The 545052-nt window shown below is 35.3% G+C and overlaps 100 protein-coding genes, 1 long non-coding RNA gene, 1 other non-coding gene and 8 pseudogenes across 148 annotated transcripts; 42 read left to right on the top strand and 68 right to left on the bottom strand.

The window, feature by feature from the left end:
* Positions 1-3717: 3717 nt before the first annotated feature.
* On the top strand, positions 3718-6183 carry LOC106347899 (RNA pseudouridine synthase 6, chloroplastic). Its single transcript, XM_013787517.3, has 9 exons — positions 3718-3978; positions 4183-4311; positions 4385-4639; positions 4698-4779; positions 4876-4991; positions 5094-5148; positions 5229-5340; positions 5418-5587; positions 5665-6183. The coding sequence occupies exons 1-9, from the start codon at positions 3776-3778 to the stop codon at positions 5944-5946; spliced, it is 1404 nt and encodes a 467-aa protein (XP_013642971.2). The 5' UTR covers positions 3718-3775; the 3' UTR covers positions 5947-6183.
* A 35-nt stretch (positions 6184-6218) lies between these two features.
* Positions 6219-10646, bottom strand: LOC106347900 (beta-glucosidase 47). Its single transcript, XM_022687528.2, is given in 12 exon segments — positions 6219-6462; positions 6540-6987; positions 7081-7336; positions 7412-7524; positions 7771-8023; positions 8106-8193; positions 8257-8331; positions 8409-8484; positions 9861-9919; positions 10058-10124; positions 10216-10356; positions 10358-10646. Coding segments are annotated over 11 exon segments (1302 nt in total). The 5' UTR covers positions 10412-10646; the 3' UTR covers positions 6219-6462; positions 6540-6867.
* A 211-nt stretch (positions 10647-10857) lies between these two features.
* LOC106347901 (homeobox-leucine zipper protein MERISTEM L1) lies at positions 10858-16510 on the bottom strand. 5 transcript variants are annotated; one of them, XM_022687532.2, is made up of 11 exons: positions 16164-16510; positions 14243-14540; positions 14038-14155; positions 13171-13821; positions 12972-13073; positions 12668-12868; positions 12433-12595; positions 12022-12293; positions 11862-11957; positions 11387-11790; positions 10858-11309 (listed from the first exon to the last, which is right to left on the bottom strand). In XM_022687532.2, exons 2-10 carry the CDS (start codon positions 14476-14478, stop codon positions 11401-11403), a joined length of 2229 nt encoding a protein of 742 aa, XP_022543253.1. In that variant the 5' UTR covers positions 14479-14540; positions 16164-16510; the 3' UTR covers positions 10858-11309; positions 11387-11400. The 5 variants fall into 5 exon arrangements, with proteins under 5 accessions (XP_022543253.1, XP_022543250.1, XP_013642975.1 ...); XM_022687529.2 differs by having other exon boundaries at positions 12421-12595; positions 14243-14607; positions 16164-16507; XM_013787521.3 differs by having other exon boundaries at positions 12421-12595; positions 16164-16507.
* A 4935-nt stretch (positions 16511-21445) lies between these two features.
* Positions 21446-24287, bottom strand: LOC106351868 (annotated as a pseudogene).
* A 2766-nt stretch (positions 24288-27053) lies between these two features.
* On the bottom strand, positions 27054-29189 carry LOC111200266 (annotated as a pseudogene).
* Positions 29190-36365: 7176 nt separating this feature from the next.
* Positions 36366-37826, bottom strand: LOC106358605. The gene has a single exon (XM_013798434.1). The coding sequence runs from the start codon at positions 37824-37826 to the stop codon at positions 36366-36368; it is 1461 nt and encodes a 486-aa protein (XP_013653888.1).
* Positions 37827-38396: 570 nt separating this feature from the next.
* Positions 38397-39150, bottom strand: LOC106351869. Its single transcript, XM_013791589.3, has one exon. It carries the CDS (start codon positions 38910-38912, stop codon positions 38487-38489), a length of 426 nt encoding a protein of 141 aa, XP_013647043.1. The 5' UTR covers positions 38913-39150; the 3' UTR covers positions 38397-38486.
* Positions 39151-39425: 275 nt separating this feature from the next.
* Positions 39426-41207, bottom strand: LOC106374058. Of its 2 annotated transcripts, XM_013814167.3 has the most exons (6): positions 41045-41177; positions 40912-40972; positions 40316-40369; positions 39995-40098; positions 39876-39914; positions 39426-39789 (listed from the first exon to the last, which is right to left on the bottom strand). In XM_013814167.3, the coding sequence occupies exons 2-6, from the start codon at positions 40949-40951 to the stop codon at positions 39652-39654; spliced, it is 375 nt and encodes a 124-aa protein (XP_013669621.1). In that variant the 5' UTR covers positions 40952-40972; positions 41045-41177; the 3' UTR covers positions 39426-39651. The 2 variants fall into 2 exon arrangements, with proteins under 2 accessions (XP_013669621.1, XP_013669616.1); XM_013814162.3 differs by lacking the exon at positions 40912-40972 and having other exon boundaries at positions 41045-41207.
* A 140-nt stretch (positions 41208-41347) lies between these two features.
* Positions 41348-47856, top strand: LOC106347907 (DNA-directed RNA polymerase II subunit 2). Its single transcript, XM_013787527.3, has 25 exons — positions 41348-41658; positions 42098-42319; positions 42417-42707; positions 42819-43016; positions 43144-43208; positions 43310-43396; positions 43472-43592; positions 43695-43739; positions 43831-43968; positions 44054-44126; positions 44293-44369; positions 44452-44559; positions 44646-44762; positions 44846-45001; positions 45081-45185; positions 45285-45410; positions 45524-45601; positions 45699-45794; positions 45880-45995; positions 46071-46140; positions 46225-46278; positions 46382-46525; positions 46664-46963; positions 47037-47459; positions 47537-47856. The coding sequence occupies exons 1-25, from the start codon at positions 41407-41409 to the stop codon at positions 47642-47644; spliced, it is 3570 nt and encodes a 1189-aa protein (XP_013642981.1). The 5' UTR covers positions 41348-41406; the 3' UTR covers positions 47645-47856.
* LOC106358606 (F-box/LRR-repeat protein At1g48400-like) lies at positions 47713-50240 on the bottom strand. Its single transcript, XM_048740487.1, has one exon. It carries the CDS (start codon positions 48267-48269, stop codon positions 48042-48044), a length of 228 nt encoding a protein of 75 aa, XP_048596444.1. The 5' UTR covers positions 48270-50240; the 3' UTR covers positions 47713-48041.
* A 9380-nt stretch (positions 50241-59620) lies between these two features.
* On the bottom strand, positions 59621-62663 carry LOC111214055. Its single transcript, XM_022716029.2, has one exon. The coding sequence runs from the start codon at positions 62551-62553 to the stop codon at positions 59794-59796; it is 2760 nt and encodes a 919-aa protein (XP_022571750.2). The 5' UTR covers positions 62554-62663; the 3' UTR covers positions 59621-59793.
* An 18642-nt stretch (positions 62664-81305) lies between these two features.
* Positions 81306-83815, top strand: LOC106446384 (protein NRT1/ PTR FAMILY 7.2-like). Its single transcript, XM_013888096.3, has 4 exons — positions 81306-81702; positions 81815-82032; positions 82119-82672; positions 82751-83815. Exons 1-4 carry the CDS (start codon positions 81585-81587, stop codon positions 83610-83612), a joined length of 1752 nt encoding a protein of 583 aa, XP_013743550.1. The 5' UTR covers positions 81306-81584; the 3' UTR covers positions 83613-83815.
* LOC106446383 (RNA polymerase II C-terminal domain phosphatase-like 1) lies at positions 83796-89519 on the bottom strand. 2 transcript variants are annotated; one of them, XM_013888095.3, is made up of 16 exons: positions 88642-89519; positions 87798-88274; positions 87374-87587; positions 87134-87291; positions 86886-86953; positions 86667-86772; positions 86440-86523; positions 85786-86340; positions 85643-85696; positions 85396-85492; positions 84884-85053; positions 84715-84801; positions 84488-84553; positions 84357-84415; positions 84180-84277; positions 83796-84009 (listed from the first exon to the last, which is right to left on the bottom strand). In XM_013888095.3, exons 1-15 carry the CDS (start codon positions 88936-88938, stop codon positions 84190-84192), a joined length of 2580 nt encoding a protein of 859 aa, XP_013743549.2. In that variant the 5' UTR covers positions 88939-89519; the 3' UTR covers positions 83796-84009; positions 84180-84189. The 2 variants fall into 2 exon arrangements, with proteins under 2 accessions (XP_013743549.2, XP_022562141.2); XM_022706420.2 differs by lacking the exon at positions 83796-84009 and having other exon boundaries at positions 84017-84277.
* A 4741-nt stretch (positions 89520-94260) lies between these two features.
* Positions 94261-98840, top strand: LOC106446386 (splicing factor 3B subunit 2-like). Its single transcript, XM_013888098.3, has 17 exons — positions 94261-94519; positions 94628-94747; positions 94827-94958; positions 95073-95135; positions 95235-95342; positions 95803-95880; positions 96341-96433; positions 96518-96604; positions 96700-96801; positions 96881-96997; positions 97086-97148; positions 97330-97472; positions 97562-97643; positions 97771-97875; positions 98186-98277; positions 98366-98435; positions 98529-98840. Exons 1-17 carry the CDS (start codon positions 94304-94306, stop codon positions 98586-98588), a joined length of 1731 nt encoding a protein of 576 aa, XP_013743552.2. The 5' UTR covers positions 94261-94303; the 3' UTR covers positions 98589-98840.
* A 1135-nt stretch (positions 98841-99975) lies between these two features.
* On the top strand, positions 99976-103404 carry LOC106358609 (subtilisin-like protease SBT3.13). The gene is made up of 10 exons (XM_013798437.3): positions 99976-100134; positions 100213-100304; positions 100476-100573; positions 100682-100858; positions 100939-101232; positions 101523-101893; positions 101984-102219; positions 102302-102416; positions 102501-102693; positions 102765-103404. Exons 1-10 carry the CDS (start codon positions 100012-100014, stop codon positions 103319-103321), a joined length of 2256 nt encoding a protein of 751 aa, XP_013653891.2. The 5' UTR covers positions 99976-100011; the 3' UTR covers positions 103322-103404.
* Positions 103393-104550, bottom strand: LOC111207931 (annotated as a pseudogene).
* A 115-nt stretch (positions 104551-104665) lies between these two features.
* LOC125576105 (glutathione S-transferase T3-like) lies at positions 104666-105430 on the bottom strand. The gene has a single exon (XM_048735467.1). The coding sequence runs from the start codon at positions 105428-105430 to the stop codon at positions 104666-104668; it is 765 nt and encodes a 254-aa protein (XP_048591424.1).
* A 3682-nt stretch (positions 105431-109112) lies between these two features.
* On the bottom strand, positions 109113-110299 carry LOC106449757 (F-box protein At1g11270). Its single transcript, XM_048735463.1, has one exon. It carries the CDS (start codon positions 110297-110299, stop codon positions 109193-109195), a length of 1107 nt encoding a protein of 368 aa, XP_048591420.1. The 3' UTR covers positions 109113-109192.
* Positions 110300-111567: 1268 nt separating this feature from the next.
* LOC106449758 (endonuclease 5-like) lies at positions 111568-114282 on the bottom strand. Of its 2 annotated transcripts, XM_013891460.3 has the most exons (10): positions 113706-114273; positions 113508-113622; positions 113133-113322; positions 112932-113042; positions 112776-112831; positions 112540-112623; positions 112354-112446; positions 112199-112266; positions 111917-111990; positions 111568-111825 (listed from the first exon to the last, which is right to left on the bottom strand). In XM_013891460.3, the coding sequence occupies exons 2-10, from the start codon at positions 113619-113621 to the stop codon at positions 111707-111709; spliced, it is 909 nt and encodes a 302-aa protein (XP_013746914.1). In that variant the 5' UTR covers position 113622; positions 113706-114273; the 3' UTR covers positions 111568-111706. The 2 variants fall into 2 exon arrangements, with proteins under 2 accessions (XP_013746914.1, XP_022561259.1); XM_022705538.2 differs by having other exon boundaries at positions 112932-113322; positions 113706-114282.
* Positions 114283-116073: 1791 nt separating this feature from the next.
* Positions 116074-118405, bottom strand: LOC106374092 (endonuclease 4). The gene is made up of 10 exons (XM_013814191.3): positions 118212-118405; positions 117985-118099; positions 117682-117862; positions 117473-117583; positions 117350-117405; positions 117196-117279; positions 117027-117119; positions 116859-116926; positions 116685-116758; positions 116074-116473 (listed from the first exon to the last, which is right to left on the bottom strand). Exons 2-10 carry the CDS (start codon positions 118096-118098, stop codon positions 116355-116357), a joined length of 900 nt encoding a protein of 299 aa, XP_013669645.2. The 5' UTR covers position 118099; positions 118212-118405; the 3' UTR covers positions 116074-116354.
* A 2780-nt stretch (positions 118406-121185) lies between these two features.
* LOC106446388 (quinone oxidoreductase PIG3-like) lies at positions 121186-123031 on the bottom strand. Of its 2 annotated transcripts, none has more exons than XM_013888100.3 (5): positions 122600-123031; positions 122296-122475; positions 121988-122069; positions 121643-121909; positions 121186-121567 (listed from the first exon to the last, which is right to left on the bottom strand). In XM_013888100.3, exons 1-5 carry the CDS (start codon positions 122849-122851, stop codon positions 121371-121373), a joined length of 978 nt encoding a protein of 325 aa, XP_013743554.2. In that variant the 5' UTR covers positions 122852-123031; the 3' UTR covers positions 121186-121370. The 2 variants fall into 2 exon arrangements, with proteins under 2 accessions (XP_013743554.2, XP_013743555.2); XM_013888101.3 differs by having other exon boundaries at positions 121643-121891; positions 122600-123000.
* A 1544-nt stretch (positions 123032-124575) lies between these two features.
* Positions 124576-126746, top strand: LOC106440006 (BAG family molecular chaperone regulator 7-like). The gene is made up of 3 exons (XM_013881577.3): positions 124576-125591; positions 125889-126179; positions 126264-126746. The coding sequence occupies exons 1-3, from the start codon at positions 124707-124709 to the stop codon at positions 126468-126470; spliced, it is 1383 nt and encodes a 460-aa protein (XP_013737031.1). The 5' UTR covers positions 124576-124706; the 3' UTR covers positions 126471-126746.
* Positions 126527-128733, bottom strand: LOC106449760 (putative F-box protein At1g33020). The gene has a single exon (XM_013891462.3). The coding sequence runs from the start codon at positions 128597-128599 to the stop codon at positions 127418-127420; it is 1182 nt and encodes a 393-aa protein (XP_013746916.2). The 5' UTR covers positions 128600-128733; the 3' UTR covers positions 126527-127417.
* Positions 128734-130038: 1305 nt separating this feature from the next.
* Positions 130039-131938, top strand: LOC106440026 (transmembrane protein 184 homolog DDB_G0279555-like). Its single transcript, XM_013881606.3, has 5 exons — positions 130039-130244; positions 130655-130935; positions 131011-131133; positions 131205-131495; positions 131579-131938. Exons 2-5 carry the CDS (start codon positions 130669-130671, stop codon positions 131780-131782), a joined length of 885 nt encoding a protein of 294 aa, XP_013737060.1. The 5' UTR covers positions 130039-130244; positions 130655-130668; the 3' UTR covers positions 131783-131938.
* Positions 131939-132418: 480 nt separating this feature from the next.
* Positions 132419-134143, top strand: LOC106440049 (vacuolar protein sorting-associated protein 28 homolog 1). Of its 3 annotated transcripts, none has more exons than XM_013881635.3 (3): positions 132419-132636; positions 132771-132969; positions 133227-134143. In XM_013881635.3, the coding sequence occupies exon 3, from the start codon at positions 133281-133283 to the stop codon at positions 133908-133910; it is 630 nt and encodes a 209-aa protein (XP_013737089.1). In that variant the 5' UTR covers positions 132419-132636; positions 132771-132969; positions 133227-133280; the 3' UTR covers positions 133911-134143. The 3 variants fall into 3 exon arrangements, with proteins under 3 accessions (XP_013737089.1, XP_013737100.1, XP_013737107.1); XM_013881646.3 differs by having other exon boundaries at positions 132450-132636; positions 132826-132969; XM_013881653.3 differs by lacking the exons at positions 132419-132636; positions 132771-132969 and adding an exon at positions 132970-133068.
* Positions 134144-134256: 113 nt separating this feature from the next.
* LOC106440033 (B3 domain-containing transcription factor VAL3) lies at positions 134257-139898 on the bottom strand. Of its 2 annotated transcripts, none has more exons than XM_013881618.3 (12): positions 139580-139898; positions 138620-138701; positions 138420-138518; positions 137888-138200; positions 137415-137757; positions 137064-137160; positions 136699-136873; positions 136452-136531; positions 136062-136106; positions 135770-135976; positions 135207-135238; positions 134257-134950 (listed from the first exon to the last, which is right to left on the bottom strand). In XM_013881618.3, the coding sequence occupies exons 1-12, from the start codon at positions 139735-139737 to the stop codon at positions 134407-134409; spliced, it is 2175 nt and encodes a 724-aa protein (XP_013737072.2). In that variant the 5' UTR covers positions 139738-139898; the 3' UTR covers positions 134257-134406. The 2 variants fall into 2 exon arrangements, with proteins under 2 accessions (XP_013737072.2, XP_013737079.2); XM_013881625.3 differs by having other exon boundaries at positions 135770-135973; positions 139580-139897.
* A 390-nt stretch (positions 139899-140288) lies between these two features.
* On the bottom strand, positions 140289-145811 carry LOC125578104 (anaphase-promoting complex subunit 4). 2 transcript variants are annotated; one of them, XM_048740393.1, is made up of 19 exons: positions 145526-145811; positions 145305-145416; positions 145095-145186; positions 144862-144945; positions 144536-144775; positions 144113-144193; positions 143820-143968; positions 143506-143666; positions 143325-143425; positions 143172-143246; positions 142872-143051; positions 142674-142756; positions 142496-142594; positions 142150-142254; positions 141708-141846; positions 141340-141570; positions 141067-141219; positions 140866-140947; positions 140289-140625 (listed from the first exon to the last, which is right to left on the bottom strand). In XM_048740393.1, the coding sequence occupies exons 1-19, from the start codon at positions 145595-145597 to the stop codon at positions 140525-140527; spliced, it is 2340 nt and encodes a 779-aa protein (XP_048596350.1). In that variant the 5' UTR covers positions 145598-145811; the 3' UTR covers positions 140289-140524. The 2 variants fall into 2 exon arrangements, with proteins under 2 accessions (XP_048596350.1, XP_048596353.1); XM_048740396.1 differs by having other exon boundaries at positions 141340-141558.
* Positions 145812-145954: 143 nt separating this feature from the next.
* Positions 145955-149020, top strand: LOC106440072 (telomerase Cajal body protein 1). Its single transcript, XM_013881664.3, has 14 exons — positions 145955-146210; positions 146298-146360; positions 146446-146498; positions 146587-146667; positions 146765-146838; positions 146983-147065; positions 147161-147267; positions 147364-147506; positions 147588-147635; positions 147814-147866; positions 148161-148245; positions 148356-148422; positions 148502-148621; positions 148739-149020. The coding sequence occupies exons 1-14, from the start codon at positions 146026-146028 to the stop codon at positions 148867-148869; spliced, it is 1293 nt and encodes a 430-aa protein (XP_013737118.2). The 5' UTR covers positions 145955-146025; the 3' UTR covers positions 148870-149020.
* Positions 149021-149242: 222 nt separating this feature from the next.
* On the top strand, positions 149243-150472 carry LOC106440099 (F-box protein SKIP27). Its single transcript, XM_022715996.2, has 3 exons — positions 149243-149741; positions 149829-149903; positions 149980-150472. Exons 1-3 carry the CDS (start codon positions 149391-149393, stop codon positions 150175-150177), a joined length of 624 nt encoding a protein of 207 aa, XP_022571717.1. The 5' UTR covers positions 149243-149390; the 3' UTR covers positions 150178-150472.
* Positions 150473-159536: 9064 nt separating this feature from the next.
* LOC106374108 lies at positions 159537-160613 on the top strand. Its single transcript, XM_013814204.3, has one exon. The coding sequence runs from the start codon at positions 159694-159696 to the stop codon at positions 160426-160428; it is 735 nt and encodes a 244-aa protein (XP_013669658.2). The 5' UTR covers positions 159537-159693; the 3' UTR covers positions 160429-160613.
* A 2475-nt stretch (positions 160614-163088) lies between these two features.
* Positions 163089-166046, top strand: LOC125575631 (sugar transport protein 12-like). Its single transcript, XM_048740377.1, has 4 exons — positions 163089-163499; positions 163599-163921; positions 164401-165030; positions 165419-166046. The coding sequence occupies exons 1-4, from the start codon at positions 163367-163369 to the stop codon at positions 165872-165874; spliced, it is 1542 nt and encodes a 513-aa protein (XP_048596334.1). The 5' UTR covers positions 163089-163366; the 3' UTR covers positions 165875-166046.
* A 12-nt stretch (positions 166047-166058) lies between these two features.
* Positions 166059-168170, bottom strand: LOC106440120 (bifunctional riboflavin kinase/FMN phosphatase). Its single transcript, XM_048740380.1, has 10 exons — positions 167949-168170; positions 167683-167869; positions 167468-167598; positions 167332-167401; positions 167195-167260; positions 166956-167110; positions 166780-166875; positions 166546-166697; positions 166379-166462; positions 166059-166306 (listed from the first exon to the last, which is right to left on the bottom strand). Exons 1-10 carry the CDS (start codon positions 168022-168024, stop codon positions 166184-166186), a joined length of 1140 nt encoding a protein of 379 aa, XP_048596337.1. The 5' UTR covers positions 168025-168170; the 3' UTR covers positions 166059-166183.
* Positions 168171-168290: 120 nt separating this feature from the next.
* Positions 168291-170434, bottom strand: LOC106440131 (vesicle-associated protein 4-2). The gene is made up of 7 exons (XM_013881734.3): positions 169953-170434; positions 169608-169678; positions 169439-169520; positions 169203-169321; positions 168917-168994; positions 168708-168827; positions 168291-168618 (listed from the first exon to the last, which is right to left on the bottom strand). Exons 1-7 carry the CDS (start codon positions 170275-170277, stop codon positions 168559-168561), a joined length of 855 nt encoding a protein of 284 aa, XP_013737188.1. The 5' UTR covers positions 170278-170434; the 3' UTR covers positions 168291-168558.
* Positions 170435-172848: 2414 nt separating this feature from the next.
* LOC125578089 lies at positions 172849-173855 on the bottom strand. The gene is made up of 2 exons (XR_007316349.1): positions 173744-173855; positions 172849-173636 (listed from the first exon to the last, which is right to left on the bottom strand). It is a non-coding gene; the product is annotated as an uncharacterized LOC125578089 (long non-coding RNA).
* An 87-nt stretch (positions 173856-173942) lies between these two features.
* LOC125578083 lies at positions 173943-176364 on the bottom strand. Of its 5 annotated transcripts, none has more exons than XR_007316347.1 (7): positions 175870-176364; positions 175082-175326; positions 174844-174911; positions 174490-174528; positions 174296-174404; positions 174120-174192; positions 173943-174024 (listed from the first exon to the last, which is right to left on the bottom strand). XR_007316347.1 is itself a non-coding variant. In XM_048740373.1 (6 exons), exons 1-5 carry the CDS (start codon positions 175939-175941, stop codon positions 174510-174512), a joined length of 333 nt encoding a protein of 110 aa, XP_048596330.1. In that variant the 5' UTR covers positions 175942-176364; the 3' UTR covers positions 174295-174404; positions 174490-174509. The 5 variants fall into 5 exon arrangements, 1 of the variants encoding a protein (XP_048596330.1); XR_007316348.1 differs by having other exon boundaries at positions 173949-174192; positions 175082-175243; positions 175315-175326; positions 175431-176364; XR_007316345.1 differs by having other exon boundaries at positions 173949-174192; positions 175082-175243; positions 175315-175326.
* A 1782-nt stretch (positions 176365-178146) lies between these two features.
* Positions 178147-179270, bottom strand: LOC111200264. The gene is made up of 2 exons (XM_022690880.2): positions 178879-179270; positions 178147-178502 (listed from the first exon to the last, which is right to left on the bottom strand). Exons 1-2 carry the CDS (start codon positions 179176-179178, stop codon positions 178335-178337), a joined length of 468 nt encoding a protein of 155 aa, XP_022546601.1. The 5' UTR covers positions 179179-179270; the 3' UTR covers positions 178147-178334.
* Positions 179271-184580: 5310 nt separating this feature from the next.
* On the top strand, positions 184581-186079 carry LOC106374160 (transcription factor MYB102). The gene is made up of 3 exons (XM_013814251.3): positions 184581-184841; positions 184941-185070; positions 185166-186079. Exons 1-3 carry the CDS (start codon positions 184709-184711, stop codon positions 185965-185967), a joined length of 1065 nt encoding a protein of 354 aa, XP_013669705.1. The 5' UTR covers positions 184581-184708; the 3' UTR covers positions 185968-186079.
* A 9497-nt stretch (positions 186080-195576) lies between these two features.
* On the top strand, positions 195577-200107 carry LOC111214041 (lysine-specific demethylase JMJ25-like). Of its 2 annotated transcripts, none has more exons than XM_048740311.1 (12): positions 195577-196319; positions 196407-196540; positions 196910-197015; positions 197111-197237; positions 197329-197392; positions 197504-198155; positions 198256-198582; positions 198764-199174; positions 199261-199333; positions 199426-199511; positions 199599-199718; positions 199798-200107. In XM_048740311.1, exons 1-12 carry the CDS (start codon positions 195711-195713, stop codon positions 199888-199890), a joined length of 2802 nt encoding a protein of 933 aa, XP_048596268.1. In that variant the 5' UTR covers positions 195577-195710; the 3' UTR covers positions 199891-200107. The 2 variants fall into 2 exon arrangements, with proteins under 2 accessions (XP_048596268.1, XP_048596265.1); XM_048740308.1 differs by having other exon boundaries at positions 197108-197237.
* Positions 200108-200276: 169 nt separating this feature from the next.
* Positions 200277-202132, bottom strand: BNAA01G11260D. Its single transcript, XM_013881764.3, has one exon. It carries the CDS (start codon positions 200877-200879, stop codon positions 200277-200279), a length of 603 nt encoding a protein of 200 aa, XP_013737218.1. The 5' UTR covers positions 200880-202132.
* Positions 202133-202330: 198 nt separating this feature from the next.
* LOC106440197 (cysteine-rich receptor-like protein kinase 29) lies at positions 202331-205945 on the top strand. Of its 2 annotated transcripts, XM_013881815.3 has the most exons (7): positions 202337-203370; positions 203462-203590; positions 204032-204186; positions 204261-204471; positions 204556-204799; positions 204880-205036; positions 205533-205945. In XM_013881815.3, exons 1-7 carry the CDS (start codon positions 202545-202547, stop codon positions 205836-205838), a joined length of 2028 nt encoding a protein of 675 aa, XP_013737269.1. In that variant the 5' UTR covers positions 202337-202544; the 3' UTR covers positions 205839-205945. The 2 variants fall into 2 exon arrangements, with proteins under 2 accessions (XP_013737259.1, XP_013737269.1); XM_013881805.3 differs by having other exon boundaries at positions 202331-203370; positions 204261-204799.
* Positions 205946-207279: 1334 nt separating this feature from the next.
* Positions 207280-211002, top strand: LOC106440189 (G-type lectin S-receptor-like serine/threonine-protein kinase B120). Its single transcript, XM_013881793.3, has 6 exons — positions 207280-208789; positions 209228-209460; positions 209545-209755; positions 209833-210070; positions 210156-210303; positions 210483-211002. The coding sequence occupies exons 1-6, from the start codon at positions 207385-207387 to the stop codon at positions 210801-210803; spliced, it is 2556 nt and encodes an 851-aa protein (XP_013737247.1). The 5' UTR covers positions 207280-207384; the 3' UTR covers positions 210804-211002.
* Positions 211003-213805: 2803 nt separating this feature from the next.
* LOC106440178 (receptor-like serine/threonine-protein kinase SD1-8) lies at positions 213806-217879 on the top strand. Its single transcript, XM_013879404.3, has 7 exons — positions 213806-215343; positions 216040-216174; positions 216272-216462; positions 216542-216752; positions 216833-217070; positions 217165-217315; positions 217404-217879. The coding sequence occupies exons 1-7, from the start codon at positions 214059-214061 to the stop codon at positions 217731-217733; spliced, it is 2541 nt and encodes an 846-aa protein (XP_013734858.2). The 5' UTR covers positions 213806-214058; the 3' UTR covers positions 217734-217879.
* A 970-nt stretch (positions 217880-218849) lies between these two features.
* Positions 218850-220188, top strand: LOC106438297 (U-box domain-containing protein 8-like). The gene has a single exon (XM_013879414.3). It carries the CDS (start codon positions 218976-218978, stop codon positions 220089-220091), a length of 1116 nt encoding a protein of 371 aa, XP_013734868.1. The 5' UTR covers positions 218850-218975; the 3' UTR covers positions 220092-220188.
* A 28-nt stretch (positions 220189-220216) lies between these two features.
* Positions 220217-227752, bottom strand: LOC106358614 (transcription factor bHLH103-like). Its single transcript, XM_013798444.3, has 8 exons — positions 226412-227752; positions 223337-226323; positions 223034-223256; positions 222863-222961; positions 222572-222637; positions 222374-222439; positions 222197-222247; positions 220217-222089 (listed from the first exon to the last, which is right to left on the bottom strand). The coding sequence occupies exons 2-8, from the start codon at positions 223684-223686 to the stop codon at positions 221964-221966; spliced, it is 981 nt and encodes a 326-aa protein (XP_013653898.2). The 5' UTR covers positions 223687-226323; positions 226412-227752; the 3' UTR covers positions 220217-221963.
* Positions 227753-227946: 194 nt separating this feature from the next.
* Positions 227947-229061, bottom strand: LOC106374172 (transcription factor DYT1). Its single transcript, XM_013814260.3, has 3 exons — positions 228689-229061; positions 228396-228593; positions 227947-228321 (listed from the first exon to the last, which is right to left on the bottom strand). The coding sequence occupies exons 1-3, from the start codon at positions 228875-228877 to the stop codon at positions 228058-228060; spliced, it is 651 nt and encodes a 216-aa protein (XP_013669714.1). The 5' UTR covers positions 228878-229061; the 3' UTR covers positions 227947-228057.
* Positions 229062-231331: 2270 nt separating this feature from the next.
* LOC106438307 (pentatricopeptide repeat-containing protein At4g21300-like) lies at positions 231332-235316 on the bottom strand. The gene is made up of 2 exons (XM_022719361.2): positions 232257-235316; positions 231332-232138 (listed from the first exon to the last, which is right to left on the bottom strand). The coding sequence occupies exon 1, from the start codon at positions 234792-234794 to the stop codon at positions 232257-232259; it is 2538 nt and encodes an 845-aa protein (XP_022575082.1). The 5' UTR covers positions 234795-235316; the 3' UTR covers positions 231332-232138.
* On the top strand, positions 231440-232276 carry LOC106438317 (protein DESIGUAL 3). Its single transcript, XM_013879435.3, has 3 exons — positions 231440-231616; positions 231689-231894; positions 231978-232276. The coding sequence occupies exons 1-3, from the start codon at positions 231518-231520 to the stop codon at positions 232177-232179; spliced, it is 507 nt and encodes a 168-aa protein (XP_013734889.1). The 5' UTR covers positions 231440-231517; the 3' UTR covers positions 232180-232276.
* A 237-nt stretch (positions 235317-235553) lies between the features above and the next one.
* On the bottom strand, positions 235554-236842 carry LOC106440261 (oxygen-evolving enhancer protein 3-1, chloroplastic-like). The gene is made up of 3 exons (XM_013881886.3): positions 236307-236842; positions 235926-236221; positions 235554-235848 (listed from the first exon to the last, which is right to left on the bottom strand). The coding sequence occupies exons 1-3, from the start codon at positions 236593-236595 to the stop codon at positions 235750-235752; spliced, it is 684 nt and encodes a 227-aa protein (XP_013737340.1). The 5' UTR covers positions 236596-236842; the 3' UTR covers positions 235554-235749.
* Positions 236843-236958: 116 nt separating this feature from the next.
* Positions 236959-240299, bottom strand: LOC106373615 (sulfite exporter TauE/SafE family protein 5). Its single transcript, XM_048740336.1, has 4 exons — positions 238143-240299; positions 237926-238060; positions 237698-237847; positions 236959-237612 (listed from the first exon to the last, which is right to left on the bottom strand). Exons 1-4 carry the CDS (start codon positions 238890-238892, stop codon positions 237304-237306), a joined length of 1344 nt encoding a protein of 447 aa, XP_048596293.1. The 5' UTR covers positions 238893-240299; the 3' UTR covers positions 236959-237303.
* Positions 239807-241209, top strand: LOC106358138 (annotated as a pseudogene).
* A 6092-nt stretch (positions 241210-247301) lies between these two features.
* Positions 247302-250671, top strand: BNAA01G11140D. Of its 2 annotated transcripts, none has more exons than XM_022715946.2 (5): positions 247302-247548; positions 247720-247870; positions 248333-248444; positions 249479-249734; positions 250099-250671. In XM_022715946.2, exons 2-5 carry the CDS (start codon positions 247724-247726, stop codon positions 250178-250180), a joined length of 597 nt encoding a protein of 198 aa, XP_022571667.1. In that variant the 5' UTR covers positions 247302-247548; positions 247720-247723; the 3' UTR covers positions 250181-250671. The 2 variants fall into 2 exon arrangements, with proteins under 2 accessions (XP_022571667.1, XP_013737367.1); XM_013881913.3 differs by having other exon boundaries at positions 248327-248444.
* A 1007-nt stretch (positions 250672-251678) lies between these two features.
* Positions 251679-253640, bottom strand: LOC106438335 (pyruvate, phosphate dikinase regulatory protein 1, chloroplastic-like). Its single transcript, XM_013879457.3, has 3 exons — positions 252896-253640; positions 251992-252625; positions 251679-251914 (listed from the first exon to the last, which is right to left on the bottom strand). Exons 1-3 carry the CDS (start codon positions 253355-253357, stop codon positions 251811-251813), a joined length of 1200 nt encoding a protein of 399 aa, XP_013734911.1. The 5' UTR covers positions 253358-253640; the 3' UTR covers positions 251679-251810.
* Positions 253641-257321: 3681 nt separating this feature from the next.
* On the bottom strand, positions 257322-262942 carry LOC106438344 (gibberellin 2-beta-dioxygenase 8-like). Its single transcript, XM_013879469.3, has 3 exons — positions 261213-262942; positions 257957-258278; positions 257322-257782 (listed from the first exon to the last, which is right to left on the bottom strand). Exons 1-3 carry the CDS (start codon positions 261665-261667, stop codon positions 257543-257545), a joined length of 1017 nt encoding a protein of 338 aa, XP_013734923.2. The 5' UTR covers positions 261668-262942; the 3' UTR covers positions 257322-257542.
* A 6199-nt stretch (positions 262943-269141) lies between these two features.
* Positions 269142-271124, top strand: LOC106443561 (annotated as a pseudogene).
* Positions 271125-273776: 2652 nt separating this feature from the next.
* On the top strand, positions 273777-275661 carry LOC125578025 (3-hydroxyisobutyryl-CoA hydrolase-like protein 3, mitochondrial). The gene is made up of 6 exons (XM_048740292.1): positions 273777-274316; positions 274547-274648; positions 274777-274841; positions 274962-275096; positions 275177-275273; positions 275360-275661. Exons 1-6 carry the CDS (start codon positions 274211-274213, stop codon positions 275470-275472), a joined length of 618 nt encoding a protein of 205 aa, XP_048596249.1. The 5' UTR covers positions 273777-274210; the 3' UTR covers positions 275473-275661.
* Positions 275662-278369: 2708 nt separating this feature from the next.
* Positions 278370-280223, top strand: LOC106438386 (pentatricopeptide repeat-containing protein At4g21190-like). 2 transcript variants are annotated; one of them, XM_013879523.3, is made up of 6 exons: positions 278370-278541; positions 278687-278780; positions 278855-278953; positions 279043-279186; positions 279276-279488; positions 279576-280223. In XM_013879523.3, exons 2-6 carry the CDS (start codon positions 278691-278693, stop codon positions 279930-279932), a joined length of 903 nt encoding a protein of 300 aa, XP_013734977.1. In that variant the 5' UTR covers positions 278370-278541; positions 278687-278690; the 3' UTR covers positions 279933-280223. The 2 variants fall into 2 exon arrangements, with proteins under 2 accessions (XP_013734977.1, XP_022570190.1); XM_022714469.2 differs by having other exon boundaries at positions 278438-278541; positions 278645-278780.
* On the bottom strand, positions 280106-283451 carry LOC106440317 (dnaJ protein ERDJ2B). Of its 2 annotated transcripts, none has more exons than XM_013881958.3 (9): positions 283316-283451; positions 282726-282941; positions 282542-282637; positions 282335-282455; positions 282149-282255; positions 281598-281993; positions 281395-281514; positions 281173-281259; positions 280106-281101 (listed from the first exon to the last, which is right to left on the bottom strand). In XM_013881958.3, exons 2-9 carry the CDS (start codon positions 282909-282911, stop codon positions 280220-280222), a joined length of 1995 nt encoding a protein of 664 aa, XP_013737412.1. In that variant the 5' UTR covers positions 282912-282941; positions 283316-283451; the 3' UTR covers positions 280106-280219. The 2 variants fall into 2 exon arrangements, with proteins under 2 accessions (XP_013737412.1, XP_013737419.1); XM_013881965.2 differs by having other exon boundaries at positions 283237-283375.
* A 282-nt stretch (positions 283452-283733) lies between these two features.
* LOC106440332 (pentatricopeptide repeat-containing protein At4g21170-like) lies at positions 283734-285477 on the top strand. The gene has a single exon (XM_013881975.3). It carries the CDS (start codon positions 283734-283736, stop codon positions 285453-285455), a length of 1722 nt encoding a protein of 573 aa, XP_013737429.2. The 3' UTR covers positions 285456-285477.
* Positions 285399-287863, bottom strand: LOC106440349 (ADP-ribosylation factor GTPase-activating protein AGD12-like). Of its 2 annotated transcripts, none has more exons than XM_013882003.3 (9): positions 287735-287863; positions 287248-287325; positions 287052-287133; positions 286877-286952; positions 286505-286668; positions 286340-286427; positions 286116-286238; positions 285904-285999; positions 285399-285827 (listed from the first exon to the last, which is right to left on the bottom strand). In XM_013882003.3, exons 2-9 carry the CDS (start codon positions 287285-287287, stop codon positions 285546-285548), a joined length of 951 nt encoding a protein of 316 aa, XP_013737457.2. In that variant the 5' UTR covers positions 287288-287325; positions 287735-287863; the 3' UTR covers positions 285399-285545. The 2 variants fall into 2 exon arrangements, with proteins under 2 accessions (XP_013737457.2, XP_013737449.2); XM_013881995.3 differs by having other exon boundaries at positions 287607-287784.
* A 748-nt stretch (positions 287864-288611) lies between these two features.
* On the bottom strand, positions 288612-291111 carry LOC106438361 (ADP-ribosylation factor GTPase-activating protein AGD12-like). The gene is made up of 9 exons (XM_013879493.3): positions 290953-291111; positions 290621-290699; positions 290408-290489; positions 290239-290314; positions 289906-290069; positions 289733-289820; positions 289534-289656; positions 289333-289428; positions 288612-289233 (listed from the first exon to the last, which is right to left on the bottom strand). The coding sequence occupies exons 2-9, from the start codon at positions 290658-290660 to the stop codon at positions 288934-288936; spliced, it is 969 nt and encodes a 322-aa protein (XP_013734947.2). The 5' UTR covers positions 290661-290699; positions 290953-291111; the 3' UTR covers positions 288612-288933.
* Positions 291112-291310: 199 nt separating this feature from the next.
* On the bottom strand, positions 291311-296640 carry LOC106438353 (dolichyl-diphosphooligosaccharide--protein glycosyltransferase subunit 2). The gene is made up of 20 exons (XM_048740250.1): positions 296434-296640; positions 296155-296302; positions 295826-296021; positions 295647-295736; positions 295377-295439; positions 295098-295167; positions 294880-294944; positions 294541-294595; positions 294315-294421; positions 294118-294233; positions 293659-293728; positions 293235-293339; positions 293039-293128; positions 292810-292958; positions 292586-292697; positions 292434-292517; positions 292225-292305; positions 291920-292144; positions 291724-291846; positions 291311-291599 (listed from the first exon to the last, which is right to left on the bottom strand). The coding sequence occupies exons 2-20, from the start codon at positions 296298-296300 to the stop codon at positions 291483-291485; spliced, it is 2064 nt and encodes a 687-aa protein (XP_048596207.1). The 5' UTR covers positions 296301-296302; positions 296434-296640; the 3' UTR covers positions 291311-291482.
* Positions 296641-297350: 710 nt separating this feature from the next.
* LOC106438404 lies at positions 297351-298397 on the top strand. The gene has a single exon (XM_013879544.3). The coding sequence runs from the start codon at positions 297418-297420 to the stop codon at positions 298147-298149; it is 732 nt and encodes a 243-aa protein (XP_013734998.1). The 5' UTR covers positions 297351-297417; the 3' UTR covers positions 298150-298397.
* A 628-nt stretch (positions 298398-299025) lies between these two features.
* LOC106438412 (protein BUD31 homolog 1) lies at positions 299026-300442 on the bottom strand. Of its 2 annotated transcripts, none has more exons than XM_013879556.3 (4): positions 300295-300442; positions 300052-300150; positions 299762-299949; positions 299026-299386 (listed from the first exon to the last, which is right to left on the bottom strand). In XM_013879556.3, the coding sequence occupies exons 2-4, from the start codon at positions 300143-300145 to the stop codon at positions 299231-299233; spliced, it is 438 nt and encodes a 145-aa protein (XP_013735010.1). In that variant the 5' UTR covers positions 300146-300150; positions 300295-300442; the 3' UTR covers positions 299026-299230. The 2 variants fall into 2 exon arrangements, with proteins under 2 accessions (XP_013735010.1, XP_013735019.1); XM_013879565.3 differs by having other exon boundaries at positions 300239-300389.
* A 5976-nt stretch (positions 300443-306418) lies between these two features.
* LOC125578001 (berberine bridge enzyme-like 22) lies at positions 306419-308697 on the top strand. Its single transcript, XM_048740236.1, has one exon. It carries the CDS (start codon positions 306790-306792, stop codon positions 308353-308355), a length of 1566 nt encoding a protein of 521 aa, XP_048596193.1. The 5' UTR covers positions 306419-306789; the 3' UTR covers positions 308356-308697.
* A 146-nt stretch (positions 308698-308843) lies between these two features.
* Positions 308844-310005, bottom strand: BNAA01G11000D. Its single transcript, XM_013813782.3, has 3 exons — positions 309875-310005; positions 309384-309546; positions 308844-309126 (listed from the first exon to the last, which is right to left on the bottom strand). The coding sequence occupies exons 2-3, from the start codon at positions 309540-309542 to the stop codon at positions 309079-309081; spliced, it is 207 nt and encodes a 68-aa protein (XP_013669236.1). The 5' UTR covers positions 309543-309546; positions 309875-310005; the 3' UTR covers positions 308844-309078.
* Positions 310006-310840: 835 nt separating this feature from the next.
* LOC111212206 (adrenodoxin-like protein 2, mitochondrial) lies at positions 310841-312796 on the top strand. Of its 2 annotated transcripts, none has more exons than XM_048740228.1 (8): positions 310841-311059; positions 311154-311237; positions 311344-311411; positions 311760-311875; positions 311951-312057; positions 312134-312183; positions 312278-312360; positions 312454-312796. In XM_048740228.1, the coding sequence occupies exons 2-8, from the start codon at positions 311180-311182 to the stop codon at positions 312566-312568; spliced, it is 597 nt and encodes a 198-aa protein (XP_048596185.1). In that variant the 5' UTR covers positions 310841-311059; positions 311154-311179; the 3' UTR covers positions 312569-312796. The 2 variants fall into 2 exon arrangements, with proteins under 2 accessions (XP_048596185.1, XP_048596187.1); XM_048740230.1 differs by having other exon boundaries at positions 310892-311059; positions 311147-311237.
* Positions 312797-312876: 80 nt separating this feature from the next.
* Positions 312877-320458, bottom strand: LOC106438424 (annotated as a pseudogene).
* On the bottom strand, positions 317669-320338 carry LOC106438446 (pentatricopeptide repeat-containing protein At4g21065). The gene has a single exon (XM_022715117.2). The coding sequence runs from the start codon at positions 319624-319626 to the stop codon at positions 317875-317877; it is 1752 nt and encodes a 583-aa protein (XP_022570838.1). The 5' UTR covers positions 319627-320338; the 3' UTR covers positions 317669-317874.
* A 1460-nt stretch (positions 320459-321918) lies between the features above and the next one.
* Positions 321919-325161, bottom strand: LOC106438433 (hydroxyproline O-galactosyltransferase GALT2). The gene is made up of 7 exons (XM_048740212.1): positions 323782-325161; positions 323460-323701; positions 323086-323376; positions 322873-323001; positions 322604-322777; positions 322389-322496; positions 321919-322303 (listed from the first exon to the last, which is right to left on the bottom strand). Exons 1-7 carry the CDS (start codon positions 324689-324691, stop codon positions 322094-322096), a joined length of 2064 nt encoding a protein of 687 aa, XP_048596169.1. The 5' UTR covers positions 324692-325161; the 3' UTR covers positions 321919-322093.
* Positions 325162-330882: 5721 nt separating this feature from the next.
* LOC106350732 lies at positions 330883-332976 on the bottom strand (annotated as a pseudogene).
* A 5777-nt stretch (positions 332977-338753) lies between these two features.
* On the bottom strand, positions 338754-340203 carry LOC106373640 (annotated as a pseudogene).
* Positions 340204-342203: 2000 nt separating this feature from the next.
* LOC106352225 (dof zinc finger protein DOF4.4-like) lies at positions 342204-344377 on the bottom strand. The gene has a single exon (XM_013791891.3). The coding sequence runs from the start codon at positions 343163-343165 to the stop codon at positions 342413-342415; it is 753 nt and encodes a 250-aa protein (XP_013647345.2). The 5' UTR covers positions 343166-344377; the 3' UTR covers positions 342204-342412.
* Positions 344378-349145: 4768 nt separating this feature from the next.
* LOC106373657 (dof zinc finger protein DOF4.4-like) lies at positions 349146-351544 on the bottom strand. The gene has a single exon (XM_013813801.3). It carries the CDS (start codon positions 350096-350098, stop codon positions 349373-349375), a length of 726 nt encoding a protein of 241 aa, XP_013669255.2. The 5' UTR covers positions 350099-351544; the 3' UTR covers positions 349146-349372.
* A 572-nt stretch (positions 351545-352116) lies between these two features.
* Positions 352117-352187, bottom strand: TRNAG-GCC. The gene has a single exon. It is a non-coding gene; the product is annotated as a tRNA-Gly (tRNA).
* Positions 352188-353795: 1608 nt separating this feature from the next.
* LOC106352224 (dof zinc finger protein DOF4.4-like) lies at positions 353796-354986 on the bottom strand. Its single transcript, XM_013791890.3, has one exon. It carries the CDS (start codon positions 354688-354690, stop codon positions 353953-353955), a length of 738 nt encoding a protein of 245 aa, XP_013647344.2. The 5' UTR covers positions 354691-354986; the 3' UTR covers positions 353796-353952.
* A 2138-nt stretch (positions 354987-357124) lies between these two features.
* Positions 357125-358610, bottom strand: LOC106348819 (late embryogenesis abundant protein 1-like). Its single transcript, XM_013788638.2, has 2 exons — positions 358365-358610; positions 357125-357928 (listed from the first exon to the last, which is right to left on the bottom strand). The coding sequence occupies exons 1-2, from the start codon at positions 358509-358511 to the stop codon at positions 357281-357283; spliced, it is 795 nt and encodes a 264-aa protein (XP_013644092.1). The 5' UTR covers positions 358512-358610; the 3' UTR covers positions 357125-357280.
* Positions 358611-359486: 876 nt separating this feature from the next.
* Positions 359487-362472, bottom strand: LOC106352223 (F-box protein At3g26010-like). The gene has a single exon (XM_013791889.3). It carries the CDS (start codon positions 360942-360944, stop codon positions 359655-359657), a length of 1290 nt encoding a protein of 429 aa, XP_013647343.1. The 5' UTR covers positions 360945-362472; the 3' UTR covers positions 359487-359654.
* A 3730-nt stretch (positions 362473-366202) lies between these two features.
* Positions 366203-367562, bottom strand: LOC106373694 (transcription factor bHLH162-like). Its single transcript, XM_013813835.3, has 3 exons — positions 367354-367562; positions 366888-367253; positions 366203-366523 (listed from the first exon to the last, which is right to left on the bottom strand). Exons 1-3 carry the CDS (start codon positions 367480-367482, stop codon positions 366449-366451), a joined length of 570 nt encoding a protein of 189 aa, XP_013669289.1. The 5' UTR covers positions 367483-367562; the 3' UTR covers positions 366203-366448.
* A 3127-nt stretch (positions 367563-370689) lies between these two features.
* On the bottom strand, positions 370690-374816 carry LOC106438457 (LRR receptor-like serine/threonine-protein kinase GHR1). Of its 3 annotated transcripts, none has more exons than XM_013879619.3 (5): positions 374649-374816; positions 374431-374523; positions 373207-374318; positions 371599-373116; positions 370690-371518 (listed from the first exon to the last, which is right to left on the bottom strand). In XM_013879619.3, exons 3-5 carry the CDS (start codon positions 374297-374299, stop codon positions 370929-370931), a joined length of 3201 nt encoding a protein of 1066 aa, XP_013735073.2. In that variant the 5' UTR covers positions 374300-374318; positions 374431-374523; positions 374649-374816; the 3' UTR covers positions 370690-370928. The 3 variants fall into 3 exon arrangements, with proteins under 3 accessions (XP_013735073.2, XP_048596127.1, XP_048596132.1); XM_048740170.1 differs by having other exon boundaries at positions 373207-374279; positions 374649-374815; XM_048740175.1 differs by lacking the exon at positions 374649-374816 and having other exon boundaries at positions 373207-374279; positions 374431-374584.
* Positions 374817-377693: 2877 nt separating this feature from the next.
* LOC106438482 (small RNA 2'-O-methyltransferase-like) lies at positions 377694-390058 on the top strand. Of its 3 annotated transcripts, none has more exons than XM_013879631.3 (10): positions 377694-378092; positions 378264-378510; positions 378584-378688; positions 378761-379212; positions 379299-379571; positions 379679-380625; positions 380720-380874; positions 380968-381084; positions 381255-381374; positions 381484-382029. In XM_013879631.3, the coding sequence occupies exons 1-10, from the start codon at positions 377962-377964 to the stop codon at positions 381904-381906; spliced, it is 2970 nt and encodes a 989-aa protein (XP_013735085.3). In that variant the 5' UTR covers positions 377694-377961; the 3' UTR covers positions 381907-382029. The 3 variants fall into 3 exon arrangements, with proteins under 3 accessions (XP_013735085.3, XP_048596108.1, XP_013735107.2); XM_048740151.1 differs by lacking the exons at positions 381255-381374; positions 381484-382029 and adding exons at positions 389194-389313; positions 389400-390058 and having other exon boundaries at positions 377846-378092; XM_013879653.3 differs by lacking the exons at positions 377694-378092; positions 378264-378510; positions 378584-378688; ... (5 more) ...; positions 381255-381374; positions 381484-382029 and adding exons at positions 385774-385923; positions 386223-386508; positions 386658-386747; ... (5 more) ...; positions 389194-389313; positions 389400-390058.
* Positions 382092-385297, top strand: LOC106438472 (small RNA 2'-O-methyltransferase). The gene is made up of 6 exons (XM_013879643.3): positions 382092-382201; positions 382531-382777; positions 382874-382978; positions 383139-383809; positions 383889-384787; positions 385143-385297. The coding sequence occupies exons 2-6, from the start codon at positions 382559-382561 to the stop codon at positions 385259-385261; spliced, it is 2013 nt and encodes a 670-aa protein (XP_013735097.2). The 5' UTR covers positions 382092-382201; positions 382531-382558; the 3' UTR covers positions 385262-385297.
* Positions 390059-390202: 144 nt separating the features above from the next.
* LOC106438506 (tubulin beta-9 chain) lies at positions 390203-392124 on the bottom strand. The gene is made up of 3 exons (XM_013879691.3): positions 391514-392124; positions 391123-391392; positions 390203-391041 (listed from the first exon to the last, which is right to left on the bottom strand). The coding sequence occupies exons 1-3, from the start codon at positions 391905-391907 to the stop codon at positions 390365-390367; spliced, it is 1341 nt and encodes a 446-aa protein (XP_013735145.1). The 5' UTR covers positions 391908-392124; the 3' UTR covers positions 390203-390364.
* Positions 392125-394011: 1887 nt separating this feature from the next.
* LOC106438495 lies at positions 394012-395743 on the top strand. The gene has a single exon (XM_013879680.3). It carries the CDS (start codon positions 394262-394264, stop codon positions 395477-395479), a length of 1218 nt encoding a protein of 405 aa, XP_013735134.2. The 5' UTR covers positions 394012-394261; the 3' UTR covers positions 395480-395743.
* A 3989-nt stretch (positions 395744-399732) lies between these two features.
* On the top strand, positions 399733-402027 carry LOC106375687 (dihydroceramide fatty acyl 2-hydroxylase FAH2). Of its 2 annotated transcripts, none has more exons than XM_013815663.3 (7): positions 399733-399948; positions 400598-400675; positions 400805-400897; positions 400998-401194; positions 401277-401382; positions 401462-401608; positions 401711-402027. In XM_013815663.3, exons 2-7 carry the CDS (start codon positions 400625-400627, stop codon positions 401828-401830), a joined length of 714 nt encoding a protein of 237 aa, XP_013671117.1. In that variant the 5' UTR covers positions 399733-399948; positions 400598-400624; the 3' UTR covers positions 401831-402027. The 2 variants fall into 2 exon arrangements, with proteins under 2 accessions (XP_013671117.1, XP_013671118.1); XM_013815664.3 differs by having other exon boundaries at positions 399803-399948; positions 400602-400675.
* A 4073-nt stretch (positions 402028-406100) lies between these two features.
* On the bottom strand, positions 406101-407924 carry LOC106438536 (berberine bridge enzyme-like 22). The gene has a single exon (XM_013879736.3). It carries the CDS (start codon positions 407787-407789, stop codon positions 406221-406223), a length of 1569 nt encoding a protein of 522 aa, XP_013735190.2. The 5' UTR covers positions 407790-407924; the 3' UTR covers positions 406101-406220.
* Positions 407925-411312: 3388 nt separating this feature from the next.
* Positions 411313-420419, top strand: LOC125577942 (tripeptidyl-peptidase 2-like). The gene is made up of 34 exons (XM_048740141.1): positions 411313-411913; positions 412141-412219; positions 412303-412376; positions 412487-412596; positions 412717-412797; positions 412901-412987; positions 413081-413223; positions 413327-413477; positions 413570-413692; positions 413930-414013; positions 414109-414296; positions 414378-414552; positions 414651-414772; positions 414846-414925; positions 415215-415273; positions 415557-415711; positions 415787-415965; positions 416058-416170; positions 416238-416408; positions 416851-416979; positions 417066-417166; positions 417243-417360; positions 417542-417621; positions 417818-417884; positions 418070-418152; positions 418247-418298; positions 418379-418510; positions 418693-418764; positions 418920-419012; positions 419138-419233; positions 419368-419466; positions 419562-419654; positions 419830-419991; positions 420088-420419. Exons 1-34 carry the CDS (start codon positions 411517-411519, stop codon positions 420244-420246), a joined length of 4107 nt encoding a protein of 1368 aa, XP_048596098.1. The 5' UTR covers positions 411313-411516; the 3' UTR covers positions 420247-420419.
* A 2649-nt stretch (positions 420420-423068) lies between these two features.
* LOC106375691 (berberine bridge enzyme-like 21) lies at positions 423069-425393 on the bottom strand. Its single transcript, XM_013815668.3, has one exon. The coding sequence runs from the start codon at positions 425075-425077 to the stop codon at positions 423380-423382; it is 1698 nt and encodes a 565-aa protein (XP_013671122.2). The 5' UTR covers positions 425078-425393; the 3' UTR covers positions 423069-423379.
* A 3484-nt stretch (positions 425394-428877) lies between these two features.
* LOC106373005 (berberine bridge enzyme-like 19) lies at positions 428878-431333 on the bottom strand. The gene is made up of 2 exons (XM_013813245.3): positions 429475-431333; positions 428878-429088 (listed from the first exon to the last, which is right to left on the bottom strand). The coding sequence occupies exons 1-2, from the start codon at positions 431078-431080 to the stop codon at positions 428988-428990; spliced, it is 1707 nt and encodes a 568-aa protein (XP_013668699.2). The 5' UTR covers positions 431081-431333; the 3' UTR covers positions 428878-428987.
* A 6642-nt stretch (positions 431334-437975) lies between these two features.
* On the bottom strand, positions 437976-440137 carry LOC125577939 (berberine bridge enzyme-like 18). The gene has a single exon (XM_048740130.1). It carries the CDS (start codon positions 439754-439756, stop codon positions 438155-438157), a length of 1602 nt encoding a protein of 533 aa, XP_048596087.1. The 5' UTR covers positions 439757-440137; the 3' UTR covers positions 437976-438154.
* A 2169-nt stretch (positions 440138-442306) lies between these two features.
* LOC111211742 (F-box/LRR-repeat protein At1g48400-like) lies at positions 442307-444438 on the top strand. Of its 2 annotated transcripts, XM_022713036.2 has the most exons (5): positions 442307-442455; positions 442605-443001; positions 443092-443678; positions 443747-443887; positions 443953-444438. In XM_022713036.2, exons 2-5 carry the CDS (start codon positions 442623-442625, stop codon positions 444277-444279), a joined length of 1434 nt encoding a protein of 477 aa, XP_022568757.2. In that variant the 5' UTR covers positions 442307-442455; positions 442605-442622; the 3' UTR covers positions 444280-444438. The 2 variants fall into 2 exon arrangements, with proteins under 2 accessions (XP_022568757.2, XP_022568741.2); XM_022713020.2 differs by having other exon boundaries at positions 442605-443678.
* A 785-nt stretch (positions 444439-445223) lies between these two features.
* Positions 445224-446951, bottom strand: LOC111211715 (berberine bridge enzyme-like 17). Its single transcript, XM_022713000.2, has one exon. The coding sequence runs from the start codon at positions 446845-446847 to the stop codon at positions 445267-445269; it is 1581 nt and encodes a 526-aa protein (XP_022568721.1). The 5' UTR covers positions 446848-446951; the 3' UTR covers positions 445224-445266.
* A 622-nt stretch (positions 446952-447573) lies between these two features.
* On the bottom strand, positions 447574-449319 carry LOC111211704 (berberine bridge enzyme-like 17). The gene has a single exon (XM_022712971.2). The coding sequence runs from the start codon at positions 449210-449212 to the stop codon at positions 447629-447631; it is 1584 nt and encodes a 527-aa protein (XP_022568692.2). The 5' UTR covers positions 449213-449319; the 3' UTR covers positions 447574-447628.
* Positions 449320-451596: 2277 nt separating this feature from the next.
* On the top strand, positions 451597-454109 carry LOC125577936 (putative leucine-rich repeat receptor-like serine/threonine-protein kinase At2g24130). The gene is made up of 2 exons (XM_048740116.1): positions 451597-453130; positions 453208-454109. The coding sequence occupies exons 1-2, from the start codon at positions 451882-451884 to the stop codon at positions 453501-453503; spliced, it is 1545 nt and encodes a 514-aa protein (XP_048596073.1). The 5' UTR covers positions 451597-451881; the 3' UTR covers positions 453504-454109.
* A 7689-nt stretch (positions 454110-461798) lies between these two features.
* Positions 461799-462600, top strand: LOC111211675 (calcium-binding protein CML42). The gene has a single exon (XM_022712949.2). It carries the CDS (start codon positions 461871-461873, stop codon positions 462438-462440), a length of 570 nt encoding a protein of 189 aa, XP_022568670.2. The 5' UTR covers positions 461799-461870; the 3' UTR covers positions 462441-462600.
* A 2231-nt stretch (positions 462601-464831) lies between these two features.
* On the top strand, positions 464832-468148 carry LOC125577935 (pentatricopeptide repeat-containing protein At4g20770-like). The gene has a single exon (XM_048740108.1). It carries the CDS (start codon positions 465736-465738, stop codon positions 468043-468045), a length of 2310 nt encoding a protein of 769 aa, XP_048596065.1. The 5' UTR covers positions 464832-465735; the 3' UTR covers positions 468046-468148.
* On the bottom strand, positions 468036-469825 carry LOC111211656 (C-factor). Its single transcript, XM_022712926.2, has 6 exons — positions 469470-469825; positions 469231-469383; positions 469047-469140; positions 468865-468947; positions 468567-468720; positions 468036-468469 (listed from the first exon to the last, which is right to left on the bottom strand). Exons 1-6 carry the CDS (start codon positions 469659-469661, stop codon positions 468234-468236), a joined length of 912 nt encoding a protein of 303 aa, XP_022568647.2. The 5' UTR covers positions 469662-469825; the 3' UTR covers positions 468036-468233.
* A 4944-nt stretch (positions 469826-474769) lies between these two features.
* Positions 474770-478996, bottom strand: LOC106425591 (pentatricopeptide repeat-containing protein At4g20740). 2 transcript variants are annotated; one of them, XM_048740103.1, is made up of 2 exons: positions 475763-478996; positions 474770-475307 (listed from the first exon to the last, which is right to left on the bottom strand). In XM_048740103.1, exon 1 carries the CDS (start codon positions 478914-478916, stop codon positions 476754-476756), a length of 2163 nt encoding a protein of 720 aa, XP_048596060.1. In that variant the 5' UTR covers positions 478917-478996; the 3' UTR covers positions 474770-475307; positions 475763-476753. The 2 variants fall into 2 exon arrangements, with proteins under 2 accessions (XP_048596060.1, XP_048596058.1); XM_048740101.1 differs by having other exon boundaries at positions 474770-475281.
* Positions 478997-484267: 5271 nt separating this feature from the next.
* On the top strand, positions 484268-487223 carry LOC125577911 (probable UDP-arabinose 4-epimerase 3). Its single transcript, XM_048740034.1, has 9 exons — positions 484268-484557; positions 485127-485202; positions 485289-485413; positions 485578-485691; positions 485773-485880; positions 485953-486044; positions 486134-486275; positions 486354-486448; positions 486525-487223. The coding sequence occupies exons 2-9, from the start codon at positions 485145-485147 to the stop codon at positions 487024-487026; spliced, it is 1236 nt and encodes a 411-aa protein (XP_048595991.1). The 5' UTR covers positions 484268-484557; positions 485127-485144; the 3' UTR covers positions 487027-487223.
* A 446-nt stretch (positions 487224-487669) lies between these two features.
* LOC106360774 (small nuclear ribonucleoprotein-associated proteins B and B') lies at positions 487670-488952 on the top strand. Its single transcript, XM_013800440.3, has one exon. It carries the CDS (start codon positions 487914-487916, stop codon positions 488709-488711), a length of 798 nt encoding a protein of 265 aa, XP_013655894.1. The 5' UTR covers positions 487670-487913; the 3' UTR covers positions 488712-488952.
* Positions 488953-490586: 1634 nt separating this feature from the next.
* LOC106360771 (subtilisin-like protease SBT2.2) lies at positions 490587-494401 on the top strand. Of its 3 annotated transcripts, XM_013800437.3 has the most exons (10): positions 490587-490729; positions 490854-491127; positions 491318-491477; positions 491558-491958; positions 492035-492130; positions 492325-492397; positions 492492-492774; positions 492847-493181; positions 493256-493526; positions 493600-494401. In XM_013800437.3, the coding sequence occupies exons 2-10, from the start codon at positions 490871-490873 to the stop codon at positions 494298-494300; spliced, it is 2577 nt and encodes an 858-aa protein (XP_013655891.2). In that variant the 5' UTR covers positions 490587-490729; positions 490854-490870; the 3' UTR covers positions 494301-494401. The 3 variants fall into 3 exon arrangements, with proteins under 3 accessions (XP_013655891.2, XP_013655892.2, XP_013655890.2); XM_013800438.3 differs by lacking the exon at positions 490587-490729 and having other exon boundaries at positions 490735-491127; positions 492856-493181; XM_013800436.3 differs by lacking the exon at positions 490587-490729 and having other exon boundaries at positions 490736-491127.
* LOC125577930 lies at positions 494313-494985 on the bottom strand. The gene has a single exon (XM_048740091.1). The coding sequence runs from the start codon at positions 494883-494885 to the stop codon at positions 494466-494468; it is 420 nt and encodes a 139-aa protein (XP_048596048.1). The 5' UTR covers positions 494886-494985; the 3' UTR covers positions 494313-494465.
* A 249-nt stretch (positions 494986-495234) lies between these two features.
* On the top strand, positions 495235-497957 carry LOC125577914 (gamma-soluble NSF attachment protein-like). The gene is made up of 9 exons (XM_048740039.1): positions 495235-495464; positions 495961-496028; positions 496215-496299; positions 496405-496563; positions 496693-496830; positions 497008-497086; positions 497175-497254; positions 497417-497546; positions 497685-497957. Exons 1-9 carry the CDS (start codon positions 495289-495291, stop codon positions 497775-497777), a joined length of 1008 nt encoding a protein of 335 aa, XP_048595996.1. The 5' UTR covers positions 495235-495288; the 3' UTR covers positions 497778-497957.
* Positions 497958-498052: 95 nt separating this feature from the next.
* On the bottom strand, positions 498053-503454 carry LOC125575050 (lysine-specific demethylase JMJ14-like). 3 transcript variants are annotated; one of them, XM_048739987.1, is made up of 14 exons: positions 503253-503454; positions 502852-502933; positions 502679-502750; positions 502247-502285; positions 502004-502120; positions 501574-501651; positions 500969-501466; positions 500656-500883; positions 500402-500563; positions 499919-500287; positions 499152-499839; positions 498957-499060; positions 498692-498886; positions 498053-498590 (listed from the first exon to the last, which is right to left on the bottom strand). In XM_048739987.1, the coding sequence occupies exons 2-14, from the start codon at positions 502894-502896 to the stop codon at positions 498294-498296; spliced, it is 2892 nt and encodes a 963-aa protein (XP_048595944.1). In that variant the 5' UTR covers positions 502897-502933; positions 503253-503454; the 3' UTR covers positions 498053-498293. The 3 variants fall into 3 exon arrangements, with proteins under 3 accessions (XP_048595944.1, XP_048595947.1, XP_048595954.1); XM_048739990.1 differs by having other exon boundaries at positions 502247-502282; XM_048739997.1 differs by lacking the exons at positions 502247-502285; positions 502679-502750.
* Positions 503455-504059: 605 nt separating this feature from the next.
* LOC125575049 (protein LSD1-like) lies at positions 504060-506078 on the bottom strand. 9 transcript variants are annotated; one of them, XM_048740089.1, is made up of 8 exons: positions 505822-506078; positions 505627-505712; positions 505347-505484; positions 505149-505259; positions 504772-504893; positions 504594-504674; positions 504445-504516; positions 504060-504353 (listed from the first exon to the last, which is right to left on the bottom strand). In XM_048740089.1, exons 3-8 carry the CDS (start codon positions 505480-505482, stop codon positions 504312-504314), a joined length of 564 nt encoding a protein of 187 aa, XP_048596046.1. In that variant the 5' UTR covers positions 505483-505484; positions 505627-505712; positions 505822-506078; the 3' UTR covers positions 504060-504311. The 9 variants fall into 9 exon arrangements, with proteins under 9 accessions (XP_048596046.1, XP_048596037.1, XP_048596042.1 ...); XM_048740080.1 differs by having other exon boundaries at positions 505149-505268; positions 505347-505487; positions 505822-506077; XM_048740085.1 differs by having other exon boundaries at positions 504445-504519; positions 505347-505487; positions 505822-506077.
* Positions 506079-507277: 1199 nt separating this feature from the next.
* LOC106359630 (vacuolar protein sorting-associated protein 2 homolog 2) lies at positions 507278-509602 on the top strand. Its single transcript, XM_013799292.3, has 11 exons — positions 507278-507460; positions 507722-507766; positions 508113-508147; positions 508229-508279; positions 508449-508553; positions 508647-508718; positions 508797-508868; positions 508948-509028; positions 509128-509163; positions 509262-509332; positions 509421-509602. Exons 1-11 carry the CDS (start codon positions 507427-507429, stop codon positions 509479-509481), a joined length of 663 nt encoding a protein of 220 aa, XP_013654746.2. The 5' UTR covers positions 507278-507426; the 3' UTR covers positions 509482-509602.
* LOC106359629 (dehydrodolichyl diphosphate synthase 5-like) lies at positions 509533-512855 on the bottom strand. The gene is made up of 4 exons (XM_048740097.1): positions 511691-512855; positions 510360-510582; positions 510194-510261; positions 509533-510106 (listed from the first exon to the last, which is right to left on the bottom strand). Exons 1-4 carry the CDS (start codon positions 511855-511857, stop codon positions 509662-509664), a joined length of 903 nt encoding a protein of 300 aa, XP_048596054.1. The 5' UTR covers positions 511858-512855; the 3' UTR covers positions 509533-509661.
* A 230-nt stretch (positions 512856-513085) lies between these two features.
* Positions 513086-514731, bottom strand: LOC106360765 (elongation factor Tu, chloroplastic). Its single transcript, XM_013800422.3, has one exon. The coding sequence runs from the start codon at positions 514632-514634 to the stop codon at positions 513222-513224; it is 1413 nt and encodes a 470-aa protein (XP_013655876.2). The 5' UTR covers positions 514635-514731; the 3' UTR covers positions 513086-513221.
* A 2-nt stretch (positions 514732-514733) lies between these two features.
* LOC106360766 (alpha-ketoglutarate-dependent dioxygenase alkB homolog 6) lies at positions 514734-516620 on the bottom strand. Of its 3 annotated transcripts, none has more exons than XM_013800423.3 (8): positions 516503-516620; positions 516111-516208; positions 515960-516020; positions 515813-515851; positions 515619-515731; positions 515292-515508; positions 515132-515178; positions 514734-515043 (listed from the first exon to the last, which is right to left on the bottom strand). In XM_013800423.3, exons 2-8 carry the CDS (start codon positions 516204-516206, stop codon positions 514897-514899), a joined length of 720 nt encoding a protein of 239 aa, XP_013655877.2. In that variant the 5' UTR covers positions 516207-516208; positions 516503-516620; the 3' UTR covers positions 514734-514896. The 3 variants fall into 3 exon arrangements, with proteins under 3 accessions (XP_013655877.2, XP_013655878.2, XP_048596009.1); XM_013800424.3 differs by having other exon boundaries at positions 516111-516225; positions 516503-516597; XM_048740052.1 differs by having other exon boundaries at positions 515953-516020; positions 516503-516549.
* Positions 516621-516908: 288 nt separating this feature from the next.
* LOC106360763 (ribonuclease H2 subunit B-like) lies at positions 516909-519133 on the bottom strand. The gene is made up of 10 exons (XM_048739984.1): positions 519013-519133; positions 518798-518857; positions 518587-518688; positions 518449-518525; positions 518246-518369; positions 518071-518135; positions 517855-517924; positions 517679-517754; positions 517478-517571; positions 516909-517370 (listed from the first exon to the last, which is right to left on the bottom strand). Exons 1-10 carry the CDS (start codon positions 519116-519118, stop codon positions 517254-517256), a joined length of 891 nt encoding a protein of 296 aa, XP_048595941.1. The 5' UTR covers positions 519119-519133; the 3' UTR covers positions 516909-517253.
* A 594-nt stretch (positions 519134-519727) lies between these two features.
* On the bottom strand, positions 519728-524440 carry LOC125577882 (CTP synthase-like). 2 transcript variants are annotated; one of them, XM_048739974.1, is made up of 20 exons: positions 524245-524440; positions 523656-523834; positions 523238-523317; positions 523012-523098; positions 522881-522931; positions 522659-522776; positions 522518-522574; positions 522365-522429; positions 522202-522285; positions 522070-522120; positions 521925-521987; positions 521795-521841; positions 521639-521708; positions 521492-521554; positions 521286-521375; positions 520946-521212; positions 520775-520860; positions 520653-520701; positions 520396-520570; positions 519728-520314 (listed from the first exon to the last, which is right to left on the bottom strand). In XM_048739974.1, exons 2-20 carry the CDS (start codon positions 523771-523773, stop codon positions 520142-520144), a joined length of 1794 nt encoding a protein of 597 aa, XP_048595931.1. In that variant the 5' UTR covers positions 523774-523834; positions 524245-524440; the 3' UTR covers positions 519728-520141. The 2 variants fall into 2 exon arrangements, with proteins under 2 accessions (XP_048595931.1, XP_048595934.1); XM_048739977.1 differs by lacking the exon at positions 524245-524440 and adding an exon at positions 523981-524209.
* Between the last annotated feature and the right edge of the window lie 20612 nt (positions 524441-545052).

Raw genomic sequence — 545052 nt, 5'->3', positions numbered from 1 at the left:
ATTATTATATCATAATCCATAGACGGGATTGTGACACGTTCATGTTATATTATTATACTTTTAAATAGTTTCATCATTATTTGAGTTAGCAGAATATGAATGTATAAACAATCATATATTTTATTATATTTTTTTCAAATATGAATACATAAATTTCACATGCAAATTATCACAAAATAATATTGACACACATTTTAGTATATGGCTACACTCTTGAATTTATATCTTTATTCTATTTAGCCGGCTACTTTTACTTTTTAATAAATTAAGTTCCAATACAATTCTTGTAGCCTCGTATCTCTACAAATTAGTAAAAACATTATGTATAACACATGAAGTAACCGCTATGAGTTGGAGACTGAGGGTGAGATCATGCTCAATGACGATAGAATCAATTTCTTGAGGAGAGAAGCAGATCCTTGTTACACATATTACAGGTTCAAGCTTACTTATTTCTCTGCTCAAGGTCAAGGAAGTGGAGATGGGAGGCTGTTGGTAGTTCAGATACTGCTGTAAATGTGGATCCTGATGATCACAAAGAGGATCTCACCATCTTTGATACAACTGCAGGGGTCTAATCTATAACTCTTGCCGAAAGAGTGGCTTATCGTGTTTCCATAGAGGGTTGGACTTTGAGACGAGACTCCGGGATACTCAAGCGAATGCTCCAAGGTTCAACTTCTTGAGGGACTCTTCAGGTGAATATCATAAATATTACCAACGCAGGCTTGCTTATTACTCCACTGAGAATACAAGTTAGTGCAAATTTCAGCGAAAAGTAAGGGATGACACTCAAGAACAAGCTCATAACTCATTTAAGATGAATATCACTCATATTACCAGCGCATGCTTGCTTAGTGTTTATCCTTTGGGTTTAAAGTTGAGGGCATATCATTTGGATTTAGAGTTTATCCTTTGGTTCTAGTGTTTAGAATTTTCATTGGGTTTTAGTTTCAGGTTTAACGTGTGGAAGTAAAAATTGATTTTAACATTAATTCAGATAATTAACCAATCACTAACGTAAATAACCAATAACAATTAGAAATAACTGAATAATTGGTATTACTATACCAGAATCCATAGGCTGGATTGTGACACATTCATGTTATATCATTCTAGTTTAAATAGTTTTATCCTTATCTGAGTTAGCAAAATATGAATATATAAACAATCATATTTTATTATAGTTAATCGAATACAAATCAATAAACAAACACATGCAGTATCACAAAATAATATTGACACCCATTTTAGTATATGGCTACACTTTTGAATTTTAGATTGTTATACGATTTAGCCAGCTACTCTTACTTTCTAATAAATTAAGTTCCAATACAAATTATTGTAGTCTCATATCTTTACAGATTGATTAAGATAATACGTACAACACATGAAGTAACCGCTATGAAATGTCCTAACCTTGAACTATATACAATAATTTTGATTCAATTGTGATTTTGTAGCCAAATCACTCATTTTTAATATTTAAATTAAAATTTAGAAACATCTGAGACTTAGATTTAAGAAAAGAAAGAGACGGAGAATGTTGTAAAAGAACGCAAAAAAACATGAAAATAAAGAAAAAATATATATCTTTTTAATGGTTTTTGTGTTTGGACCTAAACCCAAAATTATATCTATACATACACCCGTTATGTATTTCTTACAAAAAATCTTAACCAAATCATAATAGGATGTCCTAATCTAAGCCTAACCCATACTATCTATATTATTAAAACTGAAGTACACATTAGAGTTGCTTGGAAACAAGTATAGCAATTTAAATCAAATTGTTTGGAAACATGAATAAAGCATGAACCAAATCGAAATGAATGGAATTACAATTTTGGTTCTTGGCCCGTTTGTCTCCTAAACCAACTGGTTTAGTTAACCATACAATTTTGAAAAACACGCTCATAAAATAGAAATTTTAGATATGGACACAATAATTAGCTAACTAACATGTCTATGTAAAAATCGCAAGGTTAATAGCAAGAATCTCTCGTGCAATCTTAGCAACAGATCTTAGCAACAGAATATTACCTAATTATTTCATCCTAAACTTTCTTCTCACGTTTTTTGTTCTCCAAGGTAGATATTTTTTGGCTCTCTTATCTCATGATTTCCTTAAAACTTGTCGGATGCCTTCATAATTATTTACAATAATCTGCACGAACAAATAAAATAATATTTATCTTATTAAAATATAAGTACTTTTGAAAATTATTTAGAAGCATAAATAACATTTTTAAAAATATATATAATATTGTTTGGAATAGCAGTATATTAAAAAAAAGTATTAATGGGCTTATGTGAATTCTATTATATTACGAGAAACTATATATTTAGACTATCTTTAAAATATACGAAAATGGTCTAATCTAATAACCTAAAACATCTTTTGTCTAAAATAAATTTTATATACATATTTTAAATCAAAATTTGATTCAAAAATATACATATATTCAAAAATTGATTTTTACTAAAATGTTTTCCAACAACCATTATCAAAAAAATGTTTTCAATATATATAAGAAAAATATAATACAAAGCTCAATTTCAAACACCATCTTAAATAATGGTTTTTATATTTCACATTAAGTTTTAAAAGTATAATTTATATGATTATTTATGTGATGATATATTTAAAATATTATTAATTATATGATTACTTATATGATGATATGTATAAAATACGATTAATTATATGAGGATACATATATGATATATAATAGTGACTAGGGATGGGTGTTACGATACTCATTCGGTTCGGTCGGGTCTCTTTGGATTTCAGATTTTTGGGGTCAAAGACTTTAGTCCCATTTGGATATTTCTAAATTTTGATTCGGGTTCGGTTTGAATCTTTGCAGATTAGGTTCGGATTCAGATAACTCATTTAAATGATTTTTAAAATTTTAAAATTCATTATATACTTTAAATTTCTCAAAATCTATAAACAAAATAATATATTACATATAAATTTGAATAACACCTGTCAGGATACCTAAACTTAACATATAAATTGGTTTGGTTTAAATATTTAGATAGAGAATTAATTATTATTTTAAGTATTTTTAGTATTTTGAGTATACTTTAACGATTTTAGATGTTTACTTTTGACAATTTGTATATATTTTCAAGTATTTAAACCAACTTAAAAGTATCTTTTATATTCTGGATGTTTTTATATACATTAAATCTATAAACAATTAATATATATAAGTATATAAATCTATTTCGGATATATTCGGATACCCGAAATATTTTAGTTTGGATCAGTTTCGGTTTCAGTTCTCTAAATACTAAAATTTTGAATAATTCAGATATTTAATCAATTTCGGTTCAGATTTGATACTACTTTTTTAGATCGGGATCGGATCGGTTTTTTGGATTCAGGTTTTTTGCACAATCCTAATAGTGACATGAAAAACAAACAGTAACATATTTTTGAAAAATACATCCGCGCGAGCGCGCGGGTCAAAGTCTAGTTTAAGTTATTTTACACCTACTTTTTTACTATTTAATTCTCCTTCCCATCCTTGCAAGTTATGGTCTTATTTTAGTATATTGAGCTAAACCACCCATTTTAATTTTATTTTCATGCAATATTAATTTTGTCATTGCATAATTTCACCCAAACTTTCTATCTCAGCGCAAACCTTTGATCCTTTCGGCCCAAATAAATGATCATCTCGGCCCATAGTTTTAGTTTGGCGCGATAACGATAACGATTCTTTAGGGCATTTACCACAAACACCAATCAATCAAACCAACCATGGCGTCGCCGGCGTTAACAACCGGTTACCGGAACCTCACCTTACCAGTCTCCCTCCTGCGCACATTAGCATCCACCCGTTTCACCACTCCTTTGTTCCGCTACAAACACTCTCCACGTCTCATTTCTTCCTCAAGGAGACTCACTTGCTTGTCCTCACTTCAAACCGACTCCACAATTCAGACCACACTCTCCTCTTCTGGGTAATGTTCAAAGTTCGATACTTTATGTGTTCATCTTCTTCTTCAAGTAATGGGTCTGCTTAAAGTTCGATTCTTTTCACTCAATTCGTTCAAAGTTCGATACTTTATGTGTTCATGTTCTTCTTCAAGTAATGGGTACTCTTAAAGCTCGATTCTTTTTCATTCAAATCGTCCAAAGTTTGATACTTTTATGTGTTTTTTCAGATACCCTGAATACAATCGGTTGATGCCATGTCCTGCACACAACTTTCCTCCGAGGATCGAGCACATGGTTGTCTTAGAAGACGTTCGTGTAGCTGATTACATCTCTAAGCAATTGGATCTTCCTCCTTTGTAAGTAATTTTAGAAAAGAAAGGGAGTTAGAGTCGTCACAATGTTGTTATTAAAGTTTATCATTCTATGAAGATATGTTGCAGACCTTATTGAATTTGGAGCTGTGCATTACGCTCTCGTGTGCCCCAAGCCTCCGCTTACTGCGACTCCTGAGCAAGTTAAGCTCTTTAAAGAAGTGACCTCTCCTTCGGTACTGAGCAAGAGAACGTCTATTAAAGGGAAGACTGTTAGAGAAGCTCAGAAAACGTTTCGTGTCACTCATGTTAATCAGTTTGTTGAAGCTGGAACTTACTTGCGTGTCCACGTTCATCCTAAACGTTCCCCAAGGTACTTTAGTGTTTAGAAAAATTGGGAAGCTTTGGTGGTAATGATGGATTGTAACCAGGTGTTATGAAATTGATTGGAAGTCGAGGATTATTGCTGTGACTGACTCCTACGTCGTTTTGGATAAACCTGCCGGCACTACGGTACTCTTATTCATCAATGAATAGTTTCATGAACACTGTAGTTTCACTATAGATCAATGTGCTGACCCACATGGCCACATTAACTACTTTCTACAGGTTGGGGGAACAACAGATAACATCGAAGAGAGCTGTGCGACATTTGCCTCACGTGCATTAGATTTGGTAGAACCATTGAAGACAACACATCAGATCGATAACTGCACTGAAGGCTGGTATTTACTTTCCCTTTCTAAAACGTCTCTGCTCCATACTTTTGTAGATTAGCATCTGGAAGTGACCAGGTCGCATTGATTTTCTTCTCTCTTTCTCTGTAGTGTCATCTTTGCTAGGACAAAAGAGTATTGCTCTGTCTTCCACACAAAGATAAGAGTGAGTCTCCTTGCTTGCCCTCTACTTTGCTTGACTGAAAAACCAAGAAGACGTGCTGAACTATGTTTATTGTTTTCAAGAATAAAGAAGTGAAGAAACTCTATCGTGCTCTTGCTGCTGGACCTCTTCCCTGTGGAATCATCTCACACTATATGCGCCCTGTTAATATGGCTCCAAGACTCGTATCCGAAGGTAACTTTCATTTGAAACTGTCAATAATCATCAAAACCATGATTCTCCTAACAATGTGAATATCCTTTGAGATGCAGATTCTATCAAAGGCTGGCACTTGTGTCAACTCGAGATTCTAGAATGCAAGAAGATACCTTGGCCAGATGCAGCTACTGAGAAGGAACACAATATTGAAGACTGTGGATGGACTACAAAAGACTTCGCCTACGAATGTACAATAAACCTTTTAACAGGAAAGACTCACCAGGTTCGGTCCATCTGACACTTTTAACATGCTTAAAAACATGAATCTCTTTCTGAACACATGTCAATGGTTTTCTTCAGATCCGGGCCCAGCTTGCAGCTTGTGGAGCACCGTTGGTTGGTGACTCTATGTACATGCCAGCAGCAATAGCAGAGACGGTGAATCCTGAGATCAACCCTTACGGGAAAGGAAAGGAACATTGCACAATGGAGGAGAGCGATAAGGAAACCGCTGTTGCTGAATGGATTGATAGGCATGGGAAGGAACCGAAGGTAGGAATCGGTCTTCAAGCTTGTCAAATCTCGTGGGAGGATGATGATGGAGAGCATTTCTATGAAGCTGGAACTCCTTGGTGGAGATGAATATCCACATCCACATGTTCTTAAACAGTAGGAGCAAAACAAAGTGGCTGAGAGAAAGATCCAGCAAGAATCTTTATGTAGCCTTCTTGGTTGTTAAGGGTAGAGTGGAGGCTAGGGAAACTCCATGAAGAACTCTCACTTGTAATTCCTTGACCTTATGTCATCTTGGCTCATGCAGATCATGAGAGGTGGGGAAATGTTTTTGTTATAAGCAATGAAAATGTCTTTTGTTTATTATTGGAACTTGTTATAATATTTTTATATGCTTTGTTGAAGAAATCAAACAAGAGATACAAACAACATGGGTCTTTCCTTTTGTTTCATGCATCATCTTTAGATTGAGAGCTTATGTGCTTGGAAATGAAGTTCTTGTACCAAGAAGCTGATAGTCTTGGGGTTCTCTCTAGAGTGTTGAAATCGACGTGGTACATACCAAACCTTACGGTATAACCTGATATCCACTCAAAGTTGTCGAGTAAAGACCATGTAAAGTATCCTCTTACGTCTTCTCCTTTCCTGTTTATCACCATTTAGTTTTATATAGGGTTTCAAGAATCAAAGTCTTTTATTTTTGAGTAAGCATTACTACTTACCTCATGGCCCTTTTAAGTGCATCTAAGTAGTTGCTCATAAACTTCACTCTCCGGTAATCGTTTAACAATACTCCCGTACTGTTCTCACCAAAACCCACAACAAGTGAATTGAGTAGAGCGGTGGAACATGGTCTCTAGTATTAAAAATAGAAAAAAAACTAAGAATTGTTTACAATAAATATATAAATTAAGGACTAAAACGTTAAGTTTTTAGATGTATTTACAAATATAAGACTTACCATTCAAATAATTAGAAAATAATATTTTTGAAAAAGGCCTATAAAATAATTTGAGACGGCACTGTAACTCATACACAGTTTAGCTTAGCTTACGGCACATCCTTACCATTTTCTGTTACATACAATGGAATGTTTCTGTATCGCTCTGTTGCATACATCAACATTTCTTCCATTCCTTGAGGATAAACATTAAACCAGTTTACTCCGGTCTGCGTCATTACCATACACACCAAAAAAAACAACCTCAAAGGTGTTTCTGAAAGTACTATGTTTTATTTTGAACTGGTTGGTCTACATATTACCGGTTCTCCTAAAGGTAAACCGTCTTTAAGAGCGTTTGAATGGACGAAACCTTCAGCTCTGGAACCTCCTTTGCCCGGTTCACATACTGAGTGCAGACAATCTTTAGCGTATCTGCTTGTGTACTGATTAATCCCAATGAAGTCTAATCCATTCTTTGAGCTTTTAAGATCATCCCTCGTAAACTTCGGAAGATCTTGTCCAAGAATTTATTGCATTTCTCTTGGATATCTTCCAAACACAATCGGGTCTAAGAACCTACATTTTTTGCACTCTTTCAATAGGTTAAAAGTTCGATACTAATTAGTTATAAGGTTGAAATCAGAATCTTACCAAGTCAAGTAGAAAGCTTGAGCTCTCTCAGCAGCTAAACTATCTGCTAAAGAGTCACTAACCGGTTCAAACCAGATCGCGTTCATAACAATACCGATCTTTCCTCCTTGTTCCTATATAAATGAAATCGACACTAACTTAGGACCGGTTCTGAGATTTATGGGACCATAAACATAACACTATCTATCTTGATAAAAAAAAATCGACAATTTAGAGGCCATACGTGATGCGACCTATGACCTATGTATAATAGCTAGCTCTTTAAAATTTAGGATCCAAGACGAATGTTTCAATTGGTTGTGCCCAGAACCGGCTATACTGACTGAGTTAAACCGTTCTGTAGTTTCATGTATGGTTACCTGAAATCTTTCCCGGTATAAGCTGACCGCGGCAAAATGTGAGCGGATGATATTATGAGCAGCGACAAGTGGCTCTATGTCGGAACCGCCACGTGTGCAGTTTGCGAAAGTTTTGGAACAACGTGATGGCGGGTAAGTCCCTTTACGATAACCCAAAATCACTTGAACGTTCGATTCGTTAAACGTAGTCCAGAACTTAACTCTATTCCCAAAGTGTCGGAAGCATATCTCTGCGTAATGTTCGAAATCTTCCCTAGAAAAACAATATTTTTTGTCAGTTTTGTCACCTAGGCGTGTAACATGTGTGTGTAAACAGTGAACATATACTTAATTACCGGATTTGCGGTTTTAGCCAACTTCCGTATCTACATTCGAGTTCTTGAGGCATGTCATAATGTGTCAACGTGACAAATGGCTCCATCCCTGTGAATGATATTGAGCTAAGTTTTGGTTGTACTTTTTTCGAGAGAATCTATCAATTATTACCTCTTTTGAGAATAGCATTGATCATTCTGTTGTAATGATTAATACCTTCCATGTTCACATCTCCAAATCTTCCCTCTTGCAAACGCAAAAGGGTTTTGAAAAGAATGAAAAAAGACTTTAGATCAAGGGAAATGGAAAACAAATATTCTCACTTGGAAGAATCCGAGCCCACGATAAAGAAAAGCGATAGCTATTAACTCCAAGATCTTCCATCAGATCCAAGTCTCCCTGTTACAGTAAAAGTTAGAATCACAACTTTTTACTTTCAGGAACCTTTTTGTTAAGTTTCATGTAAAACTAATTGACAATAAACATATCAGTCTATAAGTCCTTTATAAATTACTTTTTTCCCATCAAAATTATATTCTCGTTATGCATACGCTCCTTCCAAATGATGGTCTCCATAAATGATTTTGTTCAAGTCAGACTGTCCGAAAAATTCAGGTCATGCCAATTTATGATAGATCGGATCTCCTTTGATGGACCAGATTGATTTTGGTGCAGGTTGTAAAGTGTGTTCAGTCTTTGATACCATGTCAAAATTTTATATGCCTCCAATTTAAACTCAATTGCTGATAATTGAATTGACTCAATTCTCTTATACATCTCATATACCATTGGAACTCCAAGTGTTAGAAGCTTATATTCTTACAGTTTTTATTGTAGGCACCAAATTTACTAGATAGGCAAATTTGATATGTAAAGCAAAAAATTTACAAATAACATGAATAAAAATATAATAATATAATACCAAAGTTGAAAAAGAACTAGGTTGAAGCAGAGTCGAGATTAGATCTCTTTCCTTAATCCTTTAAACGCCCGTAGTGTGCCGGTTTGATACGTTTAAGAATCCCAGGATACAACTGCCTATATCTTCAGTCTCACAGCACTTGAGAACCAAAGCCTGTCGAACCTATTTCTATGTTATACTCTCAGACACAAAACAAAAGAAGTAGGAGAAAGTGGTTTTGTTTGTATTGGATGTCTCTATAGAATGAGAAGAGCATGGCTTTATATAGCCTCATAAAATAACGTGCATCACAAAGCACTAAATGGAGATTTTAATTTTGATTCTATCATGATTATGAAATCATGGGCTGTATTGATTCTCCATATGTTACAGCATTGAATCCAAAATCAAATTCATTATTGGTCAAAGACGTTAGTCAAAGACGAGAGACAAAGAGATCTTTTGCTTTATTGTTTGTAAGATAATTAGCAATAGAGTTTGGGCTAAGCAAATAAATCTCAGTCCAGCCCAAGCATCTCTTTACTTAACACACCAAAGTGTTTACAAAGTTTTTTTTTTTATAACTTTGTTATAACTTCTCCATTTTAAACACAAGAGGTTTCTTACCTCACAATTCTAATATAGATATTTTACAAATAATCTATTTTAGACTTTCATTTCTCATTCAAACGAACTTCGTTTTTGATATATGATTACACTATACCATAGTGCTCATAACAATGAATCATACGATTCCACAATCCGGTCATTTCGACAATCAAATTGCTCGAAAAATTTACCGGAATATTGGCCATAGCCATTTGTCCAAAAAACAGTTCCAACATTTATATTGAAAGATTTACAGTCATGTTACCGGATATCGATGGTAATGGTCGACAGAGACTTTGCCTTGGCTTCCATCTGCGATTTTTCCTATACATTGGCATATCAAAAATAAACAAAGTTTTTTATGGTGACTTGAGCAACAAGGATGAAACGAGACCCTAAAATTTGAAACTTTTTTCTTTTAGCTAAGATCACAATTCAAGAAAATGTTTCATGAGATCTAACCAGAGATGCTTGTGAAAACATCCCAATTGCTTAGGGTTTTGCCGCCGGTTAAGTAAGCTCCCTCATACTGTATGAGCAAACATAACTAATGTTTAAAATGAAGATTACTAATAACTGAGCATTGAAGTAAAAAAAAAACAGAAGCTAGGTTTAAAAACCTGGTAAGCAGAAGAAGCAGTGCCAAAGAGAAAGTCTTTTCCAAAATTGAAATTTTCTTCTTGGCTTACCTCTCTCAGTGAGATATGATCATCATACCATGTTGACGATGATGAAGCCAAGGTTATGATGGTGATTGGTGAAGCAGAGGAACCAGAATGATATGAGAGAAAGGTACATTGATGGTTTTGTCTCCATTGAAACTATATTTTTTTGGGGGGTTCACTTGCTGTATTGACGTTATTTAAATAGAGGTTATATAGAGAATGAAAACTAGTAGTGGCTTGTTCCATTTCTGTTTGATAATGATATTTCACCAATTCAGAGCTACTTGTTTTGAAAATTTTAAAATTCTGACAGATGAAAACTGGCAATGGTATACAGGATTTGGATGGACCAGCCGAATCTATATGTTTTTTTTTGTTTGGGGATGATTGATCTATTAATTTATATCATGGGTCACTTCTAAAGAAAGTGACTTGAGACTTCCAGGACCGACGACGATATTTTTAAATTACTAGTGGCAACAAAGCACGTATGTATATCACACAGGACTGGACATATCATTGTAGCATTATCGTCTTCGACAAAACGACAGCCCAAATTATGAATTGTATAGTGAATTTTGGAATTCCCTGAAAAAATCAAAATATAAACTACAAGAATTTGTGATTACTAAAGACCCTAATAATGCTGGTTTGGAACAAAACATACAGCACAGTATTTCTAAAAGTAAAAACTAATATCAGTACTACAAGATTGGCTTAATAATAACAAAGAGTAGCAGCATACACTTTGAAAGTAGACGCAATACCCAAAAACGCTAACATGTTTCGCTAGTGAATAATAAAATAAATAACAGAGAAAACGCAAAACACTAAACCGCCTGAACCACAACAAACCGTTTCTTTTTCTTTTTGGTTTCCAGCAGAAGTCAATACCCGAACCTCTTTACCCTTTCTTTCTCAAACCTCTTCTTGGCCCACCCGTAAACAAACGCGCAATGAGGTTATACGCAAAATGGTGCGTTCTTGACTTCCTTTGGAGAATCTCACAAGACTATTACCATTAAAAACTCCTAAACCTCCCTTCACTTCTGCATAGACCCATACCAAAACATAAGTTAATCACGTTTAATAAAGATAATAAAAACATACAGAGAAAACTGCTCACATGAATAACTTGGATCAAGCTCCGTCGCATGCCAGCGCACCTTTGATCCGCTCGACGGTGCATTTGATCAGACTATTGACTGTAGCCACTGACCCTAGAGAGAGTTTAGCGGTTGGAACAGAGTCAACAATTATCTGAAACGCTACGGTTAGTAGTGAACCGGCATTAACCACCACACGATTATTTCCTCCTCCTTCAGCTCCGGCACTAGCATTTCCTCCTTCTCCACCATCAGGCAATATAGCAAACCCGGATGGTAACAAAGCCACGTAATCTGGATCCCCACCGCTAAGGACAACGTCCATAGCCGTCATATCGACTGGTGCGTATATCACATACGATCCTGACACGTCCGTACAACTTTCTTGTAAGATCAACATGTTGCTCGGTCCTGAGTTCGTGTCCTATTTTTTTAAAAACAAAACGACATCTCAAGACGTTTGTTAAAACACAACGAAGCACAAACGTTTCTTACATTGACTCGTAGCAAGGAGATAGAGTTCCCAGGATCCCGACCATTTGCTATATGAGCCATTTTTTGAACCAAGCCTCCGTTTGAAAGTATGTCCCACTACAGAACCAAACACAATCATCAAGAAGACAAGAACGTAAAGAAAAGGTTTTGTTTTCTTTACCTCGCTTCTAGAGTTTTCGTCTCTGAGAAAATCAAACACTCGTTTAGGTGCCACTGGGATCCAAAACGAAGTAGCCGCGCTCAAGACGATACCCGGAGGTCTCCCTGGATCATCCATGCTCTTCCGGGTCATGACCCGGACATCGTCGGATCCTGTGGTGGCTAATGTCGTCCATGCGTGTGCAGTAGACGCGCCTACTCCGCTAAAGAAGCTCATCACCATCCTCTCTGCTAGTTTCAACATGCTCTTCCTCCCCTCAGGACTTGTTATCACTATTCATAATTACCACAAAATAAAGGGACCTAATAAGTAAATAATCGTTTCTCTATTTTTACCCCGAAATTTAAATTTTGATCAGAATGGCCCTAAACTGATTTGACATTGTGTATAATAATGTACCGGAAAGATCACCGGTTGGAATGTTGCTGGCCATGGAGCTAGCTAGCCGCTCGCATTGGCGGTCAAGTGTAGCCACCCAACGTTTCGCACCAAAAGCTAAACCGGTATTAACCAATGGTTTATACATGGTGTGAACTGATCTATCATCCACCTCCATATGCTCTACCCATGTCACCTTCAACAAATGCCAATAAAAAAAAAATGCCTCATACTTTTGATAAATATTTAACCTTTTTTAAAAATTTACCTTAGAGTAGCCATTTTGCAATTCTTGAATCAGACAACCAGAGGGTCTTCTTCTACTTCTAGTGATCGGACTCGGTCGTAGGTTGTCTAAAGAGACATCAACAACCGCCCAAGTATTGTCTCCATGCTGCTTACAGTACCTCAAAAAGTAGTTCTCACGTGTTGGGACAAGCGGTGATGGGACTTGGAACTCAGCTGTCATCTTCACATATCAGAAAAATATCAAATACACGAGAAGTTAATGATTAAAACGTGTTTCTGAGTAATAGCTTGTTAAGCAAGTAACTAAATGGATGTTCTCATACCACTTGTAGTGCCCCATTGTAGTTCCCTGCGATGCCAGTTGATAGAACTTCTAGCGTCAACGCTCTCGATACAATCCCACAAAACACACTAGAATATTGGTTCTATACCAAAAAAAAAAGGAACAAAAGTGTCAACTAAAACGTGAAGCTATGTTGAAGTTTGAGAAGGTAAAAGAGTTAAGGGGAACAAGATCGATACCACGTTCATTAATATCTCAACGAGATTGATATGATTCATGATAACGACTGTAGACTCTCTTGAAGCTTCTGATCTAAAACCAATAGGCTTCGGTCCAATACCTCTAGGGAACATTCTAAAATACTCTTCTTCGTTGAGAATCTCACCCAAATTATCATTTAAACCCCACAAGGGATCACCAGTTTGAGCCATTGTCACAAGCTCTTCCAAGGCTGCAACCGCTAACTCAACAATCATAGGCTTATCAGCCTCGCAAGGGATAGAAACCGACCTCATAATGTCGCTTGTCCCATGCATTTCTCCTACGAAACTTGTCTGGTGATTAGTGCCAAAGTTACCAACTTCAAGACCAAGAGAGCGTGAGGGAATGTAGTGTGAAGAAGTAAGCTGAGTGGAAGGTGAGGAATGAGGTAACAATGGCTTCCCTACGTATTTAGCAGCTATGGAGGAGATTCTATCGATTTCTTCACGTAGCCGTGCGTTTTCAATCCTTAGATGCTGTTCATCGAATGACATTTCTCCTATAGCAGCAGGACCACCACAGTTTGGGCATGTTGCGTTGCTTAGTGCATCCTTGTACCTATTGTTCTCTGCTCTGAGCTTGTCGTTATCTGCTTTCAGAATCGAGTTATCGTGCCTCTCATGTTGTGCCTATAAGGATCAACTTTCTCTTCTTTAGGTTTGATATCATCAAGAGTATAAAGCAGATCAAAAAGATAATTTATACCTCATAAAAACAAAAATTTCCTTAGTTTTGCACTTACACTATGCAATTAATTAACTACATTTGTTTAAAGAAGGCTTCAATTTAGGTAAATCAAATGAAAATAAGGAGACAATAATCAAAATTAGCCTTAGTATATATACCTTCATTTGGGTGCGCTTGTTTTGGAACCAAAACTTGATTTGAAGAGGTTCTAAGTTTAGCTCTCGGCTCAGCTCTTTTCTTTGCTTATCGTCAGGATGAGGACACTCCTTAAAGAACCTTATACAAATCCAAACCAAACATACAAAACATAAACCTTAAATACCAAAACATCAAAAACATTTTCAAGTGGGAGATTTTACTTACGATTCAAGCTCTTGAATCTGGCGTTGCGTGTGTCGGTGGTAACGCTTCTTTTTGTTGGGGCGCTGATTAGGATCTTGAAGCTCTTCTTCTAAAAGATTCTCCATGGTGACTTCAGCTCCAGACTTGGTCTCGAAATCGTCTTCTCGGCTCCCCGTAAGACCCAAGTCGTTGCCGGACTCTTTTGGGGTCATATCGAACATATGTTGATGAGACTCGAACATGTTTGGATGATACATGATGAGTATTGATCCCTATATCAGTTTTGGAGTTTTCTTGAGCTTTTGATTTCCTTACAATTCTACAAGATGATTATCCAAATCAGTTTCGTTGATATATATCTATTTTTCTACTCCAAGTATCTCCCACTGTCCAAAATCAAAGATTAAATGGTCATGTTTATATATACGAGGATCAAAGTAACGAAAGATGTATCTTGTTATTATGGAAAGTAATCCTTCAGATATTATGAAACTATACATACCGTCAATGTGTATATTTATACTGTCTTTTTCACAATTCATAAGTAACCTAAAAGCAAACTATTGGCCTTATATATTTTACATGGTTATTTACATCTATACGTTTAGATAAGCAAATGCTATCATCTTATCAAAAAGGGTATGGATATAAATGCACCCACTACATGACATAACCTTGTTGCATATAAAAAACAATTCATCGGGAAGTTCAACTTATAAAAGTGGGACACGAATATTCGGAGTATAATGTTGGTTAAGATAAGAAAATTATAGAGAAATTGAAGTAAAGCACTATAAGGATTATATACCGTTTTTAAAGAAAATTCAAGAACATACATTATAGATACACATACACTAAGCAGACAATCCTAATTTTGGATGTAATTAATCTTTGGATATTACAATCACAAATATTATCAGATCTACAAGAAAATGCAGAGGTGGACAAAACTTATGAACAAATGGATGTCGAGTTCTTCTTTTTTTGTCAAGAAGGGATGAAGAATTTGTGATCCAGGAAACCCTAATTATCAATTAGCTTACATAAAATACACAAACTTAGATGATTTAACTTACTGTTTTAGGGTGAGTGAATCCAAAATCGATGTTATTTGGTCGAGCAAAACTCAGTTATAAGGAAATAAAAATTTGAAACCGTACATCCAGCTCTCTTTTTATTCAATTGTTGGTTTGGATAGAAATTAATGGTATTTTGTCTCTCTCTTCTTTTCGTTGTCTACATTAAAGCTAACGAGATGGAGAAATTCACAGGCTACCAAGTCAAGACAAAACGTCTTTTTAGTGGAATTAATTTCAGTTGATCTTGGTCATAGCGTAACAAAAAAACGTTTTCAGTGAAAAAAACTAATTGGTAAATTGAGAAAAACAAAAATTAAATAATCGGAAAATAATGTGTAACATATGAGTTGACTTTAAGTCAATGGTCTTTTCTACACAACAAAGTAAGAGCATCAATAAACCCCCTCTTGGGATTCATCTTTTTAATTTTTTATTATTAATTTTTTTTGATTTTTTTTAGGAAAAAAAAAAAAATTAGACCAATCGCGGACCACCACGACATGTGGGGTCCGCGCTACAGTGATGAACTTTAGAAGAGAGGAGTTCAGTCGAGAAAAAAGCTTTAGGAAAGAGGGGTTCATATGATTGAGTTATTTTATTATTTTTTTTTCTTGATTTCTGTGTGAACTCCCCCATAAACCTTCAATGGGAATGCTCTAACACGTATGCTTTTAGATCATCACAAAAAAAAAACTGTCATTAGTTTTTCTCAAAATACAAGAAAAATGCAGATCTTGAAAATATCTAAAAACGAACCCGGTTAGTGTGAAAAAAATGCAATATAGATTACATTCCTCGAAGAAAAAAAATCACATGGATATATACAAGTATTAGTTATATATCTAGAGAGAGACATGTCTTACCTTTGGACACACAGTGAAACCCTAGCTGCGGAGTCTGTCCTAGTTTTTAAATATATTCTTGTGGAGAAAAACAGACGGACTTGGAGATATGAGAAAATCAAAAGAGCACCGGTTTATATCCCAGCCAAGACATAACCGGTGGTTATCAAACGATTCTCTTAAAACCAGCAAGATGTTATGATTCAGAAAGGATAATCATGGGAGAATTTTTGTAATTAAAGAAACAAATTGAGAATTATCTTTCAATAAACAAATGGAGAATTTGCTGAAGAAGGAACCAAGGAGAGGAGGAAGAAGAGAAAGGGGTGACGTTAGGATGTGGCAGAAGGGAACGCAGTTATTGCAAAATGCATAGAGAGGGTGCAATGCATTTATGATTATCGAAAGGTCCATTAATGCTTTTAGCGAGAGAAAATTCTTACTCCTACTTATATTTTTCTAGAGAGAGAGAGTTAGAGAGAGTTCAGTTCATCAATTTTCAGAAATTAACAGAAGACTTCACTGTTTATCTTTGACCTCACGGTTTCTCGTAGGGTGAGGAAAACAATAGAGGATGACTATTTTTTTAATGATCACCATTGCAGGATTATTAACTTATTATATGGGTTCATGGTTATAGTTATATTGTTATGTGTACTATATCAGATTTGTGCATATTGCTCATTGATTACATATATGTCCAAGAAAACATATGGACATATAACCGCTTTGTATAGTTTACACACTCACTAATTAATAGTGTAAATAAGTCAGTCAATAATGCATCATGAGATTCCGATTCCTTGAATTTTTTTATAGATTAGCATAATGCTTGGTCTTAATTAAATTTAATCGAAATAACCTGCAGGTATTCATTAGTGTTAGCTTATTTCATAGTAGTTCATTAGGGACGAGGTTAAGTAGTACAGCAAGAACACTGTACGACTAGACTCATTCCTGGGTCTTAATTATACATTTTATCTCAGAGAAATTTTTTATGGTTGGTGCAAGTTAAATTGAATAGTTTAAAGTTTCGATATCCATAATAACATCGATTATTATAAAAACAACTAATCAATTCACGACACCACGATTATAAATAAGAAAATTAATCTTAATTTGACAAGGTGCTGACAAGATTCACTTTTACAAATTCTCTCACACACATATACAAACATAATATTTTTCATAGAACACATTTTCAAAAAGGAAAATGGAAAACTGCATATATAAGAAAATCTGCTAGTGCTTGATTTTTTTATTTTTTATAAATAAATATTTACTTGTATAAGTGATAATATATATTTTAAAAATTATCCGCTTAAATAATTATTTAATATGACAAAACACAATAATTTTATATTTTATATTGAGTAATTTTATTTTATTTTGTAAACCATCAACTAGATCATCAATATTTTTAGAATATGACATGTATATTCACACAAATATATTTTTTATTTTTTATGGATCAAAATTTTATGATAATGTAAAATAAAAGTGCTGATATACTAATTTTTACGGATCAAAATTTTACGATAACGTATAATAAAATTGTTGTATATCCCATTTATTATGTATTTATGGAATTAGTAAAATAGTTACCATAGAATGTATATATTTAATTACAAAATACATTTATTTCCAAACACACATATATCTAATAAAATAGGATAAGACAGAATAATAAAAGTTTTATTAATTATTGTTGCCATAACTTCTTATTTAGAAATTTGATTTTGGAGTAATATTTTTAGTGGCATGCATATTTTATTTTTGTACTTCTATTTTAATAGATTAGATAATAAAGCTCCCAACATATTTAATAACTTAGGGTCTTATGTTTCTGTCACGTACAGCCCTGCATATATACATGTAATATGATATTGATATTTATATGGAGTATTAAATATTAGCAACCCACAATCTCTTGGTTTGGAGGAAAAGGTTAGTTGACATTTGTCTTATATAGAAAAGGTTGAACTTTTGTTGAAAAGTTTGAGATTTGACATGACGATCGTTCTTTCGAAAGGTGAATTTTCGTTCTCCAGTTCGAGTTTTTGTTTACAGTTGAAAATGCCCTAGTTTATAGTAGTACGTATGATTATATGTTCGGAAAACCACAGTAATCGTATTTAGCAAAGTTGACCCCTACATCAAGGTTTGATATTGCACCAGCTTATGCAATAGTTGATTAGACTGGCTATGTAAAATGAAATTTTCATCTTAAAAGAAATAAATGATGTCTGAAGTAAAATAAATGGATGATGTGAAGCGGGTGCACTACAAGTCTACATTCATGCTAATTTATATCCACATTTAATGTGATCTAAACCATGCACTCATTCATCCAATCATGATTATCATTACAATGTCTATCATAAAGATTATTCATAGCTGTGTTTTTTCATGCATTTGTCGTCTTCCTCGTGAATTTCCAGATATAATTGGATGGCTTCGATCATTTTTATTTCGATTTTATTTATAATGCTTAGAATGGATGACGACGAAGTACTTTAACTTGTTCCGTTAAGTATGCTGATCGTTTGATATTAAAATGAATAATAGTTTAATATGCACCACGTCTGTGTGATTCCCCGCTCTACGTGTTTAAAGTATTTATCAAAATTTCAGAACTGATTCACACTATTAACGTAGCTAAGCTAATCACTGTTGTTATAACGATTATGAACTGTGTAGATCAGATTAAATTATATACATGTTGCTCTATGCTTTGTAGGTTCCTTTCTAGGGTATATCTATAATATGCATAGATAATTCAACAAACTGTATATGTATTCGTAATAAGAAACCACACAAAACCGTATTATTGCAGAGCGTCCACAAATAACATGCGTTGCTCGAATGCAGTAGCCGATATACCGACAGGTAGTTCACTTTGTTTAGAAAAACGGCAGGATGTGTAAAGGTACATTGAATTAGAGAGGGGTTATTTGGTAGACACCGCGAGGGTGATTGGGCATATGAAATAGTAAGATGAAACGCCTTGGAGTTCTGGGAACTGGGAACGTCGTACTAGTGGGAAAGAGTGACTTCTGCGTACCAAATATCCCATTTATTGTCATTTTAAACGCCAAAGTCCAAAATCAAAATTCAAAAATTCTATCATATTTATTTATTCATTATTAAATTCTAAAGTCTAATGAATGATTCTTTCAGTAATTTTGAATCCTAGCCCATTTCTGAAAATATATATCGATTTGTTCTTGTTTTTTTCTTTCTAAAAAGATTAATATATCAGAAAAGAAACTATAATTACACAATCTTAACTAGTACCTTCTTTTCTTAAGAAGCAATTTAATTTTGGTTATTATCGAAGAAAAAAAAAACCAGTACTCTAAAATATGGAGATAAATGATAGATACAATATGACTTAATTGCATGAGATTATCAAGTGTATATGTATGACCTGAAAAGAATTTCAAAATACTTTTTTTTTTATGGAAACGAATTTCAAATACTTACTTTATACAATTGGTTCAACATAGTCAGCATGTGCCTCTAGTTTGATTATCATTGAAAGATTTATGTTTAAATTTATGATACATCATTTTAAAAGAACTAACGTGTATTTTTTTTTGTCAGATACCAAAATTGAGTAATATACTAATATGCGTTAACTGAACTTAGAGCATCTCCAATGTAAAACTCCATTTTTTCCTCCAAAATAGAGTAAAAGTGAAAATGGAGTAAAATTGCTTCAATCCTACTTCATTTCTCACTCCATTATTGAGTGATGACCAAACAAAAAATAGTTTACTCCATTTATAGAGTAATTTTCATTATGGAGTGAGATATGGAGTTGGGTTGGAGTATTCCTTACTCCATATTCACTTTTACTTCATTTTAGAGGAAAAAATGGAGTATGGATGGAGATGCCCTTAGGGCATCTCCATCCCCACTCCATAATTTACTCCAAAAATAGAGTGAGAAATGGAGCATGAACAAAAAATAAAAAAAATCTCTCCATTTATAGAGTAATCTATTTTTTTGTTTCTTCACTACACTATTTTCCACTCCATTTTGCAGTAAATTATAGAGTGGGGATGGAGATGCTCTTAGCGAAAGGAGCCTAACTAGGTTGGCGTTAAATCGTTTGTTGTGATCTCATCATTTCAATCAAGTTTTAATATATATATGTATTGTTTATTTGGCAATACTCTAAATTTCTCATTAAAATAGTCAATAAAGAAGAAAATGACCAAAGAGATTCATTATATAAGATCTTTTTTTTTTTGAACACGTTATATAAGATCATTTTATCCTTATTTTAGAGATATTTAAATATAAATAATTATTTAATAACTAATAAAAATAAAAAGATTTATTATTATTATTTTTGAATTATACGTTTTTGAACTCAAACTTATTTTAAATTTTATTTTCAAAAAAGTCAAAATTTTATTTTAGAATCCAAAATGTTTTTAGTAAAACTATTTAAAAAAATTATTATAAATTTTAATTTTTATTTATTTATTTTTAAATTTATAAACCCCACCTTGTTCCCCTTAAAACTCCACCCCTCTAATCTAAATTTTATGGGTAGATTAATTAAACTTTTGAGGTTTTACTTAAACTTTTGTAGAATCATTCTAGAAAACTTCTCTTATTTATTCCACACATTTCTTCAATTTTTAAAATGGGATTGTATCGGGCCGTCAAAACTTTAAGCCTGGGCCTCATGTTTTTGATGGCGCCTCAGGCTACTACATACTACGTTTCTTTATCAGATTATGTACTTCTAAGAGTCTGGTTGTCTACAAGATATGTATAGTGTATGTGTTTGGTATAAATACGATAACACGAGTTCCCAATATGGGCCTTTAGAGCATGATTATCGGTGATTTAGGTTTTGGGTTTTTAAATTTTTTTTGTCTGAATAAAAAAAAATTAAAACAACAAAAAAAATTTAAAACCTAACCAATCACAGGCAGTCACGTATCAGTGGGGTCTGCGAACAGTACAAAGACCCAAATAAAGTCGACTATTGTTTGAGTTTTTGGTGTTTTGTGGGTCTCCCCTCTAAGAAACTCCTAAAGTTGCCCCGATAAACATGGACGGTTTCAATCTTATATAGCTCGTGGAAGTCCAAGTTGACTCAATGATATCATTCTTGAAGATGCTTCCAATTCTCCATCTTCATACTCAAAGAAAGACTGCAACTGTCTCTCTTAAGGAAGTATGAAATCATGGTTTCTACACATTTCACCCTTTATAAGGTATTTATCTCTCAAGCACCTATTGATGTAGGCTTTAATCTGTTTTCGTCTTCTGTTTTTTTCTTTCCTCCCATAATGAGTTTGGAGACCAAACATTTGAATTTATTTCAAGGATAAAAAAAAACATGGTCTTAGGCAACTAAAAGCACCATGGTCGTTAGTTCGGCTTCTATCAAAGAGAAATAGAAACTTATAAATTAATATTTATACACACGAAAATATCAGTTCAATATATAACACTACTAATAAGATAATAATTTGTTATTTTTATATAATATATAACCTCAATAAAATAATAAAATAAGAATTAATATATGAATAAAAAATGCTATATTATTTGTTTTAATCATAATGAAATCCATCTCTAATTTTTAATCAATATATAACCATTAAATCAATTATTTTTATGTTACATACAAAGTATATTTTAAAATTAATTATTACAAAAATTAACATTAATAATTTATAGAATTTGTACTGTATACCCACTTTTTTTGAAGTAACTAAACATGAAACAAATTCAAGACTGTTTTTCTTTAAAGAAAAAGAGCTTAACCAAGAATTCATAAAAGAGAGAACATGTTTTTACTTACTTACTTACTTATTTTGCTATTAAATATAGCCTAATATTTTTTTTCCCTAATAAGTATGGAAAAAAGTTGTCAAAAAAAAAGAATGGAAAAACTAGTTATAACTAACTAAATAATTTCTTACCGCAATTAATATATATTCTTTCCAATTGGATACTTCATTAATATTCTTTTCATTTGTATATTTTTTTTTTGATAACCGAGTGTGAGGTTGTCCAGACTAGAGATCGAAGTGATCAAAGACCTAGCTTGCGCTGGTCATCATGTGGGTCTTCGGTCTCCGGTGCTGGGCAACACAAAAATTTTGAGGAAAAAGAAAATCACGAGAACTACCAAAATGTCCCTTATACACAATGTGACACAAGCTTTGATTCTTTGTTTTCATTGCACTTTTGAATTCACCTTTATGCATTAGAGTGTAACCGAGAAGTCTGAGCAGAAACAAAATCACGGGAACTACCAAAATATCCCTTATACATATTGTGACACAAGCTTTGTTTCTGTTTTTCATTGCCCCTTTGAATTTACCTTTAAGCATTAGAGTCTGACCGACATGTCATTGATTTGAACGAATATTTAGATACCCGTTGATCTTGAAGATTTTGGAGATGGTAACTTGGATTTGGTGATGATGTTGAAGATGAATACTTTCTCCTATTCTTGCTCTTACTTTGAATCTTGGATAGACCTACTGGAATGGGAGGCACATCCCTTGGCCTATCTGATATAAATGGTTGGCTTAATCTCTGATCAAAATCTGCATTTTAACAGAAATATAAATATCCAAGCCCATTGATTAAAACTCTTACTAGAATTCTTACACTGAACTAATTTTATGCAAAAGTAAAGATATTACCAGTGGATGAAGAAGTGGTCAATAAAGACTTCGAATTGCTTGCATGACAAAAAGATGATGGTATTGGAGACAAAGGCTCCGCTTCTGCCTTAAACTCACTTAACTTCACCCACCAAAAGGATTTCAATTTTAAATAAACATCAGCAGAAACTAAATATCACTATTGAGTATATTCGGTGTCTACATATAAAGTAGTTTGTTTGGGACAGAAAAAATAAATAAGGACAGAGCTTACCCAAGCAGGTGCACTGCCAGAGGATACCTCCCAGCCAACATGGTTCACATGTTTTACTTCTGTTGGGTGCCCAATTTCCATGTCTCGTTCTTTCACAACTGTTGACCAAATTGTTTTTTCTTTAATAAATAATTTCATCACATTAAACATCTCTGAGATATAATTGAATGCTCCCATGAATGAATAACGTAACATGGACCATAATGGCTAAGAGAATGAACCGGAAAATGATTTTGGCTTGGGGAAGACTTGAACTTAAGAAATTTAGACTTTTATTAGTTTATATCATAAGATTAATTTGAACAAGTTGTTTCATGGCTGGAACTTATAAAATTTGATTATATGGTATAACGTTGCGAGAAAGTTTGATAGATTATATAATGTAGTTTAATAAGATTAGAAGTAACTGATAATATGGTACCAAATATTTCCTACCAAAAAAAAAAAATTTATACCAAATAATTGAGAGACCATTTTGAAGCTTTTGTAGATGCCCTTCATCTTCATTGCCATTGTTGAATGTTGATGGAGAAGATCACAATCCAACTCCAAAATGCTTATCAAAGTTTTATTTCTACTGTAAGAAGCTCAATAAAAGCACTACTCCCTATCTATTACAAAAGTAAGAAAATAATAAATAAGTTTCAGTAGTTGATAAAGAATATAAGAAAAGTAGAAAACATATATAGAAAGAAAGCAAGGAAAGTATGGATATGATGGTTTATCCCATGGAAACAGATTTAATTTTATGAACACTCAAACTTCAACAATCTATGATCCATCTCATTAACATAGGAACGCTAGTAAGCTATGTTACTATTAAAGTTAAGAATACTTAATTTAACATATGAGACAAAATTACAACTATCAAATAAGACATGAATCCTATAACATTTGTTGTATAAATGATTTTTATCGTGAAGAATATAAAAGAGTTTTCATTAAGATCAATAGTACCTGAAGATTACAGAGACTCTCGCTTTTTAGTTTTATGTGAGGGAAACAAATATGAGGGAAGCTCTTCTTCCGTTTGATGGAGAAGCGCCTCGATGGATATACATTCGCAAATATATAATTTCCCAAACATAATACACAACAAAATATCAAGGTATAGAAAAATTGTGATGGTAAAGATGAATGGGCGAAGAATCATGGCTTGAAGAGAGTGGGGAACCATGACATTACTTGTAGTATATAATCATTATGTTAATAATTTATCCAACAAGAAAATCTTAGTCTATTCTATTAATTCAGATAATAGATAAACATTGCCTAGTTGCAAAACTATAACATATAAAACACTGTATTACGCGGAATGACTTCATAATTTGTGGTTTTCAAATTTTATCATTTGTATAACTTCTTACATATAATTTGTGTTAAAAAATTGCCATTCCGCGATTTTATTGATAATAAAAAATACTTTCTATCAGTATTTTGCTTTCATTTATCTTAGGTCAAATATTTATTTCTGTTGATTATGTGGTGTTTGTTTCAGTTATAAACTAAAATCATGATTAATATAGTTTGTGTAGACAATTAGTAATACATCTTCATTATTTTTCATCCTACAAAATAATATATTTAATGATGAAAAATGAGATTTTAATAAATTATTGCTTTTCAACCAAGAATGTATTATAATATCAATCTATTACCACCTACTTAGTAACTTCCTAAGAAAAATTAGGAAAGTCTAGAATTTGTAGCAGTATGATAGTCAATGGTAGACAACTGTAGATGCATGAATATTGAGGATTAGACGATGCAAATTTCAACTATTTGTTCAACCCACGTTTTGTCTTTTTACCATTCATCGATTCCTCGACAGTTCTTATGTTTTTGTTTGAGAAGCTATGTGTATTTTTATCATCATCTATACAATTCTAATGTTTGTTAGCTGTATTTAGTTTCTATGATCAGTGTAGTTTTGTGGTGGGGGGGGGGGGGGGGGGGGGGGGGGGGGGGGGGGGAGGTGTTAATGAAAGGATCAACCATGTAATTTAGGGAAGAGAAACAATCTTAATTTTCAAAAACTGTAGATGCAGTATGTAGTCTTCATTTAAAGATGATTAATCATACAGTTATAATAAACTGTTACAGAAAGTTCTAGCCAAGTGATGATAAGCCCTACAATTCTAAAAATACAGCACAATTCTAACGGTCTATGGTTTGTACACTTACAAACAATTAAGGAATACAAACGCTCTATGTGATTGACTTGAGTTCTTTAGAGTTTGTTCTAAAATGTGACTCTTACAAACTTAATATATATACTAATGGTAGATAGAATGTTGTGATGGACTAATTTGACCTAGGACTAATTTGACAAATTATTTCATTGTAATTTGTATTATCTTTTTTACTAGTGTCACTAAACTATTGCAAAAGAACATTACGGAAACTGGAGATCCATTTGAGTACGATCAATGTAAGACTTGTGAACACGGAAATAGCCAGACATGAACTTCGAAATCGTAATATAGAATTAGGGAAGGATCAACCATGTAATTTAGGGAAGAGAAACAATCTTAATTTTCAAAAACTGTAGATGCAGTATGTAGTCTTCATTTAAAGATGATTAATCATACAGTTATAATAAACTGTTACAGAAAGTTCTAGCCAAGTGATGATAAGCCCTACAATTCTAAAAATACAGCACAATTCTAACGGTCTATGGTTTGTACACTTACAAACAATTAAGGAATACAAACGCTCTATGTGATTGACTTGAGTTCTTTAGAGTTTGTTCTAAAATGTGACTCTTACAAACTTAATATATATACTAATGGTAGATAGAATGTTGTGATGGACTAATTTGACCTAGGACTAATTTGACAAATTATTTCATTGTAAGGGGCCGTTTGTTTCACCATTTGTCATTTCCATTCAAATGATTCATTTGTATGATCTATTCAAATGATCCATTCAGATTTTTGTGATTGTTTGTTTGTCCATCCACATAGCTCATCTAGATGAATCATCTAAATGGATCTTATGTTTGTTTCTTTATTTTCATTTCCATTCAAATGAGTTTAGCAAACAAATTATCAAAATACCCTTATGTTGATTTAATCATATGTTTGATATTAATTTTAACTATATTATATTTAATTATTTAATTTAATATATTTACATTAGAATTATTTCAAAATTAACGAGTTTTCTTTTTTTTTGCGGTTTGGGCGGGAAAACAAGATTTTTCGGTTTTAACGGAAAACAAGATTATTCGGTTCTGGCGGGAAAACGAGATTTTTTTGGTTTTGGCGGGAAAATACAAATTTTCAGTTTTGGCGAGAAAACAGGTTTTTGCGGTTTTGTCGGGAAACGCGTTTTTGCGGTTTTGGAGGGAACCACGTTTTTGCGATTTTGGCGGAAACGCATTTTTGCAGTTTTCGCTGGAAAATGCGTTTTTGCGGTTTTGGCGGGAAAACGCGTTTTTGCAGTTTTGGCGGGAAACATGTTTTTGGCGGGAAAACGCATTTTTGCGATTTTGGTGGGAAAACGCGTTTTTGTTGTTTTGGCGGGAAAACGCGCTTTTGCTGTTTTGGCGGGAAAACGTGCTTTTGCTGTTTTGGCGGGAAAGCAAGTTTTTGCGGTTTTGGCGAGAAAACGCGTTTTTGCGTTTTTAGTGGGAAAACGCATTTTTGCGATTTTGGCGGAAAATGCGTTTTTTGCGATTTTGGTGGGAAAACACGTTTTCGGCGGGAACACATTTTTACGGTTTTCGCGGGAAAACGAGATTTTCGATTTTGGCGAGAAAATACAAATTTTCGGTTTTGGCGAGAAAACACGTTTTTTGGTTTTGACGGGAAAACACGTTTTTTTGGTTTTGGCGGGAAAGTACGTTTTTGCAATTTTGGCGGGAAAGTACGTTTTTGCAATTTTGGCGGGAAAATTCGTTTTGCGACTTTGGCGGAAAAAACATGTTTTTTGTGTTTTGGCGGAAAATGTATTTTGGGGTGTTGGCTTGAAAACATTTTTTTGTAATTTGTGAATTACATTAGGGGCATAATAGACTTTATACCATTTTGAATGAACCATCTCCATTCAAATGATCCAAATTGGTTCAGCTGAATGAACTTTAAAATTAAGCCTAAATTTCCAAAAGTCATCCGGATGATCCATTTGAATGAATTACACTTTTAGTGCCTAAACAAACAAAACTCTCATCTTCATCCGGATGATCCATCCAAATGGAGAAACAAACAGGCCCTAATTTGTATTATCTTTTTTACTAGTGTCACTAAACTATTGCAAAAGAACATTACGGAAACTGGAGATCCATTTGAGTACGATCAATGTAAGACTTGTGAACACGGAAATAGCCAGACATGAACTTCGAAATCGTAATATAGAATTAGAAAGTGATTACAATTTCATAACAACAGACAATTTCCAAGCATTTGACTTCGACAAACCATCTGATCAGACAATGTCCCAATGCTAGGAGACATGTGAAACCTGAAGCATCTCTATGCTGCCACCTAATCAGATACTATATATATGGTCTTCTAGCATAATTTAATAGAACTTAAACCAGTTTTATACTAGAACATTATTGATTACATTGTTCCCGGTTGATCAAAAAAGAGAAAAATATCATGCTCGTTAAGAAATAGCAAAAGTAAAGAGAGTTGAGTTGTCGTAGGAGTCATTTCTATAAATGTCTTTTATAAAGAACCAAGCATTTGTTGTTCTGCATGAATGTTCAATTTGATAAATTATATGTTCAGAACTTTCCAACATATATCTACATAATAACTCTTGAAATACCAGACAACATATGCATGCTAGATATTCACAGGGACTTAAACTCACAATTTGCAAAGGAAAAGAAGAAGAAGAAGAAAAATGCATACTCGAAAGATAAAGGAACACCTTAAAACATGATAATAGTTTTCTTTTGGGGTGCATGGTTTCAAAAGTTTTTTTTTTGTATCTACAATTTATATACAAAATCATTCCATTGAGAAAGAGATGATAAAGATATGAATTTCAGACATAGACAGAAGCAGGCATATAAGACCTCAACGGTATATGCGTGTGAGAAATCAGGAATTCAGGATAAAGTTTGACGACAGCATCAGACCACTCACACTTCCCCCAAACCTCTCCTCCCTTGCGTCTCTCCACATAAATCTCAGCACACCAAAGCTCCACATTCCCCTCAATATCGTCAAGCTGCTTGTTTCAGAATATGACAATGTTCCCGCAGAGTTGCTACAAAGTTTGCCGATATCAAACTCAACAGGCCTGGCAGGCTTACCCCACCGGTGTACCCAACACCAGAAAAGATAATCAAGCTCTTCCCAACCCTTCACTCTCTTCCATTCCAAATTCCGTGGATCACACCACAATATTCTCCCGCGAGTACCACGACAGTATAACTCTTTCCCAATGACACACCAATCTTTTCGGTGTCCTGGCTGCTTAGAATCTGTTTCTCCAAGGGATATGCTATCACTTGGCACGATGTAGAAGCTTTGACCATTATCATCTAGCACCACACTTTGTTGGATATCCAGAGCATATGTTTTAGTCTCAACATAATACGGAAGCCATGACTCCCAAGTTTGAGTGTTTGGATCGAACACCTCTTTTGAGTCTGCCGAGTTTGGGCAATCCTCCACCCCTCCAAACACGTGTATCTTCCCGTCTACAAGACTTACCGATGCTGAAGCACGAGCCATCTTCATGGACGGGACGCCGTGCCATGTGTGAGACAAACAGTCAAGGAACCAGACATCCGAAGTGCGTTTGCGGTTTTTCATTCCTATACCCCATGACCCACCGCCACGAAAGAAGATAAGTCCGGAGCCTGTTTAGGGTTCGACGGGATAGGGCTCAGCCGATGAAGATTAGGAGTGAGGATGAACCAGCGTGGGGTTGGCTCAGGAACATACGTAAAAAGATGCCTCGGTGTTACTTATCAGCGAGCGCACACGGCAGAGCTCAGTGGAAGCTACGAGAGAGCGGTGGCTCTTGGAGGTGATGGCTAAGGAGGCTAGGTCTGATCTCGAGTGCTGAGCTATCTAATTTGTCTAGGTTTATTTGTCATGCTTTATTAAATTTTAGTTAAATCATTGATTTATTTGGAGATTTTAGCTGATCATTAATTTATTAATTAAAAAATACCTTTAATAAATCTTATATATAATTGAAAACAAATTTTATTTTGATAATATCAAATTTATATGTTATATTAAATATTCAGTTAATTTTTCTTATTTATCATATTTTTATTAGGTTTAAAGCTTTTAGCTATGTTATTGATTTATTATTAGTTTCTAACTTATTCACTAATTTTTAATTTCAAAAGATCCTTAATGAATTTAATATATAATTAAAACGAATTTTAGTTTAATAATATTAAATTTATATTTTATATTAAGTATTAAATAATTGATTATAAAATAATATAATATTATCAAAAACATATTAAAAAATAATTCTTATATATATTGTGTTGCTATCTAGAAATAATATTTTTTATTATAAAAGTTAAAAAATTAAGATACAACATAATTTATAACTAAATATTAGTCAAGCAAAAATATTTATATAAATATATTTTCTAAACTATTTCTAAGATATGAGTGTTTTTGAAAAATTTAACACAATAATAAATATATATTTTGATGAAAAATATTTGACATATATAAATACTTTGATAGTTTGATTTAACTATTTAAAAATATAAATAATAATTTATTACGTTGATTTTAGATTAGTAAGACTTAAATTAATAATAAGATTATGCCCGCACATAGAACAACTAGTTGGTATAATATCACAACATGCTAATTTTTTTCATAATAACCTAATTAACTCACTATTTGCATACTGAATTTTTGTGACATCTAATGATAGAAGAAAATCAGCCAGCCGAAAACACTTAAACACGCAAACATGTAAAGAAGCTGTATTTATGTTGGATCCGTGTTATATCGTTTCGTCATTAAAATAGTAGTCACAACAAATCAAGTTGTGGCCGGGGATAAGCATGCAAACAAATGACAGACGTAATCCAAGGTCCACAAATCAAGCTCGGCGACCACTTGCCTCCCCTCAGTCCTTCTATCTCTCTTTGTCTTCCTTTCATTTTCCTGCAATATCTGTCGTCTTAAATTTGAGTTGTATCTTGGTTTGTTTTGGGAGGTCGATTCGGAGTAGGCAAGACTCGGAGGAAGCTTTGACGATCTTCTTCTGTTTAGGTACTCTGCCATTTGATATTTCGACGTTTGTGGCTGAGCAGGAGATTGACGCGGTGGGACGTCTTTTCGGCGGAGATGGAAGAGATGCGAGAAACAGAGAACAAGGTATGTTATCAATCTTGCTTTCAAGATAAGGAGTAACATTAAGTTGGTCTTGGTAGCTCCTCTCTCATCAACACGTGTTTGAACTTGTGGACATATTTCATTAACACTTACATAAGAGCGTAAAATACCATATATGATATATTGTCAAATTTGAGTACTTTGAATGAACAAACCATGGTAGTCCTTTTTCTGTTATCTGAATGTAATATTAAAGTGGAGAATAGTGATACCGGCTTATACAACCCACTAAGCTCCAAAGGACGAACGTAACTATCACAAGCCAACAAGGACACTATACCAAAAACTTATATAGCACAATAAAACACCATTCTACAATTACTTCACTAGCTCCCATAAATACACCCCCAAAAACTTCAAGAACCATCAAGTTGAGGCTTCAACGTTTCATCACCAAAAAAGCATATCAAACCAAGCTGAACGTCCAACAGTTACATACGACTGTCTTACATGATTTGAATGGACACCTCTGGGTTGCAAATTAAAGGACTGTTTTATTACCAACTTCCAATAGAAAATGAAATGAAACCTCATATCAAATACGAGCCAACTCCCTTATCATTTTGTTTTTGGACATCATAAAGTCTCACAGATCCTCATGGCTAATAGAAACCACATAATATCATAATTCCGTAATTTAGCTAGTAGTCACAGATCAAAGGGGGATACCACGTGCTATCGGAACAACAAACAATTGCCATACAATAATACTAGAGAAACACATCTGATCAGATATTCGGGTCCCGTTGCTTGGAGAATTAAAAAATGGCGCATCTATATAATTTAATGCTACCATCCAATAAACAACTATTTCATCTTCAATCATAGTGATAGTTTTAAGGCTCACTTGTCATACACGTAAATAAAATGCGTTGCATCTGTGTGTTTCGGACGAAGAAAATCAGGTTTTGAAGCTGCTAGGTTTAGGAAATTTACTTTTTCTAGATAAGTATGTATTCCTAAAGAAAAAAGAAAATCAGAATCTGAGGTTGCTATAAATATGGGTCTAAGGATTTGTAAAATTATTCATTCACACAATAATAAAAAATTCGTGAATTAATAAGAAACCCTAAACGGGTATTTGCTTCAATACATTGTTCTTTAATATTTTCTTGCTTAATTTGTGGCCGTTCACAACAAAATGTATATATTATAAAATTAGATTGTGCTTGTTATTAAAAAAATAAATTAACTTGAACGGTCTGTCGCAGGAGTAGGCAAACAATTTTTTTTGTCTGCATTAGTGTCCATTTCAGTTTCTGTGATTACAAACTCAACCGTTGATCATTCTTCTTTTCACCTTACGTACAAATTACACAACAACAACATTATAGCAAGTCGTTCAAGCTGCTTTGATCGAACAGGTTTAACAACTACAACGTCTACCACTTTACACTAGAAGAATAAAGAGAATTATTAGTTTATTTAACCAGGTTTTAATTTCTATGTTTATGTGACAATGTGATAGACGATAGTTCATAAGCTTGCAGTTGATTAACGTGTTGTCGTGTTTTTTTTTCAATTATAAGAAAAAAGTTTGAAAATCTTTCCAAACTTAAAATCAGAACATATAACATTAGTAATATGAAATATCACATGCTTCAAAATATATGCAATAGAAGTGGAAGTATCTATTGCATTTTTATGTTTAAGTGATTGTTTGAGACTCGACATTGAACTTATAGTTATCGAATATTAATTAGTAGAACGTTAATAGAACGTACTATTGCATATATTTGACCCCCAAAAAAAAATTAATAGAACGTTATTTTGGCAACAGATGTTTATTTAACGATAAAAATAGACAATTACGTACGATAAGAACATTCCATTAACTATACTGTTTTTTTTTCTGGCACGAGCCTCCCATTTCCAGAAGTTATCTAAATGAACAGACGCGATTATAGTCTCTTTTGGTGATCTGGATGTAATATTAAAAATGGAGAATAGTCAAACCGGCTTAGAATACAAACATACAACCCACTAAGCTCCAAAGACTAATTATATCACAGGCCACAAGGAGACTATACTGAAACCTACAGAACCCACAATAAAATACCATTCTGAAAAATTTTTTTTTTTTTTTTTTTTTTTTTTAATAAATTCTTTTATTCATTCATATCAGACGCATTACAAAAAAGTCAAGCCCAAAACATATATACCCTGGCCTAGCTAGCGCCTACAATTCTACTAATCCAAATAAAGAAAAGAGATCCCCTTCATCTTCCAATCCACATCTACTCCCTGCACAACACTTCAAACACTTTAGACTGAGAAGAAGGACATCCAAGTAGCAAGCACAGAGTCCTGTCCTGCTGGAGTTAACTGTCTGCGAGCCAACAGATCTAAACGGAGCTTAACAGTCTGCTGAATTTCTGCAATCAGAGTCCCTGCTGGCTTCACCTCAGCTGTGTGAATACGCTTGTTTCTCTCTTTCCAAACCAAGTAGACTACAGCTTGGTGAATGAGTCTAATAATCAGGATCACATTCTTGTCTCTTGATGGATCTTTCAGCCATCTCAACACTTCATCAAACCCCTGTGGAGGAGTAAGCTGCATCCGAGAAATAAAGAACATCCAAATCTGATTACTAAAGGAGCAATCGAAAAACAGGTGCTGCCGGTTCTCATCATTACCTGCGCATAGTACACAGTTTGAAGGAACCGACAATCCCCAACCAATAAGGCGATCTCTTGTAACCATTCTGTCCCGTGCAGCCACCCAAGTTAGGAACGCATGCTTCGGTATTCTACCTTGGAACCACACCACTTTGTGCCAAAACACTTCTATTGGATACGGATGAAGTGCTCTCCATGTATCGCCAATTGAGAAATTGCCTGTTCCACGCCCAGCCTCTGGAAACCAGACATATCTATCATCTGCCTCAGAATCGATGAGCTCCTGTGCACTTGGCAGACAGTTCTTCAATAATAGGATTATCGGATTCCTGCTTCTACTTCGATCCAGCCACCACCCCTCACTGGTTAACGCATCTGCCACCACCGCATCAAAATGTAGCCCAGTGACCAGAGGTCCTCTATCTCCCACCAACTCTATCAGCGGACCAAGAGACGTCCAATTATCGTGCCAAAAGCTAGCTGTATTACCAGACCCCACTTCGCAATGTACCATCGGTCTTGCCAAAGGCCGGAGCTTACAAATAGCTCTCCAAATCCAGCTCCCCCTTCTGGAGGGATCTAACAGCCAGAAATTCTCTCTTCCTATTAAGTGTCTTCGCACCCATGAGACCCACAGGGAACCTCCAGCAGCAAAGATGAGCCAAATGAGTTTCAGACCAAGCACTCTGTTCCAATCGGCCAGTCTCCTCAAGCCTAACCCTCCTGCTTCTTTAGGAGTGCAAACTGACTCCCAAGCTACCTTAGCTCCCCTAGCTGAATTAGGAGCCCCATTCCATAAAAAGGCTCCACACATACGCTCCAATATCCTCACACATTCATTGGGAATGATAAACATTGATGCCCAAAATGAGATGGTGGAATAGATGACTGCTTGGATCAACTGAAACCTCCCTGCAAAAGACAGATGTTTGACTGTCCAAGAATTGAACCTAGCTGCAATCTTATCCAACAAAGGCTGGAAATCTGAGCGAGTCATTTTCTTGGGAGAAAGGGGAACCCCCAGGTACCGTAGGGGAAGAGCTCCTTGGGCAATACCCATCTCGGTTGCTAGATCTCGACATCTACTTGAGCTGCCACCGTCCAACAATAATTCTGATTTCTGTCTATTTATCCTCAGACCGGATATCAGACGAAACTCCTCTAAGATTTGCAGAATTCCACGTAGCGACTCCGCAGAACCATCAAAGAAGATTAACACATCATCAGCGAAGCTTAGATGCGTTATCAGAGGTGCTTCACATTCAGGATGAATGCCAAACCGACCATCCCTTGCCCCTTTATCCAATAATTTGGACAGCACATCCATCGCTATCACAAACAAAAGAGAAGAGATGGGATCGCCTTGCCTCAGACCTTTCTTTCCCTGAAAAAACCCTTGCAGTTCTCCATTTATTGCTATGCTATATGAAGGTGTCGTAACACACTCCTTGATCCAATCGATGAAGGTGGTTGGCATCTCCACTGCCCGCATCACCTTGAAGAGGAAGTCCCAACTAAGATTATCATAGGCCTTTGAAATATCAATTTTTAGGCAACCTCTTGTTGTCGGACCCTGATCATTAAAATCTTTGACCAGTTCTGAAGCTAACAAAACGTTCTCGCATAGTAGTCTGTCCTGGACGAACCCAACTTGATTCCTCTGAACAATATCTGAGACACACAGCTTCAGTTTCTTCTTCAACAGCCTAGCCATAACCTTATAGATTGTAGAGCAAAGTGATACCGGCCTGAATGCTGTAAGCTCGTCCGCTCCTATAACCTTAGGAATGAGAGCAATTGTGGTAGCATTAAATTGTCTCAACAAACGGCCTGATGAGAAAAACTCATGTATCGCTTCAATCGAGTCCTTTCCAACAATCCCCCACGTCTCCCAAAAGAACTCTGCAGAGAATCCATCAGGACCCGGCGCTTTATTCTTTGGCATGGCAAACAAAGTCGTCTTAATATCCTCCTCTGAAGGGATTGACACTAGCTGATCTGAGATCTCCTGAGGACACCTATATGTCAAAAGACCCCTTAACTCCTCCACTGATATGTCCTGGAGCATACCATCTTGTGATCCCAATAGATTCCGGAAAAATGCCACCACCATTTCCTTAATCTGATTCTGATTAAAAACTCTGTTGCCTCCCCCATCCAACAAATAACTAATGCAATTACGAATCTGATGGGCCACTACCGCCTTGTAGAAAAACTTAGAATTCGCATCTCCACAATCCAACCACCGAATCCTTGCCTTTCTACTAAAGAAAATCTCTTGAGCTGACTCAAAGAATTGCCACTTCTTCCTAGCCACAAACTCCTGCCGGAACAATGAGTCACTGGGGGAAGTTAAAAGCTGCAACTGAATTTCCTTTAGAGAATCGAGAGCTTCTTTTGCTCGCTGTTGAATATTCCCAAAGCCTTCTTTATTCAACCGTCTACAAGTAGCTTTGGCTTTCTTTAGTCTCTGTCCCAGCGAGAAGAGCCTCGACCCGACTGGAATAACCTCCTCCCACGTCTTCAACATCTCAACTAGATAGCTTGGATGTGTGGAGATGAAGGAGAAATACTTAAAACTACATTTCCTTATCTGTGGTACCGAAGAAAAAGTCACTACTGCTGGGGAATGATCTGAGTCTCCCGGCTCCTCAAAAACACTAATGGCTTCCGGAAAGCTCTCACGCCATTTTTCATTGCACACTACTCTATCCAGCTTCCTGAGTATGGGATCCTCAACTCGTCCATTTGACCAAGTAAAGAAGGTACCCCTAATGTCCAAATCTGACAGCTCGCAATCCTCCATACATTGTTGAAACTCCTCCATACCCCTAACTGGTAGGTCATACGGGTGTATTGAGAAATGCTCTGCCGCTGTGAGAATTTGATTAAAGTCGCCAAGAATTACCAAAGGAGAGGCTGAAACTAGGGGGTTACTAGAGATAGACACTAGATCCCTCCATAAGCTACGTCTCTCCGCTTCAGTGTTATGCGCATAGATGAAAGCCACTGTACAACTCGTTCCAGAAGCTGGATCCATAACCCCACACAGAATTAACTGATCCGTTTTCAGAAACACCACTACTGACAAAGAAGGACTCCATACAATCCAAATCCTCCCTCCTGCTGCAACTGAGTAATTATTATCGAACCTCCAACCCGTAGCAACCGCCCCTAACACACTAAGAAAATTCTCCTCCTGTACATGAGTCTCCAAAAACGCACCAACTGAAGAACCCAAATTCTGCAACCAAGAACGCACTACTCTCTGACGACCAACACCATTCATACCTCTAATGTTCCAACTGAAAATCTTCATATATACAATAATTGGGGTAACCAAATCAAAAACCTTTTATCCTACCCGAGGAGATTCCTCGAGCAAGACGCTTAGAAGATTTCGGAGGAGAACCAACCGCTCCAGAGGATTTCCAAAGCTCATGTTGTCGCAAAGCACGCCTATAATTCTTCGAATGTTTAGTAAACCACACAGACGAATCTTCTTCTTCCTTAAAAATCTCTCCTTTACTAGCAATCTTTCCTTCGGCTATCACTGAATCAACAACTTCAACTTCCTCCCTAATCTCACCTTCCTCCAACTGACTCTCTTCCGAAGCTGATGAAGTCACCGCCAAAACTGAGTCAACTACCTTCTTCTGATCCTTAACCCCCACAGACTTTTCCTCAAGTTCTGTAACCTCAGCAACCTGAACCCCCAACTCAGCACCCACCACCTCTGGAGGAGAGCTCAGCGCTCTCGCTCTTGCTCTCGCACGAGAACGAGACCTACGGCGAGACCTCGAACTAGCACTACTCTTCTGCTCCTGGACCTCCTCCACCGGGCCAACCAAGACCTCCTCTTGAGATGTCGCAGCTAGAGACACCTCCTTAACAGCCTTCACCACACTGACCACCTTTCCTTGCTTCTGAGTTTGGAATATCTTCGAGGAAGGTTTGTGGCACCGATTCAACAAATGACCAAACTTTCCACAATTTATGCACTTAGGAGGCAGGCTAGGGTACTCAATGTTAACTCTGACTGAATTTCCTTGAGAGTCTCGCACTTCTACTACCTCCGGGAGAGCCTTTGAGAGATCAATCTCAATCTTGACTTTTGTATCACCAAAGTGGTAGGGGTCAAGCCGAGACTTCTCAGTGTGGAGAGGGTCTCCGATACCACTAGCAACCACACTAATACCATCCAGAGAATATAACTGCGGTGGAACGTTCTTGAGTACCGCCCACGTTGGGGCAAATAGAAGCTCCTGAGCAGCTAGATTCCCATCTGCAGTCCAAGGATAAACCGAGAAAGCACATCGATCCGCCTGCCAGTAACCGACCTGCAATACCCATTCTCTGGTTTGCACCGAAGGAATGAATATCAAGACACAAGTATCCGACACCGTACGGACCGTGATGTTGCCGAACTTTCCCCAGACCGGGTTCAGATCCGCTATAATCTTCGCTGCCGACGGCCTCCGACCATGGAAGTGAGCTACCACGTGATCTTTCCAGAGTTCTGAGGTTTGGAGAAGCACCGACTCCGGCGCTTGCACTACCGGCGTGCCATCTGCTAGAAAGGACGGATCTGAGATTTTACGAAGATTTCTCAGGGAAGATTTGAACCTCGCCGCGTAAGAAGGAACCTTCGCCGCTGGGATCGATGTAGGACCCGACGGTGATTGGAGCTTCACCTCCAGATCGCGATTCAAGTGATGGCTTTCGCGATCTGAAATTTTTGCAGATTTCGCTCCTCCTGGGTCAATAGGGGAGCTCGACGACGGGGAGGAAACATGAGACGCCATTGTGATGAAGGGACGACTGGGAATAGCTTCTCGCTAGTCGGCGTGAGGCCCACTCTCGGCGGTGACACACCGGAAACCTAAGTCGTCCTTTTTCGCACTTTATCGCTCAAGAGAGAGAAAAAGGCCCGTGACCTAATTTTTTAGTTTGTCTTCTCCCTGAAAAATATAACTAATACACCTCTAGAAAGCTACAAGAACTCTCACGTAGAGACTGCAACCTTCTCATCATGAAATAGTGTGATCAAACCAAGCTGGTTCTACTTCTACAACACAGACATAAAATTGCCTTCAATGATCTATAAACATCTTGAACAATGAGATAGGGACTTCTACTTACAGATAACTGTTCTAACACCAACTTCCAACAGAGAAAAAATGACTGAAACCACATAGCAAACTCGAACCAAGTCTTTTTTCTTAGTCTTCTTATTTTTTTTTTTGTGACATTAGATCAAACTCGAAGCATCACATATTATTATATTTTCTCTACAACAATAATTAACCAATGTGGGTCAGTGGGTGTGTAACAGTTGTCAAAATTTCTAGGCTTCTAGCGCAACAAGTTATAAAAGTCGTCGAAATAAAGCAAAATGCTTTACATCTATTTTTTAAAATAAAAAATAATAGAAACAAACCATGTATACAGAAATCGAATAGTATCTACTTTAAATCGTTACAGGGTAAGTTCGACGGACTTTGATTCCGATACCTAAAGAAGTAAACCAAAGTGAAAACCACAAGAAGCGCAACGCCGGAGACGCCGCATATGATGCTCGCCGCAAGAAACACGTGCCTCATCACGTGCTCGCGTCTGTTGGCAGCTCCATCACGCCACCACGTGTCGTCGTCTCCGCCGTCTGTATCCGTAGCTTTGGGAAGGAGCTGAGAAGGAGGAGGAGAAGAACGGGAATCTCCGAAGAAGGACATCATTTTCCCGGGAGGTGAGTGAGATTCAGTCGGTGGTGAGCTGGTTTGATACTGTAGGCCATGATCAGAAGGTCGTAAGCCTTCGGCGAAGATGAAGAGGAATGTTACACTGAACATGAAGACCGAAGCCGATCTAACGCGGTTTAAGAGAAGAGCCATGTGAGGGAGAGAGAGAGACTTTTGTTTTGTTTTGTTTTATTTTATTGTCTAGTTAAACTAGTAAAGTAGCTTTTATGTAATGTGATGAGCTCAACGACACCGTTTTGGTATTGTGGGGTTCTAAAATAGTTTATTAGTGTTTTCAAATTTTCATCACGGATTGTCACCGATGTTGATTGGAGAAAAAGTGGTAACAGAAAAGAAAGCAACTTTTAATGGGAATAAGAATTGATAAAGAAGATAACACCAACTCACCAACTCTTAATCGAGAAGAAATAAATTTCTACACTTGCAATAGTTTAGTTACTGTATATGTTTTTTCAATGATTATGAGGTTCTTGAACTTGCGATTCTTATTAAATAATCTAAGAGCTTTAGTCACGAAGTCTAACTCATTGTTAGTTACTGCATCTGTTAAACACGTTTTAGACTAGTGGAGCAAAGCTTTGTCGTCTAATTGCTCGTTTGATTCAAAATCACTAGTTACTATGAATCAGACTATGCAAACCACAATATCAATATCTGTTCATTGATTTGCCTTATGGACTAAAAACGTCACAAGGTCCATCCGTGGGACGCGTCCCACTAATACACTCTCCACTACAAATTGTCAAAAACTATCAAGAAAATGGAACAGCTGCTTTGAAGTTTGCTACTCTGAACAGTGATACTCCCTCACAAGTTAGATTACCAAAAAAAATTGAGGAGTTTTAAGAAGTTAGTTCCAAAGCTTTTGATGTCAAGCTGAAGTTCCAGGAACCTCCTCACTAGGTGGCTGCTTTGGTCCTTTAGCTCTTGGTGGTGGCTGTGGCTTTGGTGGTGGTGGCGGTGGTCTTTTTGGTTTCACCTTATCGACTTCCTCAGATCCAACTTCAAACTGCATGATGCAGCAAACACGAGCTAAGAAGAAGAAAAATATACTGCAAAGGCATCAAAATGAAGATTGAAACAAGAGTACCAAACCTTGTAACCACAGCCTGCGACACACGCGTGAAAGCATTCCTGAATTTTACAATATAAAACAAGTTAGATACGTCGGTCTGTTTATGAAAAGGGTATTCTTTTTAATGTAGTGTGGATACCTCAGAGTAGCTGGCAGCTCCAGGAGAACGATCTATATATGCACTCCATTGTCGGTCTTTTAGCACAGGGTCTTTGTAGCATATCTCACTGCAGTCTGATACACCTATAAAGAGAACACTATCACACCAATTCATTAACTTGCAAAATCAAAACCTGAAGAAGAGGAGATACTTCATGAACACACATATATACAATGTAGGAGACAAGAATTTTCTGTAATGTTGTATAGTGAGGAGTGAGGAGTGAGGAGAGATGAATCTGCTCCTCAATTCATAAACAAATCTCATGATGGACTTGAGTGATTAAAAAGAAATGCTTACAATCTTCCCATGAGTCACTGTCGGCATCACATCCCTTCTTGCAGAACACTCTCCCTACACGGATTCATTATTATCATTAGACTGATGATAAAGCCAAAGAGAACAACAAAATAACAAATTGCTAGAATCGTGTAATATATCAACACGGAAGATAAATATGAAATTCATCTAGCTTTTGTGATCATAAATGGAATTGAGAGATCAAGAAAATGAAAAAAGATTGTATCAGAAACAGCAAAACGAAGCCCTATTACTAGCTAACGCATATACATATCTATCTGTTTATAAGTTCAGAGAAGCAAAAGCATCTTCACTACAGTTGTTCTTATTTTCCTCTTTCTCCTATGGTTACTTATATTGGGTAGCGAGATATGCCATCTTCTACAGTTTACAGTGTTAGCCAAGAAGCAAGCAAGTAAGTGATCGTTCTCCCAATGTTTAGTGAAGTAGCAAGACTCGCTGACAGTAGATTAGGGTTTATATACAAAGAACACTGAAACCTAAATTATCAAGTCACAGTTTCACAATTCAATTCCAAATAAAAATGAAGAAACCCTCAGAATACGAGAAACCTTATCAACAATCAACAATTTTACCTGCTTGAATACAAATTCGCCGAAGCACGATTCTTATCATCGAGAAACTAAAACAAACGAGCTAAAGAAGATAAATCTGAGTGAGCCATTACGGATCGAGTCAACATCAAACGAATCGAGAGAGAATACATACATGGAATCTGCGTAAGAGCTGCGTACTTGTGCGTGCATTGACTCCCACACGGCGGCGTCCATTGCTGCGGTATCATCTCTCTCTCTTTCTCTCTTCCTCCGCCTTCGCTCTCCGTCGTCGTTCTCTCCCGAAAGTATCGCCGAAGCTGAGACTTCGTTTATATCCCAAGGGTATTTCCGTCATTCAATAAACTAAAGCTCTCTTTTAATCAAACCGGTCGGTTTCCATCAAATCGCCTGAAACCGGTTTTCGAATCAAACCGGTTATTTCCACAAATAAGCAAACCGATTCGCTCACTCTCTCGGAGACCTTTCTAAAAACACTTGAAGCTCGCCGTCTCTCGTTCATTCTCTGCGTTGAGAATGGATTACAATAACGAATACGAACAAGAACCGACTTACATCGAAGAAGATGACGACGAGGAGATCACCCAGGAGGACGCCTGGGCGGTTATCTCTGCCTATTTCGAAGAGAAAGGTCTCGTTCGCCAGCAGCTCGATTCCTTCGATGAGTTTATCCAGAACACTATGCAAGAAATCGTCGATGAATCCGCTGATATCGAGATCCGACCTGAATCTCAGCACAATCCTGGCCACCAATCTGATTTCGCCGAGGTGCTTTAGCTGTGGTTCTTCCTCGGGTTTTTTGATTTCTAGGGTTTATACGGGAAATTGAAATTAGGGTTTGCCTTCTACAGGAGCTGATATCATTGATGTGCGATTATTCGTTGTATTCAAATGCTTGAGCTATTCGTTTTGAGTATTGCTTGAAGCTCAAATTTGGTTTATCACTAAGAATATCTGTTATGCTGTTTTAGTTTTTAGTTACAGTTTGTTGCTATTAGTGTTTGCCCGTCACGAGTAGCTGATCTCATTGATGTTCGCGAGATCACTATTGTATTCTATGTTTTGAGCTCTTCGTTTGGTAAAGCTAGCATTTTTGAGTGGCTTTGGATGATGGGGTGAAGCTGAGATCAATTTTGGCACTGGGACAATGTGTGTTGGTTATGTTTTTTGCTCTACCTCTGATGGAACTTTCTTTTTTTTTATGCAGACAATCTACAAGATTAGTTTTGGACAGATTTATCTGAGTAAACCCATGATGACGGAATCTGATGGAGAGACTGCCACCTTGTTTCCCAAAGCTGCAAGGTTGAGGAACCTCACGTACTCAGCTCCTTTGTATGTCGATGTTTCTAAGAGAGTTATTAAGAAAGGGCATGATGGTGAGGAAGTTACGGAGACACAGGATTTTACCAAAGTTTTCATCGGAAAGGTCAGTTGAACTTTAGTTTTTGTGCAAGATTTAATAAGCTGCGTCTACTATAAGGTTCTGACAGTAGAATTGTTTTCTTCTTCTTTGACTTTTCTAGGTTCCCATCATGCTCCGGTCTAGTTATTGTACCTTGTTTCAGAACTCGGAGAAAGATCTGACAGAGCTTGGAGAATGTCCTTATGATCAGGGCGGATACTTCATTATCAATGGCAGTGAAAAGGTTCTGATTGCTCAGGAGAAGATGAGCACGAACCATGTTTATGTTTTTAAGAAGAGACAGCCAAATAAGTATGCATATGTTGGCGAAGTCCGTTCCATGGCTGAGAACCAAAATAGGCCTCCAAGCACAATGTTCGTTCGCATGCTTGCTCGTGCTAGTGCAAAAGGGGTAAGATAAATCTAATAGTCGTAGCTTTTTCGATTTCCTTCCTCAGTGTTTTATCTATATATATTTCAGATATGCTAAATAAGTTACATTCTTTGTGGCAAATGGATGCAGGGTTCATCTGGACAGTATATTCGGTGTACTCTCCCTTACATCAAAGCAGAAATTCCTATTATCATTGTATTTCGTGCATTGGGATTTGTTGCCGATAAGGACATTTTGGAACACATTTGCTATGACTTTGCCGATAACCAGATGATGGAGTTGCTCAGGCCTTCTTTAGAAGAAGCATTTGTTATTCAAAATCAGCAGGTATCAAATGATCCTGTATTTGGTTAATATCTTGCTGTGTCTTCCTTTTTTTTTTTTTGGCTTTCCTTATGTTGGGTGCTTGAAAATTTGATCCAGCAATCAGTTGATAACTCTCATAATGATTCAGGTTGCTCTCGACTATATTGGGAAACGTGGTGCACCTATGGGTGTAACCAAGGAAAAGAGGATAAAGTATGTGATCATTTAAACCAATGAACGTGGGTGTTATGATCTAAGATGTCAACTATTGAGATGTTGATAGGAGGTTTGCAATTGCGATATTATCATTGCAGGTATGCAAAAGATATCCTTCAGAAAGAAATGCTTCCTCATGTAGGAGTTGGGGAGTTTTGTGAGACGAAGAAAGCTTACTATTTCGGGTACGTATTCAGCTCACTCGTGTTCTCTTAGATTCATACGTTATTGTGGTGCTCATATTGTGCAAAAACCCTTAGGTATATCATACACCGGCTGCTGCTTTGTGCACTTGGCCGAAGGCCAGAAGATGATCGGGATCATTATGGGAACAAAAGGCTGGATCTTGCTGGTCCTTTACTTGGAGGGCTATTTAGAATGGTTTGTTAACGGCCCACAATCATGCATTATTGAGAAAATTTATGGAATTTTAAGAATCATTTTCGTTGATTTCGTACTGATCTACCATCTTCTTTAATGCAGCTTTTCAGAAAGCTGACGAGGGATGTGAGATCTTATGTACAGAAGGTCTCTTACATAGTCACTCTTTCTTGGGCCAAGGACTTGAATTTTGTTTGTTATTATATGTTTGGAAGTCTAATTCATGTCGTTTTAACAGTGCGTTGACAATGGCAAAGAAGTCAATCTTCAATTTGCCATTAAGGCTAAAACAATCACCTCTGGCCTGAAATATTCTCTTGCTACTGGGAACTGGGGCCAGGCAAACGCTGCTGGCACAAGGGCTGGAGTCTCTCAGGTGAGGATATTTCTTTCTCTTCTGTTTTTCAGCTCAAATAACTTCTCTTCCATGATTTACATGGTTCTAAAAAGTCTTTCACCAGGTTCTAAATCGGTTAACATATGCTTCCACTTTGTCACATCTGAGGCGTCTCAATTCTCCTATTGGGCGTGAAGGTAAAGCCTCGTTCTTTTCCTGCACTTCTATTTTATCTCAGTTTATCTTTTAGTGCAGTTGGTACATTTTGGCCATGGTTCTCTTTATTTTCCACATCCTTGCATGTTAGATCGGCTTGTAGCTCTGCTTTTTCCACTTGAATGGTAATCGACTCTTATATACCAGGAAAATTGGCAAAACCAAGACAACTGCACAACTCACAGTGGGGTATGATGTGCCCTGCTGAAACACCTGAAGGACAGGTATACTTGTTGTATATATAGAAATAAGAATGTTGTGGACTCCATTTAGTTCCATTGCTTATTGTGGCTTTGCTTTTGACAGGCTTGTGGGCTAGTGAAAAACTTGGCGCTCATGGTCTATATTACAGTTGGGTCAGCTGCTTATCCGATCTTGGAATTTCTGGAAGAATGGGGAACTGAGAATTTTGAGGTTTGTAGCACTTCACAGTCAGTTTCTTGCTCTTTCTCTGAAATTTCATTTCCTGTGGTTTACTAAAGGTCTTAATTTAACTGTAGGAAATCTCTCCATCAGTTATACCCCAAGCCACAAAAATCTTTGTTAATGGAATGTGGGTTGGAGTTCATCGAGATCCTGACATGTTGGTGAAAACGTTGAGACGTTTGAGAAGAAGGGTAAGCATGCAATTTCTTTCACGTTTCCAAATTATTTAAATTGCAATTTTCTGCAGGAGTGATATATTACCGTTCCCTTGCAGGTTGATGTTAACACTGAAGTTGGCGTTGTTAGAGATATTCGTCTGAAAGAGCTCCGGATATACACTGACTATGGTCGTTGTAGTCGTCCCTTGTTTATTGTGGATAACCAGAGGCTATTAATAAAGAAGAGAGATATCTATGCTCTGCAACAAAGGGTAAAGTTCTAGTCTTGTGTTCTCAAAGTACCTTTTGTTATATAACCTCACTGTACCCGTATTCGTTTTTATAACCCAGGAAAGTGCAGAAGAAGATGGTTGGCATCATCTAGTTGCAAAAGGGTTTATAGAATACATAGACACAGAGGAAGAGGAGACGACTATGATATCCATGACTATCAGTGTGAGTAATAAAATGTTTGAAGGTTGATTTGAAGATGTGTAGAAATGCTCTTCTGCGGCACTCATTTGTACAGAAAACTCAATCCTAATTTTGTTTCAGGATCTGGTTCAAGCCAGACTCCGTCCCGACGAGGCATATTCTGAAACTTACACACACTGTGAGATTCACCCTTCGTTGATATTGGGCGTATGTGCTTCGATTATACCTTTTCCCGACCATAACCAGGTTTATCTCTCTCTTTAATTGACTTGTCTACGAGAAGCAATTTAGTTATGTAAATTCAACTTAAGGCTAACTATCTCGTGTTATTCTGCCACTTCTGCGTTTTGATGAATTAGTCACCCCGTAATACATATCAATCTGCTATGGGAAAGCAAGCTATGGGAATATATGTCACCAACTACCAATTTCGCATGGTATGTTCTAGGCTCTTAATTTGTTGTCTTCTCCTGCCATCTCTTGTTTTAACACTACGTGCTTTAATGTTATTATTGTGATTGTTCTGTCAACCAGGATACATTAGCCTATGTTCTCTATTACCCTCAAAAGCCTCTGGTTACCACACGAGCTATGGAGCATCTTCATTTTAGGCAACTTCCAGCAGGGATTGTGAGTTATTTTGCTTAAAAGTCTTCCAGACTTCACCTTTGACTCTTCTATCAGTTCTCTCAAATTCCTTTTCTTTCTTGTGTAGAATGCTATTGTTGCCATTTCTTGCTACTCTGGATATAATCAAGAAGATTCTGTCATCATGAATCAGTCTTCAATAGACCGTGGTTTCTTTAGATCCTTGTTCTTTCGGTCATACAGGTTAGTATACCATACTTACGGAGATTTTGCTATTGGCCTTTCCAATTATTTATACTTCAATCTTTCTGCTGGCAGGGACGAGGAGAAAAAAATGGGGACCCTTGTCAAAGAAGACTTTGGACGCCCAGACAGGGCAACTACGATGGTAAGACATAATTTGACCCGTGCGGTTCACACGTCTGTGGTGCTTTTTGTTAGTGGAGTTTAAAACTTTGGGTTTCTGTTGCAGGGTATGCGACATGGTTCTTATGAGAAACTGGATGATGATGGTCTTGCACCTCCTGTAAGTGAAAGATTTATTGTTCCTTTATTGGCTATGTCTGATATGCTTAGGCGATTAGTACTAGAATGCATATCATACAATTTATTTTTCTTTCTGGATATAGGGTACTAGAGTTTCAGGGGAGGATGTAATCATTGGGAAAACCACTCCCATATCTCAAGATGAGGCTCAAGGACAATCATCACGATACACCAGACGTGATCATAGTATAAGCTTGCGACATAGTGAAACTGGAATGGTCGATCAGGTAACTTTGGTATTTCCTTGCTGTTGAGATTTTCAAAAGTTTCAGGACTGAACTATGTATCTGAGCATATCTTGTTGAACATAAAGGTGGGGTTGTGAAAGTTCTCCAACTTTCTTATAACGTATGAACTTCTTGTAGGTGTTGTTGACCACAAATGCTGATGGTTTGAGGTTTGTGAAAGTGAGGGTTAGATCTGTTCGTATCCCTCAAATTGGAGACAAATTCAGCAGTAGACACGGTCAGAAGGGAACTGTTGGCATGACCTACACACAGGAGGACATGCCTTGGACAATTGAAGGCGTTACCCCTGACATTATAGTGAATCCACATGCTATTCCCTCTCGGATGACAATTGGACAGCTGATTGAGTGCATCATGGGAAAAGTGGCAGCTCATATGGGAAAAGAAGGAGACGCGACTCCTTTTACAGATGTCACGGTAACTTGCTTTTATCCTTAGCTCCTTGGTTAATTGTAACTTAGTATAAATCTGACCATTGTGGTGTGTGTAGGTGGATAATATAAGCAAAGCTCTCCATAAATGTGGCTACCAAATGCGTGGATTTGAGCGAATGTACAACGGTCACACGGGCAGACCACTCACAGCTATGATATTCCTCGGACCAACTTATTACCAAAGGTTGAAGCATATGGTTGATGACAAGATTCACTCGCGTGGACGAGGTCCTGTGCAGATCTTAACAAGACAGCCGGCTGAAGGACGATCCCGTGACGGTGGTCTGCGTTTTGGAGAAATGGAACGCGATTGCATGATTGCACACGGTGCTGCAAACTTCCTGAAAGAGAGGCTGTTTGATCAGAGCGATGCGTATAGGGTACACGTGTGTGAAACCTGTGGGCTCATCGCCATTGCAAACCTGAAAAAGAATTCTTTCGAATGCAGAGGTTGCAAGAACAAAACAGATATTGTTCAGGTAAGTTTCCAAATTGTGTTTAAACGATTTTGGCGTTCATGCTCATTTGAACTGATGGCATTGTCTAATCTCCACAGGTTCACATTCCATATGCTTGCAAATTGCTCTTCCAAGAGCTTATGTCAATGGCGATTGCACCACGGATGCTTACTAAAGGCTTGAAAAATGCTAAAGGCAGAAAGTGAGGAGCTTTGTTGGTCGCTGAGTTTGCAAACATTTGAGCTCTCTTGTTCTCTTTGCTCGCATCTTTGTGACAATTCAAATTTGAACGTGTAACGTTTATTTAGTATTTCTTCTGAAACTAAAACTACGGAGCTATATGATAATATTTCTCTACGTATTTTGATTATTATTATTGTGGAAATTGAGCAACAAGGTGAGAAAATCCTTTGGACCATCGACAATAACTTCTTGTTTGACATTTTAAAAGTTCTCGTTCTTGAGAATCACAAGGGCCATGTGAAAACAGTTATTATCCTTTTTAATAGATTGTAAGCAACATGAAATAATGATATTTAAAGTGATAATAATCATTATCAATTTTGCAACATTACAAAAAAAAGAGGTTAAGGAAAGAAAAGGTCAGATGAATTGAATGGTGCACTTTGATGAAAGTCTGGGAAGAGCCATTACATCATCTCGCACAAACTCACTATTCTTGTCCGGGTTAACACCAACTTTTAGAGTTTCAAGACATTCCAAATTGTCCAAGAAATGACTCATTTGTTTCAGCTCTTGAAAATAACCTCCATAGTCTGAAATCTCTAGCAGCTTCACTCGACATGTCTGGAGACAACATACTTCTTTCATCTTTTTTATCCTCTTCCTCTTTTTCTGACCCGGGTTGCAAGCGCATGCATCTCCACATCTATTTGTTACTCTGTGAAGAAGACCCTGGAAAACAGACCAATTTAAGACATGTACATTATTCAATGGAAACAACAACAACAACAACAAAAAAAAGTAAACTGATATTTATATACCTTGAAAACTAAAGTTTGTAGATTTGGACAAGACTTGAGCAGAAGTGGCATCACTTGCCAACTTTTTTGCTTGTTACTCTCAATGGGATAAAGTAACAAGGTTGTTGAACATAGGCATGGCATGGATTTACAGCAGAAATGAAATACCTGATCCATTATATAAATTTTTTAATATATTACAACCACAAACAAATAATAGTATTATAAGAAGGACTGACCTACCTCAAGGGAATCAGGAGACAAGTGAAGGGTGGTAAGACCATCCGCAACGGTGAGACTCATTGGAGTCCTTAGCACAAGGGCATTTCGGATTAATCTTAGGATATTTTGAATTTAAAAAAAAAAAAAAAAAAAAGATGACCATTCACGGGCCGCCACGTAGTCAATGGGACCCGTGAACAGTGTAAGGATCAATCCTTATCAAAGGATTTTAAGGATTTTTTTTTGCACAAACTCTAAGAAAGTGAGCTCTACACCCTCTAAGGATTCCCTTAAGAGCTCCCATTGTGGATGCTCTAATGTTTCTTATAGCCGTAACTAGACATGTAACATCACCGAATATAGGCGGGCGTGGATAACCAAGATAAAAACAGCCATCATAATCGTAATAATAATCATAATCGTAATTATGACTAATAATAATCATAATCGTATCTGACATCAGCTCCGGTGGCCGACGGAGGTCTCTACCCGTCGGTCGCCACCCCAATCGTTACTGTGTCCAGTCTCTCCCCTCTCACGATTCAGTTTCTCCACTTCCTCCTTGCTTCATCTACTCTGGTTTTCGTCGGATAGCGGCCGGATCCGGCGAACTAAACCGGCGTCTGAGGGCGTCCTCAGCTTTCCTGGAGTGATGGCGAGGTCGTGGAGAGTCAGATCTGAGCAGGAGGCGTCGTCTTGGAAGTAGATCTAGGGTTTGACTTGAGCGGATCTGGGTCAGATCTCTCACGGAGGGTCGCCGGAATGGATAAGCGTCGCTGCCTTCGCCGTTCCGGTCAGTTCACTGCCTCCTCTGTCTTCCTCTGTCTCCTCCTACGATTGCTAAAGGTAAGAACTTCCCTGTCTCGTGACTCGTTCTGAGATGAAAAAGGCGATGGTGAGACTCTTCGCTGGGGACTTCTTTCTGGTACACTTTCTCGACAACTACCATGGCGTCTTGTTAGGATCCAGATCTATCGAGGGATGTCGGGATAGCTCGGAGTTTCGTGCCGTTACTTTGCGATATCTCAGCTCTCTTTCATGGGTCTCTTCTCCTCTCTCGCCTGCTGATGGGAGCTCATGTTCCTTCGCTCTTCAAGTTTCAGAAGGAAGAAGGCCTCTGTATCCTGCCTCTCTTGATGTTCTGAAGCTGGTACCTTTTGTGCTCTGCTAGCGTGATGGGACCGGAGTCGAGCTGCTAAAACCTCCGCTTGTATCTGCTTGTTACCCACCTGTGCTTCAACTTCTGGCTTCTCATCGTCGGGTTTGGATTACCGGGATAACGGTTTGTCATCTTCTTGAGATTGCAGCGTCTGGAGTGGACTCTACCGCTAGTGATGGCCGGACCAGGGCAAGGTCAACCCTGCTTCGCCTATTCTATGGTTCGAGTCGCCTTCGGGACGGTCCGCGGTCCCTCGGACTGTTCTCCGGCTGTGTTCTCTTCGGGCCTGTGCGGTTTTGATGTAGGTTCCGGCATCATCTCTCTCGCTGTGTCTACTGCAAACTTCAAAGTTGTCCATGGAACTGTTAGTTTAGCTAAGCTTTAATCACTTCCATTGTGTTGTGATTGAACCTTTCTTGTCCTAGTGAGTCTTTTTTACTTTTTTGTGGCTCCCTAAGACACTCTTGCTTTGATTAGCAACTTAGTTGCACTAAAATGTATCTCTCTGTGTCATTATTTGCTTAATGAAATTCACATACTTGACAAAAAAAAAAAAAAGACTAATTGACCACCATAACTTGAGACTCAGCCTTGCTTCGACAAGAGAATCCAAATCATCAACCTGATACTCTTTAAAGACAAAACTAGAGTAGTCAAGGCAGACAAGACTTGGTGCTCGGAAACGAACTGTTTGGCGAGAGCTTTCGAAATAATATGTCGAGAGATTGTAGTCTGTACCATCAGGAAGAGGCGTTACAATCACAAGACGCTTGATTGATGCATGTTCCACGACCGTACCACCACAAATTGACAACACATCTGGAACTTCCCCGTCGCGTATGGTTAACTCTTCCAGAACAGGACAAGCATGGATGATTTGGCGATAGAGGTAAAGATCAAGCGCAACCATCAGAGAAAGTGATCTGAGGGCTGGCAAAAACATATGCTTAAATGCACCAATATCATATTAAGCCACACAGCAAGCCACATCAAGCCCAAGACTATGTCATTGGAGAAGAGCATAGAAGTCCATGTAACTAGGGTTCTAGCATTTAGATTTATATAAATAGTAGTTTAAGGTTTTGTAAAACTCAACTTTGGCTGTGCTTTCTAGCAGCCTCTCTTCTCATCTTTATAAAGCATCAATATAACTCTTGAATCTCTTGCAGACAACCCAAAGTCTTTCTCTTTATGTTCTTTATATTTCAATAAAGCTCATTGAGCTATCTTAGTTTATGTTTCAATAAAACACAACTCTATCTAGTTCTCAAATGTTATCACATCCGAGTAGTCGTGAGGAATCACCGTTGGTACCAGGAGGGGAAGTACGAAAACTGTTAAGATTAAAATCGATGGATTCATTTTTTTCTCTTTGCAATAAGGACTTTGAGAGATTTTGGTTTTTGGCATGAGCGTTTAGAGTTCATATTTATACATCCATCTTTCTGTTTTAAGAATTTATCAAAGTCCATCACTTTTCGTGTTAATTACGACACATTACGCATTGCAAAAGTTTTTTGGGTTCAAAGTTTGAGACTTTGGTGCTGGTGTGGGGGTAGGTTCATTATACCGCGAGGTTTGCAGATGGAACGTTGTTTGACAGTACCTACAAGCGTGCAAAACCCACTTACTATGCGGATTGGTGTCGGCAAGGTATGACCTAACAACCCCAATGTATATATCTTAGTTAGTTTACATTCCTGTTCAAAGTTTATAGGAGTTCTAAGCTGATGTGCATGAGAAAGATAAAATGATGTTAGTTTCTTGGTGCTTACTCCTTGTGATTATTAGGTTATTAGACCAGGGGATTCTTGGAGGTGAAGGAGTACCACCCATGCGAGTATGCAAGTGGTATCCTAATTTTCTTACGTTCGGAGTGTCTTCTTTTATTAGGATGATGATGAAACCAATGGTTTTATTATTTACAGGGGGAAAGCGTAAACTTCAGATTTCACCTAAGGACCAGAGGTGTTTTTCTGGTACTTCCCAAACCATTCTTCTAAGGATCAAGAGGCTGTTTTTAAAAGCTGGTGTTACTTTGTGTAGTGAAGTATTTGTTTTCTGCTTTCTCTCAGACTTAGTTTTATGTAATTATGTGACCCTTAGAGCAAGCGCATTAATGAATCCCCGGTTGAGGTTCATAATTTGAATTTTTTATTATTCTTTTTTTTTTTTTTTTTTAAAACTGACCAATAGCGGGTCGGCACGTGGCGTAGGGCCTGCTAAACAGTAACGATCCAGGTTCATGCGGAAAGAACGTGGTGAGACGAGGTCTTCACTGTTGTTTATTATAATAGTTTTTTTTTTCGATTTGCGTGTGAACATCCCCTAAAATTCTTCAATGCGGTTGCTCTTACTACCCACTTTTTGGATTCGTTTTCTTTTAACTAAATATAAAAAGGGCTAATTGGCTGAGTAGCCATACAAAGAAAAGTCAAGAGAATGGACAAGATTTTGACGTAATGCATTTGTTCGCTTTTTGCCTTCTTTTCTATCGGTTATGTCCTTATACATAAGAAGTTACCGGTTTCAACTCATGGAGAAAACAACGTGGTGATTCTGTGTCCCTTAATAACAATGACACACCTTAGAAAGCGCGTGGATAAACCATATTCAAAAGCAAAAGAAGGAAAACATGGAAAGAAACGAGTTGATGAAAGGCTTAAGTGTGAAAGAAACAACGGTGTTTAACGGAGAATGTAAGAATGTAGTTACATACTATATATTTTAGATAGAATAATATAAGTTCAAATATATGGGAGACGTTTCCATTCGACATGACTAACGTAGAATAGAACCATGTTTGTAATTTGGTAATATAATCACGAACAAAGACAGAGGAGTGGGTGGTTGGGGAGAGGCAATGATGTATTTACTGCAATAAATTTACAATTGTGGGTTACAGCTCTTCCGTTTTTAAGAGTAGGAGAAAGCCACAAGAATGTAGTTTCATACTATATATTTTAGATAGAATAATATAAGTACAAATATATGGGAGACGTTTCCATTCGACATGACTAACGTAGAATAAAATCATGTTTGTAATTTAGTAATATAATCACGAACAAAGAGGGTGGAGTGGACGGTTGGGGAGAGGCAATGATGTATTTACTGCAATAAATTTACAATTGTGGGTTACAGCTCTTCCGTTTTTAAGAGTAAGAGAAAGCCACGTACACAAGATAGATTTACTGAAGATATTTTTAATGTGCATAAGTAAACAAGTGGTGGAACTTAGCACAGGTAATCTTAAATGTGTATTCAAAGCAAACCATAAATGGTGTAATCCGTAAATGTGTTAAATAAAAAAAAGAGGAACCATCCACGTATATCTTACATACATATGACGAGTGTTCTGTTCCATATCACCTAAGTAGTATAGGATTATAAATCCACTTATAATCCCTAAATACTAAACATATCCCAACCACAATTCCTAGATACTAAACATTATCTCAATCTCACCCAACCCCTAAATACTAACCCTAAAATCTAATCAGTAAACCCTAAAAACAAATATAAACAATAAACTCAAATATAAACCCAAAACCCAGATAGAATGGAACAAAATAAATAACATAGTACATATTGGTGAAATTATAAAATGTCTATGATTGCATAAAAAAGTTAACGTCGACAATAACTATACTTCCCCACCTTTTAAATACTAAACCCCAAACACTAATCACTAAACCCTTACCCAAATATAAACCCTAAACCTAAATATAAATCATAAACCCAAATAACATGGAATAAAATAAATAACATAGTATCTATTGATGAGATTATGAAATATATATGATTGCAAGGAAGAAGTTCATCCCGACCCAAAACCATACTCCCTCACTTTCTAAATACTAAACTCTAAACTTAAATCACTAAACCCTAATCCAAATATAAACTCTAAACCTAAATATAAATCATAAACCCAAATAGCATGGAATAAAATAAATAACATAGTACCTATTGGTGAGATTATGAAATATATATGATTGCAAGGAAGAAGTTCATGCGGACCCAAAACCATACTCCTTCACTTTCTAAATACTAAACCCTAAACTTAAATCACTAAACCCTAATCCAAAGATAAAACTTAAACCCAAATATCAAAATTTAAAAAGTATATAAAATTGTGTAGTATTAAATTATATTATGTAATATTGAAGAAACATCATATGAATACCATTCGACTCAACATCACATTGTATTATGTTTTATCTGATGTCATAATAAATTTTATTCCATTTGTGTTTAATATACTATTTCTCTTTACAAAATCATATACACATCAATATAAAATATGGAAAGGTAAATACATTCAATATTGTTTATCATTCACAACAATAAAAAATAAGTATATCTGACGACATCAGTGAAGATAGTACATGCAACCACATCGGAGAAAATAATTTTGTTGTTGATTCACTAGATAGAAGAGAAGAACATACAGTCATAGAATTATGAGAAGAGGGACAATTGCGGCAGAAACGAATACAATAGTTTCGATTGTATGGATGGAAGTGATCGCCACTGAACAAGTCATGTCACTCGCCACACAAGTTTTCAAAACTCTATTATTCACCACAATCCTTCACCATCAACAGAGACAATTTCATCAACAATTTCATACATCACAAAACATCACATATTAAATTATGATGATTAATTATGTGGTGATGTCAACACACATTATTTTTAAACTGAAAACCACTTCTATAACATATACTATACTATTAACATAATAATTACTATACTATGTGGTCAGACATATGTACTACTCCATTTATATACAACACAGTCGCCCACCAAAATATAGTTTATATATTATGGAAATAGACATCTATACTACTTTATTTACTTCTATATAGTATATTTTATTTACAAATTCACACAAACAAAGTATTAGAGGTTGACATAACTATCTTCATCAGGTCTATTTCCATGTATATACACACTTAACTATATTGTCATGCAAATGGAGTACAAGCACCATGTATATAAACAGAAAATCTCAAACTTCTGGTTTTTTTACTTTACAATATCAGATTCCGACATATAATGAATGAAAATTCAGAAAATTTAAGAGTAGTAAAACAACTTACATAATAGGCAATGTGATTTTGTTTTACTGCCGTTATGGTGCCGTCTTACTCACGCCTTTTGTCACCTACCGAGCCTTCGATAATGGTCTTCTTCTCCACAAACTCACCAAAAATGTAATCGGTGGCGTCTTAATCGCTCAAATAAGAAGATGAATCTATTGACCTTTCTATATTTTACCATTTGCTTTGTTAACTATGTGAGAGTAACTAAATACCACATCTTTCTTTTAGAATCACTAGTTATTAATTTAGATTATAATTTTTTTTTTGCAGGTTTTACCGGTTAAATGAAAGGGTAAGATGACAATATTATAGAAAAAACATATTGTGTATCGTTATATTAGAAAAATTGACTACTTCATGAATTATCCTTTTTTCTTGGTTATACAGTCATATTTTCCATATAAAAATGTGAGTTGGTGAAAGGAGTTGGAGTTATTGATTTCTCAAAAAAAAAAGCCTAGCAAAAAGAGTACGAACTTAAATTAATGGTGAGCAAAGCGACAAGAAAACAAAAGCAATCCATGATCGGATGATTCAGGTGATCTGAGAGATAGTTTGGTAAAAGTAAAAATCTTGAAAATGGCTAAATGCTTTTTTGTACCACTGCAGAGCCTGTTTGTTTTTTTTATGGCGGCTTCAAGATTCAAGAGTACAACAATGGCGTGAACACCACGCGCCGACAATCGCGAAGAGATATTTATTGTATTTGTTTTTTTTGTTAAATATTTAATTTCCTTAAACGCAAAAAAAAAATATGAAACGCGCAGTATAAACGTTAAGGTGTTATTGGTTTATATATTTTTATTGATTTAGAAATCCATATAGTATTTATAAATTCAAATAAAATATATAAATTTTCAAATTTTCTCGGATTAGTATTTACAAATCCGGAGGTTTTCCTTCGGATTTGGGCCTTTGTATTTTTCACAAAGAAATTCATGCAAATTCATTCAAATACATTATGAAATCAAATATATTAGTAAATTCGTATGATTGAATAACACTTGATTTGAATTAGAATTTATAAATATTTAAACGAATAACACTTGATTTGAATTAGAATTTATAAATCATTAAACGAATAACACTTGATTTTAATTAAAATTTTAAAATCATAGAACCAATAACACTAGATTTAGTTTGGATTTTCAAATCCATCAAAATACACCAACCAATAACCCCCAACTTTGTTCATCATATTTTTCTCTCAAACTAAAATAACTATAAATAGACACGCAGACTCTCTTGTTAGACTAGAAGAACAAAACAAAACAAAAAGAGAGAGAGAGAGAGACAAAAACTGAGATGGCTTGGGTGTTAATCAAGCATGTTGCGGCTCTGTTAAAGAGAATGGTTCATGTGGTCAAGCTTCTATTGAAGAGAATGGTTCCTGTGGTCAAGCTTTATGCAAGGAGGATGTGGAACAAGATCGCTGGTAAGAAAGACAAGATCGCTGGTCAAGCATGTTGCGACAAGTATTCGAGTGTGTGTGTATTTTGTACGCTAAAATGCTTTCTTTAATTAAATTCTTATGGGTATATGATAAAACCAAAAAAATGACTTTTTACAGAGGCCCTCTTCCACTGACAATTCATCCTCAACCGTTGATGAAACCTCAGACCTTGGGTTTAGATGCATCTCCTAACGAATCAGTACCTAATTAATCAAGCATGTTGCAGCTCTGTTGAAGAGAATGGTTCCTGTGGTCAAGCTTCTGTTGAAGAGAATGATTCTTGTGGTCAAGCTTTATGCAAGGAGGATGTGGAACAAGATCGCTGGTAAGAAAGACTTGGACTTTTCACTTTTCCTAATATTCCAAAACAAAACAAAACAAAGATTTGAACTTTTTGTAGGTTGGTTAAAATGCCTTGCGCTAGGGGAATTGGTCTGTGGTATGATAAAGTGATTTTTTACAGCGGTGTATACAAACAAGTATACAAGTATTCGAGTGTGTATGTGTGTATTTTGTACGCTAAAATGCTTTCTTTAATTAAATCCTTATGGGTATATGATAAAACCAAAAAAATGGCTTTTTACAGAGGCCTTCTTCCACAGACAATTCATCTTCAACCGTTGATGAAACCTCAGACCTTGGGTTTAGATGCATCTCCTAATGAATCAGTACCTATCCAGACCGTCAAAAAGACTAAGGTAATTCCTTAGTACACTTATGTTAAATTACATAGATCGTAAAGATTTGTTATCCATTCCTTGTTCTTTAAGAACACATTCAGAGTCGTTGGTATTTTTCTGTCAAATTAGCCTGAGGTTCATTTTACTTTATCTATTAATCAGTTACAAGTTTCTATTTTTAGAAGTTTTACCACATACTTGCAGGAGTTCAAGTTGAATCCAGAGGCAAATAACTTTGGTCGGTCTCATACAAAACGTCTTTCACCAGCTCCTACTGCTATGCCTGACATTGGAAATATTGTTTATGTACCAAGCAACAATCCCATCCTACCTGTCCCTGAAGCTTTTTACCCAGAACTTGTGAACAACCAACCCTTATATGCCCCAAACATCTCCATCTTCCAAGTTTGTTCCATATGGAAGGAAATTTGACTGCTGAAAATGTTGTTGGTGTTCCCTTTCCACAACACATAAGTATTATATTTCCTATATTATCCCTGCTTCTCTTTCTCTTCAGGCATATTATGTCAAAGGGGCCTTATCAACTAGTAGTTGAGAGTAGAATACTTGTTTCAGCATTAAGCGTCTGATCCTTAACAAATATCAGTATACAAGAACCAGATAAGAGATCTCTTTGAATTGACATAACTAAGTTTTGTAAAATGAAGAATCAAAACTCTTTCGACACTTACTAAACCATCCTACTAACTCTTTGATACCATGATAACATTTGTGAACTAAGAAAGATTCTAACTTTATTGAAATGAAAGATAGCTCATTGAGCTTTATTGTGAAACTAGAGAAAAGGAAAAGCTTTAGTTTTGTAACCAAGAACACAAGAAATTAAATAGATATTTCATTAAGTGAAGGAGAGGCTGCTACAATGGCAGCCAAAGTTACATTCATCAAAGCACATAACAACATATATATGAATCTAGAAACCCTAGTTACATGGATTACAAAAGCCTCTAATAGATCATAAACTTGGGCTTTAGTTTGGGCTTCAATATATCATAATGACCGGAGATTGTGAGCTTAACCAGTGTGTTATTCCTTAGTAATCTACGTTCTATACTAACACTCGTCCCGGGGGTAGGGGCGTACAAGTGTAGTTCCAGTAAACCCTCCTTTTCCATTGCAGTCCGAATCCAACGGTTGACACGGGCAGATTCATTTTTGTAACTCTTAGTGCTAACTACACAACACAGAGACAGAGAGAATGTCTTGATGGCGGGAGAGTTGTTTAGCAGAGCAAGTGTCTTGTCTACGAAATCAGAGAAGCGGTGTGATAGAGTAAACTTGTATTTTATTTATGAATATGAAAGAAGAATCTAATGTTCAGGAAACACCGATTCAGATAAATATAATGTTAAGCAACTAGTCAGACTAGCGACTCAATCACTAATTTTCCAGAAAAGTAGAAAAGAAAAGGAGAGAAAATGTTCACAATATTCGAATGAATTTTAAAATGAAAGCGTTCCTCCGTTTTTGTAACAAACTTCTTGTTACATCCTCTCTCTCCTCTGATGTGGCTTATGACATGTCCCACACCACTTGAATATCTGTGTCAATTTGATACAAAAACAGTGATTGAGTCGCTAGTCTGACTAGTTGCTTAACATTGTATTTCTCTGAATCAGTGTTTACTGAACATTGGATTCTTCTTTCATATTCATAAATAAAATACAAGTTTACTTTATCACGATGTGAACCGTTTGTTGCTTCTTCTTCGTTGGGATAGACAACTATCGACTCATCAAAACTAAGGCTGTCTACAAGAGACAGCAGATTCCTCCACCTCCTGGACAGAACAGATGTGGAAGCAGCCACTTTTGTCGGAACTAATGACAGGATTTTGCCAAGAATCTCATCTGGCAAACTGCTGATCGAATCCCCCATTAAAAACATAGACATAGAATACAAAAGCGTTTTTATAACCTAAACAAAACAGAGGAAAAAGAACCTAGTCGACGCGCAGTTTTTTTTATACTAGTAGATTATTTTCCAAATATCACGTTTTTTCTGTTTTTGTTTGTTATATCTATTTTATTTTATTCATATAAAATTGTATTTTTATGTCAAATTTATCAATTAAGTTTTTCAAAAATCTAATATATACAATGAGTTATTAGTTCTTTAAAAAATAATATTCTGAATGCACATAAATTCACTGGCGACAATGATCATGCAATTCCACAGCTGAGAGAAGCTTAGTGACGATGAAGATCAAATTACAAGAAAAGAATAGACCTGCAATAAACATTGAAAACATGATATTACATTTTTTTATTCTTTATAGCTAAAGAAAACATTTGCATTAAATGTATAGTACAGTTTAATTGAATAAAATTTTACATTCATTCAAAAAAAAAAACATTGAAAACATGTTGATGTTGACCTTTAAGGCTTTTATTCATTTTCATTTGTAGATGTGTTGTGGGACAAAGAGGATTCATGAATGTGAGATATGCTCAAGAGATGAGTTTTGCTTCAACGATATAACAACCTGAAATTTTATACCACAAGCACCAGAATCTTATACAAGAACACTTTGATTTTGGTAGCATTAACAAAATGATCTACAAGAGAAAATAAAATATTATAAGCAAAGTTAGCTTCAGGAATTTGGTTATATGCTTATTGTAACTTCATATTCACTCTCGTAACAATCTCTTCACACAAAAGAAAAAGTTGGATATACTACAACCCACAAAAAACAATAAAAGACAAAACTGTGGTGTATCTGTATATCATCAAGAATCATTGGACTTGTGCAGCTCACCAGTTTCTTGCAACTCCACAACTTTCTCATATCTCAAATCCTCTACGAACCTCTTAGGGATGAAACAACGACCACCAAATCTCTGCTGCAAGAAAACCAAAACAGCAAAAACGAAACCGATGAAGAGGATAACGATATCCCACGCAGTGGAGTAGTAGTCCACTTTGTGGCTTGCATAAATGAACGACCAGTCAAGTATCTTCCCGTAGCTGTGACTTCTATAAAGATCATAAGCATGAGGAAGCAAACGAACGAAGCTGTGTCCACCATAAAACGAAGCAGCAAGAGCCTTTGCGTCCGAGTTGCTGAACCCATTGAAGAGTATCTGAGGAAGAAGGAACGCATCAAGCATCAAACCTCCATAAGACTTTAGATCTTTCCACAGAGAAGGACGTTGGAAAGAGCGTTTCAACGTCACAGGACGGTACAAGAGGTTCCGAGCAGCGCGTGGCTTCCCTATGTACACAACTCTTTTAGGAGTTCTGTTACGGTTCACTAGCCAAGCTATCAATCCACCAGTGATGTAGAGAGGCAAACACACGTAACACACCATCTTCTCTGCTTTCCACACGCTCTCACGGTGATGATGATGATTCTCTGTGTTTCTTCTAGCACTCCAAGCTAGCTGGAGAAGACGGCACTCGAGTAAGAAAGCTATCATCGTCACTATCCTCACCACAATCTCCTTGGCTTCAATCCATCTATCGTTCTCGAAGAACAAGCTCTCCTGGTTACGGCTGCTTTTGAAGATCTCTTCGAAGTTTAACAGGAGAGGAATCATGTGACCGAGTACGAGAAGTGTCACCATTGCGATGGAGATGAAAGGAAGTGTTTCTTGGTGTTTACTCATATGGTAAAGCTGCATCCCAACGAAGAGACACGAGAGTGTATTGGATGTTAACACCATAGCAATCTCCAAATCCATTCTCCATACAGATTCTTTCGCTTGATGAACGTAGATGGACCTAGACACAACCTCCATGCGTCCAACGTAAAGCGGATCCGTCTTCTCTCGTGTGCTTTCGATTGTTCCTTTTAAACGGTCATCGCTTCTAGAATCAATAGGAGAAAACTTGAATCTGATTGCAAGACTGCAGTCAACAGTCGTTGTGCTATTTAGCTTAACTGATTGACATCCCACCATACATAACTCGCCTGTGTCCCTATCATACGTTCCCTCTGCAAAGATATCTCCACGAGATTCAGAAACAGGATTCAAGAAACGGATCCTGTAAGTGATGTTTGTGAAGCTTTTGGTGACACTGTTAACATTCATAGGGATTCCAGGTACCCCAGCGCCTTGCCCACGAACCAAGAGTTCACGATACAGTCTATCTCCAACGAAGTAAGGGCTTGCACGTGCAGATCTCACTCCTCCAGAATATTTCACTGACATGACAAATCTCATGTCTGAGGTTTGTGCATCAGGGTAATGCTTTCCTTTGCTTTTGGACCGGCTCTTGCATAGCTTACTCACTCTCTCGCCTTCTGTATACTCATACCTCAGACCAGAGAAGCGCCACAACGGATCATTTAGGCTTGAGAACTCGATCCTACCTGTTTTAGCACTCCAAAGCTCCCCAACTACTGGAGCCCTTCTTTTAATCGACAAGGAAGCTGGAAACCTCAAACTCAACCTCAGTGAACAGTCACCAACCTTAGCATTACTCAAAGAATCCGTGAAATTCAAGATCCTGCACGCAACACCACAGAACCTATTCTTATCCACATCCCAAGCTCCCTCTGCAACCAAAGCACTCCTCGGATCAAAAGAAAACAACCTGCTGACACCGCTAGTGTTACTAAACGACAAAACCACCTTCATCTTCTCGCCATCACACAGCAACGACAAGAGAGACATGTACTCTACACCACTACTGCAAGTACGGTTAATCCCACAATCAGTAGTTCTGTAAACATGACTTCTACCTTCAAACACCTTACACAAACCTCCTAAAACACTCTCCACAGACAAACTCTCCTCGCTGTTCCTCCCACACTCAGCATTCGATTGCTCTAACAACTTGTACTCATAGTTCAAAGGAGTGTTCCTTGCGCCAAGAATCGATACCGTTTTAAAATCACTCTGGTTACTCACGCTCTCCAACACTCCCTTCACTAAACTCCCGTAGATGTTAGACTCATTGGAGTAAGTAAGCATTAGACGAGCGTCAAAGGGCTTATAAGTCCCAAATGGGGACAAAACCTGAGCTGATCCGACCAAACAGACTCGTCCTGTACGTTCCGACCAAAACCCGTAAAGTTCGAAACTTTGCCCACCCATAAAGCTCACCGGGATCCTACGCCCGTCGATCTGCGTCACCTGAATCATTTTTCGCTGCCCTAAATCGCCGGAGGTTCTGGAGATTTGTAAAGTCAATCTCGCCTCGACTCTGTAGATTCCACCGTCGCCCAGAGTTTTGCGGATCGATTTGGGCCGAAAGCTAGCGGATTTGACGTCGGAGCTTCGCGGCTGGTTGTTGCGATTGAAGAAGGAGTCGCCGCCGGAGAAGAAGCTGACGTCGAAGGCGAGCGAGGCGGGGCTGGAGGCGGCGGAGGGAGAAGGATCGGTGGGGGACTCGGGGACGATGTGGTTGCAGTGATCGGAGTAAGGGATCCGAGGGGGTTTGAAGGGGTTGGGGTTCACTAGGGATGAGACGGCGAGGGGAGTTGCGGAGGTTAGAAAGAGGAGGAAGAAGACGAAGAAGAGAGAAGGGCGAAAAGTCGCCATTTTTACGAGAAAGTGTGAAGCTTTTTTACATGCTCTGTTTTCTTCTTCCTTCCTCCTTTCGCGATTTCAAGATCCGGCTTGCTCTTCAGTGTAGTTGTTGTTGTACCTTTTTTACTTCTAAATAAATTTATTTACTTATAATTTAAAATAAACAAAAAACGAAAACAAAATTGTGAAATACTTTTAAGAATGATAAGTTATTAGCAAATGCTATGTGGAGAATAAAATGGTGCATCATAGAATTTTGAATAAAATCAAAATAAATTTAATTCGGATGTAAACATAAAAATAATTAACTTGTATACTAAGAAAATGTAGTTATTTTATAAATATTGTATTGATAAAGGTTATTAATAAATAAAATAAAACAATATGATGTAAAAATGCATGATTGGATAATGTAAAATAGTATTAAGAATTTTTGAATTTTGCTAAATCAACTAATCTAATTCTTATCTATGAGTGGTTGTTCTTGTTTCTATGTAGTTTTTTTTTGTCTAATTGTATTTTATTTCTTTTAATATCAAACATATATAATTAAATTAAACTTCTACTTGTTAAAGAGAAGATTAGTAGATTACACATGGTGAGACTTGAATAGTGTATAAGGTACTTGGATCACTTCACTTACCGTCAAATGATTTTAAGTTGGAAACGTGAAAAATTTAACATGGTCAGTTAGGGGTGGATGCAAGCGAACACTTATTTTCTTTATGTATATGTATATTTGATACCTTGCCTGTCTTAAACGAGTAATAAATTTTTGGAGTTGTACTTGATTTGTCGAAAATGGGTACTTATTTTTTCGAGTCTTGTCCAAAAATGTGTTACTTAACTCGTTCGATTACTTACTACTTATAAGTATTATGAATTATTTGGATATATTTCCAAGTTTCTTAGAATTACTTGGTAGATAATATTCAACCAGAGAAAGTTATGAAAGTTTTTTTTGTCTACTCGACTTGGTAAAATTACGAAAGCTAATTCAGATAAAATATTTACACCTAATATAAAAAAGAAGAATGAACAAAATACATGTTTGTCCAAAAAAAATAAAAAAGAAGAATGAACAAAATACATATATTTTGATATGAAAGTGTTGTTTACTTCTTACAAAAAAATATATATTTTTAGGATTTTGTTTTTTTTATGATTTAGTTATCATTTTCTAAGTCGTAAAACAAGTAATATTATGGCGAGTCGTTAACTTTTTTGTGATACTTATTGTCTTGTATTTGTAAGTAGCAAAACTCAACGACTTGATACTTGATAACGAAATCGAAGAGAATATGATCAAGTTACAAGTATAATGCAAGTAACCAGTACTTGTGTCTAGCCAGATTGGTTTGTGTTATTAATGCTTTAAAACTTCTGCTATAAAAAGATATAAATTATCATAAAACGTATGAATACAAAACAACATTTAATAAATATTCATATTAAATATATTATATCTATGATAATATTATTTAAATTTATTTATACATCATATAAAAAATAAAAGTGGTTGTCTAGATTTATTTACCAGAAAACAAAAAATGATTGTAAACAAATCAGAGTGATTCACATGCTTCCAATTTAATCGATTAAAAAATCTTTTTAAAAAAAAACTTTATGTATACGTTTCTTGATTTTTTGTTAGCTTACATGTTCAACAAACTTCAATAACATCACGATATTGTTGTTTTCACTGATAGGTCACCTGCTTCACTCAATAGAATTCTGGCAGTGTTTTAGAAATTTTGAAACACCCGCCCCTTTCCCATTTCCAACCGGGGTTCCTGGGCGCGGGGTTTATGACACACATGTCTACTTTTCCGACATCTCCGTGTGTCCCGTTTCTGGTCCCATGAGTTTCAGATGCATTTCCTTTCTTACCGCTGACATTTCCACTTATAGTTCTGCAAAAGAGAGAGGGAAAAAGAGGGGTGAGTATGAATACTCAGTGAAGTGATTCTAGACCAGTCTCCCCCATGAGCTCTTATACTGCTCAATGCGAAACGAGAACCGACTAGTCACTACACCCATTCCTTAATTAGCTATTATAGTTCCATTTCACGAAATCAAGCATTGCAATGAACTCAGTCATCACTCAATTCACATAATTCGGTTTTTTTATAATTAAAGACTCCCATCATCCTAGAACTCTAGGACCTACACAGCTCAAGCGGACCAACCCTCCCCTTTTCTTGCTGCGTTCCTGTGGAGCCGCCTGCCCTGGTACACTCGGCATCCGGTTCCCTTGGATGTAGTCTATACCCTTTGCAGTGTATTATGGCCCCTTCCCGCCAAGACTCGGCGTGACTCAATCTTACCGGCGCCTCTATTCTTAACCTGCCGTTTTTGAACGCTACGGCCGCCGCGTTTTCCCATACTCCCCACCAGTCCCTCGGTGGTTCGTATTCCATTTCTATTCATTTCCCATACTCGCCACCAGTCCCTCGGTGGTTCGTATTCCAATCATTCGTCATTACCTTTTTCTTTTATTTCCTTTTCCTTAACCCTTAGACTCTTTCTTACTTTCCTTTTTAGACGCCACCCGTTCTCGGTGTCACACTCAATCCATTTAACAATCAGTCATGGATATCCTATCATTCATCTAACCAGACCGGTTAACAGTTCTCTTGATATCCTACGTTCATTTCTTTTCTAATCATCCTAGCTCTCAATCACAACCACAGATCTTCAACCAATCAAACAATCAATCAGTCATCATCACACCGGTCTATTTAGAATCCTAAATCAGTACGAGAGTTCTAATGCAACATGATCTATCAACCTAACAACAACCAGGATCTACTCAATCCTAGATCCACATTCAACAATATAGAAGAACATGAAAGAGATCTGGGTAGAACACCTCACCTTAGCCTAGATCTAGTTCTGGATCTGAGATGAGAGGCGAGAGAAGTGAGAGTTGAGAATACGGACACCACACGACCACCACCACCACTCGCGGTTGCTCACGGCGAGGAGAGAGAGAGTCGTCCGAGAGAGAGAGAAGAGGCGCGGCGAGGAGAGAGAGAGAGAAGAGCCGCGGCGAAGAGAGAAAGAGAAGAGGCGGCGCGGAAGAGAGAGAGACGACGGCTAGGGCTTCTGATCTCCGGGAGTTCTCTGCAGGGCTTCGCTTCTAAGTTTCTGATGAGAGACTAGAAGGGTGGGAGCTTGCTTTTATAAGGGAGGCATGGAAACCCTAGGGGTTTTAATCCTAATGGGCCGCAGAGCGGGCCTTTACCCAAAATTTTTTGGGTTTTGGGTTTTGGGGTGTTACAAATTTGCTCGGATGTCTGGACTGCGGATAAATGTGGCCAAATCTACTATCTTTGCAGCGGGAAGAGGTAAACAGGTGCTGGAAGCTGCTGCAGGAGCAGCTGGCCTCTCAGTATCAGCTCTTCCAATTAAGTACTTGGGTCTGCCTCTCACAACAAGGACAATGACACACAATGATTATGAGCCTCTACTGGTGAAGATTCGGAACATGTTACTGAGTTGGACAAGTAAAGCCCTCTCTTTCGCAGGTCGTCTACAATTGATTAATTCGGTCATTGCCAGCATCACGAACTTTTGGTGCTCAGCATTTTGCTTGTCTCGAAGTTGTATTGATGAGATTGAAAGTATGTGCTCAACATTTCTTTGGAGTGGCTCTCCAAACATAACCACTCGAACAAAGGTAGCGTGGGATGAGGTCTCTAGCCTTAAGAAAGAAGGAGGCTTGGGGATAAGAAAAATCAGAGATGCCTTGCTGGTCTTTGTACTTAAGTTGATATGGACCCTTTTCTCAGATTCTGAGTCTCTGTGGGGTAAGTGGGTAAGGCAAACTCTGTTGCGAGATGTCTTTTTTTGTTTTGGACATATTTGGTACCCTATTGGTCGTTTGATTGAGATTGTTAGAGATAGTGGAAGGTTGAAACTTGGCATCAGTAGTCTTCGTACGGCACTGAATATATGTCGATAATGCACGGCTGAGGTTCGGCAAAATGTGTATCTAGAATATATATAGGCCAAGAAAAGTCGATTATGTTTTCTATCTCTCTTTCTCAGCGAAGATGAGAGACTAAGTCCACACACAACTGTGTTAGGGTTGAGTTGTAATGCAATACTTTTGTGACTTCATTATATATTTATATATGTATCTCTAGACGTGGACAGATGGAGTCATTGGTTAACCTTTTGAGAGGAGATGGAGCTAATAGTTCGTTGCGTCTCAACTCTTACACTTATATATCTGAATAGTTTTTGACGGCATAAGAACATGACATTTGCCAGATTGGATAGCAAAGGGATCTTTTACAGAAAAAGCCACAAAAAATCTCAATGGATCTATGGACGAGGTATGGATAATATTTCTTATAAACATCAATACATGGCTACAAGATTTTTTTTTTGCAATATCTGTATTTAAAGTTGACTACACTTGGAAAGAATGAACAAACATATTTATTTAAAAATGTTTTGGTCTTTGCAGGTTTCGTTTCCCAGCCACGGATGATGGAGTTTCATGCATAGGGTCCAAGAAGACTTATCTTGTATATTGTTTTAAGTCAACAACATTTCTTTGCATTATGAGATACTTATTTACATATATGCAATTCCTTTAAAGTTTGGACAAATAATAGCCATTTTATTTTGTTATTTAAAGTTATCATGATTTAGATAAGTTTTTGTTCACCCAAACAAGATCATTAACAAAAAAGCAGATATGTATTATTCTATGAATGTTATTACCTAAAAATAAACATGTAATATTTATTTTGTATCCAAATGTCAAATTAATCCAGTGTTTTAAAATGGAACAGACTAGCGAACCAAAAATATTTAGGGTCATGAATCATTGTGGTTCGACTGGGTTTAATTGGTTAAACTGAATTTAAAGATATTTTGTAAATAATATGCATATTTTTACAAAGATAGATCATATCAAATAAAATATTTCAATAACCATAATATCTAGAAAAACTTATAAAATGAACAACTCAAAATGTAATAAAATAATTTCATGCATCAAATCTAAAATCAATACAAAAACATTTAAACTTTATTCTCTATGTCTTTATCACTCTAAATTTTCATCACATTTAAAAAATGATATACACATTATTTTATAAAATCGTACCATGATTGAATTCTTCGCCATCTTTAGGGTATTTTTCAAAAACATTATCGTCTAATTCAGAAAATCAAGTGATCATGAAATAATATTTAAACAAAGTGAGAAGTAGACCAAAAACTAGACTTGGAGATTTAAATATGTAAATCTTGTGATTTGTGAGTTCCAGAGACGTAAAAAAAAACGAGATGATGATACTTTATTAATCTTTCACAAACCCTTCTTTCTTTTAAAAAAATAATTGCTTTATTAACAGAATTTTGGTTTATATACGAGTCAGGATTTGGCCAGTTTATTGGATCGTCAGTTCGAGTTAAACCCGGTCCAATCCGAATTTACAAACATTTTATTAAACAGATATTTAATACATGTCAATTTTAAAACATATACTACATAATCTATATATATACAAAATATTGATCTATGTAACTAAAACAAACACCTGCGCTTCTGAAACTCTAGTTTACAATTAATGCCTGTATAGCACAATATTAAAGAATAATTTTGGGGGGGAAGTTGGCATGGGCCTACAACGAGTGGGCTTTTAATAAGATTTTCTTCAGGGCTCGAGAGACTTTTTAGTTCTAGGATTCAGTTGTCATTACGTCCTTCGTCTGAGCTTATTTGAGCATGTGGACTACTTCGATTTTACATTTTGTTTATGCTAATTACACTTTTCGTTATATATGTATATGGACGTGATAACACGATAACCTCTCTCTTATCTCTTCAATATCTTTTAGAGAGAGGTTTGAGATTCGTCTGTTGATCTTCTCCGGCTTCCTTTATCCGGAGATGATGATCCAGTTCCGGCATCTGGTGACTTCCTTAGCACCGTTGGCCGGCTTATGGCTCCGGTTGTTCGCGTCTTCTGTAGGCGGAGCAATCCGGCTTCTGACTCCGGCGGAGCATCTTTTTCTCCGATGACCGCTGGCTGCGTTTCAGACAATCTACCTTTTCCTTCGGTGGAGTCGTTGGTTTATCTCCGAGATTTTTTCGGTTTTGTTGTTTGGCTTTAGTCTCGATTCGCGTCTGTTGGTCTTTGCAAGAGGATCTACTTTTGAGTTTCTTCGATCAATCTTCCTCTGTTGTCTACTGATCTGACGTTAATAACTAAGGCGTTTTGGCGAATGGTCTCTCAATTCCCATCATCGTTCATGGCGATCTCTTTGATTGGGGTTTCTGTTCCGGTTTGTTTACGGTGAAACTTACGATTGGAGGTTGTCGATGACATTTCTTATCGGTGAAGTCATTCAATGGTGTTTTGGCTCTTAATTGGCTAAAGTCGTCCGACGGTTTCTTTTTCTGCGGCGTCCTGTTTCCGGTGTGTTCCGGTGGCCGTCCGGAAGTTGCTCCGGTGATGACTTTCTTTCTGTGAAGACGGTGGCCGTTTCGTGTGACACGTGTGTTTCATTTGTTCTACGTGTCGTTCCTTTCTCGCTTATCTTTATCGCGTGGTGATCAAGTGGAAACATGATTTTTGTTGTCTGGGCCTGGTTGGACCTTGTTTGGTCTTTGCTTATTATTGTTCATCTTTGGGCCTTTAGCTGTAATGTTTCCGGCCACTTTCTTGGCCTTTTATAATGTTTGGTTTTTAATTATAATACAGATGGCAAAAAAAAATGTATATGGACGTGATATTCAAATCTAGATTCATCTGCATGGACGTATATATATCAACTAGGATAAAACCCGCGCCTTGCACGGGATTAAGTTATTATTTTTGTTATATTTTGGAGAATGAAACAATAGTTTGGCTTCATTTAGATTACGGGTGTTCAATCCGGATATCGGGTTGGTTTCGGTTCGGTTCGTTTTTTTTTGGTATTTGGTTAGTAAAATATAACTACTATTCTAAATCCATATTTACTTTGACTTTAGTCTTTCACATACTTTTGAAAGATTTCAACTGGACGACTAAATTGATCAGCCAATCTTGTTGCTTTAAATCATTAGTGTTTCTGTCAAAAAAAAAAAAAAATCATTAGTGTTATATATATATATATATATATTATTTAGTTTGAATATTTATTAAATAAAAATTCATATGCGTTATATCTTATGATCATTTTTAACTTATTATAACAAAAAAAATAATCTATTGATCACAAAATTTTCAGAGTGGGAATATTCAAATTTCTAATAATATATAGACGTTTTGAAAAATTCAAATATAACATATAAGAAAAAATATAAATGTTTTTATTATATATTTAATGTGATTTTTTAATATCTTTCAATAATATAAAATTAAAAAAAAAGAACTAAGATACCAAAATTGTTATCAAATATTTATTATTCATAATAATTAATTTTCATATATACGTTAATCATATTAGGTAATTTCGTAGCTTCTAATTAAGGAAAGTGCAAAAACAATTTTGGTAGATTATTTATCAATTCGATAGTTAGTTTAATAAAAAATATAATATAAGTCAAGATGGACCAACCTATTTTTCTAAGAATAGTATATTTTATATAGTCATTTATTAAATGAGAATTTATAATCATACAGTTTTATGATCATTCATATCATTTTATAACTGAATATTTAAATCATCGATAACAAAATTTTCAATGTGAAATCTTTAATAAGTTTATAATTTATAAATATTTTTGAAAATTCATTGAAAGTTTTAATATTAAAATATTTATGTAATCTTATGGTATATAGTATAATCTATATATATATATATATAAATATATATGTTTTATTATTAAATGATATTTTTTACTCATATGGTTTTAAAATAATGTGTATCTTCTTATAATATTAAATAAAAGTTCATATTAATACAATTTTATGATCATTTGTAACTTATTATGACAAAAAAAATAATCTATTGATTACAAAATTTTCTGAGTGGGGATCTTTAAATTTCTAATAATTTATAGACGTTTTGAAAAATTCAAAATATAACATATAAGAAAAATTATAAATTTTTTTATTATATATTTAATGTGATTTTTAAATATATTTTAATAATATAAAATTAAAAAAAGAACTAAGATACAAAAATTGTTATCAAATATTAATTATTCATTATAATTAATTTTCACATATACGTTAATCATATTAGGTATCGTAGTTTTTATTTAAGGAAAGTGCAAAACATTTTTGGTACGTTATTTATCAATTCGATAGTTAGTTTAATAAAAAGTGTAATATAAGTTAAGATGGACCAATCTATTTTTCTAGGAATAGTATATTTTGTATAGTTATTTATTAAATAAGAATTTATAATCATACGGTTCTATGATCGTTCATATCGTTTTATAACAAAATATTTAAATCATCGATAACAAAATTTTCAATCTGAAATCTTTAATAAGTTTATAATTTATAAATGTTCTTGAAAATTCATTGAAAGTTTTAATATTAAAATATTTATGTAATCTTATGGTATATAGTGTATATTTATTTTATTATTAAATGATATTTTTTACTCATATGGTTTTAAAATCATGTGTATCTTCTTATAATAAAAAATGTTAAACCATTGATCATTAATTTTTAACATAATAATTTTAATAGTTTTAGTCATTTATTGTCGTTTTTAAAAATTCAAAATATGACATATACGAAAAAATCTAAATTTTATTTTTATAGCTAATTTGATTGTTTAATTTATTTTAATAATATAAAATTAAACAAAAAATGATGGAGGAGATATACATTGTTATCAAATCTTTATTATTAAACCCATTAATTGTCATATATATATTAGTCATTTATGGTAATTCCGTAGGTTTTATTTAAGGAAAGAAAATATCATATCATATCATTATATCATATAGTTTGACCAACTTATGTATCTAACAACATATAAAAATTGAATGTGGACCTACTTATTTTTCAATTGAATGTAATTGACTACCTAATTGAGTGCCACCTATGCATTGGGGCCTCTTTTAATTAATACAAAATTGAGGTTACATCTTTTCAAATGTTCCTCAATTAATATATAAGGGATATTAATCACCATAAGGTAAATCAATATTTTATCTAGAGAAGTGTTGGTTTCCAAGCAAATGTTAGTATTTAAATTTCTTACGCACAAAGTCCACATCGGAATAGAAACGGAAGAGATCTCAACTAATTTTGAGTTAAAAGTTTTTCTAACTTGATATAGTATCATAATCCAATCTATACAATTAATATAATTCGATCCATAATCGATATGGTCCAAAACTTGAGATCATTACCAATATATTCCTAGTTAATAAAACCATTAGACAAAATAATATTCCTAGTTAATAGCAAAAATCATAATTTCATATGGGATAATATTTGGTAGTAAAATAGTGATATGGAGTTATGGACTAGTCTATTTACTGTCAATTAATTTTGAATAGAACTTAACAAAATTAATTTTTCAATTTAAGAAATAAAAGTAATATATACAACTATTAACAAAAATAAATGTGTGTACAGTTCTAATATAGACTAGGTTAATGGATGGAACAATGGTATTATACTATTATGTATTATAAACTAAATTGCAACTTGCTTATATCAGGATAAAGAAAAGAAAACCCAAAGTTTGATAAGATGAATGATTCGTCGACGGGATAATACATTGTGCTTATAATATGAGATATTTATATATCCACATTTTGTCGTGTCTTGATCGTTTTAGAAAAGTATCAGATATATTAGACGTCGTCTCCTCGATATATAGTCTAATAAATTCATCATCACCGAACCAAAGTAACACTAACGTCAAAAATTCTAACATCAGCCATTTTAATTTGTTCCTACTTCTTCTTCTTATCCTTTTAAATGGTAAATATAATAAAATATATGTTGACTTTATAAACTACAGATCGAACGAGAATATACATGTATGTGTGTTTAAACAATCTGCAAGTGATTTCGTTTTTAATTAGGTGGATAAAGATGCATGAGGTGGACAATAAGCTCCCATGTCCATAACAACAAGGACGTCGATTTCGTTTTACATAAGCTCTACCCTAAATCATTTGATTTATATCAATCTCTTTAATTATTCAACGTATGGAAAATCTTAGATTCTTTTTACTTTGAAATCTTTAACATTTGTATATTTTTATCAATGTGAAGTTATAATTTTAGTTCTGAATCTAGTTTCGAAAAGAAAACATTAGATTTTTTTGATAACCGTGAAGATTCCAAAAACGTTTTAGATCTAAAAACTAATTCCACGAAATCTTCCATACAGATACGCAACTAATCAATCAATTTAGCACTGTTAGGTGGTCAAAAAAAATTGAACATATGATAAAAACACTAGTTGGAACCTTTTTACCACTAGACCGAGACTATTTGGTAAAAATATTGGATATCAATCATAAATGATATTGGACTTTGATTTATAGATAAGACTTGAAGAAACAAACCATATAATCTTAACCTGATAGACCAAAAAATAATCATCTAATAACATTCTTTCCATTTCAGAATGATTCATGTTTTAGAAAAAAAATTGTTTTTAAAAGATCTATATTTTACATTTCAAAAATATTAATTGTATTTACTGAATTTTGATTGGTTAAAAATCATAGGAAATAGTTAAACACGAAAAACAATGCATTTATGTCAAAATTTTACGTGTTTTTTTTAACAAATGTGAAAACTTTATAATATACATTATTTTGAAACGGAAGAAGTACTAAATAGTTCAGTTCAATTCGTTTGGCTTGATCGCTATAGACGTATTAAATGGCATAAAAGTCAGGTTTTTCTGAAGGTTCTTGAGATTGATATGGTTTCGACATGCGGTTCTTTATATGACCTGATAAATACGTTCACCGAATCAAGACAGCAGTTAATAACGTCGACGTCAGCCAAATTTACCATTTATTGCATCTTATACTTATCTTTTTTTGTCAATCACACTTATCTTTAAAATGTAAAGAAAAATTATCTAATGACTTCGGCAATTACATTAATTTTAGGGCTTATTTGCCAAATAACCAAAAAAAAATGAAAATTAGATTTTGGGAGAGATAGTAGAAAGAGATAGGAAGAAAAAGTAGGAGAGAGGAGAGAATTTTGGTTAGTTAGTGTATTTAAGTTTTTTTGTATATAGGGTGCAATTTCCCTTAATTTTAAGATATATATATGTAATATGTGTGTGTTTTAAACATCGAACAAGTTGATTAAGATGTATGAGATTGACAATAACCTCCAATTGTATAGTACTAGTATTGATACTAAGAACGACCTCGTTTGTTTCATATAAGCTCTCTCCGATATCACTTGATTTTATACATTGCATACACGCTAATCTCCAGGCGACTGGGATCGAAGACTTATTTCACGTTCATACAATTTTGTTAAATCTGTCCACAGCATAGAGCAAGTTCGTGTAAATGTATATGATATATACTAAAGAACAGTGCGTATATAAATATGACCATAACTTACTCAGTGAAAAAGTTTGAAGAACAAAACATGTGAATTATGCAAACAATCTAGAGCTGTAAACTGGGCGAGCCCATGTCCATTAGTCCATATCCATTTGTCCATTCATTGTTTGTGGACAGCAAAGTGACCATGTCCATTAAGAACCATGTCCATAAAGACCATACCCACTAACACCTATATTTTTATGGGCTGCCATGGGGTCCATAATGACCATATAAGAAAATTTTAAATTTTAATTTATAAGCATACAATTATATATAAAAGTTCATAAAATTAAAATTCATCCATAAATTCAAAAGTACAACAATACATAAGTTCATAAATACAACAATTACGGTTTTGGTGGGAAAAATTGATTTTGCAGTTTTGGCGGAAAAACTCGATTTTGCAGTTTTGACGGAAAAACTCGATTTTGCAGTTTTGACGGAAAAACTCGATTTTGCAGTTTTGACGGAAAAACTCGATTTTTCAGTTTTGGCGGAAAAAACTCATTTTTGCGGTTTTGGCGGAAAACTCGATTTTCTGATTTTGGCAGAAAAACTCGATTTTTCGGTTTTGCCATGGGGTCTATAATGACCATATAAGAAAATTTTAATTTATAAGCATACAATTACATATACAAGTTCATAAAATTAAAATTCATCCATAAATTCATAAGTACAATAATACATAAGTTCATAAGTACAACAATTTCGGTTTTGGCGAGAAAAATCGATTTTGCGGTTTTGGCAGAAAAACTCGATTTTTCGGTTTTGGCGGGAAAATTCGATTTTGCGTTTTGAAGAAAAACTCGATTTTCTGGTTCTGACGGGAAAATTTGATATTAAAATTTAAGCGAAAAAATCGATTTTACGAGTTTAGCGGAAAAACTTAAATTTTATAAGCCTTAGGTTTTGTGACCATTGGACAGTCCACGTCCATAAAGCCCAAAACCAATAAAGACCATTTTCTTAATGGTCTTCCACATTTTGTCCAATGAAAACTAATGGGAAAAATGGATTTGTCCATATTAAGCCCGTTTGTATATGGACATGGGCAACCATTGGACGGCCCGCCCATTTGACACCTCTAAAACAATCTAAACCACGTCCTAAATGGGACACACGTCCCACACCTATCAACTTATGCTACTTCATCTGTTAAAATGCTAGATGCTTAAGCTCCAAATTATTTTATTTTTTGCTAAACTAAACTGTTGTGAGTAAATATTTTATATTGACTATTTCCACCCCGGAAAAATCCATATCCAAAAATTTCCGAAAATTTTATTTGAATAGGTTATAGGTATAGTACCTCGTCGACAGAATATCGAACTTTCTACTTTTGATAGTCATCTGTAAGAATTTCTAGGAACCACTAGCTCAAAATTATTTTTTGTGGCGATCTAGATGGTTTATGCATTTGGTATATGATAATATCTTTAAAACATGTGGTCTTATATAAATTCTTATCGTATACCTCAAAATTTTATACATGTTACCTAATATCTGAAGGATATCCTAAGCATTACTTATCAATTATCATTAACTAATCGGCTATGTCACTCTGGAGTGATCTCTAACAATAAAATACTCAAATAATGTGGAAATTGGCCTATAACTTGTGATAATAAATAAATAAAGTAGAAGCAACTTGCTTGGTTTGCTTGACAATTTCTTAAACTTATGATGATAAAAGTTGATATGCGATCTACAAAACGGAATAGATAACTGAAAGCGCTTATAATATATTGACCATAAGCACTTTGTCATAATCCCATGGTTTAATAACTAATCTCACATTTATTACTTATTTAGAGAGCTGTCAGCCAAAACACCAAATTGCAAACGCAAGCAAAGTTCGAGCTGTGGAATCAAAGTCAAAGCTGCCACTTTTTTGTCTTTGGTAAATTTTGTTCTTATCGTTTCTTGCAGTTTCCACGTAGTAGCCGATCACTAATGGCCAAGTTGTTTTTCTTTAAATAGATCGACCAAAATCGTAGTTGGTAACAAATATATAAATGTGACGCCGAATAACTATATAGTGTACAAATGTACATGGGGACTAACGCTTGAACCAGTGGTATTTATTTGGATAACAATACTATACATTACAAACCGTGATTAAAAGTTTAATCATCTATTATATTGATTAAATCAGATATGTATTTTTTTTTAAGAAACAGAATCAGATATGTTCTCTCTATTTTATTATGCAAGTTTGTCTATCTAAAGAGTTAAAGGAAATATGATGTAAAAAACTAGTAAATAAATATATTTTCAAAAAACCATCCTTTGTAATAGTAAAACTTCACAATCCAACTAATCAAGAAGTTTGTATAAAAAAAACTACGATAAAATCCGCATACAATTTATAGAATATTTTATAAACTCAAAGACACAAAATATTCTAAAATATTGTATTCTTGAAAATAAAAAGCATATTTCGAAAGTTTAAATTCAAAACTGAGGTCTATATATTTACGTTTACTTTTTAGCCACGACATTTGCTATTTAAAAATCATTATAAAAACCTAAGTCTATTAAAGGTTTGATTTTCTGAATGTCATTTTCGTTGGAAGACATAAAGCTTCTTGGTTGGATGAATTTAAAAGTATTCAAAGTAAATATGGAGAACAGCTTGCATACGACAACATCCTTCAAGCTGCCACTTGATTCCTCAAATTGGCTGCTCAATTAGCATATCTGCAAATATATTATTCAAAGTTAATAAACGTCACTTGTTAGTCATTTTAAGAAATAATATATTGTATTTTTGTCGTTATATATAAGTTGGTGGTTGGCATTTGCCTTAATGGTCCACGTTAATTTCGTGAGAAACCTTTAGCGTGTTTCTTTTGAGTTTATTTCCTTAATTTGCCTGCTCAAAAACAGGCGGAGAATGAATCAAATTGTTTTTACGTGTTCCTTAACTTTGTGTTTGTTTAGATGATTTCGTGTGATCAACTTATTCTTGCTAACTTGTAATAATTTGTTTCGCTTATATTATCAACAATCATCACATTGGAAGGTTTCAAACGATGAAGATGGTTTATATGAAGTTATGGTGTATATTATAACTATCTAGCAGCATGTAATTAATTTTCAAGGTTGTATTATTTAAAATAAGATCATATTAAAAAATGATTTGGTCGGCATTACGAGTGGGATTGGTTGGATCTGTACACTTTTTAGGTTAGTGGTTAGGTCTGTAAACTTAATCTGTAATTTTTAAAGATAATTATGGTTAACCTATATCTAATATATGATCCGTCGAATGTTGCTACTCATTTAAATTTATTGATTAACAAAAAAAAGAATCGCTTACGAAAGAATTTTTTTAAAAAAAATTTAGTCCCTAAGCCAGGACATATAATAAACTGTATCAATCATGGCCACCTATTTTCGAGAGCCACCACTAGAAAATGACCGTATACACAATAACGTATTCTCCCAATCCGGTGTTGCCTTAAAACCTAAGTTTTTTACGATTCCGTTTTTTTTTTAACTTTCCATTTGGTTTGTTTGGTAGCCTTGGTCCAGGAAATTTACATGAACTAATCTTGGGCGTAAAGAATTTCCAGAGCAGCTAAATGAGTGGAAGGATCGGCGTGAAAATTAGTCATCGTTCTTATTGGCAATGAACGCTTCAACGAATGTTGTATTGCGTCAGACCCCCCCCCCCCCCCCCCCCTTCCCGCCCCAAAATGTGTGTTCTTGCATAGCCTAATGAGATCATAGTCGGTCTTAAGATTTTAAGAGAGATAAACAGTTTAGTAAGGATTTTAATAGAGAAAACTTTTAACAATTTTGGGAAATATATATGTTCATACATATTTACTCAATTTTTTGGGAATCTAGAATCAATATTTCAATTAGCTATGCGGAAGACTGATCAATGAGATTATGAAGGTGATCGACACCAAACCAATTATCAAAAACAAAACAAAAAAATAACCTAGTCTTTCTATTACCCAACGCATAACGAATAAAAGATGCAGCAAAGAGTCAGATTTTAAGAAACTTATGCTGAATTCAAGAACATGAAAATATTTTTCACTAACATCCCAAAAGAAATCAAATATCGACGTGCCCATGCAATCCATAAATATTCCAAAGAATAAAACAGTCGCCAAATAAATCTAAGTGCATTTACTTTAAACGAGTGGCTTTATCATCTGTTTTCCAAAATCACATTCATCTTTTGTAGTATGCATTTCTGCCTAGACCACCTTTGCCTTGTGGTAATACTGGGGTTTTTTTTTTTTTTGAAACACACTGGGAGATATTCATCGATTAGTAAATTTCATCTGCCAAACTCATCTCTTTTTGTCTTTTTAGTACTTAACTATTAACAGTGAAACTAAACAGAAAAATCAGGGTCGGATTAGACCGGCCTGGTCCGTCGAAATATCTCTAATTTAACAATTTTAATTAGACTATATAGATCTTGTTAAAAAGTTCTTTTGTAACTAAATGCCATTTTGCATTATCAGTTATTCCAACAGACGGCAATCTTTTACGCTTTCAAAATAGTGTATAGTATACACATGCTGACATGCACCACATACTTTACGTGACGATTTACATTTTTTTTTAGTCTATTTAAGCTGAAAATACAGAGATATTCCAAAAAATTTCATGAACTACACTAAGCATGAGATTAAAAAAACTTAATAAGGTCTGGCAAGAAGAAAAGTTGTATCAGACTGCAGAGCCTGAAACCTAAAAGAAAATTTTAAATATCAGCAAGTTAAATTAAAAATGTGATACATACAAAAGGAGAAAACTCCAAATACTTTGAGAACTAGGAATTTATAGTAACTGTTATTGAGTCCTATTAAAAGAAGGTATTAAATTGTGAACTCATATATATATATATATATATATATATATATATATATATATATATATATATATAAAGAACTTTCTTATTTAATCAATCGTTTAGTAATTTTTTTGGGCAAAGTGGATTTTAATCAACCGATATCGACACTTCAACGACTGATTCATGAAACCCTAAGCTAAGGTATGTTCTTAACCAAGATGTTTGATAGCCTTTTTAATGGTAAAATTTAGTAAGACGTATCGTTATGCTGGTTGATCAGAGTTTTGGGACATTATCAGAATATAGTTTGTTTTTCTTCTACGGTTGATCTTTTTATTTAGCCATTATGCAACGTATAGATTCAGTCCAAATATTCAATTGACACAAATATATAAATTTTAGAGTAAAGATTCGGATTAATATGTATTTATTTACATATACCTAACGAAGATTTTTTTTTTGTCAACCTAAACGAAGAATTTATGAACATTTTCCACAGGCAGCATCTATGAATCTAGACATTCGAATAACGTTGAATGTACTTTTTGTATATTAATTTACCAACCAATCAACGAATTGGTACCAAGTTAAAAAAAACGAATTGGTACCAATGTTTTGATAAACAATATACCAAACATGTTTGTGTTAATCTATCTAAATATTAAGTAAAATATAATTATTTGTCTATAAGATAAAAACATATATGACAACAACAAAAATGAATATAAAAATGTCTCAAAGTTGAACATAAATCTATTCTATTAAAACACAAGTCACAACTTTTATTCATTTGTGATTTTTTTTAAAAATTGACATTTTCTAGAAAATCATATTTAATTTATTTATAATTAACATTTTGATATCATTAAAATATCACATCTTATATAATCAATACATATAACAACTTCACCTACAAAACTGTTGTAATTTTATTTTTACTTATAACACATTTGTTGACAAAAAATCTAACAAAATCCTACTAAATATTTAATATTTTATATAATAATGCATTAATTAGTTTAGTAATTAGTAGTATAATATCATTCAAATTAATGTTAATTAAGATTTTATTATAAAAACAAAATTCTGTATGCTATTTTCATTAACATTATAAGTATAGTCGATATTATATTAAAATAAAAATACTATATGAATTAAAAATAAAATGATATTAAATTAATAAATTAACTTATTTTATTTAAAATACTTTCATTTAAAACATAATTCACCACTAAAATTTATTTAAATTTGTAAACCATGTATAAAATTTAGTAAAATAATAAGACTAAATTATTTAAAGATAACAATATATTTACATATAAAATCCTGATATATACTAAAATTATAAATGCCAAAGTATATTTTTAAATACAACGAGAAAATATAAATGATCCTAAACAAAAATATATTCTATAGTATAACTAAATAAATTTTAAAATTTATTTTGAATGGTTTTATCTATTTGATTAATTATTTATAATTTATTTTACCAAATTTAAAACTATATTATTAGGTAATAACTATTAATAACAAAGCAAGATGTATAAAATAAATTTTTATATATTAATAATTTCAAATAAAAAACTTAAAGAATAAAATTATAGAATTACATTATATGTAACATTAAAAAATAAATCTTATATTTGAAATGTGTATGTATATCAAAGTTATACATTTATAAAATGAATAAAATACCTACAAAGACGCGCGGATCAAATTCTAGTTAGTGATTAAACTTAGATTATAATAGACCAATTAAGGGGAGGATTAAAATATAAGTTAGGAGTGAAGAAGGTCGCAATCAAAGACAGCTAAACACGAGCGTTGCGTGCTTGAAAGAGACACCAAGTCCTGTTTTAATGGGGAGCAAACTTACTTTCACTTTTTCCCCACTTGATTTATTTGTTATTTTTGGCATTTTTATTTGCTGTTTTACATTTTTACTTAATTTTCCCTCACGTATTTGGTTTATTTCAGTCTCTTCCAGCAGCCCTCCAGGTGTAACTGGGCACACATTAGCTTGGCTTACCTTTTACCAGGTGTTTTTCTTCTTTCTTATATGCCTATTTATATCGTAGGATACTTGATATTTTCAATAATATTTTAGGAGTTTTAATTTCTTATACCATAATTTCTTACTGGTCATATTAGTGGTTTTCTGATTCTTTTATTCTATGGAAATCCAATAAGTAAAATGTCTTTAGTCCTACTAAACTAATTTTATATACATTGATTTTTTTTTTTTTGAAAAAATATCATTAGTGTTATCTATTCATACAACTAGCTAAAAAATACATTAACTAATTTATATAAAAAATATTATAATTAATTCAAAAATCTGTTAGAAAGCCCCCCGAAATATATATATATTTGGCAGACTGTTTTAATCTTTTTAAAGAATGATTATATTAATGACCAGAGAAAGAAAGAGACGTCAAAGAAAGGATCTCTTCTGACTCGAGCTTCGTTAGCTCTATAAATAATACATTTCTCCTTCACACTTTCATTGCAACTCAAAATCTCAACAAATAAAGAGTTTCTTTTTCACTTCCTTTTCTCTTCTTTACTTTCCTTGATTCCTGTATTTGTCTCTTCTTTGATCCAAAGGTTGCTGCTCTCTTTCTTCTCGACCAGGTTTACTCTTAACCGGACTCTCTTTCTCTCTTCAAATCAAAATCTCTTTGGATAATATCACACGAAACCGCATAGATGGATCAAAAAGTAAGACAGTTTGAGGTTTGCACTCAAGATGGAAGCGTTGATCGTCACGGTAATCCAGCCATCCGAGCCAAAACCGGCAAATGGCTCAGTGCTATTCTCATTCTTGGTAAGTCTATCGATACATATATTTTATGTTCTTGAAGTGTTCATATAGTTTATGTTCTTGAAGTGTTGTGTTTGAGATTCTAAAGAGATTTGTTTTTTTTTTATCATTACAGTGAACCAAGGGCTTGCAACGCTTGCCTTCTTCGGTGTAGGAGTGAACTTAGTTCTGTTTCTGACGAGAGTGATGGGACAAGACAATGCAGAAGCTGCCAATAGTGTCAGTAAATGGACAGGAACTGTTTACATCTTCTCTCTGCTTGGTGCTTTCCTCAGTGACTCTTATTGGGGACGCTACAAGACATGTGCAATCTTCCAAGGAAGTTTCGTTGTGGTAAGTTTCTTTCAACACTACTCTGTGTTTTTAACTAGGGTTTGTTTCTTGATCCACAAGTTAACGTTGTTTTATGTGTGTTATAGGGACTGGTGATGTTATCTTTTTCTACTGCTGCTTTGTTACTTGAACCAAGTGGTTGTGGAGTTGAAGAGTCACCGTGTAAGCCACACTCAACGTTCAAGACAGTCATCTTTTACCTATCAGTGTATCTGATCGCGTTAGGGTATGGTGGTTACCAGCCGAACATAGCTACCTTTGGAGCTGATCAGTTTGATGCAGATGACTCTGTTGAAGGACACTCGAAAATCGCGTTCTTCAGTTACTTCTACTTGGCTTTGAATCTCGGATCGCTCTTGTCGAACACCGTCTTGAGTTACTTTGAGGATCAAGGGGACTGGCCTTTAGGGTTTTGGGCGTCTACAGGCTCTGCTTTTGCAGGTTTAGTGCTTTTCTTGACTGGCACGCCAAAGTACAGACACTTTACACCTAGAGAAAGTCCTTGGTCTAGATTCTGCCAAGTCTTGGTTGCTGCAACAAGAAAAGCGAAGATTGATGCGAACTATGAGGACATGAATCTCTATGATTCAGAGACTCAACGAACCGGAGATAAGAAGATTCTTCACACCAGTGGCTTCAGGTACAGATGATTGCTTTAAAGATTCTCTGAAACTATCTTCAAGATCAGCTTCTAACTCTCTTTTCTTGTCTAATTCAGATTCTTGGATAGAGCTGCGATAGTTACACCTGATGATGATGCCGAGAAGGTGGAGAGTGGATCAACTTACAATCCATGGAGGCTCTGCTCAGTGACTCAAGTTGAAGAAGTGAAATGTGTGTTCAGACTCATACCAATCTGGCTCTGCACCATTCTGTACTCAGTGGTTTTCACTCAGATGGCTTCACTCTTCGTTGAGCAAGGCGCAGCGATGAAGACAAACATCAAAGACTTCAAGATTCCAGCTTCAAGCATGTCTAGCTTCGACATTCTCAGCGTCGCCTTCTTCATCTTCGCTTACAGGAGGTTTCTAGATCCACTCTTCGCAAGGCTTAACAAAACAGAACCCAACAAAGGTCTCACTGAGCTTCAGAGAATGGGAATAGGTCTCGTGATTGCGGTAATGGCGATGATATCAGCAGGAATAGTGGAGATATACAGACTGAAACACAAGGGAACTGCGTCAAACTCGAGCTCATTGAGCATATTCTGGCAAGTACCTCAGTACATGATGATAGGTGCATCAGAAGTGTTCATGTACGTTGGTCAGCTCGAGTTCTTCAACAGCCAAGCTCCAACTGGGTTAAAGAGCTTTGCAAGCGCGCTATGTATGGCTTCAATATCGCTTGGGAACTATGTAAGTAGTCTGCTGGTTTCCATCGTCATGAGCATCTCTACAAGAGATGATTTGCCTGGCTGGATCCCTGGGAACCTCAACAAAGGACACTTAGACAGATTCTACTTCCTCTTAGCTGGTCTAACTGCAGCTGATTTTGTGGTTTACCTGGTTTGTGCTAAATGGTATAAGTATATTAAGTCTGAAGCAAGTTTCTCTGAGTCCACATCTGAAGAAGAGGTCTGAGTCAGAGAGTTTTGGGGTTTACGCTGTGAAGCTATGGACAGTAAATATCCAAAGCTGAGCTTGTTCTGTCATATATTGGTCTTGTGGTTTTCTTTTGGGATACTCTTTTGTGCAAAGTTTTGTTAATGTTCCTAAATAAAGACAAGTTTGTGCAATTTTTTTCTCACATAATAATAATATGTGGGCTACTCATTTGATAAAAATTAGAACCAGGCAAAGCCTAAACAGTTAATAGCACAGGGACTGTTAATTGTAAAACTGCAGAAAAAGCTTTGTGGAAACAACTAAATCAACTTTACTGATATTTACTGGAGAAACTTACAGCCTGAGAAGAAGCCAAACAAGCATGCTTAGGTCTTCTCTTTGCCCCTCAAGCTGTAGCTTCTACTCAGAATGTCTGATAAAGTACACAAAAATCTTGAGTTAAAACATGTAATTACACAAAACAAAAAAAGCATAATCTGTCTCTCTATGACTGATTAACTGTTTGGGGAACAAAAGGGAACTTGTCAAAGATATTGTCTATGTAGCTTTTAAAGTAAGAGACAATGGAATTAAAATGCAGACATGATTTTTGTTAAGAGGATCTTCCTGAAGATGCCATCCGTTGCATGGACCGTTGAAAGTTTGGCTTCAGACGCTTGTTTGACTTCCCACCGAACGATCTGAACATCAACATGTTCTAAGATATGTATCAACTATTAACAAATCTATTTTCAATAATGAAAGTTAAAAACAACAAACCTTGAAGATACTTGTCGTTGAAGCAATGGTCCCACATTACCCAGTGCTCTCTCAGCAGCCTAAAGGTAAAAAAAACATCAGACAAAGAAAACAATGTGACCAGAGTAGAGGCAAGGATTTAGTTGGTTTACATTCATTCTAGCTTTCTCCCATGTTGATCCAACTCCTTCCCCTAAAACACGTCCATTTATTGCAACCTGAAACACATTACACAAAGAATCAAGAGGGGTCTCAAGACTCTCAACTTTAGATACTGGTATAGACTGATAACCCGTGAAGACATGCATGAAACTTTCTCTTTCAATAATTCCAATTAAATTTGGCACATCTCTGCTATAATCTTCATAAATGTGCTAACCTTAGCATGAAATTCTTCAGTGTGGACCATGTCAGAATGAAGTGGACGCTGAGATTGAAAAGACAGCTCCCAACCTTCCGATGCACACTGGAATTTGGTTAAGGGCAGACAGATATCAAAGATGAGAAAATTGAGAGAGCAACAGTATTCAGATTACGGAAATGCGTACCAGTTCCCTGAGCGTAGGAATGGAGCCATTGTGCCTAATAGAGCCTTCTAATCTTGTATATGTAGCAACTGGCATCGCTGTTTCATCTCCGGCAGATGGCTGATTAGTAAGGGGGCCTGCATCCCTGTGACTTGGTCCTGCATCGCCATTTTCACGAGACAAATATATATCTGCAGAAAAGGAGTAACAATAAGCCAACTGCTCACATATCCAAGACATGTCTCAAGGGACCCACAGCGTGTGATACATTTAAGTTCTAAAAACCATATGTTAATGTGGTATCATAACATACCGACACGCAACCATCTGTGGTGGCAACTATCATACTCATTGATATGGGTCTAATAATAGCATTGTCCACTCTTTTGAGAGTGGTTGACAAACTATTGAAAAATACAAGCTTAGTTGAAAATTGAGGTCTACACCCTACCCTAGAATAGGTACTAACAATGTGAAGGTGGTTTAGCTACAAAATTCAAAACGCGAGTACTTCATGAATCAGAAGGTCTTACCAGCTAAGTTCTGGATTGAAAATTCAGCAGCCTTCTGCAGGGCTTCTCGTCTCGATTTGCCAATCCCTACTCCAATTTTTTTACCACAAAACCAAGCCTGCAATGAAAAACATAGATTAAATGGACAGTCAACAAAAGTAACTCATCTAAAGGAAGGGAAGAGGGCATATGTTCCATCAAAATGACTCAGAGCATACAACATCCAAGAGAAAAAGCTTGGTAATTACAAAACAGATGTTATAAGTACCTCAATAGAGAACCGCATATTTGTACTAGCAACCAAACCCGGTTTGTAGTCCACCTACAATGTCATGGAATATATATATATATAGGAATCAACTCGCGAATGGAATTAATGGTAATCAACTACTCATGATCATGATCACACACCTTAGTTCCACATTTAATAGCAATCTCATGCAGTAATCCAACGGGATTCTCTGTTTTTGGATCCATCTCCTCCTCAGCAGCAAACCAACCATGTCTTGGCTGCACATGTGGAGGTGGAGCTTGAACTGGCGGTCTCTTTGGAAATGAAGGTTCACTTGGAGCAGCATCTCTGGGATCTTGTCCATGTTTCAATATGAGGAGCCTCCTCCTGGTATCTAGATCTAACTCTGATTCAGGTACCTCACCTTCCACACTAGCCGGAGAATTTTGCAAACTTGGCTCTGAGGGAACCAAGTGTGTAGCTACTATTGCCGGTTGTTGAAACTGAATGCTTGGAAAGGCGATAGCTGATGGTTGCGGTGCTTGTTGCATGACTGGGACTGGTGCTGGTACTGGTACTGGTACTGGTACTGGTACTGGTACTGGTACTGGTACTGGTACTGGTACTGGAGCGGGAACATAAGAAGCAGAAGCAATGGGTTGCTGAACGGGAGCAGCTATTCTTGGATCTGTATTTGCCGCCGGAAGGGCAGCTGAAGATCCACAAATTGCCTCCTGAATAAAAGGGAAAAATGTATTCAACTGTAATTGGTATCCTTAATGGATCATCAGCACATAAACTTTGTAAAAAATCAAGCCAAAAAATGTAACCACCTTCAGTATTCTCCCCACTCCAGCATCAGCCATCTTGTCACTAGAAAGTGGATCTTTGTTTCCATTTAAACCAGATGTCACGTCCTATATTGAAAAGAGAATAATCTACTGAGAAGCAGTCTAGAGGGTGAGTACAATCTACATTGTAGCATATCATTGACACAAGCTCCCAGAGTGCCTGGAAGAACATAAACTATTTTATCTGCTCACAATCATTAACGACTAACCTCAGACACCAAGTAATGGCTTACATCAGGAGGTGATGGAATATCTTCAACATCATCCTCATAAGATATTTCAGCAATCCTTGGTAGCAGACTATCATCGAAATGCCTGTTACCAAGTTCAAATACAATTCTACCGTCAGAATGTACTAAGGAAGTATCCTTTGACTTAAGTAGAGATGTGAAGGACACAAACGTGGATTATCAAAATTTACATCTTACTTGAAAAATCCACTTCTGACAACGCAAGCAAGATTTTTGGCAGCGCACAGTACCGGTGTTGCAGTTGCCTGCAGAAAAAAAAAGGAAATGAGCTATATGTAACACCAATCATTTAAAGTATTCAAGACTATGGCTTCTGATACGATTTGGACCCAAACCAAAGCCTACAAAGACCCTCACCACAAAAGCTAGCTTATGGTTTAGAGCTTAGAAGGCTTTGATTTGTTTCCCCCTAAAGTTATACTTACTTCAGCTTTAGGAGAATGGTAGGGAGCAAATGCACGAACCACATGCACCCTCGGTTGATCCTTCTCGTCCCAAACTTCCCGTCGATCATCAATTACCAGTGCCATCTTCGGATGGCAGGTGGCATTGAGAAACACATTGAAAAGTGACTTCTTGAAACCTGTGATGGTTAATTTACATACAGGCATGTAAGAAAAGATACCATGACAAATAAATAAGCATGTATAAGAAAAAAAGTGTACCAGATTTCACACAAACAATGCGAGCCAGCAAGTCATTTGCGTTTATCAAATTCCCTTCTGGATCAAGGAGCCTCCACATCTCTAATGCGTACTCTTTGTCAGCCATTGTGCAAACATATACTTCAAAACGCTTGCGCTGCTCTTTTGCTGTCAAATAGCTTCGAAGTTCCTCCCATGAAGTCCTCAACCTCACAAGAACACTTGTATCACGTTTCTGTGTGTAAATATACAGACATTGAGTCTTAGCCACAAGCATTAAGAGCAATATAGGTGCTCAATAAAGGAACGAACTAATAAAAATTATAGATTATTTGTAAACACACTTACTACTTAACTGTCTTTTAAAAGTGTAGTAAGCACCAACATATAAACATACAGGGAACAGAAACTAAGATACATATACTAATTTCAAGACTTTGCATACCATTGGATTAATGCGAGTCAAGACAATGTTCTTCTCTTGCAACCTTATCAGAGAACGAACAAGAGGCTGATGGTTGTCAGACAAGGCAGGGACAATTTCAGATTGTGCTTTAATCACCTCCCCGTTTTCAACAACCTGGTCACTTTCAACGTACTGCTTTAACAGATTTTTGTCATCCTGATAACGCTTCATCTGAGCCACCATAACAGCACGGCGTCGAGGGTCCACCTCGCTGCTCATTCTCCGGAGCAACCCCTCCATTTTAACCTCAAATGTGTGCAGGGTATTGGCCACTACGAGTGTTTCATCAAGATCAAACACAATCCCCAGACATCTAAGATTCAGCATGCCAAGACAGGAATCATAAGTTCCAGGAGCAACTGTAAACGCCCAGAAACAAGGACGGTCATTGTTGATATCCTCCGAGCACATGGCAACCAAATGAAGCTCTTCTCCACCAAGGGACATTACTGCAGTCTGCAAGAAACAATAATAAAATAATAACAGATGTGAGTATAGCATAGTCACAAGTTAGTTCAGGAAAGGATCCTAAAGCCTCAAACTTTATGCAACTCTGGCATTAAGGAATCTAAAAGATGTTTCTAAAGCCTCAAACTTTATGCAACTCTGGCATTAAGGAATATAAAAGATGTTTCCGAAAGCCTCAAACTTTATGCAACTCTGGCATTAAGGAAGCTAAAAGATGTTCCGAAAGCCTCAAACTTTATGCAACTCTGGCATTAAGGAAGCTAAAAGATGACTCAAAATCCCAGATTTCATGTGTTTATAACTTTAGTGCATCGTCTGAGTTAGGTCTTAGATGTTCCACAAGGTAATAGTATACCTTCTGGTCCCTAAGACACGACGAGTGGAAGACACTGAGAGGGTCATGAGCAGCAGGAGTTGGCGAAGCTTCAAGTTTGAAACAAAGTCCAGAAGATGAAATGGTAGTAAGCACTGCAAGAGGAGTGCATCTCTTGCTTGGTTGAGAAAAACCGCTAATTTTGATTCCCATCTTCACTTCCTCCATGACTTTCTTCTTCCTCTCCTTCATCACATCGTCTTCCTTTAGAGGGTGTATCTCCATCTCCCCAACCCTCACATCTTCATGGTACACTTGCACTCTATTACTGTTATACATATCCTTAGATCAATGGATGTTTTATTGTCTCAAACTCAAATTAGTTAATCAAAGGTCTTTGCTTTATTCGAAATCCATTGGCTTTGATTCTCAGCAGATAACAAAGGGAAAAGGAACCGACTTTGATAGATAGGGTAGATGAGAAGAACTGAAATTTTTAGTTTCTTTTAGTGTCCTCTAGATCTGTAAGTAGCGATGGTGTGAATCCCACAAAAAAACCTAATACTCTTCGTCTTTTCCAATGAACCTATCTCGTTAATGAAAAGAGTGTATTTGGGTGAATTAAGGTTTTGGTTTCGTTCGAAAGTTGACGATACTGCGGGAGGAGAAACGGTAGTTCCAGAGAGAGAGATAAGCGAAGAGTCGGATTGTTAATAACTTCTGATACGCATTATTTAGCCTTCGTCATTAGGGCATCCTCAAAGGGGGAGCAGTTAGGTGTGTGCTTAGAGTGAAAATAGTAGTATAATATTGTATTTAGGCTAGGAACATGGGACATCCTCAAAGGGAGATCACTTAATTAAGGGTGTGCTTAACCAAATAAAATTAATTAAATAATGTAACCAAAAAACTTATTTTAAAATTGATTCAAAAAAAAAAAGAAACATGGAAATTTGTATGAAACAAACATATTATTTAATTAAACAAACAAACATTTTATTTAATTAATACAAAGTTTAATATCCAAATTTATTCCATATATTCTCAATCAAATCCTCTTTCAATTGGTGATGTGCTTGTCTATCACGAATTCTTGTGTGACCATCACCAAAACCCTCGAGATTTGAAGCCATACTTACTGAAAACGAACGACCCGGAGTAGTTCCGGTTCCATTTTCTTGTTCCAATTCTTGTTCGAGAGTGTATGAATCTCGTTCATCTTCAACAATCATATTATGGAGTATAAGACATGCTCGCATAATATATGCTATTTTACCTTTCGACCATATTATGGAGTACAAGCCTCTCCAGGTTGACCAACCTCTGCTCTGAAACCCTCTCCAGGTTGACCACCCTCTGCTCTGCAAGGCTTTGCAGATCCCTGAGCTGCATCAGTTGTGTTCCGTAATCAGGTTCAGCTTGAGCCTCCTCTTCACAGCCAGTGTATCCAACCTCAGCAAGACCAAGTTGCAGAGCATAGTAACTGCTATCAGCCTCGTCTTCAGAACTATAGTCTAATGGGCTGTTTATTCCATAGTCGTAGATAGAGTCAAGTCCCATGTCTTCTTCAACCTGAAACCAAAAAACAGAGTTTGTTATTAGTTTAGAAGTTTACACTTGTGCAAGAATGAAACTAAAACATAATTCATCAAAACAAGAGAAGACAATACTGATTCATTAAAACATATCCAGAAACCAAACTGGTTCATTACAAGACTCGTTTCCTAAAGCATAAAACATATCAAAGACAGAGGCAAACAAACTTGCAACAGACAGTTCAAAGTTCCTTAAATAGTTGACGCATTAGGCTCTTTTTAATGACTTTCTCATCTTCATCAAGAGTGTCATTGCGGGCAATGAGGGTATCAAGAAGTGACATCTTTTGGAGTTCTTTCTTCACGTCCAAATCTATCTGTTTCATCTCCCATATCTGACTAATGTTCGAAGCTGGGGCATCCTTGTCTTTCCCTTTGTTCCTTAACCTTTTCATGGCCTTTATATCAGGAGGCCTGCTCTCATGCTCACCAACAACAGATTCTGTAGATGGTGCTGCATCATCGGCTTTTCTCTTGTTAGTACTGGTTGTCTTCGGAGTTGGGTTCATAGGGGTGTGGTCGCACCATTTCTGTTCAAACCGCAGGACATTCCACGCATACTCCAAACCAAACTTCTTCTTATACAGCAAAGTGAAGATTTGGTGAGCATTCTGCAGAATGTCCAAATCATTCATCCCACTAGCTTTCTCACCCTTTGCATCTGCATAGGTTCCACAGAACCTGCTCACTTCGCGAGAAATCTTTTGCCACCGTTGTCTACAATGCTCATGGTTTCTTGGCTCAGCACCATCAAGTACATGAGTACTTGATGCATAATAATCGGCTATACGCTTCCAAAAGCACCCACCCCTTTGGTCATTGCCAACAATGGAATCCTTCGATGTGTTTAACCAGCCACTTATTAGGACTAAGTCATCTTGTGTGGACCATATCCTTCTCTCTCTACGCTCTTCTGGTGTCTCTTCTGCTTGACTAGGAGGTTGACTCGGCTGGGAACTCGGTTGTGAACTAAGAAAAGGGGTTTGGGTTTGAGAAGAGGAGAAGTTTACACTGGGAGAGAATCTATCATAAGGGAAGTTAAGAAGACTAAAGTATGATTGAGACTGACTAGGATTATTGTTTGAATCCATAGGAAACGATTTCATACAAAGAAGAAGATGATGAAGAGAGATTGAGTTCACAATCTCGGGTTTAAATGGTAGTAGTTGTAGTTAATTCTTAGCTAATAACCATTACCTACTTCCATCAACTCAAACACTTATTGCAGACATTAGAGTGTTTTGTTAAAGCTTACAATATCATTTAAGTCTAAGTTTTGTTGGTTAGCTTTCATATCACTTTAGCTTTCATATCACTTTATAGTTTTGTGACTTAAACCATGAAACTAGTTAACTCAAAGCAAACTGATACACGAGAAGAGAAAGACGAAATCAAAAGCTAACTAAACTATTCAACTAAACACAACAACAACTCAATTCAAGCATTGGCTATTGAAAACACATATGACTAACTTCTTACTTTCGATAAAGGCTTGTTTGTTGTTGCTTAGCCGGTTTAACTCTCGGCCTGACTATCCGCAACTTCAATCCTCAGAAACAAAACAAAAGAGAATCTTAAGCTTCCAATTTTCTTAAGAACCTAAACGAAGCCATAAACAAGATCGACTTCCTATTTTCTTAAGAATGTAACCGTAAACAATGTATATGATCGATTAAAACGCTTAACCCATACCAACAAACCTAAACCGATGAGAACGATAAACGAAGGAGACGAGGAGACGAGGAGAGAAAAGATCAGAGACAAAATTTTGTTAAGAATCTAACCGTAAACAATGGATAAGATCGATTAAAACGCTTAACCCATACCTACAAACCTAAATCGATGAGAACGATAAATGAAGGAGACGAGGAGACGAGGAGAGAAAAGAGCAGAGACAAAACATCGGTCATACCTTCAAGGGTGATACAGAAGATCGGTGAGGAGGAGATAAAAGATCAATTCACGGTGTGCTTCGGTCGGAAATCGAACGGAACTGGCTTCTCCCGTTCGTCGCCGTTTCTGGATTCGAGAGACAGAGAGATAGATCGCAAACCCTAGGAAATGGAAAAAAAAAACCCGTGTTCCCTTTCTTTTTTTCGACCAATAGACACTTGCCACGTCGACCAGCACTTCCCTTAAGCACAGCTCTTCAACAAGCCCTCCCAAACTGCTCTTAGCCCACTTTTGGATTAAATCCAAATATATTAAGCCCAAGCACACCCCATGTGCTCCCCCTTTGAAGATGGCCTTAGGTTTTTAAAGGAAAACGAGTTTCTGTAAATAGTAAACATAATATAGTTATTGTAGAAGGAAAATAAATATAATTTGACTTTAATGGAAAAGAAATATATTTGCTTCATTCATTATTAGTCAAAATTGCTATGATAGTATGATGCCAAAAAAAAGTCAAATTTGTTATGGTTAAGAAAGTCAAATTTGATAAAAAAAAAAGTCAAATTTGATATGTTATGGAGTAGTAATCTTTCTATTTTGTCTATTTTTGTGTAGAATTGAATTATTTTATCACCTGTATATTAAAAGAAAAATATTACAATTACAAACATTTGAGGTAGTCATTTGTCATCACCACAATAAATTTTAGAATTCTTATAAAAATATGTTAGTCCATCTAAATATATAATAAGTTTTTTATTAAACTAGCCATAAATTCATTATTAATGATTTTTATTTTTTTCTTAAATAAAAACTACGGAATTGTCTAATGTAGCTAAAGTATATATATGAAAATTAATGATTTTGAATAATAAAGATTTTAAAAAATTAGTGTGTTCTCTACCATATTTATTTAATTTTAAATTAATAAAATAAATTAAACAACTACATTAACCATATGATAAATTTAGATTTTTCTGTATATGTTATATTTTTATTTATTTTTAAATGACCATAAATTACTAAAACTGTTAAAAATCTCACATTTAAATTTTTGTGATTCGTGTTTTAAATTTTTTGTTATAATAAGATACAAATGATTACAAATTATATAAGTAAGAAGTCTCATTTAATAAATATTAAGCATACAAGATATATATATATATATATCATTTAAATTAAAATATAAAATACAAAAATATTTTAATTTCAAATTTTCTTTAAATAAAAAATGTTTTGGTAAAAGCTTTGAAAAAATATTGACAACTTAGTATTTAAATTTTAAACTTAGCCTTATTTTTTTCTAAAAGAATATATAAATTACTAAAACTATCAATCCCACAATGAAAAAGTTGTTATCAATGATTTAAAGTTTTTGTTATAAAAATATACAAAATATCAAAAAGTTATATGAGTAGAAAGCATCATTTAATATATATCAATATCATTTAATATATATGTTAATGTCAGTTAAATTTAAATATATATCATATAAAAAGTTTTAGGATTAAAGAAATTTATTTATGTGTTCACACTAATTTAATTGTATATGTAATAGTTACTGACTTTTTCATCATTCAATATATATTTATTATTTCATAAATATGTTAAAAACTTATAATACATAAAAACATATATATAATGTTAATTCCGCGCAAGACGCGGATCTTAACCTAGTTTAAAGTAAATGGTAAAAAATTTTAAAATTAGTTCATGTCATTTTGTGGAATAAAATGACAATTTAGTCGCTACAGAAAATGTTTTCATTTTACAACCATTAGTTCTATTTTTTTTTTTTGATGATCAGTTCTACTTTCTTTTAATATTACTTAATGAAGAAAATGTTTTTGAAAATGTTTTTTTAGTGGTGGTAAATATGATAAGTAGTATTATGTGGTAAACATGAAATTTCCCCAAAAATAATCTAAATGGTAAATATGTGATTTTTTTTTAATTAGTTACTAATTAACATGCTTTATATAATCGATAAACAAATGAGGCGTACCGGGCCTATCGGCCCATTCGTTTTCTTTAAATACTTCTTCAAATTACTAGTTTGGGCCCAAACATGAACAAAATCGATAATTCAATGAATCGGAACCGACTTACCAATAAACCAAATTGTACCAAACCGATCCGAAGATACAATCGAATATAAATATAAATTTAGCCTCACCCTTCGTTGATTTCCTTCGGACTGTGAAACTTCCCCGAATATGACCGCCGAATCAGCAACCGCCGCACACGATAACAGCGTCGTTCCTAACGGAGATGCTACCAACGGCAACACTACTGCTTCTTCTAAGAAATCCCGCGAGAGCGACCGTCGCCGCCGCAGGCGGAAGCAGAAGAAGAGCAAGAAAGCATCTCATGCCGATGTAGAAGAAGCGGAGGATTCTGATTCTAAAGAGAACGCAGATTCGCAGCAACAGGTAATCTTTGTTTCCTTATTCTCGCATTCTAGCGATTGGAGATTTTCTAGGGTTTGCGATTGATTTTCTTTGATTAATGATATGTGGTGATCTTTGTTTTCGTCATAGGCCTCTGAGCAGATTGTGATAGAGTATGTAGCAGAACAAGCCGAGTTTGGAGATGGTTTCAACGACGAGTTTAAGGAGATCTTTGAGAAGTTCAACTTTCGGGAGCCTGTTGCCTCTGAGGTAAGACTCTTTTCGTTTGGCGTGAGTTAAAAAGTTTGTTAATGCTTAGATCTTGATGATACTGTTTTTGCTTGACTAGGATGATGCTAAGAAGGATGAGTCTGAGGAGAACAATGATGTGAGAAAGAAGGTTACCTCAGACTCTGAGGCAGACGAGGAAGATCAAGGCGATGAGCAAAAAGAGAAGGGAATCTCTAATAAGCAGAAGAAGGTTCTAATCTCAAAACTAATTATTCTCTCTAGTTCGTTTTTTTTATTCTTAGCTCAGTATATACTACATTGTTTCTTAGATTCCTAAAGTTGTGATTTGTTTTTGTTTTCTAAGCTTGAACGGAGGATGAAGATTGCTGAGCTGAAGCAGGTATCCGCTAGGCCTGATGTCGTTGAAGTAAGGATGCATTTATATTTTTCTATTAGTTCCAAATATGTATAGTTAATGCTCTCTATGTTTTATTTATTTCTAACTTTTTTTTTTTAATGTTTTTAGGTCTGGGACGCTACTTCAGCTGACCCTAAGTTGTTGGTGTTTTTGAAGTCGTACCGGAATACAGTTCCTGTGCCGAGGCATTGGTCCCAGAAGAGAAAGTATTTGCAGGTTTGTAATTTTTCTAGCAATGGTGCTGTTAGCTAATTATTATGTTTGTGATTTGTGGGTGTGTCACATAGGAGAATTATAAACATAGTGATATAGATCATCATGCCAATTAAGTTCCTTATACCGATATATGTGCCTCTTGCAGGAGAACGTCTGTGATAAACCTTGGAGCCTGGACTTGTAGGTGTAACTGGAGATGGCCCTTTTTTTGTTCCTTCTATGCATGAGTTATTTGGTGCTTAGTCTTTGGAGACGTTTGATACGTCTCTGAGGAAAAGTGTTTTATCTATCATTTAGATGCATCTGTTTTTGTATGCCTTTTAGTGATCTTGTTTTAAGATGCATCTGGTTATGTATTACTCATAGGATTCCGTCATGTTTCTTTGCGGTTAGGCTTTTGTGTTGCTTGCTCTCTTTTTCTTAAGTTGGTGGCATCTCAGCGGGGTATTAATTTTTGCAGGGAAAGCGCGGTATAGAGAAGCCGCCATTTCATCTTCCTGATTTCATTGCTGCCACCGGCATTCAGAAAATTAGACAGGTATCTTCTCTTGGACAATGAACACCATTATTTTGATATTCTATTGACCTGCACATATTTCCTCCTGTAGGTGTTTTGGTTTTATATAAATACTAAATAGTATATATTATAACTAATGCTGTCATTATAAAATTTTGAAAATCTTAATGTTTTACTTTTACTTTCCCTTTTTCAAATTGTATACTAAACTTAAGCTTTCTCTACGCAATGGCCTGCCTCTCTTTTTTTACTCATTCAACTAGATTTCTGGATGCAAATTGTCATTTCTTCTGTGCTTTTGAGGAACTCTCTTTCTTGTCAATCTCATTCATACGCTCTGTTCTATATTTTCATTTGTTCTTGTTAACATTTAATATTTTCAAATCAAATTGCTCTTTATCAGTTTCAGTTTGATGTGTTTAGGTGTAAGTCCTAAATGGTTCTACTAGTCAGAGCTAATTACTTTGTGGTTCTTGTGCAGACTTACATTGAGAAAGAAGATGGTAAAAAGTTGAAGCAAAAGCAACGAGAGCGTATGCAACCAAAGATGGGAAAGATGGACATTGACTACCAGGTTTCCCTCTATAATTTTTCACTGTGGTGTGCATTGATATCTGTTCTTTAACTGATAAGTGAAGATAATTCCTTTCTTTCGCAGGTCCTCCATGATGCGTTCTTCAAATACCAAACAAAGCCGAAGCTGACAGCGCTTGGAGATTTGTATTTTGAAGGGAAAGAATTTGAGGTACTGTCTTGTGACTTTGCATCTTTATCGTCTATTTCACTGCTTGGTTTTATTGCTTTGTGTACCTGAATCTAATTGCAATAATTGGGAAATAGGTTAAATTGAGGGAGACGAAACCAGGAACATTGTCGCATGGCTTGAAAGAAGCTCTTGGTATGGCTGAAGGTGCTCCTCCCCCATGGCTAATCAGTATGCAGGTGAATTTATTATGACTTTTGTCTTCATGATTATTTTGATTGAAATGTAATTGTTTACTAAAAAATCTTTCTCCAACAGCGATATGGTCCTCCGCCGTCCTACCCACACCTGAAAATTCCTGGTCTTAATGCTCCTATACCGCATGGAGCTAGCTTTGGTTATACTGGTGGCTGGGGGAAACCTCCTGTTGATGAGGTATATTTATCTATATCCTTAGTTCAATTAACTTTCCGTGCCATTCACTAATATATTTTTGTTGCTTCCCGTTGTTTGTGTTATGCAGTTTGGACGTCCATTGTATGGAGATGTCTTTGGCGTCCAGCAACAAGATCAGCCCAATTATGAGGTAAGTATTTTCTCCTCCCTGTGTTCTGTTTTAAAATTCTATATTCTACGTGGAAGGAATTCATCATAAAGGATAGTATGAGTGAGATTGAAACTATAACATATAGGCTTCTTGTGAACTATTTCAAAATCATCATATTTTGTTGATACAATGTGATGGTTTTTTTTAATTATGATATTAGGACGAGCCTATTGATAAGAGCAAGCACTGGGGTGATTTGGAGGAAGAAGAAGAAGAAGAGGAAGAGGAGGAAGAGGAACAAGAAGAGGAGATGGATGAAGAGGAACTAGAAGACGGCATGGAATCGGTTGATACACTGTCAAGGTATTATTTTACCTTTTCGCGACGACGTGTATCTGTTTGCTCATAATATAATATAAATATGAAACTGAATGATTTTCCCCTTTTTGCAGCACTCCAACTGGCATTGAAACACCGGATGCAATTGAGCTTCGTAAGGAACATCGAAAGGAACCCGATAGGCCTCTGTATCAGGTAGCGAACCTAATCTTTTATTTATGCATCTTCACTTTATCTTCCACCTTGTGGGAGTATTCTCTTTATTAGTCATAAAGCGAAAACTAATAACTCGAGTGGTTGGTTCTTTTTTTAATATCTGAAGGTACTTGAAGAAAAGGGAGAGAGTGTTGCTCCTGGAACAGTGCTGGGAACCACACACACATACGTTATTAAAACTGGTACTCAGGACAAGACAGGAGTGAAAAGGGTAAGCAATCGATACTTAAAATTTCCAGATACTTAATTAATAGCCATTCATGGTTGGTTAGAATTAAGGCTTGAAAATTTAGATATAATTTTGATCTTTTTAGATTGTTGGGTCAATAGGTTGTGTATTAGTTTTTAGTATTCTTCAAGTTTGTATGTTGTTTTGAGAATTGCTGGTATTAGGTAGTGTCTATGAAGTGATGGTAGTTAGTGTCTCTGAAGTTTTGGTATATACGTCTGTTGCATCCTCGATGTTATGTTTTCTTTATGACAAGTCGCAAACTTATGCAATTGTGACTATTTTTGAACAGGTTGATTTGATGAAAGGACAAAAGACGGATCGTGTGGACGTTAGCTTACAGCCAGAAGAGCTGGACGCCCTGGAGAATGTTTTACCTGCCAAGTAAGTAGTAGTAACACCTGTGTTGATTTTAATCTTGACATTAAGATAAGGAATAGTGTTCTAAACTTTACATTGTGATTTTGGAAAGGTATGAGGAGGCAAGAGAAGAGGAGAAACTGCGCAATAAGCCAGAGGACTTCAGTGACATGGTGGCCGAGGTAATTAGAGACTTCATTTATATCTGTTTTAACACTATTGATGTGAATGCGGGATGATTAACACATTTTGTAACTTTGGTGGAATGGTTACAGAATTCGAAGAAAAGGAAGCGTGACAAGGAAGGGAAGAAAAAGAAAGATTTCAAGTTTTGAAGAAGCTTCTACTTATTCATGGAAGAACCACTCTGGATTCTGGACGTGTGTGAGATAGAGTGAATTCATTTTCCTGAGAATGTGTTTAGCTTTACATAACCCTGAAGGAGAAACGGAGGTGGGGTAGAAGATATTTTGAGTTTAGAAAAAACCTAAATGCTATGTGTTACCTGAAGTAAAAAAAAACACTTGTTTGAACAAATTCGAAGTATAAAAGCCTGAAATAAATTTAGAATAAACATCGTTTCTGTATGAGATCGTTCCATGATTCTTGCCTTGTTTTAGAACTTAAGTCATGTGCTACTTTAACATGATCTGTTTTAAAGAGTCGTATGTCTATGACGTAACAAAATATAATTAATGAAGAAACATTGAATGTCCTTGAGTTACACCTCATTCCGGAAGAGCAATGTGGCGGTGACAACTGGAAGATTATCACGGCCACTCGTTACTCGCAGCCCTACCACGCCATGCGCCTTTGCCTTTCTTTCTCTTCACTCGTTTTTCTGTGTGAGAAGTGAGAACTGAGAAGTGAAGGCCTTCAAGGTTTTAAGCTAAGTGGATTTACTCACTAATATAATTACACAATGATTAATGTTTGCCAATTTTTGTTTACCGAGCTTTCATGTTCAGTCAATCTAAATATGTGTGAAATCAGATTTAAGACAGTGCACCCGATCAATTTAAAATATATCTTGGCATAAATTTTCAAACTGAAAAGAATACACATATGAACAGAACACAGACAGTGATTCATTGACAAATGTATCTTGGCATATTATTAGATTAGTTGGATCTAAATGGCAGATAGGAGAACAAAACAAATTGAGTGTAATTAAGAACATAAATAGGAATAGAAATTTACCACAAACATATATTTTCATATTGTTTTGCACACTCACTGGTAAGTAACTCTTCTTTCTGTTGTCAACACCTTATGCCCATAAATGAAAAGGTTGGATTCGGTTCTCTCCACTATAATCCAATCTATAAGTTTAGAAGTCTCTATCAAGATATAATCGTCTCTAACTAATTGTGTCAGTCATGGAACATGACTCATTGTCTAACAGCTTCCTAAGCTAGGAATCCTATAGTTTAGTTAGACAGGAATCATATGATTGATATCCTCTTATAGAACATTAGGTGAATAAACCATGTATTTCTAGCAAGTAAACAATTTTAATAAATGACAAGTTGATAACCCCTTTAACATAAGTGGGTATTTTTTAAAAAGAAGACTAAAAGCTTCTTTTGTGGGAAGTAATAACACATACAAGAAGAGACAAACCCAAACATAACCCGGAACAAAACCGAACCAAACCGATTTTGAGTCTAATCCAAAACGCCACCATGAATTATTCAATCAGCCTATATAAAGAACCATAGAGGTTATCTCTGCCACTTACACTTCTCACTTCAGAAAATGAAGAACTCATATTTACAAAGTCATAGGCTTGTGCTTCTATTTTCATTTTCTTTGGTCCTATTTCTTAACACGGAGCTGAGTCTTCTTGCATCTGCAGGAGGCACAGACAAGAACACCAAGGTATGTAACGCAATGTATATTTTCAAAATCGCTAAGAGTTCACTGATTTTAAACTTTCTAATTGTTTTTGCTAAATAGGTTTATATAGTTTACCTTGGAGAAAGAGAACACGATGATCCTGAACTCGTCACAGCTTCTCATCGTCAAATGCTTGAATCTCTGCATGAAAGGTACTTACTTTAATCATCTCCAAAATGCCATGTTTCTATAGCGAAGATACTGATAACATCTTGCATTCCTTTCTTGTAACACAAGAACCTCATCTCGCCTCTATTTTTTTTATATTTTTGTTTAACATGTGGTATTTTTTTCACTTACATCTCTCACCATGTTATATACAGCAAAGAAGAGGCACATAACTCAATGATATACAGCTATCAACATGGATTCTCTGGTTTCGCTGCACTTCTTACATCTTCCCAAGCAAAGAAAATCTCAGGTACTCAACAAAACTCACATCTATTATATATTTGAGCTTTGAACCGGAACTTGTGATCATATTAGCCTCTTTCAGTAATCTAAACCGGATTCTTGTATATAAACACAGAGCATCCTTCAGTAATCCATGTGATACCAAACCGGATTGTGAAACTGAAAACCACAAGAACTTGGGATCACCTTGGCCTCTCTCAAGTTCCAACTTCTTCTTCTCCATCATCTGTGAAAGGTCTTCTCAATGAAACCAACATGGGCAGTGATGCTATCATCGGGCTCTTGGATACTGGTCTCTCTAAACTCTCTTATCTATACATATAAGATGTCTCATTGTCTCACATGCATGTATATATATGTATGTATACATAGGAATATGGCCAGAGTCAGAGGTATTCAACGATCAAGGCTTTGGACCAATACCTAAGCGTTGGAGAGGAAAATGTGAATCTGGAGAAGACTTTAACGCCACCATTCACTGCAATAACAAGCTTATAGGAGCCAAGTACTACCAAAAAGGCATGATGGCCGAGATTAGAGGAAAACGCAAATCCATGACCAGAGAATTCAAATCCAATAGAGATGCAATTGGTCACGGCACCCATACAGCCACAATAGCTGGTGGATCATTTGTTTCCAATGCAAGCTTCTATGGTCTAGCCCAAGGTAATGAATGATATATACCTAACCCCTAACTTGGAAAAAAACCTAGCTTGAGAGTCAAGGTACCGTTCCTAGAAGACACTAGTTCGTTTTTAATGCGAGCTTCTATGGTCTAGCTCTAGGTAATGTAATATACCTCAACCCTAGTCTGAAATTAAAAGATAGCTTGAGAGTCAAGGTACCGTTCTTAGAAGATATATAACTAAACCCTAGCCTGCAAAAGAAAGATAGCTTGAGAGTCAAGGTACCGTTCTAGCTTTGTTTCCTTCCTAACTGAGTGGGATTCTTCTCAGGTACGGTCCGAGGTGGTGCTCCACGGGCCCGTATAGCCTCCTACAAGGTGTGCTGGGACTTGTTCTTCCTGGGATGCTCAATAGTTGATATGTGGAAGGCTTATGATGATGCTATACATGATGGGGTTGATGTTCTCTCGGTTTCTTTAGGAGGGGATGTTCCTGAGGGTTCTGAGGTCGATCAAGTCGATTTTGTCGCGGCTTTTCACGCCGTGGCTAAAGGGATTCCGGTTGTGGCTGCGGCGGGAAACGATGGTCCTAATGCTCAGAGTGTTATAAATGTTGCTCCTTGGTTCTTGACCGTTGCTGCAACTACTCTTGACCGGTCTTTTCCTACAAAGATCACTCTTGGCAATAACCAAACCTTCTATGTAAGTAAGCTTAATACAAAAACAAGAACTCAACTTCTTTTATTACCAATTAGTCTTAAAAAACTTAACTTCTTGTGTTGTGTTAATTAGGCTGAATCTTTGTTCACTGGACCGGATATTACAACCGGTTTAGCTTTCTTGGAGTCATACAGTCACAATACTACTGGTATGAAGGGGAAAACAGTTCTTGCTTTCGATAAACGTGTTCCAAAGGAAGGTCTAGGAGCAGTCATTTTAGCTCAAAGCGTTCCTGATGAATCTTATCCCTACATTTTAACAAGTTACGAACATGGAGCCGACATTTTACAATACATCCGCACAACCAGGTCCTCTTATCTTTAACCATATAAAGTCTGTTTTTTTTTCCTTACAAAACATTATTGATCTGATGTCAATTTCAAAACACAGATCACCTACTGTGAGAATAAGCGCGGCAACGACACTAACTGGTCCCCCTGCAGCTGCAAAGGTTGTTGTGTTCTCATCTAGAGGTCCTAACTCTGTCTCACCAGCCATTCTCAAGGTTATAATAACTAAAGCCATTGTTGTCTCTAGATGAAACATTTTTGATAGATGATTGATATCACATTTTATACTATATATGTAGCCTGATATAGCAGCTCCTGGTGTTAACATACTCGCGGCGCTAACTCCTCTTAATCCTGACAGCCACAACGGATTTGGACTACTTTCAGGGACATCAATGTCGACTCCTGTTGTCTCCGGAATCACAGCTCTCCTCAAATGTCTACACCCTGATTGGTCTCCTGCTGCTATTAGATCAGCTTTGGTCACAACAGGTTCTTCTTCTTCTTCATCATCCCTTCTTCCTCTTATGTCACCTAGACTAATCTAATCTCTTTTTTTGAAGCTTGGAGGACAAGTAAGTCTGGAGAACCTATATTTTCTGAAGGATCAAACAAGAAGCTAGCAGATCCATTTGACTATGGAGGAGGTCTTGTAAACCCTGAAAGTGCCGCAGACCCTGGACTTGTTTACGATATGGGGATCAAAGATTACATCAGTTACATGTGTTCAGCTGGTTACAACGACACATCTATCTCTCGTGTCCTCGGTAAAAAGACTAACTGTCCATCTCCTGGGGCATCGATTCTCGATATCAACTTACCTTCGATAACAATTCCAAATCTTGATCAAGAAGTCACACTCACGAGAACTCTAACCAACGTTGGACCGAACAATTCAGTCTACAAAGCTGTGATCGAGTCTCCTCTCGGTGTTACTCTCACTGTCTCCCCGACCACACTCGTGTTTGACTCTGGAGAGGTGCTCTCTTACGCGGTGACGGCTAAAACGAGTCATGAAGTCAACACTGGTTACTTTTTTGGAAGCTTAACGTGGACTGATGGTGTTCATGATGTTAGAATCCCTGTCTCTGTTCAGACAACGATCATGACCAAGCCTTGAGAGACATAAACTCAAATCTCTATTCAAAAATGTGTAATCAAGATCATTATAATAATAAAGATCAAATCATATTGAAAAAAAAACGTAACATTTCCTCATTTATTCATCACACACCATATGTTATGATTATAAAAACTTACTACATTCGCATAGTGACAAAACGATCATCAACTATAGCTATAACAACATAGCAATATATATATATATATATATATATGTATATAATCATTGTAATGACTATATATGTATATTGTAAAGATGTGATTTTTTTTAACAATAAGCGGTACACTTCTTCTTACAATCCATGGAACATCCACCACCTCCTCCTCCGCCGTATCCTTTCCCGGAGAGGCTAAAAGAGCTGAAACACTTAGCCGGACACCTCAGCTTCTTAACGTTACAAGGTCCTTTCTCTCTGCAAGTCACCGTCGGCCTCACCACACCTCCTTTTCTGTATCCACCGCTCGGACCACCGACTACGCATTTCCGAATCCGGGTAAAACCCCGGTCCTAAAGCATCGTTCCCGCTCTTCTGATGAGCTGAGATAGACGAAGATGATGAGAAGAAGAGAAGCTAAAAGGATGAGTTTCGTATGCGTTTTTTTTTGGGTGAGTTTATTGAGGAGATGATTTCTTTATGAAGGTTAGGTTGAAGAAAGCATTAAATACAGTTAAGGCATTGATTGCGTGGACTTTTTAGTGTGTTAAGAACACTTTAATGCTCGCACTTTGCAAGAAAGACTCTTGTGTGTGTGTCTCTCTCTATCATCACTTACTTAAGAGCATCCACAATGGTCGATTTCTCCAAAGAATCCTTAGGCTTTTTTTATTAATTTTTGTTTTTTTTTTTAAATAGTTAAGGATTCGAACAAAAAGAGTGTTTACAATAGTGATATCTAATTTGGAGCTCTTAGAATTAATTTTTTTTTAAAGTGAAATTTTAATTTATCAATTTTATTGCATAATTAAATTTAAAAATACAATATTTAAAAATAAAGATGCAACAATTATTAATCTTCATCACCAAATTTGTTCCAAATATTTTGAATTAGATCATTTTTCAATTGGTCATGCATATGCCTATCACGAAGATCATTCCGATTGGGAAACATATTATTCAGATTTGTAGGCCTCTCGGTTTCCACCTGTGAACTTCTGGTGACGTCTCCTTCTTCAAATTCAGATATATCGATACGAGTGTATCCATCCTGTTCATCTTTGACTATCATATTGTATAGTATGATACATGCTCTCATCATCTTCCCTATCTTTTCTTTACCCAATGTTTAAGACATCAAAGCATTTCAGACATTAGTTTCAATTTAAGACTTGTTTCCATCTCAGTTAAAGGCTCTTTTTCGCGAGTAAACGATCAAGAATCTTAGCTCTAGAGAGTTTTTCTTTGACTTCTAAAACCCCCTGAAGCTTTCCCAACTCCTCCTCTCTACCACTTTTCTTCTTCTTACTACCAGCTTTGGCAGCCTTTACCCCCGAAGGTCTACCCTCTGGTTCTACGACTTGCTCTTCTTCTCTATCAACCTCCAACACTTGTTTGCGCTTTTCCTTTCCACCGTCCTTAGGCCCATAGGAAGAGCACCATTTCTGGTCATGTCTAAGCTCCCTCCAGCAGTGATCCATGGAGAACTTGTACTCGTTATTACTGAAGAAGATGTCTAAGGCAGCTTTCATCACATCATCATCATTTTGACCACTTTTCTGCTCCCTCAGAGCCGCGTCATAGCATCCAGCGAACTTAGATACGTCAGTGTTGATCCTACCCCACCTCTGCTTGCAAGACGTAACCTCTCTCAGTACTGTCCCAACCAGCTGCGGGCTTGCGTTGTAGTAATTTACAATCCGCTTCCAGAAAGCACCAGCTTTCTGCTCATTGCTGACGACGGGATCCTTACTGGTGTTAAGCCAAGCACCAATAAGGATCTTATCCTCCTTCGGAGACCACTTCCTCCTGACACCAGACTCGACAGCAGGCTCGACAACAGACTCACTAGGACCTTGGCTACCGAACCAAAAAGTTTCAGGTGAATCAAGGTCCACTGGAGTCTGAGATTGAGTAAACAGTAGGTTCATATAACTAGTGTCCTTTTCCATCTTAATAGATTGGTCTGTGTCACTCTAATAGCAACACAAAGACTGTAGACGCCCTTAAACTATGAGACCTAACTAGTTGCATTTAATTTTTAAAAACCGAGCAGTTAGGAAGGTAGAAAGCTAACTAGTTGCATTGAACACCAATCAAATCAGACTAATACCCATTTCCAAAGTACAAAAACATTTAAAACAATCAACTCTGAAGCGGTAGGAAGGTAGAATTAAGACATCAAAGTAGCATACCGTCGGGATTGGCGCACGTGAAGTATCTTCTGTATGGATCTTTAGGTGTGTAAGAGCATTCGACAACAGGCTGAGCACCACAGTAGCATGCCGTCGGGATTCCATCATCAGCCTCTGGTTGAGGTGGGAACTGATCCGGCTCTGCATTGCAGTAGGGACTCTCAGCTTCATCCGCGTACAGCTTAGCTTCTGCTTCAAGAAGGGAGCTCATGTCTAGAGAGTTTGATGATGAAGAAGGCTGGGAGTAGCTGTAATCTTGTCCCATTTTGGTTAACCTGAGACAAATAATGAACGAACATAGTTAAAAACAACAATAACTTAAACTGATAACAACATATGGTTTCAATAACAAGAACATAGTTAGAGCAACGAAATCAAGGAAGCAAACAACATATGATGACATTTATGACGAACCGATTGAAAGCGAACACATATCAACCTAAAAGGTTTTGAAACCGTTAAGAAAAAAGAGAAAATCCTCTTCCGTTTGATACCAAATTCATTTCGAAACCGTATAAGAAATAAGATAAAATCCGCTTCGGATTGAAACCGAAATCTTGTCAAAACCCTTTCTATACACGCCCATACTGGATCTAAACCCCAAATCGATTTAACCCCAAATTTTTTTGAAACCCTAATTTCAATCGTAAACCCAAATTGATTCGAACCCTTCCCAAACCCTTAAATGAGAGGAAACAAGTTGAAAACTAAGCTAAATCGAACAAACATACAGGTTTAGGCTTCAATTTACCTTCGTGAAGACGATAGGTTTCAATCGCCAAAATATCGCCTTTCGTCGAGCTCTCGTTTTTTTTTTTCAATCTCGGTCGAGAATGACCAACTTTTTTTAACCAAACCCAAAAACAAACCGAGCCAGTCCCACTCAGATGTTGCCACGTAGCTAAGGATCAACTCCTTAAACTCCTTCCCGACGGACCAATCCTTAGGTAAATTATCATAATTAATATTATTATATTAATACTAACCTATGTATTTGTGCTAAGGATTGCTCGTGAACCCCCGTTGCGGGTGGTCTAATGTTGAGAGACTGTAGAAAAATATATATGCAACACATGGCTACATTTAATTAAGCATGTATCATTTAAAACTAAATGTGGTTGAAATTAATCTTATATCTTGGAGAAACTAAACTTCATGTGTCTAGTTCTGTCTTAAATTAATTATTTCTAAGTCCATGTTTTATAAAAACATCCCCTAGACTATATTTGAGAGGTGATTTATATATGTGTCATCACTACATTAACTTTCATGAAAAAAATGATGACATGATTTAAAAGAAATATGACATGGCATAAATTTAATTATGACATGTAAAATTTACTAAGATTTATGTTTTTGGTATGATTTCTTAAATATAATAATGATGATTTTCTATATACTGATTTATATTTTTGGAAAAGTTTCATAATATAGTAATAACTAATAAATTTTATATCAAAAATATTTTTTCTCAGTAAATATTCATTTTAGTAAGATTTTATGATACCTAATAACTTATTTATATCTATTAAAATAATATGTTTTTATATATAAATAATAATTACGAATATTAAAATTTTACATCAATATATGAATCATATTTTTATTATTAAAATAATTGTAGTTTAAAATATATTTTATCAACGTATATAAGTTATTTTTATTTAATGTATATATTATTAGAAATACTTTATATATTTACAAATAGACATATTTAAAAATGGTAATTAAATAAAGAATAATATACTAAAGTAACTTTATATATTTCAATTATTTTTATCAAAAGTTAAGTAATGCAAAATTAAAGGGTCAAAGTAAACTTGAATAAATCAAACTAAAAACAATTAAATTATGATTTTATTTTTTAAACTAATAAAAATAAAATATAAAAATAGAAAATAGAAAATTTTATTTATATATAATATTTTTAAATATTTTATATCTGCGCATGGCGCAGAAAAACTCCTAGTTAACCATATATTTAACGAAATAATGATGTATAATAAGATAGATAACTCCAACATTTATATCAAACCAAAGGAAGCCTTCAAATCCAAGTTCACTGATATATAATTTTGTAGACGTTTGTCTTGGGGTCAAAACCAATGCCCACTCAATAATTAAGCACAACCATATCATTTTCATTTGAGTCCTTAAATCAAAGTCTATGCAGGTCTGATCATTAACTAAATACTAGTATACATGGCTTAACAAAGTAATAATAGTATGTCCAAGGTTACATTAAATGTAGGGTCGATTAACTAATTAATCTCCACAATAATTTGGCTTTCTTGACAAGTTGGTTCACCCTTGTTAGGGCAGGTCACTCTATAGTAGGCCCACCATTTTGTTTCTTCTTCTTGACATTTAAAACGACCAAATAATTGAAACCCATTGTCAAATTCACCTCTGAAAACGGAAACCTTTATACTTAAGATGTCTTTGAATAGTTGCTCAAAAAAAAAAGATGTCTTTGAATATATCCTTCGCATCTAAGTTTTAAATTCATGGCAAGTTTTGTCATCAAACCGTGCAAAGTTGACCAAAAACCAGGTTCAAGTTTTTGTCTCCTCTGTTCTCACCGGACACTGCTGAAAATTTTGAGCGGTCCTTGCTGCACAGACCATGGAGGTCGTTGGTTCTTTTCCTGAAATTTAACATCAGAAGATTAATATTTTACTAAATACTCTTTCAAAGAAATTTTTTTAGTAGGATTCGAGCACACAGTATTGGATTTGTAGAGATGGTGAAACACAAAAGGATTGGTATACTTGACTTTAACTTCTAACAGTCTAATAGATGGAGCTCCATGAGGATAAATGAGGAGTGGTTTGCGATTCACCTGACCAACCTGGTGAACTTTAAACAAAGAAAGACGATTCTAAACCAACAAGAGAAGAGTATCTTTATTAATCTGGGAGATGTTATGTTATTGGCGTAGAGGCTGAGTAAATCACAAGCTTAGAAGAAGAATCTAGTTCATAAAAATTTACCCAAGAGTAAAGAAGTAATGATCACAGAAATGGTCTAAAAGGGACCACATAGTTGATAAGCTTAAGAGAAGAATCCAAGCCAAATATGATTCTTGTTTCAGCTAACAGACGAAAACATCACTTGAATGAAATTACAAACCAAGCTGATGAACTTTACATAAGAGATACTTGATTTGAGCAGCAATGATGACGAAGAAAGAAGTGAAACGCAGTTAATTTACCAGGTTGTTTTGAACTTTTACTTTACTGGTGACTTGTTTAAACTTAATACATGAATCATTCATAATTCATCAAACACTTATTTATTTATCTATACTTAGATCGACCGGACAAGCAAATGTGAACCACATAGATGTTAAAATGTATGTATAATATGATGTCCTTTCTACATAATTATGAATGCGAAAACTTCATATAATAATGTTGAATACAATTTCGATGGCAAATAAAAGAGAAAGGTCATATTAAATTGCAGAAGATGCTAAATTACAATGGTTCATCGATAGAAAGAAAAAGAAAGAGCCAACTAGTTTGATGAAGCAGAAAATAAACTTTGGAAATAACAAACCGAACCTACACACCCGTTAGGTTTGAAGAGTAACTCATAAGATTTGGTATGGATATCATGTATCACCAGTGGTTGCATGTATCCACGAGCACGAAGTAATAACTTATTATTCTCCAAAATTGCTATTGCTAAGAGTGCGTATTTCCCGGACCAATCAAGAGTATTGGTGAGATCTATGGAACACATTTTCTTGCCGCCCGAAGAATCCAACAACCATATATCTTGGGTGGGCCAGTTACTCTCGGATACACACAAGCAGTTATCTAGGATGCACATGCTGACGCTGTGAGGATCATAATGTACACAGGCAAAGGGAGCTTTACAGATGACTTGGAAAGTTTCCGTGTGAAGATCCAAAGATAATACTTTGGTTTCTTTACACTCCGTAAACCAGTAAAGTGACCCATCTAAGTACACAGGATCATGGTCAACAATAATACGATAAGGAGCAGCAGGTTCAACGTACCTCCAAAGGTTAGTGCTAAAATCGAAAACTTCACAAGTGGTAATGTTGTTTAGGCCAAATCCTGATGAATTATATAAAAAAACCGGCTTGTATGTGCCCTTGACTTTGTCTTTACCAAATCCAAGAATAGGACATGGGGAGCCAAACGTTCCTTCTGAAATCTTGTCGACAAAGAGCTGTTGAATTCTGGCAAGAGGTAGGCTTTGATGCCACCTAGTGGCGGGATTCACTACCATGACACTGACACTCGAGTCGTAGACAGTGTAGAGACATACTAGACCGTCACAACTACCATGGCAGACTGACATGCAACAAGTAGGGAAACTGAACGTATGAACTACTGATGAGCCAAACACAAGTCTTCCAGCATCTGTCTTCAGACCATCATCACCAATGTGCACGAAAAGGATATCTGGACCTCGTAATTGCCTACGATGGATCAACTGTCTTTCCTGGAAACGTCGCGTCTCGATTGTGAGTTTCCACGTCTTGGATACAGACCTGAATCTTACCAGAGACTTCACAGGAAGTCTCTCTAGTATGAGCTCTACAACATCGTGCGGTAGCAAGTTCACACTGGAACGATGTCTATTCAACATTGTATCTCCTCTTTTATTAATCAAGAGAGACATATAATGTTCAAAAGATAAACTTCAACATCGTATAACTTATATACTAGTTGAGCATCCTGCTCGACCTTGGAATTTGAATAAAAAAAAAATTCAGGTCAGTTTATTTCTATTAGGAAAAGGAAAACTTCATCGCTTTTCCTTTCTTTGCTTTGGTTTTATAGACATTAATTAACTTTACACATTAAAATATACTTTTCTGAATTAATTTTTTTTTTTTTGAAAATAAGAAATATCGGGACCAATATATATTTATTAAGTTTTGAGATGTGAAACGATTTTCAATAGTTACATTTGTTTCGAAATGACAACATAGACTCAAACTTACTAAACAAATATTCAATTTGCAATTCAGCATAGACTCTAGCTTACTAAATTTAATTTGAATGATTCAATGTTCACATATCATGTTAATGTGAAATAGTGAGCTACGAGAATTAGAACAAACAGTAGAACATGGATTATTTTTTCCAATAAATACAACTACATTAATTCTTTTAAAAGCATATACACGTTCTTTCTAAAATCAATTCTTCAATCAAGCTCAAGACAAATTTTGATTTGTTGACTAGTCTCATTCGTTCACAAACTTGCATTAGTCTATGAACCACTTACACTTCTAACTCCTAAACTCTTTACTTCTCTTTATTCAGACGTACAAAAGTTTCTCTTGCTCTGTATGTTAACCGGCAACATAGTGCCAAAACTCATCTTTATAAAAACTCATCTTTATAGTTTCAGAGGAGAACCCTAGACCTAAAGATCTAACTAATAGAAACTTTCCATTTCTCATTCTTCAGCGAATAAGCCAACCTTCTCAATTGATTTTTCTCCAATACTTCCTTTAAACTGATTCCTCAGTAAATTTTCCTTTTCTTCTCATAACTCGTCCTTTGCTCATCTCCTCGTCTCGTACTTCATAAACTACTACAGCTTCATCTTGACCATACATCTTCATATCATGACTCATATCCATCAAATGGGTAGTAGTAACAAGAACATGCGCTAAACTATATTAGGTTCTAGTTGTTGCTTGTGGTTCAAGTTTTGTTTGTTCATTCTTAGAGTTTTTTTTTGGTGATAGTGGAAATTCCGTGATTTAGGCATAATTTCTTCTATGTTCAAAGTCAACTTTTAGATATTCCAATTTAAAAAATAACTCAAAGATGGTTTGTACTCGGGGCATTATTAAAAGAACTAACCCTCTTGTACTACTACCACTAGGCCAAACAATTTGGTTTCATGGTTAGATTGCAAAAAGATTGCATATTTATAAACTTGGTTTAGGGCTTGAAAGTTATGAAAAAAACAGTGTTTGTAAGTTGGGTGGACACACAATGATGACGTGTGGTTCTCCATGAAACTTTTTTCTTAGTCTCATGCTCCGGCCAGCTTTGTTTTTGCAGAAAAGATACGGTTAAGAATTGCCGCCAACCGAATCCCACCTTGTGCAAGTCTCTTCTCTACAATAGGTAACCGAGAGAGGAAATACTCATCTGCGGAAAGAAAAGTGAGAAAGCTTATTATGAATGTCTTGTTTCAGAGTGCATACACTGATCTCTGAATGCTCAGAGATTAAGAATATACCTCCTAAAGTAGTTCCTGGGGTGGCATTCCTATAAGCATACTTGCATGCCAGGTCTATGCTTTCAGATGCATACCTTTACCACATTAAATTAAATACAGAATTAACAATGGTGATATTAGGAAAATGATATGACACGCTGACAATACAACCAGGGCTCTGCTATTCAGAAACTTTAAAGACTCATTTATCCTTTTCTTGCAACTAAGATCGCTACAAAAGACAAATTACATTTAAAGAGTTTTTTTTAATACTAACATTTACATTTAGAGATAGTTGCTTACCGATTTGGACAGGCTGTTTGGTGAAGTTGGCATGACTCCCAGGACGGAACAGCATTTGACCAGCCATTCTGTATGAAGACAGCAGTTTAAAAGCAAATGATCACTGTCCAAATAAGGTTGTAGTGTGCTGAAGTTGGATAAATAATAAGCAGTACCATGAGTTTGGCTTGAAGGGCTTGGATCATGACTGGAAGACTTGAATTGTAATATGTTTTGAGAGCAGATTCAATAATCATGTCATCCCATACCTTCATGTTAAATATAGTTCCAGTTCCAGGTCAAGAAAGATACTTGTTACTTTGTTAGCATCAAAATGACTGAAAAAAATATATAACACTTACATTGTGCAAATTTGTTTTGCGATTGTACCAGTGGACTATTATTGTGTTACCACCTTGATCTCCACGAAAACCAGTATGCAAGGGCTGTGGAAAATAATTGCAATTAATAACAGATATTAGCAATACTCAAGTGTTGTAACTAATACACTAAAATAGCAGCTTCAGTGTAAAGGTGGCTTCAATTGCATAACATCACTTGTTTTCTAATATGATTCATCTGAAGGGAATTAATTAACCTGATGGACATCTCCGATATAATGTGATAAGAACATGAGAGCCTCTGTCAAGTTATCTGCAAACGAGAAAAAGAGTCAGTAGTCACATGCACCATGTAACGTATATCACATATTAGTACTGGTACATTATCATTTTTTAACTAAAATGTTACTGACATTGGACTAAAGTCTGTGAGTTTACAGACGCAGACATAAGTTGCCTTGTGTAATTAAAGATCGCTCCTGTCACACACCAGTCCTTTTGCATAAGACTGTCGTGGCAGTCACCTTCACAAGGATATAGATTTGAACTTAGCATATAAAAAAGTTTAAGAAAATGCATATAAAGATTTGAAACAGATATATAAATAAACCCACGACAGTATTGGTAGTTGCATCTGTATTCAGGTGTATTAACATAGTGCAAAGAGCTAGTCCATTTCCATTGCGAGAGGTGTTTAATTTCATCAGGCCATGAGCAAAAAGATGCTAGATCATCTCCTTCTCCTTGAGCAGCTTCAGGGAGAAGTTTCTTTACTGCAGCGATAGTTTCTTCCTCAAAGTATCCCTGAAGATTCACAAATGGAAAAAAAAAAGAATCAGTTTATCAAAAGATCCAATCCTCATTGAAACTTAGAAAGCAATAAGCTCCAAAACTGATTAACACACTCAAGCATCACAACAAGTCAACAACCAACAGAGTACATACCCTTAGTATCTATGGTTACAGAAACTAGTTAAGAAAAGTTCGACCTCGGCTATTTTGCACACAGTGTAATGACCATCTTTCCCCCAACATAGAGCTCCATGTACAAGCTGTGTTAGCACAAGCACACTCACAACCCACTGTCTCAACGACAACCTCATTCTGAAAATAACTTTTCAGTGAGTTTGTCGTAGATCAAGAGAAAACGATTCAAGAAGAAAATAGAAAAAAGTCAAACGAGTTACCTGAAAAGAAGACTTGATCTTTGGTGCTTCTCTGCTTTTGATTCAACTGCTCTACTCGCTATCTCTACTTACATTGGGTTTTGTTTGATCTCTATAGAAAAACTATAAATTATTCTACTTGTGCTTCCCACGTTTGATTTGTTTAATGAAAATTTTATAAAACTGACAAGACAGTTGGACCACTATCCACTCACATGCCTAGTTCTGAATTGCATTCCCAAATAATTTTTTTTGTAACTGAATTCCCAAAGAATTTTTCCTTTACAGTTTCTTTCATGAGTGTAATAAAGAAAAATGGAGGGAGGAGGGAGGAGGGAGGTTTCAGTTTGAAATATGAATCTCATAAGTCATAATCAAATGATCCATTGATGAGGTTTATTGCGGGAAATGCCATGGTGGTGTTTTAAGGCTCTGAGCTCAGGACTTTCGAGGGCTGCGGCCCATATAAATGAGAAACATTAAGGTTTCGTGAAGGCAATTATTTAACTGTAGTTTTACAAAAAAAAATAAAAATTATTTAACAGTAGTGTCATGAATTGTATTTTAGAAAATTACGAAGTCTTCCCAATGATAAAAAAGAAGATACCAGCTTTAGTTGGAACTTGGATCACATGTATCAGTGCTAGAACTGGATTTGCAGGTCAACTTGCCCCGCCAACCTAGGAATCGACTCATTTTTTACTCAAAATTCTGATCCGTATGATTTATAAAGAAAAAATGATATACACGCATCTTTCCCTTGCTGAGATTTACGGATAACCCGCAGATAATATTAAATTTAATAAAATAATTATTTTTATTATCTATTTTTATAAAAAATAATATAAATTCTATATTTGTATTTAAGATTATATAATTTTTTTAAAAAAATTCTATATTTTATGAATTTTTTGTTTTTTATTTTTACAAAAAAAAAAAAAAAATTTGCGGGTTAACATGTATTCACGATTCAAATTTGGTTGAACCGCATATACCCCATTTAAAATTGACTTAGCCCGCGCTCGTATTCGCATGTTGAATTTTTTCAATCGATCGATCTGCATCTGCTCAGCGGGGGTCAAACGGAACGAGACCCGCATATAATGCTCAGATTCCTAGCACTATTCAATGGTCCTTTCACAACGTGATGAGTCTCCAAATAATAATAATAATATTCTTAATTCAAAGGACAATCTTAAATTTCTTTCATTTATATTCCATTTTATCCGAGAAAATTGATATTCTTGGCAACTTCTTTGAAAAAGATAGTATAAACACTATCAAAGAATCTTACTATTGCCTTTTGGTACTTGTTGTTGTGCATCAACCACCAAAACTATGATTCCAATCCTAAGAAACATGCGACACGTGGATTCTTATGTCGGAGATGCCTTTGGACTTTGGAGTAGTAGTAGTGATGGTACGAATGTTAAAATTATTCATAACATACGGTTGTGGTCAACATTCCATTCGTTTTCTTTGCTTGCATGCACTTAAAGTCTAAAACCATGCATGATTTAAAAGAAAATAACTATGAAATTTCAATTAAAGTAGTCCACATATTTCCCTCTACATATGACTATAAATACCTTGACCATGAGTAAGGGCTTTGACATGACAAAATAGTTAACAGGAGAGACTGAATAACAAAATGATCGCAATGATGATGACTAAGAGACTCTCTGCGTGTATCAGAGGGTCTTACATGGAAGAATAGAGAATGAGGTTGAGCCAAGGATGACTTGCCTATTTTTACCAACGCATCTAAAATTTGATTCTGGTGCTCGGCAAGTTGGCCTTGGCTCCCTTTCCTTCTCTTCTTTTCGATGCCAGACTCTAGATATCTGTATATGTATCATCATCATCATCGTTGTGAATCACAACTTGGGATCAAGGTTTGGGATTTCATTATCTTTCTACAATTAACCTAATGCATGCTAGTAGCATTTGCTTCTAATATTCTACGTAATTGTAGGCTAATACTAAACCCAAAAAAAAAAAATATATATGGATTTATTTTTATCATGGATTTCTTCATTGACCCGTGTAATATTAGTTTAGAACTTAGAACAATAGCAACGCATAACATAACCTTAACTACCATTTACGCAGTAGTCTTAGGAGCTATGAGGAGTGCCTACTTAATGAAAAAGGCACTTAAAGGTGGATAGTCTGTAAAAAATTGAGACAAGAATCTTTGTTGAAGACCATTCGTTTTCCCTAAAGTGTAGTAAGAGACTAGAGAGCAATTCTTGTTTCAGCTTAGATGCAAAATCATTTTCATCCAATGAATGAAAAAATATCAGTCTGTCTCGGGAAGATTACACAAAACAATGGACTTTTAGCAATGGTCACACACTCACACTAAGTAATGGCATCAGCAAGAAGATAGAGAGATCATTCACACTTTTAAGTAAAACCAGCTTGTGATAACATTCTCAAGATCCTTCGTTTTAAGTTTCAAGGGCCTGAGATTTAACACAAGCTTCAGTTGAAACACATTGAATATGGTGGTGTCCTATATGTTTGATAAAAAAAGAAAATGACAATTTCGGCTACTACTTATTCTAGTTAAACTAAAACAATAGCCATTGCACAAAACTTAACTAGGACTACATAAGCTAAGGAGCAAACAAAGTGGCTGCAAATTGAGTATCTTTTTCATTAGTTTCATGCTCCAGCAAGCTTAGGTTTTGAAGAAAAGATCCGGTTCAGAGTGGCCGCCAAGCGAATCCCACCTTGTGCAAGTCTCTTCTCCACAATGGGTAACCGAGAGAGAAAATACTCATCTGCACAACAAACGTGAGAGAAAGTCCAAGATCACAGCTTTGCATACAAAATACAAGGCATAACTGAGATGAACATGTGTGGGTAAAGAAAGCTAAGATCTTTGTTTCAGAGTGAATACTGATGGTCCAAACTTGAAGCTAACATTTCCTAGAAACTTCGAATTCAAGGAAGCTAACATTTGAATCTGAAAGCATGAGTATATATATATACCTCCTAGAGTAGTCCCTGGGGTAGCGTTTCTGTAAGCATACTTGCAGGCCAGAGTTATGCTTTCAGATGCATACCTGAACAACATCCACAACCGTACTCAATCAACAAACGATGTAATTAGGAAAACAAACAAGCGATAACGAGATGTCTCAGCTGATCTAGATTAGAGCTTACGAATTTGGACAGGCCGTTTGGTTAAGTTGACATGATTCCCACGACGGAACATCATTTGACCAGCCATGCTTATATTCATACAAGCAGTCCAAAGCAAATAACCAATGTGAGCTGATTAGTTAAAACGTACTGGCACTGAACCACCATAAAGAAAGTAAGAGAACTTACCGTAAGATTGGCTTGTAGTGCTTGAATCATGAGTGGGAGACTTTTATTGTAGTATGTTTTAAGAGCTGACTCAATTATCATGTTATCCCACACCTTCAAAAGATTGAACCAATCAGGAATGATAACATTTTTTAAGCATCAATATTTTGATAGATAACAAAACACATACATGGTGCAAATTTGTTTTGCGACGGTACCAGCGGACTGTGATCGTGTTTCCACCTTCATCTCCCAGGAAACCAACATGCAAAGGCTGTGCAAAATTAACATATATATAACTCAAGACAGAACATGTTCTGATATGATTCAATTAAGGATTTTACCTGGTGAACATCTCCGATATAGTGTGATAAGAACATGAGAGCCTCTGTCAAGTTGTCTACAGACAAAGACTAGTCAGAACTCAAACTGAAGCATAGTATTAGATTCGCTATAATCTCACTCACAGTGGACTATCCTCCGCGAGTTGTCAGAACCCGACATAAGTTGCGTCGTGTAATTAAAAATAGCTCCAGTCACACACCGGTCTTGATGCTTATGAGTATCATGGCAATCCCCTTCACAGAGACACAACATATTAAGATTAGACTCTGAAACATGAACAAAGAGGTTTAAAAAAAGAAGATAGCTGGAGTGGAGGAAGAATGAAACCGACGGCAATACTCGTAGTTGCATCTGTAATCAGGAGTGTCAACATAGTGCAAAGGGCTAGTCCATCGCCATTGCCAATGGTGTTTAATCTCATCAGGCCATGAACAAACGGAAGCTAAGTCTCCTTGAGCTGATTCAGGTAGAAGTTTCTTCACTGCGGCTACAGTTTCTTCCTCAAAATAGCTCTTAAGGCATTGGAAAAAAACGTCATTATCATCAGATGTCAACAAAAGGTACTTTCTTTTTTTTTGTTCTTTGCAGAAACATCTCTGATCCTATAAAGGTTATAGCTTTAAGCAAGCACTACCTCAGCTATTTTGCAGACGGTGTAGTGGCCTTCTTTGCCCCAGCTCAAAGCTCCGTGGATGAGCTGTGTAAGCACGAGTGCTCTCGCAAACCATAGTCGCAGCGACGAATTCATACTGTAACAGTTGTAAAGTTTCGATTTTTATGCTAATCAAAAGACTTTTGATGCTAAATTAGAAACTGGGTTTATCATAGAGACCGATTCAGAACGAGAAGTCAAAGTACTACCTTCACAAAGTTTTGATCTTGCTCTTCCAAAATTGATTCAGCTGCTCGCCTCACTGAATATTTATATGTATATTTTTAAGCTCAAAATCAACTTTTTCTTATGCTCAAAATAAAAATATGTAATTCATTTCAGAACCAATTGGCATAAAATGAAGTAACATATAATATAGTCTTTGATCATTTGTACTATATAGTAAAATTCTCATATCATTTCATTATTTGTTGGTCATATCACTTCTTTTCTTTTCCTTATTATCTTCCACTAGAGATTTTTTCCGCGCTTCGCGCGAATTGTGTCTTATAAATTTATATTATTTATAATATTATTTGTCGGTTTTTTCTTTTACATTAACTTCTTGTCTTTTCAATGTTAGTTTTTCTTAATTTAAATTTATATGTTTATAGTTTTTCATTTTTCTTGTTGTAGATGGAGAATTATATTTTTTATTGATGGTTTTTTGTATGTGATAAACTTTTTGAAATTTTAAAATAATGTTATATATAGTACGATTAACACATTAAAGAAGAGAAACATATTCAGACACATTTTACACAGGTTTTATATGCATAATTTTAAACATTATATATGTATATATTATAAGTTTGAAACATGTAAATGCTTTCTAAAGCTAAATACTTGTTCTGAGTTTACATAACTTATCGAAAGTTTTATCTCTTTTTAAATTCAAATCACAGAAAAAAATATCAAAAAGTCAGTATATATGGGTTTTTTGGGCTTTTAAATCAATACTGAAAAATTACATGAATCAGATAACAACAGTTTTTTAAACAACTATAAAATTTGACCGAGCCAAAGATTTTCACACAATATGTTATTTCTTCTTCAAATTGCGAAGAGTCTATAGGCACAAGAAAAAAAAAATCATAATTTTTGTTTTCACTTATATAACATTTTTCCTCCTTTACACACGGAGTTTATTACACTGCTATAAGCAATGGAGAACTCTATTCATATAAGATTCACATCTATGCATTTTGACAAAGAAGAATTTTAGCCATCTTTAGTTTCGGAATGGCCCAACTTCAGTCATATACACTATATTTTCTCTATGATTCAAATCTTACAATTTTAATATATGTGCAGATTTTCATGTGAAAAAGCACGCACGCCATCTATCATTCAACCTATTACTTTTTCTAAAGTAAACACTATAATCCTCGTTTGGTTAGCTCCACAAACTAATCTCTTTGGATCAGTTTACTAAAAAATATGGATACTAATGTCAGAAAAAATATAAACACTATCAGCAATAAATATTGGCACAAGACTATTTGGTTCAAGGAACATATTCCACGTGATGTGTTTATATCAAGGCTGGCTTTGCGGAGAAGACTGCCAACCAAGGATCGCTTGAGGCGTTGGGAGTTAAATGTCTCTGGAACGTGTGTCCTTTGTAATCTTGAAATAGAGACTCACCATCATCTCTTCTTTGAGTGCTCTTTCTCTCGCTTGATATGGGAGCTTTTTGCTCATGAAGTTTGGATTTCTCCTCCGGCTGATCTACACTCTGTTGCAAGCTGGATCAATCAACCTCGCATCAATGCAGATGCGCATGCTACTCTAGTCATGAAGCTCTACTTTCAGTCAGCCATCTACCTGCTGTGGAAAGAGCGTAATGCTCGTGTGTTCACAGCTGTCTCCTCACCTTCATCAGTCATCCTTGCCTCTCTCGACCGTATGATGCGTGACCGTCTCCTCTCTTACCCAGCAAGTTCTCCTTTCTCCTCTTATCTACTTCTTTTTATCTTTCTTGTATAAGACTTCCTTAAGGTTTTTTTTTTACCTTGAGTTGTTGTTGGTTGTTTTTGTTTCCTTGCTGTAATAAGTTGTTTAAAAACAACAGTGTAACCTTTCCGAAAATGATAATCTTAATATCTTACCAAAAAAAAAACAACAAATATTGACTTATTTATGTGAATATATATTTTATTTTAAATCATTATAGTGGACGAAGAAAGCACCATAATTTGTACAACAAATTTTCTTAGATTCACCTCATCATACTCACCATTTTACCATTTTAATTACATAATTTTACATGAGCTTCTTTACCTTTCCCGATTATTTTCTCTTTATTTATAACTACAATATAAAGTTATAAACTATATATATTATAAATTAATAATTTATTTACCCTTGAAGTCTAACGATTAAAAATAGAACATAATTCAATATAGATATATGATTCTATTAATAAATTAGCAGTTACAAATTTGAAATTTCTAAAAATATTAAAAGTTGTATGTTAGTTAATTATCTTCTAAATGACATCTATTTCTAATTCTTTTTGGATGAGAATATTTTGGCTCAGGTGGATAGTCCCAAAAGCCTTGAATTTAGTCTCTTTTATATAGTAGGATTCTTTACTTTTCTCGATTATTTTCTCTTTATTTATAACTACAATATAAAGTTATAAACTATATATATTATAAATTAATAATTTATTTACCCTTGAAGTCTAACGATTAAAAATAGAACATAATTCAATATAGATATATGATTCTATTAATAAATTAGCAGTTACAAATTTAAAATTTCTAGAAATATTAAAAGTTGTATGTTAGTTAATTATCTTCTAAATGACATCTATTTCTAATTCTTTTTGGATGAGAATATTTTGGCTGAGGTGGATAGTCCCAAAAGCCTTGAATTTAGTCCCTTTTATATAGTAGGATAGCTCCAAACACTTAATAGTTATGAGAAAACTCTTTATATCGTTGAAATTCAATTCATGTGAAAAGAAAAAATTGGTTATTCCCTTTGGTATAAACATCAATTTTCATCAGTTAAGAACAGTTGGCTGCAAAAACCAGATCAAAAATCTATAGCCCATATGGCTTCTTGTTAAACAAAAATCTATCTCATTTTAGTTTACTTACAAATTACTGATTTTGACCATAGTTTCTTGAATATACAGCATAATATATTTTGTCGAATATGAAGAAGTTAACATAATACTTAAGTGTAGACAGCTTATTGATATATAATGTTCCATAGTTACATAGTCCCAAACACAGAGATACATAAAAGCCAATGAACAGACTCTTGTACATCTATGAACACATTCCACAAGATTTTATTATTTTCCCAACATGACTCGAGTCTCCCAACATTTTCTTTCTCCCTTAGCAAGAGAATCAAGTAACAAGCAGAATCTTACCAATATGGCTACTACTCTCCATCAGGCTATGAGCTTCTGCTGCCTGCGACAACGGTAAGTACTTATAAATCACCGGTTTCACCTTCCCTGCTTCTATCGCAGGCCAAACAATCTTCTCCACTTCCGCTACAACAACCGCTTTGTTCTCCTTGCTTCTTGGTCTTAACGCAGCTCCTGTAAGAACAAAAAAACAGATCAATATTTACAACAGGATATGGATTTTGATTGATTGATTGTGTGTTTGAGTACCTAAGACAGTGAGACGCTTTGGAAGCAGACTACTTAGTTTTATCTCTGCGTTGGCTCCTCCCATTAAACCGATGATACATAACCTTCCATCGAAGTTTAAGCTGTCCAGGTTTTTCTGCAGATACGGCGCTCCAATGCAGTCCAAGATAACATCCACACCTTTCCCATCTGTTTCAGCTTTCACCCTTGCCACAAAGTCCTCGGTTTTGTAATTTATACAAACGTCCGCTCCGAGCTCTTTGCAAGCAGCTAGCTTTTCCTCATTTCCTGTTAGTCAAAAACGAAAATTAGAACATTGTCAACAAATGAGAAGGTTGTTCATTAACAGAAGCTTTAGACCAGAACCTGCTGTGACAAATACTCTCACTCCTTGATGTTTAGCCATCTGAATAGCAAATGTACCAATCCCACTTGAACCTCCATGAACCTAAAAATATCAGCAAACATCAAAATTAGCAAGGAGCTAGACAAGTACACTAAACACACAGAAACAGAAAGTGACGTAATTGCTTCTAATAGTCCAAGTAATAAGACTCGTCACTTCAAAATCCGCAGAATCATTCACTCATTATAAAATCATAGCCAAAGAAGCAGTTTTTTATGAAGCAACCACAAACTAAAATAAAGGAAAACTAAACAACTTGTGAAAATACCAAGAAGGATTCAGCAGGGGAGAGACGGCCCATCATGAAGACAGTAGACCAAACAGTGCACGCCACTTCAGGGAAAGCAGCTGCATCTTTTAGAGAGATACCAGCGGGTATTGGAAGGACTTGTCCAACAGGTACAGCAACTTTCTCTGCGTAACCTCCTCCAGAGAGAAGAGCACACACCTGGAGACATAGAAAACAAAAAAATCAAAAAGTTCAAAACTTTAATCTAAGCAAAGTGAAAGCAACACAATGCAAACTGTAATAAGCATTCAAAGATGTGATCTTTTCTTAATCTTATTACTACCTGGTCTCCGACCTTCCAACGAGAGACGGAGTTGCCGACGGATTCGATGGTACCGGAGCACTCGAGACCAGGGTAAGGGCTAGAGCCAGGTGGTGGAGAGTAAGAGCCAAGTCTCTGGAGAGTATCCGCGCGATTCAGAGCAGTGGCGTGAACTCTGATGAGAACCTCATCGTCTTTCACTTGTGGGTCTTCCACTTCACGGAGTTGCAGAACCTCCGGCGCTCCTGGCTCCGATATCACGATCGCCTTCATTCTCTCTCTCTAGCTTCCGTATCAAAACCTTCTTCCTCTTTTTTTCTTTTATTCGTATTAAAAAAAAAAGACAGATGGATCGAGTCGAGCAAACACAAGTCAAGTTTTTGACCCAACGGTGTTGCTTAGTTCAGTAAAACTGTAACTTTTGGGTTTTATCTGGTAACAGTTTTTTTACCATATGCAAATCAAATCAGTTCCTAGTATCAACTCCATGTACCTCAGTAGTAGCTATGAGAACAAAAATAAAAGATAATAGTTACTACACAGGAGACCGTGGTTTCCTCTGTAAACTATGAGATCATGTACGTTACGTTTCATAACATCACCTAACAACCTTTTAACATTGACAAGGCAAGGCATGTTCTTATTTATGATGCTTTGACCTACAACTCTCTCTTAAACATTTCTACTTTAGACTTTAATTAGAGGCGGCAGCTTCAAGGATCTTATAAGAAGATTCTTAGTCTCTGATTCTTCTGGAAACAAATTAATGCTCTATGTAACTCTTCATACCTGCTGGCCCAAAGATCATTCAAATATATATATTTTTTTTTCTTCAGCATTTGATTCTCTCACATTCCCCCTATAAATCAATAAGTATGCAATGCTTTTACTCTGTACAGCAGTCCTCTTTAGTGATCTGCTTCATCTTCTTGAATTTCTTAACATCCCCGAGATCACCAGATTATAACTCCTTGTTAAGACAAGATCTGTGAAACGAGCGAGCAACCATATTTTGGCAAAAAGAGAATTTTGGTGTGTGGGATAAGCTTTGAGGCATTCAGTGGTTGAGAACCATGTATGCTACTAAAGATAAACAACATCAAAAGTTATGTTTTGATAGAGACTTATTTAGTGACCTGGCTGAATGTGCTAAATAGATCGAAAAAGATGAAAGAAACAAAAAAAAAACTAACGTCTGCTTAAAGATAACCAAACCCAAATAGTTCAGCTTCTAAACGAAAGTAACCTTCTTATGCAAACCATGATCAACATAATAATAAGCCAATCTGTAAAGTGACATGTAGGCTGTAACTGGTTATCAATTTATGGAATATCATGAATGAATGGAATTAAAAAAAATGGAACGTAGATGAATGGAATAAGAGAAGTTATGGAATAAAAAAAATTGAATTCCATTCCACTCATTCCACTTATTCATGAACTTTTTTAACCATGAATGTTTTATAACTGCATTCCATTTTTTTCCAAACATTCCATAAGGAATCATTGGAATGAGATTTGTTTTCTATTCCATTCAAATGGTAAAAAAAATTTGGAATCTGCAGGAATAAGCCATTCCAAACAATTTCATTCCAAAAACTTGTAATCCAGTTGCACCCGTAAAGAATGAAAAAAACAAAAACTCACCAGGTGGAACATTAGCAATAGCCCTCTATCTCTCATAGGTTATCTTTGTATTTGTTCCCAACACACACTATTCGTAATCAAACCAAGAATCGTAGCTCAAAGGGTTCTTTATAAAACCAAACACAACTTAAAAAAAAAAAATCAAAAATCAAAAAACCACCCACAAACCCTACGATTTAAAGCGTTTCATATTATAATCTGGACAAACATTCAAACCACCCCTATCAATGATATCTGCAAAGCAAACGTTTAAAGCGTTGATATTTTAATCATAGACTCACGGGTGGAATGGAATCCAATGTCCCGACATGTTTTATGCAAAACGTCAGGTGCGTCTCACGTGACATCTCTCTATTATACATTAGGACCCACTTGCGAGTTGCGAGACTCTATTATTGACAGATCTCATCTTCTCTTCTGGTTACTTCTTCTTCTTTTACATTGTTTCGTTTTTTTACCTATCGATTCAAAGCAAGCAAGCATGAGCTGGATTCGTAGACTCGATCTCATCGACCCGTACTACACCTGTTCTCCACCTCTCGTCATCCGAGAAACCTCCATTGTCAAACCACCTTCATCATTCTTTGACTATGTCTTCGAAGAAGAAGAAGAAGATCTGGCTCCTTTCCCTTTCGGATTCTCACCACCACCTTCCCCACTTGATCTATTCTTCGAAACGGATCTGGTCCTGATCGAGAAATCGATTCGCCGCCGCAGGGAGGAGGAGTATCCTCCTCTGCAGTATCTCTGCGACCGAGTCTCCCAGTTGGAAACCAAGTTCGAGCGTTGTTTGGTCGGAGGAGGACGCGATGGTTCCGACAGGAAGTATAAACTGACAAAGGAGATTAAAGGGGGCTCTGGAGAGCGAAAGTACAAATGGGAGGCCGAGATCCAAGGCCCACCGGGGAGAAAGTACAAGTTGGAGGCTGAGCCGACAGAGAGGAAGTACAAGTGGGAAGCTGAGTTTGAGGGTCCTGGGGGAGAGAGGAAGTACACGTGGACTACTGAGATTAAAGGTGGCAAGAAGAAGAAGGATGTAGTTGCTCTCAAGAAGGCCAAGGCCAAAGCTGCTGCTGAGGCTGCTGAGGCAGAGGAGAAGAAGAAGAAGGAGATGGCGGCGAAGAAGAAGAAGAAGAGTTACAATTGGACGACCGAGTTGAAGTCAGAGAGGGAGAACGGAGAGATGCAGCACACCTATACGATTAAAGCTTCTTCCTCCTCTGGAGGCGAGAAAGGGAAGAAGCATGAGGAGAAGGAGAAGGAGAAGAAGATCAAGAAGAAGGAGAAGCCACGTGTTGTTGTGATTGAGGAGGATGATGAAGAAGAAGATGACTCTGAGGAACATGGAGCCATCCTTCTCAGGAAGGTATTTTTATTTATACTGACTCTCTCTTGCTTATATTTTCTGTTTATGTAGTTAATGTTCAAAAAATGTGTTTTATAGGAGATTATTGATTAGGCCAAAAAAAATTAGTTTCACTTAGGTCTTTAGGTGGGACATGTAGACAGATTTTTAGTTTCACTAATTTTGTATTGTCTATGAAGTTGGTTGGAAAAGTAGTTTGATATTGATTGGCATGATTGAGATTGGTCTGTTCAAAGGTTGAACCCTTTTGTACTTACTATGTGTTTTATCTTTTAATGGTTGTGGTGGTTATAAAAGGCGTATTCTCGAAGAAGTGGAGCAGTTAGGAACAAGAAGGGGAAGAACAAGGAGATGCCACCTGAATATGCGGCTGTCATGATCCAGAGGGCTTTCAGAGCTTATCTGATTCGCCGCTCAAAAGCCTTACGTGCTCTTCGTGATCTAGCTATCGCAAAGACCAAACTCAAGGAGTTAAGAGCTTCCTTCCACAACTTCAACTACCGTCGCGTCATCTCTCGTGATGCAGAGGAGCGCCAGAAGTTCTCTGAGAAGATTATTGTCCTCCTCCTCACGGTTGATGCCATTGAGGTACGTACACTTCTTAGTGGTTTTTAATTCACAGAGAATCAATCAATCTGGTTATTAAGAACCTTTTGGATTTTGGTATATTAGGGAGTTGATGTGATGGTTAGAGGAGCAAAGAGATCAATGGTGGATGAGCTGGAAGCAATGTTGGAGGTTGTAGACCCGCAACCACAGCAGGGGAAGTCATTGTCGATGAGGAGAAGAACTTTCGATATGCCAGACACTATGATCCGCAATGAAATCGCAGAGGGAGTGACTCAGATTGTTCAAATGCTTGAAACTGAAGAAGAGTGATGATGGAAGCTATGTTGTGCACGTGATTCAGAGGCTGGCTGTTTTGTTGTGTCTTGAAATAATTAATTAGCCTCTTTTGTTTGTTTTCTTAGTGTCTTAACAATGTTTCTCTAGTTATGGTGAGAAGAAAATAATGGGAGTGTCTGTTTATCAGTCTCTTCCTTCGAATATTTTCTCGTGTCTTTTTAGTGTGTTGTGTTTTATCAGTTCGTGTGTAATCCTTTTGTGTTTCCAAACTTGTAGACTCTTGTTTTTGAAATTGATTATGTTTTGATTCTGCTTGTGTCATTGTTTTGATTCTTGTGTTCTTGAGTTTCTTGAATGATGACATAATTATTTTTGGTGTGTTTAACATAAGTACATAACCACATTCAGAAATAATTAGTTTTTGTTTATATATTTCATAAAACTATAAAGTTAGACCGGAACATTAACAATAGCCCTCTCATACATTTGTCTTACCCTTCCCAACAGTCTCTTCTAGCCTAACGTAATCAAACCAAGAATCGTAGCTCAAGACATCCATCAGACAATCAAAGGCTCGTTCAAGTAAGACACATGCACAGTGCATCTATACTTATTATTCTGCAACAGCCACCTCGAAAGCTTTTCACCAAATCTATTTATTTTATTTTTTTTGAAACTAAGTTTTAAAGTTGAGTTTCTCGTATACCGCGGCTGGCTAATCAAAGTAATTTTCTATTTATCTCTGGGCGTCCAACTTAAATAAAAAAAGATGCATGCAGACAAAGAAAAAAAAAACTAAACATATTTTGTTTGCTCCCAAGTAATGAGTAACACAATTAGGAAATGAAGTTGGTAAAAAAAAAGGCACAAAATAACTAAGCCAAGCGAAAGACAAAGAAAGATAGATTAGCCAACACAACAAACCAGCACCTGTTCTCAATCGTCGAGGTTAGCTAACATATCGTACTTGTTCTGAAGGATCAAGGCTTGCGCTCTTGTGGTTTCGGCCTAACGGCAATGACATTTAGGCGTGGGCTTGACTTGAGGTACTTTGCATCGTTAACATTAAGATCCTCTACAAGGTCTACATAAGCGCAAACTCCATGATCTTTCTCCAAACCTTGGATCTCAACACTTTGTAGAGTCTTGCTTTCGAGACTGAAGTAGACAACATAAAACGGTCCACTTGTAAAATTCCCCGAGAAAACAATTTCACCTCTAGCAGTCACTCCAGCGATGGAATCTTTGGAGGAATCAAGGATACTATTATCCGGCAAAGTGTAGACATATTTAGACCACTCTTGTTTCTCAACATCCTCTAGAACCGATATACTCAACTCACACAGGCCCTTCCAAGTAATCACACCAACTTTTCCCTTATAATTCACCAATTTAACATACCAACTACTATCCCATTCTACATCAATAGACTTGAATTTCTCAGACCTAACATCGAAGCAAACTATCTTCACATCACACGGAAAATAATAACGCTGTTTAGATGCGAAATACAAAACTCCATTGATGCATATCCCTTCATCATCCATAACATGATGAAATAAGGAACATGAGCATTTGATCTTCCTCCACTCCATTATTCCATTTCCTAGAGTCAGAACTCTGTGAACGTCAGAACAATGTGTAACACAATCTGTATGGTCCATGAACAGTACCTTGAACTGCTTGCCAATAGGATCATACCCTAAAAAGCTTTTCCCATACCGTAACAGTTTAGGTACGGTCGCATATTGTCCCGTTCTAGGTTCACAGATCACAGTCTCCTCCTGACTCTTCAGTGTGATCGACTTCCTAGAGAAATAGATCAAACCAGAGGTAAAGCCATGATATTCTGGAGAAATGATGTCTTTGGGGAACTTCATGTGAAAATCTGGAGGAGGCGACGCCTTGTCATGTAGATCATGTTGACGCTGAGGCAAAGAGTAGAAGCTCCAGGCATCTTCTCGTTTAAGGGCGAATAAGAGACGTGGACGAGCCCATGACCTAGTCAAGAACAACTCGGTGAAAAATGGACGGTGGAGTATGGATCCCCACAGCTTCGATAGACAGCGACACCTCGCTACTGACTCTGCAGGCAATCTCGAGAATACCTGGACAATGAGATCATTCGGAATGGGAGCTGAATTTTCTTCTCCCGTACTCATGATCTGGAGTTGTGCGGTTTGTGATGGGACGGAGAGAAATATCTGTGGATGCAAATGACACACAACTAGCTAGGGTTTGGGTAATAAAATTTAAAAAGGATACTCCTGATTTTATATTTCATCACAGCCACAGAAATCACCCAAAACAATCTTGGCCGTTAAATAGTTTTTTTTTTAATAGTGGAGCCAAAATACAGAGAGAATGCAACAATAGCGGGGATGGAAAAATGACTAATACAACAATCTCAGCGAGTCAAAATGGTTGACAAACACGTAAGGAACAGACTAGACGAAGCTCTCTAAGAATCCATGAAGGTCGGGTTCACGAGGGCTGTGCTTCCTTTTTTTTGAAAAAAAGGCTTCCGTGTTAAAATTGCAGTAAGAAAACAAGCTATGACAGTTCATGTCACATAGACCAAACAAATTGTTATAGAGAAGTGTGTCACAGCAAGTCGATCTACTATATTGTTGTTGTTGGGGTCGTCTCAAACCATTTCTATATTGGTGGATATTCTTAAACCGCTGATAGCATTCTATCAGAGAAAATACATTTTGCTAATGGCGGTTTGGATGTATGCTTAAAACCGGTACAATCCGATGTATTTTCGGGTCCCAACCAGTTCTCCAGTTTAAAAATACATGATTTTGACGTACTTTGAAACGAAAACATAAGTAAAATCGGTTTTTCCGTTTTAAAATATTTAATAGAAAAAAAAACAAATAGTGAAAGCATAAAACGAGAACTTATGAAAAAAAAAATTATTCAATAAAAACAAAACCAAAATCTAAAAACTTTAAGCTTCAAAATTGTCATCATTGGTATGAACAAAGTAGAAAATTGCCAAAAAAAAGTTAGTAGAGCACAATTATATAAAACAAAAGCCCAGAGTTTGGAAATATGATGTACAAGTTTGAACATTTACTAATCTCGACCCGAATCTGAATCCGATAGAATCCGAACCGGTTTCGAACCAAAATTTTATATAAACCAGATGGGGTTGATTTTGATAAACCTGAAAAAACAAGATTAATCGAGATTCGATTGGACAAAATCGAAACCTGTTGAGACCCAACCACCCAGGCCTAAGACTAAGATGGATCAAGTTGAGCATCAAATTAATCAAAACTGGAATAGAAGTTGAAATCGACTCTTATGGGCTTTTTCTATTCACGAATAGAAAATATAGCTGTAAAAAGAAGCTTGTCATGGCCCATTTGTGGCCTCACAAAATAGAAATCCTTGGATTTGTTTTGTGTTTTATTTTTCTTGGGTTCTATGCTCAGCGATGACGTAATCAATGGAGAAAACTCGATCTTTACAAAACGTTTGAAGCGTCTCATATTATAGTCTGACAAAATTCAAACCACCCCTAACAACCAAACAAACGTTTAAAGCGTTTCAAATTTTTAATCTAACCAAATCCAAACAACGTGTGAAGGACTCACAGGTGGATCCATGCCGACATAGTTACGTCGTGGGCGTGCGTCTCACGTGGTATTACTATATCTCCATCGCTAGGACCCACATGCGACTCCATTAATGGCTGCTTCCTTCCCTCAGTTCTACATGATCTAACAAGACAGATCTGATTCTACTCAAGCTCTCACAGTCTCACGTCTTCGCTTCTACATCTCTTCTTCTCTGGTTAGTTCTTCTTCCCTGTCTGCTGGTGAACTCGCTTTGATCAGATTTACATTGTTTCTTTAGCCTCGAATTAGTAATGAGATATTATAAAGTATTGTCCTTTTCACTTGATGATTGAATTTAGAGTGTTCATCGGTTCTGACTCTCTTTGTTTTCTTCAATCAATCAAAAAGTTTTGAGCTTTTTGGTGTAATCGGCTCTATACTGTTTTTAAACACTGCAATATCTCGTTGCTCCTTTGTGTTCTAGTTCGAACTTAGCAGTCTTAGATCTCATCAAGTCTTTGCCTTTTCATCTTGAAAACACTAAAGATTCAATTTTGATGTGGGGCTCTGATTTTATTAGAATACTTGTGCTAGTCTGTGGCTTCTTGATGCTAAAGATTGTGTGTGAAAACTCTGATGATGCAGGGTTTAGGGGAACGATGATGGACCTAACGAAGCTGAAGCCTCCACAGATTACTTTCTACTGCTCTGCGTTATCTGTCTTCATCACGGTTCTGTTGACGTTACAGCTCGTGTCTCAGCATCTCTCTCACTGGAAGAACCCCAAGGAGCAAAAGGCTATACTCATCATTGTTCTTATGGCTCCTATCTACGCCGTTGTTTCCTTTGTTGGTTTGTTAGACGTCAAAGGAAGTGAAATCTTCTTTCTCTTCCTAGAATCCATCAAAGAATGCTACGAAGCACTAGTGAGTGTTCTTTTGTTTTCTCGCTTCAACATAAGATAGAGATGCTTACAAGTTCTTGATTTGTGTGTTTGCAAGGTCATTGCGAAGTTCTTGGCGTTGATGTATAGTTACTTGAACATATCTATCAGCAAAAACATTGTCCCTGATGGTATCAAAGGAAGAGAGATTCACCATTCTTTCCCCATGACTTTCTTCCAGGTATCTCTCTCTTATCTATCTTCGTTTCTTCTGTGTATCACTGACTTTGTTATGTCTATTGTTTTGGGCAGCCTCATGTAGTGCGTCTGGATCATCGAACTCTGAGACTTTTGAAATACTGGACATGGCAGTTTGTGGTGATCAGACCAGTGTGCTCCATCTTGATGATAGCTTTACAGATCATCGACTTTTATCCTTCTTGGTTGAGTTGGACATTCACTATCGTTCTCAACCTCTCGGTCTCTCTGGCGCTGTATTCGCTTGTGGTTTTCTACCATGTGTTTGCTAAGGAGCTTGCTCCTCATAATCCACTCGCAAAGTTCCTCTGCATCAAAGGGATTGTCTTCTTCTGCTTCTGGCAGGTAAACTAATGTTTCTATAATCAGTAAAAACCCGCTGAGAGCATTGGATTCAAATGTTCATTGAGGTTCTTGTGAGACTGCAGGGAATAGCGCTAGACATTCTGGTGGCAATGGGAGTGATCAAGTCTCATCATTTCTGGCTTGAGGTAGAGCAAATCCAGGAGGCTATTCAGAATGTGTTGGTATGTTTAGAGATGGTCATCTTCGCTGCGGTTCAGAAGAATGCTTATCATGTTGGTCCTTATAGCGGGGAGACCAAGAAGAAACTCGACAAAAAGACTGAATGATCTCGTCCCCGGTTAGAACGGGAAGTGGACTGTTTTTTGTTTAGGTGTCTTGGGGACTTCGAAACTCTTGCTTGTCATGATTGGGAATAAGAGACAAAAAAAAATAATGTTTTGAGAACAATGTTAATTAAACTACTACTACATTCTTATTATCAAGTTATGGTTGGCAAACTCGCACATATAACACACTGTTAAATCATGATTCAGGCAGGAGTTTAGCATCATAAACATATAGATATCCAAATAGTATACAGTATATGATTTTGATTCAGGATGATGATAAACAAACCAAGAAACATTTGCAGTTTATATTAAAGATTATTTTGTTACCCGGTTAATTTGGATAATACAAAGACAAGAAAGTTCACTGGACTAATATATTTGTGAAAGATTATATTTTTTTTCACATAATCAAAGTGATTTAAGTTTAACATTTTAAAATAAGATTTAAGTTTTTTTTTTTGTAAATTTAAAATCGAAATTTAAATGTATAGATATAAGAAAAAAATTTAATATATTCTTTTCAATTACTTATTTTAATTTGAAATATTTAATGCACTGGTGGAGAAAGTGAAATTTATTTACTAAAGTGGCATAGGTAAAAGGAGAAAGAAAAAGAAAAAAAAAGAGCGCGTAAAAAAGGGGGAAAGCGTAGGAAAAGACAAGACAAGAGTTTTCCAGATCATCGCAACTCCAACACGCAGCCTAGACAGATTCTTCTTCTTCTTCTCGAGATCTGACAACAGATCATACCATTCATTAACACTGCCTCAAGCGAATCTCCCTCTGAAGAAGAATCCTTTATACCAACCACTATCTTTCTTTCTTTCTTTCTTTGTCAACGCCCCTCACAGGTCAGCTTCCCAATTTCAACTACGCGTTTAAAATTCTGTGCCTAAGATTTTTAATCGAATTTTATCGTAATCTTTTAATTAAATCAAAATAAATTAAATTGGGGGTTTTTTTGTGCCATCAAATTAAAAAAAAGGAGAGAATTATTTTGGCGAGAAAATCGAAGCTGATTGATTCGTTGATGAAGACAGAGTTCGTTGCGCGCATACCCGCGTGAAGCTTTCGTCATCATCATCGTCATAAAGAACCCTCTCCTCACACGCAATCTCATCTCCCATCTCTCTCCTCTCATCTGGAGATTAGTTCCCTCATCGAAATCCCCAATCTTGTTTCATGTGAGTATCTTCCCTATCTCTCTATATATATTATTGCTTTTGCTTCAGAACTCGAACAAAAAAATTGTGATTTTGAATGTTCGATTAGAATGATTTAGGGTAAGATTTTTGATTTGAGATGGGTTTCTCGCTTCACTGATTGTGATCTAATCTGCTCTAAAGTTGCATACTTTATGCCTTCTCTGCTATGATTCATCTCTCAAAGTTTTAAACTTTACATGCTAATTAATCTCCTTTCCATGTGATTTTTGTTACAGAGAGAGAGGAAACTTTCTTCTGCGCGTGTCCCATTCTCTTCTCCATAGCTAAAGATGGAGGTCAAGTTGTGGAACGATAAGCGTGAGAGAGAAATGTACGAGAACTTCGCTGAGCTCTACGCTATCATCAAAGCCACCGAGAAGCTCGAGAAGGCTTACATCCGCGACCTCATCTCCCCATCTGAATACGAAACCGAGTGTCAGAAGCTCATCGTCCACTTCAAGACACTCTCCGCCACGCTCAGGGACTTGGTTCCAAACATCGAGAGGTTTGCCGAGACGTACAAGATGGACTGCTCCGCTGCTGTGTACCGGCTCGTGACCTCTGGTGTTCCGGCTACTGTGGAGCATAGGGCTGCTGCTATGGCGTCTACTTCGAGCTCTGCTTCCGTTGTTGCTGAGTGTGTTCAGAATTTTATAACTTCAATGGATTCTCTCAAGCTTAACATGGTGGCTGTTGATCAGGTGTATCCGTTGCTGTCTGATCTCTCTGCTTCGCTTCAGAAACTGAGCATCTTGCCGCCGGATTTTGAAGGGAAGATGAAGATGAAGGAGTGGCTGTTGAGGTTGTCTAAGATGGGGGCTTCGGATGAGCTCACTGAGCAGCAGGCTAGGCAGCTTCACTTTGATCTGGAGTCTTCTTATAACTCCTTCATGGCTGCTTTGCCTAGTGCTGGTAACTAACCGATGTTATGTTTGTGCTCGGATGCTTTTGTTTTGGGCTACTTGGCTTTAGTGTATTGATTTTGGTTTTAAGACTATTTGATGCTGCTACACACCTTGGAGATTAATGTTGTGTAGACCTTTCTTTTGTTGTGTAATGATTATGCCAAACCAGAGAATTGATTTCTTCTGATGAATTGTATGAATCTAAAACTCTACTTTTGTTGTTGTTCTTTTGGCTCTTTCTTGTTAAATGTTTGCGTCTTTAGTTTCTCGCATAGGAACAAGTTCTACACTTCTCATGGGAGAAGATATTGAACAAGTTCTACACTTGTCTAAATGATCTGTTTCTGTAGACAAATCAAAATGTGAAATTATAAGAAGTTCAACGAGAAAATTATATTTGCTCATTGTAATTAGAGTTTAGAAAAAGTAATGAGCTTTCATCCGTAAATATATTAAAACTACCCTTTATATCCAAAATGCGCCATGCCTGTGGGGTTAAAAATGGTAATTACTAGAAGCTTTCTACATGGAGCTTGTTATGAGCACTTGATGAGCTTCGTGGTGGCTTGAAGCTAGCTTCATCATGATGCAGAGACTTGTCCTTAGTCGTTGTCTTTGAACGGGGAGGAGGAGATTCTTCATCTTTCTCTGGTTGGAAATTCAAATCTATTTGTGCTTTCGAAGGCTCATGGTCCTTACTCGTTGTCCCACTGTTGTTAGCGGATTGGTGACGTTCCTCATCAGAGTTTGGAGACTCCAGCTCCTTGTGTGCTTTGTTTTCTATCTCAATCTGCTGCTGCTTCTTTTTCCGTTGCAACAGAGTTTCCCTACGGCGTCTTACCGTATCGCAGACCGTGCAAGAACAGCGTCGGCCGTGTTTGGGACTCGACCCACTCGGGGACTGTAAGCAAACGATGCAAGTGCAGCCGTTTCTATGCCGTGGGTGCTTTGAGGATGATTTGGGTGACATCAAGAGTCCTTCAGCTTCGTCCTGGGCTTCCTCATCGTCCTGTTCAGCTAAGAGTCCTTTATTTGCAGAGCATGTTGATCCGAAACTAGACACAATTCAAAGAAAACAGCAATAAACAGAAAATTAATGAGCTTCAAGAAACTATCTACTTTATCTAATGCTAGGAGATACTTTTCAATATCTAGCCTTTGGACCATGACTAGTAAGTACTAGTACCCCTAATTTGAATCCTACTGGGCATCATCTAAGATAAGAGTTGCCATTTCAAACAACTGAAAGTAAAAAGGAAGCCAGTAAAAGGAATGTGCGAGGTTTCGAGGATTCGAGATTAGGCAATTTACCCAGTATTTGGCTTCCCGATGATTGGAGCATCCTATATTGACACAAGAAATAGAAAGAAATAACTCAGTGAGTGATCTGTTCCCAAAAGTAAAGCAGGAACTGAGAAACATAACAAAAAGTAAAGCAGGAATTGAGAAACATAACAAAACGAACAATGGTTGATAACAAACATAATAACATGGCAAATCAAATGGAGGGTCTAATCAACTCAGGCGTCTGTCGCTTTGTCTTTATATATATTTTACATCTAAAAGGATAACAGTTAACCAATATTCTCAGTCAAAGTAACTAAGTAATTTCTAGACATTACACCTTCATCTCCGTTTCTGTTAGGCCAAGAGCAGCCAAGTCGACTATGCTTATATAAAGCACGCAAGGAATTTTTATTCTTGAGGAAATAATTTCTAGAACCCAATGTGTCTATTCTAGCATGAGCACACAGCTTGATTTCAAAATCCGGCAGAGCATCAGGTTATATTTTAATATCATGAAATAATATTGTCTTCCAGAAGACTATGTACCACAAATGCAAATTAGTTGAGCAAAAATCATATGGATGTACCTCATATTCTTCAAACTCAATGCCTTCTATTGTAATTATAGATGGAGTGAGGTTTGGAGGAGGTAGGATAAATCCTTGAGCTTCTTCCCATGTTAGCTTCAGCTCACTGAGGTCTCCCTTTTCGACTTTCTGACGTTTGCTTCTTGTAGTCGTCATGGTACTTTTATTTTTCCCCGTAGGTGGATGTATATCAATCGGTTCAGCCTGCTAATGCATATGCAGAAGAGATTAACTTTCCTCACACAAGCTAACTTGTCAAGAAAGTGTGTTAGTTTGGACTGTGAACACTTACATCTCCGTTTGTGCAACTCTCACGATTGTTATTCAATTCAGTTTCCTGCAAAGACACATTTCATAAGTAATAATATGTTCTAGACTTCTGGTATTTCCATCAGTCTTGAGTTGCACAATCTAAAATATTCTACTGCAATCTAGAAAAAGCCCATTTCGCATGGCAAAAAGTTCTGCTTCTACCATAAATCAAATGTAAACAATGTATTTTCACTCATTATAACTCCGCTCGTCTTATTCCTATTTGTGTGTTGGCAATATTACAAAGTGCAGTTAACATCCAGGAAAGCTTCTTAAGACTAACAGTTAGTTTGGCTACTAAATTAAAATTGTGATTTTGGCAACCAAAAGTACTTATAAATAAAGCTATCTAGTTAATTTAGAAAGTAACCTGAACAGACGACTGAGCGACCGAAGCCTTTCTGAACCCCATGATTAACTTCTTTTCTGGATCTACGCGACTAAATATGACTAGAACAAAAAAAGAGAATGGATTTCAGTTCCCAAGCATAAGGTCCTAAAACAAGACACTAACTCAGAAGAAGTGTAATATGCTTGACAAAAGATATTCGCTATAATGCCACCAACAGAACATATTTAAGCATTAATTACATGGTAAATGATCACCAATGACATACCTGTATCACCAGCCTGCAACTGCATGCTCTGTATGCACGGAGTTATTCCCTCTAGAAAATACATTCTGCTATTGTTGTTGACCCAAAAGCGAAACTGAAATGTCCACTCTTTACCCGTTGAGTCATGTACTGTGAGAGGCACACCATCGGTTTGGGAAATTTGGGGCAAGAAAGCCTGTTACATAACAGATGCTTAGTTAGTTTAATTCGAGACAACTGTAAAGTTTACATATATTATTCATGATGCAAAAAATAGTATATTTGATATAAGCAGCAGACAGTCACATCCTCAATTCTTTTCACATGTATCACCAGTTAACTAAGATAATAAGAATATGTAGTTGCATATGCAAACAGTTATTTACCTCTGCACATTTCTTTGGCAGCACCATCCTCCCAACTCGTCCAGCATCACTCACACTCAGAATCTTCTCAAAGAGAGGGGTGACAACGGATACAGATCTTGCACATCGTTAAGGTTCAGGTAGCTTTAAAATGACAAACGTTTTTTTCAGTTTTATATGTCATGAACCTGAGCGGGCTAAGTATCCAAGCAGAAAAGTAAAACGTATATATAAGACCGTCTATCTGAAAGGCTTACACCCACCCTACTCTGCAACCTAGTCTAGACTTATTCACGTCAAAAGCTAAAAAGAGAAATAACAAAAAGCAAAAGCAATGGACACTTAAGTATTGATAAAAGACAAGAAGGATACTCGTTGGGTAGATTCTGTAGAACTTGATTTTTATATGGAATCTTGGGAGAATATCGTGGAACCACCTGATATTTTCCTGGCGTATCAAGATGAATCCCGAAATTCCAATTCTTGCTTTCGAGTGGTGAGTCTGCTCCTCTATTCAAGTCATTGTGTAAGTGACTCAGTGGAGAAGAATTATCTTTACGCCATAAATATCTTCCACCTAGTCCCAAGTGACCATTCGTCTCAACTGGTGTTGTTACAGGAAAAGCACGCTGTGCCCCCAATGGACCCTCCTTCAATGAGATCAATGGAGGATAGGCATTGACGTTTGGACAAGTAGGTACTTTACAATTAGGCCCTGCAGTTAAAGATTCATAAGTAAGCAACCGGCTTCGACTAATAAATAATTCAAAATCCCCTCAGCCGGAAAACATAAATGAGATTGCAATAAAAGTAATATAAAAATATTTTTATATAAGAGCATGCACCTGCTTTCTGATTATAAAGAATGCTGTTTGTGTGATTGTTTGAATTTACACTCATTAATCTCCCCATCAAGTCATTCATTCCCCTGTGTTTCTCCGTGGAATATGCAGTGGCCTTGTCTTTGGAAGTAGGTTGATTAAATTCATAACAATCTCCACGATTATGCAGATCACTCTGCAGAATTGAAGGACCTGATAAATTAGGAGGCCGGTAACTTCTGGTTGAAGAATTCCAATCGATCGACAAGTCCTGGAATTTGTCAGCAATTGGAGACTGGAAAAGAAAGGATGGTGGTGGTGGCCTAAAATTAGGACCCTGAAACGCATAAAACAGACTGTTATTGCGTGTTGCCTACACCACAAAATAGGACTTCAAACACATGAAAGGGACCTTTGAACAGCTAAAAGTTTGCTAAAGATTAGGAATAGTTGCTGAACATCATGAACCATATTGATTCAGGTAATATCACTCCGCCCAGATTACTATAAGGATGGAATTCTATAATAGGAAATAAAAAGTGAAATCCTTTCTCACCACAGAAACTTTTTTTCGTGCACAAGTCAAACACTCAATTCCTCCAGCATCCAGCAACGTAAAAGCAGGTGCAGACACAACACAACCGCAATGAATTCGCTGCACAGAATTCCAACAGTGAGAAACTTCAAATGCGCACAGGAATTTTGTTGATGCAAAAGAGACTTCAAAAAAATGTAATCAGTGCACCATTTCATTACCTTTCCACATGACTCACAACACCTCCATCCGGAAGCCCTTTGGTGAAAGATGTCACAAAACCTTCCTTGCTCATAGGCAGAGCTGTAACCAGAATATAGTCATCAATATATATTTGCAAAATGGATAATACAATAACGAGTTAATGAAATTGATGCAGTGAGATGGTAAAAGAATTGTCTCTGCAGTGAGTGTCCTTGAATCAGAGAAAGAAAAACCACTCTCTTGAGTCGGTTAATGCGTAATGCAATTATAGCTACTAAAAAAAACTTTTAACTAGTCTTTGTCTTCTTGTGCAAGTGAGACAATCTGATGAAGTCTACATTTCAAAAGCAAGTCACTAGAAACTATAATACACTATATAGTCTCCAAGCATCCACAGTTTGGAAACACACATTCTAAGGCCATGTTTATTGGAAGGTTCTTAGCGTAATATAAGAACCGTCTCTTAAAACGAGACAAACTCTTATTTAAGAGACGGTTCTTAGTTTTTTTTAGTTAAAAATTAAGAGACGGTTCGCATTGTTTCTAGAAAGCACTCTAGAGTCTACAAACAGGGAAGAAAATCACTAAAGGGCCACCAATTTTCATCAAATTGAAGAGAAATGGTTTCCCATATAAACCGATCAAACACAAACACATCTAGACAATTTAACAATGAAGAAGTTACGCGAGCAAAAAATTAGTTTCCTAGCTCAGCAAGTAGAATTCAACAACACAAGTCCCTATCAACATTTGCAAAAATCAGCTCAAAACATCATCATCGACTTCTAATCTCTCGGATTGTAGCCAAACCAGTGGATAAGAGATACGCTACAATCCGAAATTACGCTAACGAGAATTCACAAACATAAAACACAAAATTACAGAAAAAAAAATAAAAATAAACAAACAACAACGTTCCACCTGATTTTTTCAAAAATCGAGAGAGTGAAGGAAGCGGAGAGGAAGAGTTTGCTTACGCGCAACGGTTACAGAGGTCGGCGAAATCGCCGTTACGGAGACGCCAGCCAGGGCGGTAACACTCGCGGTTGAAGTCAGGGCACTCGCGGTTGAAGCAAAATCTAGCGGAATAGGAAGAAGGCGTCATTGAGGAGGACGAAGAAGGAAAGGGAAGCATCGAACAAACCCTAGAAAATGCCTAAATAAACTGAGAGAGAAGAAGAAAATGGTGTGAGAAGAGAGAAAAAGGTAGTGAGTGAAGTGTTGTTTTTGCCTGATCAGCTCTTTCTCTCTCAAAAGTGCTCTCTCTCTCTGAGATTTTACGGAAAAGGAAAGCTATCATCTCATTTAACCTTTTTTTTATTTCTTTCCTCTTTTTCTCTATTATTATTATTCTTACGTTTTTATTCTTTTAATCAACGCCAAGTCATCATGAGTTTGGTAGGTCCAAAATAAATTCCCATCAGACCATATGATATTTTATTTGATACCAACATTCATATGTCGCATCATTTTTTTATTAGTATTTCGTTTGCTGTTGGATAGAAGAATCTCACCTTTTTACCTTTTAAAACCTTTGAACTCTCACTCTATTACTATTTAATTAGCGGCACAAAGGGAACAAACAACATGCGTAATGTACTAACGTGTCTTCATCTCATCTCATGTGTGACATTTGTTGTCAATCAGAATTATTCAGGAGCGTAAGAGAGTTGGCTAAAACTTGCCTTCAAGAGTACAAAATGCAGTACTAATTTTTAAGAGTTACATCATTTCAACGTGTTTTAGCCGCATCACCAAAAAATGCAGATTCAATACTAAATACTAAAGTACAAACCTGTCAAAGCATAACCAATTAATTCAAGAGTGTAGTGATTCTATCTATCGAAGTCTTTTGTTTTCTACAAACTTGAAAGTAATTGATCTACAGGAATAATCAAAAGCCAGGCATTTGGAGGAGGGTTTTACTTGTCTTCAGAGACTTCTTCTTCGTCTTCATCTTCCTCCAATATGTACACCAGGGCTCGTCTTCTCTCAGCAAAAACGCATGCCACTCCTCTTGAAGCTGTTAATTAAAAAGATACTTCGGTGAACTTGAAAAGCATTTTTTTTAGTTCCAAGGTGTTAGCTATAGGAATGTCATCCTATATTGTTCCACATCCTGGAATAAAGCTCTCTGCTTGCTACTTAATACTAGTACTAGTCTTAGTGAGAGTACTTAGGTAATCTCTTGTCCTTAAAAATTTATACTTGAAACCTTACTTAAGACATAAATGGAAATATGAATGAGAAAATGGGAACTTACCGCTCACTGCTAGCGGAGCAATGGTAGAATGTGGAACTTTGCGAACCTTTTCGTTCTCCATTTCCAGGTAAACAATGGAGCTCTGCAGCAACAACATTTGTGAAGATTCTTAGTAAATAAGATCGTTTCAACATAAATAAGTTACTAGATAACCTCATTCGATTGCAGAGAGCAGTTGACAATGGTTAAAATTAACACTACCTTCAAATCCTCTAGCTCCCATTGATTTAGACAACTAGATCTTGAAATGGAAATGAATGGAAGGTCACCAGTTTGAACAACCATCATGCAGGCTTCTCCTGAGCCTTCAGAATTTGCACTTGTTTCGTTCATTAATAAAACCAGTTCTTTATCCTGTTTCAGAATTAGACTTGTGTTACACAGAGCTCAGAGAAAGAGAGACAGGCACAACCAGGTGACAAAGGGGAGATAAAAATAAATCAGCCAGTGCTGCGGAAGAGAATGAGTATTCACCTTGTATAGAGATAAATCAACACAGTGGTAGCCATTTGGTACAGATAACAAGACAGCTTCCAGAGAAGTATAATCGTTGCTTTGGTTGTTGGAGTTTTGCTTAAACCCCTTAGCTATGCCAATACAGTTCTGAATATCTGGGAAAGCTTCGTCAGGGACTTGAAAAGATATGTAATCAGTGTACCCACTTTCACAAGGTGTATCAGCACAGAGTTCATTCTGCACAAGCAGCTGAAGGTTTAAGTATGTCAGGACGCAGAAGCAAATTTTAGCTGTGAAAATAGAAACGAACAATACGCAATAACCTTTTCCTAAGCATCTCCTATTGGGATTATAATAATGTACGCTAGAATTGATGCTGCAAATACCTTATAAAAGGAAATAGACATCGGAATGGTAATACGCGTTTGCGTTGTTGACAACTGAAGAGGGCAAAGCGGCAACAACTTCATACATGATATCTTCCTTGATATGGTTGTAAAGGGCATCAGTAGAGCCCTCTTGAAACTAAAAATTGTTAAAGCAAATAAATCAGATTTTAATGTCTAGTCACAAAAAGAAATTCATAAGAGACTATGATCAGATATTAAAAAGCTCAGCATAATTTGTTTTGCAGGTAAAACTCCCAAAATATGTATAATCGTTGTTTAGCAATAATAGTACAGTTAGTACTATACAATGCCAAGGCTATGCATCAGACCTTTGTCTCTACCACATCCTTTGACACATATCAGTTAACTAATGCTGTGCGCCATGAAATATCATGTCCAATCATTGAAATAAGTAGAAAAACGTTAAGGCAAAAATTACCTGGACTCCATGTGTTGGAATTCCTTAGCCAATGTTCTCCGCAGAAAATCAGTGTCTGAAAACCCTCCAAACTGAATCAGTTGTCTTACTCTTTCAATTGTTTTGCTGGAACATCAAAACCATAAGAGTTTATATTACTTGGAGGGAAAATGTAATGGACAGCTTTGGAGGATTCAATGGACTTCATTTGTTTCTACGAAATGCTTTTGTGAGAACACAATAACCTACTCTACTGAATCTGCTTATGGATGTTTTTAAGAAGTCAAGTAACATAACCAAGATTCTGAACTAAAACATAATACGTAAAAGGTAGGAGAAAGCGCAGATAGGGAAAGAGGTAACCCACATATCAATTTCAATGTCATCATCAGCTTCAGATAGATCCACGAGGTCTTTCACCGGATCTTGATCATATAAGAACTTCAAGAATACCACAAGGAGTTCACTGCCACGGAAGCAAACCATGTAACTACAAATATTTGGCTTTCAACACCATAAACAGCATAGAAACACACCGTGCATACCTGTTGTATGACATAAGCTGATCATTTGGTTCTTGCATAAGATACTTTATGCTTTTGAGGAGCCAGTTGAAGAAATTTGAGAACTGAAATAAAAAGACTATAATATTATTGAAATGGACAGTGTGTGGGAAACATGGGACCAACATTATTCTGAATAACTGGAAAATTTAGTGATTAAAGGTCTGCAAGCCTCTGTACCTGTTGGACAACAGAAGATAGTACCATCATAAACCGTTGCACTTGTACAAGTAGAAGACCAGCATTCTCAGTTGCTTCATCAAGGAGTCTCTCATCCAAACCAATGCCTTGGTATCGTGCACGCCACCTCGAGAGACCTCTTAGTTCACCCATCCTGAATCCAATAATTTCAGCTGCCGGCTGAGGAAAAAAAAACTATTGGTTATATAAATATACCTAAATATTATTTGCAATCTAAGCAAACCTTACTTAGTCTAACAATACATATATCCATTTCCAGGAGGGTGAAGAATGCTAAACCTGGAGATGGTCAAGGACAACCAGCTGAAGCTCTTTTCCTGTACCACATACTGACTTTAAAACACGCTTCACACCCTACTAAACAAGATAACTACTTAGTAGGATACAATAAAAACTAGCACCCTGAAGATGATCAAGCTAAGGGAAGCTTACCACTTCACCGAGAGAGTTGACTAAAAACTGATTAAGTGCTGGGCTTATTCGTGCACCACCCAAAAGGCTAAGAAATTCTTCTTGAGGAGATGATTCCAGTCCTAGGAGAAAAAGCAACACGGCCTGTGAATCTATGAGCCAACGAGAAAAACCTCAACACAAAAGCGGAAGTGGCAAATACCATTATCTGTGATTAAGGTGGAAAGAGAATGAAACTTGTCGTGGAAAGTTTTCATGGCATCGGCCCATTGTTTGCTCATAACTGATAGGGATTCTCGAATAACCTCAGTCAAATCTTCAATGTTGGAAGCTTGTTGAGCGACCTGATGAAGCTCATATTTCCTGAAACAAAATTTTGACAACAGACCAAGAATGTATCATTTACTAACGTTTTCCAGTATTAATATCTACACTTAAAATAATGACAAGGAATGAAAAAAACAGCAGCGGAATATAGATAATTTGGCGTGTGATCACTTCTTGCAGAAAGCTTACCTCTTCCAAAATATAGATGTGTCCATTGCAAGGCAATGTAAACCATGCAGATCAACATTTAGTTTTTCCTCCTTTGGCTCGATATCACAATCCCTAAATTCTCCTGTGCACATTACCACCAGGCGACAGAGGTCTTTCGACAAAGCAACCTAACAAATGCAAACAATAATTAGTTCGAATATGAAGACTCGTAATCCCTCCTTTATTAGTTTCCTCCACGGACATTCACTCTCAGAGACATGGAAACCTAAGAAATGTCATTCGAAAAGCATGGTTCTAAGGGATGCGAGTACCTTGTAAATAGTAGCATTAAATAGTTTGCAAGAGGCATGCCCATCCAGATAGGCCACAGGAACAGACAGCTCGTGTATATTCTGATCATGAGTTTGCAGGAAAGATGAGCAAACACATGAAACGAGAGAAAACAAGAGTTAAATTGAAAATAAAACAAGAAAATATTGTTAGTAGCTAGCAATAAAGATAAAAACGAAACTTACAATATGTTAAACTATACTCCTAACATTAATACTGGAAAAATATGTAATAAGGGAGCCACTAAAGATTTCAGAAGACAATTTACATATGCAAACAGTGCTGAAAGTTCATTAAGCATCCTACAATTCTATATGCAAACACAATTGGCAGGTGATGAACCATCAGCAACCATGATACATCAATGGCTTACTAATTACTTAAAAGTAAAAAGAGCGACTTACAATCTTCCCAATCTGAAATATTCCAAATATATTAAAGCAGATGCTCCCATCTCGATCCCCACTGCAGAGGACGTTAAACTTCCGGAATGAGGCATTAGATAGTTCTGCTAAAGAATCTTCACCATCATCCATGAAACTGGAGTCACCAGCTACCACTCCAGGCATCTTCGGAGCTCTTGGAGCAGGAGGGAAGAAACGTGAGGTACGGTCCTCATAAGCTGAGACTTTCCCAATTTCATCCTGAAAACCAAACTCGTAGAGTCAGCACAAGCTCATATAAACGAAAGAAGGTCCATTGATATAAACCAAAACATGAGAAATCATACGGTATTGGATTCTCCATCCTCCTCCCAGTTAAGACACACGACAGCTACATCATGGGGCTTCAAGCTCCTTAGTAGCTTCCCGTTCTACATGAAAAAGGAGAGCATTAACCACATTCTGATAAAAGCATGATCATTTTTTTTTCTTTGCTATAGCAGTGACTCAAAAAGAATCGTTAGTCCATCAACAACAACATCATTAGTACCAAGGATTAGCTACAAAGTCTAAAACTTGCCTCAACATCGTGAAGCGCAATGGTTCCATCCTCTAGACCAACAGCTATGGCTTTACCATCAGGACGCCAACATAAAGAAGTAACAGGCCTTCCTATAAGCCAAAACAAATGAAAATAGACTTACTAGTTATTACCAGACTTACTAGTAGTCCTGCTTCACACTGTACACTTTTAACTGCAGCACATAGTTAAGAGCAGAAGTGTTTTCACCTGGCGAAATAGTCCATAACCTCTGCCAATTGAATCTATGCAGCAAAATTTTCGAATCCTCCGTAACCATTGCGAGTAAATCCTTCTCCGGGTTCCACTCAGCTATCTTAATCTGAAGAAATTGAACATCCAAAAACATGAACTCATCACATAAAAGAAGGCAAACCCCCATGTCTAAAATCAGAAAAAGCTACAAACTTTGAGAAGAAGAGAAGAAAAACCTGAAAGGGTATGGGCTTGTCGAACTGGAGCTGGAAAGGGATGCTACTTTCTTCACCCTCCTCACTCTCCATCTCCGAAGATCCCAACGTTTTACAAAGTTAAACAATTACTAGAAAAAAAATTAGGGGTTTTCGACTTCTTCCAAAGCTTCAGAAACTTAGGAATCAGAGAAGAACAGCTACGGAGAGTGAATTCAGGAAGGCGGAAGGAGAAGACGGAGGTCGCCGGAGAGCAGAAGGAGACGCACTTTTGACAAAACCTGGCGGGATTTTTTCTCTCAATTCCAATAAAACACCCAATCTCCGGTTTGATCTCGGTTTCGTTTGGTTTATAAATTATTAGGACTGAGATTGATAAACCCGGTTCACAACTGGTTTTTACAAAAAAAACTATCTAAACCGGGTTCTCGGTTTTGTAGATTTTGACTGGGGGTTTAGAGCAGAAGTAGTAAACCTCTTCTCCGCTACTTTCCCCCCCACTGACAACGACGGCGACGACGATGGGTGAAGAAGGAGAAACAATAGCAACAGCAGAAGAAAACAACGGACTAATTGTAGACTCAGGAGAGACAAACTCCACGTGGCGCGCCATGAGATTCGATGTCTCTCCTTACAGAACACACCATTTCTCCAAGCAGTTCAGGGCCTCTCGGAACCCTAACAATTTCCTCAAGGGTCTTAAATGGTTACCCTTTCTCCCACTCTCTCTAACTCGCTTAAAGTTTTGTTCTTTTTTCTTAAAGTTTGGGTTTTTTTATTTGCTTTCTTACAGGTCACCTGATGGTTCGTGTTTCCTTGCAAGCTCTGAGGACAATACACTTAGTCTCTTCTATCTGTAAGTTGAAAACTCTTATGTAGCGTATAAGCATTGTGGATTGTGTATGCTTGGGTTTGTTTTAGTTTGAAACTTTGTGCATTAGGCCTCAAGATGGAGGGGACTCTAATGGTTATGGAGTGACAATCCCTGAAGAAGGTAACATTTGCCGTTTCATGCTGTGTCAAGTAGTTTTGTGACTCGTGATGTGTTTATGATTTTTCCTTTTGAATTTTTGGAGTTGTAGATTCGTATGGTGCGAGTCTTGTTGTGAATGAGGGTGAATCTGTTTATGATTTCTGTTGGTATCCATACATGTCAGTTTCAGGTAATTTAATAAGCTTATCATGTAGGCTTCTGCCTCTCTCTCTTTTTTTGGCTTGATGAATGACTGATCTTGGCTGTTTCACTGTGATTGATTTCAGACCCATTAACATGCGTCTTCGCTACCACAACTAGAGACCATCCCATCCATCTTTGGGATAGCTCTTCTGGTGAGGTGCTGTTTTTTTTCCTCCATGGAATCTGCTACTTGTTTTTCTTGTAAACTTAATGTTGTTGTGCTCTATCGTATTGGTTCTCTTTGTTATCACTATCGTATGGTGTGTATGTGGTTATTTATATGTGAATATACCAATGGCAGCTTCGATGCACGTACCGGGCCTATGATGCTATGGATGAAATAACTGCTGCCTTTTCAATTGGATTTAATCCTGGTGGAAACAAGTAAGCAAGAGCATCTTCTAATTTTCATCCTTCTTCGTACACGGTAGAGAGTTTAATTAACAGTCATCTGTATTTATTTGGGTTGTGTCTTTTAGGATCTATGCTGGTTATAACAGCTCTATAAGAGTGTTTGATCTTCATCGTCCCGGTAGAGATTTTGGGCAGTATTCAACTCTACAGAAAAACAAAGAAGGCCAAGCAGGTTGTTGTCAGTTCACCGCTCCAACGATGCATTATCATTAGTACAGATTATGCATAAACAATAACAGTTTGCCTTTGCTGGTTTTGTAATTTGCAGGTATGTTATCTACTCTTGCTTTCTCTCCAACTAATTCTGGAATGTTGGCTGTGGGCTCGTACGGGCAGAGTACTGGGATTTATAGAGAAGACAACATGGAGCTGTTGTATGTTTTACATGGTCAAGAAGGCGGCGTTACACATGTAAGCCATTTACTTTTTGCTTTTGTTTTTGTGCATTTGGAAATGGTAAATCATAAAATCAAACTTCTTACTTGCTTTCAGGTTCAGTTTTCAAAGGATGGGAACTATCTATATACAGGAGGTCGGAAGGTAAACTATTGATTGTTGTCTTGACTCTTGAGCATATATGTACCTAGTTCGTGTACTGTTAAGATGAGCCCTTTTAGGGGAAGAAGGTATTGTTTATGGGGAGATACTAAAAGATTATATTAGATATTAATCATGTTTGGCAGGTCCTCAACAGAGATTGTTTGTTTGTTGTGTTCAGGATCCTTACATTCTTTGCTGGGATATGCGGAAATCTGTTGAGATAGTTTACAAGTGAGTATTAAGTTTATTTTATTTGGCTTGGGTTGTCTTTTGGGTTTCTAAGCTTTATGGTGTTTAAAGAATATAATCTACAAACAAAAACAATGGCTGGAGACAATATGAATGCTTAGTGAGCTTATGAGCAGACAAAACAATCAAAAGGCTGCATAAACGTTCAAGTTACTAGAAGTCTTAGCCTGCTGAACTTCAGAATTGATTCTTTCTTTTCAAATGTTAAGTAGTTTTCAGTTACTTCTAAAAGTCCAACTGATAATGTGTTGAATGGATCTTTCTATATGTGATCAGATTGTACAGAGCAACAGAGAACACAAACCAACGTGTCTTCTTTGATATTGACCCATGTGGTCGACATCTTGGTACCGGTGGTCAGGTACTATTGATCTTCCTTCCTTTGCTTTTGTTTTAAAGTATTTAAAACCAACTTAAGGTGGAGTGAAATTGCTAAAATCGTTTCTCCATATCTCTTTTCTATTTTTTCAGGATGGTCTGGTTCATATGTATGATTTACAAACTGGAAACTGGGTCTCTGGATATCAAGCTGCTTCGGGTAAGCTTACTTTTTGTTCTTTTGAGTAAATTCTCCACTTCTTGATGAGATGCTAAAGCATAATAATTACTACTTGCAGATACTGTCAATGCTTTTTCTTTCCACCCATACCTTCCAATGGCTGCTACATCCTCTGGTCATAGGCGTTTCGCAATTCCAGATGATGACGATGAAGATAAGAACAACGTTGAATTAAAAGGTACATTTTCACCAACTCCCCATTCAACTTCATACATGTTAAAAATTTTCTCTCTTTTGCTAATGTTTAAATAGATTTAAAAAAAAATCTTTATATTCTCTTTGTTTGGGCATGCAGGTGATGAAAACTGTGTATCTCTATGGAGTTTCTACGTCACATCCGAGGAGAACACTTCTGATGAACATAACAATGGCCTTGCAAGCAATTCTCATAACTTGAATGTCACAGGAGAGGAAGAAAACGCCTAAGATATCTTATTATTTTCACCCTACTGTGTTCTGTTTAAAAGAATTTCTAAAAAATGTTTATTAGTCTTATCCAAGTAAGAAAAATGTTGGCATATTCTCTTTTTTTGTGCAATGCATTTATTTTGAAAAAATAAAAGATTACACAAAACCCTATGCTGCTTATCTCGAATCCAATGAACATTAAAAAAAAAGTCGTACTCCTCTGTTTACGTAACCACCAAACTCCTCGCCTTCACCACCGTTCAAACTTCCCAAAGCCAACACGTGGCAAAGATCTAATATTGATGATCCCATGAAACCACGCACGCACGGTCCCGATTATCCCTCCCCCGAATAAAACGCACTAACTTGTACAGAGAGAGCTCCTCAACTTGGACTAGATTTAATCACAAACTGCCATTGACGGCTGTCCATTAACAAACCGCCACGTGGATATAACTCGAGTTCTAGCTCTTTTTTTATATTCTTCTTCAGGTTTCAGTTCTCTGCAGTTCTGTTCTTTTTTTTTTCTCTGTGTTCTGATGATTCATTATCTACATTTGATCGGTGAGTTTTGGTTCTGCAGCGTTGCTAAAGTAGCCGAGTGGTTCTTGGAAACTATATTTCTCAGGAACTTTCTTAGTGGAGGAGGAAGAACAATGAAGTCGAAGCTAGACGGTGAGGAAGAGGAGTTAGAGTTAGGATTAGGTTCGGTGACGTTCACGAGAGGGTTAGGGAGAAAAAGGGTTTTGTTTTCAAGTAGAGTCCGAGAATCTTTGCTCGAGATTCCGGCAACTGAATCGACCCCCGTGAAGAGACAAAGAAGCAGAACTACTAATGTTTCGTTGTCTTCTGAGAGATCTTGCCTTGAATCTCTGCCTCAAGAACTCTTGGTAAAAGCTTATTTTACTCTAAATTAAATTCTAAATAAATTTAGATTTGATTAGATATGATTTTAACAATAAGATTTTTTTTTACAGATTCGAGTGGTTTGTGGTGTGGATCATGAGGATCTGAAAAGTCTAAATATTGTATCTAAATCAATCAGAGAAGCTGTGAGTTCCATTAATTCCATCATTTTATTTGATTGAGTCTGATTATATTCTTATTGCTAATTTGACACTATAACAGAGTTTGATAGCAAAAGAGTTACACTTTTCATATACCACACCCAAAAAGACTCGAGCTTCTCGAAACCAACTAGCTTTTGAGGATTCGAGCCAGCAAGTGGAAGATGTCGAGCCTCCTAACGCACCGGTTCGCCATCGTTGGACCAAGGCTAAGAGGAAAGAGGAGCTGTCTAATGTCTCTGTGGCATTGTTTACTTGAAAATGATGATGAGATATGTAGATGGTGTGATTCGAGTCGCTAAGTGTTATGCATGACTACTGTTAAAGTCTCTTTGACGGTTAATAGCTTTTTTTTAAGATTAGTATGCATTTTGATCCAGAAGCTTTTAGGGTTCTGGAGTTTGGATTTGTGTATAGTTTCATTTTCTGCTTACCTTGGGAACTGAAATGGTTTTTTAATGTATTTCAGTCTTTTGGGTTTTTAGTCAGGGTATCCAAGGTTCTGTTTTTGTTTTTGTCTTAGGGTGCAATAAAGATAATCAATTCTAGTAGTATTATTTATATCTCTAATGAACTGTAGTCAGAAACTTTTAAATATTACAGTATATCTATTTCCTGCATATTGTAATTTGTTCATGCGTTCTGTAACTCAGCAATAATCTTCTATATACAAAACTTTGATCATACAAACTACTCACAACTCCACAATAAAAGCTACATCATCTGTCGGTGTCAACAACAAAAAATTACATCATCTGATGATATACGAAATGAAGGTAATCCAATGCTTTCATAGTTTTGGTTCAAGGTCAAATCAACATATCTAGAGTCCGATTGGAATTTAACTTTGATGGCTTTAGAAGTTTTAACTTATTTCTAAAGTTTTTAAAGTATGTTTTTTACCAATAAGACTTTAAAGTCCCAAAAGCCTTTTTTAGAAATTTCAAAGCCAAAATAACTAATCCTATTTGTAGTTGTGACTTAATTTTTTTAAAGACACAAATTCAAGTTTATAACAATTTCTAGTTGTGCATTCTCATATGGTAGTAGAATTATCGGTTGTAAAATCGTCTATGTAATATTTCTCAATGTTATAATCACATAATTAGTCAGATGTTAAAAGAAAACAAATTCTAAAACCAGTTCAATTTTTAATATCCAAAAGTTTTAACAGTCAACTTAAAATTAAAAATCTCAACCATAAAAGTCATGAAAGTCATAAACAATCGGACTTGTAATCTTAACCGTGTGAGTGAGACCAAAGTAGGGCGAAATATCATGTGGTGATTGCAGGTTCAGTAAAAATAAAAATAATTTAGAGCCTTCGAAAAATAACGCATCGCTCGTCAGACAGGATGTGGCCCACGGACCGAATGAGCAGGCGTGAGTGACTCATTAGTCATGGACGATCGGGACGTTACAACTATATTTTTCTTTCTTATTATATGGATCTAATATATTTTGCACCATATTATATTAAAAAAAAATTATCTTATAATACAGTTATCCACTTCCTAATATATTTTTTCTAGTTAAGTATCTAATCACCTATAATATAGTCAACTTTTCTAATATGTAACTTGAACTCAGAGTTATATGATGTTATGGGGAAGGAGTGGTCTTGAAACAATGTTAGATGAGTCCATGGCGAGGGCTCTTGGCTGTGGCGCACAATTATATTGGGGCTTAAGGTGGCCTCGTTTGACCTTTGAGATTAATTGTTCATTGTGAAGCTTCAGTGCTGATATGTTGTGATGTTCCTTGGTATTTAATTGACGGGTTGATCTGAATTTTTGGTAAGGTACTGTGGAGCTTTAGCTCAATCGTGTTGGGTCTATGAGCCATTGATTGTCAATGTGTTTCTTCGCCGACTGTTCGGGTGGAGATCAGTTTTCTTGGAGCTTCCTATGGTTGACGCTTGCTCTTAAGTGGCGGTTCTTTGTTAGTACTTATTAGAGTTGGTACTTAAGCCTTGCTCTCATCCCAAATAAATGTGACCTCCAACGCTTTTTCGATCATTATGGCATCCGGTTCATGCTAGCTTTGCTCTTTAGTGATTATGTGTTAGCCCTAGAGGTTCTTAATACTCTTGCTTGTCCTTGCTTTTAATTTATGTATTATGTTTTGTTATTGGTCTTGTTACTGGGGGAAAATCTTTGCCATGCCGGCTTATGGTTCTGGAATGAGTGTGTTCTTTGCCGGTTTAGGTTTTGTAAGAATAAAAGTTAATCCGTTTAAATATAATCGACAAAAAAAATTATCTCATGCATGCTAGATCCTTAGTTTGTGTTTATACTACTGTTATTATTTTCCAAATGAACCCGTGAAAATAGCCAATCGTAGAAGTGTGCCCAAATCATTTCTGACTCCAAGTACATCTTTCAACAGATGTTTTATATAACATATGAATAATTTTTTTCTCAAGCTTAACATTTTGTCCAATATGTCGACAGTCCATATGCATCTCTACTTCTCATTATCATCCATCTAATGGAACAGTTTTGTTTCCACTTTGACCCATACATCAAAATTTGAAAGAGACCCGAGAAACAAAAGGAGGGAAAAAGGAAGGAGAAAAGTGATGTCTTAATTTCTCTTTGATTTTACTATTATATCACAATTTTAAAACTAGTTGTTCATGTGCTTTTTTAACTTTTGGACATCCAAGTTTGAGAATCATTACATGGAAGTCAAGCCTAATTGATGGACGGGTCGGTCCAAAATGGATCAAAGTCACGTGGTTTGTGATGTCCCTTGGGTCCATTCTCCTTAATCATCAAAACTTTGATTGTTTTTGTCGACTTTATATAAAGTCCTTGCTTCTTGCTTAAATAACCCTTTATATATCATGAATCTCAAACTTGAAATAATGTAAAGAAAACAAAAGCTTTATGTCCATTTGTCCAATAGTGTTACAAAAAAAAAAGCTTTATGTCCAATCTTGTTTATTAATTATAACAAAAGTATTTAATTCGATTTATAACACTTGCAATTTTCAGTACAGACCTTCAGAGACCTTTTTTAGGTTAAAGAAAACATAAATTTCCGAGTTCAACAAAAATCAGGCAAATTAGTTACACGCAAAAAGGAAGACATGGGCAAAAGAACCACTACCATTGCCACAACTACCACCTTTCAGGCTCTCATCTTTCTCTATCTCAACTATCATAAAGCGGGACTGCTTTACTTTGTTTAATCATTCATTATTACTTAAATCTTTATAGAAAGAAAAGAACGAAACAGGATTAAAAGTGTAGAGAAAAATAATTGAAAAAGGAATGAGCAGACATGTTGTGTGATGAAAATGAACGCAAAGAAATTGGTTGAGGAAGTAATTACAATAATGTTTAATATTTGTGTTTGAGTATGGGTGTAACACTGGGAACTTCTTGGATATTATATATTAGAAACAATAAAATCGAACATTGGTGATCTATCAATTCCATTATTTTTATGATTTGTATCTTTTATAGGTAGCAAAACATAATATAGATAACAGTATAAATTGATGATAAAATGCTGAGTAGTATATATTCGGTTGTGTTAAAAAAAGAGGGAGTATATATTCCGTTGTAACTTAACAAAATGAGTAATTTCTTTTTTTGCATATTATTTGTGGAAGTTAGAAACGTAACTTTCTTGGTAATACTTTAAAAATATATTCTCGATAAATATTCTAGTGTTTTCACACATATTAAGAAAATACATTAAATCAATATATTAAAAGTATTATTTTCTGCAATTTTCAATTTTTAATATCTTTTAACCAATAGTAATTCAATAAAATCAATTAATTTTTTTTAAATTTACAACTTTTTTTATAAAAAGCATAAAATATCTATATTTGTGAAACAATTTGTTTTTTTTTAAATATCTATCTTTTTGAAACGGATGGAGTATTAGTTATTCCAATGTTTTTTATTAGTGAGTCATTACATTTATTTTTATTTTTTTGATGAAATCTCAAAATTATTGATCTATCAAAAACGAATTACATTTACAAAATAATCATGTAATAGGAACTATACGGAGGGATCAATCAAATGAAAAAAGAAAAAGTAACTCTGCAACTTCTTTCCTATTATAACCATCTTTGTAACAGTTCCACGTTGCAATGCTGAGGTCCATATTTCAACGACGTGATCCTATTTCGCATCGACTTTTATCTTCTTTTTGTCATAACGGGTCATTAAGTTAAACCATTAGAAGTAATAGTAAAATTATATGGATTCAGTCGTTTACAAAAAAATAATAATAGTGGTTCAGTTCATTTTACGAAGTTCTTTAGTTTGATTACAAGTTTCTTGTAGCCTTTGTTGGGGGACCAAACGATCATCTCGGTATCTAAACAGTTAAATTAGTTAATCTAGTTACTGGGCAAATTACATGTATCATTGCCTGATTATATGCCAAATCAAAGTTTCACTAATCTACATCTAAAGGTGGTATACTGATTAATGTAAAACTCTAGCATCAATTTAATCCTAATAAAGATTACTTTACCTTTAACGCGACTTATTTTATAACAAAATTACAAAGGAAAAACATGGAGCGGCCGGTACATACAAAAGTAAACTTTTATTCAACTAGAAAAATACACAGAACTTGTGTCATGTGATATCATATGAAAAAATATTCCAATTTCGGCTTCGATTTATTTTCATTTTTTTGTCAATTATATAGTTTCCACTTCTACGCTAAATTTTCTTGTAATATTCGCTGCCTTTGTTCTACGCACTTCCGAGCTTTCGCACTTCCCGAACCAACACTCCAAGAATCAAAGCAGGAAAATCAGTTCTCGATCCCGTTGTAAGAATCTAGGCAATACGTCGTGATGTCGGTATGGGTTAGCATTTAAATATTCTTCCGCTACTAAGTAAATAATGTATCAATTGGAATAATTTGTTTGCCGAACATTGAATAATCGTATATGCGATATACCTAGGTTTTAAAATCCATACGAGACATTTTCGTAACCTATTTCTTTGCGGTAGAAACAGTTTATAGTCTATCAAATTACCATGCACGAAAGCAACTAATTATATATGCACACCACCTTAAGGAAATCTGATGGCGACATATATAGTGAAAGTTACATACACATTTCGCGTCATTGTGTCAATCACCTTCTGGAGGTCTCCAAAGCAACATGCTTGGGAGGAAAGTCGATTGCGTCATGTGGTACAACATGAACATTTCCCATTATGGTACTGGTGTCATCATTTACATTGGCTCATCAGATCCACTTGTTCTAATGGTGGACGTTAGTTGTGCCAAACTTATGAACCATGTGGCTCGTGAGAAAGGTCGACAAATGGTCAGAATGTCCACCTAAAGATCATGTAATTCGATATCCAGACTCTGTAGGGCTATAATATATAAATAACATTCTTAACTCAACATGAAATGAATCTGATCCGAAAAATATCTTAAAACAATATAAAACTCGAATAAAGAGTTCAAAAGCAATATAACTCACTAAATCACAACACAAACATTGGACTTTAATGCTAGACTTTTTTCACTCGATCGAACACACTACACCGGTTTTTAAAGTGATTTAGACCCCGGCCGATGGTAACACTCTTTCTCATTTTAGGCAGTTGTTTTAGAATTTTCAACAACGGGGTAAGTATTCCAATGCAAAAGGAAGCCGGCTCAAACGGGGACGCAATGCTCAAATCGAATAAAAAGAAGTAAAGTATGATAAAATATGTACTTTAAAAAAAAAATATATATATATATATATATGTACTTTTATTTTATTACATTCCATAATATATGAGTATTTGCACTCTACACATAAGATTTATGTCCTAATTAGCTCTATACCCATTTAGGATTTTTGTCACTTTGTTCGAAACTTTTATGACGATTACACCCCTACTACCTTTCTATCGATAACTCCAAGACAAAACTAACATATCTGATAACCCAAAATTCATAATTACTCCTCCGTTGCTCGCTCTTCTCCTTAGCAGATGTTTTTGGAAGATACCAAAAAATAAAATAAAAATCTACATGTGTCGCCCCTCTTTTGAATTTTTTTTTTTTGTTTTTTTTTTCAGTTCGATAAATCTTTCCGTCAACGCCGTTAACCATGTGAGCTGTTTCCGTAAACGCCAGAAAATGCAAAATCGACCGGTGAAACCGTCATCTCCACTGTTGCTTCGCTTCGATGAGCACCATGTTCCTCTGGGCTCTCTTCCTCATCGCCCTCACCGCCTCCTACCTAAGCTTCCAGAGCTTCGTTGATTCCGGCAGCAGCTACCTCACCGCCTCCTGGGGCGGCATCCAGTGGGAGAAACAAGTCCGAACCTCCGCTCAGATCCATCGCTCCGGCGGAATCTCCGTCCTCGTATCTGAGATTTATTAAGTCTCTAATTATTAATTAACACAGCTAACAGTAATCACTAAACCGTGTTGAGGAAACACTAAATACATTCGCTTGCAATGTCAGTTTTCATCGTCATATTATAATTTATCCAGCCAAATTTATAAATATATTGCTAACTGATATATTTATCCAGCCACTGGATATGTTTTAATGTATGATTTTCATTTTATGTTTCTCTCCCTCAATTAAAACCAGTTGGTTAACATACATTTTATTTATGAAACAATCACATAAAAGTAGCTGACCATTATATATAACAACAATGGTTACAAGATATTTTAACAAACCAAAATCAAATCACTCCTTGCTAAACTATCTTCTAACAGTTTCCGATTATAATTAACGGTAACTAAACAATACTTATACGGTTACATATAAGTTTATCCCCCAAAACCATCCTAAATGCTATTTTTTTCCATAACCGTGCCGATAGGGTGAAATGTATTCATTACTGGACCCTGTTGAAGAACCTCCTCCATCAACTGTTTCCCGTGGTACCTAGAATCACCCCTACATTTTGACATCTGGATCATTAATAGTTAACTCTCCTTCAGCCGCTCGGCCATCACTTATAAGTTATAACTCCCTCCCGAAACATCATCCCATTGTCTAACCCTTCATTAGTATGTCCCTGGTGAATTCCATGTTTAGTGTAGTTCACCAAGTCTATCCCAAAATCCTATAAGGTTGGCGGTGCATCCTCTTGATTAGTAAGAACCTGCACACTGTTTGAAGCACCTATATTCATTTTCAGCACAGTTAGTTACGCTTACATAATTTATTTTAGCAGTTATCATATCATAAAACGCTATACTATTTAATATTGACAGTTAATGATATACTTATCAGGTTAATATATGTAGTAGCATTCAAACAAATTATATTAGCTAGTAAAAAGACTGACAAAGATGTAGATGTTGTTCTACATAACTAACCTGTGCCCAAAGTTCCATGATTAATGTCCACCACCTCATCCTGGTCATCAAGAATTTCTATTATTCCTTTTACTGGTGGATGTCCACTGTTTTCGTTTGCTATAAAGTTGTCAGCAAAACCATTTCCAAAGAAAGTCGGTGGAATATCAGCATCTTTGTGTTTATTATTAGCCTGTTAGTTAATTTGTTAACATGTAACTACTTATTCATATTTTCATTTCTATTTTGAATTAATCTTTAAGATCCATTGTGAGACATATAAGCTTTTCTTATTGATAGCTAATATTAATTTTACCCAACCTTTGAATTATTTATCCTAATATCAACATTTTTTAGCATTTGTGTTTCGATTTGTTGAAATTAATATTATATTTAATAGAAAACATAAAATTTTAGCCGGGTACATATGAAATTAAACCTCTACGTTTGTTATTAGCCACAGACAATCGCATATGATTACATACTCAAACCGGTTAATACTATTCAATGCGGCTAACATGTTTGATACATATTTAATATTTTTGTTACACCTATAATCACTAATTACTTTCAACGCCTACGTCCATTGAAGCCTCACATTCTTCTCCCTATCTATCTAGTGCCATGAAAACGCCTAGAGAAAGGAAATTTGAACCAAATAAAGATCCATGAATCTAGAAACAGAGCCCCTCAGTGCTTAGATCAAACCCCGAGCCAGCAACTGGAAGAGATCATGCACCAGAAGATCTAAAACAAACATGCAAGAACAACCGAGAAGGGATCTAACGATCTAGATCTACATGTTAAGAGCAAGAATGGAGATGTAAATCATTGACAGTGATAGACAAAAGGAAAACAAAGATACAGCTAAAAAAAGACGATCCGACCAAAGATGTAGCTGAAGTAGTTGAAGAGAAAAGAGAAGAGGAAGGGTGAAGAGACAAGAGAGATAAATAAGAGAGAAGAAAAAGCGTTATTGTTTACTATATAGAAAATCCCCCAAAAAATCTAAGCAAAATATTTATAATAGCTTAAAAATCTTTTTCCCATCTATAAACCTACGTCCAAAGAGCTTAGGGGTACTAAGGTAAATTGCTATGTCACAGAGAAAAACTAAACCTCACTATTTTCTTCTCTTTGGTACTTTGCTAATTTCCATATTCTTTTAGGATTTTCACCCAATTCACCCTAAATATATTAGTCTTTTTGCTTGTGAAGTAGTGGAACCTAGAATAAGTTAATAACACAAGGGGTGTTCGGTAAGCGCTTTAAAATGCTGTAGGATCTCTCTACAGTCCAGATTCTTTCTAAAACACATTTTTTTTCTAATCATGTTTTGTAAAATGTTTTTAAAGTTACAGATTTTTTTTTCTTTCTTGTTTATTTTTGGGTGTAGAAAGCAATAAATCTAGAGCACATATTTTTGGTTTTAGAAAATTTATATGTAAATCATTAAACTTTAAAAAATCTACAACTATAATCTTACAACAAAATCATTTACCGCAACACAAAAAAGTCTACAGTTTTAATGCTATAGCAAAAAAAATATAAAGGTACAATTCATTATAATCAAACTCTTTAATACATGAATGGTTAAAAACTTAAAATCAATGTATTTTTGAAATCGCTGCGAATCTTAAATTCTAGTTGAAAACAAAAAAACGACTCAAATCAAATTTATTCGTTTATCTTAGTTATGACAACACAAAGATCATATTTAGTATGTCAGTTTCTAAAATTAATGTCTCTTAAAAAACATCTTGAATTTAAACTTCTAACTCAGAAAAAGAATATGACTCAAATCTAAATTTTTCATTTATCTTAAATCTAAATTCTTTACATATAAAAGGTAAAAACCAACGATAATACTAAAGCTGTAACTGGATTGACCATTTTTGGAATGGAATGCTTTGGAATGATCAATTCCATCATTCCATAAAAAAATTTACCATTTAACATAAATGGAATGGAATGGAATGCTCATTCCCATCAATTTCAAAAATATCTATCCAAAATACAAAGCAAAATATTTCAAAACAATTTTGATAAGGAATAGATGGAATGAATTCATTCCATTTTTCTACTGCATTCCATTCATCTTATTCCATTCCTTTATATTTCATGTATTCCTTTTTTTATTTACCAGTTACAGCCTAAAAGATAAGTCTTAACCGAAAAAGAAATAAAGCAAAACCATTCACAATGTTTATCTTTATATACTTAATATAACTAAAAAAATATCTAGAATGTTTCTAAATACTTACTATAATATTAAAGTCTTCTGTTATTTTTGTCATCCCTTAAATTTTTCTGTTATTTAAAAGGAAATAAATTATTTGATTCTATCAACAGTTATACATTCCACGTTTCAACAATGGAATTAAATGAACAAATTAAGTATATGTTGACTCTTTTTTAAGAAAAGAAAAGAAAGACAAAAACCCTCCTCGGGGGGGGCTTTTAAATGCAACGACCACCAAAGTCTCTCTCTCTCTCCCACATCGTCACGCTCACTCACGCTCCTATGGAAGAAATCTCCTCCTCCTCCTCATCAGAACCTCCTCCTCTCTTCTCCTGTTTCATCGCTCTATGCACTCTTATTCTCATCTACTCTCCTCATGACTCCCTTCGAATCTTCCTCTCCCCTGTTCTTCTCATCTCCGGAGCCCTTCTCTTCTCTCTCGAACGCCTCGGATCCACCCGAGAACCGCTTACCCGACCCGGGAAAAGCAAAGAACGAGAAGTTAAGACCGAAGAAGAATCTGATGTTTTGTTTGATGTTTATTCCTTGTCCGAAGCCAAACAAGATTCCGACACAAGACACGAGTTTGTGGAGTGGGATTTGAGAGCGCCATTGGAGGTGATTCACGAAGCCTATGAAGAAGACGAAGAAGAGGATCCGACCCGGTTTAGGGAACTCGAGAGGTACCCGTCGTTGTCGCTCTGTTACCCGGAATCAGATTCAGGATCGGATTCGGATTCGTCGTCGGAGTTTACTTTTCCGGAGATGAGTAGCTGGATGCCGCCGGAGAAAATGGGATACAGATGGGAGGAGGAGGACGATGGAGCAGCTGGTTTGATAGAGATTAAACTCGACGTTGATGAGTATAAGAAGAAGAAGACGAGTAAACAGAATCAAACAGAGATGGATTTTCATGCAGAGGAGGAAGGTTTGATCGAGATCGATCTTTTTCCATGATCATGAGAATTATTTTATATTTAATTTTACTTCTAAGTTCTATAACGACTTCAATGTTCTAAAAAAAAGTTACATAACGATTTTGCGGATCAGAAAGAAAGAAAAATCAACAGTATGGATTGGCTCATTTCTATACGAATGTCATGTATTATACAATTTGCATATATGTGAGGATTAGTTCAATTTTTGAACTTTTACAAAAGTAAGATTACTTTAGAAATGAGATTGTGACAAATTGTTTCATCTGGTGAATTATATTTACACCGACATAATGACAAGTTTAACTTGCTCCATCTTACATGAATTCAATTGTTATAACGAGTTTTTTTTTCCAGTAATTTCACCATCAAACATATTTTAAGTGCAGAAAAAAAAAAAGAGTTTCAAATTAACATTGAAATGTTTGCTATTATTGTTTGATGTTATCGTTTTGGATAAACTAAACCATTTGTTGGCAAAAAAAAAGGGACGAGTATATTGTAATCGCAATCACAGAAATGCGACAACCCATTAGGTAACAACAGTCTTGCGTTATACAATTATACAAACACCGAGTCATCAACATTCATTTTAATATATATAGAGCAGCATACAACTTGATTAGAATATGCATTTAATATTTACCAACATTTACAAGACTATTTGATTCGTCTTGTCTCTTTCAGTACCACACCGTCACAAAATAAGAAAATAGACGACATGCATTTTCTGTTACTCCTCTCTTGTTGGGTCCCTCAAAGTCCCTAACCTAGTTGGCCTTACTTTTCTATTTTTTACATTTTTATTTTTATTTTTATTTTTATTTTTATTTTTCACACGCTTGACACTTGTCAAACCAAAATGTTTGTTGAAGGATTTGAAAAACTCATCATACGAGCTACTGTTGAAAGCTCGCAGAGTAGCTGAGCCAGTCTGGAAGGAAGGTAAAACAGAAACTGAAATCTGTTGGTACTTCTCAGTTTCTCACTACAAATGTTCTATTATATTTCTTTTGAGACAACATTCTGAGTTTTGTTGTTTAAGTTGCCCAAGTTTTTTTCTAGTGTTTGTATTGCGTTGAGTAGCTACTAATTAATGCAAGCTTGTTATGTCTCTTGATAAAGCAGAAACAGAGCTGAGATATCTTTCTTGGAGGCAGAATGTTTCAAGATTGATCCATGAAGCAAGAAAGTTTACTGTCGATCTAAACAAGACGTGGATTCTAACGGGAATAAATTTTTTGATGTTGACTATGACTATCTTGTAACTCAGTCTAACACATTTAACATTCCTGGGGTGGAGGAGAATTGTCATTTCCTTAGCCATTTTTTAATAGTTTTCTTGCTCCACTCTCTATACATTGTTCTGTAAGCAATGATAGTTTGTGGAGCAAATTGTAAAATGACTGATTGCTTATATGGATGTAAGAATATTCCGAAGGATTTTATCTCTTTTTAAGATGTCTCTAAGAACTGTTGGTGGGATTGCAGGTGGTTGAAGTCTTGAAGACGGACAAAGAATCCGTAGAACTGTCGTTGTTTCATATGAGAAGGAAAGTTTACCAGAACTGAACGAATAAGAGAGAAAGATGATGCTAAATTTTGTAGTAGTTGGTGGTGGACCAACAGGTGTTGAGTTTGCTTCTTAGCTTCATGATTTTGTCAACGGGGTCTAGTCAAACTCTATCCCGTGGCCAAGAATTTAGTGCAAATCACTCTTCTAGAGGCTGCAGACCATATGATCTTAACAATGTGAGATTTCCTGATATCTAAAAAGTTTTTAATCAATGACAAGACTTTTTTGGTGTAAAATCTCGTATGATGATTCTAGTGAGGCGTTTGTGTCAAAGGTTGCTGAAAAAAAAAATTAGTGGAGATTGTGAAAATGGGTTCAATTGTAGCCAATGTGAATGATATATATGCAACATTTAAACAGAGAAAATTCATAGTAAGTAAATACACCATGGGTCCATGTGTATGATCCTCTGTTTCTTATGCTTTTGGATTGAGTTTATTTTTTTCCAGGAAGACAGATCCTCATTGTTTGGTGATTTATAAATTCTAGTTTTTGACCCCAAAAAAATTCTAGTTTTTATGTGTTTAAAACTAAATTAAATTTGAACTTAGCGCCTTACAAAAGAGTAATGTTTTACAATATCAAAACAAAACATGTGTCGTCTAGTCAGAAAATTCATTGTTAGATCTGTTATTATCCTTCGCAAAGATTTTCATAATTAATTTAATTCCCACTTCATGGTAGAGTGTTAATTATATAGAATGGTATAGGAGAGTCCTCTGCCAATACGTAATACTAAAATTGTTCATCTGTCTCATACTAGTAACTCAAAACAAAACCTAACCTCTCAACCACAATTCTAAACCATATCGCAAACTTTACCTATAACTTTTTACTTAAAAGGAAACAATAAATTCAAATGAACATGCATTCCCCATCCATATCGTTGAATCTATTACATGCTAGAAAGTAGAAACCTGGGATTCTAAAGTAAGATTACTTTTTTTGTGACATTTTCTATTAAAATACAATATGATGCATGTTCTTTCTAATTTCCACGGATTATAAACCTTATAAAAAAATTTCTTGACTTATATATCTATGCGAATCAATAGACTCTGACTTAGAGAGATGCATGCGAATTAATGTGGCTGGATTATTTTGTCCAATTGCTAGATGGAAAATAAAGACCGAGGATTTAATTCCATGTCAAGTTCATTTGGTGCTAATTTTACCACATAAATGAATTATTAAATTTAAGGAAAATGAGCATAAAAGATAATCAATTAAATTCAACACGTTAAGTAAGTTAACGATCTATCCACAGCTTACTAGTGAATCCACATTAACCTCCACACCTTTGCTTATATATAATAAACACAGAACGTGTAACGATTCATCTGCTTATTCTAATCTACACTCTTAAAATTTAGTAAAACCCAAAATGCCCGCAGTCGGAATTGTCATAGGAGATGGCAATAGGGAATATCCCGGCAAACTCACTCTTTACGTCACCATGACGTGTATCGTTGCCGCCATGGGTGGTCTCATCTTCGGTTACGACATTGGAATCTCCGGTAATATTTTCCTCCATATGTTTTCCTACAAGATCTTTATTTTTGCTAATTTTTTCTCAATGTTACAATTTTGTTTATGATTTTTGTTATTTTTTGCAGGAGGTGTGACGACTATGGATTCGTTTCAGAAGGAGTTCTTCCCGTCCGTATACGAGAAGCAAAAGAACGATCAAGAGTCTAGCAAATACTGCAAATTCGACAGCATTCCTCTCACTCTCTTCACCTCCTCTCTCTACCTCGCCGCGCTCTGCTCTTGCGTTGTTGCTTCTTACGTTACTCGTGAGTTTGGCAGGAAACTTTCGATGCTTCTCGGAGGAGTTCTCTTCTGCGCCGGAGCTCTTCTTAACGGTTTCGCAACCGCCGTTTGGATGCTCATCGTTGGTCGTTTGTTGCTCGGTTTCGGTATTGGGTTCACAAATCAGGTCCGTCATTATTTTTATATAGTATTCTAATTATGAGCTAATACTTTGTTTTTGATCACATGGACCCTCGCTCTGTACTCTTGTTGGTTGCTGACTTGCTGTGCTGATATTTTATCTATTCCCTCTGTTTGATTTTAACTGATGTGTTAGAATTTTTGTTTAGTTTCTGTTTACTTCATATTTTCAAAACTTTAATCAAAAAGTAAATACAATTTGAAGTTCAAAATCATTTGTATTTTGCAATATAATTTTTTATTGGTTGAATTACCTTTAGTTATTGTCGTTTTTATGCGAATTAGATAAGACTGAATAAAAGTTAGTAGTTTTTTATCGTCAAATTAATTATTTTTAACAGAGGGAGTAATGTTCAGTTTCCTACCGCATGTTGTTGTTTGAGTAGAACATGTCTGTTTTTGTACCCTTACAATACATCATATTTACAAAATAACCTCATTACTTTTATTTTTTCAAATTGACAGTCCGTACCGTTGTACCTCTCGGAGATGGCACCATATAAATACAGAGGAGCACTAAACATCGGATTCCAGCTCTCGATCACTATCGGCATCCTCGTCGCCAGCGTCCTAAACTTCTTCTTCTCCAAGATTCCCGGCGGCTGGGGCTGGCGGCTCAGTCTCGGCGGCGCCGTCGTTCCCGCTCTGATCATCACCGTCGGATCCCTCATCCTCCCGGACACACCGAACTCCATGATCGAGCGAGGTCGATTCAAGCAAGCCGAGACGAAACTCCGTAAGATCCGAGGCGTCGACGACGTCGAAGACGAGATGAACGACTTGATCGCCGCCAGCGAAGCTTCGAAGCTCGTGGAGCATCCGTGGCGGAACCTGTTGCAGAGGAAGTACAGGCCGCATCTTACTATGGCGATTCTGATCCCTTCTTTCCAGCAGCTCACGGGGATCAACGTCATCATGTTCTACGCGCCGGTGCTGTTTCAAACGATCGGGTTTGAAAACGACGCGGCTTTGATGTCGGCGGTTGTGACTGGTCTGGTTAACGTCGGAGCCACCGTTGTTTCGATTTACGGAGTTGATAAATGGGGGAGACGGTTTCTCTTCCTTGAAGGAGGACTTCAAATGCTAATTTCTCAGGTTTTTTTATCTCTAAAATTAATCCGGTTATTATGTTCCGGTTTAGCCGGTTTAATATATCCAAATGCTGTTTTCTGAGGTTTCGTTCGTAAACCCGGTTAAAGATCATTGCGGTTACCATCCCCAATCGATAGCGGTTGTTGGCGTTTTACAACATTCACATAAAACGAAATAAACCGTTTGAAACTTCTCTAAACCTTTTAAATTCAAAAACTCGTTCTAACTAATTTTTGCGGATAAATTTTTTTTTAAAATACTATATATATATATATTATATTTTAATTTATATTATTAAACTTTTAAACAAAATATTTTTAATAATTTTTAAAAATTTAATAGTATAATTTAAATCAGATTATTGAGTACCGGTTTAACATTTCAATCGTAGGTTGCTGTTGCGGCGGCGATCGGAGCTAAGTTCGGGGTCGACGGGAACCCCGGGGTTCTACCAAAGTGGTACGCCATTGTTGTGGTCTTGTTCATATGCATCTACGTGGCGGCGTTCGCTTGGTCGTGGGGTCCACTCGGTTGGCTAGTCCCCTCGGAGATTTTCCCGCTGGAGATCCGATCTGCGGCTCAGAGCGTAACCGTGTCGATGAACATGATCTTCACGTTCATAATCGCGCAAGTGTTTCTGATGATGCTTTGTCACATGAAGTTCGGGTTGTTCATATTCTTCGCGTTTTTCGTGGCGGTGATGTCGGTTTTCATCTACGTTTTCTTGCCGGAGACGAGAGGTGTGCCGATTGAGGAGATGAATCAGGTCTGGAGATCGCATTGGTATTGGTCAAGGTTCGTTGACGGAGATGAGAATGGTCGTGTCGAGATGGGAAAAGTCCATTAACGAACCAAGAAAACGATATGTTTTTTTTTTGGTTTGGTTAGTAACTCATAATATAATCAATCAAAGGATACGATTAGTAACTAGTAAGTAGTACTTTGTTTGTTTCGTTTCAGACACGGACAAAGTTTATGTATTGTTTTCTTTTCTTTAATGCAAGAACCTGTTTTACTAACTTGACAGTAAGTAAAGCAAAGACACAACAAGTCTTATTCTGAGTTTCGAAAACAATCAGCGAGTTTCATTATAAAATCAATTCATAATCAAGAATGTGAGAAAAACAAGATGATTCTTTACATAAAATGATTTTGATCATTTAGTCAGGTAAGGATCATCCTTAAACTTAGCATACGATGGAAGATCAAGAGCCTTCTCTGCAACTTCCCTGTCCTCGTGAATCTTTGCGACCAGACTCTCTAGTGAAGGGAAGTTAGCCTGCAAGAAGAAGATGACCACATCACATCACATGAGAGTCATATGAGAATAGATGATGATAATAACAAATACCTCAGGACGTATATAACCAACGATTATAAGACGTAGCTCTTCTCCATAGAAATCTTCAGTGAAATCGTGAAGCAACCACGGCTCCTACGTAAACACAGGCTCAAGTTAAAGAAAAAAAAGCACTGCAAGAGTGAACAAGTTTAAAAAAACGTTTCATATAAACTCACAATAGTTTTCTCAGTGTTGTTGAAATAAGGGTTCCAACCAATGCTCATGACCATTTTAAAGACACCTCTCGTTGCTAACCCCGCCCAGCCAAAGTACACTCCCGAAGGATGCTCGACTAGCTCCTCCGCATAATCCTTTGTTGACAAGTTAGCTGAAAACAAATCCGGAAATAAGAAAAAAAAAAGCCATACAAAGGTGAAGAGAAAGAAGAGCTTAATGGTAATTGTACAGACCTGTGGGGATTCCGAGTACTTTAGAGCCACGGCCAAATCCTTTGATAACTGGACCTCCTATACGCCAAGGATCAATTGGTAAAGTGTTCTCTATCCCTGCAAAACGCAAATCAAAGTCTTTTTTCACTGAGAAGAAGAAAAGATTAGTGAGTGAAGTTCATGAGTGTTTTGCTTACAGTCTTGAAATGGAGGAAGACCCCATTTCTCAGGTTTTAAGTCAAGCAGAGAATTAATGACTTCGTCTGCAGAAGTATAGAGATGAGTTTGTTTAGGCAAAGAAGGCACAGCAATCACTGTGGCCCCAGCAGCTTTACCAGCCAAAACACCAGGCCTGCCATTTTCAAAACACTATTACTATTAGAGAGGAAAAAAAATGCTCAGCTACAAAAACAATAAGCTAAAGTTAAAGACTCACACAGAATCTTCAATAACCAAACACTCTCCAGGATCTTTATTCAACTTCCTCGCTGCTTCCAGAAAACTTTTCAGTACAAAAAAGTCTATCAGCGTCATTACAAATTGTAAACTAGCCAGTCTTTTGCTTGAACTTACATATCAGGAGAAGGCTTTCCTTTGGAAACTTCATCACTACCAACAATAACCGAGAAGCATTCCTTCCAACCTACACAAAAGTCGACACAGAGATTACTCTTCACTGAGTAAACATCTCATAAAACAAAGTTCATACCTTGATGATAAGAGATCTTTGATTCAATATTAGCCCTTGAAGAGTTAGAAGCCAAGGCCATAGGCACTCCATGCCCATTCAAATGCCGAATCAACCTATTAGCACCAGGAAGGGACTTGATCTTATCCATCCTACAAACACACACACACAAAAAAACACTCAAAACCAAAGAAACAAAACCAAAAAACAAAAAGGAGGGAACTTTTTTAACTTACTGAGCAGAGAACAAAGGGTAAAACTCAGAATTGAACTCATCAACACCACAAGGAAGTCCATAATCTTCAACAATGGTAGTCGCAGCTTCTAACGGAGTCTTCCCCACTATCTTCAGCGCCTCTCTCCCATCCCACTGCTTTCCATATTTACTTAAATACTTCCTCAATATATCACTCACTACACCATCTACACGATAACACATCAAATCAAATCGAATTTCAAAGTTACGAGAAGATAAGCTGAATACAAGTATATATATATATACCTGTGTTGATTAGGGTTCCATCGAGATCAATAAGAACACAAGACGAGAGCTTCTTCAACGAATTGCTCATCGACATTATAATAAAATTTACAATCCGTACAATCTTCGTCCTGAGCTGCGACGGGTCGTCAACGCCGGTGAATGAATTGAGAGGGAGGAGGACGACGAAGCAGAGAGCAGAGATGATGAAGAAGAAGGGTTGAGAAGTTGTACACGTAAGATAAGATCCTTTTTAGCATCTTTTGATTTAAAGATTCCTGGTTCGGTACCCCGGTCCTACCGAACATTCGAATTGGATTCTGGGTCCTGACCGGTACGGTTTAAGTAAAAAAGAGATTCGGTTTAAGGTTAAATCAACCGGGTTGATTCAGCATCTTTTATTAGTCTTTTAACATGAACAATTCATTAACAAACCCCCCAAGTTTACCTTTTTTTTTTTACATGAAAAAGTTTCATTCTTTGTCTTTTTTTTTTTACTAACATGATCCTTAGATTGCATTATGAATATGGAAGTTAGTAGAGAAAATTTAATATCTTGGTCTCTTCTTCTTCTTTCATCACAAGCACACACTTGTTTTTTTTTTTGTCCTGAGAAGGATCTTCTTAGTTCTTAGACAGAGTCAACTCCTTCGCCTTGTTGCTGTGCAAGATATCTCTCTCGGCGTTCCTTCTGTGTTTTCATTACAGAGGAGAGACCATAACAATGTCAGATTTTCATCTAATGGAAGAAACTAGCGATAGTAAAAGTGTGACTCTCACCCATTCATCGATTACAAGTCCTTCTCCAATCATCTTTGGACCTGTTTCCTCTGGTGGCTTCTTTCTTTCCTCCACTGCTGCATCTGCTTCAGCTAGCTGACGCTTCAGTTTCTCCAGTGCCTTTTTCAATAATAAATCATACAGATAGATAATTAGTGAAAAAGACACTGTGTAGTTGAGAATTGATTTCATATGTTTCAGATACTCACAGGGTTGGGACGTTCTGGATCCAAGAAGATAACACGCAATATTTGCTCCTTAGACACATCATCCTTTTGCTCATCAAACTGCGGAAAAGAATTACTCAGAAATGTAAGAACATGACAAACAAAATCAAACATGCTCGGTTTATATGTCTCTGCCTAAAAGGTAGCTGTAAGTCTCTACTTTTATTATATTTTGGAGATGGATTGGATATCTTATGTTCCATTTGAATACTGACATGTTGTTACAACCGGTTACAAGTTCAAACAAGAGATGATAAGATGATCATACCAGCTCAGGCACATAGTCCATTGGACCTTTCACCTTCAGGCTCATGATTTTAAACTTAACTCTGCTCTTTTGATCCATTGGCTTCTCATTATTCTCCGGAGGCTCAACAAATTTGAACACTGTAACAGTTCAACAACAAGGGAGAGAAATAGAGTCACATGCACACTCTTCTACACACATTTCTCTAATAGCATCATCAAGAAGAACAAGAATAAATGAAAAAAAAAAACAATTACCAGTGGCGATAATAGTCTCTCCAGGAGAAAGAATGGCACCCGGTGGACGCATGAAACAACTCTTCGGTGCAGTTGTTTGAAACTGAAGAGGAGCAACGAGAGTAAGCACAAATACAAAATGCAAAACATTCTGATAATTAAAAAAACACTTAGATAAGAAAAAACATACCTTAAACGCTACATGAGATTTGCTGGTATTTTTAATCTTAATAGCACTCCTCACTTGCTTCCCAGGCTCATCTTCAAAAAAAAAAACGATAATAAATAATCTAATTCATATAATCAAGTAACAGAATCATATTCATGGCCAACATATATACATACCAAAAGCTTCCTAATTTAGAAATGCTCAAAATGCCATAATAGTAAAATCAGGTCAACGTCAACTATTCTTCAAACTTTATTTCACTATTAAGTCAATATCATATCTTTTATCCAAAACCAGATCGAAAATTTTTTAATTGCAAAAACAACCCTACGATTCTAATTCAGATGAGATTCGAACAAAACTCACAAGGAAAATAGAGTTTCTCCGACGGATCAAGCTTCAATCTGCGTTTCGTAGGCAGAAACGACTTAGCCACAGACGATACCGAAGGAGAAGGCGTCGGGTGCTGATTCTGACCCGATCCATCGCCATGAGGCCCGTTATAGCCAAGCTGATGATGATGGTGGTTATGGAGATGAGAAGATGTAGAAGAAGAAGACGATGGAAACGGTGACGTGGCGGCACTCGATGCTCCGTTTCCGCGACCGCTAGAGTTTCGAAACGGGATCTTGAAGAAACCCCAACCTCCTCGGCCATCTGAAGCTGGTTTCTCCTCCGTCGTCATAGTCATCTCGGACAGTTAAGACATGCAATTTTCCGACAAGATGAGTTGACTTGTTTTGTTTTTGTTTTGGATGAGTAGAGAGGAGAGAGAAAGGGAGATCGGACGCGAGAGGGAGATGGAAAAGTGGATTTTAACTCGTTGATTTCGCGTCCGTGTTTTCGCTAAGTGATTTGGATTTTTTTATATTATACTAGGATCGGCCCGCCCTACGGGCGGGATATATTTTACTTGTGATTTAGGTTATTATTTTTTGTATGATTTTGTGAGTTGTGTTTTTGATTTACATTTGCAATAGATATATATGATAATAATTTTTATCTTTTAGAAAGTTTCAGGTGAAGAAGAATTATGTGTGATAAAATATATTTTGCTTGTTTGCAATAGTTGTTTCTTTATTAAAGAGTTATCGCATTCACTACAAAAAAAAGCTTGTTTCACATCATTTATTTATAATATATGTATCAGTTATAAATGATGTAATTAAACTTTGCATCACTTAAATAAGTGACTCTGAAAGTGGTGATGCAAATAATTTACATCAATTTATTAAATAACTGATGCAAAAATAAAAATATTCATGTCAATTCTAACAACTGATGTGAGTATGTGTCACTCACAAAAAATGATGCTAAGTCTTACATCAATTTATTTAAGTGATGTTAGAATTAGTATCAGTTACAATAATCGATTTAAATTATTTACATTACTTATTAATAACTGATGTAAAAGTAGTATCGGTTTTTATAAGTGACTTTAATAATTATATCATTTATAAATTACTGATTTAAATACTTTGTATCACTTGTGCATAATTGATGTTAACAAAAAAAATAAGATGTTTTATTTAAACAATTAAAAACGCAAGTAAAATAATTAATTAAATCAGAATAATCAAACTAGATTAATAATCAATGTATTGAAATGTAAATTACATTATTTTGCAAATTTACAAAGCAAAAAAAAAATGTTGCTAAGAGATACCACCTAAACTAAGGTTGATAATCACTCTATCAATGAGAGCCCCGAGACAATCTCCAAAACTGAATTGTACCATAGTAGCTTCAGGGTCCGCATCCTGGGCTAGTAAAACCATTGGCACTGAACGAAGTCCTAAGCATTGATTCCGAACTGTTTGACCAAGAACTGATGAAACAAGATATTTTTTCCTAGCCGGTTCAAATTAATCCGTAGCCTTGGCACTACAAAACAGTCAAACAGAAAATGGTCATAAACATTTATCAATAAAATGATCAAAACAGAGAATATTAAGTAAATACCTTAAGTGGTGGATTCCTCAATAAACGTTTGAATTATAGAACTCATAGTAATTCTGAGAAGTTGCAGCACTGTCTGAGTACAGGTTTAGAACCATTCACTTCCTGCAACTCAATTTCAAGGTCAAATGGTTGCATAGCAATATACAATTCGATAAGAAGACCGAAATAGACAGTGATGTTCAGATTTGATACCTGGTGTAGGATTCGGAAATCTTTACAAGCCGATGGCCTAGAAAGAAGGGTTTGGAATCGGCATTGATTGTGGCAGAGGAAGAGGGGCTGGAGTAGACGGGTAGTGCAGAGGAGCGGCAGACGCATGAGAAGCTTCGTGGTATGGAAGAGGAAGAAGCGATGGAGATGGTGTTTAGGAAAAGAACAAGAACTAGAGAAATCAGATAGGAAGATAAATTGCTTATGACTTTAATTGCAGTTACTAAAAGCTATTATTGGGGAAATGGAATCTTTTTTTAGTTAAGATTTAGAGGAAGAGAAGTTAATATTTTTACGAAGCAGTTATATAGATTCAAGCTAATTTTTTCATTCCTAAATATTAACTGATGCAAACTAAGGTAAAATAACATCATTTTTATTTAATTGATGTTAAGGAAAAAAGTTAGTTACCTTAACTTTCGACATTAAGGCCAGCTTATAATTTATGCTATTTTATTTTTTATTGGCATCAATCTTCTTTTTGATGTGAGTTTTATATCATTTAGATAAGTGATTTTAAACCAGAGAATAGATGCATCATTTGTCCAACTGATATAAATTTATATAATAACATCAGTTTGCTTAAAGTGATACAAACTAATAAAAAAAATATCACTTAGTTGAATTGATGTCAAATAATTTAATTAAAACATCATTTTTTTGTAATTGATGCTAAATTTTACATATTTGTTTCATTTGTAAATAAGTAATGTAAAATAGAATCACTTAATTTTGTGATACAATTTAAGTGATTTAATTCACCTCTTTTTTTGTAGTGATTGTTATGTTGTGGGGGCTTCGTATGTCTTCATGTTGTTTTATTTTACAAAAAAATTGATTTCGTATTTGATATGTTATTTGTGATTTGTAATATTTAGGCCGTGAAGAATTTGGTTGTGGGTTGAATAATTATTTTTGTGGTTACTTTATATTATAGGATTTTATTATGAATTTTCACTATTTTTTGAAATTAAGTAAATTTATACGTTGATGGTTGAGATGATTTTAATAGAAATGTGTTCTTCTTTATTTTGGTAATATAAATATTTTGATTGGTTTATTTTATATTTTCTACTTTCATTTATACTCCTATACCTTATCGTTTTTATTACGTTTCAATTTAAAATTTATAATTACAAAAAAAATATTTTCATATCACTATTAAATTAGTTGTATTGAAACTCTCTTTGAAATTCATGAAGTTACTACATTTATTTGCATATGATTTCTTTAATGTGTTATTATATAAATACAATTTTCATTTATTTTTATAATTAATTCTCTTAGTTCTATTTTATTATATTTTTCTCAATTAATTGTTAAAAATCTTTTAAAATTATGTGACTTATTCCATTTTTATAATATTTTTTTAGTTTCTCGTATTTCTTGTGTTTCATGCAGAGTATTTGTTATTGTAAAATAAATTCTCATTTTCAGAATTATTTTTATGTTATTGAATTTTTTTTTTTTTAAATTCATATTCCTTTTATTAGTTATTTAAGAATCAAATTTATTGTTCGAGATATTTTCACAAACACTAAGCACGTTTCGTAGTATATATACATGGAGAGAGAGGAAGGTATAGCTTCAGACAGTAACAATCTAACAAATAGTATACACAATGGTATTATGTTGGTAACGATCAAAGAGCAGAGACATCAGAGTCGGAACATATGAAGAAAGGATCTTGCAAGAGTCTTAACTCACCAATATGATGGAGAAGTGGAGGCAGTGTAAGAAAGGACACTTCTCTGTGTACACCAGAGAAGGCAGGGTTTTGTTTTGCCGTTGGATTATCTGAAACATCCAATCTTTCAGGTCTTATTGGAGATGGATGAGGAAGAGTTCGGTTCCACAATAAATTTCCATCAAATGTACCTGTCATTCAATACAAAACAAAATGATGCTATTTAACACGAAGGAATACTACAGATTAACTTGTCTCAACCTTAAAAATAAAAGGCTAATCAAATGTCCAAACTCACCAATGCCATGCTCATTAAGAGCTTCCATATGATGCTCCACATCTCTTCTAGCGAGGATACCACAGTGTATGTTTGGGTGCAAACTCTTCACACGGCCATCAAACTGCTTTTCTGAGAAGAAAAACAAAAACAAAATGAGAGGTAAGCTTAATATACCAAACTCAACTGCTTAATCATTACCACCAGCTAAAGAATGAAACTTGCCATTTCAGGGAAATGAGTAAGCGTCTCCACTTTGGAAGTGACAGAGACTCCAGCATTCTCTAAGGTAGAGGCAGTTCCTCCAGTAGAAACAATGAAAAAAAAGAATCATTTTTCAATTCATAAACACTTATTAGAACAGAAACATAACTAAAAATTATGAAATAAGAGATACCCCTCTCGAAGACCGTTGCCAAGAGTAGCTAAATCCTACTTGTCAGAAAAAGATATCAAAACTTGCTTCTTTCCTGATGTACACACGCCCATGTTACATTAAAAACCTTATTGTAAACATAATATAATTGAAATCAATCTCTGAATATGAACTTGCAGGTTAACACAAAAACAAACCAGAGGAGGCCGAGGACTGTGGCTGATTCTTTAGAGCTGTCTGAGACTCTGACATGGCTCGGACCGTAACGAAACTCGGACGCATCGACTTTGAATAGACCTGCTGCTCCTAGACAAAATCAACAATAGCAGATATGAGAAACAGAGACACCAAGAAAAGGAACACGTCGACACATGGAGAGGAGAGAACTCACAGGCTGAGCAAAATCAATATTCAGTTTTGACAGAGATTTCTGTAAGAGAAATAAATAATCGGTTAACCAAATAAATGAGTTAACTAACGGTGAAGTGTAAGATAGAGTGGTTTGCTAGAGCTTCGAGTTTGTGAGCTTTATAAGTTCTCTTCTTAAAATTTTTCCAGAGGGATTTTTCGGATAAGTAACTTCCAGCTGTTCTTACGATATATGCCATTGGATATTGCTCAGCTTTCAAGTTAGGGATGCTTCAAAAAACATAAGAAAGAAAAAGTAGAGAGCTACAGAAAAAAAAGGTCATTAAAAAGAGAAGAATTTAACAATCTCTATCATGTTAAAAGAAAAAGTCCTTACGGTATTACTGCTGCATCAGCAATCTCTGGATGAGCAAGCAACAATGCTTCAAGCTCAGCTGGAACAACCTAACAAACATTTTCAACCATTATCCAAACCCACCACCTTTACAAAAGATGATCCACACATTAAGAAAGATTTTTGTTTATTGTTGTTTGGTGTTGCAGCATTTTTCCCTTTCTTATCTTCATTTTTAGCAATAAAATAAAAATGAAGTAGCCGAGATAGTGATCTGTACCTTTTCTTTGGTAGCATAAACATAAGATTCAAGGTTGTTTTTCAAATCAGGCTTTCTTCTTCTTTCCCTATCTTTCTTGTTCAAGGCTTCTAGCTTCAGCAAGAGACTCTTTCGTAAAAGGTGCTCCAGGGCCAACAGTTTTCTTGTTACAGACTTACAGGTCTATAAATACATTGGGTTAGTTTAATGTTTGCTGGTAACAGTAACGTGTCTTGAGATGTTGTCGGCCATACCAGTTGCATGATCTAGAGGAAGAAAAAAAGAAACAAATACAATAATGGTAAGAAAGCAAATGTATTTTGAAGATGCAATTATAAAGTCAACAAAATGCTAATTCTAAATCTTAAACCTTGTTAATATCAGGTCTGGAGGTTGAATCACGGTGGACAGGAAGACATTCAACAGAATCTTATATACGATACCAACAGAAACCACTTCCAACAATAAAGAATTCATCGTCGGCTTTATTAAGTTATTACTTATTACAAATTCTATTAAGAGCAAAAAAAGGAACAAAATTTGTAACCATGGAAGTTTCAAATACAAAATTTCAGAAGAACATATCTAGGAAGCGTGATTTAAGTCTACAACATTCTTCTCTTCACTATAGATACTGGCCTGAGCAATATTCAAACATGTTATAACAGGAAAAAGAAAACGAAAAACTTATTATGTTATTAGATAATCTTCTCATAACTCTGAAAAGGCCAGAAGAATCATTCACGTTTCTCTGTACAATCTTTCAAAGAAGATGAATGTGAAATCGGATCTAGGAATTCAGAGTATACCTGACGGAGAAGATTATCAGCGATATGATGGCAATTACGGAGAGGCATACGATTATCAGTTGGAGCAACCATAACAATTGAAAACGATCGAGAACAGATGAGAATAAAGATCTGGATTGAAATTATTTATTAACTGCGTTGATAGATGTAAGGACGATGATTGAGCTTCCTGACGCAATAAATTTGAGTTGATCGATCTTAAGCAGTACTTAAGACTAAATCGCCATCACACCCCTGGAGACGCGAAGAAACACAAACGCTAACATCTAATATAGAACGACGTGTTTCATGACAAAGGTATTGATCACGACATATGCTTCACTAGGCCTGGGCATTCGGGGTCCCAAACGGGTTTCGGTTTTATCCAATCGGGTTTCGGTTTTTCGGGTTTATCAAAATCAGCCCCATTCGGATTATATGAAAGTTCGGTTCGGGATCGGTTCGGGTTCTATCGGGTTCGGGTCGGGGTTAGTAAATCTTCAAAGAACCGGTACAACCCAATATACTTTCGGGTTCGGGTCCCAATCGGTTTTTTGGTTTAAAAGTACTTGATTTTTACCTATTTTATAACCAAAACATGAGTAAAATCGGTTCTTCAGTTTTAAAATACCTGATTTGTACCTATTTTGTAACCAAAACTTAAGTAAAATCGATTCAAAAATAAGGAACATCAACCGTGATCATTCAAAATCAAACGAAAAGTAAACATATTTACTGATAAAAAGAAAACCAAATAAATAAAAGCATAAAATGAAAATCAAGTTCTCATGAAATGAGAAACATTGTTTAACGAAAACAAAATCTAAATCTAAATACTTCAAGATTCAACAGCCATCTTCAACCATCAATCTTCATGTAATAGTACCACCAACCTTCATGCAATAGAACCAACAACCTTCATGTAAGAGATAAGTATTTTAGATGTTCAATATTTCATAGTGTATTTTGGATATATATTAGGAATTAAGATCATGTTTGGTACAAGATCTTTTCGAGGTTTTGAAGGTTTCGGGTTTTATCGGATATCCATTTAGATTCGGGTTCGGTTCGGATAATACCCATAACCCGAAATACCACAAAACAAGATCCATTCGGTATTTACGTCGGGTTCGGATCGGTTCGAATTCATTTTTATCGGATCGGATTCGGTTCGGGTTTTCGGGTTCGGTTTATTTGCCCAGCCCTATGCTTCACGATATAATGGGCCAACAACGAAACAAAGCAAGTAAAACCCATGAAACAGATTTTAAATGAAACGCGGATGGAGTTGCGTTTAGACAGGTGTCGACTCATGAGAAATTCATTTAGTGACGTGGATCAATGTAGAAGAAGGGAGTCTCTTCTTTATATTATAAGATTTATTATAAGATTATATAATTCGATTTGTATATGTTTGGGTGCTTGATTAGCGGAAGAACATCGAATCGCGGTAAGTGAGGGTGGGGATTAAAAGCGACAGTGACATACTTTAAAAACGACAGCGTATTGGGTTGTCTTCCAAAAGTCTTTATTGTGCTGGCTTGATGTTTTTGCTTTCAAGCCATTTTAGTCATGGATAATATTCAGAATTGTTGAAAACACGTTTTAGTGCATAGTCGATATATCGTACGGCTGAGAGTTTGTGATATACTTGTATCTTATTAGTCAACGTACATTTTATTTCTAACTCATATATGGTCAATGTCCGGGTAGGATTTATTTTCTGTTTGGGTGAAGTCTATATTGGGAAGCTGCAACTCCTTCAACATTGGGAAGTTTCTCGAGTTAAACAAAATTTTATCACTTCTATTTTTTTCTATAACAGAAAAAACTCAAAAGTAGAGATGAGATGCTACTTTTCTCTATATTTAGAGACAAATATTACATTTATGTAATGTATCAATAGAATAAAATATAGCTCCATCATAGAAAAATACATTGAAGCAAAATGTTAATTATATTTTTTTCCTATAATAAAAAACTCTAAAATAGAGGTTGATTAGAGATGGAATCAGTGCCAATTTTTGTTAGGAGCTTGAAACTTGTTTGTGGAAGGAAATAGAGGGCAAGGAAGCAGTTACGTATGAGTTTTTGGAATAACATGTGTGTGGCGTCTTAATGATTCTTCTACGCTCCGACCATACTAACTGCTCGGAGAAATAAAATTCATGGAGCCGAGTAGAAGAGTTGGTTTTGAACAAGGTATATATGTGGAGCTATCAACAACTAAACTTGTTTGTTTAGGATAATGTGAAACATAGTAATAGTTATAACGAAGGGCTTATATTTCAGTTCCTATGCAGATCAAAACGTACCAATACATACGTGTACATATATATTCACTTTGTAAATAGAAGCTAATATTTTCAGTTTGACTCAACACCCACGTTGAAAAAGAAGAAGCTAATAATATCTTCAATTCGACTCAACATTTTCAATGGACAATCATACTATTTTGTACCTTAAAATGTAATGATAAGATAGTATTAAAATGGAAAATCGGGATCATCCCATTGAAGAACGGCAGATTCCATGTTCTGCTCTCTCTTCAGCTTATCTTTAAAGAACCAGTCGCATATTTTTCCAGCATTTAACTCTTCTATTGAACATCCTTCTTGCTCCGATATCACCCTTAGTAAGTTCAACGATGATATCTGTATCACTCCAATTTTCAAGATATAACCCAAGTTAATGCGAATCTCTCTCTTAAAATCAATGTACATATTTTTCCAAGTCATTTAATCAATCTACATATATAAACTATTGCTTGATAGATTGTTGATTATGGTCCATCCGTTTCTTGAAAATGTATGTTTTAAGATTTCTTTTTAGTTTCATAAACATAAATGTATCCAAATTATATAAAGTTGAGGTTTTATTTCCTAGTTCATACCATAAATTTAGTTAAAAATCATCAAGTTGAATTACCTGATTATAGATTAGCGTAAAATTTGGCATTGCAAATACTTTCTTTTTAAGTATGTGAAAAACCTATAACACACGAAATAATGAGAGTATAATTTAATTTACCGTTAGTCGACAGAGAAACTTCTCGTGTGCACCAAGGCCCGAGATTTCCACAAGACCGGCTTCTGCTAAGGTCAAGAAACTTCTTCTCTCGGTCTTGCTTTGATCTCTGGATTCGTCTTCTGATTCTCCCGTAGCGGCACATGCTTTTACCAAACACAATCCCATCTTTCTTCTTCTTCCTTGTGTTCTTGTTATGAATGTAATATCATTTGACCTTCCTTGTCGAGTCCTCACTAAAGTCTTGTCTACATGAAGATTAAGGATGACGTTGGAGTGACGATAATAAGTGGCAATGTTCATAGTGACACCAAACTCCCTTTGCTTTTTTTTCTCAATGAGTTGGGAGAAGAAGATGAGGATAACACTTATCTGTTATGTTTGTTCCTTCTTGAGTTGGAAAATTTCAGTGGTAAACAATGATTTGGTATTTTGGGCCTTTTGGTGTATTGGGCTTTTGAGATCGTTTTGGGCGTTTCGTCTTTTTATTAAATGGACTTTTATCAAATATAGGTTATATTCTTGTATTTGTTTGTAAACACAAGATCAAGCATTTTTTCTTATATATAAAAAGATCAAATATTTTTACTTTTGTTTGTAAACACAAGATCAAGCGTTTTTTCTTATAAGTAAAAGGATCAAATATTTTTACTGGTAAACGTAATTTAGTATTCGGAGCACGAAACTGACAAACTATCACCATGTTTCTCTCTTGAATAGAGAAGATGTTTCTCTCTACAAGCAGAGGCGCTGCTGGGTTTCTTTTTCTTTTTTTTTTTCCACTTCAAGTGGTGTGTTTTCGAAGGGTAAATACGTGTGGTTTCAAAGTCAATGCTCCGAATTCGTTAAGGTTATCAATCAAGGAGGAGAACATGTCTATCAAGATATATGATATCAGAAAATGAATGTCTAGGTTACCTAAAGCTTATGTTGGATATGTCCCTCAAAATGTGAGTATTATTTGCTAATTATTTTTTGTTTACAGTGGAAATTCCAAATCTTATGCCTATGATTTCTTCTAGATTTCAAGTTAACCTTTAGATATTCTAATTTAAATAATAGTTTGAACCGGGAACATATAAGAGAATCGCCTCTAGTAGGAGTAGAGCCGACCCTGGCTCAAAGCGAATGAAGCATGGGCTTCTGGCCGTCAATAAATAAGTAAAATATCGGCCACATATTTGTCAAAATACGTGTTAGTCTAGTGGTTAATAAGGCTGTCAACATACATTCCAAGGCCGGGTTTGAGTATCCCCTCTTCCATTTTGGCCACATTTTTTGTTTTGGCTTATAGCCTTTAAATTTGTAGGACCGGCTTTGAGTAGGAGGCTACTTGCTAGTTTGCTACCAGCACTTTGGTAACACATGTTTTTTACTGGTACTTAATTTAGCCAAAAATGCTTGTGTCTAATGTTGATTATGTTTCTTCCCATATACCTATCTTTTGGATGTATCAAAATGTGTATGGTCTCTTCTAATTGATCAGTGAAATAGATAGTACAAACAATAACAACAACTGGATCAAATCTAAGTTAATTTGCTCGTAATACGAGAGCAGAGTATAAATTATATTGATCTCATATATTTTATCAATATATAAAACTCTTATATATAATATTAATAAATAGGTATAAAGGTTTAGTAAACTCCAAGATCATGGAAGTGCTTGTATTATAAAGCTAAACTATTCAAATATTAATCATTTTGTAATTTTGGCAGTATTTATATGTAGTTCAGAGATATTTGATCAACTAATCATGAAATTAATTAGTAAAAGTGAATCTTTTCAATTTCCAGAGAGTTCTCGAGTGTATTTGCTGTCTTTACTCCAAATTTCATATGATAAGTTTTAATATTATCTAGGTATCAATCAACTCTATTATCGAACAGATCCAACAAAATTGACCAATTTATAATCAAATTAATACGTAACATAAAATATATTAAATACAATTTGCATGTAGTCTTACGTAAGTGCCTTAAGTGGCAACATCAACTGCACAACCATTACGATTTTCGTATCAAGTTATATCGTTTTTAATACACGGACAAATAGATCTTTGGTCATTGTCTGCTGACTCTGCTCCTTTCAACTGTTTAGGGATCACAGTTTTTTGTTTATACGAATCAGAAAACTTTGAATAATGAAATAATGATTAATAATATATATATATATATATACTGGAACAATGTATACTTTTATTAATATATCCTCTTCCATATTTTATTTGAAGAATTATTTGATAATTAAACATTATATCTGTGTGGCTCTTAATACTGTTGCCTAACTGTCCGTCGTTACTCGAAGTATGACGGTGAGTGCATTTGCGTTTGGATGAAATTGGAAGAAAGACAATATTCACATGATAAAAGCAATTGTTTATATAAAATAATGGTTATTTACGATAATTTATAAGAAAACATTGGAAGTTTACCCAATAAGAAGAACATCAGAAGATAAAAGGCGTCTTAATTAAGTATGTTTTTTCATATAATTGAATAAAGTTGTTAATTGCGATATTTAGTTGCATATTATATTATGAAACCATGCAGACATGTATATAGTTAGTCAATTAATTAATTTGTCAAAAGATTAATATCAATTAATGAGATTTGGTCAACTATATATATACACGTGGGTTCTTATTGTGGCAAATGATCCATCATGCGCAAGCAAAGCCCTAGCTAGATTTGACACATTATAGCCTAATCTAGCATTAACACCTAATCTTATTCTTAACTTTTAATTTAGATCAACTCATTTATTTATTGGCTCAGTGGCATAATTACGCACCTTATAACGATTTCATTTGTTGTTGGACCCGATAGATTCTTCAGTCTCAAACGCCGAGACATAACCCTAATATTACGGATCGCTTATGTTATTTAATTTATTCTGTTTAAAATAATCATAACCTAGGTTATAAGACCTCCGGAAGAAATGGTTACATAAGAGTAACTCTATTTTAGTATGTGTGAGATGTTCCTAATAATTTGGATCGATAAGAATGAGATGATTAGTACATAATCATATGATGCTTACATTAGATTTAGTACTCCGTGGCAATATGTAACTCAATAATATAGATTTGAAAGTGATACTATTCTTCTCAATGCCAAATTAATTATTCATACATCTGTTGTTACTCACAATTATTTGAAGCTTTTGATCAATATATTAATTGGTGCTTATGTATTATTATACTATGGAATATTTTCTTTTGTGGTAAAATATAAAATAAACGTTTATTTGTATATTTATTCACTATACACCAATAGAATGGTCGTAGACGTGATGTATTGGTTTTGTGTATGTTCATACTCGAGGTATAGGAGAATCGCATTTCTCTGTGAAACAGCTTTTTCGCCCCATGAAATTCAATATCCACAAACATCAACGTTAAATTTTGTATGACAATTAAAGGGAACACGAGTCGTAAATCAAGTGGTCCAAACAAGCGGCCTTTGGTCCTCACATCATGCCAGGCATATGTACCAATCGATCTTGCCCTTGATTGATCAGCACGTGAGCTTCTTTATAAAGTGAAGTCGTTTTTTTCTTTCTGGAGCCTGCTGCTGTTGACGCCCCGACTATGGCTTCTCCTTGTCTAATCTTTTTGTCCACTCGTCCTTTTAAGTTTTTACTCTTTATAATTTGTCAAAAAGTTAATTAAATAGTGATTTACACATCATACCATGCTATATATATTCATTTATGTTCAAAATCTCATACAGGAAAAGCTAATAGATACAAAATATTGGTCTTCAAACATACAGATAGCAACAGCTATGTAATATGGTGAGAGTGTATATAATCAAAATACATATCCACATTTAATGTTTTCTAAATTTCGGCAAATGCCAAACTCCATTATTGTCATTCGAAATAAATGCGCTATCCTCTTCCTTTCTCTCTATCATGCTATGTGCACAGTAGATATTTGACTTTAATAAATTTCCCCTTAGACCTTGCAATTCAAGCGACACGGTTGGTCCAATATTTTAACTAAAGTATTTCTTTTCATTTTAAAATATTTTCTTTAGACCCATTAATTATACATACAAAAAGTCAGTGAACCGTATCACTATATCAATTATGGAATAATTGTTCAAATCGTAATGGAGATCAATACGAAATTTTTATTTTTACATGGGTCTTAATCTAAATTCTCAATGGCGAGGGTCTAAAAAGCCTAGTATCTTAGTATATAGCTCGAGCCAAGACGAGTTAGGGGTGAAAATTTTGTTTGTATTTGTAAAGCATTTGTTTGTTTTTTATTATTATTGATTGCTATAACTTTTTGTAAAAGTTGAAAACTAATCCAAAGGAAAACATGATGAGTTGAAATTGAGAAGGGAAACGAACGTGGCATCTTCATGTTGGCGACAGCTAATGTGAAACCATCTCACAAAGCTTGGAGAGCGACGCTTTTTCCTCATCGCCACCCCTTTAATTGTGTTACTTTCATTAGCAGAATTTATTTTCATCTTTCTAATTATTCATTCTTTATAATATCTTTTTTTTGGACTAATACAGTAATCCATAACTTATGTGTTAACAAAGCTGTGAACAAACGACTTTCTTATAGTATATATATATATTGCACAAGAAAGTACCATAAAAATACAATTTCTTTTTCACCGTACAATATTTATCCGTTAGCCAAGAACTATAGAACATGTTAATTACTCCCTTATCCAAGACATTAACAAGGAGAGATTTGAATATGAGATATTGAAGCGTATTTCTTTTACAAATTTCAAGACTTGAGTACCATGTATACATCAAAAATAAGGGTACATCGAATCTCATACGCTAGAACCAGAAATAAATTTTATAGGTTTTCATACATTTCCTTGATGTTATAATTGTTTTTGAGATTAACGTACGATATGGTTATTGCTGAGAAATGAGAATAAAGGTTACTCTTGTTTTTCTTCTGTAGGTTGATTGACTCATACATATGATCACGATCATGATGAATAGGACTAAGAAAAATTCAGTTTTTTCAACGTTACAGCTACGTACTTTAAAGAGTCATCAAAGTTCCAATATAACAAGTAAGCTTGTTAAGCTTAATAAGACAGTTTATTATACTTTCAACAAACTGTTAATCACGGGTCCATCAAAGGTTTAGCAATACTCGATAGGAAAAACAGTTTGTACTTTTGAATAAGAATCTTTCACAATCCTTCTTTGTAACATGATCGGCGTTCTTTTGAGTTTGAGTTTGTTCAGTCTTTTAAGAAATTCATAATGTTTTGTTTACATTTTCTTGAATGTACTTCAAACAGAAAATTAAATATCATCACGAGACTGTAAATATAAAACGGAACAAAACGGACTTTTCCCTTTTAACTGTATGTACGTAAAACATTATTGTAATGTATGTGCCTATGTGGTTTATCTTTGCATCTATGCATGCAGTTTCCAAATAAACTTCGTAAAACACCATACGCAATATTGACTATAAGACACTCAAACTAAAAAATATTATGAAGCCAATAAAAGTAAAAAAGAAAGAAAAAAAGACATAATAAATAGATAAAAGCATCGTATAAAGTATAAATTCATAATTTATTCGATTTCTATTTTTGTTTTTAATAAAAGGGACACGTATACCAGTTGGGAAACAGAGGACGGCACCGAACCATATTGACTTCCCCTCTTCTTCAATCCCTATATATACTTGGTACTTTCCATTACGGACCCTACGGCCTTTTGTTTCTCTCTTCTCCATTACTTTCCTTAAAACTCTCTCATTAGCTCATTATTGATAAAGCCAACTAACCAATTATTTGAGATTAATTATTAATCATCGACAAAACTAAAATGGGAAGATCACCTTGCTGCGAGAAGACTGGCCTCAAGAAAGGGCCATGGACGTCTGAGGAAGACCAGAAGCTTGTTGATTATATCCAGCAACATGGATATGGTAACTGGAGAACCCTCCCCAAAAATGCTGGTTTGTCTCTTATCTAGCATTTTAAACCATGCTTTTAGTAATGATGTTTTCTAAAAAAATTGTTATTTAAATTTTGTATATTTTTCTCTTAATTATCAGGTTTGCAAAGATGTGGCAAGAGTTGTCGGCTAAGGTGGACTAATTATCTCCGACCAGATATAAAGCGAGGGCGATTCTCCTTGGAAGAAGAAGAAACTATTATTCATCTTCATAGCTTTTTAGGAAACAAGTGAGCTTAATTTTACTTTTGTCTATACAATATTTTCTTAATATTGAATTAGTCTAAAAATTCTTATGTGTTTTGTTTTTAATAAATTATTATAGATGGTCTGCTATTGCGGCACGTTTGCCTGGAAGAACAGATAACGAGATCAAAAACTTTTGGAACACACATATTAGAAAGAAGTTGCTTAGAATGGGGATCGATCCAGTGACTCACAGTCCCCGACTTGATCTCCTTGATATCTCATCCATCTTGGCATCATCTCTATACAATTCCTCTTCACATCATGTCAACATGTCAAGACTCATGATGGATACTCATCGTCAACAGCAACAACATCCTTTGGTTAACCCCGAGATTCTCAAACTTGCTACCTCTCTCTTTTCTCAAAACCAAACCCAAACCCAAAACCACAACCAAAACCAAAACTTCGTGGTGGATCATGACACAAATACCCACGAGCACCACTCAGTTTATCATCAAGATGTTAACCAAGCCAGAGTAAATCAGTTCCAAACCGGCCATCAAGATTACCAACCTTGCATGCCGCCATTCCCCAATGAAGCTCAGTTCAACGACATGGATCATCAGTTCAATGGTTTTGGAGAACAAACTCTCGCTTCAACCTCGAATACATCAGTCCAAGATTGCAATATTCCATCGTTCAACGACTATGCAAACTCTAGTTTTGTATTAGATCCTTCTTATTCAGACCAGATCTTTAGTTTTGCTAATTCGGTCTTGAACACGCCATCCTCGAGCCCGACTACATTAAACTCCAGTTCCACGACTTACATCAATAGTAGCAGTTGCAACACTGAGGATGAAATGGAAAGCTATTGCAGTAATCTCGTAAAATTTGATATTCCCGATTTCTTGGACGTTAATGATTTTCTCATATAATTATAAGAAACAACATAAAAGTTTATTGGAATAGTTTATTTTACTTGTAATTTTAAGGCTTTGTTTTTCTATTTGAATTGGTTTACATGTAATGTAAAATACAGTTTGTTCACGTTGGTTTGTTTAATTGTGTTTTAGAGTTAATAGTACGTAAGACCATTTTTAGTTTCCATTATTGATATCTATTATTTATTTAAATGTTATATTTGGCCGGCTTTACTTCTACATAAGCATAGTCTCCTGCCCGTATTATTTTGACTCAATGATATGCATGATTGATATGAGGTGCTAAAATTTCCTGATATAAATATTTTAATAATTACATCATTGACTTATGTCATGTTTCCCAAAAGGTATTAATGGAAACGTATGAGCCAAAGCATTATAGTCCAAAACTCCAAATGATCCACCACCATTCAACCTAGATACTTTTTCTTTTTAATTCATAAGATCCACAACATGCATTCCCAGCAAGATATCTAAATTATCAATAATTGTATTGGCATTATATCATCATCTCTACGAAAACAAGATTACGAGTTACAGGCTGGTAGTAAAAGTTTATAAATAAAGACATTTTTTTATCAAACAAATAAAGACATACATAAGATGTAAAATTTGAGGCCGACAAAAAAAAAATTGTAAAATTTGAGTTTATATAGTACCTAAAAGTTAATTTATTAAATATTTCATCCGTTTTCAAAAGTAAGATTTTTTAGAGTATTCACCCTTATTAAGAATTTAATAAACATTTTTAATTTAATTTATTTTTTATTTTATTATACACTTTTCAGTAACTTTCCACCAATAAAATTTAATCATTCAATTAATGTTTCTCAAAAACATAAAAATGTACTTTAACAATATAGAAAATCTATTTTTACGAAACAAGAAAAAAATCTAAAAATTATTACTAATGGAATAGAGAGTACTCTTTTGTTCCAGCGATCTACTGGACTTGTTCCAACTCTTAACAGAGAGTTGGAGTGGAGCTTTCATGCTCAAAAATCTTACAAAAACGAGTGATATTTTTACTTCCTTCCTTAATCCCGGAACCGGCGGGAGTCGCGCGCCGTCGTGTGCAGTTCACGTGCGGAAAGGTGTCCCAGTCCTGTATCTTTACGTGCAGATGTTAAAAGAGACATAACTATTGATATATGGGAGTATCTAATGGACTGAAGACACATGTCCAGCAGTGTCGATGGCTTTGCATGTAATTAAGGCAAAAAGAAACCACGAAAAGGAAAAGAAAGCCTCCTTATTATTGAAATCACGGCGTAGTTTTTTTGTAATGCTTTACACGCGTAGGTATCAAACATAAGGTAGACAACACGTGGAACTCAATAATAGATCAATGGGTCCCGCTATTTTTGGATGAGCTGTTTTTTTTTGACTGCTGGGTTGGACATAAACAGTTAACAATGTTTGTATTTTTTCCTCAAAAATAATTTTTTTATTTATAATAGCTAAATACTTGTAATTGGATAAATGCTGTGACTTTGACAGCTTAAATGTATTGTTTTTCAATGGACCATCCAAAAAGTTCTACATTTACCTCTGTCAACTATTTATTAGACGATGACCTTTTTTTTGGCGGTTCCATCCTTCTTCTAGTTTAGTGCAAGGTAAACTCTTATGTTTTTTGCGCTAAAGTTTTACATAATTGATCTAAAAGTTACGTGTTTTTTTTCTTCTGCTAACCGAGTATTCTGGCCCTACCGTAGTGGTCCAGACTAAAGACCGAAATAAACATAGACCCGAAGGTCACCAGGTAACTCATCGTTAATGGTCTTCGGTCTCGGACGCTGCAACCTATATATAAATTCTGCAGTGACCAAGGCTCGAACCCAGGAACGGACATTCCAGCTGGAGTTCCTTTACCACTAGACCAAAACAGCTTGGTTAAAAGTTACGTGTTAAGGACATATCTTACCAATATAGCTTTTATAAGACAAACACAAAGAGTAGATTTGTTATATAAACCCGATATTAAAAAAAAATTTATTAGTTGTCTGCAAAATATTTAGAACGCAACAAAAAAGACACGCTCGTTGTAAAAAGTTGAAAGAATTACATTGAGAGACAGTTTTAAGTTTTTTATAACATGATAAGGCAGTTTATGCTACAAAGACACTTTTTCTAACAGTTTCTCTATTTTCTAAACAACTAGTCAATTCACAACTAAATTTATGACAAACCAAACCAGTGTATTCGCGGGAAATAACCTCAACCACACATCTATCTTTCTACTCAACGGTCCAGATTATATCTATTTTCTTTATTGGTAGGATTTCATCGTAGCCCTTCATTCTTATAAATAATCTGATGGTCAAGCTAATTATAGACAAAATGAGGCCCCTCTATCTTTCTTCTTAGTCTTCTTCTTCCCAAACATTCTATTTTCTTTTCTAAATTGGAATCTGATTTTTCAGATTATTTTTTCAAAAAAACTTGCATATAATTATTGTCTATGTTGTTCAATCTATCTTTTAAGATAGGTCAAGGTACATCTCCGATAATGGTTTTATAATGATGACATATACGAAAACGTCATCAACGGCATAGAACTCTGGCGTAGCAACGACAAAGACATAGACGACGGTGGAGCAATTTCGACAGCAAAGACGATGCAGAAGACCCGACATCCACCATGGAACAAAATATGAAAATCAAGAAATTCATCCACCAAGACCACTACCGGCGAGAATCGTGACTGTTTTATTCCGGCAATTTTGATTGACTCACAATCTCAAACCATGACGAGCATATTTGCCTGTAGTATCAAACCGCGAGGCCACCTGCCTGAGCCGCTACACTCGTCGTCGCCGTCAAGTTCCAATCGCATTCGCAAAGAGAAAGCTCAATCAACAATGGTCTACTCTCTCGTAATTTCTATTGTTCATGTATGTTCACATGTACGCTAAATTTACATTATCAATGTGTACAAAAAGACCGTGTGTACACCTAAATCCTGTAAGAGACTAAGCTACAAAATCAATAGAAAGTGATAGAGAGTTTCTCAAACTGAGAACATTGGAGTTAAGATAGTGAGACAAGCTGCTTTCAAACCAATATTTTCTACATTTGTAAAGCGACATTTGTTATCTTTTCTTATATATAGTTTCTCGTGGACAACAATGTCAGAATGTATATGTGTGTCCACATGTACGCTGAATTTACATTATCAATGTGTACAGAAAACCGTGTGTACACCTAAATCAATAGAAAGTGATAAAGAGTTTCTCAAATTGAGAACATTGAGCTAATATAATGAGACAAGCTGCTTTCAAACCAATATTTTCTGCATTTGTAAAGCCACATTTGTTATCTTTTCTTATACATAGTTTTCCGTGGACAACAATATCAGAATGTATATGTGTACTAGATCGATCTGAATGTACAATTCTTGATTAGCCACTTGTATATTTTTTGAAATACATCCACCTTACACAATGTATACATCATAATGGACATGTGGACACTATCAACAAAGTGTACATGTATACACTATGTATCCAAATGTACACTAGTGCTCAAAATGTTTTCTACATTTGTAAAGGCACATTTGTAATCTTTTGTTATACATCCACCTTACATAGTTTCCCGTGGACAACAATATCAGAATGTATACATGTACTAGATGTATCCGAATGTACAATCTCTTTCTTGATGAGCCACTTGTATATATTTTTTTTAAATACATCCACCTTACACAATGTATACATCATAGTGTACATGTGGACACTATCAATAAAGTGTACAGGTGTACACGATGTATCCAAATGTACACTAATGCTCAATATTTCACATCTACATAATTTTACTTATACATGGTACACAAACTGAGTGATATCTCATGATTTTAATGAGTTTTAACATTTGCTATTTGTTCATTTAAGTTTCTTTTAGGACTCATTTAGAGTTATCTCATGATTTTAATGGTACACAAGGTGAGTGATATCTCATGATATTTAACATCTCATAATATTTACAAATCAGAAACATTTGAGGTATAAACGAAATGAAATAAAACAGCAGGGACCAATGATGCAAAATCAGAATATTTGTTGGTCTAGATTGTACAATTAAAAATATTGGGGCTAATTGTAAAGAAACTTGAACATATTAGAAGTTTGAGATAAATTAGAGAATAAGCAAGAGTTGGAGGACCATATGCTGTAAATAATAAAAAGTTCACTATTGTTGCTCCTATCAAGCTTTCTCTCGGATCTGCGGGTGAAGCGATGATTCCGGCAGCCACAACTACAGTCTCGAGCATGACGACCATGGCGAGGAGGAGACACGTTGACTTTTAAACGTATTGTCGTAAATGGAACTCACAACCACCGTCGTCTCTAACACTTCTCCTCTTTCTCAATTTCTCTTTCTAACATCAGTATTCGTAAACAAAAAAAATTAAACATTGATGGAATATTAAATCCAGTTAAACTTATTTTTCGGGTCCACCACTCACTTTCTCATTTGAAATTCAAATTGCAAAACGACGAAAAATAAAAGAAACTAAAACAATTTGAGCCCAGTTACGCTTTTTAAGGGTAAATTAAGTCATTTGTCATCACTAATTGGCATAAACTACCTCAGTATAAAAAAGTGTCTTATTCTGATATAAAAAGTCAGAAACTGCCTTTATATGTAAATCACTCTAAAAAGTTCAAATGTAAACAAAATGTAATCTATTGACTGAGGAATCAGATAAAGCTTACCAATAATTTGTATACACATTTGGGCGGTTGCCAAAATGAATATCAGACCCACAGCGAAAAGGTGAACTTTGTTTTACATGCTCCCGTTTGTTTTCGGGTGTGTGTGTCTCCATACCCATGACAAAACAACAAAACGTGTTTTTCTCGCATACAATTCGTGTTGTGTTTATATGTAGCCACTTGATCATGAAAACCAATCTTGTGGTCAAATTTGGAGGTTCATAGAGTTAACCTAAATTAATATCCTACTAAATTCAATATCTAATTATTTCTACAAGTTTTCTAGATAATTGGAGACTTGGAGCAACACTCTTATTTGAAACCCTTTACGCAAAAAAAAAAAAAACACTCAAGTTATCAATTATCCTTTTTAGAGAAAGTTATATGTTTCGTATGAAATCAATAATGCAAAAATATTAGTACCCAATATTATTAAAACAAATGAAAAAAAAAGTTGAAATCGATGGCAAACCTCGACAAACACACAAAAACCAAATTAAGTACGATAATTTGTTTAGAATATATATACCTAGTACGTTTCCTATATATGAGTATTCTGGTTTGGTCAATAATATACTAATTACTTATATATATATCCATAAAATAGACATAAATAATTTTCTCAATTTTTTTCTTTTTGGTATATTCACCATTTCTTCACTAAATGGTAATTAACAATTTGAAAGTTTCGGTCATTGTAGATTATACGTACCGGCCAGTTTTAATCTAATCAAGATATAACTCGGGTTTGAAATCTGTGATAAATATCATCCATATGGTCCAATATGTGATATTTCATTACATGATTCACTAGTCAAAGAATTTTCCCAAAGCTATCTATATATTAAGTGCGAACAATTAAACTATTAATTGTCACCACAAAGTGGACTTACTGGACTTTGATAGTTCATTATTGTCGTCCGTACGGACAGAAGCTTCTATAATCACATGTCATTGTAATGGTCAATGACCACGTAATCCATACGTCATTCATACATCAATATGGTAATCCACTTTTCCACACTAATCATACAAAGAAAACGAATTTATAGTAAATGAAACAAAGAAAATGAGTCATTGTAGTTAAACAATGAAATATTACAGACCATACTAGCTAGAGAGTAACAATTCTGATATATAAAACTAAAAAAAATTGGAAGACATTGTATCAATAAACAATGACATCGTACAACTTTTAATTAATGGTTTTAATAAAAATCAAGAATACTTAATTTAGCCTTTACCCAAAGTTAATTAAATTGAAATCAAGTTATATATTAATTTTTAATTAGTACTAGTTCGCTTATAACATAGAATCATATGGATATATTTGAAAACCTATCAATATGTGTAAGAATTGCTAACACATACGTTTGTGAACCGGTTTGAGAACTGCGAGACAAATGCTTGTCTATCTTCTGTAATCGACTCCTGAACATGGATATATCTTTAAAGTCAGATAAAACGTAGCATTATCGAATCACGGTAGTATTGACTAAAATTTTGAAAATGGTGTTCTTATAAGAAAAGCAAAACAACAAAAGCTCGATTTCAAAGCCTTTATAAAGGAAAACAATAATTTATTTTTTTTCTATTGTAAAAGTTTATAGACCAATTTTGTCACTCATGGACACAAAGTCCCAGCCGTCCATAGGGAAAAAAATGCGGATAAAGTCAATTTCAAAAGTTAAGATAAGCACTATATAAACTAAATATGTGTCTTTGGCAAGCATGGCACTACTATATTGCATTGTAACTATTATAGGAACTAACAAATAATGGTGTATACAACCGGATAAAAAAATCATTTTGATCCTCAAATGTTTAAAAGTTATTATATATAAATTGCACGTTTTAAAAAAAAATATAAAACGATTAAAATAAATCTGAATTTTTTTATTAGTCTCATAATTTTTGGATTCGGTTTTGATAGTGGTGAATTATTATGATGATTTAGACCAAGTTTAACTTGTGTGATCTTCTAGTTATTAAAGATGCAAATATATGTGTAATGTAGCGGAAGTTGTTAGTTGATGCTTTGGCAAAAAACGCACGCGTCTCTCCTTGTCTTTGTATTAAACTTCTCTTGATTAACGCATTATCTGTTGTTAAAAAAAATGAAAATGTAGCGAAAGTTCTTTTGGGTGTAAATGTTAAAATACATTTTGTTGTTAATGAATTACAGTTTGTTGTTAAATAGAATATTATAAGAAAAAAGATATCTGGTTGTAGTTTATCTCTAACTTTTAAATAATACTCCATGTAAAAGGAATATTCTTTCAATCCACAAATCCATTGTATCCTTTTGTAGAATATTTGACAATAATGGAAATTTTCAAAGTTGGTGTTTAATGTCGTCAATACACTGACATGAAAACAAAGGCCATCGACCCTTTACCAATAAGAAAAGCTGCCATGCCAACAATGTACGTGTGTAGGACAAAAGAATCTAGCACTGTTATAATTTAAAGATGCCAAACAACTTGGAAATGGGCTTAGTATTTAGTAAAGTTTATAAAATTGCACTAAAAGCCCAACAAAAGCCATAACAAAACGTACAAGCCTTATATTATGATTGGTTGATTACATAAATTTTGCACATTGGAAACGTTTATACTGTTTCCAGTCCTGAATCACTAGATTATATATACTATATCTTAGAGCATGTTTATTGAAAGGATTTTAGAGACAATTTCTTATATTGTGCTAAGAACCCCAACCTAAGAATCCTCAATAAACATGTTCTTAGAAGTTCTAAAAGTCCAAGTTAGGATAGTACTAAAATATGATATAATTAGATAAATTAATAGGGTAGAAATCCCATTGGTCTAGTGGTTTGATAATGTTTTTACACGGGAAAATATGGTTTTCGATTTTCTGCAAAGACAAAAGGTTTACAAGAGAGATCTTCAGCATGATACAAAAAATACTGTTATGAATGGATCTCATACGGCAACTTCGGAGATGATGCAGTTAAACATGAATCCTCGTGAGGTATGTAGAATTGTCGGCTGTAATATTATCTCTGTAATGTTTCTCGTAGTTTATAATAGCATAATTGACAAAAACTTGGATAAATTAATAAGATAATGAAATTTAGAAAACATCATGTATATGTATAGTTCTAATACAAACATTATTAATTCAGTTATGTAAAATTTATATAGATAAAAATAAAAACTGTATAATTTATTTTCTATTTACAGTCAAGTCTATTATAAAAATTTCTAAACATTTGTTACTTTACACCCAAAAATACACTACATTATACAATACATATTTTTTGCATGCCAAATATTCGAAAACAACATAAATAAATACTTTTAAATTTTAATTAATTTATATACTTTAAAAATTATTTACTATTCTTATTTTCACATAAAAGATATTCCAAAATTTAAAATTTTAAAATTTAAATTATATAAATTAATAATTTATAAATTAATAAAAATATAGTTTCAGTATTATTAATTGTATAATTTTATTATATAAGTAAAAGTAAAATGTTATTTATATATTTATATCAAACATATAGAACACCAAATTATATATAACAATAAATCTTTAAAACATCAGTAAAAATGGTGAGAGTATATTGTATGATAAATCTTAAATACTAAATCTTGTATGGTCAAAGTTAATAATTATAAATCTTAAATTTCATTACAATATAATTAGTGTATATTATTATTTGCAAAGTGATTTTTTTTCGTTTTGAACTCTCATGTTAAAAGTTAAAACTGTTAAAGTCTATGTCATCCTTAATGAATAAACAATTTTTTCTTTATAAATTTTATAAAAATTGATCATGAATTAATTGTGAGACAAGTTTATAAAAACATGTTTTAAAAAGAAAAAAATCGTGTATATTGTGTTATTACCTAAAAGTAATATTTAAGATAAATTTTTTGATATATATATATATATATATATATCAAATAAAAAAAGAAATAGAATTCTGAATAATAATAATATATATATAATGGATTCAATAATTATAAGCATCTAAAAATTATCATTATAATAAATTTTAATTAAGAAAAATAATATTTGAATGTTATTCATATTTATTGACATCTAATAATAATTTTTGAATTAAAAAATAGATTTACTGATAATTTTTTTTTTGACAGCAAAACATTTACAGACTCATATTGACTCTGTAAACCAATTAGGTAACTCTGCATCCATGTGAACGACGAAAGACGGTTGCTTTCTAGTACTACGTGCTAAGCTGTCCGTTCGTTGATTCTCCGTCCGAGGTACATGAACAATATCTGAGTTGAGGAAACTTCTCCGAAGAAACTTGATATCTTCGAGATAACTTTCAAAAGCTGACCATTATACTGGTTCCAAAACCATCTTCACCAGTTGAAAACAATCCGTTACAAACACATAGTACTATGTTAAAAGGAACATGGTAATACGTTTGAAACTTGTGTTTTTTTTTTAATTTCACATTTAAATAATCTTATAATTAGCATGAAAACTACAAAAGTATACATGTTTGTATTGTAACAATATAACAGAATAATAATCTTATAAATACATGTGTCTATTTGTATTCTGAATCAGTATGCTTATTACGTAAGACTAGAAACCATTATACATATGTACAAAGCTAGATTAAGCTAGATTTTTTTTTTTTTTTGTCGACGCTAGATTAAGCAAGATTAATAAGATGAAATATGTAAAAATTCCTGAAATCTGAAGCATAATAATTCCATTTTTTTTTGGGGTCAATTCCATTATTTATAATGGAAAAATAGAACAAAACAAAATAGAAACTGAAAATCCTCTCGATATTTGCGATATTACGTTACCAAAACAAGACCCTTATTCTTCATAAAATTACAAGACTGCCACTTGGTCTACTCTGCATAAAGACTCTTCCTTTTTCGCCTCTCTCTCTCTCTACAAAGCTCGTCCTTCTCTGGTTTTTCGATCACTGCCTCACCAGAGATTCCACCGTAACCTCTCACCTGAAATTCAGAGAACTTTACGGTCAATTCAAGAATAATGTCGGAGAACGACGCGATCCCCGACGAGTTTCGCTGCAACCGCTCCGACGGGAAGCAATGGCGGTGCAAGCGACGGGCTTTGGAAGGGAAGAAGCTCTGCGAGACTCATACCTCGCAGCTTACTCAGAAGCGGGACAGGGAGAAAGCTGCTGCGTCGACAAAGCTCGCTAGATCAGGAAACGGAGACGAAGCGGCGGCGTCTTCAGAGATGGAGGCGAACGAAGGAGGGATTAGGGATTGTGAATTGGGGAAACCGAGGAAGAGGAAGCGAGTGGTGGAGGAAGAAGACGAAGCGGTGAGGAAATTGCAGTTGGATTTGATTAGGATGGCGTTGAAGAGAGAAGCTGAGAAGAATAAGAAGAAGAAGAAGTTACCGAAGAAGGAGAAGAAGAAGAAGAAGAGTAAAGGGTTTGGTGGTTTTGTTGGGGAAGAGTTAACGAAGGTTCTACCTAATGGCATTATGGCGATTTCTCCACCTTCTCCGAGTAGAAGCGATGTGTCGTCATCTCCTTGTTGTGATGTTAAAGTAGGAGAAGAAGTGATCTCAGTGAGTAGAAGAAGATTCAGGTCTAAGAACATTGACCGGTTACCTTTTGGGAAAATGCAGGTAACAGAGAAAAAAAAAACTTAAAGCTTTACACTTTGTGTGTCCATCTATATTTAACATTTGGATTTTTGTGTGATTTCTGTAAAGATGGTTCCTTTCAAGGGAAAAGTGGTTAATGCGAAGAAGAGGTGCCATTGGTGTGGAACCAGAGGATCTGAGGACTTGATTAGCTGTCTGAGTTGTGAAAAAGAGTTCTTTTGCGTTGATTGTATCGAGAAAAGGTATCTTGAGTTATCATGCTTCCTTTACCTATCCCTTTTTTGCTGATGGTCTCTCTAGAGTTTATGAATCAGCATCTAGAATAAGAATTGCATTAGAGAATAGTTATAATTAGGAGTAATCCCACTAGATTCAATAAGTTTTGTGGACCTAGGATATAGAGAGGCTTTATGTGCGTAGAGTGTATTTTACTTCCCGGTTGCTTAAATTTCGTCTCTACTTACTCCACAGTTAAGTGGCGTTAATTTTTACCAGATACTCTTTCCTGCAATTCCTTCAAGAACTGCACTTGAGATTGTTTGTGGAATTCCCTTGTTTCTAATTTTGCTAGAGACAGTCATCTTATTGAATTGTGGCTTGGAATGAACTAGGAACAAGGGATCAAAAGAAGAAGTTGAGAAAAAATGCCCTGTATGCTGTGGATCATGTAGGTGCAAGTCTTGCTTAGCCACTATGTCTGGAGTCACTGAATGTAAGGTCTGACTATCTAATAGTTATTTAAGCCTCTAAATAGTTTGCATTCTTTTTTTCTTCTTCCTGTAAATATTTACTTCTTTATCATGTTTCAGAAGTCGCGGATAAGGAGTGACATTGACAGAGTTTTGCATCTACATTATGCTGTGTGCATGCTTCTTCCTGTATTAAAAGAAATCAACTCAGAAGACAAAGTAGAGGTCGTAAATGACACAGAAACGAAAGGTGTTTATATAGTTAGACTCTTATTCTGGATGCCCCGGTTCTGTCAAATTAAACTAACTCATATCTTTTGATTTTCCTTCATTTCTGATAGGGCGAAATCTAGATGAACGGCAAATCCATAGCTCTGAATTAACCTCTGATGATCAACAACTCTGGTGCTCACTCTTTTACCTTGTCCTCTTCTACTGTTTAGATTTTCATATTATGTTATCTGCTGTGAGCTTTTCTCTTACAAATTCATCTAATATATGTCCGAATTGAAACAGTTGTGACTCTGCCATTGTGGATTCTCAAAAAAATTGCACCTGCAGCTCCTCTGTTCTCAGGATGAGTTCTGATCAAGACGGGAGTCAAGGGAGGTTATCTAGAAAGGTTGGGTTGGTTAAATACTCGAATGGTATAGAATCTTGTAAGCCACCCTTATCTGATGCTTGGGACCAATCTCTCAAAGAAGCTCTAACGGAATGTAAGCTAAAAGATGTCAAAGGGGGCAGGAAAAACCTTTCCTTCAGGAGTCTATACTCTCTGGAGCTGACAAGAAAATTAGAGATCAGTGCAGAAGAAATAGTCAGTTGCTATGAGTTGCCTGAAGTCTTAGATAGATACTTAAGATGTCCGTTTTGTCCTGGAAGAGAAAAGCAATCTGGTAATAGTAATGACAACCATTTGAAAGAAGCATCCAGGAGATGTGAAGACGTAACTGGTAACTTCTTATACTATCCCACAGCGATGGATTTTCAACAAAACAATCTCGAACATTTTCAGACGCACTGGAGCAAAGGGCATCCTGTTATAGTTCGTAGTGTGTTAAAGGGAGGCTCAAGCCTTAACTGGGATCCAGTAGCCATGTTCTGTAACTATCTTAGGAACAGCAATAGAAAAACCGGTAATACAACTGATTGCATGGATTGGTTTGAGGTTAGTGACTTTTGTTCTGTAACTGTTAACCCTGCTCTTTCTCTTTGTGGATTAATACCGTTTTGGTTTCTAATTGGTATGCTTCTTTATTCAATGACAGGTAGAAATTGGGGTAAAGCAAGTTTTTTTGGGCTCTTTGAGAGGGAAGGCTGAGACTAATACTTGTCAAGAGAGGATGAAGCTGGATGGATGGCTTTCATCTTCTTTGTTTAAAGAACAGTTCCCAAATCATTATGCTGAAATACTGAGAATATTACCACTTCCTCATTACATGGATCCGAGGTGTGGTCTACTAAATATGGCTGCCGACCTGCCTGACAGTATCCAGACACCCAAGCTAGGTCCATGCCTCAGTATTTCCTACAGGAGTGGTGAAGATGCAAAGCTTGATTATCTGAAGAAGCTAGGTTTTGAAACTTGTGACACGGTAAGTTTTCCGAGTCATTTCATTTCTGGCTGAGGTTTTCCCTTATTTCACAATTCCTAGCTTTACTTATTAAAGATTTTGATAGTAAGCTAAAGAAGTAAAACTGTGGTCTGGTACATTTTCTTTGTTTAACTTTTCAGATCTAGTTGTATTTTGCTCAAGTTTTTGATTTCCTCTGCAGGTTGATATCTTGTTGCATGTCACAGAAACACTAGTGTCTACAAAACAGATCTGCAGAATAAGAAAGCTAATGAGAAATATCGGAAGAGTAAGATCTAAAAACCCAGAAAAGGTTAAGGAGAGCAGATTTGGTAGGGGAAAGAAGCAAGATAGGAATAACGCTTCATATGTTCAGAGGGATCTGTCGGACGACTATTCTAGTTCTGACTCAGAATCTTCTCAACTCTGTTTAGGCAGTGAGTTTCAGGTAGAGGAAAGAGAAAGTTCCAGTGACTCCTGTGTAGAAGAAAGCCTAAGCAACTCTTGTGGTGCCCGATGGGATGTATTCCAGACGCAAGATGTTTCTAAACTTCTTGAGTATATGAACAACCATTCTCTCGAGCTGGCACCCATGGGTTCCACCAAAACAAAAGTAAGATTTGGGTTGATAGTGTAAACACTTCTACAAGAAAACAATCATTGATTTCTTTTCTTGTTTGTTATGTATCACTGTTGCAGGCGAGTCATCCATTGCTTGAGCAGAGTTACTATCTTGATGAGTGTCACAAAGCAAAGCTTAAGGAAGAGTTTGGTAAGTATCACATCCTCATTTCTTCTATTTTCTTTATCTTACCACTGTGTTATTACTTACTCACTTTCATGCCGCTTATTCTGTTTCATCAGATGTTGAACCATGGAGTTTTGATCAATGTGTTGGTGAAGCAGTCATCGTCCCTGCTGGATGTCCATACCAAAATAAAAAGAATAAGGTATTTTCTTAGCACTTAACTTACCTTGTTTATAATCACAAAGTTAATACTCTCTTTTAACAGAACTTTTTTTTCATATTTTGCTAGTCTTGCGTAAATGCGGTCCTGAATTTTCTTTCACCTGAGCACGTTGCTGAATCTGTTAAACGAATGGAAGAACTTAATCAACTTCCTCAGAGCGTCAAAACGAAAGCAAACAAGATTGAGGTAAGTTCCCCTTGGTTTTAAACAAGATTGGGAGTAAAAGAGTATTGTTTATGTATATATGTATTGCTGCAACAACCAGGTGAAGAAAATGGCGATCCATAAAGTCAGCGAAGCCATAAAGGAAATCAGGGAGCGCACATCTTCAGGTTCAAGCGCTGCATCGAGATTATAACTAGAACTAGAGGTACCAATCTTTGATTCTTGACCATTGAGAATTACACCATTCTTTGCGGTAAGATTCTGCTGTTGAGTTACAGTTTCAAGGACTAGCAGAGTGTAAAAAATATAGAAAGAAACAAATAAGAACACAGAGAAGCAAAAGGGAATTCATTTGTCATTTAGATTGTTGCCTGGTGATGAATAATAAAGAAGATTTGATATTGAACTGATTTCTTTTTTCTTAAAAACATTTACACACGTGAGCTTGCTATCTACAAGATCTAATCATATATACGCAATTTACATGTGTTACAAAAGTGAATTAACTATTTACATTTCTTAGCTTGTTATTGACAAAATCTGAATGATATATACACAATTTATTTACTCGTTTTGGGCTCATTTTGTTCTAAGAACAATCTTACCTCGTGCATCTTCATGCATAATCGGTAGGACTATGTCTGGGGGATGAAGCCTCCAGACTTTAGGATCCTGAAACTGATGTCCTAACTTAGCCAATTTATCAGCGGCTCGATTCCCTTCTCTGTAAACATGGCTCAAAACGCAGTTGCTAAGACCAGGCATAACCACGTTGATGTAGTTCACATGTTTTTTTGCTTCTTGACATCTCAATCTCCCTCTCTTGGAGATGATATCCATAATGATCTTGGCGTCTCCTTCTAGCCATAGATCAGTCCATCCGTTTTCTAGAACCAGCTCTAGCCCTCTTTTGAGTGCTGCAAATTCTGCCACGGTGCTTGTGGCTGCTCCTATGGGTTCTGAGTATCCGAGAATGAATTCGCCTTTGTGGTTCCTGAATATTCCTCCGATGCTGGCTTGTCCATGTTTTCTTGACCCATCAAAGTTTAGCTTTGTCCATCCGTGTTCTGGTTTCTTCCAGACAACTTCTATAGGTTGTTTATGGTAGTTTCTGATTAAGAATACGGTAGCTCGAGTTTGAAGCAACCCTGGTAACCTAGCCATCTTTGAGAAAGCTAGCATTGTCTTTTAAGCGGTTGTTGCAGGATATTTTAAGAAATTTTAGGTTCTTCTTTCTGCTGCTCTAATCTTCTTGACTGTTGCATAAGATGATCATTATTGGAGACTGGAAATGAAGAATAGAAAAATGTAAAGGAAGGGTTTGTTAGAGAAACGATACTTGCAAGGAAAGCAAAGAATAATCCTGGATTGAGTAAAAAGGAAAGGGAAGGAAAGTTTGCAGGATTCAGTAAACTCAGAAATGTTTTAAAAATCTAGTCTCATTTAATGGAGATTTAAAGAGGAGAAGAGGTTTCTATGAAGAAAACCTTTAGAACCTGAAACAGTAATGACTACTTTTGACATATACCTAAAATTACATGGGCGTCTCTCCTAAATTTCAGGAGGATCTCTCTTCTTTTGCTCTCTGGTTTAGAAACGTGCAAGCAAAGAAAGAACTAAAGAACAGATGAAAACAGAGTTACCTACACTTCACGTAAACATTAGTTTGTTTTTCTCACGGATATATGATTCATATTGGTTCTGTTTACGTATAGTAAGAGACTCATAGCAGATCAGACCAGTAAGAAAACTATTTGATATGCGAGTTGATAAACATATTTCATTGTTCTTACCAACAGAGCCATGATCATTCTGCTCCCGATCCTTCAGATAAGACGACATAGGGTACAATGTGACAAGCGGACATTGCTAAAATACTTGCCCTGTTTGTACTTGTACAATGAAACTGGATTTCAAACTGTTCTCATTCGTTGGTTTTTAAAAGTCGAACGGTTACTTGGACAAGTTTTTGGTTCCGTTTATCCTGGTTATAGTATGTTCAAATCTTTTTCACTTGGTCCGGGCAGGGCATGATAGTTGCTTCATTAACTGAGTCAGGGCCAGATATGAAATTTAAGGGGAAATAAACATTTACCAAGAGTTTTAGTAAATTTATTTTTATAACTAAAGGCCTATATGCATATATATATATATATATATATATATATACTGTATGTCTAAAAATTTTGGGAGTCAAAACCAATGTTTCACTGGGCTTGGTTTAGATCAGACTATGTAACTGAACTCTTATCGTTTATAAAATCTTTAGCCAAATGGTTAAGACCTATATTTTGGTTTGGTTTGGTGTGGATCAGTTGGTTCGGTTCGTTTTTTTTCTCACCCCTAATAAAAGTTGAACACGTAGTTGAATTAAAAAAGACCGTAAGATAATAACTTAATTTACTATTTATAGTAAGATTGAGTTTGAATATTTAGTTGGTTTGAAAAACTATTCAAAGTCAAGACTTTCAGTTTCTTCTTTTTTATAGTTCATTATTGGTCCCGCGAGGAAAAAAGAAAGCAATAATCACTTCTTATTTAAAAACGTTTTAACACACCAGTTGACCTGATTCCACTGCAGCAACTCGTTAGTATTATATTATTAGTTCTGTGAATCTATCATCATGCAGAGGGAGACCCAACAACCACACAAAGCTTGTCCACTTGTGTCTACTAGACTACTACTAAATTTTATAATCGTTTTAAATCACCAAGTTGTGTTCTTTCCGCTGTCAGATTTTGAAATAGTGCAAAGAATATACTCTACAAGGTCTACAATAGATCAACCTTTACGCCTTTAACCATATCTAGACGCATTTTAGAAGAAGAAAAAAGCTTCAAGCTTCCATGGAACATGTTAGAGTTATCTTCTTTTGTTTCCTAACGTTTCTTCCATTTCAGGCCTTAGCTCAGGTAGATACTTATGAGTTTGATCCAGACTTCAACTGTGTAGACCGAGGAAACTTCACAGCCAACAGCTCCTTCGCTGGAAACCTCAACCGCCTTGTCTCCTCACTCTCTTCACTAACATCAAAACCTTATGGCTTCTACAACCTCTCCTCCGGAGACTCATCTGGAGAAAAGGCTTACGCCATTGGTCTTTGCAGAAGAGAAGTCAAAAGAGATGATTGTCTCAGATGTATTCAGACAGCTGCAAGAAACCTCACCGAGCAGTGTCCACGGTCAAAACAAGCTGTCGTGTGGTACACGCAGTGTATGTTTCGTTACTCTAACAGAACAATCTACGGAAGAAAAGAAACAGATCCAACGCTGTCTTATCGTGCCGGCGAAAAGATATCTTCAAACATAGATGAGTTTGAGCGTCTGCAGAGAGAGCTGCTGAACAGGCTCAAAGGGATTGCGGCGGCTGGTGGGGGGAATAGGAAGTACGCTCAAGGGAACAGTTCGGGTTCGCCAGGGTACAGGAGATTCTATGGAAGTGCGCAGTGCACGCCGGATTTGTCTGAAGAGGATTGTAATGACTGTTTGATTTATGGGTTTGAGAGTATCCCAAGCTGTTGTGATAGTGAGATTGGTCTTAGGTGGTTGTGTCCTAGCTGTAACTTCCGGTTTGAGACGTGGAGATTCTATGAGTTTGAGGCAGACCTAGAGGCTGATCCACCTGGGAGTGCTGGTTCACCAACACCAGCTGCAAGAACTGAGGAGAAAACAGGTAAATGGAAATGTTTGATGTGTGTTTTGTGTGTTCTGCTCAAATTTTTTTTTTTGTCTCAAAGAGTAAGAAGTGAGTTGTTTTATTGCAGGAAAGAGCAAAGGTGGATCTAAAGTTGTTTTTGCGATAGTCATTCCAATAGTTCTTGTTGCTTTATTTGCTATTTGTCTATGCTTGGGTTTGAAGTGGAAGAAGAACAAGTCTAGAGATAGAGTCAAAGGTAACACAATGTTCTTGTTTTTGTTGACGTTATGGACTTAGGCCTAGGCCTGTGACTTCGGTTTTCCTAAATCAAACCGAGTCGGTTTTTCGGTTTCGTGTTAATAAGTTTTTAAAATAGTTCTGAAATAAACCGAATAACATTACGGTTCGGTTCGCGGTTAATTTCTATTTCTTAGTTTCAAAACCAAAATTTACCTAGATTTGTTTTTTTTTTTAAATTTGATAATTCGGATAAAATTTGGTTAAATCTGATATTTTTGGTTAGATTGGTTCAGTTTAATTGACTATTGGTTAACATGGGTCTAGTTCGGTATTTTTTTTTTTTGTCACGAATGTCTAGTTCGGTATAAACCGGTTTAGTTTAGAAATAATTTATTTTATGCTTATGCTGTTAAGAAGTAAAAGTCTTATTCCTGAGAATTACTGTCTGCATATACAGTTCTTGGGAGTTCTCATTTGTCCGGATCAGTCGCTGAAGATGAGTTCTCAAACACAGATTCTCTATTAGTTGACTTTGAAAATCTAAAGGCTGCAACAAACAACTTTTCACCTGAAAATGAACTTGGACGTGGTGGGTTTGGTTCAGTTTATAAGGTAAAGTTTCTTTGACCAAACTTCTTACCAATAACCTTGGTTTTGCATATAACTTGGGATTATGTATGTCTCAGGGTGTGTTCTCTCATGGACAAGAAATCGCGGTGAAAAGATTATCAGGTACTTCAGGACAAGGAGACCTCGAATTCAAGAACGAAATCTTACTACTTGCAAAGCTTCAACATAGGAACTTAGTTAGGCTTTTAGGTTTCTGCATACATGGACAAGAAAGACTCCTTGTCTATGAGTTCATCAAGAACGCTAGTCTTGACCATTTCATCTTTGGTATATATTATCTCCTCCTTATGCCTCCAAATGATCCTTACCTTTATAGTTTTTCGCTCTGTATTGATCTTTGTGCCGTTGCAGATCTTGAGAAGCGTCAAGTTTTAGATTGGGGAGTGCGTTACAAAATGATAGGTGGAGTTGCTAGAGGACTTCTTTATCTCCATGAAGACTCACGTTACCGGATCATTCATCGTGATCTTAAGGCTAGCAACATTCTTTTGGACCAAGAAATGAATCCGAAAATCGCGGATTTTGGATTAGCTAAGCTCTTTGACCAAGGACAAACCATGACACATCGATTCACAAACAGAATCGCTGGAACTTAGTAAGTACTACTGATCTTACTAGCTTATTAAATCATAAAGAAACACATATATAAACTGTTTATTTCATTTCATCTTGTAGTGGTTACATGGCTCCAGAATATGCTATGCATGGACAATTCTCAGTGAAAACAGACGTTTTCAGCTTTGGTGTATTAGTCATTGAGATCATTACAGGTAAGAGAAACAACAATGGTCGAGGAAGTGATGATGATGATGCAGAAGATCTTCTTAGTTGGGTAAGTACACATAAGTTCTCGCGGAAAACTTGTTTTTATTATTTTGGAGCAGCATCAAGATTTTGCAGTTTTTACGGAAAAACTCATTTTGCGGTTTGACAGAAAATCTGATTTTACGGTTTTGGCAGAAAAATTATTTCAATAATATTGGCAAAGAAACTCGTTTTCATGATTCTTGCGGAAAAAATACCATTTTTATGGTTTTGGTGAAAAAAAATCATTTCATGATTTTGTCAAATTTTCTTTTAACAGTTTTGGTGGAAAACTCTTCTTTTATGGCTTTTGCCAAAAAAATAAATAAATTCAAATCGTATTTAAGTCAAACGTTTTTAGATTATTAGACCGATCATGTCTACATAGTTCCACCAACTTTTTGTCCATGGAAAAATTGAACACAGACAACCCTTGGTCATCCTATCAATTTGACAGCCCAATGCAGAACCAAACTGTTGTTCGGGTTTTGGTCATCATGTTAAAAGTTCTTTTGCCTTCTCAGGTATGGAGAAGCTGGAGAGAAGACGTTATACTAAGCGTGATTGATCCAAGTTTAACCACGGGATCAAGAAACGATATCTTGAGATGCATACACATTGGTCTCTTATGTGTTCAAGAGAGTGCAGCGAGTAGACCAACGATGGCTTCGGTTGCACTTATGCTCAATAGCAACTCCTTTACTCTCCCGACACCTTCGCGTCCTGCTTTTGTGTTGGAAAGTGTGATACCTTCGAATGTTTCTTCTTCGACTGAAGGGTTACAAATGTCATCGAATGATGTCACTGTTTCTGAGTTATCTCCTCGTTAGGTAACTTTAATCTGTAAATAAAGTTTGATTGTTTTGTTGAAGTCTTTTAATTGGTTTTGTTTGTATGATTTTTCCGACAGTCTGGCTTGATTTCAATATCAATCGAAGTTAATTAAATAAATTATTTCTTAAGTACTGAGGAATGATGAAGTCATTAACTCGTCATTTTAAATACATTTTCCATGCCAATATCAATCATATTTTTTTTTTCTTAAAGAAGTGTATGTATTTAGGGCTGGTTCTACTAGAACACTGCAAACAGTATTCAAAAATAGAAAGGAAAAGTCAAAATAATAGATTTGTGATTACAGATTGTTTTAGTATGTTTGAAATTTTGTAACATCTAACTTAAGAAAAAGGAAAGGAAAGAGTGGTACCAATCAAGTATATATAAATGTGAACAGCATACATAATTGTATCACGTGTGTGATAACGTTTAGGTTAGTAGAAGTCTATATCAACGACTGTTTTGTGAATCTAATCGTCTTTGTCCTAACCCCCTAAATAACGTAATGATAAAATTCTTGAGTCCGAATTGTGGACGGTGGACCCTTCTGGAGTATTTTTTTTATATATTATTATAGCCTAATAGACGCATTCCCTCAATTAAACTAACCTTATTCACTTTTGATTCAGCTAATCCACTAAAATTAATCAATAATGCGAACTCCAAATTAAAAACGACCTGGCATTGTATCATTATATGCTTTGCTGCCACTTGCCAGTGTATATCCCACTTGATGTTTGGCTTCATCGATATTCTTTTGCAAAGATGGTTTAACGTCATGCAAAAATAGAATTTAAGTTTTGCGTATCATTGGGTTTTAGGAGATAAAACAACAGTTAAATGAATATAAAGTAAAATATTTCACGTGCAATAAAATAAAGAGATCCGATGTGCTGATAATTTGACCACATGGGTCAATGTGGCGGCCAACGGCAACACCAACAAGCCTTTAAACAAAATATCATAAAGCAATAAACTAATGTACAAAGCTGACCTGCTCCACTTGTGTGTGTTACACTTCTTACTTTCTTCCAAACTTTTATAATGTAATTCATACTAATCCCAATAAATGTTAAAACTCTAATCAATCTCCTAAACTGCAACTGCTGAAAAATCTTAGATATGAACTTTTTGTTGAAATTAGGTCAGACCCCAAACACATGTCTGCAGGTTGTATAACGTTGAAAAAAAAAACAGAGAATTGAAATGCAAGAATACCTTATAAAAAGGTGACTTTTAATCCAAGGAATTTGACTTTTTAATATTGTTTTCACCAATAGAATGATAAATGACGACCAAATTAAGGTCCCTCTCTGGTCCAACTTTCAAACTTTGAAAACGAGATAAGAAACTTCTCTTAAACAGTAAGTCGCACAAACAGCCACCGTCCCTTTCTTGTATTATTCTCCTTTTGTCACCTTCTCTTTACTTTTAATACCCAATGAAGTTTCCACCATACTTATCCTCCTTCCTCTCTTCTTCTCCCTTCTTCTTTTATTACAAACATCTTCACTTGTGTCTCTCGCTAAAACTCAGAAAATGAAAATCATCTTCCGCAAAACCCTAGTTTCATTTCCTCTCTTCATCTTCTTATTCCTCTACGAATCTTCCACGGCTCAAGATACAATCAGAAGAGGCGAGTTTCTTAGAGACGGCTCTACTCACAAACCTTTAGTCTCTCCACAAAAAACATTCGAGCTCGGTTTCTTCACTCCCGGATCCTCCACTGGTCGGTATCTAGGAATCTGGTACGGAAACATCGAAGACAAAGCTGTCGTCTGGGTAGCAAACAGAGAAAACCCTATTTCCGACCAATCTGGAGTTCTTACAATAAGCAACGACGGTAACCTCGTGTTACTAAACGGACAAAACATAACTGTCTGGTCTTCAAACATCACATCGACCAACAACGACAACAACAGAGTCGGATCTATACGTGATACAGGGAACTTCGAGTTGATAGAAGTTACCTCAGAGAGAGTCATCTGGGAGAGTTTCAACCACCCAACGGATACGTTCTTGCCTAACATGAGAGTTCGCGTGAACCCCCAAACCGGAGATAACCTCGCTTTCGTCTCGTGGAGATCAGAGAACGACCCTTCTCCTGGTAACTTCTCGTTAGGTGTTGATCCTTCAGGAGCGCCAGAGATCGTTCTCTGGGGGAGAAACAACACGAGGAGATGGAGAAGCGGGCAGTGGAACTCAGCTATCTTCACGGGGATACCTAACATGGCTCTGTTAACGAACTATCTCTACGGGTTCAAGCTCTCTTCTCCGCCGGATGAAACAGGTAGCGTGTACTTCACGTATGTTCCTTCAGACCCATCGGTTTTACTTAGGTTTAAGGTTCTTCATAATGGAACCGAAGAGGAGTTGAGATGGAACGAGACTTCCAAGAGATGGACTAAGTTTCAGGCTGCTCCAGAGAGTGAGTGTGATAAGTACAACCGTTGTGGGAGTTTCGGTATATGTAACATGAAAGGAGATAATGGGATCTGTAGCTGTGTTGACGGTTATGAGCCAGTTTCGGTAGGGAACTGGAGTAGAGGTTGTAGGAGGAGAACACCGTTGAAGTGTGAGAGGAGGAACGTTAGTAATGTTGGAGAGGATGAGTTCTTGACTTTGAAGTCTGTGAAGCTGCCTGATTTTGAAACTCCTGAGCATAGTCTTGCTGATCCTGAGGAGTGTAAAGATAGGTGTCTGAATAATTGTTCGTGCACTGCTTTTACTTTTGTTAATGGTATTGGATGCATGATTTGGAACCAAGACTTGGTGGACTTGCAGCAGTTTGAAGCTGGTGGATCTTCCCTTCATGTCCGTCTTGCTGATTCTGAAATAGGAGAGAGCAAGAAAACCAAGATTGTGGTGATTGTGGCTGTTCTTGCTGGTGTGGTTTTGTTAGGTATCTTTGCTCTGCTTCTATGGAGATTCAAGAGAAAGAAAGGTACTAACTTCTGTTCTTTCTTGATTATTTTTGTTTAGTTTAGCCTTGCGGATTTGAACCGAACCGAACCAAACCAATTTTTTTGGTTTTTGATTCAGTTCTGGTTGAGTACGGTTTAATTTGAAAAGCTTTTTGAAAATACTTCAGTTTTCGGTTCGGTTCGGATTTTTTTGTTAGTTTTGATTTCAGAATTGAAAAATAACTGAATTTAACAAAACATATACCAAGTTTTAAAAAATTAAACCCAAATTTAAACAAAATCCAATACTCTGATTATTTTTAAAAGTTGGAATTAACTAAAAATCGAACCGAACCGATTTTCGGTTTATTTTGGTGGGATTGTGGCCGAACCAAACTAATCGAAAACCAAAATAGCCAACCATAATAAGCTGAAACCGCATGGCTAGTTTAGTTGACCTTGATCTTGTTTATGTGCAGATGTTTCAGGAACATATTGTGGTCATGACGCTGATACATCGGTTGTTGTTGATATGACCAAGACCAAAGACACAACAGCAGCGTTTACAGGATCAGTGGACATAATGATTGAAGGAAAAGCAGTTAACACATCAGAGTTGCCAGTGTTCTGTTTGAACGTTATAGTGAAAGCTACTAATGACTTCAGCAGAGAGAATGAGCTCGGAAGAGGCGGATTCGGACCAGTCTACAAGGTAGATTGATTAGGCCTGTTTCTAGTCTAAGTCTTTGGTCTTAATTCAGATTTGTGTTGAAATGTTTTCTTTTCTTTTGGTTAGGGTGTACTTGAAGATGGACAAGAGATAGCTGTGAAGAGATTGTCTGGTAAATCTGGACAAGGAGTTGATGAGTTCAAGAATGAGATCATTCTCATAGCCAAGCTTCAACATAGGAATCTTGTGAGATTACTTGGTTGTTGCTTTGAGGGGGAAGAGAAAATGCTTGTGTATGAGTATATGCCTAACAAAAGCTTAGACTTCTTCATCTTCGGTATGTTTCTTGTTAAAGAAGTAAGTCTTTTTTTTTTCTAGTCATTCTTCTTATTCTTGTTCTTTTGAATGTTACAGATGAAACGAAACAAGGGTTAGTAGACGGGAAACTTCGGTTTGCGATCATTGAAGGGATAGCAAGAGGGTTGCTTTATCTTCACAGAGATTCAAGGTTGAGAATCATTCATAGAGATTTGAAAGTTAGCAATGTGTTGTTAGATGGAGAGATGATTCCAAAGATCTCAGATTTTGGTATGGCTAGGATCTTTGGTGGTAACCAAAATGAAGCTAACACAGTTCGCGTCGTTGGAACTTAGTAAGTAGAAAAAAACACATTCTCAAGAAGATTCTGTGGAGAAATCATGTTCTTAACAATCTACTTTTGGTTTTGGTAAATGTAGTGGATACATGTCTCCAGAATACGCTATGGAAGGACTTTTCTCGGTCAAGTCCGATGTTTACAGCTTTGGTGTCTTGTTGTTAGAGATCATAAGTGGGAAGAGGAACACAAGTCTTAGATCTTCTGAACATGGAAGTCTCATTGGTTATGTAAGTTTCCCAAAACAAAGTAGTATGGACTCTTTTTGTTCTCACTTTCAGTCAGTGAAATCCTCTTAAAAATTTTATTTGAATTTCGGTTTGGTATTTTGGTTTAATCGGTTTATATATGTACATATTTGGTTTCGTTTATATGGTCTAATTAATGGTGGAAACTGAAAATGTTGTAGGCTTGGTTTCTGTATACACATGGGAGATCAGAGGAGCTTGTGGATCCAAAGATAAGGGCCACGTGCAATAAGCGTGAGGCCTTGAGATGTATACATGTGGCGATGCTATGTGTTCAAGACTCGGCTGCGGAGAGACCCAACATGGCTGCAGTTTTGTTGATGTTAGAGAGTGACACAGCGACGCTACCTGTGCCAAGGCAACCAACGTTTACTACTTCCACCAGAAGGAACTCCATGGATGTCAACTTTGCTCTTGATTCAAGCCAACAATATATTGTTTCTTCTAATGAGATCACTTCCACTGTTGTTCTTGGTCGATAGAATTCTTTTTTTTCACGTTTGTAAAGTTTGATATTATTATTGTGATATTTTTCTGGGGTTAGTTAGGATAATAGAATATTATTGGTTGAATTTATGTTGATAATGTGAAATGTATGGTGTATGGATGGGTTCTACTATGATGTCCTCGTTCGAATTAACCATTCGACTATTTTTAAACAACAAAACAGTTCCTTATAGATTTTGTAAACGTGTTGTTCACATTGGACCCTGACCATTGTGATAAATATATATATATATATATATATATATATATATATATATATATATATATATATATATATATATATATATTCTCTTGACGTTGTAGGGTTTTTTTAAAAAAAATTGAAGTATCTCATGCCATGGAGAAGCTTAAACTAGGGTGTTGCGGCCAGAGCCGGTCCTTGAATTAATGAGGCTACAAACAAAAAAATTTATGTGGCTGGGTTACTTAGAACCCTGCACCTCTTCTAATAGTCAGAGACACCAGACCGCTGGACTAAAGCAACCTTTGATGATTTTTGTGGCCGATAATATACTTATAAAATTAAAGGCTGGAAGCCCATGCTTCATTGGCTTCGGGCCAGGGCCGGCTCTGGTTGCGGCTCACGAATGGACTCACACCGGGATTTTCAAATGAGGCGTAAACCGTGGTTCCATATCCGGTGGACACATATGTTTAATGTTGTGGGATTGCTTCGAACTCGAATTGCTTAGCTCACCGAAATTTGTCTACCACTAGGTCATCCATGTGTGGTATGATGTTATAGGGTTCCTCCGTGTTTGATTTAGATGTGATTTTAATATATATAAATCATGAGGCTGTTCGAAGCCAAGACTTTGTAACGCCTGCCTTTGATAGTTTTCCCTCTTTCGACATTCTATTTTTTTTAATTATTTGGTTGGTGAACATTTTCAAATCATAGAAAGTTGAGTCGTTATTCTTAACATTCATACCCAAAATAGCTTTCATATGTGTATATATAAAGTTAATTTTTTTTTCTCATATGACAAGTGGTAGGAAGGTTTAGTGATACCTATCCCCCATGAAAATTCACATCTTTTTATTCTAAAATAAATCTATCATTTTACAATACTATTGAAAAATAGAAAATCATAACTTTACAATTATTAAACAAATAACATATATGAATCTAATGGATTGAAAGTTTTATCACTTTACAATTATTATTGAAAAATTAAAAAAAAACTCATAACTTTACAATTACTAAATAAAAAAACTCATAACTTTACAATTATTAAACAAATAACATATCCGAATCTAATATATTAAAAGTTGTAGGATTACAAGAGAAAGGAAAAGGATAAATGCAATCTCAGATTTCCATGGTGCTCTCAGAATTCCAAGCTTCTTTTTTGCATATCGCTAGCAGCTACATATCGCTAACATTCATCTACAATCAGGTACGAAGGACACATTCTAATAAAAAATGGCAAAAAAAGTTCATATGATTCCAAATGATGATGCAAAATAAAAGATATATAAATAATACAATTTCTCTAACTAACATGAATTTATCAAATTTAAGATTTCAGGCATATTTGTTGATATATATTACCTGAAAAGATAATATTTTCACAGCATAATATATATATATATATATATATATATATATGTGTGTGTGTATAAACACTAATCTAATATAATTATTGTATGATGAAGTCCACATTTATAAATTAATCTTATATCATAATTAAAATTAATAATTTTTAATCAAATAATAAACAATCCGGCTATTACAATTTCAAATTATCATGCATATATTTAAACATTTAAATGTCATACATATATTAAACTTATATTTCTCTTATAATAACTATGTAGAGTCTACAATCAAATTAATATATCTCCATATCCTTTATACATATTTTGTTTTCTAAAATACTGTTTAAAAATATTCTAGGTTATAAAACCATAACCAACCTATATCAATATTAGCAAAATCATCACTACGCGCTGGCAAACCCCTAATATATATACAAAATTAGATAAATAAACACAAAAATCGTCGTTTCATTAATTCTACAATTGCTCAAAACATTTACTTTAACAACCAAATCTGAATTATTTATAATCAAGAACACCCTTGGTTCTATCTCTTTTGTTAGATGATTTTATAAATTAGAATAAACAAAGTCGTGGGGTTGGAGTAATTGTTAAATCATAATATTTTTTTTTGTTAAATTAATTGGAAATTTGGAAGGAACAAACTGGAGGCTGGTTGGAGAGAAGAATAGTTAAGGCAAACGTGGAACGACACCCTTCTATTTTGTTTTCGGGGAATGCGGAATTAAATTAAAGTTGGTTCTGTTGGTGAACTGGAGTTATTCATTGGGAAGGAAACAAAAATCTCGAAAAAGAGCTCTCTTCAGAGTATATTCAATGAAATTTCTAATAGATTCTTTTTTCTTGAACCACCTAATAGATTCTTCAAACGTTACAAAATGAAAAAAAAAAAAAGAATTAGAACATCACTATGTCCAGAATGAAGAAAATGTTTTCAAAAACTATTGAAATATAAAAACCAATTAAATATTAAACGAGTATTTCATGTTTTCGGGATTTTTTAAACATTTAATTATTTTTAATGTTTAATAGTTTTTAAGAACTTTTCCTATAAAACGAGATTGCTTTTTGAAACGTTCAAACTAAAGAAAATTTGCTTAAAAACTTTAGAAACTCTTTCGTTACATGTCTTCTTTTTAGTGGTCAACTGTTATTAATTAGCATATAAATATTTTTACTTTTAAGAGATTCAATACCGTCCCTAGCCATCGAGGTTGAACTTATTACAAAAACACTGTTTATAAAAGATTCCCTTTTATATAACTCTCATACATACAAACCGGTTGACTGACTATTGGCTGGAAAAACAATCAGAAAAGGAAGTAAAGTCATTTATGTTAACTGAATAACTGTGAATTTAATTTATTAACAAAGATAACGCGTAGAAATGAAAAGAAGCCTGACAAAATAAATAAAACAACTTTCTTAACACGTAGGTCAACTCTGAATCCGACTGTACATAACATAACTACATATAGGTATGTTCAAACCTGGAAGACCAAGACAATTAAAAAAGCATAGAAAGGAATTTATGTTGATAATCCAAGTAAATAAAAGTTCATGCATTTAACACAAAACATGTCCGATATCTCCAATGAAAAAACAAATCCTCAAATTTACATATAATTTTCTCAACAAAGAGAGAGAGAAAAAACAAGAACACAAGAATGTTGTGCGGAGACATGAGAGGTGTACTCTTCTCCGTCTTACTTCTGTTCCCTGCGTTCTCTTTCTCTGCCAACACTTTGTCGGCCACAGAATCTCTAACCATCTCAAGCAACAAGACCATTTCGTCTCCTGGTAATATTTTCGAGCTTGGTTTCTTCAAACCCTCTTCGTCTTCTCGTTGGTATCTCGGGATATGGTACAAGGCAATCTCCAAGAGAACCTACGCATGGGTTGCAAACAGAGACCATCCTCTCTCTTCTTCCATCGGAACTCTCAAAATCTCCGACAGTAACCTCGTGGTCGTTGATGGATCAGACACAGCTGTTTGGTCTACAAATCTTACTGGAGAAGGAGATGTGAGAGCTCCGGTGATGGCAGAGCTTCTTGATAACGGTAACCTCGTGCTCAGAGACTCTAACAACAACGATCCAGATGGAGTTTTGTGGCAGAGTTTCGATTTTCCGACAGATACTTTACTTCCGGAGATGAAACTCGGTTGGGATCTCAAAACCGGGTTTAACCGGTTCTTGAGATCGTGGAAAAGTCCTGATGATCCATCAAGCGGCGATTACTCGTTCAAACTCGAGACAAGAGGGTTTCCGGAGGCTTTCTTGTGGAACAAAGCGTCGCAAGTGTACCGGAGCGGTCCGTGGAATGGAATCCGGTTTAGTGGTGTACCGGAAATGCAACCGTTCGATTACATAGAATTCAACTTTACAACGAGTAATCAAGAAGTGACTTACTCATTTCATATCACCAAAGACAACATGTACTCGAGATTAAGTTTGAGCTCCACGGGGTCACTACAACGGTTCACTTGGATTGAAGCAATACAGAACTGGAACCAGTTCTGGTATGCACCAAAAGACCAATGTGATGAGTACAAAGAGTGCGGAACTTTCGGTTACTGCGATTCCAACACGTATCCGGTTTGTAACTGTATGAGAGGGTTTGAGCCGAGGAATCCACAGGCGTGGGGGTTAAGAGATGGGTCTGACGGTTGCGTGAGGAAGACGGCTCTGAGTTGTAACGGTGGAGATGGGTTTGTGCGGTTAAAGAAAATGAAATTGCCGGATACTGCGGCGACTAGTGTGGACAGAGGTATAGGGATTAAAGAATGTGAAGAGAAGTGCAAAAGTGATTGTAATTGTACTGCGTTTGCTAATACGGATATCCGAGGTGGTGGATCGGGTTGTGTTGTGTGGACCGGAGATATTTTGGATACCCGGAATTATGCTAAGGGTGGTCAGGATCTTTACGTTAGGTTGGCTGCTACTGATCTCGGTTAGTTCCTTCTCCTTTTATCTAAATAGATGTGGAACATTAAGGAAATAATACATCGAGAAGATGGTAATCATATAGAAAAAGAGTAAAAATGTATACCTATGGTTTTCATTTCTTACAAATTACAATCGATATCTTAGTAACGGTTGATAGAGTTAAATAACTTGTCATTTTTAGTAACGGTTGATAATAAGTTAATTTTTTTTTGTGAATAATGCGTTTTTCTTCCTTTGTTCGGTAAAGCGTGATGGCATTGAATATTGCAAGTCAAAGTTACATTGTTATTTGTTTAACAGACTTTGAATTTAAACCAAACATTCTTTTAAACTTGGTAGAGATGTTGACGTACGTGTTTGGTCCTTGCATATATGCGTAGACTTTATAATCCATATAATAGTTTTTTTTTTGTAACTTGGCTTACTCCATATAATAGTTCATACCTTAATAAAAATATTTTCGGACATTTTTCATCACTATTTATATAGTAATATATCTTTGATGAATAATAAATCTGAGTCAAGTGAACTTTCATCATTTTACAACTTACCATATTATGCACAAAACTTATTTACCCCAATGTTATTATATTAGTATGGTTTAAGATCCAATACCAAAAAGAAACTGCTTTTATGTTGACCATAGTTATAAGTTAACTATGGTAGGATATTAACCATAGTACCTCTTTCACTATTTCAGAGGACACGACGAACCGAAATGCAAAAATCATAGGCTCATGCATTGGAGTGAGCGTTTTGCTTCTTTTATGTTTCATCTTCTACCGCTTTTGGAAAAGGAAGCAGAAGCGATCAATAGCAATTGAAACATCATTTGGTAAACCGATAACTTTCCTTTCCTTTACTTTTAATTTGTATGATTTTTCTTTGTTCCTAATCATATATTTGACCGCTTTTGTGTGTGAGTGAAACAGTTGATCAAGTGAGGAGCCAAGATTTGCTAATGAACGAAGTGGTAATACCTAGTAGGAGACATATATCTAGAGAAAACAAAACTGATGATCTCGAATTGCCATTAATGGACTTTGAAGCTGTTGCCATTGCAACTGACAATTTCACTAACGCCAACAAGCTCGGTCAAGGTGGTTTTGGTATAGTTTACAAGGTAAACATTGTTGGAAAACTTGATTTCATAAACTATCAATGCAAAATACTTTGTCGTTTATTCGAAACTGTGGTAGTAGGGTAGGTTACTTGACGGGCAAGAAATAGCTGTAAAAAGACTGTCGAAAATGTCCGTACAAGGGACTGATGAGTTCAAGAATGAGGTGAAACTCATTGCAAGGCTTCAGCACATAAACCTTGTTCGTCTTCTTGGATGTTGCGTCGATGAGGGCGAGAAGATGTTGATTTACGAGTATCTGGAGAATCTAAGTCTCGATTCTCATCTCTTTGGTTAGTACCTCATTTTTTTTAATGCTCTTGTTCGAATCTTTTGAAATAAATTAATTCATTTTTGTTATGACTGGTTGTAGACAAGACTAGAAGCTGTAAGCTGAACTGGCAGAAGAGATTTGATATTACAAATGGTATTGCTAGAGGGCTTCTATATCTTCACCAAGATTCACGGTTTAGGATTATACATAGAGACTTGAAAGCGAGCAATGTGTTGCTTGATAAAGATATGACTCCAAAGATCTCGGATTTTGGAATGGCTAGGATCTTTGGACGGGATGAGACAGAAGCTAATACGAGAAAGGTGGTCGGAACTTAGTAAGCAATCATTCTCTAAACATTACAGTGTTTTTTTTGTCTTATAACCAATTTAACAATAAAATAAAATTTGAGTATAATCTTTGCTGTGCAGCGGCTACATGTCTCCGGAATATGCGATGGATGGAATATTCTCTACAAAATCTGATGTTTTCAGCTTCGGTGTTTTGCTTCTTGAGATCATAAGTGGCAAGAGGAACAAAGGATTCTACAACTCTGATCATGACCTAAATCTTCTTGGTTGTGTAAGCTTTAAAACCTCTTTAAACCCTATCTTGCTTCGCACTCAAAACTCTGAAGAAAAACCTAAAATGATTCAATCTCTTTCCACAGGTGTGGAGGAACTGGAAAAAAGGGAAAGGGCTAGACATCGTAGATCCAATCATCTTAGATTCTTCACCATCAACGTACCGTCCACTTGAAATCTTGAGATGCATAAAGATTGGACTCCTATGTGTTCAAGAACGTGCAAACGACAGACCAACGATGTCGTCCGTGGTTATGATGCTAGGAAGTGAAACAGCGGCTATTCCTCAGCCTGAACAGCCAGGTTATTGCGTTGGGAGAAGTCCTCTTGATACTGATTCATCATCGAGTAATCAGCGGAATGATGAATCTTGGTCTGTGAACCAAATGACTGTATCGGTCATTGACCCTCGGTGATGTGAGCGTCACTGTGTCAATCTGTATTTGTTAAAATGATTAAAACTGAGTGATACAAGTATCGACTGTCTAACATGGTTTGTAACTTGCATAGTTTTTTCTATGTACGTCTCCATATCAAAGACATACTAGATGGTCCGATTTTCCTTTTTATTTTAAATAACTAGGAGATTATATTAGAACGAGATCGAAACTATGTCAAATTAATATTCATTTAGAAGACAAACCTCTCTTAATGATTCAAAATTTATAATTCTTCAACTTTTAACCAATAGTTTAATTTTATATTGGTTTATGGTCCATTTTTAAGTTAAACTTGTATTTTATATGTTGCCGTTTTCCGATTTGATCAACGAATCATGATTTTCACAAACTCACAATCTCTCATGCACAAAAGGATTTTGAATCAAAGAACACACCAAATTAGTCCCAAGTATAAACACAACAGTCGTGAGTTTTATGTTCGTATAAAAGGGTGATCAGTACAAACATTTAAATGCAACAACATTGCAAACTGTATTAACACCTAAAACATTTCAAAAATTAATCTTAAGCTTTGAACTGAAATGTGAAATAATAACTTTTTGAATAGACCTGTCAAACTGTGTAAGACAAGTGTCTGGTTTGTGAATAACAACGAACGTAGGGTAGGTGATTAGAGCACTGGAAAGCAAACAAAACTATGCTCCTATATGGACATTAGGCTAAGGATCCGTACCTTCAGCACTTTCCCGGGGATCAATATCACATTCATTAACACAGTTAAGATTAGCTTTCCACCACTCTACTTCATCCCGTTGAACAAAAAAAATAAAAAAATAATAATATGAGTTATAATTACACAATTATTAATTTTATAACTTAAAACTTTTCTTTGTACTTAGTCTAGTTTTTGATTCTTTTGATAATATGGACTAACATAAATGAAAGTGCTAAGAAGTTAACCTATATATAATTATTATAGTTTTGAGAAAGAAAAAAAGTCTATGCTTTTATTTAGTCGTGAATCACGTGATGTGCCTAAATTTTTTGACCGAAAATAACACAAGGGGGTAATATCGTCAACTCAAACAAAAACCATCCCTGCAAAAAGCTTCACGGTCCACAACACGAGCCCCCCCCCTCTCTCTCTCTCTCTCTCTCCCTCTGCGGGAATCTTATAAACCCTTTTCTCTCTCTCTCTCTCTTCTCCAAAGCTTATCTCTTCCCTCACTCTGAAAAAGACTCCCAACTTTCAAAAAAATGGCGTTCGAGCTCCCAAACGATTTCAGGTGCCCGATCTCCCTCGAGATTATGTCCGACCCGGTTATCATCCAATCGGGTCACACTTTCGACCGCGTCTCCATCCAAAAGTGGATTGATTCCGGCAATCGGACATGCCCCATCTCCAAGCTCCCCTTGTCCGAAACCCCTTCCCTGATTCCCAACCACGCCCTGCGGAGCTTAATCTCCAACTTCGCTCACGTCAGCCCCAAGCAACAACATCACTCTCACTCCCAATCCCAATCCCAATCCCACTCCTTGATTTCCACCCTCGTTTCCCGATCCTCCTCCCACGAGTCGAGGCTCGAGTCGCTGACCCGGCTCGTCCGCCTCACGAAGCGAGACTCGTCCGTACGGAGGAAAGTCACCGAGTCGGGCGCGGTTCGCGCGGTTCTCGACTGTGTTGACTCGGGCGATCGCGTTTTGCAGGAAAAGTCTCTGTCTTTGCTTCTCAATCTCAGTTTGGAAGACGACAACAAAGTGGGTTTGGTCGCCGACGGTGTGGTGAGACGGGTAGTCGCGGTTTTACGGGTCGGGTCGCCCGATTGCAAAGCGGTTGCTGCTACCTTGCTAACGAGTTTAGCTGTCGTGGAAGTGAACAAAGCGACTATTGGGTCTTACCCCGATGCGATCTCTGCTCTTGTTTCTCTTCTAAGGCACGGGAATGACCGGGAGAGGAAGGAGTCTGCGACGGCTCTTTACGCTCTCTGTTCGTTTCCGGATAATAGAAAACGGGTTGTGGATTGCGGGTCGGTGGGGATACTGGTTGAGGCGGCTGATTCGGGGTTGGAGAGAGCGGTGGAGGTGTTGGGGCTTTTGGTGAAGTGTAGAGGAGGGAGAGAGGAGATGAGTAGAGTTAGTGGCTTTGTTGAGGTGTTGGTTAACGTTTTGAGGAATGGGGGTTTGAAAGGGATTCAGTATTCTCTGTTTATCCTCAATTGCTTGTGTTGTTGTAGCCGAGAGATCGTTGATGAGGTTAAGAGGGAAGGTGTTGTGGAGATATGCTTTGGTTTGGAGGATAATGAGAGTGAGAAGGTTAGAAGGAATGCTACTAACTTAGTCCATACTTTACTTGGGAATCCGATGGAAGCTTAAAAGGATCAGGCTTTTGTCATCAGGTGGTGGTTTTGGGGATTGTAGTTCTGTTGTTTTTGTGTTGTCTGGTCTGAATGTGGAGGTAAAGTTGGGGGGGGGGGGGGGGGGGGGGGGGGGGGGGGGGGTTTGTTGTGCTGGATTCTCCCTTGTAGTTCATGTACAAATGAAAGGAAGAAGAAAACAAAAAAAAAGGCTTAGGTTTTCATCAAAGCAAAATGCAAATGCTTTTTTAAGGTTTTTGTTTTTGTGTACATTCAAAGAAATAAAAGGATCATACAGATAAGTCTTCTTCAAGAAAATTGTAATCTTTTACCATTTTCATAGTGTTTTTAATGTCTTCTCTGTTGAGTCCAACCATTAGTTGTAAGTATTCATTCTTACATAAACGTTTAATGTTTTTGGTCAATGAAGCATTTTCATTTTTTTCATAGCGTTTAATCCCTTACCATGTTGAATCCAACCCTTTGTTGCAAGTATTCTTGCATGCTCTAACCGGTCAAGTTCAGGTATCGTGGTGCCTAAAAATTTCACATAATTTCTAATGAGTAGCAACAGTACTGATTCCACTTTTGTTTGGTTTTTGATTCACTCAATTTAGGTACACACTGTTTGCTAGTTGAATCACTGTGTTGGTATATGCAGAAACAGTTATAGTCATTGCTTCTTACAAATCAATTGATCTATTTGGTTTTGTGTAAACATTCATGGATTCAAGAAATTAAATCCTCCAATTTTTTTGTTAGTATCCTAAGAACTTTGATGATTCTATAAGACAACCCTGTCTTTGTAGTGCAACAGTCACTGAGACAAACCAGTTAGTGTACTTTATGATTCTTGTCTACTCGAATTAGGGTTATTTTTTAGTTTCAATTGTGGCGTGCTCATAACAAAAGCATTTCGTCTATAGTCTGCAATGATTTCTTTCTACTAAAATAGAGTGGTGTTTTTTTTTCGGTTGACTCTTGCTTTTTTTGTTCTTCGGAAACAGTGCTTAAAGATGATTGTTGTATGTTTTTTATTCAATCATATGCCTTGATTTGAGGGCACACAAACAAAACAAAACAGAGCTGTGTCCTTTGAGTATCATCAAAAGAAGCTGCTTTATTAAAGAGAGATTTTTTAATTGAATATCTTTTTTGTTTGAGATATTTGGGGTATCCTGATCAATAGTATGTACATCGATGAGTTTCTTTAAAATATATATTTTTCATTTAAAAATATTAATATATACATATAAAAATTATAAAGAGAAGAGATAAGACAATTATTTATCTTTTAAAAAGATATTAAAATAGTTTAAAAAATCTTAAAAATTTTGGTTCTTTATTATTGATCTAACTTTTTAAAAAAATTTAGTGGTAATAGTAAATTATATTCATATTATATTTGATATACTTTGTCAAAATTATATCAGTGCTGATTCTCTAACGTATCTAATTTAGTTGACAAAAACACCATTTTATTTGTCTAATCCACAGTATTCCATTTCTTTATATAGATTCTGACAGGTTTCACGGACCCGGACTGTGAAAATAAATAATTTGTGTAGTGGAATCACGAAACTTTGAAAAATACATTTAACTCTAATATTAGCCTAACTAATATCTCACGCATTCTTGTTTTTTCTGCCGTTAAAACGACAGAATAATTGAACATAAACATAAAATAGTATGGTTGGTAAAAAAATCCGCAAAATCAATTCTTTCTTTTTTGGTGATACAACTAAACCGTAGCAAGTAAACCCAACGAGATAACACATTTCTTAACCAAACTAACATCGGAATTTACAGTTCTTACCAAAAAAAAAGATTTATGTTCGGACATGTGTAATAATTATATTTTTGGTTTATTGGAAGAGTTTAATTTCAGAACTTAAATGAGACCAAAATGCAGCGGAGAGGTGGAGAAAGTACTTGAAATCGGAATCAGACAAAGACCACGGCTTCGAAGATCTTGTCCTAGACTAGAGTCTTCAGCATGAGTACCATTGTATGACCACTAGAATTGGAAAAAAAAAATTATGGTCAGTAAAGCAAAATGTACAAAAACTAAACTACTTCGTAAAATATAGCTTATAGAGTTGTTTAACCGTAAAACTTAAGTACCTGCTTCTGTTCACCAGATCCTTTAGAGTTCAGTTGTGGATTACTCGAGACCTATACAGTTTTTAAATGATCATACGACAATAATTAGGTTCTATATGAGAGTAAATAAAAGTTAACATATATTATTTCTTGGTCTAAATGTTAACAAATAATTTATATATTATGAGATAAACTTACAGTGATTTGTTCTTGAAGAAACTTGATGTACTCTATAGCATCATGTAGGACAGAAGCAGTGTCTGTCTGCAGAAATGATCAGAAATCAATAATAGTTATAATAAATGAACGAATGAAATAATTAACAAATATTATTTAACTGTGCTTAATTAATTCAACTATTAATACAAGTTATAACTGATGAGGAAGGACACCAACCTTGCCAAAGGGTGAAACTAACTGCTGAAGCGCGGTGATTCGATCTCCGAGTTTCTCTTTACGAACCTTCTCAATCAAAATAGTTTATCAGCATAAAATTTAAAAGTAAGACATTAGAAAAATAGTTATATGTGACAAGTACTTATATATATTTCTATTGCCAAACTAATTTTGTCTTTACATGCTTTTAATACTAATGAAACTATAACTTTGACAAGAAAAAGGGACTAATTCAAAGTATTTTTTTTTATAAAATTGGTGCAATTGTGCTTGAAATCTTTTGTTACTAACTTTGAAGCTCGGAAATTGTGTTGGTGTCTCGAGTCTAGGCCTTTTTAATGGCGGTAATGACTCAATATCTTCGAGGTCTTCAGTTTTTTCACTAGCTCTCTGAAAATAGTCACAACATTAGGTCTACAATTAGATTGACTGTAATGAAAGAATCTAACCAAGTTTACGTACTTCGCAAGTAATTAGACTCTTCCAGGCTTGTATTTCTTCATCGTGTTTTTCTCCAATCTCGTGATCAAAGACTGATACGGTTCTTGATTCGTTCAAGAAAACGTCATCGAAGAAGTGAAAGCTTTCGAGTAGTTCTGGTTTCACACTAGGAACAGATAGTTCACTATTATCAAACAATCCTTCTAAGAAACTACTTATCGGATCGAATCTTTCTTCTTCACGACTGGAAAAAGAAGGTTAAAACTCAAAATCTTGATTTTGCATCACATCAGATATATATGTGTATATATTACAGACACTTACTGGTTATATTGGTTCCAAGCATTGACTTGTGAGGTGGAATCAAGATTTCTATTGCTTGATAATGTAGAAGTATGGCTCTTGTCATAGGTTTCGGCATCGATGTTATCAATGTTTTGCCATTCAAATCCGCCAATATCGATGGATATTTCAGTAGAACGTGGCTGAGACAAGTCGGAGAACATGCCGCTGGGGAAACTCCACCATGATCCGGTGCGAACTCCGACGGTTTCAAATTCTTCCGTCATGTCTTGTTGGTTAAGTAAGTTATTTGGTTTAGTTTTGTTTCTTTTTACTGCCTTGGAAATATTGGAGCTTGCATGAAGACTATGATATTGATGATGGGTTTGCATTTATAGGTGACGATGTGGTTTTAGTCAACAAAGTTGGATATATTTATTTATAAAAGAAGAGTCGCAAGAATTTTATACGTATCGGTATACTTAGTTGATAAATTATAATATATTAATCTACATAATCCATAATTATGCGACAAAATTAGGTATCTTACCGGTCAGGAGTAGTCGCTAGGAAATTAGGTCATAAGCAAATAAGTTAAAAGACGACATCCTTTAACCAACGTACGTAAAATGTAGCTTTTAGTTTTGATCTAGTAATTAAAGGCATGAATCATGATACAAATCACAAATGTGAGCTGGTGACCATATTAATTTCTCTAGCATTATACACAATACTTTGAAATTTTAACTAGTTATTTCAATAACTGTTGAATTTTGAGTGAGATGGTAGTACTATCTTATAAATAGTTTGACGAAAAAAAATGTTTGGTGTGCATGTAGTCTAAGGTAAAGAAAAACAGGTTATAAATTTGATTTTATTAACTTTGTACATATATCTCTAATGATTCATTCACGGTGTATTCTATATATTTTTCTTGCAAAATTAATGGAAAATACATCCTATCTGGAAAATATTTTGGTATATGAATACGTACACATAAAATGGTAAAGATATATAAAAAGAAAAGAAAAGGAAAGTCAATATTACCAAATCCATTGGCAAAAAGGTTCTCGCTCACACAAAAACCAAAAGTGGAGTTTCCTGTTTTCTGCTAATATATAACATAGTCAGAAATCAGAATCCATTGGATCGTAAGTGGAGTTTCTTTTTATCAGGAAAGTTTGTAAAGAATGTGACTACCGAATTGTTGGTATTTCACTAACAAATGTTTTTATATGTACATTACTATATGGATTAAGCCATATATACCATACACTCGAATTTACTTGGGTTGTTTAGTTTTGACCTTTTAATTCAGAATGATTCCCAAAATCTTCTTTCCTCATATATATGTGTGCTCATGTCATAAGGTTTGAGTTCATCACCAATGATTTTAGTTATTTGTTTAGTTGATATATAATATACATTAAGATTTGTAGTCGTGTTATAGTGAATTAGGTTACACACCAACTTTCATAAAAGAAATTCACCAATTAAACTATTATTTAATTAACATTAACTGGTTTGGCCTTTTAACTAATTAATTTTAAAATTCGTTTTCATAGGATCTTAGTTCAATAGAATTAGACTCTTAAGACCAAAATTATTAATACTAGTACATAGAGCTGTTGCTGTAAGTCATTTGACTTTGTACAATTTAAGTTATTTCGTTCCATTGTAAACAACTATACGTTCTCTAAAATCATACTGTTACTTGAATAATTCGTGGAGTGGGAAGGTATTTAAAAAAAAAAAGTGGAGTGGGAAGGTCAAAAGTGTTATAACGGCATATTTATATTCTGTAAAAGGTGGACCAGTAGACAAATTATATTTTTAATTTTAAAAAGAAAATAAACATCAATTATATTTTTTAATTTTAAAAAGAAAATAGTACATGGGCTTTGCGGGTCGGCCCGTGGGATGTCGGTTCATCATACCTGCATAAACGAAACAACATGATCAGACATAACTCACTTGCGTCTGGGCACAGAAACAAACATCAAAGTTTATCAGACTGAGCAATACGTGTTTACTAGAATCACTACCTATCAAACTAAGCAATAACAATTCAAGTTCTATTAAACTAACCTCATATCTAAGCTCTTAAAAATAAAACATTTTTCTTACTTGTGGTTTCGTCTTAGTGATCGATCTTAAGCATGCTCTCATCTCCTCTGCTTTTGAAGCTGGGCTTGGAGACGGCAGTATTGTTCAAAGAGTCTATGGGAGCAGCTGTAGAGAACAAAGATAAGAGTAAATGCATTATTAATAGATTTTTTTGACATGGATGCTGGATAATTAGGTACCTGTTGAGGAAGTGTGTTCTATACTAAAACAAACAGAGCTTTGGATATAGTTCGGTGTAGTCTATTGCTTAGCATGTGAATGAAGTGTCCAACAGTCATGTCTCGTGGGACCAAGAATCTGCACAGGTCAAAACGTGATTCATTCAACTAGTGTATTGATATATATTCACATTTTGTTTATGTTCTTCCCTCAGAAAAAGAAACACAAATGGTTTCGTGCAAACTTACAAAGGAACTCTTAACTATAGCTTATGACTACAAAGGACCTCGAATGGTTTCGTGAATCACACGTCACCTGCAACAAGAAGAGACCAAGATAGCTTAGACTATAACATAAGTCAGACTCTTGATACCAACATGTTCAAGTTCTAACAGACGATTAGATCAAAATGATATCATGAATCTGCACAAATTTCATTAGTGTTTTCAAGGTTCTGCTGTGAAGCTGGTACTCCACTGTACCAAACAAACCACCTTGGTGAAGAGTCGTGACTTAGAACTTTGCCACTTAGAGCCCACAACCTGATGGAGCTGTTTTGATAAACAAAAAATTCTGATTAATAACAAAAGGCTAAAAAAAACAGATGTGAAGGATCCGTGACAACTATAATAATACAAAGGACGAATAGAAAAAAAAAGTGCAGCTTCATCAATTTTACCTTCCTTGAAGAAAATACATAATCATATAGCCAAGAGACTTCAGATCATCCCTCCTGATTTGTTCTAAGTACGAGATGTTATATTAGGATATTAGTGTAATAATTAATGTGAAATCTAAAATCGTGTAAACAGAGAGGAATGAGCTAAATACCTCTGCACATGGTCGTCGACGCTCTACTGTGTAGAGGAGAAAAAAGAAGATGATCTGTGGTCGTTGATCGAAGAAGAAAAAGTGAAGAGACGGAAAGAGATGAAGAAACGAAAAGAAAAGAGAAGAGAAGAAGAAGGCGAGTCTTTGATCGCATGCAAAAAAATGAGTTGTGTACAAGAGCTTGCGATTGTCGATCGAAAGGGAAGAAACACAGAGAGCAAGAATGGCCATAGGCCATAGTCATCACCCGATCACCGTTTAGCTATGTTCTCGGTGAGAAAAGTGTAGCGGGCCTCAATGTTTGCCCGCATCCCGCTTCGGCCCGTCCCGTTTCCACCTAGTACCGCCGCGGTCCTGTCCCGCAAGACCCGCAACTAAATGGACCACAATATCTTTGCCCAATCCCGCCCCGCAATGGGCCTTTTCGGGTCAGGCCCGCGGGCAAGCCCTTGAACTGCCATCTCTACTTGGGCTAATCTACTACTCCCTTTGTTTCTGAAAAATATTATTTTAACATTTTACTTTACATAAAAATGTTATTTTAGAATTCAATTCAATTTTAACTTAATATTCTATTTGTGTCATTATAAATGTCATTTACAATTTTTACATACGAATTAAGAAAATGATTAAATTTTCAGTTTTATTCTTATTTAATGCATTTTTTTATTTGATTTTGTTAATTAATGAGTTAAAAAATAAAGATAAAAATTTGAAAAAAATATTTAATATTTACCTTAAAAATATAAAACGACACTTATAATGAATGTAAAAGAAAACTAAAATGACATTTAATATGAAACAAAGAAAATATTAATTATAAATGCATTGATTATATAAATAATTTTATTCATTTTTAATAATATTGGTTGAATAATTGTAATTAATAAATACTTAAATGCATTTAATCCTTTTCCTTAATTTGCACAAAAATTTTAAAAAGTGGGCCAACTCGAATTTGGCACATTTATAATAAAGCCCTGTTGTAGAACTGGGCCCATTTTTGGGTCGAACCCACGATTAATGGAAAAAAGTCTGATAGTTTCTATAAGAAAAAAATAATTAGTATTATAATTATTGGCGTTCCAAAGAAAATAAAATAAAATTAGTATTATAATTATATATTTACCTTTTAAGTTTCTTAGAATAATATAACCAATTATCATATGACAAATATGTACTTAAGGTTCTTTAGGATATCTTACATACACCTCCTCTTTCATCAGTTTTCATTAATTTTTTATGTTTTTACGTTGAGATACACCTCCTGTTTTGAGAAATTTGTTCACAAGTCATTCATTCTCCTTCAGAATTCATACCCTCTTACATAAGTTCCGTATTAGATTCCAAATGATTAATCACATTCTTATAGATCACAACAAATTTCTAAGAAACTGCAACAATCTATGTTTATCACAGGTCACAGCATCACATGAAAATGAAAAGAGAAGCCTCTGGACTAACTAGAAGGTTCAATCAACACTGGACTAAGGCAGAGAAACAGAGGCTAATTAACAACATTTTGCAGAAACAAATGAGATAAGATGAAGCTCTGTTTTATCTGAATCATTTCACATTAAACTAGGATTAAAAATTGTAAATCAAGGGAAATATTTATTAGCTCGAAAATTTCCAAGATGTATCACTCATGGATTGCTTCTCATGACTTCCAACAGAAAGTCCTTTGTCTGTTCAGGATCAACAGAGTCACCATCACATAGTCCCTGAAGTATCTGAACAGAGGAACAAATAATAATTGCTCCATTTGAAGTAGCTAGAGTAATGTCAATGATCTCAAATCCCAACAGGCACATAACCTCCATGAATTTAGTAAAGATCCCAGGTCTCTTCTCTGTTGTGATCTTTAACCAAAACTTCCTCTTCCCAATCTTACAAAACTGCACATTCTCCTGTCCAAAAATAACAAAAATCATCAAGAAATATAAAAAAAAGAATCAAGAACCGACTGATAAATAAAAAAAACCTCGATTCCCATTTTCTTCATCTCCACTTTCAAATCAATAGCTTCAACTTCAGGTTTTATAGTATGAACCGTTTGTTGTTCATAAATCTCAAGAGGAGTTTCTTCCATTTCATGAAGCTTCTCTGTAAGATTCTGAACAATCTTTTGAAGCTCTCCTATGTAAGTAATCGCATCTTCAACAATACTCGCTTTAGTCATCTGGATAACAACAAAAAAAAACAAAAACTACAGCTATCATCACCAAAACACACACACACACAAAATAAATAAAAATATAAGATTGTGGAATTTACGTTTGTGACAATTGGAACATGAGATCGCAGAGCCATAAGCCGACCATGTAGCTTCTCTCTTCTACGTCTCTCAGCTTCAAGATTTGGCGATTTGAAGCTTTCATTGACTTCATCTTCTTCCTTCTCTTTCCTTACTTGTCTCCTACGGCTAGTCTTCACCGGTTCTTGAAATTTGTTTCCTCCTCCCATTATTTTTCCTTTCTTCTCTGATAATTTTCAGACAGAAGTGTTTCTTTTCTTGTTTATGGTTAAAAGACATGAGATATATAGCTGCTTCTCATGTTAAGAGAGAGAGAGAGAGAGAGAGAGAGAGAGAGAGAGAATCTTAGTCTCAGTTTGTTATTATTGATGTGGTTTCAGTTAGAGTCAAAGAAAGAGAACATGATTACATTTCCTATTATTTGTTTTTTTTTTTTTATAAAAAAGATGAAAGAAAACAAAATAACATTTTATGACGCACTTGAGTAAACTTGTTTATCAAGGCATCGAAACACGAGTCCTAACAAACAAAGGAATGACAACATTTCGAGTACCATCAGTCCAAGTGAAGCTACCAAAGAAGTAACCAGTGTCACTCTTATGACTCGTCGCAACCCTAACTTTCAACCCAAGTTTCTTCGTGCTGTTGTTAAACACTAGAGTCTCCGGTTCAACAGCAATCCTCACACCTTCCGGAGCCTCGACCACGGCTCTATAAACCGAGTCCACAGGTCCAACGTTAGTCACCGTTCTCGTGACCGTCACTTCTCCGTTAAGGTTTGGAATCGTGATGGCTGGATAGTTAACGTCAAGAGCAGACGGTAAGGGAGACGAGTATTTTATGGGTTTTCCGGTGAGTACAGTGATTGCAGCATCATTGTAACCAGAGGCGCAGAAGTAGAAGATGTAATCATCGAGGTTCATGTCGTAAACTAGTCCTGCACCATAGTCAAATGGATCTCCCAGTTTCCTTGGTAACCCTTCCGCAAAAATCGGTTACCCGAATGGATCGGTCTTCCACTCTACAACAAAAATAAGAAACCGCAAGATTTAAAAAATGACTTTATATATTAAGGATATAGTCTCATATCGGAAGTTGGAAGAAATCCTTCGTAATAAGGATCAGTCACTTATCAAGGATATAGTCTCATATATTAATTTTAGGTTGGAAGTTCAGGTAACATAATATTTTTTTTTTTAGGTGTGGAGAAAGAGGGTTTCATTTCCAAGAACCTGTAGTCATGATAGCTGATTTTAAAGCAGCAGGAGACCAGTCAGGGTGTAAAGATTTGAGTAGTACGACGATTCCGGCAACAACGGGAGTGGCAACGGATGTTCCTTGAGTTATAGCGAAATCTTATTGGTATTCCTGGTTGTCATTAATGTCAGCTGATAGAAGCAACACACCAGGGGCTACGATATCAGGCTGCAACGTTTACATACAGCCTTGTTGAAACGACAGTCAAGATTCCAAAACATTTGTTTTGGAAGAAGAAAAAAAACCTTGAGAATGACAGTCAAGATTTTCAAAACAAATGTTTTGAAAAGTGCACTAGGGAGAAGAAAAGAAAAACCTAAAGATTACCATGAACCTGAAATTTATGGTAATCTTTAGTTGCAATAACTTTGGAATCGGATAATTTTTTTTTACATATTAAATAAAAATAATATCATCATTACAAATGTAATTTTTGTTAGAGTTAGAGTATTATAACAAATCCTTATTTTATTTTTTTCATTGTTTTTTCATCTTTTATTACTTTTTTATTTGAAAATAAAAACCAAATTTTTGTCTTCCAGTTCCGTTATCTGACTTATGTTCTTCATGTAGCATTCGGGTGAATGACATATTTATCAAAAGATATTACAGAAAAGTTTCTACAAGAAAAGTAAAGAGTATAGTTAGAGAAATCGTGTTCTGTAATCATAGCTTATAAGAGAATCAACTGATTCTGCTATTGCTCAAATGTCTCAGTTAGTGAAGCTCTAAATCATACCAAGATCAGCAAGCCCTACCTGCAATATTACTTTACTAGGTTGTATTCATGCTAAGAGATTTACCAAACAGAGACCACAGATAGATCCCATATCACAGTAGTCTCATAAATGTATACTTTCTTACAGCATCAAAGAAACACATAACATCAGACATGTCATCAACGCCTTCTCGTGCTTTGCAGAATCCGTTACTCTTTTGACGTTAGCCACGACATGGACAACGAGACGTGATTAGCTTTGTCTAAAGCTTGTTTATTTGGCCCATTCAGCCCATCTTAATGTATTGGATCAAAGCAACTGAAAGACACATATTTGGGGAGAACTAAGCGTTTAAAACCGCAAAAGTTTCTTCTTCTTTGCTTGGCTGCTTTGTCAAGAATCCGAATATTAAAAAGTTTTTCAAATATTAACATGGAAGGGAGGTATAAAGAACACAAATACAGTTAAGCAATTGGCCAAAAGAGATCTTTTTGAGGACATGGCCATTAATAAATTTTCATTAGTGCCTCGAAAAATATTTAGATTTTATCTGGAATAATAAGTTTTGTGCATTATTTGTCCTTTAAGATACTTTAAAAGTTCAAATATCAATGGAAAAGAAGTTTTTACAACAAGGATCACAGCTAAACTTGTATTCTCTAACGTGATGATTAGTAAAAATGCAAGAAAGGAAACTTATGTTCTACTTTATTCTTATTCCATCCAACCTAGAGAGTGTAAAGCTTAAAACTCTATCTGCCCATAAATACAAAGGGCAAGTTTCTACTTCAACAACAACAACAACCCGTTCTGCTTCTTTGTTTGCTGCTAAGAACTTGTTTCATTGAAGATCAAAAGCTGTAATAGGAAAAAATGTCAAGGAATGTCGGGTTCTTCATCTGCATCTTGATCCTAGCCATGGATGTTTCAGCTGGCATTCTTGGCATTGAAGCCGAAGTAGCTCAGAATAAGGTACATTATACACCCACCCAAAACTCATAGTAGTTGAAGATTTCAGCTAATTTGTTAGTTTTGGAGGTGCAGGTGAAGCATTTGAAGATGTGGATATTCGAGTGTAGAGACCCAAGTCACACAGCCTTCAACTACGGCTTAGCTGCATGTATCCTTTTGGTGTTAGCCCATGTAACGGCTAACTTTCTTGGTGGGTGTCTCTGTGTTGTCTCAAGACAAGACCTCGAAAAATCCTCTGCCAACAAACAGCTCGCCGTGGCTTCTCTGATATTCTCCTGGTAAGCCCAAACACTACATAAACAGAACAAAGTGTGAATCCTTTTTAATATGACTCAAGATCCTTTCTCTGTATGTTTCTCAGGATCATACTGGCAATTGCATTCTCCCTGTTGATCGTAGGGACGATGGCAAACTCAAGATCGAGGAGAGGTTGTGGGATTTCACATCATCGGGTTCTGTCCATAGGAGGAATCCTCTGTTTCATTCACGGACTTTTCGCTGTTGCTTACTACATCTCTGCAACTGCTTCAACACGAGAACAGACACACACAGGCCATGCTTGAATAAAAAAATTTGTAGACCACTTTTTTTTATAAACTTAACCCAATGTTGAAATCTGACTAAAAGATATATAATATACCTATACGTTGTTTGCATCTACCATTCCTTTCTCTACTGGACTTAGTTTTCTCGATGAATGTGGATGCATTGGAAGGTAAGGCTGTGGAACATAGCCTTCTAGCTTCAACTCTTCGAGAAGTGAGTTTAGTAAAGAATGCATATGTGAATAGTCACGATGATTTTTATCGCCGGAGACAAACGAATGGTTTGTTTTGTTGATTTCGATCCAACTAGTACCGGGGACTTTCTCAACTCCTCTCTCTTTCATTATACTTCTTGCTTTTGTCACACCTCCCCATTCACCAGCATCAGCATGTGCATTCGAAATCAAAACATAATAACCAGAGTTCCACGGATCCAATTCCATTAACCTGCTCGAAGCAACTTTAGCAAGCTCCACATTCTTGTGAAGCCGACAGGCTCCAAGTAACGTTCCCCAAACTCCTGCATCTGGAGCAAACGGCATTCCCTTAACGGTTTCATAAGCTTCGTTTAACCGACCAGCTCGTCCAAACAGATCAACGAGGCAAGCGTAGTGCTCCTGCTGCGGTTGGATTCCGTAATCTTCAGTCATGGATCTAAAGAAACGAACTCCTTGGTCCACATCTCCAGCGTGACAACACGAAGATATCATCTCAAGAAACGTGATTTGATCAGGACGTACTCCGTTGTCTTCAACCATTTCACGAAACAGACGGAGAGAATCTTTTAGCCTCCCGTGGTTACCATACGCAGCGATGATGGTGTTCCACGAAACGATGTTCTTCTCTTCCATCCTCTCAAACACGTTCATTGCGGATTCAAGGTTTCCGCACTTAGCATACATACCTATCAACGTACTCTCGCTATACACATCAGAAGCCAGTGAACAACGCTTTATCATGAAACAGTGAATAGCTTTCCCAAAGCTTTGTGAAGCTACGCTGGCACAAGCAGAGAGAACACTTGAGATACTAACACAATCAAAACCGATTCCCGAAACTCCCATTCGACGGAAAACATCAATAGCCGCACTTGGATCATCGCTCTGAGCGCAGCGTGTGATCATTGAGTTCCACGAAACAATATCCTTCTTAGAGAGTCTCCTAAAGATCTCATGAGCAAGATCCATTCTTCCACACTTAGCATACATGTCGATAACAGCGGATCCAATATTGCACCTCTTGTCGAAACCGTTCTTGATGATGAAACCGTGAAGCTCCCTCCCGAGTTTCAATGCCAACAAACCGCCAATAACCGGTAGAATAGAGACCAGAGTTATCTCATTTGGACATATTCCTACATCAACCAGCCGCCTAAACATCTCTAACGCGTCCGTAATCAAGCCGTTATGCAAATACCCAGAGATCATTGCAGTGTACACAACAACATCTACTGAGTTACACTGTCTGAATATCTTTCGCGCCGTTGAAACACCTCTACACTTGAAATATGCATCAATAAGAGCACTCGTTAAAAAGACATCTAACGGTACGCTACGTCTCACGATATAACAATGGATTTGCCTACAATGCTCAAGGCTTTCAAACCTAGAGACTGATGGAAGCAAACTAGAAAATGTAATAGCATCAGGTAAGACACCAGAAGATACCATCTCAGAGAAACAAACTAAGCTTTCTTCCATCATCCCACTCTGAACATATCCAGATATCATGCAGTTCCACGTCACCGTATCACCACGAGACATCATCCGAAACAACTTACACGCATCATCAAACCTCCCGCATTTCGAATACATAGACAGAAGCGAGTTTTTGATCGAGCCTTCGAATTCAAAACCGGAAACAAACGCTAGACCATGAAGCTGAACTCCGAGATCAGTCAACGACTTAGAGGCACACACCGATAAAACACAATCAAAAGTAACAACATTTGGACTAATCTCATCCATCCTCATCGCACTAAACCCTTTCACAACACTATCTAAATCTCCACACTTTGCATACCCGTTAAGCATCACATTCCATATAACACAATCTCTCTTCCCTACTTTACCGAACAACTCACTCGCGGCATCGATCTTTCCACACTCAAGGTAAGCTTTGATCAAAGAACTCGCCACAAACTCGTTACACTCCATCCCACGACAATAAACCGTGTCTTTGAGAAACTCAACCCCTCTGAGATTCTTCAGAGCAACACAAGCTTTAATCAAACAAGGGAAAGTGGATACGTCAGGACTAACTCCAAACATTATCATCTTGAAGTAAAAAGACAAAGCTTGATTCATTAAACCAACTCGAACGAAGCTGGTGATGATCGAGTTCCACGGCCTGATGCTGCCACGTGGCAAATCAAGTCTGTGAAACATTTTACCGCAGTCTGAAAAGCTTCCACACATTGCGTACATCCCTAAGATCCTCTCGTCGGTGTAGGTGTCGCCGGAGATTTTGTTTAGGATTAGAAAGGCGTGGACTTGCTTGCCTTGACGAAGGAGAGTTGGGTTAGAGCAGGATTGGAGAAGTAATGTGAGGCGACGAGGGAGAGATTCTCTGAGTAATTGAGACGAATGTCGGATTGGCGGAGAGAACCGCTTAGCGACGGAGGAGATACTCATAGCCGGAAGCTCTATCACTGTTTGCTTCCGATCAGCAAGGACAGGTAGTTAGAATAGTACGAAGAGGAGAATCAAGGGATAATTAAACTCGTCATCGGGAACTCACTGAGTCAGCGAGTGACCGCCGATAACGACGGAGAAGTGGCGCGCGGTGGATTAGGGTAGAGGAAGAAGTATAGTACAATACAAACAAACACATATGACATGAAAAATGAGAGATGGGCCTCTGAGCCCGCACTATTCAGGCCCAATTAAAGTTATATCACTGACATTGACTTCATAATCTGCTCTAATCTAATCACACAGGATTAAGCTAGAAGTAGACAAATTTCATCGACAAGTCTTGTTTAACTACAGAACTAACATACGTTTTTTAAAAGAAATGTACGATTTTAATTTAAATTTAATATTTATGATTTAACATATTGCACATCTTTATAAATTTAACCTGGTGGAGTATGATTTAAAGAAATTTACAATTTAAATTTAAATTTAGTATTTATTTGGTGGATGCAAAGCAAATGCATACACAAGAAATTTACCATTGTTTTAAGGGTAGGAACTTGAAATTGTTTGATTTAAAGAATGCAGCATTGAAATGGTTAACCAGGCTTAAAACTACACAACTAACATATGCTTAAGAATAAGTTCAAAAAAAAAAAAACATATGCTTAAGAAATGTACGATTTGAAATTAAATTTAATATTTATGATTTAACATACTGAACATCTTATAAATTGAATCAGATGGAGTATATAATTTAAAGAAATGTATGATTTATATCAAATTTAATATATTTGGTGGAGGCAAAGCGAATGCATACACAAGAAATTACCATTGTTTTGGGGTAAAAACTTGAAACACAAATTCGGATTCAGGGATTTTGAGTTTTAAGTACTCAGGAAACAAAAATCAAGAGACGATAGATTTACAAAGAATGCAAGCATTGAAATGGTTAACCAAGCTTGGCAAGAACATCGTTCAAAGTAGAGACAGTCTCTGAATAGTACTTCTCAGCATCAGGAGTACTCTTCTTCTTCGCCGCATAATCCAGCTACAAAACATAATCAATCATTAACAAACATAAGCTTATGAGTGAGGCCTTAATGAGACGTTAGGTGAGAAACTCACATTGTTGATGGTATCAAAGAGCTTTCCAGTGAGCTCCTTGAGTGACTTCTTCTCATCCTTGGATTTGGAGGAGATGATTGTGTTAAGGTCATAACGAAGATAAGAAGCCCTTAGACGGAGATCGTTCTGAACATATGGCCAAGCTTTCTTGTCGATCAGTGACTTCACATTCACAATCTCCTTCGCAGATTCTTTGGCTCTAGCTACAGCTTCCGTTGGTGGCAATGGCTGTAAATAAAACCTTTCCTTCAACGCAAGTTTCAGATCTCTTGCTTGGTCTGAGTTATCTGTCCCAGCTGCGCTCACAGACAAAACACATTGTTATAATCTACTGTCTATGTCCTATGATGTCTCTAGTCCTTATCAGTTTAGTGAACTTACGAAGGCCACCGGAGGGAGGTGGAGGAGGGCCAATTTTGATCGGAACAGCGTCGGCGAGGACAGCCTGAACAAACGAGCCACCGGCTAAACCGGCGGCCACGAGACCAATCACAGACCTTCGAGTAGTCTCCGGCGCCGCCTCGCTCTGCTGAGCTCTGACGACAAGTCCAGACCTTTGAGGCACCGTTACCCTTCCGGTTACGTTGAGACGGCTAGAGCCGTTGATCTTCACGCTTCCTTCGAGAACGGCAGGAGATGTGACACGTAAGCCAACACCCATCGAAGCCATTTTTTATTTATTTTGTTTCTTAGAGACGAAAGTTGATGTGATGATTATTGGTTGTGAATATATGGTTGGTTGGTTTCGTTCTCGGACAAAGAACACCTTATCTGCACTTTCGAGTATTCGGATATGGTTTTAACCACTGGTTTACAGCCACGTGTCATCGTAGTCTTCCTTGTGTCTGGCCATGCTGGATTGAGATTAAAACAATAAGGGCAAATGGGCCTATTATTGTAGTTCATCGGCCCAAATAAACCTGATGCTTTTGAAATTTATATATCAGAACTTCTGTGCTCAAATAATTTTCTCTTGTGAGTTTTGACACAACTCTCTACTGTAACCTCTTAAAACTGGTTTACTAACATTTATTTTGAAACTATATGATTATGGAACAGTTTGTTGACTTAGCAATGTAGCTTTATCCATGTTTCATTTGCTTACAGAACATTACACTTAACACAGGACTACAAAACACCAGCATCTACTTAACTGTGACATATAACCTGTTGCTTCCAGTCAAGATCTTAACTAGTATAGGTACATCCACAAATTATTAAATTTTACAAAAAAAACATATAAACATTACAGTGCCATTTTGCTCCAAATCCCCCTCTTACATAGAGATGAATTTAGAGCCTCTTAATGTTACAGAAAAAAAACAAGAAAAAGAAACCGATGATATTGTTTTGTGATTTAGGATCAGGAACAATATCTTTAACATGGCAGCTTGAACCCCATGTCCTTGCCTGCCACATAATCAGTCCATACATCAAGAGCTCCAAAGCTAGTCATAAGGACTGTGCTCAGAGACATCACTGTCCCTACAGAGAACACAATGATGGAAGCTCTTCCAAACTGAGCTACTGCCTTTTGAACCAAAACAAGACCGAGAAGCGAAGCAAAGAAGCAAATCAAGGAGAACAAGTAAGCTGCTTCAGTGTTTTGCATTCCAAGTAGCAGGTATTGAACTGCTGACATTGTTGCTGAGAAGAACACCATGAATGATGTTGTTGCTGCTGTTATCTGCACCATTTCATATGCTCAATTAAAACGCTTGCAGAAAAACAGAATAATTTGGTGAAACCATTTCTTTTTATTATAAATATACCTGTGGTGGTATCCCAGCTTGAAGAAGAAGAGGGCTTATAAGCATTCCACCACCAATACCGAATATACCACCCAATAAACCGGCTAAAAATGACATTACCGGGAACATAAACCTTGTGGACTGGTCTAGTCTTGTACCTTCTTGATCTTTCTGCTCATGTATAAGATAATAATGTTTTAGTATATGTCTGAATTATTCATCTCATTTGTAGCTTGTTGTTGCATTTACCTGATTGTTAGAGGATCTCTCTTGGAGACTATCGGTTCTCGAAAGAGCAAGCTTTGTGAAAACCAAAGCAAGAGGTATCTGAAGTGAAAGCAGAATCCAATACTCAACACCACAAGGCTTTATCGTTATGATTCCCTGCCATAACATCATACATAATCTGTCACTTCTTCTATAGAAAATTTGATAAAAGATCAATTTATGGATTATATATTATTACCTTTCCATCTTTGTTACCACGAAGAAGATAAATAACAAAGAAAGACGCCCAAACAACGATCAAGACACCAAGTTTCGTCCATGGAGTCTTGTTTCTCCTCGCTTTAGCTTCAAGGAGAGGTGCTTTAAGACTCTTAGTATCATCCTCCTCTGTCTCCCCTTGTCCTTTCTCTGGCCTCTCATGTCCTTTCCCTCTCGCAGCATCAGACTCAATTTTCCAGTACTTAACTCCGTTTCTACATGTCTTCAAGCTAGACCAAGCGAGAAACACCGCGAAAAGAACAGTGATGAGCCACTCAGGCAAAACTCTGTTGCAGATAACACCAATACTCACACCAAGAAGCATACAAGGCTCGAGAAGCAAGGCTAAATCGTAGTCAAGCAATGCTTTACCGCCAAAGAGATTGCTGATGACATTGGCAATGGAACCACCGGTCACCATGAAAGCAGAGAAGCTTGAAGCTGTTTTCAAATCAAACCCCGCGACTATAGTCATGATTGGAATGAACAAACCTCCGCCTCCGATCCCACCTGCGCTCGAGATCAAGGCAGCCATGAAGCATAAGACTCCAGCGACAATGATTGCTGAAGACAGCTTGAGTTCTTGAGCGCTTGATTCTTTCAAAGAAGTTCTCCATAGTTGGACTTTGTGGAGAATCTTATGAGATGTTGGTTGGTTCTCTTCTTGTTGATCAGCGTTGATCGATAAAACACAAAGGAGAAGAAGAAGGCAAACGAAAAAGGTCTTCATTCTCTTTGTCTTAAAGATTGAAACTAATGTTTGCTTGTGATCTAATGAAGCATTGTTGTTGTTCTTTATATTGAAGGTTTCAAAAGAGTGGTGAGCACATTACATTAGCAAGTTGCTTTCGGATGAGTAGGCTGCAGCAAGTAATCTCATTGACTTAAGCACTAAATAATGTTATTTAAGATTAGATTCGTTCATTTACCTGTGATCTGTGGCAATATTCACGCAAAGAACAGTTCTAAGTAGGAGAAGAAGAAGAAACAGTTGTCGTCTGAAACTGTAGAATGTGTCAGGTATGTACGTTTTCGCTTTCAAAAAATTGTTTAAGAAGGGGACGAGAAAGAAAACGTCCCCTTGTGAACCTCATGGAACATGAATGAAAGACTTGGTAAGTCAAATAATAATTTATTTTGTATCTATCTATAAATAAATGTGGAAATATTTTAGTCCATAATTTGACTGAAGTTTATTAATGTTTCTATAACAAAAATTTTGAATTTTGAATTCCAAAAAATTGATTTATCAACAATTTTATTAAAAAATAACTCACACGAAATTAATAAAAATAGAACAGTTAAAACTGTTATACTTAAACCTTTATTAGAATCATTTATATAATACTTTTATAATTTATAATAGAATAATAAATTAGTGTAAGTAACTATAAATTAAACAGTTTTTTTTTTGAAAAAATAAATTAAATTAAACAGTTTTTAACCAAATGATTCTAATAAATGTTTTAAGTATAATCGTTTTTAACTGTTCTATTTCATTAATTTCTCGTGAATTATTTTTTATAAAATTGTTGATAAATCAATTTTTTCGGAATTCAAAATTCAAAATTTCTGTTATAGAAACATTAATAAACTTCAACTACAGTGACTAAAATTTTTCCACATTTATTAGTGAATCTACGAATGGGTTTAATACATTGGACCTTAATTAAACGGTAAATTAAGCCTGTTATGGGCCTTAAGAACAACTTATCAATTAAGCCTGTTAAAGGCCTTAAATAACAGCCTTTTTATCCACAAATTTTCCCGACGTGCATCATCAGTGCGTACACACGCATGTGATCAACTTTTTCTTCGTTTCAGACTTTAGTGCAAGACCCAACGTGTCTTAGTTGACATCTGATTTATACATTAAAAAATACAATTTTGGTCAAAGGTTTCGAGAATTATGTAATAAGAAGACTGTGTTTCAAAAAAAAAAAAAAAAATGTAATAAGAAGACTGTTACTGTCACATTTTTACATGTACTCTGTTTCTCATTTGTTTCTTCATCGTCCTTTCATTCAATGATTCCAAGGCCTCTGCTTCAATAAAGTTTTTCCGTGTTATTCTTTATCTTGATTTTTCTATCCACTCACGAACACCAAAACGTCACGTTCACTTCACACCTTTTGCTTCTACGAAGGACGCAACTTCACATCCAACACTTCGTATTCCATCAATCTCAACCGTTTGGTCTCTTCACTCCCCGATCTAACTCCAACCATCAACGGCTTCTACGACATCTCCATCGATGGCGAAGTCAACGCCATAGCTTTATGCAGAGGAGATCTCAAACCAAATCAAGATTGCATCAATTGCATAACAAACGCAGCCAAACAGCTCTTAGAAAGCTGTCCAAACATCGTGGAAGCCGACATATAGCTGGAAAAATGCATGTTTCGTTACACAAGTCGAACCATATTAGGTGAAATGGAGCCAGTTCCCTTATATCACATATTAAGCAACGTTAGCGTGATGGACAAGGAAGGTTTCAGCAAGGGTTTAGGTGAACTATTGGATTCATTAGGGTCAAAGATAGTGGATGCGTATGAGACCTCAGCAAGAGTGAAAGGGACAGTCTACGCGTTGGCTCAGTGTATACCAGATTTGTCTAAATCAGATTGTAGAATTTGTCTTTCACAGATCTTTGCTGGAGTGCCTACTTGTTGTGATGGCAAGTCAGGTGGATGGTGGAACAATCCAAGTTGCTATTTTAGGTTTGAAAATTATCTGTTTTTCGATCTCTCTGTTGTTTCAGAAGAGAAACAACCTCTTTCTCCTCCTAAGAATGACACCAAAATAAGTGATTAAGGTAAAACAAGTTAAGCTGATGTCATGAAAAGAATTAGATGTTTAGGGTTTACCTTTTGATTCTATGCTGTTACTTGCAGTAAACGGTTCTAAAACTCTGGTATTTGCCGTGATTCCCATTGTGACAATTGTCTTAGTTCTTATCTCTCTCTCTCTCTCTCTCTCTCTCTCTCTCTCTCTCTCTCTCTCTCTCTCTCTCTCTCTCTCTCTCTCTCTCTCTCTCTCTCTCTCTCTCTCTCTTTATCTACTTAATGAGGAGGAAGAAAAATCTAAAGGAAGAAGCTGAAAGTAAGTTTGTGAAGCCTAACTGACTATTCTTTAACCCTATTATTGATCTCCTTCTTACTAGTTACTTGTCCCGCAAGCGAATTTCAATCTGCAGATGAGATTGAGAGTACATACTCATTGCATTTTGATTTTGACACCATAAGAGTAGCAACAGATGATTTCTCTTTAACGACTAAGATTGGTGAAGGCGGTTTTGGGGCTGTCTACAAGGTTGATTCATCTTTACTATAATCTTCATTCCTCCGTTTCCAATCTCCATATTAACAAAGCGGCATTGCCTTGTCCTCATCATAGGAATCTCCCGGGGGTTGCTTTACCTTCACCAAGTCACAGAGTTTTCGATAATTCACCGTGTTCTCAAATCCTCCAATGTGCATTTAGATGAACAAATGCATCCAAAAATCTCAGATTTTGGAATGGCAAGACAATTTGATTTTTATAAGACTCAAGCAACAACAAAAAGAGTTGTTGGAACTTAGTATGTCTAGTTACTCAAAACCAATCCAGCTAACAAAAGAAGACAAAAAAAAATCAATCTCTCATCTTTCTTGTTTTTGTTGTGGATATATGGCTCCAGAGTATGCAATGCATGGTAGATTCTCTGCCAAAACAGATGTTTACAGCTTTGGAGTTCTTGTTCTAGAGATCATTACAGGTAAAAGAAACAGTGGCTTAGGGTTTAGTGAAGACACAGATCTCCCAACTTTCGTAAGTGCCAAGAAACACACAAATAAGGAACAACAAAATCAAACAAAAAAGTGATTTATTCAGTAATGTTATGTCTCTATTTCGTCTGCAGGCATGGAAAAATTGGTTGAAGGAACAGCAGTGGACCTAATAGTTCATGTTCTTTTGAAATCTTACTCTAAGGAACAATCAATGCAATGCCTAGAAATTGCTTTCTCTTGTGTTCAAGAAAATCCTACAAAAAGACCAACAATGGATTCAGTTGTTTCCATGCTTAGCTCTGATTCTGAGCCTCTCCGACTCCCAAAGCCATCACAGCCTGGTTTCTTCAGAAGATCAATGTCGTTTTCGGTTTCTGTTAATGATGTTTCTCTCACAGATTTGTCTGGACGTTAAGAGTTGATTTGAAAGAATTTCAGTGACAACTTTTTATACAGCAAGATCCAATGAATGTGTAATAACTTGTGCGTTAGTGCACCTTTTTTAAGATGCTATAATGTTATAAAATTGTCTACACGTTAATTGTTGATTGTATAGATAGATTGTTATCAAGGAATAGAGACCGGTGGTGGTATTGGAAGTTAAGTCCACCGTTTCTCTATCTTAGAAACCGCTGATTGAGATAGGTCACAAGGTGATCAATTGTTTACTTTCTTGTTTTTTTGCAGATAGGTCACAATGTGATCATAGAAAACTGTTGCTTGCTTTGTGGTCAAGTCGGCATCGCTGGTTCAGTAACATACAAAATCTGAACCCTTTTTGGTTCCAGTGAAAGAGACAATTGTAAGACTCAAAAAGTCAAAAACATATTCCGTAGATTTGGTTACTATGTACCTTTGGGAGGACGTGATGCTGTTAGAGATCATGTCTCCATTGTATCCATGGTACTAAGAGGTTTTCACCGGTTTAAAAAAAAGAGGTTCTTGGTGTTGTTATGTTCACGTAAACCGCTTTTTGTGGTTTGGTTCGAACAAGAGGAAACCTGAATCATGAATCAGAGGTAATAAAACTGAGTACATGCAAATATGCAATGTAATTTGATCAGGGTTTCCGTTTGTTTTGTATGATGATTACATTTACAATCAGACGTATATCAATGTAAGAACACAAAGCTTAAAGCCAAATAAACAACTATCGAGTTAAGATTTGGTGTGAATTATGTACTGATTTTCATATTGAGGATGTATATAATACAAGTGAAAACTGTAGCTAAAGACATAATCCAACGGTCGATATACTGAATTGCTTTTGCCATATGAACATCTTAATTTATTTTCAGAAAAAGAAAGGACAGTGAAAAGAGAAGACAGAAATGTAGTTTTGTTTGGAATGTCTTCGATGAAGGACTTATTTTGTTTTTTACGTTAAGACCAACTTAACTGGTTTAAAACTTCAAAGTTTAAAAGTACAACAAGATGTGAATTATTGAGACTATATATTATAATCGTGTGTCTCTCTCTCTATGTATGAAGTTAGATATTTATTTTTATTGGGTAGTATTATTAGTATGGGACTATGGGTAATGGGTGCGTTGCATGTATTCAAAATTTCAAATGTATTTTAGCGAGACAGCTTCTCTGGCTGCAATTCATTAGTATGACACTCTCTTAAGCCTTAATCAATCAAATGCTTTTTCTTCTATTTTCTCTAATCTTCTTCCGTATATTTGCGGTCCACCATGTTTTTTTTTTCCTTTTCTTGCATGGTTTTATGGTAGTCACTAGTACTATTTTTTTCTGATGGTCAGTCCAAAAACTAATAATCTAAGGTAGAGAAGCTCAAATTGTATAACTCGAACCCAAAAGAAAATAATCTATTTTTTTCTTTTCAAGTGAGTCTTGGGTTAGTGATGCTTTCTAGGACAAATGTTATATTTCCTAGGACCCCTAATCGAAAATCTGATATTACTATAGTTGGATAGAACCACTTCAAGATATTAAATCAGTTTGAACAACATTTATAGCAACCTTGATGAAATGCGGATTGAAAAGCTCTAGTTTAGTGGATACACCAATATTTAGGCTTTGTTTCTTAAGCATAAGCATTTTTATCAAATTCGAATAAACACACAATATGAATTCATGATTGTGATTACTTATGATTAAAATTTATCTTACTGAAAGTAACTAAACCAGTTCCTCTGTAAACTATATAATTAAGAAACTGAATTTTTTATTTATTATAAGAATACATGTATCTTGTAGTATTTTGCAGTCATTTTCAGCTTTGGGTTTCTGTCAGGTCATCTTAGTTTTGATTAAAGCTGGAACATACAAAGCTCGGATGCATCCTAGTTTTTCTACTGAAATAATAAGACGAATCAAAACAATACGTAAAAATGCAAGCAACGTATAGAATAGACAGCGTATAAAGTATAAAGATGTAGACTACATATTTTTGAAAAGAGTTAACATGATGTTACCTAATAACTAAATGTGTTAAATCAAGTTTGAAACATTTTATACACACTTAGTTATTAAGTAACATTATATGAACCAATTGACTTCTACGTTCTTCTTCTATTTTCTATATAACATGTTCTAACAAAAAAAATCATCAACGTTTTATCATGAGACTCGAAATTAAACTGATAAAATCATTTCAAATAAGTCACACCTTTTACTTGTATTCAAAGTGTTTCATAAATGATTGCGGTTACAGCTTACAATCAACCGCTTTTCAAACTATACTTTTGGAGAAAAACAGAAGTAATAATTCACTTGTTTTCAGGAGTATAAAAATGTTTCAAACATGAAAAGATTAACATATAAAGCTGATAAGCAAATTCACATCTATGTTCTTCTTCTCTATTTCGATATAACATGGCTTTTGGGAGAAAATCAACAACTTTATCATGAGACACAAAACTAGACTGATCAAATCATTTCAAATAAGTCACACCTTTTACTTGTATTCAGTTGCTCAAAAAAAAAACTTGTATTCAAAGTGTTTCATAAATAGTTACGGTTACAAACTCCAATCAACTCTTTTAAAAATTAATACGTTTGAAGAAAAAATAGAAATAAATTATGTATAATAAAGAGTTAAAAATAATACGAGTATATTTCATATATCATGCTTATGTTCCAAATGTAATACGTGATACCATAACACTTGATTTCTTTGATCATTAATAAAATCAAATTTCGTGAAAAAGGAGTAGAGAACAATATCACACTTGCTAACTTGCATTTACCCTAAGTTTCTAAATGACTATTTGCTTTGCAACATACGAAAAAATATTATGCGAGGAGATAATGTGCTACTAGACAGTTCCTTTAGAAATATCTAATACCCATATATGCCTTCTGAATAACAGATATTAATTATTATTTTCTTTTTGTCTTTCTCAATTCTTGTAAATATTCTCATAAATACTTGATAACATATTTCATTATTTGTGATTTTTATACAAAAATGTCATATAGCTCGAGTCCTCTCCCTGTCGCCTATGTCTCTTATTTTTGTTTTCGGTTTATTATTATTTTTATTATCGCTCACAAGACCCCAAATTATCAAAGAAAATATCTTTGTATTCGAAAATTACTATTTACAGACTTTGGTAATTATTTAGGCGTGGTGAAAATTGTATCAAAAAAAGACATAGTACTTTTATTTTTACAGGGTTACCATTGCTTGGAGAAGACAAACTTATTAGGCTGCAAAAAAGAAAATGAAAGTTTGTGTTTGAGTGGTTTAACCACATGTACTCTGACGATTTAATGAAGTTGCGTTCTAAAAAAAACTTGGTGTTTGAAAACATCTATAATAATTTACTGTGGATTGATAGTTGCTATATTTTCCAAAATGTTATTCTCATATTTAATAATATTCTTGATGTTGAATTATTTTAAAATTTAGCTATACGTAGGAAAATGAATTTAACAATTTTGAAATTACAACATAGAAGTATTAGCAAGGAATAAAATTATGTGGAGTCAAATGGAAAAAGAAAGAGGCAGATCATAAAATAGGCCAGGGAAGATAGTTGCTCACCTTAATGATTTTGTTCATCGAATATTCCTAAAATTATACAAAACTTAAAAAAACAAAGTTATTTTTTAGTCAATTTCAAAATAATATAAAATAAACAAAGTTATGTTGTCATATAATTAAATAACGAGTTAACAATTCAGACACTGATTTGAGGAGATCAATAATTCACCCCGTGACAACGAAAATAAAGTTCTATCTATACGTGGCTTATTCAATCCATATTATAAGGGATCTGTGATGGACTTCTGATGATATGATATTTAAAATCTCCCACAAAATTGAACCCACAACCATAAACTGCATTAGTTTTACTTACATTTTGTAGAGTTCGATCTTCAAAATTCAAACCTAATCTAACCAATATTTATACTTTTCATGACAATTGATTTGTAATATTTTACTATAAAAATGATAAGTTGTCATTAGTTGGGAAGAGGGTCAAGCTCACCCCATTTGATAATATTAAGTATAATAAAATAATTATTTGAACTTTATAGTAATTATTATTAATTATTTTAATTGTATATTAACTATCTTCTTAAAAATAATATAAATATAAATACATATATATATATAAATAAATTATATAAATATTTGTGATAAATTATATAAATGTTTGTAATATTTATATATCTTTACGATTTTTCTATTTTTTTAAAAAAAATTTAGACAAACAAATACTACTATTTTTGTGCAATATAGACATAAATTCAAATTTAGCTGTTTCGCACCGTTTAAAATAAATCCAACTCACATCTACATTCGCAATTCAATTTTTTTAAACGGTCATGTACTCATGTTTCACGATAGATTATACGGGTGAGACTCGCAAATAATGATTTAAATTACCATCTCTAGATGCCGGACGTGATAAACTGGGAATTAAAGTCTGTGTTCAGGATGAAAAAATGTCTCAATCTTTGTTTCTCTTACATATGCAAATATTATATAACAATTAAAAAGCAAATACAATAATTTTACTTCTGAATTACTAAATATAAAACCAAACACATACTGAAAAATAAAACAACCTGCTCATCAAAAATAAAATAAAACAGCCTATCCATAACGAACAAATATTCTTACAACAAGAGGTAGTGCATTTCTTGAACTTGATTAACCACTAAACTGATACCGTTTTGTTAATAAGCCATAATATCTTTAAATAAAAAAAAAATTATAACTATAACAGAAAAATAGATAACATATTATTCCATCTTTCATCCCACTGAGATCAACTAAGCTTAGTTTAAACATAGGAATCATGATTTATGAATTAACTAATTACTTATAAGTCTATCTCTTATCTCTCGTGCGTGTGACTACTACTAGATTTTTAGAAATACATAAATAAGAGGGCAACAACCCATTCAGAAGATGTCGCCACATAAATAAAAGTAAAAAGCCTTCTCTCCTCTCTTTCAGTTTCGACATTCCCCAGAGTCTCTCCACTTTTTGTCTCCAACCAAACAAACCTTTCTTCATCGTGAAACAGAGCATAACAGAGAACACAACAGAGACGTTCGACTCTCTGTCTTAATCTCCCACTAAATCCTTTGTCTGAATTCCAAAGTAACTAAATCCTTTGTCTGAATTCCAAAGTAAGTCGATTCCATCTTCTTTTATACCTATTTCCTCTTTGGTTACGATTAAAATCTCAAAACGACCAAGTTTTACCAAAAAAAAACGACCAAGAGTTGTTGACCTATGTTTCTTGATTAACATGATGATCGTCTCTCTTTTTCTGTTTCTCTCTTGTTTTGTTATCAAAGATCGATGGAAACCGCTAGAGCAATTCCGGTTCAGGAAACCGGGTCAGGATATCAACCCCCTGTTAATCCAGATGGATTTGTGACGATCGATGTCGAAAGTTTCACTCCTGTTTTTAACAAAGACTTCTCTTCGTCGAGTCCCAGAATTACTGTAAGTTCTAAATCAATCTAAACTTTGTTTAAGGAACTGTGGTTTCAGATTGAGTTTTGGTCGGAAACACCATAATTTATAATTCTGATAAATTATTTCTTTATTTTTTTCTCTATTTTTGTTTTGTTTTTGTCTTTTGGGTATTTTTTTGAGAATCATGGAAGAATCGCCTATAACCTTTATAACTACTCTTGTGACGTCGATTTCATTTACTATTTTTCTGGTTAAGAAATGAAAAAAAAAACTAATCGAAAGTTGACTTTCATGTGTTATAAATATTTTTCGTGCTTCAAACTATTATTATGATGTGGTTATTTTTTCCTAGTAATTGGCATTTGTCATGAAGCTTAATTTAGATAGTTTAATTTATATTTTGGAGTCATCTAAATAATTGAATGATCTTAAATTATTGAATTAAATAACTGAAAAAATTGATTTTTTTATTTGCTTCAAAAGCTGCAGAGAAGTGTTTCGAGGAAAGGGTCTCCAAGAAGCAATAACAACGAGAGGAAACTCCATTGTGACGCAAATGGTAATGACAGTGAGACCTCATTTCCTCAGTCCCCACTTAGAGGTAAAACTTAAACCATTCTTCAATATGTATAACTTTTTTAAAATATATATGTCATATTCTTGATTTATTATTTCCTTTAATGCATGATACATTGATTAGTTTTCAATAAAGTAAACAATTAAACTAACGTTTCACTACGCGTATATGGACAACTGCATTTTCCTAGAGTCCATTGGTACATTTTGTTCTTATGTTCATTTTTTTGTTACCATGTGATATAACATACTAGTATCAAATGGACCTAGCAGATTCTCGTAATAAATTCGTTTTGTGCTTATCTGTGCTGCGAGTCTGTGACTCTGTGAGTATAAAAAATCTTAAATTAGACAAAACTAGTGTGGTTTTTGGGATGAAAACAAATACATCTCGGACTTTTAATAATTCAAGTCGAATTATTTTTATTTCTGCGGTTTAGATATTTTTCTTGTAATGTCTTTTCTTTTCTTGAGATACGTCTATCTTCTTCTTTTTTGAGATATGTATATCTTCATTGAATGCATTTAGTTTTAATATTTTCTCTAATGCAAGAAGGTTCCTTATTTAAATAAAGGTGATTTTTTTTTCCTTTGAAGGTATATATTACGAAGCGTTAGGTCGGGTTTAGTTAATAGGTACCCATGCGTTTTTAGCTGTAGACCGTTACTAAAGTTTGTAGATATTTAAAACGAAAGTACTTAACCAAGTCTCCTTTTAGAGGAATGTAGTTTGGTCCCATATATCTTACTAACTTCGTATGTAGTTAATGCCACATTGCATATAATATATTTACAAGACCGATCGCTAATAGGAGAAACTCTATTCTTGCCTTCTTTTGTGTATCTACTTGTGTTAGCTATACATAGTTTTATGCAGACCACGAACCGACATTCCAACTTTTTATTCTCATGCACCGTATGCTCACTCATACCATTATTAAATTCGGCATACAGTTACTAATGAATACATTATGATCCATTTTATTTTGTCTTGTCAAATAAAGAAAAAAGAAACTGTTATTAATTATAGCTTGTGGTATGGCATTTGATGAGTTTTAGGAACAAGCACGCCGGAAAAGATGAGCATCGTGGGGTCCACAGATAATGCAGGTACGCCCACAGCCACAGCCACCGCTGTTTCAGCCTCACCGCTTCATCAGATCACCATTACTACGGCTGCGGCCACCGCCGGGAATATGATATCCGATCAAAATAGAGAAAGAAGATTTGGTTTTGCGAGGAAGTCGAGTTTTAAACGCTCTCACACATCTTGGTTGTTTGATCCCAAGAAAGTCGTCCTCTTCTTTGCAACTTTGTAAGTAATTATATCACCTTTTTCAACATAGCTTATTTATTCGGTTAACCCAAACTGAAAGATAAAACACAAAAGGTTTTAAAATATAGTACTCAAAATGCATGCATAAATCTCTAATTAATTTTTGTCTCAAAATCCTGTTTTATAGTATTTTTGGTTACTTTCAAGTTTTCTGATTGAATATGGAATAATTACTTAATTTAAGTCAGTCACTATTGGGTTTAAAAGTTTGAATTAAACAAATATATTTTAGATTATCATGTGAGATACGATATGCTTCTGAAAATTGAAATATCTATCACAATTTACAAGTAAAGTTGTTTTTGATGAAGATATGGTGATGAAATGTTAATTCTTGTGACAGGTCAAGCATGGGATCAATCTTGTTAATCATATTTACTCTCTCGATCAGCAAGTCTAATCTTGGAGATATGCCTCTCGAATAATAGTAAAAATACAAGAAGATATAAGAGATGGACCGACCTCAGTTTGTGGCGTTAGAGCGTACCACAATCTCACCGACCTACATTTGAGGAGATGAATCAGAGGAACATTACAAAAAAAACAAAGAGCGTAAGGTTGTGATAATAATTATTTTGTATAGTTTTTATTTTTTAAAATGGAAAAAGGAAACATCAAGAGAAAGTGAGAAGTGGGCACGCACGAGATCATATGAATATTGGAAAAGAAAGCTTAAGACAAGAGTTTATGACTGTTGTGACAAAGACAGAGAATCTTCTCTTCTGTTCCTTTTAATTAATTTCTTTGTTTTTTCTCAGTTTATTTTGCCTAGTTATTGTGTTTTTCATTTTGTTGTATTTCTTTATGTGCATGTATATTATTGACATGAGTATCTTTAGTTTTGCTTCGGGTTCACATAGAGATAATTTGAGTCGTGTAAAAATTGAATGAAATTGAGTTATTCGCTCGTGTGCTACTTGTGTTTTCTAATGAATATTTACATGTCTTGCATACTATCTTTTTTTTTTTTTTGACAACGTCTTGCATACTATCTTTTGATTCATTTTAAGATGTTTTTATTTAATACGTTTGAGTTTTTGAGTTTTGAAAAAAAAAATCAGAACTTTGGTTAGTATATGGACCATCTTGAAAAATAGAACCTAACACAAGCGTGGAGCATTTAAGGGTCACCACATGCTATTTCACCTAAGCTATTACCATATTTAGGTGTCTTCAAGTATTTGGATCATAAAGTAACATCTCCCTTTTCATAGACTAAAATGCAAGAGTATATTACCTGCCAATGTACCTACATTATACAACACACCTTGAATTTTGTTGATAACTACCAAAGTTGAAACGTGGTTTAAAAAGTTTGATGTTGAAATGATGCCAAACAAAGTCCAACCCCCCTATACAAGTTGTGGTGTGAATTTTAGAGTTTGATATGGTCCAAAACCCCTATACAAGTTGTGATTAGTTGATCACAACTGAGACGGTAAGAAAATCAGAGTTTTAGAGTAGAAAATAGATATATATACACTTTAGTCAGTTAGATATTTCCTAGTATTTGTTTCAGTTGATTAAACTATGATGGTATCATTGGTCAAACCACACCTAAACTTTCTTGACTAACCAACTGCTCAAACTACACTGTTGCAATTGCTATTAGTATTCATATTACTAACATGCATATCTAACATTCATATGACTTACTGTTTCATCATTTTATATATCAATAAAGTACAGATAATGGCTGTGATAAAATGACATAATTACAAACAGGAGATATAGTTTACTAATTTGTAATAGTGCCGCCATTATGAATTTTGGACGATGACAAGTAACACAATTTTTACATATCCAACTTTTTTAATAGTTGATAGAAAAATATTTTCTTATTTTTGATGATTGATAAATTGAAATTTTCATGTATTAGTGCGTATTTCTTATGTTAATAGTTTGTGAAAGAAAAATACTCAATTCTCTTAAACTTGGATATATTTCTATGGACTTAGCTTGAGCCCAATAATATGGACTAGTGGGGTTTATAAAGTATAAACTATATTTTCTCTATATGTTCTACCACACTAATTCAAATTCCTCATCCAATGTTTAGTAGCATTTAGAGATGCGAGGCATCGCTCGATTGCTTTGTCTCTCGTCGTAAAGCCTCAAAACCACTGCAGCAGTTTCCTCTATTGCTCTCTCTGTTACTTCTGCAAAACAAAACAATTCACATTTTTTCATCAAACCCTTTTTCAAGAACTTCATCAATGATCACAACTAGTCTTACCGATCACTGGCCAACTCGGATTCTCTGCAAAGATTCTCTTAGCAAGCTCAAGCTCCTCCCTAACAGATCTCAACTCAGAGTACTTAATCTCAAAACCAGAACCAAGACCAAGACTCTTAGCTCTAGCCTCCCTTATCCCTTGCAACACGACTGGGTTAATCATCAGACCAAAAACCTTTCTCGAATCAACCTCGAAAAGAGTCCTGGGAAGATCCACACCGTTCACGATCGGTACGTTAGAGACTTTGTAACCCTTTTGAGCTAAGTAAGTAGAGAGTGGTGTCTTCCCTGTCCTGGAGACACCTACAAGAACAATGTCTGCCTTTTCAAGATTCTCTGGCAAGGCACCGTCGTCGTGTTTGATTGTGAATTCGATTGCTTCGATTCTTTTGAAGTAGTCTTCGTTGAGAGATGAGTTTGAGACGCCACGCGAAAGACCTGAAGGGTTAGCTCCTAAGTGAGAGGAGATTGCGTCTGTGATTGGTCCTAGGATGTCTAGTGAAGAGATGCTCCATAGCTTGCATGCTCTCATGGCTGCTTCCGCCATTGATGGATCAGCTAATGTGTACATTACCATTGCTCCTTCTATTGCAGCTTGCTTTATGATCTCCATCAACGTCTCTCTATCCTCGATCTTCACAAACCACATCATCAAATAAAATAATTCAGTTTCGGTTTAAGGAATACCAAATTGATTTCGGTTCGGTTTAGACAAAACAAATCTGATTTCGGTTCGGTTTAGAAAACTTGAAATAACGACAACTAATGATATGTAATAATCTCATTCGATTCGGTTTAAAGCTCGGTTTCTATTTTGAATTCTGTAAACCGGATTATTATCGGTTCGGTTTATAGCCAAGATTTAATTAAATATTAAGACAAGAGAAGTGAAAGTCGAGAGTACCCCTGAGAAGAGATGGGTATTAACGGGACAGCCACGGTCGACCAAGCAATAATCGAACTGGCCCAAAGCAGCGTTAACGGCGTGTTCCGCCGTCCATCCAGTTCCGTCAGAGACTATATAAATCGACTTCGCCGCCGTGAAATCCGTCTCGTGATCACGGTTAATTGATGACACGTCACTTTCCACCGTTGAAATATCAGGGAAATTCATATTCACGATCGGACCGGTCGTACTGTTTGACTCATTATTAACCGTACGGTCCACCTTCACGCCGGAGCGTAAGGTTCGTGCTCTGTTCCAACGACTCAGCTTTGAGCTGAATTTCCGAGGCTTTCGTTCGGAGTCAGGTATGGAGACGTCTAAGGAAACGGAATCCGAACCTACAGGCTTGGGATTTGGGTTGAGACTGGACGAGATCGATGGTGGACGTCCCTGCAACTTCACCGCCGAGAGAAAAGCCATTTCTATTTTTTTTATTAGTAATTTTAGCTATTTTTCGTGACCCTTCGCATATTATCTTCTCCTAAGCTTTATTTTTTTTCGCCGAGACTCAAGTTGGTCAAAACCTTAACCAAGCACATTAATCAGAATTTCGATTCCGGTTTGAGTTTTAACGTATAGATTTGAAACGCATAAACATTTTCTTGAAATCGGATTGAGTTTATTACATACAATAGTACTTTGATTTTATTGGTTAATAAATTTCAGTTTCCTATCTTTTACTTCAATTTACAATCAAACGAATAAAGATTAGTCCGGTTTAACTTAACGATTGGGTTTCTAATTTCTTTTGGTCGAATTAAGATAATCAGTTACTCCCTCCATTTTGTCATTTTAGTTTTAAATTTTTGCTTCATTATAAGTGTTATTTTAAAATCAAATATTAAATGTTTTTTTCTAGTTCTTACTTTTACTAGATTTTTTTAACCGTGCTACGCGCGGATAAGATATTATATGTATTTCTGAATTCTAAAAAATTATGTATAATATTGTATTATATTATTTAAAGAATATAAAATAAGACTACATAGCATAAATATATTTTAAAAATTTTCTTTGTGGATATTATTATGTTATTTGATTGTTGTACTTGATTCACATATTTGCATAGATATTTGTGATAGATGAATAACTATATTTTTATTATCAGTAAATAATATATATTTATTATATATGAATAACTATATTTTTATTATCAGTAAATAACATATATTTATTATATAATATAAGAAAAAATGAATTTACTTACTAAATGGATGTGCAGATGTGTTATCTAATTCAACTTTATAAAGTACTACTCATAGTTCATATATCATTTATGTTCATCCTATCTTTTTTGTCCATCATTTCTTAAACATCTTCAAATAACTGATTCTAATTAATAATAAACTTTTGGATGACAAAAAAAAATTCAAATGTCTAATTATCGCTTAAATATTTTATTAATATTGTCTAAGATGCTTTCAAGTGATATCATAGTTTTTTTTGTTAATTTTTAGAGTTTTTTGTATTTAAGATTTTTTTTCCATATTAAGCTTCTATTTTTTTTACAGAATATATATATATATGTCATAAAAATTACCATCAAATCAGTTTTACTTATTTATTATTTTATTTTTAATGAAAATACATTTTTTAAATAATTTAATTTAAAATAAAATTATATATTAATTTGTTGTATTCTAACAATTTGATTGATTTAGTTAATTTGCTTTGGTTGATAACTTAAAAAGTTTTCATATGAATCGGAGAAAGCAAGTTTATGTATATTATATTTATTAGTGTATATATATTGCTAGTGTAATAAAGAAAGAACTTTATTTTTTTTTAACTTCAAAAAAATACATTATTACAATTTGAAATTAACTAATAACACAAAAACAGTTTTAAAATCACTTCTGCAGCCCCATCAACCATCGGCATAGCCTGTCTGTAACCACCACAAAGACAATCAACAACGTCAGTTACCAAAAAATAAGAACCAACTTGGCATAGGAATGAAAGAGAACAAAGGATAGAAAAATCATTCTCAAATTCTTCCGCAGAACCACAGTTAGTTAGATCTATCTCCAAACAGTTTAGGATTAACTGTGGTCACCAACATCACAGAGTGAATTTTATCCCCTGATTTCAAGAGGCCCTTAAAGGTTGATGAAGTCTCATACCACAAAATAAGTACACAGTTACGTCCACGTCGTGGAAACAATAAGTAGACAGTTTCAACAAATCATAAAAACAAATCCCAACAATGAACTGATCAACTATCAAGTAGTAAGTTTCCAGGCAAAAACTAACCTAAACAACACAATATAAATCTAAACCAAGATGCTAGACTACTTGAGATCATAAATAGAAAGGACCACCTGAATCCGTGCTCTCGACTTTGTATGCATGTTCTTGATAGTCTCCCGAATACCATCATTTCGAACTTTGATCCATATTTGTTCTGGAGCCCCTCTTACAAAAAGGGCAGGTATACCTTCTCCTTCAGACTAAGATTGCAGCAGGAAAAAAAATGTTACGTCAGACAGTAAAAACAAAAGTTGTCAATTAAATAGAAACAAAGATAATTTATAACCTGAGCTATAACTTCATTGATAAGCTTCTCTGCTTTCTCAATAGAAGCAAGATTCCCAATTATCTCCACCGGTCTTAGTGCTGAATTTAGATCAGCCTCTGCATCCCTCCAAATTTAGATTTTGACACCAGAACTGAGCTGAAGATTCCTTACTATCTCCCCACCTTTACCAATAAGCGTGCCAACCTGTGAAGTATGTGGAGAAAATAAATAAGTGGATATATAACCCCGTAAGATTCATTCACACAAGAGTCAAAAGAGAAAACTAAACTGAACAACCTTTAAACTCGGGACTTCTTTCTTGCGAGTTGTGGAATGGGTATCACCAACCTCCTTATGAGAACTGCCCCCATTAACGTCTTTACTTCAGTCGTCACCCTCTTCAAGAGAACCACCGCCGTCGGCTTCCTTAGATTACATAACAAACAGATGGAGACACGAGCCAAGATGTTGATGATGAGGATGGGAATGCTGCGGTGTCTCCTTTAAACGTCTCATTAAACAGATCTTGTACATGTTCAAAACTGTCCCCTGAATTATTCTCATGCCAAAATCAACATCTCAAATATCAAACAATCAGTCATGTCTAATAATAAACCAAAGGGAAAAACTAATGCAGAGTCTTACACTATGCAGAGATTCATCATGGCCGCCATCTCGTTCAAGAAATCTCCCATTCCCTGTAAACCAAAAATGATTCATCACCACATAGTTCATAAAGAAGACATGTCAAGAAACATTGTACTATCTTTTAGCAAAAAAAAAAAAAAAAGAAGAATTTACGTTTTGGTCAGCTTTATCATCATCACTATTATAAGCTCCAACATCATACACGAACCTCTTGTTGGAGTCAGAAGAAACTATGTTCCCACAACAAATAGAAAAAGAAAACCTTAATCAGACACATAAACAATACTTTTATAATAAAAAAAGTACACAGATCAAGGAAATAACAGAAGATCCTCTGTATCCAATAATAAACTCCCATTTGTTTCCGTGATAAAATAATTTAGAAGACAAAGATGAAGAAAAAGAGAGTATAAGCCTCTTGGATAACCTGGAAATTTCTTCTTTACTTCATCTACACAGTTTCTTCTACAAATTTAGACAGAAGAGACATATGAGGCAGAGCTAGACAATCGATTAAGATGGGGGAGATGTAGAGTTAGCAGTAGATTCACGATTCATTGCTCCATGGAAACCAAAAGGGCTATTTATGTTTCTCAGAGGAGACTGAACCGATTGAGAGATGAAGATAACCAAAAAAACAGGCATGGCATCGAAGAGGATGATAATGTTTGATCGGTACGGCGGAAGAGACACCGGATTGGCCGGTACGTTAGATCGGCTCAGCGGAGGAGGCTCCGTCAGTTCCGTTTGATTGCTTCGAGATAAAACGCCAGAAACAGTGGAATTGCGGTTAGAATTCATCGCAAATTTCGATTGTGATAGTGTAGACTATCTTGAGCAAGATAGAGATATAAAGAAAATCAGAGGGAGAGATATGAAAAGAACCCATAAATGATGGATTCATTGCACATAGATAGAGTGGAGTCGATTGATCGACTTTCCGTTGAGAAGATGAATAGTCCAAGAACGAAGAGAAGAAACAGAGAAGGCATCGTGGGAGAGAAAGCTTGTTACGGTTTCCAGAGGGTGGACTAACTGGGCCTGAAAACTGAACCAAAAAAATTTAAAAATCGAAGCCCAAAATATCCAATCCCATCGGTGACATGGCGAAAACCAGTGATCCTATTGGTCGATTTTATTTGTTGACGTGGAGGGCCTCTCCATTGAGGATATTCAGCTTTTAGTATTGTATTGATTTTTAGTTCATTAATTAACAAAAATCAAACAAAATAATGTATTAGATAGGGATAAATTACAAAATTTAATTCTTTTCTTAATTCGGATGTAAAACCTTAAGCCACATTTAATAAAACAGAGAAAGTATTTAGAATACAATATTTATCAGAAAAAATCAGCGGAAAATATATATGGAACAAATAAAAACAATAGAATTAAATAAATTATAAAACCTAAAAACAAATTAAAAACTGGTATATAAATTAGTATAGATGATTACTGAACCTAGGGAGGCCCACTTTATAACCAAGCTTCTTAACATCATCTTGAACTTGTTGTCTGAATTCTCTGAAGCTGAAATTTCTATAAGAAGGACAATCACCGGAACATTCTATAACAGCGTCGTATGATGGACATAGAAAATACGCCGTTGAGAATCTTTCCACCGTTGGATTCGTCATCACACGATGTTCCACACTTTTGTACATGCCATTGCTCCATGCCTAGCAAAACCACATATAGAGTTCTTAAAGAATAAAAAAAAACTAATCTAAACACATTTTTAAAATATAATGCTTTAGTTTACTGATGGATACAAATAATCCAACCAAACCATAAGATCTAGAAAACGCTAACTGAACTTGATTTAAAACTCTTTAAGAGTTTAATTTAATTACCTGAAATAAGTCGCCAATGTTAATAATGAGAGCACGAGGGTTGGGTTTAACGGCGACCCATCTATTGTCTTTGATGAGTTGAAGTCCACCGACTTGGTCTTGGTACAAGATTGTGAGGAAATCACTGTCCGTGTGTGGCATTAAACCGTACACCTCAGATGGTTTCGGACATGGTGGATAACGGTTCATCCTCACATAACATGTGTTTCTCACGCAGTTTTCTTTGAAGAAATTTGATTTTCGTTCTAACTTTTCTGCAAGAACCTCTGCCAACGTATGTGCTAGAGCCTCCGATTCCGAAGCAAATCTTTCCATTGCTGAGCTGTGATACGAGAAGTAAAACATTATTACCTAATCTATATTATAACTAAGGTGACTTTGTTTTAATGAATAGTTTGAAATGGAATTTTGAAAACCGTGAACTGTTGGTTTCTTTTATAGTAGTTTAAATAAAACAATTAAAATCACAATTCTGAAAAAAAAAAATTAAAAATCATTAATCAAAGTTTTGGGACAAAATATAAATAATATTTAATGATATAATGGTAGCATAATATAAATCACTGTTATACGGGAATTATCTGATTTGCTAGAAATTTGTTAAATGATTTGATAAAATACTCAAGATTATTTTCATTTGTGTCACATCTTTACGCAAAAGACAAGCATTTCTTTCTTTTTTTCATCGTCCAAATTTTATGGGAATACCTTGAAAACACAACAGAAACATTTGGTAAATCATTAAACACAATCAATAATCACTTTTAAATAGAACTACAATTGGTAATTGTCAGCTGTTATCTCAAACCTTGGCGCATATGGTATTGCAAGTACATGCATGTAACAAACTTTTTTTTGAAACTTTGCATGTAACGAACTTACATGAAATAAATGATTTACTGAAATGTACTGAAATGTACTGAAATGCCAGGAAGTTTGTGAGACATGCATGTTAGTTATAATGAACAAGGGTCCCAAGACAGGGGAAAGACTTAAGCAAGACGAGAAGAAAAAAAAAGAAAAAAAAATGGTTTAATCAGGTTACGAAGAGAGGTACGTGTAAGTGTCCAACCCACCGGTTCTCTATGATAGATATATCTCCTACCTATTAGGAACATGGGACCAATTTCCCAGTTTTGGGTCTTCTATATTATTTCTCTTTTTGGATACATTGTATTTGCATCGTTGATCATTAGAACGATGATAACTATTCACTTATCCGGTTGGATTCGTTCGGTGGAGAAAGTATTTGGTGAAAGACCATAATCTGGTCAATCCATATAGTCCATAATCAAGTTTTAAAACGTATATAACTGTTAAACTGTAAACTAATAGTGACCTTAGCAAGAGACGCCAGCTATGAAAGGTGGTGGCAAGCGGATGTGGTCACACATGTACACATTCACAAACACATAAGCTGAAACTGCATAAAATGTGTAAGACAACCACATGCATGCAAATACAAGTACATGTAAGAATGTGTACAGATTCCAGCGCACACACTCATACATACTGATCACAAGATTATATATGGCCTAGTATGTTCGAGTACTTCTGCTCCATTATCCCGCTAAAAATACAGTTTTCTCGTGACTCCTCCTTTTCATAGTACTATAACTTACATTATTATCAAGTGTGCTAGGTGTTTCAAGCAGCGTACTTCGTTTTTAGATGGGTTTTTATGTCAACAAGTTCTTAGCTAGAATTTCTGAGCAGGTTTGTAAATATAATTCTTTTGTCATAAGATAAATATATTAATTAATCAACATTGACCGGAAAATGAAGATTTGACCTACATGGGAAAATGTTATAACCTTTAAGACACGATATGCTTAATGTAAAATGCGTTTTCTCAATTAAAAATGTAAAAGTAGTTGATTTTTGTGGTTTTAAAATATAAACAATTTATAATTGATATTGAAACACGATGTAAAGGTTGTAGATTCATAATATATACTATCAATAGTTTTATTTCAGTTATGAGAACATGTTTTTCAAGAACTTTAGATATAAACGTATTTTGGATGATGGTTAAAGATTTTTCGACGATCTGTCATTTAATCAGTTGGTCGATAGTCGTTTTTTTTCGAACCACGAGTTGATTTAAGATTTTTCTATGATTTCTCTCGACATAACCGACCAAAATCAGTTGGTCGACATCTAAGTTCTTATTTAATAAAACATGACAGCAATTAGTCATACATATAATTCTTCTTTTTTTTGCATATGAAAAAGGGCTGATGTCCACAAAATCATTATGTGGTGCAGCTGGTGAAAAATGGATTTGATGAAGTCAAAATTTTAGAAATGAACAATGCTAGCATGTAAAAGATTTTGAAGTTGACGAAAATCTTCGGAATACGAGCCAAAGAATGAAAACGAACATTAATTAGATTTGTTTGTAAATTTTAGTTACGATAACTGATAAAAATAAAACAAAATTAAAATCAAAACTAGAACAAGCTAAAGCTAATTAAGTAACCATGTTTAGATTTTTTTTTTTGTCAACAGTTTCATTTCATTAAAGCCTAAGCATGAATAACAATGGCTTAGCAGTTCATCCAGGATATTACATAATTTTGATTTGTAATCCTATCTCTTTTGGCTAATTGATCAACAACACGAACTTGGTTTCTAGGTACATAGTAGAATATAAACTTATCTTGTTTATATTTAAATGTATGAATATATAGTTAGGAGATAATATTTATTTTATTCATTTTTGCTTGAAAGTATTAATATTAATTAAATGTTCATCGTATATATATCACATGCCAACTTGCTATCTAGAAACTATACTTATTCAGAAATAGTAATAAACAATGGGAAAACATAGTCCAGCAGCTTTATTTTTAGGATATTCTTTTATTTATATGTACAAATAACATTAAATAAAATATTAATGCAACACTATTATAAGACCGCCATATATTGAATTAAAAAAACGCGTTTGTCTCCCATGTTAATCTTTGAATATTTAATAAACATTGCTCTGTATAATAAGTATGTTACTAATAGTTAAACACTAAGCATTTCATTATATGTCAGCATAAATACATTAATCTAAAAACACAACTAGTTTCTTGTGTTATTAGAAGTTACCAAAAATTCAAGGTAGTAAAGAAGACTAAAAGTAGAATTTCATTTCCGTCATGTTATTGGGAAATATTCTCCACATATATTTTGATTTAATTTATAAATTAAATTTTTCAAATAAGTAAATCACTAAGTCTAATCAATAACACTAGTCGTGTACCTGAGGGAAGTGAAGTCCTTGTTGTCAGAAATATCTGTCATGGGAACATGAAATGCTTCCGACCAAGAAAGTTGCCGGAGACAAGTGGCTGACGGCGTTCCCCACCGGTAACTCCCGGCGGAGAACGTATCAGACGTGCTTTTCTTGACGAAGGGTTCTCTAAAAACCCTAATTTGTTCTTGTCTCATCTTCTCCAACACATCCATTGATATTCCATGGTTTATCACTTGGAAAAATCCCCATTCCCTCGAAGCTCTAGCAATCTCTTCCTTACACTTCTCCCTCTCCTTCTTGGCTCCATCCATCAGAAGACTGACGTCAATAACTGGAAGCTCCACCTCTTCGACGACTGCCGTGACAGAGAAGCTAAAGGGCACTTCGGGGACATTGCTTTCTGTGTTTGTGATCTGTTTATAGAAGAGGGTATTGTACATATCGTTGAATGGTGGATCCATGACAATCAACCAATAATGGTCTATAAGGAAGAGCGAGAGTTGGAGAGAACTATGGGAAGTGAAGGTTATCAAAATACGTGTTGTGATGAGAGACACAATTCTTACATTTATATACCCGTCCACCTATATGCAAGTGCAATTTGTTCATATTTTGATTTTTAGTATACCATGTTGACAATAAAATAAACTTTTTTTTATTTGAAAAAAGAAAACAAATTTTTTTTTTGCCGCCCATTGACCATGTTAATTACTTAACATGAGTTGGTAATGTTTTTTTTATCAACCATGAGTTTATATTTTAGTGAGTAGACAAATATACGTTTATAGTATATGCAAATTCTTTTCCAACCTCTAAATGGTGATTTTGGATAGCAATTATTGGAAATTAGATACATACTGATCAAAGTAAACTTTTTCTTTTAAGATTGTATTTACTGTCATATAAAATGTCGAATTTAGTATTGATTAAAGGGAGAAATCCTTCTTTTTTTTAGAAATACGATATGGGTATGATGTCTATATTAGTAGACATGTGGTGAACATGATACGATAATAGAGATTAATAAATTTGGCAATGTTAAAATAAATTAAGTAAAGTTGGGGCTGTCTTAGAGAACATGATGTTGTTTCATATTCGAAGGTTTGAATTTTTGGTTGTCTGGACACCGTCCTTTGTTTCGCGATGCTCTCATTTCCTTCTATGATATACTGTTTTCTATTTTCTTAATATTTCTTTAGCATAATCAATTATTAAACAGTTAATCAATACGTTTAGCTTCACTGGATAAGACCCAACGATTTTTAAACAATGCTATTCTTGAACTACCACTCTAGAACATCGTTATTCAAAAAGAAAATTAAACATTTTTAATATGCACTAATCTAGAAGCTGTAAGCCTACTAAACTAATAGGGAGAAACTTACAGAAGCAGGAAAAGCTTGGGGTCCAAGAGAAAGAGACACGACGACTTTGTTATCTATTTCCACTGACATAGTATTTATCCACGTTTACTTTTAAACAGAGCTACTTCTATTGTTATATAACCGTACATTAGTTATTATCATCGGAAATATTCTGCTACAAAATGGAATGCATTAAAATTATCTAAGTGAGAAGCCTTCAACCGCGACATGTAATTGAATACTTTCACTTGTTTTCTTTCATTCAAGCATATAAATTGATTCAGTTGATTAAGCATGTAAATTAACTTTTTACACCAAAACAAATATATTCAAGAAACATTGTTTATTAGCCGACAAAAGAGATTCATTTTTATGATTAGAAGGTCTTAAACCGAGCCGTGTTTTACTTTGTTTTGGGGGTAAATAACATATTCCTTTTTACCAAAAAAAAATACCATCTTTTTTTTTTTTCATGTGCTGCCGTTTGTGGTTACCTTGATTAAAGTAAAAAAAGGGTTTTGCACAATTTTTTTTTTGGTAAAAGGTTTTGCACAATTCGTTGCTTTATCCCCATTCAGAGACAAAAGGAGACGCAGCTATGGGATTGCCGACGCTATTTGTTTATCGTAAAAAACGTGGATACGTGATGATTTAAGTAAGCTGAGGAAGGGACTCTGCTGATTAGTCCACATATCATTTTCAGGATAATTGATTGCCTCACTTGTTTTTCTGGTTTATCCTAAATCCTAATCCTACAGTATTTGTTTATGGAACGTATAATATGACCGTCTAGAGTTACGTCACAAACACTATTATGTAATTTTCTTAGTTGACTTACAAAATTATTGTGTATTGGTAAGAGGTCATATTCGAGTGACAAATAAAACAAAAACCTCTCCTCTTAATTTTATTTTTTCTTTTGATTTCATCGTTGGCCAGTTTGTTTCTCATCCGGATTAAGGATTAAACTTTTTAAATACTCAAATATTTTTTTTGCTTATATAAGTACTTATGTAAACTTATATTTCATACAATCAACTGTCAACTTTTACAAATTATTTGTTAACATGTGAATATTTTTTTTTAACATGTGATACATAAAATTGATAACTCAATGAACTAAAAAGGACAAGAGTATAACAAGCTTCTGCCGCGTTCAATCTACTGTTTACCGATCATAAGCAATAGATAAGTTTGTCAAGCAGCAAATATATACAACTAAGAAAAATCATTGAGTACACTGACTAAAATCCATTAGACAGACCCGACTTCTTGGCCGGATTTAAGAAAACACGACACAGTATGCGAATTCGGATCTGTTAAACTCTATGAATGCAATTATCCCTTCTATAAAATAAGGGTTCACATATTTTCACTCTCCTAGTTCAAATACCACTCTTGATCCATGCTCCTTAACATCTTTCACTCTCATCATTTTTTTCTATTTTCTGAAATTTCTTTTCTTTGACAAAGTTATTTTTTTTTGTGGGATAGCCATGTATTCTGAAATTTCATACTTCATTTTTAATATTAAGTTTTTTTTTTATCGGCTGTTCTCTAACCGATCTCCACCACCAAACTTTCAAATTCTCTTCTTTTTATTTCTACTTTTAAAACCAACAACTAAAATCCCAATATAGGATTCATCTTCTTCTGACCCAATTATGTGATCTAAACACTATTTCTTTCTCTATTTTTTTTTTAACTTATGTATGATTATCAATACATTTTTCTGATATTTTTCTTTATTATTTTATATCTTCAAAGACAAAGAACCATCATAAAGTATTTCAACATCAATTTTTCCATCCCCATTTTCTGCAGGCGATTTATCACCTAAAACAAAAAAAACTATACATATAAATGCATTTCATTAACTAAAATACTTTCTTGATTCAACAAGATTATATCATAATTATTTTGATTTTAGGTTCCAAACTTAGTTAATTAGTGTTTATTCCGACCCTAAATTTAATGAGTTTAGAACCAGATATTTTGCCATTTTACAGGTTAAATGTTGGTAAAATTGAATTGTTCTGTGTACTTAATTGTTTTTGATAGAAGAAAATATTGATAGAAACAAAAGTATTGTTAGAAACAAAGGTTGCAGATTGTTGGATTAGAAAAGATCACCAGGAAATCTATATTTATAATCACACAAATTAAGCCAAATGATGTAACAGCAGATTAGACAACTTGACCATAATATAATTAACAAACCTGCATTCCAAGTACATGTTTCATTATAGCTTGGACCGGCTCTCTATTTATAACGTAGACAATTGAAAATAAAAACTTTAACAAATTAAAAAGTTTCCTGAGTTTAATCAGCTAGTTTTCTAATTGCCAAATCTTGTTAAACATTCACCAAATTATAAAATGGACCACTTAAAATTATTTTCAGTTGACAACTCCGGAGTTAATAGTGGGTCCTCCGAGTTCGTTCTCGCGACTTCTCAACTGGGCCTTCACTTAATAATGTGCTGTTTTTGCTCTCTAGTGTACTTTCCTCTTTTCTCAAGCACAGCTATTAACTGATATTTGAAACTACTCGACTTGTAGTCTCCATAATAAATATCGATTGTTTGCAATCATTTTTCAATAATTGTTATTGTGAAATTTATATATATGAATGTGGTTGAAGTAAAACTAGTAGTCGGAAATCTAAATTGATAAACAAGCCCAACCGTTCGCAATGATAATGTTGATGTAACCCATAGGATCTCGCATGTCGGCTCTACCACTTTCTTTACTTTAGCTTATTTATTTGCGTGGTGGCTAAAGTTTTCATCACTCACCTCATCAAAATATCATTCCTTTTTTTTTTTTGTAAAACCTTAGCAAAATCATACATCAAATTTTATCTATAATATTAAACATGAGTTGAATCTGGATGGAAACTTGACACTCAAATTACGAAAAGTTCATCGCCTGACAAGATTTTGAAATATTTTCATCATTTTCTTTTGTTTGTCAACAAAATATTGTCCTATTCAACTCATGTAAAAAAAATATGTATATATTCTTTCACTGTGGAGTACATGAAATTTCTGTGTAAATGAAAATTTTGTCCACTGGTTTTCATGTTATCCTCCTCATATATAATATTATATTAATTATATACGTGAATTTTTTTGTCAGCTCAAGAACTGGTATTCATTTGAACTCCCTCATTATATAATATTAATAATATATGTGAACAGATATGCAAATGTAACAAATGAAGATAGGATTGGGAGTCCCTTATCTATTGTGTAGCATATGTATTGTGGACGAGGATGAATAGACTGGGAGGAACAAGAACCAAGTGAAAAATTCGTGAAAACAAAAAGAGAACCAATGAATAGATCAAAGCATATTCTTTACATAAATTTCTAAGAAAATGTAGAGTTTTTCAACTGTATTTAGTTATTACGTTTATTCCCCAATTCAGTAACCCCAAAATTTTCTTTTTCTAGAAGAGTCGTCGGCAAAACCCACTTTGATTTTGAGTTTTCTTTAAACCCCCACGATTTGATCTAATCAGTCTAATCAGGTTAAATATCCATTAATTTAGAGAATGAAGGTGGATCAGTCAGCATTCACGATAGAATATAAATTAAGGTATTTTAGAGATTACATGAGAATTTTGAAGATATGAACCTATGTCATATTCTGGGGAGTAGAAATGGTCGGGCGGATACGTTTATTAAAAAAGCAAGGACCGGAAGTTTATTTTTTCTATATAAATTGGATTCGGCGAGACAGAGGTGCTCTTCATTATATCGGCTCGTCTGACCATCACTTAATCTATCTTAAATGGATAACTGAAAAAAAAAAAAGTGGATCAGCTGAGATACCAATATCATGTACTTCCAAATGGAAAAACAGCACTGGTAAGTAGGTATATTAATTAGGATTAATGGAATCTGCCGATTGTGCTACTTGTCACATCGTAATAGTCAAACCACCGCCATGAGTTTGCCTGCCGACCATTGTTGGTAGAATGCGATTTTCATTTATTTAGTTACAACAAAATATGTTCTTTTTTGTAAAAACAACAAAATATGTTACAGATAATTAAAATGTGTGATCGTGTGAGTGGCAACTAGCTAGGGGTTGTACTTAGCTAGTTATCCTGATATTTTTGAACTAAGGAGCATTTAGCTTAAACCAGGTTCGAAGTATAGAACCTATGAAGATTAAAAAACGAATAAAAAATAGAAGAAAAAAGTAGCAGGATAATCTGGCGATTTGCAACAAAAATGTAAATAAAAAAATGACAAAAGCATTATTATTCGCCAAACATTTGTAAGTCAGGCATGGTGTATTGTGGGAAGATGAGCAAAACAATGACAGCATTACAAAAAAACATTCATGAAGTTGTAAGTTTTAAACAGTGGGTGCTTGGTAAAGACCGCATAGTGTCAGGTTTCTTGTGCAATAGATTATCTGATCAGCTACAGAGTGGCAACATATTTTATGCCACAATATACCAGTGGATTTGAGTTGCACCTTCCATCCGGAGGTTCTATCTGTGTTTTTAATAGATCCAGATTTAACTCTTTTGTTTTACAAAAAAAAATATAAAAACCACATTGTGGTGGCCTAATGGTTTCCACTAGCGGAGGAGTTACCCTGTTGGTCCAGGCCAGAGATCGATTTCCCTCTAATGTGAAATTATTAGCTCCACATGTGGCCACGCGGATATGTGCCCATGCTTACGGCCTATTCGAATACCCGGAAGAGAATCTGTCTGTGGGTTGCACCTCCCACCCAGAAGTTAGGCCTGTGTCTTTAATAGATTCGGATTTAACCTTTTTGTTTTACAAAAAAAAAATATACCAGTGGATTTTCTCGTAAGTGACTCATAGTCAAGGAGCGCATATTTCCACAATTTCGGATAACACCAAGCCTGATAGGCTGATACTATGAAATTGGCCGTTTAAATTATATTAAAAAAAGTTTGCTCGTAAACTATAATATTATAAGAAAATTAAATTTAACTTTTTTTTAATTACAGGTGTTCAAAATTAGTGTTTAATTTAAAATTAAAACAAGTCCTAGAAAATTCGATCCGGAATATGTTCAAGGAGCTTCAAAATTACACCGTAATTAGTGTTTATGACTTTAGCTTAGGGGTGTTCAATCCGGATATCGGTTCGGTTTCGGTTCGGTTTTTTTCGGTTTTTGATATTTCGGTTAGTAAAATATAACTACCATTCTAAATCCATATTTACTTCGGTTCGGTTCGGTTTATATACCGTCGATTTTCGGTTTATTCGGTTTTATACCAAAAAACATAATTATTTTGTTTGAGATCATATTATATGAATTTTAGAGTCATATTGTCAATACAGTCATTTATTAAAAATATATTACATGTTCAAATAGATGAACAAAAAAGTAAAAATGCTTCTACCATCAAATAAAATAATCAATTCTATAACTAAAATCAAAACTTGAAATTTTGAAAATAAAAATATGAAACAAAACAGAAACATAAAAGAAAAGTTTTTCCACTCTTCCATATTTAGTGTTCATTAAAGTCATGATTTTTCAATTGAAAATTTTCCATTAATTATTGTCCATCAAATTTATAATCTTCATATTAATTAAGTGAAGACTAAAATAAATCAAAAAGATCAAAAAAAGACTTAAAAAATAAAATGTATGAATTGCGATGTATTATTATTTAGTTATAGTTCAAGTGTTTTACAAATTAAGGTTTTTTATTACTATAAAATTATGGTAATAGTTATTAACCCAAATTTAACTTATGTAACAAATAGATTTTCATGTATTGTTTTAAAATAGATACATATTTACATGTTTGTACTTTTAATCGGTTTTGTTCGGTTTATTCAGTTTAATCGGTTATATACCAAACCATATCCAAATCCTATGATTTTTATAAAATTATATCCATTCAGTTTATATGGTATATACCAAAACCAAACCATATTGTCTATTTCGGTTCGGTTCGGTTCGGTTCGGTTTTACCATATTGAACAGCCCTACTTTAGCTGCAAATCCAGTGTCTAACCTAAAAAGAAAAGAATTGGGACGTGATGACCCACATACATCTCGGAAACGTGCCTTGGGCACAAGGAGGATATTCGGTTCATTAATAATGCACAGATTGGGAAAACATCCATGCTCCATAATCTGATGTGTATTAGTCTACGTGTTTCATTTATTAATAAATAAATATGAAAATATCTTGGCCGCCCACGTCGTCTACACGAAATTTCTCTATTGAAAACATGGATGTAAGATGTTCTTGTTCACGAGGCTCTTCAGTCTTCTCACTGTATTGTTATCTAACACTACTAAAAGGGGAATAAGAAGCCTTATTAGCTATGCCACGTCAGATCAGAAAATCAACCAGTCAAATTCGTTTTTAATGCCATGTCATCTGCGGCTGAGTCAACAAAGAAACCCTACGACTCACTCATCGACTTCGTCTTCTTTGTTCCTCTTCATCAAAATTCCTTACTGCCTTTTTGATTCTCTCTACTGCAATCACTTTTTACTGTTTTCCTCTGCATAGTTTCCGGCTCCGTTGAACACAGACGATTTCAAGGGCAGGATGTCGAGATTTCACCATGCCGGTGTGTCCAAGATCGGCGTTGGATCCATCACCTGTTACCGCCAGATCCGCCGCCTGCGGAGTTGTCCCGCGGCCTTAAACGGTGGCTCCGAAACAGAGACCAACTCTGAAACCCTAGCTTCCCGGATCTGCTCAAGCCTCCAATCGTCGCTTAGGTCCGAGAATCACAAGCTGTCGCACTCCCAAGACGGCGGGGAAGAAGCTGGACCGACGAGAAACAAACGAGAGAGAACCGCCATCCGTCACCGTAGATCCGTCGACACCATCTCACTCCCCAACAATCAGACGAGCCCAACAAAGTAAACCCTAATCGTGTTCTGGTGACTAACATTCTTTCTCCGTCCAGCTACGACCTCTGAACTTCATCAATGAATCTGAAACGGTACGAGTTATGTATTTTTCGTGTGGTGTTCCTTATTAATTCAATCTCCATCAAGCATTGCATATACACCTTGTGGAGTGCAGTCTCGCGTTGCAGAAACTTCAGCACCAGAACCTGAAGTGCACAGATGAAAGTAGTTCGGAGAAGAAAGCTATAAGTTCACTAGATGGGACACCTGTGCACTGGCACGCTACTCTTGAAGAGGTACCATCAGGAGGTATGCATGTTTGTTACATATTACTTATTGAGACTCTCTTATGAGGCTCTTGGATTAATATAGCAACAGTCAACGTCGTAAGCAATGAAAAATATGATGATCTGCATCGTTCCTCATTGTATCTATTGTTCTCTTTTGCTTGCCTTGGCAGTACCAACAATAATCATAGCTCATGAGTTCTATGATGCTCTTCCAGTTCATCAGTTTCAGGTTTGTGTGATTTGCAATATAGTCTTCTCCTTTTAGTTTAGTATGTGTATCTTAAATGGACTTACTCTGCAGAAATCTCTACGAGGCTGGTGTCAGAAAATGGTTGATGTGGGAGAAGATTCACAGTAAGTATTTGTATATATATAATATGCAAAGAAAACTTCAGAGCTGATCTACACCTGCAGCCTTATATCTGGTGAAACGTTGCACATGGGCTACACCTGAGGAAAAGGAGAAGCTGGATCATGTCGAGATCAGCCCGAAGTCAATGGATTTTGACTCAAGAAATAGCCAAGAGAATAGGCTCTGATGGAGGTGGAGCATTTATAATCAATTATGGGAAGGATGGAATCATTTCATACAGTCTTCAGGTTTGTGTCCTAAAAAAAATGCTCTAACCAATGCTTATAAAGTCTTTTGTGTCTGAATCTATGGATATGATATAAGGCTATTAGAGAACACAAGTTTGTCAACATACTGGATAATCCAGGCTCTGCGGATGTAAGTGCTTATGTTGATTTTCCTTCGATAAAACACTCCGCTGAGGAAGCTTCAGGTTGGTTCATATACTCACTACTCATCATTTGTAATATTAGAGTTATAAACTTACTTAAACCAAATGAAAACGTGTGTGTTGTTCAGAAAATGTGACAGTCCATGGACCTATGACTCAGTCTCAGTTCTTGGATTCGCTTGGAATAAACTTCAGAGTTGATGCACTGCTGCAGAACTGCGACAATGAGCAAGCAGAGTCATTGAGGACTGGATACTGATGGTGAAGCACCTTTCTGGGAAGGACCTGATGAACAGACAGTCAGACACCAATTGGAATGGGGGAGAGGTATCTTACATTGGCTATTGTCAACAGGCTTTGGTTTTTTTCTTTGAACTTGGCTTATCTTATGAATTTGATTGGTTGACTTTGGGTTTAAAGCTTACGAAATGATTTCAATCCCCATTTTATTTTCAGTGTCATTCATCTTCATGTATGGATCTCAGTAGCTTGATTTCTTCTGCTATTTTGTTTGAAATCTGCACTACTGTTGATTCTAATAGCATCTGAATCTCTGTGATCAATACCTTTGGCTGCAGAACCTTCACCTCTGCATACCACCACAATCGTGGAGAAGTGTACGCTCAAGTTTGTGGATGATTACAAGCATATGCTTTGCCAAGCTACTGAGCCTGTGTCCACCTTCTTAGAGTACATCAGGTGAGAGTCATTCTTGATCAACAGATTATGGTTCTTCAGTGTTGTTATTGCCTTTTTCAGTTTCCAGTAGTAAGTGTAGTAGTTTCGTTCATATTTAGCTTTGCTTAAAATCCTCTCGATGTGCATCAGTGTGTAAGGTTTGGTACTTTCGTGAAGCTCCTTTTTTTATAGAGATTGCAGTGAAATATTTTTATTATTTTGTTGTAGCTTAAATGATAGTTTTATTGATTTGTTACCTTGCCTTTAGTTTTTTTTGTCTGAAATTTTTTGTTCACCCGAAATTGTAACAACAAGAAAAACAAGAACATCAAAATCATTTGGTACAACAAATTTAACAATACAAATTTACTTTCCAATACATTTAACATATTATATAATATATGAAAATGAAGTATTAAAATTATTTATACGTCTATAATTAATATGATTTTATATGTATTAAAACTATTATATATATTTTTTTTTACGTTTAGTGGTTGAAGAAGTGTTTATAATGCTTATATTTTAGATATATAATCTAATTTTCAAACATAGAGAAAATAGCCAATTTTATGTTCTTGAAAAACATCGTCAATCTCATGTTCTTGAATAAAAAATTCAATCAAAGAGAACATAGCCAATCTTCACATACTTCTTCAATTATGTGAAAGTCTTAGGTCAGTAACCAAACTTAATTGTTCGAACCTGTTACTTCGGTAAAACAAAACATATTATTTTTCAAACAGAAACAGTTTATTTTTTGTTCTATAACCTATGATACCTTCCATCAAGATTATTTGAGTATTTCAAATAGGAAAAATACTCTGCATGAAGTTTTTAGCAAATGGAGTTGGTGTATATATCAATTGTAATGATATTTAATTAGCGACAAGTAACTGAAAATAAGCAAAAATATATTTTTTACGTTTATACATTATAAAAAATTATATGATCATTTAAGTTTAGTTAAAATATATGAAAAAATCCGGGCGTAGCCCGGGAAAAATCTCTAGTTTCTTTTAAGAAATTTTTCACATTGTTTGTTTTCTCTTGTAGATACTGAATAATACTCCATCCATTTCATAAAAAGTGTCACTTAAAACATTTTTCACACAATTAAAAAAATGATTAAAATGTATTTATGTTTTCATTAATATCATATATTTAACCAATATATAAATACATTTATTTATGAGATCATCAATGCATTTTATAATTAATATTGACCTAAAAATAAGTATAAATTATATTAGAATTATAGAATGACATTTTTTATGTAACAAGAAAAAATTAAAATGACACTTAATATAAAACAGAAAGAATATATTATTATGATTGTAAAGAGTTAGAGTTTACTCGCATTTTCAAACTTGTAGCTCACAAAATGCAAGACTGTAAGAAAAAAAAAAGAGAGAACCATTGAAACAAAATTTTACTTGCAAATAATCATCTTACTTTAATTCTTTGAAAAATATTTCTAAATTTTAAAACATAAATGTATATATTAAAGTTTAAAACTATAAACTTTTTAGTTATATTTTTATAATTAAGAGTTAGTTAAATTATTAAACATATATAAATAATTTATTTAACTTCAAAACTATATCATTATTTTAAAAATAAAACTTTAATATTTTTATTGGGTCTAAGACGGACATACCATCATAGTATTCGAATGGTGTATAGTGATCCATTTCCGGATGATTTTATCAATGAGGCTATGGTGAGTCTCAAAGAGAGAAGCCATATATATGGTCTTAGCAACAAAAAAAAGACGCCATATATATGGTGCCTCGCAACTGAGTTTGTATGATCATTATATTGAGTTAATTGTGAATATAATAATAACATCATGATTGGTCCAAATAACGCATAAACAATAAGATTAGAGAAATAAAACAAAGCATGTGGTCATTATAGAATAAGATCCAACAAAATAACCGTTACCCAGAAACCTTGTCGGCTCATACGTGGTGACTACCTTAAGCACATGCATATCTTTGCCCGATGCAAATATTTTCAGAAAACAATGTCAACAAGGTCCATTGTTGTTTTCCTTTTAGAAAAAATATTTATTTTCTTGGCACTTGTACTAGTTAACATCTCTCGAATGACTTCTGGAACTGGAAGAAAGTTCTTTGAAATGTTCGAGACCACGTGCCAACAGACAGTTAAACAGATAACTGATGATCTGTATTCCATTTTCTTTTGCATGAATCATGCTATTCTTTTCTTTGATCTTAAATACTAGTCCTATTTATAAATTATAAATGATCTTCCTTCTGGACGTTGACTCTATATATACCAATTATATTCTAGTAGTACTAAAACTATATAGGAAAGAGCATTGTTTTTATTACAGAAAGCATCTATACTATACTAAAAGCAACATATAGAGAGCATACAGCGTGCCACGTCAGATTTTTTATTCAGGCCAATCAGAGACAAGGTTTTAGACACATCAGACGCTCGCGATGTTGTTTTGTCCGATCGCGGTGGGCTTCATCCGTTGAGGTTATTGGGCTTTATTAGAGTTTTGTGTCGTTTTGTTTGGACACAAAAGTGAAACCTCGAAGAATCCGTCGAACCTCTTCATTCTCATCGCCTCTACCTTTGTCGTCTTCATTCTCATACTATTAAACAAAGTTTCCACATTTGATTCTGGAAAACTCCATATATGATCAAGCAGTCATTGAATCCCAAAACCTCATCCTCTTTCTACTTTCCCTACGATACAGATTTGGTGAATTCTTACCTCTTCGTACTTCTGGGTGAGACCAAGGCGCTCATCTTCAGACATTGAGGTTCGGGTTTGTCCTCAAGGGCAGTAGAGACGGAGGGAGAAGTGGGGTCATCGTCGGAGCCGAGTCCACCTTCAAAGAAAGTGCCTGAGAAATCAAGAGCCTGTGATTTCACCACGAGTGCTCAAAACTTTTGCGCTAGCTTCTTCTGCCCATCGCATACTTTTTCCCAAATACTCATCCACCTTCTCTTCTTCCCATCACATCCTCAGATTCTCACTCTCCGATCGTCGGACCTTCTCAGCAATGGCCGGAGCTGGCGGCGACGAGTTCGTTAAAGGAAACGTTTATCCGAATAGCGTCGCTGTCATCACTCTCGATCGAACCAAAGCTCTTAACGCCATGAATCTAGGTAACGTTTTCGCTGTGTACTAATTTCAAGATCCTATTAAAAAGTTGCAGAATCATTAACATCTGTGAGATTTATGAAATTTGATTACCCTTTTGGGATTTATGTTAGAGAACTCAAATTGTTGAAACTGGCTTTGAAAAGAGGAATCTTTTTTCGGATGGGATGTTTCAGATATGAACTCAATCTGACAAGTAAGCTTAGGTGGTCATCTTTTTTTTATGATATTACAGAAATGGATTTGAAGTATAAAAGCTTCCTTGACGAATGGGAATCTGATCCAAGAGTCAAATGTGTCATCATTGAAGGCAGCACACCTCGTGCCTTTTGTGCTGGTAAATGCAAATCTTTTGCTCGTGTTTATGTGGAATTTGTTGTTGCATCTGGCATTAACACTCCTCATGCGAAATCAGAAATCTTTGTCATTGGAGTGACGGACCACCATTTATGAAATATGTTGCAGGGATGGATATTAAAGGAGTTGCTGCAGAAATCCAAAAGGACAAAAACACACCTCTTGTGCAAAAGGTTTGTCAATAAATCATGTTTAACCAATTGCAAATGATGATTCATAATCTTTTCCAAATTCTTAGTGTTTTTTCTTATTTTTTTTAGCATGTTTCCAACTTTGAGATTTTACTTCCTTAGGTATTTACAGCAGAATATACCCTGATATGCGCAATTGCTGGTTACAAAAAGCCATATATCTCCCTAATGGATGGAATAACAATGGGATTTGGCCTTGGCCTTTCCGGACATGGTCGATACCGTGTGATAACAGAGGTAAAAACAGATCAAGACTTGATCTGTACTTTTTTGTATACAATGTGAACTCTTTTTCATATTTTTGTTTTATATTTCAGAGGACGGTTCTTGCCATGCCAGAAAATGGAATCGGGTTGTTCCCAGATGTCGGGTTTTCATATATAGCAGCTCATAGCCCTGGGGGAGGATCTGTTGGTATGTTCATATGAAATTCTGTAACTGGCTGCTATTTACGTGTTGATTTCCCAAATGAAACTTTTGTTGCCCAATAATATCTGCAGGTGCTTATCTTGGTTTAACTGGAAAAAGAATCCTAAAGCATCCGCTACAATTCAACTTTCTAGATCCCCAACAGCATCATGCTAAAAAAATTTTACTACCAACATCGTACTAATACTAGCACGTGAAAAATGATCCAAACAAACAAAAACACCAAAACAGTGAACACAAAAAAATATTAAAGGATTGAACTATTTCTTTTGGTTTAGTCTTTGAAGAAATTTTTGTTTTACAGAAAGTATTTGTATAAGGTTAGATTCATCTAAATTTTCAAATTATTAATGGTTACACTACATTTAAGTTATTTTGGTTAAATACGGTTTGGTTCATTCTAATTTTTTTGAAATAAATTATATGATATAATGTGGTATGAAACTCAAGTAAACTTCAATTTAAAATATTGTCAATTAGCAAGAGCAAAATTTCCAACAAATAATTTTGTTATAAGAAAAAGTTCAACAAATTCTAAAATAATTTACAAAAGATAATTAATAAAATCTTAAAAATAAATAAAACTTCATTTTTTGTTAAATAAAATATACAAATTATTATCTATGGCTTTATTAAAACGATTTATATAGCACTTTAAAATATATATTTTTATAATTTTATTACATTACATTATATTTTCAATTTATTTATCTTGGAAAAGGATTAATTAATATCGTGTGAAATAATTATGTAAATATTAAAATTTGAAACTCTTAGAAAATGTATCAGTTGTTTTTCTTTTAGTTTTTCTTTAACTATATCAAAGTGAAATAAAAATCAAAAGAACAAATATAAATCATTACATTTTTCTTAATTTTTTTATTTAAGAGTTTAATGTACACTAAAAATCCATTAGTGATTCTTTCAACTCAAACCAACAAATTTTAATAAAATTTACAATATAACTTTAAATTAAAAAAACATATTTATTATTTTTAAATGTTTTATAAAATTAAAATATTAAATACTTTTATTGTAAATTCACCCGCCCGTAGGGCGGGCCAACCCCTAGTTAATACTAAGATCCGGTCTGAAACATCTTATGAGCGATGTTGTATTTATATATTGCTGAATAAAAGGAATAAAAAGGGCTACATCTTGTTGAAAAGTGAGCCTGAGTCTCCAAAACAGGCTAGAGGTGTGTCGCCGCGGATTATACAATATCTTGTGAGATTGAGGACTTCTAAGCCATCCGCATCAAGAAGCTTTCGATTTTTTGAAACTTTTTGAAAATTAAATATAAATACATGTGGTTTTAGTTAAGATACTCTTATTAATGATGCTATAATGTTAAACTAGATTTTGACCCGCGCTTAAAAAGCACGGGTTTATTTTTTGAATTTAATAATTTTTTATATAAATTTTTATATAAGATAGTTTATAAGTTTGGCCATATTATTCGGAACCGAATAATCAACCCGTACCAAATTTAAAAAATGAAACCAAACTTGAACCAAAATTTATAAATAATCGAACATATCATATATCTCTAGAACCGAGATAAATAGATACCTGAATTTTTAAAATACAAATTATATACCTACAAAGATTAATTATATGTAATTTCTAAATAACCAAATATCTTAAATATACTATTTATAAGCTGAATTATCCAATAAAAACAAATTACTCAAACATTTTTTTTTCAAATATTAAAAAATATCTTAATAAGTCCTCAACATTCAGTCTAATTTTCCACTAAAAGGTATCAAAACACCAATAAGTGGTATCCACAGTCAAACCAGTAAACGCAGTCACCATATATAATCTAGTTTCAATTTAATAAAAATCTATTATTTAAAATCCTTTAAAATCTAAAATCCATATTAACTCGTGAATCTATATCAGATGACATGGTAAAAATCTAAAATAACATGATAATATTTTTTAAAATTTGTTCAAATTTCTCATATAAATTTTACTAAGATATAAAATTGAATAAACTACATTTTTTATGTTATACATTCTAGTTTATAGGTTTTATAATGACTCTATTAAGATTAAATTTTTGAGTTTTAGAAATAAAATTATTATTAAGTTGAGTATAGTTGAGTTACCTATAAATGTTAAAAATAAATAATATATTTTATTTAATCATAAAAAACATTCTAAAAATGCTATAATTTCCTGAGAAAATATATATACAAAACCCTTTCTCCTAATAAACCCAGTTGTAAAAGATTTTCATCACAAAAATAACCTAGGAAGGTTTTCAAAGAAAAAACTATAATTTTGAAAAATAATTAAGCTTGTTGTTGTACTGTGAAGTATTTCTCTAATCGTAATTGGAAGTTAATATGTTTTGACCGTCGAATGGTATCATGTTTTTAACTTTTTGTTAACCGTACTTGCATCATGTTTTTATGTTAGTTTGGGTCATAAAACATTTAATATGAATTAAAAGTATGGTATTGTTCAGACTTTAATTACCAATAAATCCAAATGTTTTTATAGTAACTGCTTTTGTTAAAGAAAAATGATCGTGGATTGTATGATTATTAAATCAGTTATAAAATAATCTATTTTTAATAGATTTAGTGGCACAAAAGTAATATTCCAAAGAAAAATAGAGGTAAAATATATCAATGATTTTGAATTAATAATATTGATGTATAAATCTTTGGTGTATTATAGTAAGTTAAGTATTAAATAAGAGCATTGACTATTTTATAGTTAGAGAAATATAAGGTAATTGATTAGTGTATAGTTAGAGAAATATAGAGTGAGACCAAAAAAATAGTTAAGTCTAGTGAATAGGTCCAACAACTTTTCATAAGTATATTTTTTGGGATTCCTTCCCTTTTAATAGTATAGATAGGAAATTTTTTCTTCAAATAAAAACTTGGATGCCTCTGATATGTTAAGATATTTCCGTTAAGTATCTTAGTGAAAACTTGACTAAAAAAATTAGTTAAGATACTCTCATTAATTTAATGATGCTACGATGTTAATGTTTCTTCAAATAATAAATTGGTTAAATGGGTCTATTCAAACTTTCGGGTTAATGGGCCTTTTCCATTAGTCCAAAAACGCAGCGTTTCGTATGTTTCTGGATGAGGATTTCCGACAGACATCAGAGAGGGAACTTGGAAGGACAGAGGAGATAGAGTGAGAAGCGCAAATATCAGAGAGACAGCGAAGAAAAAGAAGAAGAATCATCTTCACTCTTTGCCTAACTGTGACGAATCCAAAGGTATCTTCAACACTACGTGTTTTGATTCACTACATAACTTTGTGGTTAAAGTTAGTTTCTTGTGTGTTTTCATTCTGTTATGAACTGTTGTTGGCTGATAAAGGAACAAGCTTTGAAATTTTGGAGTTCTTCTTCTTGTCCTCAGGAGGATGCTTAGCTTGAGATATTCACTACCGTATCTTCTTCCTCAAACAAAGGAATCAACTAAACTCTTCTCCAAGAAGCCTAACAATGTTGTGGTTAGTATGCATTATCTTGTAATAGTTATCTTCTTACCTTCTTTTCTTAATGTCTGAACTCAATCAATCTTCAGGTTTGTGCGGCTAGAGGTCCAAGACCTCGATCTCCTCGAGTATGGAAAACAAGGAAGAGAATTGGAAGTATCTCCAAGGCTGCCAAGATGATTGCTTGTGTAATACTACTCTCTTTTGACACTCTTCATATGTCTCTTGTGTTCTGCAGTCATCTTTTGGAGTCAATGTTGAGTTTTGTCATCTGCAGATAAAAGAATTGTCGAATGTTAAAGAAGAAGTCTACGGAGCGCTTGATTCGTTCATTGCCTGGGAGTTAGAGTTCCCTCTTGTTATAGTCAAGAAGGCTTTAGCTGTTCTTGAAGATGAAAGAGGGTGGAAGAAGATTATTCAGGTAAAGCAAGAAGGAGCTGTTTCTTTGTTTTGTTCTGGAAACGATGTAGTTAGGTGAATAAAGAAAAGTTTTGTTTTGGATTGTGTTAGGTGACAAAATGGATGCTGAGTAAAGGCCAAGGAAGAACAATGGGGACTTACTTCTCGTTACTAAACGCTCTAGCAGAAGATAACCGGCTCGACGAAGCTGAGGAGCTCTGGAACAAACTGTTCATGGAGCATTTAGAAGGAACTCCAAGAAAGTTCTTCAACAAAATGATCTCTATCTATTACAAGAGAGACATGCACCACAAGCTCTTCGAGGTAAAGTATAAAAAGCCTTCTTACTTTAGGATAGGTTGATGATGTCTGGAAGTAATGAAATAGCAATTCTTGGTTTTTTTTAATCAGGTTTTTGCTGACATGGAGGAGCTTGGAGTGAAACCGAATACTGCGATTGTGAATATGGTTGGGAAAGTGTTTTTGAAACTTGGGATGGATGATAAGTACGAGAAGCTGATGAAGAAGTATCCTCCACCGCAGTGGGAGTTCAGATATATCAAAGGAAGACGCGTTAAGGTCAAGGCAAAGCAGCTTAATGAGCTAAGCGAAGGTGAAGGAGGCTTAAGCAGCGATGAAGACAAGATTGAGAGTAAATCTGAATTGTTGTCAGATGAGGAAGCAAACCAAGATGAAGAGGAAGAAGAAGGTTTGGAGGCGAATCAAAGACAGATTGGAACATCTAGAGAACCCTGTCTTGATCATTAGGACTTTTCTTGAGCCTTTGAGATTGTATGTACTGTTGGATCATGCATGGAAAAGAGATTGAGAGCCAAAGTTCTTCAATGAAGCGCTTAGGTTACTGACTGAAAACATGACCCAAAACGTTTGACCTTTTGAGGTAAAGAGCTTGGGAAAAGTTAAAACAGGACACCAACTAATGTCAAAACGATAAAGAAACTCAGCAAAGAATCTTTTAGAGTATCATCACTGTGTAAAGCTTTGAAGCAAAAAACAATTGTATTAAAGATCATGAGATAACTCTTTTTTGTTATTCAATCTTCATCTGATCCAGACTCTTCAGAACTCGATTCCTTCTTGTTTACTTTCTTCTTTGAACCCTTCTTCTTGTCTTCCTCGTCCTCACTGTATTCACTTTCATAATCCTCCTCTTCAAGCTCATCTTCTTCATCCTCATCCTCCATACCTTCTTCTGCAGCCTCACCCTCCACATCACGTGTTCTTTTCAGAACCTCCACTTTCAGTGATGTCTTCTGGTCACAACCAATCCAAGCATCGCTCAGGCAGAAGCAAGTCAAGTTATAAGTACCTTCTGCAGGTGCCAAGAGTCTCCCCATCACCAATCTAGACCCGCTTTTAACCTTCTCAACAGCTTCTTCAACTGCTTTATTCTTTGCCTCAACGCTTGCTCCTAAACTCTCCATCGTCTCACTAACAGCAAGCGAAGCAGTGCTTATAGCTTCAGCTTCATCCATGAAACTAACCTTCTGAAAGAACCAGACGTTGTTTGAATCCGCAAGAATAACCCAAAAGCTCTCCTCCTTGTGGAAAGGGAAGTGAGGCGAGTGAGGAACAGCTCCTACGAGTCCATTGGGACGTTTCAGAGTGATCCAAGCTTGAACCGTCGTCACGTCGCCTTCTTGAATACCTTCTTCCCCTGCTGTTTTGCAAGTGACTTCTATTTTCAGAGAAGGTATCATTTCCAACACCTTCTCCACGTCTGCAACATCGCTTTCAGACAAACCAGCAACCTCCTTAAGAACTTTAGAACGTTCTTCTAAGCTTAGTTCTTGAAACTCTTTGAATGATCCAACCTGCAACGCTATCTTTTTGGCGATAGTTTCATTGAAATGAGGGAGTTGCAAGAAAGGAGCAGTGTCTTCTGAAGATGACTTCCTCGCACTAAGAGGAACAGCCTGCAATCAAACAACAACATTAACAACATTGCGACTCTATTGAGATAAAGAACTAAAAGAAAGCTTATTACCTGAACAATGCATTGAGATAGCTCTATGACTCCGAGTGCAGGACTTAACCATCCATGCCCTTGTTCATTGTGGGGTATAACTGCCATCTGCAAGAAACAATATCATAAAGTTTAGCATTTAGTTTCTTCTGATGATAGATATAGAGTTTCAGGTCATCATCATCAACTTTGTAACAAGCTTTATTTTATCAGATAACAATGTGCTAATAAAAGAAACAAGACCTTCATTAAATCTTCAAGTAGACGAGGTGCAAACTCTAGCACACGCCTGAAATCACTTTGCAGAGCTGGAGACAAAACAGCTGATTCACGAGTTAACTGTTTATGTATCAAAAGCTCAGCCTGTTACACAAAACAAAAGAGTTAGCATCTTTTCAAAAATGTATCCAACACTTTGTGTTATAACGTCTCAAAAGTAAACCAACCTTGATAACTGCAGGGTCCTGTTTCCAAAACTTAGCTTCATCTTGCTTCATTTTCTTAGGATCCAGACTTAGCTCGCTCTTGACAGACGCAAAGAGTTGCTTCAGAGATTCATCATCGGTTTTACGGACTGGAATCTCTGTGTACTCAGCTGCTTTGATGAAAACGTCCATGACTTTGCTTGTAGTCAAAGAGGGTTTCATTAACTCATAATACGCTTGACGAGTCTGAAGCTTGACGTAGTTTCCAGTATACTTTGATGATCTCCAGAGGTAGATGGAGGCGACCACTAGCGGCAAGAGAATACATAAACCAACTGTAAACAGCAACAGTAGCCCACCAGATTCTCCGTTTAAGTCTAGAATAAACTGAGGGAGAGCAATTCCTAGTTTATAACCCTGCATCAATCACATTTGCAAGAGTCTTAGTTTTCAATATGCGACAAGAAAGACTAATGTTCATTCGCATTTGTTTCATTGAAGGGAACACACTCTTATAACATGTAAAGAGGTAAACAAAACATTGAGAATACTTTGTATATCATTATTATTACCTGTCTGCCATCAGGATGACCATACTTCTCAAAGTTTTCACGAGACAACGGGTCAGTCAAAGCTTGGTACGCTTTAGCTATTGACTCCACAAAGTATTTGGTGGCCTCTGTATAGTTTAACAATACAACAAATCAGCAACAAGCACCGAGAACAAATATGTAGTGAACCAAAAGGGAAGTAACAACCTGGATCTGGATTTTTATCAGGATGGTACTGGATAGAGAGCTTTCTATATGCTTTCTTGATTTGTGAATCTGACGCACCAGATTCCAATCCAAGTATACTGAACGGTTCAAAGAGTTGGCTCTGTAATATTCACACCAAGAAAATTCATTAAGCAAAAAAAAAAGAAAGGAAATCTCGGATTTTAAATCAAGAAGAGAGAACGTTACCTCACGGCTGATGTTCTTAGTGTAATAGATCAAGAAGATCATTACAAACCAGAGAAGCACAACCGTCAAGTTGCTACATGAAGTAAAGCTAGAGACCTGCAGAAGAGAGAAGCCAGCAAGTTAAAAAAAGAGGTTAAATCATTATCCAAGAGAGTTAATGGGAGAAAGGAAAAAAAAAACTAACTCTTTGAGAAAGGGATCTCTTGTACTTCCCTGAACGATCACAGTCAAGACACTGACAATGTATGCTCCTTTGTTTCTTGGAAAAAGCGCGGCTTAGCTTCACGAATGTATAAGGCACCAATGGAATTGCTATGATTGTTAGAATGAAAATGGGAAATAACACGCCATTCTCTTCTGATTCTACCATCTTTTGACCCTTTAGATCAGATCAGAGAACCTGCAGGTAAAAAGACTAGTTTTTATAATGTGATGGCATCTAAGGAACAGAGAGAGAGAGAGAGAGGGACACAAAAGTCATGTGCTATTAGTATTGGATGAAATGAAATCAATCATCGCATCATTTGCTTTCAATCTGATGATTGCTATAACCATTTTATCTTTAATATTCATATGCTGGACCAACATGATCGATCACAAGTCAAATTTGATCCAAAAGGAACAATCTTTAAAACATTACATCCACTAAAAAGATAAAAGAAATCAAGAGGATACAAAAGCAAAACATGATTCACCAGCAAAATCTATGCGTTACAAAGAAGAACACGGATGAAAATTGCATGTCAGGAAAATCTTCTTCTTTTTTTGGTTTACCTCGATCGAGTCTCAGTAACTGAGGAAGAAAGAGAACTTTTTGATTATAGAATCGGATTGCGAAACTGAAAAAAGACAAAAGAACAAGAGTGAGGTTTATCAAAAAGAGGGAAGGAGATGATGAATCATCAAGACCAATGAAAACTCGACATCTGGCAATGATTGAGTCTCATTATATGTAGTTAGTTTAGGAAATTGAGTAATGAGATTTGACTGTATTAATTAGTAAAGATCCAAAGGACAAACAAACTATGACTTGTGTTTGGGGGATAGATCGTCTCATAATCGCGTTGAAAGTTCACTCCTTTGTGTTTGGTAATAAAGTTTGGTCCTTTTAAGTTACTTTTGTCAGCAAAGGTTGTCTCTTGACGGAACTTAGTTAAACCCTTTAGTGCTAATGTGAGAACTAAGCAACTAAATGGTTCTTCTCCACAAAAGCATTGGACTCTTCAAACGATTCTCGACATCCTCTGCTTCCGACTGGAAAACCCAACTGACTCTGTTCCGATCAGCCACCGAGATCTCTTCGATCCTCTTACAACGACGCAACTGGGACACTCATCTCCGCTATGTCAAGTCCAAGCTCCCAAAAGCAACACTCACACCGCCTCTCTTCCTCCATATCCTCCGCGAGACTCGGAACTCTCCCAAAACCGCTCTCGAGTTCTTCGACTGGGCCAAAACCCATCTCCGGTTCGAACCCGATCTCAAGTCTCACTGTCGAGTCATCGAAGTTGCTGCTGAGTCAGGTCTGTTAGAACGAGCAGAAGCCCTCCTGCGTCCTCTCGTTGAAACGAACTCTGTGGCAATACTCGTGGGATCGATGCAACGTTGGTTTGAAGGTGAAGAAGGTTCACTCTCTATCTCACTTAGCTTAGCTATTGAGTGTTATTCCTTAAAGGGTAGTTACCAGAACGGCTTGGAAGTGTTTAGTTCGATGAGAAGGTTGAGACTTTCGCCTTCGGTTAACGCTTACAACTCTCTTCTTGATTCTCTCGTCAAAGAGAAACGCTTTAGAGCGGCTTTGTGTTTGTACAATGCAATGATTCGAAACGGTGTCGTCTCCGATGGGTTCACTTACGATTTGGTAGCTCAGGTTCTGTGTGAACACGGGAAACACAAGAGTGTTGTTAAGTTGATGGCAACGGGTGTTGAAAGCTGCAAGATTTACACCAATCTTGTGGAGTGTTACAGCAGAAACGGTGAGTTTGATGAGGTGTTTAATGTCATTCGTGAGATGGATGAAAAGAATCTGAAGCTGAGTTTCTCTTCTTACGGATGCGTGTTGGATGATGTCTGCAGATTGGGAGACGCTGAGTTGATCGATAAGGTTCTTGTTTTAATGGTGGAGAAAGATGATTCGATTGTGAATGATCAGATCATCGAAAGGCTCTGCGATATGGGGAAAACGTTTGCCTCTGAGATGCTTTTCCGTAGAGCTTGTGATGCTGGAACGGTGCGTGATCAGACATACGGTTGTGTGTTGAAAGCTCTGTCTAGAAATGGGAGAACAAAAGAAGCTGTTGATGTTTACCGTTTGATTTGTCGGAGAGGTGTTTCTTTACTTGATGAGAGTTGTTATAACGAGTTCGCAAATGCTCTTTGTATAGATCATGATGACTCAGAGGAAGAACATGAGTTGCTTGTAGATGTTATAAAGCGCGGTTTCGTCCCTTGTACACAAAAGTTATCAGAAGTTTTAGCAGCAATGTGTAGGAAAAGAAAATGGAACCAAGCAGAGAAGCTTCTTGATTCTGTCATGGAAATGGAAGTTTACTTCGACTCCTTTTCCTGCGGGTTGCTGATGGAGCGTTACTGCAGAACGGGGAAGCTGGAGAAAGCGATGGAACTACATGAGAAGATAAAGAAGATTAAAGGAAGCTTGGATGTGAATGCTTATAACGCGGTTCTTGATAGGCTTATGATGAGGCAAAGAACTATGGTGGAAGAAGCTGTTGGAGTGTTTGAGTACATGAAAGAGATGTATACAATGAACAGCAAGAGTTTTGCAATCATGATTCACGGGCTGTGTCGTGTGAAGGAGATGAAGAAAGCTATGAGGTATCATGATGAAATGTTGAAGTTGGGGTTGAAACCTGATTTAGCTTCTTATAAACGTCTTATCTTAGGTTTCAAATGAAACATTTGGATTGTGCACAAAAGCAATGAATCAAACCACAAAAGCAATGACACTCAAACACATATGTTTAGTGAGCCTCTTGTTATATATTTATTGGTCAAGAGGCAGCCACTCAAGTTCTAGTTCTAATTCACCAGACTCAACATTCTGAAGCTGGATGTGAACCTCTTGTTTCACTTTCCCATCTACAATGTTGATGATGCTGTCCTCTATAAGAGCATTGTCGCACGATTTAAGCCATTTACCAATCTGCATATCTCCAAACATTTCAGGGTCTCCAAAAGCCATTACAGATGTAATCAGAGGTTGGATATCAATCCCAGCTTCTCCCATTATGTCATCAGCAGAAAATGTGTCATAATCAAACACTTGCTGCCAAAAAAAAACTTCAATTGAATATTTCATTAAAAGCAGAATCTGAATTGGATGTTTAGGCCAAGCTTTTTACCAATTTCACTGAGCCATAGTCATGAGGGACATATAGCATGAGTTCCTCGTTCCAGACCGGGTTTAAGTTGCTCTTCATTACAGTAGATTGTGCAGTCTGGTAATACAATGAAATACATCAGCAAATGAACAACCACTAGAACAATGTTAAAAACATATTAAGACCAAAACCTTTCAAGAATCCACAAAGTATTAAGTTGGTTTTACTTTTACCTGTTGTCCGAGAGTCAAGACAACATAAGCATCGCTTGTCCTCATATCTCGGACAGCTAGATTGGTTCCTTTTTTAAGAGTCACCTTCAACAATCCAATGAACTCAACCATGCCTTCAAGATGCTGCCGTTTTTTTTTCAAGTGTTGTTAAAACACCATGAATCAAAAGACTGAGAGCAATGTCCCAAGTTCATAGAGTGTTTTACTGGGAAAGAAGATTTTACCGGCTGTTGTGATGATGATGAATTTGGACCCTTCACGGATGTGATCCTCAAGCTTGGTTTAAGATACTCTTGGTGCTCATATTTTGACCTGACATTTAAGATTTTGAGGGACATAAGAGATTCCACTAAACAACACTATTTGTGGGAGGTTTTAGCAAAACCTACCTGATAAACCGCATACGTTGGTCATGGCTCGCATCAGGTCCAGGCTTAGAGACACCATCAGGTATAAATGCCTCGTATATTGAATTGGCAGAGGCATTTCCTCCAATTTCAATCATTGAATCCACTTCATCATCTGACCATTCATCCAATGTCACAGACAAGACCTGCAAAACACCACCATATAGGATCAATAAACTTGCAAAAGATTCTTGTCAAGAAGAGTAAGTTAAAGCAAATATGATTGTACAAGAGTAAACGCTATTCCTAACGATCATGTTACTTAAGTGTAACATCTCAACACGAGCATGTAAGCATCTTAGTGCGATCCACAAAGGTCTAAACATAGAAGGAGAAGCAAAGAGTGATCACCACCTTTGAGATATGAGTGCCAAGGCTTCTGTGCACACCACAACATTTTAAGCATATGAACACTCCGATATTAGCTGACCTGTAGTGATTCAATTACTGATTACACAACCAAGATTTGGTATACAGATGCAGTTACATTGCTAAGGGTATGTTGGAAGGGTTATGAGAAATGACTTACGCCCAGTTAGGATCTGGAGCGCCACAATCAGCGCAGATTCGGTTATCAGACTGAGTTAAAAGATCTCTTATTCTCCTCTTACCTGTGAATCAAGAGAGTGAATCATTCTCAGCTTATAAAGAATCCTATAAACCTCACACCATTGACACCACAAAGTCTTTTGTGAAGTTTATGAACACACACAAAAACTATATACCTGAGCTATTATTCCCATGTCCGGATGCAGAATAACTCATTGCTCTTCTCAAAAGCTAGCAATCGTTCAAACACAATCCTACACAGAACAAAGGAAACACCAATCACGCACAACAATATTAGAAAGAAAAAAAGAAAAATTATCATGATTCTTAAGGAGATCAGAACTCTGCTTTGCAAATTTCAAAACCAAACATTTTGGAGAAACCACGACCACAGGATCACCAAGAAGAACATATCCTTTTCAATACCAGTACAGAAAGGGATAAACCCAAGTGAAAATCATCCGTATCAAAGAGATTCATCGAGAGACAACAATAAATGGATCTTTATCTATTCCTGAAACCATTTACAACTTACAGAGAATGAAACTCAAACTTGACGATGCACACAATCGATGAAGAAGAAAGATTATGCAAAGGACTGAGAAGAATGTGTACGGTTTGGAACAAGGAGATATAGATTGGATTTGAACGGTCTTTTATTACCATTTACCAATGACGGGTGAGAGAAAGTGATATGAACCTTGTTTAACTACAACATGCTGCTAGGCTGCTCTCTTTTAACTTTATCGTTGAACTTGTAAAGTTTGGAAGTCGTCGTACTAACGTATGCCAAATACATTTCCTTATAGTTGTCATTGACTAAGTTCTGGTTTCCTTTTTTCTCATTTAATTATAGGGCAATTATTTTAAATAGACTATTTTAAAATTTTGATCAAAATAAACTACAAATTGGAAAATGATCAAAATGTTTCATTTAATAAATAAAAAGACCCTAATACCCAAGATATATATATATATATATATATAACCTTTTTTAAAAAAATAATAATAAATTTTTTATAGTTTTAAATTATATGTTTTCAAATTCGAATTTTTTTTATAATTTTTTTTAATTTTTTTCGAATTTTTTTTTTATTTTCAAATTTTCTTTTTGTAATTCGAAAATACTTTTTGAAACTATTTTTTAAATTTTTTTTTTCAAATTTTTATATTTTTTTTTTATTTTATAAAATTTTAAATTTCAATCCCAAATCTCACCGCTTAACTATAAACTTTAAAGTTTGGATTAGTTCACCCTACGGATATAAATGTATATTTAGCTTTTTAATTAAACATTTTGGTCATTTTGATCCTTAAAATATATATCTGTGACATAAACTTTTTTAGCGTTATCATATGGTATTTTCCTTTAATAATATCTATGATCTAATATTTGTTTCATCAAGTTTTAGTTTTGTTCGGTTTATTTGATAGTGTTAGCGATAATTACGAAAGTCATTTGATCTAACAAAGCTAATTAGTTCTTGTGATTTGGATGTCAGATATGGTTTAACGAAAAAGGTAAAGAAAGCAACTCTTCTTCTTGATAACTTTTTAAGACTAAACTGAAACTCTGTAATCTTTTGGAATTGTCTTATTACCATAATCTATATAAGTCACTGCTACAAAACTGAAATAAGAAGCCTCTCCATGGAGACACATGATCCATATAAGATCCACCATAGTGATGAATATTCAAGCAGATTTCAACTTGTTCGATGCTGCTGCTAGGTGAGACAGTGTTCTGTGTCCAACGAACAAAAGAAACACTCCCAACAAAGATAGTGCCTTTAGAGTCGTGAACAGATCCAACTGCAGGACGTAAAGGAAATAAAAAAAAGACATTATCATTACGATGAGCTTTAGATTCTTTTATGCAATGAATGGTCTTGACGCAGCCACTCAAGTTCTAGTTCTAATTCACCAGACTCGACATTCTGAAGCTTGATGTGAACCTCTTGCTTCACTTTCCCATCTGCAATGTTGATGATGCTGTCCTCTATAAGAGCATTGTCGCGCGATTTAAGCCATTTACCAATCTGCATATCTCCAAACATTTCAGGGTCTCCAAAAGCCATTGCGGATGTGATCAGAGGTTGGATATCAATGTCAGCTTCTCCCATTATGTCATCACCAGAGAATGCGTCATAATCAAACACTTGCTGCACAAATTCAGCAAGAAAAAAAAAATTAAGAACTTATATTAAATATTCATTAAAAGTAGAATCTGATTTGGATGGTTTTAGTCCAAGCTTTTTTACCAACTTCACTGAGCCATAGTCATGAGGAACAGAGAGCATGAGTTCCTCGTTCCAAACCGGGTTTAAGTTGCTCTTCATTACAGTTGATTTTGCAGTCTGGTAATATGACAAAATACATCAGCAAATGAGATAACCATAACAGCCACAACAACAATGGTGAGAAAGACAAGAGTTCACAAAGTATTCAGTTGGTGGTTTTACCTGTTGTCCGAGAGTCAACACAACATAAGAATCGCTTGTCCTCGTATCTCGGACAGCTAGATTGGTTCCTTTTTTAAGAGTCACCTTCAACAATCCAATAAACTCAACCATTCCTTCAAGATGCTGCCACCATGATATCAAAAGACTGAGAGCAATGTCCAAGTTCATAGAGTTTTTTTTACTGGAAAGAAGATTTTACCGGCTGTTGTGATGATGATGAATTTGATCCCTTCACGGATGTGATCCTCAAGCTTGGTTTTAGAAACTCTTGGTGTTCATATTTTGACCTGACATTTAAGATTTGAGGACATAGAGATTTTAATAAAATGTTAATGATAATATTTGGTTATAAGGGTTTTAGCAAAGCTTTACCTGATAAACTGCATACGTTGGTCATGACTAGCATCAGGTCCAGGCTTAGAGACACCATCAGGTATAAATGCCTCGTAAACTGAATTTGCAGAGGCATTTCCTCCAATTTCAATCATTGAATCCACTTCATCATCTGACCATTCATCCAATGTCACAGATAAGACCTGCAAAACACCCACCCTTATGCTATCAGTAAACTTGTCAAGAAGACTTGGTGAAAGCAAATATGATTGTACAAGAGTAAACTCTATTCCTAACGATTGTTACTTATTTACATATATAATGAAAGTGTAACATCTCCACGTAAAGGGAGAAGCAAAGAGTCATTACAACCTTTGAGATATGAGTACCAAGGCTTCTGTGCACACCGCAACATTTCAAGCATATGAACACTCCGATATTTGCTGACCTGTAATAGTACAATTTAACCAAGATTTGGTACACGGATGCAGCTACATTGCTAACGGTATGAATGTTGGAAGCGTTACGAGAAAGGACTTACGCCCAGTTAGGATCTGGAGCGCTACAATCAGCGCAGACTCGGTTATCAGATTGAGTTAAAAGATCACTTATTCTCCTTTTACCTGTGAAGCAAGAGGGTGAATCATTCTCAACCTCACACCACAAAAACTTTTGTGAAGTTTATGAACACACACACAAAAAAAAACTCATATTCCTTAAGAGTAATGATTGATAAAGCAAACCAGCAATATACCTGAGCTATTCTTTCCTTGTCCGGCTGCAGAATAACTCATTGCTCTTCTCAAAAGCTAGCAATCGTTCAAACACGATCCCTACACAGAACAAAAGATATACCAATCACGCACAATAATGTTAGACAAAGAAAAATCAAAAGTTTCATGATTCTTAAAAAGATCAAAACTCTGATTTCAAGAACCAAACATTTTGGAGAAACCACGACCACAGAACCACCAAGAAGAAGAACATATCTTTTTTTTCAATACCAGATAGAGAAAGAGATCCAAAATAACCGAGAGACCACAATAAATGAATCTTTATCTATTCCTGAAACCATTAACAACTTACAGAATGAAAGTCAAACTTGACGATGCACACAATCACTGAAGAAGAGAGATTATGCAAAGGAATAAGCAGCGTATGTACGGAATTGGAATAGGGAGATATAGATTAGATTTGAACGTGTCTTATTGCCAATCAGGGGAGAGAGAGAGAGATATGAATGTTCTTACACAAACTTTTCAGATGAAGTAGCAATAAATATTAGATTATTTACAGATGACATACATGCTGCTCTCTTTTACTTTTAGTTTATTGAACTGTAAATTTTGAAAGTCATAAGCCTGCCAGTCTATATTTCCCTTATAGTTATATCGTTGACTTTCCTTTATTCTTTTCATCAATATGGTTAAACGAAAAAGGTAAGGAAAGGAACTCTTCTTGATCACTTTTTAAGACTAAACTGAAACTCTGTAATCTTTTGGAATTGTCTTATTACCATAATCTATATAAGTTACTGCTACAAAACTGAATACGAAACTGCTCCATAGAGACATAGGAACCATAAAAGATCCATCATAGTGATGAATATATATCCTTCAAGCAGATTTCAGCTTGTTCGATGCTGCTGCGAGGTGAGACAGTGTTCTGTGTCCGACGAACAACAGAAACACTCCCAGCAAAGACAGTGCCTTTAGAGTCGTGAACAGATCCAACTGCATGATGCAAAGGAAAAACAAAAAAGGGTATTTTTAATTATGATGAGGAGCTATAGATTTTTTTGAATATGCAACGGTCTTTATTATAAACTTAAAACAAGAACCGGTTTTGAGAACTTGCCTTCACCCAGAAGAGCACGTAGAGAAGCAGAACAGCTCCAATGCCGCCATGGAAAAGTAAAGCCGATGTTGCAGCCCCAACAGACGATGGGAAGCTCTTTATGTTCACTCCCAACCGTGTAAGCTGAAACACACAATATTTAGAAGTTGCGAAAAATGTTGTTTCTGAATCTATTTACAAGCGAAAGAAGACTGACCCCTATCAAGAAGCCGATGAATGGGAGAACTATAAGACCCAAGAAAACTAGTGAAAGCTGCTTTGCGGGAAGCTTTTCTGGAACCCTGAAGATGTGTGATATCTCAGCTTTTGGCACATATCTTGAGTAAGGATCAGTAGGCTGGAGAGGAGGACGAGCCGCCTTCTCTGGACGTTCTGGTAGGTCTAGTTCGATGTGGCCAATATTACTCAATAAAGAGTTCTCCTGGAGAAATGAAAGGACAAAATATCATTGTTCAAAGTTTCGGAAAATAACTGCGTTGGACCTGAAAGAACAGTACTTACCATGGAAGCATCTCCAATAGTTAGCTGGATCTCATATTTACCAGAAAGGTAGTAAAGCTTCTCAACCAATCCAAGAAAATCCTGAAGGGTAAAAAATAACATCAATCATTAGTACTGCAATTAAAACGTCGTTGCACGTAGAAAAATGAAGATATGTAAAAGATTCTTTTTGGCAAAAGCCATTCAAGATGTAGTTTAAGGAACTTAACTAGAACTAATTCAGACTTCTTTCCAGAAGTTTTCACGAGAAAGATATGCTCGACCTGTGACTCATGTTTCAGCTTGAGAAATGCCTGCATGGAAGTAAACAAGTCAAGGAAGCGAACAGAGAATAATCATTATGAATCGGGAAGGAACAAACCTGGTGTGGCTTAAACACATGGCCAAGTGGAGTAGTTAACTGTAATGACAGGCGCAGCTTTTGGAGATGGTTTGCTGATAATGATACTGCTTCATCTTTAGTTAAATCTAGCCTACAATAGTTGTAAAGGAAAATCAAGTAACAAAATGATGATAAGCACAACAAAAAATTGCGAAAAAGTATATTTTGAAACCAACAATGGTACAAAGATACAGGTGACATACTTTTTCTGAGATTCAACGCTCCCAACGTCACTGTCAAGTACAGCAATTTCTGCATTCTCAATGGTAATAGCTCCTGTGGCGGATATAGGCACTTTTGTTTGAGCTTCGGTTATGTATACTTTTTCATTTGCCGACTCATCTACCAAAATCTACAAAAAACGAAGCTTATCATGTTCTTAACATACATTGTATATGAAGTCTGTGTGATATATACCGACAAGAGCAATACCTCAAATACAAATGTATACTTTCCAACATCAAAGTTCTTAGGAAAGGATTCCAAGAAGTACGTTGCACTTTCAGCGTCAAACTTAAGCTCCTGTACACCCAAAAATGTAATGGAAACATGTAAACAGGCTTAATGCAGAGAAAAAGGACGATTTACTAATGTGGGCTCAAATAGTCAGAGAAGCTCCATTATTTACCTGGTTGTTAATTACAGAAGAACCCTTTGATCCAGAACTTAGAGCTTGTGCGAGCTTTACACTAAGAGCTGGTGCCTTAGAACCGAATACAGTGCTAACTTTAACCTAGTTCCAGATAAAGAGAATAAAATATAAAACCAATATCCAAAAAGATAACTTACGAAGGGTCAACTAGACTGAGTCATTATCGAGTAAGAGAATCCATGCAAGCATCCAATTCTATGAGATTGAGCAATCTCTACCAACTAAATATCCAACATCTAACCGATATAGCCAGAAAATCTAGACTTAAGACTGCCACGACAAGAAGTACTACTATTCAACAGGGAATTGTATGAAAAACATAAGGGAAAAAACAGAAAATAAAGAAATTAACATCTCAAACTATGCCAGTCACATCTTGATGAAAGTTTTGATGGCATACCTTCAGAGGTTCTTTCTTTGTCAACGAAATGACAGTAGATGGAAGAGACAAGATGAGTGGAACGGAGAACCTGAAATCATAGAAAACGGCCATAAACACACATTATTGCTCCCATGGAATGACAATTTCAGAGGAAAGAGCATATTCAATGAGCAACTGATTGAAATTTAGCAAATGTTCAAGCTTTTAAACTTCTAATCTTCTCTACAGATATCATTTATGCCTATCATTTTGCTAAAAATTCTAGGATAGAGAACTACAAGCCCTTCAGAACATTTTTTACATGTAAAGGGAAACAGTTTTCGTCTATCAAAAGCAACTATTAGCATGAAAGAACGGAAGTAACAGTAAGTCCTAGTGTCACTAAACTCAATTCAAGGTTACTGAAAGCTCTTCTAAGATGTGTGCTGAAATAAATCAGAAGGAAATTGCATAGGGAGGGCATGAAAGTAGCATTACCTGTTGTCTTCCAAACAAGCTAGTGCATCTATTTGGTTGAAGAAATCTTTGGCATCACCAGGAATTCCAACACCAAGAAAGAACTTGGCCAAACCAACTATCTTATCACCTGGAAGCTGCATGAGAGAATAGGAGAAGGTGAGTTATCAATACATATTAAAAAATACAGGATACAAAGAAATATGGTTACTACATACGTTCAATCCTGTGGATTCTGAAGCTGCAAATGACTTGAGCCCTCTAATTACTGATGCAGTTGTTGATATTGGGCCTTCACTTTCATCGAAGTAAAATGTCCCATCGTCTATACGATCAAAAAATAATAATCAACACCAGAAATGCAAATCTAAACTGAACAAACTATGAATTGCCTGAAAAAATTGTCATGCATATACATAATATAGCAAGTAGTTTACTGCATACCATATTTTTGAATACTGTCAAAAAGCTTCGTGATACTCGTCTTCAAAGTCTGGATCTACGAGACGACAAAGAAGATGATGATATAATCACACAAGTAATAACAACAAACTAACAGATAAAATGGCAAAAGAATATAACCAGATTAAAAAGTAAGATACACATGCATAATTTACGACTTGGAAGTTAAAATCATTAAAAGACAGTTGTCTATTTAGTTATTTAGTTATTCAGAGATTCCAGAACCCAAAGAAAATCAGTACTAAGATATTTTAGTGATGTCTCATTAAAATATATATTCCCAGGAAATCAGTAGTATAGTACACCATAGATTTCACTTACCAAGGAGTTATCAATCTCTGAAGGTGCTAATGAAATCACTCCAGCAAGCGTTTCGAAGGCTAAGCCTGAAGGAAAAAAAATCTTATGTTTAGAAGAACGTAAATAAGAAAAAACAGAGCAAAGGAAGTAAGCCGTTAACGGTGTAATAATCTAAAAGGTTCATTATTAAAGTTTAGCATCGTGAAGTAGGAAGGGTTAATCAAGTAAGAAATACTTACCAGCAGCAAAGGTGCTTGATTCCGGATTGTTGGAGCTGTACCGCCACCTTCCATCACTCTGGCTTAGAGCCTGATACAAATTTACTACATGAGCCAAATATTACTCGGAAACTAATCTTAGTATGTAATATAGTAACTGGATATCCGTAACAAGTCTGCGCTATATACACTTCTACCAGAATCTACAACTGATAGTTCAAAAAGACAGTGTATAATGTAACATCTGATAGTTCAACACCAACAACAACTACAAATTAGGTATGCTAAACAAGTTCAAACCTTAATCGAGCGGAAAACGGTTTCGGCATCTCCAAGACTTATATCGGTTCCAGAAAATTGCTCCTGCATATGGAAAAGCGAGGTCAAGCCTGGACTCAACAAGGAGGAAAAACAAGCAATGGAGTGGAATAAAATAAAATCATCACGATCACATATATTCGCAAAAAATATTTGTATACTTCCAAGTAATAAGCAAAAAATTAAGAAGTGGTATACGGAAAAAGTAGTCAGCCCCATTCAAGTAGTTCATCAAAAGTCAAGTCGTATTACCTTAACGAGCACCAAGCCTCTGACAGAATAGTAAAAGTCAAGCAATAACTTAGCATCTTTAACGCCAGTTTGAAGTTTAGAGACAATATCCTTCAAAAGAAAAACAGATGAAGTTACTCTAGCCGCTTCATAGGTAAAAAAGACCTTTGTGGTAGTACTAGGAGGAGACAACTGTTTACCTTAGGAACATCTTCTCCAGACTTACATTTGAGAATCCCATTAACGCTCAAAGCATAGAATACATCCTTAAGAGTAGAAGAAGAAGGCGACGCAAGAACTTTAACAACATTCTCACAAGTCGCCGAGCTCAGATCAGACTTTTTATCAATCCCAAGAATCTCCAAAGTCTTTAATGCTTCATATGCCTCCTCCAAGCTAATTATAACCAAAACCAAACAAGAATCATATACTACTAAATAAACAAGTCGTGAGCTTTAACGAACGACCAAAGACATAAACATGTGAAGAAAAACTAAATCAAAGTGTGTATTTTTCTCGAGAAACCAACCTCTTGTAGGATCCATCGACTGGTACGAAGACATCGAGAGCCGCGGATCGGTGAGAGTCTGAGATGGGCTGAAACACTGAAGCTGCACCGCAAATTGCTGCGGCGAGAATCAAAACTACAAATCGAGCGAGACCTCCGGCCATCATTACTGTATCAGAAACAAACAAACAAACTAAATAAAAATAACCCCAAACAAATCACTGCATTCACGACGGAGAGATCGTAAAGCTTAATCTTTTACAGATCAAAGTAGATCTGTATAGGGTAAAGGAAGTTTACCAGCAGGTGGGCGAGTCTCAGTAGTCAACGGAGACTGAGGTTTGGGGACGCGTGAGATCGATCTATGGCTTTTTGAACCAAAGGAAGACCAAGACGAAGGCTAAAAAAAATTAATGAGTGTGGAGGAGGAGGAGCTTGATGACAGTACCTGATAAGACCAATTTGCCCTCGCTTTCAGCTTAAATTACACTCCTACTATTATAAGTTCACAGCGTCTGTTAAGGTTCAAAAAATAAACAAAGCAGAAGAGGTTAGGCCCATTTTTAGAGTGTTACTATTGATGTTGGTCACTGGTTTTTCTAATGGGCTTGTTACTTTCTTTCACCTAGAACAATGTTGTACTATCTTTCCTTCTTTTTTATTTTTGGTCGAAAGACTAATAATTCTGTTGTCATGATCATGAATTACACGTTCTTACTAGTTGGGTATAAACTAGTTAAGCCACCCAGTGAACATGATAATTTCAAAAGATATATATATAAAAACAAATAGAAAACTAAAATTATTAAAAACATTTAGTTATATATCTTCTAGAAGTCATAGAATGATTTTAACAATTTTTTTTTCTATCTGTTATATACATAAACAGATAGAAAACTAAAATTATTAAAAAACATTCTATGACTTCCATAAGAAATATAACTAGATGAAAGGAAACTAAATTGTTCAAAACCTTCTCTGCAATCTCCCAAAGTCACACTTTTTATTAGTTTATTAATTTAAAGGACTATGAAGATAAATCTCTGAAATTTTTTGATTAAAAATACTCTTAATTGTCAATATAAACCAAAAGAAAAAGGCTATTAAAAACAAATATTTTGAGAAATTAAAATTAACTTTTCACCCGGTTATGTTTCTTTTTGATGATAATTACTGACAAGACCAATTTACACCAGCTCGCTTTAAAAGGGCGTATTTAGAAAACCCTAAACCCCCTTACGAATCAGTTTTACCTTCATTTTGATTCAAACGACGATCTCAGTCATGATCCGATTCACAAGAACAAAACCTATACTCGACTCACTGAGACTGAGTCACGACCTCCTCCAGAAATGCCACGCGAGCGGAACCCCCAAGGGAAAATCCAAACTCAAAACAATCCAAGCCTTGAAGCGCCACAAAGCCACCACCAAAAGAGGCGGAAGCGGTGGAGAGGATGCGAGTAAAGGAAAAGGAGCAATCTCCGATCACTGCATAAACCCACCTCACCCCGTTCGCTACCTCAGACCCAAGGAGAGAGACCGAGAGGCCCAGCGAGAGAAGCTCGGCCTGATCAGCAAAGCGAGGCAACGAGAGATCGATATCCAGAAAAAGCTCGGACCTTTAACCACGGCGAGAGCCACCGACGAGGAGCCGATGAGGATCGGGGTCGCGGGGTTGGATTACGTCGCGTTGGGGATTTTCACGGAGGAGGAGTTGCCGAAGTACAAGGTGACGGTGGAGGACGGGAAGAGGCTGGCGAAGGAGTACAGCAGAGTGCTTATGAGGGAGCATAGGGAGAAGCGTGTGGCGGAGATTGGTCTGATGAAGATGAGGAAGGCTGCGTTGGAGGCGTTGCCGGAGGAGCTGAAGAAGGCGGCTTTGGAGCGTGATGCGACGACGCCGTTTCCGGTGATTAGGGGAGCGGCTACGGTGTTGCCTCCTGTTGAAGGGTATTTGGAGAGGATTATGAATGCGGCTAATAAGAAGAGCTCGAGTAAAGAGAAGCTGAGATGATCTTATTGGGTTTTGATCAAAAGAACAACGTTGAACTTTTGTTTTTACTTTGTTGATCCTCCTGAGATAAGATGGTCGTAGTGTTTTTACTACACTCTATGGTAGTAGAACACACTAGTTGAAGCTTATAAAGTTTAAATCTTTTTCAACTTTTGTCTGTTTGAGATTGAGTTACTTCATAATAATCTTATGAGTAGTGAAGTTGTTTGGGTTTGAAAGTCACTGGTAACAATTGGTGTCATTCTCTTGGTTGAGGCTGTTCCTTTGTATGGTTTGTGATCTGTAATTAGCAATCAAGAACTCCATAGTAACATGGAATCTATACCAAGATTAGGCTAGTTTAATCCGTATTTCTGTTTTACAGAACTGTATCGAGGAGATGATGATATACTGTTTCTGCTTGTGGTGCTATAATCCAAATGCGTTGTTTTAAGTAGTTTGCTTGAAGCTCTACAAATTCTCTTTCTACAGCTTCTTACCCCTTAAGAGTGCAATGGCAAGAGTCCTAAAGCTAAAGACTACGATTCAAGGAGAATCATAGTTTGAGAGCTGAGATAGACTAGTCTGGCTAATGGCCAGAATTTATCTATTGTCGTCTCCTCTTCTATTTTTTTTTCTTAGTACTACAGTTACTATTTTGTCGACCTATTGAATCCGAATCTTTGGCAAGCTAAATCAAGTTTGTGGATTCTTTTCCTTTATACAGATGCTAGTGTGTAGACCCATACATAATTGTATGCTGAAGACGTATTTTGACCCATACATGGACAAATAAACATGATATGAAGTCACTTTCCATGGATCAAGGATTAATAAGCTCTATATCCCATTTGTAAAACTGCAATTGGATCGTCAATACTCAATAGTCAACCCAAGTCGAGCCGAGAATCATTCTCATAATTTTCACTTATATACCAAACCGGGAACTGTCTTTCTAATTTCAACAGCAACACAAGAGTTGACAATTAGAAGTTCTGCAAAGGGAAATTAGTCAAGGTATCAGGGGGTACATAATCCAGAGTTGACAAATATATAGAATACATCGAGAGGTGGATAATGGTGACGAAAACAGTCTGAGAGATTAGTCGCCACTGGCGCATCCTTGACAACCGCAGTGAACGCATTCAATGGCTTTCTCTTCACGCAAGTGTTTGGGAACACGACATACACATGTTGTTCCATAGTTGTGGTCTCTTGGCTGTATGCAGCGCAAGCAGCATAAACGCTCATACCCTGACTGCAATCCACAAAGCACAGAGAGTTCATATACAGTTTAGTAACAAACTAACGAGACATGTCTATCCAACAAAACCTTTTCTCACTGAAAGAAAACAAAAGTAAAACATTTTTCTCGGTAAGATCAGTCCCAAAAAGTGCAATTACTAGAAACATTGATGTTAGAGAAACAGCTTCAAGACCCATTAGTGCACTAGGGAGATACTAGGCCACCTAAACTAATACAACAATACATTTATAAATCCTCTCACTTCAATGTCTTATACCAAAACTGCTACAAACAAACAAAAAACTCTGAAATCGCATCAATTTGGCCTCAGACAACTAATTAGTTATAGATCATTGAATGAATGAGATTAGTAAGGCACATACATACCTTCTTCCATTTGGCAATGAGGTTACGATCAGCATAGCCCTGGTCCAAGCAGAACTCATAGAGCTCTTTAGATATCTCCTTCCTGCGGTAATAAAGGTCATAGACATAGCGACTCCTCTGATGAGAGAGTTTGAAGATTGGCCATAAAGCTTCACACTTTCTCTTGCCATCATGTTCATCCATCTCAGCTGCATCATAAAAGAAATAAATAGTTTTTTTTTTATCAAAAAATAAATAAATAGTTAAGAGAACAATAAAAAGGTAAAGACTTTAGCATCTGAATAACAAACCTTCTCTCATCTTGGCGTCAAGCTCACGAAGAGTAGGCTCGATCAACTCCCACCCTTCTGGGTACTTGACTCGGTTGGTCTTAATCTTCGGCATCTTCTCTACAGTTTTGCAAACTTCACAACGTTAGACAACTTCGAGCAATTGGGGTTTGTTGTCAATCACTGTGATTTTGAGATCCACACGAACCTTCGAAAAAGGGAGCCGATTTAGGGTTTAGTAAGAGAGCAGTCGAAAAAGCTTACCTTCCGAGAAACTAATCGACAGAGACGAGGGAGCTTGAGGAGGTGAGAGATCGGGGCTCAGGAGGAGGACGATGGTGAAAGAACCAACGTCGTTCGTATAAGCCTCTTTTAACTTTGGGCTGGGCTTTAGAATAAATGGGTCGGTCTTATGAATATTAAAATACAAGTATTTATTGTTATTTTCCCGAATTTGTTGCAAGTTGCAACCCAATATTACATTAGCATATTCATACCATCGTTTTTCAAATCAAAGTTTTCTAAAGTTAGCTTATAAAACTCAAGCGGTCAGCCGAACTGATCTAATTGATGAGGTGATACATGTTAAAGTGTTTAGTAATTTGTCTTGTAAGATACATGACCACGAAGTTGTGTCTATCGATACGTACAAATGGATCTGTTATAGTCTGGTCTATATGCAGACCCGACACTGACCATATGCTGGAGTTGCATTTGCACATGACCCATTTTACTTTTTGATTTTTTAGCTAAGTTTAAGGCTCTATTTAAATAAAAAAATCTGTATGAAGAAATATACCTCAAAATTTTTGTAGCACATGGCCTAATTTATGTTTGAAACTGGCATGTCTATATGGATGCTTACTAACTCAAACTCGCCGGAGTGAATGACAAAGTTCCAATTCATGTATTTTGATGGTTGTCCTTATCTAGTTCGGACGATTTTGTTAGTTACAACGTTGTGAATAGACAATTGACGTTGTGGCTGTGGATGAACATGTCCTGACAATTGATAGACTAGAAGCAAAAAATAATAATGTGGCTACAAAAAAGTGGGATTTGAACCCTGGTTGTATGGAAGGGATTGTGTCTTTATATACTCAAACACTATACTAAAGACAATTTTGTCAAAATGTGGTCGAAATTAAGTTTATTAAATGAAGAGAGAGTTACACTGAGAGACACAATCTGTCTTTCGTTTACGTAAAGAGACACATTCTCTCTTTGACACACTTTCTCATGACAGCTGTTTTTTTGTGGACAAAAATAACCCTACTTTTTGTGTAAAGAGAAATGTGTTTATTTTAAGAAAGAAAACGTAAGTTGAGTAAAATAAAACTAAGTTTGTTTTTAGTTGCAATAAATAAGAAAAGTTAAAGCGAAAAAGTAGATATATGGGTAAAAGTGAATTTTTGGGGGTGTTGGATCTATTTACAGACACAAGATCTAACGATAGATTTTTCTTTTGGTTTATAACAAAAATCTATCTGAACAAAATCTAATTGTATAATACGAAAAGAAATACAAACGTTTACAAAATGAAAAAACTATCATCTTATACAAATCTCGTAAATACCCAGAACATGGAAGACATAGGTGGGATCTTCATAGTTATCCATATCTCATCTAACCACCTTTTATCTGACCATTGCGCACTTGACCACCTCTCCCCCCCCCCCCCCAACTCTGATGTCCACAACCACCACATCCACACAATTGCCGTCCACACCGATCACATCCACACATCCTCTCTCCACAGCAGTCACATCCGCACCTCACATATCCCCGACAACAACATCAACGACATTAATGAAATAGATACATAATAGCTACTGCTTACAAGGATGCATAAGCTGCAACGAGTTCTCGGTAGTGGAACGGTGATCGACGAAAGTGTTCACATATCCCCGACAACAACATCAACGACATTAATGAAATAGATACATAATAGCTACTGCTTACAAGGATGCATAAGCTACAACGGGTTCTCGGTAGTGGAACGGTGATCGACGAAAATGTAGTCAATACCTAGAACGGTGATGAAACTCCCATTGTTAGTGGTTGGATTGGGGTCCTCATGTGTGTTGTGGATGGGACTCTCATGGTAAGTGTGATTGTTGTGGTGGTCGGGTGTGTTGTGGATGAGATTCTCGTGGTTAGGGGGAGTGTTGTTGTGTTGGGAGTGTTGTGGTCAAGGCTCTGGTGGTCAGTGAGTGTATGGACGCCGATGTTGGCAACAATTCCAGTGTGATCTTGTAGGCTTTGGTCTGGGTGGAGATTGTGTTGTGTGGCATATTGGCTAATGATAGGGGAGTGGCTTCCAAGTGATTCTTGTTCCTCCGGATGAAGTGGGACCTGAAAAAGAAAATAAAAAGAGTCGGTGAAAGAGAGTTTGCATGATGAAGCGTCGTGTTATGTAAGTGTCTAGAGTGCCTCTCACCGGGATGTAGGGTGCAGTTGAAGATTGGCTGGGAAACAATGGTGGCGAGAAAGAACAGTCGGCCGTGGAGAGAAATAGAGTTCGAGAAGATCACGAAAGGGAGATTAGGGAATTAGAGACGATTTCAGATCTAGAAGATTAAGATTCAATTTCTCTTGCCTCTGATGTCGTAGATCAATTTCTAGATCGAAAAGATATCGAGGGAGAAAGGGGCCAAGGGTTCTCTTTGTGTCTTTTGTCATTTTAGGGATTTGAAGAGATAAGATTATTAGGTGATAAAAAAATAGTTTATTTGTTTAAAAAAGAAGCAAAAAGCAAATTGGTTATGTATAGTTAGAAATGCTAACGAAAGAGACCATCTCATTAACGAAGGTTACTTTGGTAAAATTGCTAAGAAAAAGTGTGTCAACTAGAAATGTGTCTTTTAGAGTAATTGAGAAGTCAAATTGTGTCTCTCAATGTAAAATTCTCTTAAATGAAAGCCTGGAAGTGTGAAATTCATTGGCTTGTCCCGAGGGCCGGCTTTGCTGAGATAGGCTTTGTTGTCGTAGTTATCTACCTCTCCATGGATACCATCCAGATCACATGGGGGAGTGTCCACATGGTGATATTCATTGGGCAATGTATATGGGATGGTGTCAATGTAGTGGTGTCCGTGAGATTATGTATATGGGAGTGTCATATAGCTTAGAGAAGTAGAAGTTGACAGTTTGAAACGTCTCTGAAAAAGTTTTTTATGACAAAATTGAGGACTTCGGGCAGAGTTGTTCCCAAGGAAACAAAAAAAAAGTGTGATATGTGCTTTTTGTCAATAAAGAACATCCATTTTTTTTCCATCATCTTCGAAACTCTACTCGTCGGAAATATCCAAGTAATGTTGACCTAGGTTGAATCATGTGTAAAGAGAGAGCGATTAAATAGAAACCAATTTTAATAACACAAGATTGAAAACACACACAAGGGGAGGTCCAACCTGTTACAAATAGTGTATAGATGTTAATTACAGAAATTGAGAGGATAAGTGACTACACTAAAATAGGTTTAAAGGTGGTGTTATCACATCATCAAAAAAACAAGTGAAATAAGGTCTATTCGTTTTAAAAATTCTCGGGAACTACATAAAAATAAAATCTAACTCTATGGAAAGAATGTTTAGATTTCAACTAGAAAAACAAATTTGGAGTTTACAGAAGGACCATATATCTCTTAGACATTATATTAGTGAAGTCATTTGTATATATATGTCATCACCACATTCAATTTTTTTTTAAATGACATGGTTTTGATTAAATATGACATGACACTAATCTAATTGTGACATATACAAATTTCCAAAACTATGTTATATTTTTTTGTTGAAATTGGATGTAGCGATGACATATATGCAAATCACTTCACAAATAAAGCTTAGGAAATATCACATTAATAAAAATAAGCTAAATAGAAAATATAAATATGAATATAATTTTTTATGCGAACTTATATATCATATTTTGTATAAATATATAATATTTTACTAAAATTAATTGTAAGTAAGTTTGCATAAACAAATACCTAAAGGAACACTAATAAAAAAATTCATAGGTAAATGATTAAAATTTATCTGTTCATTAGGTTAGTTAGCAAAATGATTTTCCCAGTTTAACATATTTCAACTAAAACAAATAAAAAATCAAAATTTATTTTAAGTATATATATATATATATAAATAGGTGAGATAAGATATATTTAAAATAAATAATTATTAAATATAATATACTATAATATATTTTAAATTTTTAAATTTATTAAAATTTAATTTTAAATTTATTAAAATTTAATTTTAAATTTATTAAAATTTAATTTTAAATTTATTAAAATTTAAATAAAAATAAATTAAAATAGTTAATCAAATCAAAAGAAATTTGATTAAAAAATACGTTTATGCTTTCAAACTTTTGAAATTAAAAAATACTCCCTCCGTTCTGTTATATATGACGTTTTGGAACTTATATTTTGTGTCAAAATATGTGACATTTTCTAAAATACTACGCAGAATTTAATGACTTTAGACTTCGTGTACCCTTGCTTTGATTAATTAATGAACTATGATCAAGAGTAAAGTGCACACTAAAACAGTTAAGGAAGGATAAAACAGACATTACAATAGCTTTCTTAAATCGTGTGAAATCCTCCAAAACGTCAGTTAAAAAAATACAGAGAGAATAAAAATAATGATGTTCAAACATAAATTATTATTTTTTAAATAAAATTATTATATTAAAATTATTGTTTCTACGCGCAAGAAAACTCCTAGTTTTATATGTAAAACAAGAGACAAAATACCAATTTGGGAAGTGCCTCTAGTGGAACGTATCTTTTCATGATATTTTCTCATATAATATATATACTAGGTTAAGATTCGCGCCTTGCGCGGAATAAACGTTATATATATAAATTATATTATATATTATATGTTTATAACATATTATGAAATAAATAAATATATATTGAATAATTAAAAATTCATTATCTACTATTTATATAATTAAATTGGTGCGAACATATAAATAAATTTTATAAATCGAAAAAATATTTTTTCTATTTGATATGATATATAATTAAATTTAAATGATAGTGACATATATATGGTCTATTTTAATATTAATATTTATAAGATTATACTTTTTGCTCATATTTGTTTTATGATTTGTATCTATTATAGCAAAAAATCTAAATTAGTGATAACAAAATTTTCACTGTGGGATTAATGGTTTAAGTAATTTATAATATTATAAAAAATTAAGTTGTCAATATTTTTTCAAATTTTTTTATCAAAAAAATGTTCAAAGTAAATTTCAAAATTAAGATATTTATATATTTTTATATGGCATATAGTTTAATTAAAAGTGATACATATATTTATATATCTTTTCTTTTTGATACTTATTAAATGAGACTTTCAACTTATATTATTTTTAATTATTTGTATCATGTCATAACAAAAATTTTAAATCATAGATCACAAAATTTGAATGTGAAAGTTTTAACAGTTTTAGTAATTTATACTCGTTTTTAAAAATTCAAAATATAATATATAAATAATTTTTTAAATTTTTATTATATAGTTTCTATGATTGTTTAATTTATTTTAATAGCTTAAAATTAAATAAATATAATTATAATACACATTTATTTTTATCAAATCTTTATTATTCAAAATCATTAATTGTCATATATACTTTAGTCACATTAGGCAATTCCGTAATCTTATTTAAGGAAATAATGAAACACATTTAATAATGTATTTATTGTGGTTTAATAAAAACCTTATTATATATTTAAATGAACCAACCTATTTCTCTAAGGATTCTAAGAATCATTCTAGTGATGACATGTGGCTACAAAAAAATATTGCAATGCTTCTCAAATAATATATAGGGGATATATATATATCCAAACAGGTACGAATATTGATTATGATTTTGTACAAGCTGTTGTGACAACGACGAGGAACCCAATTTTAACACTAATCATTCAATTCAACGCATTACCGCAGACTTCCAGATAGTAAGACCGGTGACACATTTTCAGTATGGTCGTAGAGTTGACATCAAGCCTTGTATGATGTGAGTTTTTTACCCCTTGAAATCTCCCTCACTATACTACAATCAATTCTTAACTCAAATCCAAGCTTTCAAAACCTCTTTATATCACTATTGGGTACGGTTTTGGAATCTTGATATTGTTGCTGGCGAATAGACGATAACCGTCTCAAATCACTTGGATCGGTGACCGTCTCTAGTGATTATCGACTAGAGTAATATTCCTTGTTGTCTCATTATGCATAATGTTACAGAATTTATTGTTTTATTTTGTGTAAATGTTATACATGGCAATTATTTTGTGAAAAAGTATCTATAATTCTTTAACTTTCACGTTCTTTTGGTCAAAACTTTTCGTAAAATTGGGACGAGAAGAGGAAGTACGTACTTAACTCCACGTTTAGAAAACTGCAATAATTTGATAGAACGCGTAGTTCACATATACTGGTTGTTACTATTCCAGATCAAACAACTTTGAAAGTGCCTACATTTTTGACTCTTAGCTTGTTCAAGATAATCATATTATATTATTAATGACGTCTATTAAATATTCGATTCAAATAAACACCCCTGAAAAACTGAAATCTTTGTATTCTGCTAGAGCCTTCTTTATTGCAACTCATCCAGTCTGTCAACACAAGTCTCAAGAAACTCACTAAACCAGATAAAGATCAAAAACGCTATACTTCTTTCTTTGTATCTGAAACTTCAAACACAAGAAATAAACAAATCAACATGAGAGACCTAGCTCTGTGTCTGATTCTATTCTTCTTAGCTAAACGTGTCAGTTCTGTTCCGACAAAAGAACAGTTTGAAAACTGCTTGTCAACAATCTCCAAAAACCCTAGAAATCTCACTAACTACACATCAGATTCCAGAATCATCACCGCCTCATCGAACTCTCCATCTCCAGACTCAAGCTTCCTCAACTTGAATTTCACAAGCCTGAAGCCGATCCTTACCCTCAAACCAAAATTCGAATCAGAAATCAAGAAAGCAATACTATGCAGCAAGAAACTTGGCGTCCAAGTAAGAACCCTAAGTGGTGGTCACGACTACGAAGGCCTCTCTTACCTCTCGCTAACACCATTCATAATCATCAACCTAGTTAACCTCCGTACCATCACCATCAACCTCACGGAAGAAACCGCATGGATCCAATCCGGAGCCACACTCGGCGAACTCTACTACAAAATCGCCAAAACCAGCAAGGTCCACGCCTTCGCCGCAGGGACATGTCCAAGTGTCGGAGTTGGTGGGCATTTCAGCGGCGGTGGACTCGGTGCAATGATGAGAAAACACGGTTTAGCGTCTGACAGCGTTGTGGACGCGCGTTTGATGGACGTAAACGGGAGAATCCTAAACAGGAGAACGATGGGAGAGGACGTGTTTTGGGCACTTAGAGGAGGTGGAGCAGCGAGTTTTGGTGTTGTGTTGTCATGGAAGGTTAAGCTCGCTAGGGTTCCTGAGAAGGTAACTTGCTTTATAAGTCATTCAATGGGAGCCAGCATGAACAAGCTTGTTCATCGGTGGCAGTACATAGGAGCAGAGCTAGACGAAGATCTCTTCATCAGAGTCATAATCGACAACACTAAAGGAGGAGGTCAAAGAAGAGTGCAAACTGCTTTCCAAGCTTTGTTTCTTGGTGGAGTCGATAAGTTGATTCCTCTGATGAACCAGAAGTTTCCTGAACTAGGATTACAAGCTCAAGACTGCAAAGAAATGAGCTGGATCGAATCGGTAATGTTCTTCATCTGGAAGTCAGGACAACCGTTAGAGACACTGCTCAACAGAGACCTAAGATACGAGGATCTTTACATCAAAGCAAAGTCCGACTTTGTTCAAAAACCAATTCCTGAAAACGTTTTTGAAGAAGTGAACAAAAGGTTTCTCGAGAAAGAGACTCCACTGATGATCCTAGAGCCATTGGGTGGGAAGATAAGCGAGGTATCAGAAAGTGAGTCTCCATATCCACACAGGAGAGGGAACATTTACAACATACAGTACATGGTGAAGTGGAGAGTGAACACAGTCGAGGAGATGAACAAGCATGTGACGTGGATGAGAATGCTTTACGATTACATGACTCCTTATGTCTCTTCATCGCCTAGAGGAGCTTATTTGAACTACAGAGATCTTGATTTGGGCAACAACACAGGAAGCAAGACGAGCTTTGAAGATGCTAGGGTATGGGGAGAGAAGTATTACAGAGGTAACTTCAAGAAGCTGGGTTTGGTTAAAGGGAAGATCGATCCAGCCAACTTCTTCAGGAACGAACAGAGTATTCCTCCTCTGTTTTGATTTCTCAAAAGACAAAAACCAAATGTATTGTTAATGTGATTTTTTTATAGTAGATAAGTACCTAATAACAGTCGATTGAAAGACCAAATTAAAAAGCAAATAAACCAGCTTGATTTCAATTTTCTATGAAACAACGAAGGAACAAGAGAACTGCAGTTGCAGTAGGAGGCAAAACTAGAAGAAACCGTCTTGTGGGTGCTTGTAATGGCATTCATGAACATGAAGAAAAACGTTTTTATGTTGCATGATCACATTAGTATTAAACTAACCAGTAACTCTTGGTTTCTGTATGGAAAAGTGATGTAGCTCACGCGACAATAACTAACGCAAGAACTTCCATAATTTTTTGAGATCGTTGAGAGTCGAAGCTCTAGCAAAAACAAGGTTTAAGAGTTAAAAGCTCCTTAGATTAATTCAATAAACGCTGCACTACGAAGTTGAGTAGAACTCGGAAGAAAAGAATTCAAATGTCATAAAAGCAAATGAAAAACATCCAAACCATTGGGACTTTATAACATCAAACATCTTTCAGCTTTCGACATTGTCTGCAACTAAGCAATTATTTGGCAAAAAAAAAAAAAACGTAACACACTGCATCGAGAAGAAGAATAAGAAGACCAGTGCCAACCGCATACGTCAGCCACTGGATATACATAGAGAAACCTCCCAAAGTGTAAAAAAAAACGGATAAAAAAGAAAGAAAGAAAGGAGGAGAAACTGTAATTATTCCTTCTTCCCGATTCCATTGGACATGTTGTAGATTCCTGTTCCCTGTATCCATCCACACAAATCTCCCATAGTTAGATGATGAACATAGCTTTAAGAAAGCAGAGTCAATAAAAAAAATCCATTAGGGCAATTCAGACTTTTGGCAAAAAAACTATCTGACAGGAAGTAACAAGTTTTAAACTGTGACACTTATCCACTTCAAGCTTAATTAAAAACACTCTCAACATAGAATTGATTAGAAAAACATGGCAATAATATGAGCAAGCACTGAAATGAATCAAGTGGGCAGAGAAGCTTACAATCATGTAGAGAGAAGAGGCAGCCAAGGCAAGAGGAATGGCAACGGAGGTGAGCTTGTCCATGGGTCCTTTGAGGTAAGTGTGCCTCTGGATGCTCTGGAACAACCTCTGCTTCTCCAGAAGCTTCTCTCTTGGCCTGAATGGTGTTTCCGTCAACATGATACTGAAAAAATCCACACAAAAAGACCATTTACACTGAACAGATGATCAATATTATGAGATCACAACACGTTAATCTACAAGAACATCCTGATCAAAACAATCAAATCGATATACTAGTATTCGAATCAAAACTGTGTCTAAGGCATCATTTCGAATCCAAAATGTTTGCTGCCCTTCGTCGAAAAAGCTATGATAAAGCTTCAGAAATCAGGGTTAGATCTGCTATTTGAGATCGACAAAAGACCACAAAACTAACGTTTACAAAGGATTCAAGCAGTGGGATGCAGAAAATCACGAGTGATCTAATAGGAATAATCAATGAATCTTACCTGAGAGAAGTTAATCGACAAGATAAACGGAGTTCGAAGGAGAGAGAGAGATGGCGAATGAAGAAGAAGGCGTTGAATGGTTTGCCTCAAGGGTATCATTTGGGCCGGTCATATATCAAAAGCCCAAATTAACTCGAGAATCAATCTTTTCTTCACAATTACAAACCAAACCGGACCGTCCTATTTTCAATTTGTAATTCAAACCGGGCGAAAATTGACCCAATAATCAACCTCTTCTTATCAATTATGAAACCGAACTCGGACCGTTCTTCTAATTTCAATTTGTGTTCCCAACCGGCCAAAATTGACCCAAGAATCATTCATTTTCAGTTATACAAACCTAACCCGGTTAGTCGTTCTAATTTCAGTTCGTGTTTCGAACCGGGCCTTCTTGTTTCTTAGAAGAATGCAGACTCTTCCTAATAATAGAGGTGGGGGCAGGTAGTGCTGGGTTTGCGGGTCAACCTGCCCCGACCCGTCCCGCCCCGACAAACTCGCAGATAATATAAATTATATTAAAAATAATTATTATTTTTTATTTTAATTAAAAATAATTATTATATAGTTAAAAATAATTATTTTTAAAAAAATTATATAAAATAATATATTTATAATTAAAATTATATAAATATTTATGAGATTTTATATATTTTTATGAAAAAACGTGTTTTAAAAAAAAATCATTTTTTTTAAAATTTGCGGGTTAGCGAGTACCCACGATTCAAATTCGACTGATCCGTACCTGCTTCGCTTAAAATAATTTTGATTCGCACCCGTATCCATCATTGTAAATTTTCAAATTGTTCGATCCCCGATCCCCACCCGTCACGCAGCGGATCAAACGGGGCGGGGTCCGTAGGCACTGATTAAAATTCCCAGCTATGGGGGCAGGCAATGTGTCTTTATTGGTTTTGGTACATTTTCTAATATTAATTGTACGGAGAAATTGTGATTAAATGGTTTTGACTGGTCTGATCCGGTTCGGTACGGTTTAAGGAATTTGCTGGGAACAAGAATAAACCAGAAGGGAAGGTGGGAGGAGAAGCTGGGGGATACTGCGAACGGAGCAAGAGGTTGTCCTTGTCCACGCACGAACCCTAAATCCTCTCTTTCAGCCCATTCCTCCATCAGTCTTCAATCACTCAAGGAAAAAAGGATCTTCCTTTCGTCGAATCTTCTATAAAAGTAGTAACCTTTTTTCCTCTTATCTGTGTTCCTCCTCCGTTACGCATTTTAGACTCATTTTGGTTAAATTTTTCAATTGTTTACGAGGTTTTAGCTCAACTTTTTGTGGCCGCTGGAATCATGCTCTTCCATAGGCTATCGAGATTAGGTTCTCGCATTGTTAAACAGCTTCCTAGAGGTATTTATCTTTCTTCTCTTTTCTGCTCTTTTGCTTTTGGTCATGGACGCAAAGCTCATATACTGTATCTACGAGATTTAACTCTGTTTACTTATGTTCTGGGCAGAGAGGCATTTCTCAGTATGTGGGATGCGGGTTTTACAAAGGTCTTATGGTCATTATCTGCAATCTTCGGTTAGTCTGACCTCTTTTCTCTTACTTGTTTCATTGATCAGACAAGCTCTGTTCGAACTAGTTTTGGCTTTGTAGTCTAGCTAACTGTGAAAAGAGTAGAGATATAAACTGTTTGCGGATGTCCGGAACTTGATTATTATAACTAATAAGAGTCATGCAATCAATAGAGATAGAATTTAAAAGGGTTTCGTTTTGGCTCCCACGAGCTAACCAAAGGCTTGATATGTCTCTTATGCCTTACGCAAGTTGATTAGCTTCCTAAGTTGGGTGATTTCACTTTATACTTTTCTCCTACAAAATTTCATCTTGTTTTACATCTCCGCTCTTTCTTTCTTTCTTTTTGACAAGGCTGCTGTACTACAGAGGCAATCTGGGACTTTTCAGCATGCCTTTTTCTCAAATAATCATTATCTGTGTACATCCTTCAGCACTGCCTCTGGAGATAGCGGCGAAGAAACAGAAAAGTATGGTCAGATATTTCCTCATAAAGCATTCAACTCTTGACAATAACAAATGTTGACACGAGAATTTGTATACAGGATAAACGTTATCTTTGTTGATAAAGATGGAGAGGAGATTCATATTAAGGTCCCAGTTGGAATGAACATCCTTGAAGCTGCTCATGAAAACGATATAGAACTCGAAGGTACCATTCTCTTTCATTTCATCTTTCTTTCTCTTTTGTATTGTCTGATCATATGTTTTTTTCCTAAAATCTTCAGGGGCTTGTGAATGTTCTCTAGCCTGTTCCACGTGCCATGTGATTGTCATGGTAAAAAGTTTCTCTTACTTTGCGATCGCTCATCTGCATAGATTGATCAGGCATTGTGTTTCACCAAATAGTTAACAACTGTGATTGTGAATAGGACACGGAGTACTACAACAAACTTGAAGAACCAACAGATGAAGAGAATGATATGTTGGATCTTGCTTTTGGGTTAACAGAAACGTGAGTTCATTCTCTCTTACTCTTTTAATGGTTTCATTTGGGTTGCATTGAAAATGTTGTTGATATCTTCCATCAAAAATGGTGTTTTCTTAGGTCAAGATTGGGATGTCAAGTCATAGCAAAACCAGAGCTAGATGGAATACGCTTAGCCATTCCTTCAGCCACTAGGAATTTCGCAGTTGATGGTTTCGTTCCAAAACCTCACTAAGCCCCTTCAACGTCTCTCACAGAGGATGAGTATTCTATTAGTTGAGTAACTTGAGTTAAAGGAGTTTTCGAGTTTACACTTGTTAAGAATCAGAGAAAACATATTACAATAAAACCTTTGGGAGTTGTAACTCAGAAGGTGAGAGATTTCACAGTTTTATCTCATCTGTTTTTGGCAGCATTCTTCTTGTATGCTTTGATTTTGTTAAAAATATGAAATTCTCTTTTACACACAAAAATAGTAAACGCATATATTCAAGGAAGAACTACTCAAAAAAAAAAGAAAAAAAAAAAAAAGAACTACTCAAATAACAAGTTTCAGATTGTCAAATTTAAAATGCAAAATTCAATGAGTAATCAACACTCAATTTGTAAGGAAGGAGACGATCCCAAGATGTGGTCTCACAACTTTATTATATTAAGTCTAGAATTTGGCAACCTGCAATAGAATCCAAGACCCAAGAACTGCTTGCAGCTCTTGCTGTAGAAGACTTAGCCAAGGCTTCAGCATCAGATCTTCTTTGTGTCAGAGTTTTCTTCTTGCTTGGCTCAACACTAAACACTATGATCGTTGAAGCTTCACTATCATCATCAGCAATGGGTCGCCTGAGCAGGATTGTTCCTCCTGCTGCTACAATCATATCTTGAAGATACCCTTTGTAAGCAATCTCGAAATCTCCCATCATGTAAAACTTCAGTCCACTAAATAGTTTTGGTTCCTGCATATTGGTTAACGAAACCATTTAGATGCAAGTATGTGGAAATCTCATTTACTTATATAGAGAGAGAGACAAAGCTAACCTTGTTCAAAGCTCTTTGTCTTCCAATATAAGGTCCTTGTCGTGTTCCATGAACATCTATGGAAATCTCATATGGCTCCTCGGTTACATATTCTGAATTTTTCATACAGGCCTTGATCCCTGCAAGACGAGAGATATACATACATTTGACAAATTGTTGATTTGATCAAATCGCAAACATACGTGTTTCCCTCCTGATAGAATGATAAGACTTACAATCAATGCTTAGAATCCATTTCCCCTCCAAGACCCCCATCATGAATTTGAGGGTCCTTTTACAGGCTCCATTTTCGTTGATTGATGCAATGATATGTGTAACTCTTGGCTCCCATTTTCTCGAGATGGTAACTCCAGACAGTTCAGCAAATTCCGAAATCACACTCTGCAATCCAAAGCCATTTTTGTAATTTTAAGTTTTTGAAGTAGAGAGGTTTTCATGAAGTAAAAGAGGAAAAAAGATCCATACCTTCTCTTCATCTGTAAGTCCTGAACAGCATAGAACCAGTTTCTTGGATAATCCGTGAAAAGGCTTGCTCTGGATCTCACTGATGTCAGGTATTACAGATACTTGATTAGGCTGAGAGTCCTGTGGCCTAGAGAAGATACATAAATAGAGAAAGTTATGTCAGCTCTCTATTTTCAAAAATTAAAGCCCCTTATAATTCCTATTAGTAAATGAAAATGACAATACCCTTTAGGAGGACTACACTTGCGTTTTCTTCCCTTTGGATTAGTCTCTTCACAGGGCAACTTAGAGGATGCATCCGAAGGGCATAGCATTACAAAGTTTTTCTGTTGAAAAGAACATGTGTTAAGAACAGAAGTAGAGCTTCTATATAATCTATGAAACACTTACATTGTCCCATCTGCATTCTGGTATCTGTTTTGCACACGTAACATGAAAGCTACTTTTGCAACTCGCATTGTAACAGCCAAGTGCTGCGCCTTTAAGTCCACAGCTACTGCAAGTTATCCTCCGGCTTCTCGTCAGCTCCGCATCAAGGTTGACTGCGGCAAGGTTGTTGAAGTATACATTCGGAGCCCTGAAAATATTATAAAGTTTCTTTTCTTCTCTCAGATGAGTATGGAAAGCATATGTAATCACATTGCCTACTATTCAGATTTCTTACCATTCAGCACAGTTTTTGTGAGCATGTATGACCTTAGACCCACCACTAAAATCTGCAGAGACAGGTTCACCTCTGTGGTAGTGAGCCATTTCTCCTGATGCCTGTCAATATAACATTCCACTTAAAAAATGGTACAAAATCACCTAAAGGTCTAACATCTAGGACTACAATGTGAGATAGAGAAGCTTACCTCTGTGTCTTCTGAAGACTGACAAAAGGCGCATGTGAATTTACTTGTTGGAGGTCTATCACATCGTCGCAAAAGCGCATTATCTCCAAATGAGGGCTTGTTCATCGTTGAGCTTTTCTCTGAAACTTGCATAGTGTGAGTGCCTTCATCCACAGACGGTTTTTTTTGGTTAGTTGAATCTTGTCTATCTCCCACTTGATTCAACTCTTCACTTAGTATTTTCTTTCCACGCGGTTGCGTAACTCTTCTTGGGATTGAACATGAATCAAGTTTTGATCTCTTTTCTGAAGTCTTCTTTTCAGTTATCCCAGAAGAATATTTTGGAGAGGAAGATGCACTTGATTTTCTTCTCTTTCTCAGAGAGTAAGTTTCGGCGGGACTTTGCTTTCCAGGTTGTGTATCAGCTGAACCATGGTCTTGTTCCTGATCCCCCTTTCCCACATTTTCTGTTACAAGTGAGAGCTCATTAGATCCAGCAACATGGGGATTAGGAGAGACTTTAAGGCTAGATTGTTTCCTCTTTGTCCCCTGATTTCCCTCTGCTTCCACATGTGTATTTACACCAGCCTGAACTCGTGAAGTCTGGCCCTTGTTTCTTGTAGCTCGTTTAGCTTTCACATTTTCATCAGGATTTACATCCTTCAAGGTAGATGTGCTAGAAGTTCCACCAGTCTCTTGTTTCTCACTAATAGTTGCTCCTGCAGACGGTTCCATGTAGTCCTCCTTGGAAACCCCAACGAGTCGTTTAGCAACTGTCTTTCTTGCAGTTCCTGCTTTGCGTTTTTTATTGGACGATGCTCCTTTAGGTAGATTCATTTGAGTCTCATCTTTACCTAGAGTCTGTAAATTGATTTGAATCTTTCAGTTAATTTCAACCGACGTTAAGAAACTATCAAAGAAAACAAACATATGGCTGTATCAGAGTAAAGAACTGCCTTTACCTTGGCCTTCACAGGACTAGGTAGAATCTCTGGAGAACAAGGCCTTTGCGTCCACTCAAACATTTCACTGTCAAACATGTCTCCAGGATTGGGCCTTTCTTGCTCAATTGCCTGAAACACTCACCACAAAAGAAGAAGTTAGATCAAACATCAAAGTATACGATGATGTTTAGCTTGAGGTTTCACTATTCACTATGAACAAAAGAAAATCCCCACCGCATAACTAAGATGTGTCAAACACTATCTCTACAAACTCAGGGCAAGCGTAGCATGTTGCAATATCACAAAACAATATTTTGCAGTATAAGTACTGAAAGACAGCATTTAAATAGGCTGTTGGGTTTCGAAGTACTCACTTTGGACGGGCTGTCATGATCTGAATCCTTCAAATCGCTGAAAGAAGGAACATCAACAGGTGTAACGTCTAAAAACGGATCACTCTCTGCTGGCTGACTTAAGCTCTCCTCATCATCTTCATCTCTCAACCAAAAGAAGGGTGCCATATTTTCTACTTTATTCAGACTCGTATGCTCATTCAAGCGAATCACAGTTTCTTCAGTTGAATCCTTGAGTTTTTCAGCTGTCTCGAAAGATTCAGTAGATTTTGCAAAGTTTTCAGAAGATTGATTCTGCAACAGCTGAACCCTTTTCTTGGTTTGTGATGAAGGTTTCATAACAATAGGTCCAGGGGGATCAAGATTTCTTTCCTTGTTTTTTGTAAACCCTCTCTTTCGGCTCTTACTAGAACCCTGATGTTTCTTATCATTTGCCTTTTCAATGGAAGCATCTCCAACATGCTTTTCTTTTTCTGTAGACACTAATCGCAGAACACACATTAAGAACGTACTTATCTCTTCATTCACATTAAATCCGAGAATTTGAATCAAAACAAGCATATCCCACAGTCTCTCTTAAGCATCAACTTAGAAGAAAAAAAAAAACAGAAAATCAAATGAAACAATAACGTCCAGTTAGTACTATTGATAAGTAAACGATCCTTCAGTTTCATTCAAGATAATCAAAATGCTAAAGCATCCATCCTTACAGGCAACAGTTAAGTACCTGATGGTGATGGTATATTCTGGCTAACAAGAAGCATCTTCCATGTTCTTGTAAATGTTCACCAAGCTATCCATATGAGGAGCACCTCGAATCTCTACCAAACATCATAAGTTGTTGTGTCTAAGTCAATTGCAAAGCTTTGTTTTAGCGATAAGGAAAGATCAATTTTAAAAAGCATGAGAAGTAGTACCTCTACGATGGAATGGGATTTTACAAACTGGACAAGTAGAATCAACTTTCATGGACTTCACTATGCATTCACTGAAATCAAGAGATCAAGACATGTGATTAAAATACTGACAAGATTAAAAACAAAAACAAAAGAGAGAGAGGGTCTTACTTGCAGAACACATGGTTACACGAAAGTGAAGCTGCAGAGTCAAATAGACTCAAGCTGCAACGAAACAAAGTTGAATCCATTACAATCTAAGAATAAAACCGAAACCCATTACTCAGGCAACTTAAAGACTCGATTTTGAATCCAAACCCAGCAAGGCAAACGCACACGTTGAGTATATAGAGTGTAGAAAGAGATTTACCAGATAGGACACTTGAGTTCTCTTCCCATCTTCTCCAGGTGACTTGCGTCTCCCATCTTCTGCTTTCGATTTTCAAATTAAACGAATCAATCTGATAAGTTAAGCAGTGGATGCGATTCTCTGCTTCTCATGGGAAGAGCTTTAGAGGGTAAAACGTTTCATGAGAAAGCCGCCAACTTGTTTTTTTTTTACTTCAAAAGTTTCTTGTCCCGCCAAAAATAAATAGGTGTAAAACGCGGTCATAGGTTTTCGTTTTACCCCCTAAAGTTTATTACTTTCTGGATTTCAACCCATTTTCTTTTGTTTTTACTCTATTTTACCCACATGCACTTCGTAAATTTACAAATTACTACCTGAAGGTTCTATCACAAGAACCGATTGCTATGCTTGGCCGTTCAAAAACCATTCGGGTTCGGATTAGGTTTAATTCGGATTTGAGTATAATTTGTAACTGTACAAAATTTATTGGATTCAAACTTATTTTGAATTCATATATAAAAAAAAACTGAATTTAGTCACAAAAATGCTGAAGCCTACCAATTGCTTTAGTTAGGAGTCTTTAGGACATCATTGATAGGAGATTGTACAAATATAATCCCTACATTAAACAACATTTGTGTAGAAAACAATTATTTCTTTTCTACATTACCAGTAATCTTGACAAGAACAAGAACCATCTTTAATATGGTGAAACCTGCTACGGTCTCTCACAACAATCTCTCTACCATAAACCTTAGACACTAGTTTAATCGCCAGATGACAATCTGCACAAACTCTAAGATTCTTGACCACCCTAATCGGTGATCTCTCCGGTGTACTAATAAGCATGAAAGCAATAGCAATCTTCTCACTGTGATAAACAAGAGCGTTCTCCTTCTCTTCCTCCTCAACATCAACATACACGCTCGATATCTGCGGCACGTAGCCTTCTACTCTCAGTCTATCACTCATCTCTTTAAGCTTGGCGTATATCTGCTCGCTTTGTGGATGAGACTTATCACCCATAAGAAACTCATGAACTCTGTTTCCTACTTCTACTAAGCTGTGACCTGGCACTTTTCTTACACCGTCTTTTAGCATTTTACTTCTTATCTTCTGCACGTCGGACCAACGCTGCTCGGACGCATACATATTCGATAAGAGGACATAGTCTCCGCTGTGGTTTGGTTCTAGCTGTAAGATCTTGGTTCTAGCTAACTCTGCTAAATCAGAATCACCGTGAACAGTGCAGGCTCCTAACAATGTTCTCCATATAACAACATTTGGCTGCATTGGCATTGCCTTAATGTATTCATACGCTTTCTTCACTTCTCCGGCTCTAGCTAACAGATCTACCATACAACCAAAATGCTCGATCCTAGGCTCAATCTTATACTCCTCTCTCATCCTCCTGAAATACTCAAAACCTTCATCCACCATCCCGCAATGGCTACAAGCGTATAAGATCCCCACGAAGGTGATCTCACACGGTAACAACCCTTCCTTTGACTCCATCTCCTTGAAAAGCTCAATGGCTTCTTTTCCGAAACCATTAACAGCTAAACCAACGATCAACGAAGTCCAGGAGACACTGTTCTTTTCCACCATTTCACTAAAAAGCGTTTTGGCTTCTTCCACTCTTCCACATCTTGCATAGAAGTCCAAGAGAACATTGCATGAATGCAAGTTTCCTGTCAAACCCACTTTGATCATAAAGACATGAACTCTCTTACCCAACGCCAAAGCACCGATCTTAGCACAAGCAGACAACAAGCCAACAATAGTGAACCCATCAGGCTTAATCCCCTTCGAACCCATCATCTCACTATAAAGCCCCAAAGCTTCGTTCGGTTTACCGTTCTCCGCAAACCCATTAATCACAGAGTTCCAAGCAACAAGATCCTTCACAGGCATTTCATCGAACACCTTGTACGCACTAACCACATCACCGCAGTTACCATACAAATGAAGCAGAGAGTTCTGAGCGAATATCAACGACCCAAACCCACTTCGTATCACAACCGAATGAATCGTCTCCCCCAACCGAACATCCGCCATCTTCGCCACGGCCTTGAGGAGAAACGGGTAAGTGTGAGTATCCGGCTCCACCAAACCAGAGGCTCGCATCTCGCGGAAGAGAGAAAGAGCAGAGACGGAGTCGCCAGTCTCCGCGTAGCCTCTGATCAACGTGTTCCAGATAAAGACGTTGAATGGTTTCTCTATCTCGGAGAAGATCTTATGCGCGTAGGACATGGGAGGTGGAGAGGGGAGAGAGACGAGGTAGAAGATGAGGTGTTTACCCATCTCGGGGTCGGTGATTGAGACGCCATGGCGGATTGAAAAGGCGTGGACTTGTTTGAGTTTCTTGAGCGATGAAAGGCCGTAGCTTTGCAAGAGGGTTATGCATTTGTCTAACATTGGAAGTGGTAGCAGAACAGAGGTTTGTGAGCTCTGTTTCGTGTGGGCATTGTTGTCATTTACACTAGTATCGAGGAGATTGCACTATCATATAAAAAGATGTTAACTTTCCAGAACCCTTATTGATGTGTCTCCAAGCAAAACTTCGACAGCCGCCGCTATGTTCTGTCCGAAGAAAGATACATCCTTTATAGATTAAGGTTCATTGTTTGTTAAGCTCTCATCGTCTCATGCTTCTCATTGCTCTGTTTTTTGCTTCCCAGGCTCAGTCTCAACAGAACTACTTTCTCTGTTTCTCTTTGCTCATATTGATTGATTCTCACCGTGTATCAGAACTTCACGGCCGTGAGGTTTTGGCGTGAGGATTAAACACGGTGACACATAAAACAAAAAGTGCATTTCTCTAAACCCATTTGATCATGAAAAGATCTGTTGGTCAGTATTTGCGCTACAATTTTCTTGTTATTAAGCAATATGAGAGCATCATTAACCCAAAAACCCACTATGGGTCTCTTAATCATTTTTAACTATTAAATGTCATTTAAGAGATTTAGTTAAGAGACACCAACATTTTGATGCTCCAATGGGAGTTTCTTATTTAGGAGTTCTTAAAAAAAAGTTAAACATTGAGAAACATGGAATGCAATAGGAGTAAATGACAAGATTTTTCATACAACTATCATTGAAGCTTAATGAAGACTAACTTACCAAAATGCATGTAACAGCCTTCTTCCTGACTGTGGCTTGGTTACAGCCCAACTGCAACAGCAAGGCGTTCAGTAGCTTCTAGTGATCATCTGCCATTAAACTTCCATACTTTTGAACAACAAAACTATCAGGTAAAATCAAGTGGATTAGGGTAGAGACATAATTACAAGTAAGGCGTTCAGTTATTTGCAAAACAAATAGATTAGGGTAGAGACATAATTACAAGCCTCTACTGTTCTCTGCTTTACTCAGAGTTGTTCAGAAAGAGCTATTAAACTGTAACAGCGCCAACAAAACTATCAGGTAAAATCAATTCAGCTATAAGTATCAGTCCAGGTATAAGTATAGGTGCCGCTTGGGTTACCAGGATTCACAAGAGTAGTAGGGCTGGAACATGACAACTGGATCGCATAGTGCAAGAACAAGATTCACGAACGCCTGCAAAAACACAAGAGTGTGAGACTAAAAGAAGAGACTAAAAGACAAGGAGACAGCATAAAAGCAGTACATAAAGCTCCAAGTGTCAATTAATCAAAACAAGAAGAAGAAGAAGCTTACGTTCTGTACAGCCAAAAAGGAAGACTTTCTTCCCATAGAGCAATCCATCTTCCTCCTCCAATGCTTCCTGGCATACAACAAAAATATCAGAAGCTAGTACCAAACTGAAAAACCTGTCGACTCAACAATAGACAACAAAAAAGAAGAATGTAAACAAATCAACTTACTTCAAGATGTTTGAAGTCCCAATTGAATTCATAAAGCGCATCTAATTGGTCCCACTGCCACCACAAATGAACAAAACCATAAGCAAAATACATCAATGAAGACAGTGAACTCCGACGTTGAAGCCAAATTCTTCAAAAAACAATATACCTCAGTCCCCACCCGGTTTAGAATCTGAATCGCCTGCTGACGTCTGATTACTCAAACCGTATCCCATTCGGATCCCAACCAAATCCGATTGATGCTGCGTCTGAGACCTGAGATTAGGAAGAAACGGCGAGCCGTAACGGTGAGACGAACCACCGATCTTAGAAGAATCACGTTGATAGCTGCTTGTTGCTGCTGAGCCGCTTGAAAATCAGCTAGAGTACGATTCATCTGATGCTGGGAAGAGGACGAGTGGGAGAGAACGAGTGGGAGACGGAAACAAGAGCCGTCTCTTCTGTCTCTTGATTAAGAGACGTCCCTTAAGATAATTGTCTTTTTTCTTTTTTTTTTTAATTTTAAAACACTAAGAGACGGGTTAGGAGACCCCGTTAATGGTGCTCTGAGTTTTGAGTTTCTTTAGAAAGAGCTTCTTCTGCTAATGACTTTCACACCCTTCTTAACATTTCTCTGTTTTATTTACTTAAGCACTCATGAATGTTGCCAAGGATCCTGAGCAATTCATGACTCTTGTATGCTAAATAACCAAGCATTTTCCCATCTCTATGGACATGTGAAATGAAGAAGACAATTCAGCAGTACATAGAGATCTGTTCCAATGATCAAGCGAATGCAGTTTGATGGAAGCTAAATCTCGATAATCACAACTCAAGCTAAACATAAAGAGACCAGCAGATTAGTACTAGTACAGTGACCTTAGGTTTAATGCCTTTTAACTCTTTCTGAGATTACTTGTCACCAAATGTACAACAACAAACTGTTATCCTGATTGTGTAAGTGTACAACAATTAGCACCAAAGAGTAAAAAAAATACAAAAAGAGGTTTCAAATCTGTAATCATGTAAATCTCCTGACTAGTGGAATGTATTAGTCATCTGAAATTGCAGCATTGCGCTCGTCCTTTCAACAAATTATTCCACAGGCAGATCATCTGACTAGGAGACTGGTAATGTGCAGTGTAGTAGTTCAGTGTGCACCCGTACTGACAAAACTTCCAACTGTGTGAATACTCCACAGGCTGCATCGTGGCGTTGAATTGCTCCACCCACATTCCCATGCTCACATCTTCCATCTTGAACAACTGTGACCACAAAGTCAATTCAAACTTTCAGGAAAGATAACTCTTGCTATATGCTCATGATAAGAATATAAGATAAGAGTCTGACCCTAAGCTTTTGTTTTGAATTCTGAGAAACTATATATTTAGCAATGTTGCTTGAAATTATGTATCCAGGTCCATTGGCGTAAGGAGGATAAATAGATTCTGGCCACTCCTGTTACAGTAAATTAAGCAGACATCGTTTAGCATCTTATGCAGCTTCTGGCTTCTGAAACATACAAACAAGAGTTTATAAAGGCAAAGAACAACAAGCCACTGTACCTCCCATGTAACTGCCCACTTGCCAGTTCTAAGCGGACGATGTCGAAGATTTAGATTACCCATATAGAGAGATTGTTCCAGTGAGACTCCATCGATTTGTTTCAAGATTGATTCCACTCTGATGAATGTGTCATCGTCACATTTCATTATGTACGGAGCTGTCACATTCTGGACCTGAGAAGAGACATCATAATCAGCTCACATGTAACTTAACTACAGTGAGAGAACCTGTTAATGTACTGATCCATATCAGAGTATAGTATCTATACCCCAAATTCACAAATAGCAATTGTCTTGAGGACCACTAGCTCGTAGCGATCCATAAAGGGCAGAATCACAATATCTCCAAAATATTCAGCCTCTTTCTTCAGCATTGCATTCACTTCCTTTCTTGGATGCTACAAAAAAAAACTGCTCAGTTTCTTCAAAAACAGTAACTCTCCACTTCAGTGTTCGAATAAGAAAAGGTGGTAAGAGCTTACAAGTGCAACAAAGAATCTGGCTACTACAAGTGAAGACTTGATAGAAGGATGCTGCATCCATGTCTTTCTCACTGCCATACGCTCCGAAAAATGCTTAGTTGCAGACAGCACACCGATGAAAAGGCGAAAAGGAGTGCCAGGCAATGGAGGAGCCTTCCACTCTGAAGAAAATTCTATTGCTTTCTGAGGCGAGAGACTTGGATGTGATGTTGAAAGAGAAGTAGCATGAACAGAATGAATATCAACATCTCCTGTTATCGCCAGCCCTGTGGCATCTTCTATGGTGAATCCCTGAGAAGCCAGAAGTCACAACATATACATCAATTCGTTAATGAAGCATATAACATGTAGAATGCACATCTGATGAAACATACCGGTCGATAAGGGAATGATGTCACATGCCTTCCTCCAACATTTATGTGAAAACCGTCGATTCCAGCTCTCAGAGTTAGGACAAAGACTCTTCCTTCCGCAAAAGGGAATGACCAAGTGACTTCTGGTTTCTGTTCACGTCCTATAAACCGTTTGAACCAAGAAGTTGTCTTTGACTCCTTTGAGTCCACCATGTCAGTGTTGTCATTCTTCGTCCACTTCTCACATCTTTTGAATCCATCAACTGGAAATATACATTTACTTTGAATCAAAAGAGAACAAAAAAGAAACTTAAATTACACAGCAACTGAAGAAAGATCTTACCAAGCATGTCTGCGTCCTTCTTAGATGGACTCCCATCACATCTCTGAGCAACACCCCACTGCATTCTATAACAAGTATTATGCTCAATGACCGGCCTGTGACTCCAATCACCCTTGATTCTCGGGTTGAGATGAAGAATCTTAGGAGGATACTCCCCGTCTCCTGTCTTCAGCCCTTGCAACTCAACCATAAACTGAGAAACCAGAACCATCCCATCACCTCTTGTGAATCTCGAACGCTGCGGAACTGATTCTTCATGTGCGTACTGTGGAGTTCCGAGGATTGTAATGGAAGACCCCGCAGCAAGACCACAGGGAAGCAACATGATCCTATCAGCTTTACTCAAGTCATCTCCACTCATTGAGATCTGAGAAGGGCATGATGACTCCACCGCTCCTTCGTTCACAGAACTCTCTTCAATATTCTCCATCTTAAACTTATCCAAATCTTCCCAAGCTTTTGATCCAAGCATCCAAGCCTCGTCAGCCATTTTTTCAAAAGGAGACATGTGCTTAGTTCTGTTCCTACGTCTCATGATCTCTCCTGATATTCTACCGTACCGAAACGGAACCTGCTGAACTGGTTTATATTTAGACTCATTCATCTTCTTCTCATCTGGTGACACCTTCTGAGTAGTAGAAGCAGGCCCATGTTGACTCTCCTCATCTTCTAGCTTCCTATCCAACATGTCACTGCGTAACGACCCGCTTAAACTAACATCTGCAGTATCCCTTAACGCCCCATCTAAACCAGTGTCCCCACCTAACATAGCAACCATCTGGATGAAACGTGGGAACTTAAACGCTAAGAAAACCAAGTAGAACCCTGCTGTAGCCAGCAACAAATGTGACAACTTGAACCTCCTGGGACTATACACACCTCTGAAAGATTCGCTTTTTACCCGTTTCATTGTTACAAGCCTAAACTGAAGAATGGCGTATCTAAAATGTAGCGAGATTCATAAGAACAAACTTCATTCAAACACTAAACTGAGATTCAAATAACCTATCAGCAAAGAGAAAGGCTTAAGACCCTACAGTAAAGGTTAAAGCTTTGCACGATCTGAAGATTGATAAGAGTCCACGGAATCGAATCAAATCAAATCAAATCAGCCCAGATGTCTCAGTTTGACACGAGAGTCTTTTAAATAAATTAAAAAAAGGCTCTCTTTTTGGCAGAAGAAGAAGAAGAAACAGAGAGAAAGTTACGAACTTTAAACCCTCCCAATGAAGCAAATCTTCAATCTGATTTTAGCGGGTTTATCTCCTTGAATCTAGGGATAGAAGCAAACTATTACAGAGGAGAACGAAACCCACTGAAAGAGGATGAAGGAGAGAAATCAAAAGGAAGAACCTTTTTTCATTTTTAAATTCAAAAAGTAATTCAAACTTTCACCTTTTTTCTTATCTAACATTCATATGAGTAATTTTAGTGGATTTCAGTTTGAAAACAGAAACGATTTAAAATTATAAGTCATCATTTTCTCGGTAATTTATTTCGTGATTATGATATATTTTAAACTAATGAGTTTATACGTAACTGTTAAGTGTTAAACCAGATCATCAATGGTACAATTTTTTTCTCTAATCTGGTTATAGTTATGTTTTTTTGTTAAATGAAACATATAAATCAAACAAGAAGTTCAATTTACTCGGTTTATTATGATATGGATTTCGGTTTATTCTTCTTCTTTTTTACAAATAAAAGTGATCATGTTAAAGTCAAAAAAAATTAGGGAGATTATTATATATGGGACATCTACTTGAGAATTTTTTGGTGCTGGGTCTGGTTTGGAGGTTTAGTGAATTGTGTCCGGTTTAGCAGAAGATGCGAATTATAGATGTGGGAATAATCAATATTTATATGCAGTCTGACAATTAAACAATATTGCTGCAAGAACATATTAATTTAACAGTTATAGTTTGGATCAGACATTTTAGTACTTTAATATTTTATTTGATGTAAGAGACATAAGAAATTGAAACATATTAAATCTATACTATACTAAAAGGGCTTAATAAACCCTTCTTAGCCTGTCCACGTCGACAATTATATTCATCCAATCATGTTCTATTAATTGTCCACGTCAGATACGGATTATTGTGGTTGTGGGCTTCAATTTTTAGTTCGGTCTGTTTAATATTTTAGCCTGTCAAACATAAACTCATCATTTAGGCATGTTGAACATAATCGCCAAACCCTACTTCTCATCTTCCATTCCTCATCTCGCCAAAACCGTTTCGTAGATCAGACGAACCACCTCTCCACTATCTTCTCTAATCAAACCTTCGTGTAATCATAGCTCATTCAAAGGTTCCCTTTCGTCTTCCCCTCTATCAATCTCTCTATAAAACACTTTTCTCATATTTTGCTCCGATTAAAATCGATAATATCCTCTCAAGAATCTACGGCATTGGAATCCACCGGCAAATCTCCAGTATCCAGCGATCGGAAGCCAAAACGGAAGATCCTTTCCTCCTCCGCGATTTCGAAGACACCTAACGGGAAGTCCGTTGCAGCTTCCGAGATTGCAATCAAACCAAACGGCAAAACCGCTGTTTCCTCTGCCATTCCGAGATCGCAATCTTCCTCCGCGCACGGTGACGATGTGATGTTCTTCAGAGATGTCACAATGCGCCCACATCAAGAGGAGTTACGGTTTCGTCTGATATATTTTTGGGAGGCTCGAAACCCAAACACAAAGACACTCAGTGGCGTGGAGATGCTCCTCATTGACGAGCAGGTCCGTCTTCTATTGATCGGTTGATATAGTAACATTTACGTAATGATAAGAGAGCTATGAAATATATGAATTATATTGCAATCCATCTCGGCATGATGTACTTCTATAGAGTGATTTCTATTTATCATACTCCTACATAAAAATAACAGTACTTTCTTTTATATTTCAACCTCATATGAATACTTGGATGCTTGATCTTATTAACTTTGGTTTGATTTATCTAAAGTATAATGCCAACTGAGTTGTTTAGTGACATATAGTTTCTATTAATCCATTCTTTCTCAGGTTTTTTGGATCATTGAAAAGAACTTGGGAATTCCATGGAAATTCTGTTCACTTATTTCGCTGACGAACCTTTGGCAACTGATTTGGTAAATTCCTGAAGTTTGTTCGTTCCTGGAGTGAACGTATATCTTCAAGCCACAATAGAAGCTACAGCTCGCAAGCAGTTTTTTTTACAGAGAGCTTTCTGTTTGTAGATAGCACAGGTTCATCGATCTCTCTGTTTTGTAGATAAGCACGTTCTCATCGTCCTACTCTAGCTAATGGCCAGGATGTGGTTTTTTTATCTGATCTTAGTTTCGTTTTAAGCCTTTCATATGATGGTCTGAGCAACTGATTCCATTCGAAATTTTATTACTTTTTATTAAATCAACGAATGCATCAAGTTGATCCATCTCATGATAATGGTTGTCATAGTAACACTTTTAATCTTCTATTTTATTTGGTTGTCAGGAAACGGTTATTCAAGGTTTTATCTTAGCAGGACGGTTGAGACGTATATGCCTCACTTGAAAGCAGGTTCTGTTTATTTACTGAACAAGTTTTACGGGTCCAGAAGCAAAGATCAGTCCAGTGTCGCTGATCATAGTGTCACCATTTCGTTAGCTTTGAACTTTGTCCTCTCGGTTCTTTAGGACAGTCCGGTTCCTTTTCAGGAAGACTGGTTCAGGTTCCGTAGCCACGAGGAGTTTGAAGCTAATTGTGACCTCAAGGTTGACCTTTATGGTAAGTCCTCTATCTAATTGTCGTTCGCAAATAGGAGTCAATTGAGCTACAGTTGGGGTTTACTCTTAAATCTTGAGGTTAAGTCTTCAGTCTGTGAACAACTGCTGAATTTATTTAGTCATGAATCTGTGGGTTAAGTTTTAGTATAGTATACATACGTTTTGATGTTATTATTATTGTATAACTTGGATATTCACCGAACTTAACCTATATAGACATACATTTGTTATTTTTAAAGAGTATAAGTTCGATATTTACCAAACTCAACTCTTACTATTTCAGATTATCTTGGACACATGAAGTTGGTCAATGGGCAGCCTCTGACGGACTGTCCCATCCTTAACGGAGTTGATATAGCAAAGAAGCGGCATCTGAGGGTTCATGTGCAGACACGTGGGTAAGTTTGCCCATTAATATCGACATTTTGTATGTGTGTTTATCTTAACATTTGAGTTTAAATATTATAGCGGACCATTGATGAAACTATACATATGGGACAAAGCTGCAGCAGATTTCTGCCTGAAGTACAAGTCATATGGGAGGACTCCAAGTGCTATTTTAGTCACCACATTGAATCCCAAACAGATTGGAGGTTAGCATATCCAGCTTTAATTTTATCATTTTGTGATATATAGAGTTTGTTATCGTTTTCTGAATCTGATTACTGATACATTCATGTGTAAACATCAGGAACCCTTGCTCTGACTACTATGTCATCTTCACGGGTTTTTATGGACACTGATGTCCAACCAACAAGAGATTATCTTAGCTGGTATGTATTTATGTTTTGAGATATATTTTCTTCCAACTCCAGTACTGACATGATTAAGGCTTTCTCATTTTTTCAGGTTGGACTCCAACTCGGATATTGCTTGGAAGATTAATGCAGAGATTGTGACTAAGCCTGTGGCAGTCACTATAGCTGAACTATTCTCCTACATCAAACATGAGAATGCAAACATGAGAATGCGAAGGTACAAGAGTTGCCTTTTTTTTACTAATTTATTATGATATTCATGGGTACTTCTGATAATTTTTAATATATTGTTGTAGATTGCTTGGTTTGAGTGCACAGCAACTATAAATCATGTTTTCAGTGGCTCAGCTTGGTATTATATTTCCTATGGTGTGTGCCATACAATTTCCTAAAAAATACACAATAAATTGTGAGTTTTAACCATTTTGAATTCATTGGAAAACAATGAATACATAAAATAAATTTAGACCACCAACACGTAAAAATTGGAGGATGAAATTTTTGAAGTCTCAAATTTTATGTACATCCAAATGATATGAACAACAAAGCCGTGCATGCAGGTATTTTTTTGTTTATTCAGTTCTAAAATAAAATAAAAATGTTTTAACTTTGGTCAAAAAAATGTTTAACAAAAAAAGAATCAAATATTCTGGAAAAATATACATAATGCAAGGAATAGACTTGTGAAATCGAACGCAGAAAAATAAAATTTTGGATACGTTTCCTTCTGTGAAACACGTAAACACAATAAAATAAAAAGTATAAACAAATATAATGACCTTTCCATCTTAAAACTGTTCCCACTAACTTCAGACAATTAGAGGCCATAAAAAACCGGAAAAGTTAGTAAAGCATTAATTAAAAACTAGATTTTGATCTGTGCTTTCCAAGGGTAAAATTTTTTTATGATTAAAAATTTATATAATTAATTTTTGTCTTCATTTAAAGTATGTTTTGGTACAAAATCAGAATTCCAAAATTTGTGGTGATGATTGTTTTGCATTAGTTTTTAGTTTCAATTTTGTTTTTAGATTTGGCTTTAGATTTTGATTTTTGGTTTTTAGTTTTTAAGTTTCTATTTTTATTTTCGAATTTTGATTTTGGGTTTTAGTTTTTAGATCTGCTGAGTTAGTTTGAACTGATATTACCAACAAGCAAATCTCAAATAATCGAACATATAATTTAAAACTGAAAAAATGACAATTTTTTTAAAAAAAAATTGCAATAGTTTATTTTGTAAATAAAAAAAAATAACCCAAGTTTTCAGGTTTTGGTTTTTAGTTTTTAGATTTGGTTTTTGGTTTTGCTTTACGTTTAAGTTATTTTTTAAATCAGTAAATTATTTAAGAAAAAACAATAAATTATTTAAAGTTAACTTTGAAAATTATCAAAACAGAGTGACTGTTACTTAAAATAAAAAATACATTAACATATTTTAGAGTACATGATTTAAATAAGTGATTAATAATGGATAATTTTGTTTTGTTAAAAATATTAAACACCTTTGGGCCTGAAAATAGTAATTGATTTTTTGATTCATTAAGGTGGAATGTTTATTCAATTTTTTTTTGAATTTTCTCCTTAATACTAAGCCCAAAAATCAAACCATATAATTTGTCCTAAAAACAAAAGTAAGCCTAAGACTTATCCCATAGATAACCACCATTTTTTAATTTAATTTACACATACTAATCATGTTGGTTTAATTTAATTAATGTGGTTCAATCAACTATATGGTGTCTATTATTTGTAAAACTCTAGAAATAGTCCTAATTTAAATGACAACCAGTAGATAAAAAGAATGACTCTATTTTAATAGAGTAAATATATAAAAGTCAAGAAAAAAAAACTAACACAACAAAATGAAGAAACAAGCTAAAATATTGTTTTAAACTAACACAGCAATGGAGAGCTATTTTCTCTATTATTGTTTTAATCTGTTTAATATTCAATAAAATCTTTTATAAGTAAAAATAAACTAAAATAATATAGTACATAATATCCGCATATGAATTAAAAAACACTATTTTCAAGTAAAATAAAATATAGAATATGATTTTTTTTTAAGGATTCAACAAATAAATTTGAGACAAAAAAAACTCTTGAAATCAACTAATTAAGAAAAAAATGAATAAATACAACAATATAAAAGCAAACAAAATGTACATAATACAAACCGCGCGTACCAATAACACTCGATTTTAATGAGAATGTAAAAATCAATAAACCAATAACACGAAACTTGAAAAGTATAATAATCATTACAAACCCATTTCTCACTAACATCCCCTAAGTTTATTTATTAATTCAGTGGCTTTAATGTGTACATAAGTGTTAATTTTAAGGGTGTTTTTATATATGTACTTCGGTTCAGTTTTATTAAGATCGATTTACGGATTATTAAACTTACCAACACATTGTATTAGCCTTAGCCACTAACATAAGATATCTAAACAAATTTGGTTACTTGAGAAATAACTCAATTATGTTGGAAAATTGTATATGCAGCCATGAGACATATTGTGGCTTTAGCTCAAATTGGTAGAATAATATTCTGCGCTTAATTTTATGGTATACTATTCTTTCTCAAAGTTCATTTCTCTGAAGTGTAATTGTTCAAACTAGGTATGTGGAGGATGTGTAGTAATTTTAGCAACTGGCCAAAAGAAAAAAAGCATACATGACACTCCTTCCTTAATAATTTAAAATGCAGTGCAAACTGGATATAAGAAACATAAAATATGTGGTTTTACCTAGCTTAATATATGGTACACAGAGAAGTTCAACTCCCCCCCCCCCCCACCCCAAAATATATAGATATAATAAGAGTAAAGTTTAATTTGACAACCCAATAAAAATCATTAAAAACTTTAAAGATAGAATAAGAGTAAAGTTTTAATATATGAGTTTAAGCAGAAAATGCCTATAAAACTTAGAGGGTGATCATCATGAAAACCTAACTAGGAGCAACATTTCGGCGATCTCGAATTATCTATGTATTATGAACTCAGTTTAATTATTCGATCAAAGTAATTAAACACAATTCATTATAGTTTTAAAAAGAGCAGAATCTTCATGTAACATTTAAACAACTAAAGTCACTGCATGTCCTCCCTCTCTTATACTTTATGTTAGGTGCTAAAGACTTATAAAAATTCATAATGTTTTCAAAAATTTAGTGTCCATACACCATAATCTACTGTTAGATTTAAAACCAATTATCCGCGCGTAGCGCGGAAAACGATCTAGTTTTATTAAGAAAAACAAAACGGGTATATTCGGCTAAGGATTTATAGACCATGCTTCTCCAAACGGTAAGAAACCATAAACACACGGTTGTTAATGATTTTGTCGTTGTTCTTGTTCATGTGATCAGTGCCCCCCAAGATCCTCTGCTTCCATTGGTGCTAGCATTATGATTCATGTTCATAATGTTGTTAAAGTCCACTTGTTCTGATCATCTAGTTTGCGGCAACCGTTATGAGAAGAGCCCAGAACAACAGATCCACCAATATATTGGTTAGTCAAAGGATTACCAATAAAAACATTGGATCCAACGTCGTAATTATCTTGTTGAAACGATCCATTATGGAAATTTGAGCGATCTATTGGTGGAAAGTTCCGAAATGGAAACACCATATCGCCATGAATTTAAGGCAAAGAACCATATTGGTTCCCAACAGCAATACCAGAAAGAGAAGAACCACCATAAGAGCCAACAAACTCATTGGGTTTTTTGAACATGTGAGAAAGGTTGGTGATGATTAACTTGTTGGATCTCAACAAAAGGTTGGTCTCTTTGTGTACGCTTGATTTTACGGCCACTTCCACCAATCGGTACGTTCCTTACCGCTCGCCCATCAGCAAGACCGGATCTGAGAATTTGGAGGTTTGAAACATTTTTTAAGAACTCTAAAAATTTTGGGGGCCGGAATCAATGTTTAAGAGCTTAAACCTATGCAAAAAACTTCTAAAAATTTTGGGGACCGAGGCCAATGTTTCATTCGGTTGTCCCCAGATCCGGCCATGCCCATCAGTCCAGTATCGGCGACAGTTCTTGCATTTGTACCGCGGTTGAGATACGCTGTAGTTGTTGTAGTAACAGAACTTGGTGTTCTTTGAGTTACACCTTGGACACACTCGCAGCGGAAGCTTCTCTTCATTCAGTTGAGTGTGTCCTTTCACGGAAACATTCAAGTTCTCCATTTCTCTAACAGCTACCAATTGGTTTTCTTGTTGTTGTTGTTGTAATTTTGTTGGTGTTGTGAGGCCGTGAGGGTGTCTTATATAGGTTCTTGGTAGCTGGAAATTGAAGAAGAGTTAAGTTTGGATTGTAGAAGGGTAAGACTATGGGCCAAACATGTCAAAGATTGTGCACTAATAAAATCAGAATATCTATCTATACACCATAACCCTTAGGCTAAGCATAGTAAAAAAAAAGCAAGTCTCTTCAACTATTGGGTGTATATGAAAAGAAAGAAGATATGATAAAATGAGTTAACTCATATAGAAAACAAAAATAAGGAAAATTTTAGTTTAATATGCTAATTTAAAATAAACATAAATTATAGGTGTTTATTATGAAAGAGAATATGAACGCACATGTGCGCGGTTTTTAAGTTTTCTCTATATAGATTTTGTTTTAAATTTTTTTCTATAATTGAAAATTATACAAATTGTGACTAATGACCAGACTAAATATAAAACCATACCAGTAATTAGAAAGTAGATGTTCAACCATAATAGAAATATATTATTTCTTGGAGACTTATAGTGGTTAATTTTGAGAAAGGAAGAACACATATGTATTTGATTTGAGAATTAGAATGTATATGGTTGTGGTTGAGGATATACACTTGAGATATACTTCTAAGCCTATAAGCACTAGTGGTATTGTACATAACCAGGCCCGACTCAAAAGATATATGGGCCGAGTGCATAATCAAAAAATTTAGTGTCTTTTCTTGCACAAATAAAATTAGAAGGTTCGAACCTTTCAGATAATATAATTAGAAGGTACGAATCTTAAGCAAATCATATAAAGAAACGGGTTCACACAAAAATATCGACCCGATCAATACAAAATATATCTCTAGAGTACATACAAGATCTTAGTTCTCGAAGACAGAAAAAGATCTTCGAACGTCAACGTGAAAACTCTTAGAAGTAGATCCAGAACTGGAAACCGAAGTAGAGGAAGAAGAATAAGCATGATGATGAGATGATGCCATCTTATTAGACATCATCGTCATCATCATCCCACCAGTGAAACAATCATCTTTATACTCTTCTTCTTTGATTGTGTCTAGCTTCTGCTTCGCTGCTCTATGCCTCCTCATCACCGTTACGAATTGAGGCGGAGCCACTTCTGATACAAACCTTGCTAGACGTGAAGTAGCCATTTCTTGTGATGTCAAATAAGTATTTAACAAGAACGGTGTGTAAAGAAATTAAAGGAATGATTGAGGTCTCTTGGTTTAATTATGGAACGCTGGAGATATGAAGCTCATATATATATGTAGATGATGGTGTGTATTGCCTACGTCCAAGGGCATCTGTTTTGACGTTTTGTACCGTCAATATAGCTTTTGTTATTAAATGCATGGACACGTGTACTATACGTCTTAATTGATTTTGTCACGAGTAATTTTAGGGTCTGAATGTGATGCAGAGAAAAAGCAGAACAAAAGCGGGAGAAAATGTTATGCAGTCAAATCTGCAATTAGTAACCATTCACTATTTTAAAGGCAGGACAAGAAAAAATAATAAAATAATTATTAACTGTATGCAGAACATTTTAATACAAGTTCTGCATGTACAAGGGAAAAACAAGCGGTGGTGATGCAGGTGACCAGAGCCGGGCCTAGGCTTTTCAAGGCCACAAGCCCAAACAGAAAAATGGCTGGAAAAAAAGACTTTGCACACAACAGTATTCGAACCCAGGTCTCCCTCAAAAACTCTGGTACATGATGACCACTAGACTATAGACAGTTTTAACCAAAATGTGGCCGGTTAGTTACTTAATAAAATAGCGGCCGGAAGCATGGGCTTCTTTCGCTTGGGCCCAGGACCGGCTCTGCAGGTGACCAATCTCTGTTTTGACTTTTTTTTTTAATTAGTTAAATATTTATTTTGTCTACTATTAATTAACTACTTATTGTGTTTTTTCAAACTAAAGATTCTTAAATATGGTTTAATAGTTTATCTTTGGGCAATTGTCAATAATAGCACCTTTTGAAGTTTATATCTCAAAAATAGCACTAGAAGGAGAAAGTCACAAAAATGACATTCATTAAAGGGTAAAATATCCCTAATACCCTTGGTTTAAAATTAAATAAACAAACAAAAATAAATAAAAATAAATAAAAATAAAAATAAAAAAATAAAAAAAAAATTTTTATAGTTTCAGATTATATGTTTTCAGATTCGAAAATTTTATAATTTTTTTTTGAAATTTTTTTTTTCGAAATTTTTTTTATTTTTTTTCAAATTTTCTTTTTATAATTTAAAAATACTTTTTGAAACTGTTTTTTAAAAATTTTATTTTTTATTTTAGTATTTATTTTTTATAAAATTTTAAACCCTAATTCCAAAACCCCACCCCTTAACTCTAAACCCTAAGGTTTAGATTAATTAACCCAAGGGGTATAAGTGTATATTTACCTCTTTAATGAAACCTATTTTTGTGACTTTGAGTCTTGAATGCTACTTCGGGAACAAAAACTTGGTTTAGTGCTATCCTAGTCTTTTTTTCTTTATCTTTTCACTTTGTAAAGATATATTATATACTATAATATTTTCATATACAATAATTTATATTCTCATTACATATTCATAGTTTTTACATAATAACTATTTATGCTGTTATTTTTTGTATAATAGAAAAGTATATAACTTCACTAATTAATCATATATAGTGTTTTGAAAAATATAAAACATATATCTTATAATTATTTTTATTTTTATTTTTGATGATTAATAAATAAATGAATTAATAGTTGTGTATAAAAACTAAATCAGTAAATGAATTCATGCATGTTATTGATAATTCATATATTGATTACATATATTGGAAAACTTGTAACAACTAAAACTAAAACTATAAATTTAATGAATGCATGCACAATGAAAAATATCAAACATATTTTTTGCTATTACATATTATTTTTGTTTGTTAAAGATAACTTTTTTTAGTATTTTTACATATACTAAGAAAACACATTAAATCAATAAAATAAATCAGACTATAGTAAATAATATATATTTATTTGGTATATTTATAATTTTCTTATAATTTAGTTTCAGTATGTTATACATGATTTTATTACTTATATATAGTAAGTTGTATTTTGTTTAGATATTTTTTGCTCCTACATATTATTCAGATCATTTTTTCAGATATTTTTTAGATTTTTCACTTGTTTCGGACAGTTTATGACACTTTCGGTTCGGATATGTTTTATAACACCCTACAAAACTTATTCATGTATTTTTTTTTACATTTTGGACTTGATACAAGTCATTTTTTCGGTTCGGGTTTGGAACGAAATTCAGGTTAAGGATTTTATGTCCAGCTCTAATTAACGTCTTTGGATCATAGTTAGATTTTAATTTAGATTATAAAAATAATTAAAGAGAAATGGAATACTCTTTGTCATTTTAATGAATTTTATCTAACTTTTAAGTTTCAATATATTTATTAGAATCATAATACTTTTTTTTGTTTTTGGTTATTTTTTTTTTTAATTGTGTTCACATTTTATATAATGTTTAAATTTTATTTATATTTATTAAATTAATAAAAATAATAATTCATAAGAATTTGTATTTTTGTTTTAGATATTTAATTTACAAATTATTTTTAACATTTGGTTAAATACACTAATTCGATAAATTAGCTTAACGAGTTAAATATGTATTTGTTCTGCATGATCTGCTTGATCTGCGTTTATTCTGCTTGATCTGCATTTGTTCTGCTTGATCTGCGTTTTGGGTTTGATCTGCGTTTTCTTGATCTGCATGCCATTCTAAGCCTTAGTTTACTTTTTTTAAAGAGTAATTTTTAGTTTACGTTCCAAAATTTTAAAAAGCTTTAAAATTAATACTCCTGGATTTCTCTATAACCTCCTCTTGAAGAAATCGTTCATAAGGTGTGATTAACTGCTTACTCACGAATTACATGCAATAAAACAATGAGATAACAAGTAAGAAAATTGTATCTGCAACTCCGTCCTGTCACCGGTTATTGCTTCAGCCTAGCCTTTTGATTCATTCTCTAGTTTTTAGAGGTGATGCGTGTGAGATGGTTGGACCTTCAGGTGGTCTCTGCAGGTTCATTTCCCTCTCCGTGACGGCACGTTTGGTCTCCGGCTATCCCAGTGCCTTGTGGGTCTTCGATCTTCTCGGCAAGCTGGAGTCCATCAATGGCTTGCAGGTGCTCGTCTCAGCGTGTTTTTAGCCAGCCACATCTCAGCCCGTTTTACGGCTTCTTTTGGCCGAAGCGTCTCTGTTTCGGTTCTAGGAAGCCTTCAGGTTATCTCTTCACTCCCCCTATCTATAGATCAAGTTCAAGTCTCGGGTTAGTGTGTCGAATACGACCTCTCCGTATCCCTGTACTGGTCAGGGTCTGGTAAGAGAGACGGACTTGTTGAGGATGGCGGTTCCCCTTAACTAGTTGGTCTGTTTCGATTTCCATTTCTTGATAGTCGGTTAGAGAAAGAGAGTGTCGTGTGGATTGAGCAGCTGTGTGTCGGCGCTGGTTTGAGAGAAAGTATCTTTGCAGTGGTCGTCTAAATTTCGATTTGGTCGGCGTCGTTGGCCGCGGACATCTGGTGATGATGGGAACCGGTAACGGATCCCCGAACCTTAGGTTTTTTCCCTCCCGCTGTTTTTATGCTTTTCTCTCCTTGTGTAATAGTGATAAGCCTAATCTATTTGTGAGATTCACTGTTTATTCGACGATTAGCCGGAGGTCTTGTTCCGGTTCCCGTTTATCGGGTTGATATTTTAATCTAATATATATAAAAAAAAAAAAAAAAGTAAGAAAATTGTAACTAAGAGAGAAAATAGTGATGCGTTTGCCAACTTCTCAATACTATATATAGGGATAGATAATGAAGTTAAGAAAAATAGAAAATATTAACAAAAGTCAATAAATAAATATAGTAAAGAGATACTATGCACGTGTCAAATTAACTGTGGAAGACCTGTCATATCTGTCTTTGTCGGAATCGATGACTGACAAAAGAAGGCTTTTCCGCGTCTGAAACTTGTGGTAAACTGTAAGTGGTCGTATCCACGTGTCGGTCAGCAAAATCTGGGAGTTTTCTATGTCCTTGTTATAGTTTTAGATTTTGTTAAATACTCCATCCGTTTCTCAATATAAGTCGTTTTAGAGAAACTTTTTTGTTCCAAGTTATATGTTGTTTTCGGTTTTCTATGTAACATTTATTAATAATTAATGTTATCTGACCAATGATAATATATCTTCTATTTTTCTGTTGGTTGAATTATGGTTATGTAAATAATTAATGATGTTTTTGTTTCGAAAATATAAGAAATTAATGATTTTCTTAATCTATGTGCGTAGCTTTAAAACGACTTATATTAAAAAACGGAGGGAGTATCATTTAAGATTGTTTTTCATATTTTGTCAACATTAAGATTTTTTTCATATTATTCATAAAAGTTTTTTTTTTAAGTATCATATAAAGTGGTCTTTGGCTCTAGGAAATCTGAGAGAACAGTTTGGTCTATATATGTTATTTTTATCTATTTCTGTTACATTTATTTGGCAAAAATTATGTTATATTTATAGTTAATCAACGATATACTCATGGACAAAAAAAATTGTACTCTTAGTTACATTTAAAAAAATTATCCATACACATTTTTAACAACTATTATAAATTGGAGATATGATATTCACTAGCTTTAGACACATGTGTTGTTTCAGGCTACGCGTGAGTTATATTGTACTGAATAATATTATTACAAAAATATTTTTCAATTATTTTATTGTATAACCTCATTGATTCGTTTCATCAATTTAAGAAAACATTCAATTTACTTGGACTTACTTATTGACTTTTGTAGTCTTCTTGATGTATATGTAAAATTTATTTGTAAATTGACTTATTTCAGATATTAACCATGCTTTGAATTATTGTTTTTATCATTATAGTCATATAGAATATTGATTTTTAAATGATAACATAAATTCAATATCTACGAAGTCATAAGAAAAAGAAGAAAAACTGGAATTAAATTATATCTGCCAAAAAGGTCTTTCATAGTTACAAGAGTATCCAAATTTCTTAAAAAGTAACGAAGTGGCATGAATGACCTTCACTTATATTATATCGAAATTACATGAGTTCATTATATTGGACTGCTAGAGATATATAAGGCCATAAGATTAAGATTGTGAAGCCTGTAAAACCCACAAAAATTATGCATGTTAGCTAACGATCCTGAAAAAAAGTTTACGATCGGGTCAACATGTCAGTTATAAGTTTTTTGTTTTGTTTTTGACTAAAACGCATTCGCATATGATATCAAGACTTACGAGACAGATTCCAAAATAACGAAATGATCACGACTAGATAATTATATAAAAAGATCAGACAAACATCTTATGTCTGGATCTTTTTGGACACAAATATGAAACTTTCATAACTAAGAAAAAACCCAACACAAAATATAAAAACTGAAACATTATTAGCTTAAGAATAAGAAAAACGGGAATAACGGTTGATACTGAAGGTCCAGATGATAGGAAGGTCCTAAACACGCACTTGTTTCTGCTTCCGTTCATGTCATCAGTGCTTGGAGATATGTCCCTTGCCTCCACTCGTACTAGCATTGTGGTTCATGTTGGTAGTGTTGTTGAAGCTCTGGTTCCACATGTTTGGATCCTCTTGATTAGAGCTCACAACAACAGATCCACCAGTTAATTGTTTTACCAAAGGGTTATCAATCAAATCACTGGATCCAGCGTCGTAATAACCTTGTTGGAATGATACATCAGAGATGTGTAAGGCATCCATTGGTGGAAAACTACCAAATGGAGGCACATTTGTTACCATATCACCATGAAACTCAAGCAAAGAACCGGAATGGTTCCCACCAACAACAGCAGCAGCAGAAGAAGAAGAACCAACAAACTCGTTGGTTTCTTGATCATTTAAGAAAGGTTGGTGATGATTAACCTGTTGGTTCTCAACAGAAATCATCTGAGAAAAAGAAGGCTGGTCTAACCTGTTACGTTTGATTTTACGGCCAGTTCCACCAATCGGTACGTTCCTTAATGTCCCACCATGAGTCCAGTATCTACGACAGTTCTTGCATTTATAGCGCGGTTGAGACGCACTATAGTTGTTGTAGTAACAGAACTTGGTGTTGTCTGAGTTACACCTTGGACACACTCGCGCTGGAGGCTTCTCTTCATTCGCTTGGTTGTCTTCTTGAACAAAAAGACCAGAGTAATCCATATCTCTCTAAATACAAGTCTTAAATTATATGATAATGTTTGTTGTTGGTATGATTTTTTTGGTGTTGTGGGGCTGTCTACTTAAATAGGCTATTAGGGCGTGAAAAATGAAGACGATATACGTTTCGGGTTTAGAAGAGTGTGATTATGAGAACAACGTGTCAAAAGTTGTGTAGTAATAAAATCAGAAGATCTGTACACACCATAATCCTTAGGGTGCCTAGTTAAAAACCAAGACTCTCGTACTCTTAACTCTTGTCCTTATATGATTAATGGAGAATCAAGAAGATGTGGCTAAACGAGAGTCGTATTCACATAAACAAAATCTGGAGACATTGAGTGAATAGTGACAATTTAAAACAGAACTATTACCATAAACTGCAAGTATCAACTACGAGTAGTATGTGTAAACTGTAAACATATATATATATATATATATATATGATTTATTGTATTTAACATGTATAAAACTGGTGAGGATATAACGGATTAGATAATAACACCAATTAAATCAATTAATATAAGCCATTTAACAAAAAAAAATCAATTAATATATTTTCTGAAATTTCAAAAAAACTACCTGGATAAACAACTCTACTAGAGATTAATTCAGTAATGATTTGTTGAGAAAATAATGTCTATTAGAGTGTTCTTTATGTATAGGTTTCAACCTCGACCAGTTTTAATGTAATTATAAATCTAAAACTTTTGTAAAAGCTACGAATTAACAAACAATGTTAGCCTGGTCCGGTATGGAATGACTTATAATCATGGAATCAACTCTATTACCGGTCTCATGTTTGAATTCGGTTAGAAATTAAGTTATTACTGGTGCCGTTTTCTTAATTAATTCGTTAAATCTTTAATACCGTTCTTTTGGAAGGATTAGTTAGACTTCGACGTAGATAGTCTTGATTAAAAAATTCTGCTAAATTACAAAACAAAAAAAAATCAAATGTGTTAACTATAGTCGCATTAAAAATATATTATCGTTATATAAATAAATAAATATATATATATATATATGTATATATATTACTTTTAAAAACTGGTGAAAATATATTTTTGATTATTTAACAGCAACATCTAACATATATTAAACCACAAAATAAAATTATTTAACTAAATTATATTTGAAAAGTGGCAAACTCTTAGATTAATAAAATTTAATAGATATTTAATACATATAAGAAATTTATCATGTGTTACATACATCTAAGTTTTGTTTTGTAAGTATTAGATAAAATATATGAATAGATAAACTATTTGAAAAATAAAAAAATTTGTAAGATAAAAAATATGCAATATGCAATATGCAATATACAATTTCAACTAAAGAAAATATATCAAAAGGTAGTTAATAAAAAAAATTAATAGAAACTTTTATAATATAGAAATTAACAAAAATATAAAAAATTATTTTTCAAAAATAAATTATTTAATTAAAAATCAATAACTGCTCTAATCCTAACAAAATGAAAAAGGATTTTTCTATATATTTAAAATTGTATAAGAAGAATTGTTTTTCAAGCAAAATATCTACATGTATTGCTTTATGGAATATATTACAAAATTTAGTATATAATATCTAAAGTAAATTTAAATTTGAAATTTTAAAAAGCTAAGTAAACAAAAATAATGAATACAAAAAAATACAAAAGAGAACAAAAAACATTTATATGTAATAGATACTGAAATAAATACTGATAATGAGAAAGTTCGTACAGATTGCGAAAATAAGTTTTCTTAAATAGCGAGAGATATGTTACAAGATTCCAATACTTAATAGTTACTACAGGTACAAAAAGCGGTATCAATTGTAAAGACATTAGTTGACAATACTTATCAAAGTATCAATGCCAAGAAGACATGAAATGAAACTCGACTATAAGAGTAAAGTTTGTACGGTTGACCACACCAAAGAACAACGTTTATATATCGAGTAACCTATTTTAAAACATCTCCAAAAATCACTTTATAACTTAAAAACTTGAAGTAAAAGGGGAGAACAGAAACTCAAAACTCTATTTTTTATAAATTGTAGATGAATAAAAGAAAGACAGAGCACTACAGTACCATACCATTTGAAAGAGTTGGCGCCACAACATAGCCGTTAGTGTTAACATATTAAGTAAAAAAGATTTACAAATTAGGAGCTCAATAGTGAAACTCTAAACGGTCACAAAATCATTTATCCCCGAAGCACACTGCTTAATTGAATTTTAAGACCATCGGACAACAAATCTTCAGAAGTCTTCTCAAGAAATTAAGACTGAATAGAGAAATACAAGCTTAATATTTTAGACATAACCATAGATTTACCTTATATGTATATTAATGCTTCTCACATTATGTGATTAGGCGTAATTTAAAAACATAGAATATACTAAAACAGAGCAATAAAACACTTGAAAACACGTAGATGATTAACTATTTATTTTATTAAAAAACCAGACATATAACTTAGGTCTGATCTTAAGTAAACAAAGATGCAAACTTTTAGAACTATATAAGATTGAAATAAAAGACCCAACAGAACTAATAAAACAAGAAGACCCAACAGAAAACATAAACGAAAAACTGAACCATTATTAGCTTAATAAAAAGAGATAACGGGTAAAACGGTTATGATTCAAGGACCATACTTCTCCAAATGATAGGAGGAACTAAACACACACTTGTTCCTGTCTTTGTTGTTGTTGTTGGTCATGTGATCAATGCCTGGATATCCTCTGCTTCCACTAGTGCTGGCATTATGATTCATGTTCATGCTGTTGTTGAAGCTCTGGTTTCGCTTGTTTGGATTCTCTTGGTTCACGCGATAACTGTTATAGTTATCAACATGTCCACCGATTGATTGGTTCATCAAAGGATTACCAACCATATCATTGAATCCAACACCGTAATAACCTTGGTTAAACGATCCATCAAAGAGATCAAAGCGATCCATTGGTGGAATAGTTTGAATTGGAAACACCATATCACCATGAATTTCAGGCAAAGAACTGAAATGGTTCCCAACAGCAACAGAAGAAGAAGAACCACAAAATGGTTCAAGAAACTCGTTGGTTTCTCGAACATGTGAGAAAGGGTGGTGATGATTAACCTGTTGGATAACAGAAGCCACCTGAGAAACAGATGGCTGATCTATACTTGTACGCTTGATTTTACGGGCCCTTCCACCAATTGGTATGTCCCTTAAAGCTCCACCATGGGTCCAGAATCGGCGACAGTTCCTGCAGTTGTAGCGAGGTTGAGACACACTGTAGTTGTTGTAGTAACAGAACTTGGTGTTGTCTGAGCTACACCTTGGACACACTCGTGGTGGAGGCTTCTCTTCATTCACTTGATGGTCTCCCTTAACGATAACACTCAACTTATCCATTTCCCTCAAGAGCTCTACTAGGTTTTGTTGTTGTGATCTTTGGTGTTGTGAAGGGGGCTCTTATATAGATTCTTGGGGAGTGGAAACTGAAGAAGAGATACATTTTGTTTTTAAAAGACTGAGATTATGAGCAAAACGTGTCAGAGGTTGTGTATTAATAAAATCTGAAGATCTCTTCACACAATAAACCTTAAGCTAAGAATAGTCAAAAACCAACGCTCTCTAGCTCTTAATTCTTGGATGTATATGAAAATTAGAGAATCATAGTGTTATCAAATGAGTTGTCATATAAACAGAAAAAGATCTATGAGGCATTGAGAGTATAATGGTAGTTAAAGCCAAAGCAATCGTAACTTGTAGGTGTTTATTGCGAAAGAGAATATGTGCGAGCGTGCAAGTTCACGCGCAGTCTCATTGGCGAGGAAGATAATTTTTTCAATAGAAAAATCTTCACAAGATTTGTCATCTTTAAATAGATAAAATGTTGAAATGCTTTTGTTGAAAATAATACTCGGTATGAAGAAAAAAAAGTAGTAAAACATTAATATGAAATCCCTATTTTTCGAAATCGACAAAACTTAGATAATTTACTTTCTAGGGATTTATTAGTGGATTTATTAAGAGATCAGACTTAATTTAACAGTGTAGTTGTGAGTTATTAAGAGGGCAAATACAATGTGTGTGAGTATGTGGTGGTTCGTACGTGTTTTTACTGGCTCATCATAAGACTTTGTTGATGTAAAGATATGTTTAGGAGTTTCATGTATAAAAATGGACACCTCTTGTGAGAATAGACTGCAAAGCCAAATACCACGAGGCAAGAAGGTATGTTTGTGAGAAATGGATACAATGGTGAGAACTGAAAGGCCTAGGTAAATGGAACTTCAAATCTTAAAGAGTGGTTGTAAAATGCGGGAAAAACAGAATACTCAAAGTTTATTATATTAAGTTCAAAAAATGTCTAGTATTATTTCAAATGGTTCGCGCCAAAATATAATGGTTAATATGTTATTTAAATTAAATTAAGGGGATGGTTTGCTAACCAATATAAAGGCTAAAATGAGGTGTCACAAATTAGAAACGGTCAATAAGTCAAAAAAAAAAAGAAATTAACCGAAGTACCGAATCCAACATCATAAGTGAAGTTATGACCTTCGAAAAACAAATAGGTCAGTCGAAATTGCGATTGATATAGAAACTAACTAATACTCTAGACATACATAACTGCCGTAAGAAAAAGGTTATAGACATAACTAATACTCTAAATTTATATAATAAATTTATCTTACTTTTAAAATGCATCTACACATAAATGAGATCATGAAGCGTAGCTCAAAAACAGAGAATACGTTTTTTCCTGCCTTTTGATTTGATCTTCCATGCCTGTATGGCTGTATCAATATCCAGCAGGAATATGAGTAACCTAGCATACCAAACAACCCTTGTCCTTGAAGCACTAAGGCTCAGCTTCTTGCGGCTTAGTCTTATGAACTCCAAATCCGTAACTCTCTATTCGCAACGTAATCGAAAATCACCAGACAACTATTACAACTCGCTATCGATTAGCCCCACTTAATCGAAGCTCGGCGATCACCAAATCGCCAGTAAAGAACTCCAATTCGAATACTCAGTTCAAAGTATGAAAAAGCATAAAAAATATTTTTCCTCTCCCTCTATTATATATCTTTCTTATTCAATAAAAGAACTAAAAGACTTTATCTCACTCCAAGTCTTTCCCTCTTTGGATTAAAACTCTTTTAAACATCTTCCGCCTTGTCTCCAACGTCATCACCACTCTTCTTCTTCTTCTTCTTCTTCCTGAAATAAGCTCTACGAGGCATACAATTAATCACTTTGGCCTGGCTCGCTTAGCTCGGGGAGCTTTTTGTTCTCTGCTTCCTTCAACGAGACTCTCTTACTCTTAGTCTCTTACCCTTACCAAGACAAAGTTGCTTCTATTTCTCCTCTTTCTTTTTTGTCAGCTTGCGGTTGCAAAGAAGATGTGCCTTTTGCCTCGTCCTCTTGACTCGCGTTTGGATCCTTCTCATATTATGTTGAGGAATCGGGTTGTTCTCCTTTATTTTCCTCATTTTCCTCTTCTTTGATCTCTCCTTCTTTTGCAAGCAGAGATTCCATCTTGGGTGCTTCGTCTATGTCTTGCATTGGCTGATTTCCCTTCACATCTTCTTCATTCTCTCCCTTTGTAACCGGAGATTCTACCTTAAAATCTTCCTCTACCTCCTGAGTTGGCTGAGTTTCCAGGCTCTCGGCTTCCACATTCTCTACCAATGAGTCATTGTTGTTACTTGACGAAGAAGTCAAAGCAGCTTTGTGGCCTCCTTTTGAACCCTCCTTTTCTATTCGTTCCCTAAAGTGGTGAGCGTTTGTGTTCGGATCGAGCTTTTGGGTTTTTAAGTTTTTTTGGGTTTAACTTCATAGGCCCCATTCAAAATTTACACAATTTTGGGTTGGGTTTGGGTTCAGTTCAGAACCAAAGTAAACTATAAATAACCCAAAACCCAAATAAAAAAAACAAAACTAAAATAATCTTTGATTGGTAACATGCAGAATGATGGAATTGTGGATAAAAACACGATTAAATAAGTTTTTATACAATAAAATTTTCTGAAAGAAAACGTAAAAATAAATATGCGTTTTTCACTGAAAAATACAAAAAATATCATTAAATAGAATAATACGTTTCAGTGGATTATTTCTGGAATTAACTTCTTCATATTATTTAATTTTTTGATAACAATATTTAAAATTTTTAAACATAAAATGATAAATTTTTAAATATAAAATGATAAATAGTTATGTTAAATAACATATATACAAAAATAAGCTAAATGATTATACTAAGAAGTCAAATATTTTAAATAAATTAATTTATTTTCACAACTTTAGTAATTAGTTTAATCTCCATATATTAAAAAAAAAATTGTCATTAATGCGTTCACACTATATTCACCACGTGTTAGTCTCACATTGATTTCAATTTGATTATGCTTACGTGTTGACATCACAATCATTTAACAATTAATGCATTTACATACTAAATTTTTTAACTCCACTGCAAATAATTTAATATGTTCATACTAATTTTTTTTTATCATGTCATTTTCAGTTACTGTACTTTTAACCTTTATAATAGTGAACTGAAATTTTCTTCGTAGAACTATTGAATAATATCATTTTGAAAGAAAAAAATTACAAATCATTAAGATTTTTCATCAACTAAAATGTTGGAATGAAAATGTTTTAGAAATCGAAAGCTTTGTATCATACCGAACTTAGCCATGGTTCAGGCTTATGCACACGAGGGTAATAAATAATTGTGATTGGTTATGAATTTAGGAAACTCAGGTAAAAACACACACACACAAAATCAGATCTTTAGTTTAGCCAAATATTACTTTTCTTTACGAAATTTTCATATCAGACAAAAAATTAGAAACATGATCAGATTGCTAAAAAATAATCATAAATCAGTAAAGCTTTAAAAGAAAAAAAATCGTCAATCGATTGAAAAATAGAATTAAGGTGCAGAGTGAAGAGATCACATTATTTTCCACGCAACTCTAACACTTTTCCCTCGATTTTATCGTGTTTTATTATATGTACCAAGAATTTTTTATAAGAAAATATACGTTATTGGTTATAGACAACATCAATTTTGCAACATGCCCAACAATATTGACACGAAGCCCATCCATTTTTATTGGTATTCTAAAAGTATTGTCCAATAATTATGTACTAGGATAAGCGGCGCATGGAAAATTTATATGAAAATTATTTAAGAAATATCGTACGGAAAAATAAAATTTATATTCTTGATTGAATAAATATTTGTGGCCCTTAAATAATTTTTTTATTTTTTTTGTTAATTATATAATTTGTTTATTTATGAGCTGATCCTATTTAAAAATATTTTTAGGTCAAAAAAGCATTTATCGCATAAGAACCTAACGTTTATGCCCACAAATCTGAGGCCTACTATTTAGTTACAATGAAAATATGAGAGCTCAGTTTTATATCATGATTTAATAATTTAAAAGTTAATTATGGTAATGAGAAGTACACGTTCACGTGCTAGTTCTAAATATCTTCAATATTTCTTTTCATTTTTGTGTCGTTTTTTTTTATTTTGGTTATTGCTCGATATAAATATTTATTTTTAAGTTTATTCTCATTTCGTTATTTTGTTTTGGCCTGAGATTTAGAAAATGTTAAAGATTTAAAATTATTAAAGATATACATACTTTGGTTAAGATCCGCGCCTTGACCAGAATAAATAATTTATATTTATTACTTATTTTATGTTTTTCTTCACGTTTTAAAATAATAAAATAACAATTATATATTAAATAACTAATAAATAAGTTACTGTTATGTAATAAATTTGCATGCACGTATAAATCAAACGACCGCAATCACTTTAGTGTAAATAAATCAAAACAATCAATATTATTATCGTATATGATATATAATTAAATTTAAATGATATTAACATAGATATACAGTATACTTTTAATATGGATATTTATTAAATGATGTTTTTACTCATATGATTTTATGATTATTTGCATATTTGTGTAACAAAATTTTACACCAACGATTTTGTTTTTTATGTGGAATGCTTAGTGGTTTCAATAATTTATAATCATTTAAAAAACAATAAAGATTTCAAAAATTAAAATATTAACTTTTCAATATATGTTCAAGGTAGATATTAAAATATAAGTATGTATTTTCATATGATGTATATAGTTTAATTTAAATGATATGAAATATATATATATATATTAACATAACATCTATTAAAATAAAATTATTTATTCATATGATTTTATAATCATTGTATTTTATTATAGAAAAAAATTAAACCTTGATAACAAAAGTTTATGTGACACTTGTTTTAGTAATTTATACTAGTTTTGAAAAATTCAAAAGACAACATATACAAAAAAATCTAAATTTTTATTATATGATCAATGTAATTATGTAATTTATTTTAATAATAAATAATTAAACAAAAATGATAGAAAGTATACAAATTGTTAGCAAATCTTTATTATTAAAAATCATTAATTGTCATATATATCTTAATCACATTTGGTAATTCCATAGGTTTTATTTAAGGAAAAAATTCAATTTGATAAATGAATGGTTCATAATAGATATATTATATAATATAATATTCCCTATCAATTTAATTTGGGACTAACAAAATTTTCAATTGATTCTCAAGCCGCCATGTAAGAAAAATTAGCATTCTAATTACGTGACAACTCATCATGACACTTTTTTAATTAATACAAACTACAAGTTATAACTTTTTAAATGTTTCTCTATTAATATATAGGATATGTTAAATAAACCTAGAATATTTGTTTATATTTATTTTATTCTTTCTTTATTATATAGAAGAAAATAAGTCTAGGTAAAATATATGGATCCGAATAACCAAACTAGATTTGAAAGTAATACTAAACAAAAAATAAAACTGATTATTTAGTCAGATGAATCTAAAAGTTTAATATCCAGATAACCAGACTTGAATGTGATCCAAATTAAAATATTTTGATATCAAAAGTATCTAAATCACTATATACTTAAATATGTTAATTATTTTAAATTCTATATCTATTAGATATTCAGAAAATAAAAATATCTAAAAATCATCAATATAGCCACAAGTAAATATAAAAAATTACAGAAAATGTTCAAAATACTGAAAATATTTATTTATTCTCCATCCAAATATTTAAATCGAACTAATTATTATGTTAATTTAAATATTTAATATTACATAAATCAAATTTAAGTATATTTGAATTTCTTTTAGAGATATCTTTTTTTCAGTGATTGTAACATAACTTGTATATCAGGCGTTTTCAGAAAAACAGAGCAATCCATAAAAAAATTGAAAACACATATATATTTCTTTTACTAATAAGTTATGAAACCCACAACGAACTGGTGATGATTAATTATATATATTATAGAAAAGACCAGACAGGTAACTTATGTCTTAATATTTAAGGAAACAAAGATGCATAGTTTTAGAACTTAAATCAAAAAGACCCAACAGAGCTGAAAAACAAGAAGACCGAACACAAACCATAAACGAAAAACTAAAACATTATTAGCATAATATAAAGAGAAAACGGGTAAAACGGTTATGATTCAAGGACCATGCTTCTCCTAATGATAGGAGGATCTAAACACAGACTTGTTGTTGTTGTTGTTGTTGTTGTTGTTGATCATGTGATCAATGCCTGGATATCCTCTTCTTTCACTAGTGCCGGCATTATGGTTCATCATCATGGTGTTGGTGAAGCTCTGGTTTCGCATGTTTGGATTCTCTTGGTTCACGCGGTAACTGCTATAGTTATCAACATGTCCACCAATTGATTGGTTCATCAAATGATTACCAACAAAATTATTGAGTCCAGCACCGTAATAACCTTGGTGAAACAATCCATCAAAGAGATCCATCGGTGGAATACTTCGAGTTGGAAGCATCATATCACCATGAGTTTCAGGCAACGAACTGAAATGGTTCCCAACAACAGCAGAGGAAGAAGAACCACCAAATGGTTCAAGAAACTGGGTTGTTTCTTGAACATGTGAGAAAGGTTGGTGATGATTAACCTGCTGGATCTCATCAGGAACCACCTGAGAAACAGATGGCTGATCTATATGCTTGATTTTGCGGGCTCTTCCACCAATTGGTACGTCCCTTAAAGCTCCACCATGAGTCCAGAATCGGCGACAGTTCCTGCAGTTGTAGCGAGGTTGAGTCACTCTATAGTTGTTGTAGAAACAGAACTTGGTGTTGTCTGAGCTACACCTTGGACACACTCGCGGAGGAGGCTTCTCTTCATTCACTTGACGGTTTCCCCTAACGACCACATTCGAGTTATCCATTTCTCTCAAGAGCTCTTCTTAGTTTTGGTGTTGTTGTTGTTATGCTCTTTGGTGTTGTGGAGTGGTTCTTATATATATTCTTGGGGCGTGGAAACTGAAGAAGAGATGCATCTTGTTATTAAAAGACTGAGATTATGAGCAAAACGTGTCAGAGGTTGTGTACTAATAGAATCTGAAGATTTCTTCACACAATAAACCTTAGGCTAATATTAGTCAAAAACCAAGGCTCTCTTATTCTTAACTCTTGGATGTATATAAAAATTTGAGAGTTAAGATATGAATAAATGAGTTAAGATAACCATAAAAAAGATCTAGGGGGCATTGAGAGTATAATGCCAATTAATGGCAAAGCAATTGTAATTTGTAAGTGTTTATTATGAAAGAGAGTATTTGCGAGCGTGTAAGCTCACGCGCAGTCTCATTGGTGTGGAAGGTAATTTTTTCTATATGAACATCTTCACAAGATTTTACATCTTTAAATAGATTAAAATGATGAAATGCTTTAGTTAAAATTAATATCTAATATGAGGAAAAAATAGTCAAATATTAATATGAAATCCTTATTTTTCGAAATCGACAAAACACTTAGATAATTTACTTTACTAGAAAATTATTAGTGATTTATTATGAGATCAGACTAATTATACATGTTGTTACTGGCACATCATAAGAAAATTTATTGATATAAATATATGTTTAGGAGTTTTTTCTATATAAAGTGGATACATCTTGTGAGAATAAACGGCAATGCCAAATACCAGATACCAAAAGGAATGTGCGTAAGAAACTAAATTATAGTATGTGTTTAGAGTTGACCATATTATAATGGATACAGATGATGAGAACTGAAAGGTCTAAATAGCAAGCAAATGAGTATCAAGAAAGCAAGAGACTCACTCATAACAAAAGGTTTTTGTATCAAGTCATCTATTTTTCAAGACCGGCTAACTAAACACGATATCAAGTAACCTATCTTCAAAAACACAAAGCACCTCTATGTATCATCCTTTTGAGGGATATATCTCTATATATAGTCATGGATGGTAAATCTCAGTTTTGAAATAAGCGGGAAAAAGAGATACTCCAAAGTCTATTAAAAAATGTTCAAAAAATGTCTAGTATTATTATTTTAAATGGTTCGCGCCACAATACAATGGTTATGACTTTTATTCAAATCAAATTAAGATGGTTTGCAGTAAAAAATAGAAACGGTTAACAAGCTTGGGTGAAAAGCCAAAAAAAGAATGTCACCGAAGTACTGAACACCCACAGCAAAATGAATTTTATGACCATCGAACAACAAATAGTAATAACACCGAACGTAGTAGACTAGTGGTTTATGCACATGCATAGATGGTGTTGTGCTCTTAATTCAAAATTCGGTGGAAAAAGTGCTTTATGCCGTGTTATTGATATTAGCAAATGATGATTATGGGCCTAGTGGAAGATTAGAGTCCAAAGCTAAACTCCTCGTGATTGATATTGAAATTAATATTCTAGACAGAACTGCCGTAAGAAATGAGGTTATAGACTGAACCACAGTATAGATTTATCTTATTTATATACCAATGCATCTACACATACATGAGATTAACCGTAGCTTAAGAACAGAACAATACATGAAGAGATCAAACACTTGAAAACAAGGAAACACACATACATATAGATCTCTTTCTCTCATTAGTTCAATTTTATTAACTCTTCTACGCCTTAAACACACACATAAAACTTCCAGTTGATTTGATGTTGTTAAATTTGTTGTTGTGAGTTTCATTGCTTTTTTTCTTCTTCGTGGAACATGGAGATTTTAATAAATTCATTTTCCTGTTGGAAGCAATCTTGTTTGCTTACGTTGCCTTCAATTTTTATGTATTGCCGTCTAGCAGCACCTTTTAAATGAACCGAAGAGGAGGAAAAAAAAAAGAGCTCAGCATGGGGCAATATCATCTGGAAGAAATCAGATGAGCACGAAGGACCCAACCTTCGTTCAACCATTTATCTTCACAGCTCAAAGGGAATGCACCAGCCGGGAATCGAACCCGGGTCTGTACCGTGGCAGGGTACTATTCTACCACTAGACCACTGGTGCTTCGTTGCTTATCATTCTCTATAGTATACTCAAATTTACTTCACTCGTCGTCCCTGGCCTAACTGGAATGTAAAACTGAAAACAAGAGGTGGCAAGGAGAATCGAGTAGCGAATATATACAGTCTTTAAATCAAATACATGTGTCCAGTGTATATAGGCACAACTTTGAAATACAGTTGTAACACTCAATCCAAAACTGAAAATAAACTGCTCAGGATCATCATAGCTGTGTTCCCCCTCGCTCTACTTTCTTCCATTTTCCATATGGTGTGGAAAGCTGTTGATTTTTAAAGACATTAGTTAAGCCATAAGAGTAAAGATTATATATTTGACAACCAAAAAAAAGTTTATATATCGAGTAACCTATTTTAATACATCTCCCATAAATCACTTTATAAGGGATTTATCAAAATTTCCTCCAAGGTAATGAAAAAAAACTTTCGAAAAGTTAAACGGAAGAACAAAAACTCAAAATTGTATATTTGCAAATTGTAGATGAACAACAGAAAACAGAGTAACAATAGCCACAGGCATTTGAAAGACTTGGCCCCACAACATAAAATTTATTTTGTTATCATATCAAATAAAGGTGGTTTACAAATTAAGAGCTCAAACAATACTCTAAACGGCCAAGCACATTTCTCGCTGAACCACAGGCTGCTTAGTTTAATTTTATGACCTTCGAACAGCAATATTTTAACAGTCTCCTGTAGAAATTTTGATTGACAGAAGATATACTATTAGGAACAAAGTCTCATGTCGGAAGAGTTCTAAAATAATATATTAGTTTGAAATCATATATAATTTAATATGGTATCAAAGCCCAATCGATCCATAATGTTTCAGCTGTGACTATCTCTGCTTAAGAAATTAGCAACTCAAACAGTGGTGTTTCAGCTGTGGAAGCAGCGGAATAACTTGATCCATAATCAGATCTCTCTCCCGTCGATCGCGGTCTTGAGGAGCATTGACAAAGAGCTGAGAAACGTTATCTCCGCTAGAAGGAAGAATAAGAAATTCAGAGATTTTATGGCTATGTGGCTTCGATAAGTCCTTAGTCTCTAGTTTAAAATGTTGACCCATCTTGTTTTTAACTTTTTTGCCAAGATGGCTTAGAACCAATATAATATTTTTTGTAGAATCTATCTTCATATATGATATTTACAGTTTAGCAAAAAAAAATCAAAGCCCAATCGATATTATCTAACCTAATCCATAATTGATGTAATAAAAAATTCGCTCATTAATCTGTATCCAAATATTTCAAGACTGATGATCAAAGAGTAATCATCTTGAAAAAGCGTAATAAAGACAAACATCTAACATTGAAAGTTTTGAAATATCTTAAGTAATATATAAGAAAAATAGTGTCAATTTATTTATCATTCATTGGCTTTAGGTTGGAATTTATTTAACTTAATAAATACAAACTCAAAATTTTAGAAATAGTCATAGATTAATTTTATAGTTACTCCCTTCTCACATATGTGATTAGGCGCTATTTAAAACAGAGAATAAGCTAAAACAGAGCAATACATAAACACTTGAAACACATAGATATCTCTCTGACTCTCTGACTCATCAGTTATGAAACACACAACAAACTGGTGATTATAAATTAGTAATATTATACAAAGACCGGACAAGTAACTTATGCCTGATACAAAGATGCAAACTCTTAGAACTTAAATAAGAAGACCCAACAGAAGAAACGAAAAGCTGAAACATTATTAGCTTAAAAGAAAACGGGTAAAACGGTTATGATTCAAGGACCATGCTTCTCCAAATGATAGGCGGAACGAAACACATACTTCTTGTTGTTGTTATTGATCATGTAATCAATGCCTGGATATTCTCTGCTTCCACTAGTGCTGGCACTATGATTCATGTTCATGCTGTTGTTGAAGCTCTGGTTTCGCTTGTTTGGATCCTCTTGATTTACGAAGTAACTGTTATAATTACCAACATTTCCACCAAATGATTGGTTCATCAAAGGATTACCAACCAAATCATTGAATCCATCACCGTAATAACCTTGGTTAAAAGATCCATCAAAGCGAGCCATTGGTGGAATGCTTCGAATTGGAGGCGCCATCACACTATGAGTTTCAGTCGAATAACTGAAATGGTTCCCAACAGCAGCAGCAGAAGAAGAAGAACCACCAAAAGTTCCAAGAATTTCGTTGGTTTCTTGAGCATGTGAGAAAGGTTGGTGATTATTAACCTGTTCAACAACAGAAACCACCTGAGAAACAGATGGCTGATCTATCCTTGTACGCTTGACTTTGCGGGCCCTTCCACCAATTGGTATGTTCCTTAAAACTCCACCATGAGTCCAGAATCGGCGACAGCTCCTGCAGTTGTAACGTGGTTGAGACACGCTATAGTTGTTGTAGAAACAGAACTTGGTGTTGTCTGAGCTACACCTTGGACACACTCGCGGAGGAGGCTTCTCTTCATTCACTTGACGGTTTCCCCTAACGAGTACATTGGAGTTATCCATTTCTCTCAAGAGCTCTTCTTAGTTTTGGTGTTGTTGTTGTTATGCTCTTTGGTATAGTTGTGGAGGGGTTCTTATATAGATTCTTGGGGCGTGGAAACTGAAGAAGTGTTACATATTGTTTTTAAGAGACTGAGATTATGATAAAAACGTGTCAGAGATTGTGTATTAATAAAATCTGAAGATCTATCTTCACACAATAAATCTTAGGCTAAGCTTTGTCAAAAACCAAGGCTCTCTTACTCTTAACTCTTGGATGTATATGAAAACTAGAGAATAATGAAGATATGATTAAATGAGTTAAGTCATATAAACATTAAAAAGATCTAGGAGGCATTTAGAGTATAATGGCAGTTAAAGGCAAAGCAATTGTAACTTATAGGTGTTTATTATGAAAGAGAATATGTGCGAGCGTGTAAGTTCACGTGCAGTCTCGTTGGCGAGGAAGATAACTTTTTCCATAAGAAAATCTTCACAAGATTTGTCATCTTTAAGTATAATAAAATGTTGAAATTCTGCGGTTCAAGAAAATACAAAATGTGAAGAACAAAGTAGTTAAACATTAATATGTAATCCCTATTTTTTAGAATCGACAAAGCTTTTGAATAATTTACTTTACTAGGGATTTATTAGTGATTTATTAAGATATAAGACATTGATTTAGTTGTGGTTTACTAGGAAAAAATGCAATGTGTGTGAGTATGTGTGTTCATACATGTTTTACTAGTGCATCATAAGAGTTTATTGATATCTTCCTCCGTTTTTAAATACGTGACATTTTAGAGAAATTATTTGTTTCAAATTTTGAAACAACACGAACTTTTGAGGTTTCAATGTGAAGTTTATTAGTTTTTATATTATATGACTATTTATATTCCGCAATCTATTTTCTATTGGATAGTTTATATTTAGATAAATGATTAATAATGTTTTTATTTAGAAAATACACATAATCAAATATTTTCTTATAAATCTTGAATTTAAAAATGGAGGCAATATAATATATGTTTAGGAGTTTTTGCAAAAAGACAAAAAATTCAGAAAACAAGATATTTTTACGTATCATATAAGTAATCTATAGGGTTTTAGTAATTAAACCCCTCAACTAAAGATGAATCGTAAAAAAAACTCTCAATTAAAAATCTTGTGAAATAAACCCTCAATTTTAATTCTGTTAATATATGTTACCCTCTGTGACGGAGGGTGACATACATTAATGGTTTATAAGTTGAAGGTTTATAATGTTGAAAACTTAGTTGAAGTTTTTTGTACTATTCAAAAATAGTTGAGGGTTTATTTCACAGAAATTTGAGGATTTATTTCACAGAATTTATAGTTGAGAGTTTCTTTTACGATTATCTTTAGTTGAGAAGTTTAATTAATAAAAATCCTAGTCTATACAAGAAACTTACAATAAATAAAGATTAAGGTTCTAAATGGTGACCAAGAAAATGAGTGGGAATAGTGAATTCCTTATTATTCCTTACAATTTACACCATTTACAAGGAATATTTGTTCTTATAATTCATTTACATTCCTTAACATTTAAGAAATAATAAACTACAATAATTCTTTATCAAATTAAGAGAGGAATATTTTTTTCTTATTTTATTAGTTTTATTCATTTTTTTTCTTATTCTCCGTATTTCTTTAATGGTTACCAATTAAAGTCTTAGTAGTAATTTGTTCGGAAAGGATAAAATTGTGTATGCGTGTGAGAAACTAACTAATAGCAGAAAATGTCTGTGTTTTTATTTTTTGGTCAAAGCAGAAAATCTATGTATATTGACCATTTTCGAGATAGATACAATTGGCGAGAGTAACACGAAAGAAAGACTGATAACCAAAAGGTTTCTTTTTTTTTTTTTGAACAAAAACCAAAAGGTTTCTTATCACTCTTTGAGGGATATAAGTTGTAACAAATGATTCTCTGTAGCCATGATAATCTCAAAGAGTATTAAAAGGAAATGAAAAGAACATATACTATTTGAGAAGGTCCGCGCCACATTGTAATGGTTGTTCTTTTATTTAAACTAGGTTTCTTTATTCAAATTAGATTAAGATTGTTTGTAAACTAAATTATTAATATTTTAATTTATTTATAAGTTTTATTAAATACTAAAGTAAAACCAATCATAATAATATTTAAAGGGGCTCATAAAGTTCTCAAAAATCATCTAAATTTATTTTTTCCCTCATTTTTGATTTGTTTAATGATACTAATGGTGATGAACTCGCTCTCATTTAGAGCTCAAACGAGAAGTCAAAATGTAGAAACGGTCAACAAGCTTGGATAGAAACTTAGAAAGCAAAAACATATTGTGGAAACAAATAAACTCATGGGTGCACCGAACTCCACAGCATAGTTCGACCTCCAAACAACAAATATGTTGGTGGAAATTGAGACTGATACAGGAACTGCCCTATTAAAAAATGAAGAGAAAACCATAGATTTATTTTATTTATATACTAATGCATCTTAACATACATAAGATGAAGCCGTAAAACAAGAGAATAAGCTGACAGCAGAGCAATACATAAAGAGATGAAACACTTTAAAACAACCAAACACAACATATAGATCTCTCTCTTATTAGTTAAATGTTATGAACTCATCCTCTTTGCGGTCCTTCTCAGATTTTTTCTCCGCCTTTTTGGTTAGATCTTCCACGCCTTTATCGATATCAGCTCGTGCCTTATCCGCATCCTCTTCAGGACCAACAACAGCTTCAGTGGCAGTCCTCGCAGCATTTTTTGTAGTCTCCCAAGCTCCTTTCACCGTCTCCTTCGTCTTCTCTCCGAGCTCCTCAGCCTTACCCTTTACGGTCTCCTTAACCCCTTCTGCTTTCTCCTTGGCTCTTTCTTTTGTATCTTCTGCTTTATCAGCTGCCTTATAGGCCCCTTCGTTTACTTTTTCCTTAGTCCGTTCGGCGTATTCTTTAGCCTTCTCCTTTGCATCATAGGCTGTGTCTTTAGTCTTCTCCTTCGCCTCATAGGCTGTGTCTTTAGCCTTCTCCTTTGCCTCATAGGCTGTGTCTTTAGCCTTCTCCTTTGCATCGTAGGCTGTGTCTTTAGCCTTCTCCTTGGTCTCGTAAGCTTTATCAGCAGCTTTGCTCGCTCCTTCATTAGCTTTGTCTTTAGCTGCTTGTGCATAGTTTTCTCCAGTATCTTCCCTCCATTTTTTTGAACCGTAATCTAAATCTGCCTTCGAGTCTCTGGCATTCCCTACTGGATCTCGTCCCTAGAAAAAAAACACACATAAACTTAAATTTCTACAAGTTATAATTTCAGACAGTGGTTAATAACTTGTACATCACGTTAACCTAAAAACCACATAAAATCGATCCAAATATAGTCTAGCTATGAGTCTATGACATGTTATTATAGCTATGAGTCTATGACATGTTATTATAGCTAAGCATGTTCAAGCATATTTGTATGTAAGATATTTTTTGTGACTTTCTGTCAATTTTTCATAACAAAATATTTTTAAAAAAACATACTCGCACTAAAATAAAAGATACTCTCTCGGTTTCAAAAGGATGTCTCGCACACTCTCGCAACCAGCTTTCTCTGAATCAAATCTCTTAACATAATCTTGAATGCTAAATTACTCTTTTGTCGTAGCAATCATATGTGTATCTACAAAAAACTGAAAGCAAAGTTGTGCAAGTAACCTCGGAGTGGCTAACAGAGGAGGCGAAGCAGACGCGAGAGACTTTCCTGGTCGAAGCAGTGAGAGTTGCGGGAGATCGTGCTATAGGCAAAGCCTTTGATAGGCCAAAGAGAGTGGCTCTGGTTAGTTGCATGGGCGCCATTTTCATGAAATCAACAAACAAAAGAGTTTTCTTTCCAATTCGTATATTTGAGATTTGTTTCCTATGAAGATATTTCAACTCAATCGAGATGCCTTTTCCTCTTTTTTTGCAGTGGGTATTTAAGAGGTCGGTTCTCTAATACGTTGCAGCTAATGGATCCGACAGCGGAAGCTGGCAACCTAAGTGTGTGACACGTGTTGAAGTGATGGCACGTGTGTTGAAGTGAACAGTTTTGCCTCTTCAACGATTTGTTAATGGCCGCAATGAACCGTACCGTTTCGAGAAATGGTCTTATCCACTCAATATAATTGGATGATACGGAAATGTCCACATGTACACGGTAATGGGAGTAGAAAGATGGTTATTAAATTTGGATACCATAATTTTTAATTTAGAACCAATGGTGATAAATAAATTTATCTAACTTATTTAATTATTTTCACAGTTATCAATATGAAACTCGATTCATCTAACCGATTCTTCGGACCAATTAGTAATGTTGACGTACGTAACAAAGGTAATTTGATCCTTTTCTGTTAGTTTCCTCTTATCGTGAAGCTAAATGAATGTATATTAGATTTTGATCCATGTTTTAGATGCTGCACGGTCCAGCCTGCACCGAATCAAATGATCTCCCCTTTGCCCTCTCCTTCTACAGGGAGTCCCCAGTATGTTGTAGGTCCAAAAGGTCTCACTCAGCAAAGAACGTTCGCATATCTGAGAAGGACCCCTCGGTCGCTCTGTGCCTCCGGTTTTCTCGTCATTGCTGAGGAGATTTATTGAAGGGAGGCGTGGTTGGCTATGGTTAGAGGATTAGAAGTTTATTGATGTATCTACTATGTAAACGCATACTAGTTACTGATCTATCTAATAATGTACAAACTTTACTAAAGACTTTTACATAGTTTTACATAGTAGATATCTACGATGAATAAACCGATAGTGGTTTTGGTCTTGGTTTGTAACACACATTTCAACTTGGTTTGAGGAGAACTGTATACATGATAATACTCTTGTCAGAAACAAGAAACTAGGCACAAAATAAAACCGAAGACATGTGTTAAGTCCACATGGCTATATAAATAAACCCAAAGACAAGAGAAGAAAATATACTGAAAACACTGAATTTAAATGACAATATCGTTGCCTCTATTCCTCTTTCTCCTCTTGTTCAGTTAAGCAGCATGCAACGTAAGAAGGTAGTGAAGTTGTATATATCATCTCAACTTGGGGAGGACGAGGCACTGGTTCCATCCACCGTGGGAGCACGGATTGAAATAACCCGTTTAAAGCTCCATAGTTCCAATCTGATGGTCTTGAACTCCCTATCTCATCCATATACTCCTCAAAACCAGACAGGTTCATGTAAAAATTTCCATGATATTCTCTAGCTGGATCGATGAGTGTTTCCGTCCGCAAGTTACATGATACCAGCTTATCAAAAAAGTTACATGATACCAGATGACGAGGACTCTCTTGGTGCCACAGATAGACAATATCACTATCAAATGGATGCATCGCTATGGGTACAAAACTACCACTAATTGAGAGACCATTAATCTCACACAAGAGTTGCCAAGATTCATCGTTGTTCAATCTCCAAACCTTCAAAACAGTTCCTCTCTTTTGAACTAATGATTTCACATACATGACGAACCCTCTGGATGTAGTCAAGGCTCCGTCCACCCCACCGTTGTTGCTGTGATTGGAATGCTCCGGTAAATGTACAAACATGAACTGATCAGAATTGGAATAGAAATCGTGAGCTAAGACTACTCCAGGTACATGGAGAATGACAAAATAAATAGTACCATTCAGATTCGTAGCCCTAGCACCGTATCCGGTGATTAGATGAGGGCATTGAAGAATCTTGGAAGTCCAAATCCCTGTCTCAGAGGAATACACAAACATATTCAAGGTATAGGAGGCATGATCATTCCTCATTACAGACGAAGCTATCCTAACCACTTTGAAACCCAAAACGACGCCGTCCTCGTCCACGCGAGTCACCAGACCAAGCACACCACAATAACCACATGGAAGCTGAGGGATCTTGACCCACTGTTGTAAAACTGGATTGCCCACATAGGAGCAATCATGATCATATCTTTCGATCAAAACCAATCCATTGGAAGAAGCCTTAAACTTAAAACCAAGAGGCACTGAGATGAATGAACCTAGAGACTTTGGAAGATCCCATGTCTTGCATCCATGGAACCCTATCAGTTTTTTTCCTCTGTGTGAACATAACGACCAAGAGGAAGAGGAGTCCTTATGTAGAGACACAAAGAGACGTCTGAAGTACACAGATTCGAGTGTTGCTTTCAGTGTTTTGCTAACGGATTTCAATCTAGAGATGCTTCTTAAGGGTAACCTCGCTAGAATCTCCGTCAGTATCGCATCTGGGAGGTGATGTATGGTGCTTGTTGCTGAATCCATTGGATGTTTGCGAATAGGGTTTTCTCTAGTTTTTTTTTCTGGGTTAGTTAAATGATTTTTTTTATATGAGCAATAAAAATAGTGACAAGGCCCGAAACAACCAATAAAAAAAATATAAACTCCATAAATTTTAATAAATATTATTATAATATAATTTACATGTTCTAAATTAGATTGATTTAGAATATGTTATAATTCGATAAACTAATGATTTTAAAAACTCTATATATATATATATATATAATTCATTTAAATTTCTAACTAATAATTGATATTTCTAACGTTTATGTACACACTAAAAACATTGTATTATTTGTTTTTATTTACAAGAGAGTTTATTTTGAAATTCTTGTACAAATTTATAATATTTTGATACGAAAATAAAATTATATGAAAAAATTAATTATTATATAAATAATGAAACTTTTTTATATATTTTACATTAAACATATTTTAATTATGTAACTGTAAATTAATACTTATAGACATTAATAAATACTATTAAATAGAGATTATCCTCTTAATATTATTAATTTATATATTTATTAATAAATTAGTGTCATCTTAACATATATATATTTCTTAACATCTCCACTTCCAGATCAATTGCCAACCTTCATTTTCTCAACCTAAATATGTTGAGAAATATCAAAATTAGTCAAGAATACAAACAGAATCATTATTGCAAGTTTAACCCCTATAATTTTCAGTAACATTAATATTTTCATATTCTTTTTTTTTTAACTTAAATATTTTCATATTCTCTTGTAACGTTTTCCCTTTTAGTTCATTTTTTTTGGAAACCAATGAGTCTCAAAACCAACTGGTTTTAACAGAGTCCAGGGTTCAGGGATATTTTAAAAAAGGTACAAATTCGGTTAAGATGGACATAAATAAACAAGGGTCCCAATAAACAAAGCTTTAAAAGAGACGACCTCGAGGTTTCCCACATAGTTTGTTGTTTCCTATCGATCAAATGTTCTAAATGCGGTCTCTGCGATATAAGTAAAGGTAAATTATGTTATTATATCATGATGTAACTAAAGACAAGAAGATTCACTTACACTAGTGATCCCAAACTATGTATCAAACTCCGGACTCGCGCTTTTGTCATGATAGACCCTTTTTGACGTGAGATTATCTCAAATTCTTGGTAATATCTGAGTGTATGACTGAAATTAAACTACACAACTTTCGGTATTTTGTATTTCATATTTGCGACTTGAATCTTAATTCCGATAAAATTCCCAAAAAAGAAAAGCTCAAAACATAATATACGAAACGATACAATCTGGAGATTAATCCAATTACAACTCAAACATTTGTTTCGTATAGCCAAACCGATCTTCCATTTGTGTCTTGAGTCGGTCTTGAATTTCTTTCAAACCCCTATTCAATTAATTAAATGATTAGTAATAGATTAAATTAATATCAACTGAGGAAATCAAATTAGCGATCATTCCAAGCACTTACATCATCAACGGCGTCTCTCAGAGCAGCAAGTTGCTCCATTGATACTGTATTCACCTACATTAATTACAAACACAATTTCATATTTAAAATTGAGTTATTTTTGGGTCCACCCCCTAGGGTGAACCTTTAGGTTCACCAACCAATAGGATTTCATTATTTCAAATTCGATATCTTTTAGAAAAGGAAACAAAATATTGTCAAGATATATTATGTTTTTAAAATAAAAAGGTTAAAAAAATTAGAAAAAAATAATAGTTAGAGAAAAACGAATTAAAAAAAAAAAATTTATCGTTGGCAGCAAAACACTATACCCTAAATCCTAATCCCTAAACCCTAAATCATAAACCCTATAAACCCTTGGGCAAACTCCAAACCCTTGGATAATTCACACTCTAAATCAAAAACACTGAATCTTAAAACCCTAAACCCTAAACCCTTGAGTGTTTAGTGTTTTTGATTTGAAGTTTAGGATTTATCCAAGGGTTTAAGGTTTACCCAATGGTTTAGGATTTAGGGTTTAGGGATTAGGGATTAGGATTTAGGGTTTAGTATTTTGCTGAGAATGTTAAAAATATATTTTTTTTAATTACTACTTTTTAATTTATTTATTTTAACCTTTTTATTTTAAAAATATAATATAACTATAGCTTGAGAAAATATTTTGTTTCCTTTTTTAAAAGATTTCTAATATAAAATAAAACAATTCTATTGGTTGGTGAACCTAGAGGTTCACCCTAGGGAGTGAACCCAAGAATAAGTCTTTAAAATTGACTTATTTTTGGGTTCACCCCCTAGGTGAACCTGTAGGTTCACCAACCAATAGGATTGTGTCATTTTAGATTCAGTATCTTTTAAAAAAAGAAACAAAATATTATCGAATTATATTATATTTTTAAAATAAAAATTGTATTAATCACAAAAAGAAGATTTTTTAATCGCAAAAAAAAAAGAATTTGTTTTTCAACAGTATTTTTAATGCTGCCAACAAATATTAAACCCTAAACCCTAAACTTTTAGGTAAACTCTAAACTCTTGAATAAATCATAAATCTTAAAGTTTAAGATTTGATCCAAGAGTTTCGGATTTATTCAAGGATTTAGGGTTTACCTAAGGGTTTAGGATTTACCCAAGGATTTAGGGTTTACCCAAGGGTTTAGGGTTTAGGATTAGGATTTAGTGTTTTGTTGATTGTGTTAAAAATATTTTTTTTTAAATTCAAGAATTTAAAATTTATCAAAGGGTTTAGGGTTTACCAAAGGGTTTAGGGTTTAGATTTAGAGTTTAGTGTTTTGTTTATGGTATTAATTTTTTTTGAAATTTTTTTTTTTTGCAACTACTATTATTTTTATTTATTTATACTTTTTTAATTTTAAAAACGTAATATAATTTGACAATATTTTGTTTCCTTTTTTAAAAGATATCAGATTTGAAATAACTAAATCTTATTGGTTGGTGAACCGTAGGGAGTGAACCCAAATAACTCTTTAAAATTAGCAAACTATGCATTTGTAACGAATAAAAAAAGATTAGTATGTGTAGAAATCTATCTACAAACAACATTAAAAAAATATACCCTTTTGACGACGGTCCAAATAACACCTTCAGTGCATGGAGGAGCAGTGAGAGAACCGACGTATCTATAGAATTTGTCGGTATGAAACCCAATAATTCTTGGATCCACGATTCCTATTTCCTTCTCTTCTTTTCCCACTGTTTTTATTTCATTTTCTAGCTGCATTTAAAATAAAATATAAACGTAGAAAGGTTATGAAATACACGATCTTCATATATATAAAAGATACTGATATTATACCGTTGTGAGAAATTCATTAGGTCTCCCTAATTTATAAAGAACTGCAATCACTGCGGTTTGGCCCTCAGCACTCGTGTGAACCATGTGAAGCTCCATGTCATAACTGTAACACATTTACAAATATAAGTTAGTTCTTGTAACATTGTTACCCACTACTAGTTAATGAGACGAAGAGAAGAAAACACCAACCGAGTTCCATTAACGGTATGCTCAGACGGTGAATGCCAATGACATTGCACCAACTTAAACTCTGTACGATGTATCATCATTTTTCCAGTATCTCCTTTCCATGATACCTTTGTTTGTTTCATTACTATTATTAGAAACTAGCATGCATGTTTAATGTAATAATAATAATATAGTTAAGAAAATAACTTTAAAAGTCTAACCATAATGTCGTGTCCTCGGCTCAAAATTACAGCATCGGCTGGTTTGTGGTGTATTTTCCATGTTTCATCATGAGCACGACTAACTCTTGCGTTAGTGAGATCGATCGGAGATTGGAGTTTTCCGTTGTTACAAGGTTTCCATTGATGATCTAGTTTGCTCCATCCCTTTGGTCCATTCTCTGGATTTTGATCGTACGTGTAAGGTGTTTCAGCGACTGAAATGTTAGAGAAAGATAAATAAAGGGAGAACAACACGAAAAAGACAATTTGTTTTGTTTTCTGGTCCATTTTGTGTTCCTTTTGTTCTTTTGAGATTTTGATTTGGTTAATGCTTAAGATGTTCTTGAGTATGTTATAGACATTGAAGGGTTTAGAGATGACCAATTTATAAGGAGGCTTTGCGGGATTTGTTAGTTTATGGTTTTTACAGTTGCTGTGATTATTAGTTAATAATTTGGAGGAAAATGAAAAATTGAATGTTTAATGAAAAACAATAGAGAAGACAGTTCATTGGATACATTTGGTTAAGACTTTCTAATTTCGGGTTTAACAATAAATCAATGTGAACATTTCTTACAGAAATGACCTGTGAATATAATTAGTAATTCTATTACACTTGTGCATAAAATGACCTGGATAATAGAAATAGTAATGCTTAATTCTGAATTACACTCGGGCATAGGAGAATATATATGCGAACAAACAAAACTTAACTGTCAAACTATATATAAAGTTTATGTGGATAGTCAAGTAAAACATTTGTCTATGCCCTCCAAAATTTTAAAAATAATTTACATAAATATAATCTTCATATTTTTATAAACTTTTTTGTTAAAACTTTTGTTCATATAATCTCTAAAATTTCAGAGTCGGCTCAGATAAAGTTAAAGATATTAGTGCATATAAATCGTTAAAAATAAAATAACTAAGTACAAACAGCGATTTCGAAAAAGAACGAATCACGTAGAACGAATCAGTCATTCAGAATTATAAGACCATCTCCATTGGTTAGTCTAATGATTAATTTAATTGTAAATTTTATAATTTGTGAAGATTAGAATCCTTTGTAATTTGTCATGTTCAATGGTAGAATCTTTTTGAAGTTTTTAAGAGAAAAAGAGACAACAAAGAGAGAAAAAAACAAGGGAGAGAGAGACATACACACAAAAAGCCAATAAGGAAAAGACACTTTAGAGGTTTTTACCAATTCTAAAAACTCTATTTTAAGAACCTATCGTTAGCTTTTTGGTTTTTTTTTTTGGCTTTTTTTTAAGAACCCCTCTTTAAAAACTTCATTGGAGGTGCCCTATTATCAAGATCTAAATGTGTAGAACAATCACAAAAGGCTTTAATGATTTGAAGTATCAAGACATATCTACGATTTGAGTTTTCAAAGCTTTAGCAATTTCGAATTCATATCATTTTAGGTCCACAGGTATCGTGAGAATAGACCGTCGCAAGACAACATCACGAACAAGTATCGTTAAAAAAAACATCACGGACAAGTCATTGTACTGTAGCAAAGTACATAAGATGTGTGAAATTAATAGTTGATACTTTATATATTTTCAATATGTGTGAAATACAGAAAAATATATATCTTAAAAACAGAGAGATTACATAATTAGATACTTTTTTTTTTGCTCTTAAGTATCAATTTCAATTCCAATACATCATCTCTATAGATTTTAAAATGGCGTATTATGCTCACAACGAAACATTGCTTTCATAATAAAAGATAAAATCAAACAAAGAAAAAGTAAAACATAAGAAAAAAAATTGAAAAAGCTGCAAGGAGAGGGACGAAAGGGTACACATTAGAGAGAATATTAGTTGACTGTGTTCACAAGTTTCTTCAGACTCTCTGAAATTCTAGTCCCAGCTCCGTAATCACAATCTTCCACCTATACGTAAATTACGGTATAAATTAACAATTAGCAACAAAAAAAAAGATAGGACATCTATAGATAGTCATAGTACCAGGAATCAACTTATTAGATAGGATCAATGTATAGTTTCTTTGCATTTTAAGTGTATCTTTATTGATAAAGTATAAACATAATTAATATGCAAGTATATACGATTAATCGTTGTCTAAAGATTAAAAAAAACGTGTGTTTTTACCAAGTTGAATATTAGTTCAGTGACCAACTTTAATCATATTCCCACTGCGAGAATACAGTGTGGATTACACATATTTTAGCATAGTAGCAATAGCAAATTTTGATTTTTCTTAATCATCAGATCCAAAAAATTAATCTTAATTACCTTGCAATGAAGAGTGTGGAAGACGGCATCATCAACAATGGAGTACCCAGCATGAGTCATCTCAGCTCCTGCTTCCTCAGTGATAAGACGAGTGATCTCATGGAAGATAAACTTGTGTTCCATGCTTGTCACAAGAAAGATGTGAAGAACCGGACCGGTTTCTTGAATCTCGATTCTCGGCAACCTTCTTGGCATGGAGACGTCCACACTCGAAGACATCGATGAAGATCCAGTGGAATTCAATTTCTCGAAAGCTGCAGTCGCAAGAAGTTTCCTCTTCCTTTCTCTCTTTTTCTCCACGTTCACTTGTAGCTTCTTGATGTAGTTTGCAGCTTCATCTAGCTGATCAGGCAGTGCCAAAGACTCCTATATATATAACCATTAACAACAAAAAGGCTTTTATATACTAGACATGAAATCACATATTATATGTATGCATATGAGAGGACAAAGAAGACGAAGAAACCCTAGAAGTTTGAGGAAGAAGAGAGTTGAGTTCTGAGTAGAGATCTTTCATCTGAATCCTTCTATTTTTCTCAATAGTTTTGCGATCTACAGATCTTGATTGACTTGCGTTTAAATGGCTCTGATCCATATTTTTTTACACTCTTCTTCTTGGAGTGTTTCACATAGACTATGAGACTGAAATATTAACCACATGTATATATATAAAGGAAAGAGTTACTTGGTTTAAGTGACATATATATTGGTTCACCTAATGATAATTAATTTGTGCTAATAACAGTTTAGTGAAAAAGGGTTTGTAAAGGAAGGGTATCTATACCAAAAGGCAAAAGGTTGCATACAGATATAGAAAGATATAACGAAAGCAAGACAAAGTAAAAAGTATGGTCTTTAAATATAATTCTTGACTTACTATATTGTGATTCATATAGTTATATGATCGAGTTTGTTACTTTGGAAGTAAGAAGAGACCAACGTTAGCTTGTAATTAAGAGTATGAGTGGAATCTATTCATCGATAATTAGCTTTAAACAGAAAATTCATGAACTCTCAACATGGTATACTGAAAATTCCAATATTACTTCTAACTTTTGTTCTATTGAAGTGACTAAGGTCCCCCCAGTAAGTTGAGTGAATCATACTTACATTCGAGTGCTATAATTATTTATACTTGTATGAAATTTCCTATTTCTTTTGTTGTAACCAAAAAGTTCAGAACCTAAACCCATACATGATTTCTTCACGCTATAACTATAATAAATCTTCTATCTAAATACTATCATTGGAAAACACTTAAAATTGTTTTCTATATATGTATAAAGAAGATAAGATAAGGTTAATGAAATGAAGATTGGTGGGGATAATGTGGTCAACTTTTTCGCTAAGGCAATGCGTGGATGTTGCTGAACCACTCGAACATAATCAACACTGAGACATGCTTATAATCTTTAGTTCCCATCACCAATCAATTTGTAAACCAATCTTTATCAAGTTTTTATCTTTTATTATGTACACACTACACTGATAGTTTTTTTTTTTTTTTTGGTAAAATGTTAAGATTATTATACCAAATTTTCTTTTTTTTTACAGAAATACGAAGAAGACTAGAAACGGAATTGCAGAAATTAAAACTAAACAAAGCATCTATAATGAAAATGCACTTTCTATTACAAAGAAGAATAGCCTAAGAGATGAACCGGAGGTAACGTAGAGACGATGATCCAAAGGAGAAGTGTGAGGGGACTAAGCTCTCAGTTGCCGCGAGCTCCCAGAGAGAAAGGCGGCTCAAACCTTGAAACAACGGGTAAAGACCTACAGCTTCCAAGAGACTCAATCATCAACACAACCACAAAGAAATACATCACGATGCTGCAAACCCATTCAACATCGCCCCACCGGCAGCACGAGGAGGAGTCCACAGATAGGCGGTGCCGTCGTGCGGGACGGTGAACTGGAGATTGCTGCCTCCAACCCTCCAAACCCAAGACCGTATACACCCATTTAACCCACCGAACAAGAGGATCAGTGAGACATATCGGGCACACCTCCTCCGGAAAAGAGCAACCTTCGAACTAGTAAGAGAACCGAGTGCCAAACTACCTCCTATCCACACTCTACAGACCATACCGCTTTCACAGAAGCTACAACTCCAAAAAGATGACGCCTTTATTGCAGGAAAGAGAGAGACTTACGCGCTGCCACAGTCAAGAGCTCGACTCTGGAAGACAGAGACCACCAATGAGACGCGGATGCTGTCTCGTGACTCGTTACGTACTGTCACAGGAACCTCCAAGCTCGGACGACAACACCGAAAGAAGAAGCACCTCACACGCACCCATAACTGAGAACCAGCAACAGGATCTCCCAAAAGTAAAGAGGCTCTGGACGGATCCAAAAACCCAGCTACACTGATAGTTTATGGTGGATGCGTATATCTTATGTAAGTATGACAATTTAGAGTACTAATAATGAGGATAAAAAAGAGAGGGAGTATTTAATTGTAGAGCCATTTTTTTGACAAAACTGTGAAAATTACAGATGATACAATTTCTGCAATTGTAAATCTTAAACTGAAAAATAGAAATTATCGAATCAGAAATGGTTTAGATTTTCTTTTCGTTGAACATCTTCAGATATGTTGGTTTTAATAACAAAAATCCAATACGCTTGACAAAATGTTTCTTGTCCTTTAGTTATTTTATTTCCACCAAAATCCAAAATACTTGTCAAATGCTGTGTTTAGTCGACATCAACAATGTAGTGCGATCGACATCAACAATCGATTTTTATTGATAGATCTTCCCACTCTAATATACAACCTTAAAATTAGCATATGGATTTTGACTTATAGGAGCCAAATACAAAAACATCTGATCTTGGGATAGCTATGGACGTGTAGGCCATAGATAGAAAGAAAGTGGTCGAATCACGTCTTCAACATGTGAAAATGTTTTAACGTATCATATTTCTCTACACGATGGATTTTCACACAGAATAACATAAGATCCGGCTTGCTCCTCAATTTTTAAATAATTAATATGCATCAATTGTTTGATCAATAAATCATCCTATAAATGAATAGAACATTTGATTCCAAAACAATAGTTGTTCAAACTCCATAGATCTCAGGGTTGTCCCTACTCAGTCCGTTTCAAAACACTCATGTTTTGGAAATTTCAACAAACTTTAAAAAGTATTTGCAATACAAATTTTAACTCACTTTATTACTTGGATTTATTCATTTTATTAGGATTTGCATTGTACTTAATTTATTTGGTACATGTATATACAAGAAGCATTCATTTTACAACATACTACAATCTTATGAAATGGATGAAGAAGTGTTTTAATTTTTTTTTTTTATTAATCCAGTTAACAGTCTGTAGAACCTATAACACAATGGTTTCAGAAAAAGAAAAGCTCAAGAATGTTCATACATCAAAACATCAAAGATAGCACTCTAGCAAAAGGCTTCACCTAATTGCTCAGGCTACAAATCTTCCTCAGCTTTTGAATCTAACCATTTCATCGACAGTACCAGTTTATCATCATCTTTTCACCATTCAGGCAAAACCTCAACGATTACCTTCTGCAACAGCTTCTGCTCAAATTCATCTATAAGTAGCACTTCAAGGTCTTTGATGTCCCCCCTCAAATCCAACAAGACACTGCATAGTCCACAGCACAACAGTAGTCCAAGATGGAATACAAATTCTAAATTTCCAATACAACGGTTTAATAGGCTATTTGATTTTGTTTAGTTTGTAATTTAACCGGTTTTGATCAAATACAACTTCCATGAACTTGACTCCAAGCCCAAGGTAACTGAACAGAGAACTAACTGGTAAACTAAAAATTTCATTCACTCATGAGACATGAGCAGATTTCAATTTTTTACAGCTAAAACGTTACAAAAAGAAAAAAAAAAACTAACAGAAGCAGACACACAACACAAAACCTTAAACCAAGAACATGCTTCTTCAGAAACAAAAGCATATCACTTGACAAAGGAGAAACAAACTCCATTGGAACATCAACCTACAAAACATAAAAACAGGAGAGAAAAAAACATTCTTACTAAATCGAAGATAGGTCTTCATAAATGGTCTTGATACCAGGTCTCTCAGACACAGATCTTATACACCTCAAGGCAATCCCAAGAACTTCTTTCGTCCCTTTCTCTGTAACAGGATCACTTCCCATCTCCTGTGTCAGCACCGAGTCAAAGCATTCCGCACCACGACCTTCAGCAACACGCAACCTAACCCAATCCGTTAAATCAACACCACCTTCTTGTTCACCTGTGATCACATCTCCTGCACATCTCCCTGTTAGGATCTCAAGAAGTATCACACCAAATGCGTAGACATCTGATTTAAACGAAGGCAACGGTTTCCTCGAAGCAGCTAGCTCAGGAGCTCGGTAACCGAGGATGCCTGCGTCTACAATCTGTTCCACTGTGCCTGCTTGTGTCATGAGACGGTGGAGGCAGTAATCTGCTACACGCGCGTTTAGCTCTGCTCCGTCTAAGAGTATGTTCGTTGCCTTGAGGTTACCATGTGGGACAGCTCTGTCGAAATGGAGGTAGTTAAGACCACGTGCCACATCAACCGCAACTTTTAGCCGTTGGATCCAAGCTAGAGGAGGACCTTTCCTCCCTGGTCGATCTGAAATCAAACAAGAACAGTAAGCTTGATGGACAAAACCGATGATATTTGATAGAGAGAGAGAAAGAGTCAAGTGTTACCGTAAAGGAAGCTGGCAAGGCTTCCAGGAGATATATAATCTGAAAGAATAAGCTTCTCATGTTGCGTAGGACCCCAATAGTATCCTCGGAGAGTCACAACATTAGGATGTCTAATGTTTGCAAACTTCTTCACTTCTTTAGCAAACTCCTTTCTCTGCTTTGCAACGCCTTCTCTTAGCCACTTCACGGTTAGAAACACTCCGTTATCAAGCGTTGCTCTGTAAGAAGTCCCGTGGCTACTTCTTCCCAGGACTTCAGCTGGTGCCCTAGACAACTCCTCTGGAGTCAGTTTGATAGAATCATCCAGAAACTGCAGCTCTCCCACGAGTCTGTCCGGTGACCTAACATCAAGCCGTGCTAGCTGCTGATCAGCTGGGAATGAATCTCCTGAGCCAGGTGACGACCATGACAAGTTACTCGTCTTTGAAGGAGAGAAGCCCGTTGCAACAGCTACTAGCTTTTCATCTGGAGATGATGAGCCTTTTCTTGAAGCGGCGAGATCCTCAGCAGAGATAACCATACCACCTCCACTGCCTGAGGGGACTGTCCTATTAATATCTTTACCTGTGACACCACCACGCTCTTGCTGTCTTCTTGATTTGCAGATGCAGAATAGGAGGATAGCCACAAGGATGAGGATTACAAGAGCAACGGCGCAGGAAACTATTATCACAACCTTAATAAGTAAGTTCCTTGGCTTCCTCTTGGAACCTTCTGATTCACTTGATGCATTTGAACCAGCAGGTAAGATCAGCTTGTTGTTTCCAGGATAGAAGGAAGATGGTGGGAAGTTCCTCAGATTCTCTGGCACAGTCCCTGATAGATCGTTGTACGAAACATTAAAGGCCATAAGACTTGTAGATAAGTTGCTGGGGAGTGGTCCAGTGAAATGATTTTGGGACACGTCTAATGAGCTTAGAGAGACCATGTCATTCATGGAGTTTGGCAAAGATCCAGACAAACTATTTGCTGCGAGATTCAGCACTTGGAGACTGGTCAAAGCTCCCAAAACACCAGGAAGATTACCATCAAACCGGTTGTGGGAGAGGTCAAGAAGACGGATTCTGGAACCAGAAGAAGGCAGGAGGGGTCCTATGTTACCTACCATGCCATTGTTTTGAAGGTGGATTTCTTCCAAAGTGGGCATGGATAGTAATGCACTTGGGAGTGGCCCTTCCAAGCTGTTGGAACTTATATCGAGAACACGGAGTTTTGGATAATGGGTTGGGATCCGTTCTGGAAGTGAGCCTGTGAGCTTGTTGAAGGAAAGGTTAAGATGATTTGCTCGGAGAAGCTGAGGTGTGACATCTGGAAACGACCCAGTGAAACGGTTCTGGCTGAGATCAAGATACTCAACATTCTCCCATTTTGACCATCTTGTCAAGTTTCCTTCAAACTGGTTGTTTGAGAGATCAAGCAAGACGCAGCTTCCAGTCAAGAGAGGAAGCTCTCCTGTGAGTGAATTTGAAGACAGATCAAGGCTGTGAAGAGTTGTTGACATGATATCGCTTACAGCCCCTGCAACACAAACAAAAAGAGTTAGATTTTTAGTTTTCTTGGTGCCACCATTAACATATAACAATCCCCACTCTCTAGCTAAGAGCATACCTGAGAGATTGTTGCCACTTAAATCCAACGTCGCTAAAAGCAAAGAGTCACCTTTCAACAAGTTATTGGGAAGTGAACCTGAGAATCTGTTGTTGCTAAGCTTGAGCACTTGAAGATCATAGACATAATTAAAACCAGGCAACTCTCCGGATAACTCGTTGTAGCTAAGATCCAAGACTTTCAAGTTCTGAAACAACTGAAACCCACTAGTCAATGAACCTTCAAGCTGATTGTGGCTGAGGTTTAAGTGATTGATGCTCTCAGAAACACCAGGCACCAGCTTCCCAGACGTTGTCACCAATCTGTTCCCACTCAAATCCACATAGCTCGCATTCGTTAAAATGAAAAACTCTCCGTCAAGATTACCATCAAACGAGTTACCATGCAAGTCAAGCACTTGAAGACTCGAAATCAACTCAAAGCCCCTCGGAATCTTCCCGGTAAATCCGTTAGAAGAGAGATTCAAGTACAGCAGCTCGTTCAGCCTTGTCAGGGACTTTGGCAAAGGTCCAGATAAGGAGTTACGACTCATATCCAAAGACTGGAGCGAAACCAACTCACCCATAGACTCCGGAACCTCACCAGAGAAGTTGTTACCAGCTAAAGAAAGATTCTTCAAGCTCACTGATCCACCAAACTCTCTAGGCAGTGAAGAAGAGAAGAGGTTATCAGACAAATCCAGGAACTGGAGGCTTTTGAAACTGCCTAGGCTACTTGGTAAGACACCAGAGATGGAGTTGTTGGCCATGGAGAGTTTGACAAGCATCGTCAAGTTGGAGAACAAACTGAAATCAGCATCTGCAGACAAACCCAAGTTGTCCAAAACAACAGCAGCTACATTACCACCGTTGCAGACGATACCGTTCCAGGAAGAAGGACAGCCGTTGAAGTCGATGGACTCATCGTTCCAGGAGTTGAGGACAAACCCTGTAGGGTCGTGTTTGATTCCTTTCTTGAACTCAAGCAATGCCATGATGTCCTGTGAAGGAAGCTGGCCCATCGCAGACAGAACAAACATGGACAGAAGTAGTAACAAAATCCTCATCCTTGACTTCAAAAAGGTTCCCTCAAAGCTACAATTTTCACAGAACATTCATGGAACACAAGTCAATCTGACAGAAAAGTTAATGAACCAAAGTTAGAATCCATCAAAGTTACGAGCGAAAGTTTCAATCTTTGCGCAAAAACAAAAACATCAATACACAGAATGAAGAAAAATCTCACCTTTGAAGGAACAACCTTCTGAAGAAACCCCAATCAAACGAAATGCAAGAAGCAAAGAGAGAAGAGACAAGCTTGAACCGAAGGGAATCTCAGCTGGAAAGAAACATTAAATGGAACAGATGAGCTAATTTAATTCAATGTTGGGTGGTCCCATTCGAAGATCTACCCTAACCTCAAAGCAAAGAGAGAAGATAAAAAGGAAGGATTTTTATCTTTACCGGAATGAAAATGCCGACAGAGTTGAGGAAGAAGAAAGACAAAAACTTTGAAGCAGAATCGTCTTGTTTCTTTAGCTCATGCACTACTGCTACTGAGTTCTTTTTTTTTTTTTTTGGATTTGGTTCTCAACACAGTAGAGTGAACCAGTGAGACACTTTTTGTGGGTCACACTTTGAATGTCACTGTAGTTGTTTTAAGAAGAACCAAACAAAGAAGGCTAAAACAAAAGCAAAGATGGGAAAAAACGAGAACGACAAGGACTCCGTAAAGAGGGTAAATGGTATTAATTTTTTATATTTTTGTTGGGTTCACGAGAAAGACATAATAGTTTGCTTTTTTTCCATAGTCTTTTCTTTTTTTTTTTTTGGCTCAACTTCAACTTTCATTCACCAATAAACTTAGTACAATCAATTAACCTCAACAGAGATTATACCACAATACAATGAGGGGATCTAGTGCCACCCATGATCACTTCCAAGGACCATACGCCACCTAATCCAAATCTCATTGTACCTTAAGCCACAGTGAGATGAATTTACCCTACAGGTCAGAGTAAACCATCTCTTCTACCACCTAATTCGACCAAAACGATACAAGACAACTAACACACAATGAAACTAAACCTATTCATGGAATTACAAATGCAAACCAAGCCGTGGTAACCGTATAATCCACGTGCTCTCCATGTACCATCAGCAACAACACCAAAGGCGCTTTTCCAGAACGGGTTGAGCCATCGGAGTTCCTTGCCTGATCCTTAGCCTTAAAACCGGACAGAGAGTCCGGACTGAGAAAGTCGGGCTTCGACGACAACACATACCGGCAAGATAATCTAAGCATCAAGAAGAGTGAAACTCATACCACCGGAACGAGCCACAGCATCAACTCCGGCGCTGGGATGTAGAGCTCCACCACGTACGCCAAACAGGGCTCGCTTCTCCGGTTGACCACTCCGTCGTCGCAAACCCCAATACGTGTCGTCTCTGAAAACCAGAGGACGAAGCTTCCTTCTGCTAGCCGTTAAAACTCTCCTCCGGTAGTCTCACCGCCGCGCAGGAGTGAAGATCCGGAGTGGAGGAGGCCTCTGACCACGTCACGCACCGCCGTCGAAAGAGGATTCACCCGAAATCTTAAAAAGGAAAATTAGATCTGGGAATCCTCAAACCCTAAAAGCCGACCCACTCTGCCACCGTCACTCCGTGGGTCTCGCCGCTGCTCCAAAGTAAGTCCAAGACCGTCTCCGTCGATCTACAATAGATTCTCCGGGGAAGTCTCGTCAGATTCAGAACCGCTTGCATATCGACGAAGGAGTAGTGCGGTGGTGGAGAGAGCAAATAGAAAAAGAGGAAGAGAAAAGAGAAAGGGGGCCTCCGGCACCGACAAACGCCGGGCCGGAGCTAAAGTTTCAAGCTTTGGTTTCTAGAGAGATGGGAGAGCGTTTAGCGTAGAGAGAGAATTTTCTTTTTTTTCCATAGTCTTTTCAGAAGTAAAAGGCTAAAGAGTAGCGGGAGAAATATTCGGTCTTTCTTTTTTTATTATTATTATTCACTGTTTTAGTGAGCTAGTCACAGATGTGCCTAAGCGGCTAAGCATACTATATAGAACACTTTAAAAAAAATTACACATAGAACATACAACTTGGCACATTATCTATAAAGATCAAAGCACAATGTTGGAGGTTGGAGGTCGCGAAAATGCTTAGTTAGCCGCTAGACCAATGCTTGAGTCAGTGGCCAGAACTTCCTTCCATCTACTATATGGTGGTTCAGCAAATGGATCTGTAAGCTCACTGCTAAAACCTTGTTTCAATAACCTTTTGTACACGTACGTCAATAATTCTTAAGGATGAATCTTATATTAGATGTAGCCTGAGAAACTCTTGGAAGATGAGTTTGTTGTGAACAAAATGAAGTCTAATGAAAACAACCTTAAACTCTCTTTCATGAATGTCGTCATGCACACATCTCCATCAAAGTTGTTTTTTTTTTCTTTCTTTCTTGCAGTTACATGAAGAAACTTCTACAATAACAAAATGAGGTTAGAGGCAACCGTTACAATGACCTTGCAAAATAATATGCATCCAAAGGTTTATTTGTACATTTAGAATATTGACTCTCATTGCCAAGAGATAAAAAAAAACTTGGACGGTTGTTATGTTTAATATACGATTTGAAATGTAAATTCGTTTGGTTGACATCTTTAGTTTAAAAACGACCGATTGACCATTGAGCCTAAAGTCAAAAGTTTTTTTAACTTTCTCTGACTTGAACAAGACCCTTAAAAGCAGTTTCTGTTTATGCATATGACTTTATATTGGCACTATTAATGTTTTAAGTTGTTTCCATTATAGTTTCTTTCATCTGGCCATCCTCTGGGACTAAAGCAATGGATCCACTTATTGAATCAGCTGTTACTCAGATGACTGTGGGTGTTTCTTTTATGTTTCTTTCAATACTTCACTCTGTACTGCTTCTGAAGCTTTGATTCTGGCTGTTTGCCTCCGATACTGCTAGTACCCGCTACCTCCTATCAATTAATGCAGGTCACCAGATAATGAGTAGAACTTCCATCTACTGTGGGTGGTGGTTCAGGAATGGATATTGTAAGCTCACCGCTAGACCTTGTTTCCATAATCTTTTTATATATGTGTCTCTGCAATTCCTAAAGGATGAATCTCTACAATCATTATTACATGACATGTTCCTTTCTCAAACCTAGGCTGCAACGATTTGTAACAAGTTGGCAGTGGCTGTGAGTATGCTCGGTACTTCAGAAGTTTAGTTCTTGCATGGTCAGTCACTTGAAATATATCAGCCAGTACTCTAACAGAAGTGTTAAGACTCTTAACTTCATTATGTGTCCAAAGGATTTTTCTTGGCAATGAGAGAGTTAACAATATAAATGTACAAAGAATTTTTCTTTGTGTTTTCAGACACTTTCTACAATGACCTTGCAAATTAATATGCATTCAAAGGTTTCTTTGTACATTTAGATTGTTGACTCTCTCATTGCCAAGAGATAAAAAAATCTTGAACGATTGTGACGTTAATGCACAATTTGAAATGTAATTGGTTTGATTGACCCATTGAGCTCAAAGTCAAAGTTTTTAAAAAAAAAAAAAAAATTTCTCTGACATGAACAAGACTACTCACTCAATCAATAGTTTCCTTTTTCTGTGTTCATCATACTCAATTCGAGATTTGCTAGTTTCCTCAAATTACACAATACTCCATTTACTACAATCTTCAAAATCGGAAATTAATAAATAAATAAAAATTCAGGAACAGAAAATACCAAAAACGACAACGTCTAATGAACAAAACCACCCTTGTCTCCTCTACATTTGAAAACCCCTCTACTCGTCTCTGTTTCTTTCTGCTCTTTCTCGCTCAAACGACGGTTTTGTCTCGACAAAAGCCATTTCGTTGGCTGAACACTCGAAGGTACGTAGTTGATTCTAGCTTTGCTTTTAGCCATTACATCTCATCGAATCTTTTTGTCATTTTCATTTTATATCTCTCCTAGAAACCCTAATTGGTGGAAGGTAGGTAGATGCACTGTTTGTTGCCATCTTTCTTGATTTTTGTTCACGAATATGTTCTTGTTTGTCTCAGTGATCAAAGAAGCTACATCTACTTTGTAATGGTGGGTGGGGAGAAGCAGAGTCTTTCTCCAAAGGAGATTATACATCACAAGTTTGGTGTCAAAGCAAGTTACAGAATTGAGCAAGTTCATGTCTCTTCTCAGAGTACTTGTCTCTATCGATGCCACTTGCAGCTACCAGATTTTTCCGTTGTATCAAATGTCTTCAAGAGGAAGAAAGATGCTGAACTATCAGCTGCTGAATTGGCTCTGGAGAAGGTATGCTTTTGGTACCTACCACCTCTCTTCTGTATTTTGATTTTTGTTTTCTTAACTTCATTTAATGTTGCAGCTAGGCATTCACCCTCAGGGTGATGATGATGATGATGATGATATAACTGTGGAACAAGCTTGGGATGATATAGTTGAACGCATTAAGTATATATTCTCTGATGAGGTTAGTTCAGTAGTTTTATACAGATCACTTTATATTTGCATTATTAATGTTTTAAGTTGTTTGCCATTACAGTTTCTTTCATCTGATCATCCTCTTGGAAGTCACCTTAGAGGAACGTTGCTAAGGGATGGTGAACGTCGTGGTTCACTTCCTCTTTCTATCATCGCTGCACTTGATGCAAAGATTAACAGTCGCTGCAAAGTTATCAATCCTTCTGTTGATAAAGATCCTATCTTAGCCATGTCCTATGTCATGAAGGCTGCTGCAAAGCTATCAGACTATATTGTTGCATCTCCGCATGTAGCTGCACTCCGAAGGAAAAATCCATACCCTCCAGCAGTTGTAGAAGCACTGGCTACTCATGGAGAAAGCATAAAAGTTGAGGCGGTGTATATACAATGTGCCACTAGCGGCGAAGAGGTTGTTGATCTGATCACACTTGATATCTCATCAGGCCGGTATTACTTGGATATCATCGCTGAAAAGCTTGGTTTGAAGGATAGCAGCCAACTGATTATATCCAGGTGGCTATATTATCATTAACTAATGGAGCCTTCTCGGTATTAAAGTTGAATATGTACTAACTTTTTGTTTTTTTTTTTAACTACAGGACTTTTGGTAAAACTCCCTCTGGCTATGAATGTAGAGTATACTCTGCCATTCCTAAGCTGAATCCTTCCGATAAATCATCGAAAGCGTATGGAAAACGTCCAGTTGATGATGAAGAAGATCAATCATCACGTTTTAAAAACCCCTGGAATGCTAAAGCAAGTTCTGCTTGTGGTCAAGATATTCACGGTGATGCCATAGTGGCAGCTCTTGGTTACTCATGTAGGTCCAATGATCTTGAACATGACGATGTAACCTTGAAGTCATTTTACAGGTCTCTCTACTACTACTACTACTACTACTACTACTACTACTACTACTACTACTACTACCAGACTTGTTTAGTTGTTATCTTATCATGTTTTTTTTCGGCTTCTGTAGGATATGTTGCGGTATGTCACCCAATGGCATCTACAAATTCTCCAGACAAGCACTAATTGCTGCAACATTACCCTTTTCATTCACTACAAAGTCTAGTTGGAGAGGTCCACTCCCCAGGGAGATGCTCTCCATCTTCTGCCGCCAGCAACAACTAGCCGAGCCTGTCTTCACTATATCTACTTCTCCTGTGAAGCCACTCTCAGAAACATTAAGATCCTTGAAGAAGTTGAAAGACTCAGAGTCAAACGATAGCAACAATCAGTGTGTGAACGAGTACGCAGGATCAGATGATTCCTTCAATCATTATAACAGCAAGGACGAAGAGGAGCTACCAGTGTTAGAGAGTGGTTATAAATGCGGAGTGAAGATTCTCTCAAAGTCTCTGCAGGACTTGGTTTTAGACTGCTCACCAAGGAACTTCTACGAGAAGGAGAGCTACGCTATTCAAAACGCTGCGTTAAAGGCCTTGACATGGTTTGGCAGCTTGTTCGATGACCTGGATGCTGACCCGGAACAGCCACGCTGCTATATGAAGGGGCACATGAACTGGATGTTTACTCGGAATGTTATGATAAAAGGGAAGTTTCCAAGTAGTAAAAGATATGAAGAGCCTGCGTATGATGAGTCAAAGACCATGGATATGGATCGCAAACCAAAGCGTGTTCAAACTATACCAAATGGTTCCTTGGTTAGCATATCTTATTCTGTGTCTGTGGAGGTGGAAGCTGACTTTTGGGGGAGGAGCGGTAAATGTTTGAGAGAACTCACAGAAAGCAATGAAGAGATTGAGTTTGAAGTAGGGGTTGGATCCATGAATCCACATCTTGAATCAGTGGTTACTCAGATGTCTGTGGGACAATATGCTTGCTTTGTAACTAATATGCCTGCGGAAGGGTTGGTTTTGGCTGATGCCAATGATACTGCGAGAACTCGTTCGCTCTTATCAAGTAATGGTTCATAGACTTTTAAAAATAAGAAATTCCAGCGAGAACCTAATAGGAGATTCTGATGATGTGTTGTTTTGGTTTTTAAAATGCACAGAACTCGCAGCAGGTTTGGAGTATAATGTGCATTTGTTGGGAGTGAAAGGGCCGACAGAGAAACGAGTGGAATCAGTTTTTTTCAAGCCTCCACTTTGGAAACAGCGTGTGGGATATGCAGTGAAACTTATAAAAGAATCATCAGCTTCTACTTTGGTATGCTCTTCTTGTTTCTTATTTTATCATTACTGTGATTTTATTCTGTTTAGGACGCCTTTTTGAATGTTCCAGCCTCTATGCTTGTTGCAGGTTGACTTTGGATGTGGATCTGGAAGTTTACTAGAGTCTTTACTTGAGGTTCCAACTTCACTTCAAACCATTGTTGGCGTTGACATCTCACAGAAGGCTCTTGACCGTGCTGCTAAGGTATGTGCGTTATTACACACACACACACCACCATGTTTTGTTCCACTTGGAGAACATAACCTGATGAGTCTAATGCAATCTAATAACTTGATATTTGTTTCATCGAAAATGCATTTACACAAATCATGGGCCGTGTAAGAGATGGTTGAAGGAAAGATTGTTGATTTCAGATGCTAGACTCAAAGTTAAACAAGGGAGCTTGCAACCTCAAATCTGTTAGACTCTATGATGGTTCTATACTGGAGTTTGATTCCAGGCTGCATGGGATCGACATCGCCACTTGCTTAGAGGTTCCTTCTACTTTCTTCTTTCGTTTCTTCATCATCAACATTTCTAATATGTCAAAAAGTTTGTTATATTCATTGTCTGGTTTGCTTATAACCCGCTACGCATGTGAAGGTCATTGAGCATATGGAGGAAGATGAAGCCTTTCAATTTGGGAAAACAGTTCTTACCTTGTTTCTCCCCAAGCTCCTGATTGTCTCCACACCAAACTACGAGTACAACAGAATTCTTCAGAAGTCTTCTATGTATCACTCAAAAGACAGATCCATGTCACAGCGGTCAAAGTTCAGGAGCCATGAACACAAGTTCGAATGGACAAGAGCACAGTTTAGCCACTGGGCATCTAAACTCGCAAAAAGCCATAACTACAGCGTTGAGTTCAGCGGTGTTGGAGGGTCTGGTGATGTTGATCCAGGGTTTGCTTCTCAGATTGCTATTTTCAAACGGAAGTCTTTCACTGAAGTGAAAAAGGTCTCAACGCAGCCTTATAAAGTCATATGGGAGTGGACAAGAGCAGAGGGAGACAAAAAGAACTAGTCTTTGTAGATTAGTTACTTGTGCTAGTTCAGTTTAAAGTCTCCATCTTTCTTCCTTATCACACTCTTGTTCTTGTTTTTGAATCATGTAACCTACTTAAGTTTTTAAATTTCGTTTACCCTAGTTCCTGACCATTTTGGTGCATTTCACAATGTGTGTAATGACCATAAACACCCTTGCTTTCCTCCAAACTTCGCATTTGAAAATCCCCCAAGCCACCACCTTTTCTCTCTTTGGTGCTCAATTTCGCTGAAACTAGTTTCTGTGTTTGCCATTTTCGCTGAACCCCTCAGAGGTAACGTTTCTGTTCATAACGATTTATTTCTACTTAAGTTTTCACCTATATGAAATCCCATTCAATTAAACCATTAGATTCGTTGCTGTTCATAACACTTCGTTTCTCGTAACGTTTCTTCAATTTATTTTGGACTCTACTGAAATAAAAATCGTTGCTTTATCTCATTTTCTTCTGTTTCATCTCCCTTTTGTTGTTGTGGAACGAAGACTCAACGAGACTCAGAAAATAAGCCATCTTTTTTCTTACTGTATATCTCTAAGAAAACCTCTTATTCGTGGCAATCACAAAAGTTACCATCTTTCTAATAGGTTCTTTGTTTGTCTCAGTTTGTAAAGAATCTACAGTGAGTTTGTAATGGCGGGTGGGGAGGAGAAGACTCTTACTCCAAAGGAGATTATACATCACAAGTTTGGTGTTAAAGCAAGTTACAGGATTGAGGAAGTTCGTGTTTCTTCTCAGAGTACTTGTCTCTATCGATGCCACTTGCAGCTACCAGACTTTTCTGTTGTATCAAATGTCTTCAGGAAGAAGAAGGATTCTGAACAATCCGCTGCTGAGTTGGCTCTGGAAAAGGTATGCCTTTGGTTTCATCTCTCATCTGTATTTGTATTTTTGTTTTCTTAAAACTCGTTTGTGTTAAAGAAGACAATAATACTGTTAATGTTGCAGCTAGGCATTCACCCTCAGGATGATGATGATCATCATCATCATATTACTGTGGAGGAAGGTTGGGATGATATTGTTGAACGCATCAAGTATATATTTTCTGACGAGGTTAGTAGCTCAAAAGTAGTTTCAAGGTTTCCATATACTTTGTGTATACTAAGTTTCAACAGCAATTTTGAAATACATTATCTTAGTATGATTAACTAACTTAAGGTTAACCTATAAGGCTATTGGCACTATTAATGTCTTAAGTTGTTTGCCATTGCAGTTTCTTTCATCTGATCACCCTCTTGGAAGTCACCTTAGAGCAACATTACAAAGGACAGGTGAACATCGTGGATCAGTTCCTGTTTCTGTCATTACTACGTTTGACTCAAAGATCAACAGCCTTTGTAAAGTGATCAATCCTTCCATGGACTCTGATCCTACTGTGGCCATGTCCTATATCATGAAGGCTGCTCTAAAGTTATCAGATTACATTGTGGTATCTCCACACGCGGCTTCACTCAGAAGGAAAAGTCCATACCCTCCAGCAATCACAGAAGGACTTGCTACTCATGTAGAAAGCATAAAAGTTGAGGCTGTACATATAAAATGTACCAAATGCGATGAAGAGGTTGTTGCGCCAGTCGTTCTTGATATCTCATCAGATCGGTATTACTTGGATACTATTGCTGAAAAGCTTGGTTTGAAGGATGCCAGCCAAGTGATGATATCCAGGGCGATTAGCAAAACTTTCTCTGGCTATGAGTGTAGAGTATACTCTGCCATTCCTAAGCTGACGTCTTCCAATGATTTAAAAAAGTCTCGGAACGCAAAAGCAAGTTTTGTTTGTTGTGGTCAAGATATTCATGGTGATGCAATCTTGGCATCTGTTGGTTACACAGGGAGGTCCCATGATCTTGAACATGACAATGTAACCTTAAAGTCATTTTACAGGTCCCTTTACCAACTTTTTCTTTTCAACATGTTTGGTTTTTTCTCTTTGTGTATCTTATCATGTTTTTCGCTTGTGCAGGATATGTTGCGGTATGTCACCCAATGGAATCTACAAAATCTCCAGAAAAGCGTTGATTGCTGCACAGCTGCCTTTATTATTCACCAGAGAGTCTAATTGGCGAGGTCCATTCCCCAGGGAGATTCTCTGCATGTTCTGTAACCAACAACAACTAGCAGAACCGGTGTTTACTACATCTACAGCTCCTGCTAAGTCGATGTCTGACTTGTTAAGTTCCTTCAACAAGATAAAAGATGATTCTGACAATCAGTATTCGAGTAGAGGTAATTGGGGGATGCCAGGATCAGGGAAGGGGTATAGATGTGAAGTGAAGATTTTCTCAAAGTCACAGGGTTTGGTTTTAGATTGTTCGTTGAAGAAGTTATATGAGGAGGAAAATGATGCTGTTCAAAATGCTGCATTGAAAGCCCTCTCATGGTTTAGTATGTTTTTCGGCGACATGGATGTAGAATCCCTGGAACCATGCTATACAGATGACGACCTGAATATTCAGTTTAATCAGAGGAATCGTTTTAAAGAGACCTTTCCAAGCAGTAGAGTGTATCAACTCCCCGAGATTATCAGAAACGGAGAATCAAGGTGGTACATGGGTATGATGCCATGGGAAAAGAAGCGTGTTCAAAATATAGCAAACGGTTCCTTGGTCAGCATATGCTATTCTGTGTACTTGAAAAAGGATGCTGAGTATTCAAAGAAAGGTAAATCTTTGAAAGAACTCATTGAAAGCAATGAAGAGATAGAGTTTGAGGTAGGGCATGGGTCTATGAATCCACATCTTGAATCAGTTGTTACTCAGATGTCTGTGGGTCAGCATGTTCGTTTCTCTACTGGATTGCCTGCTGAAGGCTTGGTTTTGGCCGCTGGCAATGATACTGCGAAAGCTGTCTCACTCTTGTCAGGTAATGCTTCAACATTGTCTTGTAGGAAAAGAAAAACTTTATCGAACGTTGACATTTGTGCCTTCATTAGTGAACTTAGGACTAGAAAATTCATGTTCTAGTACAAGTCCTCGCTTTTAGTTTAAGAATCTCACCTTTAAGTTATGTAAGAATCTTATCTTTAAGTCTTTCTGTTAATTACTCTATTGCATCTATATTTAAAAAAATAAAAATATTTTGTTTTGGTTTTTCTCAAATGGTTATGTGCTTTTCCAAAGCTTTCGCAACTGTAAACAATGCATGAACTATAAATTAATACATATATATGTGACTGTGACTAAGATGAGGGAGTTCTGAAATTGCTTTGATAATCCAGGTTTGGAGTACAGTGTACTTTTGTTGGGAGTGAAGGGTCCAACAGAAGAACGAATGGAGAAGGCTAACATTGTTGAAAAGGTTGCAGAAGGCTTCTTCTTGCAGTCTCTTAAAGACTAGTCTTTGATAAAAAGAGTATCAACCAGAGTAGGCTTTTGAGTTCATCAATAAACTCTCCCTGGTCTTTGATCTTCTAAAAAGTCCCCAAGTCTTGCCCTTTGTCTTTCTGTTGGTCATCAGCTGAAGAAGTTGGACACAGTGTCCCATTGATTTCCAAAGCACAAGAGATGTGAAGTACTTTAACTTATGAAGTTCGGATTGGTTTTTTTCTTACAAAAAGATGAGGTGTAAGCATATGAACATGACCTGCAAACTTATGTCTAAATTCTCTTTCGATATTTAAAGGTTTAGTAGCCAGTGGAATTTTTTTAAGTTATTAAAAAATCAAACTAAAACCATTGAACTACCTAAATGTATATTGTTTATGTTTAGAGATGGAGTGACCATAGACTTCAATAGTTTATGAATTTTGTTCAACATGAACAATGAAGATAGTGGTGGATTGGGAATAATATTAAAATTTTGGAAAAATTAATACAAGAAAAGAATAAAGGAACAAAAGAAAAAGAGAAGACTTTTTACACGATTCCACAACATGTAAATGACCAAAACACCCTCTTTCCTCCCTCTAAAAACCCACACTCTTCCTCTCTCTCTCGCTGTTGTGTCCTCTCCTCAGCGTAATTCTCTCTCTACATGCCATTCCGCTAAACTCTTAAAAGGTATGTAGTTGGTTCTAGGTTCATTATGTGTGTGTTTGTTGTTAAAGTTCTGGCCTTTTTCTTGAAATTCATTTTCATTGATTCATCGTTTACGATTCGTTTGTCTTAAACGATACTCAAAAAACCCTGAAACGAAAAAAAAATCGTTGCTTTACTCAGTTCCTGTGTGTTCGTCTCTCTGTTAATGTTATCTGTGGCTCTGATTCTAATTGTCAAGCTTAAAAATCAGATTTTGCACAAAAAGTTACAATCTTTCCTGATCTTTGACACTATTTGCACTGACCCTTTGTTCGTCTCAGTGTATTGAAAGAAGCTACATTTGCGTTTTTTGTGATGGCGGGTGGAGGGAAACACACACTTACTCCAAAAGCTATCATTCATCAGAAGTTTGGTGCTAATGCAATCTATACAGTTGAGGAAGTCCATGACTCTTCTCATAGTGCTTGTCCAGGATTAGCAATACCTCAAAAAGGCCCATCCCTCTTTAGATGCCACTTGCAGCTACCAGAGTTCTCTGTTGTATCAAATGTATGTAAGAAGAAGAAAGATTCAGAACAGTCTGCTGCTGAACTTGCTCTCGACAAGGTATGGTTTGATCTTCTTATATATATATATATATATATATATATATATATATATATATATATATATATATATATATATATATATATATATATATATATATTATCTTCTTTACTCTTATGTTAACGAAGATAGTACTACTCATGTTGCAGCTAGGGATTCGTCCTCAGAATGATGATCTTACTGTTGATGAAGCTTGGGATGATCTCGTTGGACGCATTAAGTATATATTTTCTGATGAGGTTAGTAAAGATCAAATGAAAATTATAAATTATGAAGTGTTAGTGCCATTAATGTGTTGGGGTTGCAGTTTCTTTCAGCTGAACATCCTCTGGGAGCTCACCTTAGAGCGGCATTGCGAAGGAAGGGTGATTGTTCCGGCTCGGTTCCTGTTTCTGTAATTGCTACGTTTGATGCAAAGATTAACAGTCGTTGCAAAATCATCAATCCTTCTGTGGAATCAGATCCTTTGTTGGTCATTTCCTCTGTAATGGAGGCTGCTGCAAAGCTGCCGGACTTCATTGTTGCATCTCCGCATGGAGCTTCACTCCGAAGGAAAAATCCATATCCATCAGAGATTGTAGAAGCACTAACTTCTCAAGTATCTGATTCTCTACGTAGCAGAAAAGTCAATGCTGCGTATATACCATGTAAGGGTGAGGAGATTGTTGAGTTGGATTCTGTCGATGTTTCCTCAGGCCGGTATTACTTGGATAGTATTGCTGAAAGGCTCTGCTTGAAGAATGGCAACCAAGTGATGATATCCAGGTGATTATATTTAGTTTTTTCTTTTTTAATAAGTTAAGGTTTTCTCTGTGTTAATCTTTGGGTTTCTTAACAGGACTCTTGGCAAAGCTTCATGTGGCTCTGAGTGTAGATTGTACTCTCCTATTCCTAAATGTAAGTCCTCTGAAGTCACTGGAAGCTCAAGTGAAGAATCATCTCGTCGTAATGCAAGAGCAAGTTACATTTGTGGTCAAGATGTTCACGGGGATGCAGTCTTGGCATCTATTGGTTACCGATGGAAGTCCGAAGATCTTGACTATGATGATGTAACTGTAAAGTCATTTTACAGGTTTCTTACCAACTCTTGCTCACATCTTGAAAAACTTACGTCTAACCAACTCTGAAGTAATGCCTTTTTTGGGGGCTTGTGCAGGATATGTTGCGGTATGTCACCCAATGGCATCTACAAAATCTCAAGACAAGCAGTACTTGCTGCGCAGTTGCCTGCTTCATTCACTACAAAGTCTAACTGGAGAGGTCCGTTCCCCAGGGAGATTCTCTCCATGTTCTGCCACCAGCACAGACTAGCAGACCCCGTCTTTACTATCTCTACAGCTCCTGTGAAATCGTTGGCTGACGTATACAGATCTCACAAGAAGTTGAAGGTCTCGGGAGGATCTGATGATGCAGACGATGAGAATTTAAGTAAGGAAAAAGAGGATGCACCAGGATTAGGGAATGGTTTCAGATGTGAAGTGAAAGTTCTCACCAAGTCCCAGGATTTGGTTTTGGAGTGTTCACCGAGGAAATTCTATGAGAAGGAGAATGACGCCGTTCAGAATGCTTCGTTGAAAGCTCTCTTATGGTTTAGTAAGTTTTTCGATGATATGGATGTTGGATCAGATACAGATGATGAAGAGGATATCAAATCTCCAAGTACTAATGTTTTTACAATCCCACCAAACCTTGGAAGAGACTGCTCCGGGACCACGAACGTGCCATCAGTAGTAGAGAAGCGTCTTCCCTCTATAACAAACGGTTCTGTGGTTAGCATCTGCTATTCTTTGTCTTTGGAAGTGGATCCTGATTTTCCAACTGATGGAGAAGTCAGCGAAGGCAACGAAGAAGATATGGAGTCCGAGGAGGAGGATGAATATTATGAGCCATCAATAGATCTCATTGAAAGCCATGAAGAGATAGAGTTTGAGATTGGGACTAAAGCCATGAACCCACTTATTGAAACAGCTGTTACTCAGATGACTGTTGGTGAATTTGCTTCTTTCAATGCTACACTCTTTGCTGCTGCTGAAGCTTTGCTTCTGGCTGTTGCCAGTGATACTACGAGAATCCGCGACCTCCTATCAAGTAATGCTTCTAATGCTTACCTTTGTTGCAGTTATCAGATTATGTAGAATGTTTTTTCTAGTTGAAACAAATAGAGATGAAACGTTCCTTTGTGTTTTATGCAGAACGTCCACAACTGGTTTACAGTATAATTCTGTTGGGAGTGAAGGGGCCTAGTGAAGAGCGAATGGAGGCTGCTTTTTTCAAACCGCCACTTTCAAAACAGCGTGTGGAATATGCAGTGAAACATATAAAAGATTCATCCGCTTCTACTTTGGTATATGGTCTCTTGGTTCGCTCAAGATAGTTTAAGTCTCTATTTGTTCATATTCTGTGACACCTCTACTATTGTGGCAGGCTGACTTTGGATGCGGTTCTGGTAGTTTATTAGACTCTCTACTTGACTATCCAACAACACTTGAAACCATTATCGGCGTTGACATATCACCCAAGGGTCTTGCCCGTGCCGCTAAGGTATGCAAAATCATGAACCTCTTATTCCCACTCTTAGACTAATGAGCCTAATGCATTTGAACTCTTGGTCATGACTTTTGTGTAATCGTGTAGAGATGGTTGATTGACATATGTTTGTGTGTATCTTGTGTGTTTTGGATTTAGATGCTACATGTAAAACTAAACAAGGAAGCTTGCAACGTCAACACTGCAACACTTTATGATGGTTCAATCCTCGAGTTCGACTCCAGGCTGCATGACATTGACATTGGCACTTGCTTAGAGGTCCTATTACGTTGTTGTGGATACTCATCAAAAAGCAATATGTCTGTCTGGTTTTGCGTTACAAATAGTCTGCTCTGAATGTGTAGGTTATTGAGCACATGGAAGAAGATCAAGCCTGTGAGTTTGGTGAAAAGGTTCTAAGCTTGTTCCGCCCAAAGCTCCTGATTGTCTCAACACCAAACTTCGAGTACAACACAATTCTCCAGCGGTCTACTACACCAGAAAATCAAGAAGAAAACAAATCTGAGTCGCAGCTTCCCAAGTTCAGGAACCATGACCACAAATTCGAGTGGACAAGGGAACAGTTTAACCACTGGGCTACTAAACTCGCGGAACGTCATAACTACAGCCTCGAGTTCAGCGGTGTTGGTGGGTCTGGTGAAGTAGAACCAGGGTTTGCTTCTCAGATAGCTGTGTTTAAACGGGAAGCTTTGGTTGTTGAGAGCGTTGCAGAAGGGTCGATGCAGCCTTATAAAGTCATATGGGAATGGAAGAAAGGCAATGAAGAAAAGAAAGAGTGATGGGATCTTTTGGATTAGTAGAAGATTTTGCAAGCAATGTGATGATGTGTTCATCTATATATAAAAACTCAAAGCTTGTTTTAGTTATTTTGCCTTAGCTTTCGGAGATTAACCCATGGTATGTTGTTTACTGTCTCTAGTCTAGTCTACTGACAATGATGGGAATTACCTTTTTGCCCCAGCAAGTATGTTTATTTATATAAAAGTCCCCGGACTTGTTATCATTATCCTCGCTCGCTTCTCCGAGGAACACGAGTTTTAGGCTTTAGAGGCAGAGGCTTGACAATGAAATGTTTTCATAGACAAACAAAGAATAGGTATAAGGGATTACACTCTAGAACAATTTTTTTTTTTTTTTTGAACTACTCTAGAACAAATTTTAGTTTTTCACTTTTTTTAGAATAGATTCAATAACAAAACACACAAAGCACAAAAGACAGAAAATTCAAACATAAAACAAAGATAAAAGACTTTTGCTTGGGTGAAGCCTTACAAAAGTAGTACTAGTAGTAGTTATCAATCATGTCTTCTTAAGCTTCTTCCTCATACTCTTCTTCGTCCTCTTCGTACTCTTCTTCACCCACCGTAGCATCCTGATATTGCTGGTACTCTGCCACAAGATCGTTCATGTTACTCTCAGCTTCCGTGAACTCCATCTCATCCATTCCTTCTCCTGTGTACCAATGAAGGAAAGCCTTTCTCCTGAACATAGCAGTGAACTGCTCACTCACACGCCTGAACATTTCCTGTATCGAAGTCGAGTTCCCTATGAAAGTCGACGCCATTTTCAAACCCGTGGGAGCTATATCGCAGACGCTTGACTTCACGTTGTTCGGAATCCACTCAACAAAGTAGGACGAGTTCTTGTTCTGAACATTCATCATCTGTTCATCAACCTCTTTAGTGCTCATCTTCCCACGGAAGACGGCAGAAGCTGTCAAGTAACGGCCGTGACGAGGGTCAGCTGCGCACATCATGTTTTTGGCGTCCCACATCTGCTGGGTTAGCTCAGGGACGCTCAAGGCGCTGTATTGTTGAGACCCTCTTGACGTCAACGGCGCAAAACCCACCATGAAGAAGTGGAGCCTTGGGAAAGGGATGAGATTCACAGCGAGTTTCCTAAGGTCGGAGTTTAGTTGACCAGGGAAACGGAGACAGCATGTGACACCACTCATGGTGGCTGAGATGAGGTGGTTAAGGTCACCAACTAAACAACACCACACAAGAACAATGTCAAGACTACAATCACATGAATTATTCGAAAACAAGATGAGAATAACAAACTCACAAGTAGGATTAGAGAGCTTCAAGGTGCGGAAACAGATATCGTAAAGAGCCTCGTTATCCAAAACCATACATTCATCAGCATTCTCAACAAGCTGGTGAACAGAGAGTGTAGCATTGTACGGCTCAACAACAGTGTCTGAGACTTTAGGAGAAGGGAAAACCGAAAAGGTCATCATCATACGGTCAGGATACTCCTCTCTTATCTTAGAGATAAGAAGCGTTCCCATCCCAGAGCCAGTTCCTCCTCCCAAAGAATGACACACTTGAAAACCTATTCCACAAATCAAACAACGCCACGTCACGAATCCAAATCAAGAACATCAAAACGCAAACGAGATTCCTTCAACTTAAAACGCTAGAAAACGAAAACGCGTAATCTCTCTCTCTCACACCTTGAAGACAATCGCAATTCTCAGCTTCCTTCCTCACAACATCAAGCACCGAATCAATCAACTCAGCTCCCTCCGTATAATGCCCCTTCGCCCAGTTATTCCCGGCGCCGGACTGCCCAAACACGAAGTTATCGGGCCGGAAAATCTGACCGAACGGCCCGGATCTGAGGGAATCCATCGTCCCAGGCTCCAGATCCATGAGCACGGCGCGTGGGACGTACTTGCCGCCGCTGGCTTCGTTGTAGTAGACGTTGATCCTCTCGAGCTGGAGATCCGTTTCGCCGCAGTACTGACCGGTGGGGTCGATGGCGTGCTCGCCGCAGATGACTTCCCAGAACTTGGCACCGATCTGGTTTCCGCACTGGCCTCCTTGGATGTGAAGGATCTCTCTCATTTTCTCAGCTGATTTTTTTTCTCGAGAAAATGTGGGAAAATTTTGGCGACTCGCTTCTTCTCTGCTGTTTAGGTTTTTGAATTATTGAGGGGTGTAAATAGAAAGGATTCTTTTGAATAGGTAGTAATCTGCTATATATATAGTTTACGTCCCTTTGGTTAAAAATGTTTTACTAATTTACAGTATGATCCTTTAACTTCTTTTTATCTTTAGATAATTCCCCAATGGTTTCTATCTTTCTTTTCGATTTGGTTTCTTTATGTGCTCTACGACAGCGAGTCAAAACAAAAATATCTTTCGGTAGATATTTTGTTATTTAATATAAAAAAATTAAAAAGACTCGTGAAAAGCTATAAAGGCAAATAGTTTTCTAAGTTTTTTTTTAAAAAAATTGCACATGGTATCCTAGGTCGTTGAGTTATGATTTTTTTTTATTGTTATTTTTCTGGATATTGAGATTAAAGACTAGAAGATTAGATTTAGCGTGATTAGGTGGATTTTCCTTGTTTCGAACTAATTAATCAGTACGCCATTTTTAGGAAAGTACTTATTAAGCAAATCCACCCATAATAATCTACTTTAGCTGATTATAGAAGTTCGACATAAATGGATTACAGGCCAATGCTAAAAGTTGCCAACCCATAAAAATGCTTAATATAGATTATATAAATTATCGTTAGACAAATATATAACCGTAAGAATCTTAAAATAACTACAGTACAACCGATTAACCATGCCAATGTCCAAAAAATATAATTGCGGATGAATATTTTGGTTTTCAGTTTAGTAATAGTTTGAGGCATTTACATACTATGCGGATTACAAAAATATAATTGAACAGAAACTAAAATCTATTTCGAAATGAATTGTAGTTTGGATTCGGGAACCACAAACAAAAATTCAACAAAAAACTATACTACGATACTCGAAGTACTGAAGCATTTCAAACTTCACTCTATATTTTACTTAAAAATTGAAAAAATAGAAAAAAAATAAAGTAATAAACAAAAAATAAAATGATTACTCATTTATAGAGTAATGTTTTTATTTTTTGTTCATCACTTCATTTCTCATTCTATATTTTTTATATTTTGGAGTAAAATATATAGTAGGATGGGAGATGAGACCATTTAACGATAATCAAAATTATAAAAATACTGTTTATTTGTATCTTTTGGTACTAATAAGTATATAAAAAACCTCTAGCAAATTAGTTTTGAAAATTTGGAATTCTAATAAATGATTCCACTTGCTTGTGCTTTAGACCAGACATGAAGCTAATGAAGCAGCATTAAATATTATACACATATATATATATATGGAAATTAGTTTTATAAACTTTTTAAATTCATTTAAGGTGGATATAGGCTTCAAATGTTATGAACCGCTCCGCCCCGCAGTTAACAGTAACAAAAATCTCTACATATATCATATATCTATACGTTTTTATAATTGTTAAAACCGTATTGCAGTTAAACCGTTTGTCCCGCACCGTTCAAACCGCAGTTACCATTCGAAGCCATAAACTCATTAACTATAACTTGAGTTTTAATTTCGTTTTAAAATCAGATTGAAAGCTGAACCACACTAGAGTTTAATATGGTTCGATTGAATTAAATTTTGATATAATAATATGATTCAATATATTTTAATATATAAATATTTAGTAAATATCTTATATAATTAAAATGTGAATAAATATCAAATCTAAAACATCTACACATATTAGTTTTTGTTTATACTTTTTTTTATAATTTTACATGCATTTGTTCATTTTAATAATTTTGATATCGGACCAATAACTAATTGTTTGATCAATTAATGGTTGAACTAACTTATATCTAATATAACTACGTGACCATGATCCACTCTAGTCTAATCATCAGATCGGTCCGGTTCGAAAAACAGTGGTGAAAGGTTAAATATACGTGATCAATAATTTGATATTTAGTTCTGTTTAAATTTTGGTTTGCTTTGGTTCAGTTCGTCTAGTAGTACTGTGGTACACTGACATAAATGAAAAAAAAAAGTGAACTAAGTTATTGATTATTCAAAAATAAAAAATTATAAATAATCGGTTAAGGCACGCGTCGTCGTGTAATGTCTTTATAGCGGTTTCTTCATCATATAGCTCGCTCGCATTTCTCTCTCTCTTTCTCAATCGCCTTCACTTTCTGCGCAAAGAAAAGCGTCCATCTTCTCCCCCCATTTATTGTTCTTCTCTCCCTTTTCTTTCTCCATGTCTTATTAAATGGGGGTCTCATCTCTTCGACAAACCCTCTTTCTCTGGGTTCTTCGAAGACGTAATTAATAAATCATTTTTCATTTTCATTTTAATTGGCCCTTCTTCAGCCATGCCTTTGCCTTGGAAGAAATCCAAATCGGGTCGGATCTCCAAATTCGTATCGGACCTCCAACAATCTCCCAAACGCGGCGGATCTCTCGTCGTCGAAACTGGCTTCCCCACTTCCCTTATCCACCTCTTCTTCAAGAACCGCGATCGTCTAAAAAAATCTTCTTCAAAACGCAACAACAACAACAACAAAGCTCAGATACCAACCGGTCCGAGTCATTCTCATTCGACACGTCAGCGTGTTGCGTCTCTCCCTCCTCCTCCTCTTCCTCCGCTTCCAGCTTCGGAGGATCCCGCGGCGAGTAAGATCGATGAAAGCTTCGTCTGTGACGGTGGCGTAACACCTGAGAACAGAAACGACGAATACGGCGGAAGCGGCGGAGGAGGAGGAGGAGGAGGAGGATGTTGTGTATTGATGGTGGTTGCGATTAAGGTCTTCGTGGTGGCTGTGCTCGCCTTGAGCACGAAAAAGCTCGCCGTGGGGATCACTATCTCCGCCTTCGCCCTCCTCTTCCTCGAGTTCGCCGTGCCGCGTGTCCTCACGCTCCTCAATCTCTGCCCCGACGCGCAGGTTCGGCTCGATTCTTTGATCAGAAAGCTCGTAGGGACGAAGAAGCCAGAATCATCATCATCACCATCATCATCATCGAATGTCTCCTTCGAAATCATCGAAACCTTCCAAGAACCGAGAGATTGCATCGAGGAAACTCGAGTTCCCGAACCACCAGGAGCGGAGGAGAGAGAGGTGCTGACGATAAGAGACGTGGTGTTCACGAAGGAGAAGAGCAAAAGCGCGAAGCTTAAGTCAAAGATCGTGAAGAAGATCGTGCCGAAGAAGCTGAGGAGTTACAAGAAGAAGAAGAAGCTGAAGAAGATGAAGGAAAAAGAAGAAGCGGAAGGTGTGGAGATTGAGATATTCGAAGAAGAAGGAGAAGGGTCTACGACGGAAGCTTCCAGCTTGTATTCCGAAGATATAACCGAGAGCGAAGTGTCTGAGAGATACGAGATTGGTTCGAATCCGCCATTGTTGGAGAGCTGTGAAGAAGAAGAAGAAGAAGAAGAAGAGGAAGAATCGAAAAGGGATCTAACGAAAGTGATGGTGATGATAGTGGTTGCGCTTGCTGGGTTGTTAGGCGGGAAAGTCTTAGCTATTGTTCTGACAGTATCTTCCTGTCTGTTTCTGAGATTGGTCTGCTCCAAATCTCAAACTATTCTCTGACAAACTCTCAGACCAGTGTCTGAACTCGGAGGGAAAAGGGGCCAGGCTTTGGGAAGTTTTTGCTTTTGTTGTTTGTGTTCCGTGGCACCGGTGGGACCTACGGATCGCCGTTAAGTGACGGTGTTGACGGAAGTGTTGTTGGGTGGTTGGCAGTTCGAAGCTACAATTTGTTTGGCTTATGAAACTGTAAATTTTCTTTAAAAAATGTTATTAACAGAGGATATTGTTATTATTAACTTATTATATGATGGTCAAGGAGTCAAAGTTGTTGTTTACTGTGAAGGAAAAAAAAACGTAATTGATATTTTAAAGAAAAATGGTCGTTGTTAATAATGAAAGGCAGAGAGCATTGAGGTTGGTGTCGGCCAAAATAAACAGAGCACCAACAACTTGTGATAAGAGTTTTGTAAGTTTTGCATTGACGGAGCCACGTGATGACATGACCGATTTACTTAGTCGATATATCCAAGATAATCTTGGATTTTGATAATGGGGTTATGTTATGTGATGTGTCTCCTTCACGAGTTCATCGTGCGGCTTTAGTTAGCACTTCTTATGGTCTTTCACAGTTGCTAAAATCAACTTTTCTGATATTGGATCCAATCATTCTAGAAAGAAGACACTTTTTTAAAAGGGATTTAGAAAATCTTTAAGTGAGTTTGCGGATAAGATATCGCGTTTAGTTTACTATACAAGCTTATCTCTATTAGAAAAACATGTTAAAACTTCACGACAGTTCAACTGCTTTGTTAAAGCCAAATATGTTAGGCGATTAACAAGAATGCAACAACATGCAGCTATAGTTACAACAATTAAAAAACGCATATACAAAAGTGATAGAGAGACGATCCAAATTTTTAAAATAAAAGTGTTAATTTTAGGATTTTATACTCTTGTATGTTCAATTTTCCATGAGTGCTCCTTCCAGTTATTTTTACAGTTTCCACATATTATTAGAAGTTGAAGTAAAATGAGAAAGAAGAGAGATGACTGAGTTGTGAAACAACATATCGAGAGATTTTATATGTTGAAGAAGATTCCTTATTCTATATGGAATCGTATCTTTGAAAATCAAAAATATATAATGGCACATGAAGGAATTGCATTGATTGAAATGTCGACCTAGTTTAAAGTGCAGTATGTATACTATAGTTTTATATAGGCGAAAGCCTCATCGCTTTATCATGTCTAGCAGTAAGATGTGTGGCCATTTCTATTCGTTAATTTATGTATAGGCATAGACTTGCTAGTTGAGTAGTTCCCAAAATTTACAATTAGGTTGCGAGATGCACATGAATGTGACAACATGTTATAGATACAAAAATTTATTATTAAAAAATATAAAATGCTAAATGAACGAATTGCTTTGTTTGAAATCTCGACCTAGTTCAAAGTGTATTATGTATATGCTATAGTTTTATATAGCTGAAAGCCTCGTTGCTATATCACGTCTAGCCTTAAGATGTGTGGTCATGTCAATTCATTAATTTGATCATGTATAGACATAGACTTGCTAGTTGAGTAGTTCCCAACAAATGCAGAGGGACCCCATGTGTATGCGTATATTTTATTTTGTTTAAACAACACATCATACCCAGGGTTTTCCTGTGAACGTCTTCGCCGCCGTCGGTGTGGCCTCTCGCCCACCGACGAGAACACTCCTCTTTCTCCCTCCTCTTCCTTTCTTCCATGGCTCTGCTTGTTCCTTGTCCCTTTGCACCGTTGCTCCTTCCTCCGCCTCCAGAACCGCCGCCGCTCGTGTTTCTCCTAGATCTGCCAGTCGAGTGCTCTCCTCATGTCCTTTCCGTTCCTCTCCACCCACCGGATCTGTCCCTGTTCCTTTGCCGCTTCTTCGACTCTGCAGTGATTATACTGTCCGTCCGTTTAGTAAATCTATCATTTTCAGTGGTGTTTGTTCTTATGGTTTTCTGTGACTCCTTTACTGCAGTATGCGGGTTCAATTCCGGGTTATATCCGGCTCGTTCTAACTCTGTTAAGTTCGATTTTGGTCTCTTAATCTACTGGCCTCAAGTTCCTCGGATCTGTGTTTATTCACTAGTACTTGATATAAAAATTGACATGGTCTCTGGTTGGAATTATGAATCTGTGTCTTGTGCATTTGCTTCCGTCTCTTGGTTGCTCATTGTCCCAAGTTTCATAGTTCATTTGTCAAGAAGTTTGGAGAGTACGCAAAGTCTCATTGACAATGAACTCATAGCCTTGGTTGGTTTGGGGTCTCATTCCTCTGTTCTCAGATTCTTCAGTAGCAATTATGTTGCCTTGGCTCATTCCTTTTCTGCAGTATGCAGGGTTTTATATGTCTGTGATTTAAATGTAGAGGTGTATGTATTGTTTTCTAACCATTGGTGGCAATTTGGAAAGAAAAGCAACAGTATTTGCTTCCTTACATTGCATCAGATTTATTTGGTCTCACGAAGACTTGGTTGCTCATTGTCCCGGTATCATGACCTCACTGCCTTTGTTGCAGAGTGTCTAGCCCTTTTGGGCATTTCTCAGCTGGTTTGCAAGTCAGATTGCCATGAACTCAGTCGCCTCCTTTCAGAGAGTTGGTCTTCTGATGTTCATTGGATCTTATTAGCTATTCGATCCCTTATCTTATCTTTTGAGGATTCACATGTATGTGTTGTGTTTTCTTGTGTTTGTAATATGGCAAGTTGTGCCTTTCTACTTTGTATTTCCTCCGCTGATGGAGGTTGAGACTTTTAAGTTAATGGAATTGTTGTTAGATCAAAAAAGAAAAACAACACATCATACCCACAACCATGTTGGTAATGTGTCTTGGAGCCTTTTTATTGTATAGGACCCTTTACTAGTTTACTATTTTCAGTAGTTATATCGATTTAACGAATCTTTTACCTTTGCTATATATATATTCTCTTAGTATGAGTTCATGATTGCCAAAGGATATATGATTGATTCCTTCGTAATGCTTTCTTCAAACCATTTATCATCATCGTTTAATGTGTTTGGGACCGATTACTAGGTTCATATATTATTCATATTTTGTGTTTTTTTTAACTGAAAATTGTTAAATCCGGATCTATTAAACAAAGTTAAGAACTTAATAATAAATATAATGCTTGATTAACTAAAATTAGTCATACATGCAGTAGTCGTCTGGATAAATTACGAATCAACGATGCACCTGATTGCACTGCGCCTACATGCACAGAATCATATGATTGATTATAGGTTATATTACAGCGATGAGAGAAGAATATATTTAGTGTTTGTGAAGAATTAATGTACATTTATGTTTAATGTTAGTTTATATTTTTTGTTAAGTTTTTTTAGAATATAGTAATAACGCATAAATCATCATTAATATAACAATAAATAATTTAATAGTAGAACTAGAAATGTAATAATATTTTATAATTTTTGAAATGTTAAATTTTATTTTTATAATTTTATTAAAAAATAAATCTTCAAAAATTTATGCAGTTTTTTTTAAAAAATTATAATTTTCTAATCCCATTAAAATGTTTTTTCAATATCTACAAATTTAATAATTATTATTTAGTTTTAATTTTTGATAATTATATACCTAACCAAAATTTCTCTTAATTTTATAGAATTTTATTTAATATATTTCAACAAAAAGAAGATAAAAAATCTTCACAAGATTATAATTTTAAATATATATATATATATATATAAATTTAAATATTTTTTTTATTTTATCTTGATTTTTACATATAATTAAACTAAAATTTTAAATTAAATATTGTAAGCAAATAACAAAATCTAAAAATCAAAAAAAAATTATTTTTAAATATTTCAAATTTTAAAATTTCTATTTCTGCATATAGTATATGAAGACACCTAGTATTCATATTATATAAACATTTATTTAGAAATTCTCAAGATTTAATACCCAAACCAACTAGCATGCGCTGTACTGTACTATTACGGGACTTTTAATTTTAGCAAATCTAATTAAGGGGGTTAACAAAATCAGACAAAAAGTAACCATTTAAAATCCTTTCCATACATAGTATATGATATTTCATTAAATGTGAACTTTAAGAAGAAAAACTATTTAATTTGTATATACAGTAAACATCAATTTTTTAATTTATTTTTACAGAATAGCATATAAGAATAGTAAAATACTATTTCTTGCAACATCTTCCTTAAAAATTTAAGCCCTTCCTTATTTTAATTTTTTTGCCAGCCAATAATGATCTGGTTGAACGTTTTTTTTTTAAAATTAGAACCGTAAATACGAAAGATAAAAATGGAATAAAACAAAAATAAATAAAAAAGCCAGAAATAAAAAGAGAGAAAACGTGGGCCGAACATTATCAAGAGAAGAAGCATAATAAACCCATCGTTGTGTGACAGAGTGTTGCTGCTGTTCTTGTTCCTTCCCCTTCATTGGAGAGAGTAAGCGAGTCTCTTCCGATCCCAGAGAGAGAGAGAGAAGCGCTTCTTCTTCTTCAAAGGTAAAGAAAAGCTTCTCAGATCTTTCTTCTTCTCATTCTCGATTCAGATCTTTTCACATTCTCGCGAAAAAATCGGACCTTTTTCTTCGTAAATTCCGAAGAATGTTGGCTTTTTTTTTTGTTTCTTCTCCTCGTCTAGATTTCGTCATCTCCTTTGACGCGTTTCTTGGTCTCCTAGAAAATCTGATGTTTGATTTTGTTTCTCTCTCTGAAAGTTTCGGTCTTTTAACACATTGTTGTTTTCGTTGATTGGCTCTGTCTTTAGGTATGTTGATGAGATAACCTTTTTGTTTGGATCATTCATTGACTCAGTATGAGATTCTTGTTTGTGTAAATCGAGCTTTGGAAATAGAGTTTCTGAGAAGAGATTTGATTTCTTTTAATATGTTCTTGTCAGATGAAGGTTTTTGCGTAATGTTTCCGTCAATGTTTTGTATTTTGAGTGATGTTTCCGTCAATGTTATGTATTTGAATGAGTGCAGTTTCAGTTCCAATTCTTTCTTGACTTACCAGTTACATATTTTAAAATAAGTAGTAGTCTTGAGTTTTGGTTTACCTTTTGATTATATATACTGTTCATCTTCTATGTTTTGTTCTCAACAGTACATGTGTTATATGCTAATTTAAGTTTTAATTTTTTTTTCTCTAGCCAGGAGTCTCAGCAGGGTGGGCAAAGATGGTCGCAGAACGCTTCACAGTCGATTTGGATAAGCCACTTGTCTTTCAGGTGAGGCATAGATTTTATCTGTATTCATCATGTTAGATCGTTAAGACAAAGTAACAAGAGGGGACTTTCTTCTTCAACCTTCAAATCATCAGTGTCCTGATAAAAATAAACTTTCTTGTTTCTCATCAGGTTGGTCATCTTGGGGAAGAGTATCAGGAATGGATTCATCAGCCTATTGTATGTGTAGAGGGTCCTCGTTTTTTCCAGAGTGATTTTTGGGAGGTAACAACTCTTTTCTATTTAATATTTTTATCTTCTTGTAATGTATATCATCATCCTCTTTGTTTTTATTTATATCCATTCTTTGTGAAACTTTGAGCAGTTCTTGACTCGCACGGTTTGGTGGGCAATCCCAACGATCTGGCTTCCAGTTGTCTGCTACGTTCTTTCAATCTCCGCGAGGAAGGGACTGACATTTCCCCAGATCGGTTTGATAGTTGCCTTTGGCGTACTCACCTGGACACTTCTCGAGTACACGCTTCATCGCTTCCTTTTCCATATAGAAACCAAGAGCTACTGGTTAGTTCGGTGTTCATGATTATGCAACATAAACATAACATGTTTCTTCACTAAGCTGATTCTGTTTTTTTGTTTTGTTTAGGGCAAACACTGCACACTATCTTCTTCATGGATGCCATCACAAGCACCCACAAGACGGCCTTCGTCTTGTCTTCCCTCCTACCGCAACAGCCATTCTCTTGGTTCCAGTAAGTATCTATGAGTCTTTTCTGTTTCAAAATGTGAACTTATTACGATGTTGTTCATCATCTTGTCCTTGTCTGTTAGTTATGGAAGCTTCTCCACCTCATAGCTACTCCTGCTACAGCTCCTGCTATGCTTGGAGGCATTTTGTTTGGCTATGTGATGTATGATGTTACTCATTACTATCTGCACCATGGTCAACCTAAAGAACCAACCTTCAAGCATCTTAAGGTAAAATCAATCCCCTTATTAAAAAAAAAAAGAATCTCTTTTTGTGGCATTCAAACTTATTCCTCTGAATTTCTGACTGAGTTTTTGGTATACGGTTTACAGAAATACCACCTGAATCATCACTTCAGAATCCAGGACAAAGGATATGGGATCACTTCCTCTCTCTGGGATAGAGTCTTTGGAACACTTCCCGGTACAAAGGCTGCTCAGAAGAAGCTTTAAATCGGAGATTTTCGTTTTGCCTTTCTCTCAGTGTGTTAAAAACTCACTTCTTGATTCATCATGTGATTCAAATGACTGTTTTAACTGATGCTGTATACGATCTATCACCATATTTTGAACATATCTAGTGGTGTGTGTATTTGTTTTATGGTGTGGTCATAGAAAATTGAAATCATACTGGTTTATTTTCTATTCAATTTGGTCTTGAGTCAACTGTTATTAGGTACATATCTACTATGGAAAAAAATACATAACAATACATTTGGTTTGGTGGGATACTCAATTGGTTCCTGGAGAAGGTTGTTGGATCAATCTTCCCTTTAACCAAATCCAACTTCTTGAAACTGCCTCTGTAATATACTTTCTCATCCCATTCCCTAGCATCTTCAAAAGCTTGTGTTATTGCCTAAATCAACATAGGAATTGCACCAAGCATCAAGATCGTTTTGAAATTACTCTGGTTAATCACGATCTCTAGCATTCCTTTAACCAAACTCCCATAGATATTGGAGTCATTGGAAAAGTTAAGCATGAGACTGGGTATCAAAGGACTTAATAAGTTATACATAAGGCAGATAAAACATAAGCTGATCCGACCAAACAGATATGTCATGTACGTTACGACCAAAACCCGGAATAATCCAAACTTTTGTCCACCAACAAAGCTCACCGGGAAGAAGGAGAAAGCTAAAAAGAGAGGTGGGACAGATACAGGGATATATGATTCTTTCACTCATGGTAGCAGTTAAAGGTAAAAGAAGAAACTAGCAGACATGAAGCAAATAGAAGTCATTCTCTTTGAGTAAATATAGTCATTACAAAGAGGGTGACAAATGATATCAAATTCCAAATTTCAAAGAAACTGAAGGGGCTTTTACTGAATCAAGGATTTGAATAAATTCAAAAACATCTCTATCCGAGATTTGAATAATCTTAAAAATATTTGTTACAAGTTTTAAGATTTTTTAGAAGAAATAACAGAGTTTTTTTTAACTTTTAAAATTTTAAATATTTATTAAAATAATATTTTTATTTTCAAAGTACTATAATTCAATATTTTATCGCTTTATGAAATATATAGAATATATGAAAGTTAAAAAAATGATTTTTAAATAGTCTTTTCATTTCAAACAATTTGATTTTCTTTTTAAAAATGTCAAGTAGTTTTTTTTTTAAGTTCCACATACCATAATAGGAGATGGTATTTCGACTCATTACTTTTTCACTATAAAATCTCACCCAAACCCACCAAATCCCATTTGATATATTTTATTGACAAAATCTATTTTTTAATAATTTAGAATTTGGGAAAACTTATACAAATGACTAATCTAAAAAAATTGAATTTCATATTGAATTTAAATACAATAAGAGTAGATTTGAAAAAAAAATGAAATCCTCTCAAATCATGGATCCAATAAGACCCTCTGAGTTTTACAACTTGGCTCAAGTTGCATAGGAAAATAAATAGAGAAAATTTGGAAAAATACATTTAAATGAGATTATATTTGAAAACTACACTATTTTTTTCTTGCAAACTACACTTATTCATAAATGAAATGGCTAAACTGTCCAAGTTTACTGTTTAGATTATTTAATATCTAACTTGATATCTATCTTATTAAAACTCAAGTACAAAATTGGAGTGTTTGGAGACTTGAATAGGACTTTTAAAAATTTGGAGTGTTTGGAAACATGGATTGTAGTCTTTTAAAAAAAATATTTTTGTTTGAAAACAAGGATAGTAGTATTAAGAAAAAAAAGTAATGGGCTTATGTTTTTTTTTAAAATTGAAAGTTATCTAGGCCACTTTTAAAATATACCAAAATGGGTCAATCTAATTCCCTAAAATTTTTTTTTCTAAACTAACCATAAAACAAAATTTAAACTTTATATACATATTTCAAATCAAAATAATAATTCAAATTTGATTTATATCAAAAATTGATTCAAAAATATACATATATTCAAAAATGGATTTTTACTAAACTATTTTTCAATAACCATTATAAAAAAATATTGTCAATATATATAAGAAAAATATAATACAAAGCCCAATTTGAAATACCAACTCAAATTATGGTTTTCATATTTCATATTAAGTTTTAAAAATATAATATATGTAATTATTTATATGATGGTATGTATAAAATACTATTAATTATATGATTACTTATATGATGGTACATATAAAATACGATTAATTATATGATGATAAAATACGATATATAATAATGACTAGGGATGGGCTTTTGGATACCCATACGGGTTTAGTTCTGATCGGTTTGTATTTTGAGTTTTCGGGGTCAAAGATTTCAGCCTTATTAGAATGTTTCTAAATTTTGGTTTGAGTTCGATTTGGATCTTTGCGGGTTTGGTTTGGGTTTGGATAACTAATTTAAATTATTTTTAAAGTCTTAAATCATTATATATTTTAAATTTCTCAAAATGTATAAATAAAATAATATATTACGTATAAATTTGAATAACATATGTCATAATACTTAAGCTTAACATATCAATTGGCTTGATTTAAAATTTTGGATACGAAATCAATAATTATTTTAAGTATTTTTGGTGATTTGAGTATACTTTAACTATTTCACATATTTACTTTTGACTATCTATATATATTTTCAAGTATTTAAACCAATTTAAAAGTATCATTTTTGATGTTTTATATACGTTAAATCTAAAAATAATTAATATATATAAGTATATAAATCTATTTTTAGATAAATTCGGATACCCAAATACTTCGGTTCGGATCAGATTCGGTTCTCTAAATAACAAAATTTTGAATAATTAGAATATTTAATCAATTTATGTTTGGGTTTGGTACTATATCTTTGGATCGGTATCGGTTATGTTCCTCGGATTCATTTTTCCAAATCCTAATAATTACATGAAAAACAAATATCAACATATTTTTCAAAATATACACCCGCGCGCCTGCGCGGATCAAAATCTAGTTTTAATTTAAAACAGAAAATACGTACGTGTTAAAAAAATTTCAAACAAATTTATCTACAAACGTATTTGTTTTAATACTCTTAATATAAAATAGAACAGAACCTTTAAAAAATAAAAATTGGTGATGACTTTACCAAATAACTAAATGATCTCATATTCTAACCTGGGAATTGTTTTTCCTTGTTTCATATAGACACACACATGAAACAATTCAAACAAATTGCTATTCTTTATTTAACAAAAAAAAAACAATCCATCCAATTCTTTTAGAATCAGAGTGTGTTAATATATGTTTACCATTCTTAAAATGTTTGTATTATATATTGTATGTTGAGAAAATGGATGAACTGCTAAAACAAAGAAACTCGATCTATTTATTCCTTTTCTATCGCAAAAACACCAAATGGTAACAATTTTAGAAAGAAATAACTACAAAGATCACGGAAAATTTATACAAAAGAACAATCATGGAGAATAATCAAGAATTATAAATTTATATTAATTTTGATTATAAAATGCAAATCACATCAAAGCATCTTGATGGAGCTTGGGGTACCGTCAAGAATCATTCTTGTTCTCTTCTTCTTCTTGAGAGGAGGACTGTTGACATCAAGTTTTTCCTTCTTCTTAGGGATCCTAACAAGCTTCAGATCTTCTGCACTTGTAAAGTTGCGACAGTAAAGATTCTTCTCTTTATGCTCAAAGTGGTACAGATCCCATGCCAGTTGTGATGACAATATCGTCAGCAATGTCTCATGTTCCAAGGTCAATGTGTGCCTTTGATTTGATTTTCCATTTTGGTGGGTTGTCATATACTCTGACGATATCTTTTGATATTCTGCCAGAGGAGCATTGTAGAAGAACAAACATGCCACATGAATGAGGTTGGACCCCGATCGAAGACCTCTGATTTCTCACAAACCTGCCGTTCTGACTATAAAGGATGTCTCGAGTGTGATTGTTGAGTTTATACTCATTAATATATCCACCAAGTCGTTTGTTTCTCCGTGGAATATGAAGTGACACTGTCTTTAGAAGTAGGTTAATTAAATTCATAACCATCTCCACGATTATATGCAGATCACACTGCAAAATCCAAGGACCTAACAAATTAGGAGGCTGGTAGCTTCTGGTTGAAGAACTCAAATTGATCGACAAGTTCTTGAATTTCTCAGCAATTGGTGATTCACTGTTAAATGTTAATGCTACTACTATATACAACTTATCACCATATTTTGACAATGGTGTCTAAACCGGTTGTCACTTTATAATTCTTTTATAGTTTGGTTATAGAAAATGGAAATCAAACCGGTTTATTTTCTATTCAATTTCGCCTTTGAATCAACTGTTATTGGGTACACATATCTACTAGAAAAAAATACATTATCAATACATTTGGTTTTTGTCCTTTGAGAAATCAAAACAGAGGAGGAATACTCTGTTCGTTCCTGAAGAAGTTCGTTGGATCAATCTTCCCTTTAACCAAACCCAACTTCTTGAAGTTACCTCTGTAATACTTCTCACCCCATATCCTCGCATCTTCAAAGCTAGTCTTGCTTCCTGTGTTGTTTCCCAAATCAAGATCTCTGTAATTCAAATAAGCTCCCCTAGGCGATGAAGAGACATAAGGAGTCATGTAATCGTAAAGCATTCTCATCCACGTCACATGCTTGTTCATCTCCTCGACTGTGTTCACTCTCCACTTCACCATGTACTGTATGTTGTAAATGTTCCCTCTCCTGTGTGGATATGGAGACTCACTTTCTGATACCTCGCTTATCTTCCCACCCAATGGCTCTAGGATCATCAGTGGAGTCTCTTGCTCGAGAAACCGTTTGGTCACTTCTTCGAAAACGTTCTCAGGAACTGGCTTTTGAACAAAGTCTGACTTTGCTTTGAAGTAAAGATCCTCGTATCTTAGGTCTCTGTTGAGCATTGTCTCTAACGGTTGTCCTGACTTCCAGTTAAAGAACATTATGGACTCGATCCAGCTCATTTCAGAACAGTCCTGAGCTCTTAATCCTATCTCAGGAAACTTCTGGTTCATCAGAGGAATCAACTTATCGACTCCACCAAGAAACAAAGCTTGGAAAGTAGTTTTAACTCTCCTTTGACCACCTTCTACACTGTTGTCGATTATAACTCTGATGAAGAGGTTTTGGTCTAGCTCTGCTCCTATGGACTGCCATCTATGAACTAGCTTGTTCATGCTAGCTCCCATTGGATGTTGACTTATGAAACAAGTTACCTTTTCAGGAACCCTAGCGAGCTTAACTTTCCACGACAACACAACACCGAAACTCGCTGCTCCTCCTCCTCTTAGAGCCCAAAACAAATCCTCTCCCATCGTTTTCCTGTTGAGGATTCTCCCGTTGACGTCCATCAAACGCGCGTCCACAACGTTGTCAGACGCTAAACCGTGTTTTCTCATTATTGTACCGAACCCACCGCCGCTGATGTGCCCACCAACTCCAACGCTTGGGCATATCCCTGCGGCGAATGCGTGGACCTTGCTGGTTTTGGCGATTTTGTAGTAGAGTTCGCCGAGTGTGGCTCCGGATTGGATCCATGCGGTTTCTTCCGTGAGGTTGATGGTGATGGTACGGAGGTTAACTAGGTCGATGATTATGAAGGGTGTTAGTGAGAGGTAAGAGAGGCCTTCGTAGTCGTGACCACCACTTAGGGTTCTTACTTGGACGCCAAGTTTCTTGCTGCATAGTATTGATTTCTTGATTTCGGATTCGGATTTTGGTTTGAGGGTCAGGATCGGCTTTAGGCTTGTGAAATTCAAGTTGAGGATGTTTGAGCTTGGAGATGAAGTCTTCAAAGAGGCGGTGTGGAGACTGGAGTCTGATGTGTGGTTAGTGAGATTGTTGGGGTTTTTGGAGATTGTTGACAAGCAGCTTTGAAACTGTTCTTTTGTGGGAACAGAACTGACATGTTTAGCTAAGATGAAAATAAACAGACACAAAGCTAGGTCTCTCATGTTTGTTTGTTTATTTCTTGTGTTTGAAGTTTCAGGCAAAGAACAAGTATAATGTTCTAGATCTTTGTCTGGTTTAGAAAGTTTCTTGAGACAAACTGGATGAGTTGCAATGAAGAAGGACAAAGAAGACTTAAATAGATTTCAGTTTTGGTGGTGTATATTTGAATGTAATTTTTTAATAAACGCCACTAGAAATTTAATAAGATTATTTTTGACGAGTAGCTCAAACAAAGACGTTAAGCCAGAGTCAAAAATGTAGGCATTTTCAAAGTTTGTGATTGTGGAATAGTGACAGCCATATATGAGAACTACGCGTTCTATCAAAAATATTGCAGTTTTTTAAACGTGGAGTCACATACTTCCTCTTCTCCTCCCATTTTACAAAATGTTCTTTCTTACTAAAAAAGCAATTTTTAAAATTTGTAAATACTGGAGTATATTTTAACAAAAATTGTTATTGAAACCAGATAGTGATACATTTGTAAAAGAAATTAGTTTGGGGTATGGTATAAATTTATCATTCTTATTTGATTTATGTTAGAAACTAGAGGTGTATTCAATTTAGATTTTGAAGTGATTGATTTTAGTGGGTTTTAAATGATTTTATGTGAATTAAAAATTAATATAATTTTTTTAACAACTTTAAATTTTCATGTGAAATAATAAAATTTAATTATTATTTTTAACTAAGAAACTCCATCAAATACAATCACTAGAATAGTTGATTTCAAAGTATTTCATGAAATAATAAGTTCAATATAAATTTTTAATTTTTTATTTTAATAATTAATTCAGTATTTTAATAAACATCATTTAAACCTACCAGTTGAACTAGTTGTTAGTATTGTTTTCTTGAAGAATTAGTTAGTTTTTGTTTCAGATATTCCCGATTAGTTTGATAAAATTATTGTTTAACATTTAAATAAAACAAAACAAAAAATAGAAAACATTTTACATAATAAGACACAAATAATATTACTTGCTAAAATATTATTTTGGCATTACTAGATGTAGACCTGCATGGCTCCAAAACAACAAATAAATAAGAAATAAGCCCAAAATAGCGTTTTGATAGGTCTTCCTTTTACGCCATATATCCATAGTGTAAGACTATTGATTGGTTGCTTGTCAAGGTTCATGCTGTATAGCTGGATATTGTTACCTAAGTACAATAAACTTAAGTTTTAAACGAATTAAACTATTAATTTACAGCCTTATTTTACGGTATTTCTTTTTGGATAACAAGGTCTTCTTTATTAACAATGACCAATTAGACTTGAGTTCAAAATCTACGTAAACGGTGTGAGTTCCACAAATTTAAATTAGGTTTAAAATACTAATTCCTTGATAAAAGGTTAGAAGCGTTTATACATATATCTGAGACACTAGAATCATGGACCAATCTAAAATATATTAAGCTGCTATAATGTGAAACAAAGAAAAGTAAACGTTTGATATTCTTGAATTCAATGAACCATAAAGTTGACAAAAAATATTAATGGACCATATCATATATTTAGTTCATTATTTGATTGTCTTAAGATAACTCTTATAATGTTAAAAAGGAAATGAAACGTTAACGTCATTAGGCTTGATGTCAACTCTACGGCATACTAAAAACGTGTCATCATTCTTACTTTTTGGAAGTCTTTGGTGATGCTTTGAATTGAATGATTAGTGTTAAAAATGGATTCGTCCTCGTTGTCACAACCGCATGCACAGAATCATAATCAAAATTCGTATATGTTTACTGTTTGGATATATATAAAGGGGGAAAATAGTCTAGATCAAAGCTGGTAGATGATCATGATGATGTGATTTAATGTTTTGCTCTTCGTTAAGTTGTTATGTGAAACGTTTTTCTGTAACATTTTGTTTTCTTATAACTAGATTCATCACTGTACTTTTTCCAGAACCACATGTACCTGATCCTGATCATGGTTTCAAGTTGTATTATATAATGAGGACTCGTATGCGCTCTGCAACAGATAGCTCGCTCCACCTAATCATCCTATATTTAATTAAGTCATTATATAATCCTCTGTTCTTTAGAAAACTTATAATGTTAATAAAGAAACGAAGCGTTTGCGTCGTTAGGCTTGATGTCAACTCTATGGTCATACTTATAAGCGTGTCACCGGTTCTTACGTTCTGGAAGTCTTTGGTGATGCACTAAATTGAATGACTAGTCTTATAAATGGATCCGTCGTCGCTGTCACAACCGCATGTATACATAAATTAAAAAATTCGTACCTATCTGGATGTTTATATATCCTAACAAAAAAATGCAATAAAGAGAAAAAGTCTAGCATAAGCTTATAATTATATGGTAAAGTGATATCTCTTTTGTTAAAAGTAATTACGTAGGATGACCATTCCATAATGATGCGATTTATATGTTTTTTTTTTTTGCTAAATTGTAAATATCATATAATGAAAAGTAGATTTTACAAAGGTAATATCTAGAGTTGATCCATCTTGGCAAAAAGAAAATAAAAAACAAGATGAAACAATGCAGTCAATCTAGTGGACTAAAATCTGCACTCAACGCAACCAAAGAACCATGAGTGATTTGAAAAGCTTGTGATCCTTTTTAGCTGATATGATATTCCTCATCTCTCTTTCAATAACTCTGAAGGTCTCTGTAGGAGTCAAACAAGTGTGATTATAGATGATATTGTTTCTTTGCTTCCAAAGATGGAAGACCGTAGATTGAGCAGCCAACTTCCGAAGGAGTGAATGCTTCTTTTCCGGTGGAGCTCGTATCCATGAGAGGAGTTCCGCCCAGTCTGCAATCATCGAAGAAGGAGGATTGCAACAGATGAAAGTGTGAGACCAGACTGCGCAATTTATATGTTTTTGCCGCTTTGTTTGATTAAATTGTTACGTGAAACGTGAATTTTCATGTAGTTATTTTCTTATAAATAGATTCATCTCTGTCCTTTTTGCAGAACAACATGTTATTTGTTTAAAAAACGATTTATCAAACTTTTTCAGAACCACATGTGCCTAATCCTCTTCAAGATTTCATAGTTGTTTGGATATAGGAAATAAAAATTAAAAAAAAATGATCTAGATAAAGCTTATACGACTTATTTTAAATTATTTTTCATCAGTTTTTCTCTGTTCATAACCGACTTAGTTTACTGGACGTTTAATTTTTAATATAAACATTTGGTGTTAACAAAAAAGAGTAATATATAGGTCACAAATCCAACAAGTAACTAATACTCAGTTTCATGTTTAAATTCACCAGAAAAAGCAATCTCATTTCACGGAGCAAGAAAACACAAAATTATTTTACCAAAAAAAAAAGAAAAAAAAATTGGATGATTTTCCAATCATTTTCAATGAAACAGAAAGCAACAATGAGGAGAACAATCTTATACACGAGTGAGCAATGTAGGCGGCTCTCAAATCTCAATACAGCGAAACAAAACATTTATTTTGACTTTAATTTTTATATATTTCAGGGCCAGCAAAACATAAACCCAGGATGTACAATTTAAAGTCACCACAAAGGTTCGAACTCTGTAAGAAAATAGAGTGAAGTCCAACGTAATTTCGTTATCTTTGTTGGAGTAAGCAAAGCCACCCAGTGGGGAGTAAGCCAGCCACCTCTTCCATTGACATACTAAACCCAAAAGGACACTCGCGAGTCACAAGTAGGAGCGACTCAGATTAATTTACAAAATTACCCCTACTCTAATTAACACACATCCCGAAGATGGATCTGAGTCTGCAGATTCACGGCGCGTTGTTCGGAGGCCCGTCGTGCTCTTCTTCTTCTTCTTATTGGGCTTCTTCGTCCACGTCACTCTCTCTTCCATTTATTTTCCATCGAAGACTCAATTCCCGAAGCCGTTCTCGCTCTCGTGGAACTCGATTAAGACGTAGTGGTTTCTCGGCGATGCCTTGCTCTTCTTCCGAGACTTCTCGCGTCGGTTGTGGCGGAGGAGGAGGAGGAGGCGCTGGTGAATCTGATAATGCCTGCGTAGCTGATTTCAAGCTGAACGAATCAACCTTCCTCGCTTCTCTCATGCCTAAGAAAGAAATCGGCGCTGATCGCTTCATCGAAGCTCATCCTGAGTACGACGGTCGTGGCGTAGTCATCGCTATCTTCGGTACTTCCTTCTCGCCGTCTTTGTTTACTTACTCTTCGCTTCAGTTGTTGAATCGTCTGTTACGTTTATGGAGCCTTATCGATTAGGCTTGGTTAGATTGTTTGTATTGGATCAGATCACTAGGGAGATTGCTTGGTTTTCGAAGACGTGATTCTCGTTTGTGTTTGTAACTTCGCTGGTAAAATTCTGATTGAGGAACTGATCAAATGAGATTGTATCTTTCGTAGATTCTGGTTTTGATCCTTCTGCTGCTGGCTTGCACGTAACCTCTGATGGAAAACCCAAGGTTCTGGACGTCATTGACTGGTATGTTCATAGTTTACTTGAGATTATGCATCTGATATGCTTTTCTTTCATCTGAGTGGCTGTGACCTTATTGTATCCGTCAGCACTGGGAGCGGGGATATAGATACATCCACAGTGGTGAAAGCCAATGAAGATGGTCTTATTCGTGGAGCATCAGGTTAGTGATTTGATCTAGAAAGAGATATTTAGGAGTTCCGCTTGATAGTTTTCTTGCTCATGTTGACACACGTTGATTATTTCTTTTGTTTTTAAACAAATTTGTTGCAGGGGTACCGTTGGTTGTCAATTCTTCATGGAAGAACCCCACTGGAGAATGGCGTGTAGGTTGCAAGTTGGTTTACGAGCTTTTTACTGATACCTTAACTTCTCGCGTCAAGGTAGCCATTAGAATTGTGTTCTCTTTTTTTGTCTGTTGGATTAGTTATTAAATCTCAAGATCCTACACTGAAATTTGACGTAAATGATCTAAGACTTCTATCTGTATTTTTATCACACAGAAAGAAAGAAGAAAAACCTGGGATGAAAAGAATCAGGAAGAAATTGCAAAGGCTGTCAAGAATCTGTATGATTTCGATCAGGTGCTACGGAGATACTGAATTTGGTTTGCTGTATTGTGAATTTTGCGAGTCTGACAGTCTTATTCAAATTTATTTTAACCTTGTTTTTTAATCTTGCCTTCAGAAGCACAGCAAGGTGGATGATGCGAAACTGAAGAAGACGCGCGAAGACTTCCAAAGCAGAGTTGATTACCTAAAGAAACAAGCTGATGTAAGTTTAGATAATTTCCTTTAGTAATTATGTTTACGTGTTCGCTGTTTTCTTGAATCTGTGCTGTAAATGCATTGTTTTTTTTCTCTGTAGAACTATGAAGACAAAGGGCCTGTTATTGATGCTGTCGTGTGGCATGATGGAGAAGTATGGAGGGTTGCACTTGATACGCAGAGTCTCGAAGAAGATCCAGATTGCGGGAAACTAGCAGACTTCTCCCCCTTGACTAATTACCGGCAAGTCTCCCTTTAGGGATCTATCCCTTATTAAAGTTCAGGAACTTTTTGCTTGGGAGTTCACAAATTTTACGTATTTTTCTCATTCTAATATGTAAATCAGAATTGAGCGGAAGTATGGCGTGTTTAGCCGACTAGATGCTTGCTCCTTTGTTGCTAATGTGTATGATGAGGGAAATGTCCTGAGCATTGTAACTGATAGTTCTCCACATGGCACTCATGTTGCTGGGATAGCTTCTGCACACCACCCCGAGGTGCTAACACACACACACACACACATATATGTATAAGTTATTTATTTTGATAATTATGCAATCAATTAACTCTCGTGCTATGTGTATGTTAGGAGCACTTGTTGAATGGGGTGGCACCTGGTGCGCAGATAATATCATGCAAAATTGGAGATTCGCGGTTAGGGTCAATGGAGACCGGAACTGGCTTGACACGGGCATTGATAGCTGCACTGGAGGTAATTATTAACTGATTGTAGTATACCATTAGCCAAAAAGTTCTTTTGTAACTTCCTAAAGTTATATCCTTTGTAGTTTGAACAAAACAAATTGTATCTTTTCTCTTGAACTACTTTGCGTCATCAGCTTGTATGGAGGAATTTCATATCTGTGTGGACTGTTACATGTGACTGCTTTTGCATTGACTCAAGTCAATACTTTTTTTTTGTACGCTGACTTCTGCTATAATGACACAGCATAATTGTGATCTTGTCAACATGAGCTATGGAGAGGCAGCATTACTTCCAGACTATGGACGCTTTGTTGATCTTGTTACTGAAGTATCATTCATACCTTTATCTTTGTTAGGCAGCTCTTAGTTGCTTGAGTTTTATGCTTTTAATCTTGCGTTTGTTGACATTCTGATATGTTTTAGGCTGTGAACAAGAGACGCCTAATATTTGTAAGTAGTGCTGGTAACAACGGCCCAGCATTAACAACAGTTGGTGCACCTGGTGGAACAACTTCCAGTATCATTGGTATTGGTGCATATGTTTCTCCTGCAATGGCAGCTGGTGCCCATTCCGTGGTGGAACCTCCCTGTGAAGGGCTTGAATACACTTGGTATATTCACCTTTTTCCTTTCTTTTGATTCATTCTGTTGCAGTTTGTAGGTAGCATGAAATAGTTATTGTTATGTTGTAGGTCAAGCCGGGGACCAACCTCTGATGGGGATCTAGGTGTCTGCATAAGTGCTGCTGGTGGGGCTGTTGCTCCTGTTCCTACATGGACGCTTCAAAGACGCATGCTCATGAATGGAACATCGATGTCATCTCCTTCTGCGTGTGGAGCAATTGCGTTACTTCTAAGTGCGATGAAGGTTTCTTCTTCGACATTATTTTTCCTTCTGCCACATATGTTTCTTTTCTCGTTTATTCAGCGCATTTCAGCTGCTGGAATTCTTTCATGTGTCTGCAGGCTGAGGGTATCCCAGTTAGCCCATACAGTGTGAGGAGGGCCCTTGAGAATACATCAACTCCTGTAGGTGATCTACCTGAAGATAAACTATCTACTGGACAAGGGCTTATGCAAGTTGATAAGTAAGGTTCTATACCCTTCATTTAAATTGACGTCATGTTTTAATAGTTCTGATTTATTTTATTATTATGACAGGGCATATGAATACTTGAAGCAGTTTAAGGACTATCCATGCGTATTTTATCAGATAAAGGTCAATCTCTCGGGGAAAACAAGTATGTAAAGAAAAACAATTTTTGAAGTTTTCTAAATAGATGAGTACTGGAATTTTTCTTGCTGAAATCTATCCCACACTCTCATTGACGATAAAGAGGGCAACTGAATGTGTTGGTTTCCATCATTTTTTTGCTAATGCATCTTAGTGGTAATATTAAAGGCCTTCCTGTGTGAGTAGCTGCTAATATTAAAGGCCTTCGTGCTTTTTTTTTGTGGGGAAGGGGTTGATTTTTGTGTTTTGATAAAACATCAACCTTCCTTTTACAAGTCATGAACTTTAAAACGCAGATCCAACATCACGGGGCATCTACCTACGGGAACCTACTGCTTCCAGACAGTCGACTGAGGTTAGCTGTTGCTTTTTTTTTCTGGTTCAAGAGGTTAGCTGTTGCTATATCATAGGATATGCTCGAGTGCATGCTAACTTTCATTCTATTTATAAAGTCATTATCTTCTTACGACACACCATTTTGTCCTTTTCTCTGGAATATTAAGGTCTTTAGATGCACTGCATAGAGTTAGAATTTTCCTTCGCGAACTTTACGTCCTACCAGATGTAGTATATTTCACTTTTGAACTTTGTATTCTCTCGTATCTGTTTTTGAAACAAGCATCGTTTTGACTTCCCAGTGGACGGTACAAGTTGAGCCGAAGTTCCATGAAGGGGCAAGTAATTTAAAGGAACTTGTCCCGTTTGAGGAATGTCTCGAGTTGCATTCCACAAATGAAGGAATTGTGCGGGTTCCTGATTATCTCCTTCTCACTCATAACGGACGTAGCTTCAAGTTAGTGTTCTTAATCCTATATCTAGCTGGTTCGGTTTGTTATCTCTGTAGTAAGAATACATAATCACCTTTCAGCGTTGTTGTGGACCCCACAAATCTGGAGGATGGTGTGCATTACTTTGAAGTTTATGGAATTGATTGCAAAGCTCCACAGCGTGGCCCTCTTTTCAGAATCCCAGTAACAATAATAATTCCCAAGACTGTGGCAAGTCGACCTCCAGTTATTTCATTTCAACAAATGTCTTTCATCTCAGGTTATCGTCTGTCCACTTTGTAATCTGTGATTTACAAACAAACAGCAGTTATTTTTGTTTGGTATTTCCTTTTTAAACAATTCCAACTGTAGGCCACATTGAACGAAGATTTATCGAGGTACCACTCGGAGCAACATGGGCTGAAGCTACGATACGAACTTCGGGGTTTGATACTACACGGAGATTTTATATTGATACGCTTCAGGTAGGGCACATTTAAGGATAATTCAAGTTTTTGATAATGTTGGTTCTAATTGTTTCTTAATTTGCAGATTTGCCCGTTGCGAAGGCCTATCAAGTGGGAGAACGCAACAACATTCGCATCTCCGTCTGCTAAAAGCTTTGCGTTTCCAGTAGTTAGTGGTCAAACGATGGAACTAGCTCTAGCTCAATTCTGGTCCAGTGGCCTTGGAAGTCGTGAACCAACTATCGTTGACTTTGAGGTAGGAACTCAGAATTTTACATATAGGTGTCTGTGATGCTTGTGTTTTGTTTTGTCTTTTGTGTCGTCATGTGTCAGGTAATGAACTCCAAATTATTAATTTAGATCTTTTGTCCCCCTTTCCCCCTACTGTTTCCCTGACGTTTTTGAGTTCATCATTCTGGTATATCTTTGGCCCATGTTAACGCATTGCTTATTACTTTCTGCAATCTGGTTCCCTTACCAATTTTAGCCTCTCTTTAGATGTTAGGTCTTTGGTTTATCAGTAATCAATCCTGCAGGTGTATTCTCATTTAGGAATGGTTTTGGAATCGAATTAACGGTGAATAGACATAATGTTATGAACGAAGTTCTATGTTCAAGTCGCTCACGCCTTCCAGCTATATTGAGTACATTGTGTTTTGTTTGACATGAGTTGATGCAAGTTATTTGTGATATTTTAGATTGCATTCCACGGAATTGGTGTGAATAAAGAAGAGTTGATACTTGATGGAAGTGAAGCACCAATAAAAGTTGAAGCTGAAGCACTATTGGCATCTGAAAAACTCGTTCCCATAGCTGTTCTGAACAAGGTATATCATATTTGGAGATTGTATTTTCTCCGGTTTCTGTGATTGTTTAAGAATTTCTTATGGACAGTGTTCTGTTTTAACTGCAGATACGCATTCCTTATCAACCCGTTGATGCACAACTCAAGACTCTAGCAACTGGCCGGGATAGACTACTCTCGGGCAAACAAATACTAGCATTGACATTGACGTGGGTTATCCTTCTGTTTCTTGCCTATCTCTTTATCAAAACTTTTTACAGTCAACAAGTTATTTTGTTTCTGCAGCTACAAGTTCAAATTAGAAGAGGCAGCTGAAGTGAAACCGTATATACCCTTGTTGAACAATCGCATATATGACACTAAATTTGAGTCCCAATTCTATATGATCTCTGATGCCAACAAGGTACTATTCTAACTGCCACCTAAAAGGCTGGGTAGTACTAGTATAGATAGATAAGCCTGTAAAATTCTCATTGTCATTGTCTATTAAACACGCTCTTCTGCTTGTGTGTGTAGCAAATTTGTTTATGTGTTAATTTTATATTATTTTCTTGCCTTAACACGCTGTCCTGGCATACTTTCAGCGTGTATATGCAATGGGTGACGTTTATCCTGAGTCTTCTAAACTTCCCAAGGGTGAATATAAACTTCAGCTGTATCTGAGGTTTGTGCTAAATCTTTGATGGTTGCACTTTGTTTTAAAAATTGAAGGGTAGAGTTTGTACATACTAATCCCCAGGCAGAAATGACAATTAGACAACTTCCTGAAAACGATATTATTATGTGGTTTTACAACTTTGTTTTACAGTGCATATTTACGTATTTTGTCTTCTATTCTAAAATCTAATTGTTTTCACCAGGCATGAAAATGTACAGCTGCTGGAAAAATTGAAGCTGCTCATTGTGTTCATTGAAAGAAATATAGGGGTGAGATTGTGAATTAAGCTTTTGAAAAGCTACATGTAATATTTGTCTGGGAAAGAAAGAAGAAATACGGAACAAAGTTGGAGTTCAATTTTTGCCAGTTTTCTGATGTGTATATATATATATACTTTTGCAACACTAGAATTCATGAAAAGCTGACTAGTCTGTCGATTTTGTTGGTGATGCAGGAGGTTCGGCTGAGCTTACATTCTGAACCAGATGGTCCGGTCACAGGAAATGGTGCCTTTAAGTCTTCTGTTCTAATGCCAGGGTACTGGTTTTGTTTTTTTACTAGCTTATATTTCTCTGACTGCTGCATTGGTTGAAATCTGAACGTGTTCCTCACCTCATTTATCACCATACAGGGTGAAGGAAGCGTTTTACCTGGGCCCACCAACAAAGGATAAGATACCCAAGGTTTAGTAGATTGTTGGTATAATTAATGTTCTGGATGCATCGTATCTCTTTCAAATGTACAATTTTGATTTTACCTGTAGAATACTCCACAAGGATCTGTGTTGGTGGGAGAAATTTCATATGGGAAATTGTCTTTTGATGATAAAGAAGGGATGAATCCAAAGGATAATCCTGTTTCTTATCCGATATCATATGTGGTTCCACCAAATAAGGTATCTAAAAACCCTACCTTTTCTGATCTGGTTTGTCTGTTACAATTGGCTTGTGATACTTGATGTAGTAATGCAGGAAAATCTGGCTATAAGAGCTCAAATTTTGTTTGAGCTTAATCTATTTGTTTCCTTGTATTCCAGTTTTATTGAACTTGTTTGTTATTTTGTTCTTTATACAATAGCCTGAGGAAGATAAGAAGGCGGCTTCTGCTTCCAATAGCTGTAAATCAGTTTCAGAACGCTTGGAAGAAGAGGTATTATTTGCAGAAGCATGTTTTGTATAGGCTCTTGCTCAACGTTGTGGTCAAATGCTCCTATTATATCAATGATTGGAGTACTTGCTGGTGAATATAAAGATGTGGGTGTTCTTTTCTACTATTGTTTTACGAAAGCATTTCCTTGTAATCAGGTTCGGGACATAAAGATCAAATTTCTTGGGAACCTAAAACAAGAAACTGAGGAAGATCGTTCCGAATGGAGAAAGTTGTGTTCCTGTCTCAAGGTTTGCGAGCTAAAGCCTTTTTCTTTACGAATAATGATTGATGCTACTTTAAATTGAAAGTTCTGTAAAAAGTATGCAAATCTGAAATACTGTTAGATTAACTGTGAGCATATGTTCCCTGGCAGTCTGAGTACCCAAACTCTACCCCATTGCTTGCTAAGATCTTAGAAAGTTTGCTGTCTCGGTCTGAAGCTGGGGACAAAATCAGCCATCACGAAGAGGTAAAGTTTCAAATGAGTTACTAATGTTGAAATTATGCACTATTTTCTCGACCTATGCATTAAATATAATCTTCAGACTACTAATCTCTTGCGCGTTTATAGATAGTAAATCCTATTCCCTTGTCTTTTTGCAGATTATAGATGCTGCAAACGAAGTAATACTCAGCATTGACGTAGACGAGTTAGCAAGATTCTTACTACAAAAAAGTGAACCAGAAGACGAGGAAGCAGAGGTGTGATGTCTTATTTATTGCGTTTTCTTACAAAGATTCTTAACTAGCTACTTGCTTTATTTACGTCTCTGATTACCACCTGTTGTTCAAATTAGAATTTGAAGAAAAAGATGGAGACGACCCGTGACCAACTGGCAGAAGCACTATACCAAAAAGGGATAGCCATGGCGAGACTCGCGAATTTGAAGGCGAGAGACCAAATACTGATCTCACTTCTCTTATCGACTATCGTTAACTGTTGATAAATTTATCTGACTGTAGATATCATCAATGCATTAGTTGGTGTCTTGAAACTACACATAGTGTCATTAGCATTTTGTTAGCAAATACTGGGCAATTACACACTACTCATTTGCTTTGCAGGGTAAGAAGGAAGATGAAGGAGAAGAAGAAAGTAGCCAAAAGGATAAATTTGAAGAAAATTACAAAGAACTGACGAAATGGGTAGACGTGAAATCATCTAAGTTCTGTACTCTTACTGTTCTAAGAGAGAAACGGCTCTCGCGACCCGGGACTGCATTGAAGGTAAAACACGTTTATCTAATCGTCAAATTTAGCAAGAAAAACTGCAAATGGTGTGTTCTTGACTGTAAAAAAATTGATTGATAATGGTACTTTCAGGTTCTTGATGAGATGATCCAAAACGAGAACGAGACAGCCAGTAAGAAACTGTACGAAATGAAACTGGGTTTGCTGGAGGAGATAGGTTGGAGCCATTTGGTTACGTATGAGAAGCAATGGATGCAAGTTCGTTTCCCTACAAACTTACCTCTCTTTTAGCCCTTTGATCCTATAAGTTATTGTATTGTTGAATAAAGGGTCCTTCAATAAAAGCTTTGTTCTGAAACCAAACTATTGTTTCATTTTCATTCTCTTTTTCTTCATCAACTGTACGTTAGTCTATATTTTGAATAAAGGGTCTTCAATAAAAGCTTTGTTTGATTTGCAGAAAATATAGACTTTCATTTTCAAATTGTGAAATCTTATGTGCTAATAGCCTAATATACGCATGAATCTCATTTTGTATGATGATGACTTGTGAAGAAAAGAAAAACTTGGGACATACCGAAAAGAAAAACTTGGGACATAACCGTAGCCACTCATGTATATTAGGGGTGGGCAAAAAAACCGAACCGATTGAACCGAACTAACCGAACCAAAGTCGATCCAAACCAAACCAAAGTCTAGTATCAAACAGTTAGGTTTAAGATTTTCCAACCCAAACCAACTGAACCGAAACTGATCCGAACCCAACTAAATTAAACCGAACTCACAACAAATGTGCTTTTGTTATTATTTGAATTAAACAATATACAATATACTAAAATCCTAAGGCTAAAGTCATTGTTAACTTTATTAACGATATTGTTTAATTTTAATTTTATATTTTACTTTAGTTAACTTTTGTTTGATTGTTTTCTAATAAAATTTTGGTGGTTTGTTAATGTTTTTTGTCAGTTTTATATTAGATTTAGTTTACATATTTATTTTCAAGAGGCATTGTTATTTTGTTAACAATGTTTTTTTATTTCTATTTATTGTACAATAGTTAACTTTGATTTGATTGTGTTCTTATAAATGTTTTTTTGTTTTCTTAAAAAGTTTTTTTTTTATGTTTCGATTTTATTTTGAATTTAGTTTTTCATAGTCACCAACATGATGATTTCATGACCATGTGTTTATGTTTTAAAACATGATTTCTCTTAAAAGAATTAAACTAGGGAAACCCGACTGAATCGAACTGAAACACAAACCAAACCGAATTCAAACAGAACTGAATTAAAACCGAACCGAAACCGATTCAAACCAAACTAATTATGGTTTACTTTGGTTAGAAAAATTATAGAACCAAATTAAACGAACCGAACCCAAACCAAACCGATAAATTACCGAAGTGCCCACCCCTAATGTATATACACAAGTCTATACACTTTCTAAAAAACGGAGAACATTTTTAATGTTTTATATCCTTGAGTTATTTTTGAAATCATAATTTTAACATTTTCAAGTGATCGCAATCATCCCTTAAACATTATTTATCCCTTAGACATTATTTAAAAAATCATGTCTTTTCTACAGTCATTTTAATAAAAAAATGATATGACTAATAAAGTTGATTACATGATTTATGGTGACATCTCTTATACATTATTTAAGAACTTATTTGACATATGTTTTCTTTACGATCATTTTCACAAAAATATGGCATAACTACTAAAATTGATAACATGGATTATGGTTAAATATGACATGGACAATTACATTTAATGCTAATTTATATTTTTGGTAAACATTTTAAAATATTGTAATAACTCATACATTACATTAAATGTTGATTTATATTTTGGTAAAAATTTTAGAATATGGTAACTACAAATACATCATCACTAAAATAAATTTATTCAAATAAAACACTAAAATTTTCGAAATATTATTTAATTCTATTTTTATAATAATACAATTTTAGTTGAAAAATCATTAGTTTCTTACATATATACCAATTTTATAAATACTATTTAGTTTTAATTTTGATAATTATACAATTTTTATATCAACTTTATTAACTTTATACAACTTGATTTGATATATTTAACAAAAATAAATAGATAGAAAAACTATTTAAGATTATAATTTTAAATATATACATGTATAATCTTAAATAATATTTAAAATAAATATTTTTTAAAAAAAATTTATGTTTAGTTAAGTCAAATTTGTATTAAAATATTGGTAAGCAAATAATAAAATCTACAGTATTAATAAAATTTTATTTTTAAATATAAATTAATTTTTTTAAAAAAATTACTGCATGTGATGCAGAAAAACACTTAGGGGCTTTATTAAATCAATAATTTGAGAGAATTCAAGATTTGAGTAAATCCAAGAAAATTTGAGATTTGAGTAAATCTTACCAAATTCCATTTGATAGATTGTATTGACAAAATACATATTTTCCAATAAGATGGTATTTGGGAGAACTTATACGAATGACTAATTCAATAAGCTTGGATTTCATATAGAATTTGTAAATGCTAGATACAATAAGAAGTGATCTGAAAAGAATAAAAAATCTATCAAATCCTTGATCCAATAAAACTCCCTAGTCTCACAATATAAGTTAGTACAATTTTTTTTTTTTAAAACAAAGTTAGTACAATTCTAAACCTCGTTAACTAACACTTAGCTGAATGCTCTGTTTCTGACACAAAATTTAGAATTCTAAAAACTCTTTCCAACTTCAGATAATTTATGAATGGAGTGATGCTCATTTGATCTTATGAAAAAGATACCATTAGTCAATGATTCATAACAACAACAAAAAATCTCTAGAGATGTGTAAAAACACAGATGCAACTACCGTGGCTCCTCCAGCCCCTGACCACCATTTCAGAAACTTTGACTTAATTACTTCTTTGTCTCTCTCTCTTATACAATCTAGGCAGACTTAGAGTTCCATAGAACATATAAACTATTTTGTATTCAATACACAATATCCAAAACCATACATTCAATATTGCTCAACCAAAGCATTAAATTAAACGTAAAATCTTTATATCATATAACATATAACATATTACGAGTTCAGTGTAAAAGTAAAAACCTTATGAAATATTCTTTGATTACTTCTTAAGATCCAAACGATTACAAGGTTGAAAGACTTACAAAGGAATTCTCTCAGCTCCCCTACAATCACTTTTGATCAAATACTCTATACCTATTACAAAGATAGACTAGAGCTTATATAGGAAATGACCACTAGCTAACCACAGCTCGTCACCCGTGGTTAAGAGACCGTTAGCAGCACGTGATATGTTCCACCTTTTCTCCTCAGGTGTTATTCTTTATTCACTATCCACAGCAGTCTTCTAGATCATCCACCTGTCCTTCTAGAAGCTGTGGTCTGATCGGTCTCTCACTGTTGGGCAACAGCCTTATTCTTCCTCTTATATTGGTCCAGGATAGGCGGGTGTACAGCCTCATTAATTGCATAATATGCCTTACTTGGCAAGGTAGGTATACTCTGTTCATTTCTGAAGAAATTATCCGGATCCACCGCGGTTTTAATCTTCACTAATCGATCAAAGTTTTTACCAAAATACATCCTTCCATACACCTCTCCTTCCTTATAACTATTCTCCCCATGATCATTCACCCCGATATCGATATCACGGTAGTTCAAGTAAGCACCTCTAGGGTTCTTGCTCACAAACCCGGTCATGAAACTGTGGAGCGTTTTGGCTTGTTTCAAGTAACGCTTCTCTAACTCCTGAGATGAATCTTTCCAGTTAATAGAGTACTGAATCTTGAAAAGCATGTTCCGGTGAGGGAACGGTGTCGCGTCCTCCGCGATCTCCGCCATTCTTCCACCGTAGGGGTTGAAAACGAGCCCGATCTTCCCCAACTCAATCATCTTCTTAAACAGAGACTCGATCCCGTGTCTTGGAATCTCGGTCTCGACGTAATCAGACTTCCTCTTACCAAAGCTGGAGGAGTCAAGATTCCGATCAAGAAACACTTTAGGATCGGTCTGAGTAGCGTTTAAGTAATTGTACCAATATAAAGCAGACTGGAACCAAGTCATCTCCCTACAGTTCTCTTTCTTTAGAGCTAGCTCAGGAAGCTCCTTAGCAAGGAGGGAAACGACGTCGTCTGCTTTCCCTAAGAACAGAGCCACCACAGTGGCCCTCACCGTCTTCACCTTGTTTCTAGTCGCCGGTTGAATCAGCATCCTCATGAACAGATTCTTGTCGGTTTTCGGACCAACGAACTGCCATTTGTGAACCATATCCACCGCTCCGTCAGCCATATACTGCTCCACCCGGAACACCGTCACGGTTGCCGGAACCGGTACGAGCTTGACCTTATAACCCAAAACGACGCCAAAGCTTCCTCCTCCGCCGCCAGAGATAGCCCAGAAAAGATCTTCCCCCATCGCTTTCCGGTCCAAAACAGCACCGTTTACATCAACCATCTTCGCATCGATGAAGTGATCGACTGACAAACCGAACTTCCTCAGCATGTTACCGTACCCGCCGCCGCTCAGGTGACCTCCGACACCAACCGTCGGACAAACTCCGGCAGGGAATCCAAGGACCTTGCTTTTCTCCCAGATATGGTAATAAACCTCGCCGAGAGTGGCTCCGGCGGAGATCCAAGCCGTTTGATCGGCGAGATCGACGGAGACTTTGCGGAGGTTCGACATGTCAAGGATGAAAAAGGGTTTCTCGGAGATGTAAGAGAGACCATCGTAGTCGTGGCCGCCGCTTCGGATCTTGAAGACGAAATCCAAAGGCTTCGAGCAGAGGACGGCGGCGCTGACGTGGCTATAGGAGAGAGGGGTGACGATGATGGTTGGTTTGGGAGTGGAGGATTTGTTGAATCTCGCGTTGCGGATGTAAGCGCGGAGGACGGAGGTGTAAGAAGGATTGGTCTGAGAGAATACGATTTTGGCGTTTTCGGATTGCGACGTTTTGGTCTTCTCCGAGAGACATTTGAGGAATGAGTCGTAGACTGACGACGACACTGATGGTTGAGAGAGAGAGGAGAGAGGTAGAGAGAGGAAGAGGAGGAAGAAACCGACAGAGACAAATGTTGGTCGTGTAGTGAGCATTTTGAGATGTTTTTTTTTTGGCTTTCGTGTTGCTTTATTCTGTGAACTTATTCGATTTATTTATAACCGGAGGGAGAGAGGGAAGATACGTTATTGCAAGTTTTTAAAAGTTTGTTACTAGTAGTAGTTTGTATTTTAAACGTTGAATAACAAAAAAAGGCATTAGGGATATAAGTTTGTTATTATGTTTGATAAACAATATACTACTAGTGATATTTGTATTTTTTTAGATAAATTTATTAGTATTTTGTCTCAACGTCAAACTGTAGTATCTTAGATAAGATGCATATTTTGTTGACCAGCAGTATAATATTATTATTTAGAGCATCTCTTTTGTCAAAAAAAAATTTTTTAGAATATCTCCAAAAAAAATCTAGAACTTCAAATATAGAGTTTTTTACTCTCAAAAAAACCTTTAAATTTGAAGCTGTGAGATTTTGAGTAATTACACTTCTTCACATCTATGATACTTAAGTATTTTTCCGTTTATCTTTTAAATCATTAAAAATTTTCTATCTCATAACTATTTTAAATTTGTTATTATAAATTCAAGTTTCAGACAAAAAATAAAATAAAAATTTTAAATTAATGTATAATATTTTAAAACTAAAATTAGACAATAAGAATATTACAAAAGAAACTTAATAAAATATTTTTTTAAAAATATATGAAGACATAATTATTACACAAATTTAAATATTACAACAACACTAATAGTCTGGTAAATTTACTCTATAACCTCCAAATTCTCCAAATATTGTCCAAACAAATTTTGTTTTACCGAAAATTAAGCATTACGGAAATAATTTTATGGAATAATGTGAGATTTTTCTTGTAGTTTAATATTAAAATATATATTTCTATTTATAATTTTATATTTTAGTGTAATATTTTATTAATTAATATTTATGTAATATATTTATATATATGCTAGTTATTTATAAAATTCTTATAGATTTACATTAATTATGCAATATAAAGATCATAATGTAAAATACAAATATTTTTGAAGTTAAATTTTAAATTTTGCTTTTGAAGAAGAGAACTTCAAACTTGAAATATAGAATTTTGTAAATTTTAAAATATAGAATCTTTTTTGAAATGCTTTTAGGGGAATTCACTATGCGTTCCATCTATTGTAATTTAAAACCATAAATTTGAGATATTCACGTGGCCAATTTGAGAAAACAACTGTTCACTGTTGACATATAAACCATAAACCATGTAAAATGAAGAAGTTTAATTGAGAATATAAATAAAATTGAGAAAACTGAACAATGAGGTTCATCAAGTGATAATTCAGCCGAATTTCTTTGCATTTTGTTTTGTTATTACTATAGTTGAAAATGAATGGTTGTTATTTGTGTGGCTTACATGAAAAAAACGTTGCAGCTGTTTACTTCTTTAAATCTTTTTGGCTGAAAATGTAACACTTTTTCAAAGAAGTTTTAGGTTTGTAATTTATCCTACTGTTACCAAAAAAAAAGTTATCCTAAACATGGAATTCTGATAGTAATCTAGTGTCAAAACAATTTTCCAACCGGTTAATTAAATCTATAAGAACAATCCATTCCTTTAGAAACTTAGCTATTGAATAAGTAAAACTAAATTATATACAGAAAAGTTACCAACCAAAAAGAGAAAATTTGCACAAAACTTATTTTTAATAATATTTGAGTTAGATGAAACTCATAAAAGGAATAGCTTCTTTAGAAAAAAGAGCAAATTAGCTCAATATACTGAAAAGAGTGGGATACCATTGAATTGGGGGAAAATGGTAGTGGTGGAGGGGGAAAAAATTGAAGGAAAATAGGGTATAGAATGCAAATATGGGTGAAGTTGTGTGTAGGAAGTACAGATACTCTAGAAAAAAATAGGAGATATGAGAGAAAGAAAGATGCAAATCCTGAAAAGAATATGTGTCAGGTCTATGGTAAGTGTTTCAATAGAGGCATCAATGTCCATAAAGGAAGTGAATAGTAATTAAAATAGTAGACTTCCATATATTTACTTTCATTCTGTTTTATGTATATGAGCTGTAATACTCTTATCTTGTTAAACAATCATTGTTTGACAAAAAAAAAATTTAATTGTCTTATTTGCCATATAGCCGCTTGGATGTCATACATGTCTATTTCTCTTTTAATAATTTGTTTGGCTATTACGTAATTGAATTTTGGAAAATATATGTTTTTGTCGAAGGATTATGTCATAATATAATTGAGGAACAAAAATTAAAAGTTGACAAGAAAGGTAAAAGAAAATTATAAAAAGGTTTTAAGATTAAACTTCTATACACTATTTAAATTGAAATGCAGAAAAATATATGCCAACTTTCATTTTCAAATTGTGAAATCTTATGTGCTAAGAGCATTTCCAAAAAGAAATTCTATTTTGAAGTTTCCAAAACTCTATATTTGAAGTTTAAAGGTGTTTTTTTCCAAAAACAAAACTTCAAACTTAATTGTATTTTATAATATGGTCCTTATATTGTAAATAACTAGGAGATATATAAACATATTACATTAATATTAATTAATAAAATATTCTATTAAAATATAAAAATTTAAATAAAAATAACTTAATTAATATTGAACTTCAAACAAAATACCATATTATTCTATAAAATTATTTTCGTAATGCATATATGATCTATTAGTGCATATCGAAGTAAAAATGGCTCTCCTCATTTTCACTTTGTAGATTACGAGCTAAAAGTTGTTGAAATTGGATGGTATTGATACTTGTAAATACATTAGATCGGAACAAGAAAGTAAAAGAGAAACATAAAATATTGGTAAAAGACTAATTTCATTTCGATGATATTAATACTCGTGAATATATTCGATATGAACAAGAAAAAATTGTACGAAAAATACATCAAAAACAACAACAACAACCATCTTAAGTTACACAAAAAATAATTGAACAATATTTGAAAATTTTGAAGTTTCCGGATCAAACTTACTTGACTATTAGTGTTGTTGTAATATTTAAATTTGTGTAATAGTTATGTCTTCATGTAACTTTTTTAAAAAAAATTGTTAAGTTTCGTTTGTATATTATTGTTGTCTAAATCTAGTTTAAAATATTTTAAATCTTATTTTAAAGTTTTATTTAATTTTATGTGTAAAATTTAAAATCTGTAAAAAAAATTAAAATATTTATGAGATTTTTTTTTTAAAGATTAAAACAATAAACGAGGAAATATTTATGAATCATAAAAGTGGTGTGTGATTGTAGGGACTAAAATGCAAATAAAATATGAAACTTCAAATTTGAAGTTTTGAATAGTGAAACTTCAAATATAGAGTTTCACTCTTCAAAACTTTAAATTTGAAGTTTTGAAGTTTCTTTTTGGAGAACAAAAGATTTCATATTTGAAGTTATAAAGTGTCTTTTGGAGATGCTCTAATAGCTTAATACGCATGAAACTCCTGAAGAAAAGAAAAACTTGTGCAACATACCAGTAGCCACTCTATATACACAAGTATATACACTTCCTAAAAACGATGAACATTTTTAATGTTTTTATATACTTCAGTTATCTTAAAAATTAGAATATAACATTTGGAAGTGATCGCGATCATATCACGATAAGAATTAGTACAAATCTAAACATGGTTAACTAAGATCACCATCATCAATGGTATAAGATGGAAGTTCTCAAAAAGTGATTAGTTCTTAATTAAACCAGTAGTGATTGATGGGATTCTAATATCCATCACCTTTTTAGAACTTCCATCTCATCTCATACCACTGATGGAGGTGCTCTAACACTTCACTGAATGCTTTGTTTCTGACACAAAATCTCGAATCCATTTTAAAGCTCTCACTTCAGTAGTGATGCTCTATTGGTTATGAAAAAATACCACTAGTCAATGATTCATAACAACAACAACAAAAATCTCTAGATGACGTGTAAAAGCACCGATGCAACTACCGTGGCTCCTCCTGCCCCTGACCACCGTTTCGCCGTCCCCTGCTCAGGCACCCCTGTTCTCTTCGCAACTGTGACCAAATCGAGTATAAAAGTCAACACTTAGGTCATTCATTACACAAAAATGCATGTAAGAAGAACATGGCCCAGATTCACCGTTTACTACTCCAAACCAAACACTTAATACAGTAAACACCCACCATTTTCTCCATGAGTTTCAAAAGCAGGTAACTAACTTTCAATACCAGAAACTTTGACTTATTACTTCTCTGAATCTCTCTCATACACAAGCAATCTAGGCAAGCTTATAGTTCCATGAAACATAGAAACTATTCAATAGTCAATATACAATATCCAAAACCGTACATTCAATACTGCTTCACCAAAGCATTACATTAAAAGTAAAAACCAATCTTTATATCAAATGATTAACAATATATATCTTAATTTGCCTTACTTGGCAAGGTAGGTATACTCTGTTCATTCCTGAAGAAATTCCCCGGATCCACCGCGGTTTTGATCTTCACTAACCGATCAAAGTTTTTACCAAAATACATCCTTCCATACACCTCTCCTTCCTTATAACTATCCTCCCCATGATCATTCACCCCGATATCGACATCACGGTAGTTCAAGTAAGCACCTCTAGGATTCTTGCTCACAAAACCCGTCATGAAACTGTGAAGCACTTTGGCTTGGTTCAAGTAACCCTTCTCCAACTCCGGAGACGATTCTTTCCAGTTCACAGAGTACTGAATCTTGAAAAGCATGTTCCTGTGTGGGAACGGTGTCGCGTCTTCCGCTATCTCCGCCATTCTTCCACCGTAAGGGTTGAAAACGAGCCCGATCTTCCCTAACTCAATCATCTTATTGAACAGAGACACGATCCCGCTTCTTGGAATCTCGGTCTCGACGTAATCTGACTTCCTCTTCCCGGGGCTGGAGGAGTCGAGATTCCGATCGAGAAACACTTTAGGATCGGTCTGAGTCGCGTTGACGCGATTGTCCCACCATAGAGCAGACTGGAACCAAGTCATCTCCGTACAGTTCTCTTTCTTTAGAGCTAGCTCAGGAAGCTCTTTACTAAGAAGCGAAACGACGTCGTCTGCTTTTCCTAAGTAGAGAGCCACCACAGTGGCTCTAATCGTCTTCACCTTGTTCCTCGTCACCGGTTGGATCAGCATCCTCATGAACAGATTCTTGTCGGTTTTCGGACCAACGAACTGCCACTTGTGAACCATGTCCACCGCTCCGGCGGCCATTAACTGCTCCACCCGGAACACCGTCACGGTCGCTGGCACCGGAACAAGCTTGACCTTGTAACCCAAAACGACGCCGAAGCTTCCTCCTCCGCCGCCGGAGATAGCCCAGAAAAGATCTTCCCCCATCGCTTTCCGGTCCAAAACGGCGCCGTTTACGTCGACCATCTTCGCGTCGATGAAGTGATCGGCAGTCAATCCGAACTTCCTCAGCATGTTACCGTACCCGGCGCCGCTCAAGTGACCTCCGACACCAACCGTCGGACAAACTCCGGCAGGGAATCCAAGGACCTTGCTTTTCTCCCAGATATGGTAATAAACCTCGCCGAGAGTGGCTCCGGCGGAGATCCAAGCCGTTTGCTCGGCGATATCGACGGAGACGTCGCGGAGGTTCGACAGGTCGAGGATGAAAAACGGTTTGTCGGAGATGTACGAGAGACCGTCGTAGTCGTGGCCGCCGCTTCGGATCTTGAAGACGAAATCCAACGGCTTCGAGCAGAGGACGGCGGCGCTGACGTGGCTCTCGGAGAGAGGAGTGATGATGATGGTCGGTTTGGGAGTGGAGGATTTGTTGAATCTCGCATTGCGGATGTAAGCGCGGAGGACGGAGGTGTAAGAAGGATTGCTCTGAGAGAAGACGATTTTGGCGATTTGGGATTGTGGCGTTTTTGTCTTCTCCGAGAGGCATTTGAGGAAGGAGTCGTAGACTGAGGACATAGAGGGTTGAGAGAGAGTGGAGAGAGGTAGAGAGAGAAAGAGGAAGAAGAAACCGACAGAGACAAATGTTGGTCGTGTCGTGAGCATTGTGGAAAGTTGGAGAGAGAGAGAGAGATGATGCTTTCTTGGCTATCGTGTTGCTTTGTTCTGTGCACTTATCCGGTTTATTTATAACCGGGGGGAGAGAGAAGATATGTTATCGCAAGTTTTGGAAACTTTATTACGTTTGAACAAAAAAAGGAAAGTTTATTACAAGTGTTGAACAACAAAAAATAGTAGTTTGTATTTTAATTCGTTGGATAGCAAAAATAAATAAAAGGAATTAGGGATATGATTAATGATAAATATTAACACTCATTTATTATTTTTCTTATAAATTAGTATAAATTTATTGTTAATAAATAAATTTGCAACCAATATTATAAGGATTCATGTGTGATTATACCATTTTATGATGATTTATTGTATTTAATCATTATCTTAAGAGTTTGATGTACACTTTTATTAATTTATAGATTGAATAATAATTCATATTTTATGAGATTATAGTCCTAAAATTTAAGTGTAAAAACATTGGCAATTTTTTCATCAAACCGTTGATAAAAGCAACCTCTACTAATATTTATTTTTTATTTAGACAGATTTTAACTAAATGATACCACTGTTTAACTCTTACAGCTATACAATATTTTATTTTCTACCATTTATCACCATTTAATCCAAAAAATAAGAGTTGTGTATATGTGCATGGATCCCATCACAGCCAATCAAAAAGTAAAAGATGAATCCGGCTCTAAATTTACACTTTCTCACCGGTTTCTACGATAAGCCGTTTGTTTCATCGAGTGTCCTTTTTCTCCTTCTTCGCTAGTTTTAGGGGAGAGTCAATGGTCAATGTCGGTAACTGGTTCGGATTGGTTTGTGGCTTTGTAGTGGAGGAAGGAAAAGTTCAAAGAGAAGACTTTAAACAACGTGGTCGTATCCATATCATCATTATTATTATTTTGATCGTATCCATATCATATATCGTCCTAACTAATTATATTCGATCAATCATTAATTTTGAGTATGTAACCATATGAATATATATATAGCTTTTCTTTAAACCAAAATTAAAATGTATAAAGCTTTTTCCATTGAAGAAATCGTCTGCATTTTTAGTTTATACTAGTATATAATCAGTATATTATTTTCTTGTTTAAGACTGCAAGTTGTCTCTGTGTATTTCCACTGTAGCAACTAGGCATTCTAAATACTCATCAATTAATAATTTTCGTCAACCATCGAAATGAGAGATGAGACGCGTTAATTTCTATTTTTGACCCGTAATTAATGAGTTACATTGTTAAGTTGTAGTTATGTACACTCAATTAATTTTCAAGTTTGATGTCTAGGACTTGTAAGTCTTCTTAGGTTGAGTAAAGTCATCTTCTATAACAATTTTTTTTTTAAATGTCCAATAGACGGATAAAATATATTATATTTAATAAGCAATATACTACTAGTAATATTTGCATTTTTCTGGATAAAATTATTAGTATTTTTATTTCAAGGTCAAACTATAGTTTCTTTGATAGATGTATATTTTGTTGACCTGTCAGTATAATATTTAGGGGAATTCACGATGCAGTTCCACTCTACCGTAATTTTAAACACACAATTTGAGATATTCACGTGGCCAATCGATAAAACAACTGCAGACATATAAACCCTAAATCATGTAAAATGGAGAAGCTTACTTTGATAATGCAGCAGAATTTTCTTTGATTTTATTTTGTTATTATTAAAGTTGAAAATGAAAGGGTTCTTATTCGTGTGGCTTACATAAGGAAACGTTGAGAGTAACTTGGAGAGTATATGCGTTCACGAGTTCGTTCCACAATAACGTGTTTTTCTTTTTCTTTTTTGTCAAAGAATAACGTGTTTTTCTTCCTTGCATGATTACTTCTTTTTGGCCGAGATGTCACTATTTTTCAAAGAAATAATTATATTATTATTTTAACTTGGATATGCGGCGCATGCGGTGGCTTCACAAAACATAAAAAAAAAACTTATCCAAAACATGGTGTTCTGATAGAAATACAGTGTGCTAAACAACTTTCCAACCGATTAATTAACTCTAAAAGAACAATCCATTCCTTTAGAAACTTGGCTATTGAATGAGTAGAACTAAACTATATACAAAAAATTACCAACCAGAAAAAGATATATTTTGGACACAAAAATAATTAATAATATTTTGAGTTAGATGGAAAAAATGCTCTCCTTAAAGCAGGGTTGGTCATAGATATAACCTAGTGAAACATTTCATTTAGTCCTCAAAATTTAAAAGATTAGTATACGTATTTATATATAATACTATGATCCTTAAGCTATAAAAATATTTTCATTATAAGTTATTTAAAAATATTTATGTCTCCTTACCTTAAATTCGAGGGTTAACTTTGCCTAAAAACAATTATTATTATTATTATTATTATTATTATTATTATTATTTTAAATTTAATTTATTTTTGCCCCAAGTTTATAATTTCTTCAGACTAGATAAAAGAGCCGTTTGTTTAATCGCATTTCCTCAGCTAATAAGATTTAAACCTCACATTTCTATTATTTGAGTAGAATGCTTTACCAGTAGAACTACCAGCTTTGGGTTCTAAAAGCAGTTATTTTGATATGATAATTGATCAATTTTCTTGAGAAATTGAAAATTCTCGTTTCTATATAATCAGGACTGTGCCTCAATTGTAGAAAAAGAAACATTTTCTTAGGACATAAAAAAAATTAAAAATCAAGGGCATAATACAAACATGAATTTATACTACAAAACCGATGTGGTAGTTAAGATAAAGAAAAGTACGGATTCGTGATAAAAAAATATGGGTTTCTTGAGTTACAAAATATAGATAATTGTAACTACTATTGAATTGGAATAATTGAAGTGGTTAACGGTAATAGTTTTGGATGTATTTCTAATATATTTTAAAGCTAATTTGATAAAATTTTACTTTTCTTTAAATATGACATAAGAAACATTAAATGACTTAAATATTCGATATAAAAACTAATTCTTAAATTTTCAATAAAAGTTAAATTATTAATTTTGTAAAGAAATATTTTTATATAATTAATGTTTTGTTTGTTAATTTAATTTTATATGCTGCTGTTCTATGGTAATTTATATTATTATTATTTTGAATATTATATATTATTTTTTACTGCATGAGTTCTTATGATTTAAAAAATTTAAACTAATTATTATATTTTACTACTGATATAGGTTTTCAGATATACATGTGTTGTTTCTAAAGATAGTGGATTGGTTTGGTGAAAAAGATTTGTGTGTTTGAAGTAAGGTGTCCGACTTTCTACTTCTAGAAGAAGAATTTTTGTTACAAACCTTGTTCAGAAAACTCGTGCTTTCAATTTTTGAAAAATTTAGTCTCCAAAGATATAACCATATTCCGCACTTTGGTAATCTACGTTTGAAGACGGCCAAAAGACCTTGTAGTTTTGTAATATCTTTTGAAAAAGAAAATGACACATAAAAGGCAGGTTAATCAGTTTTAAAATCTGAATACTTTAAATAACATTTATTTATTAAACTAAAAATTATTTAATGAGAATTGAGAAATAAATCACCGATTAGTATTATTCTTTTTTTTATTAGCATAACATTATTTATCAGCATTTGTGATATGAGTCATATGACCACATCGATTGCCAACGCGACATCAATGTTTGTTGATGCCTCTATGGAGCTTACTTCACATGCAAGTATCGTAGCGTTGTATGTGACCAGATTGAGGTTAATGTTTGTATTCTAAAATTCTGACAAGCTTCCTCGCTACAATGGAAACGGCTTGGAAGTTTCTCAAAACTTTCTCGTTAAGGAACCGCCCTCATTATTTTGTTGAAACCATGAACTATTCATCTTCACTGAGCTGTTCTGTTATCAACTTTTTAACCTAGGCCTGCTTTTTTGCTTACTCTTGGGTGAAGCTAGGGATGTTAATAATGGGTTTTTACCCATAGGGTACCCGAAGCCCGGTTGATATTTGAAACCCAAAACCCGTACTTTTAGATTTTAAAACTCGCGGGTTTTTGTTGGACGGGTCTTGTTTTGTTTATTACCCTATCGGGTTTACACTGTCGGGCTTCGGGTACCCGATGGGTTTTTTTTTTTTAAAAAATTAACAGAAACGACATCGTTTTAGATCATATTTTACCCTAATTTTTTGTTTCTCCCGTGGCCACAGCCACAAAACATTGATCTAAAAATTAGACATGCTTTCTTGGGACGATTCATTCTAGATTGGGTTAATTGGTAAGATTTCGAAATGGGGTTTTCTGTTTTGATTCTGATAACTTTAGAATCTGGTTGACTAACCATTGATTCTATCCTAATTGGTTTAGGCCCCAACGAAAGGAGTCAAAGCGGTTACCAGAAGAAGGTCCGTACGTGATTACCTTCCTCCTCGTTCTCTCCATTGTGTGTTGTGTCTCAGTGAGACAGTCTCACGCTTCTTATTCTTTAGTCCTCTCTACGTCTCGTAATCATATCTCCGGTGAGTTCTTTAGATTTTTTTTTTTTCTTTCTTTATCTTTTTTTTTTCTTTTTTCTCTCTTCATCTTTAGATTTTTCTTTGGTGACTTGTGGTGACTGAAACTGTTGTCTTTGTGTGTGTGTTTATGGTTTACACGTAGTAGAAGCTTTAATTTCATGGTTACCAAGTTTCTTACTTGTCATGAAAAGTCTGCATGTGGCGATTGATATTGTTGTCTTTGTGTGTGCTATGGTTTACATAATTACATGTAGTAGAAGCTTTAGTTTCATGATTACTAGGTTCCGTTCTTCTTTCACTGTTTGTGTGTTTAAAAAATAAAAATATTATTATCACTGCACATTTAAAATCATTTCTAGTTTTCTCCAATCTCCCTCACCAGATTAAATAATAGCTTAAATTTTGTGATTGTTTAATGTTTTTTCAGGATGGATTCACAAACACTTGACACACTAGCAGCTCTTGAGGCTGCGAATGAGCAAATGGAGGTTGATAATGATGATGAAGCAGAAACTCAAGGACAAGCACAAAGTGAAACTCAACCTGTTCAAGCAACTGAAACTGTGAGTCATTCTAAACGCGCAAAGTCTCTTGTTTGGAACCATTTCGTAGTAGTAGGAGTAGAGGCAGATGGAAAAAGAAGAAGTCGTTGCATTCATTGTAATAAGAAGTTAGTATCAGAATCTGCCTCAGGAACATCTTCTTTGAAACGACATTTAGAAATCTGTTCCAAAAAGCCTCCGTCAAGTGGTGATCGTGAGTATGATCCGAAAGTAGATCGTGATATGATCAGTGAGATCATTATTTTCCATGATCAGCCTTTCAAATACGTTGAGTATGAGAAGGTTCGAGCTAGGGACAAGTACCTGAATCCCAAATGCCAGCATATATCTAGGCAAACTGCTGGAGCTGATGTCTATAAGAGATATGAGGAAGAAAGAGAGAAGCTGAAGAAAGAGTTATCAGAATTCAAGGGTCGGGTATCTTTTACCTCAGATATGTGGACAGCTTCTACTACTATGACGGGATATATCTGTCTGACAGCTCACTATGTTGATGAGAGCTTCAAGTTGAACAACAAGATACTAGTCTTCTGTGAGTTGAAACCTCCACATACTGGTGAAGAAGTGGCTAACAAACTTATTAGTTGTTTGAAGGAGTGGAGATTAGAGAAAAAGGTCTTCTCTATGACCTTGGATAATGCTACTTATAACGATAGTATGCAGAAGATACTCAAGCATCGACTTCAAATGGCTAGCGGCAACGGGTTGTTGTGTGATGGGAAGTTCTTCCACGTTAGATGCTGTGCACACATTTTGAATCTCATAGTGAAAGAAGGTTTAGAAATTGCTGTTGGTCTTCTGGAAAATATCCGAGAGAGTGTTAAGTTTGTCAAAGCATCTGGGTCAAGGATAGAAGCATTCGCAGCATGTGTTCAGAGTGCAGGGATTAGGAGTGGAGCTGGATTGTCTCTAGATGTACCAACCAGATGGAATTCAACTTATGATATGCTTGCTAGAGCTCTGAAGTTTCGTGACGCATTCACTAGTTTGAAAGAGTGTGACAGGAGCTACAAATCACTGCCTTCAGAAGATGAGTGGGATCGAGGGCAGAAAATTTGTGAGTTTTTGAAGCCTTTCAGCACTATTACCACGTTCTTCTCAGGCGTTAGATATCCCACGGCTAATGCATATTTTCTACAAGTGTGGAAAATTGAACGCTTACTGATGAAGTATGCCAGTTGTGATGATCCAGTAATGAAAGAGATGGCTAAGAAAATGAGAGTTAAGTTCTCTAAGTATTGGGATGAATACAGTCTTGTTCTAGCTATGGGGGCTGTTTTAGATCCGAGATTGAAGCTGCAAATACTTAGAACAGCTTATGACAAAGTGGATCCTAGAAATGCTGAGAAAAAGGTTGAAATTGTTAAGAAGAATTTGAAAAAGCTTTATGAAGAGTATGGAGCTAAGTTTCAGAGTTCTTCTTCAACCTCTTCAGCAACACCGACTCCATATGAGCTTCTTACTGAGTCACCATTAGAAGATGATCTGAATTATGTAAGTCTTTTGTAGTTTATAAATTCATATATCATAGGTTGTTCTCTGGAGGTTTCAGGTTGTTCTACACGTTAATGTTTTTGGATGAAATAAAACAGCTCTGAGTTTCTCACATAGATCCAATTTCTACAAGTAGAAGAATAAGATCGATTTGAATTTTATTATATATTACTCCCTCCGTTTCAAAATAGATGATGTTTTGGAGAGTTTAAAATGTTTCAAAATACTTGATGTTTTGATATTTTTATATTAGTTTTAGTTTTACAGAAAACTGTGTCACCAATGATGTTTTATAGTGGGTTTTGTGATCAGCTGAATTAGTTTTACTTTATATTTTTAATGTTATTTTTTAGAAAAAAAGAGTATGTCTTAATTCTTGTGTATTCATCTAAAACATCAAGTATTTTGAAACATAGGGAGTACTAAATATATTTCAAAATAAATGCTAATAACTTACATACTAACACTAACACTCACTAGCACTTCCCTTCGTTACTCTATACTCTCTGGTTTTCCGACAACAAAATCTTATTCGAACTCTTTCACATAACTTCAACGGAACTAAAAGGAGGAATGCTCTGTTCATCACAGAAGAAATCAAAAGGATCAACACTCGTCTTAACTCTAACCAACCTCTCGAAATTATTCTTAAAATACTTCACTCCCCAACTCTTCCCTTCCTCGTACTTACTCCTCTTACCACCAACGTAAATCCCCAAATCAAGATCCCTTAGATTTATATAAGCCCCCCTCGGAGACCTCGCCACAAACTCACTCATCTCGTCGTAAACTCTCTCCACCCACCACATATACTTCTCTTTCTCCTCTCCTCCTCTCCAGTAATTCAAGTACTGGATCTCGTACATGTTCCCTTCACGGTGAGGAAACGGCGTCTCGTACTCTCCAACCTCACTCATTCTACCACCGAACGGTGTGAAGATCAGCTGCGCACGCTCTGCTTCAGGCTCTTGCAACCTTCTCCACATGTTTGAAATCGCAGTCTCCGGTATTGGCTCTTGAACGAAGTCTGACTTAGCCTTGAAAGCTAAAGACGCACGTGTGCGTTTACCAAGAGCATCGATCGGTACGTCACCTAACTCAGCGAACCAAACCACAGACTCGATCCAGCTCATCTCTTGACAATCTTTTTCCTCCAAACCGAGTTCAGGAAACTCCCGGTTTACTAACTCCAACAAACTCTTAACCGAACCGAGATACAAACCGGGAAACGAAGCTCGAACCATGTTCTTGTACCTCTGCAGCATAACTCTCACGAACAAGTCATCAGAGACTTTGTCTGAAACAAACTGCCAACGGTGGATAATCTTCAAAGCGCTCTGTTCTTCAAACTCCGTGACGTTAAAGACCGTTACCGTCGACGGAACATCGACTAAACCGATCTTCCACGAGAGCACGACGCAGAAGCTCGACCCACCGCCTCCACGTATCGCCCAGAAGAAGTCTTCACCCATCTCCCGCCTCTCAAGAACTCTCCCTCGCGCGTCGACCACACGCGCGTCTATCACGTGATCGGCGGCTAAGCCGTGTTTTCTCAGGAGAGTACCGTACCCTCCGCCGCTGAAGTGTCCTCCTACGCCGACGGTGGGGCAAACTCCGGCGGGGAACGCTAAAGTTTTATTCTTTTTACCGAGCTCGTAGTATAGTTCACCGATCGTGGCTCCGGTTTGGACCCAAACCGACCGGTTATCGACGTCGATTGTGATGGACCGGAGGTTGGTTAAGTCGAGGATTACGAAGGGCTTGTGGGTGGCGTAAGATAGGCCTTCGTAGTCGTGTCCTCCGCTTCGGGTTCTGATGTGGATACCGAACCGGCGTGCGCATTTAACCGCTGACTGAACATGTGAAGGTTGAACCGGAGTTAGGATTAAAACCGGTTTAGGTGTACCGGGGGTGGAGAATCTCGGGTTTTGTATGGATAAGGATAAGACGGAGGAGAAAGAAGAGTCGTTTGGTGTGTGTATGACTTTTGAGACGATGTTGGAGTCGTTTAACCGGAGAGATAGACATTGGAGAAAACCGGTGTGGTTGGATTGGTTAGCTGAAACCGAACGAGGAAGTGATAGAAGTAAGAAAATGGTAGTGAAGGAGAGTAGTATAGAGCTAAGGAAGCTTTTGAGTTTCATTGTTTCTTTTTCTGCAACAATGGATGAGTTTAGAGTAGAATGAATAAAAAATGTGAAGTAGGTTTTAGTAGGCAGAATAGCCTAATATTTACAATTTCAAAAGTGTTGAAGGAAAAGTGAAACTGAAAATAAAAAAAAACTTGGTAGTGAGATGTATGAAAAATGTGGATAGATAAGAACCACACGTATTGATCCAATAAAATATAGGTGGATGTGATGATTGAATGGCGTTTGTCATGCACACTCGTAAGAAGCTGAATCATTGAACGGGACTGTTTTGGATTGATGTGAACAATTGGTTTGTTTTGTACTGAAGCTACTGAAGTAACTTGTCAAGTTCATCTAGTTAGTAGTTAGGTATGTGATGTAAAATTATATCGACTATGCGTAAACATAACCAACATAGGCCAATGGAAAGAGAGTTTACGTTTAAAACAAATACAAAATGCATAATTACGTACGTTTTAAACAAGCTAAAAATTCAAATATGATTTTGACTCAAGTTTAGAGGTTTTCATTTGTTGTGTCAGTTTTGATTTATGGCGATTATGTGGGACGTCAGCTATAATTGTAAATTTGTAATGTCACCATGCATTTACTATCTTATTGAATACTTAAAGCAATTATTTTTTCTCACATTTTTTAACACGAGAACGAGATTTATCCGAACATATGGTGTGAAAGTATCTTTCTTTTCCTAATATTAGTGTAGTGCCAAGACGAGATTTTTTTCTAGTTTCTAGCTTTCTAATATTCTTATGAAGGAATCGTAATTGGATTTGGATATAGACGGGAACTAGGGTGGGTTCGTTATTAATGACTACTGATAGCTATTGATTAGAAATTGGTGTTTGTGGAGTAATAACAACGTGAGAATTCATTACACGCGGTTGATGCTGGGGTCACAAAATATAGTGATGTTGATGGCTGACCAAACATATTAGTATGGGCCTAAAACGAAACTAAAACCACGCATCATCAATTATTCACCATGATAAACCAAAAGAATGTAACTTTGACTTAATCTTGTGCACTTAGGAGCAGGTTCTGGTCAGACAGATAGGATGGAGAGAGTTAGCACTGATGGGAAAGTGAGCTTCTTAATCTGTTGGGGAAGTCAAAACATTTGGTGGAAGACAGAATACGAGAGCTATCAGACTTCTTTGTCATTAGACGCAGAAGGCCATGGGTGTTTTTCAGTTAGCGAATGGAGTGGAAACCTCATGCCGTATTAACCAATATGATAACCCTGGGCGAAATACATAATATGGATTCTTTTATACATATTTTCTACATTTTTCTTCACTGCATTTCTTTTAACTTGAACTCTAAGATCTGAAACCAGTGTTTTGAAAACTGGACCGGACCGGCCGGCTAGACCAAACCGACCGGTCAGATCATGACTCGGCCATCTATTCGGTTCTGGGTTATACTAAATACCGGATTTGAGTTAAATTGGCAATTCTGGTCAAAAACTGGTAAAACTCGCTAAAACCATTGATCAACATTGATATTAAAACCCTATTTTTTTCAAATTCAAGTATTTTTTTAAACTGCAAATTTTTTAAAAATTTCATAAAAAATCACATTTTTTCTAAGTATCTTTCTAAATAAATTATTTTCATTATTTTATATTATTTTTAAAAATTTTATTTTTGTTTTCATATCATTTTTAGATTCTAATAATTATATGAAATTTTATAAAAATAACTTTATGTTATACATATAATAGTTATTTAATATATAATTTAATTAAAATTTAAAACCCAGTTGAACCAGTTGGACCGGTCTGACCATTGATTTAGTTATAATACTGAATCAATGCCTGGTCCGGTTTTCAAAACACTACCTTAAACAAATAGAAAAAATATCTCAAAACTAATGATGAACGTATAAATTTTTTATTGTTTTTATCTTGTAATAAATAAATAATTTAACAAATTGAAATGGACTTTTAAAACAACACAAAAAAATTTGGACCCATGGCAAATGCCCATGTTGCCATGGGTAAGAGCTGGGACTGGAAAACCTCCCTTGTGTTGGATCAATTTTTGGGGAACAAAGCTGTTTAAGTTCCACCAATCATGCCATCAGAGCTACAGAGACCTGGTACAAGGGGACGTGTCAGTATGATTCTGTTGTTTGTGAACTTGATGAGAATGAGCTCTGAAATTCAGAGGGTCATGGAACTACTGTACAAAGCTACCGAAACTGTCACTGGTTGTTGGATGAGAGACAGCTTGACTCCTAATAAATATGTCACGAGACAATCAAGGAGGCAAGCGGGGACGAGTTCAGGGAAGAACCATACGTTTGAGAAATCCAAGTTCATGATCTTCACTTGCGACTGCTACTTTGTTCATCACACCACATCATGGAAATGACTTCACATCGGGCGCAGTGGGTTTGAGGCTGTGCATTGAATTTACTATGCGGTAATGATAAGTAGAGTCCCACATTGCTCACAACAATTAATATCAATATCTCTCTATTAATTATAGAAAATCCAATTTTATATGAGATAAAAAGGATATAACGAAAAAATAGAAAAACGTGATAATTGGAAACTTATCTACTAGTATAAAAGCACTTTCTTTGTGTTCTCTGTCAAAAAAGAAAAAGAAAAAGAAAAAAAAAAACCGCAGCTGGTCAATTATATCGTCAAGCTCAGGCAGGCTCTTGGTTCTTCCTCTGACGTTGTAAGCTTTTCTTTTGGTTAATCCAAAACTTAGTCTCACCCTTTCTTCTCTCGTTCAATTTAGATTATCATCTGTGATTCTTGTTTGTTTGTTTGTTTTTGGTTGAGATTTGTTTTTTAAGATTGGAACGCTTCTACTGTTTGATTCAGGTGTCGATACTAAATTTGATGGGGGATTCAATTAGCAGTTTGCCAGATGAGATTCTTGGCAAACTCCTGTCTCTAGTTCCGACAAAAGAGGCTGCTTCCACATCGGTTCTGTCCAAGAGGTGGAGGAATCTTCTGTCTCTTGTAGACAGGCTTAGTTTTGATGAGTCGATGGTTGTCTATCCTAACGAAGAAGAAGCAACAAAAGGTTCACAACGCTTCTGTGATTTCGTAGACAAGACACTTGCTCTGCTACACAACTCTCCCGCCATCAAGACATTCTCTCTCTGTCGTGTAGCTAAGACTATGAGTCACAACCACGAATCCGCCCGTCTCAACCGTTGGATTTGGACTGCAATGGAACAAGGTTTATTGGAACTACACTTGTACGCCCCAGCCAGTAGGTCTACTGTTAACATAGAACCTAGGGTACTTAGGAGTAACACACTGCTTAAGCTCACAATCTCCGGTCATTATGATATTGATGTAGATAGTGATGGTGAAGATAGTGATGATGAAGATATTGATGAATCTCTGGATGTGTTTTTCCCCGCCCTCAAATCACTTTCTCTGATGGTTGCGCTTGATATTGAATCCTATCCCCGAATCATCCATGCTTGTCCTGTGCTGGAAGAGTTAACCATACGCAATGGGGACTTTTCAGATATGGGGCCACTTTGGGGGGGTACGGTTGTGGAACATGCATCCATCAAGCGTCTTGTGATTGCTACGCATGTTCCTCATCATATTGACTACTATCTCTTGTTAGAGTATTTCCAAAATGCTTGCCAAACAGTTCGTTTCCAAGCACCAAGTCTCGTCTACCTTGACTATTCTAGTCTTGTCTTTAGAAAGTATGACGTTGGTGATTTGGATTCTCTTGTCGAAGCAAGGCTGAGTCTCAAGTTATGGAGGTCAACTAGTCATTATGATTACGATGATGATTATTATTACGATTGTAGTGGTTCTCTTTGTGATGATGATGATCCAAGCCCGCCTATATTCGGTGATGTTACATGTCTTGTTGCTGCTATAAGAAACATTACCACCCTTCACTTGTCTCCTGATTCCCTTGAGGTCAGTCCTCCTTCTATTTATTTATAATCAATCAACTTTCTCTGTCTTATATTTTGGTAATGAATCAGGTGTTTCATTTCTGTTGTAAATCTATGCCTATCTTCAACAACCTTCTTAATTTATCTATCGAGAGTAACAATCAAAATGGCTGGCAAGTAATGCCACTTTTGCTCAAGTCTTGTCCAAATCTACAAACTTTAGTCTTCAAGGTATATACTTTTTTTTTCTTTTTTTCTTTTAATAAACATAGCTTAAATTTGTATGTTTTTTTTAGGGTCTTGTTCACAAAGTAACAAATAGATGTGGAGATGCATGCGCTTGTAACCCTCAGAATCCAAGTCTGAAAAATAGTAAGAAGATGAAAAAGAAGAAAAAAATATGTTGTCTACAGACATGTCCAGTGAAGGTGCTAGAGATTTCAAACTATGGAGGTTGTTTTCAAGAGGTGGAACAAATGAGACATTTCTTGGGAAATTTGAAATGTCTTGAAACTGTAAAAGTTGGTGTTGATCCGGACAACAAAGGGAATGCTGAGTTCCTGCGAGCTAATCTAATGAATCTTCCCAAACTTTCATCAAAGTGCACTATTCAACTCCTCTAAGCTCTTTTTTTTTTTTCATCTTTCTTGTGTTATGTAGTAACATATTATTGTTATCACTTTAAACATCCCTCTTTCATATTAATTGCAATATTTATCTCTGGAAATACATAAGATTTGTTTTGTTGCATTTGTTTGATCAAAATATGTCTTTATCATTTACATCAACTGGAAAGAGAGTACCTCAAAAGTGGTCCATCATCTCTTCCCTGTGAAACGTTTCTCCTGATTTTCCTACCTCTCTCCTCTTCTACGCTTACTTTCTAGTATTATTTAATGTGTGAGAGCTGTGTTGAGAGAGCTTCACTAAAGGTGTTCTAACAATGTAAGGACTACCGCTACATTCAGAGCCTCCTCTCAGTAGAGAAGGTATTTCATCATGGAGGTGTCCGAGTACTACGACTAACATATAAGAGAGTCAAAATACCAAACTCTTTAAAAAATATAATAATTGTTTTCACATGCCCCTTGTGATTCTCAGCAAAACAATAAGTTATTATCGATGGCCCAATGGATTTTCTCACCTTATTTATCAATTTTACCTCCCACACTTATCGTAGGTTGGATATTTTTGGTTCCACATGAGAACAATAATAGCTAAAGCTTTGAATATTATATAAAACTCTCTGGTTTTATAGTTTCAACAGAAATACCAAATAAACGTTACACATTTAAAATTTAGTTTTCTCACAAAGATGCGAACAAAAGAAAACAAGAAAGCTCGAATGTTTACAAACTCTCACTTTTTGCCTTTAGCTGATTTCAGGCCTTTATTAAGCATCTGTGGTGCAATCGACATTGACACAAGCTCTTGAAAGAGTATTTTGCAAGCATATGGAATGTGAAACTGTGGAGTTTAGTAGATAAAAATGTCATTAGAAAAATGAGCATGAACGCCAATTTGCGAGGATTATGCTATATTGCTATATGTTATGACATGAGCTTAATTTAATGCATGCTTAACAAATTATTTGGTTAATAATAATAATTTTACATTGCACGAAGAGGAGGAATACTCTGCTCATGCCTAAAGAAATTATCAGGATCATACTTAGCTTTAACATTCATCAATCTGTTCAAGTTCCCCACGAAATACTTGGATCCATATATCTTACCTTCTACAACATTTGTCATACCACTAGGATTGCTTCCAACATCAATGTCTCTATAATTCAAAAACGCCTCTCTCGGGTTGCTTGACACGTACGGCTCAGCCACATCATAGAGTTCTTTCATCAAAGCTAGGTTAGCTTTTGTGGCGTTTGCGTCTATCCATAATGCAAAATACTGAATCTTGAACAAGTTTCCTTTCCTGTGAGGAAACGCGGTTGCATTCGCAGGAATCTTGTCCATCACTCCACCGTAAGGGTTCCATTGCATAAACACATGGTTGTTGAATTTCAACATTGTTTTCCACATCTTCTCAATACCTTCTTTAGGGATCGGTTTCTTGACGTAATCTGATTTGCTTTTGAAGAACGCTCCTGGCGGAGTAGATGGCCTTTTCAGAAGAACACTTGTCGATGTCCCGACCGGGTAGTCCGCCCAAAACGTCGTCGTATTAAGCCAGCTCATTTCGTAGCAATCTTCACCTTTTAGCCCTAGTTCAGGTAAGTTCTTGTTTATAATCTCCATGAGCTTCTTTGATGAGCCTAAGAACTGAGCGATGAACTTAACCGCGATGGTTTTATTCGCTCCTTTTGTGATTTGAGGCATTGCTCTCAAGAAAAGCTCTCTAGGCAACTTGCTAGAGACAAGCTGCCATTTGTACAGAACATCGGTAGCTCCTTGTCCTAAAGTTTTGTTAACGTTAAAAACTGTTATAGTCTCTGGGACCGCAACTAGGTTGATGGTCCACGAGAGGATAACGCCGAAGCTGGCGCCACCACCGCCGCGAATAGCCCAAAACAAATCTTCTCCCATGGAGGCACGGTTCAAGATCTTGCCGTTGACATCAACTAACTGAGCATCGACGACATGATCCACAGAGATTCCGTATTTTCTCATTAGGTTTCCGTACCCTCCGCCGCTGATGTGTCCTCCGGCTCCTAGAGTGGGGCAAACGCCAGCCGGAAACGCTAACGTTTTACTCGCTTCAGAGATTTTTGTGTAGAGCTCTCCTAGGGTTGCACCAGCTTGAACCCAAGCTTTCTTGCCGGACACGTCAATGGTAATAGACCTTAGATTGTTCATATCGAGAACTGCAAACGGCAGGGAAGAGGTGTATGAAAGGCCTTCGTAGTCGTGACCGCCGCTTCGGATACGGATCTGGACTCGGTTGGACTTAGCGCAGACCACAGTTGTCTGAACATGGGATTCATGTTTTGCCTCAACGATGGCTATTAGGTTTGTGTCGTTAGGGTTTGAGTATCTTTTGTTTTTCGTGTATGACACGTAAGACGAGGTGAAGGTTGAGTTTTGGGGAGTGAAGATGGCTTTTGTGATGGGATTCTTCGGATCGCTCCAATCACGAAGGCATTGGAGGAAGTTTCCTATATTTGGTTTCTGTACTACTGCTTGTGATGAAACTGAAACAAGCATAGCAAGAAACATAACGAAAACTACTTTCATCTTTTGCTCGATTGATGAACTCGAAGTCTAAATAATTTGTTTTATGTACTTATTGGCATTGTGATTTATATATACAAAAAAACTCTGCAGAGAAAATTAATTCGAGAGTCTATTTTTGGTCAAATGGGTTTTACTTTTAATTGTAAAGCTAAGAAGTCTGGAAACTGAATTAATGACGGAATTAAATACAACAGATTAGTGAAAACGTAAAGTGAGGTAACAGACAGTTTGATGAAAAGTTATGCTTTATTAAGTGAGGTGAAACTTCATTAGTATATTCAAGAAACATACCTTTTGTTTGATGAAAATCTGTTATGATTTAATTTTAGTGATTAAATTTTTAAGATTCGCAAATCTACAGTATTATCTTGTCTTTCTCTTTTTGAACTTTCTAATTGATACTATTTACTCCATTTGTTGCATATTAGTAGATTTTTTTTTGTTTTTTACATATATTAAGAAAAATATTAACTTTGATCATAAATGTATATTTTGTGATTATTAATTTTCAGTAATGTTAACTTTGTGCTATTTTATCTCTTTTTTAATCTCTCATTGAATTTACTTTTTATTGAGTTGCGTTTGGCTCACTGGAAAATTTCTCAAATGGCTAAAGTGTCTAAGAAAATTTGCAATATTTAATTTACTTCTTTTGGGTACGTAGAAACGTTACAAAATTTCACTCGTTTGTTACTGTCAATTTTGTAAGTGTTAACAAAACCAAACAACATTTAAGTTTTATCTTTTAATAATGGTGATTATTAAAAATCACATTAAAAAGTTACATTGCAAGAAGAGGATGAATGCTCTGCTCGTACCTGAAGAAATTATCAGGATCACACTTAGCTTTAACATCCATCAATCTCTTCAAGTTCCCCACGAAATACTTCGATCCATAGCTCATAGCTTCTTCAACATTCGTCTCTCCACTAGGATTGCTTCCAACATCCACATCTCTATAATTCAAAAACGCCTCTCTCGGGTTGCTTGACACGTACGGCTCCGCCACACCATAGAGTTCTCTCATCAAACCTAGATTAGCATCCGTAGCGTTTGCGTCGGTCCATAACGCAAAGTACTGAATCTTGAACAAGTTCCCTTTCCGGTGAGGAAACGCCGTGGCATTCGCCGGAATCTTGTCCATCACTCCACCGTAAGGGTTCCATTGCATCCACACATTGTTGAACTTCAACATAGTTTTCCAAATCTTCTCCATGCCTTCCTTAGGGATCGGTTTCTTGACGTAATCAGATTTGCCCTTATAGAATTGTCCTGGTGGACCGGATGGTCTATCCAGAAGAATGCTCGTTGGTGCACCAACCGGATAGTTCATCCAAAACATCGTCGTATTAAGCCAACTCATCTCATAGCAATCTTCACGTTTTAGCCCTAGTTCAGGCAAGTTCTTGTTTATGATTTTCATGAGCTTCTCTGATGAGCCTAAGAACTGAGCGTAGAACTTAACCGCGATGGTTTTATCGCCCGGTTTCGTTCCGAGTTTGATATCAGGCATTGCTCTCAAGAAAAGCTCTCTAGGCAACTTGCTAGAGACAAGCTGCCATTTGTACAAAACATCAGTAGCTCCTTGTTCTAATGTTTTGTTGACTTTAAACACTGTTATAGTCTTTGGTATCTCAACTAGGTTGATTGTATATGAGAGAATAACACCAAAGCTTGCACCTCCACCGCCGCGGATCGCCCAAAACAGATCTTCCCCCATGGAAGATCTGTTCAAGATCTTGCCGTTGACATCAACTAACTGAGCATCAACGACATGATCCACCGAGAGACCGTGTTTTCTAATCAGATTCCCATACCCTCCACCGCTGATGTGTCCTCCTGCTCCTACCGTTGGGCAGATACCAGCCGGAAACGCTAGCTTTTTGCTCTTTTCAGCGATTTTTGTGTAGAGCTCTCCCATGATGGCTCCAGCTTGAACCCAAGCTTTCTTGCTGCGCACGTCAACGGTAATAGATCTGAGATTGTGCATGTCGAGAACGACAAAAGGTATAGATGAGACGTAGGAGAGGCCATCCAAGTCGTGACCACCGCTACGGGTTCGGATCTGGACTCCGTTGGACTTGGCGCAGACCACGGTTGCCTGAACATGAGATTCATGTTTTGCAGCAATGATGGCTATTAGGTTTGTATTGTTAGGGTCTGAGCACCTTTTGTTTTTCGCGTAGGACAGGTAAGATGTCAGGAAGATGGAATTATCAGGGGTATAGATTGCTTCGGTGATCGGATACTCTGGACTTGTCCGAGAACGAAGACATCGGAGGAAGTTATCAGTGTTTGGTTTCGTTACTTTTGCATATGAAACTGAAACAAGAACAAAAAACAGAACACAAAGTACTTCCTTCATTTATTTTTATTTTTGAAGAATGTAAATAAGTGCAGAGAAGAGGAAACATATATATACACAATGTGCACAAAGTAATGCACAAGTAACTGAGCTATATGAATATGTAAACATTCCATACAAGGAAGATTTAAGAAAGTTTCATATTAACTAGTATAATAATCCAATTAAAAAATAGAAAAGTGAAACTCCAAGACATTGTTGTAGCCAATGGTTTCAGTTTGTAGAAGAAAAATCTGCAGAAGAAAATATTATATTTTTAAATAAGGTTTGTTTTCTGTTGCAAAACTTAATTCTTTTCTGATTTTTAGTAAAACAAACTTAATTTTTTTTTAACCCAGAATCAGTTATGGTTGACTTTGTGTGTTGAAAATAATAATAATTCTATATACAATAATAACGTTTCTTCCTTTGTCAGTGTTAGATATTTACAAAAGTCTCTCATTAATGTGAACAAAATATCTTCAGTGTAATTTTATTTAAAAACTCACCTTAATAAATTCTCTCATTAATGTAATAAAATATCATTAGTGTAATTTTATTTAAAACTTTTACTTTCCGTGGTGTAGGTTTTTTAGTAATATAATATTAAAATTCTATTATATTTTTAGTGCAATCTAGTTATGAAAATACTTACCTAAAACTTCATTTTAAATTTCAGAATCTCTCATTAGTAATTTTAAATAAATAAAATTAAATTTTAGTTACATATAAATTTTTCATTAGTTATGTTTATTTATACATTTTATGGTAATAAAAATTAAACTGTAAGTATATATTTATCTTGGAGTAACATATTAATGCAATACATATTAAAAATATAATCAAAGATTTATATTTCTAAAATGACTTGATATTACTGTATTAAAATTAATTAATATCAACGAAGTCATATATAATTTAATTTTTATATAATAAAACTCAATCGATATATAATCTATTTAATAATTTATAACAAACTTAATTTAACAACATAAATTAATATAATAACTTATTTAAACTATAGTGTGTGTAAAAATAAACTGCTTATAAATGACATGTGGCCGACTCAAGTAAATTATGGGCCTTTGGGCAAAATAGTTTTTCAAAAAAAAAATTACATATACTCTATTAACTTAAAAATTTTGGGTCCCTTTTTAAATTTTTTTTTGAAAATCAAACCCCATTTTAACTCTAATTATGCAAAAAAAAAAAGGGTCATGGATCCACGCCCCCCTTGCCCTTATGCCTCAGCCGGCTTTATGGATGGACCATGGATGGTTTTCAAAATTTTCTTATTTGAGAGAATGCTGTCACAATTTTTATTTTTGAAGAAAATTGTTTTTCATTATTCTTTGTTGTGAATTTTCCTTTTTTAAGACAATTCTGATTACAATGTAAAAATAAATTAATTTCAAGATGTGATGATTGTTTTACTAGTTTTTAGATTTAGATTTTTGGTTTTTGGATTTTGGTTTTTAAATTTTGGTTTTTGATTTTGCAGTAGATTTTAGTTTTCATCAAAGCATGAATGGTTGTTTTAAATTTTGGTTTTTAGTTTTTAGTTTTTAGTTTTTACTTTTAAAATAAATTAACTAAAAATATTATTAATAGTAAAATGTTTGTTTTGAAAAATAATATAAAATACTATTATCAAACACGCAGAAAAGTATTTAATAAATTATTTCTAAAACAAAAACTGCAAATACAAAATAAATCCGCTGTGAATTTTATGTAAATGAAAATAATTGATCTTGAATGCCTTACATATAATTTATGAACATTATTATATTTTTCATCTTCATCTGAATCAGAGTCTTTGGTTGGTATATTACCAATTGTTAATCATTTTTTAAACATGCGAATGGAAATATAAGTTATTTTTACTAAAAACTGTTAAAAGTTCTACAAAAAAAAAATAGTATAATAAGTTTTTATGTAGTTTAGATTTTAAACTTATAAGATAGACAAATTATTTTTTTGATTCTTAGTAATTTCGAATAGTTACTATTTTATTACTGATATCTTTTTACTTATTTATGCTATATTAATAAATGAAATATAAAAATTTTAATATTAAAAAAAATAAAAAGAAAATAAAAAGTTACTTAGACGTTGACAAAAAAAGTTATGTACACTATTGCTAAAGAAAACCACAAAACATTGTTTTTGTTAAAAAATACAGTATAACCTCTTTAAATTAATATTTTATAAATTAATGTACATTAAAAATCTTTATAAAATAATATAATTTTATAGTTCTAAATTGAATTTTTGGTTCAATTAGTATATCGATAAATTAATAAAAAAAATTATAGTTTTGGTGTAGTCCCAACATTATTAATTTATAGAGGTTTTAATTATTTCAAAATCTGGTTTCCCTTTATTTTAGAAAATTTATTTTGTAAAAATCTTGATTGGTAAAAAAGTGGTTTTTAGAAAATCAAAAACCAAAAACTACTGCAAATAATTTTTTTCTAAAACTTTAATAGCTAACGAATAGTTTTATGGAAAATAAAAAGTCATTGTAAAATATTTTTCAGGTTTCCAAACACACACACGATCATCAAAAAAAAAGAACATGGGCTTCCCACTCTGTTTCAAAATAACCGCCAACACGTCAAATACACACACAGAAACTACTTCCCTGCTTTGTCTCCCAAGAACTTTCTTTCCTCTAGCAAACTTCTCCAATGGCGTCTTCTCTCTTCATCATCTTCTTCCTCACTATACTCCCCCTCTCAGTTCTCTCCGCCACAGTACTCGAAGACCTCGCAAACCTCACTCCCCCTCCCGACTTCACCAACACCATCACCCAAAACTGCATCCGCAACCCACTCCTCCGCTACTGCAACAACACTTCCTCTTCCTCTCCCATGGACATCGTCGAGATCTTCCGCTCCACCATCGTCGCAAGCCACCTCTGCAACGAGTCCAAAAACCCAAACTGCGTCGAGTCTTTCCCCAAGATCAGAATCCACAGCCGCCCCAAAACCGCCGCTCTCTACCTCTCCTTCGACTTCTTCTGGAAGTACTGTCCCTTAACCGTCGTCGAGATCGATCTCGTCAACAACTCTCTCAACAGCGAGTTCCCCACGAACGTCCTCTCTTGCGCTCAGCTTCGAACCCTTGACCTGAGCTACAACCAGCTCTCCGGTTTCGTCCCGGTTCAGAACCTAACCGGTTTAGCGAACTTGACGCGTTTAAACCTCTCGTATAACCGTTTCTCCGAGGATAATAAGATCTCCGACTCCGAGTTCTTCAAACGGTTCAACGCCTCGAGCTTCGTACACTCCGGTGTTCTTCCGGATGCGAAGCGTTACAAGGTGAAGGTTCTAGTCTTGTTGATTGTGTTTCCGATAACGGTGATCCTCCTCTGTTTCTGCTTGGGGTGGATGTGTCTGAAAAGACCTGATTACTTACCGAGAACGTGTCGGAGAAACCACAAGTTCACGTCCGAGATGATCGACGCGGCGACGGACGAGTTTTCGGACCAGAAGCTTGTGAGCAAGAGCGGTGGGGTGGATATTTTCAGAGGAACGTTGAGAGATGGTACGGAGGCGAAGATAGAGGTTTATACGGAGAAGGTTTCGAAAGAGAAGAGGCGTGAGTTCGCGGAAGAGTGTGAGGCGGTTTTTAAGTTAAGACATAAGAACTTTGTGAGAGTTTTGGGTTGGTGTAATGGTAGAAGCTTGAGAGCTTTGGTTACTGAGTGGACTTATGGTGAAAGTCTTGAGACTTGGCTGAACTCTTCTTTGGCTTGTTCGTGGAGAAGGAGGCTAAGAGTTGTTATGGGAGTTGTGGATGGTTTGTTTTATGTATCGGAACATTGGCCTGAGGTTACACTTGGTCTTAGCACAAGCAGTGTTTTGTTGTCGGATAAGGATCAAGAACCGTTGATCTCCCAGTTCAAGATTGGAGATGGAAACAACTCATCAACAAGTAAGGACTCTTTCTCTCTTCTTGAATAATATGAAACATTAAAAGCTTAGTGTTTGTGTGTTGGGATTATTTTGCAGATATATTCAACTTTGGATTGTTTCTTTTGGAGATGATTACGAATCTAAGACCTGATGAGGCACAAGAAGATTCAGACAGGAGGTATCTTGAGTACATAAGAGTTCATTATCCGGATAATCTAGAGAGAGTGATTGATGAGAAGATGAAGGTTGAGGAGAGGATGTTGGAGAAAGTCAAGCAAGGGATTACACTTGGACTTATGTGTACTGATAAGCCACCATTGAAGCAACCGAGCTTGACGCAAATTTATGACTTGGTGGTTTCTTTGTATGAGTCTAGCTCAAGGCATCATTGAGATAGTGTTTAGTTTAGGGTTTGTTGAAGAATTTAAGCTTTTACTATTTAGTTTTAAATTTTCAGATGTTTAATGGGATTTCTACGGATTTAAAAAAACAGATTTTGTGTTACTTTGTTAGTGAAATTGAAATTTCTGTGATTATAAATATTTATAATTGAATTATTCTTGGATTCACCATGAACCTCTAGGTTCACCATATAATGTTTTCATAAGTAACTGTATGTTTCCCACTGAAAAAGCCATCGACAGTTACTTATGAAAACATTATATGGTTTTTGTATTCTCAAATTGAAGCAATTTTAGTTTATAACTAGATGTCTTCCGCGCGAAACGCACAGATAATTGCTTTTAAAATTTTACAATTAGTTTTGTTATTTAAATATAGAATATTGCAGAATTCCATATGTACATAAACTATGTACTATGTAAAATATAGTATATGAGGGGAGACATGATTTTTTTTGTTGTTTTAGTGTTTCATATATTTTTAGCATTTTTGTACTTAGATTCTTTTTATTAGTTTGCCAAAATACCAAAATTGTATTTACAAGTATCAATATTACCCGATTTTAACAACTTTTAGCTCGTAATCTACAAAGTAAAAATGTGGAGAGTCATTTTTACTTCGAAATACACTAATAGATCATATATGCATTACGAAAATCATTTTATGAAATAATATGGTATTTTGTTTGAAGTTTAATATTAATTAAGTTATTTTTATTTAAATTTTTATATTTAATAGAACATTTTATTAATTAATATTGTTGCAATATGTTTATATATGTGCTAGTTATTTACAAAAGTTTTATGAATTCAAATTAGTTATAACAAATACAAGGACTATATTATAAAATATAAATAGTTTTGAAGTTGAGTTTGAAGTTTTGCTTTTGGAGAAGAACATATTGAAACTTCAAATATAGAGTTTTGAAAACTTCAAAATAGAATTCTTTTTTGGAGATGCTCTGAAAAAATATAACTTAACTCTTTTTTTTTCCTTCTTCTCATTCCCAAAAAAGTTAAAGAGCATCTCTACATCAATTTACGTTTCACCTAGGGGTGTTCAATATGGTAAAACCAAACCGTACCGAACCGAACCGAACCAAGATAGACAATATGGTTTGGTTTTGGTATATACCATATAAACTGAATATAGAATTTTATAAAAATCGTAGGATTTGTATATGGTTTGGTATATAACCGATTAAACCGAATAAACCGAACAAAACCGATTAAAAGTAGAAACATGTAAATATGTATCTATTTTATAACAATACATGAAAATCTATTTGTTACATAAGTTAAATTTGTGTTAATAACTATTACCATAATTTTATAGTAATAAAAAAACCTTAATTTGTAAAACACTTGAACTATAACTAAATAACAATACATCGCAATTCAGACATCTTATTTTCTAAGTATTCTTTTGATCTTTTTGATTTATTTTAGTCTTCACTAAATTAATATGAAGATTATAAATTTGATGGATAATAATTAATGGAAAATTTTTAATTGAAAAAACATAACTTTAATGAACACTAAATATGGAAGAGTGGAAAAACTTTTCTTTCATGTCTGTTTTGTTTCATATTTTTATTTTCAAAATTTCAAGCTTTGATTTTAGTTATAGATTTGATTATTTTGTTTTATGGTAGAAGCATTTTTACATTTTATTCATTTATTTGAACATGTAATATATTTTTAATAAATGACTGTGTTGATAATATGACTCTAAAATTCATATAATATGATCTCAAACAAAATAATTATGTTTATTGGTTTAAAACCGAATAAACCAAAAACCGACGGTATATAAACCGAACCGAACCGAAGTAAATATGAATTTAGGATGGTAGTTATATTTTACTAACCGAAATACCGAAAACCAAAAAAAAACCAAACCGAAACCGAACCGATATCCGGATTGAACACTCCTATTTCACACCGCAAGAAATAAAGTCATTAGTACACAATAACTCTTTGATTTCTTTAGTTTAAGATCCATTTTTCATTTAAAAAAATTGGTGAGCCAGAGAGGGAAACAAATTAATTATTTTAGTTACTCATAACCCAAAACAGCAATCAAATTGTTAATGAGATATAACCCAAAAAAAATTCTTGATAAATTGATTTTAATAATTTTCTCAAAAAATTGATTATAATAAAAAATATCACATGTATACAATAATTGAAATATGTTATTAATAGTCAGAACTTCTAAAGTTTTTTTGGTAGCAATCAGACTTTTACAAATATTAAAAGTGACGGTCATAGTTTTTAAAACCAAAATCTCTACATTCAAAATTTTAAACCAAAAGCCTAAAGCGGTAGTCGTTAATAATATTTTTGTTTTAAGTTAATAAATTGTAATATTATATAAAATTTAATAAAAAAATATAAATTTGTTGGCTTCAATTTTTTTATTTTTACAATAAATAAATAAAATATGTTGTTGATAAATTTTGATTGATTTCTTGTTTTAAACTACCCAATATATTTTATGAACTTGAATTAAAATAAAAAATAGATTTGCAATAAATATGTAATACATTTGGAAATGAATCATAATATACATTTATACCATTCACAACTTCTAAAGTTTTTGATGCCAATCAAGCTTTTATAATTTTCTAAAGCAAAAGTTACAGTTTTTAAAGTCAAAATCTCTACCGCCATAATTCTAAAGTCAAAGCCTAAAGCCAAAGTCATTACCAATCAGTATCTTTAACTTGGATGCAGAGGCGTGCCTACAGTGTATTGAAAAAGGCATCCGCCTCAGGCCCCCGATTAATACGACTGTTTTTAGGACTCTAAAATTTAAAATAATTTATACTATAGTGGTTTAGACTTATTTAAAAAAACATTTCTACGAAAACTAATTAACTCATTTTTTTAATTCATGTATTTTTTTCTATATGACATAATATAACATATTTACATTATAAATTTATTCTTTTACAGTATTAGACTTGTGTATTTGGTGAAAATAATATATCATATTAGAAAATTGTTTTCATTACGATTGTAAATAAATTTATTTTTAAAACTTGCCTTAGGCCCCTAAAACTCTTCGCACGGCACTGCTTGGATGGCCTAGATGAATTTTGAATCAATATCTTTTATAGTATATAGATTTTCGTAGGTTTTATTTTGATCAAAAACCTTACATTTATTTAATATATGTATCACATCTTTTCATGAAGTTATCCCTTTAACAATCATATACACAACGACAGTTAAGAAGTCCGGGAACTTCAGGATCGTCTATACAAAATCCAAGCCCGCCTTTGTGTTGCATGGCGCAGTCTCGACTGCAAAAGGACCTTTTACAGTCTTTTCCTTCTATAATGGTTACTGCACATACCTTTCCCTCAGTTTTTTCAACCATTAAACATACTACAAAAGCATGGCATTGACGAAAAATATATATAAAAAATATAATCATTTACTTAGATATCATAATATTTTGGTTTAATTGAAAATGAAAAATTGAAATTACCTGAGAATACAATCATGAGTACAAGAAGATAAGAACATGATAACTTGGCCATGCCCAATATTCTTAGCTTGATATTTTTGTTTTCAATGACTTTGGTGTGATGATTATATGTCTATATATACTGGTTGTAAGGTATGAGATGTTCTTCTTTCTTTTTACTCTTTATCACATAAAATACAAATGTTTGCTTAAATGAAAAAAAACAATAAATAGAAAAAATCATTTATATCACATTTTATTTTAGTTAGATTTTTGACTACTTATGAAATCAATAGCGAAATAAAAGATAAAATAATCAGTCAGTTTACTTAGCCATTTCATTTAAATAATAGATATGAGGTCAAGATTTGTAGGTGATACAAAAAGAAACTAAGCATGTAATAATCACATAAATAATACACAATAGCCAATTAGTCAAATGTAATTAATGCATTTTTGATTTGTTTGGTCAACAGAAAAAAATAGGCATTTGACTATTGAAAAAAAATCATTAGCTAGTTATAGGAAAAAAATCAAATGTATCTTTGGTTAACCTGTCTATTTAAATAGAGAGGACTGAGATTAAAACATTATCCTTTTTCTTAGAATAACATTATTTTAATAATATTGTTTAGTAATATAGTTCAAAGTTAAATATAGAAAATCCACTGAATAAAAGTCTCATTCAAAGAACGACATTTTATGTTGTATTAATAGAGTTTTATTTAGCTATGTAATTCTTATACATGATAATTTCTGGCTAGTTTCCATTGAATAAACCAAATTCAATTAACGATTCTGTATATTAAAAATTCATCTTTAGGGTATGATTGGTAAATGAAGTTAGTTTTAATTTTTTTTTGCTGTAAGATTATAAGTGTAAACCTTTTGCTGTAGATTTTTTTTAGAACAACATAACTTTTTGCTGTAGATATGTATGATATCTTACTGTATTTGGTCATGTAAATTAATGATTTTTATCCTCTTCACATTTTAGTTTTCAAATATGTGTCCTAAAAAGTAAGCCAGAGACTTATTATCTGAGATCTGGATCTGTTCTAAAAGAATATTCAGGGTGTCCAAATTCAGATCTAGATAGTAAAATTTTAGATCTGTAAAATCGAATCCGGATATATTGATTTTTAGGTCTAGATATCTAGTTTCAGAAATTTACTTTAAAAATATTTTTAATTTTTAAGTTTATTAATAATTATAGTGATTTATTAATATTTATACATAAAATTCATCTTATAATATTAGATTTAAATTCTAAATATTATATATATTTTATAAATCTTCTATAAATAATCCAAAGCTCCCTTTACCTATGAAGTGAAATGCTTCGGAAAACAGTCACTGGGCGTTAGTTAGTGGGTTAATGTTAGATTGGGCTTCGTGGTTTTGTAGGTTCTTCCAAACCGACATGGATAGTGCGAACGGGTCAAAAACTCGGATGCTTAAGAAAACAACCCATGATTGTCATGTAGTTGGCGAATGGAAACGTTCCAATTAAATTTGGTAACTACAACTTGGACGTGGCCTGTCTGTTTCCTATTGAAAAAGCCGTCGACAGTTAATTATGGAACCATATAATGGTTTTGTTCAAAAAAAAAAGGACCATATAATCAGGGGCGGAGGCAGTGAAGAAGAAGTGGGGTCAGCTGACCCTACTATTTTTTTAAATATATTTATTTTTGTTTAAGAAAAAAATTATTGACCCCATTAAAATATAAAATTTGACCCCACAAAAGATATAATATACTAAAATAATTACAATACATTAAAAATTAAAGTTATAATTTGTAGTTTTTAATGGTTTATAAATTATGTTTTTGAAAAAAAAAATTATGACTCCGGTATAAAAAAATTTTGGTTCCGCCACTGCATATAATCGTTCTTGCATTCTCAAGTTGATGCAATTTTAGTTTATAATAATCTTCAAAAGTAATCTATTATATAATATGAGAGTTTCTCTCCTCCTGATGCGACACGTCAGCGATCTGTGGGTTTCACTTTTTAAAAGTGTGAAAAATGTCAAATATGTGGTTCAAACCCAGGTTATTGAGATATAAGCACTCACAACTATACCATTGTACTAAAGGATACTTTGTACATTGATGGTCGAAACTAATATAATAAAAGAGTTTCTTTCCTCCTGATGCGACACGTCAGCGGTCTGTGGGTCCTACTTTTTAAAAGTGTGAAAAATGTCAAATATGTTGTTCAAATCCGGATTATTGAGATATAATCACTCACAACTACACCATTGCACTAAATGATACTTTGGTATATTGATGGTCGAAACTAATATATATTATAAAGGTCGGAAACTAATATAATATTGTGGACCCCACCTCTTTTTTTTTAATTGATGGTTAACGAATGGACTTCGACAAAAAGTGGCTTTGGGCTTATTGATTTTATGTTTATTAGGCTTTGTATCTGTCCAAAGTGGTGATACAGACAAAGCTAAGAAGATTAGGGAAGCCACCATCTTCACCATCTCCTTCGTCGCTTGCGATTCCCCTTCCGGCAATCAGCTATTATGGTCGATCTTTAAGGCTCTACGCACGTTTTGCGCCTACCAAACGCTTAGTTTCTCCTCTAACGCCTTCAGAGCTCTCATATATATAGAATCCCTCGAGGTAAAAGCTCCATCTTGTCTCAAACTTTTCTTTCTCAGTTTTCCGATCGCTTTACTTTCTCACATCCGTCACGAAAATGACTTATCCAGCCGCTTCAGCCGCCGTTCCCTACTTCACCTTCACTCTCTCCACGTTGGAAGGTCCACTCAGTCCATTGTTGGTCGGCTCATCCGATTCTAGGATTTCAGGAACATTAACAAGAATGGAGAGTTTATGGGCATCACCATTCTCCTCCTTGATGAACTGGTGATGATTGTTTTTTAACTTATTTTTTTATCACTTTAACTTTGCTTTGCTTATTCTTTGTTCATATATGAAACGTGTCTTCATCTTTTTGTTTTTGTTTTGTCTATGAATTTTTTTATGAACAACTAATGATTTTTCTCTGTTTTTCTTACAGGATTCTGTGATCTACGGTTTCATCCCTGCAATCTCCAAACAAAACAAGAAAACTGAATGAATTATGTCTTTAGCAACCGAATCTAAAAGAAATATTTTTACCAAAAAAGAAAAATCTAAAAGAAATAAAAGACATCTTACTTAACAAATTAAAACTTTTTTTTTTTGCAGATTCCGACGACGACGAAGCACCCGAGGACCAACGACAATGGAATGATGCGGACGAAGCCTAACTGATGTAAGTAAACTCCTCTTCAATAACGCATCACACTATTATCGCTCCCCAATCTCACAAACTTAAGCTCTAATCATGCCAGGGATCCCACAGGTGATGCTGTCCCGACGACGGAGAAAAAAAAAAGAAAGATAACCTAACTTTTTTTTTATTTTCAGTTTTTAAGTTCAAATCATGTTTTAGACATAGAACCCAACATAATTTGAGCTCAAACATTTTAAACCCACAATTATTTTTTCATAATGTAAAAATGTCAACCTTCGTTTATGTTTTGTTAAACTATTTTAATTTTTATGTTTTGTTAAACTATTTCACACAGGGGGCAGATCTCCTTAGAAGGGGAGCCACTCGCCACGATGCTTCCAGTTTCACCATTCTTGAAACTCTTATGAACCACAAAGCCAATATAAGAGCTTTGTTTCAATCCAACGGCTGGATTTTGTCACAGACCACCGCTAAGCCTGAAGAGGGAAGAGAAGTGGAGTGCTGCGTTTTGGAAGATGGTTACTTGGAGTTTACAAGATGAAGATGGAACCCGTGACGAGGAAGACGAGGAAAAGTGTTACTTGGAATATCCTAACGTTGAGGATGTAGACAATGTGTGATCTTAGCGATGAAGATTAGTGTAGCTTTAATATATGCTACTACGGTCTTTGAGCTCCCTAACAAGTACTAGCAAACAATGTGTATTTTGAAAAAATAAAATAATTTTGTAGTGCAAGTAGTTTGAAACTTTGAGTATTTATTCAAACAACGGATATATACAGAGTTGATAACTTGATATGGACCCTCAAATAAGTTGGTGCTGCGCTGTCACAATATCTGTCTTTTTAATTTTATATACCTGACGTAAGCTTCTTCATCTTCTTCTCTTTCCCTTTCCGTTGTTTCACGCTCTCTGTTTCATGTTTAGGCCTTTTTTACATTATCTATATTTTACCTTAATTATACTTTTTGAATTTTCCTTCCGTTTTGAGAGATGTCTCTAACTTGAGTTAATCGTCAAAAGGTAGGATCAATTTTGTTGTCTTACTTCCGATAAATTTTATTCTTTAATTTGCACAAATTTTAAACAACACCAACATCCCGTAAATCATACCGCCCCACCGATATCCAAAGTAACCAGCTCCGCGCTTGCGCGGGGTCTCAGCATCTAGTTTAATTAATAAGCCACCAAATTAGTCCATCATGTAAGGCAATTAACCTCTTCTCTCGTTTAACTCGATTTTTCCGCGGGAAAGCAAACACATCTTCGGTAAATTTTGCAGCATTTCTTTAGACCGATGAATGTGAACTAAAAAACGACGAGTAATCTAAATTACATTTTGTAATGTTTTCTTTCAGGAAGTCAACCTCATTTGACGACAAATCACAAAAAGCCGACTTTTGAATTTTCCACCATTAATATTTAATTTATATCTCTTTCCCCTTATGGGCATTTAAAATGATTAGAAAGTTTCGTACATGGCGGGCCAGACATAGTCAACGTCGGCAAAAACGGACTTCTTTTTCCCATTTGTTTCTCTTCTATATTTAGTCCCAACTGAGTATCATCTCACAACCAAGAAGAAAGAAGAAGTCATAGTCAAGGAAGAGGATAAATGGAGAGCAACGGCGATAACAAGAGAGTTAATATACAATCATCACCATCCTTCAGGCTTCGAAGCCCAAGCCTAAACGCACTTCGTCTCCAACGCATCTTCGACTTATTCGACAAAAACGGCGACGGTTTCATCACCGCCGATGAGCTAAGCCAAGCTCTCTCCCATCTCGGTCTCAACGCAGATCTCTTTGACCTCTTATCCACCGTCGAATCCTACATCCAGCCTGGTAATGCCGGTCTCAACTTCGACGACTTCTCTTCTCTCCACAAGACCCTCGACGACTCTTTCTTCGGAGGAGCAGGAGACAACGACGACGACGACGATCCTTCCTCCACTGCTGCTGACGAGTCGGATCTCGCGGAAGCGTTTAAGGTGTTTGACGAGAACGGCGACGGGTTTATATCGGCTAGGGAGTTGCAGACGGTTTTGAAGAAGCTTGGGTTGCCTGAAGGAGGGGAGATGGAGAGAGTGGAGAAGATGATTGTTTCCGTTGACCGGAATAAGGATGGTCGCGTTGACTTTTTCGAGTTCAAGAACATGATGCACGCCGTCGTCATCCCTTCTTGACTTCAATAAAAACAAATTTTATTTTCCAACAGGATTGTTAATTAATTACTTTTTCTCAACTGAATTTTCTATGTAATGATCTGATTAAAAATTTTATAAACTTGTAGCATTGGAATTTTAGTTTAATTATAGATTGGAGAAGATGATTGTTTTTTTAGAACTTTTAGTGCATATTTTTTTGCTATAGTCTTTCAAGTAAGTTTGTTTTGGATAATAACTCTAAACTAAAAGTTTATGGGCATCAAAGTTTGTATTATTGGTAATACAGAATGATGGTGAGTTTTTAGTGCATTTTTTTTTTGCTATAATTTTTCTGGTAAGGTTGTTTCGAGTAATAACTTTAAACTTGAATTATGGTCATTTCATATCGTTTTTCTATAATCTATTCCATTTTAAAGAGTTATATGTTTTGAAGTCTTTACCTTCGCGGCGATTACGACTTACTTCTTCATGAGTGTGATAGAGAAGACGAGAGACGAGAAGATCGAAAATCCAAATAAAGTTTTTACAGAGGTTAGGTTAATAATCAGGTCTACTTGTAAAACTACCATGTACCCCCACCTTGATTTATTTGATTTTGATGCATGGTTTAATGAGATTATATTTAACCATTTGTAAATCTATAATATTTTCTAGGGCTGGGCAAATAAACCGAACCCGAAAATCCGAACCGAACCCGATCCGATGAAAATGAATCCGAACCGATCCGAACCCGACATAAATACCGAATGGATCCTGTTTTTTGGTATATTGAGTTATGGGTATTATCCGAACCGAACCCGGACCTAAATGGATATCCGATAGAACCCGAAACATTTATAATAACAAAAAGAACTTCTACCAAATATGATCTTAATTCTTAATATGTATCCAAAATACTTTAAGATATTATTGAACTTCTAAAATAATTATCTATTAGATAAAGGTTGATGGTGGAATGTAGCGGTTGAAACCTAAAGTTTTTTTTATTTTGGTTTTGTTTTCATTAAATAGTGTTTCTCATTTCATTTCATGAGAACTTAGTTTTTGTTTTATGATTTCATTTATCTGTTTTCTTTATTTCACTAACTATGTTTATCTTTCGCTTGATTTTGAATGATCACGTTTGATGTTTTTTCTTATTTTTGAATCGATTTTACTTATGTTTTGGCTATTAAAATATGTACAAATCATGTATTTTAAATCTGAAGAACCGATTTCATTTATGTTTTAGTTACAAAATAGGTACAAATCATGTATTTTTAAACCGAAGAACCGATTGGGACCCGAACCCGAAAGTACAATGGGTTATACCGGTTCTTTGAAGATTTACTAACCCCGACCCGAACCCGATATAACCCGAACCGGTCCCGAACCGAACTTTTATATAACCCGAATGGGGTTGATTTTGATAAACCCGAAAAACCAAAACCCGAATGGATAAAACCAAAACCCGATTGGGACCCCGAATGCCCACGCCTAATATTTTCTTCTCTTTATATTTAAATATTTGGAAATATTCAGTTTCCATATATGATGCGCACCGTCGTCATCATTTCTTGTAGGGCTGGGCAAATAAACCGAACCCGAAAACCCGAACCGAACCCGACCCGATAAAAATAAATCCGAACCGATCCGAACCCGATATAAAAACCGAATGGATCTTGTTTTATGGTATTTCGGGTTTTGGGTATTATCCGAACCGAACCAGAACCTAAATGGATACCCGATAGAACCCGAAACATTCAAAATTTACAAAAAAAACTTGTACTAAACATGATCTCAATTCCTAATATATATTCAAAATATATTGATAATCTAAAATAATTATCTATTATATGAAGATTGATGGTTGAAGGTGGCGGTTGAAGGTTGAAGTTTTTAGATTTGGGTTTTATTTTTCATTGAATAATTTTTTTATTTCATGAGAACTTGATTTTCGTTTCATGCTTTCATTTATTTGGTTTTCTTTCGATTAATAACTATGTTTACCTTTCACTTGATTTTGAATGATTACATTTGATGTTCCTTTTTTTTTTTTTGAACCGATTTTATTTATGTTTTGGTTACAAAATAGGTAGAAATCAAGTATTTTAAAACCAAAGAACCGATTTTAGTGATTTTTTTGTTACAAAGTATATATAAATCAGGTACATTTAAACCGAAGAACCGATTGGGACCCGAACCCGAAAGTACATCGGGTTATACCGGTTCTTTGAAGATTTACTAAACCCGACCCGAACCCGATAGAACCCGAACCGGTCCCGAACCGAATTTTCATATAACCCGAATGGAGCTGATTTTGATAAACCCGAAAAACCGAAACCCGATTGGACTAAACCGAAACCCGATTGGGACCCCGAATGCCCATGCCTAATTTCTTGACTTCAATAAAAAACAAATTTTATTTTCCAACAGGATTGTTAATTAATTACTTTTCTCAACTGAATTTTCTATGTAATGATCTGATTGAAAATATAAATTTTATAAGTCTGTATCATTTGAATTTTAGTTTATTAATAGATTGTTTTTTAGAACTTTTAGTTTTTGCTATAATTTTTCAGGTAAGTTTGTTTTGGGTAATAACTCTAAATTAAAAGTTTATGGGTAGCAAGATTTGTATTATTGGTAATGTAGACTATGGTATAATCTAGAGTTTTTAGCGCATTTTTTGGTATAGTTTTTCTGGTAAATGTATTTTAGGTAATAACTCTAAATTTTGATTAAGGTCGGTTGAAGTTATTTTTCTATAATTTATTCCATTTTAAAAATATATATGTTTTGAAGTCTTCACAAGAAAAAGTAACTTAAATTTTAATTAAAAATACATTATCTTTAGAGAACTTGCATCATGTACACAAATTTTTTTTCCTAATTAGATAAATATTCTAAATCCCAGAGGATGTTACCTTGATGGCTAGACACCAAAGTTTTAGATTGCTAATATCCATATTCTTTTTGTATTATGAACCAGTTGACACTTATTTTTAATTAATTATTTTTATTATTTTGTTAATCATAATTCAATAAATGCAATTAAATTTTAAAAAAATTACAACTACTATTATTGTCTGATAAAAATATATTAAAAATTCAAAACTCTATACTTTAAAAGAAAAATAACAGTCATTTTGAAATAGAAGAAGTATTAAATAAAGTGAGTTTGACACTTTTTTATTTTGAATATTAATTTATCCGAAATAATTTAATTTAACAGATTTTTGCATTTTTGTATAATTATTACACAAATACACACTCATTGGTCGTCATTACAGAGCTTTGAGCTTTGAGCTTTGAGCTCCGAAGCAGATTAAATATGCATAGTGGAAGCAATCGTTACTTAGCGAATCTCTTACGTCTTTGCAAAGATCAAAAGTGCAAACTTTCCGGGAAAGTCATTCATGGGTCCATCCTTCGGACTGGATTTTCCATCGACACTTATCTCTGCAATCGCTTACTAGATTTATACTGCGAGTGTGGTGATAAAGGTTATGCACGCAAGGTGTTCTACGAAATGCCTGTGAGAGATGTTTACTCGTCGAATGCTTTCTTGACGTTTTGTTGTAAAGTTGGGAACTTGGGTGAAGCCACTAAGGTGTTTGATGCAATGCCTGAGAGAGATGTAGTGTCGTGGAACAACATGATTAGTGTATTGGTTCGTAAAGGTTTAGAGGAGGAAGCGTTGGTTGTTTATGAGAGGATGGTTTCTCAAGGTTTTTTGCCTTCTCGGTTCACGCTAGCTAGCGTTTTGAGCGCTTGTAGCAAGCTTTTGGATGGTGTTACCGGTATGAGATGTCACGGGGTTGCTGTTAAGATTGGTCTTGATGGTAACATTTTTGTTGGCAATGCGTTGTTGTCTATGTATGCTAAGTGCGGGCTTATGGTTGAACATGGTGTTAGGGTCTTTGAATGTTTCCCTGAGCCTAATGAGGTCTCTTTTACCGCTGTGATCAACGGGTTAGCTCGGGAGAATAGAGTTTTGGAGGCAGTTCACATGTTTAGATCGATGTGCGAGAAAGGTGTCAAGGTGGATCCTGTTTGCTTGTCTAATATTCTCAGAATCTCTGCTCCAAGAGAAGAATGTGAGAGCTTGAATGAAATCAATCGCAATGTGCTGGGTAAACAGATCCATAGTCTCATGTTGAGACTTGGGTTACAAGGAGATCTTCATCTGAGCAATTCTCTGCTCGAAACTTATGCAAAGAATGGAGATATGAATGGTGCAGAGTTGATTTTTACTGAGATGCCTGAAGTAAATATTGTCTCTTGGAACATTATGATAGCTGGGTTTGGTCAGGACTATCAAAGTCACAAATCAATTGAGTATTTAAAGAGAATGAGAGAGTCTGGTTTTGAACCGAACGAAGTTACATGCACTTCTGTTCTTGGAGCGTGTTTTCGTTCAGGGGATGTTGAAACCGGTAGGAGTATATTCAGTAGCATGCTTAACCCTAGTGTTACCGCTTGGAATGCTTTGCTCTCTGGCTACTCCAAGTTTGAACACTATGAGGAAGCAATCAACCAGTTCAGAGAAATGCACCTTCAGCATCTGAACCCAGATAGAACAACTTTGAGTGTGATACTAAGCTCATGCGCGAGATTGAGGTTTCTGGAAGGAGGGAAACAGATCCACGGTGTAGCGATAAGGAACAATATCTCTAGGAACAGTCACATAGTTAGTGGTCTTATTGCAGTGTACTCTGAATGTGAGAAGATAGAGATCTCTGAACATATCTTTGATGATTGTACAACAGAACTAGATATAGCTTGTTGGAACTCCATGATGGCAGGTCTCAGTCGCAACTCGCTTGACACAAAAGCTTTAATGCTATTCAGAAGATTGCTTCGGACTGGTGTGTTGTTTCCTAATGAAACTTCATACGCTACTTTATTAGGCAGCTGTTCGAGGTTATGTAGTTTGCTCCATGGAAGACAGTTTCATGGACATGTAGTGAAGAGCGGATATGCAAGTGATCCCTTTGTTGAAACCGCTCTTACGGATATGTACAGTAAGTGCGGTGAAATAGACTCGGCTCGAGAGTTGTTTGATACCGTGTTGGTTAAAAGCATAGTTCTTTGGAACGAGATGATACACGGGTATGCTCATAACGGACGAGGTGATGAAGCTGTTGGTCTCTACAGAGAGATGATATCATGGGGAGAGAAGCCCGACCGGATAACTTTTGTCTCTGTGTTGACTGCTTGTAGCCACTCAGGACTGGTGGACACCGGGCTGGAGATACTCAGTTCCATGCAGAGAGATCATGGTATTGAGCCGGAGCTGGATCATTATATATGCATAGTTGATTGTCTTGGAAGAGCTGGCCGGCTTGAAGACGCAGAGGCGCTTGCAGAAGCTACACCATACAAAAACAGCTCTGTTCTATGGGAGATTCTGCTTAGTTCATGTAGAGTCCATGGTGATGTGAGCTTGGCTAGACGAATCGCAGGGAAACTCGTAGCTCTGGATCCTCGGAACTCAGCAACTTATGTGCTGCTAAGCAACATATATACTTCTGTGAGACGGTGGGATGAAGCTGCAGCTCTTCAAGGGTTGATGAACAAGAACAGAGTGTATAAGACTCCAGGTCACAGCTGGATCATAGAGAACAATAATAGCTTGTAAATGTAAAACATAATGTAGATTAAAGATTGTACCAGCACAATAACTATTGTATTCTCAGAAAGCTCTCAATCTCTGGACACTCACTCCAGGTTATTTAGTATTACTCAAAGGAATTGCCCTCAAACCAAGAAAGAGAAAGAAACCAATAGAATTTGGAAGAAGTGACCATCCATATGGACAAAATAATATCACCAAGGTATCTCCTGGCCATCCCAAGCAAAGAACTTGCCGTTGTCTTGTTTCTTTGCATTGTTGATGATGTGCAATAGTTTTTGAACAGCGTACTCTTTTGTGAAAAGCTTTCCTTCAGGAACATTCCTTTGGAACGGTCGAGAGAGATCAGTGTCTACAGTTCCTGGATGCAGTAGAATGCATACCACAGGATCCTTCCTCCTACCCAACTCAACCGATACATTCTTCGTCACTGCATAAGCAACAGTTGGGAACAAGGAGTTAATGGTTTTGTTTTCTCAGTTCTTACCAATAAGATCAAAAAAATTTCAAATAACAATATGCAGTACGTTGGTTGAGTGCGGTTTTTGAAGCCCTGTAAGAGTGCCAACCACCAAGTTTGTTATCACCAATGGATCCAACTCGTGCGCTTAAATTGGCTACAACAGCAACTTCCCTCTCCGTTCCATTCCCTCCACCAGCCTTGAGGAGTGGCCACATATGCTACAACAAAGCCAAGACAATCTTTTGTGACTCATTGATTTCATGTCCATGCATTACTTAGATTTGCTATCAAACCATTTCTCACATGTGGCAAAATCTAAAGGCAACTCCTTTAGGAAAGCAAAGAGAACTTGGAGTACTTACCTTCATTACTAGAATTGGACCAACCGCATTAACCTCATACGCAAGCATCAATGATGATTTTTCAACCTTGTTCAATGTTGTTTCTGTACTGACATCAAACAGAAATTATTAAGCTTCATTGGTTAGTCCTCATAGTAACGCCTCTTGATTAGTCATCATTCAAATGAAAAGACTACTCATACCTGGCTGCAATACACCAGGAATTGAAAGTATACCAGTTGCGTTTATAAGTAAGTTGAGAGAACCATATCTTTCTCTTACAGATTCCGCTGATTCCTAATCAATACCAATGACAGTTTCAGAAAAAGGAAGAGACTAGCCACAACATCCACTTTTCAGACAGATTTGAAGGAAGAGAATATTAACCTCAATGGTGGTTTCATCTGTAACATCAAGCTTTTGGATGAAAAGCCTCTCAGAGAAGCTATTCTTCAGATTAATGAGACTTGTTGCTTCTTTTGGATTCCGGCAAGTGGCAACAACATGTCCTTTCTTACTGTTCTCTAACAACTGCCTTACCTACACACAAAAAAAGCTTTAGCTTAAACAGACAGGTTTGGATCTAATGTTTGATCTCAGCTGAATAAAAGATTCAAGCGGCTCACAAACTCGAGGCCGATGCCTCTGGAAGCTCCTTGGACCATGGAAACTCCACCTTCCCAATTGGGTAAAGAAGATGATGATGATGACGTGGCGAAACCAGCTACACTCATCCTCCTCACAGCTGCCAGCGACGGCGAAACAAGCCACGCGCCACCTGTCTTCACCAGAGTGTTCATTACGAAAGAGTAGCGCATTGGATGCTATTTTGCGGATGTGTTTGATTTAAGATAAGAGAAAGAGGATGGATCATAAAGGCAACCACTTTTCATCGCCATTGACACGGAAACTTAACTGCCATTTCCACAAAGGTGGGCATAAAAATCCAAACTTTATTCCAATTTCAGACGGACCAATATTTACCAAGTTTTTGTTCCCAAAGTAGCACTCAAGGCTCAAAGTCACAAAAATAGGTTTTATTAAAGAGGTAAATATACACTTATACCCCTTGGGTTAATTAATCCAAACCTTAGGGTTTAGAGTTAAGGGGTGGGGTTTTGGAATTAGAGTTTAAAATTTTATAAAAAATAAATACTAAAATAAAAAATAAAAATTTTAAAAACAGTTTCAAAAAGTATTTTTAAATTATTGAAAAAAAAAAAAATTTCGAAAAAAAATTTCAAAAAAAAATTATAAAAATTTTGAATCTGAAACTATAAATTTTTTTTTTTTTTTGATTTTGATTTTTATTTTATTATTTTTATTTATTTTTGTTTGTTTATTTAATTTTAAACCAAGGGTATTAGGGATATTTTACCTTTTAATGAAGAGAAATTGGTGCCATTGCACCCAAAAACAGCTCTATCTAGCATAACACCCATCTCTTGATTAAACTATTTTGCATGACCATTTTGCCCTTACCGGCTACATACAGAACCGTGTGCAGACAATGTGTTTTTGTGTCAGAATGATCCCACCAAACCATTGGATAATTCAGTGTGAGAGTGCTCCTACCCAACCATTGGATAATTCATTGTCTCGTACCTTTCTGAGAAGGAAACTCAAAAATTTCATTTTTCATCTCTTTACGCTTTTGATTTCATTTCTCGGCATCAAGGCAACACATTTAATCGCGTTTCCCCAACCACCATTTTCGTTTCATCCATCTTTTTAGATTTTTCGTCGATTCATTCTTCATATGCTTTTCCAGTCAATTCACCTCGAATCCTTGTTTCAGTCCCTCACTAAACCCCTAATTTCTCACTCCTATTTTTCCTAAACCTTTGAGATGGACGAAATACCACTTTCTCGTAGCATGTTCGCCGTTGGTGACAAACCGTGTGGCGAGCGTATCAACTCGTATCGCAAAATCAAGAAGACAAAGTTGATTATCGACGCGTTTGAACCAGAGGAGTTGGATTTCATGCGAAACTCGAAAGTCGGAAAGATTCTAGCTATTGACGAGAACCCTCCATTCTCGGGGGCGTTTGGTCAGCATGTTATTACCTTAGTTGATAGAAAATGTTAGAAGCTGCAAATTCGTTTAGTACCTTAGTTGATAGCCCATACGTTGTCTGTTAATATCACATTTACATGGTAACTGATCTAGTTACGGGTATTAAGTTAGTTATATGCAGAACCATGACTGGGTATGTCATTTGTTGTTTGTTACCTTTATGAGTACCCGCTAACTACGTTTATTTACCGTTAAAAATTGTTAAGCTCTACCATGTAGATTTGTCAATTTTGTTACTCGTTACCTATACATTTGCCTGCTTTGTCATTCAGTTACGACTAAAGAATAATTTATCAACTACAACCTGTAGAACTCGGTACTAATGAATATATCAACTAACATTTGACTCACCCAATATCTCACACTCCTCAGCCTCTTGGCCATTTGGCTTAATATCAGCCCTGCCGTAGGCTGCATCGCCAGAAGCAGAACCAATCTGTAAATTTAATAACTGACTTCCATCATTATTTGGATGTGTAACATTTTCCTTCCCCTTTGATGTTGACCCTACACTCACAGCAGCAGTTCTATCCGTACCTGCTAACAAAAATGATAACAGGTAAACCATTTTTTAGCTACTACAACAAAAAATATAAGTCTTACTTATATGAATAAGAACGACCATCCACCCGCATACCTATGGCTAAAGTGAGTCATGATTGATTTTGAGTTTCAGTAACCACTTCCTGAAGACTGATTATCCCATCACTTGTTAGTTTGACGACCTCCATTTCATCAGATGAGTCCGTTTCGATTAACATCAAGCTTTTTCACCTTCTTTACTTGTTATCCTAAGTTGGATAACAGAAAACGTTAGAAGCTGCAAATTCGTTTAGTACCTTGGTTGATAGTCCATACATTGTTTGTTAATGTCACATTTACATGGTAACTGATCTAGTTACGGGTATTAAGTTGGTTATATGCAGAACCATGGCTGGGTATATCATTCGTTGTTTGTTACGTTTTGAGTACCTGCTAACTATGTTTATTTACTGTTAAATATTGTTAAGTTGTACCATGTAGATCTGTCCATTTTGTTACTTGTTAACTATACATTTGCCTACTTTGTCATTCGGTTACGACTAAAAAATAAAATAATTTATTTTTTTACACTTACTTTTCTATTTTAACATGTACGAAACCCCTCTTTAACCAACGGACCATCGTCTGCAGCGCATCCTCCTGTCAAGTCTATTCCTCGGAACGACTTTCCACCAAATCTCTGTTTCTCTGCAGTCTGATACAGACCTTGTACGACCGCCAATTCTCTTTGGGCATAAAGCAGGGACAATTTCGTCCTTCTATGGCAAAAAGGATAGTCATTTTTCCCTTATCCAAACTTATGGGCATTTCACTAAATTACATCTTTGTTAGGTATATTTCACACATTCTCTCTTTAATGAATGTCATTTTTGTGACTTTCTTTTTCTAGTGCTATTTTTGAGACATAAACTTCAAAAGGTGCTATTATTGACAATTACCCTTTAAAGAATCTAAAATTTAGAAATCTAAAATAGTAGAAATAATTGAATTGAGCTAGTTCAGTGATATGGTGAGTTAGCACTTAGTACTATTTTTTTTGGAGTTATTAACACAAATGGACACTTTATGTGTTTTTATTACAGCATAGAGCACATAGTGCTACTGAGACACTTTTAAGTGGTTAAAGACCCATTTCTCCTCCCAAAAGCGAAACCAGATATGGGCATTTCAGTAAAAGCATATTTTTGTTCTGGTTAGATTGGTTAGTGGCTTTGAATTTTGAAAAAAAACAAGGTTGTGGTGATGGTCTCGAGAAGAAGTTTAATTTGTTTAATAAACAAACTTGGGTCCCCTAAAAAATTAGTTTCCATTATTTTTCATTTCTCTTTCATAAACTGAAAGTGCGTTTCCGGGAGAGAAATCGACGGACGAAGTTGCTGACGTCCGACGATTTAATGGAGGATTCAGGCGAATCAAACAATGACGGCAAGAAGCGAGCAGGAAAAGAGAAATCTGATAGAGAGTTTTAATATGTTTCCATATTGGCTCAGATTTAGGGTTTCTCCTGCTCATTCCACGCTGCATCGTCCCCTCCGTCGTGCTCTGCAAGCCGTGAACCGCTCTTCTGTTATCACCAGAAGCCGCGACCTCAGAGCCTCTCTCTTCAGCATGAAATCAAGCCACGATCTCTTCATCTCTGCCGCGATTCTGAATAGCAATATACCATTTCAGATTGACTCCATGCTTTTTAATTGTTCAGCCTAGACCTTCACACAAAAATTGGATGATTTAAGATGAAACAATGGTTGACGGCGGTGGAATTTTTCAGAAACCCTAAAGCAAGTCATGAAGGAGAAGATGAGTTGATTACAACTTTGCCATCAATGAAAAAAAAAGTAAAAAAAAATGATTAATGTGAATTGTAAGATTAATGACGATTTGCATAAAAGTAATTAGATATTAATGAAAATCAAGATTTACTAAAGATCACACAAAAGGTAGAACAGGAAAATGTGAACATATGTACATGTATATATGTGTACAACAATTACTTGTGTATATATGTACACATGTACAGATGTTCACATGTGTACAATTCACATGTGTACAACGATTAGTTGTGTATATGTTACATATGTACACAATGGTGGACTAGTAGTTTAGTTTCTAAGTAAACATATGTACACGATGGTGAACTTGTAATTTAGGCAACATAATCTTGATAAGAAATGGTTAAGCTTAACTTTAATTCATCATTCAGCTTAACTGGTTAAGAATGTTGCATATCAAAGGTTTTATATTTCTGTATTACATATTAGATGTAATAACTAGTTAAGAATGTTGGTCGCTCTTATTTTGTTGTCTTTGGTTTTGAAACAAGACTTACCAAATGTGACCTTTAACCTTTTGAATTTGCACCAAAAGTTGAAAGTATGTACTCCTGCCCCGATTAGATGTCAAGAACGACCAAGAGATATGTAGTTTTGGGTTCTGGTTGTAACAGAATAGATGTGTGCATGGTGGACTTGTGTACACAGTAAAATATTGTATACATGGATACTAACGATAGTGTATATCATGTTCATGTTTTCTTTTACAGTTACTTGTACACATGGATACTAATGAGTAATGACATGTAAATGAGTCTCTTAGATAGTTATTTAACTTTTTAAAAAATTTCATTAATATAAGAATTACTGACAAAAACTCAAAAATAAAGTGTAAAAAATGAAAGCATACATGTGTTCTATACAACAATAAATAGAAAAACTTGACATCTACAAAGAAAAATAAAACGTTTACGTAGATAAGCAAACAAACAAAGAAAAACCATATTTTGTAGGCTTGGTAAAATATGAAAAATTAAAATGATGTCCATGTATACCTGAAATTTAGTGTACATGTTTGTGTGGACATATGACAAACTCAAGATAATTGTGTAAACTATTTTTTAACATGTTATTAACTCTGTTTAAATTTCAGTAATATAATAGTTACTGACAAAAACTCAAATTATATGTATAAAAAAGAGGAAAAGAACATGTGTTATGTACAACAATAAATAGAATAACTTAAATCTATGAAACCAATTAAAAACATTTACATACACAAGCAAGCAAACAAACATATCTGTGAAAGAAAAACCATTTTTGGAAGGCATGATATGACATAAAATCATATTTTGGATACGAGATAAAACATGTGCATGATGAAATGGCATATAAAACCATCGAATAATATATAAAACTATCTTTTACAGGTTTAGGATATCCATGGTTAAATATGTACACCTTATATGATGTTCATGTGTACCTGAAAGTTATATTTGTACATGCGTACATGTGTGGACATATGAAAAACTCAAGATAATTGTGTAAACTTCAGTAAAATAATAGTTACTAACAACTCAAATTTCATGTGTACAAAAATGGAAAAAACATGTGTTGTGTACAACAATAAATAAATATAGCAACTTATAATTTATGAAGCAAATTGGAAACTTTTACATAGACAAGCAAACAAAACAAATAAAATATGAAAGAAAAATCTTTGTAGAATATATGTGACTTGAGAAATCTTTGTTTCCATAAATATCCAAATCTGAGATTTCATCGGCTTCATAAGGTGTGTCCTCAAAGAGATAGGGGATCTCAAGTTACTGATATCAGAAGGTTCCTAGTAATTGGGGCATTGTTGTACATGGGCTAAGGTGTACAAATGGATGGGGAAGCTTGTCCCTAGAGTGAATGTACATGTGGATACTCTTGTTGATGGACATCAGCAAGTTTGGTGGGATGAGAAATTCCTGCTTTCAGTGAATTGAGAGTTCACCGGACGTGAAAGCTAAACAATCCACCTTTAATTTGATGTAGATTATACTGTATAATCAAAATCAAATGAATGCCTGAGCATAATATGACCAATTTCATTATCAATGGCAACTAGCACTTTACTCAAACTACATAAATACTCCAAAACTGAAATTAATCATCTATTCTCATACACTCTTCTCAGGAGAATATGGACATATTTTTAGTGTAAAAGGATCAAGCAATTACAAGATAAAACATAATAAAACTACTGTATAGAGGCCAAGTTTTCAAAATACAAAGCATAATCAAACACTTGTATAAGATACATAAATTATCTTGTGAGGCCAAAACATCAAAACTGAAAGTTAACAAAATTTTAAGTAAAACGACCAAACAAAAGAACAAGGAATTGATTTAACTTTCAACGTTGTTTCACAAGTCAAATAACCAAACACATAATGGGCACTACTGTATCCTACCAAACCAAAGAGAACAACTTGAAATCTAAGACGTAATTATGAACATTTACAACTCTCGAACTTTGTACCTGTCACAATTCTCGAGCCTTGTTAAAGTCGGGAGACGGCTTCTCCGCCGTTGTCTGCATCAGCTTCGTCTGCCTCGTCGTCACCAGTCATCGTCACCATCATCGAGGGTTTAAGCGGAAAATATGTTGTCGAGATAAAATATAAATGAATCTGAAAGGATACAAAGTTTTCTGATAATGACTGTTTTGAGATTTGCTTTGTTTCTATCTTGAAATTTTAGTCTGTAAAATCCTTTCAGATGTGGAGGAAGAGAGTGAAAACTATTTGTGGTTGGTAGAAGATGCAATCTGAGCCATCAATTTTGGTTGGATATCAAATTATCTAATGGTTAGATTTATATGGCAGATATATGTCATATCACATTTTTGTCTGATGAATCTAGTCCCTTCAATCTAAATAAAATCAATGGCCAAGAATTTAGCCCGTCAAAACGAAAAACATTGATTTTTTAGTTAGTGAAATAGTCATTACAATCAAACTAGATAGGTTAAGAATCAGCTGATGTTTAAGAAAAAGTGTTCTTGTAGATAGAAGTGTCCCAGCGTGTAATATAAAGATGAAATGTGCCTTAAAGTGTAAATCTTTCTTTTTTTTGAAACACTAGCACTAAGCACTAACAATGGACTATTAATACTTAAAAGCCATTTTATGTGAAAAATGAGTTTCACTTATTGTATAAACTTCCTTACAAGCACTCTATAAATAGAAACACCTTCAGACCTTAACAGAGACTCTCAAGCTTCGCTGCACTAACTCCACCAATGTATAGAGTCTCCTCCCAAGCTTCAGCAACCAGTATGATTAACCCAAAAAATAACACACTTTCATGACATGGATTCATGAGAAAAGCTCCAAAACTTTCATGGTTGGGCTCGGCAAACCCGTACACATGAAACATTGAGCGCAGACTAATACCAACGCACAAAAGAGCTTATGCTCCTCTTAGTCACCTTTGCAGCTGAGTGATTTATAAGGCCCCCCAAATGTTAGTTAATCGAGTATTCTGCAACCTTTTGCTCTTAGTTTTGACTCGAGACCGAAAAACTTGATCCCTGAAAGCACCAAATCAGCTGTCTTCTTCTTTGTCTGCTCAACCAACATTTCATCATAGACTACCATTTCAGCCTCTGTCATAACTTTTCTCTTTTTCAGCTCCGCAAAGACTTCTCTTGCTGCTTTGATTGTTCCATGCTTAGCCATACCAGAGATAATCGCACAGTATATAACTTCACTGATACAGACACCTTCTTGGTTCATCTCATCAAGGACTTCCATAACCTTCTCCACGCTACTCGCTTTGCATACATGACAGACCCTCAGAGCGTACATAAACTCCCTTGGACCACTTTCAACGTTTCCCAGGCACTCACGAACTAGTAACATCACAGCATCAATTTCTCCAATTTGGCTGAGTCCTCTAGCAAGAGACAGATAAGCAGCTACGGAAGGAACACACGACATCTCGGTGATTTTTTCATGATACGAACAAGCCTTCAGGACTTCACCCTTCGCAACAAAACAGCTAATTGCTATACTGTACGATAATGAATCTGGTTCAAACCCAAAATCCCTCATTTCAGTTAAAAGTGACAAAGACTTTTCAATATCCCCCATCTTGTAAAGAGCTTCCATAAGAATGTTGTACACACAGACACTGCCATGACCTTTAGTCTTTAGTACATCAAAGACATCTAAAGCCATCGTTCTCTTTTCTTCGTCAGCACACAACAATTGTGAAAGGTAATCTGCTACAGGGTATCCTAATTCCCCAATTCGTTCTAGCAACTCTAAAAAATCACTCAATCTCTTCATCACCACATAAGCAACCATAATGGGACTCAGAGTCTCAAAATCTGGCTCCAGTTCTTCCTCAACTGCAACATGGAAGAGCTTATAAGCTTTATCAACCTGATTCACAGTACACAACCCTTTAATAACTGCATTATATATCCCAAGATCAGCAATATACCCAGAACCCACCAAATCCTCCCACAGATCACAAGCACATCTAACCTTCCCATCCGCTACAAACCCTTCAATCAAAACCCTATAGATCTCCCTATCAATCAAAACCTCTTTTTCCTTCATCTCCACAAACAACTCATACCCTCTTTCAACTCTACCGTCTTTACACAAACCCACAACAAGTGTCCCATACGCCATCATGTCAGGTTTCACCTCATCGCGTTTCATCTCCTCCCAAACCCGTAAACTCCCATCAATATTCCCTTCTGAAACCAACGTCTTGATCATCGCCGTGTAAGCAAACACATCAGGCTTACACAGATCATCCCTCATCCTCTGCACTATCTCTAACATCTCCTCCATTCTACCAGCTTTACACAGTCCTTTAACCAAGATCATGAAAGTGGTACGTTCCTCAACTAAACCGTCTTCTTTAAAATCATCATAAACAGCTAAGGCTAAATCAAAGTAACCACATTTCATCAAGGCATCCATTATCCTATTATACAAGAACACGCTAGGTTTGAATCCAAACTTCTTCATCTTCTCGTACACGTAATAAACTCTTAACCCTCTTTTATTATCAGCGTGCATTCTGATCAGAATCTCGAACTGTTTCTCCGACGGAGGGCGTCCCTGGGAGTCCATGAGCTCCGGCAACTGATCCGCCGCGCGGAAGTTTCCGGTTCGGTTGAGGCAATACGCGAAGGCGTTGTAGGACGCGAAGTCGTGTCTGTACCCTTTCTGCTTACCGGCCCAGTGGAAGAACTTCGCCGCGACGGCGGCGTCGTTTCCTACTTTTAAAACCTCGGCGACGGTGCTCGGCGTGACGCGGCGGAGTTTGTTCAGCTCCGAGACGACGGAGGGGCCCCAGTGGTTTTGGTTCTTGCGGAAGGCGTCGAGGACGAAGCGCGCGATCGGGGATAGGCGTTCGGAGGCGGCGGAGATGGTTGCGGAAGGAGGAGACGGCGGCGGAGAAGGTCGGGGGCGGGATTGCGGGTCCCATTTGCGGAGATCGAAGGGGGTTCTGTTGGATTGTGATTGGGGTGAGTCTCGGGAGAGGTATTGGCGGTTGGAGAAGAGACCACCGTGGACGACGGGACGGTTACGGGAGGGTTTACGGTGGCCGTGGAAGAAGTTGGGTTTAAGAGGTTTCTCAGGGAGATTTGGAGGTTTTGGTAATTTCATCGCGATTTTTTTTTGCCTGCTCTTCCAACTTCTCCGGTACACTTGAGCTAATGTGTTAATTGTTAAATGGTATCTACGACGTCGTGTTGTATTGTCACTGTAGTTTAAGTGGGCCGGATTTGATTTGTAAATGGGCTGAAAGCAACAAAACATCTCTTGGAAAATATAAGAAATCTAAAGAATTAAAAGATTTGAACTTGTCACATTTAAATGCTATGGATTGTGTTCTTTTAAGTTTTAACAAAACCTAAAATAATGTTTAGTATCAAAAGCTAGTCAGCAAGCCTACCAAACACCAAATCCAAAAACAAAACAAAATCCGTATGAGCATAACATTATACTCTACTAATAAATGTTTAGCGAAAAATTATATAATGCTGGACGTAGTTTCTTACGTGAAACAAAATTCGATTTTTAGTAATTAGTAAAAAAGTTATGTATATATATACTTGATCATGATCATGGTAGTTTCATGTTGAAAAGAGAATTCAGTTTCACTTTAGGATCCATAAATGCTGCCAGAGATTTAGAAGCTACGCTATAAAGGAGTCAGAGTTGTAGGTGACCAGGGACCTAACGACCAAAAGAGTTCACCAGTTGATTTCTGATGTTAGGGTTAGGCGAGGCATCGTGTAGATTTCCTTTGCTATCCAGTCTCCTTGTTTGCTTTGAAACTAAGCCATGATACTGACAACCTACGTTGCACGGAAGCTTCATCGGGCGTCCGCTTCCCGTTTCGGAACCGGAATCAGAATCGGAACCTTGTGGAAGCTTACAGAATCTCGCTTCCAAAACGCTTCTAAAATATTCTCTTTAAAACACATTGGAAGCTTACGATTCCGTTTTGCAATCATGCTTCCATTTAAAAAAAAAACACAATGTCTTATATCAATAAAAATATAAAATTATAGTTTTTAATTTATATATAATCTAAATTTTAATAGTACTGAATAGAGAGAATAGAAATATACAAATATTAAAACTAATACTATAAATTATCTTTATGCATTGAGGTTTTTATTAAAGATAAATCATATATGCAAATATATATTATGTCAATTAATTATAAAGAATTAAAAAATATAATATTATTTATTTAATTTAATTTATGTGTATTTTCACAGTTTAAATATGAAGTCATTTCAAAATTATTATAAATGAATAAATGCTTTATTTTAAATTTAAATCATATAATTTTTAGTTTTAGATTTTTAAAAATAATCTTACATATGTATATATATTCCAATTTTTAATTTTTAGTCTTACATATATATATATATATGGATACGCTTCCAACACGTATCCGCTTACTAATTTTTTTAAAAATCCTGTTTCTGCGTTTCCATACGCTTCCGCTTCCACGTACCCGCTTCCGTTTCCATGTAACATTGCTGACAACTGACGTATATTTTCGATTGGAAAATAAAAAGAAAGTCAACCAAAGTTAGGTAGCCTAAGGAAATTTAATTTGTAATTAGTTTCAACAATATAGTTGACCCTTTTGATAACTCACAATAATCTGTTACCGGGTTGATAATCAGAATATGTAAAGACTTTTCATAAATACCATTGTATCATTGACTTGTGAGAGCCCAAACACGCAATAGTTACAAGCAATAGAGAAGTATTTTTAATCAATAACTTAGGCCAATTACTATCGCAATTATCACTTGAAATTGTAAAGTACTATTATATATGCAAAGTCCTATCTAACATGTCTAAGAAAATTATTTGTCTATGAACGATTAGTTGGCTAATCACGTTAGATAGTTAGGCAGTGGCTGCAACTAGCTAGGCAGCCAAAATACTTGATCACTATTGATTTTTTTTCCATAATCAATTAGATAATATAAAATGAGGATTAGAACGAATGATTGCTCACAACAATCATTGCAATCGCACCATAATAGAAGACATCCCTTATATATTAATTGAGGAACATTTGAAAAGATGTAACCTCAATTTTGTATTAATTAAAAGAGGCCCCAATGCATAGGTGGCACTCAATTAGGTAGTCAATTACATTCAATTGAAAAATAAGTAGGTCCACATTCGATTTGTATATGTTGTTAGATACATAAGTTGGTCAAACTATATGATATAATGATATGATATGATATTTTCTTTCCTTAAATAAAACCTACGGAATTACCATAAATGACTAATATATATATGACAATTAATGAGTTTAATAATAAAGATTTGATAACAATGTATATCTCCTTCATCATTTTTTGTTTAATTTTATATTATTAAAATAAATTAAACAATCAAATTAGCTATAAAAATAAAATTTAGATTTTTTCGTATATGTTATATTTTAAATTTTTAAAAACGACAATAAATGACTAAAACTATTAAAATTATTATGTTAAAAATTAATGATCAATGGTTTAACATTTTTATTATAAGAAGATACACATGATTTTAAAACCATATGAGTAAAAAATATCATTTAATAATAAATATATATATATATATTAAACACTATATACCATAAGATTACATAAATATTTTAATATTAAAACTTTCAATGAATTTTCAAGAACATTTATAAATTATAAACTTATTAAAGATTTCAGATTGAAAATTTTGTTATCGATGATTTAAATATTTTGTTATAAAACGATATGAACGATCATAGAACCATATGATTATAAATTCTTATTTAATAAATAACTATACAAAATATACTATTTCTAGAAAAATAGGTTGGTCCATCTTAACTTATATTACACTTTTTATTAAACTAACTATCGAATTGATAAATAACGTACCAAAAAATGTTTTGCACTTTCCTTAAATAAAAGCTACGAAATTACCTAATATGATTAACGTATATGTGAAAATTAATTATAATGAATAATAAATATTTGATAACAATTTTTGTATCTTAGTTCTTTTTTTAATTTTATATTATTAAAATATATTTAAAAATCACATTAAATATATAATAAAAACATTTTTAATTTTTCTTATATGTTATATTTTGAATTTTTCAAAACGTCTATAAATTATTAGAAATTTGAAGATCCCCACTCTGAAAATTTTGTGATCAATAGATTATTTTTTTTGTCATAATAAGTTACAAATGATCATAAAATTGTATTAATATGAACTTTTATTTAATATTATAAGAAGATACACATTATTTTAAAACCATATGAGTAAAAAATATCATTTAATAATAAAACATATATATATATATATATATATTATACTATATACCATAAGATTACATAAATATTTTAATATTAAAACTTTCAATGAATTTTCAAAAACATTTATAAATTATAAACTTATTAAAGATTTCACATTGAAAATTTTGTTATCGATGATTTAAATATTCAGTTATAAAATGATATGAATGATCATAGAACTGTATGATTATAAATTCTCATTTAATAAATGACTATATAAAACATACTATTCTTAGAAAAATAGGTTGGTCCATCTTGACTTACATTATATTTTTTATTAAACTAACTATCGAATTGATAAATAATCTACCAAATTTTTTTTGCACTTTCCTTAATTAAAGCTACGAAATTACCTAATATGATTAACGTATATATGAAAATTAATTATTATGAATAATAAATATTTGATAACAATTTTGGTATCTTAGTTCTTTTTTTTTATTTTATATTATTGAAAGATATTAAAAATCACATTAAATATATAATAAAAACATTTATATTTTTTCTTATATGTTATATTTGAATTTTTCAAAACGTCTATATATTATTAGAAATTTGAATATTCCCACTCTGAAAATTTTGTGATCAATAGATTATTTTTTTGTTATAATAAGTTACAAATGATTTATGAATTTTTATTTAATAAATATTCAAACTAAATAATATATATATATATATATAAACACTAATGATTTAAAGCAACAAGATTGGCTGATCAATTTAGTCGTCCAGTTGAAATCTTTCAAAAGTATGTGAAAGACTAAAGTCAAAGTAAATATGGATTTAGAATATTAGTTATATTTTACTAACCAAATACCGAAAAAACCGAACCGAACCGAAACCAACCCGATATCCGGATTGAACACCCGTAATCCAAATGAAGCCAAACTATTGTTTCATTCTCCAAAATATAATAAAAATAATAACTTAATCCCGCGCAAGGCGCGGGTCTTATCCTAGTAATTGAAATATTTTTGAAAGGAACAAACTGGTTTGCGTCGACATTTCATTCGAACAACGACAATGTTTTTGTTTGACTTTTTTAATTAGTCACAATTTCTCTCCATAGGATAATTTCTCTCCATAGGATTTTTTCTTTATCATCCATAACGAGCTGGAACCAAGGTTTGGTTTGACCAACAAGAAAAAAAAGAACATAATGTTGGTTTCCAACGATAGTCTCATGTTTCGATTGTGAACCGTATCTTCTGCAAGTCTAGATGTTATGTCTTAATTTATTTTCACATACACTTGTTGAGACTTGAGAGGGATGACAATTAAGTAAACCTCTTATATAGCCTCAGAAAACCTGTAAAGTATATTGGTTGTATCAATTTATTGAATATTATGAATGAATGGAAACAAAATGAAATAAGATAAATTATGGAATTAAAAAATGGAACTACATTCCATCTTATTATGAGTCTTTTTTAATCAAGAATGCTTTGTAATTATATTATACTTTTTCCCTAATCCACAAATAATAAGAATGATTTTTCAAAAAAAAAAAATTTAATTCAAATGATAATATTTTTTGAAATCTACAAAAAAAAGGCATTCATACAATTTTATTTCATGAATTAGTAATGCAGTTGCACCCAATAAATTTTGATCACCAACACCAAAAACTTTCGTCAACTTTAATTTATTTATTGAAAACCTTATCGACTTTGGTGGAAACGGAACAAAATAATCTTCAAGATCATCTATATTCATTTCTATATTTCAGAGATTTCTATTATAAAAAATAAAGATGAAAATTATGCTTGAATTTATTCATTTATAAGAAAGTTGATATACTTGTCTCTAGAAATTAATGATATATTTATCTCTAAATATAGAAAAATAGCATTCTTCTATAAATAAAAATATAGTATTTATCTGTTATAGAAAAACACATTATTTTTTTAAAACATAGATGAATTAAAGACTGTTTATCAATATCATTTGGTTTAGACGAATCAGGATCATTTTTACTGAAGTGAACCGAATATATATGAATGAATCGAACCAAACCAAATTAAAATGGAAACTGAAATATTCAAAAACCAGATTAATTGTAGAATATATCTTACCAAAATTGAGATATCTCTGTGATTAAATTCACTCTATATATCTGATGTTTACCCAACAAAAAAAAACAATTAAAATAGAAAAAAGAAAGAGAAGGTGAAAGGGATAAATAAAAAAGGAAGGGGGAAGAGAGAGTGGTGACCAGGTCGTAGTTTGTGGTTTCGTTTTGCATTGCACGTTTCGTCCGTCTTCTTCTTCTTCTTCTTCCGTTTCTCCCTACTTTATCTCTCCCTCTCTGAGTCTCTCTTACGTTCTTCTCTTCCTCCCCCTCCCTTAATAACGTTTCTCGTTTCCCCTTTTCAACACATCATACCAAAACTCTTCTCCCTCCTCCTCCTCCTCTCAATCCGCTTCTCTCTAATTCTCAGGTACTCTCTCTCTCTCTCATTCCCTGTATCTTCATTTGTTCTGTAATTACTCAATTCTCAACCTGATTTTGAACCAAATCACAGAATTGTGATCAAAACTGCTTGAATCGATTGAAATTGAGCTTGTAATACGTTTTATGGATTCTGGGTTTCTTCTGATCCGTAATTTCTGAGATGGGTTTGTTCATCAGACAAGGAAACTCGATCAAATTCAATGACTTTTCTCATACCATTTTGTTTGTTTCCTCTGTTTTTTTTTTGTTCTTCATTTGACAAACATGCTCTGCCTAATCAACATTTAAATTAATAATATAATCAAACTTGGGACTTTATTAATAATAATAAAGCAAATTGATATTTTTCCTCCACAAATGTATTCAAACTTTTTGTCTGTCGTTTTCTTTGTTTTTGATTCTTCTTCTTAGGTCCCACTTTCCAACAAATATTATTTCTTTTTTCCTCTGTGATGTATTTGCTTTCTTTTGACTTGTCTTCATCTGTTTATAAAGTAGCTTCCTTCATACCAAAAGACCATAAGAAGTTTGAGTTGGTTTTATGTTAACTTTCAGATTCTTGTGAATCTCCAAATGCTAAGTTTCTCTAGAGCCAGAAGTCAAGGAAGAAACACAAGACCTCTTACAGGAGGTTAGTCTTGAAATAGAATCACATATTTTGACATTATAGACCACTCATATTTACAATCTTTTTAATTAAATGTTGAAAACATTCAGGAATGGATTATTTGGAACCCAAAAGAAAGACCAATGTCATGGGCAGGGTTATCCTGGTCGTTTCTCTTACAGCTTTATGCATTATTATGCTCAAGCACGCCCCCAGTTTCACATCCCCAACCGCGGTAACTCCACTATCCTATTTGCTAGAATCTTTTACTCTTTTTCATAATGGCTGTAAACATGTATCCTGAGAGTCTGTTTCTTAAATGGTTCTTTTAGTTTGTATGTTTTCTTTTTGTAATCTCAACTTTTAAAGGTCTTTGCTGTAATTTGTTGTTCTTTACAGTTCTCTCGCAGCGAGGAAGGAGTGACTCATGTGTTAGTCACTGGTGGCGCTGGATATATCGGATCACATGCTGCTTTGAGGCTGCTCAAGGATTCATACCGTGTAACCATTGTGGTAAAGTTTCTTTCTTTAATGAGAAGTCATAAAGCTGCATTGTTTGGTTTTGTAAAACTTATATCTCTGTCTCACAAACAGGACAATCTCTCTCGCGGGAATCTTGGCGCTGTCAAGGTCTTACAGGGTTTGTTCCCAGAACCCGGGAGGCTTCAGTTCATCTATGCTGACTTAGGAGATGCCAAAGCTGTAATATCTCATTTCCCTAAGATTCTCTTGAGTATATTTGGGTCTTGTTTTCTTAACTGAGGTGATCTTCAGGTAGAAAAAATCTTCTCAGAGAACGCATTTGATGCTGTTATGCATTTTGCCGCAGTAGCGTATGTTGGAGAGAGCACCCTGGATCCTCTAAAGTACAATCTCTAGCCATTCTTTTGTTCATAACATCTTTGCTAGATTGAGTTCTTGTGGCTAATCACTCACGTACTGTTCATTCTTTTAGGTATTACCACAACATTACGTCAAACACATTAGTAGTTCTTGAAGCTGTGGCTAGACACAAAGTGAAGAAGCTGATATATTCAAGCACATGTGCCACTTATGGAGAGCCTGAGAAAATGCCCATTGTTGAAGTTACTCCACAGGTACTCCAAACAGTTCTAGAATGACCCTTTCTTTGCCATGATCAAGTCTCATTAGATTTGAAAATTATTGATGCTCAGGTCCCTATTAACCCTTATGGAAAAGCTAAGAAGATGGCTGAAGATATGATCCTTGATTTCTCTAAAAACTCTGACATGGCCGTCATGATCCTAAGGTTCAGTGTTCTGTTTCTTTTTTCTTGAAGCTTTTTAAATACTCCGTTTCTGATCAATCTTTATGATTTTTCACAGATACTTTAACGTGATCGGTTCAGACCCAGAGGGTAGACTAGGAGAAGCTCCAAAGCCTGAGCTACGTGAGCACGGTCGGATCTCAGGTGCTTGTTTCGATGCAGCTCGTGGTGTGATCCCAGGCCTTCAGGTCAAAGGAACAGACTACAAAACAGGAGATGGAACCTGTGTTCGTGACTACATCGACGTCACTGACCTCGTCGACGCTCACGTGAAGGCTCTGGAGAAAGCTAAGCCTAAGAATGTGGGAATCTACAATGTAGGTACTGGCAAAGGAAGATCCGTCAAGGAGTTTGTGGAGGCTTGTAAGAAAGCGACAGGAGTAGATATCAAAGTAGACTTCTTGCCTCGACGACCTGGAGATTACGCAGAGGTGTACAGTGATCCAGCAAAGATTCTGAGAGATCTGAACTGGTCTGCTCGTTTTACTAATCTTCAAGAAAGTCTTGAGGTTGCTTGGAAGTGGCAGAAGACTCATCCTCATGGATATGCTTCTTCTTAAACACCAAAACAAAAAAAAAGAGTTCTAATTTTTTTTTATATATGGGAGAGATTAGCTTATAGAAAGGGGTTGATTTATTACATACTTGCAGTTCAATAATCAAATACTTGTGCTTTCTTGATACAGATTATGTAAGAGTTAATCAGTGACTTTGATAGATGATGAAATAAATAATGTGATGATGATTTTAAAATTTATGTTGAAATCATGTGTTAATGTGTTATTATTAATTCTGTAAGTTATGAATCCTAATTAAAATAATGTTTATTCCGTCATAAAAATTTAATAATGGATTAGTTTTCAAAATGAATTATGTTGAATTGAAAATTTCTTTGTTAAAATTACAAAGAAAAATCTGAAGCACCAATAGATTTAAATTAATAATTAAAATTCACTTGTTAGCTTTCAAAATTATTATATTTTAATAGATTAGATTAGATAATTTTAATATAATTAAATCACATGTTATCCAGTTATAAAAATTTAATAATGGATTAGTTTTCAAAACGAATTTTAGTATAATTTAAAATTTCTGTGTTAAATTTTCTGAAAATTTTAGTTTTTAAAATAATTAATTAAATTCATTTGTTGGATTTGAAATTAGTATATTTTAACAAAAGGGTGCTCATATTTTATTATTTCAATATATAAATGAATTATTTTATATTTTGTCTACTGAGCCTAGTATGGCAGTATCTTATGTTAAGGGCCCATTATGAAATCAAGCCCATAAGCAAGTGAAGAGGTGCATTCAATTATAAACCCTAGAAAATTTCGGCATCTCGATAATCTCGATCTGTTCGTCTCCACTCCTCCGGCGCACTAGATTCGCCGACCGAAAATCTCCTCAACCGCGCCGCAGGTGTCCACCGTTTCAATCGGCAACAATGTCGATGTCAAAGAGCTCCAAGATGCTCCAGTTCGTAAACTACAGGATGCGAGTAACGATCCAAGACGGAAGACAGCTCGTGGGGAAGTTCATGGCCTTCGATCGCCACATGAACCTCGTCCTCGGCGACTGCGAGGAGTTCCGCAAGCTCCCGCCGGCGAAAGGGAAGAAGATCAACGAGGAGAGGGAAGATCGGCGTACGCTAGGGTTGGTTCTTCTCAGAGGCGAAGAGGTTATCTCCATGACGGTGGAAGGACCGCCTCCTCCTGAAGAGTCACGTGCCAAGGCTGGCTCTGCAGTGGCTCTTGCTGGGCCTGGAATGGGCCGTGCTGCTGGACGTGGAGTGCCTACTGGGCCGCTCGTTCAAGCGCAGCCTGGGCTTGCTGGGCCTGTTCGTGGAGTTGGTGGGCCGTCTCCGGGGATGATGCAGCCTCAGATCTCTCGTCCTCCTGTGATGCGGCCTCCTGGGCAGATGCTCCCGCCGCCTCCGGCTTTTGGTGGTGGTCCTCCTCCGATGGGGAGAGGCGTTCCGCAAGGTCCTCCGCCGAGTTACGGTATGAGGCCGCAGTTTGCTGGACCGCCGCCTCATGGGATGGGAGGACCGCCTGGTGGTCCTCCTCCGCCTCCATATGGGCAGAGACCGATGGGGCCTCCGCCTGGTGGGATGATGAGGGGGCCTCCACCACCTCATGGGATGCAGGGACCGCCTCGCCCTGGAATGCAGCCTCCTCCTGGAGGGTTTGCTCCGCAGCGTCCGGGGCCGCCGCCGCCTAATCCACATAATCAGCAGCAGTGATTAGGTTTGCCTTTGTTTGGTGAGATTGTGAAGGCATTGTTAAGTTTGTTTGGTTGGAGTTTGTGCTTTTCATGTCTTTAGCTGCAATCTCTGATCTATCTTTAAAGTTTGTAGATTTGTTGACGAGTGAGAGTGTCTTTGTTGCCCTATCTTCTTGTGTTTCCGTAAGAGAGATTTTATTAAACTTTGTTATTCACATCTTATTTGCGTCTGATCGTTATACAATGCTTATCCGTTTTAAGTGTGGAACAACTTTACGATGACCTGATAACATAGTGAGTGTCTTTACCTTTGTTTTGAGTTGCGTATCTTCTTGTGTATTGCTTAAGAAAGATTCTATTGAACCTGGTTATAATCACCTTATTCAATGTGCACATCTAAGTTAGGATTTACACATTGCTAACCCTTGCAAGTTTATTCAGAAACTTTCTTGCGCCAATTTATGAAATTTAATCCCTTCCTAGAAACTAATCGGACCAATTTTTAAATGACTAGTTAAAACCTTGTTTTAGGGAGCTGTGGATGTTGTACCTTTTATTTTTTTCTGTAACAAGCTGTGGATGTTGTTGTACACATTCAGATGTGGTTGCATCAAAAGTGTGGAATATTCATATTACATCTGTCAGATTTATTTTGGATATATAGAATCACTATATCTGTTTGGATTTGCAAATATTGTCACTTCATCATCTTCTGATCAAGTTTATTAGATGATAAATCGACTTTTTTTTAACTTCCCTGGACCTTTGGGATTGTTCATTGTTGTTTTTTTGGTTCGATGTTTTTTTATTAAGATGCCTGATACCACCTATAAGGTTCTTAGCTGCGTTCATAACCTTATTACATCTGCCATGCCAAAGCAGATGGCTTTGTAAAATGTTAATTCTTATTCGGTTTATGATCTGTAGGCCAAATTTCGTTTGTTTAGTATAATAAATTTTTTTGGACAACGTTTAGGATAATAAATAATTAGACGAATGATTAGGACCGGATAGTGAGTAAAAATGCTTGTTTATAATGAAATTCATAATCAGAAAACGAAAGATTATAGATGCAAATTTTAAGTAACATGTTGGGTTTCAAGTAGTTGGCTATAAGCATATACGTGAATTCGATGTTTGGTCTGTATTCTAAATCCGACAAGTGGTTCAAAACTTTCGACTGTAAAATGTTCCAATGATTGTACACGACTGTGTTAGCAATGAGTTTTCTTCAGTGACTATTTATTCATTGCAATGACATTTGTAGAATTAGTCATCTCTTTGTTACAGTAATTGTACCGTTGAAGGACAAATTAAATAATAAAAAAAGGAAAATGAGGAAAAGTATCGAAAAGTAAAAACCTAACGGTGTGTGTGACCCATTAGCACTCCTAATGATTCTTCTTCACATTTGACCCTCCCACCATTGCTAAATCTCAGCTTTAATGATTTTAAAACATCATACAAATATTAAGAAAGCTGCTACCGCTTTAATCATATAGTAATATATAGTCGTTACTTGTTATTGTTTTATTTCTTAATCAGAATGATACTTTATAACGAATTCGAGTTATATATTCTATTAGACTATTTATTGTTGTTTAATGGATCCTGACAAGCTTATTTTATATGTTCATAGTCAAAAAAAGAATTGGAGATTTATTATTACATTTGTTTAATTTCAGTGAAATCTGTAAAATTTAATACTTGGTTAAAGTAAAAAACGAAAAAAAGAAGATGGAAGAATCCAAGCCGACAAGTTACAACAGCTAAATTTTGCAAAACTGTGTATTTTTCAATAACACTCTGCTCGTCCTTTCCTTATGGGACCGTGTAATGTGTACTTAAAACGTTCAAAAATACTCGCAGAATCCAAGAAAGAAAAGCTTTCAGATTCTCGTGAGTTTTGAGCTTTTCTTTCTGCTCAAAATATCCAATCTTAGTGTCTATATAACTATATTTGATAAAAAAAAGTGTCTATAATAATAAGCACACTACAGCTTTCACCTTCTCCAACACGGAAAAAAATACTAAAAGGCAAGTCCTTTCTCTGAAACTCCACTTGTCCACCATGTTTGCTTCATGAGCTTTTTAATTTGCAGCTTTCTCTCTTTCTTTTCTTACTTAAGCTATTGGTGGGTTTTGTGGTGGTTTTAATCAGTGAAGTGAGAAAAAATAATGAGGAGAGTTCTGATGGTGAATTTTGGAGTTTTTCTTCTCTTCTGTGTTGGTCTTTTGTCGACCACCTTGGGACAAGTTAGTGATGATTCTGATACAAACTCCACTACGGCTGTTTACATTGTTACTCTCAAACAAGCTCCTTCTCTTCATCTTTTCCAACAACAAGAAGCAGTGACAACAGTCAGAGAACAAAACCACCAAGGATCCAAACATGGAGACACTTCAACGTTTACTACACCAAAACTCCAACCAAGGTAACTGAATCTTGAAAATTCTGTTAGTTAGTGAATTCACTGAGTGGAGATTAGAAACATCTCATTCTCACCTTAAGGTACATGCATTGTATAATTCTCTTAAACTATCAGCACTAGAAACTGGACTTTTGTGTATAAAGATTCACTCTTTAAATCCTATTAGTATTTGATTTTGGTTCTATGGTTATAGGAACATGTCAAAGTCACGTTATTGGAGGTCAAGAAGATCAGCAATTGCTCAAGCTCATGACTCTTTGCTGAGAGATGCATTGAAGGGAGAGAAGTACATAAAGCTTTATAGCTTCCACTATCTCATCAATGGCTTTGCTGTTTTTGTTAGCTCACAACAGGTATATATAATTTTGATCTTACTATAAAAGGAAAAGAAGAAGACACTGATGCAAAGTTATTTTTCTTCTTCTTCTAAAAGGCAGAGAAGCTTTCAAGGAGAAGTGAAGTAGCAAACATAGTGTTGGATTTCTCTGTTAGGACAGCTACAACTTACACGCCTCAGTTCATGGGTCTACCAAAAGGTGCATGGGTCAAAGAAGGTGGATATGAAACTGCTGGAGAAGGGATTGTTATCGGTTTTATCGACACAGGCATTGACCCAACTCACCCTAGCTTCAATGGCACTGACGCTTCTCAGCGTCAGTATCCCATCCCCAATCACTTCTCAGGTGTTTGTGAAGTCACCCCGGATTTTCCATCCGGATCATGCAATAGGAAGCTTGTTGGAGCTCGCCATTTCGCTCAGTCTGCTATTACTAGAGGGATATTCAATTCATCAGAGGACTTTGCTTCCCCTTTTGACGGTGATGGCCATGGCACGTAAGTATAGTCTTGAATCATTTACCATCTATTTCACATGATGCTGATACTAAAGACTTATCTTGATCATATACAGACATACAGCTTCTATTGCAGCGGGTAACCATGGGGTCTCAGCTGTAGTTTCTGGCCATAACTTTGGAAGTGCCAGTGGAATAGCTCCTCGTGCACAGTAAGTCTATATATGCACATTGACCGATGTTCAAGAAATCGCTAATTAGGAGCTTTATATAGGAGATTATTGTTTCCTTCGTTTAAGTCTAATTAGCCGCTTAAACCGATTTTTAGAACACTGGTTTTGACCTTCATTTTATTATTCATATGGCATTGAGAGTACTGATTATGTGTGTGTTTGGTATGTACTAGCATTTCTGTTTACAAGGCATTGTACAAGAGTTTTGGTGGATTTGCTGCAGATGTTGTTGCTGCTATAGACCAGGTAAAACCATTTACTCTTTTTTTCGTTTCACTTATCTATCAAAATGTAAGTATCTTTCAATGACAATTTTTAGACGGTTTATGAATTTTCTTAGGCAGCTCAAGATGGAGTTGACATATTAAGTCTATCCATCACACCTAACCGACGTCCTCCCGGTGTTGCCACCTTCTTCAACCCACTAGATATGGCTATGCTATCCGCTGTTAAAGCAGGTATATTCGTAGTGCAAGCTGCAGGAAACACAGGTCCTTCTCCTAAGAGCATGTCCTCCTTTAGCCCATGGATTTTCACAGTTGGTGCTGCTACTCACGATCGAGTCTACTCTAATTCCATAACCTTAGGCAACAATGTAACCATTCCAGGCGTTGGACTTGCAGGTAAGTCTTTAGAAACCACCATCAGCTAGTTTTGTAAATGGATTTAGCTTTTGAATTGCTGTTTTTGTTTAGTTCCTACAGATGAAGGGAAGATGTTCACAATGATCTATGCTGTTGATGCATTGAAGAACAAAAGCTCTGCTGTAGACAAGGACATGTATGCAAGTGAATGCCAAGATTATGATAGTTTTGATAAGGATCTTATCTGTGGGAAGCTCCTGATATGTAGCTACTCTATCCGTTTTGTTCTTGGGCTTTCCACTATTAAACAAGCTTTAGCTGTTTCCAAGAATCTATCTGCAAAGGGTGTTGTGTTCTACATGGATCCATATGTTCTTGGGTTTCAGATCAATCCTACACCAATGGATATGCCAGGCATTATAATTCCATCTCCTGAAGATTCTAAGGTGAGTGTATAACCTAGAAACATAACCATTTGATGCCTTATAGAGTAGCGAGATGACGATATGTTTTTTGTAAGGTTTTGCTCAAGTACTATAACTCAACTCTTGAAAGAGATGCAACCACCAAGGAGATTGTTAGATTTGGGGCAGTTGCAGCCGTTTCAGGTGGACAAAAGGCTAACTTCAGTGACAGAGCTCCCAAGATTATGTACTACTCAGCAAGAGGACCTGATCCACAAGACAGCTTTCTCAACGACGCAGACATTTTGAAACCCAATCTTGTAGCTCCTGGACATTCCATTTGGGGTGCTTGGAGTTCAGCTGCCACAGACTCCACTGAGTTTGAAGGTATATATATATATCTCCAAAGCATATGACACTATGAAACATGAAGTTAATGATGTTGTGTTCTTTTTGGTAGGAGAGAGTTTTGCGATGATGTCTGGTACTAGCATGGCTGCTCCTCATGTAGCTGGCGTGGCTGCATTGATCAAGCAGAAGTTCAGAAAGTTTAGTCCCTCAGCCATTGCATCTGCACTTTCAACAACCGCTGTTACGTTAGACAATAAAGGAGAGGAGATAATGGCTCAGCGTGCTTATGCTAATCCTGATCAAAGCATGACTCCTGCAACACCGTTTGATATGGGGAACGGCTTTGTGAATGCAACCGCAGCTTTGGATCCTGGCCTAATCTTTGACACTAGTTTTGAAGACTATATGTCATTCCTTTGTGGGATCAATGGATCAGCTCCAGCGGTATTCAACTACACAGGCAAGAACTGTCTCCTTAGCAACGCAACGATCAGCGCATCTGACCTCAATCTACCATCCATCACACTCTCTAGGCTTAACAACACGCGGACTGTGCAAAGACTGATGAAAAACATCGCTGGAAACGAGACGTACAGTGTGGGTTTGGTTCCTCCTTTTGGTGTTTTGATGAAGGCGTCTCCTACTCAATTCTCTATAGCCAGTGGAGAGACAAAGCTACTTAGCGTAACCTTCAAGGCAAAGAAGAACAGCTCTATAGCTAGTTTTGGGACAATCAAACTGTTTGGAGACATGGGACACGTCGTTCATATTCCTGTGTCTGTCATAGTGAAAATGGTTTCAAAACAATGAACTTGGTAGATATTAAGATTTAAAATTGTATTCATTTCATTAATCCATGTAAAAATAAAATGTCACATATCATTTATAGTACATGGTACATTTTTATTTAACACAATATGTAAAACTATAAGATAAACATAATAAGCTTTTTATGTAGTAAGTATTCATTCATCTTCAAGCATTGCCACCATCTCTGTTTCCGTTGCTTGGAGAAGAAGGCACCTTCTCAGATTCATCTTCCTCAGCTCCAGTAGCCGGTGTTGTAGTAACAGAAGGATTTGCTGGCTTGTCCATTGGGAAAGGACCATACTTGTGGAAAGGCCAGCCTGGGAATGGGAACATATGCCTGAAGAAACCGGATATAGCCGTGTTCGGTGCTGGCTCAGCATCAATCTTGGACATAAACATTGATCCATCAGCCTCAGTGGATTCAGAAACAGGCAGTGAAGGAGGATGAACATGTGTTTTCTGGAGGTTCTTCTCTATTGAAGGTGATGCTGCTACAGCCATTTTAGGGGTGCGAGAGGAGAGAACAAGTGTGGAAGTGAGGAAGGTGAGGAAGATTAAGCAGAGAGAGAGACTTGAGATTGACATTGTAGCTGTGTTCTTGGACTTTTTGATGAGAGAGGGAAGTTGATTGTGAATGGTGGTTTGGAGTCAAACGGTGTTGTGATTTATAGAGTGGAGAATGAAAGTTAGGGATGAGTTAGGAGATTTCTACTACTTGTTACCTAAATCTTCAGAGTCATGCTTTGCTTACTGTCATGAGCTTGATGAAGAATAGAGGTGATATATATATATAAGTTTGATTTTTGGTATAAAGTTTCTATTTTTATTGACAAAGGTTGTTACTTTTCATCTAATCTACTAAGATTAGAATCCCACACAGAACACAAGTCTAGAAATGGTGTAAAGGTTTGTTTTTTTTTGCTTGGTGTAAGAAAAAATATATTTTTTTAATTTTATTTTAAATGGGGAAGATAAAGTCTAATTAGTTATGACTAAAAATAAAAGATCTTTTGCTAAAAAAAAACGCACATCTTTGATCAGAGGAGAGTGGAGCGGCGATTGTAGAATTGGAGATCGATCTCGGAGTTTGCTAGATCGCAGGGACGTTTACTTGAAAGTCATGTCTTCGGATCCTGAAAAGATGATGTCCAAAGCCGACAAGATGTATGCTTTCTTCTTCCTCTTCCCCTCTCTTTAACGTATATGTGAATGTCTCTGTACGATGATGTTAATGATCGGTGCAACTAATAAATGGAAATGATTGTGCTCTTAGGATTTGAGGTTCTCTTTTGTAACGGTGATCGATAAAACTTGTCGTGATCCATTCTGATGATTCGATCAAGGTTTTTTGTTGGAAAGGGCGAATCTAGGATCTCGTGAACTGTTGCTTAGGAACAGATTAAACAGCTGAGATTGCTGTATTTTTAAAGAACACTCCTTTATTTTGATAGAATCAAGGAGACTGCTAATTTTTGAAATGAAAAAAAATACTGTCTTTTATAGTCTTGTAAATGCAAAATGTCTTGGGCTTTAAAAGTTGATGATGAGTATGCAGTGCAAGGATTGAGAAATCATTTTGGATTGGTTTGATCCAAAATGGTGTTGTTTTTGTTTTCACATACTTCTAAGCATCTTTGGTTAATTCATATTCTTCTCACAGGACAAAACTCACGCTTACTAGATGGAGTGCTGACTGGAGAGGTGCTACTGAGTTGTATGAGCAAGCAGGTTTCTAGTTTTCCTCTATGGAAGGCAGCTTCTATGTTTAATATTTCTTCCTTTTTAATTATCCCAAAAATGTTAATCTGTGAAAGCTTTGAGACTAGAGATGTTGTAAGCGTGGCAGGTTATTCGCATGCCCGGAATGAAATACTGATTTTGTTCTTGTCTTGTTTACTCTTTTTCATCGTACAGCAAATGGCTTTAGAGCATCAAACAAATATGAAAGAGCCAAAGTGGCTCTTGAGAAAGCTTCGCAAGGACAAGTGATGCAATCTTCGTATCCAAAATTACCGTTTTTGAGATGATTATTATATGCTACTAATTATTTTTGCTGTATGCACACATCATTATTCTTTTTAGTGTTATCCTTGATATGAAATAGTCCCTGGGATGCTGCAAAGCATATGGAGTCTGCTGCTGCCCTAGCACAGAAGCTAAGTATCTGGAACGAAGTTGCTGATTTTTACAGAAAGGCGTCTGAGCTGTATGTTGAGTGTGGAAGGGCACAACCCGCATCAGATGCTCTTGGAAAGGCTGCTCGGTAATCTTTTGTTGACCTTTTAAAAAAATTCAGCATTTTCATTCTGTATGTGATTTGAGTCTGAGCGTGATTTCTCGAGCTTGCTCCTACTTTTTGTTTGTTTGATCTTCGATAATTTTTGTTCCTCAGTGCTTTGGAAGAGGTCAAACCTGAAGATGCCATCCAACTGTACACCGATGCTTGTGAAATTCTTGAAGAAGATGGAAGGGACCAGATGGCCTTTGATCTGTACCGTGCTTGTGCTAGTGTTTACATAAAGCTCGAGAAGTAAGTTCTTGCTTACCTCAAAAATACATCCCAGGTTAAAGTTTCATTGCACATGGACATGTTAAATAATTTTTGAAAAGAATAAGCTTCTCTATGCTTAGGATAATAGCGGTATCACTAAATGTCTTTACCCATCTATCTGATACATCAATTATTTCGCTTCTTTTTAAATTGTAGGTTCGCAGATGCTGCAACCTTTTTCTTAAGATTGGGTGTAGCAGCTGACAAGTGCGACGCCACAAATAGTCAGTGTAAGGTATGACTATAGGCTGGTGGTTTCATCTTTTTTTCAACTCCATTGCATTCTGATTAGTTTGATTTAACTGCTTTGTTCTTTATTTCAGGCATATCTTAGTGCAATCATTGTATATCTGTATGGTCATGACCTGAAGCAGGCAGAAAAATGCTACAACGATTGTTCTCAGTGAGTATACTCTTCTCTCTTAATGCAGCCATTTAGTAGTTCAATGGCTAGTAATATCTGGACCATGTGTGTTACTTCAAACAAGAATCAGGAACAGTTTAGTCAAATATGAAATGTGATACCAGTTACTTTGTCTGAAATTATTTTCCTTGTTGTGTGTAGGATTGATGCTTTTCTGAAAAGTGATCAGAACCGAACTGCTAGCAGACTGCTCACAGCCTATAATGAAGGTGACATCGAAGAAATCAAGAAAGTGGCGTGTTCAAGCACTGTCTCCAATTTGGATCATGCGGTAATTCATTGAAATGATCTTCCTAATTGTAATCTGGTCTCTCTGTGTTTCTGAATGGATTTGTTTAATGTTGAACCAGAAGAGTGTAGAAAGTTTTCATTAAGCAATCGAGAATTTACATAAAGTATTTGTGTGCAGATCATCAAGTTGGCGAGAAAGCTACCCACCGGAGATGTTACTGCAGTTCAGATGAATGCTGGTGATGATCTCGACGAGGATGATCTCACTTAAAGATCCTTCCCTTTGTACAGATTCAGATTCCCTACACTTTGCTTATGTTCAAGCCAAAGTACTTAAAGAAAGTTATCACTTTAGTCCAAACCTTTTTGTGTGAATGATTGGCTTTAAATGCTCTGAATGCAGATTTGTGCTTGTTTCTCCACTATAAACCCACTTGGTCTTTTGTTAAAATCTTCTGCTCATACAGGTTTAACACAGGTTCATTTGACAATAAATATGATACAGTTGTTGCCAAATTTCATTCTGTCTTGTTTTAAATCGTCTACTAATCATAGAAGCATTTTCCCTTCAATTAAAGATAGTACAACAGATGAAATAGAGGAACAATGGTACATGAGTACATTAAATAATCCTACACCTTTTTTCTAAAGGAAGTGACAGAACAAACAAAGTAACCATTTTGTCTACTTCTCTAGATTTCTCTTTACTAATACAGCAGAACGACTGAAGCCTGAACACATACGAAGGAACAATGACACAATCAACCTCAAAGAGTTGATGATGAGCTCAAGGACTTTTCTCCATCTTATCCACCAGAGAGGAGAGCTCTTCCTGGAGCTCGGTGTTGCGTGTCTCACCACATAGAAGTCCATGCATCATTGCTAGCTCTTCCGGTGTCGCCTTCTTCAACAGTCCACGCAGAAGCCTTGTGTCCCTGTCCATTGAGGGATCTGAAGCCCCTCCTTTCTCTTTATCATCATTATCCTTTTCTCCTTCCTTTGTGAGTTCAACACCAAACACTTTCGCTGTTTTTTGGTTCCAATACTCCTCCAACTGATGCTTTGGATCTAGAGCCTCAAGCGCCTGCGCACAGTGTTAACTTTTAGTCAGGCAAACGAAGGAAGAGACAAAAGATTAAAGACCATAGACTCTATGGCTAAGTATGAGAAATTGAGTTGTGTTACCTGAATAACGTGCGGTGAGAGAAAGCCAAACATTTCAAGTCCAATACTCTCCAAAGCCTGTAAGGCGGTCAAGGAGCTAGCTGGTTGATCACACCTCTTGATGATTTCGAGTTTAAGCCTTTGTATCACCATTTGCCAGCACTTCTCAGCTGATACATTCGAGAAGTTCTCGCTGGGGCATTCTTCTAGTGACACCTGAAAAAATATATAACAATAGATCAGAGCACTGTCGTCTTGAAGCCACAACATGACAAGGGTACCCTACCCTGAACAGTGGACCAGCAAGCCCTGCATCCAGAACCTCGGAGATGTAGTTAGTTAGTTTTGTTGGATCAAGCACGCTTATGAACTTAACACGGCTCTTGAATCCTGTAAAACTCATTCAAAAGCAAAAAGTCTTAGAAGGCAAAAAACAATGCTAAACTGAAAAGCTCATCTGAAATCCTCAAATTCATCTCACCTTTTGAGTAGATGGCTTGCTTACTGCACCACTGCTTCTTAACAACAAGAGATCCAGACTTCAAAAGCTCAACAGAGTGACTCAACCTATTGGTTGCGGCATCTGGCTCGCTACACCCTACATCTGAAACCGAATGTGGGTTTTGAGATTTAACCGCAATCTTCTTCTCATCAGACTTAGTAGTGATGCCATGTACATCTTGATCACCATCTTGTTTCAACTTAACTTCCTTATCACTTTGTAAGCCTTCAGAGCCTAACTGGAGATTGTTTTGTAGCTGTGTTTTCGATGAACCACGACTCTTTGAACCGGAGGTGCTGCTCTTGAAATCCAATGCTTCTTTTGCGCTCTGCTGCCGTGAAGGATTATGTTCACGGCTTATACGTGCCCAAGCTTCTATGGCATCGGGATACCCTTCTAGAGCTCTGACCAGAGACCGTAACTCATCCAGCGTATGACGAAGAAGAACAAATCTATCCTTGCTTTCACATGAACAGAGATCCTTAGCGTGGGTAAGACACGCAAATCGGTTGGGGGAACACTTGCAGCTTGAAGCAGACATATGCAAATCATAGAAGCACAAGAAGCACTCTCTTTCTCTCTTAATGTCAAAATCACCCTCCATCTTCACCACGCTATAACTATCCCCAAGTTGGTTTAGTCTTTCTGCCTCCATCTCCACCCGCTTCTGCTTAACCTTAGCTATGTTAGTACATGCATGCATATATATGTAAGCACACGAAAAAGAAAGAGAGAAACAGAATCACCTTGACTGCCTTCGTAAGCAATCCATCCTCACTACAAACTCTTTTCCACCTCGCAATCACAGGGGTCTTCTTCCTTGTAACTGCCAGCTCCCAGAGATAATAAATAGCTTCCATAGCTGCTCCAAGAAGCAGCTTGTCATGCGACAATGAGCTCTTTCGCCGCTGCTTGCTATATCCTTCCACTGCATCCTGTCCATGAACCAGCCAATCAACTGGTGCAACATTCACTGCTTCCGCACAGTTGAAACCACAGTTGAACCCAGAGTGGTAGGCCTTGGGGAAGGTTAGAATGAACTCTCCACTGCGCTGGACAGCTCGATAGACAGGTATTCCCTGCTCTTTTAAGATGCTTGGAGATAACTGGGTGACCTATAATCAAAAAAAGGCGCAGAATGACATACATACTATCTTTAAGTAAAACAGCTCATCTCCTAAGGAGTTCTAATTAATGAGCAAAGCTTGAAATGGAGATAAGCTTTTTACCAGTTGGTGTAGCAAGTCAGGCTGTTCTTCAAACAAATCTGGAAGAAGCTTTTTCATTGCGTTTTCAAAGGACGCAGCATGGCTTCCAGGGATCCCATACCAAACTTTTGGATCACCCGTGTGTAAGTAGTTCAAGGAATAAAGGTGATGATCTTCAACATGCTGTTTCAAACAAAGTAAGAAGTTGCAGATGGTTAGTACATAGATCCTATAACTTAACAAGAGCCTATCCTACAAGGAACATTGTAACTTACCCAGCAAAAAGTTGAAAAGCACATTCCAACATAAAGCCATGGCACAATAACTCCTGAGATGTCGCACCTCTCAAAAGATAAAACAGATCCAGGGAGACGCGATAAATTGTTTAGGTTCCAGCCACTTGTAGAGTATTGATGTTCTTCTAAACTTTTACGAGAATCTGGTGAATACTTGGGGAAACCACTTCCAAATTTCTTCGTTTCCAAGTCAGCTCCATAGTACACCTGTCATTGTCATAGGCCCAAACAAAAAGAGTAGCAACTTAGAAAAAAATCCATGCAAAATAAAATGGTGAAATGATTCATATACCTCTACTTCATCAGTTGCTTGCTCCACTATCCTCCAATACTCACCTTCGATATCCTTAACCTTGGGTTTAAACTTCTTATTTTCAGACGCTTTGGAACCATTCTCTAACTGAAAATAAGATTCCTTAAATTCTTCATCATACTTCTGAAACTCTTCAAGTGTAAAATCTGGCCCAGTCTGGAAACCAAATTTCCCTTCAGCATCTTCAGTGGAATCATCATCATCGCTACCTGAATCTCTTCTTCTTCTTGAGTATCCAACTTTAGAGACTCTTCCCCGTTTTCGCTTCTTGCTTTTGGGAGACTTTTGAATTGGTTCTCTGTTCTGAAGCAAGTCAATCAGCTGAATCCGAGTGGGGAACTTGGACTTCTCCCATATTTCTTTTTCCTTCAGAGGGCAGGGAGGTTTCCACGCAACGGGTGGTACAATTCTACATATGCCGAATAGTTCTGCTCTGCTGCGCAGCTTCTCTATGTAAGCAAGTGGATCTTCAAAGTCCTGAAGATGAAAGCATCAAAAGGATGAGTTTCCAAAGAGGTAACACTTGATTACTTGAATTATTAACAAGGCAGAACCAAAAACTGCAGATAGATTTTATGAGATACCTCATTAGTGGGATAGAATATGGGAGCATCATCAACCGAAGGCCTGCAAGCTTCTAATGGATTCCATTTAGGAGATACCTCCAAAACAAAAACAAAAACAACATCAGTCAGGAATCAGGCTAATCTATTCGTGGGAAAAAATAGATAGCAAATAAAACAAGTAAAAATAGAGTAGATTAGTAAGCTTATTATACATCCAGATGAGATTGGTAAATTCTCAAGAACTAAGTGATTAAGTTGCTAAATATCAGGTAAAAACAATAAGAACCCTCTCTGAAACTCAGAACATGAGATTTGCAAAGAAGATACCGATAAGCAAGACAGAGAATTTGGACTATCAGGCTAGCACATAGCATCCATCATATCTGCCTAACTAATATTTGCTAGAACACACAGTTAACTGAGAAAGATATTAATCATATTTGCTTACTTTAGGACTAGGAGGAGCAGAGTCAGGTTCAGGGATCCTATCTCCTTTAATCTCTTGTTTCTCAGAATCAGGTTCAGGGCTACTATCTCCTTTAACCGATTGTTTCTCAGAATCAACCTGTAAATTTACAAAAAAAAATCCACATTCAGAACAGTACTAAAGAAAGAGGGGAATCATCTCCCAGATGAAATCTAGCAAACATGAAAACAAGAGGTTATAAGAAGCAAAGGATAAGAAGAGAACCTCCATAGCCAAAGACTCTGCTGCAGGAGATGCAACCTTCTCCATTAACAAAAAAAACAAAACAGAACAACATTATTCAGTAACTAGGCTCATCTATTCGTAGAAAAAAAAAATAGGAAGGAAATAAACTAAACAAAAAGAAACTCAGAACAATGAGATTTGTAAAGAAATTGATAAATTCTCAAGAACCAAGTGACTGGGTTGGTAAGTATCAGGCAGAACTATAAGAACCACTCTCAGAAACTCAAAACATGAGATTTGCAAAGAAAGATACTGATAAGCAAGACACAGAAACTGGTCCAAATTAGAGTGGATAGAATCAACCTAAAGCCTGTGTAGCAAAAACACATAGCATCCATCATATTTGACTAACAAACACTTGCTAGAAACACAGTTAACTGAAAGAGAGAGATATTAATCATATTTGCTTACTTTGCGACTAGGAGGAGTAGAGTCAGGCCCAGGGCTACTATCTCTTTTAATCGATTGTTTCTCAGAATCAACCTGTGTAAATTACAAAATTCCACATTCAGAGACTTCAACAGTTCTAAAGAAACCAGATCAAATCTAGCAAACATGAAGAAGCAAAGGATAAGAATACAAACCTCCATAGCCTTAGACTCTGCTGCTGGAGATGCAGAACTCTCCATTAACAGTTAGGATTAACAAAGACCCAAACTTTATACCCTAAACAAAAGAAAAGATCTGTTAAAACACAAAACCCTCACTTGAAAATGCAAGTGCCGTTTTCAAAACCCTAGAAACCCAGAAAGCATAAAGCTTTTGTCTAAAAGAGAAACAAGGCAAAAACAGAATCTGAGAGTAAGCCCAGTTACAAGTATAGCTCAAAGGATCGAACTTTACACAAACCCAACTCAATTACTCACGCAATTAACCGCTGATCTGGTTTTTAAAAACGTACTCTCTACTCAAAAAAAGAGTAATAAAGAATCTTTAAAAGCAAAAGATCTACTACTACGGCCATAGGAGGAAGATGAGAGTGTACCTTCGCGAAGGGGCCAAGAATCCGAACAAGTTTATCTATCTCAAGACTGACAAGTTGAGTTGAAATTGGTTTTTGTAACGTTTATATCTCAATTATCTGTGAAAATAAAAAGAGGGTTTTGTGTTTCTTTTTCTTTTTTTAGAAAAGAGAAAATAAATAGAGCAGAGTTTTATTAGGGCAACCATGACCAAAAGAGCTAGCTATCTTGGAGTCTGGTCTAAGAAATATTATTATATTATTATAATAAACAGTTGAAAAGAAACAGCCAAATGGAGATTTAAATTTTATGTAATAACCACACAAAAAAGGATGTTGAAGTTGTGGAAGCTCACCATTACATTAGACTGTAACATCTTTCACAAAGAATCACTGTTAATTAATAACAATAACTCATAACATTTTGCTTAGTTTCTGTAGGGTAATGGATAACCTTTACAGGGTTTTGTCAGCTTACAGGAACCAGTGTGTGCTGAAACTTAGCGGTTAAAGTGGCTACAACCAAGGTATTTGTCTCTTTGTTCACTGACATTACAATGGCTGCAGCTAAAGTAGCCATGAATGCAGACATTCTTAGCCCCAAGAGTAGTTTCCAGCTCTTTGTGGTCTAACCCGCTAGCTAACAGGATCTTCTCACAAGCCACTGTTGTGCATTGAGTTATCAAGAGGATCTGTGTGTCAAATGTATGCAGAGTATTTACTTGGAGGCTATTGATTCCAAGATCTGCTTTAAGAGCAGTGTTAACTAATCTACCAAAAGGTAAAGATCAGTTTCTGTGAGCAACACTGCTTATCCACAGAAGAAACAGATTTCAAACTCAAATCTTAATGTTTGGCTGGTGTATCAGATTATAGTAATACATACATTAACAATGCCACAAATGGTCAATGGAGTCTACAAACAGGATTGCCACATTACTGAACCAAAAAACCTTTGTGTTCATCAACTTTTTTTTTAACAAAAAAAAAAAGTGTTCATCAACAGTATGTAATATGCACAAACCAGACGCAGGGATAGATGAAACCAATTTTGATCTTTCAGATCAAATCATTCTTTAAAAGTTATTTTTGGCCTGTTGTCACTCCAACCACAACGTTGCTCACCTGCAATTGATGTATATGTGTTTCAGTCACTTTGTCAAACCTTTTTCTAATGTGTATCTAAGAAGAACAAAGAAAAGATAGTAATACGCACCAACTTTCCACTTTCGTTAACGGACATTGGGTTCTCTACTACAACAGTTTGTGTCTGAGACGGTGGTGTTGACTGCTGGAGAAGATGAACAGAGTAAGTAAGTACCCAGTTCCATAAGATCAATGAACAGAGTTACTAGATAAACTCACAGTGGATGTAGAGGGCATTGTCCCGGGAGAAGCTGTTCCATTTGGCCGGTTACTTGCGAGAGGCACCCTTCCATTGCTCATCTGCGGATTAAGAAGAAAAAAAAACAGAATCAGAAACTGAACTGCTAATAGAAAGATCCTTTGTACTTAACCATGGAGAAGTGAAAGGAGTACTCACGTTAACGTTAGTAACAAACTGGCAAACAGCGCATTTAACAGATGATGCACCGTAAGGGTACATGAGTGTCGTCCGGCAGTTCCCGCAGTTGATATGCGCAACCTGATTGGACGGTGGGGGTCCTGTCACAAAATGTCAAGCACAGTTTCAACAGACGAATCAACACTAGAAAGACAATCATACATCCCAGAGGCAACAACTTAAAGGTAAGAATCTAATGGTAGATCATCAAACAAAGCGGTTATGTATCATCTAAAGGCTTCATCTACTTTTACAAATCCTAAACTCCACATAATATGTTGGGGAAGAGTGGAAAAGAAGTTATGAAAGCATCTCAACAGAAGAATGCTGATGAAACAAAGACATTTATATATTACCTGGGACAAGGTTGACAGTCTGACAGCAAGAGCATCTTACACTACTAGCCCCACGCGTGTACATAAGCATAGTTCGGCAACCACCACATACAATGTGAGCCATGTCCATCCCTGCATGAGCTGTGACTTCAGACTTCAGAACTCAACCAATGTGTCTCAAACAAAAGCTGCAAACGATAGATGTAGATATAGTGATACCATGATGAGGAGGAGGAGGATGAGGATGAAGAGGAACCATGTTGACAATGTGACATAACGCACAACGGACATTGGTAGCTCCTCTGGGATACATCAATGTGTTTCTACATCCATGACACACCAGCTGGTCCTGCATATCTGCTTAGGTTTTATCCAATAGGAATCAATCACCAATTTGCATCAAAAGGCTTAACATTTCTCAATAAACTCAATCGAAAAACCGATACTTTATGCATGTGTCATTGCATCGAATCAAAGAAACACAACAAAAAGGACTCACCTGATTTCTCCAAAGGGATGGATGATAAGAAGAAGAAAAGGAGGTGGCTTTTTGAAACCCAAAATCCAATTCAAAGCCAAAAGCTTCTGCATCCATTATCATCAAATCATGAAGTTTTTGTATGAAATTGAAGAGAGCAGTGCTGCGATTACAAATTCAAGGAAAATTTGAAAAAAGTTCTGATCTTGATCATACCGATTGGAAGATGGGGGAAGAAGGGATCCGATTGCAGAACCGGCCAACTCTAAAGAGCAGATATGCAAAGAGGCCAATCCAAATTGAGAAATGGACAATAGATTTCGATTTTATCTCTCTTTTTTGCTTTTTATTTTAATCCATCTTTATTATTATAGATTACTAGTTTATTATTTGGACAGAGGTTGAGATCAAAAAGCATGGTCTCTCTGAAGTCAATAATAATAATAATAAGATGCGGTCTTAACACGCGCTTCTGATTGTTTCCAAACGGCGGTTCAAACGTAGCAATCAGGTCCTGTTAACTAGAATATAGATCCCGCTAGATGGTCATGGCTTACGTCAATTAATCTCAAGTGTTTGAATGGTCTGATTTTTTGAAAAATCAATGTAAGGAATTTCACTAATTGTCCCACGAATGTTTCTGTTGCTTTCGTGGAACAAAGGAAGAAAAAGTTTACTTTAGGAGCCAGAAGCCAGTTTTGGATCAGACTGGATCAATTTTTTGGTTCAATCCGAACCGGTATGTGTAGTAATCTACAATTCAGGCTTTGGATTAGGGAGGACATAAAAGATATACGTAGTTAAGAGCAACTGCAATAGGAATCTTTAAGAAAGAGTCTTTAAGAAAAAAAAATAATTAAATAATTAGTGGATCCCACCAAAATCTAAAGATTCAATCTTTAAAATTCCTAAATAATGATTCTTTCTTAGTGAATCATTGCATTATTTGCGAGTCCCCACGATATATGGATTTTCTTTGGGTAACACCATTACAGATGCTCTAATGATCTACTTAAACTGTGTATATTATTGTGTTTAAATAGTTCCAAGGCCTTATCAAGTTCTTAACAAACTAACGGTCGAGATTGGTGGTGAAGATTTCAGAAATTTCTACACCTTGGTTCTTATAGTGTAAAATGTATAGGTTATGGTGGATCCAGATGTATCAAGTGCCAACTCTAAGCAACCCTCACCTGCAAGAATATCTCTACTGGTTTGATCATCTCTCTTCATTTCATTGAACAAAGCCTCTCACTGAAAGTACAAATGTTTATTCAAAATAATGTTAAGCTTATTATTTTTAATCTGATTCTAATATTCATTATCCATCACAGAAAAAATTGTAATCCATGTTTAACAAACAAACAAACAAAAGATGGTAATCCATCTCTTTGGAAAACAAAATTTGATTTAAATATTATTAATAATATGTTTTTTTTTTCAAAACTCCCTGAAAATCTATGGATCACTTAAAATAACAACTGGAAGATTTGATTTTTAACCATTTGAATCTTTTTAAACTTTTAAAATTTCTAAAATTTTGGGCTTAGTCAAATAAATTAAAATCATTGATCAAGCCTTCCTAAGAGGGATTTTCATTTTCTAGCGTAACGGGTGATTTCCAAATCCATAGTACCGTTGCGTTTAGTCTTATACACTTATAAGAAGAACACTTATAAGTGTTCAGAAAAAGAAACATTTATTATACTCGGAAAAATAAAGATTGAGACAAGAATATAAAGGCTACACTCTTCTCTTGTCTTTCTGTATAGAGATCAACTTCACTTCCATCTAGGGTTTTGTGTCACTGTTCCGATTGCCATGAACATTTTCAAGAAGAAGACCACTCCTAAAGGTAAAAGCTTTGATCTTTTTTTTTTTTTTTGGAATTTCGGATCCTAATGGTGGACTGATCTATCACATATAGATCCCTCTCGTAATGGCTTTTTATATTTTTACTTGTGATTGAACCTGATGTTGTGGTCCATAACATAGTTCTAGATCGGTTCTGCAAAGTTGTCACCTTTAAAATTTGAGCAGGGAATCTGACAGTGTAGCAACTTCTAATTTGATCCAACTTTAATTTGATTCTATTGTAAATTTATTGCTTATGCAGATGCTCTCCGCACCAGCAAGCGAGAAATGGCTGTGGCTACACGTGGTATGTGTTCTTCTGTCTCTTAAAAATTTTCTTCTACAAAGCATATTAGATCTTAAACAATACGGTAGAAACATGGTCTAGCAAATGGAAGTGTTATTAGAACTGTGATAAGACATATCATATGTTGAAAAAGACTGGTTTTGCTTCTTATCTGGGATCTTGGTGGTTCCCTTAGATCATCAAAGTTAGTTAAGAAAAGAACACAAATCAGTTATTGGTCATTTAATTCTGAGTCTAGAGTTAGTTGCATCATGCGATGCTAGCTCTGAGCTTTGTTTCCTTTGGATTACTCTTTATTTGCATTGTAAGTTAGTTTTTTGGATTTTTACTCAATGTAATTTTGCAGGCATCGAACGTGAGATCACATCTCTTCAGATGGAGGTAAAATGACACCTTCTGCCAACTTTTCTTCTTTGCTTACATTAGTAACTCTGACGGTTTTTACTGACATGGCCACATTAGGAGAAGAGGCTTGTGGCAGAAATCAAGAAAACTGCTAAAACTGGAAATGAGGTAAAACCTGTCTAGTAAAGTTACAACTCTTCCTTACTATTATTTGGTGCTTAGGCTTGTTAATCATGCAGAGGATTGTATGGCTATTGTTTACTAGCTTGTTGGTTCAACACTGTCAGATTGGGTATTAATAAGCTTCTTTTTGTTTTTTTTTTAAACTTTGTCATAGGCGGCCACCAAGATCTTAGCTCGGCAGCTTGTTAGATTGAGGCAACAGATCACCAACTTGCAAGGAAGCCGTGCTCAAATCCGTGGTGTAACCACTCATACACAGGTTAGCTTTCTTTATTTCTTTCCCCAATTCATCTTCACATACTTCGACACCGTTATGAGCTTACTTTACTTGTTTGATAATAATGATAAATAGGCATTGTATGCAAGCACCTCAATCTCATCAGGCATGAAAGGTGCAACCACAGCTATGGTTGCAATGAACAAGGTAGTTATCACACTTTGCTTGGGTCCCTCTCACTTCTTTCTTTGACATAACTTGCAATGCTGTTTTCACATTTTTCAGCAAATGGCACCGACCAAACAAGCTAAGGTGATCAAGGAGTTCCAGAAGCAGTCAGCACAACTTGACATGACGGTAAACACTATCTCTATTAATTTCTCTGAAGCCCTGGCAAAGATTGGCTGTGTCATGTTTGGTTTGTGTGTGTTTACAGATAGAGATGATGTCAGAGGCAATTGATGAAACACTTGACAAAGACGAAGCTGAAGAAGAAACTGAAGATCTCACTATCCAGGTTTGTTACTGCAATTCCAATCACAAGATTCATACTTACGTAGTTTTCTCCAAGCTCCCTCTATTTGACTCATTCCTTTGTATTGTCTCCTTCTTATAGGTGCTGGATGAGATTGGTGTTGGTGTTGCATCTCTGGTTAGTTAATTTTAAATAGTTATTAGGCTAAATTTGTCAAGAAAAACATTCAGAATGGTTTAAAACTTAAACTATGTTTCTTGCTTCTTTCTAAACAGCTATCTTCAGCTCCAAAGGGCCGAATTGCTACAAAAAACGCTGCTCCCACTACAGTCAATAACAAGAACGAGTATGACCATATCAGTTCTTACTTTTGATCTATAAAGATTCTTTTGAATAAATAATTCATTCGTTTCATGTTCCAACTCTTCTTGCAGCTCGGAATCTACTGAAGTAGATGATCTAGAGAGGAGATTAGCTTCGCTACGACGAATCTGAGAGACAATGAACCTTTCTTATACGTAATGTAAAGTACCCATAAACGAAACAGCTTTTGATGAATTGATGATACATGAGATTCCTGGTTTGATGAAGTTTTAAATCCACTATTAAATGTAAACACACAAATGCACATAGGTCAGTAGTTGAACAATTTATTTTGGGGAGACAAAGAAGTTTTTAAACTCTTCGACCAAATCGCCTATCCCTTTTCTGATACCAAGTCAAGGCCTTGAGATAGTCAGCCATGGTGAAGTCAGGCCATAGAACAGTAGGGAAGTAGAGCTCAGTGTAAGCTGATTGCCATAGGAAGAAGTTACTGATCCTTTGCTCTCCGCTCGTTCTGATCATCAGGTCAGGATTTGGGAACTCACTGCAATTCGTCAACAATGCTTTGTCCATCACATTTTCGTCAATCTCCTCCACTTGTATCACTCCGTTTTTCGCCTTTTCAGCAAGGCTTTTGCAGGCTTGTATGATATCAAACTTTCCACTATAGTCAATTGCCATAATGAGGTGCCTCTCTTCGTAGCTCTTTGTAGCTTCTTCTGCCTCTCGTATTGATACTAGAAGCGGCTCAGGGATGTTTGCGCGGTTCCCAATCACAGAGATCTTGATTTTATAGCTTCAAAATAAAGAATGGGAAAATTAAAGCATATAACATGTTTATTGTTAATATCAAAAAATCAAAACACAACATGTTATTGTGTACCTTTGGAAGTCAGGTATCTTCATCTTTATGAATTTCTCAAATATGGACATCAAGTTTCTAATTTCTTCCTGATCAAATAAAAGAAAATTAACAAAAAAAATTAAAACGATGAAAATATAAGACAAATCTTGAGAATGTTACATCTCTTTAATAATAATCACACTACCTCGGGTCTTCCCCAATTTTCAGTGGAGAAAGCAAAGAGTGAGACCGTGTTAACACCCGACGTGAAAAAATCCTTAGCAAGATCAAGAACTCTCTTCACTCCGGCCTCGTGACCTTCTGCAGTCGTGAGTCCTAATTTCTTTGCCCAGCGTCTGTTTCCGTCCAATATGATCGCCACATGCTTTGGCATTCTTCCTTGTTTCTCTTCCTTTCCAGTTGTACCGCTACAAATTAGCAAGAATATAAAGATCTCGTAGAAAGTTAGGAATCAGTAGTTCACAATCCGTATATGAACCATACAAATAATATATAACGCTTATTATCTACTAGTATGTGTTAATCCTGTTGTCTTGTCATATTTTAGAGTCCACAAACTATCGTATAGCATCAGACTTAATTCCTCATGAGACAACAGTTTAAGTTCGAAATCTAAAATCATGTGGTTATAATTGGTTTACTATTTTTGTTTTAAATTATAAACCATTTAAATAGACATTTAACTAAAAATAAGACTCGAAACAGATCTTTAAGAAAGATTCGAAATGAAAATAATCTGAATTAGACTTGTAAATGGATCTAATTCAGGTCTTAGTCTTGGTTAAATGTCTGTTTAAAAGGCTTATAATACAATTTTAAATTGGCTTATACTTAAAATGGAAAGTAAGTATGAAACTATTATTTCAGGAATACGTAGAAACGGGTCATAATGTCGATATAAAAAAAAAGAACGAGGTTATAATTCAGGAGACGTCTGATGATATATGATAGTTCCATGAGAAAATAATTTGGCCACCCATATTTTACAGGAAAGTGCGGTAATACTGTGCGTGTAGGGAAGTTGTGTAAAAATTGTATCATGTTAGGAATATCCCACATTACAAGTGAGGTGCGACCTGATATATAAAGGACTTCGACGTTTTGATTACTTAAGAAAGTAAACTGCGAGTCATATACATATAGTTGTTTACTTAAGAAAGTAAATCGTGTCCTTTTGATTTTTATTTTAAAAAGCAGAAATCTGCGACTCTACCATTTAGCAATACTGACATGCACACTAGAATGTTATGAAAACTCTAACTAGATGGAGCAAACCAAATGACTATATATAGTCTACTCGTTCCGTTAGGTTGGTTGAATACGGACACAGTCACACACTAATTGGCTTCTATAGCTTGGTTGTAGGCTGTCATTCGTTATTTTCAGACTAGGCAGAGAAACAATTCATTTTATCAAGAAATAGAATGAAAATTATGACGTTCATCAAGTAAAAGTTTTAAACCTTTTTTTAAACGTTTATCACGTAAAAACTATGATTAATAAAAAGCATACTACGATTTCTCGCACCTCTCGTCTTCTTCATCGCATTGAGAAGCTGCGATTTTGACGAGTCTGCGGATATTTGTAAAAGAGAGGGGAACACTTAGACGCCTAGAGACGAAGAGACAAGGGATGAGAATAAGAACAAGAAAGGTCAAGACAATAGGAAGTAGGGACAACATTATTTTTTCGTTTTCAGTATTTGTTTGAAATGATCAACTAATACTCGTCAATATATATAGATACTTGAAGGGATCAGGGTTCAAAGACGCACATGATCAATAGAATATTCTCTCTGTCTCGCTCTGTGTGTTTCCCTTGATGCAAACGCGAAGACAGACGTAGTAAGGTTTTTTTTTTTTTTTTTTTTTTTTTTTGAAACACAGACGTAGTAAGGTTAATAAGACTATACGGTACTTGAAATTCACTATATGGTTCCGTCACGTAATTTCCTTAATTATTAAAATAGCCACGCGCGCAAATTGTGTTTTCAATATTGTTTTTAGGTTGTTTTTAATCTTATAGAGATAAAACTTTTTTTTTTTTGGTGTAAAATAGAGATAAAACTTATTATTATTTTTGTATTTGAAAGATCAATATTTTGAAATTTGCAAACATATTAATAAAAAACTATATATACATTTTTACCTATTGATTTTAAATTCACTTTTAAGTTTTGTTTACTTCCCAATAAAATTATACCCATCTTTAATTTATTAGTAGTATACTTTAAGATTTTACTAGTAGTACTTTAAGATTTAATTTATGTTTTAGTTTAAAAGTAGAATGCATTGAACAAAGTTTAAAACATCAATATTTAAAATACAAAAACAGAAGGTAAAATATCAATATTTTGTATACAAAGAAATCATGCTTAAACATCTATCTTTTGTATATCATAATATTATATTTTAAAATCATAAGATGCTAGACACATAAAAAAGGGGTTAAAAGATGTTTTATTTATTAAGTTTTTTTTTCAACTCCTCTTATTTAAAAATTGAGATTCTTGATAATGTGTTAAAGTGTTTTCGCATATTGTGTCTCTAAATCTATTTTTTTCTTTCTTTGATAAAAAAAGTTTTAAAATTTATTATTTTCAAATGTAAAAGTACTACTAGTAATCCAAAAAAAATTCAAGGATTTTTGAAATTTTTTTTAGCAAGTTCTCCGAGAAATCCACAAAAATTAGTACAAGAAGAAGTACCATTAACAAAAAAAAAAAATCTTATTTCAAAACTTCACTTATTTAAAAAGTAAATAATAAAAATTAACAATTTAACAAAATCATGCAGCAACAAACCGAACCAAGTTGATTCAATACTTGGCAATTTTTTAATTTTGCAATTTGGAAAAACCTTAATTTATTGGAATTGATAAGAGGATTGGAGGAGAAAATAAGTCAGGAAATCAAGAAATATATGACATTTTGATTTCAAGTTCTTACAGAAAATGGCACAAAAAGAAAAGAGTTTTGCGAATCAAGAGTGAAACAAAAAGAACGCAAGTAGATAAGATTGCTCACTATATGAAACTCTCTAATCGATCACTCGATGATAGACTGAATAACTCCAGCACCAACGGTCTTCCCACCTTCTCTAATAGCAAACCTCATCCCTTGCTCACAAGCAACCGGCACAATGAGCTCCACAACAATCTTCACCCTATCCCCAGGCATAACCATCTTCGACTCCTCATCTTTATCATTCATAATCTTCGTCACTTTCCCCGTCACATCAGTCGTCCTCATGTAAAACTGAGGCCTATACCCCGCGAAAAACGGAGAATGCCTCCCACCTTCTTCCTTCTTCAACACATACACAATCGCCTCAAACTTAGTATGCGGAGTAATACTCCCAGGCTTAGCCAACACCATCCCCCTCTGAATATCAGCCTTTTGAATCCCTCTAAGCAACAGTCCCACATTGTCACCAGCCAAAGCCTCATCAAGAATCTTCTGGAACATTTCGACCCCAGTGACTGTATAGTTCCTAGTCTCCCTCAACCCAACCAAATCAACAGTCTCTCCAACCTTAACAGTCCCTCTCTCAACCCTCCCTGTAGCCACAGTCCCACGCCCCGTGATGGAGAACACATCTTCAACAGCTAACAAGAAAGGCAACTCGGTCTGTCTCTGAGGAATTGGAATATAGCTATCAACAGCATCCATCAGCTCGTAGATCTTATCCACCCACTTGTTATCTCCTCTCTTCACGTTAGGATTCTCAGTAAGCGTCTCCACAGCTAAAAGCGCGGATCCGGAGATAATCGGGATATCATCACCGTTAAACTCGTAAGACGACAAAAGCTCACGCACCTCAAGCTCAACAAGCTCAAGCAGCTCGGCGTCATCGACCTGATCCTCTTTGTTCAAGAAGACGACCATGTCGGGGACGCCGACCTGTTTAGCGAGAAGGATGTGCTCTTTGGTCTGCGGCATAGGTCCGTCGGCGCCGGAGACGACGAGGATGGCTCCGTCCATCTGCGCGGCTCCGGTGATCATGTTCTTGACGTAATCGGCGTGGCCGGGGCAGTCAACGTGGGCGTAGTGGCGATTCTCGGTCTCGTACTCGACGGTGGCGGTGTTGATCGTGATCCCGCGGGCTCTCTCCTCCGGCGCGGCGTCGATCTCGTCGTACTTTTTGGCGACGCTGTTCCCCATGGAGGCGAGGGCCATGGTGAGGGCGGCGGTTAGGGTGGTTTTGCCGTGGTCGACGTGGCCGATTGTTCCGATGTTGACGTGGGGCTTTTTCCTCTCGAACTTCCCGCGCGCAGCGCGGACGGTGAAGGAGCGGCGGGGGGTGTGGGGAGCTGAGGGGGTGGTGGAGAGTGTGTACGAAGGGAGGAAGGAGGATGAGAGGTTGAGTTTAACGGAAGTAGAGATGGCGGGAGAGAGGGAAGGGGAAGGGGAGGAGTAGGGAGAGATGAGTCTAGAATAGGCGGGAGACGATATCGCCATGGGAGGAGGAGGAGAATCGAGAATCTAGGTTTTGAGATTTGGTGAGGATAGAGTGAGACTGTTGTTGTTTGTTATAGTGTTGTTTTATCTCTTCACGAGTTTAGAAAAAAAAAATGTAGGGCTCATATTTAATCCTATCTCTTCGCAAGCACAAATGGGTACCGTTTTGGTTTCCTACGTTTACAAATCGTGACGGTTTTCTCGGTCATAAACGGTGAGACATCCGAACGTCAGTAAGGGAGACTGCATTGTTTTGTTTTCTCTAAAACCTGAAGAGATTTTTATGGACTTTGGGGACTAAACGGCAGGTAAGTGAAACTCTAGTTTGGTCTCTGTGAAGAATCTTATTGTCACCATCTTCTCCACTAGAATTATCTGAGTAAGACAAAGCTTCAGCTTCGTTAATGACCTGAACAGGAAACATCATAACAAAGTCAAGTCTTTTGCGCTAATAGCATGACCATTTTACATATGAGAAGGAGCTTTGTGTTGTGCACCTGCTTGTAGCATTGTGTTGGACTATCGCTGATTCCGTGGAGGTAATCTGAAAACAAGATAGGATAATATGAATATAACGGACTGTTCCGGATTACTCTTTTTCTACTCTGATGTAGTTCTATTATGGGGTTTAAAAGCTTACAGAGATGAGGCTTTTACCTGAATAAGCGTCATCTTTGAAGATTAGTAGGCTTCGAGGCATCATCAAAACGGAGAATGAGTGTTGATTATCTCTCTCAGGCCCACCACACTCTCTCGAAATGTCATCATCGCTTGATGATCTTAATCTCAAATGGGGACTGAAGTCCATAACGACAGGTGAGCCTAGAGACAAGATAGCTACAACAGGAAAATAAGCGGGTCCATCTTGGTGCGGCTGTAGAAAAAAACAACCATGTAAGTAACAAAACTTGCTCATGAACTTTAGCAGGAAACTAAAACCATTCAAGTAAGAAGATTCAACCACTGAGAAGAAGGATGAGGTACCATTATCCCTTGGTCAGGATGGTATTCATTGATGAGCACATGATTTATATTAGAAGGGAAAAGACCCGTGCTTTCATGAATTTTCGCGGTAATCTTTGTCAGCCAAGAAGGCACTGAAACAAAGGGAAAGGTATATCTCTTTTGAGTATCTAGAATTTAAATTATCAAAAGGATGATTGGATGTTTTTACTTACACTCTTGTGGAACAAGACCCTTCTCATGGACCATACCACCTGCAATAAAGAACAAATTCTCAAGACATTTTTTGTTTCTTTCTTATCACATTCACACAAACACAATGTAATGAAAACGAAGTGGATGAAAGTCTCCTCACAACACACCCCAGTTCTGTAATCTTCTGTTCTTTAACGTCTTCCACTTGGAACCAGATCCTCCATATATCTTTTAACATGACAGCAAAATGGGTGAGAGACTAGAGGAACATAAAAATCAACATGTCTCAAAATGCAAAAGATGTGGGGAGGGGTTTACATGATCGAGGAGCTGAGTTTGCTCTTGGTCAGTAACGAAACCGGGTATGTAGAAGACTGTAGGGGTAAGACCTACCCTGAAGCTCTCCAACTCCATGGCTGTATCAAGAATCAAACTTTGTTTGGTAATTAGAAACAGTCTTATTGAAATCTTCAATCAAGAAAGAGACTTTCAAAACCAAGCACAAGCGGAGAGTTCCAAATACAGATCCAGACTAACATTCTCGGAAGCTATTACTCTGTCTCAGCTATGATGAGAGCTCAAAAGCAATCGTATATTTTTTAAAGGAACTAGAGTCTATTCCAACTATGATTCGTCTGTGTTCTACTTAAACCCATTTCTAGAAAAAAAAAATATATCAAATACATAGCAAAAGGGTGAATGAAACTAACCAGTAACTGCAGCAGGAAACAGAGCTATCGATCAACCCTGAAAGAGAAGAGAATTGCTTTCAATTGAGAGGAAGAATCTGATTAATTCCTTCCTAATTAGCTTAGGAAAGAAGAGTACTTATTTTGTGGGGCAGCCAGGTGATGGGCTAGGCCCATTAGTAAACTCCCTAGGGAATCACAATAATGTTACAACGGTTTTCATGTATTCTCATCTTCCTCTTACATTTTTTGTTGTAAAAATTCTTACATGAATAAGCAGATTCTTGTATCAAAGAGTAGTACATATTTGAGCTAAAAAGCAATACTAGTTAGAAATTTAGAATTGAAACAAAATGTGAACCGGTCTTTGCAGGACCGGCTCAACACTGCTAGAGGCCCTAGGGCAAAAAAAAAAAATTTTACTCTCTAAAATTTATATAGAGATAATATTTAAAATATTTTTAAAATTTAATCAATAATATTTTGTATATTTTGTAATGAAAATAAAACTATATACATATCAAATAATTTTGGGCCCTTTTCAATTTTATTTATTGTATTTATAATTTTTTTTATATATAAAAATATAGATTTATAAAAAATTGGGCCCCTTATTTATCATTACACGGGGGGACACGGACTCGGACCCGGGGCGGTCGCACCGCTTGTCCCCCTTGTAAGCCGGCCCTGGGTCTTTGTTTAAGATGTTGCTAGCTAAGCAAAGAGATCATCTGATAGCTGAAAATAACAAATCATATATAGCTGGATAGCTTCAGCACTTTTTCTTACAAGCCCTTGAAAACATATCCCTTATGTTCTTTGATCCAGTCTCTACCTTTGCTTGCTTTGTCTGTTTCCCAGGTTTTCCTGTCTTCTTGTTTGCTCTCTCCTACATAGACCAAAGACATTTCCTTTTTTAAGTCAACAAGGACAAGGTACACCAACGATATGAACTAATTGTCTACAGGTTGTGCAGTGAAACATACGCACACACACCTGTAATGAGTTTGAGTATTCCATTTTATTCTCAATTGCATTTGGAAAGGTCTCCGTATTGGTTTCTTTCGTCGTTGGGTCAACAAACTCGAGTCTGCAAGATAAACATTACATAATCAACATCGTTGTAAGAACTTATGATTTTCTTATGCTAAGTGAATGAAGGATCTCAGATTTTCTTTGACAAAAAAAAAAAGGTACCCAAGACGATCATAGAGAAGCTTCAACCAAGGCTCTGTCTTCAGGTACTCTCCCACGATTGAAACTGCATCCACCACTGCACATTTCAAAGGCGATATCAGTAAAATGCCATATAACATCACCTCTTGAAAGGGTCAACGTCAAGAAAAGAAATGGTTTCTGTTTTAACTACTCACATGTTTGTTTCTCATCTTGAGCTGCATAGTTCTTGTCTAATGCCGGTAGAGCCTTCTTTAAAGAGCGCACCTGCGTTCATTAAATTGCAGGAACCTTAAGCATATGAATAAAACAGAAGGACAAGAATCACAGAATGTGAAACAAAACAAGTTAGAGTGCCTGCGTTAAAAGGCTGCAGTAAATCAATCATGTTCTGACAACAAAGAGCATCATACCTTACAAGTTAACCAAGCTAAAACTTTCGAGTTATCTAGCCGATAGAACTTCATAGATCCAACCTCTGCAAGAAGAAGATGAAACAGGAATAAGGATACTGAACAACTAGAGAGATCACCAAGGAGCGTGTGCAAGTGCAACCATGTTTTCCAAAACCAAAGAAGAACAATTAACCTTGAGTTTGACAAACGATCTCCATACACTTCTCTGCAAGTGACAACAGATGTTGATATTCAGGATACCCTTCCACAAATAAAATCTCATCCAGTTGCCTGAACTTTCCAGGATCATCACCTTTCTACAGAATGACAATTAAAGTCACACAGGAAAGTAATAGTGAAATTGAGAAGAGACAAGGAGCATATAGAGTGAGTGACCTTCATTCTTGCTTGGTCGAAAACAGGCAACAAGATGAAAACAGGATCAACCGGAGTAGCCATATATAAGCTTCCATCTGTAACAAGAAAACAACCATGAACATTCATTTACACTTAACAATCAACAGTGGAATTTACCTTGAGAAATGTAATCTCCCAGGAACCAAGAACCATATGATTGCTTAAACCATTGAATCTCTTGAAGCATCCCATTATTAAAAAGGTAGCAGGTTCCATTTTCTGCCCATATAAGCAAAGATATCAAACAACATAACATGTTACTAACTGAACTTCCTTTGCCCTACAAAACACTATGAAGCAATATTGTCGTTAATCTACATCCCATTACCTGATTTTGGATGGCGAAGTGTTAATAGTTCTCCAGGTTTGTTTCCTCCACATCCTGAATCTTCACATATGCAATGAAAAATACTCAGCAACATCCTTTTTTATAATGATGAACAATTGTCTTAAAGTAATGCTTATGACATTCCTACACCAATGCGTAACTGAAGTCATTTAGGTTAACAATAAAACAAAAAATAGGAGGTGGAAGAAAGGAACCTGCGGCAATGAGAACTCGTGTCTTCTCAACTCCTTCCCACCAAACAGTAGAACTCATCTTCAAGCTTCTAGTAAGCCCAAATCCTACGGTTGAAGAAGCGTACATCAGTCACTCAAGTAAAGTAAACAAGAGCTAGAGCGAGTAAAGATTAAAGATTACGAAAGCCCTTAACAACAACTTAGATGATATACCAGTGATGAATGCGAGAAACTAGTGAGTTAAATGAATCAGGACGAAGTTTCTGAAAGACATTTCATCGAACAGTTGGTGTTGATTCGGATCAGACGAGAGGAACGACATTCACCAGATTCGCGCCATGGCAGGAGGTAGCGCGCGCTTTTAAATATGGGCCTGGGCTTTTAACAAGAAAAGTCGGCCCATAGACAAATAAAAAGAAAACATATTTGCAAGCAGACCACTTACTTTAATAGGTATTAGCCAGATATGCCCCTATATTAGTTTAGGTAACAAAATAACCCAAAGTCACTGAAGAAGTTTCAATGGACTCTCACACAATCTTTGACGACTATATATAGACAGCAAAGAATAGATAGCTAGTTATCAGCCAGACCAAAGATTTCCAACAAAACTGAAGTTAAATAGACTCCACAACTTAACATCAAATTATAATCCCTAATGTAGTTTTTGGTAACATCTTTCAAGAAAGCTGAGGCAAAGGTTCTTCAATGGAGTGTTAACCAAGGAAAAAGAAGATAGCTAGTAAATATAACATAAACCATTCAAATAACATAGAAGCTACATTACCATACAGAGAAATAAAAAACTTCTCTGGAAATGTTTAAATAACCCAAAAACAAGAAAACAAACAAACAAAAGATAAGCTACTACATAAGAATCCAAGAAACACAGCAGCAGCAGAAAGAGAGTTAATCACATATACTCTCTAAATATAACCGATTACAAAAGACAAAGGTATACTATTCTAATGCTGCTTGTGTTTACTGTTCTCCTTCTTCATAATCTTAAGAAACACATCTCAAATAAAAAGCCAATCCTCAAACTGTACAGCCTTCTCTCTTCCTCCATAAGCGAAGCAATCCACGTTAAAAAAAAATCCGGATAAAACATCTTTTTATAGAGAGAAAGTCATCGTTGATGCAGCCATCTTCATGAGCAGACACGATCACATACACTGTATACAACACTGACTGGCTTTTTCGCTGCACCTTTCCAGTAAAGCCTCTCGAGCTTCCCGTTGGAGTGAGGACGTGAGACGACGCTTTCTTGGCAGCTTTGTTGCAGTACATTGTCTAGCTCTCCACTAGCTGCTCCAATGAGTCCTGCACAATAAGGTTTGGTTAATAAGTATGCATTACATAAAGAAAGTGTTACAAGATTTTGTGTTTGTTTCTTTTTTTTACCTAGGAAGAGAGGAGATGGTTTGCCAGGTCTTGATTTGTACTCAGGATGGAACTGAGCTCCAACGTAAAACGGATGGTTTGGCAGCTCAACGATCTCCATTCGTTGACCTGTCTCGTCTTTTCCTGGGAATGTGAGTCCAGAGCTCTCAAAACGTGGAACCATAGCTGGATTCACCTGGAAGAGAACATTTGGTGGCTTTAGATTAAACTGTAGAAGAGATAACTGTTTACTATAATCTGAAAGATGCTTAAAGTACCTCATATCTGTGTCGGTGTCTCTCATCGACAAAACTTCTGTTCCCATATCTGAAACATTCCCAAGAATAAGGTGTCAGTTAAACTTTAAGATGCATACTTGTGGGAAGAATCAAGTTCTTACAGTTTTGCTGATTTGGAGTCCTTGCTTTGAAAGTAAGTTCTTCTTGAGCCTAACCTCATAGTGCCTCCCATATGAGTTGTCGAGCCCTGCTTGAATCACACGGTATCATAAAGTAAGTAGACTGGAGTTTGTTGAAACTCTTAAGAGAGAAAAATGTGTAAGAGAACATACCTCAGGCATGAAGATAACACAAGGGTTCTTGGTGTTGGGATCGAGTTCAGCGCTGTTTGCATCTGCCAAACCGAGTACGTTTCTTGCATACTCGACCACGGCGAGTTGCATCCCTAGACAGATACCAAGGTATGGAACTTTGTTTTCTCTGGCGTGTTTGGCTGCAAGAATCTTTCCTTGTACACCTCTGTTTCCAAAACCTCCAGGCACAAGAATACCATCAGCACCCTTGAGTAACTTCCACGCTGCCTTATATGCATCTGGATTCTGCAGAGAGGAGTCATTTTGCCTCAGTGTCTTGTGTAATGAGCAAGAGATTAGTGTAAAGTGTAAACATTACCTCTTTCTTGGCTCCTTGTTCAAGATCACTAGCTGGAATCCAATCTATGGCAAGTTTCTTGCGCCTAGCCACAGAAGCGTGCAAGAGAGCCTGCTCATGAACAAACAAGATAATTAAAAGATAGCTTCTGAGGAGTTTGGTCATAGAGAGGCTTTTGGATATATGGTTCTAGTTGATGAGATTGATGTATGCTGACAAAGTGGTACCTTGTGGATGGAAAGATATGAATCCAAGAGCTCAGTGTACTTACCAACCACAGCAATTCTTACCTGAAAAACTCAAAAGATAATGAAGTCAGTGTCTAGATGAGAACAAGTGAGATCAACTAAGTCATGATAGAACCAGGAACACACCGGAACGTGCAACTTGTCGCTCATTTTAGCCATCAGAGACCATTCCTCTAATGCAGGCTCCTTCGCAATTCTGTTACAATGATATTCCCACAAGAATCAGCATTTAAATTAATGAACCAGTCTACTATACAAAGAATACGAGTAAGCGAGACAAACCCTGTAAGGTTCAGGACACGCAGAATCGCCTCGTGAGCCTTTTGTTCCTGCTCAGACAAGTTTAAACATAAAGATGTTAGTGCTGAGAATAACCTGTTTACCAGTATGGTGGAATGAGAAAGCTGCTCACTTTGAGAAGCAATGGAATGTGCCAAATGTTGGGGCAATCATAGAGAGTGACAATGTTCTCCATCTGCAAATAAATAATCTCTTCTTTAACAATGTCTGCACTAGCAAAGAGTTAAATTCAGTTCTGTCTTGTAAATATTACATACCGGAACTTGGCAAAACTGGGAGAGTTTGGCCTTCACGTTATCTTCAAGTGGCTGCAAAATCAATGTAAGAACTTAGAGCCAAGATTAAAGAACAAACGTGACCAAAATAAAAGAATTTAACAAGGATGGAACCTTTGTGCTCCTGCAAGCCAAGATGTTAGGGCTCAAGCCAAGGCCTCTTAAATCCTTAACGCTATGTTGCGTTGGTTTAGTCTTCTGTAAGCAGTTAAACCACATTATGTTAGACATCGTTAGGATGAAAACTCCAAAAGAAACAAGACTCAAGAAAACTTGCCTGTTCACCAACAACATTCAATACAGGCACGAGACTGACATGGATCAAGCAGAAATTCTCAGAGCCTGAAAAATGTTAAACACACACATCTTAAGTAAGCGCTTTTAGTGTTATAACTCAAAAAGAACAAGATACACACAAACCATTTCTTACCAACACGATAGGAGAACTGCCCAAGAGCTTCAATAAAAGGCATGGACTCTATATCTCCTGCAAAAATTCAAAGAGGTTCATGTTTTTAAACTAAACCTGACATGAGTTGAAGTCCTAATGAAGTGAAGTAAATCAAAATACCTATTGTTCCACCAAGTTCTATGACACAGACATCAGCTGGACCTGACTGTCCATCAACTGGAATCTTAGCTGCACGCTCAATCCATTCTTGAATAGCATCGGTGATATGAGGAACAACCTGCACAACCCCAACAAAAGAGATTCAAGTCTTTGTCAGAGGGTTTTCATCAAACACATGGTGTAGGACCTGTAGGTATATATTAAGCTTGTTCTTCTACGTACCTGAACAGTCTTCCCAAGATAATCTCCTCTCCTCTCTTTCTCAAGCACATGCTGTTCACAAAATGTCAACGTCAAACTTCAAAAACTCAAATTCAAATTGTTGTTCATAAGCATCCACAAAGAAACAATACCTTATAAACTTTTCCGGTAGTTATGTTGTTTTCACGGGTCAGCTTAATGTCCATGAACCTCTCATAGTTCCCAAGATCAAGATCAACCTTTTTTTTATTAAAAATAAAACAACAAAAAAAAGAAGAGAAAATTCATTATTATTTTAAAGGTTGTTGGACCTAACTAATTTGAATGGCATTTCCATTATAAGAAACAGAGCAAAGAATTCATTAAATGTTGTAGTACCTCGCCTCCATCGTCCAAGACGTAAACTTCACCATGTTCAATAGGTGACATGGTCCCAGCATCAATGTTTAAGTAAGGATCTGTAAAAATAATCATGAAAGTGTTAAACTTTTCTCAAAAACAAAAAAAAAAGTGTTAAACTTTTGTCATGAGAATTTCAACACAGTGAAAAAAAAAAGAAAAAAAAATCTTTGGAATCTTTTTGCTTCTAAACTTTTCTACACGCGTGAGGAAAAAGGAAACTCCTTTTCAAAGTTTTTACTGGGGCCTAATAAAATCAAATCTGAAACTTTTTTTTCGTTGGGAGAAAAAAAATCAAAAGCAAAAAGTGAAAGAAAAGAAACTAACTTTGCTTGAAGAATTACACACATGAAAGAAACAACCACAAAGATTGTTGTAATAAGGAGAAAAAAGAGACCAATTTTAATGGCGGTGACTCGGAATCCACATGATTTGAGGATGAGACCGATGCTACTCGCCGTGACTCCTTTTCCGAGTCCACTCACCACTCCACCTGAAACCACTACGTACTTCATCTTCTTGCTTTTGCTTCCTTAACCACTTCGTCTGAAATATAGTTTTGCTCAAGTCGGTTTCCTGAAAAAGAGAAAGAAAAAAACTTTTCTAAGTAAAAGTGTAATAGATAAAACAGAGTATATAAGCAAAGAGAAAGCATCCAGCTTTTGGTTTTGTCCAACGGTTGTAAAAGCTCAGAAAAAATATATTATTGTTACAAATCTGACATATTTCATTTCTATGTCCTGATTAGTTGTGCTAATACAATCTGTCCCAAGTAACTAGCAAAAGCAAAGGAAGGCTGAGAAAAAAGTGTATGTTTGTATGTATAAAAACAAGAAGGTTTGGTTGTTTAAAACAGAGAGGAGCAGGAAAGAAACAGAAGAATCTGACATCTTGAAAATTTTAGTATGTTAAGAGTTGAAAGTGTAGTGAAATTAGAAGTGAACGACCAAAATTAAGTTAGAGGAAAGAAATGGTATTAGGCTCACCTAATTTTTATAAAACGAGAATTTAAAGTAGAGACTTTTATCCAATTTGCGAATTGAACGAGAGATGGTGAATGCCCTTTTTATAAGCAAGCCAGTGTTCGTTCACCTTTGAAAGTTGAAGAGAAGGTGTGTCATGTTTCATATTTAATTAACACCTAAAGCATTTTTCTCTCTCGACTTTTTTCATTTTATGTACTATTGTTTTTTTTTTAATCTTACAGGAATGAAAAGGACTGGTTATCTTACACAGTGTTAACATTTGGAGGTATTTTGATTAGGACATTGTTTCCTTTTTCTAGCTAATTTGTCGTCAATGCACAGTTTTCATATCTAATCGTTTTTCTTTCTTTTTTGTGGAGATTTGTTAAAAATACAACCATGTTTGTCTAGTTTTAAAATATAGTGGTAATTATAGTTTTGTTTTGTCCTGGTCCAGTGATACCTTCCCAAATCTGTCGTCAACAGGACTCCTGGAGTTGTTGTAATACCCTCCCAAATTTTCTTGAGTTAAGGGTAGTTTTGTTAACTGAAATTCAGATTCTTAAATATTTTTTAAAATATAAGATATGTCTCTAGCATTAAAAAAAATTACACATTTATTTATTACTAGTGGTATTCCGGCGCTACGCGCCGGTTTCGTATGTTTTATTCTCTAATGAGTTCAAAATTGTTTGTAATCATGGAAGCAACAGTATCTCTAGATAAACTCTTACTTCGTGTATGTCTGTTCTTTTAGCTGCTTCATATGATGTTGTTGGGAAATGTTACATTTGATGGATGTTGTTGGGAGATGTTACATTTGATGGTCGATACGGGTTTCTAGCAAATATAGATTATGTTATTGTGTTTTGTAGTTGTGGGTATTCTTTCTTTTAGTTGTTCATTGGCATATATAATTGTTTCTACTAAATAGTAAATTAGTGCAATTACCACTTGATGAGTCTTTCTTCTCAACCTTTCTGATTTTTTTACATTAAATGTTATAAAAATTGTATAAATGTTTGAAGGTATATATCATGTTATATTTTGTAATTTCATTTATTTAAATCTGTAATCACTTATGTGACGTGAATTTTTATCATTGATATACAATATACTTTTTCCCAACATAACTTAATATTTTTAGTCAACAAACTAAATTTTATTTCATAGTCTTTCGATAATAATTTCTATATTGTATCATTTAAACTTCAGTTATTTATATATATATAATATGTTGTTTAGTCATCAAATTTGTTGCTATGATGTGTTAACTACCAATTGATGAGTCTTTCTCACTAAACTTTTTTTTTTAACTTTTCTTGTTCATTGTATTCAGGATATGCAATGTATATCTACAATAAATAAACATTTTTGGGATCAGATACGCTCAAATTTTACTATTTCCGTTTAAGTTACTCACTGCCCAATATTATTCTTGCATGTAAGCAATAATTATGTTCTTGTTGCAATCAAGTTTGAAACTTCTTGTATTCGAGCTTATTTTTCTGCAAAGATGTCATCAAATTTGAGCAACTGATTCAAGAGAAACTTTGCAGTCATGTCAGACTCATCCACCGCAGCTTCCCCAATTTACAGAAACTTTTGAAAGATTGCAGCTCTTAAGAAAACTTATTTTTAAAATTAATGTCAGACTCTTCCCCACTACTAATTTTTGCAAACCAAAATCAACTTAAACAAAATCTGTATATCATATGAAAATATATTTGTTTGTAGTAGTAGCAGATTGTGTTGCAAATTATATATTTATTTCACTATTTAATTATTTCCAAAATATATTTTTAACTTTGTTTTCAAGGTTTCTTTTACTTCGATAATTATACTTCCTCTATTTTAATACATGAAGTTTATTAGTTTAAGTGTGGTGAAGTAAATAATTAATAAGTTTTCATTAAGCAAAACAATAAATATAAATATTTTTACATGCATGCATAATCATAAAGCATCCTCTAAGAAAAAGAGAGTAGTAAATAAAATGTAATTTCTTAAAGTTGTACAAAAATGAATAGCCTATTTATTATAAAAATTACGTTAAATTAGGTAAGAAACGTAGAAACCTAATACAATTCATTATTATTTAAAAATATATATGCTTGTTTGAATTTGTGTATATGTTATTATATAAACACCAAGTAAACCATGTTATCCAAATAACTATTATTGCGATAGAAGTGATTGTATAATCTTCATAATAAAACTTTTACATCAAATCTATTATATATGATTTAGTTATTATATATAAACAATTTACTCTATATCATTATTATTAAAAATAATAGTATTTTTATTAGTATAAATATTTCTATGTTGTTAAAACAAATAACCCTTACATCTAAAATTGTAAAATATTATTTTATTATAAACTGGAGGATGTGATCAGGTGAAGCAATTTGCCACGTCTGTCAAAGGTCTACCTTAACGTCCGTCAGGAGATGGAGCTGCGAAGAAGGAAACAGAAAAAGAAGAAGCTCATAGACCACGATAGTGGTGATGGAAGGAGGAGGGGAGTTAGTGGTGGTGCTCCTCCGCAGAACAATGGACCGCCAGAAACTGTGATATACTCTGCTCCACAAGATCAGTATCATCCTCCTCATCAGCATATGTATCCAATGGCTCCCAGTCCTCCATGTCAGCATATGGACGAACCTCATCCTCCTGTTTGTGTTTGTTATGATGGGTTTGGTTGATTCTTTGTTTGGAAAAATGCAAGAAAAATTCTCAAAAGGAAAAATAGTGATGCTGCATAAGAGGGTGAATAACTCATCTTCTTCCTCCATTTCTTGTCTACCTCGTACATTTTTACAAATTTCCCAGACATTCAAAGATTCTCTTTATAAACAAAAGATGCTTTACCCTCCCCACACTGTCTTTGGTTAATCAACTGTAAGGTAAAATGGGATTGATCGGATTATTGATTAAAGGATCATCAAGGGATTGTTTATATTCTAATAACTTAATGTTATCACATGTTAACGAAATTCTCTTGAAGGAAATAAATTGCATATTGATCTGTTATTGTATTCTTTTTATGTTTTCTGAATTATAGGATGAGGTTTGGGAGAACTCAGAAGCTCTTTATACAATGAGCTTTAAACATCAAAGGGAACTTAAACGGAAACAACAGAGAGTTTGTGGCTATGTCATCCAACTTTGTGGCCCACTACGCATGTTCTTCGATGAAGCTGTATCTGCTTTGTACGATGTGAAATTTGTTCTCAGACTAATTCATTTCTGTAAATCAGTTAAACGTTCTTCAAAGCTTAAAACACCAATGCTTTGTATAGGAAAACCAGCCACTGTTCACTGTAGCAGCAAATCAACCTCCCACCAAAACAGACAAAACAAAATATATCTCAAAGACGATTGCAGATACCAATATTGTAAAGAAAAGAAAAGCATGTAATCCTCCTTACCTTCCCATCAACCAGTAGAAGATCAACTCCCATCAGCTCTCTTTCTCATTCCTGCACCAACCAGCCTTGAGCTCAGAGAAATAAAGAAGTTGATTCACCATTTTTGGAACTTTCACAAAAACCCTTTTAACGATTTTGATGGAACAAAGAGATGTGCGTGAATCCTCTCCCAGGGTATGTATATATACTCAATCACTGAACCTGCTGAGGAATTGAAGAGGCATTGACGCTCAAGTAGTGGACGTCTTTGATTGAATGCCATAATTGCGTACGTTTCTCAGACCAATCTATGAGGAGCTGCAGGGGTACGGCGAGGATTTTACAGTGAGAAAAGAGTCGGCCAAGTTCGTTGGGATCAAACCCTATGTTGGAAGTTTGGGCTAAGTATGATATGGGCTTTACTTCTTACGTGTATTGGAGCTAGTCACGAAACTCGTAATTGAACCAAAAGTCCATAAACATCACCAGGAAACAAAAATGAAGAGGACACGTGTCCAAAAACACCCACCCTTAAAGAAAGACGTGGAGGCCTAATGAGGGAGAAAACCCTGTTTTATTATTATAGATTAATAATTTTGACTTACCAAATTACCATGGCCATGGGCAGTTGGGCCACTGCACATCTATTACCTGTTGCTGCATACTTGTTATGTAGTGCTATTCTATTTTAACTCGTTATTACTTTTTAAAACACAACTATCATAAAATAGATAATTGGAATCAAATAAGAGCACATGAAGAAATATCAAAAATTGTTTACAATTATAAAGTATATAAAATTTGAAGGTTAATATTTAAATAATTTAAATAATTAAGAGAAATAATCTTTAGATACGCTTTTTGAATTTTGATACATAATTTTTTAATAATCATAGGTTGAAACTAGTAAGCAATAAATGACTGATTCATGTGAGTTAATTATATCTAGTATCATATGCAACTAATAATTGTAAAATGTCCTTGTGAAAGGTAGCAATATCTCATCATTTTGAAAATACCATTACAAACATGACTAATGTCAGAAATTAGTAAAACAAAGGAATAATTGAATAAATATTAGCATAAATCATTAAAATGGATATATTTAATTAGAAATGTGATTAAGATAGTTAAAATTTATTAGTTACACTTTTTATTTTATGATTATGTTTTTACCATGACGACAGCTGTGTAAGTGTGTATACTATAAAGAAAACCTAATTTGTAAAAAATGCGAAGAACGTATAATTTGATACGGACTATATAGATGAAATAGCAGATCAATAAATACATTATAACATATCTTATATATTATATTAGATACATATTTGCTTTTCTTATCAAATATTTTAACATAGGTATATTTTATCATATAAATTATTAACTAAAAATAATAATTCAATTCATTTTGCAAAAATTTACGATATTGTAATTTATTTGCATCTAATTATGATTTCTAAATAATAATGTTATTAAGTTACAAATTTGCATTGTTTCAAGTCAATCCCTAAATACTTATACTTGTAAATTCGTTATTCATTTTAGACAATATTTATACTAAAGATTTTCACATAAACTATATTTCGAAGTACATTATTATTATAATTTTGAAAATAAACTGATTTTTGTGCCGGGTCCTACGGATACGGGACTTATATAGAGCCCTGCGCACCGCAATTTCAGCAACGGTATTAACTAATGCATGCGATCGCGCTCCGGATTAATATATTCTATTAGGCCATAAACAATCATCGCCTAGTAATTAAGTAAAGATATTTAATGCATCCGTTTAACCAGTTCACTAATCGAGTATGTAACGATATCGATTTGTAGTAGCCAAAAAATTGTATATCTTAAAGATAGCTGATAATTGATAAGTATCTATGTAATTTAAGGAATTCTCCACATAAATATGGTAATACTTTTTTAAATAAACAATGATAAACAGTTTCATTATTGCACTGTTTTGAAATAGCACAAGGCCTCTTGAAGTAGCTTCTAAGTTCATTTATCATGAAATCCATGAGTCGTAGTTACTATGCAACTTGAAATCATTTGATAGTGTAAGTTTTATATATTTTTACTAATTACTGAATAAATACTTCACTAGAAGATTTGGCAACGGGATACTTTCCTATATACATTTTATGTGCTGGAGGAGGTTTGTAATGGAAGTTAATGACGGACCTGATTTTTAGATTAAAATTTCATTAAACTATTGAAATTAAAATGCTAAATTATACAAAACTACAGAAATATAATTTATTATACTAGTATCTATGTGTTTTATATGCCAAATTCGAAAGACATATATACACCCTTAAAAGGTAAAAAGGGTAAGATAATATGTTGTTTTGATTTAACAATTTTTATTTCTGACTAAATTTTTAATTCTTATTAGCAAAATAAATTTATTTATTTATTTTCTATGGTAAAAACTTTGTGAATCTGGTTTTCTTTATACAATTACAAACCCCTTAATCCTATATAAATATGATCTAATGTGCCCGATGTATACTTGAATAGTTGAATGTGGTCTAGGCCTTAACTTAAAACCATGATTAAATTACTCAATGATTTTATACTATTAGTAGCGAATCTCTTGTAATTTTGCAGTCACCTTGGATCTTCGGGATACTATTTTTTTACGGCAAAAATATTTCCTACGTACTTTAATTTAACATATGTGGACGATGTGACAAAATATGTCACATGCACAATAATTTTTTTAAAATATTTTTGTTTGAAAAAGAAATTTAGAATTGTTACATATTATACCCTCGTCCTGAAATAACTGACCGAAGGAGGAGGAATGGACAAATAACCTGAAAACTAGGAGCTATGTAATGTATAGAGTCATGCGCTACAATTTGTTGGGCAAAGTATGGTTTGAAACTAATAAGAAATTACTTAGTTTCAGTGATGAATAAAATGGAGGAGAGCACAAAGTTGGGGAATACTTATGTGACTTAAGGCATTGGATAACTACCAGGTTTTTCTATTGATCATATCAACAAGGAGAATAATCAAGCAGCAGATATTTTATCCAAGAAAGCTTATGAATATAATAAGTTCTATGATTTGCTTTCAATGTAATGATCTTACCTAAGTGACTAATTAATTTCTTGTACCAATCTTTTTATAATATAATAAAGTGAGATGTTATAAAAATAACAAGAGTAACCTAAAATGTTAGATTATATATCCGTCATTTAGACATCGCTTATCACTATGTTACAACTATTTTATGCTAAAATATTTCACACAACGAATCGGACCTTTATGCATCAAATAGCATAGAATAATAACCAGCGGCAGTAATGGTATTTAGAAGATCTAAAAATGATCATGTAGGTCCACATGCATCTGATCTTGTTGTGCTTAGCAAGGAAATTTGATTACAAAAGTAATTTCATTCCAAATTATATTTTGAAATAAATGAATGATTGCCACTGTTTTTCTTCTTCTAAATAATTAGTACAAAAGTGATTTTTACCAAATTTTTAATCTCTCTTTTTATGTATGATTTAGCATATTATATAAAATATTAATGCTTCTAACTAAAACATTTAGCTAAAACATATTACCAAATCTTGTCATAATACATCCATTTCATATATCAAAATATTGCAATAGAAAAAATAGAAATAAAATCATATCAAATGTTTCAGCAATTTAATATTTGTATTTTTTCTTTATATTCCGCTCATTCTACTTATTCAGTTTGTATCTTACTAATAAATCGTGTTCTGCTTGCTTTTAAAAAAATACATTGGTATTGGAATGTAGATGTTATAACCACGACCAGCTATGAAAAAAATAGAGGTTTGACATAGTTGAGATATATCAGTCAAGAAATCGTAGAAGAGGTATTACAAGAAGCTGAGTTGTGTGAAGACTGATGTGGAGTGGAATATAGGCAACACAAAATAACATAGATAACTCAAGAAGTGATTGCCAACAAAATATGAATCTTATAAAGTTTAACGAACACAAAGGAAAACAAAATTAAGATAAGTTTTTACTATTCTTATTTTTGTAGAGAAAACAAAGACTGGAGAGAATAAAAAAACTTACCTTATAAGTTACATGTTTTAAATTTCAATTGCGCCATTAGCCGCAGCGAACCGAATAGGGTGATTGTTTAATTCGTTTCTGGTTATCGCTTGCAGTCAATCAGTGGGTAATGGATGCACAAATAGTTGTTAGATTCGGGTTTATTATAGGCTTTCAACTTAAAATAAATTGATAATTAATAGATCGGTTCTAATCCTTTAAATATTAGTTAAGAGTTCTATTGAATTTCTGATGTGGGATACTTTATCTCTAATATCTTCCTCGAGATGATGACTCTTATCAGTCAAAAATTTCAAAACTTTAAGACAGTTATACTCGGTCGAGCGAGTTAATTACAATATTTATACCCGATCTAAATAGAGTTATATTAATTAAGAGTGTAACATATTTAAAATCTATGCTATGATACCATGTTAGATTCGAGTTTATTATAAGTTTCTAAATTAAAATTAATTGATAATTAGTAGATTGATCATATTAAATTTCCGATGTGGAATACTTTTATCTCTAATAATAGTATAACGAGTAACTTACGAATCATATAAATACATATACAAATTAATGAAGAAATATACTATTTTTGCTAATATCATGGGTTATTTTTTACGTTGGTTTGGTGTAAGGGTAACAGGCTAATACTCGATTAAAGAACATTGCTTTCTGTAGAATATTGAAATCAGCGTATTAGAAGAAAAAAGACATAAAACCACCAAGGCACCAACTTATAACTTATAAGTATAGATATTGTGTTTACCTATATATCACACTCTTGGCAGACAACAAGATTGGTTATATAAGGTTAAGTGTACTGTTGGCTCTTGAATTGAAGCTGATTCTTACATTTAAAAATAAAGATGTAAAACTAAGATTATCAAAGTGGACCGACATACAAAGTAAGTTGTTTAGAGAACAGTAAAATATATGAAACGGTAAGAGATATGCTTGATCGTTTTTCTGATCAAAAACAACACAAGCGATAGTATAGACTTGATAACAGATTACGTTAATTTTGGAAACAGTGTGGTTTAAATACGTAAACAAATTACAAAGCTAGTCCCGACCGTAGATATACTCTCTCTGTTTTATTTTAATTGTCGTTCTAGCTTTATTTACATAAATTAATAAAACATATGATTTTGTATATTTCTACAATAAAAACATAATTTCCTATACATATAACCATATATCAACCAACAGAAAAATAAAATAAAAATTTTTATTAATAAATTTTACATTAAAACTCTAAAATAATACTTATTTTGAAACGAAATTTTTTCTCAATACGAACAACTAAATCGAAATGAATAGAGTATATTATAAGACGATCTCCAATAGTTCATCATATTTTTCACTTTAAAATAGAGTAACTCTATAATAGAGTTGTGATATTCTCCAATGATATTTTATTTTAGAGTTAAAATAGGGTGATGAAAAAAAAATTAATTTATTCTAAATACAAAGTAAACTCATTTTTTACTCTATTATAGAGTAGAAAATAGAGTATCATTAGAATAATATTTTTACTTTAAACTCTATTTTAGAGTGAAAAATTAAATGAAGTTGGAAATATCCTAAAAATAAATATTAACTAGAATCAACGTTATTGAATGAGATTCACCCAACTTGGACAACAACATGAGATTTTCGTCCCCACAGCGAAATCAATAATACCCTACGTCCTTGGCCCCTACGTCCCTACCAGCGACCAGGGCTAACTTTTTTTCACAGCAGATGGCGGTAAAAGATATCTAAAATAGCCGAAGTGCTTTTAAATTAACTGATTCCTGTGATTTTTTTTATCAGCATAAAAGTCCAAAAAAGTCCAAATGAATATTTTATTTATTTTGGCATAGCAGTGAAAGATACATCGTTATAAACTTTGACTTTGCTACGAGTAATCTTGTTCGGATAATGCGCCATTTAGTTTTTTTCATGTAAGAACTTCGGTACATATACCAAATATTAAATTCTTAACAAGAAAAATACATAAACAATGCCTTTAACCAAAAAGAAAAATTGTCTTTTAGGGGTGCTTGATACGAACAGTAATGATTTTATTGATTAAGAAATCAAAGTTTTCGTTCTACCGCTTGCTCAGTTATACACTAATAAGTATTTTTATAACATATGTAAAAGATTTTATCCAGTACAAGTTAAAATAAAAATATCGTAGATGTACCGGACTGGAACAATTTGTTTTATTGCAAAAGAATTTGGACCAAAATTAATAATTTTTTTTGGAGTAGAGATAAGTACCGGTTGCTAATTTTTTCCATAGTTACTAAGATTTAAACCTGGCAATTTTACTTTTAAGATATAAAGTTTTACCAGTAAAACTATCAACTTCTAATAAGCTAGAAAATGTTAATTTAAGATATCTCTATTGCAAAGGTATGAACTTCGGATAATAAGCTAGAAAATGTTAATTTAAGATATCTTTTTAAAAAATATCACATGTGATACCTCGAGATATTTTGAAAGAAACATGTAAGAGACCCATCCATTTAAGTATAATTGTTTTTATTTATTTGTAAGATATTTAGCATTGAGTACTTTTTCAATGAGGTTGTTCTTAGACTATATCGATGATATGTATCGGGTTTTTGTCAATAACCCATGATAAAAACAAAATATTGAGATATGAAAGTAAAATTCGAGATACGTGTGTTTTAGTACTAGTTTTCTAAAGAGTTCTTGAAAGGAATCTTGGACAGAGAAATACACTAGTCAGAACTAATATATACTCGAAAGATTCTCCAGACTAATTGCCTTTTTTGTCAATAATTGCTTACGAACGCAGTTATAATAGATGGTTTCAAAATAAAAATACTAGTAACAATGAGTCGGCACAATTTTTCCGAAACCACTTTTAGATAATATGTCGATCAGTATATAATAAATCTTGAATAAGATAAACTTTAACTAACGAAATATGAACACGGAAACTTCTTTTTCTCACAGGAAGCAAAGAATAATTCCCCTGAATTTCCGACCAGAGAAATACAATAATAAAGAAAAAGCTGGATAATGATAATTTTAAGAACTACGTACCGAAAGTGATTAAAGAGAGAAAGTAGTAGAAAAGAAAAGGAAGTTGATATCCATATTCGTCTTTATTTTTTTCAATAACATCTAATACTGTATATCACTAGTCTTCGAGTTCTTCGTTTGAAAAAAAAATAAGTGAAATAAAATGAATTAAAAAAAGAAGAAGTCAGGGTCAAAGATTAGGAAAGAGGAACCTTCGTCATGCATCGAAAGGAAACGTCAACAACGACCAACTAACTTACCTTCCCACGCTCTTCATGGTCCCTTTGCTGGTCGGTCTAACTTTTTGTCCTTCTATTTATGTCACTCTCTAGTCTCTACTCTCTTCTCAGTCTTTATTACTACTATATTTTTTTCTTCAATTTATTAGCTTAAGAAAAAATGTTTGTCAATTATACAAATAATACATTAACACTTAATTACATATCTGAACAAAATAATGTATTGAAAACTATGCAAGCCCTATGACAACATCTTTAAACTATTATAGGTTATTTTTTCTAATATCATCAATAGCATTATAATAGTTAAAATGTATCGGAAATAAATGCTTAAATTTTAAGTAAAAGAAACAAATGGACTCACTCGTTAAATAAGATACTTTTATTTTTTAAAATTAATTCAAAATTTAAATGAACTTTTAGTTTGAGAACCATTTTTGTAATATTTTCATTTATTTTAGGTAGATATTAAATGATTCTACTTTTCAGAATAAAAACATTAATATTTCTGAGTATATTCCAGAAACATTAGTTTTAATTTAAAACTAGACTAGGATAATAAATAAGACTGGGATAGATTGCAAATAATATGTAATCAAAATGTTTTTTTTTTTTGCTAACATTTGGGTGTAATCAAAATGTTGTTAACGGATTTCAGTTATTTTGTCTGTATGTGGGGGAGGGGTTGTTTAGATCATAAATCAAATTTTTTTGGGGTCAGGAAAACGATTTGTTTTATCGACAAATTTGCATCATAGAAATGTTAAATAGCAAAATAATCATCTTTTCTTCTTGCCTCAAAATTAATCTGAAATTTAATATGCTGTTTTTTTGTGTCATATGACTCATATCCACATGGGTCTTGAGAGCTACATTGCAAGGCTAGTCACATACACGTGTAAATGCAGTTGTGGATAAATATACACATCGATATTGTTTCATAATATTACAAAATTGCAAGCTAATTTTCTCACTCTGAAGTTGTATATTAATTCAGTCAAACAGTAGTGTCCAGCAAATCAAACAAATATATCAGCCAGAGCGAAAAAATGGAAGGTAGACATATAACTAAGCATACTCAAATACTCGAAAAAATCATATAGTAGTAATAAAACATTTCTAACTTGCTCTGCAGACATGCCCACAAGCAAGTTCACTTCCGTAAACAGTTATTTCGCACAAACTTTCTAAAACAATAAACTGACCCTTAGATGATTGATCCGAAAGCTTTCACAAGTACATAACACAGATGGAGAATACATCATCTTTTATACACGTTGTTTCGGAGATAAGGCAACTATTTTCAATATAGGGTTATTCAAAGAAGAAGAAGAAAAAAACTAAAAGTAACTTCCCTATAAATATTCACATGTGTTCAGGAAGAAGGTCAATGGTAATGGCAGAGCACATGTGTTGCTGATTTCGATACACTTTTGTTTGTTGGATCTCTTACCTTTGTTTCTCTCCCCATAGTCACGGGAGATATATATACATATATATATATATGTGTGTATAATACATATTCTAACAACAGTTAAACAAAATATAGAAGTATCTTGCTAAATTCTTTAAATTATTGGTTAATCCATCATATTTTTTTGTCAAGCATTACAACATACTTTCATAACCACGTGTCATCATTAGAATGATTCTTAGAATTTTTAGAAAAATAAGTTAGTACATATAAATATATACAGTAGAACCTCTATAAATTAATAATGTTGAGTTTCATTAATATATAGAGATATTAATTTACAAAAAAAATCTTATTTAGATTTCTTATTTTAAGGTATATTTATTCTAAAATAAGAAAATATTTGTTTTTAGTGTATAGAAATTAATTGTTATTTTTAAAAAATTTGACATTTATATTACTTTTGTTATATTATTTGGTGAATATAATATATATATTGCGTAGAACTTAAATGTGATTTTAGATATAATATTACTAAATCTCATCAAAATATATGAAGTTTTAAAAAATATAAAGATAATTCTATTGTGAATATAAAACAAACAATATAATAATATGATCTTATTTATATAAAACATATATACATATAAATTATTAATTTATAATCATAATGGGACCATATATTTACATAAAATTTTCTAAAAAAATATTATATTATTATTTTATCAATTTATGTCAAATTATGAAGCGGTCCAAGTTGGGACTGACAAAATTTATTAATTTATAGAAATTATTAATTTATCGAGTTTTAATTTATAGAGGCTATACTGTATTATCTCCTATATATTAAAAGAAAAATATTGTCATTTAATGTGTCCACATTATGTTTGCCACGTGGCAGTTTCACATTGATTTGAAAATGAATACGCAGACGTGTCACGTGCCGAGAGCTTTCCAGCCAATTCTACATAAATGTGTTCACACTCTATAGTATTTTATATGTTTTTCAATATAAAACTCAGATGCATGGTTCTACGAATTATACAAAAGTTCTACATAAAAAAAAATTGTAAAATTTTTACTAATGTCTAGGCTTATTTTATTTTTACTTAATTTTTATTTTAAGAATTTTATCTTTCATGTGTTATTTTGAACAAAAATATATTTTAAAGTTAGTTAATTGTATATGAATATACTTATCAATCAACTTTATATATATATTACATACACATACATGTATAGGTGGACACGAATCATATAGCCGGGGTTTTGGAGGTATTTGTGATCCGATCTGTTTTGTCTGAGTAATTAATTATCTAATCCGATTTGATTCGTAGCCATCGGGATATACGGTGTCTTGTATATCCGGAAAACTTTAGATTTTTACCCGGATATCCGATTCGATCCGTAAAAATAAATAAATTAATTAAAAATAAATAATAAAATCTAAAACAAAAAAATTATATTACAAAAAAAAAGAATTATTTACTTTTTTGAATACTAGTAACAAACTTAATAATTTTAGTACATAAATACGTAAAATTATATAACATATATTATTTATATAACTTAAATATATGTATATATAGCATATATATAGTTCATTAAATATATGTATATATAGCATATAACGAATCGAATCGGATATCTATTTCTAAAAATATTAGTATTTGTGATTTGCTTCGTTTTCTATGGATATTGCATATTAGTATCTGCTTTGTTTCGTAGAGTTACGGATATCCGGATCTTATGTTCGAATCGAAAATGATAACAAATCGAATCAAAATTTACGAACATTTTACCTCGCCATACCTTGATGTGCACATTGATGCGAGCTCCTATATAGCTAAATATTCACTACAAGTGAGGATTCTAATTCTATTGGAAGTTAGAATATTCTTTTTTAATGTTTCCTTTCACCATAGATCAAATTCTAGTGAAATGATTTATCTTAATAATTTTCTTCTTTTTCTTCTTTTTCTTTAATTATTATCTAGATTTGAATGGTTTTTCACGCATTTAGAAATTATAATATGAAACCATTAGTTCGATATCACGACTGTCTAAAATTCATATAACATGAAATCAAACAAATAATAATAGATTTCGGTTATCATCGAAAAAACCAAAAACCTCAAGCATTTTAACCGACTAACAAAATATTGATTCAGAATGGTAATTATATTTTAGTAGATAAAAAACCAAAAAAACTAACCTAAGAAAAAAACGATATGAAGATTAAATAGACCTAATGTATTCTTAATGTAAGAAATAATGAAATTAATTATTTAATCTCGCGCAAGATGCGGATTATTACCTAGTACTTTTTATTAAACTATCAAATTGATTAGTAGTGTGGAAAAGAACATTCTCAATTCTTTACTTAAATAAAAGCTACATAATTACCTAATATGATTAACATATATATGACAATTAATGATTTTGAATAATACATGTTTGACAACAATTTTTTGTATCCTCTCTCTTTTTGTTTAATTTTATATTACTAAAAGAAATTAAACAATCACATTAAGCATATAATAAAAAAATTAGTTTTTTCTTATATATTATATTTTGAATTTTTTTAAACGACTATAAATTACTAAAAAGGTAAAAGTTTCACACTTAAAATTTTATGATCAATAGTTTGACGTTTTTTGTTCAAACAGGATACAAATGATCATAAATCGTGTGAATATGAGTTCTCATTAATAGATATTCATATTATATATATATACATATATTAATATCATTTAAATTAAATTATATAATATATAAAAAATAAAAATGTTAATTTCAAAATTTGCATTGAAACATTATTGACATCTTAATATTTTAATTTTCAAATTTGTATTTAAAAATCTCACATTAAAATTTGTGTGATTAACGGTTTAAATTTTGGTTACAGCAAATATACAAATATTAATAAAATTATATGAGTAAGAAGTGTTGATAATAAATATAAATATACTATATATATATATATATCAATATTAATATCACTAAAGTTTAATTATATACCGTATAAAATAAATAAAATGATTGTTTTGATTTATTTTCCAAAAACATGATTGTAAATAAGCAAAATTTATTCGTTTTGATTTACGTGATTACTCTAATGTATATTTTTTTATCTATACAAATTAGTTTTTAAATAGGTGGCTTCTAATATGTTATTTGATCAGGACAATCCCAGAAATACACTTCTTCAAATCGAAGTGATTTTTAGTATTGGAAGCATTGTTTATATATTATTTCATTCATATTAAATAATTTTGTCTTGATTTTTATTTCTAAAAAACTTTTGATGAAATATCATGACAAGATTCCAATCACCTCATTTTGAGTTTGTTCGAAGAATGAGAGATTTGATCATTCGTCTAATATTTGTTTTCCCTAATACCCTATCTAGCTATTATAATTGTAAGAATGTTACCGATCTGGTTTACAGAGTCAATATGAGTTTGTAAATGTTTGCTGTCAAAAAAAAAATTGTAAGAATGTTAGATTTGAGCTATTTATTATAAGTTTTCTGGTTAATCATTTAATAAATCAAACAGTTCTTAGTTGATACATATTTTGCATTTAGTAGAATGGTAAAGTATTATATTTTTTTATCTGTATACTCTTAAGTAATTAAACCTCAAAAGCGTAGGTTAATAAAATAAGTATTTTTTTGTTATTCTAGAATTAGATGGTTTTTAGACCGATTGGTGAATATATACTAGACAGACATTTATATTTCGAGTCTACAATTATATTCTATAGCTTGATGTATTAGATTTGAACTATAACCTGTGAATAGAGTTTGTTAGTGATTTTCTTTTTAAAAAATTGATTCTTAGATATGTATCTGGAGTGAAACCAATTTTTACATATGTCTATCTTTTTAAATTAACACTTGTGAATTCACAGAAGAAGTTAAAAAAAACTCATATCAATGAAACATAAACGAAAACACAATTTTATAGAGGTAGAAAGTGAAATCACTTATGGAAAGTCAATAGTAAACAATTCGAAAGCAGAAAAATTATTCCCCTTTCGTCATTTTACAATCAATGTTGCATATATGGTTTTGGTGATTTGTGTCGGGCGCAAAACTTAATTTTTTTTGTGCACATGAAGTCTTAAAAATAATTAAAATGAGATATAATATGTTAACTCTTCAACAACAATGATATATTTAAAAGACCAACATTTGTATTTCTCATTTTACAATCTATTAAAAATTTAGTGTTGTAAAATGTTAAAACCAATTAATGAACAAATATTAGTATAAAAAATTCATTCCGCGCATGCGCGCGGATTATCATTTAGGAAAACATTATATGGGAGAACTATATTTACCTCTGTTCTATTCAAATGTTGTAAAAGCACACATGAAGATGTACAAAATAATTCACTTGGATATGAACTGAAAAAGTTGTAAGAAAATATGTATTACAAACAATTTACATTTAAAGGCAGTTGGTTGTGAAAAAGTTAACGATAAATGGTTGATTTTTTTTTCTTGGAAAATTAATACAACTCAAGTTTCACATTGTGTATGACTCATTTTAGTTCCAGACCAATTTAATACAGTGTATACTATAAAAATATTGTACAAATATAAAATCTCAAAATATGCTACTTTGTCTAATGGCATTTGCTCCGATTGAACGTTTCAGTTTATTTTGAAAGTTTTAACATTCTACCATGATATAAAAGACAAAAAAAATTAAAAAAAAAATCTTATAAAAATGATGAATCTATCATAAAAGAAAACGATCACATGGGTGATTTTAAATAGAGAGACCATTCACCAATCTTGAGACGTGAAATTGTTAGGTATTGGCAGTTGAGATACCTTTACACATGCGCTTTCTCTCCCCCCTATCTTCTCTCTTCTTTCTCGATGCTCTCATCACATGCACTTATTCTAAAACATATCTTGCTCATGTTCCACTACTTCACTTACGTGTTTTACGTGTAATGATGTAACTACAAGACGGATATGTTTCAGTGTTAATTAGAAGCATGTTTTGGTAAGCAATGTGATAGATTTTTTGAAACGCAGCTTTGAAGCAGGCGTCATAAACTTATTTTTGTTAGGTTTTGCATTTTGTGTTTACTACTTTTACCAACCGCCAATAAAACAACCACTCAATGCACAAACAATCAACCTCTTAAAAAAAGAACTTGCAAACTTATATAACAATCGCTGGTGAATATAATCAAGGACTGAAAACTAAAGAAATTATTTTTAGAAAAATATTTTTAAATGACATATCATTTTAAGATGGTGATCATCAACATTAATTGTTTCGAGTGTAATATTTTTTATGATTTTAATCTAGCCATCTATGTTTCTTAGTTTGAATCCTGTTTTTGGAGGAGCCATATATGTTTCTTAGTTTGAATCCTGTTTTTGGAGGGGCTTGGCCACGACGGCAGATGTATTTGAATTCCTCGAATTAATTAAACAAATTGCGGTAGCAATGAAACTTGAAAAACAGTCACTTTGATTATCCAAAATAAAGAGAAAGACTTTGTTTCAAAAAGATGCCGGACTTTAGGTTGAAAATGATTAAAAAACAATAATACGAAAAGTAAAAGTTAAGTTTTTTTTATGTGTCACAAAGAAGTCTTGTCAGAGTAATAGTCAAGAATCGAAATGAGTACTGTTCCCGAATCTATTGGCTTTGTCGATTAGCTTTAAGCCAATTACACCGACACGGTTGTATACCTTCTGACGCATGCTACGTACCTACGATGCTTCGTGTATGTTTGAATATTATTTTGGCAAATCTCTGATCTTTACATGTTAATAATAAAAAATCAATATATTTATAACTTAGGTGAAACCGTCCAAGATTTTGTTACAACTAACATTTTTACATTATATATATGGTTTTAAAATATGAAATATAAGAAAATATGAAATATATAAAATTATGTTTTAATTTTCTGTTTTAGGCTAAATATATAACAGTGTAATATTTTCTTGCTGTTAAAATAAAAAACTTTATCATAGCCAATACATGAACCCATATATCATTTCTTATAAGAATAATAAACTCTTAATGAAAAAGTTGTATTTCCGATTAGCACTCTCCAATTAGCTTCACAAAGATCCTCATACTACAGTTGTTGAGATGGTATTCCTTTGGATACTTTAAATCCTAACTTGCCAAATCGATGTTTCATGGATCGGTAATAGTATTGGTTTTTTTTTTGTCAACATCGGTAATAGTATTGGTAGAGGTCTAGAATGGAGCCTTAAGGATCAAATGAATATTGAATCATTTGGATTATGTGCCTGCAGCAAAAACCTTTCGACTTTACACGTTGAAATAAAAAAATTATTTTGGGCAGCTTTATGTATGAGAAACATGAGGATCCTTTTTTAAACATATAAACACAAGGATCCCATCGATTCACTTCAAGACGAACTGTTCAGACTTATTGGATATGACCATGAGCCCAATAGACATGCAAACTTTTATTCCGGAAATTGATATTTTTGGAGTCTATAAGATAACTTTGAAAACTTGAACCTGCATCATATTCCATGTGGCGAAAAATGGTCGAGTGGACCAACTATCGAAAGAAAGTAGGACGAAAGGTTTTATTTTTTCCTATATAAATCAGATACGATCTGAAAAAATGTTCTTAGAAAGACTGTCGCGTTTAACAAAAATTTGGTCTAATCAAATAGGTAATTGACAAAAAAAAATATCATTTCTCATATTTCAATGATCAATTCTTACGTTGATACTCTCTTTTTTAATTGCTATATATAATGTTTTCAAAATAATTTTTTAACAAAAATAATTTTTTTTAGTAATAATATATAAGCCATGCAAACATAGCTATTATAAATTACATAATATATAAAACTAAATTACATTAAGTTATTTGTAAGTTTTATTATACTCTTTCCGTATGCAAATATATGATGTTTTAGCTTTTTATTTGCATACAAATGTATGATGTTCTACTTTTAATTAATGCAATTTACTTTAAAAATAAAATATTAATCAAAATGTAAAAATGTAAGTGGTTGAATTTTAAATCAAATAAAACTTTAAACTAACTAAAATAAAAACCAAAAATAATAGATAAAAATAAATATTTAATTTTTCTTATATGTGTGAACAACTTTAAACATCATCTATTTGTATCAAGAAATAATATAAACTAAAATATTTAAGTATAAAAATAAAAAAAAATCACTACGGGTCAAGATCTAGTATTATATTAAACATCAGATATAAAGAAAGAAAGGCGAGAGAGAACCTCTCAGAGTTGTGATATATGTCCTGATCATGGGTCGCCTCATGGCATGCTGTAGGAGAAGACTCCAAACGATCGAGCCACATCCCCACATGTTTTCTCTTAAACTCCTAAGTTTTGTTTGATAATATATATTCTTACAGTATTATAAGCCGGAAACTCGACGTAAGAGAATAATAGTAATCGACGTTGATTTCATTTCAAACTTTTTAATTGTATATGTTTAAATGCGGAGATGGAAGCATTACTTTGGGCAATGGAGTGTATGAGGAACTTACGACAATTTCAGGTTACATTTGCAACGGATTGTTCTCAATTGGTGAAGATGGTTTCGGAACCAGAAGAATGGCCAGCTTTTGCAAGTTATTTAGATGATGTTAAAGTCCTGAAAGAAAGTTTTTTCCGATCAGAGATTGTCCATGTGCCAAGAACGCAAAATACAAAGGCGGATAGCCTACCACGTAGTGTCAGGAAGCAGCCGTCTTTCGTCGTTCACATGGATAGACATCTCCCAGTTTGGTTCACAGAGTCTGTATGAGTCTGTTTATGCTGATGACAAAAAAAAAAAAAAATTGTATATGTTTAAATATTTATACATGTTTTCTAATATTATGCAAAGGAGGTTTTGATGTCATAATCTACAAGGCGAATTGTTGAATGCCAGGTGAGTTTTGAATACCACTTGACTTGGGCTAAGAAGCAAGCCCAACGTAATTTGAATAGCCTACCCCCGGTTCTTCATTGGTCCACATGGACGCGTTTTTGTAGTTTACTATCTCACTTTTGGTGTTTTGTTTTATAATTTTCTTGTCAAGTAATTTGGTCTATCTACTGTGAAGACTATAAACATGTACATATATAAACAGGTGTAACTTTGTTTGTAAATAATTAGTGTTTAACCTTATAATATAATATTTATATGTGTCACGTTACCTTATATTATAAATTATACCTTGATCTTTTTTCATTATTCAATAAAAACAGAAATTAAATTAACAGAAAATTTGAACTATTGATATTATATGTTGGATTCAACCGTTAGATGTGAACTACATACTTTGTTTTTACATATCTTTTTGTTTATCGTAGCGCCCTTTTTGACAAATGTAAATTAACCGTGGACTGCGAATCTTATCTATTGCTCTTTGGTCCACCTTTAAGGTTGCGGTTGGTGTTTCTTACTTTGGTTTATTCTAATAATCATGGTCATGTTTACAATTAAAACTTTGTTAATAGAATACTAAAAGAACATTAGAAAAATTCTTATAATATCATCGCCCGTGGGTTTATCTCATCATTAAACCCCCAATGAAAGTTAGTTAAGAATCTTAAGATATCAAACTAAAAAAATGTGCTAAAAGAATATATGATCTAATGATAA

The sequence above is a fragment of the Brassica napus genome, chromosome A1, assembly GCF_020379485.1.
Source record: "Brassica napus cultivar Da-Ae chromosome A1, Da-Ae, whole genome shotgun sequence".
Taxonomy (NCBI): Eukaryota; Viridiplantae; Streptophyta; class Magnoliopsida; order Brassicales; family Brassicaceae; genus Brassica; species Brassica napus.
The sequence above is the reverse complement of the archived record's forward strand: the minus strand, read 5'-3'. Positions and strand labels throughout refer to the sequence as shown.

Excerpts from the sequence above, each read along its gene's own strand:
- LOC106347899 (XM_013787517.3), top strand. The coding sequence starts at position 3,776 with ATGGCGTCGCCGGCGTTAACAACCGGTTACCGGAACCTCACCTTACCA. Across the intron at positions 4,640-4,697 it reads CATCCTAAACGTTCCCCAAG|GTGTTATGAAATTGATTGGA; the intron begins GTACTTTAGTGT and ends GATTGTAACCAG. Across the intron at positions 5,588-5,664 it reads TAACAGGAAAGACTCACCAG|ATCCGGGCCCAGCTTGCAGC; the intron begins GTTCGGTCCATC and ends GGTTTTCTTCAG.
- LOC106347901 (XM_022687531.2), bottom strand. The coding sequence starts at position 14,478 with ATGTATCATCCAAACATGTTCGAGTCTCATCAACATATGTTCGATATG. Across the intron at positions 14,156-14,242 it reads CAGATTCAAGAGCTTGAATC|GTTCTTTAAGGAGTGTCCTC; the intron begins GTAAGTAAAATC and ends GATTTGTATAAG. Across the intron at positions 12,294-12,420 it reads TCCAACCGGTGATCTTTCCG|TGATAACAAGTCCTGAGGGG; the intron begins GTACATTATTAT and ends AATTATGAATAG.
- LOC106358605 (XM_013798434.1), bottom strand. The coding sequence starts at position 37,826 with ATGGCGTCTCATGTTTCCTCCCCGTCGTCGAGCTCCCCTATTGACCCA.
- LOC106351869 (XM_013791589.3), bottom strand. The coding sequence starts at position 38,912 with ATGGCTCTTCTCTTAAACCGCGTTAGATCGGCTTCGGTCTTCATGTTC.
- LOC106374058 (XM_013814162.3), bottom strand. The coding sequence starts at position 41,120 with ATGATACCGCAGCAATGGACGCCGCCGTGTGGGAGTCAATGCACGCAC. Across the intron at positions 40,370-41,044 it reads AGCTCTTACGCAGATTCCAT|GGAGAGTGTTCTGCAAGAAG; the intron begins GTATGTATTCTC and ends GAATCCGTGTAG. Across the intron at positions 39,915-39,994 it reads GAGCTGCCAGCTACTCTGAG|GAATGCTTTCACGCGTGTGT; the intron begins GTATCCACACTA and ends TGTAAAATTCAG.
- LOC106347907 (XM_013787527.3), top strand. The coding sequence starts at position 41,407 with ATGGATTACAATAACGAATACGAACAAGAACCGACTTACATCGAAGAA. Across the intron at positions 45,002-45,080 it reads TCTATGCTCTGCAACAAAGG|GAAAGTGCAGAAGAAGATGG; the intron begins GTAAAGTTCTAG and ends TTTATAACCCAG. Across the intron at positions 45,795-45,879 it reads GGCAACTTCCAGCAGGGATT|AATGCTATTGTTGCCATTTC; the intron begins GTGAGTTATTTT and ends TTTCTTGTGTAG.
- LOC106358606 (XM_048740487.1), bottom strand. The coding sequence starts at position 48,269 with ATGAAAGAAGTATGTTGTCTCCAGACATGTCGAGTGAAGCTGCTAGAG.
- LOC111214055 (XM_022716029.2), bottom strand. The coding sequence starts at position 62,553 with ATGGCGACTTTTCGCCCTTCTCTCTTCTTCGTCTTCTTCCTCCTCTTT.
- LOC106446384 (XM_013888096.3), top strand. The coding sequence starts at position 81,585 with ATGGATCAAAAAGTAAGACAGTTTGAGGTTTGCACTCAAGATGGAAGC. Across the intron at positions 81,703-81,814 it reads CAGTGCTATTCTCATTCTTG|TGAACCAAGGGCTTGCAACG; the intron begins GTAAGTCTATCG and ends TTATCATTACAG. Across the intron at positions 82,673-82,750 it reads CTTCACACCAGTGGCTTCAG|ATTCTTGGATAGAGCTGCGA; the intron begins GTACAGATGATT and ends TGTCTAATTCAG.
- LOC106446383 (XM_013888095.3), bottom strand. The coding sequence starts at position 88,938 with ATGTATAACAGTAATAGAGTGCAAGTGTACCATGAAGATGTGAGGGTT. Across the intron at positions 86,524-86,666 it reads GCCATTACTTGGTGTCTGAG|GACGTGACATCTGGTTTAAA; the intron begins GTTAGTCGTTAA and ends TTTTCAATATAG. Across the intron at positions 85,697-85,785 it reads CTATTAAATGTGGAACTAAG|GTGGACTACAAACCGGGTTT; the intron begins GTGTGTGATCAT and ends ATGACATTGTAG.
- LOC106446386 (XM_013888098.3), top strand. The coding sequence starts at position 94,304 with ATGACCGCCGAATCAGCAACCGCCGCACACGATAACAGCGTCGTTCCT. Across the intron at positions 96,802-96,880 it reads CATGGCTAATCAGTATGCAG|CGATATGGTCCTCCGCCGTC; the intron begins GTGAATTTATTA and ends TTTCTCCAACAG. Across the intron at positions 97,473-97,561 it reads TCGGTTGATACACTGTCAAG|CACTCCAACTGGCATTGAAA; the intron begins GTATTATTTTAC and ends CCCTTTTTGCAG.
- LOC106358609 (XM_013798437.3), top strand. The coding sequence starts at position 100,012 with ATGAAGAACTCATATTTACAAAGTCATAGGCTTGTGCTTCTATTTTCA. Across the intron at positions 101,233-101,522 it reads CTTCTATGGTCTAGCCCAAG|GTACGGTCCGAGGTGGTGCT; the intron begins GTAATGAATGAT and ends GATTCTTCTCAG. Across the intron at positions 101,894-101,983 it reads GCAATAACCAAACCTTCTAT|GCTGAATCTTTGTTCACTGG; the intron begins GTAAGTAAGCTT and ends TGTGTTAATTAG.
- LOC125576105 (XM_048735467.1), bottom strand. The coding sequence starts at position 105,430 with ATGGAAAAGGACACTAGTTATATGAACCTACTGTTTACTCAATCTCAG.
- LOC106449757 (XM_048735463.1), bottom strand. The coding sequence starts at position 110,299 with ATGTTGAATAGACATCGTTCCAGTGTGAACTTGCTACCGCACGATGTT.
- LOC106449758 (XM_022705538.2), bottom strand. The coding sequence starts at position 113,621 with ATGAGGTTGTCGTTGAGACAGTGGGTTGTGAGTGTGCTTGTGCTAACA. Across the intron at positions 113,323-113,507 it reads CTGTGTGCAAAATAGCCGAG|GGATACTTTGAGGAAGAAAC; the intron begins GTCGAACTTTTC and ends GTGAATCTTCAG. Across the intron at positions 111,826-111,916 it reads CCCAGGAACTACTTTAGGAG|ATGAGTATTTCCTCTCTCGG; the intron begins GTATATTCTTAA and ends TTCTTTCCGCAG.
- LOC106374092 (XM_013814191.3), bottom strand. The coding sequence starts at position 118,098 with ATGAATTCGTCGCTGCGACTATGGTTTGCGAGAGCACTCGTGCTTACA. Across the intron at positions 117,863-117,984 it reads CCGTCTGCAAAATAGCTGAG|AGCTATTTTGAGGAAGAAAC; the intron begins GTAGTGCTTGCT and ends CAATGCCTTAAG. Across the intron at positions 117,280-117,349 it reads ATATCGGAGATGTTCACCAG|CCTTTGCATGTTGGTTTCCT; the intron begins GTAAAATCCTTA and ends AATTTTGCACAG.
- LOC106446388 (XM_013888100.3), bottom strand. The coding sequence starts at position 122,851 with ATGAAGGCGATCGTGATATCGGAGCCAGGAGCGCCGGAGGTTCTGCAA. Across the intron at positions 122,070-122,295 it reads CCCCTGCTGAATCCTTCTTG|GTTCATGGAGGTTCAAGTGG; the intron begins GTATTTTCACAA and ends TGATATTTTTAG. Across the intron at positions 121,910-121,987 it reads GAGAGTATTTGTCACAGCAG|GAAATGAGGAAAAGCTAGCT; the intron begins GTTCTGGTCTAA and ends TTTGACTAACAG.
- LOC106440006 (XM_013881577.3), top strand. The coding sequence starts at position 124,707 with ATGAGCTGGATTCGTAGACTCGATCTCATCGACCCGTACTACACCTGT. Across the intron at positions 125,592-125,888 it reads GAGCCATCCTTCTCAGGAAG|GCGTATTCTCGAAGAAGTGG; the intron begins GTATTTTTATTT and ends TGGTTATAAAAG. Across the intron at positions 126,180-126,263 it reads TCACGGTTGATGCCATTGAG|GGAGTTGATGTGATGGTTAG; the intron begins GTACGTACACTT and ends TTGGTATATTAG.
- LOC106449760 (XM_013891462.3), bottom strand. The coding sequence starts at position 128,599 with ATGAGTACGGGAGAAGAAAATTCAGCTCCCATTCCGAATGATCTCATT.
- LOC106440026 (XM_013881606.3), top strand. The coding sequence starts at position 130,669 with ATGATGGACCTAACGAAGCTGAAGCCTCCACAGATTACTTTCTACTGC. Across the intron at positions 130,936-131,010 it reads AAGAATGCTACGAAGCACTA|GTCATTGCGAAGTTCTTGGC; the intron begins GTGAGTGTTCTT and ends TGTGTTTGCAAG. Across the intron at positions 131,496-131,578 it reads TCTTCTTCTGCTTCTGGCAG|GGAATAGCGCTAGACATTCT; the intron begins GTAAACTAATGT and ends GTGAGACTGCAG.
- LOC106440049 (XM_013881635.3), top strand. The coding sequence starts at position 133,281 with ATGGAGGTCAAGTTGTGGAACGATAAGCGTGAGAGAGAAATGTACGAG.
- LOC106440033 (XM_013881618.3), bottom strand. The coding sequence starts at position 139,737 with ATGCTTCCCTTTCCTTCTTCGTCCTCCTCAATGACGCCTTCTTCCTAT. Across the intron at positions 138,201-138,419 it reads CACGAAAAAAAGTTTCTGTG|GGTCCTAATTTTAGGCCACC; the intron begins GTGAGAAAGGAT and ends TATGCGTTTCAG. Across the intron at positions 136,532-136,698 it reads GTTGCAGGCTGGTGATACAG|TCATATTTAGTCGCGTAGAT; the intron begins GTATGTCATTGG and ends TTTTTGTTCTAG.
- LOC125578104 (XM_048740393.1), bottom strand. The coding sequence starts at position 145,597 with ATGGAGAGTGAGGAGGGTGAAGAAAGTAGCATCCCTTTCCAGCTCCAG. Across the intron at positions 141,571-141,707 it reads TGTCTATTTCCTTTTATAAG|CTGCTTGTGCAGAATGAACT; the intron begins GTATTTGCAGCA and ends TTAAACCTTCAG. Across the intron at positions 141,220-141,339 it reads TTGATTTATCTCTATACAAG|GATAAAGAACTGGTTTTATT; the intron begins GTGAATACTCAT and ends ATTCTGAAACAG.
- LOC106440072 (XM_013881664.3), top strand. The coding sequence starts at position 146,026 with ATGGGTGAAGAAGGAGAAACAATAGCAACAGCAGAAGAAAACAACGGA. Across the intron at positions 147,268-147,363 it reads AAACAAAGAAGGCCAAGCAG|GTATGTTATCTACTCTTGCT; the intron begins GTTGTTGTCAGT and ends TGTAATTTGCAG. Across the intron at positions 148,622-148,738 it reads GAACAACGTTGAATTAAAAG|GTGATGAAAACTGTGTATCT; the intron begins GTACATTTTCAC and ends TTGGGCATGCAG.
- LOC106440099 (XM_022715996.2), top strand. The coding sequence starts at position 149,391 with ATGATTCATTATCTACATTTGATCGGTGAGTTTTGGTTCTGCAGCGTT. Across the intron at positions 149,742-149,828 it reads CTCTGCCTCAAGAACTCTTG|ATTCGAGTGGTTTGTGGTGT; the intron begins GTAAAAGCTTAT and ends TTTTTTTTACAG. Across the intron at positions 149,904-149,979 it reads CTAAATCAATCAGAGAAGCT|AGTTTGATAGCAAAAGAGTT; the intron begins GTGAGTTCCATT and ends ACACTATAACAG.
- LOC106374108 (XM_013814204.3), top strand. The coding sequence starts at position 159,694 with ATGCAACGACCACCAAAGTCTCTCTCTCTCTCCCACATCGTCACGCTC.
- LOC125575631 (XM_048740377.1), top strand. The coding sequence starts at position 163,367 with ATGCCCGCAGTCGGAATTGTCATAGGAGATGGCAATAGGGAATATCCC. Across the intron at positions 163,500-163,598 it reads TTACGACATTGGAATCTCCG|GAGGTGTGACGACTATGGAT; the intron begins GTAATATTTTCC and ends TATTTTTTGCAG. Across the intron at positions 163,922-164,400 it reads GTATTGGGTTCACAAATCAG|TCCGTACCGTTGTACCTCTC; the intron begins GTCCGTCATTAT and ends TCAAATTGACAG.
- LOC106440120 (XM_048740380.1), bottom strand. The coding sequence starts at position 168,024 with ATGTCGATGAGCAATTCGTTGAAGAAGCTCTCGTCTTGTGTTCTTATT. Across the intron at positions 167,599-167,682 it reads TACCCTTTGTTCTCTGCTCA|GATGGATAAGATCAAGTCCC; the intron begins GTAAGTTAAAAA and ends GTGTGTTTGTAG. Across the intron at positions 166,463-166,545 it reads ACAACACTGAGAAAACTATT|GAGCCGTGGTTGCTTCACGA; the intron begins GTGAGTTTATAT and ends GTGTTTACGTAG.
- LOC106440131 (XM_013881734.3), bottom strand. The coding sequence starts at position 170,277 with ATGACTATGACGACGGAGGAGAAACCAGCTTCAGATGGCCGAGGAGGT. Across the intron at positions 169,521-169,607 it reads AATCTCATGTAGCGTTTAAG|TTTCAAACAACTGCACCGAA; the intron begins GTATGTTTTTTC and ends GCTCCTCTTCAG. Across the intron at positions 168,619-168,707 it reads GACTTGTAATCGATGAATGG|AAGGAACGCCGAGAGAGATA; the intron begins GTGAGAGTCACA and ends ATGAAAACACAG.
- LOC125578083 (XM_048740373.1), bottom strand. The coding sequence starts at position 175,941 with ATGGTTGCTCCAACTGATAATCGTATGCCTCTCCGTAATTGCCATCAT. Across the intron at positions 174,912-175,081 it reads TTTATGCTACCAAAGAAAAG|GTTGTTCCAGCTGAGCTTGA; the intron begins GTACAGATCACT and ends AATGTTTGTTAG.
- LOC111200264 (XM_022690880.2), bottom strand. The coding sequence starts at position 179,178 with ATGAACATTGCCACTTATTATCGTCACTCCAACGTCATCCTTAATCTT. Across the intron at positions 178,503-178,878 it reads AGTTTCTCTGTCGACTAACG|ATATCATCGTTGAACTTACT; the intron begins GTAAATTAAATT and ends GGAGTGATACAG.
- LOC106374160 (XM_013814251.3), top strand. The coding sequence starts at position 184,709 with ATGGGAAGATCACCTTGCTGCGAGAAGACTGGCCTCAAGAAAGGGCCA. Across the intron at positions 184,842-184,940 it reads AACCCTCCCCAAAAATGCTG|GTTTGCAAAGATGTGGCAAG; the intron begins GTTTGTCTCTTA and ends CTTAATTATCAG. Across the intron at positions 185,071-185,165 it reads CATAGCTTTTTAGGAAACAA|ATGGTCTGCTATTGCGGCAC; the intron begins GTGAGCTTAATT and ends AAATTATTATAG.
- LOC111214041 (XM_048740308.1), top strand. The coding sequence starts at position 195,711 with ATGTCGGAGAACGACGCGATCCCCGACGAGTTTCGCTGCAACCGCTCC. Across the intron at positions 197,016-197,107 it reads CTGGAGTCACTGAATGTAAG|AAGTCGCGGATAAGGAGTGA; the intron begins GTCTGACTATCT and ends ATCATGTTTCAG. Across the intron at positions 197,393-197,503 it reads TCTGATGATCAACAACTCTG|TTGTGACTCTGCCATTGTGG; the intron begins GTGCTCACTCTT and ends GAATTGAAACAG.
- BNAA01G11260D (XM_013881764.3), bottom strand. The coding sequence starts at position 200,879 with ATGCTAGCTTTCTCAAAGATGGCTAGGTTACCAGGGTTGCTTCAAACT.
- LOC106440197 (XM_013881805.3), top strand. The coding sequence starts at position 202,545 with ATGGAACATGTTAGAGTTATCTTCTTTTGTTTCCTAACGTTTCTTCCA. Across the intron at positions 203,591-204,031 it reads GTCTAGAGATAGAGTCAAAG|TTCTTGGGAGTTCTCATTTG; the intron begins GTAACACAATGT and ends CTGCATATACAG. Across the intron at positions 205,037-205,532 it reads CAGAAGATCTTCTTAGTTGG|GTATGGAGAAGCTGGAGAGA; the intron begins GTAAGTACACAT and ends TTGCCTTCTCAG.
- LOC106440189 (XM_013881793.3), top strand. The coding sequence starts at position 207,385 with ATGAAAATCATCTTCCGCAAAACCCTAGTTTCATTTCCTCTCTTCATC. Across the intron at positions 208,790-209,227 it reads GAGATTCAAGAGAAAGAAAG|ATGTTTCAGGAACATATTGT; the intron begins GTACTAACTTCT and ends GTTTATGTGCAG. Across the intron at positions 209,461-209,544 it reads GATTCGGACCAGTCTACAAG|GGTGTACTTGAAGATGGACA; the intron begins GTAGATTGATTA and ends TCTTTTGGTTAG.
- LOC106440178 (XM_013879404.3), top strand. The coding sequence starts at position 214,059 with ATGTTGTGCGGAGACATGAGAGGTGTACTCTTCTCCGTCTTACTTCTG. Across the intron at positions 216,463-216,541 it reads GTTTTGGTATAGTTTACAAG|GGTAGGTTACTTGACGGGCA; the intron begins GTAAACATTGTT and ends CTGTGGTAGTAG. Across the intron at positions 216,753-216,832 it reads TCTCGATTCTCATCTCTTTG|ACAAGACTAGAAGCTGTAAG; the intron begins GTTAGTACCTCA and ends GACTGGTTGTAG.
- LOC106438297 (XM_013879414.3), top strand. The coding sequence starts at position 218,976 with ATGGCGTTCGAGCTCCCAAACGATTTCAGGTGCCCGATCTCCCTCGAG.
- LOC106358614 (XM_013798444.3), bottom strand. The coding sequence starts at position 223,686 with ATGCAAACCCATCATCAATATCATAGTCTTCATGCAAGCTCCAATATT. Across the intron at positions 223,257-223,336 it reads GCTTGGAACCAATATAACCA|TCGTGAAGAAGAAAGATTCG; the intron begins GTAAGTGTCTGT and ends TTCTTTTTCCAG. Across the intron at positions 222,248-222,373 it reads TTCTTCAAGAACAAATCACT|GTCTCGAGTAATCCACAACT; the intron begins GTAAGTTTATCT and ends AAAACTGTATAG.
- LOC106374172 (XM_013814260.3), bottom strand. The coding sequence starts at position 228,877 with ATGGGAGGAGGAAACAAATTTCAAGAACCGGTGAAGACTAGCCGTAGG. Across the intron at positions 228,594-228,688 it reads ATGTTCCAATTGTCACAAAC|ATGACTAAAGCGAGTATTGT; the intron begins GTAAATTCCACA and ends GTTGTTATCCAG. Across the intron at positions 228,322-228,395 it reads TGAAGAAAATGGGAATCGAG|GAGAATGTGCAGTTTTGTAA; the intron begins GTTTTTTTTATT and ends ATTTTTGGACAG.
- LOC106438317 (XM_013879435.3), top strand. The coding sequence starts at position 231,518 with ATGTCAAGGAATGTCGGGTTCTTCATCTGCATCTTGATCCTAGCCATG. Across the intron at positions 231,617-231,688 it reads CCGAAGTAGCTCAGAATAAG|GTGAAGCATTTGAAGATGTG; the intron begins GTACATTATACA and ends TTGGAGGTGCAG. Across the intron at positions 231,895-231,977 it reads GCTTCTCTGATATTCTCCTG|GATCATACTGGCAATTGCAT; the intron begins GTAAGCCCAAAC and ends TATGTTTCTCAG.
- LOC106438307 (XM_022719361.2), bottom strand. The coding sequence starts at position 234,794 with ATGAGTATCTCCTCCGTCGCTAAGCGGTTCTCTCCGCCAATCCGACAT.
- LOC106440261 (XM_013881886.3), bottom strand. The coding sequence starts at position 236,595 with ATGGCTTCGATGGGTGTTGGCTTACGTGTCACATCTCCTGCCGTTCTC. Across the intron at positions 236,222-236,306 it reads ACCTCCCTCCGGTGGCCTTC|CTGGGACAGATAACTCAGAC; the intron begins GTAAGTTCACTA and ends CTGTGAGCGCAG. Across the intron at positions 235,849-235,925 it reads TCTTTGATACCATCAACAAT|CTGGATTATGCGGCGAAGAA; the intron begins GTGAGTTTCTCA and ends TATGTTTTGTAG.
- LOC106373615 (XM_048740336.1), bottom strand. The coding sequence starts at position 238,892 with ATGAAGACCTTTTTCGTTTGCCTTCTTCTTCTCCTTTGTGTTTTATCG. Across the intron at positions 238,061-238,142 it reads GTGGTAACAAAGATGGAAAG|GGAATCATAACGATAAAGCC; the intron begins GTAATAATATAT and ends ATGTTATGGCAG. Across the intron at positions 237,848-237,925 it reads AGAGATCCTCTAACAATCAG|AAAGATCAAGAAGGTACAAG; the intron begins GTAAATGCAACA and ends ATACATGAGCAG.
- BNAA01G11140D (XM_013881913.3), top strand. The coding sequence starts at position 247,724 with ATGGAAACCGCTAGAGCAATTCCGGTTCAGGAAACCGGGTCAGGATAT. Across the intron at positions 248,445-249,478 it reads TCCTCAGTCCCCACTTAGAG|GAACAAGCACGCCGGAAAAG; the intron begins GTAAAACTTAAA and ends GATGAGTTTTAG. Across the intron at positions 249,735-250,098 it reads GTCCTCTTCTTTGCAACTTT|GTCAAGCATGGGATCAATCT; the intron begins GTAAGTAATTAT and ends TTCTTGTGACAG.
- LOC106438335 (XM_013879457.3), bottom strand. The coding sequence starts at position 253,357 with ATGGCTTTTCTCTCGGCGGTGAAGTTGCAGGGACGTCCACCATCGATC. Across the intron at positions 252,626-252,895 it reads ATACCCATCTCTTCTCAGGG|ATCGAGGATAGAGAGACGTT; the intron begins GTACTCTCGACT and ends TGGTTTGTGAAG. Across the intron at positions 251,915-251,991 it reads TCCGAGTTGGCCAGTGATCG|AAGTAACAGAGAGAGCAATA; the intron begins GTAAGACTAGTT and ends TTTGTTTTGCAG.
- LOC106438344 (XM_013879469.3), bottom strand. The coding sequence starts at position 261,667 with ATGGATCCACCATTCAACGATATGTACAATACCCTCTTCTATAAACAG. Across the intron at positions 258,279-261,212 it reads AAGGACTTCACTTCCCTCAG|CTCAGCAATGGAAAGATTTG; the intron begins GTACACGACTAG and ends CTCGTATCACAG. Across the intron at positions 257,783-257,956 it reads ACATTGGCGACTTATTTCAG|GCATGGAGCAATGGCATGTA; the intron begins GTAATTAAATTA and ends TGGTTTTGCTAG.
- LOC125578025 (XM_048740292.1), top strand. The coding sequence starts at position 274,211 with ATGGCCGGAGCTGGCGGCGACGAGTTCGTTAAAGGAAACGTTTATCCG. Across the intron at positions 274,317-274,546 it reads TCTTAACGCCATGAATCTAG|AAATGGATTTGAAGTATAAA; the intron begins GTAACGTTTTCG and ends ATGATATTACAG. Across the intron at positions 274,649-274,776 it reads ACCTCGTGCCTTTTGTGCTG|GGATGGATATTAAAGGAGTT; the intron begins GTAAATGCAAAT and ends AATATGTTGCAG.
- LOC106438386 (XM_013879523.3), top strand. The coding sequence starts at position 278,691 with ATGCTTAGCTTGAGATATTCACTACCGTATCTTCTTCCTCAAACAAAG. Across the intron at positions 278,781-278,854 it reads AGAAGCCTAACAATGTTGTG|GTTTGTGCGGCTAGAGGTCC; the intron begins GTTAGTATGCAT and ends ATCAATCTTCAG. Across the intron at positions 279,187-279,275 it reads GGTGGAAGAAGATTATTCAG|GTGACAAAATGGATGCTGAG; the intron begins GTAAAGCAAGAA and ends GGATTGTGTTAG.
- LOC106440317 (XM_013881958.3), bottom strand. The coding sequence starts at position 282,911 with ATGGTAGAATCAGAAGAGAATGGCGTGTTATTTCCCATTTTCATTCTA. Across the intron at positions 282,256-282,334 it reads TGATAAAAATCCAGATCCAG|AGGCCACCAAATACTTTGTG; the intron begins GTTGTTACTTCC and ends TAAACTATACAG. Across the intron at positions 281,102-281,172 it reads TATCTCAATGCATTGTTCAG|GCTGTTCCTCTTAGTGCGAG; the intron begins GTAATAAGCTTT and ends GTTTGATTGCAG.
- LOC106440332 (XM_013881975.3), top strand. The coding sequence starts at position 283,734 with ATGGTTCTTCTCCACAAAAGCATTGGACTCTTCAAACGATTCTCGACA.
- LOC106440349 (XM_013882003.3), bottom strand. The coding sequence starts at position 287,287 with ATGAGTTATTCTGCATCCGGACATGGGAATAATAGCTCAG. Across the intron at positions 286,669-286,876 it reads TTGGCACTCATATCTCAAAG|GTCTTGTCTGTGACATTGGA; the intron begins GTGGTGATCACT and ends GGTGTTTTGCAG. Across the intron at positions 286,000-286,115 it reads TCTTGACTCTCGGACAACAG|ACTGCACAATCTACTGTAAT; the intron begins GTAAAAGTAAAA and ends TTGTATTACCAG.
- LOC106438361 (XM_013879493.3), bottom strand. The coding sequence starts at position 290,660 with ATGAGTTATTCTGCAGCCGGACAAGGAAAGAATAGCTCAG. Across the intron at positions 290,070-290,238 it reads TTGGTACTCATATCTCAAAG|GTCTTATCTGTGACATTGGA; the intron begins GTTGTAATGACT and ends GGTGTTTTGCAG. Across the intron at positions 289,429-289,533 it reads TGTTGACTCTCGGACAACAG|ACTGCAAAATCAACTGTAAT; the intron begins GTAAAACCACCA and ends TCATATTACCAG.
- LOC106438353 (XM_048740250.1), bottom strand. The coding sequence starts at position 296,300 with ATGATGGCCGGAGGTCTCGCTCGATTTGTAGTTTTGATTCTCGCCGCA. Across the intron at positions 292,518-292,585 it reads ATGTGTTTAAGCCACACCAG|GCATTTCTCAAGCTGAAACA; the intron begins GTTTGTTCCTTC and ends ACTTCCATGCAG. Across the intron at positions 291,600-291,723 it reads ACGTGCTCTTCTGGGTGAAG|TTGGATCTGTTCACGACTCT; the intron begins GCAAGTTCTCAA and ends TGCATCATGCAG.
- LOC106438404 (XM_013879544.3), top strand. The coding sequence starts at position 297,418 with ATGATCCGATTCACAAGAACAAAACCTATACTCGACTCACTGAGACTG.
- LOC106438412 (XM_013879556.3), bottom strand. The coding sequence starts at position 300,145 with ATGCCGAAGATTAAGACCAACCGAGTCAAGTACCCAGAAGGGTGGGAG. Across the intron at positions 299,950-300,051 it reads TGACGCCAAGATGAGAGAAG|CTGAGATGGATGAACATGAT; the intron begins GTTTGTTATTCA and ends TTTATGATGCAG. Across the intron at positions 299,387-299,761 it reads TCATTGCCAAATGGAAGAAG|TCAGGGTATGAGCGTTTATG; the intron begins GTATGTATGTGC and ends TGTGGATTGCAG.
- LOC125578001 (XM_048740236.1), top strand. The coding sequence starts at position 306,790 with ATGAGAGACCTAGCTCTGTGTCTGATTCTATTCTTCTTAGCTAAACGT.
- BNAA01G11000D (XM_013813782.3), bottom strand. The coding sequence starts at position 309,542 with ATGTTGACGGAAACACCATTCAGGCCAAGAGAGAAGCTTCTGGAGAAG. Across the intron at positions 309,127-309,383 it reads CCTCTTCTCTCTACATGATT|GGAACAGGAATCTACAACAT; the intron begins GTAAGCTTCTCT and ends GGATGGATACAG.
- LOC111212206 (XM_048740228.1), top strand. The coding sequence starts at position 311,180 with ATGCTCTTCCATAGGCTATCGAGATTAGGTTCTCGCATTGTTAAACAG. Across the intron at positions 312,058-312,133 it reads AAACGATATAGAACTCGAAG|GGGCTTGTGAATGTTCTCTA; the intron begins GTACCATTCTCT and ends TAAAATCTTCAG. Across the intron at positions 312,361-312,453 it reads GCTTTTGGGTTAACAGAAAC|GTCAAGATTGGGATGTCAAG; the intron begins GTGAGTTCATTC and ends GTGTTTTCTTAG.
- LOC106438446 (XM_022715117.2), bottom strand. The coding sequence starts at position 319,626 with ATGTTAGACAAATGCATAACCCTCTTGCAAAGCTACGGCCTTTCATCG.
- LOC106438433 (XM_048740212.1), bottom strand. The coding sequence starts at position 324,691 with ATGAAACGGGTAAAAAGCGAATCTTTCAGAGGTGTGTATAGTCCCAGG. Across the intron at positions 323,377-323,459 it reads CATCATTCCCTTATCGACCG|GGATTCACCATAGAAGATGC; the intron begins GTATGTTTCATC and ends CTGGCTTCTCAG. Across the intron at positions 323,002-323,085 it reads CCAGATTCTTTGTTGCACTT|CATCCAAGAAAGGAAGTGAA; the intron begins GTAAGCTCTTAC and ends TTTTTTTTGTAG.
- LOC106352225 (XM_013791891.3), bottom strand. The coding sequence starts at position 343,165 with ATGGATAAGTTGAGTGTTATCGTTAAGGGAGACCATCAAGTGAATGAA.
- LOC106373657 (XM_013813801.3), bottom strand. The coding sequence starts at position 350,098 with ATGGATAACTCGAATGTGGTCGTTAGGGGAAACCGTCAAGTGAATGAA.
- LOC106352224 (XM_013791890.3), bottom strand. The coding sequence starts at position 354,690 with ATGGATAACTCCAATGTACTCGTTAGGGGAAACCGTCAAGTGAATGAA.
- LOC106348819 (XM_013788638.2), bottom strand. The coding sequence starts at position 358,511 with ATGAAAATGGCGCCCATGCAACTAACCAGAGCCACTCTCTTTGGCCTA. Across the intron at positions 357,929-358,364 it reads CCTCTGTTAGCCACTCCGAG|GGACGAGATCCAGTAGGGAA; the intron begins GTTACTTGCACA and ends TTTTTTTTCTAG.
- LOC106352223 (XM_013791889.3), bottom strand. The coding sequence starts at position 360,944 with ATGGATTCAGCAACAAGCACCATACATCACCTCCCAGATGCGATACTG.
- LOC106373694 (XM_013813835.3), bottom strand. The coding sequence starts at position 367,482 with ATGGATCAGAGCCATTTAAACGCAAGTCAATCAAGATCTGTAGATCGC. Across the intron at positions 367,254-367,353 it reads TTCTTCCTCAAACTTCTAGG|GAGTCTTTGGCACTGCCTGA; the intron begins GTTTCTTCGTCT and ends TTATATATATAG. Across the intron at positions 366,524-366,887 it reads TCCACACTCTTCATTGCAAG|GTGGAAGATTGTGATTACGG; the intron begins GTAATTAAGATT and ends ATTTACGTATAG.
- LOC106438457 (XM_013879619.3), bottom strand. The coding sequence starts at position 374,299 with ATGTTCTGTGAAAATTGTAGCTTTGAGGGAACCTTTTTGAAGTCAAGG. Across the intron at positions 373,117-373,206 it reads AAGTGGCAACAATCTCTCAG|GGGCTGTAAGCGATATCATG; the intron begins GTATGCTCTTAG and ends TTTGTGTTGCAG. Across the intron at positions 371,519-371,598 it reads CCTTGCCAGCTTCCTTTACG|ATCGACCAGGGAGGAAAGGT; the intron begins GTAACACTTGAC and ends GTTTGATTTCAG.
- LOC106438482 (XM_048740151.1), top strand. The coding sequence starts at position 377,962 with ATGAACAAAACCACCCTTGTCTCCTCTACATTTGAAAACCCCTCTACT. Across the intron at positions 378,689-378,760 it reads AGTATATATTCTCTGATGAG|TTTCTTTCATCTGATCATCC; the intron begins GTTAGTTCAGTA and ends TTGCCATTACAG. Across the intron at positions 379,213-379,298 it reads AGCCAACTGATTATATCCAG|GACTTTTGGTAAAACTCCCT; the intron begins GTGGCTATATTA and ends TTTTAACTACAG.
- LOC106438472 (XM_013879643.3), top strand. The coding sequence starts at position 382,559 with ATGGCGGGTGGGGAGGAGAAGACTCTTACTCCAAAGGAGATTATACAT. Across the intron at positions 383,810-383,888 it reads ACCTTAAAGTCATTTTACAG|GATATGTTGCGGTATGTCAC; the intron begins GTCCCTTTACCA and ends TCGCTTGTGCAG. Across the intron at positions 384,788-385,142 it reads AGCTGTCTCACTCTTGTCAG|GTTTGGAGTACAGTGTACTT; the intron begins GTAATGCTTCAA and ends TTGATAATCCAG.
- LOC106438506 (XM_013879691.3), bottom strand. The coding sequence starts at position 391,907 with ATGAGAGAGATCCTTCACATCCAAGGAGGCCAGTGCGGAAACCAGATC. Across the intron at positions 391,393-391,513 it reads GAATTGCGATTGTCTTCAAG|GTTTTCAAGTGTGTCATTCT; the intron begins GTGTGAGAGAGA and ends TTTGTGGAATAG. Across the intron at positions 391,042-391,122 it reads GAAGCTCTCTAATCCTACTT|TTGGTGACCTTAACCACCTC; the intron begins GTGAGTTTGTTA and ends GGTGTTGTTTAG.
- LOC106438495 (XM_013879680.3), top strand. The coding sequence starts at position 394,262 with ATGCCTTTGCCTTGGAAGAAATCCAAATCGGGTCGGATCTCCAAATTC.
- LOC106375687 (XM_013815663.3), top strand. The coding sequence starts at position 400,625 with ATGGTCGCAGAACGCTTCACAGTCGATTTGGATAAGCCACTTGTCTTT. Across the intron at positions 401,195-401,276 it reads ATAGAAACCAAGAGCTACTG|GGCAAACACTGCACACTATC; the intron begins GTTAGTTCGGTG and ends TGTTTTGTTTAG. Across the intron at positions 401,383-401,461 it reads CAGCCATTCTCTTGGTTCCA|TTATGGAAGCTTCTCCACCT; the intron begins GTAAGTATCTAT and ends CTTGTCTGTTAG.
- LOC106438536 (XM_013879736.3), bottom strand. The coding sequence starts at position 407,789 with ATGAGAGACCTAGCTTTGTGTCTGTTTATTTTCATCTTAGCTAAACAT.
- LOC125577942 (XM_048740141.1), top strand. The coding sequence starts at position 411,517 with ATGGATCTGAGTCTGCAGATTCACGGCGCGTTGTTCGGAGGCCCGTCG. Across the intron at positions 417,361-417,541 it reads TGATCTCTGATGCCAACAAG|CGTGTATATGCAATGGGTGA; the intron begins GTACTATTCTAA and ends GCATACTTTCAG. Across the intron at positions 417,885-418,069 it reads TCATTGAAAGAAATATAGGG|GAGGTTCGGCTGAGCTTACA; the intron begins GTGAGATTGTGA and ends TTGGTGATGCAG.
- LOC106375691 (XM_013815668.3), bottom strand. The coding sequence starts at position 425,077 with ATGCTCACTACACGACCAACATTTGTCTCTGTCGGTTTCTTCCTCCTC.
- LOC106373005 (XM_013813245.3), bottom strand. The coding sequence starts at position 431,080 with ATGCTCACGACACGACCAACATTTGTCTCTGTCGGTTTCTTCTTCCTC. Across the intron at positions 429,089-429,474 it reads GAGTATACCTACCTTGCCAA|TTGCGAAGAGAACAGGGGTG; the intron begins GTAAGGCAAATT and ends ATTTGGTCACAG.
- LOC125577939 (XM_048740130.1), bottom strand. The coding sequence starts at position 439,756 with ATGAAACTCAAAAGCTTCCTTAGCTCTATACTACTCTCCTTCACTACC.
- LOC111211742 (XM_022713020.2), top strand. The coding sequence starts at position 442,623 with ATGGGGGATTCAATTAGCAGTTTGCCAGATGAGATTCTTGGCAAACTC. Across the intron at positions 443,679-443,746 it reads TGTCTCCTGATTCCCTTGAG|GTGTTTCATTTCTGTTGTAA; the intron begins GTCAGTCCTCCT and ends GTAATGAATCAG. Across the intron at positions 443,888-443,952 it reads TACAAACTTTAGTCTTCAAG|GGTCTTGTTCACAAAGTAAC; the intron begins GTATATACTTTT and ends TGTTTTTTTTAG.
- LOC111211715 (XM_022713000.2), bottom strand. The coding sequence starts at position 446,847 with ATGAAAGTAGTTTTCGTTATGTTTCTTGCTATGCTTGTTTCAGTTTCA.
- LOC111211704 (XM_022712971.2), bottom strand. The coding sequence starts at position 449,212 with ATGAAGGAAGTACTTTGTGTTCTGTTTTTTGTTCTTGTTTCAGTTTCA.
- LOC125577936 (XM_048740116.1), top strand. The coding sequence starts at position 451,882 with ATGGCGTCTTCTCTCTTCATCATCTTCTTCCTCACTATACTCCCCCTC. Across the intron at positions 453,131-453,207 it reads TGGAAACAACTCATCAACAA|ATATATTCAACTTTGGATTG; the intron begins GTAAGGACTCTT and ends ATTATTTTGCAG.
- LOC111211675 (XM_022712949.2), top strand. The coding sequence starts at position 461,871 with ATGGAGAGCAACGGCGATAACAAGAGAGTTAATATACAATCATCACCA.
- LOC125577935 (XM_048740108.1), top strand. The coding sequence starts at position 465,736 with ATGCATAGTGGAAGCAATCGTTACTTAGCGAATCTCTTACGTCTTTGC.
- LOC111211656 (XM_022712926.2), bottom strand. The coding sequence starts at position 469,661 with ATGCGCTACTCTTTCGTAATGAACACTCTGGTGAAGACAGGTGGCGCG. Across the intron at positions 469,384-469,469 it reads GAGGCATCGGCCTCGAGTTT|GTAAGGCAGTTGTTAGAGAA; the intron begins GTGAGCCGCTTG and ends TTTTGTGTGTAG. Across the intron at positions 468,948-469,046 it reads TCCTGGTGTATTGCAGCCAG|AAACAACATTGAACAAGGTT; the intron begins GTATGAGTAGTC and ends ATGTCAGTACAG.
- LOC106425591 (XM_048740103.1), bottom strand. The coding sequence starts at position 478,916 with ATGAAATTACCAAAACCTCCAAATCTCCCTGAGAAACCTCTTAAACCC.
- LOC125577911 (XM_048740034.1), top strand. The coding sequence starts at position 485,145 with ATGCTAAGTTTCTCTAGAGCCAGAAGTCAAGGAAGAAACACAAGACCT. Across the intron at positions 485,692-485,772 it reads CATACCGTGTAACCATTGTG|GACAATCTCTCTCGCGGGAA; the intron begins GTAAAGTTTCTT and ends TCTCACAAACAG. Across the intron at positions 485,881-485,952 it reads ACTTAGGAGATGCCAAAGCT|GTAGAAAAAATCTTCTCAGA; the intron begins GTAATATCTCAT and ends GGTGATCTTCAG.
- LOC106360774 (XM_013800440.3), top strand. The coding sequence starts at position 487,914 with ATGTCGATGTCAAAGAGCTCCAAGATGCTCCAGTTCGTAAACTACAGG.
- LOC106360771 (XM_013800437.3), top strand. The coding sequence starts at position 490,871 with ATGAGGAGAGTTCTGATGGTGAATTTTGGAGTTTTTCTTCTCTTCTGT. Across the intron at positions 493,182-493,255 it reads CATCTCCTGAAGATTCTAAG|GTTTTGCTCAAGTACTATAA; the intron begins GTGAGTGTATAA and ends GTTTTTTGTAAG. Across the intron at positions 493,527-493,599 it reads AGACTCCACTGAGTTTGAAG|GAGAGAGTTTTGCGATGATG; the intron begins GTATATATATAT and ends TCTTTTTGGTAG.
- LOC125577930 (XM_048740091.1), bottom strand. The coding sequence starts at position 494,885 with ATGTCAATCTCAAGTCTCTCTCTCTGCTTAATCTTCCTCACCTTCCTC.
- LOC125577914 (XM_048740039.1), top strand. The coding sequence starts at position 495,289 with ATGACTAAAAATAAAAGATCTTTTGCTAAAAAAAAACGCACATCTTTG. Across the intron at positions 496,831-497,007 it reads GTTTACATAAAGCTCGAGAA|GTTCGCAGATGCTGCAACCT; the intron begins GTAAGTTCTTGC and ends TTTAAATTGTAG. Across the intron at positions 497,547-497,684 it reads TCTCCAATTTGGATCATGCG|ATCATCAAGTTGGCGAGAAA; the intron begins GTAATTCATTGA and ends ATTTGTGTGCAG.
- LOC125575050 (XM_048739987.1), bottom strand. The coding sequence starts at position 502,896 with ATGGAGAGTTCTGCATCTCCAGCAGCAGAGTCTAAGGCTATGGAG. Across the intron at positions 501,652-502,003 it reads CTGCTCCTCCTAGTCCTAAA|GTATCTCCTAAATGGAATCC; the intron begins GTAAGCAAATAT and ends TTTGTTTTGGAG. Across the intron at positions 501,467-501,573 it reads TATTCTATCCCACTAATGAG|GACTTTGAAGATCCACTTGC; the intron begins GTATCTCATAAA and ends TTTCATCTTCAG.
- LOC125575049 (XM_048740063.1), bottom strand. The coding sequence starts at position 505,482 with ATGCAGGACCAGCTGGTGTGTCATGGATGTAGAAACACATTGATGTAT. Across the intron at positions 505,269-505,346 it reads TCCTCCTCCTCCTCATCATG|CTCATGCAGGGATGGACATG; the intron begins GTATCACTATAT and ends CTGAAGTCACAG. Across the intron at positions 504,894-505,148 it reads GACTGTCAACCTTGTCCCAG|GACCCCCACCGTCCAATCAG; the intron begins GTAATATATAAA and ends ATTTTGTGACAG.
- LOC106359630 (XM_013799292.3), top strand. The coding sequence starts at position 507,427 with ATGAACATTTTCAAGAAGAAGACCACTCCTAAAG. Across the intron at positions 508,554-508,646 it reads GTGTAACCACTCATACACAG|GCATTGTATGCAAGCACCTC; the intron begins GTTAGCTTTCTT and ends AATGATAAATAG. Across the intron at positions 508,719-508,796 it reads CTATGGTTGCAATGAACAAG|CAAATGGCACCGACCAAACA; the intron begins GTAGTTATCACA and ends CACATTTTTCAG.
- LOC106359629 (XM_048740097.1), bottom strand. The coding sequence starts at position 511,857 with ATGTTGTCCCTACTTCCTATTGTCTTGACCTTTCTTGTTCTTATTCTC. Across the intron at positions 510,583-511,690 it reads GACGAGAGGTGCGAGAAATC|CGGTACAACTGGAAAGGAAG; the intron begins GTAGTATGCTTT and ends GCTAATTTGTAG. Across the intron at positions 510,107-510,193 it reads AAGATACCTGACTTCCAAAG|CTATAAAATCAAGATCTCTG; the intron begins GTACACAATAAC and ends TTTATTTTGAAG.
- LOC106360765 (XM_013800422.3), bottom strand. The coding sequence starts at position 514,634 with ATGGCGATATCGTCTCCCGCCTATTCTAGACTCATCTCTCCCTACTCC.
- LOC106360766 (XM_013800423.3), bottom strand. The coding sequence starts at position 516,206 with ATGGAGTTGGAGAGCTTCAGGGTAGGTCTTACCCCTACAGTCTTCTAC. Across the intron at positions 515,179-515,291 it reads CAAAGATGACGCTTATTCAG|ATTACCTCCACGGAATCAGC; the intron begins GTAAAAGCCTCA and ends TCTTGTTTTCAG. Across the intron at positions 515,044-515,131 it reads CAACACAATGCTACAAGCAG|GTCATTAACGAAGCTGAAGC; the intron begins GTGCACAACACA and ends TTTCCTGTTCAG.
- LOC106360763 (XM_048739984.1), bottom strand. The coding sequence starts at position 519,118 with ATGTACGCTTCTTCAACCGTAGGATTTGGGCTTACTAGAAGCTTGAAG. Across the intron at positions 517,925-518,070 it reads TAGCTTGGTTAACTTGTAAG|GTGCGCTCTTTAAAGAAGGC; the intron begins GTATGATGCTCT and ends TAATGAACGCAG. Across the intron at positions 517,371-517,477 it reads AATACTCAAACTCATTACAG|GAGAGAGCAAACAAGAAGAC; the intron begins GTGTGTGTGCGT and ends TGGTCTATGTAG.
- LOC125577882 (XM_048739974.1), bottom strand. The coding sequence starts at position 523,773 with ATGAAGTACGTAGTGGTTTCAGGTGGAGTGGTGAGTGGACTCGGAAAA. Across the intron at positions 522,932-523,011 it reads CTACCGGAAAAGTTTATAAG|CATGTGCTTGAGAAAGAGAG; the intron begins GTATTGTTTCTT and ends TTTTGTGAACAG. Across the intron at positions 520,571-520,652 it reads GACACCGACACAGATATGAG|GTGAATCCAGCTATGGTTCC; the intron begins GTACTTTAAGCA and ends GTTCTCTTCCAG.